Source organism: Aquarana catesbeiana, linkage group LG07, assembly GCF_042186555.1.
Source record: "Aquarana catesbeiana isolate 2022-GZ linkage group LG07, ASM4218655v1, whole genome shotgun sequence".
Lineage (NCBI taxonomy): Eukaryota > Metazoa > Chordata > Amphibia > Anura > Ranidae > Aquarana > Aquarana catesbeiana.
In genome coordinates, this window is record NC_133330.1 from 282,675,702 (window position 1) to 283,252,417 (window position 576,716).

The window sequence follows — 576,716 nt, forward strand, 5'->3', positions numbered from 1 at the left end:
TACATTCTTTCAGAAGTTTTGTGGGAATGTCGTTTGGCAATGTGCTGTCTCGGAGGTTTCTGATGATGGTTTTGGTGGTGTCCATGGTGATTGGGACCAGAGTAAATCTCGGTGGTTGTAGAATATTTATGTGTTTTTTTTCTTCTTGCTCTGGCCGAGTGGGGTTACTGGCTATGTTCTGCTGAATTTTTTCCTGAATGGTTGTGATTTTGTCAATGAAAAAATCAGATAACTCATTGCAGAATTCTTGTGTTTTGTTTGCTGGAGGCTCTAAACAGGTGGGGTTCATAGTCTGGGCGACTAGTTTGAAGAGTACGCAAGGGCGGTTTATCGCTTTTGAGATGGTTTTGGAGAAATGTTCTTTTTTTACTATGAAAATGGCTTTGTGATATTTTGTGGTGAGTGATTTGTAATTTGTGTGGTTTTTCCCTTGTTGAGTTCCTTCTCCATGCTCCTTCAGCTCTTCTGTGTTCTTGTTTCAGTGATGTAAGAGAGTCATAGAACCAGCCCGAATTGTTTTTCCGGGTGGGTGCTCTGCGTATTGGTGCGACTATGTCTGCTGTCTGTAATAATGCTATGTTAAGGGAGTTGAGTGTGTCTTCAGTTGAGTGGTTTTGGGTTAACACTGCTATTTTGTTGGATAGTGTAGTTTTGAAGAGTTGTGAGTATAGTTTCTTCTGTGATCTTGTCCAGTGTGTTGTTGTTGAGTGTGTTGGTTTTTGGTAAATGATGTTTATTTTGAATTTGATAACGTGGTGTTCAGTCCATGGCAGTGGTATGTTATCAATTGTGTTAATGTCAATGTTTTGTTTGAAGATAAGGTTGAGGGTATGGCCCGAAACATGCGTGGGAGCATTTATCAGTTGCTGCAGACCTAGTGCTTCCAGTTGGTTGATGCAAGTGGTAGTGATGAGGTCCTGGGAGGAGTTTGCCCAGAGATTAAAGTCCCCAAGTAGCAGGAGATTTTTGGTTTTCAAGGTGTATGTAGAGATGAATTCGATAAAAGGTGTGAGGAAGTGTGTCTTTGGTCCCGGTGGTCTGTAGCATAGTAGTATGTGAATGATGTCCTGGGGTGTTGCTTGACATTGAAGTGTGAGTGTTTCCATGAATGGCAATGAGCTCTGTAAAGTTGGTTTTGTGAACATGAGCTGAGATTTGTAGATCACTGCTAGGCCGCCTCCTCTTTGACCAAATCTGTGTTCAGTTAGGATGCAGTAGTTCTTAGGCACTAAATCTGCTAGAATGGTGTTACAGTCAGATGTTAGCCAGCTTTCTATGATAAAGGGCCAGTCTGTGTTGTGTTGAGTGATAAAATCATGAATTTCATATTTGTGCTTGACTGCTGATCTAGTGTTGATCAGGACGCATGATAGGTGTTGTCCTGGAAGTGGTGTAGTCCTGTTTTGGGCAGTTGGTTTCAAATTAGTTAAAAGTTGTTCTTTCCATAGTATTGTTTGGGTGGTGGTTGGTAATGTTGTGGAGGTATTCCTTAGGCTGCAGAGGGTGTCAGCTGAATAATTGATGGTGCACCTGATAGGAGAGTGCTCTGGGGTGAGTGTTATGGAGTGAGTGGCTTGAGGTGCCATGGAGCCGCTCGGGCTCTGCCCCGGAGCAGAGTCAGCGGTGGTGGTGGCAGTGACAGTGGTCAGTTGTGTGGTGGTGGAAGGAGTAGCGGTGGCGGGTGCTGCTGGCTGGGGTGACCCGGGTAACGTCGGGGAGGAGATGTCCGCTAAGAAGTTAAAAAAATTAAAAAGAAGTAAAAAAGTTTTAAAAAGTTAAAAAAGTAAAAAAAAGTTTTAAAAGTTTAAAAAAAGCTAGTAGAATTCTATATCCTTTAATCTGGGTGTAGTAAGATGGCGGACGACACTTTTTATGTCCTTTAGGCTGGTCAGGGTGTAGCAAGATGCCACCGTCAGTATCTATGTCCTGCAGGCTGGTCAGGGTGCAGCAAGATGGCCGCCGACACTTCCTATGTCCTCTAGGCTGGCTTGCAGGGTCCACCCAGGGAGGATTGCGGGGTGCGGATGGCGAACCGGATCCCTCTGGGGCCCATGCAGCAAAAGAGTTGACGCAGTACAGTTTGTGAGGCCCAGAGGCAGCATGGACACAGCCGCCGGGTGGAGCAAGATGGCTGCCACTCTCTGTGCTAAGGCTGCTGTCCGTCGCTCAGGCGGCTGTGCCAGGTAGATCGCTGGAGGCTCTCTGACAGTCTGGGGATGGTATGGGGAACCCCAGGGTCCCTGGAGGAGGCAGGGCCGGTCTGTGGGGGTCCGTGGGGAAGAAAGAGCCCAAAGGTGAACTCCGGCTCAGCAGGCAGGAGCTCTTCCAGGTACGTCCTCTCTGTGCAAAAAGTTAGGTGCAATCATTTGACCTTGCCCTGGGATATCTCCAGAGAGTCAGTTGGGTAGTCACTGTCACCACATGGAGCTTTTCAGCCCACTGGATATTTCTATGTAACTACAGTGTCCTAAGGTTCGGTTTTGTACCTCTTATGCCCTGTACACACAGTCAGATTTTCTGATGGAAAAAGTGCGATTGGATTGTGGTGTCGGAAATTCTGATCGTGTGTGGGCTCCATCTGACTTTTTCCGTTGGAATTCCCGACACACAAAGCTTGAGAGCAGGATATAAAATTTTCTGACAACAAAATCTGATTGTTTAAATTCCGATTGTGTGTACACAAATCCGACGCACAAAGTGCCACGCATGCTCAGAATAAATTAAGAGACGAAAGCTATTTGCTACTGCCCTGTTTATAGTCCCGACGTACGTATTTTACGTCACCGCGTTCAGAACGATCGGTTTTTCTGACAACTTTGTGCAACTGTATGTATACAAGACAAGTTTGGCCCAAAATTCATCGGAAAAAATCTGATGGATTTTGTTGTCGGAATGTCCGATCAATATCCGATCGTGTGTACAGCGCATTATAGTGTGAGATGTTCAGTAAGTGCACTAAAACAATAACAGTAGCAGTTAGATAGGACAGCGATTCAGAAAGTCAATGGATTGCTCTATTATCCCTCTTCCAAATTTTGCATTCCTCAGTCCTAGGAAACCTAAGGCCACTCATAGACGGTTCGAATCTCGGCTGGTTTAGCAGGAACCGGCTCAGATTCGAACTGTGTGTAGGCAGGATGAAGGTACCAAGTTCAACGATCGACTGATCAACTTGGGTACAACCAGTCTGCTGGATTCTCCTGCAATTATTGCTAGCAGCTGCTATAGCTACTAGCAATAATCACTGTCTTCTCCCAGCAGGGGTGGCAAAAAGGGGGTGGGGGTGGAGAAGATAATTGCTCGGCAGGAGGAATTCTGCTGTCAGCAGTATCTGTGTTGAGGGGTGAATCATGAAAAAGTATTTCCTGCAAACCGAGTCTATGGCCGGCCTTAAAGCGGTTGTATACTCTAATTTCATACTTTTAATCCTATCATGGCTCCCAACATCCCCAAGCTATTGCAATTATCTGTTTTTTGCCTACCTGCTTCCTTCCTCTGTTATTGCAATTTTTTCGTTGAATGACGTCACAAGCGCATGCGCCGTAACATCGCTAAAATCCGGCAACTCGAGACCCGGCCGGACAGATGCCTGTGTATGTCGGGGCTGCGTCATTTCCTGTTGTAGACGTCAGCCCCGACCTCCCGCGATGGTTCCTGATCATTTTCGTCCCCAAGAGGATCTTGCGCATGCGCGGGATTAACAGGTCGAATAGGTACTGTGGGCGGAAGCGTTTATCACAGCAGACGCGGAAGACCCACAGTACAGATGGCGCCAGCGAGGACACAAAATAAACGGCGATAGAACAAGAAATTTATACAGTAAGAGAAACGTTTTATAAAACAAATAAGTGATCAATCGTTTATCAGTGATGATGTCTTTTGGAATATTTGTAAATTTAAATGATTTTTTGAGGGTGTACTACCGCTTTAACCGTTCCTCTGGCTTGTAGGCTTGATTGGCTAATGGATTGTGTTTTACAGTTCTACAGTGTACCTTGTCAGAAAACACAGCTTTTTGTAGAATCCCGGATAATGATATGTGTAGGACAATTAACAGTTACATTACCGTAAAGAGTAGGCATATGCAGAGCGATTTCAGTGAATGCTCACCAAAGTGGAAACTCATTTTTACTCATTCAGATACTCAGACAAAATTAGCTTGAACAAAAAATTTACTTTTTTCTTCATTTAGAGAGTGTTTTTTGAAGGGTAACTCAGTGTAGTTTAGTTTTTCTTTTCATTTTTATAATTCAGGTAGGCCTTCCAGTGCTGGAAGTTCAGAGACAGGAAGACATGGGGCATGCTTCATTACAGGTAAGTAATATGAGAAAAGCTGTCCAAAAAAAAAAAATACTAAACTGCAGCTGTAACCACTTTCTGACCGCCCTACTGCTACAGGGTGGCAGCTGTGTGCCAGATCGCGGATATATTCCTGATCCATTGTGGTTTGTGGTGCTCAGATGAAGTGTATTTCCACTTTAATATTCAATAACAGAGAATTTAAGGATTATATATGTGTACTGTTAATCAGAAACAAGTTTAGCTGTTTCTAGAGAGAGGATTACATTATAAAATAACAAACTTTACAAAAACAGCCTTCCTCTGGTTTAATTTAAAGTGATTGCAAACCCTTACATATACCCAGTGAAGTGACTGGGCTCAGATGATACACAGAGATTAACCTGTTTATCTGTTGTCCTTCTCTACATCCATTCAAAATGCTGAATCTTAAAGCTTGTCTGAGAGTTCAGGAAAAAGGGGGTGGAGAGCTTAAGTTACATTCTATAGAGCTCAGTAAAGAGAGCTCTGAAAGCTGATTTGAGGGATGGGATACACCCCCCTTCACACAGCACACAGGAACAGAGCTGCAGCTGTCAATCAGCTGGAGGTCCCTCCCCTGTCACCTTTTTTCTCTTGGTGACAGGAAAACTTGTCAGAAGTGATTCATGCTGATAGCAGAGGAACACAGCAACAGACAGAAATTACACTTAGTGCTCTTAATTGAGACAAGTACACATTATAGAGGGATATGCTTTGTTCATATTTCACGTCTGAGGTTTACAACCACTTTAGGAGCTATCATGACTACCTGTTCATTTGAACACTTTTATCTCTGAATGGTAATTGGTCTTTATGTAACAAGCTTTGTTCTTTTATGCATTTTATGTGGGCAGTCTGTTGGGATATGTTAAACCATGAGGTAAATTATTCGGAGCAAAAGTTGTGTGTCTGCCTTTTAGGTCATGGAGAAAAGCTGGCGTTGATGCCCTTTCTTCTAAATGGAATAAAATTTAGTACATACATAAATTGATGACTTCCTACCGTTTTTTTTTTTTATCTTTACATTTACATGTATGGCATTATGGCCAAACACATATATGAATATTATATTGGTAAGCTCAGAGGCAGCAGAACCCCTAAAATAACCTGTATAAGAGAAGTGTTGGACATGAATTTACAAAACATTATGACTATGTCAGATGAATAATTCCTTGTTATCACTGGAATATTCCCCATTGCACATGCTTCACAATGATAACTTTGTCTTTCATCAAAGAGAATTGTTAATTTGCAAAAAAAAAAAAAAGAAAAGCATTTGAATATAATGCCTGGATAGAGCAAGCAGTTAAAGGATAAGTTCATCTTTGTTCACCTTTTTTTTTTAATCAGATTGTTTTATTTTTTTATATACATGAAATATTGAAACAGTACAAACAAATTATTCAAACAACATCCAAAAAAAACAGATACTACATAAAGAACCCCCCCCCCCCTAAAAAAAACAAACAAACAAAAAACAAAAACTATCCCACCCAGTATCTTGGAGCATTAAAAAGGAGAAAAAGAGAAAAAGAAAAACTACTGCTTGCTAAAATGAAATGGGCTAGACGTGACCATAGAGTACAGCTCTTGCTGAAAAGGTATATATATATATATTTACATATAAGTACATATAGTCACATGCAGCCCAACACTTTTATAGCAATACTTATAGTGCAGATTGGTCTATATCGATACCGGGGACATAGACTCAAGCCATTGTGACCAGACAGCATCAAACTTCCTCATGGAGTTCTTTAAAAAGTATGTATATTTTTCAAATGAAATGATCCTATTAAGATCGAAGATCCAGGGGGGGCGTGTCCGGATGAGAGCCAGGGAAGACGTGCTAGAGCTGAGCTCCTCACAGGCAGAGATAATCCAGTGCCATCCCTGCCATAATCCACCTCGGAGAGCCTGCATTTCAATTGAACCGGTGCCTGGGCCCCCTCTGCTACTGCCCTAGGTGGCTCTTAGTGAAGTTGGGCGACCTAAATCAGATTCGGGCCTGCGGCTTGGCCCGCACCGCTGATGCCCGTCGCCATCTTGAGGCCTACGGATCCTCCGGAGGCCTCGGCTCTTCCATCCCGGATCCCGTGGATCAAAGGAACATCTTGCCCCAGCACATCAGTAACTCCGGGGGTCGGGGGCTACCTGTACAGTGGTGGATGGTGGACTGGAGATCCCTAAAACCAGCTCCGGTACCCTCCGGCCGGACGCCATCTTGCGGCCTGCGGACTCGGCCTATCTCATCCTCTGGGCACAGTGAGTAGCTGGGCAGTCGCCTATCCTTCCCATACTGGGTACCCCCTTAAAGAGACTGTGCACCGCTGTGTTGCTGGGGGTCGGTCCGCCATCCTTAGACGCGCCGTGAGGGAGCTTTGTTACCCTGATCAGAATCCACAGCCATCCTGCTCCAGGGTTATCGGATTCCGCCACCAAACCCTCCATCCAGGTCCCTGGGCACCCCCTGAACAATCCCCTGTCTGTCTGGAGAATCCCGGCCATCCACTCGCCCCTCTATCCGGCCTACGGCCGGCTCCATTACTTGGGGACTGGCCGCCATCTTGAGTAGCCCTGTGAGGGAGCTGTGCTGTCCTGGACAGAATCCATTGCCATCCTGCCCCGGTGCTTGCTGGATCCCCCACTGGGTCCTCCATCCAGGTCCCTGGGCACCCCTTGAACAATCCCCTGTCTGTCTGGAGTATCCCGGCCATCCACTCGCCCCTCTATCCGGCCTACGGCCGGCTCCATTACTTGGGGACTGGCTGCCATCTTGAGAAGCACTGTGAGGGAGCTGTGCTGTCCTGGACAGAATCCATTGCCATCCTGCCCCGGTGCTTGCTGGATCCCTCACTGGGTCCTCCATCCAGGTTCCTGGGCATCCCCTGAACAGACCCCTGCCTACCTGGAGAGTCCCAGCCGTCCATTAGCCCTACCAGTCTCACTGCTGGCTCCATCTGGCATCTCGGGGCCTTGGGACCTGCAGATCCTCCACACTCGGCTACCGCTCACAGCAGAACAGACGTCAGCACCTTCCGTACATACCCGTGGCGGCTCCGTGGACCGAGAGGCGGGATTTTGTGAGAACTGGATACCGCCAGAAATACCCTGCATGGGACTACACTCTGGGAACAGAGGTGGGGAACGGCCTTCCTGCTGCACCGTGGGCCCACCAGTAGCTCCCTCGTCCCTCCTGGACCGGGTCCAGACCCCAGGTTATTACAAAATCGTCCCGCTCACAGGGGTGTGGTCCCACCATCTCATAGCCTGATTCTTCAAAAGTCCTGGGTGTTTGATCTTTACCCCCACAAAGCTCAGAGTACACCTCTTCGGGCAACATGTAGCCCCACAACAAATTTGGAACAAGCTATTGCCCTTGGATAGGGGTGATAAGATGAACTAAAGTCATAATCATAACTAAGTGGGGGCGCTTGCGAGACGCGATGCAGTTCACCATTTGTAATTGAGAATTTCATCTATTCAGCGAGGATTTAACACACACTGCAAGGATCAATTACCTTAAATAATTATATTTTTTATAAACATCCCTGCAGTTCATACTAGTGCATGCCGTCGGGCAAGAGGGCGTACAATCGCCGTGCGCAACAGCACTCTTTAATCACATACCCTCTGCGCAATAAGGAGCAGAATAAAATGGCGCATAAAGGTGCTAGTTCGTCGCTGGTACAGTCCCCTACAACTGCCAGTGGCCCTTCGCACAAGTCCTCTCCAACACAGAACAGTGATCTCCCCTCTCAGATCACAAAAGCAGATTTGGACTCCAGCTTAACCAAGATCTACGAAAAACTTGTTGACAAAATACAGTGTGAACTCCAAAAAACAACAAACACACTCACACAAGAAATAGCAACCTTGGGAGGACGAACAGATGTTCTTGAAACCAAGCATGATGAGCTATCACTTGCACACAACGATCTTAGAAGGGACTTTGAACTGTTAGCTGAAAACCACTCATACTTACAATCTCAAGTGGAAGATTTGGACAATCGAAACCGTAGGAACAACCTGAGGATTCGTGGTATTCCAGAATCGGTCACCGAACTGATGCCAGCGGTGTCCAAACTCTTCCACAATCTCCTTCCGGATCTACCTCCATCCTCATTTGTGTGTGACAGAATCCATAGGGCCTTGCGTCCTAAGCCACCCCCAGACAAACCTTCACGTGACATTATACTATGCATGAAAGACTTTATCACAAAAGAAAGCATACTAAGAGCATCCAGGAATATGCATAACATTGAATTGGATGGAACAAAAATTCAAATATTTCCTGATATTTCACAAGCTACCCTGGAAAGGAGACGCAAAATGAAAGAGATAACTTCAGTATTACAATCAGCTCACATCAGATACCGCTGGGGCTTTCCATTTAAATTAACAGTGCCACACAATGGCACAACTTATACAGTTTTCAACATCGCGGAAGGTAAAGATCTCCTGGTAAAGTTGGGTCTTTTAGACCCAGGGGCGGTGGCAAGACCTCCTGCCACCCCTCATACCTCACCGATCTGGGCCACCCCAGCCACGCGTCGTGGACAAGGAAGATGGCGTCCATCACTCAGAAATCTGGATGCTTGAAGTTAAAATTTTTCGCATACCTACGGCTGAAAATTCACACTTCTGTGGGGGGAGGAGAGAGAGAGGGAGGAGAAGGAGAAGGGGATTTTTTTTTAATTTTTTTTTTTTTTCTCTGTCTCCTTTTCCTTCGCAGGGTTCATAGAACAATTTTTACAGTTTTAAAAATTTACAAATTTTGAGGTTTGATTTACTGTGTTTAATAAAGTAGTTCTACCCCTTTAAAAGGTATTGGGTAGGTATTTCACAGTTCCTACCATGCAATCTTATGCAATCATATACATTTAACCCCTTTTTTTTTTTTTTTTTTTTTTCTTTTTTTTCTCTCCATCTATGAGGTTTTTCTCCACTAATTTTTTCAACATACGTCACGGCATGCTCTTATATTTTTGTCTATAGAATCCTCGCTGAGGCTGATCTGCTCCGCCTCAGCTAGTTTGTTCCCCTACTCACAATGGACTCCAAAAGCATGGTTCAAATAGTGGATACATTTCTACGACTGACCCTGCTATCCATTGTTTTAATGATGGATGCTCCACTTGTGAGTAATGGACAATATTGTCCACTACAATTTTATTTTCGGTCAGGCAGTGCTTCTCACCCTGACTCCCAAGCTATAAATAATTTTTCTCATAATTATACTAAAATATTCTATTTTTACAAAATTTTGAAAAGGTTGAACAAATTCTCTGTATTTTACTTAAGATGTTATGATGGTGCATTGTTGCGCAATGTAGCACTGTTATTATCTAGGAGTTTATTTTTTCTAGGGTTCTACGGTTCAGGTACCCAAATCTTCAGTCTACACATATATAAGTATAATATATTATTTGATATAGAAAGGTCAACAAAAAAACACTTGTGCAAAATTTTGAGGTATATTCCGATATATCGTATATATGAAGATATAGATGGTAACACAGTGATCACCAGATTTTTCTCTATCTCAGGTAATTCTTCTTTATCGACGTTATCATTATTATCCAATTTACTATCACCATACCAACTCTGCCAAATGCTTTGCCCTGGGCCATGTGATCCATTGACACTACCTTATAATTATCATCGCTTTCTAACACCAATACAATGGGGCTTAGGGTGATTTCTCACAATGCCCAGGGCATTAATTCACCTCACAAGAGAAAGAAAGCTTTTCGTCACTATAAAAGATTAGGAGCTGATATAATATTAATGCAAGAAACTCACTTCGCTACAGACAAACACCCTAAATTCATTGACAAAAGTTTCAGCCAATTTTATTGTACAACTTACAACACAAAATCTAGGGGTGCTGCCATATTTATTAGGAACTCGGTGGTTTTTGAGGTTCAGAATGTCTTTAAGGACCCAGAAAGTCGTTATTTGATTTTGAAAGGCTTAATTAAAGGACGTTCGGTTACCATTGCCTCAGTATATGCTCCTAACGAGGCCCACTCAAACTTTTTTAACAAATTTTTTGAGACTTTGGATAATTATCATTCCGCACATCTAATAGTGGGTGGGGACTTCAATTTAGCAGCTCACTCGGTTCTGGACAGAAGCAGAGTTGTCCCTTCCTCTAAAGCTTTCCCTAAATCGCTGAACAGATCACTATATAATCATCAATTAGTAGATACTTGGAGAGCCCACAACATAGGTATCAAATCCTACACATTCTATTCGCACCCACATAACAGCTTTGCACGACTTGATTATATCTTCTGCACCCCAATCCTATTGGCCAATTCCTCTAAAGCAGATATACATGCATGTCCTTGGTCGGATCACCATATAATCTCCTTTAACACTTCACGCATAGGTCTAGCCAACACAACACACTCATGGCGAATTAACGATTCCTTGCTCACAGATCCATCAAGCAACCAACAAATTCTATCTCACCTAGAGCAATACTTCGCACACAACGTAACGCCTGATATGTCTCCTACAAATATCTGGATGGCACATAAAGCGGTAATGAGAGGCCATCTGATAAATATTGCCTCAATTAAAAACAAATCCAAACTTGCAGATATTAGATCCCTTACAAACGATCTAGATAATTTATATCACAGACACAACCAAAACCCATCTAGTGACCTATTTAAACAGATTCAAGAGAAACGCACTACCTTAGACACATTATTAGCATCGGACACCGAAAAGGCCCTCAGGTGGTCTAAAGCCAGATTCTTACTCAACAGTAATTCATATTCCACCATGTTCGCTAGAAAACTTAACCAATCTACAAAACCACCCCACACATACAAATTAAGGAACCCATCTGGACATATGGTGTCCCATCCCAAAGAAGTCATGAAACTGTTCTTAGACTTCTATAAAAATCTTCTTTCCACATCACAATCAGCCCCCAAACAGTCTTCCCTTGATTGGCTTAACAACATTACATTGCCCACTCTTTCTAAGGACCAAATAGAATCTCTCAATGCCCCTTGTACAGACATAGAAGTTTGCAGAATTATTAGAACTTTAAAGATATCCACTGCCCCAGGCCCAGATGGCTATTCCTCGTCCTACTATAAAAAATTTGCCCCTACCATTACCCCACACCTTACTAAACTATATAATAGTATTTTACAAGGCGGCCAATTCCCATCTGAAATGCTATTAGCCAACATGTCTCTTCTTCCCAAACCAAATAAAGACCACTCCACCCCTCAAAACTACCGCCCAATATCAGTTATTGATAATGACCTAAAAATATTTGGCCGAATTTTGGCAGACAGATTATCGGCTGTTATCTCCCCACTAGTTGATCCTGATCAAACGGGTTTCATTCCTAACAGACAAATAACAGACAATATACGACTGACCACAAATATCATTCAAGACTCCAACACAAATTCCAAATCCACACTACTACTCAGTCTCGACATACATAAAGCGTTTGACAGCGTTTCCTGGTCATATCTTGACACTCTACTCCCCAAATATGGCATCAACAATGAATTCTTACATGGTTTTAAGGCTCTCTATCACAACCCACAAACACGTATCAAACTCCCAGGCAACAACTCAGACTTTTTCCCCCTAACCAAAGGTACCAGACAGGGTTGCCCCCTCTCCCCTCTACTTTTCGCCCTCGCGATAGAACCCCTTGCCTGCGCGATTAGAAATAACAAAGACATTAAAGGATACTCCAAGGGATCCAAGGAATACAAACTAAGTCTCTACGCAGATGACGTGCTTCTGTTTATAACCGACCCTCTTATCTCCCTACCCAACCTAACTAAAACCCTTGCCATCTTCCACGACGTGACAGGCCTGAGTGTAAATCTATCTAAATGCTCAGCTTTACCAATCAATATTCCTCCAGCCTTAATAGCTTCACTTAAGGACAAATTCTCATTTAATTGGAATATGGATTCATTTAGATATCTAGGCATCCAAATTACTTCTTCCTATAAAACGTTTTACCAAGCAAACTATCCTCCTTTATTTAATAGTATTAAAAATTTACTTAAACTTTGGTCATCATACCAAATTTCATTCTCGGGTAGAATAGTGGCTGTAAAAATGATGATACTACCCAAGCTTTTATTTTTTTTCAGAGCCCTTCCTATTATTCTACATAAAAAAACATTAGATTCCTTACAGAGAGAGATCAACAAATTCATATGGCTAAACAAGAAATCCAGATTCAGCTATTCCCTTATGTTTAGACCCCAAGGAAAAGGAGGCCTCAGCATTCCTAATCTTTGGCTTTATTATCTATCGGCCAGATTTACCCAATTAGCCCAATGGTATGCCCCCTCACTTCAAATCCCTTGGCTCCGGTTCGAGGAAGAATCTGTCCTACCCTACAATCTACAAGGACTTCTCTGGTCCAAGTCTATCCCACCACAAAAAATTAAACCCCTAAATTTCATTGTCACTCACACCCTTCAACTATGGAACAGACAAGCCTCTAAATTCAAATTATCTTCTGACATTCCCCCCTTGGCTTCCTTTCTAGGTGACCCTCGTTTCCCCCTCCCAGACAGAGCTCAAGATCAAAACTCTCTAACGAATTGGAAGTCACATAACCTAACACATTTAAAATCGCTCTTCCACAACAATTCATTCCTCACTTTCTCCAGTCTACAAATAAAATATGATTTTCCACCTTCTGAACGAGAGAACTATACAAATATAAGACAATTCTATCAGAAATATCATTCACTTACACTTCATCCCCCCTATACACAATTTGAGCAAATTTGTATCTCTTTCCCCCGTGATAGTGGTTTAATCTCCAGAATATATAAAAGTTTAAATGAGACCAACATGCCTGAGAAGTCACACCCCATGCTACAATGGGAATCAGATCTAAATACCTCATTTACTCCTGATCAATGGGATACTATTTTTACAAATCTCCATAAATGTTCCAAAACAACCTCGATCAGAGAATCATCCATCAAATTGCTCTATAGATGGTATCTCACCCCCGCTAAACTTAACTCATTCTATCCCTCACTATCCCCACTCTGCTTTAGGGGTTGCCCCTCTCAGGGTACACTTTTACATATCTTTTGGGATTGTCCCCATATAAAAAACACCTGGCATAAGGCTAGCATAATCATTGAAAAAATATCCGGTAGGAAGTTTTCTCTTACACCCCAAATATGTCTTCTTTTCTCCCCTATACAGGATATTCCAATGACTAGCACAAGGCTAATCCACACATTTCTCAGCTCCATTCATTGGGCTATAGCCTTCAATTGGCGCTCCACTACGGTACCTTGGTCACAAATTCTCAACCGCATGTCGAACATCAGACTTTCTGAAAAAATTCACCACACGTTATATGACTCTATGCCTCTTTATCAAAAAAAGTGGACCCTCTGGGACACCACCTCTCTGATTTAGAAAAATTTCTATTTAATTTTCCTCACCTCCTCTCCTTAACACATACGTAATTGCCCTTCCTTCTTCCCTCCATGATAACTGGCATATTTATGACACTGTGCAATATTTAATCTGAATAACCATAACCCTTTTTTATTTCCTGTACAACATTCACTGTTAAAGATATTTGTATGTATACTTGTACCATCATTGTAATTGTTTTATACCTTGACCTTTTGCATAATAAAAATCGTTTGTAAACAAAAAAGATCGAAGATCCAGTCAGATAGGGTAGGAGGATGGGGAGACATTCATTTAAGGGCAATCTGCCTGCGGGCCACAAAAAGGGCACGTCTGATAGTTTTGACGATGGGAGAGGTATAAATGAAAGTATCATGGTAGTCCAATAGGCACATATGTGGTTTGACCGGGATATTGACATCTAGTAGCCCATTAAGAGTACCAACCACCTACGGCCAATATCTCTGGAGTTTGGGACACAGCCACAGAAGATATATCAGCATACCTCTAGCACAGCCTGGTTAAGATCTCAAGCTGACAGCATACAAGAATTGAGGAGTTCTATATACCCTATGAAGGATAAAGATCTGAGTCAGTCTATGTGATGTAGAGAGAGAAACAAGAGGCAGAGACAGGAGGATGCTATCCCAGACCTCTTCAGAAATAAGGCAGATATCTTGTTCCCACCCAGCCCTGAAGCAAAAGGGAGAGTTCACTTCTAATATTAACAGCTGTTGACATATTGGACATAAATAATGCCTGATCCGAGTGAATAATATGCTTAGTAAGCTTATTTAGTCTAGTAGCAAGTACTTTAGCAAGAATTTTAACATCTGTAGATAATAAAGAAATTGGTCTATAGGATTCAGGATATAACGGGTTTTTATCCTTTTTAGGTATAACTTCTATAACGGACTGACCCATAGAGTCTGGAAGCCGACCCATGTAAAAGGCCTCGTTTAGTGTATTAAGAAGGGCTGGAAACAATAAGACTGAAAAATTGATACAGTGGCGCTAGTCTGATTATTAATTTCCCCCTCTCCATTCATTAAGGCCGAAACCTGAGTGTGATTAGATTGAGACCATACTATCTGAGCCAGCAACCTACCGTTCGCCTCTCCCTCAGCCCAGTTCTGTCTCTTTATTCCTCGCCCTGCTATCCAACAGTTTGTTCAGCCTTCCTTGAGATGATAACCACTCCTGTTGGCCATCCAAAGAAGGGTACTGGATATACAATCTTATGCCACAGAGGTGTTGGCCTTTGCAAGTTCCAACTCTCTCCGGTAAGCAGTTTTAACGGCACTAATTTTTTTAATTAACAATCCCCGAACAAAGGCCTTAAGAGCATCTCATACCACCAATAGGAAATCAGAACCCAGACTGACAGACCAAAAATCCTCAATGTGGGCAGAGATAACATCTTCTTTGGGGAATATCTCAAGCCAGAAGGGGATCAGCTGCCAGGGTATATTAGATGCCTGATGCCCTGATTTTAGGGTAACTAACAGAGGAGAATAATCTGAAATTCCACAAGGTTCTATAGTAATGTCAACTAAACATGGAACAAGGTCTACAGAACACAAAACCAAATCGATTCTTGATAAGGAATTGTGTGTTTTAGAATAACATGTACCGGCACATTCTTCAGGATGCAACCGTCTCCACATATCATATAGCCTTGATTCCTCAGAGGTAATTGACCTTGGAGCTGGGCATCTATCCCACTTCAGGTCAATTACATTGTTAAAATCTCCAAGCACCAAAATTGGCACTTTTGGTGGTGAAGCCCCTGCAAAGGAAATGAGCTGAAGAAGCACTCCTGGATTGTATGGGGGAGGTATATATCTAGCGGCCAATATTAACTCAAGATCATCCATCTTGCATTGCAAAAATACATATTTGCCGCTTTCGTCCACCATGGTCCTACTACAGGAGAACAGCATGCCTGAATAAACTAAAACAGAGACCCCTCTTGAATAGGAGGTAAAAGCAGAATGATAAGCTTTTTGAACTAAGAGACTTTTCAGAAATCTAGTCGTATTACATGTAGCATGTGTCTCCTGTAGACAGACGAAGGCGGGGCAAAAAAAGGCAATATAATCAAATACGGATTGTCTTTTTAAGGCATTGTTTAATCCCCTGACATTTGGTGGTTTAATCCCCTGACATGAAAAAACACGGGTAGATTGATTTACCATAATTACAAAGATACAGTTAAGTTAATAACCAACCATCCTGCACCACATATTGCAAAAGAAAACAAAAACACCTAGTGGCTATTGCTGATTAAGCCTTCAGCATCCCATCTTATGTGAAATGTTAGTTTTCCTTACAGAATAGGCCCATCACCCTAGAGTCTAGGTTTTAAATTGACCATCCAACCAGTCCTGTGCATCCTGGGGTGATTGAAAAAATTGTACATGGCCTTTATAGACCACACATAGGCGAGCAGGATAAAGCATGGAATATTTTAACCCCAGGAGTAGCAAGTGTTTCCTAACTTCTTGAAAATATGCCCTTCGCTTCTGAACCTCTGGCAAAAATTCAGGGAAAAACATAATTTTGGATCCATTATATCTGATGTAATTTATGGCCCTAGCCCTTTGCAAACTATTCACCTTGTTTCTATAGTTTAAGAGGCGAATTAAAAAAGGACTCGGTATACTAACTGGTTTCTGGGACCGGGTAGCAACCCGTTCTACTGCAAATAGGGATGAAAATGGTCTTTGCCAAGTATATTCATGAGCCAATGCTCAGCAAACTGAATTGGATCATTTCCCTCAGCCTTCTCTGGTATGCCCACTACCCGAAAGTTATTGTAACATAAACGGTTTTCCCTATCTTCAGTTTTGGAGACAGTCGTATTTAGCTTACATGTAACAGACTTCATCACGGTAACAAGAGGAAGAAAAGTATCCTCTCTGCCACTAACTCGGCTTTCAAGTGCCGTAGAGCTTTCCTTTACTTTTTGGAGGTTGCCGTGTATGTGTGCAACCGCTTTCTGTATGGCCTGTACCTGGTCTGTGAGCAAAGAAAGGGAGGAAGAGCAATGTTGTATTAAGGAATAGACATCCCTTAGTGTAGGTTCAGGATCCTCCTCAGCTACTCTCCCCCTTTAGTTGATTTATGAAAAGTGGCAATCTGAACAATAGCAGTATTTGCAATAGTACTCATGTCAGATGAAGAGGAAGGCAAGGGGGCCATTCATTATCACAAGAGTGTGGAATCATCTGGGCATCTGTTTCAGCCAACTGCAGACACAGTCCCTCTATGCGGTTGGCCACCCCACATTTCTCAGGTTCTCCACTGAAATCCAGCACCATATTAGTGCCCACATGGCGGGTGGTGTTTTCGTGCTTTATCAGCTCTTGTGGTGGCTCTATATTGAGAGGGGGAAGGCACTACACTAATGCATCCTAGGCTACCAGGATCTGCCATGGCTATAGCCATGGCTGCAGCACCTGCTTCCTCCTTCCTGTTTGACATAACAGAAGAGAGCTGCAGGTAAGATCACAAAAGAGAACCACTCACTGCCCAGCAGCCTCCCAGCAGCTTTGAAGCAACCTTAGTGTCGGGCTCAGTGTCGAGCCATCCAGTGCTCTGTTCAATGTCCTAGCCCTGTCCCCACGATCAGGGAGGGAGGGAGGAAGGGAGCCAAGCCAGCCAAGCCAGCGGGGGATCGACAATAGCAGGAATTGGGAGCAGGGGGACACAACAGTGTGCAGGAGCACAGCAGGGGTTCAGATGTAGAGCATACAGAGTATACAGAGCAATTCCGGATTATCCAAGGTACAATGCAGGCAAAGAGGGAGAGGTTCAACTTTATTAGCGTTCTGCAGTGCCTTGAAAAAGGATCCATACCCCTTGAAATTTTCCACATTTTGTCATGTTTTGTCACAATTGAAAACCTAAATGTATTTTATTGGGATTTTATGTGATGGCCAACACAAAGTGGAACATAATTGAGAAGTGGAAGAAAAAGGATAAATGGTTTTCAACATTCTTTACAAATACATATGTGAATAGTGTGCCGTGCATTTGTATTCAGCCCCCCGAGTCAATAACCTTTTACTGCAATTACAGCTGCAAGTCTTTTTGGGCATGTCTCTACCAGCTTTGCACATCTAGAGAGTGAAATGTTTGCCCATTCTTCTTTGCAAAATAACTCAAGCTCTGTCAGATTGGATGGAGAGCGTCTGTGAACAGCAATTTTCAAGATTTGCCACAGATTCTCAATTGGATTTAGGTCTGGACTTTGACTGGGCCATTCTAACACATGGATATTCTTTGATCTAAACAATGCTATTGTAGCTCTGGCTGTATGTTTAGGGTTGTTGTCCTGCTGGAAGGTGAACTTCCGCTCCAGTCTCAAGTCTTTTGTAGACTAACAGGTTTTCTTCTAAGATTGCCCTGTATTTGGCTCCATCCATCTTCTCATCAACTCTGACCAGCTTCCCTGTCCCTGATAAAGAAAAGGATCCCCACAACATGATGCTGCCACCACCATGTTTCACAGTGGGGATGGTGTATTCAGGGTGATGGGCAGTGTTAGTTTTCAGCCACACATAGCGTTTTGCTTTTAGGCCAAAATGTTCAATTTTGGTCTCATCTGACCAGAGCACCTTCTTCCACATGTTTGCTGTGTCCCCCACATGGCTTCTCGCAAACTACTGGTCTTCTTATGGCTTTCTTTCAACAATGGCTTTCTTCTTGCCACTCTTTTATAAAGGCCAGATTTGTGGAGTGCTAATTGTGGACAACTAATAGTTGTCCTGTGGACAGATTCTCCCACCTGAGCTGTGGATCTCTGCAGCTCCTTCAGAGTTACCATGGGCCTCTTCTTTGCTTCTCTGATTAATGCGCTCCTTGCCAGCCTTGTCAGTTTAGGTGGACGGCCATGTGTTGGTAGGTTTGCAGTTGTGCCATACATTTTCGGATGATGGATTGAACAGTGCTCCATGAGATGTTCGAAGCTTGGGATATTTTCTTATAACCTAACCCTGCTTTAAACTTCTCCAAAACCTTATCCCTGACCTGTCTGGTGTGTTCCTTGGCCTTCATGATGCTGTTTGTTCACTAAGGTTCTCTAACAAACCTCTGTAGGCTTCACAGAACAGTTGTATTTATACTGAGATTAAATTACACACAGGTGAACACTATTTACTAATTAGGTGACTTCTGAAGGCAATTGGTTCCACTAGATTTTAGTTAGGGGTATGAGAGTAAAGGGGGCTGAATACAAATGCATGCCACACTTTTCAGATATTTATTTGTAAAAAAAAAGAAAACCATTTATCATTTTCCTTCTACTTCACAATTATCTGCAACTTTGTGTTGATTTATCACATACAATCCCCAATAATATACATTTACGTTTTTGGTTGTAACATGACAAAATGTGGAAAATTTCATGGGGTATGAATACTTTTTCGAGGCAATGTAATTGTGGTGCAGCTTGAAGCTCTAAGCAGAATCAATCAGCCGGGTGCTAGAACTCAGCTCAGCTGTCGGCACTCATGTCTGCTCACATCGCTGATACTCCAAGGTTTAAGAAGCTTCTTTATGGCACACGCACTCTTTTTTTTCTAAATTGCAGCTCCCCTATGTACCAATATAGCATTAATGTACTTCTTTTGCAAAAATAAAACAACTTTCCATCTCGATTACTTCTGCCTTACTTCCTGGACAGACTTTATTTCAAGACACAGGAAGGAGTTGACAAGCTGATCTCATTAGCACACACCCTGCATCATCTACCCTCAGCTGGTCAACTCCTTCCTGTGTCATGACCTAAAGTCTGTCCATGATGTAAGGCAGAAGTAATCAAGCAGTGTGTTTAAACAGCTATAAAGAGAGTCACATAAGTGTGTGTAGAATAAAGGGAAAGCTGTTTTATTTTTGCTAAATAAGTACATTAATGATATATTGGTACATAGGGGACCTGGAATTTAGAAGAAAAAAAAAAGGTAAACTTAGCCTTTAAGCTGCAACTTCTAATACTATTGATTATCAAACATTTCAAGCACCTTTTCTAGGTAATTGTCCAGTTTTAGTTCTTTAATAAGTGTTGTAATAAGTCAAAAAATTCTGTCAGGAGTCAGTAAAAAAAAAGACTTTAACTTAATTACTATAAACATCCAAAATTGTTTTTTTTTTTTTTTTTTTTATAATAAAAAAAACAGTTTAATCGTTATACACCTTTAAACCATTTGGTGGTTTGTTATAAAATTGTGCAATTTAAAATATAAAAAGACAGCAGTGACTGGTAGTTTAAGATTAAACGCCAGAAATCATGGAAATAACAAAAAGATTGCTTTTCCACTGTTGCATTCAGAAATATTTCAAGAAACTCTCTGTTTTTGCTTATTGTTCCTCTGCATAAAACTCCTGACTGTGAACTTCTAAATGAGATACTGGGGTTATATTTTTTTACATAAGTACACCTTGTGACAGTAATGAGCCCAAAACTGAATAAGAAAACACAATGGCATACTTCTTATGCTAAAATCCACCAGTATGCACGCAACATGGATTTAAATCTTTTGTCGGTAGAGCCAGAATTCCACATACAATTGCATATACTTATTTAGCAGAGATCATACAACCTGTCAGTATCATACATTGTACTAGGACAGGGAAGCAGAATCTAAAACCCATTACCCAGTTTTTAGTTCAACGCAGTGGGCTAAACAAAAAACTGACAGATTGTTGTACCAACACAAGCGATGTTGGTTTGATGATCTCCCCCACTGTGCTATTGTATTCTGAAAGTGGGACTGCCCCCCCCCACCACCACCACCACCACCACGAAAACACACTGATCAGCACTCGCAGCCATTGGCTACCAGCACTGATCGGTTGCTGGTTTTCTAGTATGCTCTCACGATCAGCTTCTGTCAGATGAGGAGCTATACACACAGACCGAAAGTTGTCCAGTCCCTGCCAAACCAACCGGCCAATTTTAGCCATTGACTTTTGGCCAATTTTCAGCCCATGTGTGCCCAGAGTTAGGGTGGCTCAATTTACTCCTCCATTGTATCTATGGAAAAGCAACTTAGCCAGTCTTGGACAGTATCATTGTCAATCAGTGGAGAGGGCAATGTTAGGTAGGCTAGTAGATTTAGATGGACTTTACATAAGTCACTAAAAATTTTAAGTCAAACTCCAGCTAACACTTATTAAGCAGTTACAGCAATATTTTCTTTTTCTTTTTGGATAAAGGTTTTAAATAAATGAATAAAAGCTGACCATTGTACTGTAAGCATGCCTGTCAGTGGTAAATGGTCTGTCTCAACCCAATTACTGCCACCTTTGCTGGATAGCTTGGTCTATTAAAGTGAAACTAAACCTCATGTAGCACCCTTTCAGACAGATTGTTTGGATGGTTAGGAGGTAAATTTAGTTTTTGGCTCCCCTGTATTCAGTCGAACAGCTTGTGATTGCTTTGGGCTGTTCTGGGCTCCACTGGTTGTGGGTTTGATTGTTTCCTCCTGCCTTTTGGAGGATTTTAGAATGTAGTGGGCCGGAAAAGCAAATTAGCAATCTGATCATTTATGTTGTCTCAGTCAATCCCTGGGGGACGGTGTGCAGAGGATGGCTAGAGGAGTGCATGAATAGTCTGCGGCCTGGAGCTGCCTAGTTTTTATCCAGGAGGAGAAGTTCCCAGCCTGAAGGGCTGCTGCCCTTCTAGGCAGCCCAGCTAAAATTCTACCTGTGCTCACCGAGGTCCCAGCTATGCTAAAGGAGGGGGGGGGTTGTACCTGTTAAGTGAAAATCTCTGAAACTAATTAAGGGATTTCACTGAGGATCTGGTCTGGAGAATTCACTGCAGAAATGTCTGTCCTATGTTGGAAGAAGGCATCCAAGCATCCGGGGGCATTTTAAGTTCAATACAGGATCCTGGTGACCATTGTGCATCAGTACTAGTGCATGCCTGGCCTGGGATATTTCTCTCAGTGTTTCAGTGCTGCTCACTTTCTGGACTTATACTAAAGGGACCATTCTAAGGAGTAGCGGCAGAAGAGCTTCCTCTCATTACTGTTCAGTGCTAATGGAGTATTTCACAGCTCCATATGCCTTATCCAAGTTTATTCAGCAATAAATATAAAAAAAAACCCTAGACTGTTCATTGAGCCAGAAGAGTGACTGTTGCTGTGTGCCTGGCTGCCAATGCACTGATCTGGTAAATGGCCCTGTGGCAAGTTGGCAGCCATTGCATTGTGTGTGCTACAGTAACTTATAGAAAACTGTAAGCAGGCAACTCTTTATTGCAAAAAAGACATGCTATATCTCTTCTGCAATAATACACCCTTACCTGCCTGCACACTGTTTTCTATAGACTGTACACTGAGCTGCGCATTCCCGATACACTTTGACTGTGCTGGAATGATGACTTCTGAATGCATACGCAGAATGACATCATCAACCATTAGCCAATCAAGTGGATAGAACCTGTGCGGGGTCTGACCACCACATCACTGAAAGGTTGAGATAAGTATATTCTGGTGTTTAGTTCTCTTTTAAAGGTAATGCCTTTAATGCCTGCTTGTAAAGGTTCAACAGGTAATAAACTTACTTACACGGGGACTCAAGAAAAAAAGACTGCTGAGTAAATGCTATTGACCATAGTTACGCTTTGTTTCTTAAATACATATTGTGTATAGATTTGTAGTAGTAAGTCTGAGTTCACACCAGTGCACTGCATTTTGGCCACCGCTCGGGTGTATGAGTAGTTTATGTACGTTTTACATACGTTTTTACCCGCAGTCTCATTGACTTCTATTAGGTCGCATGGTTTTGCTTCGATTTGTAAAAGCACATCAAAGGTCCTGCATGCTGCATCTTTGGCACGCCTTCAGAAAACGTGTCAAAAACGCACAACCTAATAGAAGTCAATAGGCCTAAAGCTAAAAACGTGTGTAAAACCACAAATACACTCACACTGCGGCCAAAAACTAAGCACTCCAGTGTGAGCCCGGCCTTAGTAGTAGCACAATTTCTTTGTGCCTGGTTCACACCTATGCATTTTTTTGATGTGTTTTCAGTTTTGCAGAAACACACTACAGTCTATGTAACATGGTTTCCTATGGGTTACGTTCACATCTGTGCATTTTAGGGAAAAGCCAGGGACCAGCAGGTTGTGTTTTTGGTTCCATAGACTTAAATAGATCAAAAACGTGAATCCAAATTTTTATTGTAACACAGTCCACTAGGTGGATGCAAAACCACTTTGTTACCACTGCATGTGGAAAACCTACAAGTGAATCATAACCTTCAGGAGGAGGCTCTATTCTTTCCTCCTGCTGTGGGATACTACAATATCATTAATGGAAAGTCACAGCAGGGAATCCAGCCTTGGGGTTCCCATGAATTCACAATAAAACAACAATCCTAGAATGACAGTAACATTCTAAGCACCACAAAAATTAAATCAAGCAAGTTTAGGATCCACTCATACAATTCCCCTAGTGATGACCACACTAGGAAAAGAATGACAGATACCAATATCTTTTTTCACGCCATTGCTATTTCATGCTTTGTTGCTAAATTTGTTCCCCATAATGCTTTGCAGTTATGGGAACAAAACAGCATTTTTTAACTGTTGCTACAAAGCTTTCATATCGAAACAGTAATACTGCACAGAAGTCACTTGGATATAGATTGACTTTTTGGGAGCAAATACAAGTCACTTTGATACAGACAGATTTTTCTGGAGAAAATACAAGCTATTTCTATAAATATTCCTGACCCAAACACTACAAAGTGATGCATATACCATACGTGATCCATATTGTAGGGGTTTAGAATATTCAGAGAAAGTAACATTCATGTAAATGGGCAAGGACCAGTTATTACATTTTCATTCTTAAAGACTAATGCCGCGTACACACGATCGGAATTTCCATCAGAAAAATCTTGGATGGTTTTTCCGACGGAATTCCGCTCAAGCTTGCCTTACATATACAAGGTCACACAAAAGTTCTCTGAACTTTCAACCGTCAAGGACGCGGTGACGTACAACACTACGATGAGCCGAGAAAATTAAGTTCAATGCTTCTGAGCATGCGTCAAATTGTTTCCGAGCATTGAATTGCATACAGACGAACGCATTTTCGGATAGGAACTTTTCCCGACTGAAAAATAGAGAACATGCTCTCAATCTTTTGCTGGCTGGAATTCCGCCAGCAAAAGACAGATGGAGCAAACACACAGTCACATTTTCCGACAAAAAGCTCTCATTGGAGTTTTGCTGGCGGCATTTCCGATCGTGTGTACGCGGCATTACTTTTACATGGAATTAGTGATGGTCATAGAAACAATTAAAAACAATTAAAAACAATTAAAAATGCCATGCATTTTTTTTCAATTACTAGGCATGTATGTAATTGAAGTCAGAATCTACAGCTTCACTTATCTTGTCCTGCAGATGACCTCTCCTAAAGCTAATCTCCACCCTTGCCTCTGCTCTTGCACTTTTCTCCTGTACTGAAATTACTTACTTTTATAAAACAACAAAAAAAAAGAAATTACTTACTCCAATGTTACTGCACAATGACAGTTTCTCACAGTGTGCATTAGAAGCTGCAGCAGGACAGATAAAGCATGCTTCATTTTCTGGCTGTGTGCCTTACTGTTCCTAGACCACCCCTTTCATCCATCAGGTTTCAGTTATTTCAATCATAAAGTCTCAGCAGCACACATGGGCATTACCCCTGCAAATGCAGCCTACCTAGAAGCACCCACTTTTCCAGACTCTCATCCACCCATTAAGGCATTTGAACATTTGCGTAACTCCTCCCAAGAGCCATCCCGCTGTTTGTATCAGAGCTGAGAAGGCTCTTGGGAGAAATGCTAAGGCAGGGTGATGTTATGATTGCAGGAAGCTAGGTATAGCATCCTCCTACTAGCCATGATTTGCTTGCATTGGATAGAAAGAAACAGAAAAACAGTGATGACATCACTGGGTTTAAAATAAGGTTTGTCATGAAAATGAAAAGTGGTATTCAAAACTTTCATTAGCAAGACAATTAGTCGGGGAGGAGGAACCAGTGAAGGAAAAAATATAAGCAGATTAAATGGTAAGGAGTGCTGATCGTTCTGCAATTCTGTGACCCGTTTTCAGCAGACAGCGGGCTGCCTGACATCACAGAGCCAGTCCATGCTGGGGTAAGATTGCAACAATATTGTTGGGATGCACTCACATGCCTTCACCTGGCTCAGCCTCTCAGCGAGCCGCTGAGCTGGCTGCCACCACACCCTCCACAGCCAGCACTCCAGTGAGCGGGGGTGCAGAGAAGAGAGCCTGTGACTGACATTCACCAGCTCTCTGCTCACGGAGCTCCAATCCTTAGAGCCAGCAGAGGACAGATGCTGCATCCACCTAGGTAAGTATGACTCAAAAATAAAAAAATCTCATACTTTTCTTTTAAACCTTATTACGTTTACCTTGACTGTTTTTTAAAGTGTATCTAAAGCCAAAACATTATTTTAAGTTTTAGAAACAGTAGGGAAGGATTTTCAACTCCAGCTTTTATTGCTGTCTGTGTCCCCAGTAGGGAGACTCTATCAATAAAAGAACGGGATAACCACACATTTTTGGCTTTTAAGGAAATTTTCCCATGGGAACACTTGTTATAGCAACAATTACATGAGCATTGAATGACAATAGCATGAGGATCAGAGAGCAATACAAAAAATAGCGGAAAGGGGTATTATCCATCCCCTATTCTATCCAAAATAAATTTGGATTAAGATATACTTTAAATGGCGATGTTGATAAAAACAAACCTGTAAAGCTTGCATAGTAACATGCAAAACTTGCATGGTTGCTGAACTGCATGTTAGCTTCTTTTACTGACTGGACACTGTCCAACTGATGGTCTCAGTACAATGTCAAATGTTGCTGCAATGATCCTCTGCATTAATATTAAAGGGTACAGCTGTAAGACTCCTTCACTGTGGTCTTGAGGGAGACAAGATCTGTAGAAAAATATTGCCAGTGGTGTCTCTGAGAGATATAAAATTTAGCTACATAAAAACAGACCAACAGAGCGGACTATCACGGTACCAAAATGAGGAGTATATGCATAATAATTTTACAATAATTTTATTTATACAAAATTAGATAGATAAAATATTTTCATAAAAACACATAGATGTTCCCTTGTAGTTCATAAACAAATAACACTCAAATATCTGTCTGTAAAGATGGTTGACGCGTTTAACATAGTCGCTTCCTCAGAACCATTTACATATGACAGTATGATCAGGGAACCTTAAATAGAAAGACATGGGAGAGAGTCATTAGAACCAGGAACATGTGCTATAACATCCCAAGAAAGTATGCTATATATCATAATTTATGTTGGTATTAATATATGTAGAGAAATCATTTATATAAGAACATTTAGCCATATAACTTACGTGTTAAGAACCAGAATACTTCAAACTATGGATAGAGGACAATGTGCCCCAGATCTGGAAGGAGTGAGTAGGCTCAAAGAAAATGCAGGAATCTCACCAGCATAGTCCCTCTAGGGTTAACAAATTATTTATGACAATATAGGTATAAGCCCACAACATAAAATTCTAAAGTATCAATATTTTAGGAAAAAATGTATTAATTCCTCGGCTGAAGAAAATAATAATATACTTACTAGAGACTATATCATGTAGTGTGGCCAGGACCAATAAAGAGTTCCCACTCTAAGGAGAGATGTCCCTTCCTTGTGTTACTATGGCAATACCTATACAATCAATGGATAATCCATTAAAATGAAATAAATGAAATTCAGACTTGGACAGGGAGGGATGGAGAATATACAACCAAAATACCTGAATAAACGCAGTCCGTGAGCCCATTGGCTCCCCAAGGAAAGGAAGAGCCGATTAATAGCTGTTTGATATACAGAGTGCTAGTTGTAAAGGGGTCCACATAAATGCTGCTATTTAATTGAAATATATCTGGTGGGGGATATGGTATATTCAGGCTGAGCCACACAATATCACTAAGATGAAAAAGGAAAAGAAAATAGTCCATCAAAGTGCAATTAAGAGATAAAATTGAAAAATTAATACTGTCCACACAGGGATAAGGATCAACATATCATCCTCTAAGAGAGCGTCTCAGACAGGACTTACCATTCCTATGTCTCACTTCTGAGTGGCACACCGCTAACCTGACCAAACAGTTTTCTTTGAGCCTACTCACTCCTCCCAGATCTGGGGCACATCGTCCTCTATCCATAGTTTGAAGTATTCTGGTTCTTAATACGTAAGTTATATGGCTAAATGTTCTTATATGAATGATTTCTCTACATATATTAATACCAACATAAATTATGATATATAGCATACTTTCTTGGGATGTTATAGCGCATGTTCCTGGTTCTAATGACTCTCTCCCATGTCTTTCTATTTAAGGTTCCCTGATCATACTGTCATATGTAAATGGTTCTGAGGAAGCGACTATGTGAAACGCGTCAACCATCTTTACAGACAGATATTTGAGTGTTATGTGTTTATGAACTACAAGGGAACATCTATGGGTTTTTATGAAAATATTTTATCTATCTAATTTTGTATAAATAAAATTATTGCAAAATTATTATGCATATACTCCTCATTTTGGTACCATGATAGTCCGCTCTGTTGGTCTGTTTTTATGTAATATATATAGGATAAGGTACCCCCATAGCTTGTTTTATATTTTCGTCTATAAAATGTAGCTAATTATTCAACCAACCAGTGCTCTGAGTAAAGTGTACCTTTAAAATGTACATGTTTATAACATGTTATTTGGAATACTTTTTGGTGGACTTGCAAGAACTTCTTTCCTTGTTTTGGTATGGTGATTGTCCAATATAACAGTAATAAGACAATATTCTCTGTAATGGGCTAGCCTACCCTACTGACTTTCTTTCTTGGACTTACATTGTATGGTGCACTCTGCTATACCCCCCCTCCTCGCCAAAAAGGTTACACTGAGACTGTAAACTGTTACAGGCTGCCTACAAATAAATAATTTAACAAATAATAATACAATAATAGAACAAAAGAAAACATTTTGCTGAACTTTATATTGGCTATTATGGGCAGGTAAAGATGAGAATGTTTGTGGCAAGATTCATCCACAGGAGACTTTGAGAACATTTTTTAAAAGCTGTCTGAATCATGTAGTAGACCATACTGACTTATGCAGCAATTGAAAGCAGAACTAAAGTCCCACATTGAAAAAAAAAACATTAGGCATTAAAGTGCGCCTAAAGGCAAAACTTTAATTTTTTTGGATAGAGTACATGAAAGTTATAACCTCTGTCAGTTTTCTTTTTTGCCATCTGTGTCACATAGTGGAGATATCCCTTCACTTCCTGTTCCATAGACAAAACAGGAAGTGAAAGGAAATCCCCCCAAAGTGAGGGAATCTTGGGATATCACCAAGGTCACAAGAACTAGTGTCCCCATTGTAAGATTTCCCCTCTATTACTGTTCTGATGTCAACCCAGAATTTGGGATTTTGTTTTTTTGATGATAACAGTACTCAGGACAAATAGAAAGTTTGAATCTCCCTAACGGGGAGACAGACAGCAATAAAAACTGCCAGGTGTTCTATTCCCTCTCCACTGTATTCAAAACTTAGGCTATTTTCACACTGAGGCACTTTACAGGCGCTACAGTGCTAAAAACAGCGCCTGCATAGTGTCTGTAAAGAGCCTCTCCTGTGTCTCCAGTGTGAAAGCCCGAGGGCTTTCACACTGGAGTGGTGCGCTTGCAGGACGGTAAAAAAAGTCCTGCAAGCTGCATCTTTGAAAACAATGGGGCAGCGCTGCCAAACCGCTGGCATAGCGCCGCTGCAGTGGCAATTTGTGGGCAGTTTTAACTAGCGGGGTTAAGACTAGCGGCCGAATAGCGCCGCTAAAACGAAGGTAAAGCGGCACTAAAAAAGTGCCGCTTTACCGCCGACGCCTGCCTGCCCCAGTGTGAAAGTAGCCTAACAAAAAAAAAGTTTATTGAGTACAAGAGAAAGTTTAAAAAACGTTTATTGAGTACAAGAGACATGCAATAGTGTTTTTTTTCTAAGTATACTGGAAGGTGCAGCATACAGTACTTGCATATTTTTGGCAACTGGAAGATGCATAGATGATACATCATTAGTGGCCACCCAATGGCAGAATGGGAGTGTCATGAGACCTTGGAAGAGGAGCAGAGGAGATGTTTACTGAATCCAGCGAAACATGTTTAAATCCTAATCCAAACATTTCTCACCAATCAAAGTTGGAGCTGTAACATTTTACAGTGTGTGATTTTTCAAACACTGTAGCAAAAAGGCAGCAACCATAGCAACAGTAATGCTGTTTCCCATTGCAGTCAATCAGATTTAAAGTGGTTCTAAAGCCAAAAGGTTTTTTACTTTAATGCATTACCAAAAACAATCCACTAGTTGTTCCCCCCCACCCCCTCCCTAAATACTTACATGAATTCTGTATCGATCCAGCACTGTGTCCGTCTACAGCAGCCCTGGTTCTCTCTCTCCCCTCTCACAGGTGCAGAAACAGCAGCGGGAGCCATCCAGCAAGGAGTGAGGTGAGCATCAGAATGGTGACATCACTAAATCTTACTCCAAGTCTATAAAACTAGCAGTTAGAAGCTTCTCGTGGAGTTTACCATTTTGGTAGAGGCAAGGCTTTGTTCCCTCATGTCAGAGACTCCAACAAGGAGAACAGTGAGCAGCACAATGGTGACATCACTAAATCTCACTCCTATAAGACTAGCAGTCAGAAGCAGCAGTGCTCTAGATGATCTCATACAGTGCAGATATACAGCTGCGAAGCTGAAGGCCCAGGACTCTTTAGGCTCACTCACATACCAGGAAGTGCATTTCTATTTAGCAGGCGGCATTCAAGACAAAAGTACATTTTTCAGGGCATTGCTTAGCTTAGGAACAATTTCTAAATGCTTTTTTATAACATAGCAAATCCTAATTTTTTGCAGTTCTGGTCGACTTTAAAGAAGTACCCATTGAACTCTGAGTTTAGTTTGACTTGTAGGATTGTGGGTTTAATCATTGCCTTACATCTTTTAGGACTCCATTTTTCAGGATCTCCTCTCCTGCCCAACTTAGGCTAAAACTCACTTTTACAAAGCCACAGAAGGTTATCTCACCACTCCTGTTGCAATGTCAAATAAATGACTAAATGGACAATCAACCCAAAAGAAAAACATTCCCATGCGATAGCCATAGGAGGAGGGTGGAGCTGGGAACTCGGGTGTAAGAATCCTGTTAGGGATTTAACCTGTCATCATAACCAAGTAAATATCTACAGTGTTGTTGAATGCCTTGTTTTACAATATCAAATCTGACAGAAATATTACATTTTGTAGGAAATCAAAATATAAGTCAGGAACTGAAGTTCAGCACCGAAGATGATATAATAAAAAACAAACCCATGTAGATTTAAAACGTAAGGAAAATATTTACAGTGATACCCTGATATTTATTCATATATTATAATCTTATAAAATACCTTGGACAGCAGAGATACTGACATGTTGCTAATCCAATGTATAAATCCATTATACACAACATACTGTAGTCATGCAAATGATGGGACAAACACTCAGAGACATAAAGAATGATATCTGCCTTTGATTACTATGCTTTAGTTTATATAACATAGGCAGATCATGGAATGTCATACAGTGAACAGAGGCTCTCTGGAATTTCAATCCAAATTTGGTAGACATCAAAGGGAGGTCAGGATGATACGATTCCTAGATGTGGATGTAAATTTGTACAAATGTTCTATACTTCCACTTCAAATTTTCATCCAGATCTTTGATATTATATACTGACATATCTGTTTAAGATATTCTATAACCAAAGGCCACGACTGGTCCCAAATGGTTATGATGATGCTGACACAACTGTTGACCATGATATCTCCTACAGAAGTTCCTCAAGTAGTTGGTGGATTGTTTATGTCCCCAAGGGCCAGTGGTGAAGGTCCAGGCCAATCCATTCCTTGAGATCTGTTTTCTTCTGCCTCTGGGTCACGACAGGTACATTCATCTTCCTCACATTCTGCCCCAAAAGGAACCACCTGACCCTGCAAAATGAGTATATATTTGTTTGTCATTTACCCGATAATTTTTCTGTGCATTATATGGTGGTACAGGCAAACAATAAAAATTGAATTCCTCAGTAGCTAAATTACGAGTGATAAGACTCAAAATTGCCAATGTGTTTTTTTCTTACATCATAAAAACATAACAACTCATAAAACCACATTGCAGCTGACATATTGTACATTATACAAATTTCATTCCTTGCACAGCATACAAAATACACATACCATCCCATACAGGATCACACAAAATTTGTTGTAGAGCTATGAGAGAACCCAACTAAACTGGAATAACAACAAAGCAAAATAAAACAAAAAAAAAAAAATAAAGTAAAACCAAAAACCCCTTCATCAGCTGCTGCTTCACTGATATCCCCTTTTGATACTATGAACAAAAAAAAAAATTTCCCAAAGAGGTAGCAGCACTACTTTTTTTAGTAAAAAAAGGTGCAAGAAAGTTTCAAGTGCAATAAATAAAATGCAAAATTCCTCTTTATAAAGTGCAATATTCTGCTGATAATGTTTGGTGTAAAAAAATCTTAAATAAATTCTCTTTCACAAAAATATTGCTTTTTGACAAACAGAAATGCAATTTAAAAAAAAAACAAAACTGTAAACTCTATTGGCTGTAATGCCATTGCACATATTACTTCAATATATTACCAACATTAAATATTAAAAAAAAAAAAAAAAGCCTTTTTATTATTATTATGTGGTAGTGCAATGTTAATTATGTCAATTTTTTATTTAGTTTTAGTCATTGTCTTTTGACTAAAATACCATTTTAGTTTTAGTCGTATTTTAGTGTTTTGACTAAAACGCCATTTTAGTTTTAGTCGTATTTTATTTTATTGTTTTAGTTTTTAAAAGGCCTAAAAAAAGACCATGTTTGAAGCGTGTCTGACCTGTCCCAATATTGGGTTCTGTGCAAAAACATGAAGTACAATTCATTTTATGATCCCGTACGGGATTGTATGGGTATTTTGTAAGCTGTACAATGAATGAAATTTGTATGATATAATAATATGTCAGCCGCAATGTGGTTTCATGACAGGTTATGTTTTTACAATGTAAGAATAAAAACACGTGCTTGATAAACTTTTGAATATCTACTTGCCCATAGTGTTGGGCGAACAGTTTGACCCAAGCATGAGTTCGGGCTGAACATTGGCTGATCTGCCCAATCATCCAACACCTGAATTTTCAGGGTGTTCAGCGAGTTTTCGCCCCACCGAATGCCCAACAATGCGCTGCACAGTTTGCACCCCAATTGGGCAAAGCTTTGCCCAATCAGGGAGCAGTATAAGCTTGTTGTTAAGGAGCAGGGCCAGGAAGCTGGCCGCAGTGTCCTTAACAACTGATGAGTGATCAGCTGTTAATGGGTTTCTCTGCTGACAGCTGAATTTAAAAAAAAAATTGGCGCTAAAAAAAAGAGAAAAAAGAGAAAGAGAAAAAAATGCCACTCACTCGTCCCCCCCTTTCCTGACCTGCCAGGCTGCATGCCCGGATAAGTGTCTGGTATGGATTTTGGGGGCCCCCATGCCGTTTTTTTTTCAATAGCTGGGTGCCAGCTATTGCAAAATTTCAAGTAATTTTAAATGGGATTGACTTGTTTTTTTCCCCTTTCCCTTTTTGCTGCAGCATGTTCTATATATACTACAGATGCGCCACTTTACAGACAGAATAAGGGGATCCCCAGGCACTATATTTAAAGGAATTTACCATTTTTATTGTTGCACTTTAATCATCATTAAAATCACTGCTCTTGAAAAAAACAATTGTTTTTGAAATTTTTTTTGCATTGATACCCCCAGGGCAGTCCCCAAACTCCCATACCCCTTCTTGGCCAATTACTTGCATATAAGCCTTCAAAATTGACACTTCTGATTTTCCCTGTTCAGCTCTCATAGACTTCAATGGGCTTGTCACTGTAAGAGGAAAAAAGGGAAAATCTTCAAATAGGGGCACCTGTTCCAGTGACCACGCTCTATAAGGGATTTCCTCTCACTTCTCACTTCCTTCTGTGTCTCCAGGGACATAGAAAAAAAAAATGTGGGTTTACCCATACCCCACTCTATCCAAAAGTATAAGAAACTTTTTGCTTTTTGTATAAAGCTTAACTGAATTAAAGGGTATTTTTATTTGCTTGGAGTTTAACTGTTATCTGTAATTGATGAAGTAAAGTCAACCCCACCTTACACTGTAAGAATAACGTGGCAGTTAGCTCACTAGATTTTTCCCTGGTCAGCAGACTTAGAATATATTGATGTTGACCTATGTAACTTTCTCAGGCTGATTATCTTACTATGTCAAGACAGCAAGTGGAATGTCTTGTATTGCCGATAGAGAGAGAAAAAAAAGATATTCATTTTTCATCAGTTAAACGGCAATTTGAAAGTGTGCAGTTGTGTTCATGCACAGAGAGCTCATTGTTTTGAAAGATATGTCTGGCTAGTTGAATTGTTTCCTTACCTTGTGTGAGGACAGGGTAGAAGCACAGCAGTCTCCTCCGTCATACTGACAATACGCACGGTTATTAATTGTGTCACACCAGCCATCTGCTTGAAAGGGCTACACAGGAACACAGAGTCAGTCAACACAATACACAGAGGAAATCAATAGAACGTACATAACCTTTACAGCTTTGACTCTGAGGGTATAGAGGGAACAATATTTTTTTCTGGTTTGCAGAAAATTGCTGAGATGAAATGCTTTGTCTGTTAGATGCATTTCCAATGTGTAGGTGGATAAATGTGAAACACTTTTAGCAGACTAAGAACTGTAGCATCCGCTGTGTCGCTTTCCATCAAAGCAATAGAATAGAATTCAGCCTTCTATTTGTGGCAGACAATAGAAAGAACCAAAGTAGATGGTGAAACTTAGGAGCTAATGGCATGATTGTGAATACAAGTTAAATCAACTCATTCCTGAAAACTAAAGATGGGTAATATCACCTTTCCTGGGTCCCTTAGGCTTCTTAGCTTTTATTTGCTTTCCCATCCTACTTACCATTCTATCATTTTCTGGCTATCCACACTTTCATTTTTCATAACTTTTCCACCCTAACATTACCCTTCCTGCCTAACCTTTACTTTGCCATCTCATTTTGACCCTATCATTGCCTTTCCTGTCTTACACAATATAATTTTACTGTCACTCATATATCTCAGTCATGGACCATAGAGAGATCTAAGAAAAGATGGGATTAGAGCAGTGCCTCACAAAGCACTTTGGAGGAATGTCAGTGGTGATGGTGAGACTCTTTTGGACTAATCTTTTTAAGAATCTGTGAGGTTGACAATTGGTGTTTCAGGTGTTTAAATGGTCTCACCCATCAGATGGCTGATGGGTGAGTGGTGCTGATCACCCCACATTATCTTTTTTTTTTTTTTTTTTCTTTTCTTTTTTAATAAATACATCACATAAAAAAACAATTCATAATACATTCCTAATTCCTCACCCCCCGCCCATCCCCTCCCCCCTTCCCTCTCATCCCTAAAACCTCCCCAACTCCCTTTCTCGCCCAAATCTGTCCTCAGCTTTTTGCCTCTTCTCCTTCTATAAATCTAATTTATTATTTCCTGTTCTAATTTTTTAGGTATGCTCCCATCACTTCTGCAAATCTTATTGAATGCTTATAATCTACCCATTCCCTGCACTTCTCTTCATACTTCTCCATTCCCTCCTCATAGCTAAACCTTAGATATTCTAGGTTTTGGATTTTGTTTATTTTATTGCACCAGTTCTTCAATGTAGGCCTTTCCGGTTCTTGCCAGTGTCTAGGTATTAGGCTTTTAGCGACATTTAAGAGCTGTGGGAGCAGGGTTCTCATTTATTACTTAGTTGGCATTTTAATCCCATGGAATAGACCCCCCACGGGTCGTCTGGGACATCTATTTTTGTTATCTAATTATTTGCCGGATCTCCCCCCAGCATTTTTTAATTTTGGGGCATGACCACCATATATGGGCCATAGTCCCAATTTCTTTACACCCCCACCAGCACAACTGCGATGTTTTACTTTGGCATTAATGTGCCTTATCGGGGGTTATATACCATCTGGCCAGACACTTATAGTTTAATTCTATCATGTTACTATTTACAGACGTGGAGTGAACCTTCCTTAATAGTTGTCTAATCTCCAAGTCTTTCACCTGTGTTCCCAGTTCCTTTTCCCATTTCTCGATATATGGCAGTATCTCCGGCCCTTTCATGTCAATCAATATTTTGTAGATCCTGGAGATCACCCTCTTTCTTCCTTTCCCTACACATAATTTCTCCAGGGGAAGTAGGTTCTCTGCCAATCTAACGGGCTGGGGTAGTGCCTCCATAAAATGTTTCAATTGGCTATACCGCCATCTATCAATCACCATCAGTTCACTTTTGTTTTTTAATTCCTGATATGTGCACATTTTATCTTGCACCATTACATCTTTCAGTTATGCATTCTCTTGTGTGATCCAGTTGCCGAACATTTTCTCTCTCCGGTGTGAAGTATTTTGTATCTTTTAGTGGTAGCAAGGGTGAGTTGTATCTCCATTTTTCCCTTTTGTGTAAATTATTGCATATTTTTAATGCATTACCGTTGATACTATGCGTGTCTTTACTAAGTTTTCTATATTGTGCAGGAATCCATATTATCTTCCCCATTGAGACATCACTGATTGTGCTTTTCATTTTACCCATCTTTTTTCTTTGTTATCTTTTTACTCATTCTATTATTCGTGAAAGATTATCGCATTGTAGTAATTTCTAAGGTCCGGTGCCCCTAATACCCCTCATGCCTTGTCCTTTATCAACTGTGTTAAAACTAATACGTGATTTTTTTCCCTCTCCAAATAAATCTTAGAAACATTGTTTGTAGTGTTTTAAAGTATGCCTGTGGAAGTGGAATTGGGAGCATTTGCATCTTATACATAATTGTAGGTAGAATTACCATTTTAAAAGTATTAATTCTCCCCCCCCCAAGATAACTGTCCTGTTGTAATTCTGTTCAGTTCTGCTTTAATATCATTCAATAATGGAAGGAAATTTACTTGGTATAGTGTCTCAATAGATGTTGTTATCTTGACTCCTAAGTACTTCAGTTCTTTTTTTCCCCAAACAAATGGGAAGTCCTTTTGGTAAGTGAGTTAATCTATTTTTAGTACATTGATATTTAAGGTTTCTGACTTGGCCAGGTTCATTGTAAAATTGGATATCTCTCCATATTCTTTTATGGATTTCATTAATTTTGGGAGGGTTATCCTGGGACTGGTTATAAAAAATAAGATATCATCCATGTAGGCCGCTAGTTTGTGGTCCTCCTCCCCTACCTTAATCCCCCAATGTCCGGGTTTCGCCTTATCCCAGTCAAGAGGGGTTCCAGCGCCAACACAAACAGTAGGGGGGACAGTGGACACCCCTGTCTAGTGCCGTTATACATGTCGAACGGTCCTGAAATGGCCCCATTTACCTTCACCCTCGCTGCAGGTCGAATATATAATGCTTTTATACAATTAATCATTTTCCATCCTAATCCTATTGCCTCCAATGTACTCTGCATAAAGCTCCAGTCTACCCTGTCAAATGCTTTATCTGTGTCAATTGAGAGGAGTAGCCCCGGAGCCCTACTTTCTTTAATTTTCTGTACTGCCAGGAGTGTTCTAATTCCATTATCCCTCCGCTCCCTTCCAGGGATAAAGCCTACCTGATCTGCATGTACTATGTCATTCATTATTGATTTCATCCTCTCTGCGAGTACCTTCGCGATTAACTTAGTGTCGATATTTAGGAGTGAGATAGGTCTATAACTGGAGCAGACTGTATTGTCTTTACCTTCTTTCGGGATAATAGTAATAGTGGCCTCTAACGCCTCCTTCCGCATCTCCCATTTAGCCCCGATCCCATTCATATAGGAACACATTTTAGAAATTAATATGTCTTTAAATTCGTTAGGCCATCTGGTCCGGGACTTTTGCCACCTGGTGATTCTTTTAGAATTTTTGTTATCTCCTCTTCTGTTATGGGGGCCTCTAGATAATTAAGTTTATCCTCAGGGATTTTATTTAAACAGATATCCCTTAAAAAGGCTTTGATTTTCTCATGTTTCTGTTTTACCTTCTTCTGTTGTATCATTCTTATTAATTGAATAGAGACTCCCGTAATAATCTTGAAAGGTCTTGGCTATTTCTACTGTTTTATATACTAGTTCCCCTGTACCAGTTTGCATTTTCTCTATATAATTAGGTGTTTTTTTTTGTTTTTTTTTAGTAACCTTACCAAATATTTCCTGGACTTATTACCCCATTGATACCTTTCTTTCTTAATCTGATTGTAAGCCATTCGGGTTTCCTGCTCTATTAAATCTCTCATCGCCTCCCTTTTTAGACTGAGTTTTAGTAAGAGTTCCCTGTCTCTTGTTGTCTTATGTTATTCTAGTTCATAAATTTCTTTGGTTAAGGTTATTTTGTTCTCCTTAATTCTATTTTTCCTCTCTGATCCAGCCATGATCAGGATACCCCTGATATAAGCCTTATGGGCTTCCCAGACTGTGGCCTCTGAAATACCCTCCGTTTCGTTAACCCTGAAAAACTGCTCTAGTTCTTCCTTTATTCGCTCTTCTAATACTTTATCCTGTAATAATTCTTCATTTAGCCTCCAGGTATTACTCCTTATTTGGGCCTCTTCTATCTTCAATTGCAATGTCAAAGGCGCATGATCCGAGAAGTTCGTTATTCCAATATTTGTGCTGACCACTGCCTCCAGCAACTAATGCTTGCTCAAGAAAAAATCTATTCTAGAACATGTCCCATGTACAGGAGAGTGCAATGTGTAATCCCGTGCCTTAATATGTTGTGTCCTCCACACATCTACCAGTTGGCATTGGTGCAATTTCTTTTTTAGTTTATTCCTCAATGCTATTCCAGTCCCCGGTACATGCGACATACTATCCATCCTTGGCTCTAAGCAAAGGTTAAAATCCCCCGCCATAATAGCCCCCCCTTTCTTAAATTCCATAAACTCCTCTATGGCCCCCATTGCATATCTAATTGGATTTTTATTAGAGCCATATATGTTTGCTAGGGAGTACTCGGCTCCATTCAATTTTCCTCTCAGAAATAAGTAGCGCCCTTCTGGGTCCACCTTTCTCCCCTCTAAGTTGTACCTCACTTCCCTGGCAAACCCTATGGCCACTCCCTTTGCTCGACTGATAGGGGAGTCCCCATAATACCATAGAGGAAACTCCTTTGAAAATATTCTCAGATTCGAGCCAGAAAAAAATGTGTCTCCTGTAACAGTACCACATCGGCTTTAAGATGTTTTAGTTAGCTTATTATATTAGCTCTTTTTATAGGAGCGTTTAATCTGTGTACGTTGTATGAAATTTTATTTAAATTAGACATCTTTGGTTATTAGAGTTTTCCAATGAGGCGCAACAAGCAGAGGAGAGTCGGTGCTTCCTATTAATTTTTCTAATCTTTTCAAGTGGGTACCCCTTCCTGCCATTTTCTACCCTCCCCCTTACCCCTAACCTTCCCCCCATTACCCTCCTATTCCTCTCCTTCCCCCCTTCCCAAGTAAGGGGAATTGGCCTCCCCAAGGCCCTGTGAACCGTAGCCCACCAAACTCCTCCTGGCCCAATGGTTCGTCCCCCTAGGGGTTGAGCTCTGAATGTGGTCATTGGGCAGGACCGATACTACCCCTAAGTTTGGGGCCCCCCGTGCCCACCCCACTCCCCCCACCTCTAACCCTTCCCTCTCCAACCCCCCACGTTCAGTCCTCGTACCTCTTCGTCTTTTTATATTCCCTGTATTTTTTTTTATATTTCTTCAGTCTTATTTCTTCTTTACTCCTGCCAATTTCTTTTTCAGGGCCGAGTGCCAAACCTGTTGTTCTTCTAAGTCATCTGTATTCTCCTGTTTTTCCCAACAACCCGGAATTTCCACTAGTGGGACATCCAGTCTATTACAGAATTTGGCCATATCTTCTGGGAATCTTAAAGTTACTGACCGGTAGGGATGAGCTTTGTGTTCGTGTCGAACCCATGTTCGACTCGAACATCGTCTGTTCGATCGTTGGCCGAATTGCGAACGATATGGGCCGTTCGCGCCAAGTTCGTGTGGCACATCACGGCCCATAATTCACTGCGGCATCGCAATGCATTGCTGGCTGATGATTGGCCAAGCATGCACTATGACCCGCATGCTTGGCCAATCACAGCGCCGTCAGTAGAGAGAGCTGTAATTGGCTCAGGGGGTTTAGAACACGCCCCACAATATATAAGGCTGCCTGCACGTGCTTAGAGAGAGAGACAGTGTCATTTCATTTGAGTTAGATAGATTAGGCAGGACAGTCAGTGAGTTAGCTGCACTTACAGTGTATTGTGTATATATGCATCCCAGGTGTTGTATATATATATATAAATACACTGCATTCAGTTTAGCTAGATCCGTTCCTGTTATCTTCCTACTGACAGGCAGGCTTGTCTTGTTACAGTATTTACAGCTACCTGAAGAAAATTGCTGGTGTTCTTTTGAGCCTATTAGTACCACAGTCAGGCAGCTAGACTACAGTTAGTGTAGTGCGTCCTCCTCACAGTGTTCAGTTAAAGCTACAAGTTCGTTTAGTGTGACCTCTGCACAGTGTTCAGCTAAAACTACAATTTAGTGTAGTGCGTCTTCCTCACAGAGTTCAGCTAAAGCTACAAGTTAGTTTAGTGTGACCTCTGCACAGTGTTCAGCTAAAGCTACAAGTTAGTGTAGTGCATCCTGTGAACAGTGTTCAGCTAAAACTACAAGTTAGTGTAGTGCGACCTCTGCACAGTGTTCAGCTAAAGCTACAAGTTAGTGTAGTGCATCCTCTGCACAGTGTTCAGCCAAAGCTACAAGTTAGTGTAGTGCGTCCTCTGAACGGTGTTCAGCTAAAACTACAAGTTAGTGTAGTGTGACCTCTGCACAGTGTTCAGCTAAAGCTACAAGTTAGTGTAGTGCGTCCTCCTCACAGTGTTCAGCTAAAGCTACAAGTTAGTTTAGCGTGACTTCTGCACAGTGTTCAGCTAAAGCTACAAGTTAGTGTAGTGCATCCTCCTCACAGTGTTCAGCTAAAACTACAAGTTAGTGTAGTGCGACCTCTGCACAGTGTTCAGCTAAAGCTACAAGTTAGTGTAGTGCGTCCTCTGAACAGTGTTCAGCCAAAGCTACAAGTTAGTGTAGTGCGTCCTCTGAACGGTGTTCAGCTAAAACTACAAGTTAGTGTAGTGCGACCTCTGCACAGTGTTCAGCTAAAGCTACAAGTTAGTGTAGTACGTCCTCCTCACAGTGTTCAGCTAAAACTACAAGTTAGTTTAGTGTGACCTCTGCACAGTGTTCAGATAAAGCTACAAGTTAAGGTAGTGCGTCCTCCTCACAGTGTTCAGCTAAAGCTACAAGTTAGTGTAGTGCGTCCTCCTCACAGTGTTCAGCTAAAACTACAAGTTAGTGTAGTGCGACCTCTGCACAGTGTTCAGCTAAATCTACAAGTTAGTGTAGTGTGTCCTCTGAAGAGTATTCAGCTAAAGATACAAGTTAGTATAGTGCGTCCTCCTCACAGTGTTCAGCTAAAACTACAAGTTAGTTTTGTGCGAGCTCTGCACAGTGTTCAGCAAAAGCTACCTGTAGAAGGTTAAACTAAACTAAAGGTAAATCACCGCGCTATATAAAATTAATACATAAAAAGCATACTGAAAAAATAAAATTGAAAAAACAAAATGACAATTCGCTGATCAAAAAACAAAACACAAAAGCAGCTGCTGAAAATGGGATACACACATTACATATAAATACAGAAAAAAGCAGCGCTGTGACAAAGAAAGTGAGAAAGTATATATAAGTGATATACCCCAATCAAATGAATAAAATAGTAGACCCAAATTTGCAATAGGTTCCAAAGTTCATATAAAATGAGGTAGAAAAGTCTTTATCCAAAATCAACCATAGGTAGTGGACAAAGTGGGAAGCGTAGATGAGTGGAAATACAAGTAAATCAATATGTCCTTCACCGCACCACTGTGGTATTGATAAGAATGCGCGCTTACCAAACGGCAAGCTTGAAAAAGCTTGCGACCTTAACCCGGTCGGGGCCTTTCAGAATGGAACCATCAAAGGAAAAGCACACCACCTTCGCTTGGATTAAGCACGCTCATCACCAGTTAGCACTGTATTGAGGAGATGTACCCCTGGCTAGGGATAAACCTCAAGAGAGGTGTACCAAGAAAAGAAGGAAAGCACCATAGCGTAATCCTGCTTTCACTGTTTATTAAAATCAAAAACTAATAAATTGCACTTACATTCAGGAAGGTAAACAATAGCACATAAGCCGGCCGGCTAAAAGCGAACGCCCGTCCCACAGGCTGTGGATGCAGCACGTCAGCACGCCCGACGTACGTTTCGTCACACTCTGACGTCATCTGGGGCACGGGCGACGCACTGACGTGTCGCATTAATATAATAAAACACCATAGCCAGGCCTCGTACTGAGGACGGGACCGGAAATCACCTTGCGTTCCACTGGTTAAGGGCGGATAACAAGGAAACGCCATCTTGGATGTGGGATCAAACGTGACATCCTATACCAATGTAAACAGAACGGAAAGGGAACAATTATTACACCTAAATATATATTAATAAATGTATGCATAAGTTGATCATTAGCTAATAAAAACCAAATTTGAAATAGATTTAATAGAATTAAAATTGAAAATTAAAAGTAAAAAATTAAAAAATAAAAAATAATTTTTTTGAATGACATCATTCACCAGAGTAACATTTGGTGAAGAAAATGCCATACCACGATGAAATTTTCAGGATAGTTAATCCTAGGGGAAAGGAAGGTGATTTGTTCCCAGATAAAAAGAGCACTAAATCGACCCTAACACAGATCACATCTGAAGTAACAAAACAAGAACGAATAAGTACATTGGACATATAACTAACCCCAAACCTAGGATACCAAATCTATACACGTAATAATGGGGCATATACCCCATTAAATAGATCTAGAATAAACCATTGAGGCATATACCATCCCAGAAGTAATGTGTATCATTATTGCCTGTATAATAAATATAGAAGATAGTCCCTAAAATTAATCCGGGACTCCAGGTAGATAAAGATTGTTATCAGACCAAAAGTTCTGAGGATTTGCTTACTGCTCATGAGTTATCGATAAAAGCATTGGTGTCAGTATCAATGTTGAGCCCATGTGGGGCATAGCACCTGATTTTATGTATCCAGAGCATCTCAAGTTTTGAGATGCTCCTAACCAAAGAGCTGCCCCTCCAATGGGGCCGATATCTATCGATTCCTAAAAAGAGTGTTTTGGAGGGGTCTTTATTATGAGTGGTCAAATAGTGCTTTGAGACAGAATGCTTAGGGAAGCCATTCACGATGTTAGTGATATGTTCATTTAAACGAACAGAGAGGGGTCGCCTAGTCCTGCCCACATACTGTAAACCACAGGGGCACTGCAGTAGATAGACGACCCCCTCCGTTGTACAGGTAATAAAGGGCCTAATCTCATGTTCCTCATGGGTACTATAAGAAATGAATTTCTGGGTTCGCCTAGATGTTACCGAATTAAGCCTACAAACACGACATCTACCACATTTATAGTACCCCTTCAGGTTGTCAAAAAGGCCCTGAATGCCTCTAGTAGGGGGATCAAGTACATTAGGAGCCAATCTATTCCTAAGTGACGATGCTCCCCTAAAGATCACTTGTGGTTTGTCTGGAACAACCGTTCTCAGGACCGGATCGTTGCCCAGTAGATGCCAATGTTTATTAAGTAGGCTTTTAATGTTGTTATGCTGTATTGAGTATGTGGTAATAAAGGGGAGAGTAACAGAATTATCTCTGGGAGGTGCCCCTTGATTCAGTAACTGTTCCCTGTCAATACCCTTAACAACATCTAAAGTTTGGGTTAGAAATTCCATGTTATACCCTTTTTCCACAAACCGATTCATCAGGACTCCGGCCTGTTGCAAGAACTGAGAATTGTCAGTGCAATTACGCTTAAGTCGCAGGAATTGACTCTTGGGAACAGACCGGAGCCACAATCTATGGTGGCAACTATTCAAAGGGATATATGAATTCCGGTCTGTTTTCTTAAAATAGGTAGAGGTTACAAACCGGTCCCCTTGTATATCAATATTAAGGTCCAAAAAATGGATAGTGGACTGGCTAGCTTCGAAATTAAGCACAATGCCCCTATTATTGGAATTAAGTTCCTCCATAAAGAGGTCAAGGTCACTACGGTCACCATCCCACAGGAGGAGGATGTCGTCAATGTACCTAGCCCACAGTTTTAACTGGGGCCTCTGGCAAACATGGATGACATCCTCCTCCCATAGGGCCATAAACAGGTTTGCAAGACTGGGGGCATACTTAGCCCCCATCGCGACCCCACGGTCCTGTCGGTAGAAACATTTATTGAACCAAAAGTAATTGTGGGACGCGGCATACCTTAGGAGCACTAAAATAAAGTTAATTTGCTCATCATACAAACCAGAATCCCTTCTTAAATAATACTCAACCGCATAAAAACCCAACTCGTGGGGGATAATAGTGTATAGGGACGACACGTCCGCCGTCACCATCCACATGTTGGAAGTGGGAGCAAAATTGGCTAGTATATTAATAGCATGTTTAGAATCCCTAATGAGGGAAGGCATTTTACCCACCAGAGGTTGTAGGAAAAAATCTATATACCTGCCCACCCGGGACGTGAGGGAATCAATCCCACTTACAATGGGACGTCCCGGGGGGCAGGTAGGATGTTTATGCACTTTAGGCAGATAGTATATCACAGGAGTCCGGGGGGCTTTAGGTATCAGGTAGCCCTTCTCTTTCTTATTAAGGATTCCTTGGGTATACCCCCAGTCAACCAACTTCCTCAGTTCCCTAAGGTAGGGGGTTTTGGGGTCGGAATTCAAAGGAGTGTAGGTCTCCCTATCGCCCAGGATCTTATACATTTCCTGGAGGTAGTCTCCTCTGTTGAGAACCACAATACCTCCCCCTTTGTCCGCAGGTCTAATAACTAACTCTTTGTTTTTACAAAGAGAATCGAGTCCAATGTGAAGGTCCCGATCCACCTTAGCCTTTCTAATGGGCATTTTGTCTAGATCCCTCAAAAGCACCTCCTTAAAAACCTTGACAGAGGGCGCCATGGCCCCTGGGGGGTTGAATAAGGAGGCATTGGCCAATCCCGAATGCTGGTAATCATCGGAAAACACATTTCTCTCCTGAATGGGGTTAGAAAGCAAGTATCTCTTAATATTGATTTTGCGAATGAATTTGTGAATGTCCATATAGGTTTCGAACTTGTTTAACTTCCTAGGTGGTGCGAACTTTAGGCCTCTATCAAGCACCAGTTTTTCTTCCTGACTAAGAACCACAGTGCTTAGATTAAAAATCCCTGCCCCAGCTAGAGCTTTTTTCTTTTTTGCTCTAAGGCGTCTGCCCCCTCGGGTCCCTCTCCTTGTTCGGCTAGTCGTTTGGTACCCTGGCCTGGCCTGTGAAAATCCCACTCGTGAGGGTTAGGGCCCAAAGGACCTGGATAATAAGAGGATCCCATCCTGTCATTAGCGTAGTAAGACGACGGCCCAGGGGTTCCGCCATCCACCGGATAAGGGGAACCCACTGGGTTAATGTCCCCTTCCGAGGGTCCATCAAGGTCACGTAGAGGGAAGAAACAATTCTGGGTGGTACCACCATACCCAAAGTATTCATCGGTGATGGAGCCTCCCAATGAATTATTCACTGGACCTCCTGTCACATGGGAGTACCTTTCCTCATGGTTGTTAAGGTAATTCGTATGGGAAGGAGGACCTCCTGTCTCCCAGTAGGGTAATTTCCCACACGAGGTGGGGGAACCCGCCTATGATTAGACCCTGCACCATAAGGTGCATATGGAGGGTAGGAACCCCAACCACGATTAGGGTTGGGTTCCCACTGTGTGTTGGGCGGATTCCAATCTTGATGGGAATTTGAATAGGGGGCATGTTGATACCGACCCCTTCTACTCTCTGTAGCGGGTTTGGGAAAACGTCTTGGAGGTCCCGATTGATAGTAGGGGGGTGGTGGTGGTGGTGGTCCTCCCTTATTATAATTATGTTGTCTCCGGGGGGATTGGCGGGGGCCCCATGCATTGGTATCTTTAGTCCTTTGCACAATATTGGAAATAGGTCCCTTAGCCACATTGGGAATACCGGAGGTAGAAACTTCCATAGTGTTGTTATCTGTGACAGAATTGTCCCCATTAGCTGCCAACAGTTTCTTTTGCCACTCGAACACAATTCCACCCTGGTAGTCAGCCAAATCCCTGTTATATTTCTTCTTTTTCTTATAGGTTTGTTCCCTATCTTCCTTTTCTAGTATATTCAGCAAAGTTTGTGATTTATCTTTGTATTCAGGGATATCTAAAAAGGGGGTAAATTTATCTCTAAGGGTTTTGATCTCTTCATCTAATCTGGATAATTTCTGCAACTTCCTTTCAATGAGGAATCTAAGGAGAGCAACTCCTATACTAACTAGAAGTTAGTATAGTGCAACCTCTGCACAGTGTTCAGCTAAAGCTACAAGTTAGTGTAGTGAGTCCTCCTCACAGTGTTCAGCTAAAGCTACAAGTTAGTTTAGCGTGACTTCTGCACAGTGTTCAGCTAAAGCTACAAGTTAATGTAGTGCATCCTCCTCACAGTGTTCAGCTAAAACTACAAGTTAGTGTAGTGCGACCTCTGCACAGTGTTCAGCTAAAGCTACAAGTTAGTGTAGTGCGTCCTCTGAACAGTGTTCAGCCAAAGCTACAAGTTAGTGTAGTGCGTCCTCTGAACGGTGTTCAGCTAAAACTACAAGTTAGTGTAGTATGACCTCTGCACAGTGTTCAGCTAAAGCTACAAGTTAGTGTTAGTGTAGTGCGTCCTTTGAACGGTGTTCAGCTAAAACTACAAGTTAGTGTAGTGCGACCTCTGCACAGTGTTCAGCTAAAGCTACAAGTTAGTGTAGTACGTCCTCCTCACAGTGTTCAGCTAAAACTACAAGTTAGTTTAGTGTGACCTCTGCACAGTGTTCAGATAAAGCTACAAGTTAAGGTAGTGCGTCCTCCTCACAGTGTTCAGCTAAAGCTACAAGTTAGTGTAGTGCGTCCTCCTCACAGTGTTCAGCTAAAACTACAAGTTAGTGTAGTGCGACCTCTGCACAGTGTTCAGCTAAATCTACAAGTTAGTGTAGTGTGTCCTCTGAAGAGTATTCAGCTAAAGATACAAGTTAGTATAGTGCGTCCTCCCCACAGTGTTCAGCTAAAACTACAAGTTAGTTTTGTGCGAGCTCTGCACAGTGTTCAGCAAAAGCTACCTGTAGAAGGTTGGTGGTGATTTCCTGATCCTATCACCACCACAGGCAGCTAAATAAGCTACAAGTTATTTTTTTCCGAGCTCTGCACAGTGTTCAACTAAAGCTACCTGTAGAAGGTTGGTGGTGTTTTCCTGATCCTGTCACTACCGCAGGCAGCTAAATAAGCTACAAGTTAATTTTTTGCGAGCTCTGCACAGTGTTCAGCTAAAACTACAAGTTAGTGTAGTGCGAGCTCTGCACAGTGTTCAGCTAAAGCTACCTGTAGAAGGTTGGTGGTGTTTTCCTGATCCTATCACTACCACAGGCAGCTAAATAAGCTACAAGTTAGTTTTTTGCAAGCTCTGCACAGTGTTCACCTAAAGCTACCTGTAGAAGGTTGGTGGTGTTTTCCTGATCCTATCACTACTGCAGGCAGCTAAATAAGCTACAAGTTAGTTTTTTGCGAGCTCTGCACAGTGTTCACCTAAAGCTACCTGTAGAAGGTTGGTGGTGTTTTCCTGATCCTATCACTACCACAGGCAGCTAAATAAGCTACAAGTTAGTTTTTTGCGAGCTCTGCATAGTGTTCAGCTAAAACTACAAGTTAGTGTAGTGCGAGCTCTGCACAGTGTTCAGCTAAAGCTACCTGTAGAAGGTTGGTGGTGTTTTCCTGATCGTATCACTACCGCAGGCAGCTAAATAAGCTACAAGTTAGTTTTTTGCCAGCTCTGCACAGTGTTCAGCTAAAGCTACCTGTAGAAGGTTGGTGGTGTTCTCATACTACAGGCAGGCAGTTGATTTTGCTAGCTGCAGTATCAGTATATATATATATATATATATATATATATATATATATATATCCCAGCTTAGTGCAGCTACAGGCCATTAGTATGTCTGGAAGGCCAACAAGGAGAGGAAGACAGTCACAAGTCAATAAAAGCGGGCAAGCAGGCTCTGTGTCTAGAGGCAACAGTGCTGGTCGTGGAGACGGTGCATCCTCATCAGCACTTGGCCGTGGGACATGCTTGGCCTTTTTTTCGGCAGCTGGCCGCGTTGAGCCACAACATGCGGAAGACTTGGTCGAGTGGATGACCAAGCCGTCCTCATCCTCCTCATCCTCTCTCACCCATGCTCAGGGTACTTTGTCTGGCAAAGCAGCTGCCAACACGGCCTCTTCCCTCGGCTCAATGGCATCAGTGACTCCTTCCCTAGCCCCACCATGTCCTCCTGAGGAGTCCCTCGAACTGTTTGACCACAGTGTTGGGTACATGCTCCAGGAGGATGCCCAGCGTTTAGAAGGCTCTGATGATGATACTGAGCTAGATGAAGGCAGTAACATGAGCACGGACAGAGGGGGTGCCCAAGAAGGACATCAATCTGGCAGTCATGCTCCCCCTGCTGCAGCATACTGCCAGGTTTGCTCCAGTGATGAGGAGGGAGGGGTTGATGAGGTCACTGACTCAACGTGGGTGCCTGATAGGAGAGAGGAGGAGGAGGAGGAGGCACATCACCAACGAGGCAGGATGCCCTCCGGGGGCCAGCCTAAGGGCAGCACACTGACTGCATCACACCCCAAAGCTCCGCATGTGCAGGGCGCTGCTTTGTCTGCGTGTTGTTCCAAAAGTTCTTTGGTGTGGGCCTTTTTTGAGACGAGTGCATCAGATCGCACCGCTGCTATTTGCAACATATGTCTCAAGCGTATCTCAGGTGGCCAAAACATCTCCCGCTTGGGCACCACATGCTTGACCAGACATATGTTGACCTGCCATGCAGTTCGTTGGCAAGCGTATCTAAAAGACCCACACCAAAGAACAAAGAGGACCTCTCCTTGCTCCTCATCAGCTGAGATCTCCAACCCCACTATACCTTCAGTCCTCTCTGAGACCTGCACTGAGAGGAATGAAGGTGTAGAATTAGGTGTGTCACAGCCAAGTACTTGTGGGCAATCTGCTTTCGGTACACCGACGTCAGATTGTACCAGGCAAATTTCCCTGCCCCAGCTGCTGCACCGCCGAAAGAAGTTCGCTGCCCGCCATCCACATGCCCAGCGGTTGAATGCTAGCTTGGCAAAAATGCTAGCACTTCAACTGCTGCCTTTTCAGTTGGTAAACTCTGCCCCCTTCCATGAGTTGGTGGAATATGCGGTTCCTCAGTGGCAGTTACCCAAACGCCACTTTTTCTCATGGAAGGCGATTCCTGCTCTCTACCGGCATGTGGAAGGAAATGTCTTGGCCTCGCTGGACAGGGTGGTCAGCGGTAAGGTGCATATTACTGCTGACTTATGGTCCAGCAGGCATGGACAGGGATGTTACCTAAGTTTCACCGCACATTGGGTGACTCTGCTGGCAGCTGGGAAGGATGCAGGACAAGGTGCAGCAATGTTGGAGGTTGTTCCTCCACCACGCCTCCAAAATGCCACTACTAATGATTGTGACACACCTCTCTCCTCCACCCCCTCCTCTTCTTCTTCCTCCATGGCCTCTTCCTGTGCTTTGTCCTCGGAACCAGTGGTGCTCCGTAGCCATTCAAGGGGCTACGCAAATATGCAGGCCAAAAGATGCCATGCGGTGCTTGAGCTGGTGCGCTTGGGGACAGGAGCCACACTGAGTCAGAGGTTCTGTCAGCTCTGCAGGGGCAGGTTCAGAGGTGGTTGACACCATGCCAACTTAAGGCAGGAATGGTAGTTTGTGACCGACCTCCTCTCTGCCCTCTGACAGGGACAAATGACCCATGTGCCCTGTTTGGCTCACATCCTTAACTTGGTGGTGCAGCGGTTCTTGGGCAGGTACCCGGGCTTACAGGATGTCCTGAGGCAGGCCAGGAAAGTCTGTGTGCATTTCCGCTGGTCATATAATGCCAGTGCTCGGTTGGCAGACCTCCAAAAGTAGTTCAACCTGCCCAAGAACCGCCTAATCTGTGACATGCCCACCAGGTGGAACTCAACGTTGGCCACGCTGCAGCAGCTGCACACACAGCAGAGGGCCATCAATGAGTACCTGTGCAACTATGGCACCAGGACAGAGTCAGGGGAGCTTGTTTTTTTTCCCTATGCCAGTGGGCCATGATCAGGGATGCATGAACTGTCCTGTCACCATTTGAGGAGGCCACGAGGATGGTGAGCAGTGACAGTGCATGCATCAGTGACACTGTCCCCCTTGTCCACCTGTTGGAGCACACGCTGCGTGGAATAATGGACAGGGCACTTGAGGCAGAACAGAGGCAGGAAGAGGAGGACTTCCTTAGCTCTCAAGGCCCCCTTTATCCAGACAGTGTTCGTGCGTGCCCGCTGATCACACAGGAAGAGGAGGAGGAGGATTGTGTCAGTATGGAGGTGGAGCCTGGCACTCAGCATCAGCAGCAGTCTTTAAGGGATCAGTCCCAAGAAACACATGGACTTGTACGTGGCTGGGAGGAGGTGGCTGCGGACCATGTGGTCCTTAGTGACCCAGAGGACTCCGGACCGAATGCCTCAGCAAACCTACACTGCATGGCCTCCCTGATACTGCAAAGCCTGCGTAAGGATCCTCGTATTCGTGGTATCAAGGAGAAGGACCAATACTGGCTGGCAACCCTCCTTGATCCACGTTACAAGGGTAAGGTTGCGGACCTTATCTTGCCGTCGCAGAGGGAGCAGAGGATGAAACATCTTCAGGAGGCCTTGCAGAAAGGTCTGTGCAACGCGTTCCCAGAGACTGGGAGGTTACAAGCTCCTGTTTCTGGACAACGTGTTGCTGAGGCTTCTGTCAGTCAAAGAAGGAGCGGTGGAGAAGGTGGCCGTCTGACTGATGCGTTCAGACAATTTTTTAGTTCGCAGCCCCAAGGTATGATCGGTTCCAGCAACCATCGCCAGCATCTGTTTTACATGGTGCAGGAATACCTAGGGGCAAGATCTGACTTGGACACCTTTCCCACCGAAAATCCTCTGGGTTACTGGGTCTTGAGGATGGATCACTGGCCAGAGCTTGCACAGTATGCAATTGAGCTACTGGCCTGTCCTGCATCCAGCGTTCTTTCGGAACGCACATTCAGTGCTGCTGGAGGCTTTGTAACCGATCACAGGGTGCATCTGTCCACCGACTCGGTCGATCGACTGACCTTCATAAAAATGAATCAGTCTTGGATCACGACCAGCTACCAAGCACCTGATGCTGATGTAACCGAATAATATTTTTTGAAATCTTAGATCCCTTCAAAGACTGCCTACGCTGATGCTGAGTGACTATCCTGAGTAATTATCCTCTTCCTCCTCAATGATCACGCTGATAGCTTGTAAAAACATTTTTGGTTCTGGGCGCCGCCACCAGTGCCTAAGGCCCAATTTTTCAGCCCCTGTTCAACAGGGGCATGTAATTACAATTCTTGATCTAATATTTCACAGCAGGGCCCGTTTCTGCGCCCACCAAGAGCGAGTGAGGACTTACAGTGTTGTGGCACCAGCACCACCACCACCAAAGGCCCAATTTTTCTGCCCCTGTTCAACAGGGGCATGTAATTACAATTCTTGATCTAATATTTCACAGCAGGGCCCTGTGAGGGCTTACAGTGTTGTGGCCACAACACCTAAGGCCCAAATTTCTGCTGAGTATATAGGGCAGGCCCCTACTTTCAAACATCCAACTTACAAACGACTCCTACTTGCAAACGGAAGGAGACAACAGGAAGTGAGATGAAATCTACCCCTAGGAAGGGAAATTCTCTCCTGTAAGAGTTAATATGGGAAAAACATTTCTCCTTTCCACTGATGCTTTATCACCAATCCTTGTTTCACAAAAAAACCCAAATTTACAAAAAAACATTTGTCATTGGGACAAAAAGTGAGGTGAAATCTTCTGAAGAGGAGCACAGACAGCAAAACAAATGTCACAGGGGTGATAACCCTTCCCTATGTTTTCCAAAAAGCTTAAAATAGATTTTTTGGCTGGAGCTAAACACATTAAAAATGTACCCGTTCAAAATTACAAACAGATTCTACTTAACAACAGACCTACAGTCCCTGTCTTGTTTGCACCGCCTGTATACTGCTGTTCAGAGTACAGAGCCTGTATACTGCTGTTTCCTTTTTTAATTTGGGTGCGGGGTTCCCCTTAATATCCATACAAGACCCAAAGGGCCTGGTAATGGACTGGGGGGTACCCATGCCGTTTGTCTCACTGATTTTCATCCATATTGCCAGGACCCGACATTACATTAAAGCCGCAAGTAGTTTTAAATTACTTTTTTTCCTTTAAAAATGACATTTTGTGCAGGGACTGTTCTAAGCATGGGAAACACACGCCACTTTACAGGCATACTATAGACATTCCCCAGGTACGATATTTAAATGAATATTTCACTTTTTACTCCTGTTTCTGGACAACATGCAGGCTTCGGTCAGTCAAAGAAGGAGCAGTGGAGAAGGTGGCCGTCTGACTGATGCGTTCAGACAATTTTTTAGTCCGCAGCCCCAAGGTATGATCGGTTCCAGCAACCATCGCCAGCGTCTGTTTTACATGGTGTAGGAATACCTAGGGGCAAGATCTGACTTGGACACCTTTCCCACCGAAAATCCTCTGGGTTACTGGGTCTTGAGGATGGATCACTGGCCAGAGCTTGCACAGTATGCAATTGAGCTACTGGCCTGTCCTGCATCCAGCGTTCTCTCGGAATGCACATTCAGTGCTGCTGGAGGCTTTGTAACTGATCACAGGGTGCGTCTGTCCACCGACTCGGTCGATCGACTGACCTTCATAAAAATGAATCAGTCTTGGATCACGACCAGCTACCAAGCACCTGATGCTGATGTAACCGAATAATTTTTTTTTAAATCTCAGATCCCTTCAAAGACTGCCTATGCTGATGCTGAGTGACTATCCTGAGTAATTAGCTTCTTCCTCCTCAATGATCATGCTGATAGCTTGTAAAAACATTTTTGGTTCTGGGCGCCGCCACCAGTGCCTAAGGCCCAATTTTTCAGCCCCTGTTCAACAGGGGCATGTAATTACAATTCTTGATCTAATATTTCACAGCAGGGCCCGTTTCTGCGCCCACCAAGAGCGAGTGAGGACTTGTGGCACCAGCACCACCACCACCAAAGGCCCAATTTTTCTGCCCCTGTTCAACAGGGGCATGTAATTACAATTCTTGATCCAATATTTCACAACAGGGCCCTGTGAGGGCTTACAGTGTTGTGGCCACAACAACACCTAAGGCCCAAATTTCTGCTGAGTATATAGGGAAGGCCCCTACTTTCAAACATCCAACTTACAAACGACTCCTACTTGCAAACGGAAGGAGACAACAGGAAGTGAGATGAAATCTACCCCTAGGAAGGGAAGTTCTCTCCTGTAAGAGTTAATATGGGAAAAACTTTTCTCCTTTCCACTGATGCTTTATCACCAATCCTTGTTTCACTAAAAACCCCAAATTTTCAAAAAACATTTGTCATTGGGACAAAAAGTGAGGTGAAATCTTCTGAAGAGGAGCACAGACAGCAAAACAAATGTCACAGGGGTGATAACCCTTCCCTATGTTTTCCAAAAAGCTTAAAATAGATTTTTTGGCTGGAGCTAAACACATTAAAAATGTACCAGTTCAAAATTACAAACAGATTCTACTTAACAACAGACCTACAGTCCCTGTCTTGTTTGCACCGCCTGTATACTGCTGTTCAGAGTACAGAGCCTGTATACTGCTGTTTCCTTTTTTAATTTGGGTGCGGGGTTCCCCTTAATATCCATACAAGACCCAAAGGGCCTGGTAATGGACTGGGGGGTACCCATGCCGTTTGTCTCACTGATTTTCATCCATATTGCCAGGACCCGACATTACATTAAAGCCGCAAGTAGTTTTAAATGACTTTTTTTCCTTTAAAAATGACATTTTGTGCAGGGACTGTTCTAAGCATGGGAAACACACGCCACTTTACAGGCATACTATAGACACCCCCCAGGTACGATATTTAAAGGAATATTTCACTTTTTTTTTTAATTTAACCACTTCAGCCCCTGGAAGAATTTACCCCCTTCCTGACCAGAGTACTTTTTACAATTTGGCACTGCGTCGCTTTAACTGCCAATTGTGCGGTCATGCAATGCTGTACCCAAACGAAATTTGCGTCCTTTTCTTCCCACAAATAGAGCTTTCTTTTGATGTTATTTGATCACCTCTGCGGTTTTTATTTTTTGCGCTATAAATGGAAAAAGACCAAAAATTTTGAAAAAAAATGACATTTTCTACTTTTTGTTATAAAAAAAATCCAATAAACTCAATTTTAGTCGTACATTTAGGCCAAAATGTATTCAGTCACATGACTTTGGTAAAAAAAAATGTCAATAAGCGTATATTTATTGGTTTGCGCAAAAGTTATAGCGTCTACAAACTAGGGTACATTTTCTGGAATTTACACAGCTTTTAGTTTATGACTGCCTATGTCATTTCTTGAGGTGCTAAAATGGCAGGGCAGTAACCCCCCCAAATGACCCCATTTTGGAAAGTAGACACCCCAAGGAAATTGCTAAGAGGCATGTTGAGCCCATTGAATATTAAATTTTTTTGTCCCAAGTGATTGAATAATGACAAAAAAAAATTACAAAAAGTTGTCTCTAAATGATATATTGCTCACACAGGCCATGGGCATATGTGGAATTGCACCCCAAAATACATTTGGCTGCTTCTCCTGAGTACGGGGATACCACATGTGTGGGACTTTTTGGGAGCCTAGCCGAGTACGGGGCCCCGAAAACCAATCACCGTCTTCAGGATTTCTAAGGGCGTAAATTTTTGATTTCACTCCTCACTACCTATCACAGTTTTGAAGGCCATAAAATGCCCAGATGGCACAAACCCCCCCAAATGACCCAATTTTGGAAAGTAGACACCCCAAGCTATTTGCTGAGAGGCATGTTGAGTCCATGGAATATTTTATATTTTGACACAAGTTGCAGGAATGTGACACTTTTTTTTTTTTTTTTTGCACAAAGTTGTCACTAAATGATATATTGCTCACACAGGCCATGGGCATATGTGGAATTGTACCCCAAAATACATTTAGCTGCTTCTCCTGAGTATAGGGATACCACATGTGTGGGACTTTTTGGGAGCCTAACCGCGTACGGAGCCCCGAAAACCAATCACCGCCTTCAGCATTTCTAAGGGTGTAAATTTTTGATTTCACTCTTCACTGCCTATCACAGTTTCGGAGGCCATGGAATGCCCAGGTGGCACAAACCCCCCCAAATGACCCCATTTTGGAAAGTAGACACCCCAAGCTATTTGCTGAGAGGCATTAGAAAGCCTGAAGGCGGTGCTTGGTTTTCGGGGTCCCGTACGCGGCTAGGCTCCCAAAAAGCCTCACACATGTGGTATCCCCATACTCAGGAGAAGCAACAGAATGTATTTTGGGGTGTAATTTCACATATTCCCATGGCATGTTTGAGCAATATATCATTTAGTGACAACTTTGTGCAAAAAAAAAAAAAAAAAATGTGTCTCTTTTCCGCAACTTGTGTCACAATATAAAATATTCCATGGACTCGACATGACTCTCAGCAAATAGCTTGGGGTGTCTACTTTCCAAAATGGGGTCATTTGGGGGGGGTTTTGAACTGTCCTGGCATTTTATGCACAACATTTAGAAGCTTATGTCACACATCACCCACTCTTCTAACCACTTGAAGACAAAGCCCTTTCTGATACTTTTTGTTTACATGAAAATTTGAAAATTTTTTTTTTTTGCAAGAAAATTACTTTGAACCCCCAAACATTATATATTTTTTAAAGCAAATGCCCTACAGATTAAAATGGTGGGTGTTTCATTTTTTTTTCACACAGTATTTGCGCAGCGATTTTTCAAACGCATTTTTTTGGGGAAAAAACACACTTTTTTAAATTTTAATGCACTAAAACACACTATATTGCCCAAATGTTTGATGAAGTAAAAAAGATGATCTTAGGCCGAGTACATGGATACCAAACATGACATGCTTTAAAATTGCGTACAAACGTGCAGTGGCAACAAAATAAATACATTTTTAAAAGCATTTAAAAGCCTTTACAGGTTACCACTTTAGATTTACAGAGGAGGTCTACTGCTAAAATTACTGCCCTCGATCTGACCTTCGCGGTGATACCTCACATGCATGGTGCAATTGCTGTTTACATTTGACGCCAGACCCACGCTTGCGTTCGCCTTAGCGCGAGAGCAGGGGGAGACAGGAATGTAAATATCCCCTATGATAGCAATAGGTAGTGACAGGTACTCTTTTTTGAAAAAATTGGGGTCTATTAGACCCTAGATCTCTCCTCTGCCCTCAAAGCATCTGACCACACCAAGATCGGTGTGATAAAATGCTTTCCCAATTTCCCAATGGCGCTGTTTACATCTGGCGAAATCTAAGTCATGAAATGCTCGTAGCTTCCGGTTTCTTAGGCCATAGAGATGTTTGGAGCCACTTTGGTCTCTGATGGTCAGCAGCTCTATGGTCAGCTGGCTGAATCACCGGCTGCATTCTCAGGTTCCCTGTTGAGACAGGAGAGCCAGAGAAAAACACGGAAGACGGTGGGGGGGGGCATTCCCTCCCACTGCTTGTAAAAGCAGTCTAGAGGCTAATTAGCCACTAGGAGTGCTTTTACATGAAAGCCGACAGCTGGCTGAAAAGAATGATACCAAGATGATACCTAAACCTGCAGGCATCATTCTGGTATAACCACTCAAAGTCATAAATTGCGTACCTGAAGATAAAAAAAATGGTTAACAATAAAACACAGTAAATGGTAAAGTATAAAAAATTGCATACCTGAAAAGCAAACATATTAAAACATAATAACAATAAAACATTGCAGAATAGAATACAGTAAAAAAGAGCAGAACAATAGAGAGAGAATAGAGAGAGAGAGAACAATGAAACGACAACTATTTTTTTTAATTTCTATATATTTTTTTGTGTTTTTTTTTTTTTTTTACACTTTTTTTTGTAACTGCAACTTTTATAACTATAACTGGTTCCAGGTTCGGGTCTCTCAAAATGCGATGGCATCTTGGGAGACCCTGTGAAAGTTTGCCTAGTCTGTGCAATACTGTACCCTACGCTAATACGCAACTAGTGAATGGTAGCGTTCAAAACATTCACCAATGCAAAAACCAGGATTGTTAGGACAGGAGTGACAATAATAGCGGGTGTCACGCCTATATCCACGCTTGCTGCAGACACGACATCTTTTTGGGGGGGTTCGTCGGGTAGGGGTACTCGGGAGGACATAAAAATGCCTCTCATGCAGCTGACTGCATTTAGTTGGGGATGTGAATGGGGGGAAGTACGGGCGCTGCAGAAGTGGTGGGTTCCCAATTATTAGGCGAATGCAGCAGGAAGGGCATTATGGGCATGACGGGCCTGTTTGTCTTCTTCTTGGTGGCAGCGGGACACTACTTGTGCTTGCCACCTCACCAGCTTGAACTGCACTTATGGGACTCGCCACGTCACCAAGTGTTACTGCAGTGCTGGTTTGACTACGACCTGGGTATACTAGGCCGCTGGTGCTTGCCAGTTCACCAAAACGCTAGCAAAAAACTGTTAGCGATCACAGGGATCAGGCCTGACTCTGCGAACGCTGCAGTTATGCGTTTAGTGTTTTGTAAGTGTCAGTGATCGATCGATACTGCACTTGGGTGGGCTGGGCTGGGCCGGGCGGAGGGGCAAAACGCAGGTGCTAGCAGGTATCTGGGCTGATCCCACTAACACTGTGTTTTTGGGAACCCTAAACTGCTGGGGACGCTAGTATAGATCTGATTGGATCAGATATTGATCCGTTCAGATACTATACCACTAAGGGAGGTGTACGGTGTGTGCGTGGGTGTTAGCAGTACTGGCGCTAACCTGACGTTGTCTGGGGCGACGCATATCACCGCCGGGCGATCAGGGGGCTAAACCTTTATTTGGTAATAAACGGCGGGTGCCCTGACACTATAAAAAATAAATGAACTAACCAGCATCACCCATAACAGTTATACGGTGATCAGTGGTGAAAGGGTTAACTAGGGGGCAATCAAGGGGTTAAAACCTTTATTAGATAGTATATGGGGGTCCCTGTCGCTATAAAATGCTGACGGCGAACCTAAATATTTACCTCCCTAACTAGCGTCACCAGCGAGACTAATACAGCAATCAGAAAAATGAACGCTTAGCGACACTAGCGACGGGGGATGATCAAGGGGTTAAAACTTTATTAGGGGGGGTTAGGGGGGTACCCTAGACCTACAGGGGGCTAACACTAACTGCCCCACCACACTAACTGTCACAAACTGACACCATGCAGTAATCAGAAAAAAAAACTGCTTGGTGTCAGTGTGACGGGGGGGTGATTAGGGGGTGATCGGGGGGGGATCGGGGGTGCAAAGTGTGCCTGGCATGTTCTACTGTGTGTGTAGTGTTGTGCACTCACAGTGAAGTCTTCTCTCCTTGGCGCCGGAACGGAAAATACCGAGCCGAGGAGAGATGACATAATTTCCTTTGCTGCTGTTTAGCATACAGCAGCAGAGGAATGATTCTGATTGGCTGGGAGCGATCGCGAGGGGGGGTCCAAAGCCGACCGCCTCAGGCACCGGGGGTACCAGGTACGTGATTTTGCCTGCCCGTGCCATTCTGCCGCAGTATATCTGTGTGAGGCGGCCGGCAAGTGGTTAAGCATCATTAAAATCACTGCTCCCGAAAAAACTGGAGTTTTTTTTTTTTTTAAGTTTTTTTTGCATTGATACATGTCCCCTGGGGCAGGACCCGTGTCCCCAAACCCTTTTTAGGACAATACCAAACAAATTAGCCTTTAAAATGAGCACTTTTGATTTTGAACGTTGGAGTCCCAAAGACGTCAATGGGGTTCTAACGTTCGTGCGAATTTTCGGTCCGAACCGAACCGGGGGGGTGTTCGGTTCATCCCTACTGACCGGCCTTCTTTACGTCCAATTAGGCAGGCTGGGAATCCCCAAAAATATTGGATGTTTTGCATTTTAAGTTGTTCAAGTAGAGGTTTGAGGGTTTTTCTCCTGGCCAAGGTCTCTGCTGCCAGGTCTAGAAATATCTGCAGAGTGATCTCCCCATATTTAGCGGGTTGGTTGGTTTTCAGGAATGCCCTTATCTGTTCTTTATCATGGAAGTTATGGAATCTTGCGATAACATCTCTTTGGACATCTCCTGCCATTTCTGCGGGCTTTCTAATCACACGTCCTTATATTATGTTTTATGTTGCTGTGTACAATATTGTGAGTGCTGCTGTTGATTGAATTTGTTTCACAACTACATTGATTACACTAAGCGCAGTTTTTTATTTATTTCTATTCCATTTTTTAACATTCTTGTTCTACCCTCTCATTTTCTTTCCTGTACATCCTTTCTACCCATTTTTATCACCCTATCATTTACTTTCCCACCTTATCCTTTCCCATACCCTAACATTTTTCTTCCCTCACAATAGACCCAGAAAGAAAGTGAAACATTTATTATTAAGGAAACATTATTTTTGATACTTTTTTTAATGGCAACGTTTAAGTTTTCTGTTAATACAAAGTAGTAAGCAAAGCCAGCATAGTAACTTAGTAATATATATCATCTAGTATATTAAGAGCTGACAACTTTTCGGCATAACTTTCTAACCCTGGTGGCAGAGGACATTAGGGTCTTCTGGTTAAGAAACCTAATTTAAGCTGATCCGCCCTTGGGAGCTCTTTTAGAAATATGAGTGATTGTTAAAACAGGAAACTGTTTCTTGAAGCAAGTAGGTTAATTATAGCTTAATGGGTTGGGACAAACTTATAATACTTTGGATAGTGTATAATTGTATTTATATAGTTTGTGAATGCAACAAAACAAGTTATTCAATGTAAATAACAACTAGTACCATTTGCTTCTGCACTATTTCCCATATCAGCCCAAAACCTTTTACACTGTAACCTTACTTCTTATGATGTTACCAGAGACAGCAGAACTACTGCCAAGCCTTCCTCCTACTCCCTATTTGGTAACATTGAAGGGGCCAGGTTTCCTTGGTTTCACTTGTGAGAACACATTTTCAAAACTCTTTGGAACTTCCTCAAATAAATGTCTACTAGAATGTGATATGATTTGCATTCAAGCAATAATAGGCAAAAAAAGCCAATACACACAAACATTTACATTGCTTTGTGTTCAATGAGCAATTTATTTAAAGAGTCAAGATCCTTGATGAAGAAAGCTTGCAAACCTCTAACAAGATCTTGAAAGTGGCTGCAGGTATTTCAATCAATACAATTATATCAGCAGTGTAGTTTAAAGGCATACAAAGATTGTTTTTTTTTTCTCAAGAAAGATTTGTTCAAGTTAACCATGCCCTAAATGTATTAGATGTAAGTTGAAAAATATATCAAAAGCAATCTAGTTCACAGTCATCAATATGCAGTCAAACTGTCTACTACTGGAGGGAATACAGTACTTTTGCTTTATTTTCTACAAGTGGGCATTCTGCAAAGGGCCAAATTAACATTGACAGGTAGGGTTCTACAGCAACTGTCAACTGGTAACACATAAGCATATATTGCTGGATCTTAAAAGTAAAGTTCAGAATTTCTTCAACCTTCAAAGAGATCCCATTGTAACTTATATTGTTTTGGAACCCTCTAGGACCTCTTTATTAGGCTCACGTGATCAGGCATCCTGCAAAGATCACAGCAAAGCTGTGACCTGCAGTGCCGAAGAAGGTGAAAGAGAGCATGACCTACACCATAAACAAGGGGCCTGTAAAGATCTCGTAAACTCTCCAAACCCTTTATTCATGCATTCATTATGAGAACATCATTGAACAGCAAACACTACTGCATATCTTAAGTTTGCCAAAGATCAAACTTAAGTTGGGCAAAGACCAATGCTTAAAAATGCTTAAAACTGAACTTCCTCGTTATTTCCGTCCCGCCCCTCTTTACCCACACGGCCATCTCTGAATGTCTCATGTCTGTGCAGGCATAGCGAAAGCCTCTGCCAAGTCTTTGGGAACTCATCACATCTGTGCATGCACTGAGTTTCTCACACATGCGTACACAAGGCTGGTATCTGAAACCTTGATACATGTGGCATTTGTGCACATGTGTGAGAAACCTCTGCGCATGTGCAGATGTGTTGCAGGTCTCTAGCAGGTGCAAAGACCCGCAGCACTTCTGTGCAACCACAGAATGCTGTGGTGTGCATGCACCCATCCGTAAGGCTGGATCTTGGGATTCAATTGTGACATGAGCATCCCAGGAAGCAGAAGGGGGAGCTACACCATTCCTGCCTAGGCAAGAAATAAGGAAGTGCTGTGCTGCAGCACAAAAAGTTCAGAGCCCTTTGCAAAAAAATAAAATATCTAGTGGGAGGGGGGTGGAGCCAGGTGAAAAAAGTTGTTTTGTTGGGTGAAGGTCAGCATAAAATTTGCCAAAAAGTATCTCACTGTTTTTAAAATGCTTCCAGAACAATGACTCTGGGGAAGATGTATCAAAGACTGAACATACAGTGCTATGTTTGGTGTGTAAAATAGTGCCACAAACCAACAACCTATCCTAATTGCAAAGCATGGCAGAGAGAACAGGCTAAATAGGCTTGGACAATAATTCATGTTATCATAGAAAATAATACTAAAATCAAAATTGTATTAGAAAATTTTACAGGAGAGTTTTAGGTTAGTGGTCCAGCTATCTGAATCCTGATAGAAGTTAATACAACAAGACAGTGACCAGAAACATATAAATCAAAATAAATCAAAAAGAGCTACCTAAACTAAATAAAATATATATTCTGGAGTGACCAAGTCAGTGTCCAGACCATAACCCTACTGACATGTATTGTGGCATTATTCAAAGCGAGCTGTACAAGCAAAGAAACCCCTTAAACATTGATGAGATGACACACAGGAATAGACATTGTTTAAAATTCCTCCCTATTATTCATGTCTGCTACACAGCTACTGCAAATGTTTGAGGGAGGACATTTCTACTCATTTAGATGTTGCCACTAACTAAATGCAAAGATTCACATTCTTTTTCCAGTCTGGAGGTAGCCAAGGTGTAAGAAGTGAAAAGTGATAGGGATATAAGCGCATCACCAAGAAAGGTTGAATAAAACAATCTAGCAGAGCAGTGCAACTGGAAGTGAATTCTAGTTACCAATTGGACAGTGATTAGTTCATAGGGTCCAGGGATCCAAGGTGATTCATGTAGTGAGCCGAAGTAAGAGACGGCACACCAAAGTGAATCTGACATCCCTGGGTGAAGCCTATAAGGGCACGGCCATCACATGCCCACCAATGTCACGTAAGCGTGCACTGCAGGAGGTGTCCTGGGCTGGGCAGAGAGCTGCCCAGCGTCGGTGCCAATACACTCCTCCATCTAGCCGCCAGATGGTACTATTATGGAAAGGAGGGGCGGTGCCACAGCAGTGACACCGCACCTGCAACACACAGAAGGTGACGTCAATGCATGGCGCAGGAATGTCCACCCCCCTAGGTAAAAGGGGAGGAGGAGGGTCTGCGGCATGCATCGCCGCTCCCGGGAGGATATGCTTATTGATATGCTTATTGTTTTTTTTACCAAAAATATGTAGCAGAATACATATTGGCCTAAATTTATGAAGAAATTTTATTTTTTTATTGTTTTTATTGGATATGTTTTATATCAGAGAGTAAAAAATATAGTTTTTTTTCCAAATTTTCTTTTTTTGTTTACAGCGCAAAAAATAAAAACTGCAGAGGTGATCAAATACCACCAAAAGAAAGCTCTATTTCTGGTAACAAAGGACATTAATTTAAGTTGGGTACAGCATAGCATGAGCGCGCAATTGTCAGTTAAAGCAACGCAGTGCCATATCGCAAAAAATGGCCTGCTCAGGAAGGGGGTAAAACCTTCCAGAGCTGAAGTGGTTAAAGACTAAATTCTAACCTTTGTTCGCCTTTTTTTTTCCAGCTCCCCTATGTACCAATATAGCATTTATGTGCTTATTTTTCAAAAATAAAACAGCTTTTCATTAATTCTACACAGGCTTACTGTGTTTAATAACACTGCTCAATTACTTCTGGCTTACTTCCTGGACAGACTATAGGTCATGACACAGGAAGGAGTTGACCAGCTGATCCCATTAGCACAAACCCTGCATCATCTACCCTCAGCTGGTCAACTCCTTCCTGTGTCATGATCTAAAGTCTGTCGAGAAAATAAGGCAGAAGTAATCGAGTAGTGTTTTTAAACTGCTATGAAGAGAGAAAGGTAAACCTGTGTAGAATTAATGGAAAGCTGTTTTATTTTTGCAAAATAACTGTACTTAGTGACATATAACATGCACAGGCATATTACACGCACCCTAATTTTAAGAGGGAAGGTTCAGGAAAAAAACAGTACACAGACTCCTGCACTTTATGCAGCCCCCTTTACATTATACAGCCCCCTCCCCCTAAAAAGTACACAGTCTCCTGCACATTACACAGCCCCCTTTCATTGTAAAGCCCCCCTGCAGTCTCCTGGGACAGCACTGCCAGCATACTCCAACTACTCTAAAAATCACTGCCATTCCCTTCTCATACACTGCTCCTTCTGTGTCACTCTCTTTGTAAATCAAAGTCTCTAAATACCTCATTAGCGCCACTCTTTCCTGGATCCGGTCACGTGACTGCTCTCCTCTGATTTTCATGGACGGTCACGTGACCGCTCTCCTCCTCTAATCTAAAGCTACACTCAGAGGAGGAGGGGGAGGAGTGGGAGGAGGAGAGCAGAGAATGGCGCTAATGAGGTATTTAGAAGCTTCCATTTGCAATGACACAGTGACACAGGAGGGGCTGGCAAGTGATTTTTTCTTAACTTCTAACTATGCTGGCAGTGCTGTCCCAGGGCCAGGAGAGGTGGGGTGGCCGGCCTGAGACCCCCTCAATGTGTGGCACCCGGGGCGGACAGCCCAATCCCCACCCCCCCATTGGTAAAAAAATCAAATACTGGCATAACACGCAGGCACTGTTTACCCTTTATTTTCAGGGGGAAAAGGTGCGTGTTATACGCCGATAAATATGTAAGTACATTAATGCTATATTGGTACGTAGGGGAGCTGGAATTTAGAAAAAAAAAGTGAACAAAGGTGAACTTAGCCTTTATGTGAGATGAGAAAAGCATTCAGAATGTTTAAAGTGTAGCCAGGTTGTGCATTTGTTACAATATTTATTATGCATATCCTTGTAAATATGGGATATTTCTTCCATCAGTCTGGTTTGGTTGGTGTTTAAAAAAAAACATTCCTAAATTGTAAGGGGAAGACTCCAGGGTTATGGTATAAGATATTTAATGGAATTCAGACGGTGTGGTGCACACCTTTTGGCAGATATCAATTGTTATTTTATGTGGCTGGTTTTATCCTGACATTATATTAACCTCTTCCCAACCGCCTCATGCAGATATACTGCGGCAGACGGGCACGTACAGGCAGATTAACGTACCTGTACGTTGCCCTTTAAGAGGCGGCTTGTGGGTGCACACCGCCGCTAGCTCCTTGACCGGGATCGCGGGTCCCGATGACCCGATGTCCACGGGGATACCCGCGATCGTCTCACGGTGAGGAAGAATGGGGTGATGCTAATGTAAACAAGCATCTCCCTGTTCTGCCTAATGACACTGTCACTGATCACCGCTCCCTGTAACCGGGAGCAGTGATCAGTGGTGTGTCACACACAGCCCCTCCCCCCCACAGTTAGAATCACTGCCTAGGACACACTTAGCCCCTACAGCGCCACCTAGTGGTTAACCTCTTCACTGCCAGTGACATTTTTACAGTAATCAATGCAATTTTTTAGCATTGATCACTGTATTAATGCCAATGGTCCCAAAAATGTGTCAAAATTGTCCGATGTGTCCGCCATAATGTCGCAGTCATGATAAAAATCGCTGATCGCCGCCATTACTAGTAAAAAAAAATTATCAATAAAAATGCCATAAAACTATCCCCTATTTTGTAGACGCTATAACTTTTGTGCAAACCAATCAATAAACACTTGTTGCGATTTTTTTTACCAAAAATATGTAGAAGAATACGTATCGGCCTAAACTGAGGAAAAAAACGTTTTTTTATATATTTTTTGGGGATATTTATTATAGCAAAAAGTAAAAAATAATGTGTTTTTTTCAAAATTGTCATTATTTTTGTGTTTTTAGCGCAAAAATTAAAACCGCAGAGGTTATCAAATACCAGCAAAAGAAAGCTCTATTTGTGGGAAAAAAAGGACGTCAATTTTGTTTGGGAGCCACATCGCACGACCGCGCAATTGTCAGTGCCGAATCGCAAAAAATGCTCTGGTCTTTGGCCAGCCAAATGGTCCAGGGCTTAAGTGGTTAAACTGTAAGTGGCATGGAATACTCTGTGACATCCATGGTTTCAATACTTTGTATACTCTTGTAATTCTTATCGTTTGTTCATAGATAAGCGGAACTACACTGTATCTGAGCGTCACAAACCAAAAGTGCTATTTAATTAATTTTAAGGCCTCATGCACACTGAATGCTTTTACAGTTGCTCCTAGGGGCATCAGGTGTTCTTTTACAGCTTAAAAATTCCTCTCCATGTTATTCTATGTGTCCATGCACACATGGCTTTTAGAAGTTGTAAGTGGCATAGGTGTTTTAAAGCTGCAAAAAAAAAAAACAGGGCCAGTGCATTCTGGAGTAGCAGCGTTACAGCTGTAATAACGCCTGACGTGGCTAAAAACACGTTAACATCTAGCGTTTTTAAGCTGTAGTATGCTATGATAAACCAACCCAAATCAACATTATGCTGTATAAAGTCTATCGGTAAACAGTGAGAGACCAGCTGCTGCACTAAACCCATCACCAACAATCACTAAACATATAAAAGTCATATGAATATAGGTTCTCCAAAATGTTGAATATTATTTTTTCCTGTATTCATAGGATTTTCATATGTTTAGTGTATATGATAAATATACAGTATGAATTTTATATAATAGTGTTTTGTATTTGTACCTGTAAAAGTCCCATAGTGGTGTATCTTTGTTGTACTTTAACCACTTGCCGACCAGCCCCAGTCATTATACTGCGGAAGGTCAGCACGATCCCACAAGCTGTCGCAGGTATATGTCGGCTCCTTTAAGCGGGAAAGCAGGAGCACGCGAGCCACCAGAGGCACTCGGGGGGTGCCGATGCTGTGTGCGTGTAAACACAAATCCCTGTTCTGTGAGGAGATGCAGATCGTGAGTTCCTAATAGCTAGGAACAACAATCTGTCATCTCCTATAGTCAGTCCCCTCCCCCTACAGTTAGACCACACAGTCAGGGAACACAGTTAACCCCTTGATCGCCCCCTAGTATTAACCCCTTCCCTGCCAGTGGCATTTATATAGTAATCAGTGCATTTTTATAGCACTGTTCACTGTATAATTGTCAATTGTCCCAAAAATGTGTCAAAAGCGTCCGATGTGTCCGCCATAATGTCGCAGTCATGATAAATATCGCAGATCGCCGCCATTACTAGTAAAAAAAAAAATAATAATATAAATGCCATAAATCTATCCCCTATTTTGTAGACACTATAACTTTTGCGCAAACCAATCAATATACGCTTATTGCGATTTTTTTTTACCAAAAATATGTAGAAGAATACATATCGGCCTAAACTGAGAAAAAAATTAGCTTTTTTAAAAAAAAAAAAATGGGGATATTTATTATAGCAAAAAGTAAAAAATATTGTGTTTTTTTTCAAAATTATCGCTCTTTTTTTGTTTATAGTGCAAAAAATAAAAAGTGCAGAGATGATCAAATACCACCAAAAGAAAGCTCTATTTGTGGGGAAAAAAAGGACATCCATTTTGTTTGGGTACAGCATTGCAAAACCGCGCAATTGTCAGTTAAAGCGATGCAGTGCCATATACCAAAATGTGCTGTGGTCATTGAGCAGCCAAATCTTCCAGGGTTGAAGTGGTTAAACGGTGGGTTTAATATTTTTTTTGTATGAGTGAAAAACCATTGTAGTAGCATGCACCAGGTAAATCAATGGGTCTACTGGAAGGTGAACACCGCAGAGCTGAAACATGTATTGTTGAACTGCTGTCCAGAAAGACTTTATTAGTTTCCACTGTTTTAAAGTGTACCTGTACTTTGCTCATTCAAGGCACTTAATAGCCTGCTACAAAAAATTGGGATGGATCTGGGAGTAACAACAATTTTTGTTTTTTTTCAAATATTTTTTATTAAAAGTTTTGTAGGTTTTACAAAAAACACACATTAAAACAAAAAGACACGAAAAACTCAAACATAGAAGGAAAAAGAAAGTACAGTTCAATGGACAGCAGCATTACCTTCCTAAACAATGCTGACATACAACGCTCTTTAAAACATATGGCGAGGAAGTCAGAAAAAGAACAATCTCTGCGTAAGCAAAACATGTCTATTGCACCATGGTGATTATCCCTGAACTACTGTATGTAGTGTGCTGCATCCTGCGAAAATGTACATAAAATACAGCAGAGAACATTGCATTAAATATTTAAATGACATAAGCAACACCACATCTATAATAATGCCACCGCCCCTATACAAACTTGTGCCTGCCTACAAGTAAATCCATTCCTAACATTCTATATACCAGCGTGGATGTTGCAAATGGCCACGTTAGTTTGGAGATGCGAGGACATAGCAAGAGACCACCATATTGAATTATTTGCTAACACTGGAAAATCTGTAGAGATACCAGAGAAAAAAAAGCTAAGCCAGGGGTTTGCAACCATGGGTCCCATAACTTTTCAAACCGACTAGGAGTACCTCTTTGTTTATATAGATGACGTTCTTTTAGGAGTGTAGAAATAACTTGCGAACACCACTCCTCCAGTGTAGGAGGGAGAAAGGACATTTACGTGTCAAGAATAGCAGTCGTGAAAGAGGGACTCTGACAGTAGGTGGGAAGACTTCCTCACCTAAGAACCCCAATATACACATAAAAGGATTGTTTATTAACTTGAAATGCACTGTTAATCGTGTCAATAGTTAGTTACCAGTAGCGAACAAGTTTGGGGCAGCGCCAGAGCAGATGCACAAGATCCGCTGAAGCACACAACAGCATGGGCAGTCAGAGTCTGTCCTCCCTGCGGTTTCATCTATGAATTTCTATAGGTGTTATGTATGATCTATGGATCACAAAAAGTTGGGACAACCTCTGTGTGGGTGAAAGGGAGACCATTTGAACCTGTTTTTCCCAGCCTTTCCTACCAGGCATTTTAGTGTTAGCTAGGGATTTGTCCAGCAACATCCTGTAGAGGGATGAAATAAGGCCCTTCTCTGAATTAGCCAAGAAATCAATGAGTGGGGTAGAGATCCATCTCATATTGTGTTTTTTGTCTCGTATTGATACAGCGTGATGCAACTGGAGGTATTGGAAAAATCTGTGAGAAGAAATATCAAATTCTCCTTGTAAATCCTTGAAGGATCTAAACTGGCCTTGTACAAATAGCTGATGGAGAAAAGGTACCCCCTTACAGTACCAGTGGTCAAACCCAGAAAGCTTGCTCAATTCCATAAACCGTTCCCCCAATCATATATGAGAGTAGGAGGAGACGCCAAGGTATCCCATTATCTGTTTCATGGTTTCCCACAACTTATTCAATCATTTCAGAGAAGGGTATTTTGATGGGTCACTAAACACGCCCACCTCTAACTGAGCCAGGAGATGATTTTTTGCTTCATGGGGAATTCGGGTCATGTGGTTATAGAATTCCCCACCCTGCTAGGTGTAAGCAAGAAAATATAATTTTGTATGAGGTACTGCTACCCCCCCAATAATCTTTTGGTAATTGTAAGATGGATAAGTTGATTCTGGGGTTTCTATCCTTTCATATGAAAATGTGAAAAAGGGAATCAGTTCTTTTAAGCCAACTGTTGGTGATCCACATGGGGGAATTGTGTAAAATATACAACTGTTGTGGGGCCAAGATCATCTTGATGTGGTTTGAGTGGCTCACCATAGATAAGGGCAACTTGGACCAGGTTTTACTTTTTATTTTAAACCTATTCAACAGAGGCTGTAGATTATATTTTAAATAATCTTCTACCTTAGGGTGAACCCAAACCCCAAGGTATTTAAACGAGTCCACCACTTTTATTTGGTGTGCACAGTGAGGTAACAGTACTTGTTGAGAATCTATGGGCCTAAGAACAGACTTATCCCAGTTATTTATGAAACCCGATAGGGATCCGAATGCTTTAATGATGGACATGAGAGATGACAATGAGCCCCTAGTGACTCTTAGGAAGAGCATCGTGTCATCTGCGTATAAGGAAATTTTGTCTTCTCGCTCACCCCTTCGAAACCCGGAAACAGAGACCGACTGTGGAATGGCAGCCGCAAGTGGCTCAATCACCAGGGCAAAAAGAAGAGGGGGCACCTGGCGCATTCCTCTATGTAGGGAGAAGACATCGGAATATGATCCATTGATTTGCATGGTCGCCTTTGGGGCAGAGTATAGTAATTTAACTAGTAACCACTATTTTAAGAAAAATGGTGGTGAGTATATTCTATCGTAACAATTTTAGGGGTGTCAATGGCGGCTGGTGGTATATTTTTGGGGGGGTGGCAAACAATGCATCCACAGCCACCCCCCGGTCGGTTACCAGTCCCGCACTTACCCCATCTAGGTCATGGGTAGTGCTATCTCCAGGCAACAGCTTCCCCGGCATCTCCTCCTCCTTGGCATCATGGTGGCTTCCACCATGCGTCTCCTCCCTCCTCCTTCTAGGTGGCCAATAGGATCGCTTCTTCTATTGGCCAATCGGGTGACGGGTCTCAGGACCCACTTCCTGATTGGCCAGGAGGAGAATCAGGAAGACAACAGCGAATATTAATTCATTATTGTCACACAAGTGGGTGGTCTTGGGGCACAGTGCTCTGCGACCCAAGCCCACCCATTTTCAAAGCCTATTAGAGCCTCTGGCTCTAATCACATGCTTAAAAAAAAACCCCATTGGAATCCATGCGTCCAATACCCCGCATGTAAATTAGGGGACTGGACACCTATAATGTAGAGAGGCCACCACTGGTGTCTCCACTTAACCCAGAGAACTAAGCAAAAAAAAAACTATGGATATGGCAAATACAAATATCTACCACAAATAGAATTCTTTATTTTAGGAAAAAAAACTTAGTCCATTTTACAAAACATAAATATCTAGTCCCGGTGTCCCACTTAAACTGATACGAAACAAACACCAAGAACACCTAGACCTACACAAGGAAGAAGAACCTCCCCCTGACAGCGCAACAGACCTAATCAAGAGTACAGCCCCATAAGAAACCATCCATCTACTATAAGGACTCCAAGAACACCTAGAACCCCTGGAATACCCAGGGACCGGAACCGATATTCACCACTGGAAGGGGATCACCAGAACACATCACAAAGGGAACCACCATATAGAAGGGATTTCCCCAGAGAATACAAGGGCAGACCACCAAGACATTGGGGAGGCTATGGACCACCAAGGCCTCAAGGAGGATGGGGGGCCCCCCAAGCTATCACAACTGGGGCCCCACAAGGAACAGAGGTTGGCACAATGTATGGCAGCCCCCCAGAACTACACACACAAATTATAGATAGGTCAACTGGGGACGAGAAAGGAACCATTGGGAAGAGAACAGACGGGAACCCCAAAAACCACAAAGAGAAAATGAGCAATTGGACAAATTTGAAGCTTATAGAAATCTGAAAAAATTATATAAGAAAATTGAACATTTACATTTTTTTGAATTGAAAAAGGGAACACAAGCAAAAACAGATTATACTGTATTTAAACACACTATGTTAAGGAATAGATCGATTTTTTAATCTGAAAACACCACACATTGATAGTCCTGAGGTGTTTAGAAAAATAATAGAGGAGGACATTAAGAATTTAAAAATAGGAAAGACAAAAAAAAATAATATTTGGAAGACAATAAAGAGTATAGAGAAGAAAAAAGGAGTGATCATACATCCTGTAGATAGGGGGTCTGGTTATCCTGAACAAAAAAAAGACTATGAAACAGAGATGGACAACCTACTAAAAGTAGAAGGCACATACAAATAACTCAAGACTAACCCAAAGAAGGAGTATGAGAAAAAATTAAGAAAGTATCTAGGGAAGGGAAAAGAATGAGGGATTTTAAAGAAGAAAGAAGCAAGGTATCTGGCACCAGAGGCAGCAAAAACACTATGTCCCCAAAATACACAAAAATGAAGAAAAACCTCCTGGAAGACCAACTGTGAGTGATATAGATTCATTGTTTTCAAGATTAGGGGAGTATCTGGACTAATACCTGCAACCACTAGTATCGGAAGGAAGATCATATCTTAAGGACAGCAGACAATTGATGTCGGACCTAAATCAATTTAAAGAAGAAGAGGGGGAATTTCTGGTGGCTATTGATGTCAATTTGCTTTATACGAATATAATACAAAAAGATGGCTTTAACAGCACAGAGTGGGCATTACAAAAGCATATGGATATGAAGCAAGAGCAGATAGACTACATCTTGGAAGGATTAGAGATGGCTATGAGCAATAATTATTAATGGTACAAAGGAAATTATTATGCACAGACAAAAGGAGTGGCCATGGGAGCCTAATACGCACCAAGTGTGGCATATATTTTCATGAACAGATGGGAGGAAGAACAAGTATTCAGTATAGTAAGGCCAAATCTTAAATTGTATTGAAGATATATTGATGACATCATAATTATGTGGAAGGGAATGGAAGATTCACCACAGGAGTTTTTTTATAAAATCAATAAAAACATATATGGAATCACTTTCTCAGGTAACCACAGTAGACATAGCATTGAATATTTAGATCTACACATTTTTAAAGAAAATGGCAAACTACAAACAAGGACTTTCTTCAAACACACAATCAGAAATGGATATATACCGACAAAGAGCTGCCATCACCCGAAATGGATATATAGGAACTGCAGTGATCAGCAAGATTATGACAACCAATCCAAAGTTTTATTACAGAGATTTGCCAAGAAAGGATATAAGAAAGGAAAATTAGAAACAATTAGAAAGGAAGTGACAAAGATTGATAGAGGAGCCATAATAAGTAACAACAGAAATAAAACAAATAACAAATATATGGAAACAGCTTTCCTCACGGGTTTCAGCAGACATTACAAACACCTCGAGAAAACAGTAAAAAGGCACATTGGCCGATTTTAAGATCATATAAAACATTGAAAACACTTCTCCCATCACGACCTACTTTTATTTACAGAAAAGCACCACGTTAAGAAACAAACTTGTCCATAATGTGATAGACCCCCCAAGGCATTTCAAGATGCAGCCTAATCCTAGTCTAACAGGTTTTTTCAAATGCAACAAATGCCTACCTTGCAGGGTTAGCCAGCGAACAATTAAGAAGAAAGAGTCTTTTAAATCTTTATCCACAGGAAGGGAGTGCAAAATTAGAGAGTTGATCACATGCAACAGCACCCATGTGACATATGTTTTGGAGTGCTCATGCCGACTGCAGTATGTCGGGAGGACAACCAGACCACTGTGTGTTAGAATTCGCGAACATATATGCAACATTAAGAATGGGTTTCTAAAACATAGTGTATCAAGACACTTTAGGGAATACCATCAGAGAAACCTATCACTTATGACTTTCTATGGCATAGACAAAATCACAGGGCATTGGAAGGGAGATGACAAGAAGAAGAAGATCTCACAAAACAAAACCAGATGGACTTTTCTACATAATACCCTCCAACCAGAAGGCATGAATATAGATATTGGTTTAAACTGCTTTATCACCAATTTTTAATTTTTAATTCCTAATTCTTAATACCATCTAATTATACTTTATACGTATTTTAATGTATATAAAAATCTTCTCATATTTTTTACAGTTTTTACACTTTTGTATTCTTATTCTCTTCTACACATTACTCTCCACCAAGCTTCTATTTATAACTGACATTTTTAGATTTTGTTTTTTTTTAAGAACACAGCAATTCCATTGGGCTATACACGCACCTCCCACAACAACAGATATCACATATATAGGTATATATATTTTAAATGTTTTGTAATCATTTCAAATGTATTTTAAATGGATTAAACATTACTATTTAATTTTATCGCCGTTCCAATGTCTAGGGTGTATATTATGTATATTTATGTTCTTTATGTTTTTTATGTATTTCTATATGGTTAGCAGGAAACGAGGCTTAATAAAATGTGGTGTCCCCTATGTACCATAGAATGGTGACACGGCCGAGGAAATTATATGTAATTTTTTCTGTAATTTTTTCCAAAATTTTCTTTTTACATGTGCCTGCAGCACTATATATTCCCTCAAAGCCATCTCTGACCATCACAGCAGACAGTGAGGTTATTACAGTTTATATTGAAAGTGGCAGAATCTAACCAGTTATGGAAGCGTAGCAAGATGGCACCGCTCCAGACATGACATCTTGATGATGAAACGAGGGAGCCACAGTGTCATTGCATCACTTCCTTTTTTTTTAATTTGGATCCTGGAATGCAGAGGAAGCATTACTTCCCATTTTTACACTGCGCAATTGATTTTAATACAATGTAAGTGCATACCCTTACTTTGCATGGGAAATAAAACAGATTTAAATGTTATTGCACTATGGAGTTTAATTTCTTTCCACATATACTGAGTAACAACGAGGAGAAGGAGCTTTGTTGTAGGCGTGCAATCTGATATTTAGGTAGTCCTATGTAGAGGGAGTTAGTGTGTAGTCATGCATTTTGAATGCTGTCAAGTTGAAAGGAGGGATTCAGGATCTTATTGATCCCAGATCCCTCCATAAAGGGTCACATGCCTATTGCTGTCACAAGGATGTTTACATTCCTTGTGACAGGATTAAAATATATATATATATATATATATATATATATATATATATATATATAAATTTCCCCCGCCCCTCCCGTACTAACACGCAAAAGCAACAGTGATTGTCCCACTCATGTGAGGTATCGCCGTGAACGTTGAATCATGGGCAGTAATTCTTGCACTAGTCCTCCTCTGTAAATGTAAAATTGGTAACCTGTAAAGGCTTTTAAAGCATTGTCTATGGATAGTAATATTTACATCTTTTGACGCCGTTACGTGGGTGTGCGCAATATTAACCACTTCACACAAAATGTCCTGTACATCGGTACTTTGACATTAAATGCCATAACCCTGGTATTTTCAGCAACAGCGTGCGGTTCTCTTTAAGATAAAAGTGGTCATTCTTTTAAAGCTTGGACAACATCAGGCATTCAGACACTAAATGACTTCATAGCATCTAAATCATTCCTTTCATTCCCATCGCTTAGAGAAAAATATGATCTACCAAACTCTGAGATATTTAGATATCTCCAAATCAAAAATTTCTATACACCATTCCTAAAGGGAGATACACCATTATCCCAATTATCCATTTTTGAATCAATCTGTACAAAAGATCCATTTGCTAAAGGTACAATTTCATCACTTTATAATCAATTATATGGAGTAGCAAATCTTAATAGACCCTCTTACGTTCAGAGGTGGGAGGAGGACCTGGGACGAACTTTAGAAGACACGGACTGGTCTAACATATGGCTCACATCTAAGTCATCTTCACCCAACATCTTAGCACTGGAGACAAATTATAAAGTCCTAACTCGCTGGTACCTTGTACCCGCTAGAGTGGCAAAATATTCACCTAATACCTCAACTCTTTGTTTTCGAGGATGCCCAGAAATAGGCACATATTTACACATATGGTGGACGTGCCCAGTAATCCAAACCTTCTGGAAGGAAGTCTTCGTGATTGCATCTAAAATATTTAAAAAAATAATACAACCAGATCCATATTTAACTTTGCTTAATCTAAAACCGGAATGGTTAACACTCTCTCAATTCAAACTTATGATCCAACTAATAACGGCTGCAAAACAAACAGTGGCCAAGGCATGGAAATCTCCTACATTGGTACTAGCAGAAACAATTCACAGAATGAATAATACAATGTCCCATGCTAAGATGGTAGCCATCGATCAAAATCAAATTCCAAAATTTGAAAAACTTTGGCATCCTTGGATAAAACAACAGTTCCTGTCAAACTTCAATGACTCTGTCCTGTTGCCATGGTAACAGATTAAATGACTTACAGAGACACCCATTCTAAGGCTTCAAAGAGAACTAAAAAGAATAATAAACTGACGAGCGGGACAACCTTGTGGACCATACCTCTACCTTTCAACCCTTTTTCTTCTTTCTCTTTCCTTTTCTCCACCTTACGATTAAAGCTCATTATCAGAATTTATTTGACCTATATACACTCTACTTGTAAACAATATGTATAGTAGGTATAAATAATTTAAATACCTACAAAAGTAACTAAGGAAATGATATATATCTTTAATTTAGGTTTACGTGAACCCAATGTTTAATATTTGAAATTTCATGATATTTACCTATATAAACCCTACTGTAAAACAATGAGCTTACTTTATAGATCCTTGTAAACTTACTTTATGTATCTTTATAACATTGTATACTCAATAAACTTCTTTTGACAAGGAAGATAAAAGTGGTCTCTGCGGAAGATTCACAGCGAGATCACTTTTATTGGGGGTGGGCGGAGGCCCCCCTCCTGTCCCGCTCCTGTCGTCTCCGCCGCCTACCGGAGCCGTCAGTAGCGCCGGAGACAATTGCGTCCTTTCCCTTCTGTCTGGAGGCCGAGTGAGGGAAAGATGGCCCCCACTCGGCTCCATAACATTAGATGGTGGAAGCGACGTCAAACGTCATATCCCAATGGTCTTAAAGAGGAAATTTTTTTTTTGCAAAAAAAAATTAAATTTTCTTTTTTTTTTTTCTTTTTATTGCCTTTAAGTCTAAATGTTAGATCTGAGGTCTTTTTGACCCCAGATCTCACATTTAAGAGGTCCTGTCATGCTTTTTTTCTATTACAGGGGATATTTACATTCCTTGTAATAGGAATAAAAGTGACCCAAACATTTTTCTTAAAAGGACAGTGTAAAAAATAAAAAGTAAAATAAATAAGCAAAAAAAAATTAAAGCCCCCCGTCCCGCCAAGCTCGCGCGCAGAAGTGAACACATACATAAATTACACACTCATAAGAAAACGGTGTTCAAACCACACATGTGAGGTATTGCCTCGATCTTTAGAGTGAGAGCAATAATTCTAGCCCAAGACCTCCTCTGTAATTCAAAACTGGTAACCTGTACAAATTTTTAAATGTCACCAATGGAGATTTTTTAGGGCCAAAGTTTGTCGCCATTCCACGAGCGGGTGCAACTTTGAAGCGTGACATGTTGGGTATCAATTTACTCTGCGTAACATTATCTTTAACAATATAGAAAAAAACTGGGCTAACTTTACTGCTGTCTTATTTTTTAATTCAAAAAAGGTGTATTTTTTTCCCCAAAAATTGTGCTTATAAGACTGCTGCGCAAATACAGTGTGACATAAAGTATTGCAATGACCGCCATTTTATTCTTTAGGGTGTCTAAAAAAAATATATAGTGTCTCAAGTCTCAAAAAGAGGCTCAGGGCTGAAGTGATTAAAGCATTACATGTTTGGTATTTATTTACTCAATGCGACATCATCTTTTATATTTTACAAAAAAATTGGGTTATGTATTGTGTTTTTTTGCATTCAAATTTTAAAAAGTGTATTTTCCCAAAAATAGCTAGCTGCCATAACCCTGGTATTTTCAGCAACAGCATGCGGTTCTCTTTAAGATAAAAGTGGTCTCTGTGGCAGATTCACAGCGAGATCACTTTAATCAGGGGCGGGAGGAGGCCCCCTCCACCTGTCCCGCTCCTGTCATCTCCGCCGCCTACCGCCGCCATGCTATCAAGAAAGTGTTTTAAATTGCATACAAATATATATTTGAAATCAAATCTTTATTATTTTGTGGATATCACATGGTGTAAGTGTATTTCTGCCAGTCGCGCCCCTCCAGCCTGTGTCTTAGGATAAGAGGGAGGCGAAGCCTCTATAAAGCTACGTGTAATAACCTTCTACTACTGCCTCGCTTGCCTGCCAGTGCAGAGTGGAAAATCTTTCCGTAAGCTCCAAGATTGCTTGGAGGACTAAGGACTCTACCCTCGTATAACAGTATTTGGGTCTCGTAGACACGCCACTTGGCTCCAGGATGTACCCAGAGAGCGAGAGCAAGAAAAGTCAGCGGAAGAAGGTATCATTTTATGTGAACCTGTGAGCTTACATTGAATGAGAAAAAAAAAGGCTCGCTTTAGAATGATCATGGTTCCAGGTTCAGACCTTGAAAAATGATAGATCATCATGGTTAGGTAAATGATACAAGTGTTCCTAGTTTTGCACACAGCCAAATAGTCATATAATTTATTTATTGAACAGCTCCAATATATCAACCACAGTACTGTGAATGTGCAAAACATTTCAATGCACAGAAATTGTTCAGAAATCAAAGATTGTAAACAAGCAAATGATGTCTGAACAGAAAATGTATTAGCTGAAGTTAATATGACACATTTGTATGCAGCTCACAGGAGATCTTCTGCATCAGAACAAGACGATTCTGCTTCAGGCTACAGATGCAAAAAATATGGTACCAGCATGAGCAACAGCGGTTTCCACAAAAAAAAAATATATATATATATATATTATAACAAGCTTTACAAAAAATATATATTTACCAAAAGTTCCAGCATATTAATGGGGAATTACAACCCATACATCAGTTGCTGTCGCCAAACAGGTAACTACACAGCAATGTGGCAACATTTTTCTACCAAATATTGCCTTCTATAGTAAACAGTAGATGCAGGTATGTTACTACAATTACCTGCCATATTAGTTAAAGCTTTGTATATACAGCAGTGGCACTGTGATCCCTTTGCCCCATTTGTGCACAAACAAATGATCATGAGATAACTTTTTACAGGACCCCTGACCCTCTGTCTGGACAGTGCTGTTTGGCCCTGGGCTGATCACATACACCCTCCCAAGAAAAAAAAAAAGAACTCTCTAGCAATACAAACCAAACTGAGCATTGCAGAGTGACTCCAAAGGCTGTTTTATCAGAGGATGGATTAGGGACAGTAGAAGAATAGGACGAGGATCAGAGAAGACAGGATCAAACAGCTTTTTTACACAATGCCGATGATTAACCCCTTAGGTTCCACAGTGAGTATATCAAGCATGCTTTACTGCATATACAGACTGATTTTACTGTTGTGGTTTGGTAACACTTTAACACTAGGGATGAGCTTCATGTTCGAGTCGAACCCATGTTCGACTCGAACATTATCTGTTCGCCTGTTCACCGAATTGCGAGCAATATGGGCCGTTCGTGCCAAATTCGTGTGACGCGTCACGGCTCATAATTCACTGCGGCAGCGCAGTGCATTGCTGGTTGATGATTGGCCAATCACAGCGCCGTCTGAACAGAGAGCCGTAATTGGCCAAAGCCAAGGAGGCTTTGGCCAATTATGGCTCAGGGGATTTAGTACACGCCCCACACTATATAAGGCCGCCTGCACGGCAGCCCTGTGTAGTGTGTTCCGGCGTTGAAAGAGATAGACAGAGAGACAGTGTAATTTGAGTTAAGTTAGATAGATTAGGCAGGACAGTCAGTGAGTTAGCTGCACTTAGTGTATTGTGTATATATATGCATCCCAGGTGTTGTATTTTTATATATATATATATTTATATATATATATATATACAGTATATATATATATATATATATATATATATATATATATATATATATATACTGTATTCAGTTTAGCAGCTAGATCCGTTCCTGTTATCTTCCTACTGACAGGCAGGCTTGTCTTGTTACAGTATTTACAGCTACCTGAAGAAAATTGATGGTGTTCTTTTGATCCTATTAGTACCACAGTCAGGCAACTAGACTACTTACAGTTACTGTAGTGCGTCCTCCTCACAGTGTTCAGTTAAAGCTACAAGTTAGTTTAGTGTGACCTCTGCACAGTGTTCAGCTAAAACTACAAGTTAGGGTAGTGCGTCCTCCTCACAGTGTTCAGCTAAAGCTACAAGTTAGTGTAGTGCGTCCTCCTCACAGTGTTCAGCTAAAACTACAAGTTAGTGTAGTGCGACCTCTGCACAGTGTTCAGCTAAAGCTACAAGTTAGTGTAGTGCGTCCTCCTCACAGTGTTCAGCTAAAACTACAAGTTAGTGTAGTGCGACCTCTGCACAGTGTTCAGCTAAAGCTACAAGTTACTTTAGTGCGTCCTCCTCACAGTGTTCAGCTAAAGCTACAAGTTAGTGTAGTGCATCCTCCTCACAGTGTTCAGCTAAAACTACAAATTAGTGTAGTGCGACCTCTGCACAGTGTTCAGCTAAAGCTACAAGTTAGTGTAGTGCGTCCTCCTCACAGTGTTCAGCTAAAACTACAAGTTAGTGTAGTGCGTCCTCCTCACAGTGTTCAGCTAAAACTACAAGTTAGTGTAATGCGTCCTCCTCACAGTGTTCAGCTAAAGCTACAAGTTAGTTTAGTGTGACCTCTGCACAGTGTTCAGCTAAAGCTACAAGTTAGGGTAGTGCGTCCTCCTCACAGTGTTCAGCTAAAGCTACAAGTTAGTTTAGTGTGACCTCTGCACAGTGTTCAGCTAAAGCTACAAGTTAGGGTAGTGCGTCCTCCTCACAGTGTTCAGCTAAAGCTACAAGTTGGTGTAGTGCGTCCTCCTCACAGTGTTCAGCTAAAACTACATGTTAGTGTAGTGCGACCTCTGCACAGTGTTCAGCTAAAGCTACAAGTTAGTGTAGTGCGTCCTCTGAACAGTGTTCAGCTAAAATACAAGTTAGTGTAGTGAGACCTCTGCACAGTGTTCAACTAAAGCGACAAGTTAGGGTAGTGCGTCCTCCTCACAGTGTTGAGCTAAAGCTACAAGTTGGTGTAGTGCGTCCTCCTCACAGTGTTCAGCTAAAACTACAAGTTAGTGTACTGCGACCTCTGCACAGTGTTCAGCTAAAGCTACAAGTTAGTGTAGTGCGTCCTTAGTTACATAGTTACATAGTAGGTGAGGTTGAAAAAAGACACAAGTCCATCAAGTCCAACCTATGTGTGTGATTATGTGCAAGTATTACATTACATATCCCTGTATATTGCGGTCATTCAGGTGATTATCTAATAGTTTCTTGAAGCTATCAATGCTCCCCGCTGAGACCACCGCCTGTGGAAGGGAATTCCACATCCTTGCCGCTCTTACAGTAAAGAACCCTCTACATAGTTTAAGGTTAAACCTCTTTTCTTCTAATTGTAATGAGTGGCCACGAGTCTTATTAAACTCTCTTCTGCGAAAAAGTTTTATCCCTATTGTGGGGTCACCAGTACAGTATTTGTAAATTGAAATCATATCCCCTCTCAAGCGTCTCTTCTCCAGAGAGAATAAGTTCAGTGCTCGCAACCTTTCCTCATAACTAAGATCCTCCAGACCCTTTATTAGCTTTGTTGCCCTTCTTTGTACTCGCTCCATTTCCAGTACGTCCCTCCTGAGGACTGGTGCCCAGAACTGGACAGCATACTCCAGGTGCGGGCGGACCAGAGTCTTGTAGAGCGGGAGAATTATCGTTTTATCTCTGCAGTTGATCCCCCTTTTAATGCATGCCAATATTCTGTTTGCTTTATTAGCAGCAGCTTGGCATTGCATGCCATTGCTGAGCCTATCATCCACTAGGACCCCCAGGTCCTTTTCCATCCTAGATTCCCCCAGAGGTTCTCCCCACAGTGTATAGATTGCATTCATATTTTTGCCACCCAAATGCATTATTTTACATTTTTCTACATTGAACCTCATTTGCCATGTAGTCGCCCACCCCATTAATTTGTTCAGGACTTTTTGCAAGATTTCCACATCCTGCGGAGAAGTTATTGCCCTGCTTAGCTTAGTATCGTCTGCAAATACAGAGATTGAACTGTTTATCCCATCCTCCAGGTCGTTTATGAACAAATTAAATAGGATTGGTCCCAGCACAGAACCCTGGGGAACCCCACTACCCACCCCTGACCAGTCTGAGTACTCCCCATTTATCACCACCCTCTGAACACGCCCTTGTAGCCAGTTTTCAATCCATGTACTCACCCTATGGTCCATGCCAACGCACCTTATTTTGTACAGTAAACGTTTATGGGGAACTGTGTCAAATGCTTTTGCAAAATCCAGATACACCACGTCTACAGGCCTTCCTTTATCTAGATGGCAACTCACCTCCTCATAGAAGGTTAATAGATTGGTTTGGCAAGAACGATTCTTCATGAATCCATGCTGATTACTGCTAATGATATCATTCTTATTACTAAAATCTTGTATATAGTCCCTTATCATCCCCTCCAAGAGTTTACATACTATTGATGTTAGGCTAACTGGTCTGTAATTCCCAGGGATGTTTTTTGGGCCCTTTTTAAATATTGGTGCTACATTGGCTTTTCTCCAATCGGCTGGTACCATTCCAGTCAATAGACTGTCTGTAAAAATTAGGAACAACGGTCTGGCAATCACCTGACTGAGTTCCCTAAGTACCCTCGGATGCAAGCCATCTGGTCCCGGTGATTTATTAATGTTAAGTTTCTCAAGTCTAATTTTAATTCCGTCCTCTGTTAACCATGTAGGTGCTTCCTGTGTTGTGTCATGAGGATAAACACTGCAGTTTTGGTTACTGAAGCCCCCCGATTCACTCGTGAAGACTGAGGAGAAGAATAAATTCAATACCTTTGCCATCTCCCCATCCTTTGTAACCAGATGTGCTTCCTCATTCTTTATGGGGCCAATATGGTCTGTCCTCCCTTTTTTACTGTTTACATACTTAAAGAATTTCTTGGGATTTTTTTTGCTCTCCTCCGCTATGTGTCTTTCATGTTCTATCTTAGCCATCCTAATTGCACCCTTACATTTCTTATTGCATTCTTTATAAATTCTGAATGCTGTGGATGATCCCTCAACCTTGTATTTTTTGAAGGCCTTCTCCTTTGCTTTTATATGCATCCTGTCCTCCTCACAGTGTTCAGCTAAAACTACAAGTTAGTGTAGTGCGACCTCTGCACAGTGTTCAGCTAAAGCTACACGTTAGTGTAGTGCATCCTCCTCACAGTGTTCAGCTGTAACTACAAGTTAGTGTAGTGCGACCTCTGCACAGTGTTCAGCTAAAGCTACAAGTTAGTGTAGTGCGTCCTCCTCACAGTGTTCAGCTAAAACTACAAGTTAGTGTAGTGCGACCTCTGCACAGTGTTCAGCTAAAGCTACAAGTTAGTGTAGTGCGTCCTCCTCACACTGTTCAGCTAATACTACAAGTTAGTGTAGTGCGTCCTCTGAACAGTGTTCAGCTAAAGCTACAAGTTAGGGTAGTGTGTCCTCCTCACAGTGTTCAGCTAAAGCTACAAGTTAGTTTAGTGTGACCTCTGCACAGTGTTCAGCTAAAGCTACAAGTTAGTGTAGTGCGTCCTCCTCACACTGTTCAGCTAATACTACAAGTTAGTGTAGTGCGTCCTCTGAACAGTGTTCAGCTAAAGCTACAAGTTAGGGTAGTGTGTCCTCCTCACAGTGTTCAGCTAAAGCTACAAGTTAGTTTAGTGTGACCTCTGCACAGTGTTCAGCTAAAGCTACAAGTTAGGGTAGTGCGTCCTCCTCACAGTGTTCAGCTAAAACTACAAGTTAGTGTACTGCGACCTCTGCACAGTGTTCAGCTAAAGTTACAAGTTAGTGTAGTGTGACCTCTGCACAGTGTTCAGCTAAAGCTACAAGTTAGGGTAGTGTGTCCTCCTCACAGTGTTCAGCTAAAGCTACAAGTTAGTTTAGTGTGACCTCTGCACAGTGTTCAGCTAAAGCTACAAGTTAGGGTAGTGCGTCCTCCTCACAGTGTTCAGCTAAAACTACAAGTTAGTGTACTGCGACCTCTGCACAATGTTCAGCTAAAGCTACAAGTTAGTGTAGTGCGTCCTCCTCACAGTGTTCAGCTAAAGCTACAAGTTAGTTTAGTGTGACCTCTGCACAGTGTTCAGCTAAAGCTACAAGTTAGGGTAGTGCGTCCTCCTCACAGTGTTCAGCTAAAGCTACAAGTTGGTGTAGTGCGTCCTCCTCACAGTGTTCAGCTAAAACTACAAGTTAGTGTAGTGCGACCTCTGCACAGTGTTCAGCTAAAGCTACAAGTTAGTGTTGTGCGTCATCTTCACAGTGTTCAGCTAAAACTACAAGTTAGTGTAGTGCGACCTCTGCACAGTGTTCAGCTAAAGCTACAAGTTAGTGTAGTGCGTCCTCTGAACAGTGTTTAGCTAAAACTACAAGTTAGTGTAGTGCGACCTCTGCACAGTGTTCAGCTAAAGCTACAAGTTAGTGTAGTGCGTTCTCTGAACAGTGTTCAGCTAAAGCTACAAGTTACTTTAGTGCGTCCTCCTCACAGTGTTCAGCTAAAGCTACAAGTTAGTGTAGTGCGTCCTCCTCACAGTGTTCAGCTAAAACTACAAATTAGTGTAGTGCGACCTCTGCACAGTGTTCAGCTAAAGCTACAAGTTAGTGTAGTGCGTCCTCCTCACAGTGTTCAGCTAAAACTACAAGTTAGTGTAGTGCGTCCTCTGAACAGTGTTCAGCTAAAACTACAAGTTAGTGTAGTGCGTCCTCCTCACAGTGTTCAGCTAAAGCTACAAGTTAGTTTAGTGTGACCTCTGCACAGTGTTCAGCTAAAGCTACAAGTTAGGGTAGTGCGTCCTCCTCACAGTGTTCAGCTAAAGCTACAAGTTAGTTTAGTGTGGCCTGTGCACAGTGTTCAGCTAAAGCTACAAGTTAGGGTAGTGCGTCCTCCTCACAGTGTTCAGCTAAAGCTACAAGTTGGTGTAGTGCGTCCTCCTCACAGTGTTCAGCTAAAACTACAAGTTAGTGTAGTGCGACCTCTGCACAGTGTTCAGCTAAAGCTACAAGTTAGTGTAGTGCGTCCTCTGAACAGTGTTCAGCTAAAACTACAAGTTAGTGTAGTGAGACCTCTGCACAGTGTTCAACTAAAGCAACAAGTTAGGGTAGTGCGTCCTCCTCACAGTGTTCAGCTAAAACTACAAGTTAGTGTAGTGAGACCTCTGCACAGTGTTCAGCTAAAACTACAAGTTAGTGTAGTGCGACCTCTGCACAGTGTTCAGCTAAAGCTACACGTTAGTGTAGTGCATCCTCCTCACAGTGTTCAGCTAAAACTACAAGTTAGTGTAGTGCGACCTCTGCACAGTGTTCAGCTAAAGCTACAAGTTAGTGTAGTGCGTTCTCCTCACAGTGTTCAGCTAAAACTACAAGTTAGTGTAGTGCGACCTCTGCACAGTGTTCAGCTAAAGCTACAAGTTAGTGTAATGCGTCCTCCTCACAGTGTTCAGCTAAAACTACAAGTTAGTGTAGTGCGACCTCTGCACAGTGTTCAGCTAAAGCTACACGTTAGTGTAGTGCATCCTCCTCACAGTGTTCAGCTAAAACTACAAGTTAGTGTAGTGCGACCTCTGCACAGTGTTCAGCTAAAGCTACAAGTTAGTGTAGTGCGTTCTCCTCACAGTGTTCAGCTAAAACTACAAGTTAGTGTAGTGCGACCTCTGCACAGTGTTCAGCTAAAGCTACAAGTTAGTGTAGTGCGTCCTCCTCACACTGTTCAGCTAATACTACAAGTTAGTGTAGTGCGTCCTCTGAACAGTGTTCAGCTAAAACTACAAGTTAGTGTAGTGCGTCCTCCTCACCGTGTTCAGCTAAAGCTACAAGTTAGTTTAGTGTGACCTCTCCACAGTGTTCAGCTAAAGCTACAAGTTGGTGTAGTGCGTCCTCCTCACAGTGTTCAGCTAAAACTACAAGTTAGTGTAGTGCGACCTCTGCACAGTGTTCAGCTAAAGCTACAAGTTAGTGTAGTGTGTCCTCTGAACAGTGTTCAGCTAAAACTACAAGTTAGTGTAGTGCGACCTCTGCACAGTGTTCAGCTAAAGTTACAAGTTAGTGTAGTGCGTCCTCTGAACAGTGTTCAGCTAACACTACAAGCTTGGGCACCACATGCTTGACCAGACATATGTTGACCTGCCATGCAGTTTGTTGGCAAGTGTATCTAAAAGACCCACACCAAAGAACAAAGAGGACCTCTCCTTGCTCCTCATCAGCTGAGATCTCCAACCCCACTATACCTTCAGTCCTCTCTGAGACCTGCACTGAGAGGAATGAAGGTGTAGAATAGGGATGAGCTTCGCTTTCAAGTCCAACATCGGCTGTTCACTCGTTCGCCGAATTGCGAACGTTATGGGCCATTCGCGCCAAATTTGTGTGGCGCGTCATGGCCCATAATTCAGTGCAGTGCATTGCTGGCTGATGATTGGCCAAGCCTGCACTATGACCCGCATGCTTGGCCAATCACAGCGCCGTCAGTAGAGAGAGCTGTAATTGGCCAAAGCCAGGGTGGCTTTGACTAATTATGGCTCAGGGGGTTTAGAACACGCCCCACACTATATAACGAGCAAGATGGGTAGAGATCAGTATTTCCAGAAATACTGGAAACATTTTTTATGTACCAACATCCCTAAAAGTAATAAAGCAAAAATGTATGTAGGAAATGGGATTTTAAAAGTACACCCAATATAAGGAAGAGCACTGTTAATTAAAAATGTATACCAATATTTATTAATACAGTTTTACACAAAAAAAACAATAAAATGTGAAAACAGTTTTACATTCATAGTCAAAGGTAGACATCCTCAACCTAATATTGACAAATGAAGAGAAAGAACTGTAATCACAAAAGATTCTGATCATAACCACGTCCACAAATTTCAACATGTTTCGCCAGGAAGGCTTCATCAGGAAAATGGACGAGGATTTTTGATTATTCAACGACAGTACACATGATAAAAACAACCTTGGATGTATAAAGAAGAGAACAAAAAATAAAGATGAATAAATAGAAAAGATACATGAAACATTTATGTTTATACAACTTGATAGCTCTTTAGCTTGTATAACCATGACTCACCAAAACCCCCCCAAAAAATTAAACACCAACCCCCACCCGACCCTACCCCAGGCTTATAGGGCGTACACACGGTCGGACTTTGTTCGGACATTCCGACAACAAAATCCTAGGATTTTTTCCAACGGATGTTGGCTCAAACTTGTTTTGTCTACACACAGTCACACACAAAGTTGTCGGAAAATCCGATCGTTCTAAACGCGGTGACGTAAAACACGTATGTCGGGACTATAAACGGGGCAGTGGCCAATAGCTTTCATCTCTTTATTTATTCTGAGCATGCGTGGCACTTTGTCCGTCGGATTTGTGTACACACGATCGGAATTTCTGACAACGGATTTTGTTGTCGGAAAATTTTATCTCCTGCTCTCCAACTTTGTGTGTCGGAAAATCCGATGGAAAATGTCCGATGGAGCCCACACATGGTCGGAATTTCTGACAACACACTCCGATCGGACATTTTCCATCGGAAAATCCGACCGTGTGTACGGGGCATTACACCCTCCCCCTCCATAAACTCCCAACCGACACAACCCCTACGTCAACTCCATACCTCTAAAGAGAGTTCCGGGGAAGTCGCAGGACCCGAAGCGTCAAGTGAGAGGAGAGGGGAGGAGGTATACCCCCAGAGTTCACTCCCCCTGTAGTCCAGAAAAATGCCAAAGTAGTGCTTAGTTCTCAGTTGAATATATCGCAAAGTGCTAGACCAACTAACAGTCATTGTGGTTTTACCTGGTGCCGACGTTCATATTCAGCATGAACTCCCAAGCTGCTAACACAAGCATCAGAATGTGTGGGGTTTAAATATCCCTCCCCATGGTGCCAAAATGCTGCGTATGTCATCACGCTGCACCGGCGCCAAGCGGACGCAAGGGGGAGGTCCCAGGTCCATGGACTGATTACCCAGAACCGGATACAGAAACCCGGAAGTGAAAGGTACTTCCGGTTGCCAAAGACAGCACTGTAACTCACATTGGAGACAGTGCTGAGCCAAGGGGATGGAAAGGCTTGGACAGATGGTGTATAATGGCTGTTGGATATGGTTGAACCGGGATGCCATAGATCAAATGGAAGCCTCAAGGTGGGCGTGGACCGGGGTGGCACCCCCCCAGAAAATAGAAACCCAAGGGGGATGTAAATCCACTAGTGGACGAGTTGGTAGAATTGGTAGAATCCAAGAATTTACACAAAAATTCTTGGATTCTACCAACCCAGTGACTCCAACGTTCTACGCACTACCTAAAGTGCACAAAAACTTACAGAACCCTCCAGGTCGACCAATCATTTCGGGGTGCAGATCTCTGACAGAAAAGGTCAGCCAACTAGTGGACGAGTATTTATACCCCCATGTAAAGGGACTCTTTTCATTTGTCAAGGATACCATTGAGTTATTGAAAACATTGGATGGATTACAGCTGCCCCAAGGATGTTGGCTAGTTGCGATCGATATAGAGGCCTTGTACAACTCCATACCCCATACCAGAGGTGTGGAGGTTGTGCGAGAATTCTTGGACGAACGAGATCTTGATTCATGGAAGTACAATGAATTTGTGATTGAAATCCTCAATTTTATACTTACACACAATATTTTTGTGTTTAAGGGTTCCCACTACCTCCAGGTACAGGGCGTGGCAATGGGGGCAAAATGTGCCCCCTCCTACGCAAACCTGTACCTGGGGGGGTGGGAACGAGACCTTTTCTTTGATGAGTCCAAATCAGAGTCTATTGGTAGGATTGTATCATGGCATCGATACATAGATGATGTTTTTATGGTGTGGGCAGGATCAAGAGAACAACTATTAGAATTCCTGGTTGGTCTACAAGTAAACACATACAATCTGAAGTTTACATATACATTTGATCAGTCAAGAATTACCTTCCTAGACATAGAGATCTTTATCAATGAAACAGGGACACTCTGTTCCACATTATATAGAAAACCCTCAGCAGACAACAGCTTACTGCATGCCAGTAGTTCGCACCCTGAAAAATTAATCAAAAGTATCCCTTTCAGTCAATTCTTGCAACTGAAACGCAATTGTACATTGGATACAGACTTTCAAAAGGAGGCAAATTTGTTACGCGATCGCCTCTTAGCTAGGGACTATAGTAGAACTTGCTTGAAAAAAGCCTTTAATAGGGTAAAAAATCAGAACAGACAACTTTTACTGTACAATCCCAGACGTGACAAAGTATCAACATCAACGAGAGTGATCACTAAGTACAACAGACAACATGCAAAGGTGCGACATATTTGAAAAAAGTTCTGGTACCTATTGGCAGCCGATAAAAAATCTCTAAGTTCATTAAGCCCCATCCAGAGATCACCTTTAAACGCTCTCGCTCTCTGAGAGACACTCTAGTGAGTAGCCACCACAGTAATCAAACCACTCTAAAATCTAAGTCACCAGGTACCTACCCATGTGGCAGGTGAAACTATTGCCCCTTCATTTTAGAAGGGAAAAATGTTACTCTTCCCAATAACAATATCTGGACCCCTAAATACAGAACCAACTGCCAATCGGTTGGCTCTGTATACTTAATGAAATGTCGTTGCGGGGCATTCTATGTGGGAAAAACAAAGCGCCCACTATTCTGCAGAATCAGGGACCATGTGTCCCTTATCTCCGGACCGGGGTGGCACCCACCCCAGAAAAGAGAAACCCAAGGGGGATGTAAACCCACACTAGTCCACACCCTTGGGCGTCCATACGGGGATCAAAAGGCACTGGACTGGGGAGGTAAAAACGAGGGAACAAAGAAGGGAGAGAACCACAAAGTTTAGATGTGGTCATGATTATACATCACAATAATTGATTTACAATAATGCACCCATAATTTATATCTACATATAGGGGATTATACCAATGATGTACACACCATTATAGCTAGCTCAATGTGTATTGCTTTCCCTATTCCGAAAGATATATTTTGAATAATAAAGGCAACCCTAGGCTAGACAGCCAACCGGGAATTGGTTGCGATAAAAACATACGTCTAACAATCCCATGATGTTCGAGCGTGATGAGTGATTCCAAAACGGGGGGGAATGGGTAATAACATGGGTGACCCAATCCCATGATCAGTATACCCGGGAAGATAGCCATATTCAGAAATCAATCCCTTGATCAATATGGCCAGATGGATCTCTCATTTTCGGGGACGTTCTCCTAAAAAGACATGAGTGGCATATCTCAATAAGGGATAGGGTTCACAGAAAGGGCTTGTAACTAGTCCCCTCATTGACGCTAGGGGACCGAGTAGCCTGTAAACAATAAATCCATCTTGTCTCCAATTGGAGGAGCTTGTTATCAATATCACCACCCCGTTCATGTTCTGGAATGTATTCAAGACTAAAAAAAACAATGACTTTTAAATCAAAATTGTGGTATAGCCCCACATGACGGCTGATTGGTGTTTCCATCCTGTGTTTGGAGATAAGGGACACATGGTCCCTGATTCTGCAGAATAGTGGGCGCTTTGTTTTTCCCACATAGAATGCCCCGCAACGACATTTCATTAAGTATACAGAGCCAACCGATTGGCAGTTGGTTCTGTATTTAGGGGTCCAGATATTGTTATTGGGAAGAGTAACATTTTTCCTTTCTAAAATGAAGGGGCAATAGTTTCACCTGCCACATGGGTAGGTACCTGGTGACTTAGATTTTAGAGTGGTTTGATTACTGTGGTGGCTACTCACTAGAGTGTCTCTCAGAGAGCGAGAGCGTTTAAAGGTGATCTCTGGATGGGGCTTAATGAACTTAGAGATTTTTTATCGGCTGCCAATAGGTACCAGAACTTTTTTCAAATATGTCGCACCTTTGCATGTTGTCTGTTGTACTTAGTGATCACTCTCGTTGATGTTGATACTTTGTCACGTCTGGGATTGTACAGTAAAAGTTGTCTGTTCTGATTTTTTACCCTATTAAAGGCTTTTTTCAAGCAAGTTCTACTATAGTCCCTAGCTAAGAGGCGATCGCGTAACAAATTTGCCTCCTTTTGAAAGTCTGTATCCAATGTACAATTGCGTTTCAGTTGCAAGAATTTACTGAAAGGGATACTTTTGATTAATTTTTCAGGGTGCGAACTACTGGCATGCAGTAAGCTGTTGTCTGCTGAGGGTTTTCTATATAATGTGGAACAGAGTGTCCCTGTTTCATTGATAAAGATCTCTATGTCTAGGAAGGTAATTCTTGACTGATCAAATGTATATGTAAACTTCAGATTGTATGTGTTTACTTGTAGACCAACCAGGAATTCTAATAGTTGTTCTCTTGATCCTGCCCACACCATAAAAACATCATCTATGTATCGATGCCATGATACAATCCTACCAATAGACTCTGATTTGGACTCATCAAAGAAAAGGTCTCGTTTCCACCCCCCAGGTACAGGTTTGCGTAGGAGGGGGCACATTTTGCCCCCATTGCCACGCCCTGTACCTGGAGGTAGTGGGAACCCTTAAACACAAAAATATTGTGTGTAAGTATAAAATTGAGGATTTCAATCACAAATTCATTGTACTTCCATGAATCAAGATCTCGTTCGTTCAAGAATTCTCGCACAACCTCCACACCTCTGGTATGGGGTATGGAGTTGTACAAGGCCTCTATATCGATCGCAACTAGCCAACATCCTTGGGGCAGCTGTAATCCATCCAATGTTTTCAATAACTCAATGGTATCCTTGACAAATGAAAAGAGTCCCTTTACATGGGGGTATAAATACTCGTCCACTAGTTGGCTGACCTTTTCTGTCAGAGATCCACACCCCGAAATGATTGGTCGACCTGGAGGGTTCTGTAAGTTTTTGTGCACTTTAGGTAGTGCGTAGAACGTTGGAGTCACTGGGTTGGTAGAATCCAAGAATTTTTGTGTAAATTCTTGGATTCTACCAATTCTACCAACTCGTACACTAGTGGGTTTACATCCCCCTTGGGTTTCTATTTTCTGGGGGGGTGCCACCCCGGTCCACGCCCACCTTGAGGCTTCCATTTGATCCATGGCATCCCGGTTCATCCGTATCCAACAGCCATTATACACCATCTGTCCAAGCCTTTCCATCCCCTTGGCTCAGCACTGTCTCCAATGTGAGTTACAGTGCTGTCTTTGGCAACCAGAAGTACCTTTCACTTCCGGGTTTCTGTATCTGGTTCCAGGTAATCAGTCCATGGACCTGGGACCTCCCCCTTGCGTCCGCTTGGCGCCGGTGCAGCGTGATGACATACGCAGCATTTTGGCGCCATGGGGAGGGATATTTAAACCCCACACATTCTGATGCTTGTGTTAGCAGCTTGGGAGCTCATGCTGAATATGGACACCGGCACCAGGTAAAACCACAATAACTGTTAGTTGGTCTAGCACTTTGCGATATATTCAACTGAGAACTAAGCACTGCTTTGGGTGCCTTCTTTCTTTCTCACTTTTTTTTTGTTCCATTTGAAATATAGGAAGTGACTACCCTTTGAGGTTCATTATCTTTGGGTGTCTCTCCAGTAGCACCAGTAGGAATGTGATGTAGTTTTCTGCACAGCGTTGTGAACCCCTTCAAGGTGAGCATGTGCTCTTGAAGATTTAGAGACGCATTATACACATATACATGTTTCTTTTTATACAAGATTCTGATACAGGTACATGCATATTTATATATCATTTCAGAAACTATGAAGTAGCCGTGTCCCCTCTCTTGATTCTCGCATAGATGCATTTTCATAATTGGTATTGTGCCATTAGTCCTCATGAGCTCCCAATATAAATATCTCCTTATATCACGGGGTGTCGGTGAGTATGGTCCACTGACTAGACACTGCTGTGGACTTTTTCTCCCCTCACCCGCAATATGTGTATTCTTATTATCTATGATATATGTTACAGATACTGTGATCATCTCTTCTGTCTTGGATGGACTTCATTCATAATAACATACATCCCTCCCTATGGGTGATCAGGCATTTTTCTGGACTACAGGGGGGAGTGAACTCTGGGGGTATCCCTCCTCCCCTCTCCTCTCACTTGGCGCTTCGGTTCCTGCGACTTCCCCAGAACTCTCTTTAGAGGTATGGAGTTGACATAGGGGTTGTGTCAGTTGGGAGTTTATGGAAGGGGAGGGTGTAAGCCTGGGGTAGGGTCGGGTGGGGGTTGGTGTTTAATTTTTTGGGGGGGGGGTTTGGTGGAGTCATGGTTATACAAGCTAAAGAGCTATCAAGTTGTATAAACATAAATGTTTCATGTATCATTTCTATTTATTCATCTTTATTTTTTGTTCTCTTCTTTATACATCCAAGGTTGTTCTTATCATGTGTACTGTCGTTGAATAATTAAAAATCCTCGTCCATTTTCCTGATGAAGCCTTCCTGGTGAAACATGTTGAAATTTGTGGACGTGGTTATGATCAGAATCTTTTGTGATTACAGTTCTTTCTCTTCATTTGTCAATATTAGGTTGAGGATGTCTACCTTTGACTATGAATGTAAAACTTTTTTTACATTTTATTGTTTTTTTGTGTAAAACTGTATTAATAAATATTGGTATAAATTTTTAATTGACAGTGCTCTTCCTTATATTGGGTGTACCCTTAAAATCCCATTTCCTACATACATTTTTGCTTTACCCCACACTATATAAGGCCGCCTGCACAGGGGCCCTGTGTAGTGTGTTCCAGCGTGCTTAGATAGACAGAGAGACAGTGTCATTTTATTTGAGTTAGCTAGATTAGGCAGGACAGTCAGTGAGTTAGCTGCACTTACAGTGTATTGTGTATATATATGCATCCCAGGTGTTGTATATATATATACACTGTATTCAGTTTAGCTAGATCCGTTCCTGTTATCTTCCTACTGACAGGCAGGCTTGTCTTGTTACAGTATTTACAGCTACCTGAAGAAAATTGCTGGTGTTCTTTTGATCCTATTAGTACCACAGTCAGGCAGCTAGACTATTTACAGTTAGTGTAGTGCGTCTTCCTCACAGTGTTCAGTTAAAGCTACAAGTTAGTTTAGTGTGACCTCTGCACAGTGTTCAGCTAAAGCTACAAGTTGGTGTAGTGCGTCCTCCTCACAGTGTTCAGCTAAAACTACAAGTTAGTGTAGTGCGACCTCTGCACAGTGTTCAGCTAAAGCTACAAGTTTAGTGTAGTGCGTCCTCTGAACAGTGTTCAGCTAAAACTACAAGTTAGTGTAGTAAGACCTCTGCACAGTGCTCAGCTAAAGCTACAAGTTAGTGTAGTGCGTCCTCCTCACAGTGTTCAGCTAAATCTACAAGTTAGTGTAGTGCGACCTCTGCACAGTGCTCAGCTAAAGCTACAAGTTAGTGTAGTGTGTCCTCTGAACAGTGTTCAGCTAAAACTACAAGTTAGTGTAGTGCGACCTCTGCACAGTGTTCAGCTAAAGCTACAAGTTAGTGTAGTGCGTCCTCCTCACAGTGTTCAGCTAAAACTGCAAGTTAGTGTAGTGTGTCCTCTGAACAGTGTTCAGCTAAAACTACAAGTTAGTGTAGTGCGTCCTCCTCAGAGTGTTCAGCTAAAGCTACAAGTTAGTTTAGTGCGACCTCTGCACAGTGTTCAGCTAAAGCTACAAGTTAGGGTAGTGCGTCCTCCTCACAGTGTTCAGCTAAAGCTACAAGTTAGTTTAGTGTGACCTCTGCACAGTGTTCAGCTAAAGCTACAAGTTAGGGTAGTGCATCCTCCTCACAGTGTTCAGCTAAAGCTACAAGTTAGTTTAGTGTGACCTCTGCACAGTGTTCAGCTAAAGCTACAAGTTAGGGTAGTGCGTCCTCCTCACAGTGTTCAGCTAAAGCTACAAGTTGGTGTAGTGCATCCTCCTCACAGTGTTCAGCTAAAACTACAAGTTGGTGTAGTGCGACCTCTGCACAGTGTTCAGCTAAAGCTACAAGTTAGTGTAGTGTGTCCTCTGAACAGTGTTCAGCTAAAACTACAAGTTAGTGTAGTGCGTCCTCTGAACAGTGTTCAGCTAAAACTACAAGTTAGTGTAGTGCGACCTCTGCACAGTGTTCAGCTAAAGCTACAAGTTAGTGTAGTGCGTCCTCCTCACAGTGTTCAGCTAAAACTACAAGTTAGTGTAGCGCGAGCTCTGCACAGTGTTCAGCTAAAGCTACCTGTAGAAGGTTGGTGGTGTTTTCCTTATCCTATCACTACCGCAGGCAGCTAAATAAGCTACAAGTTAGTTTTTTGCGAGCTCTGAACAGTGTTTACCTAAAGCGACCTGTAGAAGGTTGGTGGTGTTTTCCTGATCCTATCACTACCGCAGGCAGCTAAATAAGCTACAAGTTCGTTTTTTGCGAGCTCTGCACAGTGTTCACCTAAAGCTACCTGTAGAAGGTTGGTGGTGTTTTCCTGATCCTATCACTACCGCAGGCAGCTAAATAAGCTACAAGTTAGTTTTTTGCGAGCTCTGCACAGTGTTCACCTAAAGCTACCTGTAGAAGGTTGGTGGTGTTTTCCTGATCCTATCACTACCACAGGCAGCTAAATAAGCTACAAGTTAGTTTTTTGCGAGCTCTGCACAGTGTTCACCTAAAGCTACCTGTCGAAGGTTGGTGGTGTTTTCCTTATCCTATCACTACCGCAGGCAGCTAAATAAGCTACAAGTTAGTTTTTTGCGAGCTCTGCACAGTGTTCAGCTCAAGATACCTGTAGAAGGTTGGTGGTGTTCTCATACTACAGGCAGGCAGTTGATTTTGCTAGCTGCAGTATCAGTATATATATATATATATATATATATATATATATATATATATATCCCAGCTTAGTACAGCTACAGGCCATTAGTATGTCTGGAAGGCCAACAAGGAGAGGCAGACAGTCACAAGCCAATAAAAGAGGGCAAGCAGGCTCTGTGTCTAGAGGCAACAGTGCTGGTCGTGGAGACGGTGACGATCCTCATCAGCACGTGGCCGTGGGACATGCTTGGCCTTTTTTTCGGCAGCTGGCCATGTTGAGCCGCAACATGCGGAAGACTTGGTTGAGTGGATGACCAAGCAGTCCTCATCCTCCTCATCCTCTCTCACCCATGCTCAGGGTACTTTGTCTGGCAAAGCAGCTGCCAATGCGGCCTTTTTCCTCGGCTCAATGGCATTAGTGACTCCTTCCTTAGCCCCACCATGTCCTCCTGAGGAGTCCCTCGAACTGTTTGACCACAGTGTTGGGTACATGCTCCAGGAGGATGCCCAGCGTTTAGAAGGCTCTGATGATGATACTGAGCTAGATGAAGGCAGTAACGTGAGCACGGACAGAGGGGATGCCCAAGAAGGACAGCAATCTGGCAGTCATGCTCCCCCTGCTGCAGCATACTGCCAGGTTTGCTCCAGTGATGAGGAGGGAGGGGATGATGAGGTCACTGACTCAACATGGGTGCCTGATAGGAGAGAGGAGGAGGAGGAGGAGGCACATCACCAACGAGGCAGGATGCCCTCCAGGGGCCAGCCTAAGGGCAGCACACTGACTGCATCACACCCCAAAGATCCGCATGTGCAGGGCGCTGCTGTCTCTGCGCGTTATTCCAAAAGTTCTTTGGTGTGGGCCTTTTTTAAGACGAGTGCATCAGATCGCACCGCTGCTATTTGCAACATATGTCGCGTGGCCAAAACATCTCCCGCTTGGGCACCACATGCTTGACCAGTCATATGTTGACCTGCCATGCAGTTCATTGGCAAGCGTATCTAAAAGACCCACACCAAAGAACAAAGAGGACCTCTCCTTGCTCCTCATCAGCTGAGATCTCCAACCCCACTATACCTTCAGTCCACTCTGAGACCTGCACTGAGAGGAATGAAGGTGTAGAATTAGGTGCGTCACAGCCAAGTACTTGTGGGCAATCTGCTTTCGGTACACCGATGTCAGATTGTACCAGGCAAATTTCCCTGCCCCAGCTGCTGCACCAGCCATCCACATGCCCAGCGGTTGAATGCTAGCTTGGCAAAATTGCTAGCACTTCAACTGCTGCCTTTTCAGTTGGTAGACCCTGCCCCCCTCCATGAGTTTGTGGAATGTGTGGTTCCTCAGTGGCAGGTACCCAAACGCCACTTTTTCTCATGGAAGGCAATTCCGGCTCTCTACCGGCATGTGGAAGGCAATGTCCATGCCTCGCTGGACAGGGCGGTCAGCGGTAAGGTGCATATTACCGCTGACTCATGGTCCAGCAGGCATGGACAGGGACATTACCTAAGTTTCACCACGCATTGGGTGACTCTGCTGACAGCTGGGAAGGATGCAGGACAAGGTGCAGTAGTGTTGGAGGTTGTTCCGCCACCACACCTCCAAAATCCCACTACTATTGATTGTGACACACCTCTCTCCTCCACCCTCTCCTCTTCTTCTTCCTCCATGGCCTCTTCCTGTGCTTTGTCCTCAGAACCAGCGGTGCTCCGTAGCCGTTCAAGGGGCTACGCAAGTATGCAGGCCAAAAGATGCCATGCGGTGCTTGAGCTGGTGTGCTTGGGGGACAGGAGCCACACTGGGGCAGAGGTTCTGTCAGCTCTGCAGGAGCAGGTTCAGAGGTGGTTGACGCCACGCCAACTTAAAGCAGGAATGGTGGTTTGCGACAATAGCACCAACCTCCTCTCTGCCCTCTGACAGGGACAAATGACCCATGTGCCCTGTTTGGCTCACGTCCTTAACTTGGTGGTGCAGCGGTTCTTGGGCAGGTACCCGGGCTTACAGGATGTCTTGAAGCAGGCCAAGAAAGTCTGTGTGCATTTCCGCCGGTCATATAATGCCAGTGCTCGGCTGGCAGACCTCCAAAAGGAGTTTAACCTGCCCAAGAACTGCCTAATCTGTGACATGCCCACCAGGTGGAACTCAACGTTGGCCATGCTGCAGCGGCTGCACACGCAGCAGAGGGCCATCAATGAGTACCTGTGCGACTATGGCACCAGGACAGGGTCAGGGGAGCTTGTTTTTTTCCCCCATGCCAGTGGGCCATGATCAGGGATGCATGCACTGTCCTGTCACCATTTGAGGAGGCCACGAGGATGGTGAGCAGTGACAGTGCATGCATCAGTAACACTGTCCCCCTTGTCCACCTGGAGCACACGCTGCATGGAATAATAGACAGGGCACTTGAGGCAGAACAGAGGCAGGAAGAGGAGGACTTCCTTAGCTCTCAAGGACCCCTTTATCCAGACAGTGTTCCTGCGTGCCCGCTGATCACACAGGAAGAGGACGAGGAGGAGGATTGTGTCAGTATGGAGGTGGAGCCTGGCACTCAGCATCAGCAGCAGTCTTTAAGGGATCAGTCCCAAGAAACACATGGACTTGTATGTGGCTGGGAGGAGGTGGCTGCGGACCATGTCATCCTTAGTGACCCAGAGGACTCCGGACCGAATGCCTCAGCAAACCTACGCTGCATGGCCTCCCTGATCCTGCAAAGCCTGCGTAAGGATCCTCATATTCGTGGTATCAAGGAGAAGGACCAATACTGGCTGGCAACCCTCCTTGATCCACGTTACAAGTGTAAGGTTGCGGACTTTATCTTGCCATCGCAGAGGGAGCAGAGGATGAAACATCTTTGGGAGGCCTTGCAGAAAGGTCTGTGCAACGCGTTTCCAGAAACTGGGAGGTTACAAACTCCTGTTTCTGGACAACGTGTTGCTGAGGCTTCGGTCAGTCAAAGAAGGAGCGGTGGAGAAGGTGGCCGTCTGACCGATGCGTTCAGACAATTTTTTAGTCCGCAGCCCCAAGGTATGATCGGTTCCAGCAACCATCGCCAGCGTCTGTTTTACATGGTGCAGGAATACCTAGGGGCTAGATCTGACTTGGACACCTTTCCCACCGAAAATCCTCTGGGTTACTGGGTCTTGAGGATGGATCACTGGCCTGTCCTGCATCCAGCGTTCTTTCGGAACGCACATTCAGTGCTGCTGGAGGCTTTGTAACCGATCACAGGGTGCGTCTGTCCACCGACTCAGTCGATCGACTGACCTTCAAATGAATCTGTCTTGGATCACCACCAGCTACCAAGCACCTGATGCTGATGTAACCGAATAATTTTTTTGAAATCTCAGATCCCTTCAAAGACTGCCTATGCTGATGCTGTGTGACTATCCTGAGTAATTATCCTCTTCCTCCTCAATGATCACGCTGATAGCTTGTAAGAACATTTTTGGTTCTGGGCGCCACCACCAGTGCCTAAGGCCAAATTTTTCAGCCCCTGTTTAACAGGGGCCTGTAATTACAATTTTTGGTGCAATACTTTGCATCAGGGCTCGTTCCTGTGTTCCAACTAGAGTATCTGTGAGGGGTTGCAGTGTTGTGGCACCAGCACCAGTGCCTAAGGCCCAATTTTTCAGCCCATGTCCAACAGGGACGTGTAATTACAATTTTTGATGCCATACTTTGCAGCAGGGCTCGTTCCTGTGTTCCAACTGGAGTATCTGTGAGGGGTTGCAGTGTTGTGGCACCAGCACCAGTGCCTAAGACCCAATTTTTCAGCCCCTGTCTAACAGGTGTGTGTGTAATTACAATTTTTGATGCAATACTTTGCAGCAGGGCTCGTTCCTTCGTTCCAACTAAAGTATCTGTGAGGGGTTGCAGTGTTGTGGCACCAGCACCAGTGCCTAAGGCCCAATTTTTCAGCCCCTGTTTAACAGGGGCGTGTAATTACAATTTTTGATGCAATACTTTGCAGCAGGGCTTGTTCCTGCGTTCCAACTAGAGTATCTGTGAGGGGTTGCAGTGTTGTGGCACCAGCACCAGTGCCTAAGGCCTAATTTTTCAGCCCCTGTTTAACAAGGGCGTGTAATTACAATTTTTGATGCAATACTTTGCAGCAGGGCTCGTTTCTGCATTCCAACTAGAGTATCTGTGAGGGGTTGCAGTGTTGTGACACCAGCACGAGTGCCTAGGGCCCAATTTTTCGGCCCCTGTCCAACAGGGACGTGTAATTACAATTTTTGATGCCATACTTTGCAGCAGGGCTCGTTCCTGTGTTCCAACTGGAGTATCTGTGAGGGGTTGCAGTGTTGTGGCACCAGCACCAGTGCCTAAGACCCAATTTTTCAGCCCCTGTCTAACAGGTGTGTGTGTAATTACAATTTTTGATGCAATACTTTGCAGCAGGGCTCGTTCCTTCGTTCCAACTAAAGTATCTGTGAGGGGTTGCAGTGTTGTGGCACCAGCACCAGTGCCTAAGGCCCAATTTTTCAGCCCCTGTTTAACAGGGGCGTGTAATTACAATTTTTGATGCAATACTTTGCAGCAGGGCTTGTTCCTACGTTCCAACTAGAGTATCTGTGAGGGGTTGCAGTGTTGTGGCACCAGCACCAGTGCCTAAGGCCTAATTTTTCAGCCCCTGTTTAACAAGGGCGTGTAATTACAATTTTTGATGCAATACTTTGCAGCAGGGCTCGTTTCTGCATTCCAACTAGAGTATCTGTGAGGGGTTGCAGTGTTGTGACACCAGCACGAGTGCCTAAGGCCCAATTTTTCGGCCCCTGTCCAACAGGGACGTGTAATTACAATTTTTGATGCCATACTTTGCAGCAGGGCTCGTTCCTGTGTTCCAACTGGAGTATCTGTGAGGGGTTGCAGTGTTGTGGCACCAGCACCAGTGCCTAAGGCCCAATTTTTCGGCCCCTGTCCAACAGGGACGTGTAATTACAATTTTTGATGCCATACTTTGCAGCAGGGCTCGTTCCTGTGTTCCAACTGGAGTATCTGTGAGGGGTTGCAGTGTTGTGGCACCAGCACCAGTGCCTAAGACCCAATTTTTCAGCCCCTGTCTAACAGGTGTGTGTGTAATTACAATTTTTGATGCAATACTTTGCAGCAGGGCTCGTTCCTTCGTTCCAACTAAAGTATCTGTGAGGGGTTGCAGTGTTGTGGCACCAGCACCAGTGCCTAAGGCCCAATTTTTCAGCCCCTGTTTAACAGGGGTGTGTAATTACAATTTTTGATGCAATACTTTGCAGCAGGGCTTGTTCCTGCGTTCCAACTAGAGTATCTGTGAGGGGTTGCAGTGTTGTGGCACCAGCACCAGTGCTTAAGGCCTAATTTTTCAGCCCCTGTTTAACAAGGGCGTGTAATTACAATTTTTGATGCAATACTTTGCAGCAGGGCTCGTTTCTGCATTCCAACTAGAGTATCTGTGAGGGGTTGCAGTGTTGTGACACCAGCACGAGTGCCTAAGGCCCAATTTTTTGATGCAATACTTTGCAGCAGGGCTCGTTCCTTCGTTCCAACAAAAGTATCTGTGAGGGGTTGCAGTGTTGTGGCACCAGCACCAGTGCCTAAGGCCCAATTTTTCAGCCCCTGTTCAACAGGGGCATGTAATTACAATTTTTGATGCCATACTTTGCAGCAGGGCTCGTTCCTGCGTTCCAACTGGAGTATCTGTGAGGGGTTGCAGTGTTGTGGCACCAGCACCAGTGCCTAAGGCCCAATTTTTCAGCCCCTGTCTAACAGGTGTGTGTGTGTGTAATTACAATTTTTGATGCAATACTTTGCAGCAGGGCTCATTCCTGCGTTCCAACTAGAGTATCTGTGAGGGGTTGCAGTGTTGTGGCACCAGCACCAGTACCTAAGGCCCAATTTTTCAGCCCCTGTTCAACAGGGGCATGTAATTACAATTTTTGATGCAATACTTTGCAGCAGGGCTCGTTCCTGTGTTCCAACTAGAGTATCTGTGAGGGGTTGCAGTGTTGTGGCACCAACACCAGTGCCTAAGGCCTAATTTTTCAACCCCTGTTTAACAGGGGCGTGTAATTACAATTTTTGCTGCAATACTTTGCAGCAGGGCTCATTTCTGTGTTCCAACTACAGTATCTGTGAGGGGTTGCAGTGTTGTGGCACCAGTGCCTAAGGCCCAATTTTTCAGCCCCTGTCTAACAGGTGTGTGTGTAATTACAATTTTTGATGCAATACTTTGCAGCAGGGCTCGTTCCTGCGTTCCAACTAGAGTATCTGTGAGGGGTTGCAGTGTTGTGGCACCAGCACCAGTGCCTAAGGCCTACTTTTTCAGCCCCTGTTTAACAAGGGCGTGTAATTACAATTTTTGATGCAATACTTTGCAGCAGGGCTCGTTTCTGCATTCCAACTAGAGTATCTGTGAGGGGTTGCAGTGTTGTGACACCAGCACGAGTGCCTAAGGCCCAATTTTTTGATGCAATACTTTGCAGCAGGGCTCGTTCCTTCATTCCAACTAAAGTATCTGTGAGGGGTTGCAGTGTTGTGGCACCAGCACCAGTGCCTAAGGCCCAATTTTTCAGCCCCTGTTCAACAGGGGCATGTAATTACAATTCTTGATCTATTATTTCACAGAAGGGCCCGTTTCTGCACCCAAGATCGAATGAGGACTTACAGTGTTGTGGCACCAGCACCACCACCACCACCAAAGGCTCAATTTTTCTGCCCCTGTTCAACAGGGGCATGTAATTACAATTCTTGATCTAATATTTCACAGCAGGGCCCTGTGAGGGCTTACAGTTTTGTGGCCACAACAACACCTAAGGCCCAAATTTCTGCTGAGTCCCCTACTTTCAAACATCCAGCTTACAAACGACTCCTACTTGCAAATGGAAGGAGACAACAGGAAGTGAAATTAAATCTACCCCTAGGAAGGGAAATTCTCTCCTGTAAGAGTTAATATGGGAAAAACATTTCTCCTTTCCACTGATGCTTTATCACCAATCCTTGTTTCACAAAAAAACCCAAATTTTCAAAAAACATTTGTCATTGGGACAAAAAGTGGTGAGAGGTGAAATCTTCTGAAGAGGAGCACAGACAGCAAAACAAATGTCACAGGGGTGATAACCCTTCCCTATGTTTTCCAAAAAGCTTAAAATAGATTTTTTGGCTGGAGTTAAAAATGTACCAGTTCAAAATTACAAACAGATTCTACTTAACAAGAAACCTACAGTCCCTCTCTTGTTTGCACCGCCTGTATACTGCTGTTCAGAGTACAGAGCCTGTATACTGCTGTTTCCTTTTTTAATTTGGGTGCGAGGTTCCCCTTTATATCCATACAAGACCCAAAGGACCTGGTAATGGACTGGGGGGTACCCATGCCGTTTGTCTCACTGATTTTCATCCATATTGCCAGGACCCGACATTACATTAAAGTCGCAAGCAGTTTTAAATGACTTTTTTTCCTTTAAAAATGACATTTTGTGCAGGGACTGTTCTAAGCACGGGAAACACGTGCCACTTTACAGGCATACTATAGACAACCCCCAGGTACGATATTTAATTTATTTATTTTTTTACTTTAAGCATCATTAAAATCACTGCTCCTGAAAAAACTGCCATTTTTAAAAGTTTTTTTTGCATTGATACATGTCCCCTGGGGCAGGACCCGGGTCCCCAAACCCTTTTTAGGACAATACTATGCAAATTAGCCTTTAAAATGAGCACTTTTGATTTCGAACGTTCGAGTCCCATAGACATCAATGGGGTTCTAACGTTCGCGCAAATTTTCGGTCCGTTCGTAGGTTCTGGTGCGGACCGAACCGGGGGGGTGTTCAGCTCATCCCTATTTAACACCTAGGTATAGAACCTATAGGTCAACCTATAGGCCACAATACATTTTGAAGTATGCAGACCATTAAAAATGTTGTTCACATTACAGGATTAAGGCCCCTTTCACACTGAAAACTGCCCATAAAACACTGGGTGCTTTTGAGGTGCTTTTCAAGTGCTTTTGAGGAGTTAGTGGTGCACGTGACTCAAAAGAAGCTTTTTGAAGCGCTTTTTGTGAGCTTTTCAGGCACTTTTGAGGTGCTTCCCATTCATTTGAATAGAGAGGGGAGCTTTTGAGGCATTTTGTGTTGCGCTCCAAACACACTCCAAAGATGCTGCTTGCAGGAGTTTTTTCACAACCAAGCCAGCGCACCGGCCCAGTGTGAAAGCATTGATTGATTTCAATGGAAAATTTTATGGAAATTGGTTTTCGTGAGCTTTTCAGGCTCTTTTTTTAGCGCAAAAGTACCTGAAAAGTGTGAAAGGGGTCTTACAATTTTCTGGTTCCAAAACAAAACCATTTAATAGATGGGAATTGACACTATTTGGATCACAACATAATAATAATAATATATATTTGTAAATATATGATGGTCCGAATAGGGATCACAATAGTACTTCAAGTCTGGCACTGGAAATTCTAAAGCCTGGTAAACACTATGAGTATTTTCTACTTTCAACCCAGCGGGTTGCACGAAAAAAAAACTGTCAGCTCCAGTCAGAGCTGCTGTACTAATTATGCAAAGTTAGTATAGTGATCTCCCCTGTTGAGCTTTTGTGTTCTGACAGGAGGACGGTCGGCTGCTGGTTTTCCAGCATGCACGTCTGACAGAAGCCAGCTAAACGGCCAGCTTCTGCCGGGCTGGGTGGCATAACACAGGCCAAATGTTGGCCATTTTTCTTTTTACTGGCTGATGTCTCCCAACATTCGGCCTGTCTGCACAATATTTTGCACTCGCTAGTTGTAGTAAATCAACCCCTATATGGCCAAGTGTATGTGGACACCTCTCCCAAATTACTGAGTTCAGGTGCACAAAGCCAGCTCCATAACGAAATGATCTGACCAATTTGTTGTTGAAGAAATTGAGTGAACTGCATACTGTTCTGACCACAACTTTACTGCATGCCTTTATAATGAACTGGAATGCTGGTTGTGAGTCAGGATTCTTGTTCAACATAGTACCTGGCATACATTCTCTTTTGGCAAAATTGATACAAACACATTTCAGATGAGTGGATGTGTAATGGTAAACTGTCCACAAATGTTTGGTCTTATAGGGGGGGTTGAATTACTAAAACTGCAGAGTGCAAAATCTGATGCAGCTGTAACCAATCAGCTTCTAATTTCGGCTTGTTCAAGGTTTTTATGAACCTTGGGCAAGGGATAGAATGTAGGGGTAGGGGGAAAAGGATTGATAAGGTATTCCAAGGTGTCTTTATCAATCAAACCTTTAATGTGGGCCTGAGTACACAAGCTCTGAAACTTACTCTCAAAAGAAGCCACTACATGGGAATCAATAGGGCAATACCATTCCCTGTTGTTGAGTATGTCACAGCACATACGCTGGTAGTGAAGGTGGGACATCAGAACGATGTTCCCACCTTTGTCTGATGGTTTAATAACCAATTGAGTTTGTGTTTTAAGTTGTTGTATTGCCAGTAATTGTTGGTCCGAGAGATTAGAAGAAGAAGAAGAAGAGCAGGATGGTCATTGTGCATGCTTGAGATGGATGGTTTTTGAGTATATCTGATTACAATCCTGTTTCTTAAATAGACTATTAAAAAATAAAAAGTGCAGCGCTATGTTTGAGTGAAAAACACATACATATGTGAAAGTGACTTAAATGGGTCTCAGTGCAAATCACCTATATGTAAAGATATATTTTTAACCAACACTCTTGATCAAAAAGGTATATGCAAAAGATCTTATAAAAACACCTGTGAATAATATTGTAATAAACTCAATAAAGGAGTGTTATCTCTCTTAAAATGTATAGCTGTATCATAACAATCCCAAAGAAGCATAAACATAAATATTGCTCAAAGAAACAAATAACATCATCGTGAGAAAGTGACCAATACGGATGGATAGGCCTCAAACAAGTCTCTGGGGTTTAGACAGTTCATCCAAATGTGGGGGTGATCTCAAGGCATGTATACAGATCTCACCCTGCTGCATGTATATTCAAATCAAGGGTAATTTTTCTTACATTCAACTGAAGGGGAAGTAAGTAAAATGCCCTTACCAGAAGCGGTGGACTCACTGGCCGTTGGCGGTGAGTCATATAAGCTTTTTACCATTTACACGGTAGGGTTAAAGGTGTCCTGGGGCAGGAGCCGGGAAGGGTCTCACAACTTTGAATTCTCCTCGATGGAGCCGGGTCCTCTTGGGTGAGGAAGCGTGTTCAATCATCGCCTGGAGTCTTCCACTGGATACAACTAACATGAGCTTTTTCTAAGCAGCAACTATGCAGGATGGACTTCTTGCAAGCATTTGGTTAATAGCATGAGAAGTGTTTTTCTCCTTTTGACTTAAATAGACTATTATCATTTGTATCCTGTGCCTCTCAGCAGGCTCTCGTGCCCTCCGGGGTGGGTCATCTTTCCTTGGGCCCCTGGCAATTCGACGCCTCTTGGTAAGACAATTGAACATTGGGGGATTCACAACAGATGCTTTATTTACAAAAAAATGCTATTATATGTATACATTAAGTACTCATATCTGTGCACTGTATTTTGTGACTAATATGTATTTTCTCTACTTTCATAGTTATGTGATAATTATCTTTTAATCACCATCTGTGACAGACCTAGCCGGGAAAGAGACTTTTGGAGGGGACTGTATGCTAGCCTCTTGCCGATCGATCGGGGGCCCTTGCATTTGGGGGAACGGTGCTCTTTGTGAGCATATGTCTGGGGACCCTGGATTTGCCATATTGGAATAGTGGCTGATTCATAATGCTGGGACAGATACTGTTAGGAGATGCTGATGTAAATTCCAACACCTGTCTGTCTATTGTCTACTAAAATGTGTATTGTAAATAAGTCTACTATGGGATCTAAGAGTCATTAGATCCCCATAGTTATTTGTGTTAATTAATTCTGCTATTGTGTGAAGAAGAGTCTATGTTGATTGTGATAATGTTGATTGGATTTTCTGAACTACAAGACGGCCAGTCTGGCCTAACGGTCATGTCTGAGTCATCTAGTCTGTCTAAAGGGATTAGTTAATTAGCTCATGTTAATTAGGTTAATTAGGTTACAGCTGTATTGTTAGAGTAATATGAGCAGGAGGTCTGCACCTACACTTTGAGTGTATAAAAGCCTGTATTTTGTCAATAAAGATAGATTCCTGGTTGAACTTACATACAGCCTGCCTGGTGTTTGTTCTGAGCTATCACAACTGGGTTAGAACGGCACATAGCTGTAGTTCTAATCCCGGAACATTGGATGACCGAACCATCAGACGTTGCAATCTGATTCAATAGCTGCAGAGGAGTGTCGGTAGAGTGGAATCGAGCGAGCAAGGGGCTCGTTACACCATCTAACTGTAGAAAGCTCCTGAAGAAGCGACTAATGTAAATCCACGAAACAAGTAGAGCAACCAATATACAGATGGTATCTATGTTCTAGTTGTCACGATCTGGTGCAACTTTAATTTTCCCTTGATTATCACTATTTGTTTTAATTTGTAAATCTGTCATTATATGTATTTTTGTAATACATTTCTTTAAATATTTTACTTAGCCTCTTCCTTCCTATCTATACATATAACAGGGGGAAAGTACCATAAATAATATTCTTATTGTCATGGCACTTCTTTACAATGTCCCTAGTGTGTACTTGTCTCATTTAAGAGCACTTATGCTGCATACACACGAGCGGACTTTCCGGCAGAAAAGGTCAGACGGAACGATATTCCGATCATGTGCGGGCTTCATCGGACCTTTTCTGTCGAAAATTCAGATGGACCTAGAAATAGAACATGTTTCAAATCTTTCCGACGGACTCGATTCCTATTGAAAAATCCATTCGTCTGTATGCAAGTCCGACGGACCAAAAACGACGCAAGGGCAGCTATTGGCTACTGGCTATGAACTTCCTTATTCTAGTCCGGTCATACTTCATCACATTCGAAACAATCGGACTTTGTGTAGGCAAGTCCGTTTCTTTGGAACTCTGTCGGAACTCCGACGGAACTCCATTGAAAAGTCCTTCGGAGTTCAGGCGGACGAGAAGTCCGCTCGTGTGTACGCGGCATAAGTGTCATTTCTCTCTGTGGCTATGTTCCTCTGCTATCAGCAGAATTTTCCTGACACCAAGAGAAAAAAGGTGACAAGGGAGTGACCTCCAGCACACAGCCTGTGATTGACAGCCTCTGCTCTGTTCCTGTCTACTGTGTGAAGGGTGGGGTGTCCTGTTACTCCAATCAGCTCTCAGACCTCCTCTCACTGAGCGCTCTGTAACCTCAGGTATCCATCTCTTTTTTCTTGACAGCTCAGACAAGCTTTATTGGTTATAGACTTTGAATGGATGTAGAGAAGAGAAGAGTACAGATAAACAGGTACAACATATGTAGAATGATTTGTTTCATCTCTATGTATCACTTGAGACCAGTCACTTCATTGGGTTTATGTAAGGGTTTACAAGCACTTTAAGTTACTGGAGTCAAAGCTTACACTATGGACTTATGGGCCAAACAGCGCTGACTGTTCCAGAGCTCACAGTCACCTTCTTCTTTATACCCAAAAGTACTATGGTTCAGAGTGCTTGGAGGGGGGATTAAAAGGGGAAGGATATATTGGGGAAAAAGACAATGCACTGCTCCAGGTGAGTGTAATATCAAAATGGACTCCGTAATCTGGGTGCTAGCCCCGGCTCGCTTCCATGTAGACTGGATACAAAATAGAAGATGGCTGCACACCAAGGGTGGTCCCAAAAAGTTTTATTCTATAAAGTGCAAAAAAACTGACACCACGACACATTCAAATGGCACAGGTTGAAGCATTTCACGTAAACATTGTGCTTCCTCACGTGAAACGCATCAATCTGCGTCATTTGACTGTGTCCTGGTGTCAGGTTTTTTTTTGCACTTTATGGAATAAAACTTTTTGGGACCAGCGTTGGTGTGCAGCCATCTTCTATTTTGTATCCATATACTGAGGAGGGGTGGGGGATTAAAGCAAACCTGTTGCTTTTTTCATGAAAGAGCAAGGATTGTGATTAATAAATAAGACTTTTTTTTTTCAAAGCAGCAGTATGGCCTCAGAAAGGCCATACCCCTTCTTTTAAACAGAACCCTCAATATTATAACAGCAAAAATATTTAGGATGACATACATTAGGTTTAGGGTAAAAATGTACACCCGATAATGGGAAATGTATTAACCCACAATGCTAATATGTTGCTTTAGCATTTAGCTGTAACAGTTAAAATACAGAAGGCTAATCCCCACTTTGCAGGAAGATGCTTTGTGACTTGCCTGCTTATAGCAGTTCCTAAAATATTACCTTAGAACCCATAAATAATGATGTGACCTGGACAGGTGTTGGCACCCCAAGTCCCACTGCATGCCCTAAGCCCACCACAATTACTGCCTGGCATTTCAAACATAGTTGAAGGGGAGATGAGCGAGACATAAAGTTTCGTAATTACCACTTAAAATATTTTAATGGGTCTCACATTTCCACGAAAAATTAAACATAAAGCAAGTAATATACCGCACCAGTCAAAATCAAATGATTCTCCATACCAAAAATCTCACGTAATGGGCTCTATTTCAACAGAATTTATATTCCTTTAAAATATTGTGAGATTTCACTGGTAAGAAGAAGGCTGTGTTTAATTTCTTCCTCAAAGATCATTCGATCTTTTTGCAGAAGTAAATCACTCTCTGCGGAGCAGATTCACCAGGCACTAATGAGAGATATCACACCCTGATTTGGAAATAAATTGCCACCGAAGTCATTGACACTTAGTAAATCCCAGAACATGTGCTTATAAAGCCGTCAGTTCAGCTGACATATGGCTTCATACTTTGAAAGCTGTACCACTGCCAGAAAGTCTCTTCTTTGTCAGCACAGAGGATTTTTTCGTGTTCAGCAGCTTCAAGAGCAGAAAAAAACAAAGGCTTTGTGGTGATCTCATTTTGCCAGAATTAACAAAACATAAATCTAGCATGAAAATATTAAAAAGAAATACACTCTAGAAGTCAGATAGGACATGTGTCGGCTTACAGTGAAATGAGAAAATATATGGATTTTACAAGCAGTTATTTTCCCGTTCCATTGGCATAAAAAGTGTACAGAATGTTAATTATTGTCTGATCAAACCATGCAGGTTCTTATATCTTTGAGTGCATCTATGATGTATAACACTGGCCACCTGTGGAAGACTTCCAGCCAGTAGGCAAAATACATCTACTATGTATCTGGCTGTCACATACATAAATAGAACTCCCATCATAGCACTGTAAAGCATTTTTAGCAGGTACAGTAGATTTTTTTTTTAAAGGGGACCTCAAGGCAAACAGTTAAACATGCTACTGAAACCCACATACACTGATCAGCCATAACCTTATGACCACTGACACATTAAAAATGAAACATGGGCAATGCTTTTTTGGCTGAACTTCTCTTCTGGGTCACATAAGTGCACTTTTTTCTACACTCTTGTGACCTAAATTCAGCTTAGATTGGGCCAAAGGCTACTGTCAGACAACCTCACGGAGTTGGTCCACCCAGAGGCCTGACCAGCAGCCAGCCACTCCCAATCCCTCCATAGCCCAGCGCTCCAGTGAGCGCTGGAGAGGCACAGCAAAGAGTGATGACAAACAGTCCCTGCTCTCTGCTCAGTGAGCAATCAGCTATCATGTGATGGAGTAATGGAAGAAGGTCACAAACAAAGATATACGCCTAGGTTAATCCCCCCTGGAGGTAGATTAATGGTACTTCAAAGCTCACAGTGTCTTCATGGTACTTAAAATAGCATGAGAGTATAAGGTGAAGAGTTGGCAACTCATCCTCTTGATAAAACTACTTTATTGATGAAGGGTATAGTGTGTAAGTTACAGCAGCTTACGTGTTTTGGTAAAAAAACATATTCATAGCCAATGGAAGAAGGCGGCCTGGTCTGATGAATCACATTTTCTTTTACATCATGTAGATGGCCAGGTGTGTGTGCATCCCTTACCGGGAAGAGATGGCACCAGGAGGCTGTATGGCAAAAAGACAAGCTGGTGGAGACAGTTTGACTCTTTGGACAATGTTGTGCAAGGAAACCTTGGATCCTGGAATTCATGTGGAGGTTAATTTCACACGTACCACCACCTACTACCTGACCAAGTACACCTCTTCATGGAAATGATATTCCCTGATGTCAGTGGCCTCATTCAACAGGATAATGTGCCCTGCCACACTGCAAAAATGGCTGAAGAATGGTTTGATGAACATAACAATGAGTTGGAGATGTTGACTTGGCTTCCAAATTCTTCAGATCACAATCCGCAATCCGAGCATCTTGCAAATGTGCTGAAAAGTCCAATTTATGGAAGCCTCTCCTCACCGCTTACAGGACTTAAAGGATCTGCTTCTGACTGCTTGCCACCAGATACCACAGCATACCTTCAGAGTTCAAGTGACATCCATGCCTTGATGGGTCAGAGCTGTTTTGGTGGCAAAAGGGGGACCTACTCAATATTAGGTGGGTTGTCATACATTTATGGCTGATCAGTGTATATGAATTGGCTGATCTCCCAAATAATTTCATATTCTGTTTTGACAATCTTGTAATTAATAGACGCCAGTACCATTGCATAGCCAAATATGTAAAACTAGCATGCATGTACATGCAAAATTAAAGTTAAAACATTGTCAATCAGTAGCTATGGTGGTCTTACCTCACAAGACGGGATGCAGTGCAATATGGCAGGATCTGGGTACCATTTCAGTGTTCCTGTACAAATAATACTCTGTTGACAGAATTGAAAAAAAATGTATCACTGAGCACATAAGCACAGATGACCAGCATTTAAACAGGATTACAAAGTCTACTTTGCTGAAAAAATGGTGAATCTTAGGACATCACATGTGTTGCAGCCAAAATTGTTATTAACATAAGGTGCAATTAGCTAGCCTGTGATAAGATGAGGCAGTAGGAATTTTAGAGAACGGAGCAGACAAGACAGAAGAAGAGATTAAGTTCAGTGCAGCTGCATTCTCGTCTAGGATAACTGTAGCAAAATGATGCAAGGAATGCAAGGAGTGATCTTTGAGCTAGTACAACAAAAGATACAAAAACTGGCTATTTTCCAAACAGTTGCAGAAACCCATATACACAATTCTATTTCATTCCACGGTTCTATAACAGATTGCTTGTTTTTTTTTTTTTTTTTTTATGTCGTGGTCTTGAGGCAGAAGTATTTTAGTCCTTATCTATAGTTTCAGTGTTAAATGTCAGCATATCGGAAGAGTAATTTCAACAACTAAGCTGTTTGTCAGTATGAGAGGGATTTCAAGCTTTATTCACAAAAGGCAGGAAGCTGCATTTTTAAACCTAGTCAAGTAACCAGGGCCTAGAGATGCAGCTCACTGGCTTGTATGAACGGAGACTAAAGGGCAAGCACACATGGATATTAAAAGAGTGGCAACCAGAATTTGGTTCTCATGCATGCCTAGTACCTCCTAGAAATCACGGACAAAAGGACATATTCAGGCAACTACCTCAGCTAAGTGCTCGCCTCAAATTTTGTCTTGGCAAAATACAATAAATGCTTCCTACAAAAGTCTTCTGGCTACAGTGCTGTGCCACTGATGTATACCTGCTCATCACAGTGTTCCTCACCACTGGAACTGCCAACCAATCATAGCCTAGAAACCACAAGTGAATGAACTGAAGAAAAGCCTGGACGGCTGCACTCTGTAAACACCTTTATTGAAGACGGTTTAAAAATTCTTCTGGTACAAAGATATCAGAGGCACAGTAATAATAAATAAATAAATCAGAGCAGATGCACACCTATCAGCCATAACTTTATGAGCATCCTCCTGATACTGAGTAGGTACCCTTTTTGCTGCCAAAACAGACTATTTTGCCACCAAAATAGCCCTGACCCTTAGAGGCATGGATGCCACTTGACCTCTGAAGGTATGCTGTGGTATCTGGCACCAAGCCATCAGTAGAAGATCCTTTAAGTCATGTAAGTTTCTTCGGCTGTCAGTCACCGGCTCTCTGCTCTGCCCCACCACACTTACTACAGCGCTGGGCTGTGGAGGGGGCGGGAGTGGCTAGCTCAGGTTCTCAGCGGCTCACTGGGAGGCTGAGCCGGGTCCTAGTCTAGGTATGTGAGTGGATCCCAACAATATGGTAGCGATCTTTCTGGACCAGCTTTCTAGACCAATCTTTCTGGACCAGCTCGGCTTCAGCCCACTGTCTGCTAAAAACAGGTCACAGAAGTGCAAAACACTCTGCACTCATGCGATCCATGGGAGAAGTATAGCCAAACGAGCTTTGGCTGTACTTCTCCTTTAAAGAAGGATCTGTTTTGCTCACCAACAGAAAGGATCTTGCTCCTTTTTTCTTGTGTTTTTCTCAAAACTGTTTAAAAGAGCACCAATGGAGGAGGAGGGGAGGAGGGGCTTTCTCAGCTAAGTACACCCTCCTGCCTGCTTATCCGAGCTAAGGGCTGATGCATTCTAGGAAGTAAATGCTACATGAATCACCTGCCTGTGCTCAAGATGCCTGCAGCTAGAAATGGTAGGGGTGTTTTCAATGTGATTTCTCAACAAAAAAAAAGCATGGAGATATTGATGAAAGGGTTGAGTTTGCTTTAAATATTAAAAATGAATTACATTTTTCAGTTTGTGGTGCTTAGTTGCAGTTGACTTTCGCAGTCTTATTTTGCAGTGCTTCTGACTTCCATCTTGCCTGACTTTAACTAGTCCAACAAAAGCCAGCATAGAAGCAACTATTATGAGGCACTCTGATATTTCACTCTATTTCAGCCAGGGACAATGGACACAACAGATCCATTATTTCATTAAGAGCTATTGTTATCTGGCAGGTCTTACTGGGCTTTGTCTTTCACATGATTGTAAATAAGATCTGACGGGGAGAAGTGGGTGAGAAGATGCTTCTGTACATATAATATGATCATGTTCTTTTATTATTAAACATGACTGCAGACAGAAAAGTAGATTGCAAATGCGATTGTCAGAAGCCATATCCTGTAGGAATTAGCAATTAAAACAATACAATATAATTATTCATATTAATATAGGAAAAAAGCTTTGTTGGTGGAAGACAGCCAAATCCTTGTTTAAAACTGCTTCCTACAGCCCTAACCTTGCTGACACATGTAATTATGTCAGAAGTAACATTCATCAGAAACAGGAGTGTTACTAAACATTTTTATATCTAGATTATTAAATTTCTGACATACTATATAAAGCATGAGAGATAGGAAGAGAGAATTTTTAAAGCATCCTATCAAAGGTAAGTAACCTCCTCAGCTTCTCTCTCTTTCTAGAACTACAGTCCTTGAAGAGCCCTGGTCTCTTGACTAATTTTAGCCTATTTTGAAGTATTTGTTGATTCAATCACAATCATTAATATTCTGACTACTAGCATTTTTTATGTTTTCTTCCACATCACGAATACATCTCTGGTCTTTCCATGATGTTTCTTCTTTTTGGTTTCCCTTAGAAATCATCATGATGATTTTTGCCAGTCCTTATTACAGTCAAGCAATCCAAAATCCTGGCTTTTAATATCCACTTCTATAGTTAGATGCTCAAAGATGTTTTTCCCACCTGTTTAATCTGTCTGTCTCTGTTTTCTGTTATTACCCATGCATTTGCAACAACAGGGTTGAGAGCATTTCCCCATAAAATGGATTAGCCCTGCTAGCTCCCAAACATTTTCTATCCCAATGCTACAGTCAGAGGCATATCTTTCAACTAGTTCTCTGTTTTAAAGAGAACCAGTCACCACTGGCATCTGTAATGATTTTTATATTTTTTCTACCTGTCAGAAAGGACATGTTCAGGGTCTGGCTACAAGGCCATTCTATCTTCTTGAGCTTAGTAAGAATCACAGATACTCAAAAACAGATATATAACAAAGGTGCTGTCAGGATCACATAAAGGAAAATATTGGCTTTGTTAATTAATAGTTCTCCTCCAGCAGCCCAGACAAAGTGTAACCAATTAATCTTAAATTCAGGCAGGAGACAAGTGGACCTCCACCAGGGGTGGACTGACCATCGGGCACTTCGGGCACTGACCAAGGGACCATGGCCAGTAGGTGGCCCCATGACAGCTTCCACTTCAGGACCCGATCTACCCGTCAGCTAGCTGTGATTGACGGGTAGATCGAGTCCCGAATCCCTGCTCCCTGCGGAAGAGACTGCAGTGTAAACAGACCTCATGATGCGCATCTCCCCGCCGGACCTCCTGTCCATTCCAGGTGCTTGTATTTGTCATCACCTCAGACGGAATAACTTATTCACTTAGAACGCGCAATGTGACTTTCATTAACACTCTGGACAAATTGTGCCCAGCATCCTGCTCTGTGCCCCAAGCCCTGATAACTGCCCCATGCCCTGATGTCTGCCCCATGCCCTATCGTCTACCCTATAGTCTGCCCATACCCTGCTCTGTGTGCCATGCTCTGATATCTGCCCCATGTCCTGATGTCTGCCCCATGCCCTGATGTCTACCCGTGCTCTGCTCTGTTCCCCCATGCCCTGCTGTCTGCCCCCATGCCTTGCTCTTTGCCTCGTGCTCTGATGAGTGCCCCCATGCCCTGATGTCTACCTGATGCCATGCTCTGTGCCCCCTTGCCCTGCTGTCTGCCCTATGCCCTACTCCGTGCCCCCATGTCCTGCTCTGTGCCCCAATGTTCTGCTCTGTGCCCCCATGCCCTGTTGACTGCCCCATGCCCTGATGTCTGCCCCATGCCTTGCTCTGTGCCCCCATGCCCTGATGTCTGCCCCATGCCCTGCTCTGTACCCCCATGCCCTGCTGACTGCCCCATGCCCTGCTCTGTGCCCCCATGCCATGCTCTGTGCCCCCATGCCCTGCTCTGTGCCCCCATGCCATGATGTCTGCCCCATGCCCTTCTCTTCGCCCCATGCTCTGATGTGTGCCCCCATGCCCTGCTCTGTGCCCCAATGTCTGCCCCATGCCCTGCTCTGTGCCCCATGCCCTGATGTCTAACCCATGCCCTGCTCTGTGCCCCCATGCCCTGCTGTCTGCCCAGTGCCCTGTGCCCCCATGCCCTGATGTCTGCCCCATGTCCTGCTCTGTGCCCCATGCTCTGCTGACTGCCCCATGCCCTGCTCTGTGCCCTCATGCCATGTTGTCTGCCCCACACTCTGTTCTGTGCCCCATGGACTGCTGTGTGTCCCATGCCCAGATGTCTGCACCTTGCTCTGATGTGTGTCTCCATGCCCTGCTGTCTGCCCCATGCCCTGCTGTGTGTCCTAATGCCCTGCTGCCTGCCCCCATGCCCTGCTGTGTGCCCCGTGATATGCCCTACTTTGTGCCCTTGTGGTGTGCCCCATGGTGTGTCTTACTGTGTGCCCCATGCCCTACTATGTGCCTCACTGTGTGCCCAATTTCCTCCTGTGTGCCTTGTGATGTGTCCTGAGCCCTACTGTATGCCCCATTATGTGCCCTGTACCCTGCTGTGTGCCATATGATGTGCCCTGCTGTGTGCCCCGTGATGCATCATTCAGTGCCCCATAATGTGCTCTGCTGTGTGCACCATACTGTGCCCTATATGTGCCCTCTTGCTCCATGTATTATCCCCTGCTGTGCTCCATAATGTATCCCCTAGCCCCCATGTAATATGTCCTGCTATGCCTCATAATGTGCCCTGCTGTGCCCCATAATATGAGATTTTATCCCTCCTAATGTGGTCTGCTGTGCCCCTTAATGTGCCCTCATGTAATATGCCCTGCCTTGTCCTATTATGTGAAGAAACAACAAAAAAGTGTAGCGCTAAACAATATCATAAACGACAATGGATTAGTCGATATGCAGTGAAGGGGATCACCTATGAATAAAACTTTATAAATAGGTAGTCCTGATATGGACGTTATGACTAAACATTGAAAGTGGTTAGTCCTTATGTAAACATATTATGGACAAGTAATTCTGGCATCCCAAAATGCAGACCAGCTCACTCCCACCGAGAGATGAAAAGGCTTACCAGATGAGATGGACCCAAAGGGGCATACGCCAAATTGGGTCAGATAAGGCTTGGGTGGTGAGTGGCTGTGGATGGCTGTGATCCCACGGATTGTTGTATTACTCCAAGTGGCACCCGGGTCCTGGAAGGTGTGGGAAGTCACACGGATATAGATGGTCCTGTAGGTCCCGGAAGGGATGGGGTATTCCGTAGATGGGTCCCTGTGTGGGGATGGGCTCCGTGCAAATGGCGGCGATGCTGATAACAATAGAGCGGAGGTCTATGCGGCTCCCTCACACACCGGAGGATCCCTCTCTGCTCCCTCTTTCTGCAGCTTTTTCACAACATAGCTCCTCTCAGCCGAGAACACACCGCCCCCGTATCAACAGCACGTCACTTCCGATACTAAGGGCGGGGATTAGTCTTTAGCGGCCATATTTGGTGTGAGTGCTTCCCACACCAAATATGGCCGCTAAAGACTAATCCCCGCCCTTAGTATCGGAAGTGACGTGCTGTTGATACGGGGGCGGTGTGTTCTCAGCTGAGAGGAGCTATGTTGTGAAAAAGCTGCAGAAAGAGGGAGCAGAGAGGGATCCTCCGGTGTGTGAGGGAGCCGCATAGACCTCCGCTCTATTGTTATCAGCATCGCCGCCATTTGCACGGAGCCCATCCCCACACAGGGACCCATCTACGGAATACCCCATCCCTTCCGGGACCTACAGGACCATCTATATCCGTGTGACTTCCCACACCTTCCAGGACCCGGGTGCCACTTGGAGTAATACAACAATCCGTGGGATCACAGCCATCCACAGCCACTCACCACCCAAGCCTTATCTGACCCAATTTGGCGTATGCCCCTTTGGGTCCATCTCATCTGGTAAGCCTTTTCATCTCTCGGTGGGAGTGAGCTGGTCTGCATTTTGGGATGCCGGAATTACTTGTCCATAATATGACGTGCTGTTGATACGGGGGGCGGTGTGTTCTCGGCTGAGAGGAGCTATGTTGTGAAAAAGCTGCAGAAAGAGGGAGCAGAGAGGGATCCTCCGGTGTGTGAGGGAGCCGCATAGACCTCCGCTCTATTGTTATCAGCATCACCGCCATTTGCACGGAGCCCATCCCCACACAGGGACCCATTTACGGAATACCCCATTCCTTCCGGGACCTACAGGACCATCTATATCCGTGTGACTTCCCACACCTTCCAGGACCCGGGTGCCACTTGGAGTAATACAACAATCCGTGGGATCACAGCCATCCACAGCCACTCACCACCCAAGCCTTATCTGACCCAATTTGGCGTATGCCCCTTTGGGTCCATCTCATCTGGTAAGCCTTTTCATCTCCCGGTGGGAGTGAGCTGGTCTGCATTTTGGGATGCCGGAATTACTTGTCCATAATATGTTTACATAAGGACTAACCACTTTCAATGTTTAGTCATAACATCCATATCAGGACTACCTATTTATAAAGTTTTATTCATAGGTGATCCCCTTCACTGCATATCGACTAATCCATTGTCGTTTATGATATTGTTTAGCGCTACACTTTTTTGTTGTTTCTTCCCATATATACTTTGTTGGTTGTGTTAGCTGCTTTTTGTTTTCTTTTTTGGGCAGCGCAGAATTATTTTGTATATATTGTCCTATTATGTGCCCTCTTGCCCCCATGTAATATGCCCCATAATGTGCTCTGCAGTGCCCCATAATGTGCCCTCATGCCCCTATGTAATATACTCTGCTGTACCCCATAATGTGCCCTCCTGCCCCATGTTATTTTCCATGCTGTGCCCCATAATGTGCCCCTCTGCCTCCCCCCATGTAATGTGCCCTATAATGTTCCCTGCTGCCCCCCCCCATGTAATGTGTCCTACTGTGCCCCCCCAACCTGTAATGTGCCCTTGTGTGCCCCATAATGTGCCCTGCTGCTCCCCATGTAGTGTGCCCTCCTGCCCTCCACACACACATATTGTGCCCTCCTGAGCTATGACCTGCTGACTTCTATACTTTTCCATTGTTCCCCCATGCTTTGCCTTGGTGCACCCTGTGTACTGTGCTTGCTTGACATCCCATGCTCTGCCCTGCTGCCCCCTGTGCACTGTTTATCTCAGGTTCGACCCAGAATTGAAGCGTCCACACAGTGCAAGCTGGGGGGGTGGGGCTTTGTGTGGGTGTGGCTTGAGTGTGGGCAGGGATACTGGGGACCTCATGATCTTCTGTTGCCCGGGGGCCCCATGAGTTGTCAGTCTGCCCCTGGCCTCCACAAGGGCTTTTTTAGATTGACGCTGATCTGACATTTCTACTATAACAACTAGTCCTCTTTTAGACTTGTGGTTGGGCCAACCTTCCCCCTTAAGCTGCAACAGGCAGAATTTTGGGGTGTTTACATGCCGCAGCCGTGAAGCTTCACACCCGTGGCAAAGTTCACCAGACTTGTAGCGATTGGCAGGCAGCAAGCCTGCCAAACACTACATATTTAAGTAAATGGAGAAGCAACGCAAGTGCCTTGCAAACGCATGCAATGCACATGGTTGTGGCGTATTTGTCAGCAAAAATTGGGTTAAAACAGGCGGTGAGGAGGCATCCCAGTGCTTCCTCAGCACCTGTCATTAGACTCTGGAGTGCAGTCTGAACTTGGATCAGGTTTCTGAGGCAAGGGAGATTTAGGCGCATGTCTAAAACTACCATAAGAGAATATAAATCCATAACAGCACACACCCACCCTAAGAGGTAAGCCTGCACTGCTACAACAACCTAATAGTAGAGATTCAGATTATTGCAAATACCCATTCCTTTATTTTAAATATACAGTATGTTTATTGGGTTTTCCAGACTAAACAAAAGGAAAACAAATCACAATTAAACACTATCAATAACAATAATCTCTCATTGCTATACACATTATACCAATATCAATACAGTGAGGGTTACACAGAAGGCTCTGAAGGCTCTACAGATAGCATGTGAAATCACAAGATGGAGGTCATGTAAAAACATTAAGATTCATCAATTCCACACTTTGTCAAAGGCCTGTGGTTTCTTGCTGAGTTCAAAAGTCAGTTTATATTTAGAAAGGCTCGCAATAACCAAACCATTTTAATTATCTACTGGAAGGGGGAGTTTCCCTTTCATGTCAGCAAAATTGCTTTTTTGGCCTAGAAACAAAGGATGCGTAGTAATTGATGATCATATTAGGAGATAGGTAAATCTCCAAAGACCCCTAGCAGACAGTTTTTATGGTGTAATATATTGGGCAGACAGGCAGAGGAGATAAAGATTTTAACCTTAGACCAGAAAGCAGAGCCTTGAGGGCAAATCCATTTGATCCAAATCAAATGTAGGAAATCTGCAATAGCCCCACAGCCCTGGAAGCAGTCTGCAGTGGGGTATAGGCCCAGTCTATGCAATCTCGCCAGGGTGAAGTAGCAATGATAAAATATCTTTAAGTGGATGATCCTATTTCTGGAGGAAATAACTGACTTTTTATTGGTGGCTTCGAACTCCAACCATTTTTGTTAAATCTGGAGCGGTCCATTTAAGACCTAGATATCTAGGTCTTGACTTAGCTCAAGCTGTGGAATAGTAGTCCGAGATCTGTTTAGTGGGACCAGATGTATGTAAAAGCTTTCCCAAGGGAGTAATTTATACAGGATCGGAGAGGGATCCAAATTATCTACAAATAGCATGACACAGATGGTATTAATAGAAGAGGTAGCTGGCAGGTGAAATTTCTCACTAAGGTGTGGGAACAATTTAAATTCCTGAGCATGGTATTAATGGTGTAAACATGTTGTCCCCATAATGGACCATCTTTGTATATCATGGATAGTAAGAAGCTCTGGCAAAGAAGGGTTAGACCAGAGGGGGTTATTCAGTGTCTTCTGCCATAGTTCATCCTGAATGCATTTTAATGAGAAAGAAGTGCTTAGTATGGAGTTGCCCTGACCAGGTGGAACCCTCCTTCTATATACAATATTGTGCAGTGCTTCATAAGATGATACTTATGGCAGCTTCTACAGCTGAGCAGGCATTGTCAGGTGTAGGAGTAAGCCAATTATGGATATATACTTATTGGGAGGCCAAATAGTAAGTATAGAAATAGAAATAAATATACCGGTAGTTTGGAAAGGCAAGACCTGCTAGGTGAGTGGGTAATTTGCACATATTCATAGCAGCTCCGAGGATCCATTTATACCATAATAAAGTGGAACAAATTGAATCAATATATTTAAAGATCTGTATGGGAACTCTACCGGGAGAATCAGAACCTGCTCTGTGGTTGAGACACGCTAGCCACGCTAGTAACTCACAACTGCTGCAGTATAAGAAAGATAATTCAGCCTGCGTGACTGACTGTGTATACCAGGGTACAGGTGGCATTACACTGGGAGTGGTGTTGATGTAGAGTGGCGTGTGTGACAGAACCAGCTGTGGCACATGTAGTCGGAGGCAGTCACCATACTGTAATTTCCGTAAATCGGGATACTGTGGAAGTGTACCATCTCTGAGCTGCCTGCTTTGGCAGATTTTTGCTGCTAGCTGTCAGCCTGCAGTGCATGCCCCATGCACCCCCTACCCACCATTCATCCAGGAAAAAAGTGAGAAGAGCACCCATTGACTGAAGACCAGGCAACTGACTGACTGTGCATTATGCTGCACATTCCTTATTCCACATCCCCTCATTCTGTACACTGCTCTGTATATTCCATTCTGCACCAGTTCATTCTGTATGCTGTAATTAACCACACCCCTTTAAGCCACAGCTAATATTCAGTGCAATAAAAACCACTCCCATTTTTTGCCATGTTGTGCTATGCATGTCACATTTTTTTCTCTTGAGCAATAGAGCTCAACTTATGATCTTTCACACAGGCCGTTTGATTCCCGAAAAACTACCCTGCCATGATCCCATGTCTTTGGACACCACTGACAATCTTGTTCAGGGGTGTTCACATGAGGAGACACAGGTATTGTGATAATGTGACTGCTGAATAAGATGTTCATAGGTGTGCAGGGCTTTTAAACAAACAGCAAGGTTTTGTTTTGTGACTAAAAAACAGGGTGTGTTGATTAAACTGAAGGTTCACATCTACTTTAATAGAGTGCTCTGCCAACAGCTTTCCATGACAGCACAGTTGTTCAACTTCTATGGTCTATGGGCAGCTTTGGGTCTAATTCACTCAGGCAACCTATGCTGACTTTCCTACAAAACCTTTTTATGTCAAAAAAGGCACTAATTTGCTTCTGCATGGTTTTACCAGCATCATAAAACCTCAAGACAGGCAATGTAAACAAGCATTGTCCTAGTATATCAACTGCAGCCATACCTGTGCCTTAGTAGGATTCATCCAGTGCTCTACAGAATCAGCTGTCATGTTGTCTGGCAGGATCACCGGGTCATTGGGTGGATAGACACAAGAAGCTGTGCAGTTATCACCTATGAGCAGAGAACAGCCAGAAACAGTTTTCATTGCAATGTGTTTAAGAAAGCAAAGATGAAATTAAAATGACAGGCACAAATCCATGATTCATATTTGCAAAGGCGTGCTATTCCCTGGTGTAAGCTCTGGCAATAACAACTAATTTGCCACCCATTTACTAAGCTATTAAAATGATCTAGGCACACATTGCTAACCATGAGTCAGTTTTTAAAAATCATCTTACAATTATAATAATTATCAGAAAGGATCTAAAAAAGTTTATAAATGTATCCCCCTTTTTGAGTTTTCCTCACCAATCAAGGTTCCGTTCTCACATGTGTAGTGGATGTCATTGATTTCCGGTGGTGGAGGACACGTCCCCATAAGTCCCTCACAGAGGCTCAGTTTTTCTGTCCAGGTCCCATCTTTACTACACACAGTAGTCACCTAAGAATAGATACCCATGTTAATATCAAACAGTATGCTATGTCAGGAAAATTGCAAAACTGAAGTCCAGCAAACACAACCACTGCGTTGTTAAGAACAAAACAGGCTGCAAATAACATAGGAAGAAGGATACATATAATAGAAATAGTGTTTACAATGATATACAAATTATTGATAAACAAAACCTTTAACCTGCGCACTCCGGATCAACAAAAAAATATGTGTAATATTTAAACAAAGAGTAGCCCGTAGTGAAACTTAAGTGGCCTAAATCGTAAAAAGAAAACAGTAATTTTCATACCACGCTCCCAAATACAAACATCTATTAAAAAACATATAGTACAACACATGATAAGTGGTGATTAAATTTAATACATTTTAGTATGTATAATGTCCATAAACCACCACCAGATGGCTCCAAACAAGTGAAGTGATGTCTTCTTAATAATTCATCAATATAATGTGAAAAACCAAAGTGCCTTCTTTCACCAGCCCCTAGGCAAACATCCTACTCACCGGACGTATATGACACCCATTACAGGTAGTTATAATAAGCATGTATGGTAGAAATGTATCCTCCAGGGAAAGGAAAATGGTCCATAAAGATGTAAACCTCCGGGTGAGAGTATGGTAAGTCACATGTATCAAGGAGAAGAAAGAAAGCTTCTCATAGTGCAGTTTGTAACTTTATTTGCATCACAATAAAAGAGTAACACTTACAATGTTGCAGATCCATAAAAGCCCATAAAACAAGCAGGGACACCGATTCCATTCCACCTGCATTCCAGAGAGGTGGCAGAAGTGATGTGTGATGTACTACCTCAACTGACGCATTTCGTCAGCAAGGTCTGACGTCATCAGGGGTCATGTGATCTGCCTGTCACTTCCTCCTTTATATACAATCGTCATAATAAGATATCCAATCCACTTCAATATAGAGTTTACAATGAGCATTCTAAATAATAATGCCTCAACCTGAACAATTGGAACATTAGAGGTGGGGGAGGGAAAACAAAACAAATCAAAAGATGGGTAGAATTAAACAATCAAATAAGGAGGATTGCACCAAGATTTAGTATTATGGAATGGTATTGCTACAGGAGTGTTGTGTATACTAGCGGGCCCATGGGCTCCAAGCTTTGTGGGTATTGTTGTACACTTTCCTGTTGGAGGCCAACAATATTTCATGCATCTTTCCTTTTTTCATCAAGAGCTAAACAGCTAAAAAATCTGCAGCATCCAACACATTTGGATGCCCAGTCCCTGCCTGTACTGACACTGGAGCCAACAGAAGGAACCACCATTTCCTCTGGCCCTTATATTACTACAGAACACAGTGGTGAGGTAGGGGCTAGCAGCTGAGAAGGAACCACAGAAGAGGAACAGGTATCAAACACACTTGGAAGTATCTCAGATCTTGAAGACTCTAAATGAGACCTGGGCCATTTAAAAAAAAATGCACTTTATGGTAAAATTCCATGAAAACCATATAAAATCCATAAAGTCCCAGGATACAAATTTCTGCTAGGTTTCTATCTGCAGTCAATGTCCTCATTGGAGAGGTTTAGGACAAGAAGAGATGGGAAATCTTTGTTTTTTTATTTTCAATAAATTGTGAAAAGGTAAGAACCTCTGTAAGGTTATTTTATCTGTGCTCTCCTGTCCAAGTGACAAGTACTCTCTATGATTTTTGTCCTTTTTCCACAGGGACAGGGAATGAGGTAACATTTCCCAAATGGGGTCCTGATTAGCAGTAAAAACTTCAGTCAAAAAAAAAAAAGTGGTAATATTGTAATTCATTCTGCTAATATTATTAGTTGAATGCAATAATTATATTTGATATACAAAATCACCTTCACACCAGAAATCAGTCTGATCTTGGAAGTGTCAACATAGTTAGAAAATCAGGCTCTACTGCACTAATATAGTCATAGTCATTCCAAGTTCAGTGTCCAGGGTACAGGAGGGAAGACCACACAGGTAGCTGCAGAGCTGCAGGCTTTAAATGGTCAACTTGCCCTCTGGTTACTAAGTGTAGGAATCACAAATAAAACTACTTAAAATTTAGGTACATCACTCATATCTGGCAGAGGGAAGTCCTGGGGCACCATAAATATTAAGAAGGTTCATTTTATATATTTAAAACAAACTGTGAGGCTCTTGCGAGCTACCTGTTTTGAAAGTGACAAAATATATACATAAAAAACAAAATATAATTAGCGAGTAGTAATGATCAACAGCTGCTAGCACTGATCACGTCTCATAAAGCCGTGTGAAAATGATATAAATAGAAAACTACTATGCTGCACTATCTCCTGATATTAACTCCAACAATAATTTTAATGTGCCAACTTTACAATAATGAGGAAAATAATAAAAAAACATGATAAACTGACAAAAATTATAATATATTCCAAAACTGTATATAGAGTCCTTTGACTGCTGTGATGATAAATTCTGTGTTAAGTGTCACATTCCACAGACAAAATAAAAATAATAAGCAAACTTATAAAAGTTATATATATGGTGCCACAAACGTGAATCATAAAGTGCTATAGTGCATATAACAGTGACGTTCTAATCAAAGGCAGATCAGTCCAACATAAATTGTATATAGTCCTTATTAAAGGTATAATGGTGACTTCATAAAAATGTGAAAACAACGTGTTGCTGTGTCCACACTCAGGTGCTCCCCACCCTCAGGCAATGGCCGTTCACTTTAGAGCATGTGACTTTGCAGTTCGGTCAAACACGCATATGAATCACCTCAAGGATTCTGAGTTAGCTGTATGGATCCAAACTGCTCACCGGTGCTGTGTCTTCATATACAGTTGCAATAAAAAGTACGTGAACCCTTTTGGAATGATATGGATTTCTGCACAAATTGGTCATAAAATGTGATCTGATCTTCATCTAAGTCACAACAATAGACAATCACAGTCTGTTAAAACTAATAACACACAAAGAATGAAATGTTACCATGTTTTTATTGAACATACCATGTAAACATTCACAGTGCAGGTGGAAAAAGTATGTGAACCCTAGACTAATGAGATCTCCAAGAGCTAATTGGAGTGAGGTGTCAGCCAACTGGAGTCCAATCAATGAGATGAGATCAGAGGTGTTGGTTACAGCTGCCCTGCCCTATAAAAAAACACACACCAATTCTGGGTTTGCTTTTCACAAGAAGCATTGCCTGATGCGAATGATGCCTCGCACAAAAGAGCTCTCAGAAGACCTACAATTAAGAATTGTTAACTTGCATAAAGCTGGAAAGGGTTATAAAAGTATCTCCAAAAGCCTTGCTGTTCATCAGTCCATGGTAAGACAAATTGTCTATAAATGGAGAAAGTTCAGCACTGCTGCTACTCTTCCTAGGAGTGGGCGTCCTGTAAAGATGACTGCAAGAGCACCGCACAGACTGCTCAATGAGGTGAAGAAGAATCCTAGAGTGTCAGCTAAAGACTTACAAAAGTCTCTGGCATTTGCTAACATCCCTGTTAGCGAATCTACGATACGTAAAACACTAAACAAGAATGGCTTTCGTGGGAGGATACCACAGAGGAAGCCACTGCTGTCCAAAAAAAACATTGCTGCACGTTTACAGTTTGCACAAGAGCACCTGGATGTTCCACAGCAGTACTGGCAAAATATTCTGAGGACAGATTAAACCTAAGTTGAGTTATTTGGAAGAAACACACAACACTATGTGTGGAGAAAAAGAGGCACAGCACACCAACATCAAAACCTCATCCCAGCTGTGAAGTATGGTGGTGGGGCATCATGGTTTGGGGCTGCTCTTCTGCATCAGGGCCTGGGCGGATTGCTATCATCTAAGGAAAAATAAATTCCCAAGTTTATCAAGACATTTTGCAGGAGAACTTAATGCCATCTGTCCACCAGCTGAAGCTCAACAGAAGATGGGTGTTGCAACAGGACAACGACCCAAAGCATAGAAGTAAATCAACAACAGAATGGCTTAAACAGAAGAAAATACGCCTTCTGGAGTGGCCCAGTCAGAGTCCTGACCTCAACCCGATTGAGATGCCGTGGCATGACCTCAAGAAAGCGATTCACACCAGAAATCCCAAGAATTATGCTGAACTGAAACTCCTGACCGTTGTGCACGTCTGATCTGCCACTACAGGAAACGATTGGTTGAAGTTATTGTTGCCAAAGGAGGTTCAACCAGTTATTAAATCAAAGGGTTCACATACTTTTTCCACCTGCACTGTGAATGTTTACATGGTGTGTTCAATAAAAACATGGTAACATTTAATTCTATGTGTATTATTAGTTTAAGCAGACTGTGATTGTCTATTGTTGTGACTTAGATGAAGATCATATCACATTTTATGACCAATTTGTGCAGAAATCCATATCATTCCAAAAGGGTTCACATACTTTTTATTGCAACTGTATAAACAGTAGAAAGAGACTCCATAGCGTGATACAGTTTTAACACAATTTTATTGTACAAACAAGAAGCCCCAGTACAGGGTACTCACATGGGTTAAGCGCATTAAGTATACCAATCTGTAATGTGCCTTAAAACATTGGGTTTTGGTTGAGGTCGTATGTCCGTTCTCTGTGAAGCAGACCAGCTGCTTCCTGCACCGTCCTGTCCCCTCCCCTACGCGTGACCCTGAGGAAGATACGAATTTCCTTTGTATTGTCACGCATAGGGGAGGGACAGGACCCTGTACTGGGGCTTTTTGTTTGTACAATATAATTGTGTTAAAACTGTATCACGCTATGGAGTCTCTTTCTACTGTTTGTATATGGGGACACAGCACCAGTGATCAGTTTGGGTCAATACAGCTAACTTAGAACCCCTGAGGTGATTCGTATGCGTGTTTGATCGAACTTAATTGTGAGGTCACACGCTCTAAGGTGAGCACCCATTGAGGGTCAGGGGCACCTGAATGTGGACACCACAACACGTTGTTTTCACGTTTTCTTGTTACATATTTTTATTTATTTAGTTTCACAAAGGAAAATGAAAGAATATAATGCATGGATACATAGCATACATTCAAAATGTTTTACATTATAATAGTAAGTTTAGAACTATCTTACAACTGTGTTTATTTTATATACACTGTAAATTAACAACGTAAGAATAGAGATAATGATCAAACAATCAGACCAAATATCATTGTCCAGTTGTAAGATAAGCAGCATAAAAAAGAGAGATAAAGAATGAGTATAAGAGCCTGGTATATCACATCGTAACATACCAGCCTAATGAGGGAGAAGCTAAAAATAAATAAATAAATAAATCATCATCAAAAGAAAATAACAAAGAAGGGGAAAAGGAAAAGATAGAAGGGAGAAATTTCCCAGGGTGTTGTCCTCGCTCATGGTAGATATACACATTTAATTGGTAAATATACTATATAGCCTAGTGTGGTAACAACAAAGATTGGTCAAAATCAGTGGTTAAGTAGTGTTTAAACCATGGTTGCCAAATCTTGCAGAATGTAATCATCTATTTCTCTTCAATAGCTGTCATTCTAGCGTATATGAGTGCTCTGTTCATTCTGTGTTTAGCTTCAGCGACAATTAGAGTTTGGGACTTCCATGCCTTGGCTATCATTTGTTTAGCTGCAGAACTAAGTTGAATAAACAATTGAAATTGAGTGTGGGTGAGTGGAGCGGGCTTAAGGTTTAGAAGTGCCATAGGAGGATCTGGAGGAATTGCGATTTCCAGAGCTTTAGAAGCCATAAGAAATATGTTCTTACAGAATTCTTCGACAACTGGACATTGCCACCATATGTGAAAATGTGTGCCTGGCATATCACACCCTCTAAAGCAGGGATATTTATTTTTTTATTTTTATTTATGCAATTAGTGGACCTCCAGCTGTTGCAAGACTACAAGTCCCATCATGCCTCTGCCTCTGGGTGTCATGCTTGTGGCTGTCAGAGTCTTGCTATGTCTCATGGGACTTGTAGTTCTGCAACAGCTGGAGGTCCGCTAATTGCATATCCCTGCTCTAAAGCAATTAGGTGGATATGTGGGGACGAATTTTGCTATTCTAGCTGGTACTAGGTGCCAACGTGCGAGAACCTTGTAATTTGTTTCTACAGCAAAACAGTTTGGAGAGGAAGTTTTGGTGGCTAACCAGATATTATACCAATCTTTATTATCGAACACTTGGTTCATATCCTGTGCTCATTTAGTAGCGTATGAGGGTAAAAACTCACTCGAGATTTCATTGAGTTGCTGATATAAGAATGGAATAAGTCCTCTAATGTGTGGGTCGCTTATACATATCCGCTCAAATTGAGTCATTTGGTTAAGATTTGAGCTTGTACTAAGAAATAATTCGTAGAAAATTTTAATTTGTAAATAACGGAATATTTCTGTTCTAGGTAACCCAAAGGTTTCACATAGTACAGGAAAGGTATGGATAGTGGTAGCAGAGGATAGATTGTATAAGCGAGTTAGGTTCGTAGAGGACCATATAGAAAATGATCTTGGAAATTTCCAAGCAGGATAAAAGGTTGGATTATTAAGGAATGAAAGCAGGGGAATATGTGATGATTGGAGATTATATGAGCACTTAAATTTATCCCAAATTGCTAAGGTATGTTTCGCTATGGGATTAGAAAGATGTATTCTATCAGTGGAGAGAAGTCATAGCATATTAGCCACCGAGATAGGGTCACTATCTACCGATTCGATAGCTACCCATAAGGGTGTATCAACCATAGCATGATATTTGGGAAGAAGTACAATCTGTGCAGCGTTGAAATAAGAGGAAAGTTAGGTAATCCCAAACCTCCTCTCAATTTATTGAGGTAAAGCGTTGATTTAGTTGTATGAGGTTTGGTGATACCCCAAATAAAGGACATAATTCTACGTTGAGTAAGTCTTAGAAAATAAGATGGTAGTGGTATAGGAAGTACCCTGAATAAGTATAAAAATTTTGGCAATATTGACATCTTTATAGCGTTAATCCTTCCCAACCATGACAATTGAAGAGAAGCCCATTGCTTCATGAAGCCAGAAGTTTGTTTCAGGAGAGGTAGATAATTAGCCGCAAAAAAATCCTTAGGGGAGATTGTGAGTTGTATTCCTAAGTATGGGAGTTGTTTTGAAACCCAGTTAAAAGGTAAGGAAATTTGTGCATGTTGAAGTTCTGATTGTGATAAGGAAATATTTAACGCATTTGATTTTGTTGGGTTAACATATAGTCCTGAGATTTGGGCGAAATTATCTAATGTATTGAGTAAATTAGGGGTAGATATATGGGGATGTGACAAAAATATAAGGATATCATCCGCAAAGAGGCAAAATTTATGATGATGATGATGATCACCTAATTCGATACCTTTAATATCAGGATTGGTTCTAATTAGTTGTGACAGGGGTTCTATTAATAAGGCAAAAAGTAATGGGGAAAGGGGACAATCTTGACTAGTGCCTCGTCTAATGTCGAACATTGTTGACTTATAACCAGCATATTTAATATATGCTCTTGGATTATTATATAAAGAGGAGAACCAGGTTTAAAAATGGTTTCCAAACCCCCATTTTTGAAGGATATATTTCATATATGGCCAAGTGACAAATGGTTTCCTTATATCCAAGGATACAAGGCAAGCTGGGATTTGCCTGGTTTTAGCAGCATGGATAAGTAAGAGTGCTCGCCTAATATTATCACCTGCCTGGCGTTTTGGCATAAAACCTGTTTGGTCCTTATGGATTAGGTGGCCGATGGTATTATTCAATCTGGTGGCCAGGAATTTAGCTATTAATTTTATATCTAGATTGAGGAGGGATATAGGACGATAGTTAGTCCAGGAAGTGGAATCAGAATGTGGTTTGGGGATAATTGCTATGATAGAGGTGAGTGTCTCCGTTCTAAATGATTGTCCCCTAAGGATCAAATTGAAGGCCTTGGTTAAGACAGGCATTAAGATATGTGAAAACTGTTTATAATATGCTGCCGAAAATCCATCTGGGCCTGGTCTCTTATGCAGTTTTAAGGATTTTATTGCATTTAAAACTTCAGTATCTGTAATTGGGCATTCAAGAAGATCTCGCTGTTGTTGATCAAGATTAGGAAGCGTGATACTGGAAAACAGAGTATCTGCTTTGATCTTATCGAAATTCGGAGCAGAGGAATATAATTTAGCCAAGTTAGAACTAAAAATCTCTAGAATCTTTACTGGATTACTAGTGTGCGCTTCTCAGGATATTTTCAATCTGATAGGTGTTTGTTTGTGTTGCAAATTCTTTAAGATTCTAGCCATAGGAGTATCAGGTTTATTTGCCTTAAGGTATTGAACATGCTGGTGTTTGTGTATGAGCTTATCTGTTGAATCAGTCAGAAAAAGATCCAGATCAAGACAGGCTTTTTCTAGTTTAAAGTTATTGGTGACAGTCAGGGAAGATTGAAAAGTCTGGTGGCAGTCATCAAAGGTAGACTCAAGTTTTGTAAACAAAATTTTGCATTCTCTTTTAAGCGCAGTTGCTTGTTGTATCAATCTACCCCTAATGACAGCTTTGTGTGCATCCCATAATGTAAGAGCAGAGACATCCCCTGTATCATTGGATCTTAGATAATCGGAAAGTACTTTCTCAATCTCAATACGATGAGAAGGATGGGTCGATATAGAGTCATTTATACACCAAGTGTTGTCGGGTGATATAGGAACTGTGGAAGCAATGGTAGTGAATACTGGACAATGGTCTGTCCATGGAAGAGGAATGATTTTGGATGAAATGATTTCTGGTAACATACTAAATGGAATAAGGATATTATCTATTCATGAGAAGGAGTTATGTGGGTAGGAATAATGAGTGAAACGTCTACTGGTAGGGTTCATTTCTTGCCAAGTGTCCACCAAGCCATGTGTAGTAAGTAGACATTGAAAGGTTAGGTTTATTGTACCTGTAGTAGCTCCTGAAGGATATTTATCCAAAAACGGGAAAATAGTTGCAATAGAATCCCCACAAATAACAACTGTACCAAACTTATGAACCTTTATAACTTGAAGAAGATGAGATAAGAAAGCTGTTGGGCATTTGTTGGGGGCTTAGTAAGATACAATTTAATAGGATTGTCAGAAATAAAACCTGTTAGAAGCATATATCGTCCCTCAGGATCCGTCAATTGTGATACAAGGTTAAACGGAGTAGAACGATGAAACCCAATAAGGGTTCCATGCTGTTTAACCATGGCGGAGGCAATATAGAATTGTGGATAAGAAGATTTTGGGGTAAACCTTATCAGTGAAATGGGTTTCCTGTAAACATATAATATTAGCTTTCTTCATTGCAAAAGAGCGTAATGCCTTGGTTCGTTTATGTGGAATATTAAACCCTTGTACATTTAATGACAAGACATTTATAGGAACCATGAACCAACTAGGGTGAACATTATATCATCACAAGCAAAGTACTTACCGAGAGCCAGAACCACCGACCAGAGAGTCAAAAGGGAATAGTAAAAGGTAGAGAAAGAAGAAAAAAATAAAACAATCGAGCTAACTCAATATGAAGACAATATATCAGTAGATTAAAACTAAATAATAGGGTGTGGGAGCATCTCAGGGGAGTAGAACTCCCTGAGAGGGTCCAGGTCCACCAGCAGAGTCCCTCATATAAATGGTAGGAGTCCTTAGGTGGTATGAAGGGCAGCAAGGAATTCCTAAGGTATGAACAACACCAGAGAACCACAGGAACTGTGTAAGAGCTATCATGGAAATATCGAACTGATATTAAAAAAAGGGAAAGTATAAAAAGAAAAAATTCAAAAATTGTTGTAACTATAACAGAACCATGATGCCAAAGCTCATTTCAGTCATGAACATGGCCAGTTAAGTAACTCAGCCAGCATGAGGAGCAGGGAACCTGTAATGAGAGAAGGTAACTAGTTTAAACTAAAATGTCAGTCCACTGAATCCTCGTCATTGGGTGGTGAATGCTCATAACGACCATACTTATTAAGATTTTGATGTGAAGAGGAGGTAGAGCTGGATCCTGCATCTTTATCTTGCTGTGGAGATCGAGAGGCTGAACGTCTGTGAGACTGTTTTTTAGGCAAGACTACTTCAGCCAAACTCATTTCAATTAGGGCCTACTGTAAGTCCTCTGAAGAGCAACAGACATATTTAGTTTCCAGATGAATGAATCGGAGACAAAAAATGGAATCCCCAATGGTAAGTAATTTGATTTAGCTGAAGTATCTGCAGTTGAGGTTTGAGTGCATGTCTCTTTGCCACTGTAAGTGGGGTCAGATCAGTGAACAGCTGATAGACATGGCCCAGAAAGCAGAGGGATTCTCTACCTCTGGCAGCTGTTAGCAGCTGTTCTTTGGTCCTATAGTAGTGCAATTTGGCTATTATGTCCCTTAAAGGACCATTGGTTTTGCGAGGAGCTAAAGCTCTATGCACTCTATCCATTTCAAGCCAGTCAGGGTACCTGGTATTAATTCCTGAAAAAGCGCCAAGATAGTAGCCTGCAGGTCCAGAGCAGATTCAGGGATTCCCCTGATCCGCAGATAAGATCGGCGGTCCCTATTCTCTTGGTCCTCTAAGCGTGACTGTAGTGTGAGATTTTCCTCTTTAAGGGCATAAGCTCAGAAATGTAATTCTGTGTATGGTTATCAATTTCATCCACTCTCAGTTCTAAGTCTGCAGTTCTCTGACCTAGTTCTCTTATTTCTTTAGTTAACTTGTCTGTTATATGGTCAGAAGTCTGCTTGAGGGCTTTCTGAAGCATATTTTCAATTTTTTTGGAATATGTCAGGCTGTACTGCAGCTTATAAGTCACCATTGTCCTAGTCTGACTCACCATAAGTAGCCTGTGTATTCTGGCTGTGAGGCAGAGACTTCTTAGTGTGTGGACTGCTGCGCTGTGAGGGGGAGGATGATGCCGCCCAGTGGCGGCGCCAGGTGGGTGCTTGGGTGTGCTGAAGCTCCCCCAAAAAGTCTTCAAGCACCCTCATAGCACCCCCAAAATTTCCACAGAGGTGTTACAGTACAGTCACAAGATTTTAAACAAATTATTTAGTACCTGCTGTGAATCCTGTCTGCAAGAGGCTAGGGACTCTTTTGTAAAGTGGAAGGATACAGCCGAATAAGCCACTAATGATCAGTTAGACCCAGCAGGGGCTGGGCGGTAAGGAGCCTGCATCAGTGGCGGATTGATCCAGTGCTGGTCTCCTGCATTTGCCACCAAAAGAAGAATTTGGATGGAAGCAGCAGAGAGAGCCCAGCCCTGTGCAGTGCCCCAGGAACCTGGGGGGAGGAGTGAGGGAGCAGAACGGAGCTGCTGCACTCAGTGCATTGCAGTCAGCAGGGCTTACTGAGCCTGTCAGTGTCAGAGGATAAGCGGGGTGTGTGTGTCACATGGTGTGCTCCGAGGAGGAAGGCTTAGGAGGAGCGAGGCTGATCACTGCTGCAGGCATCTTCTGTTTTTATTGTAGCTGCTGAACCTGGAAGGGAGGGGGCTTTCCAGTCCTCTGATCTATAGCAGCATGCTGCATTACACTGATCTGGACTGAGCAGCGGACACTCTGAGGGAAATCCTCTGATATCAGCCCTCTCATTGGGCTTGGAGACATGTACTGCAATCATTAGAATGCCACACAGATCAAGAGTGCCTGTGCCTGCTGTTTATAGTGCCCAAATGATGATCAGGTGTCCCCATAACAGTGCACCATTGGACTATGGGGTCACTGTTGTGCTGTGGGCACTGTGTATGGGGTCACCGTCCTGCTGTGGGCACTGTGTATGGGGTCACCCTCCTGCTGTGGGCACTGTGTATGGGGTCACTGTTGTGCTGTGGGCACTGTGTATGGGGTCACCGTTGTGCTGTGGGCACTGTGTATGGGGTCACCCTCCTGCTGTGGGCACTGTGCATGGGGTCACCGTTCTGCTGTGGGCACTGTGTATGGGGTCACCATCATGCTGTGGGCACTGTGTATGGGGTCACCCTCCTGCTCTGGGCACTGTGTATGGGGTCACTCTCCTGCTGTGGGCACTGTGTATGGGGTCACCGTCGTGCTGTGGGTACTGTGTATGGTGTCACCATCGTGCTGTGGGCACTGTGTATGGGGTCACCATTGTGCTGTGGGCACTGTGTATGGGGTCACCCTCCTGCTATGGGCCCTGTGTATGGGGACATCCTCCTGCTGTGGGCGCTGTGTATGGGGTCACCCTCCTGCTGTGGGCACTGTGTATGGGGTCACTGTCGTGCTGTGGGTACTGTGTATGGTGTCACCATCGTGCTGTGGGCACTGTGTATGGGGTCACCATTGTGCTGTGGGCACTGTGTATGGGGTCACCATTGTGCTGTGGGCACTGTGTATGGGGTCACCCTCCTGCTGTGGGCCCTGTGTATGGGGTCAACCTCCTGCTGTGGGTATTGTGTATGGGATCACCGTCGTGCTGTGGGTACTGTGTATGGTGTCACCATCGTGCTGTGGGCACTGTGTATGGGGTCACCATTGTGCTGTGGGCACTGTGTATGGGGTCACCCTCCTGCTGTGGGCCCTGTGTATGGGGACATCCTCCTGCTGTGGGCGCTGTGTATGGGGTCACCCTCCTGCTGTGGGCACTGTGTATGGGGTCACCGTCGTGCTGTGGGTACTGTGTATGGTGTCACCATCGTGCTGTGGGCACTGTGTATGGGGTCACCATTGTGCTGTGGGCACTGTGTATGGGGTCAACCTCCTGCTGTGGGTATTGTGTATGGGATCACCCTCCTGCTGTGGGGACTGTGTATGGGGTCACCCTCCTGTTGTGGGGACTGTGTATGGGGTCACCCTCCTGCTGTGGGGACTGTGTATGGGGTCACCTTCCCGCTGTGGGCACTGTGTATGGGGTCACCCTCCTGCTGTGGGGACTGTGTATGGGGTCACCCTCCTGCTGTGGGCCCTCTAAAAGGGGGCACTCTCTCTATGGGGTCACTCTCTTTCCCTTTGCACTCTAAGGGCCCACTCCTAATCTGGGCACTCTAAGGGCTCACTCCTAATCTAGGCACTCTAAGGGCTCACTCCTGCTCTGCACTGTATGCTGTGTACTGCTCACTGTTGTGCTGTGCTGGGTGTTCTGGCTGGCCCTAACATGTACTAGGGGTTGTCATTGCTGGCCCTTATACAATGGCCTCTTCTGCAGATTTGTCCTCTGAACCAGTGATGCTCCGTAAGCGTTCAGGGGGCTACACAAGCAATCAGGCTAAAAGACGCCATGCGGTGCTTGAGTTGGTCTGCCTAGGGGACAGGAGCCACACTGGTGCAGAGATTCTGTCAGCTCTGCAGGGGCAGGCTCAGAGGTGGTTGACGCCACACCAGCTTCAGCCAGAAATGGTTGTATGTGACAATGGCACCAACCTTCCCTCCGCCCTCTGACACTTGACCCATGTTTCATGTTTGGCACACATCCTGAATTTGGTGGTGTAGCGGTTCTTTAGCAGGTACCCAGGCTTACAGGATCTCCTGAGGCAGGCCAGAAAAGTCTGTGGTCATTTCCGTCATACAATACCAGTCCTGGGCTGGCTGACATTCAAAGGGAATGCAACCTGCCCACAAACTGCCTCATTTGTGACACGCCCACCAGGTGGAACTCAACGTTGGCAATGCTGCAGGGGCTGCAGACACAGCAAAGGGCCATCAATGAGTACTTTTGCGAGTATGGCACCAGGAGAGAGTCAGGGGAGCTTGGATTCTTTTCGCCACGCCAGTGGCTACTGATTAAGGATGCATGCACTGTCCTGTCACCATTTGAGGAGGCCACAAGGATGGGATAGCAGTGACAATGCATGCATCAGTGACACTGTCCCTCTAGTCTTCCTGCTGGAGCACACGCTTCGTGGAATCATGGACAAGGCACTTGAGCGGGAGGAAGAGGACTTCCTTTCCTCTCAAGTCCCCCTTTATCCAGATAGCATTCCTGCGGGCCCACCAAACACACAGGAAGAATAGGAGGAGAATTGTGTCAGCGTGGGTGTAGAGGATAACACTCAGCAGCAGTCTTCAAAGGATGGTTTTCAGTCCCAGAAACCCAAGGAGTTGTATGTGGCTGGGAGGATGTAGTTACGAATAATGTGATCCTTAGTGACCCAGAGGACTCAGAATTGAATGCCTCTGCAAACTTACGCTGCATGGCCTCCCTGATTCTGCAAAGCCTGCGAAAGGATCCTAGGATTCGTGGTATCAAGGAGAGGGATCATTACTGGCTGGCAACCCTTCTTGATACACGTTACAAGGGTAAATTTGCAGAACTCATCCTGTCTTCGCAGAGGGAGCAGAGGATGAAACATCTTCAGGAGACCTTGAAGAAAGGTTTGTGCAATGCATTTCCAGACCCTGGGAGGTTACAATTTCCTGGTGCTGGACAACATGTTGCTGAGTCTTTGTTCAGTCAGAGGAAGAGCGGTGGAGAAGGTGGCCGGCTGACCGATGCCTTTAAACAATTTTTCAGTGCTCAGCGCCAAGGTCTGATGGGTTTAAGCAACCATCGACTGCGTCTGCATTACATGGTGCAGGATCATCTAGGGGCAAGAGCAGACTTGGAGACCTTTCCAAAAGAGCATCCACTGGGTTAATGGGTCTTGAGGATGGACCACTGGCCAGAACTTGCTCAATATGCAATTGAGCTACTGGCCTGTCCTGCATCCAGCATGCTTTCTGAATGCACATTCAGTGCTGATGGAGGGTTTGTAACGGATCAAAGAGTGCGCCTGTCCACAGACTCCATTGATAGGCTCACATTCATAAAAAATATTCAGTCTTGGATCAGCAGCTATCAAGCATCTGATGCTGATCTAACTGATTGAATTTGCTATGGATCTGGGATCCCTTGAAGACTGCCTATGCTGACTATCCTATTCCTTCTCAACCTTGATGATGCTAGCTTCCAACAATATTTTTGGTTCAGGGCACCACCACTACCACCGACGGCCCAATTTTTCTGGCCCTGTTTAACAGGGGCATGTAATTACAATTTTTGATCTAATATTTCACAGCAGGGCCCATTCCTGCTCCCAACAAGAGTATCTGTGAGGGGTTACAAAGTCCTGACACCACCACCAGCACCCAAGGCCAAATTTTTCTGCCCCTGTTTAACAAGGGCATGTAATTACAATTTTTGATTTAATATTTCAATACAGGGCCAGTTTCTGCGCCCAACAAGAGTAACTGTGAGGGGTTACAGTGTTGTGGCAGCACCACCACCACCCAAGGCCCAATTTTTCTGCACCTGTTTAACAGGGGCATGTAATTACAATTTTTGATTTAATATTTCAACACAGGGCCTGTTCCTGCGACCAACAAGAGTATCTGTGAGGGGTTACAGTGTTCTGGCGCCACCAAAACCAAAGGCCCAGTTTTTCTGCCCTTGTTTAACAAGGGCATGTAATTACAATTTTTGATCTAATATTTCACAGCAGGGCCCGTTCCTGTGTCCAACAAGAGTATCTGTGAGGGCTTACAGTGTTCTGGTGCCACCAAAACCAAAGGCCCAATTTTTCTGCCCCTGTTTGACAGGGGCATGCAATTACTATTTTTGAAATAATAGTTAAGCAGGGCCCGTTCCTGTGCCAACAAGAGTAATTGTGGGGGGTTACAGTGTGCTGGCGTCACCAAAACCAAAGGCCAAATTTTTCTGGCCCTGTTTAACAGGGGCATGTAATTACAATTTTTGATCTAATATTTCACAACAGGCCCGATCCTGCTCCCAACAAGAGTATCTGTGAGGGGTTACAAAGTTGTGGCACCACCACCAGCACCCAAGGCCAAATTTTTCTGCCCCTGTTTAACAGGGGCATGTAATTACAATTTTTGATTTAATATTTCAACACAGGGCCAGTTTCTGAGCCCAACAAGAGTAACTGTGAGGGGTTATAGTGTTGTGGTAGCAGCACCACCACCCAAGGCCCAATTTTTTTCTGCCCCTGTTTAACAGGGGCATGTAATTACAATTTTTGATTTAATATTTCAACACAGGGCCAGTTTCTACGCCCAACAAGAGTAACTGTGAGGGGTTACAGTGTTGTGGCAGCACCACCACCACCCAAGGCCCAATTTTTCTGCACCTGTTTAACAGGGGCATGTAATTACAATTTTTGATTTAATATTTCAACACAGGGCCTGTTCCTGCGACCAACAAGAGTATCTGTGGTAAGTTACAGTGTTCTTGTGCCACCAAAACCAAAGGCCCAATTTTTCTGCCCCTGTTTAACAAGGGCATGTAATTACAATTTTTGATCTAATGTTTCACAGCAGGGCCTGTTCCTGTGTCCAAAAAGAGTAAATGTGAGGGCTTACAGTGTTCTAGCGCCACCAAAACCAAAGGTCCAATTTTTCTGACCCTGTTTGACAGGTGCATGTAATTACTATTTTTGAAATAATAGTTAAGCAGGGCCAGTTCCTGTGCAAACAAGAGTAAGTGTGAGGAGTTACAGTGTGCTGGCGTCACCAAAACCAAAGGCCAAATTTTTCTGGCCCTGTTTAACAGGGGCATGTAATTACAATTTTTGATCTAATATTTCACAACAGGGCCAGTTCCTGCTCCCAACAAGAGTATCTGTGAGGGGTTACAAAGTTGTGGCACCACCACCAGCACCCAAGGCCAAATTTTTCTGCCCCTGTTTAGCAGGGGCATGTAATTACAATTTTTGATTTAATATTTCAACACAGGGCCAGTTTCTGAGCCCAACAAGAGTAACTGTGAGGGGTTACAGTGTTGTGGCAGCACCACCACCACCCAAGGCCCAATTTTTCTGCACCTATTTGCGACCAGCAAGAGTATCTGTGAGGGGTTACAGTGTTGTGGCACCACTACCACCACCCAAGGCCCAATTTTTCTGACACTGTTTAACAGGGGCATGTAATGATAATTTTTGATATAATATTTAATTGCAGGGACCGTTACTGCACCCAACAAGAGTACTGTGCGGGGTTACATTGTTCTGGCGCCACCAAAACCAAAGGCCCAATTTTTCTGCCCCTGTTTATCAAGGGCATGTAATTACAATTTTTGATCTAATATTTCACAACAGGGCCCATTCCTGAGCCCAAAAAAGAATAAATGTGAGGGCTTACAGTGTTCTGGCGCCACCAAAACCAAAGGCCCAATTTTTCTGCCCCTGTTTAACAGGAGCATGTAATTACTATTTTTGAAATAATAGTTAAGCAGGGCCCGTTCCTGTGCCCAACAAGAGTAATTGTGAGGGGTTACAGTGTGCTGGCGTCACCAAAACCAACGGCCAAAGTTTTCTGCCCCTAATTAACAGTGTCATGTAATTACAATATTTGATATAATATTTCATAGCAGGGCTCGTTCCTGCCCCCAACAAGAGTAACTGTGAGGGGTTACAGTGTTCTGGTACCACCAACACCTAAGGCTCAGTTTTTCTGCAGAGTATATAGGGCAGGTCATATAGTATATATACTGCTGTTCAGAGTATATAGTGCCTGGGGGCCTGGGGGACCCCCAGGACATTTTTTTTTGGTGCGGGATTCCCCTTAATATTCATACCAGGCCCAAAGGGCCTGGTATGGATTTTGGGGGGACATCCACACCATTTTTTAAAATATTTTTGGTATTTTTCTCTATATTGCCGGGATCCGACAATACATTACAGCCACGAGCAGTTTTAAATGACATTTTTTCCTTTAGAAATGTCATTTTGCTGTGGTACTGTTATAAACATGGGAAAGATGTGCTACTTTACAGGCTTACTAAGGACCCCCCCAGGCACGATATATAATTTCATTTTTATTGTTTCACTTTAAGCATTATTACAATCGCTGCTCCTGAAAAAACAGACATTTTTAAAACTTTTTATTGCATTGATACATGTCCCCTGAGGCAGGACCCAGGTCCCCTCACACTTTTTATGCCAATAACTTGCATATAAGCTTTTGAAATTAGCACTTTTTATTTTTCACGTTCGCGTCCCATAGACCTTAACGGTGTTCGCACAAATTTTTTGCCTGTTCGCATGTTCTGCAGGGGGTGTTCTGCTCATCCCTAATTATAAGTAATGAGATGAGCGGTATATCACTACCTTGCCATGTTGTCTTTTGAGGGATATCATTTATGAAGCAGGATGCTAGAGGTTGCTCTATAAACATCAATATCATTTCACATAACTCTCAGCTGCCTTTTGATGACAGGATGATAAAACAGCACTAAATTATCCCACAGTCCAGATATGTCAAGCAGTGGTGACACTTGAGTGCTAAAACTGTTATATTAAAATCATATCGTTCTGAACACCTCCCTCCTGCTGTTATTAAGTGGTCCATGTCATGGGAATGCCATCACTGGGTTTGACAGTCAGACAGAAGAAGCATGCAGATCGTATTCTTTGCCAAGCTTCCTCTGACCTTGATTGCTACACATTTACCCACCATCCCTGTTTTTTTACAACATCTATTCTAGGTCAATAGTATATACCAATAATTTACATTTTCTGATTAAACCTGTCCCATTATAGCTATAAATCTCAGCTTTCACACTTTCTAAAAACTCTATCTATGTTCCTGCCAAGGGAAGATTAAATATAACTAGATTTTTTATTCCGGCAATATTTTATGCTTTAAAAGAAATAGGAGTATTCTACACTTATGACTGATAGGTATTCTACACCCATACAAACAAATATGGCCCTTCTTATGCAATGGCCATTAGTTGCGTTTACCTATCATTCATTAATAACTATGCAGCAACTGTTTACATATACATACACTATATTGCCAAAGGTATTGGGACGCCTGCCTTTACACGCACATGAACTTTAATGGCATCCCAGTCTTAGTCCATAGGGTTCAATATTGAGTTGGCCAATCCTTTGCAGCTATAACAGCTATAACAGCTTCAACTCTTCTGGGAAGGCTGTCCACAAGGTTTAGGAGTGTGGCTATGGGAATATTTGACCATTATTCCAGAAGCATATTTGTGAGGTCAGGCACTGATGTTGCCTGGCTCGCACTCTAATTCATTCCAAAGGTGTTCTATTAGGTTAAGGTCAGGACTCTGTGCAGGGCAGTCATGTTCCTCCACCCCAAACTCGCTCATCCATGTCTTTATGACCTTACTTTGTGCACTGGTACATTGAACCCTAAGGAGTCCCAAGGTAAGTGTCCCAATACTTTTAGCAATATAGTGTATAGATTCATAAAAATTGAGATTGAAGTGGGAAAAAATATTACTAAGTTCTAAGCTGCTCCAAGCTAAACATTGCAGGCACCTCCAGGATTCATTAGTGTAATCCTCCTGCGCAGCACGCAGGGCACCCTTTGATGCAAATATGGACTGGCTCGCCTTGCCTCTCCACTGTCATAGATGGCTTCACTGGCTATTAGTGACACTTAAGAAGCAGGGAGACAGTAAGCCAATATTTGCACACTAGTGTGCCTGAGGATTCAGGGGACCCAGAGTATTTTTACAGCAGAGCTAACCTTACATGCAGACAACACAACAGGCTTAAGGCACCTGTTATGCTATGTCAGTTATATTTTATTTTCATTTCAGGTTCACTTTAAGGGAAACGGTTATTATAAGCCTGTTTAAAGATTTAGGAAAAAACTAACATTTTGGAAAAAGGGGAATAAAAACATAGTTATTTACCAGAATGATAAATGGTTTGCTTCTTTTACTCTCTGATAAAATACATCTAGAAATTATTTACTCAAAAGAGGCAATTATTTCATTGGTTTTCCCTTTTCTTTAGGGTTCAATTTTGTTTATTTAATTTTTTTAACACGGTAATTCTTTAGAAGATCACTTTCTTGCAAACAATAGAGAAGGGAAAGTTCTCTATACATCTTTTAATATATTCCTTCTTTATTTAACCACTTCAATACCAGACATCTTCCCACCCAGGCCAATTTTCAGCTTTCAGCGCTGTCGCAATTTGAATGACAATTGCGCGGTCATGCTACACTGTACTCAAACATTTTTTTTATCATTTTGTTCCCACAAATAGAGCTTTCTTTGGTGGTATTTGATCACCTCTGCGGTTTTTATTTTTTGCGCAACAAATAAAAAAAGACCAAAAATTTTGAAAAAAAAAAAGTTCTTCTTTGTTTCTGTTAAAAATTTTTGCAAATAAGTAAGTTTTCTTCTTCAATGATGGGCACTGATATGGCTGCACTGACGGGCACCGATACGGCGGCACTGATGGGCACCGATGAGGTGGCACCAATGAGGTGGCACTGACGAGGTAGCACTGACGGGCACTGATAAGCAGCACTGATGGGCACTGACAGGTGGCACTAATGGGCACTGATAGGTGGCACTGGTATATGGCACTGAATGGCACTCATAGGTGGCACTGATGGGCACTCATAGGCGGCACTGATGGGCACTCATAGGCGGCACTGATGGGCACTCGTAGGTGGCATTGATGGGTACTTATGGGTGGCACTGATAGGTGGCACGGATGGGCATTGATGGGCACTGATAGGTGGGCACGGATGGGCACTGACAGGTGGCACCGATGGACACTGATGGGTGGCACTGATGACACTGATTGGTGGCACTAATGCCCCAAGGGTGGCATTGCTGGGCATCACTGAAATATAATGGTGCCAATCAGTGCCCATTTGTGGACACTGATTGGCACAGATTGGGCACTGACTGGGCACATTGGGCACATGTGAATGACCATAGGGTACATACCTGGCCATCCACATGTTGCCCCCTTCCCTGGTGGTCCTAGTGGCGATCCCTAGTGGTCCAGTGTGGTCATCTGAGGGGTGGCTGCGCTGATAAACAATCAGGGCAGACCCCCCCATCAGGAGAGCTGCCGATCGGCTCTCCTCTACTCGCGTCTGTCAGACGCGAGTGAGGAAAAGACGATCAGCGGCTCTTCCGATTGACATCGTGATCAGCCGTGATTGGACACGGCTGATCACGTGGTAAAGAGCCTCCGCCGGAGGCTCTTTACCAAGATCAGAGGAGTGGTGTGTCATACTGACACACCGCTCCACCGATCGCCGCAATGCGCGCCCCCCTCGGGCGCGCGGTGGCATGTTATCCTGCTGGACGTCATATGATGCCCAGTCAGGATAACTGAACAACCGCCCGGCTGTCATCTGCTATGGGCCGGGTGGGAAGTGGTTAATGATTCAAGCGTATGTGTTTATTATACAAGAGTGACAGTTTGTATAATAATTCATTAAAAAGTAATTTTTGTTTACTGATGCCCTGAAAAGGGGTTTTTCCACCAGAATAAAAAAAGGACTATATCTAAAATGCACAAAAGCACAAAAAATTTCAAGAAGTCAAGATTTCAAGCTTCCTTCGTGATTCAGACTATACAGATTTGAAGGGACTGCAATTCCTATCCTTCTTAACAGGCAGGAATGTACTTATTGAAATACACAGCCTGTACAGACTTCCATATAGACATGTTTTGTTTCGTTTCATTAGATTAATTAGTGGGAATGCTTCAGCAGTCCCACTATTGTTATTCATTTTTAATTATTTTTAATTTTAATTTTATTATTATTCCGTACGTTTTTTGGCTCTGCGTAACTTCTGCATACTTTCAGCTATTAAAACCATTCAAGTTTTAAAATGTTCAGCTCTTTCATCTAATGATGGGGCTTCTTCAACTTTTTTTCTACTATTTATACCTTTTAAAATATTAAGCTTTTTAACACTTTTTTTAACATTGAAGTCAATGGGAGCATGCTTCAGATCCTTAAAATCTTCTTCCGCTCCCAAAAGATTTAGCTCCTTCATACTTTCACCTACACACGCCAAACTTTAAAATGTTCACAAAATATTCAGCTATCTGGCTTTTTTTTTTCAGTTTGATATCTTTTACAGTTTTTGTGAAAAAGCTGTTTGTTTAGTGATCATTTCAGGAAATTATATCCATTAAACAGAGTGTACTGGGCTGCTTTTGTTGCCATGGTTACCAAAGCTTCATACACACAGTGATGGGCGGTGGGGGAGGTGGCTGGAGCATCTCATCTATGATTACAGAACCTGGAGGAGGGGACAGACACACCATGTACTGATTTATAATAGAGGAATATGATGGGGCAATTCTGATGGGGCAGTTTTGATGGTGGCAATATGATAAGGCAGTTTTGATGGGGGCAACATGATGGGGCAGTTTTCATGGGGGCAAAATGATGGGGCAGTTTTGATGGGGGCAATTTTGATGGGGCAGTTTTGACGGTGGCAATATGATGGGGCAAATTTGATGGGGGCAATTTTGATAAGGGCAATATGATGGGGCAGTTTTGATGGTGGCAATATGATGGGGCAGTTTTCATGGGGGCATAATGATGGGGGCCGTTTTGATGGTGGGAATATGATGGGGCAGTTTTGACGGTGGCAATATGATAGGGCAAATTTGATGGGGGCAGTTTTGATGGGGGCAATATGATGGGGCAGTTTTGATGGGGCAGTTTTGATAGGGGCAGTTTTGATGGTGGTAATATGATGGGGCAGTTTTGATGGGGGCAATGATGGGGCAGTTTTGATGGGGGCAATATGATGGGGCAGAGTGAAGTGGGCTGTTTTGATGGTGGCAATATGATGGGCTGTTTTGATGGGGCAATATGATGGGGCAGTTTTGATGGGGCAATATGATGGGGAAGTTTTGATGGGGCAATATGATGGAGGCAGTTTTGATGGGGGCAGTTTTCATGGTGGCAATATGATGGGCAGTTTTGATGGTGGAAATATGATGGGGCAAATTTGATGGGGGCAGTTTTGATGGGGCAGTTTGATGGGGGCCATTTTGATGGGGGCCCATTTTGATGGTGGCAATATGATGGGGCAGTTTTAATGTGGCAGTTTCGACGGTGGCAATATGATGGGGGCAATTTTGATGGGGGCAGTTTGATGGGGGCAATTTTGATGGGGGCAGTTTTGATGGGGGCCGTGTTGATGGTGGTAGTTTTGATGGGGCAGTTTTGACAGTGGCAATTTTGATGGGGGCAGTTTTGATGGGGCAGTTTTGATGGTGGCAATATGATGGGGCAGTTTTGATGGGGCAGTTATGACTGTGGCAATATGATGGGGCAATTTTGATGGGGCAGTTTGATAGGGGCAATTTTGATGGGGCAGTTTTGATGGGGAAAAATGATGGGGGCAGTTTTGATGGGAGCAATATGATGAGGCAGATTTGTTTGGGGCCATTTTGATGGGGCAATATGATGGGGAAGTTTTGATGTATAAAATTCTTCACATTTCCCAGTGAAACGCACAGCCAACTTTTTTTTAAATCGCTGACATGCCCACATTTTTAAGTTTATCAACATAAATTTTATACCAATACGTTCACAAAGGCCGTGTGTCTCTAACAGTGAAGTCACTGTTTCCATAGCATGTATGGTTGTGGATTTATTAGGCCTTGTTTGAAGGGTTCTCTCACACTGTTTCTCACTCGGGCAGCTAGCAGATAGTGAGAAGATGTTTTTTACAGTGTGTTCAGGGGACAGGCAGCTAGCAGATAGGGAGATGCTATTCAGCATTCCCACGCATTTTCCACAGGAAATGCATTTTCTAGTTAAAGGGGGGTTTCGGCCGGGAAAATTTTTTTTAAAAGTCAGCAGCTACAAACACTGTAGCTGCTGACTTTAAATAAGCACACTTACCTGTCCTGGGTGCCCGTGATGTAGGCCGACCCGTCCCTCGGCTCTCGGGTCCCAGCGGTGCCGTCCTAACTAAGGGAAACAGGCAGTGGAGCCTTACGGCTTCACTGCTTGTTTCCTACTGCGCATGCGCCAGTTGCGCAGCGCTTTGTGAATGGGATGCGATGTGTTGTGGGACACACACAGTCCCCATAACACACCACACCCATTCCCCAGAAGACAACGTGGGGAGGAGAAGACAGATCATCACCACTGCGTAGGAAGAGGCAGATTAGGAAGACTGCCTAGCAACAGCCATTTCTGGTGAGTTAAAAAAATGTTTATTTTTTTTTCCTCCAATTTTTTTAGGGATTTTTTGGTGCAATTTTTTTTGTGGTGGACCTCCACTTTAACCTAGTTATTTCCTTTAGTTAAATTTGGTTGATTCATTCAATTCCTATTCGTGATACGTATTTGGAATTAGGGTTTGGAATTTGTTTTGTCTTTTATCAAATTTTCTTAGAATTTACTGATTTTTTGGATTCGAAACATTCTAATCGATAAAGTTAGAATCGGTCGAATCGAAAATGTTATATTTTTTTCGATTCGAATGCAGCAAAAAGAACAAAGGAAAGTTCTTCATCAAATGATTACAATGACTCTTTTTGCTATAATAAATATCCCCCAAAAATATATAAAAAATTTTTTTTCCCTCAGTTTAGGCCAATATGTATTCCTCTACATATTTTTGGTAAAAAAAAATCGCAATAAGCGTATATTGATTGGTTTGCACAAAAGTTATAGCATCTACAAAATAGGGGATAGTTTTATGGCATTTTTATTATTTTTTTTTATTAGTAATGGCAGTGATCTGCGATTTTTATAATGACTGCGACATTATGGTGGACACATGGGACACTTTTGACACTATTTTGGGACCATTGTCATTTATACAGCGATCAGTGCTATAAAAATTCACTGATTACTGTGTAAATGACACTGGCAGGGAAGGGGACCTAGGGAGTGATTCTAACTGTGGGGGGGATGGGCTACCACTGACATGACAGCGATCACTGCTCCCTGTAGTGCAGTGGATCCCTGTCATGTCACTAGGCAGAACTGGGAAATGGCTTGTCTACATAACCATCTCCCCGTTTTGCTGCTCCGTGACATGAGCGGGTCCCGCGGGCACGGTCACGCTGTATACGGCACGCGCTCGCTAGCCCTGCCAGTTAAAGGGGACATACAGGTACACCCATTTGCCCACCGCTGCCATTGTGCCGACGTATATCGGCGTGCAGTGGTCGGCAAGTGGTTAAATCTCCTTTGGCTTAACAAAAACATTATTACGAAATGGTACTCTAATAACACACACAGTCTTTGATTTCAGAAATATGTTTACAGTTTGAATTCGAATGGAATGCAATGTAGAATTCTAATCGAATTTCAATTTGACTTTCGGAAATTTGGACGAATTTCGTTTGGTTTTTCGGAGAATTTGGTAAACTTTGCTTATACTGTAATTCGGGCATTTGACTATATCCGAGTCTCTGAATAACGAAAAATTTGTCTGAATATTAATTCAGAACTAAACAAACTGCACATGTCTACTTCCATAGTGGATGGGTCCGCTGCAGGCAACATCAACAGTGTACACAATACTACAGGATCAGCATGAACAGGGGAATAGAGATGTGTGTAGGGTGCTTATATGACAGCCATATCTTTTGCATGGATAGCTGTGTTTTGAAACGGAACATTCAACACACTTTTCATCCACTTAAAGTGAAATTCCAAGTTACATCTAACTAAACTTAAAACTGCTCCCTTCCCCCTTTTGACTCCTGTTTTTACCACCCTGTAGAAGGAAGATGCATATACTGTAGTTACTGTATCTATTCTCAGGGCACTTCTGGAGAGAGGAGCGAGTGTCAAAAATGGCTGGAATGCCTGCGCAGTGACATCACCCATAGACTTACTATGGGGTATCTCTGTTGTCGGCTGTCCCTCTTCTCCCCTAAAGCTGGCCACTGGGAACCAATCATGTGACCTCACTGGAGCTCCCTGATAATAGGTAAGTACACGCATCTTCATTCAACAGGGTAGTTAGAATAGGAATTAGGAGGGGGTGGGAACTGTTTTAAGCTTAGTTAAGTCTAGCCTGGGTATAAAGGGTTAAAGGGTATGCAAACTCTAAATTTGGTCTCTTTTGCTCGGTTAAATATTTGTTTTGATATATCAATTCAATAAGTGATACCTGTTATCCCTGTCAGAAATCTACATTTTTGCTCTTGGGTTTAGGTATGTTTTAAATGCGCCTATTCTTTCATCTGTCTAAGTAGAAACACAAAGCACCTCTTTCTACTAACACTTGGAAGAAATCTAACAAGGAAAGAAAATGATGCAAATGATTGCTAGTTTATAGGTTTAACAGTACTTTGTCTTATTTTGAGCTTTTCTTTAAGAGGGCCAAGATGTGAAACAGCATTATTGGAGATACTAATCACCTGAGCTAAGTGATGTCGATGTAAAGATCGACAGAGTGAAGTCAGCAAAGGGTGGGTGTTTAGCGAGATGACTTAGCCAAACAGCAGTGTTCAGTACTAATCTCCAGCACAGTTGTCAGATGTCAATAGGGCACAATAAGCCATGAACCGCAAATACACTTCAGGCCAGCATGCAAGGTTTATTAAAAACACTCTCACAACAGGATGCGGGTTCAATTCTTGAACCGATAGACAAGAGTTGTCCACAGGCCTCCCTCCCTTTCTGTGACTCATCAATTTTTCATGGATTTTACTTCCATAGACAGAATGATCTAATGGCTTATGCTGTAACTTTTCTTTAGTTATGATGTAGATGTAAATTCTTATAAAACACCATTTAAATGGATCTCCATTGGATTCCAAACACGTGGCTAAGAATCAATAAACTGCCAGAGGGAGACATAGGCTACGCATTGAAATGAGTTGAAGGCAGTTTAATTGGCCCTATTATAATTTTCTGTAGTTCTTTCTCCTGTCAGAGTCCAGAAATACCACAGGCAACTGTGGAAATGTTTTTTTTTTGTATTGTTTGCAGTTTGCAGACTGCAGATCCCAAGGAGAACTATTGGGTATGTTCACACTTTGTGTTGTAAAAAATGCATGAGATTTTACCTGTTTTCAACATGCACTGGGTCAAGAATGCTCCTACAAGGCATTCATAGATACTTTTAACACATTATTCTGCATTTTCTGCACACCTTTTTCTAAATTTTAGCCTAAAAAATAAGTAGAAAAAATCTGCCTGCTGTGTAAAGGCTGAGGGAGCACTGTACAGTGTGCTCCTGTGGCACTTTCCTCTGCATCTCCAGGTGTGCAACTGAAATGGCTCTACTGTGAATAGTGGCAAAGCGGGTTGTGTGATTCCCCCATTTACTTCTACTCCCCCTTCCCTCTGGTAAGCAGTGGAGGCACAATCAGAAGACCCTGGGGGAGGTTCATGGTACATGCATTCCCAATTAGAGTGCTGCACAATTCAAGTAGTAAGGGCTAGTATGATGAGAGGGAGAGTAAGGACCTTCATAAGTCTGGCGAGTTCCAAGCATGCCCTGTGTGCTGAGGGACTAAGCCATGGCCAGGATACCGTCCGCACTGTGCTGAGGACCAGAGTCACCCCAGTCAATCCAGAGTAATTTGACATCTAGCCAGAAGGACCACTGCTGCTGTGTCACTGGTTCTGGTGAGAGGGCCATGCGGTCATAACCTATTACTACTAGAGAGACTGGGCTCTGTAGGGTCTGATACACAGCTGCCTAGCAACCTGAGTGCTGTCTGCAGGTTGGACTGAGATTGTTGTCATGAGCAGCAATGGTACAACTGGGCCCCAACCCTAGCTGGCTGAAGACTGCCCTTTTACACTCGCTTCATAGAGACCTTTGCCCATTGCTTAGTTTAGAAGGTGTCTCTCTGGAAACATTGTACCATACCTCAGCAATTCTCTTAGAGTGCACTCAAAACTGGTTACAGTATTCTTAACAGTGGCGGCCCATCCATTAGGGGCGCATGGGCGCCACACCCCCCTATCCATGTGTCCGGCCCCCTAATCTACATACAGGACGCCGGACACATAGATTCAAATTGGGATTTTTTTTTTTTAAGTACATGTTTAGAGGCCCTAATCACTTGCTGCCCCCCCCCCAGAAACAAAAAAACACCAGTTGCCACTGATTCCTAACCACACTGCAGCTAATGTTTATGCTCACTGTTCATTTCTGGCTTTGCTGATTTATGAGTTAATTTCAGTCCAGTGGTACAGAACTCTATTCTAAGTTACTTTGGCACAGCGATTAAATTGTCTAGCAGACTGTAAGTCTATTGTCTATATCTAACTTCTGTAGGCTCATTTATGCTCAAACCAGTATTTATTCTAACAATACACTGAGTTAATTTATCACTAAACGGTCATTCAAAGCCAAGTAGAAGGTATCTATACTCATGCTTGTGTAAGTGCTTGTAGTGACTTTCATTCAACCAGCTGTGTCAGAGGGGCAGAGGTTGTTCTTGGAGTCGAGGCGCAGAACAGAGAACCCAAATTACCGAGCAGCTTTTTCGGGGATAGTGCTACATATGGTATGCTACATTAAAACATACTAATGAATAAAATAAATGCAAGTCCCTTGGAAACATACCCATGAGACACCACTGAAAGTTTTTCAAAATTTGCTTTTTCAATTTGTTTTACCTAAGGGGGTTCATTTACTAAAAGAAAATAGGCTGTTTATTGTGCAATTACATTTTGCTTACTTAATGAATGAGGTAAAGTTCTTCTGACTTCCATCAAGTGAATATTATCAAGCAAAGTGAACAGGCTAATTCCCTCAGAAAATCAACCCCAAGAAGTCAAAAGATGAATGAAAGATTGACTTAGGTTACCCATTGACATTAAACAGCGGTTATCAGATGTGTGAATGTTAATTTGCTCTAATGATCCTTTTAAAAACAGTACCAATCTTATATACCCGACAGATTTTTTACAAAATACACAGGTGACAGTGCCAAATTAGTAAGAGCTTTTGAATGAATAAACTTTCTATGGTCTTTCTGAACAATTAGGTTTAAATCACCCACTACATCTTATAAGATATAAAGATAGACAATGAGTTGGAGTGTTGGATCCCTGAAATGGGTTGGATATCACCATGGAATGTGGAGTGTTGTATGGTACGCAGCAATTGCCAATGCAAGTAAAGAGCTGTGGAAAGGAGATGACCACAATATATATATAGTATCTCACATAAGTGAGCACACCCCTCACATTTTTGTAAATATTTTATTATATCTTTTCATGTGACAACACTGAAGATATGACACTTTGCTACAATGTAAAGTAGTGAGTGTACAGCTTGTATAACAGTGTAAATTTGCTGTCCCCTCAAAGTAACTCAACACACAGCCATTATTGTCTAAACCACTGGCAACAAAAGTAAGTAACCCCCTAAGTGAAAATGTCCAAATTGGGCCCAATTAGCCATTTTCCCTCTCCGGTGTTATGTGACTCGTTAGTGTTGCAAGGTCTCAGGTTTGAATCGGAAGCAGCTGTGTTAAATTTGGTGTTATCACTCTCACTCTCTAATACTGGTCACTGGAAGTTCAACATGGCACCTCATGGCAAAGAACTCTCTGAGGATCTGAAAAAAAAGAATTGTTGCTCTACATAAATATGGCCTATGCTATAAGTAGATTGCCAAGACCCTGAAACTGAGCTGCAGCACAGTGGCCAAGACCATACAGAGGTTTAACAGGACAGGTTCCACTCAGAAGAGGCCTCACTGTGGTTGACCAAAGAAGTAGAGTGCACGTTCTCAGCGTCATATCCAGAGGTTGTCTTTGGGAAATAAATATATGAGTGCTGCCTGCATTGCTGCAAAGGTTGAAGAGGTGGGGGGGTCATCCTGTCAGTGCTCAGACCATAGGCCGCACACTGCATCAAATTGGTCTGTATGGCTGTCGTTCCAGAAGGAAGCCTCTTCTAAAGATGATGCACAAGAAAGCCCACAAACAGTTTGCTGAAGACAAGCAGACTAAGGACATGGATTACTGGAACCATGTCCTGTGGTCTGATGAGACCAAGATAAACGTGTTTGGTTCAGATGGTGTCAAGCGTGTGTGGTGGCAACCAGGTGAGGAGTACAAAGACAAGTGTGTCTTGCCTACAGTCAAGCATGGTAGTGGGGGTGTCATGGTCTGGGGCTGCATGAGTGCTACCAGCACTGGGGAGCTACAGTTCATTAAGGGAACCATGAATGCCATCATGTACTGTGACATACTGAAGCAGAGCATGATCCTATCCCTTCTGAGACTGGGCCGCAGGGCAGTATTCCAACATGATAACGACCCCAAACACACCTCCAAGACGACCACTGCGTTGCTAAAGAAGCTGAGGGTAAAGGTGATGGACTGGCCAAGCATGTCTCCAGACCTAAACCCTATTGAGCATCTGTGGGGCATCCTCAAACGGAAGGTGGAGGAGCGCAAAGGCTCTAACATCCACCAGCTCCATGATGTCGTCATGGAAGAGTGGAAGAGGAATTCAATGGCAACCCATGAAGCTCTGGTGAACTCCATGCCCAAGAGGGGTAAGGCAGTGTTGTAAAACAATGGTAGTCACACAAAATATTGACACTTTTGGCCCAATTTGGACATTTTCACTTAGGGGTGTACTCACTTTTGTTGCCAGTGGTGTAGGCATTAATGGCTGTGGGTTAAGTTATTTTGAGGGGACAGCAAATGTGCACTGCTATACAAGCTGTACACTCACTACTTTACATTGTAGCAAAGTGTAATTTTTTCAGTGTTGTCACATGAAAAGATATAATAAAATATTTACAAAAATGTGAGGGGTGTACTCACTTTTGTAAGATACTGTAAAGTATCACTTTGGCTTAACTTGTATGTGTATGCATGGAGCAACCTCCACATTCATCAAGTTTATTCCAGGAAAATAATAATGTTTTTTAAAGAAAACCCATTCCAAAAAAACTGCTGAGTTTGCCATGTGTCCACATATGTACAACTGCTTTTCAAGAAACTAGCCATTGACTAGAGCAGGATGATCACCAAACATCTCCAGATCAAGACAAAGAATATCCTCAGAGCAGGACAAGAGGAAAGTCACATGAGAGACTGAAAACAGTAGAGTGTTGCCATAGATGGCGGAATTCACAGGACAGCTGGCTGCACTGCCTTGTCTTGTTGGAGTGCCAGTACTATTCAAGTGACATAGGACAGTAGAATATGCACTGTTATACCCTCCTTCTCACTTTGTGAGAAGGAGGAAAGAATCAGTTTCTGCTGGCATTTAGATATTCCAACTTGAGATGATCTTATATGTTCTTATGTTCTGTAGGAATATCCTAAACAACCTGTTAGAAGCAGAACCTGACTTGCTTTGAAAACTGGGCCATATGTGGTGACCCCAAGGTTGACCATTTATGACCCAATTAAATCAAAGTGACTGATTTAAGCATCACATGCAATAATCCAAGCATGAGTTTTAATAAACACTTCTGGAGTTCAGAGGCACTAATTATTGCATGCAGTTTCCAACATGCTGAAAAAAATGGCTTCATGAGCTTGTTTTAATTGTTTATGCCCATCATTTCAGAGGAGACATCTACACTAAGGCATCATCAGTGCCAGAAAACCAGTACATTAATATACCTGGCTATGGTTAAAAGTTTAAGTCTACCTATGTAAAACAAGAAAAGTAGCAGGGAAGACAACTCACAGAACTAGTAACACCAAGGTACATAGATTGTCAGCTGACTGCTGAGTGCACATCTTATATTGTATTCTCTTTTATAAGGCCCTCTTGATAGGCCTTCAGGCAATCTACAGCTGCCAGACCTTCACTGCACAATCTGTTAAGAGAATAAAGGACATGCAGGATAAGAAAGGATGAAGGCAGAAAGCTGCAAAGCTGCATAACATTATAGAGACTAGACAGTCCACCAAAGTTACAGGTGCTACAAAACAAGGATAAGCATTGGCTGTGCTTGTGTCAAAAGCCACAGGGAAATCAGAAAGACAAAGCCACAAGAGACTGCAACTTGAATAGGAATCATGTTGTATCCAGTCATCACTAAATCATCACATTAGGCATCTATTTTGACTGTGATAGAGATTTGGATGTCATTTGCAATACTCAGGTCATGAATTTGTGATAAGCAATTGAAAATGGTTACATTGCAGTGAAAACAATTTGGGTGGATGCAGAAATATCTCAGTTGACTATAATTTCCTGTAAAAAAGATGAGCTTTGGAAATGGATTAATTGTGTAGTTTAAAAGACAGAATTCAGTTGGTAAACTTTTTTATTGATATTTGTGGCCTCATTTGGGGCGATTTTATTCCTTTGACACCAACAAAAAAAATGAAGGAAACTTGGACAGAAAGTGAGACCTGAACAAGAGAAAATGGATGGAGTGTTTGCATGACTAAGGGGAAGAACAGGTCAGAAAAAGAATCACAAAAGAAGTCAGCACTTGGAATGGCATCCAACAATAGTTATCCTTTATTGCCAATACATGTATAACAGCTGTAAAACAGCAAACGCGTTTCGGCCGTCAGGCCTTAGGATAACCATGGTTGGATGCCATTCCGAGTGCCTTACCTGAGGCTTTGTCAGCCTGTAGGTCTGAGCACCGGGCTGAGCTGGGATGTGAGAAGGTGGAAGCGCTTACACACCTGTATTCATTTGAGGTCAGAAAAAGGGTTAAAATTTGCATTCCATGTGGAAGGGGTATAGGTCTTTCCAGATTGGTGGCTGAAGGTCAGATGGGCTGGGTGAAACCACAAGGGTTGTTTAGGATGCTGGGTACTCATTCTGGAAAATTCAGGTGAAGAGGAAGTTTTCCCACCCACCCATCCCAGACTTATGGTTCATTGTAAATCAAGGGTTGTGGGGAGGTATTAATAATAAAAAATAAAGGGGGTCAGAGAATACTTAAATTGTTAGAAAACTGGGGGGGGGGGGGGGGCCATCCAGGGTATGACATTTCTACTTGGTTGCGTATTAGTAGTTCTCCCAGGAGCTAGGTCCCCTGGGGAAAAAGTAAGAACGTGAGTTTATAACATATTTATATTAAAGTAGTTCTAAAGTCAAAATATTTGGATGTAAACCCAATTCATGAAATTTGAGCTGGGCATGTATAACTATAGTTGCAGTAGTCGAGGCAAGAGATGACCAGGGAGTGAATTAAGAGCTTTGTTTTGTCATTGGTTAGAAAGGGGCGTATTTTGGAAATGTCGTGGAGGTTGAGGCAGCAAGATTTGGACAGTGATTGAACATGGGGCTTAAAGGAGAGTTCAGAGTTCAGGACTACACCTAGGACCTTGGCATGTGAGGATGGGCTTATAGTTGTGCCATTGATTTTGACAGAGAGATCAGGGGAAGGGGCACTGGGGAGGAAAATGTATACGTTTCATTTTGGATAGATTGAGTTAGAGGAAGTGGTGTGACATTCAGAATGATATATCTGTTAGTAAATTAGTGATATGTGAGGAGACAGAGGGAGTGAGCTGAGGGGTAGAGAAATAGATTTGTGTGTCGTCAGCGTAGAGATGGTATTGGAAGCCATGGGAGGCTATCAGCTGACCCAAGGAGGAGGTGTAATATGAAAATAGGAGAGGTCTAAGAACAAAACCTTGGGGAACCCAACAGAGAAAGGAAGATGAGAGGAGAAAGTAGAATTGTAAGTAATGCTAAAGGTGCGTTTTGATAAGTAGGAAGAGAACCAGTGAAGAGTACAGTCACGGAGACCAAAGGCATGGAGTTTTTTGAGGAGGAGGGGGTGGTCAACTGTATTAAAGGCAGCAGAAAGGTCCAGTATTAGGAGTACAGAATAGTGTCCATTGGATCAGTGTCCATGGGATCAAGAAGGCTATTCTCAGCAAGGTGGTCGCTCAATTGGTTGTAGACCAGACGATCAAGGAGTTTGGATAAAAAGGGGAGCAAGGAAATGGGACCTAGGTTGTTAAGAGTGGTTGGGTCCAGTGAGGGCTTTTTAAGTATGGGGCTGACTAGTGCATGTTTTAGAGAGTTGTGGAAGATGCCAGAAGAGAGGGAGAGATTGAAGATGTGGGTTAGAGAGTGTAGAATAGAGCCAGAGGGTGAACGTAGCATTTGCGAGGGAACAGGATCCAAAGGGAAGGTGGTTAGGTGGACCTTAGCAAGTAGTTTGTGGGGTAGAGCCAGACAAAACCATATACATATGTAAAAAATTGTATTCTTTATTAAACCAAAGATAGGGCATGGATCAACCCATATAAATGCATAGTAGCACATTGGTATATATTGGCATATATATCATATATTGTATACAATACAGAAATCCCATCTACAGTTACATCAAGATTTTTCTATACACACTTTTTTTGGGGGGACTGCGTGTGTGCTCCTGATCCATGCTTGGGTCCTTTCCTCAGCTCCCGTGCTGGACATAATTATCTGGCTGACCCCCGGCAGGTGGTATCGCAGGGCCTAGTATCAGCTCTTATATGAGTACTTTCAGTTATGGCCGTTTATTTTGTTCATCATCATCTTCAACCCCTCTACCCCTCCAGTCTGTGGTTATATTAAACTATAATGGTGATTTTTTTATCCCCTTTTAGTACATGGATGCACTTGCTCCTGATGAGTGGATAGAAGTCCACGAAACGTCGTTGAGCTTATTTTGATGCATCCATTTCACATTTATGATTCCAGATGGTTTTTATTGCTCTACCACCCTGACATAATGTTATGCCTACTCTATTTGAGGGACTGTGATGTATAATATTTACTTTCTGTGTCATGTTGGTGACTATCCTTAATATGTATGTTGATACTTTGTATTTTATATGCCAATGTGCTACTATGCGTTTATATGGGTTGATCCATGCCCTATCTTTGGTTTAATAAAGAATACAATTTTTTACATATGTATATGGTTTTGTCTGGCTCTACCCCACACACCTCATCTAAAGTCCCAACCCCCCCTCTTTTTTGCAAAAGCATCCAGGGATGGAGACGCAATATTCCCTGTTGCGCCTCATTTAAAGTCCCAAATATTCCCCTTTTTTCTTTGATACTGATTAGGGATGGAGATGTGTGTGGTTCAAGAGCCTTCACTTCCTTGTATCTGACCCCTGGTGGTCAAGTCACCATATACTACATTGAACACAGCTGATCTTGATGGACACACTGCTGCTGTAATTGTCTCTACTCCTTTGAGCTGAATTGGTTCAGTGTGTTCTGCAGCCGACAGGTTGGCCGGTGTTTTGTTTGCACAGGAGCTGCGATGCACGCTGCATGCCTTCCTTCTCCCCTTCTTCCCACACATTATGGGGATGGGGGATTGGGCGTGCGATTTCACCGTGCATCAGCGCCACACCTTCCACTCCATGCGTGCGACGCCCAGTGGACGTCCCTTCACGCAGGTGTGTGCTATTTCAGCTTGGCTGACACATGGTGAGTAGGTCTGGCTGTTGCCGTGCTGTCTCTCCCTTGTCATGCCAGTGTGACGCTGGATGGGACCCTGGCCGTTGGGCTCACCCTGCAGTTCCCCCTCAGTGACCTTTTCTCAGCAGTCCCATATTGCATTCCATTTTTGGTTCATATCCCATTAGGACCTATATGGGTAAATACATAGCAAGCTCTTGATTTATTCTAAATTCCTCTATAATAAGCATTACTAATATTTCTTTACTCCAGTTTTCATTCATTTCTCCTGATTTCAGGAATTTCATCTCCTCTTCCCTATTCTTACTATATGGACACCCTATTTTTTCATTCTGTTCACTTTGTTGATACTTCTATATTGTGGTGATGGGTTTACTCTATATGACATTTTTATTTATACCAATATGGTAACAAACCACTTTATTGTATACAATACAGAAATCCCATCTACAGTTAACATCAAGATTTTTCTATACACACTTTTTTTTTGAGACTCTGTGTGTGCTCCTGATCCATGCTTGGGTCCTTTCCTCAGCTCTCGTGCTGGACATAATTATCTGGCTGACCCCCGGCAGGTGGTATCGTAGGGCCTAGTATCAGCTCTTATGTGAGTGCTTTCAGTTATGGACATTTATTTTGTTCATCATCATCTTTAACCCCTCTACCCCTCCAGTCTGTGGTTATATTAAACTATAATGCTGATTTTTTTATCCCCTTTTAGTACATGGATACACTTGCTCCTGATGAGTGGATAGAAGTCCACAAAACGTTGCCAAGCTTATTTTGATGCATCCATTTCACATTTATGATTCCAGATGGTTTTTATTGCTCTACCACCCTGACATAATGTTATGCCTACTCTATTTGAGGGACTGTGATGTATAATATTTATTTTCTGTGTCATGTTGGTGACTATCCTTAATATGTATGTTGATACTTTGTATTTTATATGCCAATGTGTCCATGCCCTATCTTTGGTTTAATAAAGAATACAACTTTTTACATATGTATATGGTTTTGTCTGGCTCTACCCCACGCACCTCATCTAAAGTCCCAACCCCCCTCTTTTTTGCAAAAGCAACCAGGGATGGAGGCGCAATATTCCCCATTGCGTCTCATTTAAAGTCCCAAATATTCCCCTTTTTTCTTTGTTAGCAAGTAGTTTAGCAACCTCGTCTATAGTGGTGGGGTTGAAAGAGGGAGGTAATGATTGTACCTGTGGGCATGAAATGTAAAGCGTGGAGGGTACCTGAACAGCAGAGATCTCCTCATGAATTGTATCAATCTGCTGTTTGAAGTGATTGGCGATCTCCTGGGCAGTGAGTGAGTTAGTAGGTGGAGGCAGTGGAGGACAAAGTAGAGAGTTAAAGGTAGAGAAGAGTTGATGGTAACGGGATGATCAGTTGGTAATGAGAGTGATAAATTTATATTGATTGAAATCTGTCTGATACTTAGTCTTACGCCATAGGCGCTCAAGAGTACGGCTATGTTTTTTCAAACTTCTAGTGTCAAATTATTGGTTACTAGAGGCAGCACAGACACTCATTTTCTTTGATCCTACAAATCTTGCTACAATGCCTATCACACCAAGACTTTTTTATAACAGTAAAAACACTTATTAAGTAGAGAAAACAAATGTGGATCTTCCATCAGTTTATCCATTGCTGTCAGTGTACACGTTCACTTCCTATTTTATAAGCATGCTCTAAGAATGCCAACAAGTTAAAAGAAACTTCCCTAAAGCAAAAGCCAGACAGCAATAAAAACCCAACATCCTCTAGCACTAGGTGACCATCTAATTGCTATTTTTCCAAAGAACAGATATTAAATTATTGTATACTAAATTAGGGACCTCTAAGCAACAGTAAAACTGGCCATAGTCCTCTTGGGAACCCATACACAGCCCATCCTCACCTCATCATTCCAACCTATGCTCAAATCTATAGTGTGCAAATATTCAGCCATTTGCGACCTTCTTAAAAAGACATTATAAATCAAGGTGTGTTTCCAGCTGAAATTGAAAAAAAAAGAGAGACTAAAAGGTGCATATGCTGACCTATGTCTTAGACTTTCTTTTGTGAAACTGAACCTTTTGCAATCCAATTTAAAATATTTAAATGACTGATTGTTTTAAAGCAGACAAGGGACACAAAGTTCAATTAAAAATCTCATTCAGCACATTGTGAACTAAGCACTTCTACCAAAGGTGTGAAAAACAAATTTATTCCAACACTCTCATCACTGTCACAGATAATCAACTTAATTAGGTGTTAATTATATTTCACTGTTAAAATGAAATGTGACTATATCTGCACACAATCAAAATTAGCTATATTACCAGCGCATAAGAATACCACTCTTCGCAATAGCTATTTTTAAATTGTGCTGTACATGGAGGACTTGATCAGATCGTTTTTTTACTTTTTTTTTTCGAAATATGAAAAAGTAACAGTTTGTGCTGGATGAGCAATTTGGGAAAATAACACATTTTGTATTATCCTATTTTCTGCACCTGCAAGAATTGCAAAACCCAGGGGCCTTTCAAGCTCATCACTACTTAACGTAAACTGCTCACAAGACAGGCAAGAATATTAAGTTAGCTATGAGGTTGGGGTTACGGTGTCATTGTAATAGAGCTGAGCTGTTTTTCTGACACAGGGAAAAAAAACATTATAGGTAGTTTGTAACAACACCTTGCAGTACGTTTCAAGGTCAGGGTGTGCCATTGTAATTTGATTACTGATTACTAAATCCCATAAACTATTTAAAATACAGATGGTGTTCATAACACTGAGATGTGAAGCAGAACACACTTCTTCAATGAACAGGCCCCCCCCTCCCCCAAAAAGAGACAGAAATAGTCAGCCCATCCGAAACTGTTGCTTCAGTTTTTGGTAGATGCAGCAGGTTTTTTTTTTTTTTTTTACTGGCTTCTCATGTGTTAGGGATTCTGATGTTTAGAGTTTCCCAGAGTAATGCCGTGTACACACAGGCAGACTTTTTGACCGAACTCGTCCGCCGGAACGAATCCGTCAGACAATCCGATCGTGTGTGGGCTTCATCAGACTTCCGACGGGCCTTTTCGGTCGAAAATCAGACGGACTTTAGATTTTAAACGTGTTTTAAATCTTTCTGACGGATTCAAGTCCGGTTGAAAAATCAGTTAGTCTGTATGCTAGTCCGACGGATGAAAACCGACGCTAGGGCAGCTATTGGCTATCAACTTCCTCATTTTAGTCCGGTTGTACGTCATCACGTACGAATCCGTCGGACTTTGGTGTGATCGTGTGTAGCCAAGTCCGTTTGTTCGAAAGTCCATCGAAAGTCCGTCGGAAAGACCGTCTGACTTTTGATGTTGAAAATCCGCCCATGTGTACATGGCATTAGGGTCCATTTTTATGGGTGTGCTCCACTCTGTTCAGTGTGGGATCCGTGCACAAATCCCCTGCTGATTCAAAGCAGAATGGGATAGATTTTAAAATTGTGACTTCCGTGCCCGTTTGGTTTTTGCCCCCATTTTGACAGTAGATGTTTGTGAACCTGGGCTAGGTTTATGGACTGCCTGATGTAAACAAACTATTTGTAAAATATGTAAAATCTATTTACATCAGGCTACCTCTGATCTGCCATATTTAGGTCTGGAAAAATGGAAAAGGATGCAGTCCTTTTCCATTTTTGCTTCCAGATCTAGATGGACTTGGAGGTAGGCAGATATAAATAGACACACGTCCATTTACATCTGCCTACCCATAGACATGCATAGAGCCTACGATCAGGGCCATTTGAAAAACTGAATTGTGGATTCAATTAAAAACCTATTGGAAAGGGGCCCTACTAGTCATGGTGCCATTCATCGTGAAATCTTGGGGGATAGTTTACTAAAATGTAAAGTGAAAAGAAGAAGCATTAAAGTGATTGTAAACTTCAGTCGTGGAATATGAGCAAAGCACATATATCTGCAGTGATTACTTATCTCTCTACAAAGCTCTAAGGCTGGCCATAGATGGAGCAAATTTCTTTCCTGCAAACACGCGTTGCAGGAAAGAAAATCGCTCTATTCCCCTATCAACACAGAAAGTGCTGATGCAGGAATCCGTCCTGCTGAACCATTGTCTTCTCCTGATTATTGCTAACGGCTATAGCAGCCACTAGCAATAATCGCAAAATAACTCGGCAGGCTGGTTGTACCCAAACTGATCAATCGATCAACTTGATACATTCAGCCTACCCATTAACGGTTTGAATCTCGGCCAGTTCAGCAGGAACAGATTTGAACCGTGTATGGCTGGCCTGTGTCGTTTTTCTCTGGTGCTTCGTTCCTATGTTAACAGCATGAGTCACTTCTGAGAAGTTTTCCCAACATATGAGATAAAATTTGTATTGGAGAGGGAGCTCAGAATGGCGGTTGTCTATTCAGAACTTCTTCTGCTGTGTGGAGGGTGTGTGTTCCTTTCCTCCAATCAGCTCTCACACACTGTAACTGCAGCCTCTCTGCCCCCTTCTCTGTGCTCCTGACAGATGAAGAAAGATTTATAACATGATCTGCCCTTTTGAAGGGGTGTTGGGAAGAAAAGACTGCAGATAAACAAGTAAAACTTATGTAGGAGGATTTGTTTCATTTCTGTGTATCATCTGATGCTGTTCCCTTCACTGGGTATATGTGATTTTATAATAAAATGCTTTTGTATAACCCCTTTAACTTCAGGCATCCAATCATGGTAAATTGCACTGCATACAACTCTAGGTTTGAAGTGAACACAGTTTTACTTTAACTTACTTCACCCTTTAGCTAATCAAACCATGCCAGGCCATTGACTTTTGCCTAAATATTCATTCTCTTGCCCTGCTTTAAAATTACAAAATGTAGGAGTAATTCAGAGACATGCAGAAAAGGTCAACAGCAGCCCTTGAGAAAGCCAAGCCATCACGCATTCATTTTCTGACAATGGTACCGGACAAGAACCCATCCCACCTGCTGCTCTAGCCCGCAAAGAAATACAGATGTGAGGGCTAGTGTTGCTGCAAGCGAAGAAAAGTTTGACAGGGGTCAGGGTTAGCATGCGGTCTAAAGCAGTAATTACTGAGTGAAGCAGGTGTGGCAGATTGCATTAACACATTCTTGGTGATTAAGCTAACAAAAATTCCTCTTCATGTCATAATTGCAGCTCTTTGTTTAACACATAAAGGTGCTGTCAATTGATCTGCTTTCAGAGAACTAGTGTCAGACTGCTGGCTCAACACCTCATTTCCCAGGCTTCTTATGCAGGCAGAGATAGTCCAGCAGTGCCATCAAATGGTAAATGTAGAGATGAGTTATTTTCTGCTCAAAAATGAGGTCATACATACAGCTGAACTACCACATTCTCAGTTTTAATGTATTGTTTATTTTTTTACTCCAACAAGAAGATTAGGAACTTTTTGTACTCGCTGTGGCAGATAGGCAGATCTAGAAACCCAAATGCAGGCCTCTCTCTCTTACAGAAAGTGTCTACATTGGGACAAATGAGCAGATGTGAGGTCAATTGTCCTCTCCCTCCTTTAGAAAACCAAGGAGCTCCTAATGAAAAAGGAAAATGCACATCCTCTCTGTTCAATCCCTCATATTAATATATGTGTAGACAGGAGCCATGGCCAAAATCAGACAAAAAAGAGGAATAATTATGCCTTTCACTGACATGTAGAGTAGCAAGTCAATCACTCCATCCCGACAGCTGGAATGTGTGCATTGGACCCTGCCTTTTGACAGTGAGAAATAGCAAACCAGAAGCCAGCTATATTCTGCTAGGGAATTCATGGCCAGTTACACCAAGTAGTGATGGAATTGAAAGTAAAAATGTGGCTGGCTATGATCACCATAACTATGTTTATCCCAACAGTCCTTAAAGTGGTTATAAAGGTGGACGTTTTTTTACCTTCATGCATTCTATGCATTGACCTAAAAAAACTTCTACATGCAGATCGACCTTAGCCCCCTGCTAAATACTCACTCGATCCCAATCTTGATCCAGCGATGTGCATGAGAGCAAAGTCTCTCTTGGCTCTTTTCCTCCTCATAGGCTCAGAGACTGTGGCCATTGGCTCCTGCTGCTGTCAATCACAGCCAATAAGGAGGGAGTGGGGGGGAGGGCTGAGCCAGAGAAAAGGACTGGGGCTACTCTGTGCAAAATCATTACACAGAGCAGGTAAGTATAACATGTTTGTTATTACTTTAAAAATTATCATTTACAATCACTTTACACAGAACTGATAATCATATTCTCTGATATAAATATGACCATTAGTGGGAGCATTTACAAACCTGCAAATGTACTAAAATGACTCAAAATATCAAACAGCAAACAAGAAAAAAATTTGATTTCATAATGAAATACTTGTGTGCATATGCTACCATTATAGTTTAAAATGTATACTTATTGACAATTTGCCATAATTTCCAAGTTTGTTTTTTATAGCTATACTAATTTGCACTGCAAGTAAGAAAATGTTAATAATCAAATGCTATGTCCCCTGATCACCAATGTCACCGGCAGTGAAATTGAGGGGAAAAACAAAATTTTGGATTACCTGTTCCTGAGAACAGGAATAGAGGGGACAATTGTCTAACAGGGGGTTTTCCCTCACTGAAGAACAAAGATAAAATCCAGATAGCTGTACTTCTTGATGACTTTATTAATAAAATCACTACATGGACGAATGCAAACAGTGGGGACAGGAGAGAATAACGTGATTCGTACCTAGCCAACGATTAAGCGTAAGGTTACTACTAAGAAAGCGCTTTATTCTCTCCGTTCCCCCACTGTTGGCCTCTATCCATATAGTGGTTTTACGAATAAAGCCATCAAGAAGTGCAGCTATCCAGATTTCATCTGTGTTCTTCAATGCAGCGGACGGGCTGGGCTTGCACCTTGTGGAGTGGTGATGCAGTGATTAGTGAGCCAGGTGAGCAGCAGCCTGGAGTAGTGCATAATTTATTTGGGATTTTCCTACATTGGAAGGATATCCTTTTCCTACTGAGTCTACAGAACAGGTAGTGAAAGGAAATATCCCTAAGAAAACAGATGACAAAAAATAAAAAAAAACAAACAAAAGAAAACCGGCAGTGGTTTTAACCTCCAGTACTCCATCCAATATTAAAAAAGTTTTGACTTTAGATATGTCAAAAGTTAATTACTGCGCTATCTGTTAACCACTCAGTGACGATTACAAAAGTGATATTGGTAAAATAATAAACTGTTGCAACTTCATGTGAGACACACACAGTCAATAGATTTAAAGCGGGGGTCCACCTACATCAACCTAAAAAAAAAATATTAAAAGCCAGCAGCTACAAATACTGCAGCTGCTGACTTTTAATAAATGGCCACTTACCTGTCCCAGGGTCCAGCGATGTCGGCAGGCGACGCCGAGAACCCGCTCGGTTCTCGGCAGCTGCCGCCGCCATCCTAGGTGAGGGAATCAGGAAGTGAAGCGTTGCGGCATCACTTCCCGGTTCCCTACTGTGCATGCGCGAGTCGCGCTGCGCATCGTAACTGGTCCCCGCTATCTCCTGGGAGCTGTGTGTTTCCCAGGAGACAGCACGGAGGGACAGGAAGAGGCATAGGCTCCCATGGGAGTCTATGCTGGAAGTGGGTGCAAATACCTGTCTTAGACAGGTATCTGCACCCCCCTCCCCCCTGAAAGGTGCCAAATGTGACACCGGACGGGGGGAGGGTTCCGAAAAATGTTTGTGTGGAACTCCGCTTTAAGTAAAAATAAGCTGCGCTGAATTAAATAAAATTTAATAATGTGGCATGTGAACCATTAAAACATGCATATAAATCAAAAACAAAGCTGTAAGCCCCCCTAAGTGTCCAATTTGCTCTTTTGTGTCTCTTAAGAAAGAATGTTCTTTAACACAAAATATCAGAGCAATAATCTATGCGCGATTCTTCAACAGATTCATCCACGGTGACATATGAACGAGACACCCAAGAAGAAGTGAGAGGGTAAGCTAGGAAAGGTCCTCCACCTCTTGCTAAGGAGACCAAAAAACGCCTGTGGCTTGTTCTCTGTGCTTAGCAGCAAGTATCCCAGATGACATAGTCCGTGCCCCAGGGCGATGTCATCTGTGACAAAACGGCGTAGGGAGGAGGGGCGTGCTGATTTTACCAAGTTAACGCAAAGTCCCGGGAAGCAATGGGCAGCTTTCGACAGCCGGCTGACTCAACTATCTTTTTACACGCTATTTTTATCTACGGCAATTGTAAGTGAAATCCTGTCTTTTAATTAATAAACGTTTTAAGGATTTACACTATGGAAGCATTTTTTATCCTTACATGGGGACTAACTGACCGTTGGCATACACTGGGGAGATCCAGCGGGCAGGAATCTGGGATACTTGCTGCTAAGCACAGAGACCCGGGGCTGGGGAACAAGCCACAGGCATTTTTTGATCTCCTTAACAAGAGATCTTTGTAGCAGGTAAGCGGCAGTGATTTTAAAGCGGGGGTCCACCTATCTATCATTTTTTTTTTTTGGAGATCATTCACAAACTTTTCTTCTTATGATTATCTACTCACGTGTTCTGTGTAATAAGTCCGCCTGTGTCCGATTTCGTTGTAAAGAATAACTTATAAAATTCACTGAAGGCGGTTTCCATCTTCATTGTGGGCATTTGAAGCCCACAAGCATGTATTTCCTGGATGCGGTGAATGCTGTGCTCCCAGCATTCACCGAGCTGTTGTGATGACACTGTTGCACAATGCATGCTGGGAAGCCTGAGACTAGCTCCCAGGGGACTGTGGGATGTCTGGGAGATGCTAGAAACACGCCTACTCCCACGGGAGGAAAACCAGGAAGTGCTAAGAAGATTAGAAAAAAAAAGGTAATTACGGCGATTTAAATTTTTTTACACAGCATGTCAGCATCTAGGCAAGGAAGAGAATGCATAGAGATAATGTTCAAAATTTGGGTGGAACCCCGCTTTAAAGGTGGAGGACCTTTCCTATCTTACCCTTTCACTTCTTCCTGAGTGTCTCGGTCATATGACACTGTGGATGAATCTGTTGAAGAATCACACATAGATTGTTGCTTTGATATTTTGTGTTAAAGAACTTTCTTCAGAGACACAAAAGAGCAAATTGGACACTTAGGGGGGCTTACAGCTTTGTTTTTTGATTTATATGCATGTTTTAATGGTTCACATGTCACATTATCAAATTTTATTTAATTCAGCCAGCTTATTTTTACTTTTGACTTTAGATATACCTTAACATGTGCGATTTTATTATACCAACCAAATACAGCAAGTACAGAGCTAACACCCTTAAAGCAAACCATGCATACTGAATATTGCATCACTAACATTACAATACAGCGTGCACTGCACAAATTCTAGTGCCATTACAGATAAAGCTCCATTTGAAATGGTATCTAGATCATACCGTGTAAGATCCGCAGTACAAGGTACATTTGCTGTCCACCTCTAGTCCACGGGTACAGTTGTACATTCCATGGAGAATGATGGGCAAGGGCTCACACAGGATAGGAATGCATCGGCCTACAGCCCACAGACCGGTCTGAAGACAGTGTATTTTCAGGAACTTCCTGTAATAAAAAATGTCACCTAAATCTCAACTGCAGCAAAAAACTTTTATTTTTGTCTTATATAGCATGGCAAAGTGATAGAACCTCTCTCTGTTTTTTATTGCCATCTATTTCCTCAGTGAGGACATTTCCCAACACTTTTTGTCCCAGTAAAAGGTGAGCAGTGGGATAAGAAGTGATGGGAAATCTCTACAGTGGGGACAGAAACAGAGGACAGAAAAGAGGACATTTTTACTTACCTGCAAATTCTAATTCTTGGAGTACAGTATATCACATAGAAGTATTCACAGGCTGTGGCCGTGCCCCCTATAACTCTACCTCACTCCATAAGTGCTCAGTTTTGTAGCAAGCAATGCTACAAAACCCAGAAATAGAAGGGGTGGAGTGTCCTTTGTCCTGTATTGTACTCCAAGATATAGAATATACAGGTCAAAATTTATTTTATCTTACTTGTACAGTACAGACTGAGGCCGAGTATTCATAGACCCTGGAACATCCACAAGCAATAAATGAGAAGGGTGGGCAACAACCAGGCAAACAGAACTGTGCCAACAGGCCCAACAACAAGGTTCAAGCAACCCAGGTTCAGAGTGACACAGAAAGAATCTTGTGGTCAAAAACTGCATCTGCAGAACATTGGACAATCACTTGGTAGAACTTTGAAAAGATATAAACAAAGACCAGCTGTCAGCCTTACAAAGCTGAGCAGCAGAGGCCTGGTGCCGGAATACCCATTAAACACCCACCAAACTGGTGGTGTGTGCACATAAAAGTGAAGGAGGAGCTTTGTCCTTTATAGTGTTAGTTCCAGGAATTAATTAAATTAACCACTTAGCGATGGTTGACATGGAAGCAGGATGTCCCTTGCGAGGCCCTGAGGGTAGGATGAATAGGGAGTCCATCCTCCTAATATAGGTTATTGCTTTGAGGTAGACTCTAATGGCTCAGACTACGTCCGGAAAGTGAAAAGAGATTTCTTTTGGGTGCCTTTGAGCAAGGCACAATGATGGCAGGACTAAATCTTCAAAGATAATACCACTTTAGGAAAAAAAAGCTGGTCTTGTCTTTGTGAAAAATGGCTCCTAAGCAGAGAGAGCCACTAACTCAAAGACACGTCTGACAGACATGATAGCAACCAATGCCAGTTTACAGGGGAGGTCATCAAAGGGGATTTCCCATATGGGTTCAAAGGGTGGTTTCTGCAGGGATTTTAGTGCCCCCTCCCCCATCCTGGCACCCAAGGGTGGCTGACGCCAGCCCTGCCAGCCAGCATGGTCTGGAGATGGGGTTCCTGTCCCTAGAGGAGTTAGGGGTTCCTGTCCTCAGGGGATAAGGGGTCCCTGTCCCCAAGTGAGAAGGGGTCCCTAAAAGGGACCCCCCTATTGCAGTGTCCTTTGTCACCCTTCACATAACTCCATAGTGTCCTCCCCCTTCCCCATAGAAAGTTTCCTGTGCCCCCCAAAGCAGTGTCCTCTGTCCCCTGTACTCTCCTGTAGTGTTCTATGCCCCCATAGTGTCCTCTGCCCCCATAGTGTCCTCTGTCCCCTGCACCCCACCCCACTGTAGTGTCCCCTGCCCCCAAAGTGTACTCTGTTCTCTGCCCTTATAGTTCTCTCCGCTCCTAAAGTGTCCTCTGTCCTCTGCCCCATAGTGCCCTCCGCCCCCAGCCCCCATAGTGTCCTCTGCCCCATAGTGTCCTTTTCCCCCATAGTGTCCTCTGCCCCCATAGTGTCCTCTGCCCTCATAGTGCCCTCTGCTCTCATAGTGCCCTCTTCCCATCATAGTGCCCTCTGCCCCCATATTGTTCTCTGTCCTCTGCCCTCATAGTGCCCTCTGCCCTCATAGTGCCCTCTGCTCCCATAGTGTCCTCTGTCCTCTGCCCTCATAGTGCTGTCTGCCCTCATAGGTCCCTCTGCCCTCATAGTGCCTTCTGCCCCCATAGTGCCCTCTGCCCCCATAGTGTCCTCTGCCCCATATTGCCCTCTGCTCTCATAGTGCCTTCTGCCCTCATAGTGCCCTCTGGCAACCAATCACCTGCTGTTTAATGTAATAAGTTCACTTCAGCGGTTCCCACCCCATCCAGCCCTGTGATATCAGCCAATCGCCGCTGTGCTATTAATAGGACAGCGGTGAACATGTCCGCAGGCCGGGTGCCCGTGAATTAATCACGGCCACTGATGGGCCAGACAATTAGTCGTGGCAGACGTGGGCTGCCGACCCCTGCTTTAAGAGCATCTCAAACTTTGTATCTGCAGAAACTTGGAATGAAGGAACATCTTCAATGCTGAAGGAACATCTTCAAAAACTGCCTTTACAGGTAAGGGGAACCTGTAAATAAAAACAATGACCAAAGCTGAACGATGTCCTTGCTATAGTTGTAGGCCATTTACATACCTCCTGAAGCCTTACTCAAAAACTCAAAACATTTTTTCCTGGATCAATCCTAATTGTCATACATTTGCTATTCTATATGTTCATTACCCAACAATAATGTATCTTTTTTGATTTAGCAGATCTCTTTGTACCCAAAAGGGCAAAGCAAAACAGGGATAATTCAAGTGTGACAATACCAAGGCTTTTGCGCACAGCAGCAGTGAGCCTATCTACATTGGCTAACATATTGGGTGAAGCTGTATATTAGGTACATAGGAGTCTGGGGAGAGATATTTTCCATGACCTGGTCTAACACCACCTCTGGGTCCTCTTCATTCCCTTCTATCTCCACCTCTTTTATATATTAAATCCAACTGTATTAAAGCCATTCGTTCACCAAGGAATTGTGACATGGTTGCAGATAAGTCTGCCTTCATGAGGTAGGTTGCTTATTGCATGTCTAAGATAGAGAAAGTATCAGATGCAGAAATTTGTGTTAAAATTGGGTCCTGCTCCAGTGCTAGGGAAGCATTGCCACTCTTTGGTTGAATGTTGTGTGTGCCTTCAGCTGAGCAAATGTTTGCCTAAAATTTTGCTGTGGTTCCCTTTTGCCTGGTTTTCCTACATTTCTTCAGGGGATGGTATGGGTACTCATGCAGTAAGGTGTGCAAATAGGGTAAGCATTATCAAGAGGGAGTAAACAGCAACTTAAGTGCAGACCATCCTGTAGCAAACTCCTCATAGCAAAATGGAGGGAGGAAGCGCTTGAGTACCTTGGATGTGGGGGAGGTAGTGGTAAAGTGTGTGACCTGTGGCATGATGTAACACCTGGTCATCCACCTGAGACTAAGCTCTGAGTGGTTGAATTTTAGAGCCAAGTTTGAAAAGTTTGCACTGTAAAGTGAATACATTCCAAACACAATTCCAGTTTTTACAGTAACAAATCAGAGATACAGGATGACCCTATCTTACCTGTCCATCTCCCCAGTTCCTATATATGGTACAGGCTCCATGTCACAGTCAGCATAACCCAAGAGGGGTCTTATGGGTCTGGGTTCCTTAGGAGTGGACCACAGACCTAGATCTCTATAGCACCCTGTGGCTAACTATACGCAAGGCACAAAGTGCTGAGGTGAGCACCCTTTCTAATCCACTGCCCAAAACATTACAGGCTGCTCCCACAGTATGGGATTCAGGTACATTCCCCAAGGTTTTACTGAGGTTGCACCAATCTGGATACACTGCTTCTACTGCTGTATTAGAAGATGAAGTGAAGTGAAGATGATTGCAGAATCTGAAGAGAAAATAATAAAGTGGTTAAGCTAAGAATGATTTCTCTGTATGGGAGAAGAGGTTAGACACCTTAGGGCACTAGCAAAAAATAGAGGGCTCACAGAGTGGGATAGCGTTATAGGGGGATGCCCAGGGCTGCCCTGAAAAACTTTCCAGTGTCCTGTCAACAGAAGGTACCAGCATATAACCCAGGGTCTATGAATACTCAACATGTGTCCTATACTGTCAAGATTATTAAACACTATTTTACACACACTGTTTAAAGAAAACCCTTCAGGACAGATAGAGGCTGCAATTGCTGATCCCTTGTGCTAAAAATGCTGAAAATATTCAGATGGAGCATGAAGCCATTTGGCCAGCACAACAGCCACACAACTTGCATTTTAGGTACCAATGGGGAAGGGGGAAACCCCATTGAAGTTGACACAGGTATCAATAAACATCTGGCAAAAGTTCTAATTCTCAACCACTCTATCCAAAACGTAAAAAGCAAAGAGTTGGGCCTTAAAGTGTAATATCTGTATTATCTATATTAATATACATACAGCATAACTATTTATACAAATATATAATTTTGTCTAAAGCTGCCAATCAGTCATATAAAGTAATGATGATAAGTTAACCAGGCAAGGCAGTTGCTAGCCGATCAATGTCCAGAGAAGCAGCAATTGCAGGTTGAAAAACCTTTGCCAATTGGTCCCCAGAAATACGAGATTCAAGCCACCCTCTGCATTCACCGCTCTTCTCTTCCTCCCTCCCCTTGATTTGATTTGCCACAAAAGTTAGGCTGGGCTGAATGATTTCCTTTATTGAGAACCCAATCCTGTTTATGCCAAAGATCAGTCAGATCAGATCCGCTTGACCAGCCATCCACCTGCATCTGTAAGCATCCAGATAAATGCTGATGGATTTTATTAACACATATACTGTATATACAGTACATACAGTATTAGTATTAAGGGCCAGTATCAATATTAGTTAGCCCTCCAAGCAATTGATACATATGAATAGGATTAAGCTCAGAATTTTTTTATACTGTGTACTCATGTACAAGACATAGCAGGAAAGTACTCTTGCAAGCAAATTTGTTTAAGCAAAAACATTTTTCACACATTTTATATATTTTTTTACTTTATATTTCCTTTGATTGTTCGTCTTCAGACAAAATAACTAATAACTGGGTCAAGAACAAAGGCTTAGAGAGTCAAGCAGGTATTTGAGCTGTATAAACCTCTAATGCTGCAGTAATGAAGAAGTCCACAAAATTAACTCTGTTATCAAGTCCTTGTGATTCAAGTGAGTTTCATTAGTGCAACTGCCAGAAATGAGAACATAATTCATAAATAAATAAGAAATTAAATATGACACATATACAGTTGGTTTGAGAGGTGGCTGAGATAAGTTATTTACATTACTATAAGTACGAGTGAGCAAAAGTTCAGTTTTAGAAAATAATCACTCTGTAAGTGTTAATGTGTTATCATCAGTCATACATTCTAACAGTTGGTAGAAAATGAGGAGATGGAAGTAGGTTTGAAATATTGAATTTGTGTAGAGTGCAGATGTGATAGAGAAAGGTGAGAAATGCTTAGCATAAAAAACATGATTACATAATTGCTTTGAGAATATAGAACTGTCATTGGTAAATATACTAAGTCTCCTTTGAGATGACTGTTTGTTTCTATAATACTATATTATATATATATATATATATATATATATATATATATATATATATATATATATATATATATATATATATATATATAATACTATAATACTAATACTAAAAAAAATCAACTGCTACTGCGGTGAAACAAGAAAAAAAATCTCTTGTCTATTGTAAATCTGAATTTGTTTGAAGAATTAACAACATTTTGCCTCCACATTCTACTCTCTGCCATTCAACTTAAAAGAGAAGTATGGGCTATTTTTTTTATCCCATAATCATACTTACCTAGGTGGATGCTGCATCTGTCCCCCGCCGCCTCTTCACTGAGAACCAAGCCACCCAACATCGCCAATGGCTCGCTTCTCTCAACTCCTCGAGCGGAGAGCTGCTGGCTGTCAATCAGCAGCTCTCCTACTCTGCTCCTCCATGCTCACTGGAGCGCTGAGCTGTGGAGGGATGGGAAGCAGCCTTCTCAGCCTCTCAGCAACTCACTGAGAGGCTGAGACACCTATCAGTCCAGGCACCTGGCAGATCAAGACTCCCAGAGTCAGGATGACGCGGTGCCTCGAATGATCTGTGTGACGTCAGCAGAGAGAGAACTTCAGATCGTTCTCTGCTGAAAACAGGTCACAGGAGTGCAAAACAAATTGCACTCCTGTAAACCATAGGAGAAGCCCAACCCGAATGAGCTCAGGTTGGACTTCTCCTTTAATCTCTTCTTCATGTGTTCATCCACATTCTAGCGTGAGAGTAAAAGCGAATGTGTTATTTCACTTTAAAGTGTATGTTAATCCAAATCTTTAATTTCAGCTACAGCAAGCATTTCTTTTATTTGGGAGATTTCCCTTTACTTCTAGCCTATTATCAAAACAGGAAGTGAGGGAAATCTCTCCAAAGTGAGGAAATCCCTGGTTGTCTTCGGGGTCACCAGAACTAGTGTCCCAATTGGAAGATTTTCCATCTATTCCTGTTCTGGTTGCTTGCCGTAATCTGAGATTTAATTTTAGTTTCATTCTCAGTAATAACAGTAAACAGGACAGATAGAGCGGGTGAATTTCTCAGCAACAATAGAAATCTGACAGGAGTTCTTATCCCGCTCCACTCTATCAAAAACTGAAAACATTTTGCCTTTAGTTATACTGATTATTTTTGGCTCTCTTTGGGGCAGATTTTCTAAAACTTGTGCTCCCAGAATTTGGTGCAGCTGTGCATAGGAGCCAATCAGCTTCTAACTTCGGCTTGTTCAGTTAAGCTTTGGCAATAAAACTTGGAAGCTGATTGGTTTCTATGCAGAGCTGCACCAGCTTTAGCACCATCTAGTGTTAGTAAATAACCCTCTGTGTCCTGGTGGGGAGATTTCCCTTCACTTCCCAATTTGGGTCCTGATTTGAGTGATTCTATGCAGATGAGAAAATGCAGCAGGCTAAAACAGGTGTATCAAAATTTGTTGAACTGACAAATTTCCTGATTTGATCATCATTAAACATAAGAAAGCTTGGTGCAGACAGGGAGAATGCATGTAACGGTGCCCACAGACAAAATAAATTTTTGTAGATAAATATTTGTTATTATGAGATAAAACTGGAGTTATGTTTGGTATGTCCACTCTTTGCTCAGTGCTTCTTAAAATAATTGGTGTGTGAAATTTAAAGCTTGGGATATACAAGTGTGCATGATCCTGCACCAATCATTTCAACAAATGTGTCAGGTTTGATGGCTAGATTATACTAAAACTGGTGAACACAAAATCTGGTGCAGCTCTGCATAGAAACCAATCATCTTCCAGGTTTTTTGTCAAAAGCTTAATTGAACAAGCTTAAAGTGTTACTAAACCCACAAGAGTAAAACCAGTCAGTATATGCAGTAAAGCACGCGTGTTATATTCACTGTGGAACCTAAGGGGTTAATCATCTGCATTGTGTAAGAAGGCTGTTCTCTGTTCCTCCCCTTCTTCCACTGACCCCAAGCCAATCCGCAGATAGTACAGAGGCTAGGGGACAAGCTGCATATTCTCAGTTTGGTGTGTATTGCTAGAGAGTTTTTTTTTTCTTGGGAGAGTGCAGGTGATCAGCACAGGCCAATCACTATGGTGCAGATCGAGGGTCAGGGGTCCCACAGCCTCAGGGCAATCAGGGGAGAATGAAAACTCCTCCTGCAAGCTTTAGCCAGACACTGATAGAAGTCACAAGACTGCTATATACTGCTGTTGAGAAAAGGTATTTAGCAGTTTATATTTACTAAAATGATTGCATTTCGATATAGTGAATAGGGCGAACGGTTCGGCCCGAGCATACGTTCAGGCCGAACTTTCGTTGTTGCACCCGTTTGTTCGGCCCTTCGAATCGACCACAATGCATTGTGGCGTTGAACAGTGCTTTGCAAGCCCTGATTGGCTGAAGCAGTGAAAGCTTCCGCCAATCAGGGCACAGAGCACTGTCAGAGTCATGATTGGACACTGTCATCATGACTTTATCCAATTATGGCTCATTCCCGCCCCACAGTATAAAAGTATTCTTTCAATGGCAGCCATTATCAGTGTGGATTTTGGTGTGGAGAGAGATAGAACAGTGCTCTGTTCAGTGCTATTAGTTAGTGTGCTATACTGTGCTATTTTGCTTCAATTGTCAGTGTAGAATATTAGTTTAGTGTCAGTCTAGGGATAGTGTGAGTGTAGTGAGGAGGACCATCATTCAGCTTTTCATAGTGTGCAGCTAGAGTAGGGACAGCTCAGATAGTTTCACTGTAGTGTAGTGAGACCGTGTCAGTAATCTTGAAATTAGTATATAGCTAGAGTAGGGACAGTTCAGATACCTTCAGTGTAGTGACGATTGAACACCATCTATTTGATTGCGTTACTGCCAGTTTAACACCATATCGCATGCGTTACTGCCAGTTTAATATAGTTCTGTGTGCGTTACTACAAGTTTAACGCCATATAGTTTTGTGCGTTACTGCCAGTTTAACGCCATTTCTTTCTGTGTGCGTTACTGCCAGTTTAACGCCATTTACTTCTGTGCATCACTGTACGTTTGGCGCATTATATTGCAGTATATTATATTGTATCCGTGGAGTGTGTCTGTGTAGTGTGAGTACTCAAATTAAAGGTCACCAAACACCTCTTTACATTGATTAAAGTGCATCTACGTACAGATTTCAACTTCCTTTACATTTGCTTATAAGCATTGCCCCCTCCCTCCCAATAATGTCTGGGAGAACAACAAGGAGAGGCAGACGTTCTCCTGGCACTGTAAGGGGGCCAGCAACAAATGTGTCCACAGGCAAAGGTGGACATGGTGGTCAGTCCTCAGGCAGGGCATCATTTCCTCTGTTTAGTGAGTTTGCCCGTGCTATCCAGCCACAGCATGCAGAGGAGGTGGTGGACTGGCTTACTAAACCTTCCTCCTCCTCCTCATCCTCTGTCACACAAGCAGAGACAAGTGCGCAGTCCCCTGCAGTTGCCAGAGTGAATAAACCTGCCTCCTTGTCCACATTTATTCCTGCCATAGCCCCAACATCAGCCATTGAGGAGTCAGCTGAGTTATTTGACCACAGCTTCAGCCACTTGCTCCTTGATGATTTCCAGCCATTACTGGATTCAGATGCTGGTTCTGAGGTTGAGGATGACAGGAACATGAACCTAGAGAGAGGGAGGAACACTGGTAGACAAATTGGCATTCATGTTCCCCAAGCTGCAGCGTATTGCCAAGTTGTCTCCAGTGGTAATGATGAAGATGGAGGAGATGGAGATGATGATGATGAGATAACTGATGCAACTTGGGTGCCAGATAGAGCAGAGGAGGAAACTGAAGGTGAGGTGGCTGAGAGCAGCCACCCTATTCTATCACATTCTGCAGCTGTTATCTCCCAGCCCACTCCCCACAGGCACCACCGACACCCAAAGACCTATTTTTCTGCACCTGGTTGACAGGTGCATATCATTGCAATTTTTTACAGCAAGGCAAATTCTTGCTTACATCAAGAGTACCTCTATAGGGTTACGGTGGGAAGGCACCACCGACACCCAAAGACCAATTTTTCTGCACCTGGTTGACAGGTGCATATCATTGCAATTTTTTACAGCAAAGCAAATTCTTGCTTTCATCAAGATTATCTCTATAGGGTTACGGTGGGAAGGAGACCAGAATGTATCCAAAAAATCTCTAATCTTGTTCCCAGTGCACTACATTGTGGCCTCATCATACACACTGGCTCCCCAGCTGTTGCTGATAAAAATAAGGCAGCTTGCAGGAAAAATGTAATTTTTTGGCTTTATAAATTAAATTATTGCTGCTGTAGATTCTAGACATGGTACAGATCTTTACAGTTAGACTAAGGGGAAGCCCCTGGCACTATATTGGAAGGAATTTTTCATTTTTAGGCTTTCACTTTAAAAACCAAAAAATCACTGCTCATTTAAAAATGACGTTTTTCACAAACTTTTTTTATTGATCCATGTCCCCCAGGGCAGAACCCGGACCCCTATAACCATTGTATGCTTAATTATTTGCATTTAAGCCTTCAAAATGGGCACTTTTGATATTTGACGTTCGGGTCCCATTGACTTTAATGGGATTCGTTGTTTGGGTCCGAGCATTCGCAGTTTTCGGGAAGTTCTGGTCCGAACCAAACAGGGGTCCATTCGGCCCATCCCTAAAAGTGAATGCAGGGTCCTGGGTTTAGTAATACTTTAAATTAGAAGCTGATTGGCTACCATGCACAGCTGCACTAGATTTTGCACTCTCCAGTTTTAGTAAATCAACCTCTATGTCTGTTGCCATGTCATGTTAAATGGCAGCTATGGATTTTATTTTACATTTTTCTATGTTTATACATGTTTTATGTTATTTCTTGTTTTGTACTATATGCATTTGTTCTTTTAATAATAAACATTTACTACATAACAAAAGATTCCCTAAGCACTATAGATTACATAAAGAGAGCACAACTCAAGTAGCCCCCTTTTTTACTTTATTCTTTAAAGGACAAGTTCACCTTTTGGAAATTGTTACATGTTTCACCCATATTTAGGGTGGAACAGGTAACATGTTCCAGCAGCTGCAGCCTCTTCCCCCTCCCCAGTGATAGCGAGTGGGCATCTTCTCCAGGCACCCACTGTCACTATTTGAAAAAAATGTGGCCTTGTGGGGCTCCGCCAGCCCAGCTACATCATTTATTTACAGTCCTCTGTAAATGGGAAACTACAAGTCCCGACAAAGCATTTTAAGGAATTTCTGTATTTTGTCTATTGTCTAGTTTTTAAAATGGGGAGTGCTGAGACCCGAAAAGGCATTGGCTGTTGCAAAATAAAATCTTTTCAAGGACTATACAAGCTTGTGTGGAATTCCTACCTTTAAAACTTTAGTTAACTCCTCTGGGGTCCAGCAAGACCCCACTGTTGCTAGTGAGCAGCCTCTAGGACTGCAGGCCACCTATTATGTTATAAAGCATCTCCAAAGGTTCAGTCTCCTATGTTTTTGTGCATAGTTGAGTCACTTAGCCTTGGTTCAACATCGGAGGTATGGCTTTTTGGCAGTAATTCTTCCATAAAGACCACTTCCAGCCACAGTTCTCCAGACAGTAGATGGGTGTACCTGGGTCCCACTTGTTTCCACCAGTTTGTGCTGATGACACAACTGGACATGTTCCAATGTTGGAAGAGAAGTAAGCATGTGTCGTCTTTCATCTGCTGCATAGTTTTTGATGTGAAAGAAGGGAACCTGATGCAAGGGTTGGCCTCCTAATGTAAAGGGACACTCTTTTGTGAAGGATGAGATGTTTGATTTGAAGGAGTGGACTTCTAATGTAAAAAGGGGACTCATCATGTGAAGGTGGGACTCCAGATTTGAAGAGGGGACTCTGGTGTGAAGGGGGGAACTCCTCATATAAAGGGGTGATTCCTGATTTGGGGGGGTCTTCTGATGTAAAGGGAGGTTAATGATATGAAGGAGTGGACTCATGGTATGAAAGCGGGGACTTTAATGTGAAAGGGGGAACTTTGGTGTGAAGGGGAGACTTCTGATGTGAAGGGGGGACTCTGATATAAAGGTGCACTAACTATATTTAGTTTAGTACTGGCAATAAAGTATTCCTCAACCCCTCACTGTATCTAACTGTATACATGGTAGGATTTGTAGGTTTATGTTCGTGAGCTTTACACTGTAATTTATGGAGTCATTTGTGGGTACAAGGGCTGCAGACTGTGTACAGTATTTACTGTATGCAGGCCTAAATTCTATTTATTCATGCTCCTTTAAGCCACCTCAATAATTAGTGCATTCTAGCCATGTCCATTTTTGCCATGGTGCACTTTTTCACATGTCTTATCCTTCCCTAGGAGTCCTGCATTCTCAGGTTCCGATGTTGAGAGGTATACACTATGCAGGAACACTACACCATAGCAGTACTCTATGCTAACCAGATCTTATAACTATGCTTCCCCTCCTGGTAACATATCTGTGGATCTTATTCATGATAACAGAAGCCTGCCAAAAAAACTGACGCTGCTTTACTTGGTTCTGTTCTATTTTTTGTACATCCATTAGGATGAGCGCCCCCTAGTATTATAGGAGGGAGCGCCGTCCTTTTCCCAGGGCAGTGCACATGCAGTGTGCTTTCTCTCCTGTCATAAGAGTTGAGCCCAGTGACCTTGACAGGAGAGAGAACGCATCGCACATGCGCAGCCCTTAGGAAAAGGAAGGGACTCTGGGGCATTCATTCTGATGGCTGCTCTGCCCAGAAAGAAGATGAATGGAGTCATATAAAACAGTGACTGTTATTGTGAATATGCATGCCAGTTCCTATGTTTTTGTACATTTTTCAGCTGCTTAGCCTTGTTTCCACGTTGGAAGCATGGCTTTTTGGCTGCAATTCTTCCATGAAGACCACTTCTAGCCAGATTATGTGAACAGTAGATGAGTGTACCTGGGTACCACTGGTTACTGCCAGTTCTGTGCTGAAGAAGATGGATGGAGCCATATAAAACAGTGGCTGTGTTTGTGAATAATGTCCATGGGTGTGTTACCAAAGGAGAGGCATGGTTAAAAGATTTAAATAGTATAGGGCACTGCTTTGTTGTAGTGTAACTGCATAATGTGTTTTTTCTTACTAAGCTGAACTAACCCCTTAAGTCCTAACCAAAAAATCTGAACAAAATGACCACACATTTCCTTGAAGTGTCAGTGTAATTAAAGATCAGAAGTTGTGAATGTAACTGACTGATAGAGAAGAGCATGAAAAAGACAGTAACTAGAAAGATAAGTCTGAAAGACAGAGAAAGAATTGTGAAAATGATTAAGACAAAGGCACGGTAGGCACAGTAGGCACTGTTCAAAGGACAAAAGCATCTGCTAGTAGTATATTTAGACAAGCACACAATAACTTTAACCTCCTAGGCCGTTGCTCAGGTGCTTCTGCTACATGGTAGCCTGGCTTACACCTGTATCTGCACGTTGATCCCACATCGTGGCTACCCAGTTGGCAGCGAGTTGTGATCAGCTTTGCATGGGGAATGGGTGTTGGAGCATCGCATTCAATCTTGCAGTAGCCCTCAGGAAGAGACCAAAGACCATCCCACATACAGGTAACCCACCGATTCATTCCTGAAACCAGGAGAAGAGAGGTTAGCTTTTCATCCTTTCCTTAAAAAAACCTTTCAAAAGACAAAAATGGTCACTGTATTTAGGATTTAGGGAACATTTTCAGGAATAATCAGCATTCATGTATTCACAGTGACAACTTTACAATACATTTCACTGCCATAGTGCTCTCAGATGTAGTGTAGGAAGGAAGTAGATAGGAGAACACATAGCAAACCTGTTGGATGATTAAAAGTGACACTAAACAATATCATTAGTCTCTCAAAAAAATCCATACACATCCACTACCTAAAAGCCCTGTAATCTGTTTTTCATTAAATTGTTTCTTACTGTCTTTTTGTAATGTCCTCCATGAGCTCCTGGACCTCTTCTTAAAGTACCTTCATTTCCGTTGAGTGAAGGTAAGGAGAGGTCCCACAAATCCCACAGTAGGGATGAGCTTCGAGTTCGAGTCGAACTCATGTTCTACTCGAACATTGGCTGTTCGCAAGTTCGCCGAACAGCGAACAATTTGGGGTGTTCGCGGCAAATTCGAATGCCGCGGAACACCCTTTAAAAGTCTATGGGAGAAATCAAAAGTGCTAATTTTAAAGGCTTATATGCAAGTTATTGTCATAAAAAGTGTTTGGGGACCTGGGTCCTGCCCCAGGGGACATGGATCAATGCAAAAAAAAGTTTTAAAAACGGACGTTTTTTCAGGAGCAGTGATTTTATTAATGCTTAAAGTCAAACAATAAAAGTGTAATATCCCTTTAAATTTCGTACCTGGGGGGTGTCTATAGTATGCCTGTAAAGGGGCGCATGTTTCCCGTGTTTAGAACAGTCTGACAGCAAAATGACATTTTGAAGGAAAAAACTCATTTAAAACTACCGCGGCTATTGCATTGCCGACAATACACATAGAAGTTCATTGATAAAAACGGCATGGGAATTCCCCACAGGGCAACCCCGAACCAAAATTAAAAAAAAAAAATGATGTGGGGGTCCCCCTAAATTCCATACAAGGCCCTTCGGGTCTGGTATGGATATTAAGGGGAACCCCAGCCAAAATTTAAAAAAAAAATTGACGTGGGGTTCCCCCTAAATTCCATACCAGACCCTTCAGGTCTGGTATGGATTTTAAGGGGAACCCCGCGCCAAAAAAAAAAAAAAAAAACGGCGTGGGGTCCCCCTAAAAATCCATACCAGACCCTTATCCGAGCACGCAACCTGGCAGGCCGCAGGAAAAGAGGGGGGGACGAGAGTGCGGCCCCCCCCCCCCTCCTGAACCGTACCAGGCCACATGCCCTCAACATTGGGAGGGTGCTTTGGGGTAGCCCCCCAAAGCACCTTGTCCCCATGTTGATGAAGACAAGGGCCTCATCCCCACAACCGTGGCCGGTGGTTGTGGGGGTCTGCGGGCGGGGGGCTTATCGGAATCTGGAAGCCCCCTTTACCAAGGGGACCCCCAGATCCCGGCCCCCCCCCTGTGTGAAATGGTAAGGGGTTACTTACCCCTACCATTTCACTAAAAAACTGTCAAAAATGTTAAAAATGACAAGAGACAGTTTTTGACAATTCCTTTATTTAAATGCTTCTTCTTTCTTCCTTCATCTTCTTCTTCTTCTGGTTCTTCTGGCTCTTCTGGTTCTTCCTCCGGCGTTCTCGTCCAGCATCTCCTCCGCGGCGTCTTCTATCTTCTTCTCCTCGGGCCGCTCCGCACCCATGGCATGGGGGGGAGGCTCCCGCTCTTCTCTTCATCTTCTTCTTCATCTTCATCTTCTTCTTCATCTTCTTCTTCTTCTTCTCTTCTTCATCTCTTCTTCCTTCTTCATTTCTTCTGCGGGCCACTCCGCATCCATGCATGGAGGGAGGCTCCCGCTGTGTGACGGCGTCTCTTCGTCTGACGGTTCTTAAATAACGGGGGGCGGGGCCATCCGGTGACCCCGCCCCCCCCTCTGACGCACGGTGAATTGACGGGACTTCCCTGTGACGTCACGGGGAATGCCACAGGGAAGTCCCGTCATGTCCCGTGCGTCAGAGGGGGGCGGGGTCACCGGGTGGCCCCGCCCCCCGTTATTTAAGAACCGTCAGACGAAGAGACGCCGTCACACAGCGGGAGCCTCCCTCCATGCATGGATGCGGAGCGGCCCGCAGAAGAAATGAAGAAGGAAGAAGAGATGAAGAAGAGAAGAAGAAGAAGAAGATGAAGAAGAAGATGAAGATGAAGAAGAAGATGAAGAGAAGAGCGGGAGCCTCCCCTCATGCCATGGGTGCGGAGCGGCCCGAGGAGAAGAAGATAGAAGACGCCGCGGAGGAGATGCTGGACGAGAACGCCGGAGGAAGAACCAGAAGAGCCAGAAGAACCAGAAGAAGAAGAAGATGAAGGAAGAAAGAAGAAGCATTTAAATAAAGGAATTGTCAAAAACTGTCTCTTGTCATTTTTAACATTTTTGACAGTTTTTTAGTGAAATGGTAGGGGTAAGTAACCCCTTACCATTTCACACAGGGGGGGGGCCGGGATCTGGGGGTCCCCTTGGTAAAGGGGGCTTCCAGATTCCGATAAGCCCCCCGCCCGCAGACCCCCACAACCACCGGCCACGGTTGTGAGGATGAGGCCCTTGTCTTCATCAACATGGGGACAAGGTGCTTTGGGGGGCTACCCCAAAGCACCCTCCCAATGTTGAGGGCATGTGGCCTGGTACGGTTCAGGAGGGGGGGGGGCCGCACTCTCGTCCCCCCCTCTTTTCCTGCGGCCTGCCAGGTTGCGTGCTCGGATAAGGGTCTGGTATGGATTTTTAGGGGGACCCCACGCCGTTTTTTTTTTTTTTTTTTGGCGCGGGGTTCCCCTTAAAATCCATACCAGACCTGAAGGGTCTGGTATGGAATTTAGGGGGAACCCCACGTCAATTTTTTTTTTAAATTTTGGCTGGGGTTCCCCTTAATATCCATACCAGACCTGAAGGGCCTTGTATGGAATTTAGGGGGACCCCCACATCATTTTTTTTTTTTAATTTTGGTTCGGGGTTGCCCTGTGGGGAATTCCCATGCCGTTTTTATCAATGAACTTCTATGTGTATTGTCGGCAATGCAATAGCCGCGGTAGTTTTAAATGAGTTTTTTCCTTCAAAATGTCATTTTGCTGTCAGACTGTTCTAAACACGGGAAACATGCGCCCCTTTACAGGCATACTATAGACACCCCCCAGGTATGAAATTTAAAGGGATATTACACTTTTATTGTTTGACTTTAAGCATTTTTAAAATCACTGCTCCTGAAAAAACGGCCGTTTTTAAAACTTTTTTTTGCATTGATCCATGTCCCCTGGGGCAGGACCCAGGTCCCCAAACACTTTTATTGACAATAACTTGCATATTAGCCTTTAAAATTAGCACTTTTGATTATTCATGTTCGTGTCCCATAGACTTTAACGGTGTTCGCGTGTTCGAACGAATTTTTTTCCTGTTCGCATGTTCTGGTGCGAACCGAACAGGGGGGTGTTCGGCTCATCCCTATCCCACAGTCTGTAGTTCATAGTCCTTCTCAGGAGTGAGCAAGAGAGGTTGGCTACATTCCTAAGTTGGGACCCTGTAGAACAAATGTAGCCACCCTCTAACAGGAAGTTGGATCACAGCAGCAAAGAAAGGGAATTTGGAGATTTGGAGGAGGCTGACAGCAATAGAAGAAACTTTTTTGAGTTACGAATACATAATTGAAGAGAATTTTTATTGAAAGTAAGAGGGGTAAAGATGGACGCTCCCTGCTCGTGGGGACAACGGAGACATCACGGGCTTTGGTGTCAGGTAAATGACACATAATGGGCTACTATGCGATGCATAGTAGCCCATTATGCTTTACCTTTGCAGGGAAATATAGAGGAAGTAAAATCCACCAGGGTTTACTTCCTCTTTAAAAGGATAAATGTTATTGAAATAACATTGAGCAAGCACTAAAAGAGTCTGCTTTTACCAGACACTCACATGTGCTCTCCTCTGTTCATGATTTAATTTAGTTACAGACAGCTCGATATGTCCAACTTCAAGGTTACAATAGGTCCTGGCTAGGAGCAATGCCACACCTACCCACTGTACACTAGTCTAATAAAAGTTCGATGCATTTTTTCCCCTCTTTTTTATTTTGACACTTGAAAAATCTTAATTTTCATTAGGGCAAGATGCATTCCAGTGCATTTATGTGCATTTTCATGAGCTCTAAACAAAAAAATGCAGCATGTCGTACTCTTGTTGAAAAAATTGGGCTGACCACATTGGTGTGCACTAAGGCAATTGGAATGATGGCAAATACTGTGCATGTGTTCTGGATGCAATTTAACAATGCATTGGAAAGCATCTGGTGTAAACCATCCCTTCATTGCATTAAGTTTCCCTCACTGGACAAGGAAACAAAGGCTGGGCAGAGCTTAGGACAGGAGGTGGGACTCAGGCTTAAAGTCAGGAAAGTCAAGCCCTTATTAAGAAGCTAAAACCAGGCTAAATGGGGTTCGTGTATTAGGTTTTTTCTAGCCAACAGCTTCACTTTAAATTAATACAGTTTTCCACTTTCCACTACCAAAGCAGATAGAGATGAATGTATTGAATGTTATAAATACAGGTCCACCCTGGTTTTGCTTCTTGTGTGTTGTGGGCAGTGGCAGCTCTTGCTCCATTTTTTGAGGGGTGCGGAAAACAAAAAAAAAGCCACCCCACACCGGCAGTATCTAGGCCGGTTGATCCCCCCACCCCCCTGTTTCTCCATTCCCCCACACCCCCCCATCGCTCGCTCATCCACCCACCAGCCCCACACTTACCCCATTTAGGTCACAGGCAGCTTCGGCTCCTTCCTGCGTCTCCTCCTCCTCAGCATCTTCCCGGCAGCTTCCCCTGCGTCTCCTCGGCGGCCAATACGGTCACTTCTCCTCTCGACCAATCAGGTTATAAGACCAATTACCTGATTGGCCAGGAAGAACATCGGAAAGACAATAGCAAATTTTAATTTGCTTTTGGTGCACAACTGGGTCCCTTTTTTTAAGTCAAATAGAGCCTCAGGCTCTAATCATTTGCGTCCAAAAAAGAAAACCCATTGAAATCTACTCGTTCAGCACCCTGCATGTAGATTACTGGCCAGACGCATGGATTAGTGGGGCGGCCACTGGTTGTGGGTATGATAAAGCCATGGCCAAGAGTTTTGAGAATGACACAAATATTCATTTTCACAAAGTCTGCTGCCTTCAGTTTTTATGATGGCAATTTGCATATACTCCAGAATGTTATGAAGAGTGATCAGATGAATTGAAACTAATTGCAAAGTCCCTCTATGCCATGAAAATGAACTTAATCCCATAAAAAAAACATTTCCACTGCATTTGTGAAGAAGGCTTCAGGGTGCCCAAGAAAGTCCAGCAAGCACCAGGACTGTCTCCTACAGTTGATTGAGCTGCGTGATGGGGGAACCACCAGTGCAGAGCTTGCTCAAGAATGGCAGCAGGCAGGTGCAAGTACATCTGCACACACAGTGAGGGGAAGACTTTTGGACGATGGTGGTGGATGGTGGAAGTAATTTGCTTTTGTCGCACAACTGGGTCCCTTTTTGAAGCCAATTAGAGCCACTTCTCCCAGGAAAAACATCAGGGACAGACTGATATTCTGCAAAAGGTACAGGGATTGGACTGCTGAGAACTGGGGTAAAGTCATTCTCTATGATGAATCCCAAATTCCAATCTGTAAAAAATCTTTTCCCTGGATTGCTACCATCAATTCTGTGTTATGCCAACAGTAAAGCATCCCAAGGCCATTCATGTGTGGGGTTGCTTCTCAGCCAAGGGAGTGGGCTCACTCACAATTTTGCCTAAGAACCCAGCCATGAATAAACAATCGTACAAAAACATCCTCCAGGAGCAACTTCTCCCAACCATCCAACAACAGTTCGGTGACAGACAATGCCTTTTCCAGCATGATGGAGCACCTTGCCATAAGGCAAAAGTGATAACTAAGTGACTTGGGGAATAAAATAATGACATTTTGAGTCCATGGCTAGGAAACTCCCCAGACCTTAATCCCATTGAAAACGTGTGGCTAATCCTCAAGAGGCAGGTGAACAAAAACCCCCCACACATTCTGATAAACTCCAAGCATTGATTATGCAAGAATGGGTTGCCATCAGTCAGGATGTGGCCCAGAAGTTGATTAACAGCATGCCAGGGCAAATTGCAGAGGTCTTGAAAAAGCAAAAAAAAAAAACACTGCAAATGTTGACTCTTTGCATAAATATAATGTAATTGTCAATAACATTTTTTGACACTTATGAAATGCTAATTATACTTCAGTATACCATAGTAGCATCTATCAAAAAGATCTAAAAACACTGAAGCAGCAGACTTTGTGAAAATTAATATTTGTGTCATTTTTAGAAATTTCGACCATGGCTGTAGATGTAGTGCACCACATGAAGTTTTCTGTTGACGAGCACATAATATAAATCATCTGGACAAGTGAACAACAGTTGCTTTTGTTCAAATTTTTTTTATCTCCAGCTTTCACGAATCAGCCCCAGTGTTGCTCTGAATTACTTACCTTGGAATTTTGCAGGAGGCAGGCAGGAAAAAAAGCATTGTTTCCCCATGCCTGTACCTTCAGGACAAGAAAAACTTGCATGAAATACAAGTGATGAAGGGGGGACTCCACAATCCAGACGTTCACAAGTTACCATCAAATTCCATTTTCCAAAAGAACATTTAAGCACTGCATCCTGAAATAAATTCGAAAAGAGCATAGTAATTATTAAAGACAAATAATAAAGAAAGTTGACAAATTACATTTTTAAAAACTTGGTGGGATGTTATAAATCCTGGCAAATGCTGTCTAAACTACTGTTCCAAAAGTGTGTTCTAATGGCTCAGTATATCATATTTAAATAGTGCTTTACATAAGGAAAGTGTACTACTCTACTGATGTAACAGGTTATATATAGTCAAGTGTAAAATGTATCAAAACCCATTTTTTTTCTTTTCTTTCTAGTCAGGAAGTGTTTTTATTGCTGTCTGTGCCTCCGGGAAGTGACTATTCCCGATTGTTCTGGTGACCATTGTCATCGACATAGAGAGTAATAGGAACTTTAAGGTTTTTTAAGGTTGTCCCTGGAACAGGAAGTGAGAATGAAATTCCCCAATAGGGACGCCTCTTTCAGTGACAACTGTCTAGGAGGGGGTTTCATTTAGGAGATATTTTCTCTCACTTCCTACTGAGTCTCTGGGGCTCCAAGTTAAGGGAGTCTTCCTCAATGACACATTGATATTTGGATCCACAATCAAAGGCTCAGCAGAGATATTGCTTATGCATTCAATCATACCCAAGTGAACTTCAAGTTCAACTCAGACATAAGCAAATATTGTCTAAATATCTGATGTGCCTTTTGTATTTTTTCCAGATCTGTGCAGTTATCCAGTGAGAAACTTTCTCTTAGTGGAGGAGTTTCCTGTAAAAAAAAAACGGTCACTGCTGCTCTCTCTCTCCTTGTGCAGGGTGACTGGTCTTGACTCCACCCCCTCTTGTAGTTTTCTGCAAACAGCTTGTATTGAGCGGAGTTTCTGGGTTCCTCCCACATCTCTGCTCTTTGTACAGGCTATGGGCAGCAGAGTTTAAAAGCATTTGGTGCATGCAAAGTGAATGTATTTCCTTTGTGGCTATTGAAGAATATATTTGGATAAAAGATTTTATGCCCAGAGCTCAGTTTTGTTGAGTAACACAGGTGCCTGCACTACAACACTGTTGTCACCTTAGAAAAGTTTTAAGCAAGAATAGAATCACTTACAGCACCCTGTACCTTTTCAACATAGAAGATTAATAACTGGAGCCTTACCTGTAAGACTTTAGATCCTGTCTTACTGACCGAGTGAAGAACATGGCCCTTGTCACATGTCACAGAGCACAGAGTTTCTCCATCCACATCTACAGAACAATGGGAAGAACCATGTGCCACATGCAGTGGGGAGCATGACCTAGTGGATGGATTGGGGTTAACATTAAAAATTATAAAATACTACAACATACTGAATATTTAGTCAGTGCACAGTTTGATACATATGCAAAAGGTGGGAGCCCATAACAACCAAGTACATTTCAATTTTTAACAGATATGATCAAAATAAACTGAATTCTGATTGTTCTGGCCTAGCATATACAGGCATACCCCACTTTTAAGTACACAATGGGGTTTATTTACTAAAGCTGGAAAGTGAAAAATCAGACTCACTTTTGCATAGAAACCAATGAGCTTCTAACCCCAGCCTGTTCAATTAAGCTTTGGTAATAAAACCTGGAAGTTCATTGGTTTCTATGCAGAAGTGAGCCGGATTTTGCACTTTCCAGCTTTAGTAAATAAACCCCATTGTGTACATTGTGTACTTAAAAGTGGGGTATGCCTGTAGTCACTGTAGTTTATCACCAATTAAAACTTTGGTTATAGCATTGGTTTGCAGTATTTATAGATTAAAATTATTCAAAACATGTCCACTTTAGGTTAGTCATGTACAGCAGTTGTGGCAAAAACAAGTAAACTCCCCATGGCACATTGTATATATTTATGTACTGTAGAGACACCTCTGGCATCAACCATATCTCAAAGACAACAGCAATCAGCTGGGAACTGATATAAGCTAACCGATTTTTCCTCCAAAAAAAAGATTGACTTCAAGATGGTTACATAGGTCTGGAGTAATCTGCAGATATAAGATCATTCCCAATCCATTTGTTATCAACTGGATTAGATTAATCCACTTTCTAGTTTAGGTATACTAGGGAAGGATAGGGAACTTTGTCAGGTTTTATTGCAGTCTGTGCTGTCCATATTTGCAGAGCCACTCTCTCATTTGTCATAGTGACTATTTTCACCAAGACAGGAAATTAAGATAAAGCTCACATTTTGCAGTTGCCACTGGAACAAAAGGTGAGGAGAAATCTCACAATTGATACACCTCTTCCAGTAATAGCTGTCAAAGGCAGTTTTTTCCCTAACATTTGGGATGTTCCATTCCTGTCTAATTGGCACATGCACAGTGATAAAAACCTGACCCTCACCCAATTTAGCCAAAACTAGAAAAACTTTTTGAGTGGAATTCCGCATTAGCTGGTCACCTCATGTCTATGGGTCTCCTTACTCTGTCTAAATTAGGTGAAATGTTAAGTGGAATTACCTTAAAAAATACATTGATTGGCCAGGCCCAGTCAAACGGGTGAGTCAGTTGTGGGATCAACCCTTAATTATCCCTCATTAGGTGTCAAGAAGATAGATCTACAATATATCCAGGCTTGGTAAAAGGCAGGTAAGTTGTTAACTGTATCCTGCTAAACGAAACCCCCAATGTAACCAAGCATTGGTCTACATCATTTAGACCAAGCCTTGCTTAAATGTGGGTGATTGTTAAAGGGTTCAGTTTACCACTTTACAATTTCAGCTGACGCAGTTAGCAACTACCTGCCCCTTACAAGCAAAGGTGAGTGCTGGAACCCTCTCAATGCAGTTCCAGCTCAGGTCAGAATTTATATAATCCATAGAGCCTGATATAAACTGGAAATTCTGACCTAACAAGATATATTATATTAAAGCAACAATGCCCAGAAGCAACAGACTGAATCCTGGCAGCTGCTGCAAATTCTAAAGGCATAACCAGGCAGTACCAATTTTTGCTGATTGTCTCATAATGTCTCCCTCTGAGCAAAAATGCCTATTTACCACCATCCTACAAAAAGCACAAATCCAACACAAGTAGGACTGTCCATTTCAAATGTTGTTCCAAATTGATAACTACTTCTATTCTATCAACTCCTTAAAGGAAGATCATCCATCTCTTACAGCTGTGAAAGTGCACTCTTACTGCTAAACATATCCCAATGGAACCCATCTAGTTTTAATCCCCCAAGGTCCACTAGCCAGCTCCTATCGGAACTGAAAGGAAAATAACATGTTACACAAGGTCCAACATATGTTCTTGAGTTTTACCTTTACCTGTTATTTAGTGTATTCACTTTCTGTATCACATTAATCCTTAGATAAAAAAGAACTAAAAAAACTAAACTAAAATCTTGATCAAGTTTTCTTCTTTACTTTTTTCTAGCAAGGTTTAAACCAACATTACTCCAGTTGTTTATTCTGGTTCTTAAATATCACTATAATTTTTACAAAAATCTAAAATTTCTTGTTTACTTTTTACATACATTCACAATATACTTAACTAGAGCTTTTTATATTTTAACAAATTCTGCTTTCCACGTCAAAGGTATAATTAGCTATACTAATTCATTTAACCAAATTACTCAGTGGCTGTATTTAGTACAACTATGTATAGTATTTTCTTACGTAGTATAAAATTCCAGATGTGTCAGGAGAATAGCATACTTTCCGGCTTTCATATTTTATTTTAGCACTGAAAATATTCCAGTACAAGGTTCTTTATTTATAATATGGCTTATTAGCAGATCATGGAAATAAGCCTACTCCAACATTCTTATAAAAATATTTTTCCAGCCCCCATTTAGCCTGGTCATGCAGTCTAACAAAGAACATGTCTTCTCTTCTCCCCTTTGGTCTGCTAAATATTTCATTTAAAGCATTTTGTTATTTTTGTTAGATGAAAAAAATACCTGTTGATGCTCCAATAAATCTTGTCATCTGATATTTCCTGTGCTGCACTCTTATCAGTTACATTGTTCCCAGCAATCAAGCAAGGTTAGTACAGCGATCTCCCCCATTGAGCTGTTGTGTTCTGACAGGGAGGTGGCCCCACTCCCCCCCCCCGCGCCAGAACACTCAGATCAGCACTCTTTGCCATTGGCTAAGAGCATCGATCCAGAGTCAGCCGGCTGCTGGTTTCTGTCGGACAGGCTAACATACACACGGGAAAATATCAAATCAGACACTGCGCTAACTGGTGACTAGGAAAAGCAGCTACATACAATTTGACAAACTGTCAGACTTCCACGTAGCAGACAGGCGAGCCCGATGTAGCAGGGGAAGGCCTCCCTTATGTATCTGGTTCCCGGCCCCTGGTAGTATGGACAGGAGGCACGGGAGCACAGAATGGTATGAGAGCCTGGCGGTTAGCTGCAGAAGGATCCCGGTAAAGGTGGTTATGGAGATCTCCAGTAACTGAAGCACAGGCAGCAGATGCAGAGCAGGAGTGGAGCAGGCAGGTCAGGTCACAGGCAGAGGTCGGCAACAGGCAGGCAGCGTAGTACAAAGGAGCAGGCAGATTCGTAGTCAGGACAGTCCGGGATCAGTGGCAGGCAGCAAGCAAGGAGGAATCAAAGACAGGCCGATGGTCAGGAGATCAGGTTCAACAGAAAACAGGAAACAGGAAGCAGGTGCAGGGACACAGGGAGCTGAAGATCGGACAGCACCAAGCCCCCTGTGCAGACGGCCTAAATAGGCAGGTTGGCGCCAAACACCAGATGCGCATGCACGCCGACGCGCGCCAACGCACCGCGATGCCCACCAACAGCGTGTCTGCCCAAGAGAGCTCTCTGACAGTGCCCCCCCTCAAGGGCAGCCTCCGGATGTCCAACTGTGCCAATCTGGCGGCATGAGTACTCCTGAAAGTCCTCAGAAGCTCTTTGGCATGTAAGTGGCCCTCTGGCTCCCAGGAGTTATCCTCCGGTCCGTACCCCCTCCATTTGATCAGATACTGCAACTGGTTGCGTCTCCTCCTACAATCCAATATAGCCTCCACTTCAAATTCTTCTTTGTTATCAACAATTATGGGCTCCGGTGGGTCAGTACTTCGGCCAGCAAAGGTGTTGGGTATAACAGGCTTCAACAATGAGATGTGGAAGACCGGATGAATCTTCAGAGTACTGGGTAAGTTGAGTTCATAGACCACATTGTTAATTCTCTTCTTGACTGAGAACGGGCCCATGAATTTGGGACCCAATTTCCTTGAAGGACAGGCCATTCTTACATTGGTCGTGGACAACCAAACCTGGTTGCCAGGTTCCAGGATGAGCTCTCCCCGCCTCTTCCTGTCAAACATCCTCTTATTATACTCTTGGGTCTTGGTCATGGTTTCCTGCAAGAGTTTGTTGTTAGAAAGAAAAAAGTCCATAGTGTCAGAAACTGCAGGGATCGTACATTCGGGTAAAGACCTGGGCAGGAAGGACGGGTGGAAGCCGTAGTTGGCAAAAAAGGGTGTTTGCTTAATGGCCAAATGTAGAGAGTTGTTATAAGAGAACTCCGCAATTGGCAGAAGAGAGACCCAGTCGTCCTGTGAGAAAGATGAAAAACAGTGGAGGTATTGCTCCAGAGTTTGATTAGTCCTCTCCGTCTGCCCATTAGTCTGGGGATGGTAAGCAGAGGAGAGTGCCAGCTCGATTTCCAGGGAATCACAGAGAGCCTTCCAGAACCGAGAGGTGAACTGAACACCACGATCCGATATAATATTTGCTGGGACTCCGTGTAACCTGACGATTTCTTTAATGAAGACCCTTGCTGTCTCCATGGCCGAAGGCGTGCCCTTCATAGGCAGAAAGTGAGCCATCTTGGTTAACCTGTCTACAACGACAAAAATGGTAGAGAAGCCTTCTGCCTGAGGAAGCTCTACAATAAAATCCATTGATATCATCTTCCACGGTCTTTCCGGGACGGGTAACGGTTTTAGCAGACCCCAGGCTCTAGTTCGGCTATTTTTGCTTCGAGCACAGGTAGTACAAGATTCGACATAGTTCTTGCAATCGTTTGCCAACAGAGGCCACCAAAAAGTGCGCTGCACTAATTCGGTTGTCTTTAGCACACCAAAATGTCCAGCCATCTTGTGATCATGACAGAGCTCTAGCACTGCCACCCTCAAATCTTCAGGGACCACGATTTTACCCTTGTGCCAAAAAAGACCATCCTGGGTCCTCACTTCCTCTCCGGAACTTGGGGTCCAATTTGCAGAGGCTTGTTTTATGCGGGATAGTAGATCTTCTTGGAGTAACAGAAAATTTCCAGATGGAAGGATGGTGTCCGGATGCACAGGTCTGCCGGAATCAGGGAACATACGGGACAGAGCATCCGGCTTAGTATTTTTGGAACCAGGTCTGTATGTTATATGGAACTGAAATCTGGAGAAAAATAGGGCCCACCTCGTTTGCCGAGGTTTCAGTCTCTTGGCTGTTCGGAGATACTCCAGATTTTTATGGTCCGTATAGACCAGGATAGGATATGCTGCACCCTCCAGTAAATAACGCCACTCCTCCAAGGCGGATTTGATGGCCAGAAGCTCCCGATCACCCACATCGTAATTTCTCTCCGCAGAAGAGAGCTTGCGGGAGAAAAAGGCCACTGGGTAGAGAAGGGTCTTTGGGCCTTGCTGTTGGGACAGAACAGCTCCGACTGCAACCTCTGAAGCGTCCACTTCCAGGACAAATGGTAGGGCAGGATCCGGGTGTTTCAAGATTGAAGCAGAAGTGAACAGCTCCTTGAGTTTTTCAAAGGCGGATTGTGCCTTAGGGGACCACTGGAATCGGTTCCCTTGTTTGGTTATTTCAGTGATGGGTCAATTATTGCAGAAAAGCCCCTAATGAACTTCCTGTAAAAGTTCGAGAAGCCAATGAACCTTTGAACCCCTTTCTTATCGGAGGGAGCGGGCCACTCCAGAATGGCTGATACCTTCTGCGGATCCATTTTTATACCTTCAACGGAAATGATTAGGCCTAAAAACTGGATGCTTTGAAGTTCAAACTGGCATTTTTCTGGTTTAGCGTAAAGTCCATGCTGCCTGAGACGAGCCAACACATTTCTGACGTGCCTGTGATGATCTGAGACTGAGGAGGAGAAGATCAAAATATCGTCTAAGTAGACAATAACATATAGATCCAAGAAGTCACGAAAAATGTCATTAACAAAGTGTTGGAATGTAGCAGGTGCGTTGCACAGGCCGAAGGGCATAACAAGGTATTCGTAATGTCCAAATCTGGTGCGAAAAGCTGTCTTCCACTCATCTCCTTCACGAATACGGATCAAGTTGTAGGCACCACGGAGATCTAACTTGGAAAAGATCACTGCGGATCCCAGTCTCTGGAAAAGTTCAGGAACTAAAGGTAAAGGGTAACGATTCTTGATTGTTACTTTGTTCAGCTCCCGATAATCAATACAAGGACGTAAGGAATGGTCCTTTTTCTCCACGAAGAATATACCAGCCCCGGCCGGAGAGGTAGATGGACGGATAAATCCCTTCTTCAGGTTCTCATCGATATATATTTTTAAGGTGTCCAACTCCTGCTCTGTTAGTGGGAAAATCCTCCCAAAGGGAACTTCTGCTCCAGGTAATAGCTCGATTGGGCAATCGTAAGGCCTGTGGGGAGGTAGAGTCTCTGCTCCTTTCTTACTGAAAACGTCCAGAAAGTCCCAGTAGGGTGCAGGGACCAACTGTTGTAACTCGGACTCAGCGTCTAAACAGAGTAGTCGGGTAGTCTCAGCAGGACTGGTATGAAGACAGTGTTGCCGGCAGTAGTCAGAAAGGAACTTGACTTCTCCACTAGACCAGTCAATGCTGGGGTTATGGGCCTGTAACCATGGCGTCCCAAGTATGATGGGAAAAGAGGAGAGGAGATGGCATCCAGGCGCAGGAGTTCTTGATGGTTAGAGCCCATGGTGGCTAACAAAGGGATGGTTTCCTGCGTGACGGGACCGGAACGAAGAGAGGAGCCATCAGCGAGGTGTACAGAAAGTCCCCGAACTTTAGACTGGAGAGGGATGTGATGGTTGGCAGCGAAGGTTAGGTCAATGAAACAGCTGCAGGCTCCTGAATCAATTATGACTGTAACTGGCTTAGTCTTTCCTGGGAGCTGTAGGGTGATAGAGAGAGCAAGATGATTAGCAGGTTTAGAGAGAGCAGAAGCACAAATTGAAGATATTGGCAGCGACTTAGGTGACTTACGTGTCTTGTTTGGACAAGACCTCACATAGTGTCCAGGCTCCCCGCAGTACATGCAGAGGTTGTTAACTCTTCGGCGTTGGCGTTCTTCTGGATTGAGAGAGGGACGGAACAGACCGAGTTGCATTGGCTCAGAGGTATCAAGAACTGGTGCGGCCGGTGCCAGGAAGGACTGGCTGGGAGAGCTTGGAACCTTGGGTAACATCCAGGTAGGGCGGAATTGGCTGGAAGACCTCTCGGAGCGACGCTCCCTGAGGCGTCGGTCGATCTGGATAGACAGGTTGATGAGTTCATCCAGGGTTTGGGGTACACCGACCCATGCTAACTCATCCTTCAGAGGATCAGACAATCCCATGCGGAATTGGTAACGTAAGGCCGCATCATTCCAACCTGTGTCGGAGCTCCACCGCCTAAATTCCACCACATAGTCCTCTGCGGCTCTACGCCCTTGTTGAAGGGCGTGCAAGGCGGCTTCAGCAGTCGCTGTCACCTGGGGATCCTCATACAACTGGGACATGATGGTAAAGAAAGCATCAAGGTTGTCCAGAGCTCCAGATTTCTGCTCCAGGAGGCGATGAGCCCAGGTCTGTGGTTCACCTGATAAGAGGGATATTACGAAGCCCACCTTGGTTGCCTCCATGGAGAAGGTCCGGGGTTGCAGGGCAAAGTATAGTTCATAGGCATTGCGAAAGGCCCGGAATTTACTGTGGTCACCGGTAAACCTCTCGGGTATGGGTACCATAGGCTCCGGGGGTAGCATAACTACTGAGGGTGCGGATGTTGCTCCGGCCGATGAGGAGGCTTGCGGACGGGTTGGAGCCGACAGGACTTGGACTTGTTCTTCCAACCTTGTGTAGCCTTCCTGGAGGCTCTTCACGGCTTGTGTAAGACCCGCCAGGTGTCTACACAGTTCCTCCATGGGGGAGGTCCCCTGCTCGGGCTCGGACATGGCTGTCCGATACTGTCAGACTTCCACGTAGCAGACAGGCGAGCCCGATGTAGCAGGGGAAGGCCTCCCTTATGTATCTGGTTCCCGGCCCCTGGTAGTATGGACAGGAGGCACGGGAGCACAGAATGGTATGAGAGCCTGGCGGTTAGCTGCAGAAGGATCCCGGTAAAGGTGGTTATGGAGATCTCCAGTAACTGAAGCACAGGCAGCAGATGCAGAGCAGGAGTGGAGCAGGCAGGTCGGGTCACAGGCAGAGGTCGGCAACAGGCAGGCAGCGTAGTACAAAGGAGCAGGCAGATTCGTAGTCAGGACAGTCCGGGATCAGTGGCAGGCAGCAAGCAAGGAGGAATCAAAGACAGGCCGATGGTCAGGAGATCAGGTTCAACAGGAAACAGGAAACAGGAAGCAGGTGCAGGGACACAGGGAGCTGAAGATCGGACAGCACCGAGCCCCCTGTGCAGACGGCCTAAATAGGCAGGTTGGCGCCAAACACCGGACGCGCGTGCACGCCAACGCGCGCCAACGCACCGCGATGCCCACCAACAGCGCGTCTGCCCAAGGGAGCTCTCTGACACAAACAAACAATGAAAATTCTATAAAAAATGTAGCGCATAAAGATTGTTAGTGTGATGTGCATGGAAGACCGACGCGTTTCAACCCATAGGTCTTCTACTGGCCCCAGTAGAAGACCTATGGGTCGAAACGCATCGGTCTTCCACATTATCTCATATGTTGCCCTTGACCTCTATTGTGATCACTTTTTTTATATGTATTGTTTTTTTTAGCAATAAAAGATACCTTTTTTATCTGCACCATGGGGAGGCTTTATCTTTCTCTTTACATAAAGAAGTGAATGCCTAACCTTCATCATACGCAGCACATCCCAGCCGCCACTATCCAGTCTGGATCCACCGTGAACATCCATCTGATGACCCTGCCAGTACCGGTGAACTACCTACCTGTGCATTTTGATGGTCTGGTTATCGTTCCACATGCCCTGGGTGGCACCATGCCTTCATGACTCCATGTCTACGACAGGGGAGTCCACTGGATCCGGTAAGGGTTTACGCCTACCATTTTCTGTTTTAATGCCGTTGTGAGTTGAGGAGGTGTCCATGCAGTGATCTTCCAAGTCTCCTTTTCACATTCGGAACATCCTTCATTGCCAGTGACTTTCTTTATGTGCACACTTAAAGACTCTGGCCTTTATTTACCTTTTTTGGCACATGGACTTCCAGCATTGTTTGTTCCATTTACCACACCTGGCTAATAGGTTTGACATACACACGGGCCATTTTTTTTTAACCTGCAAGTGTCTCCCGAAATTCTGCCCTTGTGTATGGGGCTTAAGGACTACCAAATACCCCCCAATTTATTTGACAGTGCACACATCTTGCACCGTCTACCACACAATGCAAAAGAAATAAAAAGATGATGATCAGTAGGAAGTGATCGGAGCTTCATCATTCGATCCAAAGGCTTCAACACTTTCAGAGCTTCTTGCCCAGAACTACTGAGCAAATTAGGAGTTTTAATTTTACTATGACTTTGTTCGCTGCATGCTTTTTAGGGGATGACTTAGAATATACTGATGCTGGAGCAGACAAGCAACTAGCAATTTTAGGTGGGGGTCACAACTGATAGTCCACACAACTGTCTCAGTATAGATTTTCTTTACTTTCTTACAACAATAACAATTCTTTTCATACCATTTCTGTGGATGACTGTCCCAAAAAAGAATGTGTCAAAGGTGTATTAAATCAGTTCACATCCAGAAAGAAGAGCAAAACCAACCTGTAATCTCTTCTTCAGTTCATTTCAATTGATGAGAATATTTTTATAGAGTTTTGTCCTATTGTACTGAGAGGGATTTATATTGTACTCTAGTGTAGTACTATAAATTTGAAAACAAACCAGATAAGTTACTTGTTCAGAAACTGAGAACTAAAGAGAAATTTTTGTCTAAGTACACCTTTTGGCAGAGTTATGTCTAAGCCTAACACAATTCATGCTGCTGCTTTCCAATATTATCAAAAACTTTTATAGACTGCAAACCACTACTGATCCTTATGAGATTTCAGGCTTCCAAAATGAAATACTTCTTCCAACATTGACACATAAGGCAAGTTATGGGGGAATGCATTCTACAGACTATCAACTGCTGGCTTTGATAGCCTTTGTTAGCCATAGACGACTGAAGCAAATATTTCCTTCTATCAATGCCTCTGCAATCAGATTGTGGATGGATATTCCATAGGCAACGCATTTATTTTAGTATTTACTACTGTTATTCCATAATCCAACAAGAACCTCTTATGCCATCAAAAACTGTAGGCCTTTTGAATATACAGCTAACTATTTAAGCCAGCACAACAAACTGCAATATACTTTGATATTTAAAGATCTGTTATATACTGTTTTGTGAAGCTTCTCATAATGTTAGGGTCATTCTAGACCTAGTAGTACATACAAGAATCAAATAGCAATTACATGTCCTAATCCACAATGTTTTCTGAAATCACAACGCATTTCCATTTCTATATTTTTCATCAGAAGGCTTTTTAAAGCTACCATGTTCAGAAAATGATTTAATCAAAACAATCAGGCCCTCATTGGTTTTCCCTGGCTATAGGAGGCACTTAATATATATCACATTCATACTGTATGTTAAAGTGGTTGTAAAGTCTCAAGGTTTTTTACCTTCATGCATTCAATGCATGAAGGTAAAAAACCTTCTGTGTGCAGCAGCACCCCCAGCCCCCTCTAAAACTTACCTGAGCCCCATCTCGATCCAGCGATGTGCACTAGAGCCTCGGCTCTCCCTCCTCATTGGCTTAGACCACAGCGGTAGCATTTGGACCCAGCTACTGTCAATCACAGCCAGTGAGCCAATGAGGAGAGAGCAGGGGTGAGACGCACACCGTGTGTGAATGGACACAACGAGCAGTGGTTTGGGAGTGAGCCTACTCTGGGGCCCCCATAACAAGCTGCTTGCTATGTGGGAACTAGGCAGGAGGGAGGAGTCTGCAGCACTGGTGGGGGACCTAAGAAGAGGAGGATCAGGGCTGCTCTGTGCAAAACCACTACACAGAGCAGGTAGGTATGACATGTTTGTTATTTAAAAAAAAAACAAAAACCGAACCTTTAATATCACTTTAACTAATTTAGTAATAAAGATTTCAAAAAATGTATTACAACATTTTGGACATATTTTCGTGCTGAAAATACCTGCAGGTTGGTCTTAAAGTCAATTCACAACTGCTATTTACTTACTGTTTTACAGGCTTTACCCAAGTAGACCCCACTTCTAAAGGAGGGCAAACGATATCTACCTTATACTGTGTCTCAGAGGCCTTCAAAGTGCCTTGAAAAAGTATGCATACCCCTAGAAATTTTTCCACATTTTGTCATGTTAGAACCAAAAACGTAAATGTATTTTATTGGGATTTTATGTGATAGACCAACACAAAGTGGCACAGAATTGGAAGGAAAATAATAAATGGTTTTCCAAATGTTTTACAAATAAATATGTGAAAAATGTGGTGTGCATTTGTATTCAGCCCCCCTGAGTCAGTACTTTGTAGAACCACTTTTCGCTGTAATTACAGCTGCAAGTCTTTTTGGGGATGTCTCTACCAGCTTTGCATAACTAGAGAGTGACATTTTTGCCATTCTTCTTTGCAAAATAGCTTAAGCTCTGTCAGATTGGATGGAGAGCGTCTGTGAACAGCAGTTTTCAAGTCTTGCCATAAATTCTCAATTGGATTTAGGTTTGGACTTTGACTGGGCCATTTTAACACTTGAATATGCTTTGATCTAAACCATTCCATTGTAGCTCTAGCTGTATGTTTAGGGTCGTTGTCCTGCCAGAAGGTGAACCTCCGCCCCAGTCTCAAGTCTTTTGCAGACTCTAACAGGTTTTCTTCTAAGATTGCCCCCTGTATTTGGCTCTATCCAACTTCCCATCAACTCTGACCAGCTTCCTTGTCCCTGCTGAAGAAAAGCATCCCCACAACATGATGCTACCACCACCATGTTTCACAGTGGATATTGTGTGTTCAGGGTGATGTGTGGTGTTAGTTTTCCGCCACACATAGCGTTTTGATTTTAGGACAAAAAGTTCAAATTTGGTCTCATTTAACTAGAGCACCGGCATCTTCTCATGTTTGCTGTGTCCCCCACATGGTTTCTCGCAAGCTGAAAACAGGACTTCTTATGGCTTTCTTGTCACTCTGCTATAAAGGCCAGATTTATGGAGTGCACGACTAATGTGTTGTGGATCTCTGCATCTCCTCCAGAGTTACCATGGGCCTCTTGGCTTCTCTGATTAATGCTCTCCTTGCCCGGTCTGTCAATTTAGGTGGACGGTCATGTCTTGGTAGGTTTGCAGTTGTGCCATACTCTTTCCATTTTCAGATGATGGATTGAACAGTGCTCCATGAGATGTTGAAAGCTTGGAATATTTTTTTATAACCTAACCCTACTCCACAACTTTATCCCTGACCTGTTTGGTGTGTTCCTTGGCCTTTATGGTGCTGTTTGTTCACTAAGGTTCTCTAACAAACCTCTGAGGGCTTCACAGAACAGCTGTATATATACTGAAATTAAATTACACACAGGTGGACTCTATTTACTAATTAGGTGACTTCTGAAGGTAATTGGGTCCATTAGATTTTAGTTAGGGGTATCAGAGTATAGGGGGCTGAATACAAATTCACGTCACACTTCACATATTTATTTGTAAAACATTTTGAAAAACATTTATCATTTTCCTTCCACTTCACAATTATGTGGCACTTTGTGTTGGTCTATAACATAAAATCCCAATAAAATACATTTACATTTTTAGTTGTAACATGACAAAATTAGGAAAATGTCAAGGGTTATTAATACTTTTTCAAGGCACTGTATATTCAGGTGTGAATGTCTACCTAAATGTGTGAACCCCTGACTGTCATGCCGTATATTATAGATGATTAAGGAAAAATGACAATGCTACAGTCTACCCAAAACCGAGCTTTAAGCTTTTGGTTGACTTGCCATTCGTAGATCCCTAGTTATATTTCCAAATATGTATGCTAAAGCATACTTGCATAAAACCTTATGCTTTATGTATAATTTCTGCATCTGACCAAACTGTTACTATCAATGAATCAAGAGAAAAAAAAATGGTAAGGAAGCAGACACTTACATTTAGCTTGTAAGGAGGAAATTGGAGAAGCAAGATATTCCCAAGTAAATAGTTGACTGTTGGAGATTGACCCAATGGCATCAGGCAAAATTTTTAGATTCCTTAACCTTTTCTCACTTTAAGATGACTAATTATTACAGTACAGGTTGTAATTAGATCCGCAAAAAGTATTGCATTGTTCCATTCTATATCAGGTGTGGTAGCAGAAACTTGAACACATTGTTCAAGCATAATAGAACAATACAAAATTAACTTTTGTTTACAAAGTTAATTAACTTGCTGCTTTGACTTAGAATATCAACTCATACAAAAATGTGTGTAAAAAAATAGATTTTTGTTAGGTCCCTTTCAATCCAGTGGACCGATCGGGCCACCCATTGTTCTCTATGAGGCGGCGGATGTCAGCGGACATGTGTCACCCGCCAGCATTTGATCCAATCCAGTCCATTAAAAACAGATGGGTGGGGATCTGGAGGAATGGATGTCAATCAGATGGAAACGGACAGGCAGTCCGTTTCCATCCGACCACCCCTTAGAGAACAGCGGGTTGTGTCCGTGTCCCTGCTCAGCGGGGATTAGCAAAGAGATCCCTGGCTGAGCAGGCGGATCCGCTTGGATGGATTGCGCTCCATCTGAAAGGGGCCTTAATCACGGTAAACTGTACATGAGCACAAAAATCTGATTGTTTTAACAATGTAAAACAGTTTTGACTACTTTACCCTTACAAGAAAAATATTTGTTACCTGCAACCCTGTCCAGAGGGTGGTTGATTTCCTTTATTGCCTGGATGGCTCATACTAACTGGCGATCTCAAGGCCACTCCAAGTATTCCAATTATCGAAGAAGAGAAGTACAATGTGAGTGACATTGTTCTGTACATTGAGCTCTTTGGGTCATGTAAAGCACTTAAAACCACAGGATTCTTCTGGCATGAAAGCTCCTGAGATCCTAGAAGAAAAAAACAACATATTTTTTTATTGATCAACTGTTTTGCTTGTATTTCAAAAGCTAAAACCAAGGCTTTCCAGCATAAAGAAAAGCTTGATGACATATGCAGAGTTCTGGCCTACAAGGGGGCTTAATATCTAGATTATACCATCCAACAGTGTTACACTTTCAAGCAGAAATTCAAGCAATATATCAACATTAACAAAATGAAAAATATACAAAATAATGCTTTGGTGAAATGTGAATCTCACATGAAGTTTAATATAATAAATCTTTGCTGTCTTTGATTTGCAGAAGGGGGTGTGTGATGAATTAGGCATCGTGACTCAAACATGGTGTTGCTGTACATCAGTTTAAGATAAGTATATTGAAGAATTCCAGCTAGCTGCTTCAATATTCCACACTTGTATTTCTCCTAAGCTTTGCTTCCCTGCTTTAACTGAAGACAAATAAAAACCTATCACCCTATTTACTAGGGCTGCAAAATGAACTACTACCAATAATTTGTTGGGTAAAATTATTTAAATTTCTATGTTCATCAAGTGGAGTCTGTTATGGAGAAGGAAAATTTATTTAGGATCATAGGGAATAAGAGTAACTACAGTTGATTTTCTATGATTTAGAAGTTTAACTGATGAGTTTAATCTTTCAAAATGTCTAACAGAAGCTAAAGACATTCATTTGTATTCTTGGATTATTCAATAGAAAGTAAGGGTCCATTTCTCACAAAATATTAGCAATATTAGATGTGTAGATGTTGACACCCGATTTACTGGAGTATTTGAGAATGTTCTCACAATGAGACTGATTTAAAATCTTTTAGTAACTCAGTCATAATAAATTGTGTGATTATTCACTCCAGTTATTCATTTGTGCAGATGAATTAAGTAAACATGGATTTTCTTTGCACAATAGGATAATTGAAGTGAATCTTCTCACAATTTACTGTGTGAACATTCTCAGATCTGTTATAAATCATCCTCTTTGGGAATGATTTCCTAAAGGCAGATGGGCCGTTCACTTTGCAAGGGAAGTTGCACTTTGCCAAGAAATCTTCTCACAGCTTACTGAATGTGAAATGCAGAAAATACTCAATTATGTGCAAGGAAAATGAAAAATAACAGCATTTTTGCATGCAGGTGATTGGATGATGGAAGTCAGCAGAGCTTTACCTAATTGATTGAGCTTGGGAAGGGGGAATTCCCTTGGAAAGTGAACAGCTTATTTGCCTATAGCAATTTAACCCCTTTATTTCATACATGGGGGTGATTTACTAAAAATGGAGAGTGCAAAATCTGGTGCAGCTGTGCATGGTCATTCAGCTTCTAAACTCAGCTTGTTCAATTAGGCTTTGACAAAACCATATAAGCTGACTGGTTTCTATGCAGAGCTGCACCAGATTTTGCACTCTTCTGTTTTAGTAAATTAACCCCATAGTGACAATTGCATGGCTGAATATAACAAGTATTTAGCAAATTTATAGCAGTATCCTATATTTATACTGTTACATTTGTCAGTAAAGATAAATTTAACATTGTTTTCAGGAGAGACACTTTCATGATAACACGTTGAATAATATAGGCACATCTTTGATATTTATGGGGGGCAGGCTGGAGAAATCTGATGTTATCTGACAGTATTTGATTTGTGCTGAGTTTGCTCTTATACTACATATGTTATTATGCAATACTGGTAGAATTAAAGCAATATTGACTCCAAGCCTAATATGCAAAACAAATCTATCTATATGTCGGTGTCCTAATTTTATACAAATAATTTTTATTCAGCAAAACATAAGACAACACTCCGTGGGGGGGGCGTGGCCGTGGCAAGAGAGTGAGTGAACGTGTCTGAGCTGAGCTCCATCCGACCTGCTCCTTTTCACCGCTCCTGCAGCAGCTAAAATGGGAGAAAACCTCACCTGGAGTGATGTCACCAAAGCAGAGACCACCCCCTCCACCTCAGCTGACTCCCCGGCTCAGATCAGGCTCCCTGGATGTGTACTTCACTGGTGGAGGCCAGACACCTGAGTCCCAATCCAAGATGGCGCAGAGTGATCGCTCTTTGGTCGCACTTGCGATGTCTCCAGTCCCATCCCCGCAGCTGCCATCCACCTCACCCCCCCCCCACTCCAGGCTCCCTCAGCAGTGCTGCCAGCATCCCGGACCTGGATGAGGCCATGAGAGACAGTGGCTTGGCCGTACATGGGGCCTCCATAATCCCTCCATCAAGCCTGCCCTCCACCTCACCTCCTCCCTCCGCTCCCTGAGACTCCCCCCACAGTTTAGCCAAGGATCTGGATTTGGGAGAGGCCCTGGGGGATAGTGACTTGAGGTCCCATATTTTATCCCTCCCACAAGGGCAGTTCTGGACTGTTTTATGTCACGGATGGAAAAAGCTCTCAGACAGGACATTGAAACCCTGCAAGCAGATTCAGCCCACATAGGGGGTAGAGTAGAGGCTCTGGAGGCAACAGTAGAAGATATCACATCTACCCTGCAGGCTCTGCAGACACGTTGCAAAATACAAGCGCAAAGATTGAATTCTTTGCTGGATCAACTAGATGATGTAGAAAATCCCAGCCACCTAGGGACATAGTACCCACTCTCCAAGGAGTGTTTAAGCAGATCCTACGTCGGGAGGCCCCCGACCATATTGAAATTGACCATGCCCACAGAGCCCTAAGGCCCCCTTCTGATGACCCGGACAAACCACAAGACATCATTTGTAAATGACATAAGTACTCACTGAAGGAACGTATCATGTACCATGTCTGGGGGGTCTGCCATGTGGACTTCAAAGCAGCTAAGCTGTGCCTATTTCCAGACCTCTCCAGGCGCACACTGATGCAGCGCAGATCCCTCAAACAGCTATTGGAAGTCTTGCAGGCAGCCCATCTGATCTATCGCTGGGGGTTTCCCTTCTGCCTCTCTGTCACTAAAGATGATCATCAGGTCACTCTGCGGAATAAAACTGATCTGCCCCAATTTCTCTCTCGCCTTGGATTGCTTTCCATGGATATCCCAGAAATTCCTGTCCCGGCTCGCTAACAGCCATGGCAACCGCTGCGCCTCAGATGCTGAAACAAACCCTGCAATGGCTGTGCTCACCCTGCCGGGCAGAGGGCCTCTTTCTCGGCAACCTCCTGCGTGACTGTTTTTGACTTTGTTGATTTTTTCTCCCACCTTTTAGGATTATTGCTGCTGCTGCGGACAAACCACACGCACATCTAATCCTAGATGTGCAGTTTAGCTGGAGCGGGCCCACCAACTGGGTTCTCGTCTGATGCTTTCCCACTCACCCCCAATAGGTGAACTTTTTGGCGTTATGTTCCCCGGCTGGGGAAAACTACGGTGCATAGCTTGTCTTCAACTCTTTTGGCCAGGTGGTGACTGATGTAGCATCATTCTTAGGTTTCTCTGATCGCCTTCTGGGCATTCTGTTCTTTGTGTCATGTTTTATTGATGTTTTATTGGTTCTTATTTATGTTCTTTGTCTCCTCAGCACACTCTGATTTATGGATCGGATCTCCGTAAGTCTCTCTCCGTCACCCTCAGGCCCACCCTCAGGCCCCCGGTAGTCTCCTTCGCATCCATCCAATATGGCTTCCTTGAAAATTGTGTCATAAAATGTTTGCGGCCTGAGCTCTCTGTCTAAACGCAGTAAGTTGTGTCTTGAGACAAAAAGTCTGGGGGCACACATTCTCCTCTTGCAGGAGACACATTTTCGTACTGACTCGGTCCCTCGCCTTCCCACGCACCTATATAATCAGTGATACCTTAGCAATTCACCTCAGCCAAAATCTGGTGGTGTGGCGATTTCTATTCATAAACATTGCCCCTTTGTCCCATTAGATCACTATACAGATCCAAAGGGTAGGTTTGTCTTTCTCAAGGGCACCATGTTTCAGCGTAATCTTACCCTCGTGGTGGTGTATGCTCCAAATATCTGGCAGCTTGCGTTCATGGATAAGGTTCTGTAATCTCTCTTTATGTTCCAGGAAGGACAGTTGGTAGCCGGGGGTGATTTCAACGTATGCCCTGACCCGCAGCCGGATACCTCCTCTGGCCACTCGATGCACTCATTCGCATTTCTTAAACATTTCCATAAATCCCTACATGCCCATCATCTGGTGGACTGCTGGAGAGTGCCCCGCCCCACTAATACAGATTTTAGTTAATACTCTGCTACCCACAACGTTTATACGCGAATCGATCTCTTGTTGGTGGACCAATATTTTTTGAGTCGCTCTCCGGTGTGTCAATCGGACCACTTACTTGTTCAGATTATGCACCATATTCTCACAATTATACTCTAGTGCTACACCCCCTGAATGGGCAGAGTCAGTATACTGAAGATGAATGTGGGGTCAAGAGACCATTTCCACCTGCAAAAGGTGCCCATATCGTTGCCCAGATCTTTTTTCTCAGCCCTCAATAGTCTGTTTTTGAACTGTATCTGGCATGGTTGGAACCCCTGTCTGCCACTACCTATCTTACAACGCTCTAGGAGGCAGGGAGGATTGGAGGAACTTTTCATATGGAATTAGTATGAGGTGATAGCTCTGCAGCGGATATTGGACTGGCATTATCATGTTACTACTAAATCTTGGGTCCTCCTTGAGAAATTTTTGGCCGGCCGTAATTTGTCTCTGTGGCTCTCCTGGGAGTGCCGGGGTTTTCGATCGTGTGTTCACTATTATGACCCATGTTCTGAAACTGTGGGATGCTTTGAATGCCCAGGGGCTGCTGTCTTCACCGGTGTTCCCACTTGCACCCCTAGGGGGCTTCCACTGGTTCATTCCTGGGGAACACCTCTCCTACTTTCACACATGGGCAAGGTATGGGGAGGTACGATGTGGAAGGTTCATACATGAGCAGGGCTTAGTCTCTCCGGACTGGCTCCGTGCTCAGTTCAGCTGATTCCCAATGAATAATTGGCGTTATAGACAGTTGAATCATTTTGTTCACAACAAAACAAGTAAAGGCGCAAGTAACTGGAACAGATTATCCCACAGGGTTAAAGTGGCATATGTATAATAGTTTACACATCAGTCTAAAAGACAAATATAATTAATTAAAAGTTCATAAAGAATCCATAGAAAGTCCAAGGAGGATAGAAGGAGACCAACGCTCAAGGATGCCGTCATATGGGAACAGAAACCATGTTCCAATAGCACTGAAAAAGCACAAGGAGAGAGGCGCCTTTGGGTGTAGATTTGGGGCAAGTTTAATAAACACTTAGAAGTGGCAACTTACATTTGTTAAGTATGAAACAGGCATACAGTGAGGTACCAGCAGGGGGGGGGTCATCAGTAGACGGTCCAATCCTGTGTGATGGAGTTAAAAATGTATTTTAGTGGGTACGTTTTACCCTTTGTACTGAAAGATTTTTGGCCATGCTGTACAAATTTGCATGTTTTGCACAGTGCCATAATTTTTTAACTGTTCCTCTCATTTTTTTTTATGGACTCACCTGTCCTTACGGTTTGATTTATGTTAACCAAACCATCCGAGCTCTGAGGCAGAGATTTGGTGAACATAGGCAGTTCATTGAAGGAGGTGAAGACCCACATAGTGTTCCACGACACTTTGCAGTGGTCCACCATAAATCTACTAATGGACTCCAAGTATGGGTCATTGAGCAGATCCCTTGCAGCTGAACGCTTTAAAAAGCTGTGCGCTAGAGAAACGTACTGTATTTACAACCTGGGTGTCCTCTCACCAGGAGGTATCCATGAAGGTATTGAGATTGCCACCATCCTTTAGTATGTGTTTTAATCTGCATTGCACGTAGATATGTGTATAAGTGCATATATGCATGCATGTGTATGTGTATATATATTTTTATATATAGTATATTGTATATTTAACAATTTTATATTTAAACTTCCTTCAGGTCTGGTCTTTGGGGGGGGGGTGGCGGGCATTCGTAAGTATTAGTCGCGATACTAGCCTAGGATCACATTCTTATAAATGCTTAGCTCCTAAAAATAGGTCCTGGTTCCCAACCTGACCTATAGCGGCCTTTCCTGGAGGTTAGTGCTGTGGTTGGTTTGGATATATTCAGGACCTACATATATCTTTATATGTGTGTGCATTTGATAGTGTGTATGTACACATATATATTTTTTTTTTCACAAATATACGGTATATATTTTTTAACACTTTTAGAACAAATTTATTAATTTTATTATTCAATTTACATCATGCAGAGAACGATTCATGTCATGTTTGGTTATGCACTATATCCCCTTCCAGTAATTGATATTAATGTAATATCATGATTAGGGATGAGCCGAACACCCCCTAGTTTGGTTTGCGCCAGAACATTTGAACAGGCAAAAAAATTGTGCGAACACCGTTAGTCTATGGGACACGAACATGAAAAATCAAAACTGTTAATTTTAAAGGCTTATATGCAAGTTATTGCCATAAAAAGTTTTTGGAGACCTGGGTCCTGCCCCAGGGGACATGTATCAATGCAAAAAAAAGTTTTAAAAACTGACATCTTTTCAGGAGCAGTGATTTTAATAATGCCTAAAGTGAAACAATAAAAATGAAATATTCCTTTAACTATCTTGCCTGGGGGTCCCCTTAGTCTGTCTGTAAAGTAGTGCATCTTTCCTATGTTTATAACAGTACTGCACCAAAATGATGCTTGTAGTCTGTAGAAGAAGTAGAGGAGGTGTCCGCTGTTCGCTGCCAGTTTCCTGTACACCTCGGTCTGTACACCTCAGTGGTGTGCACATGGAAAGCCTCTTGTGACTCTATCCTCTGTAACTCGGCAACCCAAAGGAGATTACATGGCGCGGCTGTGACAGTTATTACAATATCCATTCAAACACCCTACTGAACAACGTCCAAGAATAAGTCTTTTTTTTGTGGATTATGCAACATCCAGTCCTATGGGTTCTACATTGATGGTCATAGAGTAACCATTACTGTTTAAACCTGAGATACAAGTTCTATCTGCGGAGTTTAAGAGGTGCCCGGCTTCCATCTACAAGTTTACCATAACCACCAGAGGTGGTGAATGCCCTTATGACCTTCCTGTTAGTTCAGGGGTCTATTATGCAAGGTGAGCAGTTTGGCTAACAAATGGTGTGAGCACGGACTAAGGAGCACTTCAGACTTTGCATGAAGCACCCTTTATCACCGCTGACGTCTTTGGTTTTCTATCTACATGTGTGTTTTTACATACGAGCTTATGGACTTTTCATTCATTGATTATTTTAGTTGTTTATTATTTTAGCGCTGCACTGTTCAGTATACTTAGTCTAAAAGGGTTTATATATTTGCCTTTAGTGTTCAGCTGCTGTTAGTAGTCATTGGGTTTTGCGCTGACTGTTTGTTTTCGATTGATAAAATATAGATAATACTGGATATTGAAGTCTCTCACTAAGGGTTTTTGCTCCACCTGCCATCCATCCCTCTGAGTAATTACTGTAAATCGGTTTTGCCCCACCTTCTAAATGCAGCCAGGTGTCTGATCCCTATCCATTGGAAGTCAGCCCATATTCCTGGATGGACTGACTGGATCCATCTGGTTAATAACATCATAGCAGCGGAGGATTGGGTGGCAACATGTAGGGACAGACATGAGAAGTTTTATAGTGTTTGGGCTACCTGGATACAGTATACTTCTAGTGCCCCACAGGCGCCCTAACTTATTAACTCTGGACCCTATTTGTCGCTATCCTTATTGTTGGAAGAGACTCCGAACTGAATTGCCTTTGTGTAACTGAGATTCAGACAGGCTTGCTAAAGACCCCAGAACACCTTTGCTACCTCATATTTCTGATCCTGGTTATAGTGCTGACTGTTTTTGTTTTAATTAAAGGTTGATAGGCGGTATAGCCTATTCCCCTACTCCCCTCCCCTTTTTTTTCCTACCCTATTCCTTGTCCCCCACTTACTAAACCCTCTCTTATTTCTGTCCCATGTCACATTTCATTTATGATGTCCTATATGGGTGTTTGGCTCTTGTTGGAGCATTAGCTTATACGCACTCCCCCTAGTGTTACTGGGGAATAAATAGGTGAGTCACCTGATGTTCACATTTGCATGTACCAGCGAGAGCTTGATGCTTACTTTGAAAGTTTCTAATTCATGGTCTGTTGCCCTTCTGGGCGCTTTTCTTTTTTTATTACTTATTTTAGGTTTTCTTTTTTTCTTCCGAAAACCAAACTAAAGATTATTAAAAAAAAACAAAGACAACACTCCATGGCTTAATTTAAAAACAAACTCTCCTAATGTGGATAACATGCCAATGCATCACAGCTTAAAGTGGTATTCTGTCCACCGCTGCAAAAATTAAAAGCCAGCAGCTACACATACCACAGCTCGCTTTTAATATTAGGACACTTACCTGTCCTGGAGTCCAGAGATGTCAGCACCACAGCTGATGTTTCCATCAGCTGTTGGGTGCATGCTGCCGCCACTGCAGGTAAGGGAACCCGGCAGTGTAGCCTTACGGCTTCATGCCGGGAACCCTACAGCACGAATGCGCGAGGCTCCGCTCCTCTCTCCTACTGGCCCGGCAGCAGAGAGAGGAGGAGAAGGTAGCCAAACAGTGACATCATGGTCCACGACCCAGACTCCCGGAGGTGGGAACAGGATACCTGTCAAAGGTATGCGCTCCCCCCCCTCGAAAAAATGTGGCATGGGAGGGTGGAGGAGGCAAATCGGTGGAAGTTCCACTTTTGGGTGGAACTCTGCTTTAAACTCTCAAAAAAGTAAAGTAAGAAAAAGTAAACAACTCATGTATTTATAGAGTTATATCATTGGCATCCACAGAAACTTCCCCTTAATGGTGGGCCCAGACAAAGGTCAAAATTGTTATGTGATAAAACTAATAATAAATTAGTACATTCAAGTCCAATGGTCCTGCCTCCCTGGAAAGTATCTGCACACTATTATGGTGAATGATGCTGTAAACAGGGCAGACATACTCACAAGTACCTACCAGATAAGTGTTCCTATAAAATCTGACACCTCTCACTCAGGTTTTGGACACAGCAACCATATTGAGTAATACCTGCCAAAAAAAATGCCCCACACAAGGTGTTAACTAAGAAACCTGGCAGGCCCACCAAGGGGGCATCTGCCTATAAGTGTCCCCAGTGACTCCAGATGTAAGGAAACCTTATAACAAGAGGTCAGAAAACTTGTTCAAATCATAATTACCATCATAAATGGACACTGGCTGTCATACATTAATCCAGCACTGGCTTGAACCTGTGTCTCTATACCGGTCAATAGCTCTAATAACTTTTAGATAACAGCCATAATAGATGCCTAGGTCTTACCACCAGGGAAACCTCTTCACACACACCTGATACCATACATAACCCCAATAAACAACTTGTATTTACTTGTATAACACATATAATATATAATGAGTCATACATGTGTAAAACTCTGAAAGAAAAGGGGTGAACTCAAGACCCAAAGTTGAAAACATTCCATCCAAACTGAGTTGGAAGCATATGACTGAGATTGGTTAAGATATGTGTAGAAAGCAACAAGATACTTATCAAACCTCCAGGTCCTTTTTGAAACACAATACATCATCTTTGTAAATCACAAAGTGCTGAGTCCAACAGCTGGATACATCCAAAAAGATTTTGTTGTAACAAAACTTAAATATCCCAGTCTCATGATCCGGTATCTCAGGCTTCCATTAAATCAGTTCAGAGTATAATTGCACATGGGTCCAAAAGGGATGAGCAGTCCATTACGGGGGGAGCAAAATATTATGTAACAGTGTTTAACCCTTTCATGACTAAGCCTATTTTTGAAATGTGGTGTTTACAAGTTAAAATCCGTATTTTTTGCTAGAAAATTACTTAGAGTTCCCAAATATTATATATATTTTTTTAGCAGAGAATCTAGAGAATAAAATGGCGATTGTTGCAATATTTTATATCACACGGTATTTGTGCAGCGGTGTTTTAAGCGCAACTTTTTGGAAAAGGGACACTTTCATGAATTTTAAAAAATCCAAACAGTAAAGTTAAACCAATTTTTTGTATAATGTGAAAGATGATGTTACACCGAGTAAATAGATACCAAACATGTCACCCTTTATAATTGCACGCACTCGTGGAATGGCGACAAACTACGGTACCTATGAATTTCCATAGGCGACGTTTTTAAAATTTTTTTACGGTTACCAGGTTTGAGTTACAGAGGAGGTCTAGGACTAGAATTATTGCTCTCGCTCTGACGATCGCGGCGATATCTCACATGTGTGATTTGAACACCGTTTACATATGCGGGCGCAACTTCCGTATGTGTTTTCTTCGCTGCGCGAGCTCGCGGGGACGGGGGCGCTTTAAAAAAAAAAATTTTTTTTTTATTTATTTTATTTTTTTATACTTGTAAATTGTGTTTAAAAAAAACATTTTTTTTTTAAATTTTATTGCTGTCACAAGGAATGTAAACATCCCTTGTGACAGTAATAGGTGGTGACAGGTACTCTTTTAGACCCCTGATCCCTCTTTTGCACTTCACAGTATTCAGATCGCCGAAAACGGCGATTCTGAACACTGTATATTTTTTTAAAACCGGCGCCATTGGCAGCTGAGTAAACGGGAAGTGACGTCATGGCGTCGCTTCCGCGTTTACATTGGGAAGGCTGGAACGAAGCCGCCCACAGCTTCATTCCAGCCCGCCCCCAGCCGGCGAAGGCAGCCGATTGGACACAGGGCTTCCTGATCGCATGGAAGGCCCGGTAAGAGCGGCAGGAGGCAGCGGGAGGGGGGATGTCCCCTCCCGCTCCTCCGGTATAACAGCCAAGCGGCTTTTAGCCGCATTGGTTGTTATATACAGTTAGCCGATCGCCGGCTCGAATCAACGGTACCAGGATGATGCCTGCAGCTGCAGGCAACATCCCGGTATAACCCCGGAAAGCCGAGTACGCAGATGTGCGTACGGTCGGCGGGAAGGGGTTTTAAACTACTATTAGAAATGCAATATACCTCATAGTTAAATAGTTGGTAAGGTTGAATAAAGACACTAGTCAATCCAGTTCAACCTGTGTGGGTCTGTGCATTGTGTGTTTGTGTCAATATTTATTTCCCATATCTCTGTATATTGTGTTCGCTAAGATGCACGTCCAAGAGTCTTTTAAAACTATCAATACTTCCTGCTGACACCACCAATTGTGGAAGAGAGTTCCACATCTTTATCGCCCTGGCAGTAAGAAAAAAACCCAACTCAGCTTAAGGTTAAACCGCTTCTCCTCTAGTTTTGTTTTGTGGCCCTGTGTCTTCTTACACTCCTTGAGACTAAATAGTTTCCTATCTACGCTGGGATTATCATTGAGGTATTTGTATATCGCTATCATATCTCCTGACAAGCGTCTCTTCTCCAGGGAGAATACATTTAGAGCTTGTAATCATTCCTCATAATTGAGGTTCTCCAGTCCCCTTATTAATTTCACTGCCCTTCTCTGGACTCTCTCCAGTTCCAGTACCACCTTCCTGAGGATTGGTGACCAGAACTGGACGGAATACTTCAGATGTGGCCGCACCAGTTTTATAAATTGGCAGGATTATAAAATTTAATCTCTGGGGTAAATTCCCTTTTTAATGCATGCTAATAGTGTGCTGGTTTTGCTTGCTGCAGCTTGACATTGTCTGTTATCGCTCAATCTGTCTTCTGCTAGGACCTCCAGATCCTTCTCCATCCTCAATTCCCCCAGAGGTTCTCCCTTTAGTGAATAACTTGTGTTTATATTTTTAACCAAGTGCATTACTTTACACTTTTCAACATTAAACCTCATTTGCCATGTAGTTGCCCACCCCATTAATTTATTGAGGTCCTCTTGTAAAGTTTCTGTGATGTTATTGCCCTACTTATTTTTGTGTCGTCACCAAACACAAGATCTTTCCTTCAGCGTATCAGCCCATCCTGCGTCTCTCTACCAGTCCATCAATAGAATGTGCAGCTTCATGGACCAACAAAGAGGTGTAGGAAGGGGTGGCCAAGACTCAGCTTTCTCATCTGAAGTTTGTCTTTTCATCGAGCTTGCATGAATGAGTATCATGGGTATACTGCAAAAGTAGAATCCAAGTCTGTACTGTCCAGGTCTCGTGTTTGCATTAGATGCAACCCCTTAACAGAAGATACTAGAGGACTAGAGGTCTTCCAAAACAGTGTTCCCTGAGAATAAAAATATTTGCACATTTACAGAACACAGGTTACCTATTCCCACCTAACACCATAAATAAAACTTCCTTTTAAGGTTATCTAGTCTATTACCCTGACATACATACACACAGATATATGTATACAATATATAACTTGAAGTCAGAGTTATAAACATTATTTACATTTTTACTTGTACGCTATTCTTTAAGAGGTTTTACTATTTTATCTTTGATATATTGCACCTTACAGAACCACTGTGTGATTTTTTTATTACCTCTACAGAAAAGATTCTATTTATAATTCTTCATTTTGATAAAATTCTTCAACAAGCCTCTGAAACATTTTTGTCAGTTGCACAATGAATCCTGATACTGTGATTTATTGCATACACCTAATGATATTGATTTAATTTTATGCTGTAGGACAGCATGGCATGTAGAAAACAAAACATGATAAATAATTACTTTCTTTGAACCGTAAACAAAGTGAATATATGACATGTAGTGGGATAACAGGGCTGCCTTTAGGATTTCTTAGCTGCACAGTAATGTGCTTGAGAAACCTTAAAGATCAGTAATACCTTTAATGCGGTAGCCCTATTGACTAATACAGAAAAGAGCATTTCTTGCAATAATCAAGTTATACATTGCACACAAATATTTGATAATGAGCATTTTGAGGTGGTACATCTCTGTGCAATCTGTCACTGATATATTTGAACCTACTAGAAATAATCTTCTTTTCAGTTGTCAAACTACATGCAAAACAATGTTCAAAAAATTCACAGAGATCCTATTACTGCATAGAACTTGTACTTCGAAATTATGCAATGAAACATTGGTAGAGCTTCATATAGGGTAACATATCCCCACTACACATTACTAACAAAGGTATGCCTGCTTAAAGAGATTGTAAACGTAATTTATTTATTTTTAAATAACAAACATGTCTATACTCACCTTCTCTGTGCAATGAAATCACACAGAGCATGCGGGAATCTCCTCTTTTCAGATCCCCACCGGCACTCCTGGCCCCTCCTCTCTGGCTAGTTCCCCCTTGGGAAGCTGCTTCCCATGGGGGCACTCGTGCGTGCTCGCACCCAAGTCCCTCTGTTACGTCCATTGACAGACAGCGGGACTTGGCCCCGCCCCCTCGTCACTGGCTTTGATTGATAGCACTGGGAGCCAATGGCTCCCTGTGCCCCAGCAAAGCCAGCAAGACCCAGAAGTGAGGGGAGAAAAGATCTGTAAACGTGCATGGCGCTGGATCGAATGAGGTCTCAGGTAAGTGAAGGGGGTTTGAGGGGGCGATGCTGATACCTAAACATTTTTTATCTTAATGCAAGGAATGCATTAAGGTAAAAAATGTTTAGACTTTACAACCACTTTAACATTGGGCACATGTTGGGATATTACAGATATTGATTGTTTTAGCAGGCAGTATGTGCAGCAATTCAGAGGTTAAGAGAGAGACAGTATATAAAAGGAGTGCATAATGTTGAGCAATATGTTTTGGAGAGGAATACAGTTCCAAAGTACTGCTGTTCTACCATCTGAACATGTCTGCAACCTCTCTCCATGGGTCTAATAACATAGACTTGTACTACTTTTGTATTTTTATTTTTGAAGCCAAATTGAGATAACACCTACTTTATAAGTATTATGTTCCATTGCATTACTTCAAGAAAATGCTGCTTGTCTTTTTATTTGCTCCTTCCTGAAAACTTTAGGACTGAAATGGGTACACTGAGGATGACTGCAACTCAAAGGACAATATCAGGGAATCAGTTGAAACGATAGAGCAGGGATCTGCAATTAGTGAACCTCCAGCTGTTGCAAAACTACAACTACAAGTCCCATCTGCCTGGGATCTGCCTCTGCCTCTGGGTGTCATGCTTGTGGCTGTCAGAGTCTTGCTATGCCACATGGGATTTGTAGTTCTGCAACAGCTGGAGGTCCGCTAATTGCATATCCCTGCGATAAAGGAATTCCCAACCAAAGGTCAGTCTGTCATGGACACCACCTTGAAAGAAATGGTAATCTCTTTAAGAGGCACTATACACAGAAACATGATGTCCCTTGTCTATTAGGTTAACTACGAGGTAGCTGAGCTGGGGGATAGGGTGCACCATATAGAAAACAAGATTGAAGATTTTGCTATGGCTCATAATGAATTAGGGGATGCACACAATGAGCAGGAAGAAGAGGTGAAGCTGCTCAAATCAACGCTGACTGACCTGGAGTACAGATTTCATAGGGACAATGAGAAGTTCAGATGGGTAGCAGAAACAGTTCTCCCTGTGGATCTCAACCAGTATGTGCAGCAAATGATCTCTGCTTTGCTCCCCTCAGTGTCTGAAAGAGAGTTTGTGCTAAATAGAGCCCATTGGCTCCCTTGCTCTCCATATCTACCAGATAATGTCCCCAGGGTTGTCATTGTAAAAATCCACATTTTCCATGTGAAAGAGGATCTTATACAACTCTCCCCTGCCAGACCCCAATTTAGGCATTACCCTCTTCACTGATCTATCTCAGCTCACTATTCAGGTCCATAAACAGTTTTTGCCCATCACAAAGCTACTGTGCAATCACCGTTTGATCTACCAATGGAGATATCCTGCGAAACTACTCATCACTCAAGATGGCTCCTGTCAGGAAAGGCTTCCCAGAAGACGAGATGGTTCCTGCAGACTAACTTCTTGTCTTAGAAAAGGTGTGTCAGCACATGCTAACATGCATTCGCATATGCACCAAAATGGGAATAGATATGTGCATGCGCGCATTAATATTAATGTGCGCGGCCCATTCCAAGACAAATGAGGCTGCCAAATGGGCCATTTAAACTGGGTGAGTATCCAGGATCCGTGCTGTCTTGTCTACAACATTCCCGTAATTGTCCTGTTCCATGTTTATCTGCCTCTGATTCCAGTTACCTACCTGGCTTGCTCTGACTACTCTGTCTACTCTGCTCTCCACCTGCACCGATCACGGCTTGTACTTTGACTATTCTCCAGTTTCCGCATCTGCACCTAATCTGATCACACTGTGCATGACCCGGCTTGTATGACCCGGCATTTTTATGTTCCAGTCCATACGGAGCTGTCTAGCTGCAAGCATCTGTCCATCTGCCATTGGGACCTGCTCTTCCGCTGACTACATCCAAGTACCAGCTTGTTCCAGTCCTGTCATCTGGCATACCACTTGACCAGAACCCCAGCAGCTAGCACCACTACTGGCACTCATGGGACTCTGCACTCCTGCGCCACCTGTCTGCTCTATCAGGGGCCCAGAGTCAGAGGTGTAAGAGAGGCCTTCCTCTGCATATCAGGCTCTTCCTACCAGGTACGTGACAGCTCCTCTTATAATGTGACCTCAGTGGATGATGGGTTTCACCTGGCTAGAAATTTGGGGTCTTTTGCCGCTCCCTGAGGGCTCTCAAAAATCTAAGTCCCCTAATGGTCCATAGTCTCCTGGTTGGGAAACTGTGGTGGTCTAATCGTTATTTTGTAAAAATATGTCTTGCATGCTCCCTGAATAAATCTTTTTGACATTATTTCTGTTTTGCAAAAGTCACACTTCAGTGCCAAAGATCCTCCAACTACTGAGTGCAGTACTAATCCAACTACTCAGTGAGAATACTCACAATATTCTTACTAGTTCTATTACAATACCGACTGTCCTTTTTTTGTGCACCATGTTCTCAATCCTCTATCGCAGGGATATGCAATTAGCGGACCTCCAGCTGTTGCAAAACTACAAGTCCCATCATGCCTCTGCCTCTGGGTGTCATGCTTGTGGCTGTCAGAGTCTTGCTATGCCTCATGGGACTTGTAGTTCTGCAACAGCTGGAGGTCCGCTAATTGCATATGCCTGCTCTATCGGTTGGATCGCACTTAGGACTCTCCACGAGACCACTATATGGAAGATCCTGCTACTCTCTTCAATTCCCTCAAGACCTTTTGAATGGCGTGACCTAGGTAACAGTAATTTCTCTTCTGATTTGTGGAACTGCCTTTTCATATGTTGCCACGCTCTATCTGCCCTTCCATCCCCATGACTCTTTTTTTTATTCTTTATTTAAAAGAATCAGAGTGACAGTGCAGAAGTTGAAACATTTAGGCATAACATATATAAGAAACGAGAAACTGCATTATGTAGCCAAGAATCACACAAAGGGCAATGAGCCATGGACTCTATAAACCCAAAAAGATGGTGGTACAGCAGCCTATCTCACCTACACACCAGGTCATACTGATGCTCTCAGTTTTTGTTATATTTTTTATGGGGAGGGTAAATGTCGAACCCCAAAACAAAGAGAGAAAAAGAGGGCGGGAGAGAGAAAAAAAAGTGGTGGGGAAGATGGGGAAAAGAGGTTAAAGAGTCCCTCCTATCTCCCCGGGCCACATTACTGTTCTATGGTGTATGCCAGAGCTGGAATGATCCATCCATTGCTGTTGGGAAGCAAGAGCTGTTTCATCTTTATAAAAAAAAAAGTATGAAGTCCCATCCCTATGATTCTTAAGGTTGTCTCACTAAATGCACATGGCTTGAACAGCCCGTATAAAAAAAGAGCAATGTGGATGTAGGCCAAACACGTAAAGGCTGATGTCTTATGCATACAGGAAACTAATTTCCATAGCCAAAAGACACCCAAATGCACTAATAGGGATTATCCTCTTTTTACGCTTGCTAGTGCAGAGAAAAGAAAAGAGGGATACTGATGCCAGTCAAGGCTTCCATTTCTTTCAAGCTCCATGATGCACTAGCAGACCACCAAGGCGGATGCCTTGTCCTGACTTGTGATTTGAATAACTCTACCTACACTATCGTGAGCTTATATGCACCTAATGTTGGTCAACTAAAGAAAGTTCCTTTGCAAGCTCTTTAAAATGGTTAAACAAATGCAAAGAGGATGCTTATTACCTGCAGAGATTTCAACTCTGTAACAGATCCTACTTTGGATACTACTGCACCTAATACCTGTGTGAAGGCATCTATTCAGCCTCTAGCCACGAATTAGAGCTTTACTATGCTTGGCAATGTGTCAACCCTAAGGAGAAAGACTTTACCTATTCTCTATAGCTCATAAATCCTACTCAAGACTCAACACATGCCTTCTTGATTTATCTCTGCTACATAAGATATCACACACTGCCATTTACTCCATTACGTGGTCAGACACACGCTCCTGTTTCTGTAATGGGAAGGAAGAGCAGTGTTAACCCATCTTGTGGAGCACTAAACACTTTTCTCTTATCTCCTCAGATTATACAGGAGAAGCTAAAAACACAGCAACAGGACTTTTTCCGTCTGAACCCTAGGTCGGACACTAATGTTTTTAATGTTTGGCTCCATAAGGTGTATAGCAGAGGTATTCTTATTCAGATGACATCGAGGGAGACGTAAAGGAGAGCATGAGCTGTCAATTCACGTCTGTCTCAAATTAAAATCTTAGAGGTACTGAACAAATCTTCCCCTACCCCCAAACTCACAGACGTTGCATATGTTACAGGCAGGATCTCTAGCTGCTTTTAATGTCAGATCAGGAAAAATCTTTACAAAAAGTTTAAAGCTAAATTTTATTCTCATAGTAATAGAGCTAGTAGGCTCCTGGCCAATAAGTTGAAAACTAAAATGTTTAATCTTAAGCTGCGTAGGGGATTTTTTTACTGTTGGGGCGGCAAGGATGTGTGTATTGATAGTTTTAAAAGACTCTTGGATGTGCATCTTAGCGAACACAATATACAGGGATATGGGAAATTATTTTCTATACTCACACACACACCAACACAGGTTGAACTGGACGGACTATTGTCTTTATTCAACCTTACCAACTATGTAGACAAATGAAAGACTGCTGAGAAAGCATTTGACAGGGTGCATTGGGGTTTTTAGCAAGTTGTATTGCATAGGTTTTGCCTTCTAGGTTTTATGAATTCTGCCATTTCTGCATTATATATTCTATACCTCCAATGTACTATCTGATTCGTTTCTTATTACAAATGAGACCCGGCAAGGATGCCCATTATCCCCTATCACTTTTACATTGATAACGGAGCCCTTGGCAGCAACCATTAGAGTAAAATTACTTGTTTCAGTGCAATTTCATATTATAAAGTTAACGTGACTAAGTCTTCTGCACTTCCAATTGGAATTCCTGCACTTCCAATTGGAACCAGCAGCTCCACCGAGAGTTAGTGCTACAGGTGTATTTTAAATTATAGAGACAGAATATCAACCAAAAATCCAGAAAAACACATGATACAAATATTATAAATTAAGTTGAAGTTCAGTGAGCAAAATAAGTATTTGATCTCCAAGCAAAACATGACCTAATACTTGGTGGAGAAACCCTTGTTGGCAAGCACAGAGGTAAGACATTTCTTGTGGTTAGTGACCAGGTTTACACACATCTCAGGAGGGATTTTGGTCCACTCTTTTTTACAGAACTTCTCTAAATCCTTAAGGTTTCTTGGCTTTCGCTTGGCAACTCAAAGTTTCAGCATGACAATGACCCAAAACGTATCGCCAAGGCAAAAAAGGAGTGGCTCAAGAAGAAGCACATTAAGGTCATGGTGTGGCCTAGTCAGTCACCAGACCTTAATCCTATAGAAAATGTATGGAGGGAACTGAAACTTTGAGTTGCCAAGAGACAGCCAAGAAACCTTTAGAGAAGATCTGTAAAGAAGAGTGGACCAAAATCCCTATGTCTCTATCATTTAAAATACACCTATGATCAAAATTTTAGACCCTTCCTTTGTAAGTGGGCAAACTTACAAAATCTGCAGGGGGTCAAATAATTATTTTCCCCACTGTATATGCTTTTTTTCTTTTTTTAAGTGATCACATAATCTCTGTTCCCAGCTGCACAGAAAGGTGGGGGTGGAGAAACAGAAGTACATTGATCTTCCCAGTGGTTGTGCAGGGGGACGTGTCAGCACACAAGTCTGACCACTGCAGGACAGGCTGTGCTCCCAGCACAGTCAGAAAACTGACCACACTGAAAGGGATTTGCTCTCATGCCTAGCGTGGTCAGTTTAAAATAGCAAAGCAGTGGGACTGGCAGGAGCACCATGTATTTCACAGAAAGGAAGAAATACAAAGAGAACAGGATACTTTTTAACACAAGTATATGGTAAAATGGACACATAGCCGGAAAATGAAATGTTGGGGTGACATATTTTTAAAGATACTTTTTTATACAGAGATTAATGATGATTAAAGTGGTTGTCTAGGATAATTTAAAATAACAAACATGTCTATACTTACCTGCTCTATGCAAAAGAATCGCACAGAGTGGCCCTGAACCTCTCAGGTCCTACACTGGCTCCCCTGGCTTCTCCTCTCTGGCTAGTGTTCCCAATTGGAAGCCGTTTCCCATGGGGGCACTCAGGTGGGCTTATTTCTGAGCCCTGCTGCTGCGTCCCTTGATAGACAGTGGGACTTGTCCTTGTCCCCTGCTCCCTCATTGGCTTTGACTAACAGCAGCAGGAGCCAGTGGCTCCCGCTGCCTCAGGAAAGCCTGTGAGACCCAGACGTGAGGGGAGAGAAGAGCTGCAGATGTGCACAGCTCTGGATCGAATGAGAGCTTAGGTAAGTATAAGGAGGGGGGGTTGGGGGCCAATAAGATGCCTACATTTTATTACCTTAATGCAAGGAATGCATAAAAGGATCAGTTCATTTTTGTAACATGTTATACCCATATTCAGGCCCCCCTTCTCCCCTGATCCCGTTTTCTGATAGCTAGCGGGGGATTTTCTCCCCCACCTAGCTGTCACAATCTAAAAACGATGTGGCTGTGTGGGGCTCTGCCTGCCCGGCTGCTTTATCCATTCACAGTGTTCTGTGAATGGTAAAACTATAAGGTCCGACAGCGTTGCAGCTGTCGGATTTTAGTTCTCAATGAACTACTGAGGCGCTATTGAGAGCTGTGGTAGTTCATTCATCTTCCTGTCTCAAATGTAACTGCTTGCTTGTATAGAAGGGCACACAGATACACGGACAGTCTGTAGGACCGTGGCATTACACTCATGATCTTCTGATTGTGAGTGCAATGCATTACAGGTCCCTAAAGAAAAAATAATGAATGCAATTTTTTTTTACCTGCAAAGAAATGTGCATTTATTATTTTTTTTGTAAAGGTGAACTTATCCTTTAAGGTGAAAAGTGGTTAGGGTTTAGAACTCCTTTAAAACCAGTGCCACATTACTATACAGTGTGGGAGCAGCAGAATTTGTGTGATAATTATTATATAGGCTGAATAAATATTGAACTGTGTTGGAAGGTGCAACATGGTTAATATCAGACATTTTTTAATTTTTACTCTCTGGTTATCACAAGGCCATCTGGCCTGCTAGAGGTCATCTTGGAGCACCAAGTGGGTCAGTTTACATAGCAGGGTGTTTGTAACAAGGGATCGCAAATGGGAAATTATCTCCTGAAGGGTTTTCTCGCAAAGGCCTCCTGATGTGATGTATGGGGGTAGAGGAGCATCATCTTAGACCTCCTGGTGAGGTAAAAATGAAAATGGCAGATTTCCTGACTTTCAAAAACATCAAGGGGGGCCAGATGTGGACTGAAATGCAGACCTCCAACAAGAAGTTTGATGGTAATGTAGCAGGGCCACCTGGAGACAGCAACATACTTTCTGAAGGATCCAGGCAGGGTCGACTTTAATATTGATTGGACCCTGGTAAACATTTTCTTGCCCCCCCCCCCATGTAATCTCACTCTCCACCTGCTCTGAGACATACAATAAATAGCAGCTAAGCTCAAAATCAGTTTCCTGAATCAGCTCAGACAGCGATTGCAATTGGTTGCCAGAGGTTACAGTGTATCATTACCGCTCACTGACTGGCTGCTAGAGGTTACAGCACACATTATGGAACACTGATTATTTGCTAGAGGTTACAGCACATGACTTCTGCTTGTTGATTGGTTGCTAGATATTACTGTACATCAATATTGCTCACTGATTAGTTGATAGAGGTTACTGGACATACATACCACTCACTAATGGGTTGCTAGAGGTTGCTGCACATTATTACTGCTCACTGATTGGTTGCTTGAGGCTACTGCATATCCTTACCACTCAATGATTGGTTGCTAAAGGTTACAGCACATTATCGCCTCACTGCCTGCACACCATGGACTGGGGAGGTGAGGGGACCCATCAATAGAGAGAAAACTCCTAGAGATCTTAGAACTCCAGGAATCAGTGGCAATGCTTGGGGAGGAAGGGTTGTGATCAGTGGCAATTCTGGGGGGTTGATGGGATCAGTGTCAGTGGTGGGGGGATGGGATTAGTTAGGAGGCAACTGTGGCAAATTCTGAATCATGTAGAACAAAGTTGGAAATCTTTAGAAAGTATATAGTGGGGGATTCTACACTGACCACCAATGTAATGGGGAATTTACAGTGACCACCAATGTGTGGGGGGATTTACACTGACCACCATTGTGAGGGGGAACTTGCACTTACCACCATGTAATGGGGAATTTTATGCCATCCACCAATATAAAGAGAGATTTATACACTGACACCAATGTAATAGGAGCATTTACACCAACCACCAGTGTAAGGGGGAATATACAATGACCCCCATTTAAGGGGGAATTTATACTGACAACCATTGTTGAGGAGATTTGTATTGACCACCAATGTTAAGTCACACTTTTACACCGACCACCAATGTTAGGGGGGATTTATACTGACCACCAATGTAAAGGGGGATTTACACTTACCACCAATATAAAGGTAAATGTACACTGATCACCAGTGTAATGAAGAATTTACACTGACAACCAATGTAATGGGGGATTTTACATCAACAACCAATAAAGGGGGATTTCTACACTGGCCACTAATGTAAGGGGGATTTACATTCACCACCAATTTAAAGGGGGCTTCCACATGGACCACCAAAGTAAGGGAGTATTTGAAACTGACCACAGGTGAGAGTTTGGATTTTTTTACAGATTACCAACATAAAGAGGAGTTTCTACACTGGCCATCCATGTAATGGGGATTTACACTGACCACTAATATAATAGGGATTTACACCGACCACTAATGTAAAGGGGATTTACACTGACCACTAATGTAATAGGAGCATTCACAGTAACCACGAATGTATGGAGGGATTTACACTGGCCACCAATGTAACTGAGACATTTAGCCTGCGTTTACATTTGTGTGTGTCAGGAATGAATGCAAAATTGCTTTCCTGACTTCCTGCCCTTTAGCAGATACACAGCAGTACCATTAATCGTTAATTACACCATCACGCTTCTGCTGTGATGTGCGTATTCTCATGCACCGAAATTTAGGGTGCTGTGGCACCTTGTTATTTTAAAAAAGGTTTCCACCTCCAATTTGCTTACCTTTGCAGAACAGGCTGATGTTAGGCTTAATGACTACAGTTGTAGGCAAAACTTTCCAGCATGCCCCTTTACCTCCCCAGTGGGCAACATTCACCAGAAGTCATGGTGGATATGACCTCAGGGGGGCATGATATACATATGACTGTCATGTCTATTTACATGTCAATGCTGTCGGTCCGTGGCTATTTACATATTATTGACACCGCTATTTACATATTAATGCAGGTTATTTACATGTAAACACAGAGTCTGCAGGTGAGTCACCTGTACATGGCAATAGGGCAGAGCTGGGCAGCATTGGTAACAGAACTTCACAATGAGATATCGGACAGAGCACGAGACTAAAACTTCAAGGGACAAGGGAATTTAAGCTGGGATAGCTGGCAAGTATGAGGCAAATGTTTTGAGCCCCACAACAATAATGGGGCCCTGGGCAGCTCCCCCTTTTGCCCTGCCATAACCACTTAAAGACCGTAAGGATTTACTCCCTTAATAACCAGGCCATTTTGGTGATACAGCACTGCGTTACTTTAGATGACAATTGTGAGGTCATGCAACGCTGTACGCAAATAAAATTGATGTCCTTTTTCCCACAAATAGAGCTTTCTTTTGGTGGTATTTGATCACCTCTGCGTTTTTTATTTTTTGTGCTATAAACAAGAAAAGACAGTCAAATTTGAAAAAAAAAAACAATATTTTTTATTTTCTGCTATAAAACATACCCAATAAAAAAATTCTGCCAACCCCAAATCGTGGGTCCAATTGGAAAATAGTGGTGGCACAGACTTATCCATCATTTCATGGATTCCTCGCACCTCAAGAGCTTTATCTTTAACTACCTCATCTCTAACCGCCTCCACCCTGGATATTTGGGACGTTCTGCACAAAAAATTCTCCTGGATCTATAATCCCCCCTTAATGTCACTTCTACATCACAGCTACTTGGCTCCATGGATTCTGGATTCAAATCTTGGTCACCATAGGACCCTCTTCTGCTCCATCACCTCCTTCAATAAAACACTCTCAAACCACTATTGGATATTCTAGGTTCATGCCCATTACGTTTATGGATAGATAGAGGTATAACCAGATATAACTCTTTCTTCTTTCCTTGCTTCATATGCTGCAGAGTCTACAGGACTTAAACTTAATTGAATCCATATTTAATTACAAAGATCCTCCACTTCACTGTGTGTCGCAGTTCTACAAGGCTCTCACCAAGTTGCAAAGCTCTTCCTATCTGGATTATCTTGATAAATGGCAAATCGACCTTAACTCTCACTTAACTCTCACCTCACCAACAAACAAAGAGATAAAATCCTGCAACTTGCTCATGTCTCCTGGTTATCTTCCAAGATAGCGGAAACAAACTACTCACCAGGTGGCACACTCCTTACACTCCAATCAAACTACACTGTATGTTCCCATCCAGTTCTCCGTTGTGTTGGAGGAACTGCAGGATAAAGCTTCCCATGCCCATATCTGGTGGACCTGCCCTCTAATCTGCCCTTTCTGGTCAGATATCCTCAACCTCATAAAGCAGATAGTGGGTTTTTCTCTCCCCTCGACCCTTGGCTAATACTTCTTCATGGTACTCTAGAGCCAGTTGGCACATATAAACGTTCCCTCATTCCTCACCTATTGAATTAAGGCCCTCATACCCGTCTTATGGGGTTAACCTATACTTCCTTCCACGAAGTTTGCCTCCTGGAAGAACTCACCCATATAGCTAGAGGCAATATCAAACGTCACACCTCAATTTGGGCCCAATGGTTCAAATTCACAACTACCCGCTGCTACAAAGACATAATGTTTGTAGCCCCTGACATTATTCAGCCAAATGCAATCTCTTAACTAAATAATTTATCTGTATGATGTAATAGTGTTAGCTGTATACTTTGTGTATGGAATCTAGAACACTACATTGGTTACCAGCACTTCATTCTTCCCCCTCACCCCCCCCCCCCCCATCTCTCTTCTTTTTCTTTTTCCTTCTTTTTTCCTCATTCTCTTCTCCTAATCCTTCATGGTACCAACTTTTCCTTTCAATTGTAAATTACTTTTCATATGCTTACCCGGACTCAGGTCCCTACATATTTATATTCAGTCTTGTATCTATACAATGTACCTGTATTATTTCAATCTATTCTCTTTGCTATTTCCTTAAATAAACAGATATTAAACAAAAATACAACCAAAAAAATTAATTTCTTCATCAATTTAGGCCAATATGTATTCTGCTACATATTTTTGGTAAACAAAACCCCAATAAGCGTATTTTGATGGTCCCCTCTTTCTCCTAGGGCCCAGCCAACATACAGAACACTGAGGAAGCACTTACATAATGTACAGTATCATCTCTGCTCTTTTGTTTTATATGCTCTGTATTACTATTCTTAGATTTTATGTAAGACCCCTTTCACACTAGGGCGGTACAGGCGTTAGCATTAAAGCGACACTAGTTTTAGCGGTGCTTTACCGCTGTTATAGCGATGCTTTTCGGCCACTAGTGGGGAGGTTTTAACCCCCACTAGTGGCCGAGGAAAGGGTTAATAGTGCCCGTTATGCAGCGCTGCCAAAGTGCTTTGCAGGCGCTTCAGCAGCACTGCTCATTCATTTCAATGGGCAGGGGCGGTGGAGGACCGGTGCGTACACCGCTCCCGCACCACCCCAAAGATGGTGCCTGCAGGACTTTTTTTTCCTGTTGTGCAAGTGCATCGCCCTGGTGTGAAAGCACTCAGGCTTTCACACTGGGGTGGCTTTTACAGGAGCTATTTTTAACACTAATTTAAATAGGGAGAATCCAAAAACCACCCCCTGTTTATTTCAAACCGACAGGAAAGTCATCCCAGAGTTGTGAGGTAGAGGAGGAGTAGGCACAAACCCTTTTCCATACCAAAACTGAGCACACGTGACTAAGCAGTCTCATGTAGGAACTGGACCTGGAGGTGTTAAGTTTATCCAAATACAGAGTCTTTGAAGACAGTGCAGAAACACTGGTGGGAAGGGACGTATGATAAGACTCCTTATGATGCCTAGTATACAGTGCTGTGATCATATAAGATAATTTGTAGATACACAGGTTTCTCTTAACCCAGTTAACCTACCAATAAGTCTTTGAGTTTCACACATACAGTTATGCAAATATGATGAGAATATACATGACCTGTTGCAGTCTTAATCCAAAACACCATCAATACAATGCAAGGCCAGTGTTAACCGCTAAGCCACCGCAGCGCATGGTCAGCCATACCGTTTAAAGCCAGTAACAACAAACAGCACACAGTACTAGGCAAAACAAATACAAAGGAATCCTGGAATCCAGTCATAATGAAATAAACATGTTCACAATCCAGAATTTTGAAAACCACATCCCATTATGACTAAAAGTAAAAAAAAAAAATAAAATGAAAAACAGACCATAGCAAGCTTTTCAATTTATCAACAATAGTTTCAGATTATAATAATATTAAAACAACTTTTTGGCAACCATCCTTGACTTTTTAAAGATACCCATATATATATATATGACAGCTGCCCAATCTTACTGTTCCTCATAGACTCCCCCAGTCAGATTTCAAGGGAATTCAAGGGAATTTTATTTAATTAACAGATTGGGCATGGATCAAAATCAAGCAACTGACGGAAGCCTTTTATTTTGAAATGATAAGGCAAATTACTATTTGTTAAATAAAAATAAAAAATAATGATTTTACTGTGTGTTAAAAATTAATTAGCATGACGCTTTCAGGAAGCATTACGGCTTATTACCCACCTTCATTAATTTCAATAGTGGCGTGCTGTAACTACTTAGCATTTATGGTGCACTAGTAAAGCATTTGTAAAGTGTTAGCTGGGTGCTAGGGGAGAGGTGGTGGGGGTTTCTGTAACGTAGAATGCACTGGGAAATAAATGAGAACTAGGAAAGAGCACTTCCAGCCACTTCTTGTTTAAACTGAGCAGCAGTGGTAGTAACACCAGTTGCTTCTGTGTGCAGGCAAAAGCATCAAGCCTGCCAGTAATACTGACAGTGCCAGACAAGAGCAGAGGCATTGAGCATTATTTATTTCCTTTTTGTTTTTGCAAAACGTTGGTGCCAATAGGTGTCTGTACATGGAAATGATGGAACCAGCAAGTGTCATGAAGGCTGACATTAATGTATCAGTATGATAGAAGTGGTGGGCAGTGGGCAGATCTAATACCTGATATTGAGACAAATATCGGACATGTAATCTGCTTACTACGAATTACAAGGCAGGGGTACTTGCCTTCAGAAATGGCAAAAAAGAGAATATATTACTTCCTGCAAAGTTAAAATGGGATGTTTTTCTGGTGACAGAGGACACCTCATATCTGTTGTGGCTCACATCAGTCAGGGTCTAACAATCCATCTTGCAGATAATTCACAAAAATGCCTGCTATCACACCACAATCAAACCATACCTCAAAGCAGATAATTTCCTCTACACCACTTCTCCTTTTAAAGAGAAGTTGAGGTTTCTTTTTTTATTATTGGAATCATACTTACCTAGGTGGATGAGCATCGGTCCAATGCTGCATCTATCCCCCATTGGCTCTAAAGCTGAGTACCGAGTGATCAAACACAGCTGATTACTCGGTTCTCAGTGCTCTGTGAGCTCTGCCCCCTGCACTCACTGGAGCACTGGGTTGTGGAGAGGGTGGGAGCAGCTGACGCAGGCTCTCAGTGGCTCGCTGAGAAGCTGAGCCAGGTGCTGGTCAAGGTACCTGAGTGGATCTTAACATGTGGTCATGATCTTTCCCAAGCCTGGACTGGCCCTGTGATGTCAGCTGATAGTGCGCTTCAGCCCGCTGTCTGCTGAAAAGGGGTCAGATAGAGGTCCTCAATACAATTTATATCTGTTGTTTATTATAATCTCTGCTTGCAATCTTTGTTTAACAAAAAAAAATGTTATGTATGACACTCTCTGGATTAGCTTTAGAGAGGACACAAAGCAAGTAATACAATTTCAGACACACTGGGACTTTTTCACTTTGCAGAGGAATTTTTACTTAGTGAATGTGGTAAAAATTCACTTTGCAAAGAATATCCAGTCAAATGCAAGGAAAATAAAAACATACAGTATATATATATATATATATATATATATATATATATATATATATTTATATTTATATATTTTTTTATCTTTTATTCTGTTTGCACATGATTGGTTTGCTTGCACATGATTGGATGGTGTAAGTCCAGGGCATTTTTTCAGCAGGAATGCGGGGGAACGCAGTTCCAGCTCTTCCAGCACTTAATGTATGTACTGGCATGATGGGGTGTGCTGGAGGGTCTATTGATGGTCGCTACTTGGGGATCTATTGTTGCTGGTGGTGATCTGGTGGAGAGGGGGGTTATTGTTGATGGAGGGGGATTTAGTTGTTGGGAAGGGCAATCTTCGCTGGGCGGGATCTGCTGTTAAGAGAAGGGTCTCCTGATTCTGGTTGCTGGAAGATTTATGCAAAGAAAAGAAAACAAGCCAAGCAGGTTTGTAAAAGGGCTGCAATATGGAACTCACAGCGGCATAGATACCATGTCTATGCCGCTGTGAGTTCCATATTGAAGCCCCTTTACAAACTTGCTTGGCTTGTTTTCTTTTCTTTGCATATTCTATTTGGCTTTGGGAACCCCTACCTACTAAGTTGAGTCGGTACAATACATACCATCTAAACTTTTGGTGTTGTTATTTTCCCTATTTTATCATGTCATTTTTAATTTGCTGGGAGATCTATTGTTGCTGGTGGGGGGGGTCTATTTTTGCAGGGGGTCTATTGTTGCTGGCTGCAGAGGATCTATTTTACTGCTTTTCATGTTCTCATTAACAAACTACTTAGCGCTACAAAATGATACTTGGGTCTGTATTCTCTAACAGTGGCGATACTGGGGGGTGGAACCAAGGCACGGTGCTCTGAGATCGGTAGGGGGTGGAGACAAGGGGTTACTCAGAATAGGGAGTACCTGCACCTATTCTCTGAAAAAAAAGTCCTGTGTAAGTCAGTAGAGCTTCAACTCATTCACCAAGCTAAAGTCTCTCACTGAAACACTAGATAGCTAAACTAAGAAAAGAGTCACTTCTCTGTTTCCTTCTTTCACTTAGTTACATAGTAGGTGAGGTTGAAAAAAGACACAATTCCATCAAGTCCAACCTATGTGTGTGATTATATGTCAGTATTACATTGTATATCCCTGTATGTTGCGGTCATTCAGGTGCTTATCTAATAGTTTCTTGAAACTATCGATGCCCCCCACTGGGACCACCGCCTGTGGAAGGGAATTCCACATCCTTGCCGCTCTTACAGTAAAGAACCCTCTATGTAGTTTAAGGTTAAACCTCTTTTCTTCTAATTTTAATGAGTGGCCACGAGTCTTGTTAAACTCCCTTCTGCGAAAAAGTTTTACCCTTATTGTGGGGTCACCAGTATGGTATTTGTATATTGAAATCAAGCGTCTCTTCTCCAGAGAGAATAAGTTCAGTCTATGAACAAATTAAACAGGATTGGTCCCAGCACAGAACTCTGGGGGACCCCACTACCTACCCCTGACCATTCCGAGTATTCCCCATTTATCACCACCCTCTGAACTTGCCTTTGCTGCCAGTTTTCAATCCATGTACTCACCCTATGGTCCATGCCAACGGACCTTATTTTGTACAGTAAATGTTTATGGGGAACTGTGTCAAGCGCTTTTGCAAAATCCAGATACACTGCGCCTACAGGCCTTCCTTTATCTAGATGGCAACTTACCTCCTCATAGAAGGTTAATAGATTGGTTTGGCAAGAACAATTCTTCATGAATCCATGCTGATTACTGCTAATGATACCGTTCTCATTACTAAAATCTCTTATATAGTCCCTTATCATCCCCTCCAAGAGTTTACATACTATTGATGTTAGGCTAACTGGTCTGTAATTCCCAGGGATGTATTGTGGGCCCTTTTTAAATATTGGTGCTACACTGGCTTTTCTCCAATCAAATGGTACCATTCCAGTCAGTAGACTGTCAGTAAAAATTAGGAACAATGGTCTAGCAATTACTTGACTGAGTTCGCTATGTACTCTCGGGTGCAAGCCATCTGGTCCTGGTTAATTTATTAATGTTAAGTTTCCCAAGTCTAATTTTAAATCTGTCCTCTATTAACCATGGAGGTGCTTCTTGTGATGTGTCATGAGGATAAACACTGAAGTTTTGGTTACTGAAGCCCCCCAATTCCCTTGTGAAGACTGAGGAGAAGAATAAATTCAATACCTTCGCCATCTCCCCATCCTTTGTAACCAGATGTCCTTCCTTATTCTTTATGGGGCCAATATGGTCTGTCCTCCCTTTTTTACTGTTTACATACTTAAAGAATTTTGGGATTTTTTTTTTGCTCTCCTCCGCTGTTTGTCTTTCATGTTCTATCTTAGCCGTCCTTATTGCACCCTTACATTTCTTGTTGCATTCTTTATAAAGTCTGAATGCTGATGATGATCCCTCAGTTAGTATTTTTTGAAGGCCTTCTCTTTTGCTTTTATATGCATTTTTACATTGGAGTTAAGCCATCCAGAACTTTTGTTCGCTCTTTTAAATTTATTACCCAATGGGATGCATTGGCTAATGCCCTTATTTAATATGCTCTGAAAGCAAACCCATCTCCACTCCGTGTTCTTTGTTCCTAAGATTTTATCCCAATTTATGCCTTCTAGCAAGGTTTGTAGTTTAGGGAAGTTGGCTCTTTTGAAATTCAGTGACTTATGTTTCCTATTTGTGTGATTTATACTGAAGCCAATTGATCTGTGATCGCTTTTACCTAAATTGCCCCTTATTTCCACATCCATGATCAGGTCTGTATTTTTGGTAATCAGTAGATCCAGTAACGCTTAATTTCTAGTTGGTGCATCTACCATCTGACTCATAAAATTGTCCTGCAAGACATTTAGGACTGGCAAACCTTAGGTGAATGCACGGTTCCCTCCGCCCAGTCTATGTCTGGATTCCCATTATGAAAACACTTCCCATTCTTGCTGCCAATCCAAATTGTGAAAGGAGATTTGTCTCCCCCTTCCTTCCTCAGGTTAGGGGACCTATAGCATAATCCCAGTATTATTTTCCCCTTAGCTTCATCCCTTTGGAGCTCTACCCATAAGGATTCCACCTCCTCCCTAGCTCCCTTAGTGATGTCATCTCTCACATTCACTTGTACATTATTCTTTGTATATAGGCATACCCCTCCCCCTTTTTTACCCTCTCTATCCTTGTGATAAAGGGTATACCCTTGAATGTTTGCCAGCCAATCATGAGAGCTGTTGAACCAGGTCTCTGAAATTCCCACAAAATCCAAATCCTCCTCGTACAGCAGTATCTCTAGTTCACCCATCTTGTCCACCAGGCTCCTGGCATTGGTGAACATGCCACATAGTTTAGACTGGTCGCATATTATCCTCTTATTGGGTGTTCCAAGATTGCAACTAGGACTTGCTACTATACTTACCTTGGGTTTATGTGCTTTGGTCAACCTACCACTAATGCCCCCAATACTACCCTTTGGAATATGTTCAATGCTGACTATCTCTACCTCTAGCCCCACCCCCCCATCGCCTAGTTTAAAAATCCCTCTAACTTTTTGGCCATCTTCATTCCCAGCTGATCTGCACCCTCCTCATTTAGGTGCATTCCATCCCTTCTATAGTACTGAGAAGTTGGCCCAGTCCTCCAGGAAACCAAACCCTTCCTTATTACACCAGCTCTTCAGCCACTTGTTTACTTCCCTAATCTCCCTCTGCCTTTCTGGTGTGGCTCAATGTACCGGTAGTATTTCTGAGAATATTACCTTGGAGGTCCTTTTCCTCAATTTAGCTCCCAAGTCCCTAAAATCGTTCTTTAGGACAATCCATCTGCCTCTGACTTTGTCATTGGTGCCAATGTGCACCATGACAGCTGGGTCTTTCCCAGCCCCTCCCAGTAATCTGTCCATCAGATCTGTAATGTGCCAAACCCGACAGCCCGGTAGACAACATACAGTTCAGCGCTTCAGGTCTTTGTTACAGATAGGCATCTCTGTCCTTCTAAAAATTGAGTCCCCTACCACTAGAATCTGTTTTTCCTTTCCCTTCGCTTCCCCCCCACTCTCACTGGAGGAGTTCTTCCCCTGGCAGCTAGAAGAGTCCCTCAGCTCCAGCAGTGCTGGTCCCTGACTGGTTTCACCAATGTCACTCAATGGAGCGTACTTTTTGGGATGCTCCAGCCCTGGATCGGCCTCCCTGGCACTTCCCCCTCTACCCTTCCTGACTGTCACCCATCTGCTCTTTCCTAGTGCCTGGACCTCTTTGTCTCCAATCGCCTCTGTGCTGGCCCCTGCCGGCACCTGCCGTGTACGTTCCTGGCTCTCCTTTAGTATGGAGGGACTTCTCAGTGCTGACAGTTGCTTCCCCAGATTCAGAACCTGGGCTTCCAGGGAAGCAATGCGCTTACATTTTGCACAGCAGTATTCACCCTCGATCGGATGATCAAGGAACGCATACATGCCGCAAAATAGTCTATCCCACCCACACTCTCTCCCCCATTATTGAACTGAAGACATAGCATACACATAAATTGAAAGAAATATACATTTTCAAAAATTACCAACAGGCGAAATAGATAAATATGTACAATTTTAAATACAGTTTATCATAATTGCATGCTGTCTAAGGAGTCGTGATCAGCTATCCTGATACAAAGAGCAGGACCCGGCTGTCAAACTGACAGACCATTCTTATGCACTCTTGACAGCAACTCTCCCAGTATAATCTTCTGCCTTTAGCAGGAATGCCAATGATAAAAATTCAAAGCCCAGCCCTGCAGGTCTCAGAGATACTCACAACCAGACCTGACTGCAGGGCCGGCACTCTTGCTAGGTGAACTAGGCTGCACTAGGGTGCACTGCTGCCTAGGGGGTGAAGCCATGGCCGCTGACTTCCCCTCTAGCCTGGCTGGGGAACACGGTGTGCTGAAGAATGTCCGGTGGGCACAGCTGAGGTGGCGGGGGAGGACAGTGGGGAGCCCGACGTGGCGGCACAGCTGAGAAGGCGGAGGAGGACAGTAGGGAGCCGGACGAGGCGGGCACAGCTGAGGAGGCAGAGGACAGTGGGGAGCAAGATGAGGCAGTCACAGCTGAGGAGGCGAGGAGGACAGTGGGGAGCCGGACGAGGCAGGCACAGCTAAGGAGGCAGGCATCATCAGGTCTCTAGACGTAGGCGAAACTATCATGCCCAGTGAGTCTGCTCTGTCTGACCTAGTTCCCTGTTGTAGTCACCCGCGCCCTGGGCAAGACTAGTGCCACCCCCCAGGGCGCAAAATAGTCAAGCACCGGCACTGGCACTGCCTGACTGGTGCATAATGAAACATGGCAGACCTAAGGTATAAATGTTTAAAAATGAATGCTGTACCAGGCAAAAAGGTACAATTGGAGGGTCTGTAGAACTTTGTCCACTATTATGATCTTAGAGCTGGCTAGTCTTAGCACAAATGTATACCTGGTACATGTAACCCACAGACAATAATCACAGAAGTTTGATTCAGCTGAATAACAATTCATTCCTCCATATTGATAATTTCAAAGTCTCTATGTGATAGACAATGTTACACAGCTCAAGCTGCAGAATATGGGAGCATGTGTATTCATGATGTACACCTATTATTCTTAGAACTTACAAAGCAATCATTCCCTACAGTATACTCTAATACATCAAAGAAGACTCAAATGCAAATACAAGGCTGTTGAAACATGACATTTTCAATGTATACTTTATGAAGTGCAGAAGTCTCATTCATAATATGTATGAACCATCATTCAACAAATGCAGGCCAACAATCATATTATATCCAAACAGAATGCTACCTTTTTCTGGGTGAAAATACACAACAATTTAGCAAGCAGTCTCCCTAAATAATCTTCATGGACAACAATCTAAAAGATGTTATTTGCACTCTCTGGTCAGTTTGCAAGCTGAAAGAGATTGAGTGCTATTAGGATATTTTACAGAAAACAATTGCCACCATAATGCTAATTCCAGGGACACCTGTCATGGAATCATTTGCACCAGAAGTTGGAAACACTGTACTGGCCATGAGCAGACAGGGCAGTGCAATGAAAGCATTGCTGAGTTTAAGATCTCTACTGATTTAATATTTGTGTGGATTCTCATGTTCTGCCTAAGGTGCTCTTATCTAGTGTTAACTTTAACCTCTTCAGCCCCGGAAGATTTTACCCCCTTTCTGACCAGAGCACTTTTTGCGATTCAGCACTGCGGCGCTTTAACTGACAATTGAGTGGTCGTGTGATGTTGCACCCAAACAAAATTGATGTCCTTTTTTCCCACAAATAGAGCTTTCTTTTGGTGGTATTTGAACACCTCTTCGATTTTTATTTTTTGCGCTATAAACAAAAAAAGAGCGACAATTTTGAAAAAAAAACAAACAATATTTTTTACTTTTTGCGATAAAAAAAATCCCCCAAAAATATATATAAAAAAAACTATTTTTTTTTTTCCTCAGTTTAGGCTGATATGTATTCTTCTACATATTTTTGGTAAAAAAAATCACAATAAGCGTATATTGATTGGTTTGCGCAAAAGTTATAGCATCTACAAAATAGGGGATAGTTTTATAGCATTTTTATTTATTTATTTATTTTTTATGGTGGACACATCGGACACTTTTGACACATTTTTGGGACTATTGTCATTTATACAGTGATCAGTGCTATAAAAATGCACTGATTACTGTGTAAATGACACTGGCAGGGAAGGGGTTAAACACTAAGGGGGCAATCAAGGGGTTAAGTGTGTCCTAGGGAGTGATTCTAACTGTGGGGGGATGGGCTTCACCTCATATGACAGCGATCACTGCTCCCAATGACAGGGAGCAGTGATCTCTGTCATGTCACAGAACGGGGAAATGCCTTGTTTACAAAGGCATCTCCCCATTTGCGGCTCCATGACACGATTGCCGGGACACTGGTGGACATCGAAAAAATAAAAAAAAATATATACATACCGTATCTCACAAGAGTGAGTACACCCCTCACATTTTTGTACATATTTTATTATATCTTTTCATGTGACAACACTGAAGAAATGACACTTTGCTTCAATGTAAAGTAGTGAGTTACAGCTTGTATAACAGTGTAAATTGGCTGTCCCATCAAAATAACTCAACACAACCATTGTCTAAACCGCTGGCAACAAAAGTGAGTACGTGAAAATTACCAAATTGGGCCCAATTATCTATTTTTCCTCCTCGACGTCATGTGACTCGTTAGTGTTACAAGGTCTCAGGTGTGAATGGGGGGGGGGCAGGTGTGTTAAATTTGGTGTTATTGCTCTCACTCTCTCACTTTCAAAGTTTTTTTATTTTCAACAAGTGAACATAACAAGTTATTGAATTTAATTTACAACAAAACCTGGATGATGACTGCACAGATGAGCAGGATGTGGCACAAAATCTACTGAAACGAGGAGAGGATGGCTTTAATTGTGGCGTCAGCTAGACAGTCAGCTTACATAATGTTCCTAGCTGAGCAATCCCAGGACAGCTCCCTTGCCCCCCGGCACCCCTATTGGGAACAATTTGTGCCTAGGGAGGGAACCTTCCACCGCCCACACGGCCCCACCCCGGGGTACCCGGAGCAGCCCAGCCTGATGGGTTTGACCATGTGGTCAGAACTTTAGGCTAACTCATCTATCTCCTTGGGTCTCAAGCTCGAGATGAATAGGAGGTTTCCCTGAGGTCATCACCAGGTGTAACAGTATCAGGGGATAGAGAAGAAGGGGGGAAAAGAGGTGAAAAGGGGAAGAGGGGAGGGAAAGGGGTACGTGCCTACCCTGAAATTGTGGGGGGTGGAAAAGCGATGGAGTGAGGGAGATCACTACAAATCTGGCCCAGGGTTCCCAGATCTTTGCAAACTTCTGGGCTGTATATGTCAAGATACTGGCAATTTTTTCTTGGGTCAAAAATCGCTCTCACTCTCTCATACTGGTCACTGGAAATTCAACATTGCACCTCATGGCAAAGAACTCTCTGAGAATCTAAAAAAAAGAATTGTTGCTCTACATAAAGATGGCATAGGCTATAAGAAGATTGGCAAGACCCTGAAACTGAGCTGCAGCACGGGGGCCAAGACCATACAGCGGTTTAACAGGTCAGGTTCCACTCAGAACAGGCCTTGCTATGGTCGACCAAAGGAGTTGAGTGCATGTGCTCAGCGTCATATCCAGAGGTTGTCTTTGGAAAATAGATGTATAAGTGCTGCCAGCATTGCTGCAGAGGTTGAAGGGGTGGGGGGGTCAGCTTGTCAGTGCTCAGACCATACTCCGCACACTGCATCAAATTGGTCTGCGTGGCTGCCGTCCCAGAAGGAAGTCTCTTCTAAGGATGATGCACAAGTAACCCTGCAAACAGTTTGCTGAAGACAAGCAGACTAAGGACATGGATTACTGGAACCATGTTCTGTGGTCTGATGAAACCAAGATAAACTTATTTTGTTCAGATGGTGTCAAGTGTGTGTGGCGGCAACCAGGGAAGGAGTACAAGTGTGTCTTGCCTACATTCAAGCATGGTGGTGGGAGTGTCATGGTCTGGGGCTGCATGATGAGTGCTGCCTGCACTGGGGAGCTACAGTTCATTAAGAGAACCATGAATACCAACATGTACTATGACATACTGAAGCTGAGCATGATCCCCTCCCTTTGGAGACTGGGCCACAGGGCAGTATTCCAACATGATAACGACCCCCAAAAAAACCTCCAAGACGACCACTGCCTTGCTAAAGAAGCTGACTGTAAAGGTGATGGACTGGCAAAGCATGTCTCCAGACCTAAACCCTATTGAGCATCTGTGGGGCATCCTCAAACAGAAGTTGGAGGTGTGCAAGGTCTCTAAAATCTACCAGATGTCGTCAGGGAGGCGTGGAAGAAGACTTCAGTGGCAACCTGTGAAGCTCTGGTGAACTCCATGCCCCAGAGGGTTAAGGCAGTGCTGGAAAATAATGGTGGCCACACAAAATATTGACACTTTGGGCCCAATTTGGACAAATATCACTTAGGGGTGTACTCACTTTTGTTGCCAGCGGTTTAGATATTAATGGCTGTGTGTTGAGTTATTTTGAGGGGACAGCAAATTTACGCTGTTATAAAAGCTGTACACTCACTACTTTACATTGTAGCAAAGTGTCATTTCTTCAGTGTTATCACATGAAAAGATATAATAAAATATTTACAAAAATGGGAGGGGTGTACTCACTTTTGTGAGATACTGTATATATATATATATATATATATATATATATATATATATATATATATATATATATATATATTGGCCGGGTGGGAGGTGGTTAAAGCCCAACTCCAGGAGAAGTAAAAGTAAAATGCTCATTTAATGTAAGGGACGGTAAAAGTACATTTGGTTACTTCATCATCCACTCCCCTGGCAAACAGCAATTCCCATACTCTGGCTGTGGACTTTTCTTTGGGATCTTCACTTTCAATACATGGCTATGGTCTGCATTGGTCTTGGTGAAGTCAGAGGACTTTAGACTACTAGAGTTCAGGGGAGAAGAGGCTTGCAGGGACCAGTCTAGCAGAGTAAAAATGCCTGCAGGAGTGAAGGATCAGGTATGTAAAACTGCTTTACCCAGTCCCCTAGGCATAAATCAGTAATTAACCCTTGCAGTGCAGGGGCAGCCCCATTGCAAAACAGGACTTCCCTTTTTCCAGGAATTAGTTTTAAATTTTTTCAGGATTTCTAAATAGCAAAGTCCCTGCACAAGAGGTTCTTTTTTTCACTGTACATTACATAGACTGCAGTAACACCACTGAGTTTTTGGGAGCCTAGCCAGCCACGTACAGGACCCCAAAAAACAATCACCACCTTTAGGCTTTCTAAGGGCATAAAATGGTGATTTCACTTCCTCACTACCTATGACAGTTTTCGAGGCCCTAAAATGTCAAGATAGCACAAAACCCCCACAAATGACCCCACTTTGGAAAGAAGACACTTCAAGATTTTTGCTGGCATGGTGAGTATTTTGCAGATCTCATTTATTTTTGAATATAAAGAAAGAAAAGAAAAATTATTTTTTTTCTTTTTTCAATTTTCAAAACTTTGTGAAAAAAAAGCGAGGTTTGCAGAATACTCACCATACCTCTCAGCAAATAGCTTGGGGTGTCTACTTTCCAAAATGGGTTCATTTTGGAGGGGGGGTGCTATCTGGGCATTTTATGGCCTCCAAAACTGTTATAGGCAGTGAGGAGTGAAAAAAACAATGTACGCCCTTAGAAAGTCTGAAGGCAGGGACTGGTTTTCGGGGTCCTGTACGTGTTTAGACTGCCAAAAAATCCCACACATGTGGTATCCCCGTACTCAGAAGAAGCAGCAGAATGCATTTTGGGGTGTAATTCCACATATAACCATGCCATGTTTGAACAATATATCATTTAGTGACAACTTTGTGTAAAAAAAAGAAAAAGAAAATGTAATGTTCCCGAAACTTGTGGCAAAATATAAAATATTCCATGGACTCAGCATGGCTATCAGCAAATAGCTTGAAGTCTCTTCTTTCCAAAATGGGGTCATTTGGTGGGGGGGAATCACCATTTAAGTCCTTAGAAAGCCTGAAGGTGGTGATTGGTTTTCGGGGTCCTGTACACGGCTAGGCTCCCAAAAAGTCCCACACATGAGGTATCCCTGTACTCAGGAGAAGCAGCAGAATTTTGGGATGTAATTTCACATATGCCCATGGCATGTTTGAGCAATAGATCATTTAGTGACAACTTTGTGCAAAAAAAATAACAAAAATTTGTAATTTTCCCACAACTTGTGGCAAAATATAAAATATTCCATGGACTCAACATGCCTCTCAGCAAATCATTTGGGGTGTCTACTTTCCAAAATGGGGTCATTTCGGGGGGGATCACCATTTTATGCCCTTAGAAAGCCTGAAGGCGCTGACTGGTTTTCAGGGTCCTGTACACGGCTAGGCTCCTAAAAAGCCTCTCAGCAATTTCCTTGGGGTGTCTCCTTTCCAAAATGGGGTCATTTGGGGTTTATCTCAAGAAATGAGATAGGCAGTCATAAACTAAAAGCTGCGTAAATTCCAGAAAATGTACCCTAGTTTGTAGACACTATAACTTTTGCGCAAACCAATAAACATACGCTTATTGACATTTTTTTTACCAAACACATGTGGCTGAATACATTTTGGCCTAAATGTATGACTAAAATTGAGTTTATTGATTTTTTTTTAATAACAAAAAGTAGAAAATATCATTTTTTTTTCCAAAATTTTTGGTCTTTTTTCGTTTATATCGCAAAAAATAAAAATCGCAGAGGCAATAAAATACCATCAAAAGAAAGCTCTATTTGTGGGGGAAAAAGGACGCAAATTTAGTTTGGGTACAGCATTGCATGACCGCGCAATTACCAGTTAAAGCAGCGCAGTGCCAAATCCTCCGGGGCTGAAGTGGTTAAGGGGGGGTGATTGGCAGGTGTTTCAACTGTACCTGTTTACTGCCCCCAAACCGCATGTCTAAATGAAGCCTTAGACGCCTTCCTTACATGGAACAGGTGAACATCTGCTACAGACAGCAAATACACTTTTCTCCAGTTTCTATAAATCAGCTCTAGATTTGGCACTGATTTCACTATGCATTAGTAAACAAGTGGCCGGACTTACTATTCTTTTCACTGAACAGATGTCTCCCAATGTTGGCAATTTACTGACAATGACATAGTGTTTTGTTATTGCATCAATATCTGTAAACACCTTCACGAGTTGTTAAGTAATAACTAAACATGTGACAATAATCAAACTAAAATAGCTTCTCCAGATGGCACGACTTAATTATTACAAAAAAAATCAAGGGATCATGTTGTGACACTTATGGCACCGAGCATACACCATACCTGAGCGGTTGCTAAGCAATCAAAAGGTCTTTAATTTCAGTTCAGGGTTGTAACCTTGCACTATTTTTATGGATATAACTAGGGTCCATTTATTAATTGGAAAACTTGACTTTTCTCCAAATCTTTTCGATAATTGTGACTCTTATTTATTTATTTTAGCGGTTCGTCCCACTCGGATTTACCAGAATGTGAAAGGTTAAATCGCTTAATTTATTTGTAACTTTCTACAAAGCAACTTTCATTTTACTATGAATGTTAATGAATTGTTTGAACGTCTTGATCTTGTTCCCTATTGCTAGAAAAGTCTTTTTTTCCATTACACTATAGAAATAATATTGGTAATGATATATTATAGCTATAGAACATTAGTGTGCATCAATTAACACCGGCTTATAAATTGGAAGCTGGACATTGGAGAAACCATTTTGGAAGATTAAAATGCCCAACACCTTGAAGGAAGGAATACCAAGTCTTTTCGAAAAAATAAACCCTTACTCTTAACCACTTAACTTAACTCTTAAGGGGCCAAGACCAACCCATGAAAAACAACCCCACACCATAATCCCCCCCCCACCAAATGATTTGGACCAGTGCACAAAGCAAGGTTCATAAGGACACGGATGAACAAGTTTGAGGTGGAGGCACTTGACTGGCCTGACCTCAACCCAATAGAACACCTTTGGGATGAACTAGAGAGAAGACTGGGAGCCAGGCCTTCTCCTTCTAGTTAAATATCAGTGCCTGACCTCACAAATGCGCTGCTGGAAGAATGCTCAAACATTACCATAGACACACTCCTAAACCTTATGGACAGCCTTCGAAGTAGAGTTGAAGCTGTTATACCTGCAAAGTGTGGGCCAACTCAATATTGAACCCTACGACGAAGACTGGGATGCTATTAAAGTTCATGTGCGTGTAAAGGCAGGCGTCCCAATACTTTTGACAACTATATATATATATATATATATATATATATATACATATATACACGTGATCCTGCACTTCTGACTACAGGGCCGTGAAGCCGATCTGTAGGTGCAGATGTCTGCCGACACAAGTCGATCGTCGGTAAAACACACAGAACGGGATCTGCCTAAACAAGGCAGATCTCCGTTCTGCCAGGAGGGAAGGGATGGATTTTGCGTTCCTGCAAAGCAGGGAGTAAAATCCATCTCTTCCCCTAGTGAAAGCAGCACACTGTATTTACAAAACACTGGCTAGGCATGCAATTAACCCTTTGATCGCCCTAGACATATTTTTAGCACTGATCACTGTATTAGAGTCACTGGTTCCCGCAAAGTGTCAAAAGTGTGAGTTAGTGTCCAAATGTCCAACACAATATTGCAGTCCCGCTATAAGTCATTGATCGCCGCCATTACTAGTATAAAAAAAAAATTTAAATTCCAGTATATATCCCATAGTTTGTAGACGCTATAACGTTTGCGTAAACCAATCGATTTATGCTATTGGGAATTTTTTTTTAACCAAAAACAAGTAGCAGAATACATATTGTCCTAACTTTATGAAAACATTCGATTTTTTACATTTTTTTATTGGATAATGTAAAAAATATTGTTTTTTTCTTTGTTTATAGCACAAAAAAATCAAAAACCATACAGGTGATCAAATACCATCAAAAGAAAGCTCTATTTGTGTGAAACAATTACATTAATTTGATTTGGGTACAGCATTGCATGTCCGCGCAATTGTCAGTTAAAATAATGCAGTGCCATATTGCAAAAAATGGTCTGGTCATGAAGGGGGGTAAATCTTCCGGAGGTCAAGAAACTGTACTAGTAGAGCAGTTAAGCTTTACATTAATTTATTTGGATTTTACTGCACATATGTTGCCTGGTTTGAAAACTATTCATAAAGAGACTGTGTGGCTCCCAGTAGGCAACACAATGGAGATCTTTAAGAAGTGGGGACAAATAAGTGTAATAATAGGTAGGATGCTGGGGCTTGGGGGGGGTTATTTATTGTGATATTGTCAAAAGTGTGAAGGCTGCCATTCCTGGGGTCCTTCTAAAAAGGGGGCACTCCACTCTACAACATCAGCGCCTGGCCTCACAAATGCACTTCTGGAAGAATGGTCAAACATTCCCATAGACACACTCCTAAACCTTGTGGATAGCTTTCCCAGAAGAGTTGAAGCTGTTATAGCTGCAAAGGGTGGGCCAACTCAGTACTGAACCCTACAGAATAAGACTGGGATGCCATTAAAGTTTATGTGCGTGTAAAGGCAGGTGTCCCAATACCTTTGGTAATATAGTGTACATATGGTGGACTTTACCTTAATCATGGTGGATACTATATGTATGGTGGTTAATATATGCATGCATATGTAATCAGATTTTTAGTGATGGAAGCGCTGTTAATAGTGTTATAAGTTTGCTTTGTAACACTTGTTTGAAAAGGACTAGAATACTTACTTTTCCATAGCAAAAAGGCTGCTCCAGGTTCCCTAGTACTGACAAAAAGTGTGGAGGTCTGGGCACTTTTGCTGAAGGGTCATGTGACCAAGTGCCTAGGCTAGTGATGTCGAACCTTGGCACCCCAGATGTTTTGGAGCTACATTTCCCATAATGTTCTTGCACTCTGCAGTGTAGTTGAGCATCATGGGAAATGTAGTTCCAAAACATCTGGGGTGCCAAGGTTCACCATCACTGGCCCAGGCCTTCAGACTTCTGGCTAGCACTGAAAGGAGCTTGATGCAGAGTTGTCTCTAGGATAGGAAAGCATTTTAACCTTCATATTACTTTTTATCCTTTATTTATTTTTTCCCACCAATACTGCAAAATTGTCTTATGTTAACACTTAGGTACACATCCACTTTAACTTGCATGGGGAATGTCTCTCTTCCAGTATGCCACTTCTGCAGAGAACTAAAAAGAAATGTGAAGCAGCACATTTCTTTATAAAGTAAACACACAAAAAAATACATAAAGAGGGTTATATGACTTGTATATACTGAGATTGACATTTGGCAACTTGATGTGTGACTAGCAGAACATTCCACGTTTTTAAAGCAATTCTTTAGTAAACAGCATAAAGAATCACAATACATGCTGCAAAACAACTCCCGCTGGCCTCGGTAAATACATCCTTATAAGCTACACAAATGCTTGTGAGGCTCAGCGGGAAAATAGCAGAAGCTGTTGAATCTTTCAGGACGCATAGCAGAGAAGGGCACTTAGATTCCAAAGAGGATATGGCCTCTGAAGTTATAGCAGACAAACAGGTGCAGCCACCTCTAACCGACCTTACCCTTGCAGGATATTGATTGGTGCATGCCATTGGATTTTATAGAAGGGTTCTCTAGTCTGATGGCAGATGATGTATATCACTCATCAAGCTTAAGATACTAAATAAAATCATTATATGTATTCACTGTATACTGCACCACTGTTTTAGTAACAACAATTTAACAACAGTATTTTTGGGTTTTTTTTTAACACCTTTTCTATTCCATATAGATAAAAGCAGATGTTGCCCATTTTTGGAGATGAGGCTTAGAAACTGAAAATATTTGAAAGAAAAATTGCCCCAACATGTTGATCTAAACCTTAGGTTGATCCTAACAATTAAAGTAAATACTCCACTTTCCAAAAAATGATACAACGTTTAAAATTGCTATACCAGCCATTTGGGAATTTCTTTTTCATTTTAATCTGCAAATTCTGTGACTTAATGAAAGTTATTATTTTTTTTTTTAAAAACATATGCTACTTACTTTTAATATGGCAACCTAAAAGTGATCTTATTCCCGTATCCACCACCCATCAAACATCTTATGTTTATGGGCACCTTTATAGCTTTCAAATTCTTTTATAGCTACTTCCCCCAAGAGCCAGCTATTCTATGAAATTCATTCTCATATACTATTCTACTTTAATCCAATCTTTCAAGCTCTTTAAATTACTTTTTTAGACTATGCTGTACATCAGTGGTGGCTGGTGCTCCATTTTTTTTGGGGGGGGGGCAAACAAACCACCCGATCACTCCCCCCATTCAGACGGCCGGTCAGTCAATGAAACCCCCCATCCCAACCCCCCGTCACTCGACCAATAAACAAACCCCCCATCTCTCGTCCGTCCGCCCACCAGCCCCGCACTTACCCCACCCAGGTCACAGGCAGCTTCGGCAGCTTCCTCCTGTGTCTCCTCTACTGCGGCTTCCCCCCCTGCATCTGCTCCCAGCTGGTCAATACAATCGCTTCTCCTCTAGGCCAATGGGGTCTTAAAACCCACTGGGAGGAGAAGCAGGAAGAAAATAACGAATATTAATTAGTTATTGTCACACAAGTGGGTGGGCTCGGGGGGCAGTGCTAATTAGAGCCTCAGGCTCTAATCACGTGCTTAAAAAAAAGAGAAAAACCCATTGAAATCTATGCGTCCAGCGCCTTGTATGTAGATTAAGGGCCAAGTGCATGGATTAGGGGGGCCCCTAATGGAGCAGCCGCCACTGCTGTATACTTTATGCTTTTTACCAATATCTGCTTCTAAACTTCAATTTATGTCTGTCTTTGCACAAATGCTAACTGGTTCAGGTAGGTTTAATAAAATGTTATTATGTTTTATAATTAGATAAGACTGCTCCTTTGTACAGTATAAACACATATTCTTCATAATTTACTCCCAAATTCCTTTATATTATAAACTCTTGGGACATGGCCAAGATAGCAGACTGAGCAGATGTGCTTTCTGAGCTCTGCTGGAGCGTGATCCGGATTATCATCCGCACCTGGGTGACATTGAGCTTTTAAGGTGCCTGTGGTCTCTGGATGCCTTCCAGAACTTCTGGGCGTCAACAGCGGGGAAAGAAACTTGGATTCCCCCGGTGTGAGTTGGCTGAAGCCAGTCGAGTGTCCAGCGCACCAAGATTATCAGCGTGCCTTAGCATTATGGTGTCACAAACGGACCACAAGGAAGAAGCTGGATCTGCACTGCCTGGCATTCCGGAGGTGATGGCAGCTATCACCTCCTGTCAGACTGCATTAACCTCCAAAGATAGAGGCAGTACAAATGGATGTGGGATTAATACGGCAAGACCTGGACAAGATCCGTACCAGGCTCCCGGCGGCTGAGCAACACGTTGGAGATGTGAAAGACTCCGTGACTGACCACACTGCCTCCATCCGGGCCTTGCAAATGAATGTAAGGGCCCTGGAATATAGAGCGGAAGATGCCGAGAACCGGAGCCATAGAAACAACCTCCGCATTGTAGGCCTCCCGGAGGGGGTAGAGGGCTGAAATCCCATGGTCTTTACTGAGGAATTGCTACGCTCCCTGCTCCCCACGGCCCAGCTCTCCCCATATTTCACAGTGGAAAGGGCCTATCGTGTCCCGCCCGGGCCTGGTCCGGAGGGAGCCCCACCCCGCACCCTCATACTCCGGCTGCTTAATTTTCGAGATAGGGATGAACTTCTTCGGGCGGCTTGAGTGGCAGGAGAGTTGACCTACAGTAACGTCAAGCTCCTGTTGTTCCTGGACTACACCATGGAGACTCAACGGCAACGCCGCTCCTTTGATACCATCAAGGCTGCTCTACATGTTAAAGGCATCAGGTACAGCATGCGGAGAAGCTGCGGGTGGTGCATTGACTTAGCTTTTGCCTCCTCTGCTATTTTGCGGAGGGTGGTCTCTGCTGAGATCCTCTCTAGGTATCTTGGACCTTGCTCCGCTAACTGTCACGATTCAACTTTCCCCTGTGGAGGGTCAGAAGGTATGGCGGTTGTCCATATACTGGACAATGGACCCTGATATTCAAAACTCTACCCGAAGCATTGTGCAATTTTTGGTTAAGTAACGTAAACTCAGCCAGACCCTTGGTGGTTTTGGATGCTTTTAAATCCAGGCTCAGAGGGGAACACATAACTAGAATAGCGGCAAGGAAAAGACAATCTATGCAGTCTCTCAGGCAGTTGGAGGAAAAGGCTAAACTCAGGGAGACCACATATGTGATGTCACCGGATCTAACTAACTATATTTCCTGGCAGCACACCTTGAGGCAACTATCCTTACATTGCATTGATCTTACTAAAAAATCTATGCTAGATGGTGCTCAAAGGGTGTTTGAATTTGGGGACAAAAATGGCAGACTTCTAGCATGGCTGGCCAAGGGACAATACACAATGACGCATATCGAGGCTGAAAGATTCAGATGGACATTCCCAGACTACCTCCACGAAATCAGTGACAGATTCTTCCAATTCTATCAGGAGTTGTACTCCTCTAGGGTGACTTATGACGCTGCTGAGCTGACTCATTATCTAGATCAGATTACCTTTCTTACACTTGACTTGGAGAAATGTAGAACGTTAAACAAGGATATCTCCCTTGGGGAAGTGCAAGAGACAATGAGTCATATGCAGTCAGGGAAGGCTATTGGCCCAGATGGAATTCCAATTGAGTTCTACTCTGTTTACCAGGAGTTGATGGTTCCTAGGCTTACTTCCCTTTTAGCCCAGTTTTCCTCCCTGGACTCCCTTCCGGACTCAGTGTCTGAGGCGATAGTGGTGTTGGTGCCCAAACTGGGTAATGACCCCAAAGAATGTGCCTCCTATAGGCCAATCTCTTTAATTAATGCTGATGCCAAACTGTTGGCCAAGATCCTGGCACTCCGTCTCGCTAAGGTGATGAGGACCTGGTTCACGTTGACCAGATGGAGTTCATGCCAGGGAAAGGCACCAATATCAATATCCGTCGACTTTTCCTAGCCACCTCTCATGATAACAAGGGAAGAAGAGTCATTGCTTCGCTGGATGCGGAGAAAACATTTGACTCTGTAGAGTAGGAGTACCTGTGGGAGGTCTTTGGATTTTGCACTAGGTTTCTCCACTGGCTGGGTATGTTGTACAGATCTCCCAGGGCTAGGATCCACACAAATGACACCTTCTCTGATTATTTTCTCTTCCAGAGGGGGACCCATCAGGGTTGCCCGCTGTTGCCCAGCCTGTTTGCGTGGGCCCTTGAGCCACTGGCGATTCTTGTTCGGGAGTCCCGACACATTAAAGGATTATGGGTTGGTCCTCTGGAGGAGAAAATATCACTGTATGTGGATGATGCATTGTTGTACTTACATGACGCAGATGCCTCGTTGCACACTGCCCTGGAGGCCTTTAATGAGTTTGGGCACTTCTTAGGAGTTAGGATTAACTGGTCGAAGTCAGTCCTGTTTCCTATTGCTCCCCAGGCCCAGACAGTTGTGGCCCAGACCCCCCTGCTTTGGCTAGAGGAGTTCACATATCTAGGAATTACAGTAACTAGAGATCCTGTCCTTTCAACATCTGAATCTCCAGCCTGTAGTTATGCGACTCAAGGACCATTGTTCTAGATGGAGTAACTTACCACTTAACCTCCTGGGTCACATAAATATACTGATAACTATTTATCTACCTAAATTTAACTATATATTCAGGAATTGCCCAATTTGGCTCCCCTCTTCCTTTTTTAAAGAGGTAGATAGCTGTATAGGTTCCTTTTTGTGGAAAGGATCTCTCCTTGGCTGGCCAAGTCAATGCTACAACTCCCAGTGAGTTGTGGTGGACTTGCACTACCCAACCTGATGGTGTATTATTGGGCGGCTATGTTATGAACAGTAAGATGCTGGTTTGAGCAATCTAGAACTAATGCTGCAGTTTGTTTGAAGGCGGCCATTCTGGGTTCACTCACGGAACTTGGCAATTTGGTCTATAGTGGCTCAACAGCATATCCATCCCTCCCAGTTCCCACTAAAGTAACTCTACGAGTGTGGTCAGTGGCTAGAAGGTGGTTTCTTCACCCTAACCAGCGATCTCCCTTTTTCCCATTATGGGGGAACCCCGCTCTTCCTCCCTTTAGAATGCTTCCAGATTCACAACTTTGGGCCCAGTTTGAGATAAAGGTGTTGAAGGATATTATGCCTCCTGGGGAATTACTCTCCTTCGAAGACCTTGCGGCTAAATATATACTTCAGAGATGGATGGTGTTCCGATACTACCAGCTGCGGCACGCAGCCAAAAGCACAGTTTCCCACTGCCCCTAGTCTCAAATCTGATGCTATCGAGGCATTTCTAGCACAGGAATCTTTAGATAAACCCCTCTCTATGTTATATGCAGCTCTTCTTAGGGTAGACTCACCCAAAATGGATGCACTGGGGGAAAAGTGGGACTGATGTCCCCAGCTTGGACAGGGAGACCTGGGAGGAGTGCTTTGAGGATAGCTCCAAGTTGGAAATTTCCTCCAGGGACAAGTTGCTGCAAAGTTCCTGCACAAAATTTTTTTACACACCTCAAAGACTGCATAGGATATACGCACATCATTCACAGAATTGTCCACGGTGTCCCCTGATAGCACACCTTTCATTATAAGTCATAGTTTTCAGCCACATAAATATGCACCTGTAATATGTGTATGCTTTATATTCTTTGCTATTGATGTGTGAATACCTATTGATGATTTTGCCATGTGTAATGTGCAAAGACATGTTTTCTCAATAAAGACCACCCTTGTTTGTTAAAAAAGATTATAAACTCTTACAGACAAAGGCTCTATTTGTTATGTTAGGTTACCTTTGTGTGTTTATTATTTTCTGTAAATTACAAAGCTCTACAGCACTAGTTGAAATAAAACAGTACCGATGCAAGCAATTATAAAATAAGAGATAATTAATAGCTCAGAATTTCTATTGGCATTTCACTAATGATATTAATTGTTAACACTTAAAAGTCATGTGTAATTGGATTCCTGGATTAAGTTGGTATCTTAGCGCAGGATGCTGCATGACATACAGAACTAAACAGTGTCTGGGAAGCACCAAAAATATAAAAATTCTAGAATGCATCAGATTAATAACTAAAACAAAGTGGTTGGTTAAATGTAGAACAAAAGGTTTATAGTTTGTATGATATTTGAATTTTTTTTACTGATCTTTAGATCAGCCCCAATCAACCTTAGATAATGTAGATCTTTTAGCCTTGCATACTTAAAGGGTAACTCCACTTTCGGGGGAAAAAAATAGCAAAAAAAAAAAAATAATAATATAGTATATACAGTACAATTGCGACACAAGTCATAGTGTAATTGAATGTTAATAAAAATGACATTTCCTTTTAAATCTGCAGCTCTGTAATTTTCTGTAAAATGCAATGCAATATGGCTACCTGGAGGTGTTCTGTACACAGAATGTGTACAGCACGCCTCACAGAAACATAATTTCCTGCTTGTGTGATTGGCTTACTGCACTAAGATACAAGTCAGATTTTAGCACCCCCTGCAACAAAAATGTCAATTTTGGTGAGATACTCCTAATAAGAAACCACTTCTAAAGGGATGCAGATCCAGCAGCTTTCCTCATTAGAGCCCTGAACGAGTAGCACTGATTGATAATTATGAAACCACTCCCATTAGACTCACTTTCCAACATGGACACAGACAAACACACAGGCATTTCTTCAGACTAACAAAAGGTAGGAATCTGCAACAAAGTTTGTTAAAACCCTTGTAATAGATCACCCAGAGAGGAATGTTTTTTCTCAACAAAAGTGGAGTTACTCTTTAACTATGTTTCATAGTGTGCTAATGGTGATTAGCCGTATTAGTGTACTTGCGACAGAAACAAATAGACATGCATGACGAAAAAATGTGTTTCGTTTCGTTTTGTTCAGATCAAGGTTTTTCATTTTGTTAAATTCGGTTGATTTGTTCATTTCGTCTTTTGGGATTCATAATCGGAATTGGTATTCAAAATTCATTTTATGTCTTTTTCGAATTTTACTTCGAATTTACAGATTTTTTCAATTTAAGACGTTCTAATCTATAAATTATGAATCGGTCTAATCAAAACCTTTACATTTTTTTTTTTTCTGATTCGAATATGACAACGTGAACAAACAAAAGAAAAATCTTCATCAAATGATTACAATGATTCTTTAAATCACTTTTGGCTTAACAAAAACAGCATTATTTTGAAATGGTACTCTGAACGGTTTGTCCTGGTCGGCTTGTGCTACGCTGGCTTCCTGTGCCTGCGCTGTCCCAGTGCTTCTTGTGCTGTGTTGGGGCTGCAAGTAGTGGGCCAGCGTAGCACAAGCCGACCAGGACAAACCGTTCAGGTGTGCAGGTTCAGGTATACAGGGGGTATATTTATTATAGCAAAAAGGGAGGAGGAGCTACGTCCCGACGACACCGCGATTCGAACACCCGGAAGACACGGGTTGCCTTGGAGCCGGCCGGCTTTCCTATACGTTTTTTTATGCTACTGATTCTGTAAGTGCAATCTTTACTTTTTTATTCAATAAAACGTTGGATTTTATGCTATGTGGAGCACTTTATTTCTTTCATGGGGACACATCCTATCCATGGTGATGTGATTGGTGGAGAGAGTTCCTGGATTCGGATGACAAGTGCCTGTTGTACAGATCCCTGGCTGGAGTTGTAGCCATCCGCTCTTTCAGGTCTCCTATAACTAAGAGACCAATTTTTTCTTGTAAGAGGCAGCAGTTTTTGAGAGGTGGAGGTCTGTCTACGCACCTTATGTTACTACAGCAAGTTTTTGTTCCAGTATTCACTCAGCACTTGGGGACACTCATCATTTTGTTTTGCATGCGTGTTACAAAGCATGTACGGACTATAATCATTATCGTTTCTGTATAGCCATGGACTTTTTTTGGGTTTTATAATTTTATCTCTACACTGATTATTTATTTTATGTTTTGGCACAGATATATATTTGTCACATTATTATATTTTGCCTCAGTGTTTTGAGACATTCACTTATTTATTTTTATTATGGTGCATTCATACACTGACTAGCATTGAAATATTTGCTCAGTGACCACTACTTATCCTCATATTTTTATGAGGTTTTTGGGCACTTGTTTGTTGCCACTCTCAGTTTTTTAGCGCGACTTTTTGAATTTTATTAGATTATATGGTTTACTACTTTTTAGTCGCAGCTCATGTAAATTAGTGTAAGCGCAGTATTTATTTTATACCTTTCCAGACTCTAATAACAGACACAGTCTTTGATTTCAGAAATATGTTTACAGTTAGAATTCGAATGGAGTTCGATGTAAAATTTAATTTGAATTTAAATTCAAATCTCGGAAATTCGGACGAATTTCGTTCGCTATTCGGTAAATTTCGTTTATACTGTAATTCGGGTATTCGGATATATGCGAATCTCCAAATAATGAAAAATTTGAACCGCACAGTACAAAGAAGTACTGTCCGTGATATTTTTCTTATTTACACTAACATACAATTTTTCAGGTCAGGCTTTCGGGGTGTGTCCCTTTCTTCAAGGTGCAAGCAGTACTGATTCACAAAAGTTTTAGCAGAATGTAAAAAAGAGACAATCTCTGAGAGAAAAAAAGAAAACAACAACACACATAAAACAAATGTACACAGCAATGGTAATAAAACTAGCATAGTTAGTGAGATAAGACAAGAGAGCTAGAAAATATCTGAATTTAGGCCGTTGTCCTTTGTGTCAAATAGAACTATTATTCTTAGGCCGACCATACATGGTTTGAATCTCGGCACTTCGAACTGTGTATGAGCAGGATGAATGTACCAATAGATCGATTGATCAATTTGGGTACAATCAGCATGCCAGGTTTTACCTGTGATTATCACTAGCAGCTGCTATAGCCGCTAGCGATAATCACTGTCTCCTTCCGGCTTCACACAAACTCCGCACCCCAAAACACAGTGATTAAGCACCTGTTCTAGGTGTGAAACGCGTTAGCTGCGACTGTTAGTTTACCACTTGTGCTGCATATGTTTTTACTTTCCATGGAATAAAGGAGATTTCATTGGAGAGGCCATCCAGCCTTTATTTTTGTTCTACAGTGACATTAATGGTTCTACCCTGATAACGGGTTTACTTTAAAGACTTTAGCACTCAAAAGAAAAGAAAACCTTAATGCGCTGGTATTTTAATACAATACTGATAGTATTACAGTTTTACTGCTCCTATCAGTTATCCCAACATAAGAAAATGTAGGGTCATTTTAGAGACTGGCTGTGAGCGTACCGGCAGCAGCAATTTTTCCTTCTATGGAGTGACATTGTTTAATGAATAGTGATTTCTATCCACTTGACTCACCTAGTATATGGCTCTGTCCCGTCACATCAGTCAGATAAGCACTGACAATGGCCTTCGAGGTGCTGCTGGGAAGGCTGCCATCCGAGGAAAGGTAAATGTGGAATGAATCTGCCAGACTGGGCTTATCAAAACTCACCTAAGCGAAGGTGGATGAAACACAAATAGGTAACAGTTAACATTTAATATTAAAAATTATGCAATTAAAGAAAACTCCTGCTATTTAATTATAAAATATGTGACAAACTACAGCATTCTGTTGAGCAACAGCTGTTTTTCCTTTGCCTTTAAAAATTGTATTTTCTGATAAGATTCTACATTATTAAATATTATCCATGACTGTTACTAAAAAAATTTCTGTAGCTTCAGCTTATAATGTCTGGTTTATAGCCATTTAAAAGATAGCTATACCTTAGATAAATATAAAACTTATGATAGTAAAAAGGTATAGCATATGATGCAACACCTTTTAACTTCAAAAAAGTATCCTTTATTATTACTAGCCATCAGTCAGGCAGTGCAAAGGAAACTTCTAGAACAGTACTGTTTATTACTAGTATGACTGCAGGTGGTAGGCTTTTTGCTAATAAAATAAAATAAAATAAAAAAGCTTTTGAGTATAGGTATCTTCCAATGACTCCCATGTGAGTTATGCTTTATCTAACCTCTCAATTTAAAGATTGCACAAGTCAGCCAGTAGGCAAGCTGCTTCCTTGTCTCTAAGCTAACTTATAGTGCTTTGGAAATCCTTTCACATGTATTATAGGTTTACTTATAAATAAAAAAAGCATATATATATATATAGATAGATATAGATATATACACACAGTATATAAAAACAATGCACACAAAAAAAATATTAATATAATATATTTAAAAAAATATAAATATAAAAATAAGCAATACATCAAAAAAGGAAGTGCAGCACTTATAAAACATAAATTAATAAAATATACCCCATAAATAATATTATGCATGAATTGCATATAAATCAAATGAGTGCCAACAAATTCTTTAACATTTCAATTAAAAACTGTATATATGTCCAAAAAAGATCATATAATAATGTAAGTTCAAAAATGAAAGTGCTCAAAAAAACATATGAAAGGTGCTAGTCCTTTAAATAGTCTAGAATGAGAATGCAATAATCCCAAAATGTGGATATCACTCCAAGTTGCCAACCATAAAGTGCTTTAGTGCAAAAAAAAGGGGGAGGGAAAAATTGTGTATTACGTCTACTCATCTGCTGGTGCAAATCCTCCACCACCAGAAGAGCTCCGTTTTCACTAGTGCGACTTGTCATGCAACTTTGGACAAATAAAGTTGCATGACAAGTCACAGCCCATTGATTTCAATGGCACCTGTTTCCGTCTGTGCGACTTAAAGTTGTAGCATCTTTGAAAAAGTTCCTGCACTACTTTGATGTGACTTTTGATGCAATTTTGATCCAGAGACTGTAAAGTTGGATCAAAGCTGCACTCAAAGTCGCATCAAAGTTGCACTCTAAATCGAGCGACTTTGGGGACGCAATAGTGGAAACGTAGCCTAATAGATATTAGCCTGCAGTAATAATCCACCTTCTCAAAGGCTCTGTAGTGTCTACTTGGCGGCATTACGTGTAGTGTCCACTCTGTAGTGTCCACTCCACCCAGCGGCATGACATGCTGTGTGGAGCCCTACACGCTGACAGGTCTGGTTTTTGGAGTAGCGGTCACTGGAGTAAGTTTTGGCCGCATTTGTTTTATTTTCCACTCGGATTTTATATTGGGTTTTTTTGGGATGTACTGAAATACCAAAAAGTACTAAACTATATACCACTTTTCTGGTTCTGTGTGTTGAGCATTTCCCTAACAGGATAGATGTTTGGCAGTACTTTATACTTAGTAGAGTAGATTCCACAGAGTCCCTGAGAAGGTGGATTATTACTACAGACTAATATCTATTAGTCTTCCAGTGAGTGCAATGTGGTGGAGGATTTTGGAATTATTGCATTTTGGACTATTTAAAGGACTAGCACCTTCCATATGTTTTTTTGAGCAAATTAATTTATGAACTTTCATTATGATATGATCCTTTTGGCCATATATACTTTTTGTAATTTAAATGTTATACAATTTTTTGCCACTCGTTTGATTTCTATGCACTTTATGCATAATATTGTTTATGATAAGGTATAATTTATGTTTTATTAGCGCTGTACTTCCCTTTTTGACTGACTGTTTGTTAGGGTGGTCACGTATACAGTGCAAGTCGCTCTCTGTTTTGTGTTTCAGCGCTCACTGTTTGCTTTTTTGCTTACAAATAAAAATAAACAACCAAAACAACATTGTCCAGTAACTATTTAAGTTTCCCTTTCAAAAGCCACACAATTACATTGGTTCCTGCACTATGCAGGTGGCTAAGAAATAGTTGTTCTTCAGAGAACATCAGGGTAGCTAAATCTCTGAACTGGGAAGAAATGATTGAGCTATTTTGACATACAGTGTAAAAAAAAACTGTTATAATTTTTAGCCTCAAATACTGTTGAAGAGACAAGATAAATGTCAGACATATTACCTTTAACCATACATTTTGCTCTGGAAGCACATTACAAGGGAACCATCCAACCGTTTGAGATCCAGCTACCCCATTGAGAGGCTGACAGCTCTAAAGGGGAAAAAAATCAAGTTTAAGGAATAATCTTTCATCAGTCTCTTACATACCAAAATTGTAACAACATTTTCAGGTAACAAGTGAAATCAAGTAGTAAGGTAATAATGCTATTCAGCAAACACTGTACCTGTGCCAAAATCACAAAGATCTCTCAGTTTAACTAAATATAAGATATATATAATCCAACACGCAAAATCAACATATTGATGTACAAATTACTCCCTGAAGCATGTGCTTTGTAAGTTCTTCTGTTTTATTTCTGGTTCATCAATTACATTTGAATTGTGAGCTGTGGCCAAAGTGCACCAGGGGCAGTGTGAAAGTGCACTAATTAATCTATACCTGAGGTTAAATGTTAGCCAGCCCTTTCTCTGGGAGTACCACCATGCTTCCAGGGATCAGTGGGGTGCTACAGTTACTTTTTTCATTTTTCTAACTTCTATAGTTGGGAACATACTGGAGAGTTTAATAAAAGACCACATAGATGACTTCTTGTTTGAAAAAAAAAATTTAAGCAACAGACAGCATGGATTTATGAAAGACAGAAGTTGACAAACAAATCTGATTTATTTTTATGAGGAGGTAAGTAAAACCTTGGACAGAGGGGTAGCAGTGGATGTGGTATACTTGGATTTTGCAAAAGCGTTTGACACAGTTCCCCACACACGGCTAATGTGTAAGGTATAGTCTACAGGCTTGGAAAAATCAGTTTGGAAATGGATAGAAAACTGGCTAAAAGACTGAATTCAGAGAGTAGTGATAAATGATTCTTATTTTGAATGGTCTAAGGTTATCAGTGGTGTACCCCAAGGTTCAGTGTTGGGACCCTTACTTTTAATATACTGTATTTATTGGCGTATAACACTCACTTTTTCACCATAAAAATCAGGTGCAAATAGCGTGTGCGTGGTTTACGCCAATACTTCAATTTTAGCTGCCTCAGAGGGGACAGAGAGCGGGGCGGGATGAGCGCCGTCAGATTACATTCAGTGAGAATCTCCTGTTTACTTGGTGGCCTCTGTAATAGGAAGCCCCATCTCTTGGGCCCCCATTGGACCACTGTTCTGTTCGATCAGGCTGCACTGATTTCAATGGTGAGGCTGCTGCATTGATGGCAATGGTGAGGCTGCTGCATTGATGACACTTGTGAGGCTGCAGATGGGCATTGATCAGGCTGCATTGATGGCAATGGTCAGGCTGCAGATGGGCACTGACTCTTATTTTGCTTCAAAGTTTCTTATTTAAAATGTAGGTTTTTTTCCTGAAACTTCCCTCTTAAAATGAATGTGCGTGTTATACGCCTGTGCGTGTTATACACCGATAAATACAGTATTTATAAATGATATAGGGTCTGGGATTAAAAGTACCATTTCATTTTTTGCAGATGCCACCAAGCTATGCAGTGGAATAATGTCCTTACAGGATGTCTCCAATTTACAAGCCGACCTCAATGCACTGTCTAATTGGGCAACTATGTGGCAAATGAGGTTTAATGTTGAAAAATGTAACGTTGTGCACTTGGGGGGCCAGGAATATGCATGCATCATACATACTAGGGGGAGTACAACTGGGGCAATCAATGGTGGAGAAGGGTCTGGGTGTTCTGGTAGATCATAAGCTTAATAATAGCATGCAATGCCAAGCTGTAGTTTCCAAAGCGAGCAAAATCCTTTCTTGTATTAAGAGAGGTATAGACTCCAGAGAGAGAGAGATCCTGTTGACCCTTTACAAATCATTAGTAAGACCTCATCTGGAATATTAAGTTCAGTTTTGGGCATCAGTCCACAAAAAGGATATTGGGGAACTGGAGAAAGTGCAGAGAAGGGCAACCAAACTGATAAGAGGCATGGAGGAGCTCAGATATGAGGAAAGATTAGAGGAACTGAATTTATTCTCTCTTAAGATATGATAAGATTAAGATTAGGGATGAGCTTTATGTTTGGGTCGAACATGAGTTCGACTTGAACATTGGCTGTTCGCCCGTTCGCTGGATAGCGGACAATTTGGGTTGTTCGCGGCAAATTCGAAAGCCATGGAACACCCTTTGAAAGTCTATGGGAGAAATCAAAAGTGCTAATTTTAAAGGTTAATATGCAAGTTTTTGTCATAAAAAGTGTTTGGGGACATGTATCAATGCAAACAAAAGTTTTAAAAACAGCCCTTTTTTCGGGAGCAGTGATTTTAATAATGCTTAACCTCCCTGGCGGTATGATTATTTCTGATTTTAGGTGCTGAAAGCGGTACAATTATTTTGCACAGAAATTTGGCGTTTTATATTGTAGGCCTGTAATTCTTAGGAATAGTTCACTTAAATCTGTCCAAACAAGAGTCTAGTAGACATCCCGGGTATGATAAAGTTTGAAAAACGAAATAAAAAATTATAATATAATAAATAACTATAAATAATTATAACAAATAATAATATAATAATAATAAAAATTATATAATAATGTAATCAAATCAAAAACACTGAAATTTGCTCAGTTGCAGAATTTTAGCTTTCGTTACTTTTAGTGTTTGATGACGGATCGCCCCACAAATCACTATCGCTCAATTCTGCAAGTGATTCTAATTTATTATCGCTTTTTTCTAGCTGCTCTAAAACCACTTTTGATGTAAAGAGACAGTTTTGGTTGCTATGGACAATCTCCAGTTTCCTGGCAGAAAGAACAGTTTTATATATATAAAACTGCATGCAGGACACTGGACAGACCACTAGGGACAAAGGGGATGTGTAATTATTTGATACAGTACTGTAATCTGTAAGATTACAGTATGCTGTATCTATACTGTGTGTTTCACTTTTGAATTTACCGCCGAACTCCGTCCCCGTGCGTCGCAACGCTCGCAGGGAACGGAGCTCGGCACTGTGAATCGAGCGAGACACAGCGGCTCGCCGATCACAGCGGGGAGACATCGCAGGATCCAGGGGACAAGGTAAGTATGCTCTTTCTGGATCCTGCGATGCAAGCCCGAGTCTGGCTCGGGGATACCGCTTTTGGTATAAAAAATCCAACCCGAGCCAGACTCGGGAATACCGCCAGGGAGGTTAAAGTGGGTGTTTATAGTATGCCTGTAAAGAAGCGCATGTTACCCATGTTTAGAACAGTCCCTGCACAAAATGACATTTCTAAAGCAAAAAAAGTCATTTAAAACTATTCACGGCTATAATGAATTGCCGGGTCTCGACAATACACATAAAAGTCATTGAAAAAAACGGCATGGGATTCCCCCACAGTCCATTACTAGGCCCTTTGGGTCTGGTATGAATATTAAGGGGAACCTCGAACCAAAATTTAAAAAAAATTGCATGGGGGTCCCCCTAAATTCCATACCAGGCCCATCAGGTCTGGTATGGATATTAAGGGGAACCCCGCGCTAAAATTTAAAAAAAAATGGCGTGGGGGTCCCCCCAAAAATTCATACCAGACCCTTATCTGAGCAGGCCCCCTTGCAGGCCACAGGAAAAGAGGGGGGGACGAGACAGCGCCCCCCCTCCTGAACCGTACCAGGCCACATGCCCTCAACATGGGGAGGGTGCTTTGGGGTAGACAAGGGCCTCATCCCCACAACCCTTGCCCGGTGGTTGTGGGAGTCTGCGGGTGGGGGACTTATCAGAATCTGGAAGCCCCCTTTAACAAGGGAACCCCCAAATCCTGGCCTCCCCCTGTGTGAAATAGTAATGGGGTACGAATGTACCCCTACCATTTCACAAAAAAAGTGTCAAAATGGTAAAAATTACCATTACCATTACATACACATACATACCATTACATACCATTACCCCAAAGCACCCTTCCCATGTTGAGGGCATGTGGCCTGGTACGGTTCAGGAGGGGGGGGCGCTCTCTCATCCCCCCATCTTTTGCTGCGGCCTGTCAGGTTGCGTGCTCGGATAAGGGTCTGGTATGGATTTTTGGGGGGACACCCACGTCATTTTTTTTTTTTATTTTGGCGTGGGGTTCCCCTTTAAAATTGGGTCTGGTATGGATTATGAGGGGGACCGCCACGCCATTTTTTTTTTAAAAATTTGGTGCGGGGTTCCCCTTAATATTCATACCAGACCCAAAGGCCCTGGTAATGGACTGTGTGGGAATCCCATGCCGTTTTTTTCAATGACTTTTATCTGTATTGCCGGGACCCAACAATTCATTATAGCTGCGTGTAGTTTTAAATGACTTTTTTCCTTTAGAAATGTCATTTTGTGCAGGGACTTTTCTAAACAAGGGAAACATGCGCTGCTTTACAAGCATACTATAGACACCCCCCAGGTACAAAATTTAAAGGAATATTTCACTTTTATTGCTTCACTTTAAGCATTATTAAAATCACTGCTCCCGAAAAAACAGCCATTTTTAAACCTTTTTTTGCATTGATACATGTCCCCTGGGGCCGGACCCAGGTCCCCAAACACTTTTTTATGATAATAACTTGCATATAAGCCTTTAAAATTAGCACTTTTTATTATTCATGTTCGTGTCCCATAGACTTTAACGGTGTTCGAACAAATTTTTTGCCTGTTCACATGTTCTGCTGCGAACCGAACCGGGGGGGTGTTCGGCTCATCCCTAATTAAGATATGATCAACATGTATAAATACATAAGGGGTCCATATAGTGAACTTGGTGTTGAGTTATTCACCTTGAGGTCATTACAGAAGACAAGGGGGCATTTTTTCCATCTAGAGGAAAAGAGATTTAATCTCCAAATACATAAAGGTTTCTTCACAGCAAGAGCTGTGAAAATGTGGAACAGACTCCCTCCAGAGGTGGTTCTGGCCAGCTCAGTAGCGTGCTTTAAAAAAGGCTTTGATTCTTTCCTAAATGTACATAATATAACTGGATACTAACATTTATAGGTAAAATTGATCCAAGGAATATCCAATCGCCACTCGGGGGATCAATAAGGAAATTTTTCCCCTGCTGGAGCAAATTGGTTCATGCTTTGCTGTTTTGGTTTTTTTTGCCTTCCTCTGGATCAACTGTGAGTATAGGATTGTATCATTTTTTTTATTTTAAGGATATATTTTTTTCCCCCTTTTATTGGTTTAACTAGATAGACTATCTTTTTTTAACCAGACTAACTATGTAACTATGTATGTATTTTTATCCATAAATTGCATAGAAAATAAATACATTTTTACTATGACTACTACAACTTTGACTAAGCCTCCACGCTTCTCTCACGACAGGTCTCCTTTAATAAATTATTAGACTTTGCAGGTGTTAATGAATGACGGCCAAACCTTTTATGTCCTTGAAGAGTCGAGCATTACAATTGCACGCAATAATTTTTTAAAAACTTTTAGCAGTTTTAATATGCAGCATGTAATGCTACACCAGATACATCAGGGCATACTTTCTAGCCAGACAGTAATGGACAACAACAGCAAACACATTTTTTTAGACAAGTCTATAAAAGACTCATTTTGCATCCTTAAATTCCTTATTTCCTGAATTTTATTCAGTCAGTTACTTAACAATATAATGGAGACAAAATGCTGCATGCATAGGAAACAAACCCACAAGAGTAACTAAAATCTGTCACATAGGTGATAGGTGTGCAGATAATCACTTTGTGATATAGCCATCACTAACATTTCAGGCTGCACTGCTAACAGCTTGAGAAATACTTTATATAGCTTCTAGTGGGAATAAAAAATTATTTGTCACATGGGCATCACACACATTTTCAGCTTTTTCTATTTTGTGAGACTACAGCGGAAATCCACATTTGTCATTACCCTGGCACAAAACACTACCTGGATCACAGCTGTAAGGGTGTGTTTCACCAGATGTAACTTGATTTAAAAAATGATGACACTCTAATAAAAGGAAGGCTGACTTTTTTTTTTATTCTGAAAGAAGGCCCATTAATAAAACTCTTACTTTGCATGAACCAATTATTCTGAGTAAAATAAAAGGCCTCTTTCCTGCCATCAATAAAAAAAATCTCCACTCCCAAGCTACCTCAAATGACCTAAAGCCTAGGCAAAGATCACAGCAAAGAGCTTTGCCCGCAGCATTGTCACTTGTTTATAACATTAAAGACTGCAAAAAGGCTATTGTTTTCAGTCAGGCTGATCTTGTCTAGTAAACTTATAATGAGATTAGAGGTTCAGTATGGTACAACCACTGTGCAGCACTTTTTAATCAGAAAGCTGAGTCTGTATATTTGTGCATCTATGGCTGTCCCCATGTACATACGAGGTGTATCTAAAAAGTTTAGTGAATGGTCCGATATCTCAACGGCAACATGAGCCAGCTGCTATGGCATGCACATGGCTATCCAGAGACATGTTGAGAAGCTCCACCCAGCGTGGAGTACAGCTGATCATCAGGGTTAACCCACTGCAGGCAGTCGAACGTAGTCAATGTGAGAGGTAGAGTCACAGTGCAATGGAGTAACAAGTGAACATCAAGTTCTCCTACAAATTGGGGAAAACAGCAATAGAGATGCATGAAATGTTGGTGCAAGTGCACAGGAAGGAAGCCGTGAGCAGAAAATGTGTTTATGACTGGTTCAACCGCTTTTGCACCAGGAAGGATGAGCCACGTTTGGGTTGCCCGTCGACAAGCAGAACCCCAGACATGATCGAGATAGTCACCGATCTCGTGCCAGCATTTGTCGCACTGACTCTATGATTGATGACAGAGGAATTGGGCATTAGCAAGGACACGGTGCGCACCATCGTCCATTAAGATTTGGGTAAGTGGTAGATCTGTTCCCAGTATGTGCCGCACAAGCTGACCGGCGAACAGAAAGCAAAACGGATGGAAACCTTCAATACCTTGTGTGACCAGGATTCATCATTTCTGCGAACCATCGTCACAGAAGATGAGACCTGTGCGCCAAATCTTGGCTCAGCGTGGCATACCTGTTCTCGATCATCCATCGTACTCCCCTGATCTGGCACCTGCAGACTTCTTTCTGTTTCCCCCTCCTGAAGAGCATCATGAAAGGTGCAGATTTTGTGGACGTGACATGTAAAAACAATTCTGCGATTGAGGCCTTTGCTTACAGTTTCCAAAAGCTTTATGAATGTTGCCAAAAAGTGTGTTGTGAAGAATGGCGATTATTTCGAAGGCCGATAATGGTAATTTGTATCTTCTGTTTTGCTTGTTTTCTGATACCATTGACCAAGCTTTAGACACACCTCGTATGTGATTACAAGTTATGCATACAGACAAGGTGTCAAAATCATTAGAACATTCACTAAGATTGAACTGGTCTCTTTCATTTGTATACCTTACTATCTGCCTATGCAGTGTGTAGCAGGGCTATATGAAATCACAAGACTGGCTATACAGAATTACAAATCCCTGTATTACAACTGTCAATATAACTATTTGACCTGAGCTCTGTTTTAAGCTAAATTATGAGCTTAACCCTGGGGTGGCAATAATCACTAAAACATTCAATAGAAAATGGCTAACATTTTGCCCCTGTGTATGACAGCCATTTGGCTGGCTTCTGTTGAAGGCTTATGACCGATAAAGGTCTATGGACTGACTCCCAGCCACTGGCTGAGAGTGCTGAACAGTGTGTTCTAGAGGGGGGCCGTCCCCCTGTCAAAACACAATAGCTCAGCAGGGGAGAGTGATGTACTAACATTGGATTGCTAGTACAGTGGCTCGGACCCGAGCTGTCAGGTTTTTTTTCCTTCAAGCCGCTAGCTTGAAGGAAAAAAAAACAAGTAGTGTGTACGAGGCTTAAGGCAAATTGCAAGGTTGCTTAGTAGTAATGAGTTTGGTAATGTTCATGTTACTTTAATGCATGTCAAAGCATGTTATGCATGTTGGTATGCTGCTATGTCATTCCTTTTCAATGGCAACCCAATGCATTTTGCCAACACACTTGCACTGCAACATTTTAGCATGTGTTGTGGTGTATTCAAATACATAACATGACATTCGTTAAATACTGAACACAGATGTAAATAGGCCCCAAGACTTTCAAAAACACACACATAGAAAAAAAAATCACCTTGTGCACTGGCTCTCCAATGAGTGCAGAAACTGGGCACTTCCAGGGGTCTTCATGAGAAGCCACAGCTTGAGAAGCCCACTGATCAACATATTCCTGTGTTGTTTGCCCAGCACAATTGGAAGACATGCCAATGCTATTGTCAGGAAAGTCACCAACACTGTCTGCACTGAGAATGTAGCAGAGGCTAGGTTTTCCTGCCAAAATAAATAAATAAAATAAATAAAGTGAATACATGGCATCTCTTGTTTCTCTTGTCTGCTGGAACTAAGACATACTACACACCTGTGCACATATAATTTGGCTCCAGTTGGCACTTTTGAGAACAGCCATCTCCATTTTGCAGCGCGCCATCATCACACTCCTCTCCCAGCTCCCTGTGAATAAAAATACATGTGACCACACACATTATTATCTGATTGTACAATCCCTTTTGGATTTAGAAACAACTATGCTGTGTTTTACATGACTGAATATACGTTGTATGGATTGTTAAGGCAAGCCTTCATACTACATGCTGAATCTTAAATGGTGGGATTACTTGATGATGTACACGGTAATCCCTATTTAAGATCCTAAACAAAGTAAGCTTCAGCTTTATCAGTCTCTTCTGACTTACTCATTAACTTCTCCATCCCCACAGAAAGGAGAACCATGCATGTGAAATAGTGGTGGTGAAGGCTCTCCAGCCACTGACCCAGCAACAACCTGCACCTGGTATTGGAATTTCTGACCTGGGGTCACTTCCCTGTAGGGATAAATAAACACAAATTATATTTCAGTGTAATCTGACAATTTATGAAGGATGGCAATGACATCTTAACTTGGATTCATTACATATGTCACATCCTTGTGTGTACACTCTTTATAGATATCTATTATTGCCCTGTAGTCTCTTGATTGATGGTCTTTTCAGTCAATGGAACCTGCCAAAAAGGAGAGGACATGCTGTCTCTGGTCAACCACCCTGGTTTTAATCTAGATGATAATTGATAATGATAAGGTATAATGAAAGATGTCATAATTAATATGTCTAGGGCTTCACAATATCCACTAGCGTGCCAGAGATTTTACTCCTGGTGTTCTCCAGGCATGTATGCTTGAATCTGCAAAAGGTAATAGTAAAGCTGTAGAAGTAAGGTCTGCTAAGCCACCAATCTTTTTTTTTTTTTACATCCCTGAGGTTGAGGGTTTTGAACTCCAAAGAACTATTGTCTACAGTATATGTTGCCTACTGCCTGTAGGCTTCTCAATTTAGAAAACCACCCTATGACACCAGCTAATTTTACAATCTAATAAATTAAGCAAACGTTTCCTGTAGTCAACATTTAGCCTTTTGACCATCTGGGCAAATAATGAAGTCTCTCCAGCAAATCAACTAACTGGATACCTCCAGTCAGTGACACATGCTGTAAGCATTCACTACATATTAAGCAATAGCACCACCAAGAGGAAAAATAAAAAATGGAACACTTGTCTAATTACCACTATCCAGAAAAACACTGCGTTCTTTGTTGTTGTTGTTTTTGTTTTGTTTTTTTGTTTCTTTCTGTTTCTTTTTATTTTCTTACAGCTCTAGACAGTTAGTGTATTAGCTTGGGGTATTATGTTTATTGTTTGCTTTCACCTCTGTTTGACACATTTTTCTATCTAGAGTTTTCTACATTTCTCTGCATATTTGAAAATGTGCCACTGTATAATTCAGATCTTTTGATGGCTGTGAATGCATGCCGATCTCTGCTGTTCTTTTCAAACTCTTAAACATTAATCATGATGGAAAATTTATTTTCCAATATATATATATATATATATATATATATATATATATATATATTTTTTTTTTTTTTTTTTTTTTTTTTTATGTATTTATAAGGAAAATATGGGAATAAGCTTTAGAAATGAGGATGCCCAGTTCAAAATACAAAGGCAAGAGGGCATGATGTTAAAAGCTGACCTCCAGGCAAACAGCTAACTACAAAAATGTAATACGTACAGTATCTCACAAAAGTGAGTACACCGCTTACATTTTTGTAAATATTTTAATATATCTTTTCATGTGACAACACTGAAGAAATGCTTTGCTACAATGTAAAGTAGTGAGTGTACAGCTTGTATAACACAGTAAATTTGCTGTCCCCTCAAAATAACTCAACACACAGCCATTAATGTCTAAACCGCTGGCAACAAAAGTGAGTACACCCCTAAGTAAAAATGTTCAAATTGGGCCCAATTAGCCATTTTCCCTCCCCAGTGTCATGTGACTCATTAGTGTCACAAGGTCTCAGGTGTGAATGGGGAGTAGGTGTGTTAAATTTGGTGTTATCGCTCTCACTCTCTCATACTGGTCACTGGGAGTTCAACGTGGCACCTCATGGCAAAGAACTCTCTGAGGATCTGAAAAAAAGAATTGTTGCGCTACATAAAGATGGCCTAGGCCAGTGATGGTGAACCTTGGCACCCCAGATGTTTTGGAACTACATTTCCCATGATGCTCAAGTACACTGCAGAGTGGATGAGCATCATGGGAAATGTAGTTCCAAAACATCTGGGGTGCCAAGGTTCGCCATCACTGGCCTAGGCTATAAGAAGATTGCCAAGATCCTGAAACTGAGCTGCAGCATGGTGGTCAAGACCATACAGTGGTTTAACAGGACAGATTCCACTCAGAGCAGGCGTCGTCATGGTCGACCAAAGTGGTTGAGTGCATGTGCGCAGAGTCAAATCCAGGAGTGCTGCCAGCATTGCTGCAGAGGTTGAAGGGGTGGGGGGTCAGCCTGTCAGTGCTCAGACCATGCACAGCACACTGCATTAAATTGGTCTGCATGGCTGTCATCCCAGTAGGAAGCCTCTTCTAAAGATGATGCACAAGAAAGCCTGCAAACAGTTTGCTGAAAACAAGCAGACTAAGGATATGGATCACTGGAACCATGTCCTGTGATCTGATGAGATCAAGAAAAACTTATTTTGTTCAGATGGTGTCAAGAGTGTATGGCAGCAACCAGGTGAGGAGTACAAAGACAAGTGTGTCTTGTCTACAGTCAAGCATGGTGATGGGAGTGTAATGATCTGGGGCTGCATGAGTGCTGCCAGAGCTACAGTTCATTGAGGGAACAATTAATGCCAACATGTACTGTGACATACTGAAGCAGAACATGATCCCCTCCCTTCAGAGATTGGGCCACAGGGCTGTATTCCAACATGATAACGACCCCAAACACACCTCCAAGACGACCACTGCATTGCTAGAGAAGTTGAGGGTAAAGGTGATTGAGTGACCAAGCATGTCTCCAGACCTAAACCCTATTGAGCATCTGTGGGGAATCCTCAAACGGAAGGTGGAGGAGCGCAAGATCTCTAACATCCACCAACTCCATGATGTCATTATGGAGGAGTGGAGGAGGACTCCAGTGACAACCTGTAAAGCTCTGGTGAACTCCATGCCCAAGAGGGTTAAGGCAGTGCTGGAAAATAAAGGTGACCACGCAAAATATTGACACTTTGGGCCCAATTTGGACATTATCGCTTAGGGGTGTACTCACCAGGGGCGGATCCAGGGGGGGGGCAATGGGGCAATTGCCCCCTCCGAGAAATGCGGGTGTGTCAGAGAGCCGGCGGGCGGCTCTGTAAGTGACAGAGCCGGCGAGCGGCTCCGTAAGTGAAAGAGTGGCTCCATAGGTGACAGACTGAGCTGGCGAGCGGCTCCGTAAGTGAAAGAGCCACCAGGCGGCTCCATAGGTGACAGACTGAGCCGGCGAGTGGCTCCGTAAGTGAAAGAGCCGCCGGGCGGCTCCATAGGTGTGAGAGCCGCCGGGCGGCTCCGCAGGAGAGAGACAGCGGGCTGGCCCGGCGGCTCAGTTGGTGAGATGTGCCGGCGCCGCTCGATGTGTGAGCGGGCTGCTGGCCAATCAGGAAGCCGGCGGGTGGGGGAGCAGAGAGATGACATCATCTCTCACCGCCCGGCGCTCGCTCTGCATCCCTGCAGTTCCCCCCTCACCATGCAGGCAGCTGCGGCAGCAGAGAAATTACATCATCTCTCTGCTGCCTGTCTCTGGGACACAAGAGACCACCTTAGCAGGTGGTAAGTGACAATCTTCATCTGGTGACAGGCGACCTGGCAAGTGACAATCCGCAACATGTGGCAGGCGACGTGGCAAGTGACAATCTGCATCTGGTGACAGGCGACGTGGCAAGTGACAATCCGCAACATGTGGCAGGCGATGTGGCAAGTGACAATCTGCATCTCGTGACAGGCGACGTGGCAAGTGACAATCCGCAACATGTGGCAGGTGATGTGGCAAGTGACAATCTTCATCTGGTGACAGGCGACCTGGCAAGTGACAATCCGCAACATGTGGCAGGCGACGTGGCAAGTGACAATCTTCATCTGGTGATAGGCGACCTGGCAAGTGACAATCCGCAACATGTGGCAGGCGACGAGGCAAGTGACAATCTGCATCTGGTGACAAGCGACGTGGCAAGTGACAATCCGCAACATGTGGCAGGCGACGTGGCAAGTGACAATCTGCATCTGATGACAGGTGACGTGGCAAGTGACACACTCGGGGCTCCCACTGATTTTGCATTATGGTGAGTTAAACTATTTAATTTTTTATAACAATGTAATAATAGTAATAATGCGCTTCAATCATCCTGACACCATAACAACCATGGTGCTGTGATGACTGAAGCGCCAACACCAGCCATTTCCCCGATAGATGTACCCCAAAAAAATATATTTTCTGGCAGTGCCCCTCCCGAGACTAGACTCTGGATCCGCCCCTGGTACTCACTTTTGTTGCCAGCGGTTTAGACATTAATGGCTGTGTGTTGAGTTATTTTGAGGGGACAGCAAATCTACATTGGTATACAAGCTGTACACTCACTACTTTGCATTGTAGAGTTGAAGCTGTTATAGCTGCAAAGGATGGGCTAACCCAATATTGAACCCTATGGACTAAGACTGGGATGCCATGAAAGTTCATGTGTGTGTAAAGGCAGGTGTCCCAATACTTTTGACAATATAGTGTATATGGGTCTATGTTATAATGTTGGATTTTAGATTTTGTTTTCCATAAAAATCCTTTTTTATGTATAATGCTATACTTTTATGGCTGATGTACAACACTGGGAAGGTATACTCAAAGTCCCATTTATCCCCTTAGCGGGGTTTTCTAATGCCGCGTACACACGAGCGGACTTTACGACAGACTTTCCGAATGAACGGACTTGCCTACACACGATCAACCAAAGTCAGACGGATTCGTACGTGATGACATACAACCGGACTAAAATAAGGAAGTTCATAGCCAGTAGCCAATAGCTGCCCTAGAGTCGGTTTTTGTCCGTCGGACTAGCATACAGACGAGCGGACTTTTTGATCGAACTCAAGTCCGTTGGACAGATTTGAAACATGTTTCAAATCTAAGTCCATCAAACTTTTGAGAAAACAAAGTCCGCTGGAGCCCACACATGATCGAATTGTCCGACGAAATCCGGTACGCCGGACCAAGTATGCCGTAAAGTCCGATCGTGTGTACGCGGCATTAGTGATTTTGATAGAGTCCCAGGGATGATACCTACCAGTATTTTTTATGCTAATGGGCACTGAGGTTTACAATTTGTCTAATATGAAACATTATATTGAGAAGGAGAGGTCAGCAATGGTGGCCTCCATTATTCCACCCTAGGGTCTTTCAAGTCCCTGTCCTATGGCTGCAGTCTACAGTAACAAGGTAACAATTTTTAATGAGACAAAATAACATACCATAGCATAGCTGCAGTAAATAGCAATTTAATCAAACATTACAGTTTTTTGGCAAGGTGGAAGATGCAAACTTGTTGGGCTGGGTGGCAAGTACAAGCGGATTGTGGTTAGGGTTGCAGATAAGAGATCAGAAGCAGACCCTTGCAGATCTGTAGCCCAGGGCACAAATCAATATTTACCTAAATTAGTAAAGATCCAAATCAAGAACATTTTCAGACCCTGAATTGAGAGTTCTTTATTTAACTGTCTGGTCCACTTTACAGAGAAATAAACTACTGTTTGTACTGCTGAACTAATAATGGAGACAAGACAAATTCTAGTGCTCTAAAAGGAACTGGGCAATTGCACTCTTCAATCTAAAGAGATAGTTTTGTTTGTGTATTTATTACAGTGTTTACCTGTATAAACAAATCTAAAGATCAAGGATTGACAAGAGTCGCAGGGAGGCTCATTCAAAGATGGCACGGAAAGAAGTGCCAAGTAAAATAATATCATACCCCGTGGTTAAGCTGCACACAGAACAAGTTAAGTTTCTCAGTGGTACATTTAAAGCCACTGCCAATTCTAAGATATTACATATGCCCACATTTATTATGTACAACATGAATGCACCTACTGGTGTGTGACAGAGGGTGAAGCAGGTGCTGCCAGACCATTCATTTACAACTGACATATAAGCATATGGGTTTCATTAATGGAGAAATACAAGAAAACACAACGTGTGTGTAATATTAAAGGTAAAGTGTACTTGAACTCAGATCCTAAAAGTGTACACAGCTGCATTTCATGGTATGACACGAGATTCTACTATAATTCCTATTTATGCATCTGATGTCTGTGTTGCTGGTATGTTCTACAAATCTTATATAAAGTTTGGCAAATCAAAACTTAAATGATGCCTCTCTTACTACCTCTACTCCCCTCTGATGATGTAAAGGCACAGGAGGTCAGCCTCTTAGTAGTAGCATTGTTTAGAGAATGCTTTATATTTTCTGAATTAATGCAAAGCATTCTCTGATTGAACGAGGTGGAGACATGATGTGGTGACCTCACGCTCTTCACCTCATCCAATCAGAGAATGCTTTGCATTCATTCAGAAAATACAAATCATTCTTTCAATGCCAAGTGGCCAACCTCCTGTGGTAAGAATGCAGCAGGGCAGCAGCTCAGCATGGGACTTGGAAGCAAGTGGGGATCATTGGATTAGCAGTGTCTACTTTAGTAATTTCCAGCGGGATCAGCCAGGTATGGTAAAGGCATAGTTACAATGTACAGTGATCCAAACTGGTATGTAATTGTGTATAAAATATCCATACCTGGAATTCTTCTTTAAAGTGGAACTCAAAGCTCTTCAACTTAGTATTTTTAGGCTTCCCAATCCTGTATTTAAAAAAAGTGCCCTAGCTGTACTTATTCTCTACATGCCACTGGTTCTCCTCAGGAAGAGCAACAGATGCATCATTCTGTCCATTTCACATGAACCTAGCCGGTTCGTGACACACATCCTAGGGGAGTGTCATCACAAATTCTGGGCTCACTAAAGTCCAGGACTGAGCAATGCAGCTCAGTCTAGGTAGAATGCCCACCACTTGCTGCTGCTAAGAAAGAAGAGGAAGTGACATCATCACACAAGGTTTAGGGGGTTTGGGGGCTTTTGGAAGCGAGTCACTTTTACTCCTCAAAGCTGGAGTTCTGCTTTAATCTGACAAGGAGATGAGTGAGCAGTTTTTTTTAAAGTGGATATAAACCCACTCTCATCATTTCTAAATTATTTCCATAGTGCTGATCTATAAGGATGTACATGCCTCCTGCATCTTTCCTTACCTGTCAAATATCTCCCCTTTAGCTGTTTGGAGCCCTGCAATTTTGTGGGCAAGTCTGTTGTCCAGGGTGGGTGGAGTCATGATGTCAGTAGACTCCCCGCCCACCTCTACACTCCCCTTAGCCAGGCATCAATATTTCTTACACTGAACTTCTGATCTGTTGGATTATGATTATGATTAAGATTATGCCCCATGATCACTAACGTCCAAGCAAAACCCAAAAATGTCATCACATGACTTTAGCATGCCCAATCATGCTGAGGTGTGCAGCAGATCCAATCCTGGGAGAGCTGGAGAATAAAGGAGGGGGAATGTGAAGTACACAGAATGCCTCTCTCACACTCGTGCATGAAATAAGGAAATCACCTGTCACTCACAGCAAGGGGGAAGAAACAGACACCTATTTCTCTGTGTGTCTGTTTTTATATTACTCAAGAAAGATAAGAGGATTGCTCAGAGCTGGATTAACTCTTCATGGCAAGACTGGGCACAGATGAAATGACATCCTCTGCTGTAACAGATATGAGTCTTAATTAAATAACTTTTTTTTGGGTTTACATCCACTTTAAGTGTAAGAATACAGTTAAAAAAGGAATATTGATCTGATTTTGATGCCTCAAGTTTCAGATTCAGGAAGATTTTGCAACACTTTTTCTCTCATCTTATTTGCTTGGTCTCAAGGAACACAATCATTCAGGAAGGAACCCGAATGTTAGATATTCACAGCTTCAGTGAGAATGTATTTACTTTTTAATTATGTGAGTCTCCTTCCTCTTCACATGAAGAAATACTAACATGATACAAATAAGTCTCTGGAGAATAGAAATGTTTGTGGCTCTGCACAGCCTTTGTAACAAATGAAATTTTTAAGGGATGTTTTTAATCTGTTCTCAACCTGAACCTACCCCTGTCTGGAATGTGAAACTTTTAAAAGTCCTGCCTAAAAAACAGAAGAAGCTTTTACCTTTGTTGACTATAAGGCCTCATGCACACTGGACGTTATAAAAATGCCAGTGGCTCTATCTGTAGAATGCCGCATTAAAAACTGCATGAAAAACTTGACTTTTGCTGCGTTTTTGCATTAGGGTTTTGTAGAGTTTGTGTTTTTCACAGTTTTTTAGCAAACCTGTACTCTCCCAAAAGCTTATGGCTCTAGGGAAGTTTACTGGCTGCAGAAAAAAACTGAAGCCAAAAACAGCAGTTGTAAAAACGTCCAGTGTGCATGAGGCCTTACATTTTCTACTGTAAGCTTATCTGAAACAAAAGGCTTTAAGTAAAGAGGATAAGCCTGAAATCACCTCCCATACAGGCAGTGCTTTTAAATGTTTTCAGTTGCCAACAGGTTTACTTTAACGGATAACTAAAGCTTCGGTTTAAAAAAAACAAACATGTCATACTTACCACCTCTGTGCAGTTGGTTTTGCACAGAGTGTCCCCGATCTTCCTCTTCTGGGGTCCCCTCAGCGGCGCTCCTGGCTCCTCCTCTTCTCGAGTTCCCCGTTGGAGAGCCGCTCTCCCTCGGAGGACTTGTGCGGGCGCGCTCCCGTGTCTGCTTCTGCGTCCATTGACACAGACAGCAGGACTCGGCCCCGAACACCACATCATGGGATTTGATTCACAGCAGTGGGAGCCCATGGCTGCGCTGCTATCAATCTATCCAATCAGGACCTGAGACACCGGCTGGAGCTGGTGTGCTTGTCCCCATCGTGGGAAAGACCAGGCTCAGGTAAGTAAAAGGGGGGCTCTGGGGGGTTGCTGCATGACAGGAGGTTTTTTACTTTAATGCATAGAATGCTAAGGTGAAAAACCCTGAGTGTTTACAACCCCTTTAACCCCTTGCCGATCAGCTGCCGCAGTTATACTGCGGCAGGATGGTCCCCTGCACGAGCCATCATAGCTGTACGTCGGCTCTTTAAGACGATTTTGCTGCGGCGCACGCATGCCCGCAGCATTTTCCCAGAGCCGATGTGCATGCCTGTCGGGGGCGATGACTGCCGGGCACCCGCGATCGATTGTGACAGAGCGAGAACCGGGATCTGTGTGTGTAAACACACAAATCCTTGTTCTCTCAGGGGAGAGGAAACACATTGTGTGCTCCTACTAAGTAGGAACACTGATCGGTCTCCTCCCCAGTCAGTCCCATCCCCCCCACAGTTAGAATACACCTAGGGGGCATCCCCTAGTGTTAACCCCTTCCCTGCCAATGACATTTATACAGTAATCAGTGCCTATTTTTAGCTCCGATCACTGTATAAATATCACTGGTCCCAAAAAAGTGTCAAAGTGTTGCAATGTCGCAATGTCGCAGTCACAATAAAATCGCTGATCACCGCCATTACTAGTAAAAAAAAAAAATAATAATAAAAATGCCATAAATCTATCCCCTATTTTGTAGACGCTATAACTTTTGCACAAACCAATCAAAAATAAAAATAAAATAAAAAAATAAAGTAATTAGCGTAATTCCGTAAATTACACAAAATTTATTTAAAAATTGGAAAAACGTACATTTGTGTAGATAAAACAGCGCTTTGGTACATAAAATGGCGGCAATGGAATCCTACCCCATTTCTGCCATTTTATGTACCAAAGCGCTGTTTTATCTACTCAAATGTGAGATTTTCCAATTTTTTTATACATTTTTTGTAATTTACGGAAATACGCTATGTGGCCCCTTTGTTCTTTTTCCTTTATCCATTTGGTATCCATGTAAAACGGGCCATCACCTTTATGAGATACACCAGTCCATGGATGGTCATGGTTTTCGGTACAGCTTCCAGAGGATTCCATACTGGTAGTGGTCGTTTTTACCACACAAGCTCGTTTAAACCAATTGAACGTAAGTTCTTTTGGGTTCAAACGTTCTGGTAAGCCTCCATATTATTGATGGTGGTGTCTCTTCATTTCAAGCTTGCACCTATCAAGATTTTTACAAAAAGTTACTTTTTGGGACTTTTCACCTTATTTTATATTGATTTATTCACTTGGATTTTTTTGTATGCAAATGTTGTTGCTTACCCACTGGGTTTATCTTAATTTTTTATATACCGGTATGTATTCATACATGTATTTATTTTATTAGCGCTACACTTTTTGTCTTACATCTTCAATATACGACCTGCCTGCGCCTCATTGTCCCACATCCCGAGTTTGAATCCTTTAATTCCTTCAGAGGAATTCTCCCTGAAATATGCTTCAGTCAACAAGGCAATCCAGGCCATTATAAACATAGGCACAAGCGCCTGGCTCTCTAAAGCCGACATATCAGACGCATTTAAGCTTCTTCCTGTCGAACCATCCCTCTGGTGCTGGCACGGCATTAAATGGAAACTTCGCCACTAAACTGACCTAAAAAAAATTAAAAAAAACCAGCCGTGGCTCTTTGACACCTTTGCACAGTCCCTCACTTGGATCCTGTCGCACCAAGCACAGTGCCAGATGGTCATTTATTGGCTGGTTGACATCCTGCTAATTGAACAGCCCTGTGTGCCCCCAGTAGAGCTAGATAGGTTAAGAGTGGTGTTTGTGTATCTCAATGTGCCCATAGCAGAACACAATGTGGAAGGCCAGCACACTATCACCTTCCTCGGGGTCAACCTTGACAATCGCTCCATGCAGGCCAGCCTGCTGCCCGACAAACCGACCCGTATCAGGTCAGTTCTTCATGACTTTGCCTGTGCACAGGGGTGTGCTAAGAAATAGCTTCAATCCCTCTTAGGGATGCTCAACTTTACATTAAGAATTATTCCCCAGGGACGATCTTTTATTTTGCGCCTCTTGGTCTTACTCTCTCAGACAGGACCCCGATCATATCCTTAGACTAGACACAGCAGCAGTAGCGGATTTGTCTATGTGGGATGAGTTCCTTACTAGTTGGAATGGCATATTCATGTTCATACCGTCAGTGCCGCCTTTATCAATGCAGGTAGTAACGTATGCCGCAGCCTCCGCAGACTTCGCTGCAATTTTTGGCCATCACTGGTTTGCAGGACCTGGCCTCCAGAGATACTCCTAATTCCCGTATTCATCCAGTCCTCCTCATTTCAAGCTATACCCGATCATGGCAGCCGCTCAGGTTCGGAGCCATACCGGGACCGGACAAACAGTTGTCTTCGCCACCGACAACCAGGCCATGGCCGATATCGTTAGGGCATATAACAAGTTATAACAAGGGCAGGTCCAAGTCACTCCCTGTTATGTCCTTCCTACGCAGGCTGGTACAATTATCCCTGCAGCATCAGTTCAATGTGCACTGCACATACATTTCGAGCAAGTGCAACATCACAACAGATGCACTGTCCCGTCTTAACTTTATTTCATCTTTCCAGCAGAAACCCGGGGCCGACCCAACGTCATCTCTTATCCCACCTTGGTCTCAGCTGACATTGGGTTAAAGCAATACCCTCACAGCACGACCCAGCTCACCAATCAATTCTTATCCCGCAACACACTCAAGGCCTAGGCAAGTTTCTGGCATCCTGCCCCGTGGCAAGAGATGATAAGCACATACTAGCTTTCATTTCATATTGCCACACTCAGTTGGCTCTATCACACAACACCATCAGACCATACTTGGTATTGTCCTTGCGCCCTGACCTGCAGCCTGCATCCTGTTACCCTGATCCTGAAACCTGATTCCTGAACCTGAAACCTGATTCCTAGAACCTGTTGTACCTGATCCTGTCTATTCCTGCATTCCTGGATCCTTGTCCTGACGGGCATCCAACACTTCCTGGCCTTACAGGATCTCGCAAGCCATCCTCCTTCACAACCCATGCGATCTGAGCCATTTCCATGCGGCATTCAGAAGCAGCAGCCCATAGCCAACTCCAAATGCTTGCCCATCACGAGTACCATCTTCAGAGACATGTTGTCCATGCTCTCTTGTTCCCCATTTGGCGTTCTTCCCAGCTTGGTCATTCAAGTGGTAATCTACCTGGCCGAATACGGTTTCTACGGCCTAAGCGAGTTTAACAGTAATAGCCCTGCCGCCCAGGTACTGTGTAGCCACTGTGTAGCCAGTCACCTGGCTCACTTCCAAGATCATTTTCATTCTCCACCTCGCAGTATTCAATACCCAGCAGTCTGGCCCTGGGGGACAACATCCATCTTTTCAAGTCAAACAACAGTGAATAACACTAAACCAATAAAGAGCTTTCAACCCTACCTGAATGTTTTTGTCCCCTTTTTTGGTATACCGACCAGCAGACCAGGGCACACGTCAGGTCCATTTCATGATGTAAGTCTTGTGGCGAGTTCATGTGGTTCACATCCATCCCGGTTGAAAGGCTTCGACCATAAATAAGAAGGCTAGTATGGTGGCCTGAATTTAAGGGGGGAGTCCGAGGGGTATTTAAGCAGCCCACTCGTCTGTGGTCTTTGTCAGTTCCGTTGCGCGATGCCCATCCTCCCATTCCCCTTTTCAGGGCATTTCTCCAATTCATTTCTCTCCGCAAACATCTATTACTTATCTTGGGTATGCCCCCTTTTTTGGTATATCGACCAGCAGACCAGGGCACACTTCAGGTCCATTTCATGATGTAAGTCTTGTGGCGCGTTCATGTGGTTCACATCCATCCCGGTTGAAGGGCTTCAACCTTAAATATATATTGCTAAATATACAGTATTCCCATTGTTAAAAAAAGATTTAAGGACCACATTTATCAGAGGTTCCCTGAATTTGGCTTCCACATGTATTGGCAAACATCTGCAACTACAGCCTCTATTTTAACCTGAGTAATTTAAAACAGGTTTGTTTTTTTCTGGTTGGCTTTTACATGTACTGGGGACCCCTTTTGCACTATTTAGTATATTTTCTATACTTGCTAGTTTCAGACATATCAGAATGGCTGTCATCTTTGATTTTTTTTTTTGGTACATACACACACTAGACACATGTAAAGGCTTCTGGTGGGCTTTTGATGTGTTGCTGTACCTTAAGGCTGGGTTCAAACTATTGAAATTGGATGGTAGGTTTCCCCCCATCCAATTCATATGTCAGGAGACTGTGACTGGCGCTCAATGGAGCCGGCTCACACAGCTCCTGGATGGCTGCAGAGCAAATTCCACAGGAGTCCCGTGCGTCTTCTGGTCCATTTCAGGTCAGAATTCTGCCAAAAATTCAGACCAAAATCAGGCCTGAAATGGTGAACAGGGACGCTCTGCACAGCAGTGTGAACCCAGCCTTAAGGAGAAAAAGGCTGCCTCCAGGTGAGCCTGATCTCTATCTGTGCATTTACAGTGCCTTGAAAAAGTATTCATGCCCCTTGAAATTTTCCACATTTTGTCATGTTACAACCGAAAACATAAATGTATTTTATGTGATAGACCAACTTAAAGTAGCACATAATTGTGAAGTGGAAGGAACATTATAAATGGTTTTCAAAATTTTTTACAAATAAATATTTGAAAAGTGTGGCGTGCATTTGTATTCATACCTCTAACTAAAATCTAGTGGAACCAATTGCTTTCAGAAGTCACCTACTTAGTAAATAGAGTTCACCTGTGTGTAATTTAATCTCAGTATAAATACAGCTGTTCTGTGAAGCCCTCAGAGGTTTGTTAGAAAACCTTAGTGAACAAACAGCATCATGAAGGCCAAGGAACATACCAGACAGGTAAGGGATAAATTGTGGAGACGTTTAAATCAGAGTTAGGTTAAAAAAAAAAAAAAAAAAAGCTTTTAAAATCTCACGGAGCACTGTTCAATCCACCATCCAAAATTTAAAAGATTAAGGCGCAGCTGCAAACCTACCAAGACATGGCCGTCCACCAAAACTGACAGGCCGGGCAAGCAGAGCAATAATCAGAGAAGCAGCCAAGAGGCCCATGATAACTCTAGAGGAGCTGCAGAGATCCACAGTTTAGGGGGGAGAATCTGTCCACAGGCAAGAATTAGTCATGCACTCCACAAATATAGGCTTTATGGGAGAGTGCCAAGAAGAACGCCATAGTAGAAAGAAAGCCATAAGAAGTCCTGTTTGCAGTTTGCGAGAAGCCATGTGGGGGACACAGCAAACATATAGAAGAAGGTGCTCTGGTCAGATGAGACCAAAATTTCACTTTTTGTCCTAAAAGCAAAATGCTATGTGTGGCAGAAAACTAACACTGCACATCACTCTAAACACACCATCCCCACCATGAAACATGGTGGTGGCAGCATCATGTTGTGGGGATGTTTTTCTTCAGCAGAGACAGGGAAGCTGGTCAGAGTTGATGGAAAATGGATGGAGCCAAATACAGGGCAATCTTAGAAGAAAACCTGCTAGAGTTTGCAATATACTTGAGACTGGGGTGGAGGTTCACCTTCCAGCAGGACAACGACCCTAAACACACAGCTAGAGCTACAATGGAATGGTTTAGATCAAAGCATATTCATGCGCAAGAATGACCCAGTCAAAGTCCAGACCTAAATCCAGTTGAGAATCTGTGGCAAGACTTGAAAATTGCTGTTCACAGACACTCTCCATCCAATCTGACAGAGCTTGAGCTATTTGAATGGGCAAAAATTTCACTCTCTAGATGTGCAAAGCTGGTCGAGACATACCCAAAAAAACTTGCGGCTGTAATTGCAGTGAAAGATGGTTCTACAAAGGATTGACACACTTTTCACTTACTTATTTGTAAAAAAAAATTTGAAAACTATTTATCAATTTCCTTCCACTTCACAATTATGTGCCACTTTGTGTTGGTCTATCACATAAAATCCAATAAAATACATTTACGTTTTTGGTTGCAACATGACAAAATGTAGAAAATGTCAAGGGGTATGAATAATTTTTCCAGGCACTGTATACAGTATATTCCCATAGTTGGGACACTCAGTTCAATTGTCTTCATGTTCATTGACATATCATCATCATAATTATCAAAACTTTAATGAAAAGGACAAAGGATTCTGGGACTTGCAGTTCCAAATTCATTAAAGATGCCACAGTCAGCTTTTCTAGGCCACTAAGCTCTATAAAAAGTAATCACCAAAAAAGTATTCAATTGAACTGCATATTTTAGAAAAGCCAATCTCCAGAATGCAGTTTCAACTGCATTATTTAGGAGAAGAAATGCAATTACTGGTTTAAAGTGAAATTAATCACAGAATTTATTTTAAAAAATATACCACCCACATTCAGTATGGTTCATTAGTTTCAAGGATAATGACTTATTATCTTCATCACAGATCCCCACCCACTGTGTCCTACACTATTCCTCACACATAGACACATTAGTCATTCACATCAGTCTAATAATGGGCTGGCATTTGTCTCTGTCATATGTTCTACATTTCTTGCATTCTCTGATGTGTTAACCCCTTGCCTGTGCCTCATCAGGTATTCTACCCTGGAGGAGTTTTAAAGATGTTTGACAGGGAGTTTAAAACAACTATTATATGCATGCTTCAATACTTTGAACTAAAAAAAATGAAGCAAGTGGGGTTAGAACAACTTTAAGCAAATAGATTCTTTGCAACATTTAAAGTGGGGTGTACCAAAAAAGTAATGAACATGCTGAAATATTTACCTTTCTAATAAAAATGCTTCTCCAAACTCCCTACAGCATTATTATACATGAGACCAAAAGCAGAGGAACCTCTATTAAAGGTGAGGGTCAGAGGTAGCAAAGATCACATGACTTTAATTCTTATGCATTTACGCACCTTGACTTCTGGAGCTCCCTCTCATTGGCTTATATTTACATAGGCTTTCACCCCTTCAGCCCATCCTAAATGCTGTTGTCAGACTCATCCACCTTATCAACCGCTTAGTGTCTCTTACCTCTCTCTGATGATCCTTCCATTGGCTTCCATGCACCCAGCAAATAAAATTCATAATACTATCAATTTACAAAGCCATCCACAACTCTGTCCCCAGCTACATGACTAACCTTGTCTCAAAATATCAACGAAATCCATTCTCTTCGGCTCTCATAAGACCTCCTGCTAAGACCTCCATGCTCACCTCCAGGACATCTCCAGAGCCTCTCACATCCTCTGGAACCCCTTACCTAAATTTGTTTATCTCCTACTCTATCCACTATTAGCGATCCCTGAAAAACAATCTCTTTATATAAGCCTATCCTTTTTCTAACTAATAAACTGTCTTTTTACTTTCACCATCAGCTTATCCCCCATAGTTATCACCTTTTGTATCTGATGACCCCCTCCCCCTTTAGATTGTAAGCTCTAATGAGCAGGGCCCTCTGATTCATGTTGCATTGAATTGCATTGTAACTGTATTGTCTGCCTTTATTTTGTAAAGTGTTGCACCAACTATTGGCGCTATATAAATCCTGTATAGTATTAATAATAATAAGCATTGGTAGTTAAAATATTACTAAACACAATAAGCCTCTTATGCTAAAGTGTAATAGGCAGACAGGCACAGAACACCTGTGGAAAGGCTGCTGTGATTCATGAGTAAAGTAACACACGCAGCTCACAAGCTACTCCTAAAAGACCGGTGGCATCTTAGACCGCGTACACACGGGCGAACTTTTCGACCGGACTTGTCCGACAGACTTTCCAGCAGACTTTCGGCGGACTTTTACGAACTTCCGACTAACTTTTTAATGAACGGACTTGCCTACACACGATCACACCAAAGTCCGACGGACTCGTACGTGATGACGTACACCAGACTAAAATAAGGCAGTTGATAGCCAGTAGCCAATAGCTGCTGTAGCGTCGGTTTTTGTCCGTCGGACTAGCATACAGATGAGCGGATTTCTGGGTCCGGCAGAGTTATGACGTAAAATTTTGAAGCATGTTCCAAATCTAAAGTCCATCAGATTTGCGACTGGAAAAGTCAGCTGAAGGTCCGGTGAAGCCCACACACGATCGGATTGTCCACCGGATTTGGTCCGTCAGCGTCCGTCGGACAAGTCCGGTCAAAAAGTCAGACCGTGTGTACACTGCATAATACTCATACTTTAAGAAATGTCAATAGGTACAAGATTTGTTGACTTTCATTGTAAACAACACTACATCCTTCTTGTAGTCACCTAGCTATTGGTTCTACTCACGTGTCTGTATAAAAGCGCTCTGTCTGGGTTCTTGTTAGATGTTGATCTCTCAGAAAAGGAGGATTTCGAATGACTCTGTACTTTACAGGTCTGCAGGCTGAGCAAATAGGATCAAGAGGTACAGATATCAGAAGAACTGCATCTATCTCCATTCTTGCATCAAATGTGTAAATACGGACTGTAGACACTTTCTGGTCTGTTGTCAGCCTGATGGTCAGGGGAGTATCACAGAAGGCTTCCATACTTCCCAGGTGCAATGATTCATTATTTTCCATCACTAACTCAACATTAGACAGAGTTGTGGGCACATTAGTGGATAGATAAGTTATCCAAATGGTTAGGGTCTGGGGTTGGACAGCTTTTAGGAAATTGAGCTCCAGAATACACCCCAGTGGCTGAGTACAAGGGACAGACATATTAGTATTGAAGATGTGAAGCTCAGGACTCCATGCATGTAAGCTTGGCTGGCAAGGCTGGTCTACATCTGGAGGACCTAGATCAAAAAAGAACAAGTTACTGCTTTCCACTTATTTTACCAACTACATTAAATTATCAAAAGGCATTTACAAGGGCATGTGTACATACTACATTACTAGACATTTTAAAATAGTTCAGTTTACTACCAGTGGCAAATAATTTTTTAGCATACAACTGAACTACAAAATGCCAACTACACATAATTATCTAGTACCAAATGGTGCAAAATGACCAATATTAAAACAGAGCAAAGCCAAAACTTTGTTTTTGGTTTCTTTTTTGGTTTGAATTGGTTTGAATTAAGTAAGGAAAGGTTTATTTGCATATGGACGGTATTGCAAAATCCATACCAACAGCTTCTTCTGGGGTCCAATAACCAGAGTTGTCACATACACGAGGAGAGGAAGCTTGGTAAGCATATTGTTGGAAAGACCCATCAGCAGTACACAACTCACACATAGATCCTAATTCTCTGCAGAAGATAAACAAAAAAATCTTTCAAGTTTTTGAGAACCAGATACAATTCTAGCTTTGAAAAGTTTAGCAATTAATAGGAAATTATAAGCAATAATACATGTGCATATGCATTCTAAAACAATATTGCTAATTTATATTGCACCATTAATATCTGCCATGCTGCCATTGTTGATCCATACTGCATGGTAAAGGTTTTGGCAGTTTAAAAATTTGTATCATTTCATCTCTGTATTAATAACGTTTTGTCAGAATCACCATATTATAAGCAGAATGCAGGCATTGCCACAATGCAGGGGACAATGTCCTGGGATAGACCTGTCAAATAGGTTGGTATGTATCTTTTATATATTTGAGTACATGGGGCTTTATTGGAGCCTACCTTCGAGCTGAACTCTAGGTAGGTAGAAAAGATACAAATTACTGCAGCTCTGTATTGAATCATGAATATTTTAATGCATTTTATTTCTATTGTACAACCATTGTAAGTACCTGAATGGTATCAGTCTCTTGCTATCACTGTAGAGCAACACTTCGACTGTAAGAAGGAGAAGCATCACAAGGAGCTAATGAGTTATGCTGCAATGCTCATGTGATAACAAGAGATAGGAGGATAGAGCAGGGTGACAAAGTGATGTGTGTCTACTGCTTTTCCTTTCACTGTCTAGTCACAGGCTGGGTGAAGGGCAAGACCTGGGGGTAAGACAAGTGTTGCTTAAAGCCAAATTAAACCCAAACACAAAATTTTAATATATTGTAACTTAATCCTAAATGTAGTTCATGCATTCATCCGTTTTTTGTTGCATGCTAGTCTCATATTGAAAGTGTAGAGGTTACTTTCATACAAAAATTCTCGTACGACAGAATTCAACATCAGAAAGGATGTCATGTGTTGAATTGTTTTATATATATTTTTTCATTTCCAAGCATGCGTAGTCTTGCTCTTATGATTTTTTCGGATAAAAACTGTACTAAACAAGTGAAAATCGGACGTTGTGTTCAGGTACGATAAAAATTTTATAGTCTGCACATACAATTTTTGTTGTCTGAAAATTCGTAATCAGCTGTTGAAAGCACCATACTAACGTTCCGAAAATCGTCAGATCGCTCGTCGGAGAAAATTTTACTTCCGCTTTTCTTCTCGTGTGTACGGGCCTTTAGGGTGTCTTTGGAAAACAACCTTTGGAAAACAACGCTGTCAGTCTATGGGATTGTTAGATGCACTAGCAGATTTAGATGAACTTGACCATCAAATTAAACATGAACTCCAGCCAATTTTTAAGCAATTATAGCAACACATTTTTTTTAACCACTCCTGTCAGTGATAAATGGTTTGTCTCAACCTTCTAACTGACACTTTTGCTGGACAGCTTTGTTTGCAATAGGAAGTTGAAAAAAAAACATCTTACTGGCTGGATCAACAGGTGAAAATAAAGGCAAAAAAGATGGAAAAAAGAAAACAAATGCAGCTACTACATGAAAGAAATCATTTGGCAGGTAAAACAGCTCCCATATTTGAATTCCATCTGGGTAATAGCCTATTGCTCTGGAGTTTGGTTGTAACCTCAGGTTAATAAACAGCCTAAATATTATATATTATTAAATACAAAGTGCGGTTAAATGTACTGCTGCATTAAGTTTAGGAAACGTTTGGTTATATACATAGATGTAGACTGTTGTATGTCAAATGGCAGTGCTGCTTCTTAAACACAGCCAAGCAAATTATTATGGTTAAAAGCCTAACCCCAGCCAAAAGTGTTTTTTTTTTTAAGTTTTGGATAGAGTATTTTTATCAGGTTTTATTTCTTTCTGTGACCCCACTGGGGAGATTTTCCTTCACTTCATATCCTTGTCATATCTGCAAAATAAATAGAAATGAGGGCATCACCAGGGTAGGAAGGCACAGACAGCAATGAAACCCGGTCAGAAGTGAGGGAAAATCCCCCCAACAGGTGCACAGCTGGCAATAAAATCTTACCGGAGGTTCTAACACTTCCCAACTCTATTCAAAAAGGAGCATAAAGTTCTGGCTGGAGTTTAACTTAAAAAAACCCCTACAAAACCTTATTAATACAAAAGACACAAAGTAAGACTGTTTTAATGTCAGTAAAATGTATCTTTTCTGTGTATCTAATTAATTTAATTATAGATATAACCAACTATATTTAAGTATTAAAACCTTAACATTTTAACTTGTATCTGAAGTTGGCACTGCATCATTTTTTTAATGAAATTTATTTTTTGCAAGTCTTTTATCTCAACAGTCATTCCATTCTACCTTTCATAGAGTTCTCCACTGATAGGAGGTGGCCAGTGAATAGTGAGAGAATCCATTCTCTGTTTAACAACTATTGGTGCCAAAGGAACAGGTGAAGGTTTGTGGGTCCGGGTCCATCCTTGATATTTGAGATCGAGGTAACAATGCATGCGGGCAACTTGGTTTGGGGTAAAGCTGTTGGCACAGTCATCATCTGACATATAAAAAAATGGAACAAGAATTGAGGAGAAAGTGAGATTTACAAATCTGAAATCTGAAGTATATTAAGTCCTATATGAGCTAAATAAGAGTCTTACAGCCTACCGGTAACCAAGCCATGTTAATACTGTCAGAATGGGCAAAAAAATTGTTGTCCGCTGAGCTGCTAGAAACAAACGGGAAGCATCAAACAGCTTGTTCTGCTTGTGTTTGAGCTATATAATACTGCCATTGTTTATCTTCACTACCTTTTTTTCTAAGAATCCATATCCAGCCAAGGATTTTTAGGTTTGAAATAGAGTGGGGAAGAGTTGGAACTTCTGTTGGGTTTTTATTGTTGTCTTTTGTTCTTACTGAAGAAATGTCCCATCATTTGTGCCTTGGAGACCACACAGCGTGTGAGTTGAAACCTTCCCAACAGGAACACAATTGGTAATAAACAGATGTTCTAACCCATCCTCATTCTATAGATCAGCATTTTATCAACTTTTTAAAATTATTTATCAAGTCTTGGGGACCCCCTGATAAAAGCAATTCATTGAAGAGTGAGATAGTGAGATAAATGCCTCTTACAACCATGGCCAGTGGTGGCCAGAATGTTACCTTTATAGGCAGCTAAAAACATCATTGGAACTATGTAGGTACTTTCAAATAGGAGGAACAGTTTACGCATGGTCAACTTGCCAGAAAGAAGCCTTTACTGAGCCAATGCCACAAAAAAGCCCAGTGAGGCATGTCAAGGTGTTGTCGGGAATATTGTAACTGGCCTTTTTTGTGGCACTGGTGCAGTAAAGGCTTCTTTCTGGCAACTAGACCATGCGCAGAACATTTTTGTTCAAGTATCATTGTATTGTGCTCCTTAAAAATAACCACACCATTTTTTTCCAGAGCAGCCTGTATTTCTCCCAAGGTTACCCATGGGTTTTGTCTTTGTATCCCGAACATTCTTCTGGTAATTGTGGCCGCTATCTTTCTTGGTATACTTGACCTTGGCTTGGTATCAAGAGATCCTCGAATTTTCCACTTCTTAATAAATGATTAAATAGTACTTACTGGCAAATTTAAGGCTTTGAATATCTTTTTACAGTATATCCTTTTCCATCTTTTTAAAGTTTCATTACCTTATTAAGCAGGTCTTTTGACAGTTATTTTCTGCTCTCCATGGCTCAGTATCCAGCCTGCTCAATGCATTCACATGAGAGCCAACAAACTCATTCACGATTTATAGACAGACATTAATTGCAATTTAAAAGCCACAGATGTGGGAAATTAACCTTTAATTTCCATTCTAACCTGTGCGTGTCACCTTGTGTGTCTGTACCAAGGCCGAAGATGACATTGATCAGGGCCATTTGTGTGATTTCTGTTATCATTATGATTTAAAGAGGAGCCAAACTATGAGATAATAAATGGCTTCATATGATCACTATCCTTAAATAAAAGAGAGTTTTATGGCACAATCAGTCATATTTTCAATACTAATGTAAAAATGTATGTCACAATTTCTGCCAGGGTATACAAACTTTTGTGCACAACTGTAAATCATCCAGAGCAACCTTTAGAGAAACATTGCTTGAGATTAATCAGCATTCTGCATTTCCATAAGACTGAAGTTTCAGTGATAGCCATCAAAGTAATGTTAACAATGATAATCGTAAAATTATATTTATAATCACATTTCATAGCAGGAGAATAAAACAACCCAAGAATATATAAGAGAACAGAACACCAGTAAAAACATATAGAGTGAATTAAAAAAATCACATAATATCTGAAAAAAACACAGCATGGAAAATTAAAAGCTCTGTGCAGTAATGAAAACGATCATTGCTTTTTGTGTAGCATTACAGGGAATCTGTAATGAACACATTTTATTGTCTAATGTTTCTTCAGATCTATGGCAGTGTCATATAGACCACTTTTACTACTATAAAATTGTTTTGAACACCTTAGGAATGAATATATGTTGTTTAAAAAGAAATGTAAGGCTGTTTAATATGTTCTTGTTATTGTGTTTTTTCCTAATTGAAGAATATTAAAATTTCTCAAGGGTTTAGCAAAAATAATATTGTTTAGTACCCTTGTTATGTTTCTGGTTGTTTTCATTTTAGGGCCAGGGGCACTAGAAATAATCTATTAGTTGTAAGGCTTCTCATGGTGTCTAAAGCACTTGCAGAATTCTATTGGCAGTATCCAAAGCAGCACTCAACATGTGCGGGTACTGGGAGAAAATCCCCATATAGGAAGAAGATTAGAGCTAAAAGTTGTTTTAGGAGCCCCTTTAAAGTGGGATTCCACCCAAAAAAAACAAAAATACCTGAAAAATTCTAAAAAAAACCCCCAAAAAAATTTGGATATTTTTTTTTTTTACTTACCTCTAAATGCCTGTTGCTAGGTGGTCCCTCGTAGTCTGCCTCTTCCTTTGCCTGGGCTGGTGACATCACTTCCCCCTCAGCACAGGAAGGGCTCGGCTCTGCTCCCTCCCTCCTGTCAATCATCTGGGACCCATTACAGGTCCCAGGTGATTGAGCGGCCAATCACGGCGCGCTGCGCCGCTCGCGCATGCGCAGTGGGTGCCAGGCTGTGAAGCCACAGCCCGGCGCCCACAGTTGAAATGCCAGCGCTGACGAGCGGAGGGAGGGACGAGCGGGGCTTCGATCCCCCGCATCGCTGGACCCAGGGACAGGTAAGTGTCCAATTAAAAGTCAGCAGCTGCAGTATTTGTAGCTGCTGACTTTTATTATTTTTTTTTTTTTAATGAACCCCCTGGGTGGAACTCCTCTTTAAATAGCAAAATAGCAGCTACTCATATTGATAAAGTTTTTAAATGAAAATCTTTCCTTGCAACTTTGTTCTACGCTGTTTATGTATTAAAGCTGTTATTGTTGTTGTAATCGTTTAGTGACATCTGTTTCTAAAAGGACTCCATCTAATAAATATCTTTTTTTTATAGTGATAGATACATTATGAACACCAAGTACTTCATTTAGGGTAGATAAATGAAGCAGTTACATATAAAAAAAAAATGTTTACAGTGGATTGCTTCTTATTAAGAGCATGATTCATCATTGTCATGTAGTATTTTAGCATGCAAATGTAAGTGAAAATAAATCATACTTCATTTTAAGAGAATATGAACTAAAATGAATGCCAAGAACCAACATGTTCAGTACTGTATATAATGCAAATAGCAAAGGAAAGTTTATTATTTTTTTTTTTTTATTGTTTGCATAATTAGCAATTTTTTACAAAACATCATAAGTACAAAACAAATACAGCATTTTACATTAAAAGTTTAGCTTAAGGTTGTAGTCACACATTATGCGGTACAGGCGTTTAACTGCATATGCTGTAAAATGCCTGTCACTGCATGGACACACAGGAAACCCTGTGTGTTTCATTCACACTGCAACACAGCCTGGAGCTGCGATAAAATGCAGACATGCTGCATTTTTTTGCAGTGCACTGTACAGAATCTCATGGCATTGTACAGTAGCCCAGCACATACAAACGTACACTTCAAATAAAGGAGCAGTGTGATGCCCAAATCCACGCACCACACTGCCCCCTAGCGCAGTCGGGAGCAGACAGCTGCCAGACAAGTAAAGCACTGTCCGCTCTAGCGTGAAATGGCCCTTAACCACTTCAATAATGGCCACTTTTACCTCCTTCCTGCCCAGGCCAATTTTCAGCTCTCAGCGCTGTCGCACTTTGAATGAAAATTGCGCATGGTTGGTTTTAGAAGCAAAGAGAACATTCCTGTTAGCACTAAAAGATAAGTGCAATATTCTTTTTTGTTATATATCTTTGTTTAAAAATACACTATATTGCCAAAAGTATTGTGACACCTGGCTTTACAGGGACATATACTTTAATGGCATCCCAGTCTTAGCCTGTGGGGTTCAATATTGAGTTGACCCACCCTTTTCAGCTGTGACAGCTTCAACTCTTCTGTGAAGGCTGTCCACAAGGTTTAGGAATGTGTCTATGGGAATGTTTGACCATTCCATTTGTGAGGTCAGGCGCTGATGTTTGCCAGTTGATTTCCTCCACCCCAAACTCGCTCATCTATGTCTTTATGAATCTAGTTTGTGCACTGGTGCGCAGTCATGTTGAAACGTGAAGGGATCCCAAACTTTTCCCACAAAGTTGGGAGTATGAAATTGTCCAAAATGTCTAGGTATACTGACGCCTTAGGAGTTCCCTTCACTAGAAGGGGCCAAGCCTGAAAAACAACCCCACACCATAATCCCCCCCCCCCACCAAATGACTTGGACCAGTGCACAAAGCAAAGTCCATAAAGACATGGATGAGCGAGATTTAGGGTGAAGGAACTTGGCTGGCCTGCACAGAGTCCTGACCTCAACCTGATAGAATACCTTTGAGATGAATTAGAGTGGAGACTGCGAGCCAGGCCATCTTGTCCAACATCAATGCCTGACCTCACAAATGCACTTCTGGAAGAATGGTCAAACATCCCCATAGACACACTCCTAAACCTTGTGGATAGCCTTCCCAGAAGAGTTGAAGCTGTTATAGCTGCAAAGGGTGGGCCAACTCAATATTGAACCCTGTGGACTAAGACTGGGATGCTATTAAAGTTCATGTGCGTGTAAAGGCAGGTGTCCCAATACTTTTGGCAATATAGTGTACATTACATTATATGGTTTTATATTTTTATTCTACAGTGAAGAACAATTTCATTCTACACCATATAGACCATATTTAAATTTATAAGGAAAAAAGAAATCTGGATTTTGTTGAAATGCCACCAAATTTCTGTAGTGTAAAGAAAGAAGGAAAGAGGAAAAAGTAAAATGTTGCTAAAAATGATAACCAGATGAGACACCTATAAAGTTGAGTTAACTTTTTCTGATGGGGAGGTACTAAGGAGGGTGAGTGTTTTTCTGATTGGAAAATTGCACAAACAATAAAAATGTATTACTTATACACATAAGTAAAATTAATGTTCTTAACAGATCACTGAGATGAAATCTTACCTGAGTAGCTCATGTAGTTGTTGTATGGAGTTCCAGTGTAAAACACTGGCCCACATGTGTCATTTGTTGGATCTGGATCCCGACAAAGTTTATTTTTTGGGGTAGGTGCAGTGTCAGCACATAGATCCCCCGTCTCCATGGAAGGTTCAGTCTCACTGCAAGGGTCATCACAAGATTCTCGCTCACTCACACCTTTGAAAACATGGTAAAGTCCTAGGGCATGGCCCACTTCATGAATCAACGTGTTTGTATGGCCTGGAACTCCATAATAAGATGGATTCACAAATAATCCCCCTGCAGAGAACAACGATATGAGGTTTTACAGGAGGTCATGGCATATGCAGCATATTTCCAGAAGCACAATTTTAAAAGATATGTTTATTTATCTATTTTTGACTGTGAAGAAACATGCTAAGAGATTCAATAATATTTCACAGCTGCTGAAGTGGTCATATACCTGAGCGATTGATCATTTATTCACAAAGCATGCAAAAACTTCCTGAAACTATTCAGGACACGTCATAAATGCCTCAAATAAAATCAAGTGGTAATACCCGATGACGGCCGTCACCACTGACAAAGAAACTAAACCAAAAATGAATGCTTGAGAGACTGAAAAGGAAAACAAAGGTGAAGAATAGGAAATTGCATGACAAATCATGGTGAGAAAAATATACAAACAGATTTTACTTAAGTCGAGTATCAAACATACAGTATACCCACTGCATGATTTCATTTCATTTCTCTGCAGTGTCTTGATTGTGCTTAGACAAATGTGAAATTTGAGCAATTTGAAATATGCTTTTTTTTTCTTCCCTTTGCAATTTGTGTGTTACTTTTGCTCTTTCATTGTTGTTTATTCCTGCTTTGAATGGTTTGCAGGTGATTTACAATGATGACTACACTTATAGGCCTGCAATCAGAGCCAGGAGAGAAACCCACCTCTAATTCTGTTCTTGAAGCTGGGATGGGAGTTCCTTCTACCTCCCCAGCTCCCCAAACTCACAGCTTAGTCCTGCAGACTACACTGGGACAGTATGGCTTTACTGGTGTGTCAGTGTGACTCTGGCTCTGTATAAAGTTTGCTGACATGTCACTTAAAGGAGTTGTAAAGTCAGAAGTTTTTTTTTGCACCCTCTAATACTTACCTGAGCCCATCTCTATCCAGCGATGTCCACAAGTCCCTCAGCCATCCCTGACTCTCCCTCCTGATTGGCCGAGACACAGCAGAGGAGCCATTGGCTTCTGTGGCTGTCAATCAAAGTCAGTTAGCCAATCGGGAGAGAGTGGGGTGGGGCCGATTGGCCGCTTCATGTCTGAATGGACACACAGAGCTGCAGCTCAGCTCGCCTGCCCCCATAGCAAGCTGCTTGCTGTGGGGGAACTCAACAGGAGGGAGGGGCCAGGAGCAGCAAAGGGGAACCCAAGGAGAGGAGGATCTGGGCTGCCCTGTGCAAAACCACTGCACAGAGCAGGTAAGTATACCGTGTTTGTGTTTTAGTTTTATTTTTTTTTAAACAAGACTTTACAATCACTTTACAGCATTTGTTATCCCAACACTTCATATTTCTGATATGTGCCTGCTGTACTATGTACTTGTATGAGAAAGTATCCTGTTCTCTTTGTATTGCTTCATTTGTGTGAAATCCCTGGTGTTCCTGCCAGTCCATTTGCTTTCCTATTAAATACTGACCACACTAAGCAGGAGAACACACCGTGGTTAGTTCTCTAGCTATGCTGGGAACTCATCATGTTCTCCAATGATCAGACTTGTCCTGACATGCCCCCACTGCACAGCAATTCACTGGCAAGCCCAATGTGCTGCTGTTTCTCCTCCCCCCAACTATTATGCAGCTGAGAACAGAGGAAATGTGATCACTTATAAAAAAGGGAAAAAAGGTATTTATAATTATTTTTTTTTTATCTATACAAAAATGTTTTGCATTTTTGATTAAATTTTAAACTGAATAGGTTGTTTTACACATTCACTCTTTTATATGTTTATAATTTATTTTTGTATCTATACCAAAATGTTTTGCATTTTTAATTCAATTTTAAAGTGAATGGGTTTTACACATTAACTCTTTTATATGTTTCCAAAGCATGCACCTCCAAATATCCTGTATTCAGTTAAAAACACGAAAGGTATCACTTAGAGATGTGAATGATTGAAACCTTTGTTTTGTTTCAAATTCATTGATTAAGTTAATCATTTCGTTATATCATGTTCATTATATTAGATAAATTTGTTTTCGGAATTTGTTTTATATATTCAGATTATTTTTGAATATTTGGATTAATTTTGTATAATAATTGTTCCAAATCGATTAGTATTTCATAAGATTGCCTATATTCGGTTTAACGTGTTAATTCCTTATTTCAGGAGAGAACATATGCATTTTGTTTGGGTTGGATGGAGGTGGATCCATCAGAATCTCAGAATTATAACATAACAAATGTAATCAAATTAATTAATTTATTATGTTATGATTCAGAGACTCAAACACAATACGTAAGAATAATCTTTTTTCACTTTTATACTTTACTGCATGTATTGCAATAGGCTTCCATTTCATATGTAGTTGATAAGGTTGGAAATAATAGGTTAGAGTTCTACTTAAAATAGATTTTCATTTCTCTACATAATGTGTGCGTGTCAGTATATGTTGCAATAGTAGCTTAAGTCTTTCCAGATGTGTAAGTCTAGCGTCATGTATGTTGAAATTATACTGCTTGTTACCTTATATGGAAATTTGCTCAAACTGATGCTTCTGTAACCAGTCTATAAAAAGCCCCAATAAAGAGCCGACAGGTTCAGTTGACAGTACGGGACCTTTAAGGCTCGGATCTGATATACAGAAACCTATATTCTGTGTCTTACTTCTTTGAGAGCTAATTTGGCAAAGCAATATAAACTAGAAGCAGTTAAGTTGAAAACTGCACCTAACATAGTGCATTTTTTATAATAAAGAAAAATTGTAATCCAACATAAAAATTAAATGGATCCGAATCAATTTGGATCATTCGTTATGTCGTTACATTATTTTAGATGCTTCAAACATTAACAAAAGGCCCCAAAACAAACTATTGTATCATGTCATCTGAATAGAATGAATGAATAAGAATTCATTTATTTTTTTAGTTATAATTTATTTCGGATTCATTGAAACTCATTACTATTGTGATTTGGAGATTCGTTTACATCCGAATCTCGAATAAGGAAAATGTTGTCAAAATTTTGATTTATAATAAAACAAATCGTGCTTGTCTAGTATCACCTTAATGTTTTATCTATAACGTACAAGGTACAGCACTTTATTAACCCTTTCTGTACCCTAACATTAATCCTCACAATAACCCTCCCTGTAGCCCTAACACTAACCTTTCCTGTAAGTCTAATGCCCCGTATACACGGTCGGATTTTCCGATGGAAAATGTGCGATCGGAGCGTGTTGTCGGAAATTCTGACTGTGTGTGGGCTCCATCTGACTTTTTCCATCGGATTTTCCGACACACAAAGTTTGAGAGCAGGCTATAAACTTTTCCGAAAAGAAAATCCGATCGCGCCAATTCCGACCGTGTGTGGACAATTCTGACGCACAAAGTGCCAGGCATGCTCAGAAGAAATTCCGAGACGGAACAGCTTGGTCTGGTAAAATTAGCGTTCGGAATGGATAGAGCACTTTCGTCACGCTGCAATGTTTAAAATTGTTTAATACAGCGCACTCTCTTCTTCTTTATAATGTGAGAAGAATGAAGTAGTTTTGCTGCTCATATTCACACAGACTTCTCACAAACTTCTTTCTTCATTATTTATCGGGATTCCCTCAATATATTTTGATTTGTCACATCTGACCAAATTTGTTTTTTGTTGTTTTATTTTTGTTTTGTATTTTTTTTCAAGGCTGTTGTTTTTTTTTTATTTTTTATTGGTTTGACTCCATAATATTTTTATGTGTGTTTTATGTGTCAAGTTACCACAACACCAATGGTATCTTGTATTATTTAATCTCAAGGAGATTGCTTGGTGTTGGTGTCCCTTGTTAATTTCACATTGTATTTTTGAAATGTACCTGCCTCCTCACAAACAAACTGTCCTTTTTGAAGGAAAACATACATAGGCGAGTATAATTGAACCAAAAATTCCTTGATTAAGGACTCAGAACCAAACAAAGAGGGAGGCAACACTGGATAAACATCATAAATTGGCGAAGCCTTTGACCCCCAGGGCGGACATCAATTATTTTCCAGCAAAATTCGTGGCCTGAGGAGTCTTTATCTAAGGGAGTGCAGTCTGGTCCAGAAGTCCCAGAGATCCGGAAAGCAGCAGATGACATCTGTGTCCCCAGGCTGTGCTACTACAAGAGCCTGCATATTTTGCCAGACCAGACTGAACCCAGGCTCATCACTCTCTGGTCTTCCTTCCACGCTTCCTTCCCGGCTGTGGCTCTGGTGTTGGAGATGTGGCAGGAGGAGGTGTAGGACCTGGAGGAGGAGGAGGAGTAGGACCTGGAGGAGGAGGAGGACTATGTGTGAGGTCACAAATGTGGGTAGCACATGTTATTTGGCCCATCAACCCTTTATTGAGAGCTTCCAAAATTAAGAACTCACACAGGAGTCATTGGCCCTCCTCCATCTGCATCATTTTGCATGCAGTTATTCCAGCAAAGTCCTCCTCCACACTGTGGGGTGTTCTGAGGGCCTCAGTAGTCTTCCAAAAGACGCCTATGGCAGCCTCCTCCAGGTTACTCCTCTTCCTGCCACTTTTTCTTTGAAGGTGGAGGGGAGGGACCTGGATATCAGGCAGCCTGCGTGGCCCGGCCACCTCCTGGCTGAGACTTCCCTGTGTATGAAAAAGGGACATGGTTTTAGTTTTTGCTTCATCAATCACAATCATAAATTAGCAATCCAAACTAACATCTATTTAACATCATTGATTGGACAACCAGAAATATTTAGAAGAATGCTATACCTGGCTCAAGCTGGGCTCCTCCACATGTTGCTGCCTGGAAGGCCCAGGTTGGGCGTCAGAAGCCTCAGCTGGGGGGGAAGGAAGCGTGGAAGGAAGACTGGAGAGTGCTGGCCTGGGTTCAGTCTGGCCTGCCAGAAAATGCAGCCTGTCATAGTACCACAGCCTGGGGACATAAATGTCATCTGCAGCTCCTGATCTCTGGGAATCCTGGACCTTCTTGTGCTCCCTTAGATAAGTGCTCCTCAGGCCACCAATTAGGATCTTCAAATAGATGATGTCTGCCGTGGGGATCACCGTCTTCACAAATTGCAGCACATTATCCAGCGCTGCCTTCCTCTTTGTTTGGTTCTTATATTCAGGGTAGTTTATCTGCCACAGTCAGGGCAGCTCCCTGAACATATCAATGAAGATTGGCATAAAAGTCCTTATCTTTCAAGATATCCATTTTCACTGCAAGACACAACACAAGACAAACCCTAATGTCAGCCTAAAGTCTTCTAAACAAATACAGGCCTCAATCTAGAAGCAGTATAGGCCCAATGTTAAATCTTACCTTCGCAATCATGATCAGCGCCTCCGTTACTCCTTCCTCCGCTCACAGATCGTACGTGCTACGCACGCATGTTCCGCTTTATAGACACTGCGCATGCGTGAAACTCCGCTCGCCCCTGACGTTCTTTCTAGTCTATTCCCTGCCCCTTCTCGTTCGTCGCAGTGGGGGAAGAGCACATGGCGGAGACACAGCAGTATCAGATAATTACACCAACGAGGAGGAGGAGGAGGAAAGCCTGGGGGCAGAAACATCCCGATCCAGAAGGAGACGATTTAAGGCCTCAAATATATCCTTTGGGGAGATGTTGGAGATGGTGGACATCCTGAAGAGGGCCGACTATGACGGGAAGTATGGACCTTACCCCAACTCCAATGTCAGAAAGGCCAAGATCATGGTGAAAGTGGTCAAGAGTCTGCACCGGAATTTTGGGGTACGACGATCGAAAGATCAGCTCAGGAAACGGTGATCGGACCTCAAATTAAGAGAGCACAAGCAGTACAGAAAGATCCAGAGAGTGCTGCAAAAAAGTAAGTAGTTGTCCTGTGTTCCTATTCTTTATGTTTATTACGTTCGTGCTGCTCCATGTGCTTTTCTTAACTGTTATCCAGTTTAAAATGGCAACTTTCATGTTCATGGGCACATTATTCGTTCGTATAAAACATTGTTTGTTCGGCCTAGAAAACACCATTGTTTTGGCCATATGCATTTGCCCAAATTTTTTATGGCCTACTTGTCTGAAAATAATTTGGTTGTGTAGATGGGTTTGTAACTAGAATGAAATGCAAACTAGATTCTGTGTAGGGAGAGGACACTCAGCAGCTGTTTACACATCTGGACGCTGTAGCACTAGTGTGGGACACCAGAACACCCTTTTTATTAGGGGGCCCACACAGGTGCTCCAGTGTATACTATAGGGGTGTCTCCATCTGTGAAGCTTATACAAAACAGGTAAAGTATTGAAGCTTGACAAAGGACAATAAAAATTCTACATCTTGGAACTCTGCCAAAATAGACAATTGTACCCCACTTCCAAGCAATGTTTCATTTTCCTATTTCTGACATCAAATATCTGTGTGCTAAGTATACCTATTTTTTTTTACATAGGGGAGAAAAGATTCGGAGGACACCCTCATCCGAGGAGACCACAGACCCCCCCACCTCTGGAAGAAGGGGAAATCCACCCAGAACAAGCACAGCAGGAGGAGGAAGACATGGTGGAAATTGGCACCACAACAGGTGAGTGTCTGCGACCACAGGCTCAGGTAAGAGATGGATGCCGGCATATTTATAATACATGGTGCGTTTTTGTTTCTATCTTTTTAGGTGATCGGGATGTTGTGGATCCAGGGCATTTCACCTCGGAAAGTGCACAGATCCTGATCGCGGAGATCCTGGGGTGTAATAGGGAAAATGAAGAACATCACTGATGTTTTAGGGAGAGTTTAAAACCCCTCCAAATCCCTTGGGTTTTTTGTGTGCTAAAAATTTTTACAATTTTTTTACATATTTTCAAAAAGCCAAATTTTGAAGATGCACACAGTGTGTCAACATGTGCTATCTGCCATCACGGGAGATCAATGGACGTGTTTTGGGGGTGCAACACTTTCATCAATAATAAAGTAGCTGTGAGGAAGGGGTTGCACCCCAAAAACACATCCCTTGATCCCCCATGATGGCAGCTAGCACATGTTGACATTCGGCAATTTGTGTGCATCTTCAAAATTTGGCTTTTCCTGGGGTGACTTCACCCCATCTGAACGCAATATCAAACACAGTTTGTAAATACTCATGTCTGATATTGCCTTCAAGTTCTACCAAATGTGAACTTTGTAAGTTCAAAATTTGTGTCTTTCTTGTTGGTTTTAAACATGCCTGTTTTATCTTAAATGGACATTTCTACTTTTTCTAATTTGACCCCAAAAATTGTTATACAACAAACATTTTGGTTTGTTTTAAAAACTTTTTCTAAATGCACATGTGATTGTGCTGGTATTAAAAAGATTGTTAATCAAGAATGTGTGGATTATTGTCTCAACGCTCCAACACTTTTGTGGTGCTCTAATTGGTGTTTTCTGTGACAATGGGTGTTATTTCCTAAGGGCAAATCCACTTTGCACTACAAGTGCAGTTTCAAGTGCACTTGTAGTGCAAAGTGTCTTTGCCTTTAGTAAATAACACCCAACAGTGCTTTGTAAGGTTACACAATCACGCCATTTTCAGGACTCACTACATTTCTGTCAGGGTCAGCTTAAAGAAACACAAGCAGTAAATGTCACCAAAGATTTAAGTAGTTATTTTTTTTATTATTTGAAAAAGGTTTCAGACATTGTCTGGCATATTGATAGCCCCCCTACCCGCAAAGTATTCAAGGTATCTTAGCCGAACATCACGGGCACTCAGGGGGGGCAAGCCAGGACGGCCACTTTCAAGCGCCGCCAGGGTTGTTTCATTTAAATTCCTGCCTCAGGCCCAACTAAACCAGCATAGTTGGCAGAATGTTGCCGTAAAAAGTTGTGTAGAACACAGCACGCCAGGATAATATGATTCAGTTTATACTCCGCCATGTGTATGGGTGTAAGAAATAGGCGGAACCGGCTGGCCATGATTACAAATGTGTTCTCCACCACTCTTCTGGCTCTGGCCAGCCGGTAATTAAAAACCCTCTGGTTCGGAGCGAGGGTCCTCATCGGGAATGGCCGCATAAGATGGTCCCCCAGCGCAAAGACTTCATCTGCAACGAAGACAAATGGGAGTCCTTCCACATTGTCTTCTGGAGGTGGCAAGTCCAAGCTGCCATTCTGGAGACGCCTGTAGAACTCCGTCTGGGCGATGACTCCACCATCGGACATCCGGCCATTCTTCCCCACGTCCACATACAGGAACTCGTAAGTAGCTGACACCACCGCCAACATCACAATACTATTGAACCCCTTGTAATTATAATAGTATGACCCCAAGTTGGGTGGTGGGATGATGTGGACGTGTTTTCCATCAATTGCCCCTCCGCAGTTAGGAAAGTACCACCGCTGGCCAAAGTGGCAGGCCACAGTCTGCCATTCCTGTGGCATGGAAGGAAACTGTGGAGTTAAACATAAAAAAAAATTAGTCATTTTGCACATAAACAGGAAAAGCAGATTAGACACAAACATTCTTGGCCAACATCAAGATAACATTTATTTGAGGGAGTATTTAAAGACCAAAGTATAAGGTACACCTATCAGATTCCCTCTCCCCCCTCTCATGGGCCATTTTTAACATTTTAGGGGGGGAGCTCTTGGACATTTAACCCTCTCCACTTCATTGAGAGATGAATGCCTAAATAATGGGTATTACTTTGGCCAGCCCCTCCTTAGTTACACTATTGGCAGCCCACTGGACAGGTAAGAAGTGTCATAATACAAAGATATAAATACACATTGTACACATTTGCGCACATTTGGAAATTCTACTATTACCTATCAAGATAATAATAGTATACAAAAACTTTAAACAGTACCATTTGAAAGTATACAGGCAGGCCCTTGCACTACATGCTTTGGGGAATTCATCCATACATCTGACCACAAAAGAGATGGGTATAGTGTGTATGGGTTTGGCAAAGTCAGCAGATAGATGATTGAGGATAGATAGAGAATTGGTATCAGCTGACTTAGCAGTTGGGGGGAGGGTTCCAAATGATTTGGGGACCCCCAAAAAAAGCCTCTGGCACTCTACCTGAATTTAAAGCACAAATCACATTTTAAAACATTTTAGGGGGTGTTTGGGGTAAAGCACTACTATGGAGCTGATAAAATACATTGTTAAGTGAATACACAAGGTGAATATAGGGCCAGGAGACCATGCTGGGGAGGTAAGTGAAGGCAAATATGTATGAAGGAGAAAAAAAAAATTACATAAAAATCCAGCATGCATGAGGACAAAGGGGACATTCACAGCATATTACAATCATGGTAATTAGGGAATGAGGAAAGAAATACAATATATTATCAAACATTAAATACAATAAAATGTGATGTTAAAGGATAAATCTTACCTTAATATACTCCTTCTGCAGGACCTGGATGATGGCAGATTAGGTCTCTGGGATAATGATCCCCAGAGCCTGGGGGGAGATGCCTGTTGAGAACTTCCTGCAGGCTTCTCCCCGTCACCAAGTACCACAGGGTGGCGACGCGCCTCTGCTCCGGAGTGATGGCTTGCCTCATGCAGGTATCCTGCCTGCTGATATAGGGGGTCAGTTCCTGAAATCATCAGGATTATTTTCATGGATCTCACAGAGCAAAGGCATATGACAGAACTGGTCACGCTGAAGCAACCAATTCTTGGTCCATGAACTCCTCCCCACCCTGTTCATGGACTGGACTTGTGTCAAGGTCAGGACCCCAACACCAAGCCCCCACACAGCACAAAGTCTACGAGGAGTACGTATACGCAACATGGCTAGAAAACGGTCGGCTGCTCAGAACGAAGTAACAGAACGCACTGAAGAACAGCAAGGCCTGTGAAGAGCGACCTGCAAAACAGTAACCAACGAACAAGAACACAATGACAAGAGTCATGCGTAACTCGCTGCACGCACTGCAGAGCAGATACAAACCCACAAGCACAAACTGAACAGCAGAAAATTATCTGAAAACCACGAGTCTGAAAAAGCGCGAATCGTCTCTCACCAAACTTTTACTAACACAAGATTAGCAAAAGGAGCCCAAAGGGTGGCGTGCTTGGTTCTGAACTGCCCTTTTATAGTCTCATCGTACATGGTGTACGTCACCGCGTTCTTGGCGATCGGAAATTCCGACAACTTTGTGCGACCGTGTGTACGCAAAACAAGTTTGAGCCAACATCCGTTGGAAAAAATCCATGGATTTTGTTGTCGGAATGTCCGATCAATGTCCGATCGTGTGTACGGGGCATAACACTAACCCTCCCATGTTTAAACCTAAGCTGTTGTTTGCCTACTCAATTTTGCTGTGCCACAGGAACATCTTTGTCAAAGACAAGTCACGTGTACTAATACTATATAGCCTAAAGAATGTGAATGCCTCTCCATTTTTTTTACTTCAGGTGCTTCCAGTGAAGGATATGGTTAGTTATATTGCATATAATGCATTCTAGGTGTGGGCCTCCAACCATGTGGTAACAGCATGACTGTGTCCCTTTGCACAAAGCATAGCTTTATGAGGTTGGTGAGGAGGAACTTGAGTTGACTGTATTGAGCCCTGACCTCAAATCTATTCAACACCTTTGGGACAAACTGTAATGCCAATTTTTGTGCCAACTTGGGACATACTGTAATGCCAACTTTACAGTTGGGACAAACTGTAATGCCCCTCTCCCCCCCTATCCCCTCCCCTTCCCCCTTGTTCCCTTCCCCTCCTTTCTCCCTTCCCTGTTCTCCTTCCTCCCCCCCTTTTCTACCCCTCCCCCTTTTCTCCCCCTCTTTCTTTTCTTTTCTTTCCCTTTCCCCTCCTTCCTTTTTTTCCCTTTGTCTTTCATTCCCAATTCATTTAGTTCCCACTCAATTCCTCTTTTAACTGATTATCCCACCAGATGGTCACCTTATAAGTGATTTATATATCTTTCTACAACAGTTCTAACTGCCATTCATGCCTTATGTGCCCCCACATCCGCCGTAGGGGAATCTTGGGTGCCCTATTGATGCAGACTCATTAGTAAGTAGCAGTGTTTGAAAAAGGAATTCTTCCTCCCTCACATCTCCGCTTGTAAATTGTTTCTGGGTTCATATACCTGTAAATTTCTTGTTTATTATATATATTTTTGTTACTCCACTACAGACAATACTTTCCTGATGAAGCAGCAAAGCCCAGAGAAACATATTGACAAAGAATAATGCATGACTTGTGAGCATCCACTATACTTCTGTTCTCCTTCTTGGAGCACATCCAGTGGTAGTGACACACATGTATTGTTGATATATACCTCTGTACAGCATTAGAACATATAAAACGTGAATTTTTTAATGTCATTTTGGGATATGTATCCTAAATTTTAATATCTTGTATTAATAAAATATACTTTACTTATAATCAACTGTGTACTCTGCTCAAATTGGTACCGTGATAGTCCATCCCAATTGTCCTTTTTCCCTTTGTGGTGACCTGTCGGGGACAGGTTCCCATGTCCCAATTTTCTCAAATCATTTTGGATGATGGTACCCTTTACCCCATGTATTTGCAAGTACTATGAGGCTTAAAACTTTATTCGTAATGCCAACTGCAATGAACATTGCAACGTGATTTTATCCAACATCAGTACTGGATCTCACAAGTACCCTATTGGATGAATGGGAATAGATTTGTACAGAAACAGTCCAAAACTATGAGCATTCCTGGTATACTGGAGGTTGCTAATAGATGCAAACTAAAGCCAACTCCATATTAATGTCCATGGTTTCAGAATACGATGTTCAACAAATTGATATACAGTAGGTGTAATTCTCAGTTGTCTTCAAACTTTTGGCCATATAGTGTATATGTTCATACTTACCACACTTCTGCAAATTCCTTCCATGTTATCTTGAATTTTTTCCTAACACAGGCACCAATCATTAGTCAATGCAGAAATTTAGAGTTTAACTTTGAAATGACCGTTGCAGTCTAATGTTTTTAGGCATGTCTAATGGACTCTTAATTCAAACATTCTGCAAAGCCATTCATGAATCAAAAATACAGACACTTGAACAGTCATGTCTGAAAACCTTGTAACTTTAAAAAGATGTCTCCTATCTATGGCTATCTTTACTGGGCATTACCCAAATAAGTTATATAGAAAGTAAGTAAAGTTGAATTAAAAACAAGCTACTTGAGCCCCTGACAGTACATTCTTATTATGCTCCAGAACGGACCAGCAAGCTAATAAAAATAGATAGGGACAATACATATGACATTGAAGTTTCATTTACTTCAACGTGAAGCATCCTGATGGTCATTTAGTGCAATACAAAACGACTTTTAACCACAATGAAATGCTTAATGTCTCGAGCATCCATCCTCTTGATGTAATTAAATTGGCTCTACATTGTCCACTGATCTGGTCATATTCCAGTAACTTCCCTTCCAGCTGTAATTACAGAAGAGTCAGTGTTTTTTTAGAAGTGTGAAATTAAATAGCGTGTCTATAATTTAAATAGGGACATTTCCAAAAGAAGACTGAATAATACAGCCAAATAAATCACTAAGCACTTAGATAACCATTACTTATTACAGGAAGAAATTTACCCAATGCTTAAAGAAACAAACTTTTTTTAGTTTTGGCCATTATCTTGCCTAGTAAGATGGTTTTTGCTATATTCCATTCTGATACTTAAATGAAAGGGCACAGGCTGGCATAAAACAACTGCTGCGTACTTAATATGTCTGGCGTTTATTGCAAGTAGCCAAGCTTAAATTAAAGTTTGACAAAGAGATTAAAAAAACAAAAACAAACTGACAAATTGACATATGACAGGGAATTAGTAGGAAAAGATGTGTTTTGTCATCTGGGGTTTTTGTATATAAAACGTTTTTTTTAGCCTGAGCCCTACCAGGTGGTTTTCTAGGCTAAGCTCCTCGATCTTCAAGTATTAACAGTCTACCTGTCATATTAGTTATTTATTTAATGAACAGACATATGGTCTCCTGACATTTATTGAACTGCACATCAAACCCTTTGACCCACAATGATTTATAAAATAATATGTGTACCACTGTGTTTATGCGAATTTTGCTTTGCGTCTAATGTTCAATTTCTTTACTGGGGAATAACACAAAAAGTCATACAAAAAGTTGCATATCTGATGAATCTTATCTTTTTTCAACCAACTTATATATTTCAAATAAATGTTATTCAATTTTAAACAAGTACAAAAACAAAATGAGATGTGTGAGTTCACAGTTAAACAGTACGATCAATGACAATTCTGCAACTCTACCGCAATGCAGTGAAGTCTTATAGTGGCCTCAGAAGAGTACACACAGGTGTCAATAGTATGAACTCGGAAAAAGGGGCAGGTTGAGAGGTGTAGGAATAGGGTAGTGGGGGGGGGGGGGGCTAGAAAGGAGAGAGGAGGAATAAGGATACAACTATATCAACTGGGGGTAATCAAGATACCAATCTAAATAACATTGACATTACATACTCCATTATTGTTTGAGCTATCAGAAAGAAACAATACATTTAGAAATTTGCAAATATAAAGACCAAGAATCAACAAATTTAGCATAAGAGAGGTTTCGAATAGCAAACCTCTTTTCCATATCACATTGATAATTTAGGTCCCTGACCATCTCGGAGAATGATGGTGCTGTGGGAGATTTCCACAGCCTGGTAATGTTGAGTTTTGCAGTAGATGGATTCTTAAACCATACATTAAAAATAATCCCTCACTACCAGATCCTGCTTCTGCTCCTCCTTCTCGAACACATTTCACCTCATAAGGGGCTTAATTAAGAAGTGGAGGTTCAGGCAGTGGGGCGATAAGCTCAATGTATTACACAGCTCAATATTGTTGATTGAAGAAAAAGAGGATTCATCAGACTTGCAGCTTTTTGTATTAGTTTATTCTATTCATGTCTAGGGGAAAATGACCAGAAGTCTGCCTGGAGCAAAACCATTTTGCAGTGCTTCATGAGGGTGTTGTTTTTGTTTATTTATAGTATTTTTATTTTTAAAGTTAAAACAGCATGTTGGGATATAGCTAATTGCCATTTAGATATCAGGAAGACACTTTTGCCTTTTATTGACACTATTTATACTATTTTTACCACCCCATAATTTATACTACCCTAGAATTTTAGAGAAATTGGTAGGAAAAATGCTGGTCATCAAAACAATTAAACATATACAGAGATCCAAAGGAACACAAAATATGAAGCCCACAGTAGCCAATCATAGACTGGCTGTCATTTTTCATGGGTGTGCTAGAGAATAAAAGGAAAAATCACTTCTTTGCTAAGAGCACAAATGGAGAAACCTTTTCTTTTGTTTCCATATAATACAAGGCATATTGTTCTGGTAGATATTAAAGAGTAAAAAAAAACATGTAATTATAATAATTTTTTAAACTGCTTCCTTTATACTGTTAAAAAGTATGTAAAATGAGGCATAGTTGTGTTTGTAAGCACTACTCAATACTGATATTTCCATTATGGGTGCAATTTTTATTTCTCTCAAGGACTGCCAAAAACAGACAGATCCCTCAAAGAACAATAACAAGTGAAAGATACAAATATATGGTGACAATCAGCGTAATCAAAAATATCTCAACATATGTGAACCTAAAAAAAATCGATATAACTCAGATAAGTAGCTCAAAATAATTTCAAAATTGTTGCCAGCTGAACTAATGCCGTGTACACACGACCAGACTTTTCGTCGGACTGAACCCCAAAGGACTTCTCAACGGAGTTCCGACGGAGTTCCAACGAAATGGACTTGCCTACACACGATCACACCAAAGTCCGATCGTTTTGAACGTGATGACGTACGACCGCACTAGAATAAGGAAGTTCATAGCCAGTAGCCAATAGCTGCCCTTGCGTCCTTCTTTGTCCGTCGGACTAGCATACAGACGAATGGATTTTTTGATCGGACTCGAGTCCGTCGGAAAGATTTGAAACATGTCCTATTTCTAAAGTCCGACGAAGTCCACACACGATCGAATTGTCCTTTGGATTTGTTCCATCAGACAAGTTCGGTTGAAAAGTCAGGTCGTGTGTACATGGCATAATGCTGCGTACACACGGTCGGAATTTCTGACAACAAATGTTCGATGGGAGCTTGTTGTCGGAAATTCCAACCGTATGTAGGCTCCATTGAAATTTGAGAGTTGGATCTCAAATTTTCCAACAACAAAATCCATTCTCGTAAATTCAGAGCGTGTGTAGACAATTCCAACGCACAAAATTCCACACATGCTCTGAATCAAGTACGAGAGGGAAGCGCTTGGTCTGGTAAAACTAGCGTTCGTAATGGAGATAGCACATTCGTCACGCTGCTAATTTTTTAATATTTTAATGCAGCGCATTCTCTTCTTCTTTATAATGCTAGAATAATGAAGTTGTTTTGCTGCTGATATTCACACAGAGTTCGGACAAACTGATTTCTTTATTATTTCTCTCCATAATAATGTTTAGAATTCATTTTTATAATGATCTTTTTTTATTTATTTTTTAATCCAGATCTCCTGTTTTTTGTTTTTTTTTAATAGTGATCTCCATAATATTTTTTTGTCGTTTTGTGTGTTAAGTTACCACAACTCCATTATTATCTCGTATTTTTTAACCTGGTTGGTTGGTGTTGGTGTCCCTTGTTAATTTGACATTGTATTTTAGAAATATACCTGCCTACTCATAAACAAACTGTCCTTTTTGAAGTAAAACACATAGGCAAGTATTTGTGAAAAGAAAATAGACATTTATTAGTGGGTCATAACAAAATAAAGCGGAAGGCAACGCTGGATAAACTGGTGAAATTGGCGAAGCCTTTGTACCCCAGGGCACACATCAACTATTTTACATGCAAAATTGGTGGCCTGAGGGGTCCATATAATAGTGAGCACAATCCTGTCCAGGAATCCAAGAGATCAGGAACAGCAGCAGATGACATATATGTCCCCAGGCTGTGGTCATACAACAGCCTGCGTCTTTTGTCAGACCAGACTGAACCCAGGTCATCAATATGTTGAACAATGCTATACCTGGCTCAAGCTGGGCTCCTCGACTTCTTCCTGGCTGGAGGCCCAGGTTGGACGTCAGAAGCCTCAGCTGAGGTGGAAGGAAGCGTTGAAGGAAGAGTGGAGAGTGCTGGCCTGGGTTCACTCTGGTCTGACAGAAAACGCGGTCTCATAGTACCACAGCCTGGGGACATAAACATCATCTGCTGCAGCTCCTGATCTCTGGGAATCCTGGACCTTCTTGCACTCCCTAATATAAGTGCTCCTCAGGCCACCAATTTTGGCCTTCAGGGGATGGTTGCCGTGGGGATCACTGGCTTCACAAATTCCAGCAATTGATCCAGCGCTGCCTTCCTCTTTCTTTTATTATTATAAAAGGGGTGTTTTACCTGCCACAGACAGGGCAGCTCCCTGTACATATCAATGCATATGGTGATAAAGTCCTGATCGTTGAAGCGATCCATTTTCTTTGCAAGACACAACACAATACAAACCCTAATGTCAGGCTAAACTCTCCTAATCTTGTCCCAATATAGGTCTCAATCTATAAGCAGTATAGGCCACTGATGCACCAAGTTAAAATTGTACCTTCGTTATCATGATCGGCGCTTCCGCTACTCCTTCCTCCGCTCACAGATCGTACGTACGACGCATGCGTGTTACGCTTTTTATACACCGCGCATGCATGAAACTCTGCCTGCCCCTGACCTTCTTTCTAGTCTATTCCCCGCTCCTTCTCTTTTGGCGCAGTGGGAGAGCACATGGCGGAGACAGAGTCAGTGCATGATAATCTCAGCAACGATGACGAAAGCCCGGAGCCACAAACGTCCCGATCCAGGAGAAGATATAAGGCCTCAAATATGTCCTTTGTAGAGATGGTGGAGATGGTAGACATCTTGAAGAGGGTGCACTATGATGGGAAGTATGGACCGTACCCAAACCCAAATTTGAGAAAGGCCAAGATCATGACTAAAGTTGTGAAAAGCCTGCACAGTAATTTTGGGGTATGATGATCCAAGGAAATGCTGGTCAGACCTGAAATTGAGGGAGCACGATCAGTACAGAAGAATCAAGAGAGTTCTGCAAAAAAGTAAGTATTTGTCATATGTTCCTATTATTATTATTACTTGCATGCTGCTCCATGTGCTTTTCTTTACTGTTATACTGTTTAAAATGGCAAGTTTCAGGTTCGTGGGCACAGTAATCGTTCGTAGTAAACATTGTTCATTCGCCCACTAATACGATGTTTTTGATAGATGCAGGTTAACTACATTTGGTCATGCCTATTTATATTAAAAGAAGTTTAGTACATTGTTGTCTAGATGGGTTTATAACTAGAATGAAATGCAAACCTGATTCAGTGTAAGGAGAGGACACTCAGCAGCTGTTTACACATCTGGACGCAGGAGCACTACTGTGGGACACCAGAACAAACTTTTTAGGGTGTCCCACACAGGTGCTCCAGTGGATACTAGGGGTGTCTCCATGTGTGAAACTTGAGCAAAAGAGGTAAGTATTGCAGCTTTTTGGGGGCGTGGTCAAGATGGCGACCGAGTAGGACGTGGGGAAAGAGAGCTCCGCACCTAGTAGGCACAGAATCCGGTGGAACGGGTCTTGAGGCTACCCTATCGCACACACACTGCTGAGGAGTGAGCTGGGTATGAGAAGGGGAGGTCACGGATCCCACAAGAAGTGGAATCCGGCGCCTGTAACCCCGCCGAGGGTCAGGGACACACGCGGATCGGCACAGGCTAAGATGGCGGCCCCGTCGGAGCAGGCCACAGCACCTCCGCTCGAACCCGACCAATTCCTGGCGCTCATGCAAGCCATCACAGGCTGCCAAACTACCCTAACCACAAAAATTGAGCAGATGCAGCTCGAGATGGGACTTATAAGACGAGATATGGATAAGCACAGAGAGCGACTAACAGAGGCGGAGCGGAGGGTAGGAGAGACTGCGGATGCAGTTCATGAACACACAGTCTCCCTCCGCACGCTGCAGATGAAAGTGAAAGTGCTGGAATCTCGTGCCGAAGATCAGGAGAATAGAAATCGCAGGAACAATCTGCGAATGGTGGGCCTTCCTGAGGGGGTTGAGGGGAGAGATCCGGAGGCCTATACAGAACACCTGCTTCGTACACTCCTTCCCCAGGCACCATTCTCCCAACATTTTGCGGTCGAGCGGGCACACAGAATGCCGTCCGCTCCAGGCCCACCAGGTGCCCCTCCCTGCACGTTTATTTTTCGCCTGTTGAACTTTAAAGACAGAGATCTGGTTCTGCGGGAGGCAAGGAAACTGGGAGAACTGCAATTTGAGAACACAAAGATTATGTTATTCCCGGACTACTCGGTGGCGACACAGAGATAACGCAGAACATTTGATCCGGTCAAGGCCCAGCTGAGAGCCAAGGGGATCAAGTACAGTATGATGTTTCCTGCTCGCCTCAGAGTGATCGATGGAGAAGTTACCAAGTTTTTCACATCTCCGGAAGAGGCGTCCAACTGGGTGGAATCCCTGCGCAGACCCCGCTGAATTCTTAGTGGAGATGTCTCCTGCTGATGTGCTTGTGTGTCCTCAGCCGTGTCCAGTGGTGAGCATGAAGATTTTGGTCTCCCCCCCCCCCCTTTTTTTTTCTCTTTTTTTTGCTTCTCCCCCCCTCCGCATGTGCTGATTTTGGAGACTTGATGACTGCTGTACCCTCACATTGTTCCCAAACTTTGGGATCTGCTAAAGCTGGAATGGGGTTCCTGGACTGGGAGGACCATTTAATGTTGGTTTACATACCCATGCTCCTATGGTGATGGGGAGGGGGCTGTTGAACTATATTCACTGGGGTGTTGTGCGTTTCCGATACCGGAGTTTCTCCCCCCTCTCCCGCCTTTCTCCGAGAGGCTTTTGCTCGCCTGCATTCATGCGTGGGGGAGGAGGAGGGGTGCCCCCCCTTATAGTTCCTGTTTTAGTTTACTACCCCTGATACTTGAGGCTACCGGAATTTCTTCAGCCCCCATTGGACATATACGAGACTGGGCCAGCAAGTTATATTATGTATGGAGACTCTAGGCTGTGAGGACGGACTTCTTCAGTTTATTATTCCTTTTTATTTTTTCTATACAATGTAACCAAGAATGTGCCCTTGGAGTATTCCAAGAGTGAAAGTGCAGCTCACACTTTAATATGTGCCTTGTTCCTATATAATTAATAATTTTAGTTCTATGCTGCCTACTGGAGCTGCTTAGGCATCCCTGCGATTCAGGTTAAGACTGGTGTCCTAGGTGCGCCGTTTGTTACACACTGCCCCCAGTGGAGTAATCTCCTAATTTTGAGTTATGTTTGATGGTTTTGATTTATCGGGGTGTGGGGTGGGATGGGAGGGTTGGTTTGTTTTCTTTTTCGTTTTCTTTTGTTGTTTTGGTTCACTTATTATTGGTTCACATGTCTCGCATTATATCTGGATTTATTGCAGCGAATGCGTTACACATACCATTAAGCAGACTAATATGTTATTTGTTGGCACGTTCTTGAAGACCGGGAAGCTCGGTAGTCCCATTTGGCTTCTAGAGATATGGCCCCGATAAAAATATTATCCTGGAACGTCAGGGGGCTTAACCAAGTGATTAAACGTTCCCTGGTCTTCAACTACCTCAAGAAATATGTTCCACATATCTGTATTTTCCAAGAGACGCACTTGGTAGGCGGGAAAGTGTTGGGTCTGAAGAAACTATGGGTAGGCCACCACTATCATGCAACCCATACTAACTATGCCAGGGGAGTCAGTGTGTTGGTACACAAGTCTCTTAACTTTGAACTTCTAGACACTGTAACAGACCCAGAGGGTCGTTATATACTGTAACATGTTAAAATAGATATGATAGAGATGGTATTGGTAGGCCTATATTTGCCGCCCCCTGCTAATGTTTCCATACTACACAAATTGACCACCTTAGTGGCCCAGTTTCATACGGATAATGTAATTTTAGCGGGGGACTTTAATATTCCCCCTAATCCGTCCCTAGACAAAATGTCCCCTGACTCAGGGTCGGAGTCAGTTCTCTCCCGGTGGGCGGAGGCTTTTGGACTGGAGGATGTGTGTGGAGGTGGAAGCACCCGTTGGACCGCATCTACACCTGCCACTCTATGTCCCATAACACACTGTCCTGTATAGACCTGATTTATGCCAGTGCAACTATGCTCCCCAAAATTACAAATATTGAGATGCTTCCTCGGGGCATATCGGATCACTCCCCCCTGTTATGCACGTTACACTCCGCTACCCCCCAGGCAGATAGAATCTGGCGCTTATCCAGGTAGTGGATTGAACATCCCACTATAGAAATAGAAATGGCTAAAGCTATTAAAGACTATTGGGCAACTAATACTAACATTTCCACGGAGGGGATTGTCTGGGACGCTTTTAAGGCCTATATAAGGGGCTGCTATCTCTCCTCTATAGCTCAGGAAAGGAGGAATGATAGGATCACACTGGAAGAAGCAGAAGCTAAGGCCCGAGACTTGGAGTCCCAGTTCTCCCTTACCGCTAATCCTATAGTTGCTCAAGATATGAAGGTAGCTTATCGGGAGGTGATGCTGCTTAGAGTGGCCAAAGCAAATAAGAGGCAGTTGGCCCAAACGCAAAATATTTTTGAACAAGGGGAAAAAACGGGCAGGCTATTGGCTTGGATCTCTAAAGATCATTCCCCAATCTCAACTATTGCCAGTATATGGAAAAATGATGGTGAGTTGTTGACAGACCCTGTTGATATAAATCTGTGCTTTGCTGACTTTTATAAGACATTGTATTCCTCTAGAACGCAATATTCATCTAAGGAGCTAGCTGAGTTTTTGAACGAGTTGAAGCTCCCCTCCCTCTCTGCTGAGGCAAGAGAACAACTAGAAGCCCCAATCACCATAGAGGAGGTTAGGCGAGCAGTAAACTCCATGCAAACTGGGAAGACCCCGGGATTAGACGGACTCCCACCTGAATTCTATAAAAGATATATGGAGGAGGTGGTCACCAAAATGCATGACATCTTATCAAAGACTTTGTCAAGTGATGATCTCCCACCTTCTATGGCACAAGCCATTATAGTGGTGATCCCCAAAACTGGGAAAGATCCTCAATTATGCTGTTCTTACCGACCCATTTCCCTTCTCAATTCTGACGCAAAAATATTAACTAAAATCCTTGCTAGACGGCTGAACAAAGTGATACTCACCCTAATTCATGACGACCAATCTGGCTTCATGCCGGGTAAGGGTACAGACATCAATATTCGAAGGTTGTACATGGTCCTGACTTCTGGAGATGAAGACGGAGAGGAGGAAGTAGTGGCCTCCCTTGATGCGGAGAAGGCCTTTGATTCTGTTGAGTGGGCCTATCTCTGTGGAGTCCTCCTCAAATTCGGGTTTGGCCCGACCTTCATCTCTTGGGTCCGTGCAATCTACAAATCCCCGACAGCTAGAGTACGTACTGGTACAGTCCTCTCCTGGTCCTTCTCTTTAAATAGGGGTACTAGGCAGGGGTGCCCTCTTTCACCGGGCCTCTTCGCACTGGCTATTGAACCCATGGCGGCTCTGCTTCACTCCACGGCTAAGGTCAGAGGGATCTTCAGGGGATCACTACAGGAAAAGGTGTCGTTATATGCAGACGACACCTTGCTGTATCTTAGAGACGACGGGGACTCATTGCAAGAGGCTCTCGCTGTTATTAACAAGTTCGGACATTTCTCCGGAATATGTGTGTGTGGATCATTAGTACTTGTGTATTGTGTACTGTATACTTGAGTATTGCGAGTGCACGTAGGTCCGGACTGTTCTGGGATTGCACGTAGGTCTGTGAGTACCTGTGTATTGTCTTGTTGTGTACCTGTGTATTTTCTTGAGTATTAGTGCCAGGAAGCTAGCTGTTAGGTAATTTGGACAGGGTAAAATCCCCAAATCCTCAGTAAATTTATTAGGTACGATGCCCGGCGGGTGTGGAGAGGCGACTCTTTGTACATCTTGCGGCATGTATGCGTTCCTTGATCATCCGATCGAGGGCGAATACTGCTGTGCAAAATGTAAGCACATTGTTTCCCTGGAAGCCCAGGTTCTGAATCTGGGGAAGCAACTGTCAGCACTGAGAAGTCCCTCCATACTAAAGGTGAGCCAGGAACGTACACGGCAGGTGCCGGCAGGGGCCAACACAGAGGCGGGTGGAGACAAAGAGGTGCAGGTACTAGCAAAGAGTAGATGGGTGACAGTCAGGAGGGGTAGAGGGGGAAGTGCCAGGGAGGCCGATCCAGAACTGGAGCATCCCAATAAGTACACTCCATTGAGTGACATTGGTGAAACCAGTCAGGGACCACCACTGCTGGAGATGAGGGACTCTCCTAGCTGCCAGGGGAAGAACTCCTCCAGTGAGAGTGGGGGGGCAGCAAAGGGAAAGGAAAGACAGATTCTGGTGGTAGGGAACTCAATTCTTAGAAGGACAGAGAGGGCAATCTGTAACCAAGACCTGAAGCGCCGAACAGTATGTTGTCTACCGGGCGCTCGGGTTCGGCACATCACGGATCTTGTGGACAGATTACTGGGAGGGGCTGGGGAAGACCCGGCTGTCATGGTGCACGTTGGCACCAATGACAAAGTCAGAGGCAGATGGAGTGTCCTAAAGAACGATTTTAGGGACTTTGCTAAATTGCTAAATTGAGGAAAAGGACCTCCAAGGTAGTGTTCTCAGGTATACTATCGGTACATCAAGCCACACCAGAAAGGCAGAGGGAGATTAGGGAAGTAAACAAGTGGCTGAAGAGCTGGTGTAGTAAGGAGGGGTTTGGGTCCCTGGAGGACTGGGCTGACTTCTCAGTCGGTAAGCGGTACTATAGAAGGGACGGACTGCACCTAAATGAGGAGGGTGCAGATCAGCTGGGAATGAAGATGGCTAAAAAGTTAGAGGGGTTTTTAAACTAGGCGATGGGGGGGGGAGGGTCCAGAGACAGTGATAGCCAGCGCGGAAGATATTCCAGAGGGTAGTATTGGGGGCATTAGTGGTAGGTTAACCAAAGCACAAAAACACAAGGTGAGTATAGTAGCAAGTCCTAGTTGCAATCTTGAAACACCCAATATGAGGACAATATGCGACTGGTCTAAACTATGTGGCATGTTCACCAATGCCAGGAGCATGGCGGACAAGATGGGTGAACTAGAGATACTGTTGTACAAGGAGGATTTGGATTTTGTGGGAATTTCAGAGACCTGGTTCAACAGCTCTCATGATTGGCTGGCAAACATTCAAGGGTATACCCTATACCGCAAGGATAGATATGCCTATATATCAAGAATAATGTACAAACGAATGTGAGAGATGACATCACTGAGGGAGCTAGAGAGGAGGTGGAATCCTTATGGGTAGAGCTCCAAAGGGATGAAGCTAAGGGGAAAATAATACTGGGAGTATGCTATAGGCCCCCTAACCTGAGGGAGGAAGTGGAGATGGATCTCCTATCACAAATTGGATTAGCAGCAAGGATGGGAAGTGTTATCATAATGGGGGATTTTAATTATCCAGACATAGACTGGGCGGAGGGAACTGCGCATTCATTTAAGGCTCGCCAGTTCCTTAATGTCTTGCAGGACAATTTTATGGGTCAGATGGTAGACGCACCAACTAGAAATAAAACATTACTGGATCTACTGATTACCAACAATACAGACCTGATCACAGATGTGGAAATACGGGGCAATTTAGGTAACAGCGATCACAGGTCAATTAGTTTCAGTATAAATCACACAAATAGGAAACATGAAGGGAACACAAAGACACTGAATTTCAAAAGAGCCAACCTCCCTAAACTACAAACCTTGCTAAAAGGCATAAATTGGGATAAAATATTAGGAACAAAGAATACGGAGGAGAGATGGGTTTGCTTTAAGAGCATATTAAATAAGGGCATTAGCCAATGTATCCCATTGGGTAATAAATTTAAAAGAGCGAACAAAAATCCTGGATGGCTTAACTCCAATGTAAAAATGCATATAAAAGCAAAGGAGAAGGCCTTCAAAAAATACAAGGTTGAGGGATCATCCTCAGCATTCAGACTTTATAAAGAATGCAATAAGAAATGTAAGGGTGCAATTAGGACGGCTAAGATAGAACATGAAAGACACATAGCGGAGCAGAGCAAAAAAAATCCCAAGAAATTCTTTAAGTATGTAAACAGTAAAAAAGGGAGGACAGACCATATTGGCCCCATAAAGAATGAGGAAGGACATCTGGTTACAAAGGATGGGGAGATGGCAAAGGTATTGAATTTATTCTTCTCCTCAGTCTTCACGAGTGAATCGGGGGGCTTCAGTAACCAAAACTGCAGTGTTTATCCTCATGACACAACACAGGAAGCACCTCCATGGTTAACAGAGGACGGAATTAAAATTAGACTTGAGAAACTTAACATTAATAAATCACCGGGACCAGATGGCTTGCATCCGAGGGTACTTAGGGAACTCAGTCAGGTGATTGCCAGACCGTTGTTCCTAATTTTTACAGACAGTCTATTGACTGGAATGGTACCAGCTGATTGGAGAAAAGCCAATGTAGCACCAATATTTAAAAAGGGCCCAAAGAACATCCCTGGGAATTACAGACCAGTTAGCCTAACATCAATAGTATGTAAACTCTTGGAGGGGATGATAAGGGACTATATACAAGATTTTAGTAATAAGAACCGTTCTTGCCAAACCAATCTATTAACCTTCTATGAGGAGGTGAGTTGCCATCTAGGTAAAGGAAGGCCCGTAGACGTGGTGTATCTGGATTTTGCAAAAGCATTTGACACAGTTCCCCATAATCATTTACTGTACAAAATAAGGTCCGTTGGCATGGACCATAGGGTGAGTACATGGATTGAAAACTGGCTACAAGGGCGTGTTCAGAGGTCGGTGATAAATGGGGAGTACTCAGAATGGTCAGCGGTGGGTAGTGAGGTTCCTCAGGGTTCTGTGCTGGGACCAATCCTATTTAATTTGTTTATAAACGACCTGGAGGATGGGTAAACAGTTCAATCTCTGTATTTGCAGACAATACTAAGCTAAGCAGGGCAATAACTTCTCCGCAGGATGTGGAAACCTTGCAAAAAGACCTGAACAAATTAATGGGGTGGGCGACTACATGGCAAATGAGGTTCAATGTAGAAAAATGTAAAATAATGCATTTGGGTGGCAAAAATATGAATGCAATCTATACACTGGGGGGAGAACCTCTGGGGGAATCTAGGATGGAAAAGGACCTGGGGGTCCTAGTAGATGATAGGCTCAGCAATGGCATGCAATGCCAAGCTGCTGCTAATAAAGCAAACAGAATATTGGCATGCATTAAAAGGGGGATCAACTCCAGAGATAAAACGATAATTCTCCCGCTCTACAAGACTCTGGTCCGGCCGCACCTGGAGTATGCTGTCCAGTTCTGGGCACCAGTCCTCAGGAGGGATGTACTGGAAATGGAGCGAGTACAAAGAAGGGCAACAAAGCTAATAAAGGGTCTGGAGGATCTTAGTTATGAGGAAAGGTTGCGAGCGCTGAACTTATTCTCTCTGGAGAAGAGACGCTTGAGAGGGGATATGATTTCAATTTACAAATACTGTACTGGTGACCCCACAATAGGGATAAAACTTTTTCGCAGAAGAGAGTTTAATAAGACTCGTGGCCACTCATTACAATTAGAAGAAAAGAGGTTTAACCTTAAACTACGTAGAGGGTTCTTTACTGTAAGAGCGGCAAGGATGTGGAATTCCCTTCCACAGGCGGTGGTCTCAGCGGGGAGCATTGATAGCTTCAAGAAACTATTAGATAATCACCTGAATGACCACAACATACAGGGATATGTAATGTAATACTGACACATAATCACACACATAGGTTGGACTTGATGGACTTGTGTCTTTTTTCAACCTCACCTACTATGTAACTATGTAACTATATGTGTGAACCGGGGGAAGTCAGTTTTGTTCCCTCTGCATTCTCGGACTGGTCCCGGGAGAGCAGACGGGCAGCTGCGCAGAGTCTCCCAATTTAGATATTTAGGAGCGGAAATACACCGAGATATGAAGCAGTTTATTCCCCTAAATCTCAACCCGGTAGTTAAACAACTGACCCAAAAATGCAACATATGGAAATCCTTGCCCCTAAGTGGGAAGGGCCAATCTAATAAAGATGTCAACTCTACCTAAATTCACCTATCTTTTTCGTCAGACCCCTGTCCACATACCAAAAAGCTTTTTTAAAAAATTAGATGGAATTATTACCTCCTTTGTTTGGAATGGGAAGATCCCTAGAATAGCAAGAGTGACACTTCAACTACCCTGTAATTTAGGAGGACTGGCGTTACCGTGTCTTATAAAATACTATTGGGCTGCGGTCCTGGTGACCGTTAAATGGTGGCTTTCGGAAGATCCCTGCTAACCCCGCTTCTTCATTAGAGGCTGCAATCCTGGGTTCATATACGGAACTGAGGAATCTGATCCACAGGGGTCCCAGGTCGAACCCAAAGATAACCCTTCCTATGAAAACGACGCTTAAAATATGGGATACTGTTAACAAACAGTTGATTAAATTAGAAGAATGGTCCCCGACAACACCACTATGGGGTAATCCCCGTCTTCCTCACTTTTGTACCATCCCTGATCCGGTGGCTTGGGCCAGGTATGGGATAGTAGCATTGGGGGATGTGGTCTCTCAAGGACAACTGCTCTCTTTTGACACTCTCAGGAGTAGGGATGAGCTTCGAGTTCGAGTCGAACTCATGTTCGACTCGAACATTGGCTGTTCGCAAGTTCACCGAACAGCGAACAATTTGGGGTGTTCGCGGCAAATTCGAATGCTGCGGAACACCCTTTAAAAGTCTACGGGAGAAATCAAAAGTGCTAATTTTAAAGGATAATATGCAAGTTATTGTCATAAAAAGTGTTTGGGGACCTGGGTCCTGCCCCAGGGGACATGGATCAATGCAAAAAAAAGTTTTAAAAACGGCCGTTTTTTCAGGAGCAGTGATTTTAATAATGCTTAAAGTCAATCAATAAAAGTGTAATATCCCTTTAAATTTCGTACCTGGGGGGTGTCTATAGTGTGCCTGTAAAGGGGCGCATGTTTCCTGTGTTTAGAACAGTCTGACAGCAAAATGACATTTTGAAGGAAAAAACTCATTTAAAACTACCCGCGGCTATTGCATTGCCGACAATACACATAGAAGTTCATTGATAAAAACGGCATGGGAATTCCCCAAAGGGGAACCCCGAACCAAAATTAAAAAAAAAAAATGACGTGGGAGTCCCCCTAAATTCCATACCAGGCCCTTCAGGTCTGGTATGGATATTAAGGGGAACCCCGGCCAAAATTAAAAAAAAAAACGGCGTGGGGTCCCCCCAAAAATCCATACCAGACCCTTATCCGAGCACGCAACCTGGCAGGCCGCAGGAAAAGAGGGGGGGACGAGAGTGCGGCCCCCCCTCCCTCCTGAACCGTACCAGGCCACATGCCCTCAACATTGGGAGGGTGCTTTGGGGTAGCCCCCCAAAACACCTTGTCCCCATGTTGATGAGGACAAGGGCCTCATCCCCACAACCCTGGCCGGTGGTTGTGGGGGTCTGCGGGCGGGGGGCTTATCGGAATCTGGAAGCCTCCTTTAACAAGGTGACCCCCAGATCCCGGCCCCCCCCCCCTGTGTGAAATGGTAAGGGGGTACATAAGTACCCCTACCATTTCACGAAAAAAGTGTCAAAAATGTTAAAAATGACAAGAGACAGTTTTTGACAATTCCTTTATTTAAATGCTTCTTCTTTCTTCTATCTTCCTTCATCTTCTGGTTCTTCTGGTTCTTCTGGCTCTTCTGGTTCTTCCTCCGGCGTTCTCGTCCAGCATCTCCTCCGCGGCGTCTTCTGTCTTCTTCTCCTCGGGCCGCTCCGCACCCATGGCATGGGGGGGAGGCTCCCGCTCTTCTCTTCTTCATTTTCTTCTCCGGGCCGCTCCTCACACATGCTAGCACGGCGGGAGGCTCCCGCTGTGTGACGGCGCTCCTCGTCTGACAGTTCCTAAATAACGGGGGGGCGGGGCCACCCGGTGACCCCGCCCCCCTCTGACACACGGTGACTTGACGGGACTTCCCTGTGACGTCACGGGGAATGCCACAGGGAAGTCCCGTCAAGTCACCGTGCGTCACCCGGTGACCCCGCCCCCCCCCCGTTATTTAAGAACTGTCAGACGAGGAGCGCCGTCACACAGCGGGAGCCTCCCTCCATGCCAGCATGGATTGCGGAGCGGCCCGGAGAAGAAAATGAAGAAGAGAAGAAGAGAAGAAAAGAAGAAGAGAAGAGCGGGAGCCTCCCCCCATGCCATGGGTGCGGAGCGGCCCGAGGAGAAGAAGACAGAAGACGCCGCGGAGGAGATGCTGGACGAGAACGCCGGAGGAAGAACCAGAAGAGCCAGAAGAACCAGAAGTTGAAGGAAGATAGAAGAAAGAAGAAGCATTTAAATAAAGGAATTGTCAAAAACTGTCTCTTGTCATTTTTAACATTTTTGACACTTTTTTCGTGAAATGGTAGGGGCACTTATGTACCCCCTTACCATTTCACACAGGGGGGGGCCGGGATCTGGGGGTCACCTTGTTAAAGGGGGCTTCCAGATTCCGATAAGCCCCCCGCCCGCAGACCCCCACAACCACCGGCCAGGGTTGTGGGGATGAGGCCCTTGTCCTCATCAACATGGGGACAAGGTGTTTTGGGGGGCTACCCCAAAGCACCCTCCCAATGTTGAGGGCATGTGGCCTGGTACGGTTCAGGAGGGAGGGGGGGGCCGCACTCTCGTCCCTGAAGGGCCTGGTATGGAATTTAGGAGGACTCCCACTTAATTTTTTTTTTTAATTTTGGTTCGGGGTTCCCCTTTGGGGAATTCCCATGCCGTTTTTATCAATGAACTTCTATGTGTATTGTCGGCAATGCAATAGCCGCGGGTAGTTTTAAATGAGTTTTTTCCTTCAAAATGTCATTTTGCTGTCAGACTGTTCTAAACACAGGAAACATGCGCCCCTTTACAGGCATACTATAGACACCCCCCAGGTACGAAATTTAAAGGGATATTACACTTTTATTGTTTGACTTTAAGCATTATTAAAATCACTGCTCCTGAAAAAATGGCCGTTTTTAAAACTTTTTTTTGCATTGATCCATGTCCCCTGGGGCAGGACCCAGGTCCCCAAACACTTTTTATGACAATAACTTGCATATAAGCCTTTAAAATTAGCACTTTTGATTATTCATGTTAGTGTCCCATAGACTTTAACGGTGTTCGCATGTTCGAACAAACTTTTTTCCTGTTCGCATGTTCTGGTGCGAACCGAACAGGGGGGTGTTCGGCTCATCCCTACTCAGGAGAGAGCGTGACCTACCGAATCATATGTTCTTTAGGTTTCTCCAACTAAGGCATGCCTTTCACTCCTAATTCCCTTCTCGGGTGACCCTAGACATGTCGGTGATGGAGTCTGAGCTTAGATCCCCTGATGCTGTAAAAACCTTATCTACCTTATATAATATTCTAGCCGCGCTTGACACTTCTGGAGTATCTAGGCTATTTGATCTTTGGCAAAGTGACATTCTGGAGTTGACAAGTGATGACTGGGAGGAGGGTATCCAGCAATATCTACCTCTGGTAGTCTCGGCAAAGGACAGATTTATACAACTGAAATTTATTCACCGGGCATACTAGTCCCCAGCACGTTTGAGGAAAATCTATCCTGATCGCTCGGCTGACTGTCCCAGATGTGTGACGGATGGGGCGGATTTCTTTCATATGGTTTGGTCTTGTCCAAGAGTGGTCACCTCCTGGAAAGATGTCCTGGCGGACATCAATATGGTGGGGAAAATGTCAGTCCCATATAGCCCGATCCCTCTTTTGTTGGGAATCTGTGACTTTCTGGAAATCCCCTTGGGGAAAAAGCTATTTATTTTTTACACCACATTTTACGCCAGGAAGGCGATATTACTGCAATGGAACCAGTCTGCTCCGCCTACTAAACAATTATGGCAATCTTTAGTCAATACAGCATTGTCATTATATAAATTAACATATCTGGGCAGAAACTGTCCTAAAAAGTTTGAAAAAATCTGGGCAGTCTGGGTAAAGGCAAAACATTTGACCATAGAATGAATGATATATGAAAATGAGGGGGATGCCCTCACATAGTTTACCCTTTTATTTCCTTCACTCCTCTTTATATATTTTTTTCTTTTGAGAATTGTGCCAAGTAACTGTTTTACTTACCGTGAATGGATAACTGATTTAATATCAAATATGTGAACCTTATGTTTGGTTTTCTTTTTTATGGAAATCTGTAACTCGGCTATGTTCTTTAAATAAAATTTATGTTAAAAAAAAAAAAGTATTGCAGCTTTAGAAAGGGTGATAAAAAATGTCTTCAGCTTGGAACTCACGTTCACATAGTCCCTCCCCCCAACTCGGGACAAAAAAGACAATTGTACGACACTTCCAAGCAATGTTTCATATTCCTATTTCTGGCCTCAAATATCTGTGTGCCAAGTATACCTTTTTTTTATTCACATAGGGGAGAAAAGACTCAGGACATCAGAGGGACCCACAACCTCCTAAAGAAGGGGAAATCCCCACACTACAACCAGAGGATGTAGAGGAAAGAGAGGTTTACGAAGTGGGCGAAATAGTGACCACAACAAGTGAGTGTCTGAGAACACAGCTTCAGGTAATAGATGTATGCCTGCTTATTTATAATATAGTACATGGTGTGTTTTCTATTTTTAGGTGACGTGGATGTAGTGGAAGAAGGATCTCATTTCACAAGTGCAAGTGCACATGTCCTCATCAGGGAGATCATGGTGTGCAATCGGGATTTACAGAAGATCAAGGAAGACATCAATGATGTTGAAAAAAGACTCAAAAATATCACTGATGTTTTAGGCAGAATCTAAAACACACAAATATTAGTCAATTTATTTATATTTTTATTGTTTTTCTAACTTTTTTAACCACTTGCTTACTGGGCACTTCAACCCCACCCCTGCCCAGACCAATTTTCAGCTTTCAGCGCTGATGCACTTTGAATGAGAATTGCGCGATCATGCAACACTGTACCCAAATGAAATTTTTATCATTTTTTTACCACAAATAGACCTTTCTTTTGGTGGTATTTAATCACAGCTGGGGTTTTTATTTTTTGCTAAACAAACAAAAAAAGATGGAAATTTTTGAAAAAAAAAAAATCATGTTTCATAGCTTGTTATAAAATTTTGCAAACAGGTAATTTTTCTCCTTCATTGATATGTGCTGATGAGGCGGCACTGGTGGGCACTGATAGGCTGCACTGATGGGCATGGATAGGCACAGATAAGGCGGCACTGATGGGCACAGCTATGGCAGCACTGATAGGCACAGTTATGGCGGCACTGATAGGCACAGTTAAGGCAGCACTGATGGGGACAGATAAGGTGGTACTGATGGGCACAGATAAGGCAGCACTGATGGCCACTGATGGGCGCTGATGGGTGGCACGGATGGGTGGCACAGATAGGTGGCACTGATGGGCACTGATAGGTACCACTGATGGGGGGCACTGATGGGCGGCACTGATGGGGGGCACTGATGGGCAGTGATGGGCGGCACTGATGGGCACTTATGGGCACTGGTAGGTGACACAGATGGGCACTGATAGGTGGCACTGATGTGCAGCACTGTTGTTGCACTGATGTGGGCACTGATGGGTGGCACTGATGGGTGGCACTGATGGGTGGCACTGTGGGCACTGATGGGTGGCACTGTGGGCACTGATGGGTGGCACTGATAGATGGCACTGTGGGCACTGATGGGTGACGCTGGTGGGCACTGGTAGGCAGCACTGCTGCCTATTGCTGTGTCACTGGCAGGGGCAGATGATCGCTGTGATCGGGACTGATGTTCCGATCACAGCCGCCGGTGATCCGGTTTCTTTTTTCCTCCTCACGCTGTCAGCGCGAGGAGGAAAAATAGCCAATTACCGGCTCTGTTGATGTCACATGATCAGCTATCATTGGCTGACAGCTGATCATGTGGTAAGGGGTCGGGACCGACCCCTTACTCTGATCTGTGATCAGGCAAGTCTCATAGACTCGCTGATCACCGAGCGCGCCGCGCGCGCGCCCTGCGGGGGGCGCGCAGGCCGCTCGTGCACGGGACGACGTCAATAGGGGTCATCCCGGCAATGTAGATCCGCGCTGTTGCTGTCATTTGGCAATGGCCCGGATCTGAAGTGGTTAAAGTATATTGAAAGCCAAATTTTGAAAATGCACACAGTGTGTCAACATGTGCTATCTGCCATCACGGGATATCAATGTACGCATGCTGTGGGTGCAACCCCTTCCTTGCAACTAAAGTAGCTGAGAGGAAGGGGTTGCACCCCCGAAACACGTCCATTTATCCCCCATGATGGGAGCTAGCACATGTTGACATTATGCATGGGATTAGGAGGGAAATCTCCATTTTGACTCTTAATTTGTGTGCATCTTCAAAATTTGGCTTTCACAAGGGTGACATCACCCCATCTGATGAAGGCAAGATCAACACAGTTTGGACATACTAATGTCTGATATTGCCTTCAATTTATCAAAGTTGAACTTTGTAAGTTCCTGAGTTGTGTATTGTTTTATGGTTTTAAACATGCCTGTTTACCCCAAAAAAAGGATATTTCTACTGTCAAACCAAAAAATGTTATTCCAAAAATATGTTGGTTTGTTCAAAAACCCTTTTCTAAAGCACATGTGAATGCACACAGAGTAAAACGTTTTCTACTCAACAATGTGTGGCTTCTTCTTTCAATGCTCGATACCAGTTTTTTGAGTAAGTTGGTGTTTATAGTGACAATGGCGGTTATTTACTAAAGGCAAATCCACTTTGCACTACAAGTGCACTTTCAGTGCAGTTTCAAGTGCACTTTTGCAGTGCACTTGTAGTGCAAAGTGGATTTTCCTTTAGTAAATAACACCCACAGTGCTTTAAAATTAGCCACAAATCAGGCCATTTTCGTGACTCAAAAAAATTAATTCATGATGCTGAAAATTATGAATATTTTTATCATTAATGCATTACATACATTAACAACAAAAACAAGGTGTGTGTGTAGCAGACCCACATTATAATAGCTGAAGAAGAGATTGTCACCTCATGTATCAAAGAAATTACGTTTACACTATTGAAGAAAATGGCCAAAAAGAAAAGCCCATTGGATAACCTAGGAGACAGTTAAAAGAAACACAGAAGCAGTAAATCAAAGGAAATATTATTTCAGTTTAAATTAAAAATGTATTTTAAAAATGTTTCTTAAACATTTTCTGGCATATCAATGGCCCCCCAACCCGCAAAGTACTCCATATATTTTAGACGGACCTCGTGGGCGCTTCTGGGGGACAAGCCAGGATGGCAGCTTCAAGCGCCATCAGGGTTTGTTCTTGAAATCTGGCCTCAGGCCTAACTGAAGCCACATAGTTCATATAATTTCTCCTTAAAAAGTTATGTAGAATGCAGCATGCAAGTATCATATGGTTAAGTTTATATTCTGCCATGTTGATTGGCGTAAGGAATAGGCAGAACCGGTCGGCCATTATCCCGAAAGCATTCTCCATCACTCTTCTGGCTCTGGTCAGCCGGTAGTTAAAAACCTTCTGCTCCAGGGTGAGGGTCAGGTGTTTGGGCAGGTGTTTACCAAGCCCAAACGCTTCATCAGCGACAAAGACAAACGGCAGACCAGCCACTTTGTCTTCCGGAAGTGGCAATACCAAGCCACCAGTTTGGAGCCGTCTGTAGAACTCGGTCTGGACGATGACTCCACCATCCGACATTCGGTACATTCGTATGTCGCCGACACCACCGCCAACATCACTATACAGGGGGTCCCCGGGTTACAAACAAGTTAGGGACTGTAGGTTTGTTCTTAAGTTGAATCTGTTTGTAAGTCGGAACAGGTATATTTTTTAAGTGTAGCTCCAGCCAAAAAAAATATTTTTAAGCTTTTTGGATAGCATAGGGAAGGATTAACACCCCTGTAACATTTGTTTTGCTGTGTGTGCCCCTGTTCAGAAGATTTCACCTCACTTTCTGTCCCAATGACAGTTGGATTTTGAAAATTTTGGGTTGTTGTGAAAACAAGCCTTGGTGATAAAGCATCAGTGGAGGTACCTTTTCCCCATAATAGCATTTACAGGAGTGAATTTCCCTTCCTAGGGGTAGATTTCCTCCCACTTCCTGTTGTCTCCCTCCGTTTGTAAGTAGGAGTCATTTGTAAGTCGGATGTTTGTAACTAGGGGACCCCCTGTACTATTAAACCCCTTATAGTTGTAATAGTATTGCCCCGTACACACGGTCGGATTTTCCGATGGAAAATCTCCGATCGGAGCGTGTTGTCGGAAATTCCAACCATGTGTGGGCTCCATCGGACATTTTCCATCGGATTTTCCGACACACAAAGTTGGACAGCAGGAGATAAAATTTTCCGACAACAAAATCCGATCGCGTCAATTCCGACCGTGTGTGGCCTGTTCCGACGCACAAAGTGCCACGCATGCTCAGAAGAAATTCCGAGACGGGACAGCTCGTTCTGGTAAACTTAGCATTCGCAATGGATACAGCACTTTCGTCACGCTGCAATGTTAAAAATGGTTTAATACAGCGCACTCTCTTCTTCTTTATAATGTGACAAGAATTAAGTAGTTTTGCTGCTCATATTCACACACACTTCTCAAAAACTTATTTCGTTACTATTTATCGGGATTCCCTCAATATATTTTGATTTCTCACATCTGACAACATATTTTTGTATATTTGTTTTTTTTTTTTTGGCTTTAATGTAGATTTTTTTTTGTGTTTCTATTTTTTTTAATTTTTTTTGCGATTTTGATTTGTACTCCCGAAAATGCTTGTGTGTGTTTTTTGTGACAATTTCCCACAACACCATTGATATGTTGTTCTATTTAATCTGTAGGAGATTGTTTGGTGTTGTTGTCCCTTGTTAATTTCACATTGTACTTTAGAAATGTACCTGAATCGTCACCGACAAACTGTCCTTTTTGGATGAAAACATACACAGGAGAGTAGAATTTAACCAAAAAAATGTATTAAGGGGTCACAACTAAACAAAGAGGGAGGCAACGCTGGAGAAACTGCAGAAGTGGGTGAAGCCTTGGACCCCCAGGGCAGACATCAACTATTTAAAAGCAAAATTGGTGGCCTGAGGAGTCCTTATCTAAGGGAGGGCAGTCTGGTCCAGAAGTCCCAGAGATCCGGAAAGCAGCAGATGACATCTGTGTCCCCAGGCTGTGGTCATACGAGAGACTGCAGCTTCTGTCAGACCAGACTGAACCCAGGGCAATCACTCTTTGGTCTTCTTTCCACGCTTCCTTTCACGCTGTGGCTGTGGTGGTGGAGTTGTGGCAGCAGGAGGAGGAGGAGGATCGTCGATCTCAATGACATCTGTCTTGGGTGTTAGTTCCCCACTCCCCCCCTTACGTAGGACTTTATAAATAAGGTCCTCAGAGAGCCTGCGTTGGCCCTCCTGCATGCCCTGCAATTTGGTGGCAGCCATGCAGGCAAAGGCCTCTTCAGGACTGGGGAAGGCTCTGAGGGACGCAGAAGCCTCCTGGATCAGCCTGTACGCTGAATCCTGCACGGGACTCGGAGTCATCTTCCTGGCTCGTTTATATGGCAGGCAGAGGGGAGGGACCTGAGACTCAGTCAGGCTGCGACTGGTCCCAGGCTTCTCCTGGCTGACACTTAGCCCTGCCTCCTCCTGGCTGCCACTAAGCCCCGCCTCCTCCTGACTGCCACATTCCACAGCCTCCTCCTGGCTGAGGTCCTCCTGTGTATGAAAAAGGGACATAGTTTTAGTATTCTTTCCATCAATCACACACAATTTTCACCTCCTGACTGCTGCAAATTGAATGTTAACAAATATAACAGACTATCCTTCTGAGCCCAGCATTTTTCATTCTTGTCCCAATTTTGGGTGCCCACTACTGTCTATTGATATGTAAAACACTTTCAAGCAGCAAATAGTGATCAATAATAACATCTAGTAAACATCATTTCTTTATTGACTAGAAATCTGTAGAAGAATGCTATACCTGACTCCAGCTGGGCTCCTCCACTTCTTCCTGGCTGGAAGGCCCAGGTTGGACATCAGAAGCCTCAGCTGGTATGGAAGGAAGCGTGGAAGGAAGAGTAGAGAGGGATTCCCTGACTTCAGTGTGGTCTGACAGAAATCGTAGTCTCTCATAGTACCACAGCCTGGGGACATAAACGTCATCTGCTGCAGCTCCAGACCTCTGGGAATCTGTGACCTTCTTGCGCTCCCTCAGATATGTGCTCCTCAGGCCACCAATTTTAGCTTTTAAATAGGGGATGTTTGCTGTGGGGACCACCGGCTTCACCAACTCCAGCAGTTTCTCCAGCGCTGCCTGCCTCTTCTGTTTGTGGTTATAATGGGGGTGCCTGACCTGCCACAGACAGGGCAGCTTCCTGTACTTGTCTATGAACAGGGGCAGGAAATTGTGGTCGTTGAACCCATCCATTTTCTCTGCAAGACACAACACAAGACAAACCCTAATGTAAGGCCAAACTCCCCTAATCTTGTTACAATATAGGCTTACATTTTGAAGCAGTATAGGCGCAAGTTTAGATCTTACCTTCGTTATCACGATCGGCGTCTCCGATGCTCCTTCCTCCGCTCACAGATCGTACGTAATACGCACGTGTTTTACGCTTTATACACACTGCGCATGTGTATAACTCCGCCCGCCCCTGACGTTCTTTCTAGTCTATTCCCCGCCCCTTTTCTTTCGGCGCAGTGGAGGAAGAGCACATGGCAGATAGACAGCAGGTGCGTGCTAATTGTAGCAATGAGGAGGAGGAGGAGGAGGAAAGGCCGGAGCCTGAAACGTCCCGATCCAGAAGGAGATTGAAGGACTCAAATATGTCCTTTGGGGAGATGTTGGAGATGGTGGACATCCTGAAGAAGGCCGACTATGATGGAAAGTATGGGCCTTACTCCAACCCCAATGTCCGAAAGGCCAAGATCATGGCGAAAGTGGTCAGGAGTCTGCACCGGAAATTCGGGGTACGACGATCGAAAGATCAGCTCAGGAAGCGGTGGTCGGACCTGAAATTACAAGAACACGAGCAGTACAGAAAGATCCGGAGAGTGCTGCAAAAAAGTAAGTAGTTGTGCTGTGTTCCTATTCTTTTTGGCTTTATTACGTTCGTGCTGCTCCATGTGCTTTTAGGAACTGTTGTACAGTTTAAAATGGCAACTTTCATGTTCATTATTCGTTCGGATCAAACATTTTTCGTTCCAACTATAAAATACCATTGTTTAGCCCATATGCATTTGGCCACCATTTTGACGCCCTATACTTGTCTTCAAAGAATTGGGTTGTGTAGATGGCTTTGTTACTAGAATGAAATGCAAACTATATTCTGTGTAAGGAGAGGACACTCAGCAGCTGTTTTCACATCTGGACGCTGGAGCACTAGTGTGGGACAAAAGAACACCATTTTTATTAGGGGGGCACACAGGTGCTCCAGTGTATACTATAGGGGGGTCTCCATCTGTGAAGCTTGTACAAAACAGGTAAAGTATTGCAGCTTGACAAAGGGCATTAAAAAAATTACATCTTGGAACTCTGCTAAAATAGATCATTGTACCCCACTTCCAAGCAATGTTTCATCTTTATAGTTCTGACATTAAATATCTGTGTGCTAATTATACCATTTTTGCTTTACATAGGGGAGAAAAGACTAGGAGGACACCCCTCATCTGAGGAGACCAGAGACCCCCCCCCACTGGAAGAAGGGGAAATCCCCCCAACACAAGCTGAGCAGGAGGAAGAAGACGTGGTGGAACTAGTCACCACAACAGGTGAGTGTCTGCAACCACAGGCTCAGATAAGAGATGGATGGCGGCATTTTTTTGGAAACAAAATTTATTTTGGGGTTCTTCTCTTTTTAGGTGATCGTGAGGTTGTGGATGAAGATCCTTTCACATCCGAAAGTGCCCAGATCCTGATCGGGGAGATCATGGGGTGTAATTTACAATTGGAAATCATCAAGCAAAACATCAATGATGTTATTCCAAAATATAAAAACATAATTGATGTTTTGGGGCGAGTTTAAAACCCCTCCAAATCACTTTCTTCTTTTGTGTGCTACAATGTGCTAAATGTTTTTGTGATTTTTCCCAAAGCCAAATTTGGAGGATGCACACAGTGTGCCAACATGTGCTATCTGCCATCACGGGAGATCAATGGATGCGTTTTGGGGGTGCAACCCCTTCCTCAATAATAAAGTAGCGGTGAGGAAGGGCTTGCTCCCCCAAAACACATCCCTTGATCCCCCATGATGGCAGATAGCACATGTTGACATTGGGAAATTTGTGTGCCTCTTCCAAATTTGGCTTTTCCAGGGGTGACTTCCCCCCATCTGAACGCAATATCAAACACAGTTCCTAAATACTCATGTCTGATATTGCCTTCAAGTTCTACTAAATGTGAACTTTGTAAGATCAAGATTTGTGTCTTTCTTGTTGGTTTTACAAAGGCCTGTTTTCTATAAAATGGACATTTTGATTTGGGATACTGCCACCACAAAAATTAGTATACAACAAACATGTTGGTTTGTGTGAAAAACCTTTGGTAAATGCACATGTGATTGTGCAGGTATTAAAAAGATTGTTAATCAAGAATGTGTGGATTATTGTCTCAATGCTACAACACTTTTGGGGTGATGTAATTGTTGTTTTATGAGAAAATGGGGGTTATTTCCTAAGGGCAAATCCACTTTGCACTACAAGTGCAGTTTCAGTGCAGTTGCAAGTGCACTTGTAGTGAAATGTGTTTTTGCATTTAGGAAATAACAGCCAACAGTGCTTTGTATAAGGTTACACAATCACGACATTTTCTGGACTCCACACATTTCTGTCAGGGTCAGCTCAAACAAACACAAGCAGTAAATGTCCACAAAGATTTTCTTTTTTTTTTTTATTTGAAAAAGCCTTCACATATTGTCTGGCATATTGATAGCCCCCCTACCGGCAAAGAACTCCAGGTAGCGTAACCGGACATCACGGGCACTCAGGGAGGGCAAGCCAGGACGGCCACTTTCAAGCGCCGTCAGTGTGGTTTGATGTAGGATTCCGGCCTCAGGCCCAACTGAGCCAGCAAAGTTGGCCAAATGTTTCCGTAAAAAGTTATGGAGAACACAGCATGCAAGTATTATATGGTTCAGTTTATATTCCGCCATATGGATAGGTGTCAGAAATAGTGGGAACCGGCTGGCCAGGATTCCAAATGTGTTCTCCACCACTCTTTGGGCTCTGGCCAGCTGGTAATTAAAAACCCTCTGTTCCGGGGTGAGGGTCCTCATCGGGAATGGCCGCATCAGGTGGTCTCCCAGCGCAAATGCTTCATCAGCAACAAACACAAATGGGAGTCCTTCAACATTGTGCTCTGGAGCTGGCAAGTCCAAGCTGCCATTCTGGAGACGCCTGTAGAACTCCATCTGGGCGATGACTCCACCATCGGACATCCGGCCATTCTTCCCCACGTCCACATACAGGAAGTCGTAATTAGCCGACACCACCGCCAACATCACTATACTATTAAACCCCTTGTAATTATAATAGTACAACCCCGAGTTGGGTGGTGGGACGATGTGGATGTGTTTCCCATCAATTGCCCCTCCGCAGTTAGGAAAGTCCCACCGCTGGGCAAAGTGGGAGGCCACAGTCTGCCTTTCCTGTGGCGTGGAAGGAAACTGTTGAGGAAAAAACAATAAACATTACTATTTTTACTCTGAAACATGGCAAGCAGATTCGACACAAACATTCTGGGGCATCCTCCAGATAGCATTTATTAAGGGGAATTTAACAAGGCCAAAGTATAAGGTACACCTATCATATTCCCCCTCCCCCCCTCTCATGGGCCATTTCTAACATTATGGGGGGGTAACTCTTGGACAGGTAACCCTCTTCACTTCATTGAGAGATGAATGCCTAAATACAGGGTATTACTTGGAACAGCCCCTCCTTAGTTACACTATTGTCAGCCCACTGGACAGGTAAGAAGTGTCATAATACAAAGATATAAATACACACTGTACACATTTGAGGACATTTGGACATTCTGCTATTACCTGTCAAGATAATAATAGGATACAAAAACTTTAAACAGTACCATTGGAAAGTATACAGGCAGGCCCTTGCACTACATGCTTTGGGGAATTCATTCATAAATCTGACCAGTAAAGAGATGGGTATAGTGTGTATGGGTTTGGCAAAGTCAGCAGATAGATGATTGAGGATAGAGAATTGGGATCAGCTGACTTAGCAGTTGGGGGGAGGGAGGGTTACTAAAAATGATTTGGGGACACCACAAAAAAAAGCCTCTGGCACTCTGCCTGAATTTAAATCAAAAATAACATTTCCAAACATTTTAGGGGGTGTTTGGGGTAAAGCACTACTATGGAGCTGATAAAATACATTGTTAAGTGACTACATGAGGTGAATATAGGGCAGGAGACACCATGCTGGGGAGGTTATTGAAGGGCAAATATGTATGAAGGACCTAAAATAATAATTACATAAAAATCCAGCATGCATGAGGACAAAGGGGACATTCACAGCATATTACAATCATGGTCATTAGGGAATGAGGAAAGAAATACAATATATTAGCAAACATTAAATACAATAAAATGTGAGATTAAAGGATAAAAATCTTACCTTCATATATTCCTTCTGCAGGACCTGAATGATGGCAGAACAGGTCTCTGGGATGATGATACCCAGAGCCTGGGGGGAGATGCCTGTCGAGAACTTCAAGTCCTGCAGGCTTCTCCCTGTGGCCAAATACCGCAAGGTAGCGACCAACCTCTGCTCCAGAGTGATGGCTTGCCTCATGCAGGTATCCTGCCTGCTGATATAGGGGGTAAGCGAAGCCAACAAACGGTGAAATACGGGGTCCGTCATCCTGAGAAAGTTCCTGAAATCATCAGGATTATTCTCACAGATCTCACGGAGCAAAGGCATATGAGAGAACTGGTCACGCTGAAGCAACCAATTCTTGGTCCATGAACTCCTCCCCACCCTGTTCATGGACTGGACTTGTGTCAAGGTCAGGACCCCAACACCAAGCCCCCGCACAGCACGAACTCTACGAGGAGTACGCATACGAAACATGGCTAGAAAACGGTCGGCTGCTCAGAACGAAGAAACAGAACGCACTGAAGAAAAGCAAGGCCTGTGAAGAGCGACCTGAAAAACGGCAACGAGCAGGCAAGATCACACAGAAAACTCTGATACGAACTGACTGCATGCACTGAAGAGCAGATACAAACCCACAAGCACAAACTGAACGGCAGAAAACGATCTGAAAGCCACGAGTCTGAAAAAGCGCGAATCGTCTCTCACTAAACTTTTACTAACACGAGATTAGCAAAAGGAGCATCAAAGTGTGCTGCGCTTGGTTCTGAACCGGCCTTTTCTAGTCTCGTCGTACGTAGTGTACGTGACCGCGTGGTTGGCGATCGGAAATTCCGACAACTTTGCGCGACCGTGTGTAGGCAAAACAAGTTTGAGCCAACATCCGTCGGAAAAAATCCTAGGATTTTGTTGTCGGAATGTCCGAACAAAGTCCGACCGTGTGTACGCCCTATATGACCCCGAGTTGGGGGGAGGGACTATGTGAACGTGTTTCCCATCAACTGCCCCTCCGCACTTGGGAAAGTCCCACCGCTGGGCAAATTGGGAAGCCACAGCCTGCCATTCCTGTGGCGTTGAAGGAAACTGTTGAGTCAAACAAGGAAAAAAAATTAGTACTTTTGTAAATAACATTGCAAGCAGATTAGACACAAACATTCTTGGCCAACATCAGTATAACATTTATTTGAAGTATTTAAAGACAAATTTATAAAGTCCACTTATCAGATTCCTCACCCCCTCTGATGGCCCAGTGTAAAAATTTTAGTGGGGGGGAGATGTTTTGGACATGCGTAAATAATGTGTTTTACTTTGGCCAGCCCCTCCTTACTTACACTATTGGCAGCCCACTGGACAGGTAAGAAGTGTCATAATACAGGCAGGCCCTTTCACTACATGCTTTGGTGAATTCATCCATAAATATGACCACAAAGGAGGTAGGTATAGTGTGTATGGGTATGGCAAAGTCAGCAGATAGAGGATTGGTATCGGTTGACTTAGCGGTTGGGGGGAGGGAGGGTTCCAAATGATTTTTTGACTAAAAAAAGCCTCTGGCACTCTGCATGAATTAAGGGACACAAATAACATTTGTAGACATTTTAGGGGGTGTTTAGGGTAAAGCACTACTATGGAGCTGACAAAATACATTGTTAAGTGACTAGGCTAGGTGTGTATGAGTCCAGGATAGCATGCTGGGGAGGTTAGTGAAGGCAAATATGCTTGAAGGACAAAAAAGGAACTTTAAAAACTTCTAGCATGCATGAGGATAAAGAGGACATTCATAGCATATTACAATCATGGTAATTAGGGAATGATGAAATAAGTACAATACATTAGCAAACATTAAATACATAGAATGTGATGTTAAAGGAGAAATCTTACCTTAATATAGTCCTTCTGTAGGACCTGTATGATGGCAGGACAGGTCTCTGGAATAATGATCTCCAGAGCCTGGGGGAGATGCCTGTCGAGAACTTGACCAACTTCACCAAGTACCACAACGAGGCGACTAGCCTCTGTTCAGGAGTGATGGCTTGCCGCATGCAGGTGTCCTGCTTTGTAATATAAGGGGACAGCAGAGCCAACAAACGATGAAAAACGGGGTTCATCATCCGGAGATAATTCCTGAAATCATCAGGATTATTCCCACAATAATTAATCATCACGAATCTACCGCAACAAAGGCAAATGAGAGAATTGGTCACGCTGGAGTAACCAATTCTCTGTCCATGAACTCCTCCCTGCCCTGTTCATGGACTGGGCTTGGGTCAAAGTAAGAACCCCAACACCAAGCCGATGAGTACGTGCCCGCAACATGGCTTCAAAATGGTCGGCTTGTCAGAACAAACTAACAGAACGCACTAAAAATCAGAAAGCCCTGAGAAGAGCAAGCTGAAAATCACAAATGAGCAGACAAGAACGCATTGAAAATCAAATACATACTATAAAAATACGCACTGAAAAACAGATGCGAACTCACTACACGCACTGAAAACCAGATACGAACCCACAAGCACAAACTGAAGAGCAGTAACGATCTGAAAAGTACGAGGCTGAAAAGCGCGAATCGACTCTCACCAAACTTCTACTAACATGAGATTAGCAGAAGGAGCCCAAAGAGTGGCGCACTTGGTATTGAACTTCCCTTTTATAGTGCCGTCGTACGTGTTGTACATCAGCGCGTTCTAGACTATCGGAATATCCGATAATAAAAATTTGAGAGCCGGTTCTCAAATTTTCTGACAACAAAATCCATTGTCGGAAATTACGAGCGTGTGTACACAATTCCAACGCACAAAATTTCACGCATGCTCGGAATCAAGCAGAAAAGCCACACTGGCTATTGTACTTCATTTTTCTCGGCTCGTCGTACGTGTTGTACGTCACCGCGTTCTTGACGCACAGAATTTCTGACAACATTTGGGCGACCATGTGTATGCAAGTCAAGTTTGAGCCAACATCCGTCGGAAATAAATCCAGGATTTCGTTGTCAGAATGTCTGATCGTATGTACACTGCATTAGTGATCTCACAAACCCAAACAATCATTTATACTTTCATACCTCCGCGTAACAAATGTATATATATTAATGAATTCTCTTGCAAAAAAAACAAATTGGAGTTTGATACATGACTGACTTGATGCCTGTCAATGACTTGTGTGACCTCTGGATGTACACACATGAAGTTCAAGCATTTGTTCCCTTTTCCATGAAGGTAAAACAAAACAATAGCTGAACAGTCGAAGAGATTTCATCACCCAGAAGGCCAAATATCTACATGGCCTGAGATGCTTTACCTGATACATTGCTTTCTTAGACTATATGTGGCCACCCTTTCGCGTGAATTCTTTGTAATTTAAACAGATGAAAACTGCAATAGAAATGAGCTTACATTATATTAGTCACTACAGATGGTTGAAGCATGGACCTTGGGTGCTTTGAGCTTACCACCCAACTATCCAAAATGTATTGGTTACTGGTGGATGTTTCAACCCCACTGTCATCTGTCCAAGGCTGACATACAGTATCGGTTGGATGGACCTACTCTTTAAAGGGAATCTCTAGGCAAAACCTTTCTTTTTACTATTTTGGATAAAATGGGGAAAGCTTAGATGATATGGCATGACTTATTTCTGCCTGGGTCCCTGTTGGGTTGATTCACCCTTCTCTTTGTCCAGATGACCATTGTCAACAAGAAAGAAAGTAAAGGGTAACCCAAAATTTTAGAGTTGTCTCCAGAACAAGAAATAAGGGGAGATCTTCCAATATGAGCAATGTGAGTTCCTCACTTATACCTCACTTTGGGAGATTTCCTCTAACTTCCTGTTGTGTCCACACCTGGGAGTGGTAGTAAAGAGAAATTCCCCAAAGGCACATAGACAGCAAAAAAAAAAAAAAAAAAAAAAATATGCCAGGGATTTTAACCATTCCCTATTCAATCCAAAACAAAAAAAAATGTTTTGCCTATACATACAGTACACGTAAAAAAAAAATTGGACTCTTCATGTAATTATGCACAGAAAAACATATGTGTCCTACATAGATCTTTCTAATGCAAACATATTGTAAGTTCAGATCATCTTCTTAACATGCTCGTGTTTGAAGTTTTACTGCTGCCTAGCAGTGAAGCTTAGAAAAACAGGTTTCTTGTATCAGATTCATCTTATAGCTCATTCACACGACTTCAGTTGAGCTGTTTGATCTGCATAGATCAATGCAGGTTCAATGCTAGGAAACATAGAAAACAATTGTCTTTTATGTGCCGTGTTCACACCACAACACTGCCTTGAAGTGGTTTGCAGTTTTTTCTGTAAAAGTGTAGATATCTAGCCTCATTTCACTGCCACTTGCAGTTTGTTGCGTAAAATGTAGACATCTCACCTCATGTCTTGTAACAATGCAAGACAGCCGCCCCCCACCATCACTGCATAATGGATACTAGCTTGCACCTATTTTATTGTGCAGACTAGTGTGAATGAGAGCATGGATGTCTGTTGGCAGAGGCGGCTCTATAATTAGGCAAGTTAGGCGGTCGCCTAAGGCCTCGCCCTCACAAGGGCCTCGCAGCCACCTAATTTGCCTATTGCAGTGTTTAACAGTGGTGGTTTCCCAGTCTGTTATGCCGCCAAGTCACCAGCTCTGTGGCGATCTACCCGTCAATCACAGGCAGCTGACGGGCAGATCCAGTATCAGCCGACATGCAGAGTAGCGCAGGAAGTGGCTGTAATAAGTCCTTACTGTCCTCTCTCATGTTGCGCTGCTCCCCAGCGGCCCCTCCTCTCCTCTCCTCTTGTCCATTCCAGGGGATGTCACAGGCATACAATGAGAGGAAAGAAGGGGAGAGGCCGCCTGGGAGCAGCGCGTCATGAGAGAGGACAGTAAGGACTTATTATAATACAGCTGCTTCCCGCGCTACTCTGCATTTAAAGGAAACTGAAAGGAAAGTGTACCCTGCTGTGCCCAGTATTCTGAGGTACACCATACCCTATGCCCAGTACGCTGATGTGCTCAGTACCCTGATGTGCCCCATACCCTGTGCCCAGTACCCTGATGTGCCCAGTACCCTGATGTGTTCAATACCCTGATGTGCCCTGTACCCTGTGCCCTGCCATGTCCAGTACCCTGATGTGCCCCATACCCTGTGCCCAGTACCCCGATGTGCCCAATACCCTGATGTGCCCTGTACCCTGTGACCTGCCATGTCCAGTACCCTAATGTGCCCCATACCCTGTGCCCAGTACCCTGATGTGCTCTGCTGTGCCCAGTGCCACATACCCTGTGCCCCTACCCTGATGTGCCCTGCTGTGACCCATACCCTGATGTGACCAATACCCTGCACGCTGCTGTGCCCCATACCCTGTGCCCAAACCCTGATGTGCCCTGCTGTGCCTCATTCCCTGATGTGCCCCATACCCTACGCCCTGCTGTGCCCGTACCCTGATGTGCCCTGCTGTGCCCCATACCCTGTGCCCTGTGCCCATGCCCTGCTGTGCCCCATACCCTGTGTCCTGTATCCTGATGTGCCCAGTACCCTGCTGTGCCCTGTACCATGCACTCTACTGTGCCCTGTACCCTTATGTGTCCTGTACCCTGCTGTACCATGTACCCTGCTGTGCCCTGTACCCTGCTGTGTGCCCTGTACCACGCTGTGTGCCCTGTACCCTGCTGTGCGCCCCATGCCCTGCTGTGTGCCTTCTGATAAGCCTTGCTGTGTACCCATGTTATGCTGCTTGCCCCATGGTCTGCCCCATGCCCAGCCGTGAGCCCCTTAAAGTGCCCCATGTTCTGCTGTGAGCCCCATGATGTAACTCGTGTTTTGCTGTGTGCCCTGTGATGTGTCCCATGCCCTGCTGTGTGTCCTATGCCCTGCTGTGAGACCCATGATGTGCCCCATGTTCTGCTGTGTGCCCCATGATGTTCTCAAGGTTCTGCTGTGTGCCCCATGATGTGCCCCATGTTCTGCTGTGTGCCCCATGATGTGCCCCATGTTCTGCTGTGTGCCCCATGATGTGCCCCATGTTCTGCCGTGTGCCCCATGATGTGCCCCATGTTTTGCTGTGTGTCCCATGATGTGCCCCATGTTCTGCTGTGTGCCCCATGATGTGCCCAAGGTTCTGCTGTGTGCCCCTTATGATGTGCCCAAGGTTCTGCTCTGTGGCCCATGGTGTGCCCAAGGTTCTACTGTGTGCCCCATGATGTGCCCAATATTCTGCTGTGTGCCCCATGATGTGCCCCATGTTCTGCTGTGTGCCCCATGATGTGTCCAAGGTTCTGCTGTGTGCCCCATGATGTGCCCAGTGTTCTGCTGTGTGCCCCATGACATGCCCAATGTTCTGCTGTGTGCCCCATTATGTGCCCCATGTTCTGCTGTGTGCCCCATGATGTGCCCCATGATGTACGCAATGTTCTGCTGTGTGCCCCATGATGTGCCCCATGTTTTGCTGTGTGTCCCATGATGTGCCCCATGTTCTGCTGTGTGCCCCGTGATGTGCCCAAGGTTCTGCTGTGTGCCCCATGATGTGCCCAAGGTTCTGCTTTGTGGCCCATGGTGTGCCCAAGGTTCTGCTGTGTGCCCCATGATGTGCCCAATATTCTGCTGTGTGCCCCATGATGTGCCCCATGTTCTGCTGTGTGCCCCATGATGTGTCCAAGGTTCTGCTGTGTGCCCCATGAAGTGCCCAGTGTCCTGCTGTGTGCCCCTTGACATTCCCAATGTTCTGCTGTGTGCCCCATTATGTGCCCCATGTTCTGCTGTGTGCCCCATGATGTACCCAATGTTCTGCTGTGTGCCCTATGATGTGCCCCATGTTCTGCTGTGTGCCCTATGATGTGCCCCATGTTCTGCTGTGTGCCCCATGATGTGCCCCATGTTCTGCTGTGTGCCCCATGATGTGCCCAATGTGCTGCTGTGTGCCCCATGTTCTGTGTGCCCCATAATGTGCACAATGTTCTGCTGTGTGCCCCATGTTCTGTTGTGTGCTCCGTGATGTGCCCAATGTTCTGCTGTGTGCCCCATGATGTGCCCAATGTGCTGCTGTGTGCCCCATGTTCTGTGTGCCCCATGATGTGCCCAATGTTCTGCTGTGTGTGCTCAATGTTCTGCTGTGTGCCCCATAATGTCCCCCCGCCCCCGTATTGTCTCTTGACCTCCTGTGCTCTACCCTGCTGTCCCCTCCTGTACACTGCTTATCTCAAGTTAAACCCAGAACTGAGCTTCCGTGGAAAAAAAAGCACAAGTTTCACATAATATAGGTAAGCTCTAAGATTTGTTTCTATTATTTAAAGGGGTTGTAAACCCTCATGTTTTTTCACCTTAATGCATCCTATGCATTAGTGTGAAAAAACTTCTGTCACTCAGCAGCCCCCCAGCCCCCCCATTTTACTCACCTGAGCCCGTTCGTCCCCACGCTGGAGACACGCTCTACCTCTCTGACCGGGGGTTCTCGGCTCTTGACTGGATAGATTGATAGCAGCCCAGCCATTGGCTTCTGCTGCTGTCAATCAAATCCAATGACGCGGGGGCGGGGCTGAGTCTGGAATTCTGTGTCTATGGATGCAAATGCTGGAAAAGGGAGCGTGCCCACAAGGTAACCCCCAGGGACAGCAGTTCTTCTAGGTGGTTTCCCAATGCGGGGAGGAGCCGCGAACGCCATTGGGGGACCCCAGAAAAGGATATTTGTTCAAAAATGAACTGCACAGTGGAGGTAAGTATATGTTTGTTATTTATTTATTTTTTTTTTTAAACAAGGGTTTACAACCCCTTTAATGCTATTTTTTTAAATGTTTTTATATCACAGCTTGCTGATCATGCCAATGTTCCGTGAGCTGTAGATCTGAACACTACAGGTTACAGCACACCTAAATTGTTAGCCCCACTCCTGAACTCCCAATGATTGCCTTACCCATACCCCAGTTCATTTTTAGTATTTTTCCCATTATGGGCGTGAGTGGGGCCTCATGTCCAAGTTTTGCCTAAGGCCTCTCAAAGCCTAGAGCCGCCTCTGTCTGTTGGGCATCAAAAGCTGGCCACAGATGCATTGAAATTCAGTGGGTTCAGCAAGGACGTGTGGCTGTTCCTGCACTACAGAAGTTGATGTAACAATCGACTTCTGTCGGCCAAAAAAAAAATCTATGGACTGTTTTAGGAGTCTATTTGAGGCCCTCACTTGCTACATATGCTCTGAAAAAACTATATGGATTCAACTTGCAGTGGAACTGGAACTTCACTGGAACATGCAGTCTGGAACGCAAAGGAAAATAGTTTCCCTACAAAACAATTTTAAATATCAAATACCACATGAAAAATAATACAAACATGGAGCAATGTTGCAAATAGCTCTGTAAAACAAGATCACTTGCATTCCAACAAGCAGATGCCTTGATCTGTTTACGTTCTAGAATACAATAAGTAGAAAGATGCCATGTACAAAGTATTTTTAAACCTCGCTGTACCTAATGCCCACACAGGGGTTGACAAATAGACTGTGCACTGTGCAAGTGCAGTTGCTCCAGAGCTTTGTAAAAGAGGTGAAGCTTCACTTTGCAAAGAATACCCAATCACATACAAGGAAAAGAAAAAAACTGTATTTTTGCTTGAACATGATTGGATGATGGAAGCCAGAAGAGCTTCACCTCATTTACTAAGCTCAGAGAAAAACATGCTAAGACTGAAACAGTGAGAGAAGTACAGGGGTCCCCTAGTTACAAACATCTGACTTACAAACGACTCCTACTTACAAACGGAGGCAGACAACAGGAAGTGAGAGGAAATCTACCCCTAGGAAGGGAAATTCTCTCCTGTAAGAGCTATTATGGGGAAAAGGTACCTCCACTGATGCTTTATCACCAAGGCTTGTTTCCACAACAACCCAAAATGTTCAAAATACATTTGTCATTGGGACAGAAAGTGAGGTGAAATCTTCTGAACAGGGGCACACACAGCAAAACAAATGTTACAGCGGTGTTAACCCTTCCCTATGCTATCCAAAAAGCTTAAAAATAGTTTTTTTGGCTGGAGCTACACTTAAAAAATGTACCTGTTCCGACTTACAAACAGATTCGACTTAAGAACAAACCTATAGTCCCTAACTTGTTTGTAACCCGGGGACCCCTGTATTCAGGGGCCATAAAAATGGCTTTGATTAAAGAGAAAAATCTTAGCTGCTTCACTGTGTTGTCTGTTAAAATAGTGATGCACTTACCTTGCACACTAAGGGCCTCCTTGTCCCATGGCCAAGTCGCTGCTCCAGCTAACTCCTCTCCTGCAGAACCAGCAAAAAAAATGTTCAGGAACAAGGTGTTGTTCAACTGCAAGGCATCCCTCAGTTCTTTCACACTCATGTAAGCCCTATTAGGGTGACAAAAAGGAGACAGACTAAATAATTAAGGCATATTTTATAATTAAACACTTATTATTATTTTTTTTTTGTTAATAAAGATTGAAAGCCAGGTTTTGACAAAAATGTGTCGCCCACGAGGAAGGCTGACCGCTGAATGCCTGCTCCGCAGGGTGACAGTTCCTAAATAGGTATAGGGACAGGCCACCAGGTGACGTCACCAGGTGGACCTGCTCCTTAACTGTTCAAGAACTCTCACATAGAGGAGCAGGCATTCTGTGGTTAGCCTTCCTCACAAGCATTTTTTTTGGGCCCAGCAGTGTGGCGGGCATTGTGATTGACGATGGATCTACATCAGGGGCGTTGTTTTTTTATTTCCTATTTTTCTAATAAAGGAGTTGTCCAAAACTGGCTCATGTCTTTATTTCTGGCACTTTTTTGGTGAATGATTAGGGTACAATATACCCCATACTCATTCACATGGGGGTGCAGGACCTGGGGGCTCCCTTGTTAAAGGGGGCTTCCAGATTTCGATAAGTTCCCTGCCAGCAGACCCCCACAACCACCGCCCAGGGTTGTCAGGAAGAGGTCGTTGTCCCCATCAACATGGGGACAAGGTGCTTTGGGGCAGCCCCAAGGCACCCCCCCATGTTGAGGGCATTTGGCCCAGTATGATTCAGGAAGGGGGGCCCTCGCTCATTCCCCCACTTTCTTGGCCTGCCAGGCTGCATGCTTGGATAAGGGTCTGGTATGGATTTTGAGGAAGACCCCACACTGTTTTTTTCTTTTTTTTGTACTGCCGGCAATGGCTTTCAACCACGAGTCAATTTAAATACAATTTTTTTCTTTAGAAATATTTTTTTTGCTGCAGCAGGTTTACGGTACAGATGTGCCACTTTACAGGCAGACTAAGGGGATACCCCAGGCCCTATATTTAAAGAAATATATATTTTTTATTGCATTACTTTAAACATCATTAAAAACACTGCTCTTGTTTTGCATTGATACATGTCCCCCTGGGCAATACCCAGGCCCCCATACACTTTTTATGGCCAATAACTTGCATATTAGCCTTCAAAATGGGCATTTGATTTTTCATGTTCAGGTTCCATAGACTTTAACCAGCCTTGGACGAATTTACCCCCTTCCCGAATGAGCCATTTTTTTGGATACAGCACTGCGTCGCTTTAACTGACAATTGCGCGGTCATGCGATGCTGTACCAAAACAAAAATTTTTCCCACAAATAGAGATTTCTTTTGGTGGTATTTGATCACCTCTGCTGTTTTAATTGTTTGCACTATAAACAAAAAAAGAGCGACAATTTTGAAAAAAAACACAATATTTTTACTTTTTGCTATAATAAATTTCCCAATTTAAAAAAAAAATGTCCTCAGTTTAGGCCGATATGTATTCTTCTACATATTTTTGGTAAAAAAATAGCAATAAGCGTATATTGATTGGTTTTCACAAAAGTTATAGCGCCTACGAAATAGGTTATTTATGGCATTTTTATTTATTTATTTTTTACTAGTAATGGTGGCGATCTGCCATTTTTATCACATTGCAGTGGACAGATTGGACACTTTTGACACATTTTTGAAACCACTGACATTTATACAGAGATCAGTGCTATAAATAGCCACTGAAATACTGTATAAATGTCACTAGCAAGGAAGGGGTTAACATTAGGGGGCGATCAAGGGGTTAAATGTGTTCTCTCACTGTGTGTTCTAACTGTGGGGGGATGGGACTGACTGGGGAGGAGACCAATCGGTGTTCCTATATACTAGGAACACACGATCGGTCTCCTCTCCCCTGATAGAACGTGGTTTTGTGTGTTTACACACACACAGATCCATGTTCCTGCTCTGTGAGGAGCGATCGTGGGTGCCTGGTGGACATCGCACTCGGCTTCTCAGGCGGCCACACGCGCCACCCCTATACCGGAAGCAGGAGACGTCATATGACGCCCACCCAGGATGGGAGATCCCATCTGCGGACGTCATTTAACTATACGCCGGGAATTAAGGGGTTATCCCTCCCATGCATGTGCTGCCTGCCATAAGACTCGGCTGATCACAGATCAGAGTAAAAGGCCGATCTGGGCCCCTTACCACTCGATCAGCTGTCAGCCAATGACAGCTGATCATGTGATCTAAACAGAAGCCGGTAATCAGCTTTTTTTTCCCTCATGCTGACAGCTCGAGGAGAAAAGAAAAGCCGATTACCGGCTTGTGTAAATGGGACTGGAGGCTATTTACCAAGATCAGCATGTTATCCTGCTGGACGTCATATGACGTCCAGTCAGGATAACGGAACCACCGCCCGGCCGTCAATCTGCTATAGGCCAGGCGGGAAATGGTTAATGAAGGTACAACATTTAGCAACTCACGTAGTTGATGATTAAAAGAGGCACATCTAAGTATGCTTGCATCCGGAGTAAAGCTGTCTGCAATTGTAACCAGGAAGACTACCCTGCAGTAGAGCGATCTGAAAGCGAGGCTTGAACCGCTCGTGGAGCGCACTGTGGAAGGGACGACGTGAGTGGTGGTGTGGAGAATTTTCTATGTGGACATCTTTACCCCGGGTGCCGCATCATCAACCATGTGAGTTGCTAAATGTTGTACCTTCATTAAATGTAACCATATTGCTACACTTAGAGGCGCCTCTCTTCCGTTTTATACTCAGTTGTGACATGACGCTACTTGTATATCAAGACATCGCTTGTATATCAAGTCAAGATTTATAAAAAACAAATTGCTTGTCTTGCAAAATGCTCTCAAACCAAGTTACTCTCAAACCAAGGTTTTACTGCATTCTTTTTTAAAAAACTGGAGAAGTTTTATACTACTACACTATGAGTTCCTTCCTTATCTCTACTTTCCCCTGAGCTTCTTCTGAGGAGTGTTCTGGGATCCCTTATTCTTTCCTGAAGTGTGTAATCCATCCATCCCAGCAGGAATCTCTCCTATAAAGTGCAGCCAGGCCTCCATATCTGAGGTCTTACCTGTGGGTAAGCAATTTGTGAGTTGGGTGCGCACCTGGGTGTGACGCGGCATATGGTTACATAGGAAGATTGGGGCGATATACACATTTTCTTGCACTGTTCACTTTTTATTTGGACTGATTTTCCACTGTGCACTAAAATATCATTTTTGGACACTTTTTGATGAATTGATTTTCACATGATGATTTTTATGCAATATCCCTATGCTAATGGATTGTATTATTAATGTATTAGTACTTTGTTTGACAGCACAACACAATTATTTTGCTTATTGCTTTTATCTGTATGTGGGAGTTTAATGAGTGCTGCTGTCATAATTTTAGTTGATGTTAATTGGCTTCATATGATTGTTAGTTCTTTTTTTCTTTTTTACACTAAGCACAATCAATACTTTTCCTAATAAACTAATTGATACTGGATTACACAATGTGCCTCTTTCACTTCTATGGCCCACATGTGACATCTCTGTGGAAGTGACTACCAGCTGCTGGGTGGTCTTCCCTGAGGCTCGGTTCACACCTATGCTTTTTTTGATACTTTTTGCAGAAATACACTACAGTTCATTTAACACGGTTTCCTATGGGACACGTTCACATTTATGCTTTTTTTCAGCCACTGCATTTTTATAAAGGGTCAGGGACTTTTTTAAACACAAAAAGGTGTTTTTTTTGGTTCAATATACTTTAATGGAGAAGCTGCAGAAAAGCGTGTAGTGAGTTTTTGCCGCAATTTTGACACAATTTGCATTTTGCATTTTTTAATCTGTCCAACAACAAATTGGCCAAAAAAACATAAGAAATGCAAAAAGCAAATTGTGACAAAATCGAATTGTGTGTGCAAAAACGCAAAATGCACAGCAAAAAGCACTGCAGAAACAATCAAAAGCAAACTGCATAGATGTACACCCAGCCAAAACCTTAACTGCTGTGCATTGATGTTCCACATGTCTTTATAACCCATAGGGGTCTTACGTTTCTAGTAAAAGGCTTCAACTTATATTGGTAATGGGACACTGAAGTTTGGCATGAGTGGATTTTTTATTTTTACACAGATCACACAGTTGATATGGACTTTTTATGTTGTATCCTTTATTACACTATGCAATATTGTCACATCTGATTGTCGACATCAGTTTATGGCACATATTAAGTTGATCACTTTGATTTGCAGTAATGTTGTTTTGTGATAATAATTTTTTGTGATTGAACATTCTCTTAAAGGGGTAGGGCAATATTTTTATATTTATAATAATTTACTTTTATGTATTTGGATATTTTTGAGTTCTGCTCCCCAATTTGTTCCTAAAAGTATTTTAGGAAGCCTTGTGTCCTATTCAAAACAGCTAATTGTATGTGTAATGAACACTGGAAAAACTGCTTGTATGACCTAAAATTGCATAATAACCAATGGGCAGAATTTTGGCTCTCATTTAAGCTACTCTGAGTGTTGCAATGATAGCAAAGGTTAGGGTATTCTAATATCTGACAACCCATGAACATCTACCCTAAAGCTGGACATAAACATTAGGGCCTCATGCATAGCTCCCAACTGTCCCTGATTTCGAGGGATTGTCCCTGATTTGGAGCAATGTCCCTCTGTCCCTCATTCCTCCTCATTTGTCCCTCATTTTGGTCTGATCTATATAGTTGTATATACAATGCACTTTTTTATATGTCAAAAGGTGTTTTCCAGCACTAAACCTTTCATCTGATTTCTAAATTGCTGCATTTGTAAATTCCAAAAGCCAATATAAAGGAATAGCAGTGGTAAAAAAAAAGCACTTGTGGGTTTAACAAATCTTGTTTTTTGAACATTTCTCCTTTAAGGGGGCATGACAAGGGGTGTGTCCTATGCCTGCATACTTTTGCTGATAGGTGTCCCTCATTCCCATCTCAAAAAGTTGGGAGGTTTGGCCTCATGCATACAGGACATTTTACTAAAGCTGGATACACACTATCCAACTTTTGTTGTTCAATTTCCTTTAGATTTACCTTCAGTGTGCTGCCCAACAGGGCATAGAATTTATATATATTGTTTTCCTAACCATTTTTCTATGGACTTTTATGTTTAGTTTACATGCTGCCATCTAGTGACTCTTTGTGGTAATGCACTTGTCTCTCAAGTTTATTTTTCCCTTATGTTATGACACACTTCCTTTGAATGTAATGCTCCACCCTTCTTCCTGTGTTTGTACTTCCTGTGTCATCTATGCAGTTAACAAGCCACATGTAGCAGGGCACATGTATTCTTCATTGTAAGCTACAGACAGTATCATCTTTTGACTGCACAATACCACAACCTGTTCATCTGTTTGTATCCTGTCATCTGCTGTAATCTGATGTTCGGAATAAAGCATCTGTGGATGGAAATCGGTATTGGTGAGTTCAAGCTATCTGATGAGGATTGTCCTAAGTGAATATATCTGCTTATACAGGCCAGGCATAGAGGTCTCACAAGGGTGTTTAGGTCTGACCTCATTTTATATGGTTTTGGTAAATCTAAAGGAAAAAATCTAAAAAAAAGATTGTATAGTGTGTATTTAGCTTAACTCTCCTAAACTTTCCTCTTGGCAGCAGAGTTTTGGCAGGAAAAAATCTTGATGCTTGCAAACACGTGTAAAATGTTTAGAAGCATTTAGACTCATTCACATTTAGATGCAGTTAATTCACTTCATTGGCCAGAATAATATTTTATTTTGACCTAGCACTTCAGCGCTAAACGCTCCTAGCACTGCGGCACATTTAGACATGGAAGCACTGGCTGTGGGTTTTTTTTTCTGCCTCTAAACGCTCCTGCCTCTAAACTTCTCTAAATGCCTATGTGTGCATGGACACATAGGCTAACATGCAGGAGCATTTAAAGGCAGGAAAAAAAAAGCAAATGCCCCTAAGAGCAGCAGAAAAAATGTCCAGTGTGCAAGAGGCCTAAACAGTACTTGGGCCACAAAAGAAAGCTATTACTAAAGGATGTATGCACAGATGTTTTTATCATTTAAGCATGCATGCAACATCCTGAAGCAAACACCCCATCCTTTTCTAAGAGAGCAGATCAGGAAGAAATAACTTTAAAAATATGACTGTCCACTTGTAATTATACTTACCTGTACGTGTTGTGAAAGGGCTTCACTGTGCCACAGTGCAGAGAGGATTTGGCATTACCCAGGGTTCTCATTAATGCAGGTTGAGGAGATGCAGAATGTATGTTGCAGTAGCCTCCCTGGCGGTTTTCCTGAGTGTGGCTCGGGGTTACAATTCAGGACCATTAGAGGTAACCCCGAGCCACACTCGGGATTACATCGCAGGATCCTGGTGTGGCTTTACTTACCTTGTCCCTGGGATCCTGCGAAGTCCCCCGCTGTGTCTGCGGGCTCTGTCCTCCTCCGAAGCCTCTCCATGCCAGGCTCTATTCCGTGCAAGCGGCGCGACGCACGGGGGCAGAGCCTGGAGGCAAATTCAAAAAATTGTAAAATCATAACACATACAGTACTGTAATCTTACAGATTACAGTACTGTATGAAATTATTTCACATCCCTTTTGTCCCCAGTGCTTTGTCCCATGCCCTGCATGCAGTTTTATGTTATATATACTGTTCTTTCTGCCTGGAAACTGGAGATTGTCCATAGCAACCAAAAAGTGTCCCTTTACATCAAAAGTGGCTTTAGACCAGCTAGAAAACAGCGATAGTAAATTAGAACACTTGCAGAATTGAGCGATAGTGAATCGTGGGGAAATTTATTTTATTATTATTTTTTTTTTTTTTTTAATTATTTATTTTTATTTATTATATTATAATTTATGTTTTTGTGTTTCAAACTTTATCATACCCGGGATATCTACTAGACTCTTGTTTGGACAGATTTAAGTGTGTTATTGTTAAGAATTACAGACCTACAATATAAAACGCCAAATTTCCATGCTAAATAATTGTACCGCTTTCAGCACCTAAAATCCGAAATAATCATAAAGCCAGGGAGGTTAAGAAAAAAACTGACTTTGCAATTGTCTACAAGATTGTTAAATCCTGGTATGGGTTCTGGAGCCTAGGAGATTTGTAGAGTATTGGGTGGGATGAAGCTTCCAACCCTGGGTCCTTATTTTTCCAGCAGCCACTACCTGCTGATTGCACACATGTGTGCAAACCTTATGAAATAGGATGTGAGTAGACTATAGGGCTCCATCAGAGAGACAGGAGGCTCCTGCCCAGAGGTCAGGTCAGGGTGTGGGCCAGTGCAGCAAGGAGCATGTGAGCACAGTGCTGATGTGAGATTGTCTGAAGAAACAGAGAAAGGGGCCTAAGCTTGAAGCTAGAGCAGTAGGGCTGCAAGCAGAAGTCGGGAGGCTGAACACACATTTGCTTTGTGTTTTTTGAAGTGAGGGTGGCACCTCTGCATAGGAAACCCTGGTGTGATGGACATTTATTTTTATTAAAAGCAGACAAAGAAAGTCCTGAACCACAAATTTGGCAAGTGGACTGTGTCCTTAAAGAGGAGTTCCAGTTTCAACCCCAAAAATTAAAAGCCAGCAGCTACAAATACTATAGCTGCTGACTATTAATATAAGGACACTTACCTGCCCCTGCAAGCAATGTCCTCACCCAAGCCAATTCTTTAGTTGGCTTCAGGTGCAGGAGCTGGCATCTTCACTAAGGGAAACTGGCAGTGAAGCCTTGCTCCCAACTACACATGCATGAGCCATGCTGCACTTTGTGATTAGTCCCAGTCATCTGGGACCTGTAATGTATCCCATAAGGCTTCAGGGGAAGGAGTGGGGCTAAAATTCCACTCAGATTGCTGTGGCAGGATGTGACAGAAAGCGGGGGAGTGGGTACCTGTCAAAATCAGGTACCTGCTCCCCCCCTCAAAAAAATAATGTGCCAATTGTAAAGGGGGGTGAAGGAAGTGTGGAACTTTGAAACCATGAATCAGACCGAGACAGAAGTGCAGTTAAAATCACACTTGTTTAATAATAATAATAGTAAAGGTAAACAGAGCAACGTAGTCAAATCATAACCAGAGTTCGGTAACTTGAATGGATAGTCAGACAAGCCTGGACGTCAGGGAGCCAGAGGTCAGAGTAATTCAGGACAGGCCAGGAAACCAGAGAATCAGCGTAGTGGAACAGCAAACAGGATCAGGAACCAGAAGGGACGTCAGCCAAGCAAGTCTTCAACAGTTACACAGGAGAGAGTCTCTGGATGCGTTGACCAAGGCGAAGACAGAGAGAAACTGAACTGAACAGCTTAAGTAACTAGCAGGACTGATGAACAGGATATCATCATCAGGTGAGTCATTGTGGAAAAGATTGGAGCTGGCAATTAACCGACAGCTGAGCGGTCTACTCTGAGAAGGAAGGGTTGAGCCCAGCCCTGACAAACTTTCCGCTTTGGGTGAAGTTCAGCTTTAATGCTCAACTTTTGATGCTAATTATGGCAATGCCCATAGACTTTGTGGCTGCTGCTTGGTCCATTCAAGATTATGAATGTTTGGTTTCAGGGACCGCCCCTTCCCTTTGTCAAAATATGTTATCCTGGCAATCGCCCCTTTGTCAAAACATGTTATCCTGGCAATCAGCTTGAATTCCCGGTGTGTTGCAGTGTTTTGTGTCCGACTTCAGGCACTTCTGGGTTTCAGTGACGTCCCTACCAGTGACGTGCATCCCTCCATTTCCTACCGTGGCCAGTGGGTTTGCTCCTACACAGATCGCTTCGACCACATTGACATCCCGGTTCGTATGTTTTGGATGTCAGCGGTTTGTGGGTGGTCATCTACTGGTAACCACTGCACTACCCACATAGACAGCATCCATATGTCACTCTAGGAGTGCCTTGTCAGGCTGAGGCAGCCCTTTTCACTGGCAATCAACATTTTAATAAATTATGGCTATTGGTTCTTACCAATAGGGAGATGGAGCAGACTAGTGCCTTACAAGATTGTTGTTTTGTTTTTGATCACTCATTGTATTTGTATATATTGATCATCTATATTGATTTTTTTGCATATTCTATGACCCTTTTTTTTGGAAACCTTTCTGATGTTTTGTCATTTTACATTTTGCATCAATGTGCCTTTAAAGTTGCGACTCGCATCATTGTCATTTATACGTTTTTTATTTTAATATTTTTCATTTGTTTTCACTAGATTATTTTTTGTCAAACTTTTGCTTATTTTTATTTTCACTTTTATTTTTGTAGGGATTCCGCTCTAGTTTTCCACCTACACTTTTTATTACCACTGCATGATCATTCAATTGATTGCTTGTGTTAATTTTTCTCAATCTTTTTTCCTATTTTAATTTATAGGAACACTGCTTTAGTTTTCCACTTTTCAATTTTCACCACTACTGAATGCTAATTCATTTAGTTTTTATAATCAAAAAATGTTTTTGATCCACACTCTTGATGTGTAGGGACATTGTTTTAGTTTTCCATTTACATTTTTCACCACTACTGAATGTTAATTCATCTGGTTTCCATATTAATTTTTTCTGATCAACATTTTCAGCGCTGCACCCACCCCACATTTTACACTGATTTTAGTTTTGTATTGAAGACTTTTTGGTGCTGGCAGCTTTATTTATAATCTAAATTGTTTCATTCAATTTTTTATATAGTTTTTTACTTTCAAGTGCAGCGTTAACCTTTTGTTTTTTTTATAATCTGTTTTTCCTAATAGATCAGGCTATGTGGGGGTTCCTTATACAAAAAGACAATTCACCATCCATCATTGCCAATAAGACACTGGACCATCTATGGCTTGCTTTGGATTCAGAGGTCATTAGTTTTAATAGCTAGCGTGTCACTGTTTAAAAGAAAAGCACCCATATAACATCAAGCTTATATACAGATGTTTAGAGCTATGTCTTTGCTTCCATTACGCAAAGCTTTAGTGTACCTTACAGTTATTTTCTCCTCTTAAGCTAGACAATGAAGTTGATATGAGTTACATTTGGTTTGCTGGTAAATACTCTTAAACACCCGTGGTGTAGTTAGTGGCAAAATCACTATAGAGCTCAGACAGCTTCATCAATTGATAGTTGATGCCAGCAAGCCTCATTAATTCAAAAGGTAAAAAGCAGGATTTCAGTTTCATAGTGAGAACATTGCACAGTCTGCAGCTCTGTCAGAGATAAGTGGATTCTGGGTGCACAGGGTACGTGCTAACTATACTTTGTGTTCACGGTTAAAAGCAAGCAAACTTTGGAAACAGATTAACACTGTGGCAGACTGGAGCGCATTGAAGGCTTTCTGCATGTATCTGTTAAATATAAAGACATTTGATTTTCGTTTAAGTGTTGATCAGATTCATGATAAAGTGTCCGTGTCAATGTATTATTATGGTGCCCCTACAAGTTCTGATTATTGGACAGATTAGGCTATTTTAGAGGGAAACTATACTGGATTCTAGAGAGTGTCTGTAAAATGTACTGTACCTTTCGATGTATATTGTTCATTTTCCATGCTTGTTATTCTAGATTTTTTTCTTAAACCATATTTTTTTGTATTTTTTAAATAAACAACAACATATAATAAATAATGTCAATGTATATAAGCTCACACTTTGACAGCGTTTTGACCAAAGTTGCATTAGTTAAAACGCCACCGCGATATATACTGCATATCAAAGATTACAAATTAGGTAATAATGCTAGGAGTTAGCCACTTGGATTTTTCAAATGAAATCTCTAATGCCCTGTACACGGTCGGATTTTCCAACGGAAAAAGTGCGACCGGATTGTGTTGTCGGAAATTCCGATCGTGTGTGGGCTCCATCGGACTTTGTCCGTCGGAATTTCCGACACACAAAGTTTGAGAGCAGGATATTAAATTTTCAAATCAAAATCCGATCGGTTAAATTACGATCGTGTGTACACAAATCCGACGCACAAAGTGCAACGCATGCTCAGAATAAATTAAGAGACGAAAGCTATTGGCTACTGCCCCGTTTATAGTCCCGACGTACGTGTTTTATGTCACCGTGTTCAGAACGATCAGATTTTCCGACAACTTTGTGTGACCGTGTGTATGCAAGACAAGTTTGAGCCAACATCCGTTGGAAAAAATCCATGGATTTTGTTGTCGGAATGTCCGATCAATGTCCGATCGTGTGGGGGAATTGTAGACATGGTGAGCTTTGGAAATTGTATTTTTGAACTAGAAAAAAGAAAAGGAGAAGAGGGAGATAAGGCTTCATGTACACTGATGCTGGTAAACGGATGTGTTGGGTTTTTTCATCGCTCCTGCCTGAACTCTTCTCTATGTTATCTTATCAGTACATGTACATAGGGTCATTTATGGTCGTTTCTAGGCAGTTGCGTTTAGAAGCATTTTTTGAAAAGCAAAAAAATGCTTTCAGGACAGTCTGATTTGAAACACCTGTAACAGTTTCTAAACGCATGTAAACTCGTATTTAGCCGCATTTTGTTTACAGGCGTTTTCATTTTTTGACTATTTGAAAAAAAATGCTTCAAACGCAGCTAAACACGGCTAAACGTGGCATGTAAAATGCGGCGAAACTGAAATTTTTAATTACTATCTATCAAGTTAAATCGTTCAGGAGAGGTTGTAAAATGTCCTGTGTACATTAAGCCTAAACAAACAGTAACATGACACTGTAATATACCTGATAATAAAATTGCAACTGGTGCTATATGATTAGGTGGGATCAGAAGTCACAAAAAGAAAGGAAAAGTTGAAGCTATGAAGGTTTACTAGGATTGCTTTAGGCCAGTGTTTCTCAACCTTTTTTCAGTCAAGGCACCTTTTAAAACTCTGCACAATCTTGAGGCACCTCATTCTAAAATGTAAACAACTAAACTAATAGTTTTTCATATTGAAGCAACATCCACACATGTAGGGCATCCAAATTTAGAGATGATGTTTCTCTTCTTCAGTTTCTCACCCTGACTCAGCTAATGTGACCCCAGTGCTGATGAAGAGGGGCAGCAGAGGGTGAAATAAGAATGCTGTGCAGGCACCCAACGTCCCCCTTATCAACCTATGATGCGATTGGTTGTTAAGAAGCCAGCGGCTGGAAGGTTGTAGGCTTCTTCCACGCGCTGGCCTGTTGACAATTTTGGGGCAATTATAGGCATTTTCTAGGCATTTTCCCAAGTCATCCCTGAAGAAACCTGAAGGCACCCAGGGTGCCTGGGTACCCTGGTTGAAAAAGGCTGCTTTAGGATGTAGAGGAGCTGATTGTGTAATCTCTCCATTTTTGCTCAAAGTGTGAGTGTTGCAGAAGAGAATTTACATCAGCATGGAGTTTTTGAATGGATGGTTTGACCTTGGCGCTAGTAGGAGCCTGAGTAAAGTTCCATCTGTTGATGATTAAGTGTCTGCCAGCTAATAAACACACATTACACACAGATCCACTCTGAGTTGGAGAGAAATGCAAGAGTTCATAGATCAGTCCACATAGCTGAATACAAGGTGAAAAAGGTTGGATTGCGACAACATGCAGGTTTTAGGGAGTATGTATATTCTCACTTGATTCCAGAAGGCAGTTATAGAAGGACAACCACAACCAGTGAGCCAACAAAGATTGTAATAGACCACATTTGGGGCATTTAAAGATGGTAAGTTCTACACCGGTTTCCTTATTCTATATTTTTAAGGTCCTTATAAAAAGGGTTGGTAGTCAGGTCTCTCCTTAATGGGACCCTGTTGCCAGACTATTTATTTCAACAAAAGCTTTCATAACATATTTTGCATTTAATGTATGTTATTTACCTATAAATGCCTACCTTGTGTCAGCAGTCCCAGATGACAGAGCTGTCACTTTAACTGACACGCTGTAATATTCCTGCTCCTAATCCTGTAGGGAGGTGAAGAGAAGGGTAGAAGGGAAGGCCAGCACATACTTTTACATTCGCAGAAGAATAGAGGGCTGTGATGTGACAGGAGGAAGGGAGCTGTGTTTACGGAATTGACTCCTCTTATAATAGTCAAACTTGCAAGTTCTATGGAACATTGCAGGTCATTTAAAAAAGAATTTATAGAAAGGAAAAACACCACAAATAAGCATTAAAGGGTAACTCTTCACTTTTGTAGGAAAAAAATAGCAAACAATAAATTATAATAATATAGCATATACAATTGCGACTCAAGTTATATTGTAATTGAATGTTTTAAAAAAAATTACTTTTCCTTTTCAATCTGCAGCGCTATAATTTTCTGTAAAGTGCAATGCAATATGGCTACCTGAAGGTGTTCTGTACACATATTCTCCTACATTGTAAGCTCTAATGAGCAGGGCCCTCTGACTCCTCCTTCATTTAATTATACTGTAACTGTACTGTCTGCCCTCATGTTGTAAAGTGCTGCACAAACTGTTGGCACTATATAAATCCTGTATAATAATAATAATAATGTGTACAGAACGCCCCCCATAAACATAATTTCCTGCTTGTGTCATTGGCTCATTGATTTTCCCAGAAGTCTGCACTAAGATACAAGTCAGATTTCAGGCATCCCCTGCAACAAAAATGTCATTTTTGGTGAGATACTCCCAATAGGAAATCACGTCTAAAGGGAAGCAGACCCTGCAATTTTCCTCATTAGAGCCCTGCAGGTGCAACAGCTGGTTGATAATTATGAAACTACTCCCAGTCACATTCACTTACCACATGGAAACAGACAAACACACATGAATTTCTTCAGAATAACATATGCAATGTACATAGATCACCCAGAGGGGAATGTCTTTTTTCTCAACCAAAGTGGAGTTACTCTCTAAAATACTTGACATGTCTGTGCATTTAGCTGTAATTTCTTCATGTGGTGACAGGGTCTCTCTGTGGGGATGCCAGAAATGACTTAGTTAAAAGTAAAAGTTCAGACTGTCATCTTCAGTAGATAGTTTCCTATCTACTGAACTACTGACCTAGGATAATTAGGATGAGAGTTTAGACTTCTAATCTTTATTGACTTCATGTTTGTTCCAGGCCAGTGGCCCACTAGGTAGCGCACCCAGAATTAGGATGACAGCATAGGAGCTTTTAAAACAAATAATCAATGCTTGCTCCCATATTTCTATTCTCACAGAATCTCTTTAAAAAGAAAGTTTGTCCTTTTTTTGTGACCCAATCCATTACTTTCTTTTCTACATATTCTAGCCTCTTCCAAATTTCACAACACAAGGATTGTAAAACAACATCAATATAGCAAACTGCACTAAACTAGACTAAAACATTCTGTACATAATTTACTAAATTATTATTATTTCCTTTAATATGGTTATCAGCAAAAGGCTTTCAGTGGTTACTTTGTGAATTCTTCTAGAACCACTGTTTAAAATAAACACAGAATCACGTTTGATATTTGTGTGTTATTATACATCATTGCTATGGTGCTGAATAGCTGTTAGATATTTATAGTAGGAAATAATAATATGTTATATGTTCTACTGAACTTTGGTTACCATTAAGGATTAGAGTACCTTATATCTTTTATAGCCCAAACGTCATGTAACCCAAGTATTGACTGGCAGTGCTCCAGCCAGGCTCCAGGAGGTCTACTGCAAAATCTAGTGTTACTGTAGTGGTATCAGAATTGGTCAAACGTTCATTATTCTCTTTATTTTATAAAATTCCTTTGGATGATGTTTCTTCCTCCTTCCAGGGAATTGTAAGAATGGGTGCTGGGACAGAGCCCAAACCTTAATCTTACCACAACCCTGTGGAATCAATAGCAGACTTCTTGGAGCCACCTTTGCCAGCCTGGCAAACTAACTACCAGATGCATATTTCTAACATTGCTAACATTCTTTCTAGATGTGCTGTAATCTATAGAGAGAAAGCAATGAAAGAGATCATGTTAGCTTTACTATGAACTGACTCGACTGTTTTCCTTTGAGTTTTATGTATTCTGCCTTGTATTGCTACGATATTACTGAAGTACCCACAAAACAATTTAAGTTTTTGATGCACACTGAAGAATTCAATCCAGTTTTCTTTGCCTCTCAAGTACAGGAGACCCTTGTGCATGAGTTCCCAGTCTGCACACCAGCAGGGGCAATTATTATTGCATTCCACTGCCCTGTTGGAGTTCTAATTCATTTTATATTATGGAGATTACAGCAAAAAATGGAGTACCCAATGGGGATGATTTATTAAAAGAGAAGAAAATGTTCACTTTGTACAGTAAATGTTCATTTAGCTTAGTCAACAAGATTCATGTTATTCATGTTACATATCAAGTCATGTGCAAAGAAAATATAAAACAGCGGGATATTTGTTTGTACGTGATTGGAACATTGACGTGAACAAACCTTTCCTAGTAAATCAACTTCTTTTTATAGCAAAACACATGTATGTGTTGGATTGATGGGTGATCAGGGCAACACATCCTTTGTTAATATTGATCAAAAATAATTATATACTACACCCTCCCCCTTTAGAGGAGTATCAGTTCCACCCATTTTTTGAAAGTCCAATTGCTGTCATGCTCATCCCGAACGCTATAATATATGCCAATATTTTTTTTTCTTTGTAGATACCTTTGTTCACTTTTTTTCTGCAGCACTTCCGGCTTTTGCTGCCTAGGCGATTACGTCACTAGGCAACTTGCAAGGGCTTCTGGAATAGCGGCGTCAAGTATCCCAGGGGTCCTTGCGAATTGCCTAGTGACGAAATCTTGTGTTATTTCCAGACTGGATATGACGCGAACGAGAGGACTGGGAGGTCATGATTGACAGGTTGCAATAGCAACAGGGTGGAAACTTCCACCAACACTGCCATTGCTATGGCAACCTGTCAGAAAGAGGGAAAGGCGCTCAGTGGCTTCACTGCACAGGCGCGAGATCAGGAGTACGGAGGAGTGTTTAAAAAAAGTATTTGGGGGACTGGAACTCCACTTTAAGGTGACACTAGATATTTTTTTTTACTGAGATAAGTAGATTTACTACCAATGGTTTTCAGTCAGCAGAACATACGGAGAACCCTTAACATGCCACTACTAAATAATCAAAGTGGTTTTACCTAGATATGTTTCTGTACTTTCATACATCTACATCTTTATTCATACCTTTATGCCTTCTGTACATTATTCTACTGTGTACACCACGTTGTGACATTGAGTGCATTATAATGTTTCCTAAGTATTGTCTAACAAAAGCTAAAAACTAAGACTGAACAAAAGTGTTTATATACATGGGACTTTTTAGATGCCAAAACCATTAACAAATTAAAATCATGCTTTTTATTGAATAAATATAACAATGTTTTTGTATACACCTAATTAATTGCAATAAAACTACATACTACGAGGTTTAGGTTTACAAAAATACCTCTAATAATCACCCCTTTATACACCCTCTGCTAAGTTTGCACACATGAATACATAGCTCAGAACCTACTTACAATCATAAATAGTCTACGCACACTGTCATATACATATTTAAAGTTCCTTCGATAAGCAGAATTAAGGTTGTCTACTTTCACACGTTTTGCAGTCAGCTTCATAAGGAAGACTGAAATAATAAATTATGTGTTAAAGCCAGGTATATAACACATAATACAGTGTTATTAGACTATTTAGAGTTGTTATCAGGTCCATGAGTGCATAATTAGCAAAAGGTACTGTATATAAAAGGATGATTTTCAGATGTATTTATGTAAACCTAAGGCTTGATGTATGGAATGTTACTGTAATTTATTAGGTATATGCACAAAAAAGGTTTTAAATATTTATTCAATAAAAAATATTATTTACATTTTATTTATTTCATGGCACCTGAAAAGTTCTATGTATATAATAACTTTTGGCTTAATTTTGTGGCAGGCATAGTGACACTCCAAGGTAGGTGGGAACATGGAGGGAAATATGTTTTAATTTTTTAATCTAAACGCCAAGTTAGAGATGCAAAAATCTATCCAGGCTCCAATATGACACAAAACATCACTTTTTGGTTTGCATCTCTTTAATAAATATCTACAGGAATAGAGATTCTGCAATTATTTCCATAAAATTGTATCATTGTATAATAATAATTATTATTATTATATTTTAGATAACTAAAATAGAAATACTAATTAAAACAAATAAAAGACAAATCTAGTTCTAATGCAAAAGAAGGACCTTGTTTTAAAATGAGAACTTGCTGGATTTGATAGGGTTGATTTAGTAAAAGATAAGAGACTGTTGGCTTATTAATAAGGTGTTCATTTTGAATACCTAATCATGTGTAAGAGAAATTTGAAAAATGGCCATTCTTTTATTTGCATGATTGGATGATTGAAGCTGCACCTTACTTTCTTACAATCAGCAAAGTGATCAATTGAATAATCACCTTTTTGAGTAAACAAAGTGATTATTCACTTTGTAAAGAAACCAAGTTTTAGTACTTCAACCCCAATTAATACAAATAACAGTGATGGCTGCTTATATGGATCTTATATATCTATTTGTTTTTCTTATATGTGTATCTGTTAGTGAGAGTCATACAGTCAACATAAACTATACATGTATCTTTATCTAAAGCAGTAGTCTCCAAACTGGAGCCTGAGGGCTAGATGTGGCCCTTTGCTTGCTTTTATCTGGCCCTAGGGGTATTATTATCTCCACTTTCAGCCACAGTGGGCCATAGTTCCTGCCACTCTATTCCTCCCACTGACATCAATGATGGGGCACTATTTCTGCCTCTGATGCCAACAATGGGGCACTATACCTCTCACTGACACCAGTGATGGAGCACTGTTCCTCCCATTGACATCAATAATGGGCATTATTCCTCCCACTGACACCAACGATGAGGTACTATTCCCCCCAACACCAAAGATGGGGAACTGTTTACACCCACTGACACCAGGTCATTTTCTACTTCCACGGGCCACAGTCCGCCCCCTACAGTTTGAAGGACAGTAAACTAGTCCTTTGTTTAGAAAGTTTGAAGACCCCCGATCTAAAGGGCTGCAGTTTTTATGAAATTGAATGGTTTTGAGTTATATGGTCAGTTTAGATACAAACGGTGATTGGCCAAGATCTTCTGAATTAGCCAGCCCTGGAGTGCAGTTGTTGATGAGGTCTTTCCAGGGTCCTGATTACCCTGAGCATCATTACAAATCATGATCTTAGATTATGGTCAAACAATGCCTCCTTGCCCTATTATATTAAAACACTCTGGTGGTTTAATAAATGATAGTCTCTTTTCTCATATCTCCTATTATGAAGTCAATAAAAGTCTTCAAGAGATTCTTACCACAAAAACACCTTTCTCACCTGTGTTATCATTTGGTACAGAAGCATTTACCCCAACAATGTAGTAATTGGGCAGAGTGTAATACCCTGCTAAATCCTACCTGAGCAGGAAGATCCTCTGTCTCCGCAAACCACTACTGAAATGTATCCACTCAAAATATAGCTTGTTTAAAAGAAAATGTATTACCAATAGGCATTTTTAATAATCTATATCTCCACTCCTAAATTGTTATAAAAGTGTAGACTTTCATCTCAAAGATTAGTTGATTTTGATTATTGACTTTTATTCTCTCCCTGTCAGTGGAAAAGTGTCAGTCTGAAAGTAAAGCTGGCCATGTCCTGAGCGAATTTAGATGTAGCTCGGTGTTCGAGTCGAACTCGGCTGGCCCGGGACTCTCCCCCCCATTGGCTGAGCCCATTGGCTCCCACTGCTTTCAATTACAGCCAGTAAGCCAATGAGGAGAGGCGGGCGAGGGCAAGCCGCGGCTCTATGTGTCTTATAAATGCATAGAGCAGCGGATCCAGAACGAATATGCACCAGTACCCCCAGGGCAAGTGGCTTTCTTTTGGGGGCATTGTTCAAGGGGGAGGAACCAGGAGCGGTAGCACAAGACCTGAAAGGAAGAGGATCAGAGCTGCTCTGTGCAAAACGACAACAGAGAGCAGGTAAGTATAATATATTTGTTAGGGTTGTCCCGATACCACTTTTTTAGGACCGAGTACAAGTACCGATACTTTTTCTCAAGTACTCGCCGATACCGATTACAGATACTTTTTTTTAATGTCACGTGACAGTGTTTTTTTTTGTTTTTTTTTTTTTTTTTAGGGGGGGGGGAGTGAATGGTGTGTGTGTGTTTTTTTTTTTTTCTTTTTCATTTACATTTATTATTTTTTACAATTTAATTTTTTTTTTTTATTCTTTATTGCACTATGTGTGTGTTTTTTTTTTTTTTAATCAGCCCTGTTGGGGGGCTTTGGTGAGATATCAGGGGTCTTAACAGACCTCTGATATCTCCCCCTTGAGACAGAGAAAGAGACCGAGGATAGAGATTCCCCAGTCCCTTTCTCTGCAGCCTCAGCTGCACTGAGAATGAATGGAGAGAAGACAGCGGCTCCTCTCCATTCATAAACTGACACATCGTAATCACAGGAGATTACAATGTTTCAGTTATGTGAATAGACAGAGTCAGCTGACTCTGTCCATTCACACAGCGGAGAGACAGCAGAACGGAGGGGACAGAGGAAGAGAGAGGGGGACAGCGGAAAGCCGGAACGGATGGGGACAGCGGAGGGGGACAGAGCAAAGAAGGAGGACAGCGGAGGGGGACAGAGGAACGGAGGGGGACAGAGCAAAAAGGAGGACAGTGGAGGGGGTCAGAGGAACGGAGGGGGACAGAACAACGGAGCAGGACAGCGGAGGGGGACAGAGGAACGGAGGGGGACTAAGGGGGATGAGGTGACAGTCAGCAGTGATCGTGTGTGGGGGAGTTACAAGCACCGATCACCGCTGTATGTCACTAAAGCAGCTGAAAGCCACGGGGGAGAAGCTTGTAACTCCCCCACGTGCCGATCACCGCTGACAGTCAAGGTATCAGCGGAAGCATCGGGAGCATTTGCCCGAGTACAAGTACTTGGGCAAATGCTCGGTATTGGTGCCGATACCGATACTAGTATCGGTATCGGGACAACCCTAATATTTGTTATGAAAAAAATATAAACTTTAATACCACTTTAATGGCTGCAGAATTATACCAATCTAAAGAAGCAGTTTCTGAAGTCTATATAATTTTTGGAAGGCAGATTTCATTCAGCTCCTTACATGCTGATAGACTGGTTTAAATCCCATATATACTTTTCTGGGTGAATGAAATACTAGAAGCTGGATTCAGTTGACCCCAATATTCCTTGGGCATTGGTGTGAATGAATATAAGTTCTTAGGTGCTCTATAACAGGAGTCTCAAAACTGTGCCGCTCTATAAAAGAGCTTATCTGGCCCTCAACTAGGGTCGGTGGTGTTTCCTCAGGTCCCACTGCACTCTCAAACAGGTTTCAATTTAGGTCAGCAGAGGTCTGCTATAATACCTCCCCCCCACCGATTTCCAGTGCAAGTTCCCCCAGCTTTGCTGTCATCCTCCTGTTGGTGATACTGTTGGTTCCTAGGACCTCTTAGCAACCAATCACGTGCTTGCCCCAGCATGCAGACATATTCTGTCTCCAGCTCCCGCCCTGCTGCTTCAGTCTTGCTGCAAGTGTAAAGTAAGGGTGGACTCTGATGGGGCCCTGATGTAAGGGGGAACTTGAATGTGAATTATGAAATGAGGAATTCTGATGGATGAGACTCTGATGAGAATGGTTCAAGCGGAATTTATTTCTGTTTCACCTTTAATAATGGTTCAAGTTTATTTGGAATTTCTTTGATTTGTTTAACTTAAAGTGGACCTTCACCCACCTTCTTTTCATCCCACCCTTCCTCTACAGCACAGATATCAGGTTTTTTTTTTGTTTGTGTATTTAAAGGTTTTTTTCCTGCTTCAAAGGCTCGGCCTGTCCCCGAGCTTCTGGAGTTCACCTAGGCAAATGACGCGGTGCCCCCAGTGCCTCCTGGGATGCGTGAAGTTCCGTTCCAGTCAGCAGGGAGAAGGGGTTGGACCTAGTGGTGCATGCACCTGGAAGAGCCGGCAGCTGTCACAGGCAACATGGTGGCGCCAGACCCATGCAGCGGCTGCAGAGAGGAACATCCCAGCAACCTAACGCTGGATCCTCTGGCTAGGTGAGTATGCTTACTGTGCAGAAGACAGCAAAAGGTAAGCAAGGGGAAAAAATGGGGGGGGGGGCTGAAGTTCCTCTTTAAGTTCTTTCTCTGTCATTCTGAATCATATCATACTGATTACAAATAAAATCCCAGTAAAACTCATTCTTTTACATTTTATTAATGCATTTACAAAATAGATTTTTTTGGCCAACAAATATTTGTAAAACTTACAATGTGGCCCATGTAATGAAAAGCTTTTAAATAACAAAACATGTTATACTTACTTGCTCTGTGCAATGGTTTTGCACAGAGCAACCCTGATCCTCCTCTTCTGGGATCCTCTACTGGTGCTCCTGGCTCCTCCCCTCTGCTGAGTCCCCCCATAGCAAGCTGCTTGGTCTGGGGACACTCGTGCTTGCTCCCTCCTGAGCCAGCTCTGTTTGTTCACATGGCTCCGTCCTGTCTCCTGCTCCCTCCTCACCTGCTGTGGCTGACAGTCTCTGAGCCAATGAGGAAGGAAAGAACCAAGAGAGCCACTGCTCTTGTGCACATCGCTGGATCGAGATCAGACTTAGGTAAGTAAAAGATGGGCTGGAGGGGTGCTGAGCATTGAAGGTTTTCTATCTTAATGCAAAGAACCCTCAGCCCTTACAACCACTTGAAATGGGAGAGTGCTTAGGCGGCCTTTGATATAGTATTTTTAATGGGGTAGCAATAACGGCATATTAGCTTATAAAACAGAAAGGTCGACACTGGCAGTTTTAAGCATAGAAAGAGCAATGCCCTATTCTAAAGCTGGCCCCACATTAAAGCTACCTATATTTGCAACCCTCTCACTATAGGGTTGATTTAATAAAGGCAAAAAGACTTTGCACTTTTGAAAGTGAAAGTGCAGTTGCTCCAGAGCTTAGTAAATGAGGTGAAACTTCACTTTACAAAGAACAACAAATCACATGCAAGAAAAAAAAATGCATTTTCTTGCACAAGATTGGATGATGGAAGACAGCAGAACTTCTCCTTATTTTCTAAGCTCTGGAGCAACTGTGCTTGCACAGTGCAACCTCACTTTGTAAAATGGAAAGTCTATTTGCCTTTAGTAAATCAACCCCAGAAACTCCACAATGTAAACTTAAATCCTTTATATGTTTATCAATTGCCTTTGCAAACACAGGTAAAACCCTGAAAAAGTAGTGGTGACATAATGGAGTGCTGCACATACCCTGGACAGAGAACAGAACAGAGCTCCATTTACAGTGGGGATGGAAAGTATTCAGACCCCCTTAAATTTTTCACTTTGTTATATTGCAGCCATTTGCTAAAATCATTTAGGTTAATTTTTTTCCTCATTAATGTACACACAGCACCCCATATTGACAGAAAAACACAGAATTGTTGACATTTTTGCAGATTTATTAAAAAAGAAAAACTGAAATATCACATGGTCCTAAGTATTCAGACCCTTTGCTCAGTATTTAGTAGAAGCACCCTTTTGATCTAATACAGCCATGAGTCTTTTTGTGAAAGATGCAACAAGTTTTTTACACCTGGATTTGGGGATCCTCTGCCATTCCTTCTTGCAGATCCTCTCCAGTTCTGTCAGGTTGGATGGTAAACGTTGGTGGACAGCCATTTTTAGGTCTTTCCAGGGATGCTCAATTGGGTTTAAGTCAGGGCTCTGGCTGGGCCATTCAAGAACAGTCACGGAGTTGTTATGAAGCCACTCCTTCGTTATTTTAGCTGTGTGCTTAGGGTCATTGTCTTGTTGGAAGGTAAACCTTTGGCCCAGGTCCTGAGCACTCTGGAGAAGGTTTTCGTCCAGGATTTCCCTGTACTTGGCCGCATTCATCTTTCCCTCCATTGCAACCAGTCGTCCTGTCCCTGCAGCTGAAAAACACCCCCACAGCACGATGCTGCCACCACCATGCTTCACTGTTGAGACTGTATTGGATAGGTGATGCGCAGTGCCTGGTTTTCTCCTCACATACCGCTTAGAATGAAGGCCAAAAAGTTCTATCTTGGTCTCATCAGACTAAAGAATCTTATTTCTCACCATCTTGGAGTCATTCAGGAGTTTTTTTAGCAAACTCCATGCAGGCTTTCATGTGTCTTGCACTGAGGAGAGGCTTCTGTCGGGCCACTCTGCCATAAAGCCCCGACTGGTGGAGGGCTGCAGTAATGGTTGACTTTCTACAACTTTCTCCCATCTCCCGACTGCATCTCTGGAGCTCAGCCACAGTCAGGGCTGTCTTTTCTCATGGGCACACTGGGCAGTTGCCCGGGGGCCCCACTTTCCTGGGGGGGCCCACCTGCCCAGCGACCCCAGCCAGGGCTGGACTGGCCTACCGAGATACCGAGAAATTTCCTGGTAGGCCGCCTGCCCTGGGGCCGCTTTGAGTTGCAGCTGCAGTGCTCCGCTCTTTCCCTCTCTCCTCCTCCTCCTGTGTATCACGGAGCTGGCTGAGTCTGTGTTCAGTGGCCGCACTGTAACAAGGTCCCGCCCCCCTGGACCGGCTCGTGTGATAGTAGATTGAATCAGTGTTCAGCCTATCACACGAGCCGGTCTAGAGGGGCGGGACCTTGTTACAGCGTGGCCGCCGAACACAGACCCAGCCAGCTCCGTGATACACACTAGGAGATGCCCGCTGTGTGTGTGTTACCAGGCGATGGTGAGTCTGTATTAATTGTCACAGTGATGCTGCATTCATGGGCATAGTGAGGGTGCAATTGTGGGCAAAGTGAGACTGTAATGGTGGGCACAGTGAGGCTGCAATGGTGGGCACAGTGAGGCTGCAATGGTGGGCACAGTGAGGCTGTATTCATGGGTACAGTGAGGCTGCAATGGTGTGTACAGTGAGGCTGCATTGGTGGGCACAGTGAGGCTGCATTGGTGGGCACAGTGAGGCTGCATCGGTGGGCACAGTGAGGCTGCATTCATGGACAAAGTGAGGCTGCATACATGGGCACAGTGAGGCTGCATACACGGGCACAGTGAGGCTGCATTCATGGGCACAGTAAAGCTGCATTTAATGGGCAATTGTGAGCGATTGTGTAGACAGGGCCCCAGTGCACTGTATTGCCTGGGGGCCTATAACGCTCTTAAGATGGCACTGGCCACAGTGATCTTTTGGTTCTTCTTTACCTCTCTCACCAAGGCTCTTCTCCCCCGATAGCTCAGTTTGGCCGGACGAACAGCTCTAGGAAGGGTTCTGGTTGTCCCAAACGTCTTCCATTTAAGGATTATGGAGGCCACTGTGCTCTTAGGAACCTTAAGTGCAGCAGATTTTTTTTGTAACCTTGGCCAGATCTGTGCCTTGCCACAATTCTGTTTTTGAGCTCTTCAGGCAGTTCCTTTGACCTCATGATTCTCATTTGCTCTGACATGCACTGTGAGCTGTAAGGTCTTATATAGACAGGTGTGTGGCTTTCCTAATCAAGTCCAATCAGTATAATCAAACACAACTGGACTCAAATGAAGGTATAGAACCATCTCAAGGATGATCAGAAGAAATGGACAGCACCTGAGTTAAATATATGAGTGTCACAGCAAAGGGTCTGAATACTTAAGACCATATGATATTTCAGTTTTTCTTTTTTAACAAATCTGCAAAAATGTCAACAATTCTGTGTTTTTCTGTCAATATGGGGTGCTGTCTGTACATTAATGAGGAAAAAAATGAACTTAAATGATTTTAGCAAATGGCTGCAATATAACAAACAGTGAAAAATTTAAGGGGGTCTGAATACTTTCCGTCCCCACTGTACTACAAGCTGCCTGCAGAAATCTACAGGAGGGGGCTGAAACAAGACTAGCCACCCTGCACAAAGAGTGGGAACAGCAGTAACTGGTCTTTAATACAGATAACTCCTGCATAGATGCAATTTGCATGCAGGATTTATGCTGGATTACTGCACAGATCTGGGAAGGATTACACAAAGACTACACATAGCTCTTGTATTTAGACAATATTTTTAGCCCAGATTTCAGCATTAAACTCTTGTTTGCTTACTCATTTGTCCTGTACTGAGATCCTCTGCACTGAAGACCAATTTAACTATTTTAAAAGGTACCAGTGACAGTATCCTGGAATTCACTGTTTCCTAGCAGCAAATCTGATTGAAGTCTAAGGGCTTCAATAAAACTTGGCAGAGGGTCTCACTCTTATCCATGCCATCCACACAGAATTAAAAAGTTTTGTCTTTACATACACTTTAACTGATGATAAAAGTGTTGCAACTCAACTTAGTTTTACCCAGAGGCCTTATTATTATTCAGAACCTGTTGAATAAGCTGAAATTGGCCAGGAAACTGTTGCTGACTTGATTAATATATTTCTTAGTTCAGATGAGTTAATATATGTGTTAAATTTAATAAATGTGAAAAGTCAGTTAAATATCATCTGTCTGGAAAAAAATAATAAACATTCAGCATATTTGTAATATATATTAATTTCATGCACGATTGAAGCTCAGTTAAAATGTGTGCGAATTAGCAAATCAAGCTGTTTAGGTTTTCTCTGTTATAAGTTCATCTTTATTTATATGGTAATAAAGCATGTGTTTCACAAAGGGGACCACAACAAGGCCCAAGGCAGGGAAAGTGAGTAAAGCCTAAGACATAAGGGCATGTCTGGTAGGCAGTATGTGATCTGTCTATCCTTGAAGCAGTTGCCAAGCGGTGCTAATGAAGCAGTGCATCATGTTGGACTTGTGGGGCTTTCGCTGTTACACTGAGATATTCTTTTCTATTAAAGCAAACCTTTCAGAAAAAAAAACATGTATGCAAAACATATTTCTGGGAATCATTCTCAAAGCAAACCATAAAAGCTGAAGTGCTCCTGACAAAGTACATGTGTGTGTAGGCGGGAGGTGTTACACATTTAAAGTGTAATTCCAGGCACCACATAATTAATCTTAAAAATGCTCCCGGGGGGGACGGTGCTACAAAAAAAAAAGCACATGTCATGGCTGCCACAGCCGGGGAGCTGAGCCGACAGTGGAGCGATGAGCAACTTTACAGCGATGATCTGCCGAAGAAGGATGTGATCTCCTTCCTGCAGCAACACGCCTCGGAGTCTTTCCTGGCAGAACACAAGTTGCTTGAAAATATCAAAAATGTAGCAAAAACAGCCAAGAAGGATCATCTCATCACAGCCTATAACAACTATTTAAAACAAAACATTTCAAGGGAACAGACAAAAAGAAAGTGAGACAAAACAAGTGGAAGATCTTAAAGTCGATGATAGAAAGCCTGCTGAAACCAAGACAGAAGAGCTGGTTGATGAGGGTCCCCCCAAATACACCAAGTCCATCCTGAAGAAGGGAGACAAGACCCACTTTGCAAAGAAAGGAGACACTGTGCATTGTTGGTACATTGGGACTTTGGAGGATGGAACAGTGTTTTATAGCAATATACCAACAAGTGCAAAGAAGAAGAAAGGTACAAAGTCCTTGTCCTTTAAAATCAGTGTTGGCAAAGTCATTAGAGGTTGAGATGAAGCTCTTCTCACCATGAGCAAAGGTGAAAAAGCTAAATTTGAAATGAAGTTTGAATGGGCCTATGGAAAGAAGGATCAACCTGACGCCACAACCCCACCCAAGCCAAGCTGTTTTTTGAAGTGAAACTGGTTGACATTGACTGAAAAATGACAGCTGTGATCTCCAATTACCAGAATGTGGTGGAAATAAATGCTTTATTTACACCTCTGCTGCCAACTACAATGTAAATAAACTGGACAAATTGAAAAAAGAAATGCTCCCTCCCTCTCCTAAAGCCTATTCTGACTAACCTGTGTAAGAAAGAGCTGTATACTTAAATATTTTCAGGTTGCTCTGGTCTGGTCATATGATCCATCTGCAGGGAACAGGAGCAACCACTGACAAAGGATGGGCCATTGAATCTTATGGGTGATGTCACGCTCCCAGGCATTACCAGTCATTGTCAGGGTGCTCTTGTCTTCTGTAGCTGGCGCTGGCTGACACAGGAGAGATCACGTGACTGTATCGGAGCTGCATGAAAATAGGTAAGTATACAGCTCTTTCTTACACAGGTTATTCAGAATAGGTATTAGCAGGGGGAGGGAGCATTTTTAAGATTAGTTAGATGATGCCTGGAGTTAAAGGCCATCCAGCCATGGGGATATTAACGTACTTGCTATAATGTGCAGAAACATAACAATATACGGTATATATCAGGCGTGCTCCTTAATCATATATCATTACTGTTCTGCAAATGCCAAAACTACAAAACAGCCTTATAATTATTTTGTCAAAGTTTTATAATAAAATTATTCAAGAAAAATATTCCATAAAATAAAAAAAGTGATAGTCCTTATAGATGTGCAAAACTGAGTGCTTAAACGGCAACTCCCAAAACTACCCTTTTAATATTTTTCTACCTCGTGCTCTTGTGACATCAACCCCACTCACTGGATTCCAATGACCCTCTTACTGTACAGCAAGAGAAATCACCACCCCTTTACTGGTCACTATGGGACCCAAACCGGTCTTGCAAACAAAATCTGGCTTGGATCCTGTCCCCTCCTTGGTATGGTCTTGATCTTTCTCCAGTTGGTTCAGTAGGCAGCTGTTTCTGAAGATGCTGCCTATTGATGAGGAAACGCATTAAGCGGAGGTTCCTGTCTGTATGTGGAACGCACGCCCAGCTACAGGTGGCATCCATCTTGCTTGTTTAATAGTGGACCGATGTTAATATATTTTTGGTGGCTTTGTAGCGCTTTTTAATATCTTAATTAATTAAAAAAGGTTTTATACTATAAGAGGATTCCTCTCCTTCTCTTATTTACTTCCCACCTACTGAACTAACAGGAGGAAGGTCAGGACCATGCCAAGGAGGGGACAGGATCCAAGCCAGGAGTTCTCTTGCTGTACAGTAAGGTGGTCATTGGAATCCAGTGAGTGCAGTTGATGTCACAAGAGCACAAGTTTGAAAAAACATTAAAGGGGTGTTTTGGGAGTTGGCATTTAGGGAGTTCATTTTGCACATCCATAAGGACTATTTGTTTATTTTATGGACTATTTTTCTTTAATAATGTTATAATATAAATTTGACAAAATAATTATAAGGCTGTTTTATAGGTTTGGCATTTGCAGAACAGTAATTTTATATGATTAAGGACCACGTATGGTATATATTGGTATGTTTCTGCACATTATAGCAAGCGCTGTTTAGATATAATACCTTACTGTTTTAGATCTCCTATGAGAGACAACAGGCAGCAGCTGCATTTTTTGGAGTGAAATCTTTAATTTACAGGTTTTTCTTTCATGAATTGTATGCATGAAGGTAAAAAAACCTTCTGTGTGCTGCTCTCCCCACAGCCCCCCTAATACTCACCTGAGCCCATCTTGATCCAGCGATGTGCATGGGAGCCTCGGCTGTCCCAGGTCTCTCTCTCTTCTTTGGCTGAGACACAGCAGTGGGAGCCAGTAAGGAAAGATTAGGGGCAGAACCGAGCCACAGCTCTATGTGTCTTATGGATGCATAGAGCAGGGTTTAAAAGCAAGCATTCACCAGTGCCCCCATACAAAGTGGCTTGCTATTGGGGGCACTGGTCAAGGAGGAGGAGCCAGGAGCACCGATGGAGGGAGGATCAGAGAAGAAGAGGGCTGCTCTGTGCAAAACCATTGCACAGAGCACGTAAGTATGACATGTTTGTTATTTAAAAAAAAAAAACCTTTAATATCACTTTAAGGTTTTGATATATAGTTATTTTATAATTTCACATAAATAAACAATTTTATTAATTTTTCTACTGCTTATATCAAAACATTTAAAATAGGGTCCATGACTGAGGATTAACAAAGCATATGGATTTTTCAAATTAAAGCATATATTATCTTTAACAGTATCGGTTTCCTTTCTGACAGTCTCTCTATAAGTGAAACTCTACAGAGCAGAGGGAGGTGGGAGCTAAGGAGGATGGTTGAATAAAGAATAGGCTTTTTTTTAAGATTAGCATTAAATGTGTGAAAAGATACTGGAGCTCCACTTGCTGGAATTTAATAGATGACACATTAATATTTCATATCAACTTTACTAAAAATTAAACACATTTTGTATTGTTGTGAAAACAAATATAAATAGGAAAATGTACTCTTTTTAATAAATATTCACACTGCCATTGTAGTTTCAAAGAGGCACTGTGGCCCTGTACATTACCAACTTAAGACTACATAGTTAAAATGACTGAAAGGAAACTCATGGCAGTGAAATGTGCTCTCTGACAACTCCTGGAGCTTAATTTTCAGAGGAAGGGAAAACAAAACTACCAGGGCAAATGTTGCTAAATTTTCCAAAGTGTAACACCTGATCATGTCAGTTAGAAATGGCCTTTCATGAAGCCATGTTGATTCCCTTAGTAGAAACATACCCAGATCCACAACACCACTCCTCCTGTCATCTGCGAACAATCAGGGTACCGATTTGCTCACCATTAAAAGGTATAGAAAGATGAAAGTCATATTCCAATATTAGTTCTTAGGTGTCAACACAGTAACTGTATACATGCTATCTCCGCTCCAAAAGACCATAATTCTTTAACATGTTTCACCACCGTTGGCTTGTGAACTAGCCAAAGATGGCGAAACGCATTAAAGTGGAACTAAACCTATTACTTTAACAGTTTAAACAGAGAATAGTTGAGAATTTGTGTTCTGGGCATTCACACGGCATGCTTTATAACTGCCCAAAAAATTCTGATAATTTCAACACCAAACTGAAGTCACAGAAACAAATATTCAGTGGTTTTCCCAGACATCACATCCAATTAAATCTTTATATAGTGTGTCTATACTTGCACAGTCCTTTAAGCATGGGAGCTTTAGTGTGTCCCCCCAGTGGACTCCAAAAAAACCCCAAAAAACAGAAATGGTGAAACACACCCCTAATCTGTTCCTCCTCACTACAATTTATCGTGAGGATGGTTCGATAAAGTATGTGGCAAATACTTATTCATCCCAGCATAGAGCACTGGAGAGAGAGAGAGCAGGAAGCACATTTCCATGAATAACAAAGGCTAATCTAAGGCCCCTTTACACGAGGCGGACTCCGCTTCCACGGAGTCCGACTCTGCCGGCTCAGCGGGAGATCAGTCCATTGATCTCCGCTGAGCCGGCGGATGACAGGTTCCTCTCTGCTCACTGAGCGGGGAGGGGCTTGTCAGGCGCCGCTGCCGCCTATGGAGGGATCGGATGAAAATGGACAGCATGTACGTAGGGCCATGCGTCTGCTTTTAGCAGATCGGACCAGGTCGGATGTCAGCGGACATGTCTCCGCTGACATCCGTCGCTCCATAGGCTAACATGGAGCGCCCGTTCAGGTCCGCCGTCAAAACTGACAGGGGGACCTGGGCGGTCCAATCGTGTGAAAGGGGCCTAAGGCATTTCCAAGCATAAATTAGTTACAAATCATGGGAAATTGTATTACTGGAATGCACCCATGCCCAGACTATGGAGATTAAGCTGGGTTCACACTGTTGTGCTGCGGTAACATTCATGTGACCTCAAAGCGTGTTATGCGCTTTGGTCACTGCAGGGCCATTCTTTACTAATGGCACTCCTACTAATGGCACTCCTCCCATGCACCTTACCAACATACCTGAATTGCAGTGCTCCACAGTGTACAATAGCACAGTACCATGTTCTATGCCATGTGTTAAAAAAAAATGTGCATACACCATTTTTGGCGTTTTTGGTGCAATAGGCCGTGCATTCAAATAAAAGGGCTGCCTTAATGCGATGCATGTTAAAGCACAGCACAATGCTTGTAAACACGCATGCATTACCGCAGCATGACAGTGTAACTCCAGCCTAGCATATTAACAATTGGTAAGAGAGCTTTAAAATAAGCTAGCCCTGACTAAGCCATTGCTGATCTAACCTTCGGATTCATTCTCCTCAAAGATCCAAACAAAGCGTCTAAAGTCAGATTTCAGTTACTTTCTTACAGTTTAGAAACATCAACTTGCATTAGAAGGCTGGCAGGTCGCCAAAATGCTGGTGCAATACAAAGCAATGGGAATAAAACTTACATATACAGTATATTTACATAGTTGGTACAGTTGAGTAAATACTCCAATTCATCTAGTTCAAAATGTTTGTCACTACCATTTCCCATATCCCTGTGTATTGCGTTCACTAAAATTCTCATCTATACGTTCTTTGAGATTATCAACACTCCCTGCTGACGCCACCAACTGTGGAAGAGAGTTCTACATTCCCTTATGAAACCCCTTATGCAGTTTAAGGTTAAACAACCTATCATCCAACTTCATCGAGTGGCAGCATGTCTTCTTAAGAGATCTAAGACTGAATAGATTTCTCCCTATGCTAGAATCACCATTTAGATATTTGTATATTGCCATCATATCTCCTCTCAAGCGTCTCTTCTCCACGGAGAAAAAGTTTAATATTTGTAATCGTTCTTCATAACTGAGGTCCTCCAACCCCCTTATTTGTTGCCCTTCTCTGGACTCACTCCAGTTCCAGCACATCCCCCCGGAGGACTGCTTACCAGAACTGGATGGCATAATCAAGATGTGGCTGAACCAGTGTTTTGTAAAGTGGTAGAATTATAGTTTTATCTCTTGAGTAGATACCCTTTTTAATGCATGCTAATAGTCTGTTAGCCTTGCTTACTGAAGCTTGGCATCGCATGCTATTGCTGAGCATGTAATCTACTAGGACCCCCATATCCTTTTCTTTTCTCGATTCCCCCAGAGGTTCTCCCTTTAGGGAGTAACCTGTATTAATATTTTCCATATGTGCATTACTTTAATTTTTAATATTAAGCCCTGTCTGCTATGTAGTATATATGTATGTATGTATGTATGTATGTATGTATGTAAGTTGCTTTATCAACAGTATGATCAGTAAACACAGAGACTGAACTATATATACCAACCTAAATATAATTTATGCACAAGTTAACAGAATTGTTCCTAGTACAGAGCCTTGGGTTACCCCACTTAAAAATTCAGACCATTCAGAAGATATGTCATTTATCTTCTGAATGGTCTGGAGTTGTAAATGGGGTACCTCAAGGCTTTGTCCCAGGCATGTACTGGCCATCGGGACTACCGGGAGTTTACCAGTGGGCCGATGGCTCAGTGGGCCAGTATCAGTGACAGCCTGTCAAAATAATGGATGCGTGGCCCGCGCAGCCATTATTTTGAGCACTACTGCACTGCCCAGGGCCGGCCCTACCATGGGAATGAGGCGGCAATTCAGGAGTGGACTGGGTCGGGATGGTGCTTCAGTGTATCACTGCTTCTGTTTCCGGCCCGCCCACCACCTATTGTACAGAGCCGATAGGCTCTGCTGCTGCAATAGGCGTCTGAAAGGTCACGCTGGTGGGCGGGGACAGAAGTCCTCCGACGGTCTCTGCACCCTCCGGAACATCCCTGGTGTCAGTGTGTGGGCAGCAGCTCGGTACAGCTGCCCTAGAAGAGGGGGTTCGCACACTGCTATGTTCAGCTGTAAATGAGCCAGCTTGTGACACACCGCTTCCCGCCGCTCTCTCCCTGCCTGTGCGTTACATCGATGAAGAGCAAGAGGAGTGGGAAGATTAAACAAGTAGTTGACAGCCACATTAAAACCCCTCCTGCACCATTCAAGTGAGTGAGCTGAGCACTGTCACTGACCAGATCCGGACCCCTCTCTCTGCCCCTTCCCCTCTCTCTCTCCCTGTCCCACCCTCTCGCTCTCTCTCTCTGTCCCCCTCTCTCTCCCTACCTGTCCCCCTCTCTCCCTGTCCCCCCTCTCTCTCTCTCCCCCTGTTCCCCCTCTCTCTCTCTCCCTGCCCCCCTCTCTCTCTCACCCTGTCCCCCTCTTTCTCTCCCTGTCCCCCCTCTCTCTCTCCCTGTCCCCCTCTCTCTCTCTCCCTGTCCCCCTCTCTCTCTCTCCCTGTCCCCCTCTCTCTCTCTCTCTCTGTCCCCCTCCCTTTCTCTCCCTGTCCTCCTCCCTCTCTCTCCCTGACCCCCCTCTCTCTCTCTCCCTTTCTCTCTCCCTGTCCCCCCTCTCTCTCTCTCTCTCTCTGTCCCCCTCTCTCTCTGCCTGTCCCCCTCCCACCTCTTTCTCTCTCCCTGTCCTCTCTCTCCCTGTCCCCCCCTCTCTCCCTGTCCCCCTCTCTCTGCCTGTCCCCCTCTCTCTCTCTCCATGTCCCCCCTCTCTCTCTCCCTCCGTACCCCTCTCCCTCTGCCTGTCCCCCTCCCCCTCTCTCTCTCTCTCTGCCCCCTCCACTTTCTCTCTCTCTCTTTTTCTCCCCCTCTCTCTCTCTCTCATTGTGTCCCCCCCTCTCTCTGTCCCTGTGTCCCCCCCTCTCTCTCCCTGTCCCCCCTCTCCCTCTCTCTTTCTCTTTCTCTCTGCTCCCTCTCTCCCTGCCCTCTCTCTGGCAGCAGACGACGTGGCATGTGACACACTGCATGTGGTGGCAAGCGACGGTGGCAAGTGATATGCAGCATCTGGTGGCAGGCGATGGTGGAAAGTGACATGCTGCATCTGGTGGCAGGTGGCGGTGGCAAATGACATGCTTCATCTGGTAACAAGCAATGGTTCCCACTGATTCTGCATTCTGGTGAGTTGAACTATTTCATTATGTATTACAATGTAGTAATAGAAATAATGTGATTTGATCATCCTGACACCATATTAAGCATAGTGTCAGGATGTTTTCATTGCCAGCACCAGCCATTCACCTGACAAATCACCCCCACTGCTGAATTCCCCGTCAACCCTGAGACTACCTTCCCCCCCTGGTCCTTGGCAAAATTGTCCCTGAATGTGCAGTCTGGAAATGTGGTCACCCTACCAAGGTGTCAATTTTTCCCCGGTTGCTCTGATGGCCCATACAAAGGCTGCACCACTTCCCTCAGATCCATCCCAAACTCAATATGTATCCATATTGCGCAACTGCGTATAGTTTTATATACTGTTTTTGTGCATGTTTGCAAAATTAAAGTGGGCCGCTCTGGGTGAAGTCCAGGGCCAAATTTTTGTCCCAGTCCAGCCCTGCTCTGTCCTGGGACCAATTCTTTATGACTTTCCTGAATAATTTGATTTGACCATGGTAGGGGTAATATATATGCATAATATTATAGCACCACTGATAACTTAACATGGGTTACAGATACATGAAATACAAAATAATCAACAAGACTGTACACCAATATAACAAAATAATAGCACAATTATGTACCGACAAATATGCAGAAACGTTTAGTATGCACAATTTTACTATTTCTGTAATAGCTTTTGTATATCCTTACCTCCCCTGTGCATCAGGATCAAAGCAAGTGTTGCTAGTATTGCCAGGTCCTTTGGTTAAACAACAGTCTCCATCATCATAATCATCTCTTGCGGTGTTGCATTCAAGGTGACATATTCCATCACCTTTCTTTCTGGAACTGCAAGGTCTGAAGAACTCACAATCACCACCATCAAAGCCAGTAAGTAGGTGCTTACATTCAGGATCACATTGATCATTGCCGACTTTCCCTGGCTCACAACCAGGAAGCACTACTCTATTCCGTAGGCTAGAGTTATGGATCTCCACTATATTTAGCTGCCAGTGAATACCGTGTGGGCTATAAGCATCTGATAAAGCCTCATGTTGTCTCTGTATTTTTTCAGCATTAATCAAAGGCCTGGAACCATCATTTTCACACAGATTGACCACCCGGTAATGGATCTCCTTTTCCCATTTTACCTCAGGCCTGCTATATCCAGCAGACACATCTGGCAAATCACATAACGTTTTCCCACAAGGAGGGAGTGAGATGGAGGAGATTATGCCCTTCACTGGCACAAGCCCTGGTACAACTTCTGGATAAACCCCATCTCTGTATATATTCCATATATTCCTGGACAATAATGAGAAGCTCTGTGCTCCTAGTGAGGTCTGATACATTCTTCTCATGGATTCAGATCTCAGCTGTTTCTGAGTCCTAACCTCGTTCCACAGATGGAGGGAGAAGAGATGGCCTCGATAGTGGTTACAGGTCTCTGAGTTGTCTCCACCAACCAAGAGGGATCTGCATAAGGATATATAAGCACTATGAAGGGGACCCCGTTGATCTTTTGCTCTTGCAACTTGTACTCCATCCACATACAGTAACATTTGTTGCCCATCATAGCTAGCAGCAAGATGAGTCCAAGTTCCAGCGTTGTAGCTTTGTGGAGACAGCAAGGTAGTAGCACTTGGAGAACGGTCAGTTCGGAGTGAGAAGTAGAAACGTGCATCTTTTTTTGACCCGGACACAGCAGGACGTATACCAATAGACCAACCACGGTCACTCACCACATGAGAGCAATTATCAAACATGCCTGGTAGAAGACACAAAGGGGGATAGCTGATAAGGACTTGGCATATCTAGGAACAAGGGTTAAATTCTGTTATCAAAGCACATTGTGAAAAAAAAAAAAAACTTTCACCTCTAGCCATCTGAAAACCAGTCAGAGATGGCTGAGTAATAAAGCCAATTTGACTTTTATCCCAATGACTTCAGGAAAAAATATCTCTTCACAGTGAATTGCAATTATCATGCACTTCCAGGTAGTCTCCTGGATTCATGCTATCGTTAGTTTCTCAAGGACCTAATCAACACATTCTAAAAACTACATTTCCCGACTGAAAATTAAATTTAAAAAAAACTACAGAAATCTGATGATTTTATAAACATTTTCTTAGCATGTCAAAGCAGCATGACAATTGACAATTTTTTTAAAAGCACACCTTTTCCTCCACTCCCACACTTCCACTATTCGCCAGTTAAGGCTCATGTGCACATTATCACAATTTCATGTTATATAAGTCACTGACGTTCACAAATTAAGGGGAAAGAAGACAGCATGAAGATCTCAAAAGCAGTCATAGGAAAATGTGTAAAGAAAAAAAATATATTGTTACTCATGACAGTAATTTTAAAGATAGATACAACATGTAGAGAAAGAAAGAAAGAAAGAAAGAAAGAAAGAAAGAAAGAAAGAAAGAAAGAAAGAAAGAAAGAAAGAAAGAAAGAAAGAAAGAAAGAAAGAAAGAAAGAAAGAAAGGAAGGAAGAAAGAAAGGAAGGTAGATAGATAGATAGAAAGATAGAAAGAAAGAAGGATAGAAAGAAAGAAGGATAGATAGAAAGAAGGATAGATAGAAAGATAGAAAGATAGATAGATAGATAGATAGATAGATAGATAGATAGATAGATAGATAGATAGATAGATAGACAGACAGACAGACAGACAGACAGACAGACAGACAGACAGACAGACAGACAGACAGACAGACAGACAGACAGTATTTCTTGATTTGTTTGTGCAGTTCTACAACTAAGCAATAATAAATACAAATTTAGGTCAGGGTTACACTGGATCAAGAGTACCTATAGTGGTTTCCATATGAATAGAGCCTGCAAAAAGGACTTTTGGGCTTTATTCGCCAATACATTGTAACAATATTACTACAAATTATTTTGGCTAGTGCTTACAATGAAAATCAAATTTAATTTAACTTTGATATGCACATAAAAGCAGTTCTTGAAAACTTGAAAACCAAATGAAAATTTTTCCTATTTAACCTTTGTATTACCTATTTGTTATCCTTAATTAGTTCTTATTAAACCTTTCTCCACTTCATCCATTACCTATTTTTCTTTTTGCCTTTTGTATATAATCGCTTTTCGCTTTTATTCATTTTCTCTTAGTTAAATCAGTCTTGAAAAAACACAAAATTATTACACAAATTGTAAATAAATGTGTAAAGGTTTATTGCAGAAACATTAAGCATTTATAACTCAACTTACCGTAGTTAGGCACTAAAAGGTGGTGTACATGGTGAGCTAGACAGCAGCTGTCTATTATATGCCTTGCAATGACATGAGCACTGAATGTGTGGACATACAGGCGTGATTTTTCTGCACCCAGGCAACTTTACTATGTGACACTTCTCTACATGCAAATGATCAACTCAGACCACCATTAATTATCTGTGAAGGAAAGTGAATTGCAAACACCAATGTTTCTTGCTTTCTTGTAGAAAAAAAAAAATGATTAGAGAAGTTTTTCAAAAACATTGAGGGCATAGTTTGCCTTTTTGCCTAGACTACTAGCAATCTGTGGTTTGTTGAAAGGTTTAGGGAAACATTGGTGCAGTTTCCCCTTAATTTTCATCTAAACCTATCTTAGGCTCCTCACAATGGCACCAATGATGGTGTTTTATTCCTTCCCCTAATGCCAAAGATGCACTGTTTACTCCCACTGATGTCAGGACAATTTTTACTCCCAATGGCCACACTTCAGCCCCCCTAAAGACTGAAGGACAGTAAACTGGCCTTTTGTGTATAAAGTTTGGAGACTCCTGCTATATCCAAATTAAAGGGAAACAAAAGTTTTTCCTTTAGTTCTACTTTAAAGGGATAGTTCACCTTTACCACAAAACTGCCTATGCAGATAAGGAGCATCTATAGATAAATACAAACTGTGCAGCTCCGACTAAAGTTGACTAAAGCATTTGCTATAAGTGTAGGTCATTTACATACCTTATGAAGCCTGACTGGAATACTCCCAGGATGATGCTAAGTGAGGCCTAGTCATCACTGCTCACCTCCTCCATCACAGGAGTCAGCTCTCCAAAGCTGAGCTCAGAGCTACTGTATCAGGGGAGAGAAAGAGCATATGAGGGGGTTTGAATAAGAGAAAGAGCTCACTCCTGTGATGGTGGAGGTGAGCAGTGACGACTAGGCCTCACTTAGAAACATCCTGGGAGTATTCCAGTCAGGCATCATAAGGTATGTAAATGGCCTACACCTATAGCAAGGGTATTATTCATCGTTAGTCAGAACTGCACAGTTTGTTTTAATCTACAAATATCCCTTAGCTGCATAGGCAGTTTTTTTTGTGAAGGCAAACTACCCTTTTAACCACTAGCTGCCCAAGCCAATTCTGACACTTCGCTCATAAATGTAAAAGGTCAGCATCTTTTTACTGGATAATAACTTAGAACCCCAAACATTATACAGTATATTTTCTGAAAGCGAAGGCATGGCATGTTGGTAGTTGAAATTTTTTATGTCACACAATATTCGTGCAGCGTTTTTTTTGGGGAAAAAAAAATTCACTTTAACCACTTGCCATCCGCGCTATAGCCGAATGACGCCCACAGCGCAGACCTGAATTTCCGGGAGGCCGTCATATGTGCCTGTGCTCGCTGTGATCACCGAGTCACTGAGACTCCGGTGATCACAGACTCGAGTAAGGGGCCGGTCCTAATGACAGTTGATCACATAATGTAAACAAAAGCTTGGTAATCGTTTTTTTTTTCTCCTCACGCTGACAGCATGAGGAGAAAAAAAAGCCGATCACAGGCTTATCTGCAAGGGACATTGGTCCCAAAGAGGAAGAGGCAATTATGCCTCATCTGTGCCCACCAGTACCCCCTGCCAGTGCCACCTGCCATTATCACCTGCCAGTGCCCACAGTGCCACCTATCAATGCCCATGAGTGCCACCTATCAATGCCCACAAGTGCCACCTAACAATGCCCACCAGTGGTGCCAATCAGTGCCACCTAACAGTGCTGCCTATCAGTGTAACCGATCAGTGCCCATCAGTGCCGCCTCATCACCAGTTTGCAAAATTTTATAATAAAGTATTAAAAAAAAAATTTTTTAACAAAATATAAAAACGGCAGAGGTGATCAAATACCACCAAAAGAAAGCTCTATTTGTGGGAAAAAAATTATAAAAATTTAATTTGGGTACATCGTTGTATGACCGCGCAATTGTCATTCAAATCAATGCTGAAAGCTGAAGGTTGATCTGGACAGGAGGGGGGTTTAAGTGCCCAGTAAGCAAGTGGTTAATGAATTTTAGTGCACACGAACACAATATAATACCCACCTTTTGTAAAAAATGTAAAAAAATTATGTTACACTGAGTAAATAGATACCTAATGTGTCACACTTTAAAATTGTGTACACCCGTGGAATGGCAACAAACTACGGTATGTAAAAATCTCCATAGGCAACACTTTAAAAGCCTTTACAGGTTATGATCATAGAGTTTGGTAGGAGGTTGTTGGGTGCTAGAATTATTGCTCTCGCTATGACATTCACAGTGCTACTTTGCATGAGTAGAATGATCACCATTTGCATTTGCCTTTGAGCATGAGCGCTGTGACGCTTTTTATTTTATTTTTTTATTACTATTTATTTTATTTTTTATTTTTTTACACTTTCTCTTTATTTTTACCAACTTTATTATCACAAGGGATGAACAACATTGTGATAGCATGGGCCATGACAGGCCCTCTCTATGGCGAGATCTGGGGTCGATTAGATCCCAGATCGCTCCTCTGGCCTCAAACGCATCTGATCAAATCGAGATCGGTTTGATCAGATGCTTGTACAGGCCAGTTACATAGTAGGTGAGGTTGAAAAAAGACACAAGTCCATCAAGTCCAACCTATGTGTGTGATTATATGTCAGTATTACATTGTATATCCCTGTATGTTGTGGTCATTCAGGTGCTTATCTAGTAGTTTTTTTAAACTATCCCCCTGCTGAAAACACCACCTGTGGAAGAGAATTCCACATCCTTGCCGCTATTACAGTAAAGAACCCTCTTAACTAAGAATCCTCATAACTAATATCCTCCAGACCCTTTATCAGCTTTGTTGCCCTTCTTTGTACTCGCTCCATTTCCAGTACATCCTTCCTGAGGACTGGTGCCCAGAACTGGACAGCATACTCCAAGTGAGGCCTGGACCAAAGTCTTGTAGAGTGTGAGAATTATCTCTTTATCTCTTAGGGAGAGTTAATCCCCTTTTTATTGCATGCCAATATTCTGTTTGCTTTGTTAGCAGCAGCTTGGCATTGCATGCCATTGCTGAGCCCATCATCTACTAGGACCCCCAGGTCCTTTTCCATCCTAGATTCCCCCTGTGGTTCACCCCCTAGTGAGTAGATTGCATTCATATTTTTGACACCTAAATGCATTATTTTAAATTTTTCTACATTAAACTTCATTTGCCATGTAGTTGCCTACCCCATTACTTTGTTCAGATCTTCTTGCAAGGTTTCCATATCCTGTAACCAGTAATGGCTTACAAACAATAAACCGATAACGGAAGTGACAAAATGCTCATTTCTTTCTGTTTCATGGACCATACAGATGATCAGGGAACTTTAGTTCCTCCCTCACCTCTATGGTCTGCTGGCAAAACCACCTGTTTCAGTCCTGGGCTCCCGGGTGGAACAGGAGAGCCAAAGAGGGAGGCAGAGACCGCCTTCCTCCACATGTAAAAGTAATCCACTGGCTCTATAGCTGCTGGATCATTTTTATATTATTCAGCATCTGCTGAAATTAAAAGGTACCAGGGTCATGACTGTAGTTGCAGCAATCACCCCAGTACAGCCACTGAAACCCGAAGAGGTGCGGGTACATCCTAAGGGTGGACAGTGGTTAAGAATTGTTTATTTATTACAGGTATTTATATAGTGCTGAAGTACAAGAAATTGTGTATTCTTCCTATTGTAATACATTTATTTAACCAATAAACTGCTCTGACCACCTGTGTAAGAAATGCCATCGCAGGTCAGTGGGAAGAATGCAGCATTCCTCCAGAGCTGCTTTGCCTGTATATCCCAGGCTCTGCTGATCCCGCATGACTTCCATGCAGTCACCACTTTTGCAATGATTTCCCTCCTCCCAGACCTCATTGCCCCTTACTAACCCTCTGCAGCCTAAACCCGCCTCACCCTCTCCCCAGGCTTTCTAATTGCCCCATCAGCCAGGGGTGGGGTTAGACTCTAATGCAGCCAATTAATCAGTGACTGAGGGAGGAGAGATCCTGCACCGTGCCTAGACTCTGCGGCTCCCGCCCCCAAAGAGACATCTAGCCAGGGCTACACAGGTGTATCGTACTTAGTACAGTCTAAGCTGATTGTGCTGGGGATAACCTTTACTATAGCAGACAGCTGGGATTCTGATTGGCTAAGTGCGCAGATTCTAGCCAGTAGTAAAGCTCAGTGCCTCAGGATTAGGCTGCACTTCCAGGACAGGTTAGTTAGCCGAATCCTAAGCTTCCCGCTTTACATGAAACATGTGGTGAGAAGCCCGCCTCTGCCTTGAGGAGAAGAAACACAGTGCCGCCTAGAATCACCTCTGCTGCATGACAGCCGAGGCCACGCCAGCTTCTCTCTATTCTATTGGATGTTTGAGGGGGCATGTCTTTGTGCAGTGAGCGGGAAACCTGTGTTTCCAGACTGTGTGAGGTAGGTGGGGGTGGAGAGTGTGTGAGGTAAGTGTCACTGAGCTGAGTTGTCCTATCTAGCTGACTTCCTGACAGAGAGGGAACCCTGGGCCTTGCTTGTCTGTAATTGGCTGCTGGGAGAGTTTCCTGAAAGTTCTCTCATTTTATACAAATGTTTCCTGCCCTGGCCCCTGACTACAACTGTAATGGCTGCCATCCTGGTGGATGCCTCTTCTCTTTAAGGCCTCATACACATAAGACAACATAAATGTTTTTTTTCTGCCTCTAAACTCCTTTCTATGTTAGCCTATGTGTCCATGCACATATACAAAGCGGGAGCATTTAGAAGCAGTAAAAAGAACCCAGAGCCAAGGCGCAAGCCTGTTTGCAGTGCGGCACACTAATATGCGGCCGCTCAGCGACAAGACCAATCTTTGTGTACTGTCGCCGTGAAGGGGTTCATATACACTCATTGGTATCGTTTGCTTACCAAAGACATGTAGCAGAATACATTTTGGCATAAATTTATGAATAAATTTGATTTTATTGGATATGTTTTATATCGTTTGCTTACCAAAGACATGTAGCAGAATACATTTTGGCATAAATTTATGAATGAATTTGATTTTATTGGATATGTTTTATAAGAGAAAGCAGAAAATATTGTTGTTTTTTTTTTTTTTCAATTTACAGTCTTTTTTCGTATATATATCTATTTATATCTATATATATATCTATATATATATATAGATATATATAGATAGCAAAAATTTTTAAAAATACAGAGGTGACTAAATATCACCAAAATAAAGCTCTATTTGTATGGAAAAAAATTGGCAAATGGCCTGGTCATAAAGGGGGTAAAACATTCCGGAGGTTAAGCGGTTAATAAAAATGCGCATTCTATCGAGTTCTGTAGTATCACGTCTAAAAAGCAGCATGCCTAATACGCACCGCACAGATATGAACTGGTCCTGACTATAATTCTTGAAAATGTTTCCTTCCCCCCTCATCCTACTTATCCTGTATAAAAAAGATGTTTGTACATGGTCTGGTCAGGTCACATGATCCCATAGATCTGGCTCCTCTGTGTCAGCGAGTGGTGGCTGCAGGGGAGAGGAGGCAGTGTTAAAAATGGCTGGGCCATGGGCTCCTATGGGTGGTGTAATGACTGAGAGAATTCACAGCTGTTGTTGAGCGCTCTGTTACACAGAGCTGCAGGATCATGTGACTGGAACGACTTGAAACTAGGTAAGCACACAGATCTTTTTTGGGGAAGGAGGAGGGGGAGAGAACACTTTTAAGGATAGTTTGATCTCGTTCACTATAGCAGCTGAGGGGCAGTAAAATGGCATAGTGGAGCCACACTTTTATTGCCCAGCCCCCTCCTCCAACCACTCCCCCTTTAGATTCAGAGGCAGCAGCCGGGGGGGGGGGGGGGTTCACATGCTATGGCAGAAATTATACTCCCTGTCACTTTGCATGGGCATGACCCATTAGTATTGTGGTGCACTAATGCAAGGTTCAAGAGGTTTAAGCAGAAGTTGTATCACTTCCTCAACGCCTGTGAATTCGGACCTGAAACAGACCAAAAGACGCACAGGACCCCTGTGCAAATTCGCACTGGAGCTACAGCGGAGATATGTGAACCAGAGCCGGTCTAAATCCCTTACCATGTGAATTGGATGGGGGGAACCCCCATCCAATTCGCAATAGTGTGAACCCAGCCACGGCTGCAGCGGTGGTTTGCCGGCGGTTCAGCAGTGCTGCCCATTTATTTCAATGGGCAGGAACGGTGAAGGAGCAGTGTATACACCACTCCTTCACAGCTCCAAAGATGCTGCTTGCAGGAGTTTTTTAATGTCCTGCCAGCGCATCGCCTCAGTGTGAAAGCCTTTCGGCTTTTACACTGAGACTACAGGGGAGCCGTTTTTCAAGTGCTTTACAGGCGCTATTTTTAGGCCAAACACGCCTGAAAAACGCCTCCAGTGTGAAAGGGGTCTAAAACAAGCGTTTAGGTTAACAATAAGCGCACAGTTTATTCTATGATTTCTCGTATGTGTAATCTGGTTCTAACAAAGTTATTTACAGATGAACTAAAGGAGGGGGAGGAATGAGTCTTTTAGGGTGCTAACTAAGGGGGTACTGAGAAAAGTTCAATAGAAACACTTTTTTTTTTAACCACTTCCAGTCTGGGCTAAATCGGACATTCCTTACATGTAAAAAACAAAACTTTTTTTACTAATACATTATTTATATATTTTTAAGCAGAGACCCTAGATAATACAATGGTGGGTGTTGCATATTTGCGTAGCAGTTTTTCAAACACAAATTTTGTGGAAAAAATACACTTTAATGAATTTTAATGCAGAAAAACACAATATAATACCAATATAATATAATAAAAGATGATGTTACATTGAGTAAATATATACTAAACATGTCACACTTGGCGCGTGGCCTGGAGCTATATGGCAAAGGGTGTGCAGAGTGAGAGCTCCGTCTGAGAAACTATCCTGCACACTTATCCTCCGGGGAATTCCTCCTATAAACACGCCGACCGGCTGCCCACGGTGTCTACCTGCATTCCCGCCTTCATGTCACCGCCGAAACAGACATCCGAAGCCATAGCCAAGCTGGACAAATATCGCCACAAGGGCCGGGACCATGTGGAGGAAGATGGCCAGTCCAGGCTGCGGAGGAGCAGCTCTCCGGCGACACTGCTAAAATTCTCGAGTCAACCTGTGCTAGACCACCCTCACCTCTAAAATCAAGGAGGTAAAAATTGACATCTCCCTTATCCGCCAAGATATTCAGAAACTGAGGGACAGAACTACCAAAACCGAACACAGGGTGGGCCGCGTGGAGGGAGACATCACACCCCTGCAAGTGACCACGGAGCAGCTCCACCACCAGATCAGCGTCGTCCTGCACAAGCAGGAAGACATGGAGAACAGACTCCGAAGATGCAATCTCCAGTTCGTGGGCCTCCCTGAAAGAACCAAGGGTTCCAACCCTCCCACATACTTGGAAAACCTCCTTATTAAAACCTATGGCAGAGAAGCCTTCTCGACCACGTTCGACAACCTGCTGATTTATGTATTGCATCTTTGCTACTGTGGCTGGCGCAGTTATTGTCTGCAGGGCAGACCCGTGACCTATGTTGTGCCGGCCTCGTCTCCTCGAGTGTCTGCCTCTAGCAATATGGCGCCGCGCTATCCCCTGCCGCTTACGTCATCGGTAAGCGGCAGTGGGCACAGAGGAAGTGACGCGCACCGCCCCTTCCTCCTGCCTGGAACACAAACGCATTGGCGTGCGTTCCAGCACTGACTGTACATCCGGACAGGATCGGCGGGCCGCTCACATACACAGTGCCTACACAGCGATCGGATCGAATTGGACACTAAAGGTATAGTGTCCATCTATATATGTCAGCCTACTAACCATGGTATCCCCTTCCTTGCCAATAGATGCATTTATCCCGTGCCACTCTGCACCTTTCTGTGCCCAACTATTTTCTTTCTCTCATCTATCACTGCATATCATGTACACCCATGGCTAGCCCCTGCTGAGCTTCAACTGTATTACACCACAGTGATACTCATCATTCTCTATACTAAATCTATTAACGAACGAATTTATTCATCAATTCATTCATCAATCAATTAATCAATTATGGTCTATCCACTTGTACAGGTGAGGAGCGTAGGAGGGAGGATTTCCCAGAGAGGGAGGAGCCCTATGTGCCCTGCCCTATCCATTGATTGTGCCTTTTTGGCATTCACTATATATACAGGGCCTACTGAAGGAGGGTTCACTGCTGAGCTCTGATGAAGAAGGGACGAGCCCTTCGAAACGCGTTAGCGGGCAGTGCTATATATTCCTCTAAATACCTTTGGAAGGCTTCGTTCATCATTTTAACCACTTGCTGTCAGTTGATGTCCAAGGTTTACGGCACATGATTTTACTACTGCTTGTGAGTAATTTCCTTTATCATTTTACTCAATAAATGTTTTACAAAAGATAATGCACATGGCTGGTGCGCCCTTTTCTCTTTTTATTTCTTTGTCTGCTAGGATTCCCCATCCTTGAGGGCAGCAAGGCCTGTGTCTCCCTTACATCTATTTGGTCGACCACTTGTGCGCAGGAGTCATTTTCTGTTTTTGCATCGACCACGTTCGTGGTTGAGCGCGCTCACCGCCTGGCTGCCCGTCCCCTGCCGGCTGGCGCACCTCCGCGAACCTCCATCACAAAACTGTTGAACTTCGGGGACCGGGACACTATTTTGCACCTCACCCGGGAAGTAATGTCACCGTGGCAGTTTTCCCGGACTTCTCTGCCGAGGTGCAGAAGAAAAGGGCACAATTCACAGAGGCCAAGCGCCAGCTCCGCATTCATCACCTCACCTATGCGATACTGTTTCCAGGGAGACTCTGTGTGGTCTGAGACGGGAAGGCCCAATTCTTTGAAGACCCCACTGCTGTCCTGACATGGCTGGAAAACCGCGAGGCAGCAGGCCCTGCTCACCGTTGAACCTCCACGCACAAGTTCCCTTTCTCCGCTGCTGCTCGGGACCCCCTGGCTGTGGTCTAGCTGTTCCGGTTCTGGATCGCTTACCTCTTCATGACCCGTGAGTCTATTATTGCCCGATGCTTTTCTTCCCCCCCCTTCTTGTATCCCTATTGATCCCCTGTGGACAGCTTGGTTCTCACACACAGCCCTCATGCCAGTAACAACACACTGAGCAACCCCTTTTTCCCCCTTCCATTTCCTGCTTCTTGCCCTCAGACACTCCACCTGCACTCACTTGGACTAGTTGCACACTATTCACCCCACACAGTTGTGTGCTCTGCAGTTTTCTTTTTCGTCGCCCCAACAACCCACCATGGTCGCACTTGGACTCTTGGACTTGTGCACCCCCCTTTGTTCTTTTGATCTGGCGGACAATAACATTTTTCCGAGTTTTGTCTCCCTGGCCAGCTGCCACCCACACGGCCGTGGAGGGTGGCTGTTTTTTTATTATGCCGTGCTGGTCTAGAGCCGGCAAAGTTCATAAGTTATATTTGATATGTCACTTGCATTTGACGTACCTCGTGCTTCAATTTCACTGTACTCATTTTACACCATGTCCGAGAGTGGCACCCTGTGCAACCAGTTATATCAATTATCTGGTCCTTGATGCCTGCTTGCACAGATCTGCTGCACTCCCATGTGTAATGTCTCTTATCAATCACTGTACACGGCTTTATATTGTATACAATATGTCTGACTCCCCTGCTGGGTGCTGTTCCCCGTGGATCTGACTGCATGACAAAATTCCCCAGGACACACCATGGCCTCACTTAAGTTAGTTACCTGGAATGTGCACAGGCTCTGTGCTAAACCCAAGCGTGTGGCTGTTCTCTCCCACCTTAAATCTATATGTGCAGACGTGTCTGTCCTGGTTGAAACCCACATTACGGGCCAAACTCAAATGTCACTCAAAAAACCCTAGGTGGGCTGGCTCTATCATGCTCCCCACACTTCCAACTCCCGCGGGATAGCTATTCTAATTGCCAAAACAGTGCAATTCCAACTCCACAATCTGCAGTCGGATCCTCAGGGCTGGTTCCTATTCCTCCATGCTGACATTGGTGGCCTAGAGGTGCTCCTCATGGCCTTTTATATTCCACCACCATTCCAGTTCAATGCCCTACAGGAGGGATTTGCCAAACACCCCACAGTACCTGTACTCTGGTTAGGTGACTTTAATATGATGATCAACCCCAGCCTAGACAGACTCAGTACTGCTGCCTAGAGGTCACCACCTCCCCCCCCCGCTACCACAAGATTTGGCAGGTTCATTTCAGAGTTCGCCATGACAGACACATGGAGACATAAACACCCAACCAAGATAGCTTACTCCTGCTTCACCCCCTCACAGCCAGCCATGTCCCATATTGATCTGATATCTCCCCCACCCTGCTGCCTGACCTCATGGATGTGGGGTTTGGCACCAGAGTGCTCTCAGGTCATTCCCCGTATTGGGTGACAATGCGCCTTCCCGTGGGCCTCCCCCTCCCGCATGTGGCAGTTGAACCCATTCTGGTTCACCATCCCGCCGGACTTGGATGCCGTCCAAAGGGAATGGACACACTTTTTCCACACCAACCTGGGCTCGCCGCAAGCCGGGTCAGTGTGGGAGGCTTTCCAACTCTATGCACGTTTGGTTCTGTCTACACGCGTAAACAGGCACAAAGCCACATCCAATCCAAGCTCTCACTACAACAGTCTGAAGAGCGGTTGAGCTCCCTCGAACAGGTGTTTCTCACTGACTGCTCGGCAGCCAACGCTTCCCTTGTCCGATTGCAATCTAGACTTACTTATCAATTACACTTTGAAAAGGTGAAGCAAGGTATCTTTTTTAGTAAACAACGCATTTTTGAACATGGTGAACGTGCGGGTAAACTGCTCGCCTATATGGCCCATCTCGACCACAGACCCCCAGTAGTGGTCCAGCTCCAGTCAGCCTCCGGGGCCGTGATCTCGGACCCTAACTTGGTGGCAGAGGCGTTCAGGCGGTTCTACTCCGACCTATATACATCCACAGCACAACACACACAAACTGAATTATCCCAGTTCCTCCAGGACATCAACTTCCCCATCCTTACCCACTCCCAAAAGTCACAGCTAGAGGCGCCTATCATCTCAGATTGCATTATCGAGGCGTTGGCACACCTCCCACCCTATAAGGCACCTGGTTCTGAAAGCCTTCCCCTAGAATTGTATACACAGTTCCAAGTAGTCCTCATCCCCAAACTGCAAGCTCTATATACCCACATTTTTGACTCCGAGACCCTCCCGTTATTCATGGGAGAAGCTCTCATTGTTCTCATTCCCAAACCTGGCAAGGACCCCCTCTTTCCAGAGTCCTAGCGCCCCATCTCACTCCTATAACTAGATGTAAAAATCCTAGCCTAAATTCTTGCCCTGCTGCTCAACAAAGTAATACTGATTCACCCTGACCAGACCGGGTTCATGCCTAACAAGAACACTGCATTCAATCTTTGCAGACTCCTTATGAATTTGCAAGCCACACATGACAACACTGGATCCAGGGTAGTGATGAGCCTGGACGCCACCAAGGCATTTGATTCTGTGGAATGGAACTACCTCTGGGAATGCCTCCGCAGGTTTGGTTTCGGCCCTAAATTCATCAAATGGCTACAACTTCTCTACCAGGCCCTCACTGCCCGGATCCAAGTCAACGGCAGGATTTCCGAATCTTTTGCACTATCCAGAGGCACTTGCCAAGGGTGCCCCATATCTCCATTGCTGTATGCCCTGGCCGTGGAGCCACTGGCTATTGCCATCAGAGCCCATCCCCATATCAAAGGTCTGCGCATGGGCCAGATGACTGAGATCCTCAGCCCCTATGCGGACGACATGCTTCTCTACTTGGAAGACTCTGGCCCCTCCTTAGCAGCAGCTTTACAACTGATAAAGCAGTTCGGGGAATACTGCAAATCAATTGGTCCAAATCCCAAATCCTTCCACTGGATGTGGATGTTCCATCGGCGGCCCAGGTCGCACTCCCACTGGCCACTGGTCAGAGTGAGCCAAATCAAGTACCTAGGTGTGCACTACTCGAGAGCCCCCGCAGACTACATAGGTCTGAATCTAGAACCACTCTTTGCCCTCCTCAAAACAAAGAACCAAGTTTGTTCCTGACACCCTCTTGGAGTCATGGGACGTATAAACCTTGTTAAAATGATTCTCCTCCTTAAGCTGCTCTACTTGTTCTGGCATGCCCCCCTCTACATCCCTCCCCGAATCTTTAAATCCATGGAAGCTATTCTTAACACATTTAAGGGTATGGGTCTCCTCCCAGCACAAACTCTCCTGGCAAACTCTGAAATGTCCTGTTCATCTGGGTGGCACTGCCCTACCTGACCTCGCCCTTTACTATATTGCTTCTCAACTGTCCCATTTCTACTACTACAACCAAGTGGCACCTATGGGCCCTCGGACACTAGAAGCAATATGTTGTTTCATCACCGTAAGGTTTGGCAACTGGCCATGACCATCACTAAGGCCCCTACATTTCACACTCACACACCTCTGTGGGACAACTCTCAACTTCCTGAACTGCTTACAGTCCCTGACCAAAACCCCTGGACGGCCAAAGGAATACTGTTTCTCTCACATGTTCTGGACGACGACATGGTCAAGTCGTTTCAGGCAATCAAGGACAAATTTGGCCTTTCTAAATGAATGCTCTTCCGCTACCTCCAGCTCCGACATGCCCTCAACTCCCAGTTTGGAGAATCCGTCCCCAGGCTTGAGTTGCAGCTCCTGGTGGAGGTGGTTCGTGGTCAGGACCCTAAGGGGCTGATCTCCTCTTTTTACAGCCACCTCATGCTGCCCGCAGCCACTTCGCAGGCGTACCAGCTAAAGTCCAAATGGGAGGCGGACCTGGGGGCTGTGGAGGATGGAGACTGGGAGGATGCATTGCCCGCCTCTAAGACAGTATCCCCCAAATTGTGGACCCGACTTACACACTTGTACATTCTGCATAGGTCCTACCTCACCCTGACTTGCCTATCCAAGTTCCAATCTGACTATAGTCCGGCCTGCCCCAAGTACGGGGATCCCAAGGGCACATTTTATCACCTGTTATGGGCCTGCCCACGACTCCAGGAATGCTGGTCACAGGTGGTTAAGTTCCTCCACAATCGCATGGGCTCGCCTCTATCCCTGTGCCCCTGCCAATGCTTACTTGGCATCCTCTCAGTCTCCGAAGAGAAGTACCTTAACATATTCCTACAAGAATCTCTATTTCTTGCCAGAATGCAAATAGCTCGTACCTGGATCAAAGTGACCCCCCCTACCATTCAGAAATGGATAGGGGCAGTGAACGCCACCCTCCCCTATAAAAAGGTGTTATACTTGCACAGAGGTTGCCCAACCAAATACAATAAAATTTGGGATAGGTGGTTGGATGACTCATCTACATGCCCAGTCGATTGTAATCCCTAGATAAGGCACAGCCTACAATGTGGCTCACGCATTTGCTCGTTGCTCATTAATCCCACTGTTACTATGCACTAGAGTACAGTGTTATATGCTCCCTGCTATCCTAATGTCTTTATGGGGAAAAAAATATGTGCTACCCCTCCACACGGACACATCCTAGTGGTCGGGTTCTCAGGAATGCCCTAATTAATGTGGACTGTCACATGCATCACTTCTCTCTAGGTTATGTTAAATGTGTTACCCTCTTGTTTAGTGCCTGTTGCACTTGTTACTTGTGTATGTATCCTTTTTTCTTTATGCTCAATAAACTACCTTTTGATTAAAAAAAAACATGTCACACTTTAAAATTGCGTCCACCCATGGAATGACGCCAAACTACGTTACCCAAAAATCTCCATAGGCGATGCTTTAAAAGCCTTTACAGGTTACCAGTTTAAAGTTACAGAAAGTAAGTTACAGAGTAGGTCTGGCACTAAAATGATTTCCCTCGCTCTGATGTCCGTGGTGATACCTCACATGTTTGGTGGGATCACCATTTACATATGCATGCGGGACCTACATGCGCATTTGAATTTAAACGGAGGCACTTTAAATTTTCTTATTTATTTTATTTCATTTGTTTTATTGCGATCAGAATGGATGACTAACATCCCTTGTGATAGCATGGGCCATGACAGGTCTTCTTTATGGAAAGATCTGGAGCCTAGTAGGCCCCAGACCTCTCCTCTGCCCTCCAAATCATCTGATCAAAGCAACATCGGCTAATTAAATGCTTGTTCAAGCCAGTAACGACTTGTTTACATGGGACTGAAACCGGAAGTGACAAATTTCTTGTTGCTTCTGGTTTCTGACATCATACTGTTGGAGAAATAACATAATTTTCTCTCACTGTGTCTCAGGAACTGGATGCCACAGATTGCAACCTTACTGGGTTCTCCGATTGCATGAGAGAGCCCATGAAGGCAGCGGCGGGGCGGGGGGACTCCCTTCAGCTGCCTGTAAAAGTAATCTAGCAACATACACTTTCATTTTGTAACATTAGAAATGAAATAGCAATACAAACAATAGGTATATTGGACAATCCAATATAAGCTAACTTGAAAAGGCTCCGTTCATGTTGTGAATGCTGCCGGTCTGTAGTACCATATATCCCATGGTACCTTGCTGCCTGCAAGCAGAGATTTCTGTACTGAATCTGCCTCCTGAAACTCTTTTCTCAGAAGGCAGGTTCTGTGAAATGTGTGACACAGCAGTGCCTAATCACAGGAACAAAACCGGAAATCCTGGAGCCACCCTGGAGTGCATGGACTGCCCAAGGCTGGAAGTGACATCACACCTGGGGTGAACGCAGGGTGGAGTGTGGCAACATGTTACAGAGCATAACTGCTCCTTCTCAAACTCCCTACGGTGCAAGGTGTGATGTTACTTCTGATCTTGACAAGTCCATGCTTTCAAGGGTGGCTCTAGGATTTCCAGTTTTGTTTCAGTGAGTAGGCAGTTTTGTTTTTAGTGTCCTCCAAAGCACCTGACAGTGGCACCTGCTTCCTGCCTCCTGAAGACACATTGAGGTTCAAAAGCAAACCCTTATGCATCTTGTGAGTTGCCACTTGAGATTTTTAATAAAGTATTTTCCTCTGTACAGTACTTAGTTTGTGCCCTCTGCTGTTTCCTTTATATATTGCAGAGACTACTTCAATCTCATTGAGGAGCCGCCACGGATATCTTTTGACCTATGGGCTATTCTAATCCTACATCCCCCATAGCACATTCATGTGTATGATTATGTTGTTATTTAGCCTTATCCTTACCCGCGTCATTCTCGATAATCCGAATTTGGATGGCGGAAGTTTAGTGGATGTGGTTTATCTAGATTTTTCTAAGGCTATTGTACCTTATTAATGTTTACTTTATAAAATAAGGTCCGTTGGAGCTGAGGAAATTGTATGTAAAAGAATAGGAAACTGGTTACATAAAGGGTCCAGAGAGTAGTGATAAATTGATAAATAACTCATTCTCTGAATGGCCTGAAGTTGCAAGTCTCTCTGCTTGTACACTAAAGCCAATACCCTGTTTCCCCAAAAATAAGACCTAGCGTGATTGTCGGTGATGGCTGCAATATATAAGCCCTACCCCCCCAAATAAGCCCTAGTTAAAGTCCTTGTAGGTCTTATTTTCAGGGTAGGGCTTATTTTCAGGGAAACAGGGTAGGGCTTATTTGGGGGGTAGGGCTTATATTGCAGCCATCACCGACAATCACGCTAGGTCTTATTTTCGGGGAAACAGGGTACCTGCCCGGGTCAGAGGCCCCTCCCCTCTCCACTGTATACAGGGAAGTGAACTGCTAGCCACAGGGAGATTCCACGGGCACCACAGAGCTGCCCCCCAAAACTCACTGAACTGACTGTCAGGGATGCAGGGGGAGATACCAGGTATTGGCTTAATGCCAGGGCTCGGTCGCAAATGCGACTGCTGCGACCCTGGTAGCTCTGCCATTGAAACAGTAACAGAGGGAAAATCTTCTAATTGGGATGCTAGTTCCGGTGACCAATGCCACGGGCAATGGGTTCCCTTAATTTGCAGGGATTTCCTCTCACTTCCTGTTTTGGCTATGGGACAGGAAGTGAAGTTAAATGTCCCCAATGGGCGAAGAAGACAAAAAAAAACATCTGACAGGTGTTAAAACCTTCCCTTACTCTATCCAAAATGAAAAAAAAAGTTGGGCATATAGTTCTTCTTTAACCACTTCCCGCCCGGTCAATAGCATATTGACGTCCGGGAAGTGGTTGCGTCATCCTGACTGGGCGTCATATGACGTCCAGCAGGATAACATGCCGGCGCGCGCCCAAAGGGGCGCGCAGCGCGGCGATCGGGGTGGTGTGTGTCCCTCGGACACAGCGCTTCCCCGATCACGGTAAGCAGCCAATTTCATTGGCTGTTTACTCTGTGATCGGCTGTGTCAAAGTCACAGCCGATCACCTGTCACAACAAACTCGGCGCGCCGCCGAAGGCATGCAGAGCAGGGATCGAGGAAGGCGAGTGTCCCTTGAACACAGCGCTTCCCCGAGCAGGGTAAACAGCCAATGAAATTGGCTGTTTACCATGTGACCAGCTGTGCCCAATCACAGCCGGTCACAAATGTAAACATTGAGTAGCAGTTACCATCTGATCCCTGCTCTCTCCTCACACACCGATCGTGTGAGGAGAGAGCAGGGATCAGTGAGTGAAATCAGTGTCTGTCTGACATTATTGTATTGTACTGTGCACAACACGCCCCCCCCAATAAAGAGGACCTGTCACACAGCCCATCTGTCAATCAGCCCATCTGTCAATCAGCCCATCTGTCAACCAGCCCATCTGTCAAAGGCCCACCGCCATCGGTACCGCCACACAGGCTACCAGTACCGCCATTGGTACCACCACCAGTAACGCCACTAGTACCTCCATCAGGCCCACCATCTATACTGCCACACAGGCTGCTACCAGTATCGCCACTAGTGCCGCCATCGGTACCACCACCACCCATACCACCGTCAGTACCGCCATCGGTACCACCACCACCCATACCGCCACCTGTACCGCCACCACCACCTGTACCGCCATTGGTACCACCACCTGTACCACCATCGGTACCATCACCACCCGTACCGCCACCGCCACCACCACCTGTACCGCCACCACCACCTGTACCGCCATGGTTACCACCACCACCACCTGTACCGCCACCGGTACCGCAATCACCACCTGTACCGCCACCACCACCTGTACCACCATCGGTACCACCACCACCCATACCGCCACCGGTACTGCCACCACCACCTGTACCGCCATTGGTACCACCACCTGTACTGCAACCGGTACCGCATTTACCACCTGTACCGCCACCACCACCTGTACCGCCATCTGTACCACCACCACCCGTACCGCCATTGGTACCACCACCACCACCCGTACCACCATTGGTACCACCACCCCCCCATACCTCCATCTGTACCACCACACAGGCCCGCCACTAATACCTCAATCGGTACCACTACCACCAGCAGTACCATTACACAGGCCTGCCAATAAGCATTGCCATAATGTCCCAAAGGGTTTACACACCTGAGGAGGCATATGAGATTCTTGCCATGTCGGATGATGAGAGCAGCGGGAGCTCACATCATCTGGTTCGGAATACGAGCCAGTGGAGGATAGTGGATCAGAGTCCGAGTCCGCGGAGGAAACCGTCCCTCCCAAAAGAATGAGATCAGGACCAAGATCACGAGATCTGCCCACCACCAGCAGCGCCAGACCCCAGGAAGAGGAGCCCAGTACAAGTACTGGAATTACCCGCCCAACCCGAAGAACCCAGCCCCAGTCCTACCTTCCTGATGCCCTGGCAAACCCCTTATGGTTGCCTGCCAACTCAGGATCCGCTATCATCCCCCCTTTCACCGCACAGCCAGGTATTTTTCTTTATTTTTCTCACAAGATTTTCTGCAGAATATGGTGGATCAAACTAATTTGTATGCTTCCCAATTTATTGCTGCCAACCCCAATTCTTCCTACGCCCGCATGTTCCAGTGGCGATGTGTTTTGGGCCTAACTTTCAATATGGGGCTTTCAAAAAAGAACGAAGTCCATGCATATTGGTCCACCAACCCCATCCAACACATGCCCATATATTCCGCTGTCATGTCCAGGACAAGATACGACATGATTATGCGTTTTCTCCACTTCAATGACAATTCACAGTGCCCTCCCCGAGATTATCCCAACCATGACAAATTGTATAAGATACGCCCCCTAATCAATTCCTTTTCCCAGCGATTTAGAGAAGTTTTCATCCCAGACCAAAAAATTTGTGTGGACGAGTCCCTCATACATTTCACTGACCGACTGCACTTTAAGCAGTATATACCAAGAGAGCCAGGTATGGGCTGAAGTTAAATAAATTATGCGATCGAGCCACTGGATATGTCTTCACATTCCGGATCTACAAAGGCAAAGACTCCCAGCTCCAGCTTCGTGACTGCCCCACATATATTGAAACCAGTGGGAAAATTGTCTGGGAGCTGGCATACCCCCTGTTCAACAAAGGATACCATTTATACGTCGACAACTATTATACCAGCCTGCCCCTTTTTCGTCATCTTTACAGTAAAAAAACCCCGGCCTGTGGTACCTTAAAAAAAAAAAACGTAAGGGATTCCCACAAAATCTGTTGAAAAAAAAATTACAAAACGGAGAATCGGCATTCATGCGGAACGAGGAGGTGTTGGCCATGAAGTGGAGGGACAAGAAAAATGTCAACATCCTCTCTACCATCCACAATGACACCGTGGTGGAGATCCAAAGAAGAAGAAAGAAAGCCCGAATGTGTCCACGACTACAATATGTATATGGGGGGGTGGAATTAAACGATCAGATGCTACAGCCCTATTTATCAAACAGAAAGTCCCGTTACTAGTACAAGAAAGTTGCCTTTCACCTGTTTCACATGGCCGTTTTTAATTCGTTTGTCTGCTACCAAAAAGCAACTCAAAACCAACAAGTCGCCTACCTCAAGTATATTGAAGATATCGTCACTGCCCTCATTTACCAACAAGGTCCCGCCCATAATGTGAGTCGACTTCACGAGCAATACTTTCCCTATAGCATTCCCCCCACAGAATCTAGACGCCAATTGAAATGCCGTGTATGCAGCAGAGGAGGAGTAAGAAGAGATTCCAGCTATTATTGTCCCCAATGTCCCTCCCAACCTGGCCTGTGCATCGGAGATTGCTTCAAAAATTATCATACATCCATCCAATATTAGTTCCCTGTATTATTACCAGACTGCCATTTCCCCATTTGCCTGCTACCATGTTAATTAACTGACCCTGGCCTGTTTACCGACGATGTCTTTGCTTGCCGATTTAAACCACGTTTCTGACTTCCACGTGCACCAACCTCAGCCTGTTTACCGACGATGCCTCTGCCTGCCAATTTAAACAACGTTTCTGACTTCCACGTGCACCGACCTTGGCCTGTTAATCGACCATGTTTTTGCCTGCCACTTGGACTGATCTTTTGGCCATCTACTTTAGTACACAGGGGTCTCACATATGTGAGGGGCTTCAGAATAGCGTTCTGAGTCGAGAAAACCAGTTTTTCATTTTCTGTGCTCCCAGAACAGGGTCTGGTTGCCCAGAGGCTTCAAAGCGATTTGGGTGGGAGAAGCAATTTATGCTTGTAGAACGCCTGAAAGTGCTACTTCAGTGTTGGCCCTTTGTATGCGGCCAGGCTGTGTAAAAGTCTCACACATGTGGTATCGCTATACTCAGGAGGAGTAGCAGAATGTATTTTGGGGTGTAGTTGCAATTATGCATATGCTGTGTGAGAGAAATAACCTGTTAATATGACCAGTTTGTGTAAAAAAAAAATCTTAATTTTCCCAATAATTGTGGGAAAAATTTACAGCTTCAAAAAAACTCACCATGCCTCTTAGTAAATACATTGGACTGTCTACTTTCCAAAAAGGGGTCATTTGGGGGGTATTTGTACTTTCCTGGCTTGTTAGTGTCTCAAGAAATGAGATAGGCCTTCAAGTGAGATAGTACATCAGGTGTGATCAATTTTCAGTGATTGGCACCATAGTTTGTAGACTCTATAACTTTCACAAAGACCAAATAATATACATTAATTTGGGTTATTTTTACCAAAGATATGTAGCAGTATAAATCTTGGCACAAATTTATGAAGAAAAATGACTTGTTTGCAAAATTTTACAATAGAAACTAAAAAAAGTACATTTTTTTCAACTTTTTCGCTGTTTTTTTGCTTATATTGCAAAAAATTAAAAACCCAGTGGTGATTAAATACCACCAAAAGAAAGCTCTATTTGTGAGAAGAAAATGATAAACATTTTGTTTGGATACAGTGTAGCATGACTGAGTAATTGTCATTCAAAATGTGAGAGCGCTGAAAGCTGAAAATTGGTCTGGGCGGGAAGGTGCATAAGTGCCTGGTATTGAAGTGGTTAAGAGACCACGCAGCCACGATTTGAGGTTAGAAGAAAGATGGTTTAACCCTAGATTAAAGCATTTCTTACTGATAATGTTGGAGCAGCAAATATGTGGAATTTCCTCTCCAAGGAATTGGTACCAATTGGAAGTGTTGACAGCTTCAAAAGACTTTTAGATGTCTTCCTCAGGAAGCAGAATATACAGGGCTATGGGAATTGTTCGATAATAAAATCACATAAACATATATTAAGCACTTCCTTCCCAAGGTACCTACCGGTACGTCCTTAATTTTCAGTGGTTATACCGAGATGATGCCTGCACCTACAGGCATCATCCCAGTATTATTCTTTTCAGTCAGCGATTCTGAGTAAGGCAGAAGTGATTGGGTGGCTATTAGCCACCCGATCACTTCTGTGGGTGACGGAAGGGGGTCCCACCCCCTTCTGCCACCGCATCTCCCGGGACCTCTGGTCCCATCGCAGAGGCCAGTAGCGATGCGGCCGGCGGTGATGGCTGCCCTGTACAATGAGAGAGGAACTAACATTATTTGCCTCTCTCTGTAAACCTGAAAACCGGGAGTGACGAGTAATTTGTCACTTCCGGTTCCACCCCTTTGTTTACCTGGCCATCAGCAGCCAGGGAAGCAGCCAATCAGACCAATCTCTGTCTGATTGGCTGCATGGGGGGGGGGGGCAGAGGAGAGATTTGGGGTCTAATAGATCCCAAATCTCTCCATAAAGAGGACCTGTCACTACCCATGCTGTCACAAGGGATGTTGTACACCCCCTGTGATAGCAATAAAGTTAATACAAAAAAAAAAGAATTTTTTTAAAAATAAATAAATAAAGATTTAAAGCGCCCCCGTCCCACCATGCTTACGCACTAATCTGAATGTATATGTTACTCCTGCACGCATATGTAAATGGTGATCGCACCACACTTATTGTCGTGGACGTCAAAGCGAGAGCAATCATTTTAGCACCATAACTCCTGTGCAAATCTAAACTGGTAACGTATAAAGGCATTTAAAGTGTCTGCTATGGAGTTTTTAAAGCACCATAGTTTGCCACAATTTTAAGCATGATATGTTTGGTACTTTATTTACTTTATTTACTCTTTGACATTATAAAAAATTGGGCTAACTTTAATTTTTTTTTTTTTTTTTTAATTCATGAACATATTTTACACACAGACAGCAGAGACACAGACAGCGTGGCTCAGCCCCGTCCCCACCCCCTTGTCACAGAATTTGACTGACTCCTTCTTCCAATCAAAGACATGGTGATACAGTTTATACATTTAATTGAGCACTTGCTGAAAAGGGCTGCTGAACAGGTAGAGCTCTGCAACAGGTTGGTTACCAATGGTTTACTTTCAATGTGAAGCAGGAATTGGGTAGGGCAAGCTAAAGCGTTGGACTGCTGGCTGACTTGCATAGCATGCATTGACACTACTTGTACAAAGTAGGCTATAACATGGTAGCAGTCTGCAAGTCTCTTGTAAGATGGCAGCACTATCCTGTAACATGGCACTCCAATACAGTAAGGGAATGCATCTTAGATGTGTAATTCTGTTCAGTTTGATTCTTATTCTAGACAACCTTGCCAGATACTGTGCACAAGTCGACTGATAGAGCATCTTGTGTATAGCCAGCTTTCCCATACATGGATTGAAAAGCAGCCGGTACCTTCTGAACTGAATGAATTTCAATCCATGTATGGCAGGCTTTACACTATTTAACCCTAGGAATATTTACCTTATCAGGTTCCATATCAGTTATAGTATCTCTACAAGCTACCTCTTCTTAGCCAAGACATGAAAGCAGTCACAGTGAAAACTGAGGCCCTATCTTGATTACTAGGCTTGCTCTAGGTGTCTTGCTACTGTTGGTTTACAGGGAACATTAGGCTTCATCCATACTAAGCGTTTGTTCAGCACCTCTAAATGCCTTTTCTCCTGGCGGGAGAAAGCTGCTTACAAAATGTAGTAAGAGCTGTGTTTTACACACACGTTTATGCGAGTTCGCACTTTTGGCATTGTTGTATTCTATTGGCCAGAATAAAATTTATTCTAGCCATTGGAATACATTTAAAATGCAAATGCGCCTAAACATGTCTAGCGTTAACAAGTGCTTATGTGCATTTGCGCATTATTTCTGGCCAAGTGCTTCTCTCCTAAGCGCTTATATTTTTTTGGGAGTCTGTAGACCCCTACGTGTGTATGGATACAATAGGCTAATATACTAGTGCATTTACAAGCTGAAAAAATAACCACCAAACGCCTGTAAAAGAGACAGCGACTAGGTTTTTTAGCTTCATATTTAAGTTGAGTAAACATTTCTTATTCTATGTGGCCAAATGTCTAAAGCACTAAAGTACAGACCTGTCAACTTTTGATATTTGCTATTGTTGCTAAATGGCAGGCAATACAGTGGTTGCCAAAGGTTCTTGACAGTTATTCAGAGTAGAAGTTTTCTCATAAATTGCCCTTAGCATCTATGTGTGTGAACAGCATAATCAATTCTTCAAGGCTCTCTTGTAATCATTTGGACTTTAGCATTGGAATCTCCTGTTTGTAATATTTACATCAGAGTGTAGCTTGTGAACATCTTTATTTTGTTAGTTAGTTGGGGCAGTGTTACATATAAAATAGCAAATAAAAAATACAGATAAGCTTTACATTTTTTTCACTCTTATCAGAAGGAAAGGTCATGAGATACTTAATATGCATTTATTATAACAGCCCTAAAATGTTATCACAAGTAAAAAAAAAATAGCAGATTAATTAACTTCCAGTGGGTGGTAAGTTAAATTTTTGCTTCTTTGCAGAGCCCATCAACGCTGGTGTCTGACACTTCAAGGGGTGTTGTATACTGGTTCCCCACACCATGATTGTGGTTTTCCCCCCTACCAACCCCAGAGAAGCCAGTGGATTAGGTTTTAACACACTGCCCACCAGTGGTGGCTGGTGCTCAATATTGTGTGTGTGTGGGGAGGGGGGGGGGGGGCGGCACACACATTACAACACCCCCCCACCGAGCTCACTCAATCGGCGATCCACTCTGCACCCCGAGCCCACCCTTTTTTTAAGCCAATTAGAGCCTCAGGCTCTAATCGTGTGCTTAAAAAAAACATTGAAATTCATGCATCCGTGCATTTAGATTAGGGGGCTGCACCCCTACACCCTTAATGAGCGGGCCACCATGGCTGCCCACCCAAAAATAATCTGTTTCTTTTTTTTACAATGTACTGTCGGGTTTTTTTTTCAATATGCCAACAGGTTAGCATCAAGAAGGGAGATTGCCAATTGAGCATTTGCTTGCTGTTTTTGTAAAGTACAACTTTATTTACATTTACAACTTTACAGTCATCTTGCATTGAAAGACAGCAGTCTCCTTTTAATAATACCATTTGTATAGCAATGTTTTTTGGGACCTTACTGTTCATAATGCAAGTCTAATGCCCTGTACACACGGTCGGACATTGATCGGACATTCTGACAACAAAATCCATGGATTTTTTCCAACAGATGTTGGCTCAAACTTGTCTTGCATACACACGGTCACACAAAGTTGTCGGTAAATCCGATCGTTCTAAACGCGGTGACGTAAAACACGTACATCGAGACTATCAACGGGGCAGTAGCCAATAGCTTTCGTCTCTTCATTTATTCTGAGCATGCGTGGCACTTTGTGCGTCGGATTTGTGTACACACGATCAGAATTTCTGACAACGGATTTTGTTGTCGGAAAATTTTATAGCAAGCTCTCAAACTTTGTGTGTCAGAAATTCCGATGGAAAATGTGTGATGGAGCCCACACACGGTCGGAATTTCCGACCACAAGGTCCTATCACACATTTTCCGTCAGAAAATTCGACCGTGTGTACAGGGCATTCATTTGTTTATTTATTTTTTATGGTTGAACTAGATGGACTTTTGTCTTTTTTCAACTTGACTAACTACGTAACTATGTAACACACACATGCGTACTTACTGAATACCTTTTGAATCATTGTATGGCCGAGCCAAAATTTCCATCTTCTTAATATTGCTAAAACATTATGCAGACTATATATCTTTATAATGTATAATATCATAATAACACTATATTATAATCATATAGAATATAATAATGTACTATGTACTTCGTAATGTACTGTATCATAATGCCACTAAGATTATGCTTGATGTAGGGTGGGTGTTAGTGTGAGTTTACACTTTCACTTCCTTGGTCTATCTCCTATTTCTCTCCCATGCATGTATGAGGGTTTTGCTGTGCCATAGCTGCACTGTTACCCTGGGTGGCGATGTTTCTTGAGTGGCTGACAGCAATAAGAGTGAGGCCGTCATCATCAGATGTGATCGCTGCTTATGTCTGGAGCTTGGGCAAGCCTAAGAATGGGCCAGGATGTCCTCTGTACTGGGCTCCTGGTGGCTTTTTTGATTGGACACTGAGCTCTCCTGAGATTTGGGCAGCCATTTTGAGCCCAGAGAGGCTTTATATAGCCCCTAATAAAACAAAAATAATCTGTGCTTAGGATGAAAGAATAAATTGAATAAAAGTGAAGCTGCTAACACTATATCTTAATACATGATATAAAATCATATATGTAGAATGTGTAGCGCTAGAATTATATCCAAAAATTCAAAAATGCAAATAATATCATTAACATATAAAATGCATGAGAACTAAAATTAAAATTCAAACTGTGCATATAAAGACCACATAAAAAAAGAGTAACAGGTATCCACGTGATTAGATCTTTTAGTGCACTTCTTTCTTATGCAAATGCAACAAATAATATCATTACAATATATGATAAATAAAATTAAAGATTAACCTGTGCATATAAAGTCCACATGAGACATAAGTAACAGATGTTCATGGGGCCAGATCTTCAGTGCACTTCTTTCTAATGATTAGTGAACCACAACAAGTGTGAATGCTTCTACCCTCTTGCAGTGGGATAGTACGCTTTCCAGAAAAAAATACCATCTAGAAAAGATAGGTCAAAGCATGCATAGGCAACCTCCTTCGGCAACCAGAATCAGCCCAATCTTCAATCCCTCCAAACTTTGCAAGGAAGGTGGAATATAGCCAAAATGCTAACTCCAATAAACTTCAAAACTCCAAACAGCATTGTATTGGAATGCAGTTTTCCTACATCAAAGATGGCCGCTAGACGTGTTCCCAAACTTCACCCAACATGATGTCATCAGGGTTTCCGGGAATACATATAAGCTCCTGTCTTTTGTACTATAACACAAAGGGAGGATCAATACCCACTCAAACCTCATTGGAGGGATCAGGAAATAACCAAACTCATAATGTAATTGTGAAAAAGGGGGCAAATCAATTCAGATTATAAGCTCACCAAGCCTCATTATTGTCTGTGTTATTTTCTATTGGACCACTAGGGGGCATTTTACTTTGTATAACAGCATCTTGTTTTTATGACAACAGATGAGGCTTGGTGAGTTTATAATCTGCATTCATATTTGCACCCTTTTCTACATTATAATATGGAGCAGGAGCTTGTCTTGGGTGACAAGCTTCACAAGTTGTGGTTTGCCGCATTTAAATGCCATTGAAAATGAATGACACCCGAGCAGTTTTGTGATCTGCTAGCAACACAAAGCAAGTATCTCCAGATGCCTGCATATCCGCAAACCTGCAAGTCCTTTTTAACTCTGTCACTCACAGCCTTGGTGTGTCCTTGGTGAGGACTACAGGGAAAAAAATCAGTGGGAGCAACACTGATATATATGTATGCAGGGACCCTGCCCTATGCTTTTGTGTCCCCAATTAAATGTAATGGGTGTTTGCTGCTGGGCAGTAACTGGCCTGAACTCTGTTCACATTTTTCTAGGCTCTGTAGGTTCCCTAAACTCATAGGATTGATTGCCTCTCCCTGCTACTGTGATGGAGGCTCCAGTAATCATTGTAGGAAGGACAATCTCTGGGTTATGAATATGTATCTGACTCAATCCTTGAGGTCTTTGCTCAGATAAATGGTTTGGGAGATAATAAATATCTGGGTTACCTTTGCAGAGTGTTTTCTGTCCTCCTGGGCGTTGCTTGTGAAGGATGTCTGCTTAGAATTTCTGCTTAGGCTTTGCCTCAGCCTGTGACATGTACTAAAGGGCCAATCACTTGCTACCAATTACCTGCTGGATTGGATATCTGGAAGTAATTGGGCTGCAAAGGGATCTTAATGCCAAAAAGTGTTGCAGAGGAGCTGAGTAGAAGCTGCTATCTGTACATTGTAAGAAGGATTCATTGTCCACAGACAGGGAATCTTTGGTCTCCAAACTGCATCGTGAGGCCAGATGAGGCCCCTTGTTAGTTTTTTGTGGCCTTTAGGGCACTATTTCATCAATTGGTACCAATAAAGGGGCATAATTCCCCCCACTGAAACTGATGAAGGGGCACAGTTACGTCCAATGACACCAACAATGGGGCACAATCCCTCCCAATGACAACAACAATGGGGCACAATTTCTCCAAATTACACTAACAATGGCGCCCAGTAAAACCAATGATGGAGCACAATCCCTCCCAATGACATTAATGATGGGGATCAATTCTTCCTAATGACACCAGCAATTTGGCACAATTCCCCCTACTGGCACCAATGATGCTATTCCTCCCACTGACACCAATGATGGGGTACAATTACTCCCACTGGCACCAATGATGGGGCATTATTTTTTCCCACTGACGTTAGGACCTTTTCTACTCCTAATAGCCACAGTCCGCCCACCCCCCCCCCCCCCCAAAAAAAAAAGTCTGGAAGACAGTAAACTGGCCCTTTGTTTGGAAAATTTGGAGACCCTGCTCCAGAGGTATGGAGAACCCTGTTTTAGAGGTTTGCAGTACCCTGTTCTAGAGGGTCAAGGGACAATGTAATTAAAGAAAGAGGTCCACTGCAACTCAGGAGACTGTTTGCAAAGGCCCTACTGCTACTACTATTGAAAAATTAGCCCACCGAGCCACCTGTGTGACTACATCTGCCACCCTGGAGTAAAGGGTGCTACATACAAACTCTTTAAAATGTATTATAAGAATCAATAGGTGAAGTGTTAGCATAATCACTTTGGGTTTTTTCGGGATTAAAGGGTTACTAAACCCAGGACCCTGAATTCACTATATCTTGTCTCCCACAGTACACAGAACATGGAAATGCAACTATTTTAATAGATATAAACTGCTGAATACCTTTTCTCATCAGCAGTATATAGCAGTCTTGTGACTTCTATCAGCATCTGGTTAAAGCTTGTAGGAGGAGTTTTCATTCTACTCTTATTGTCCTATGAGGCTGCAGGATCCCTGACCCTCTGTCTGGACAGTGCTAATTGGCCCTGTGCTGATCACATGCATTCTCCCAAGAAAAGAAAAACTCTCCAGCAATACACACCAAACTGAGCATGTGCAGGCTGACTCCACTAACTCTGTCTTATCTGGCCATGTTGTGTGGCCAAGAAGACAGGATCAAACAGCCTTTATACACAATGCAGAGGATTAACCCCTTAGGTTCCACAGTGAGTATAACAAGCGTGCTTTACTACATATACAGAATGATTTTACTGTTGTGGGTTTAGTAACACTTTAACCGCAGTGCAATAATCAAAATTGATGTAGGTGAAGCTGATATAATCGGTTGGGATGTTGATAAGGTCTCTTTCTAGTTGTATCGACATAAGTGCAGCTTTTGTCTTAATTGTACTGAGCACTGCAACAAAAAATGGTGTGCAGGATGCACAAGCTAACATAAGCTGATGTTTTGTCTTCAGCAGTAAACTTATTTGTTGTTTAAATACAGTAAATAGCACAAACAACTACAATTGCACTAGAGAAACATTATTTTGACATAATGCATACCAGATTGCTCATTTGCTAACGTTAAGCAAGCTGCATTAATTTATTTTAATAACCAAGTTATTTGTTGTGGGTATCCAGCATACTACAGATGTTCTCAGTACACATTATTTATCTTACAAATCATATTGAAAATCGATAGCGTTAATATCTATTAGATCTAAGGTGCAGTTTTTTCTAAACTTATGTACAGTAGCAGATAGCAAGAATGTAGAAAGCAGGTGGCAATAAGAAAACTAACACTGCCCCCTGCAGATTTTATAATAAAACAGCAGCGTTACCAATGAATGAGCTTGGAACACATTAGACAATGACAAATATTATTGCCTGGAAAATGAAAGTTACAATATGTCAGGATCTTTAAGAGTTTCCCCCAATTCGCACGGACCAGGGAACCCACAGGACCTTACTGGCAGTTGCAGTAATGTGATGTCTTAACAAGCCAGGGACTTGTGTCAATTTTCATGCATAATTAGAACTGGTGAAAAGGTCACAGCAAAGCAATAGATATGAGTGTCCCAGAATAGAGGCTCTGCTTCATTACTGCTTATATGAGATTCTCTTTCGTTTGGGGGAAAAAAAATGCAGCATTGGAAAATAATAATCTCTCAATGCTCTATCCATGAAGCAATAATTCCCTCTAGTGGCTAAAAATGGGTATTGCTATCAAGCAAGGGTTAATTAATATTAGTATTATATTCATCTATTCAACACATATAAGATAGTTCAAATGTGTAGTCAACTTCTTATGTAAAAACAGTGAGTTTTGTCATGTTCATTTCAGAATGACTTGACATATATTTACTAATTGGCTTATAATGTTTTATCAGATTTACTGTAGATCATATACATTTGAATAGCCCTTCTGCTAGCTTTTAAGGTATGAATTGGATTTAATAAAAGTAGTGGAAAGATGTGGGCATGTGCATCTCAGAATAAACATTGTATGTTCCTAAAAATGTTAAAATTTGTTTTCATCTTTTTTAAATCAACCCCATTGATATCTACATAGTAAGATACTTCTGTCCACAGAGCTGCTTGTAAAAGACCCTCGGGGAAATGTAATAGATCTCTACCGACACTTTTCTGGCTCTATGGCCCTTTAAAATAGCCTGTGCCAGATTCAAAAATCTCTGCCATCCATTTTGGTAACTTTACCGACACTTACACTGACACTAATTGACAAAGGAACTTGCACTGACACACTGATACTAAATACCATTAACAGTGACCCCTACACTGTCACTAACACTGACCCCTACACTGTCACTAACACTGACCTCTACACTGTCACTAACACTGACCCCTACACTGTCACTAACACTGACCCCTACACTGTCACTAACACTGACCCCTACACTGTCACTAACACTGACCCCTACACTGTCACTAACACTGACCCCTACACTGTCACTAACACTGATACCTAAACTAGGGTTGCCACCTTTTCTTCAAGCCAAACCTGAACACTTTAGTGGCCTGGGACATCTTTGGGTGCCCCAAGGAGAGTAGTAATGCGATGTGCATAGCAAGTCGAAGCCAACAATTGGTGTGGCCAAATTGCTCTTGATGACACCCCAGTGATGCCAAACCTGCCCCCAGACAGCCACTGCAGCTCCCAGACGGCAACAGATTTGTGTGTGACTATCTTGGTTACTTGGAGAGCCACAACCCAGTCTGAATAATGTGTCCGGGTTTAAGTCCGCCCCCGGAAACATGATTCAAAACCTGGACTGTCCAGGTTAATCCAGGACAGGTGGCAACCCTAACCTACACTCACTAATTAATTCAACAGATTTTTTTTTTTTTTTTTATGCATACTTCCTCTAGGCAGGAGGAAAAGATACATTGTATCTTCTCCTCTTAGCTAAAAGGAAAGTGTGTTGTTTATCTTCTTCCCAGAGCAAAAACACAGGGGAGGGATACAGATTGAATGATCACGTTGATAGCCAATCAGAGGCTATCACAGCATTAATGTGATTGGGATCTGATTCTCCCGATCCCTGTGCTGGGAGCGTACAATGTCTAATAGGGAGGGACAGGATTAGAATGATATAATGTCCTAAATGTAACTGAAGGTCTGCTTTACCCACTTGACCTCTGGGAGGTTTACCCCCCTTTATGATCAGGCCTTATTTGAGATACGGAACTGCGTTATTTTAACTGACAGTTGCGCAGTTGTGCAACTCTGTACCCAAATAAATTATTGTCCTTTTTCCCAACAAATAGAGCTTTCTTTTGGTGGTATTTGATCACATATCCAACATAGCATATCCAATATAACATATCCAATAAAAAAATGTAAAAAAAAAATGTCTTCATGAATTTAAGGCCAGTTCACACCAGACACAGTTCCGTTCAGTTCCGTGCGCTTTTTTCTGCACTAAAGATGCATGCACAGTGTTTTCCATGTATCTCAATGGCTCTAGTTCACACCATGCAGTCAGTTTCTGGTCAGTTTTTGGTGTATAAACTGACCGAAAACTGACCGGAACTGACTGTATTGGTGCAGAAAAAACGGAGCTGCACGGAACTGCATGGAACTGCATCTAGGGTGAACTGGCCTTTAGGCCAATATGTATTCTCCTACTTTTTTTGGTAAACAAAATCATAATAAGTGTATATTGTCTGGTTTGCGCAAAATTTATAGCGTCTTCAAACTATATCATATTTTATTATTTATTTTTTTATTTTACTAGTAATGGCAGCGACCGGTAACTTATAGTGGGACTGCGAAATTACAGTGGACAGATCGGACACCTAACTGACACTTTTGACACTTTTTGGGGACCAGTGACACTTTTTAAAATTTTCTGTAGAATATATTGTAGCGTGAGTGTGATTGTTACTCTCCTTTGATATTTCTGGTGGGCCAATTAATTCTATTGTGCTGTCAAGCATATGTGGACTTGTGGCTTTTTGTTCTGGCTCTAACTATAATGGTACCATTTAGACCCCTTTCACATGGGGCGGACTCCGTCAAACGAATCTGCCTGCTCAGCGGGGGATCTGTTTGCTGGTCTTCACTAAACAGGTGGATGATAGGTCTGTGTCCGCTCCGCTATGCAGAGCAGACACAGCCCACTGTTCTCTGTGGGGTGGTTGGACGGAATCGGACCGACCATCCATTTCTATCCCTCTGTCATGCGTTCTGCTAGCTGCATTCAGAATGGGTCCCCATTCATCTGTTTTTGGCAGACCAGATCAGATTGGATGCAGGTGGGTGTAAATGGACACATATCCATTTACATCCACCTCCCCATAAAGAAAAATCGGTGGTCCAATCGGGTCCACCTAAAAAACGGACAAACAGGCCTGATTGGTCCGCTCCTGTGAAAGGGGCCTTGTTAATCCTTACACAAAGAAACACGAGAATGTATTTTAGTTCAGTATAAACAGATACAGACATAGAGACATATTATCAATTTATATTCCAGCTGAACTTCCACCAAAGTGGAAACTGCAAATTTATACAATAACACAAAGTAAACAAGCATTTTAAGTTTGATATCTGTAACAAGCCCCTTTGCTCGCTCGGTTCCACTCTCCCGACACTCCTCTGCAGCTATTGAATCAGATTGCAGATCGCACCATCTGATTGCTCGGTCATCCAATGCTCCGGGATTAGAATTACAGCTATGTGCCGTTCTAACCCAGTTGTGATAGCTCAGAACAGACACCAGGCAGGCTGTATGTAAGTTCAACCCGGATTCTCTTTATTTGCCAAAATACTTTTATAATTTACTTCACTGAATTCTGTGAAACATATCCATTGTGTCCTGTAAGTAGGCACTGCTGTGTCACATATTTCACAGAGACCATTGTCAGGGCTGGGCTCAGCCCTTCCTTTTCTGAGCTGGCCGCTCAGCTGTCGGCTAATTGCCAGCCCTTATCTCTCCACAGTGACTCACCTGTTGATGATATCCTGCTCGACAGTCCTGCCTACTTAAAGAAGTTGTAAAGGCAGAAGGTTTTTTTTTATCTTAATGCATTCTATGCATTAAGATAAAAAAACTTTTGTGTGTGGCAGCCTCCCCAGCACCCCCTAATTACTTGCCTGAGCCCCATCTCTCTCCAGTGATGTCCACGAATGTCTGAGCCGTGCCGGACACTCCTCTTGATTGGCTGAGACACAGCAGTGGTGCTATTGGCACCTGCGGCTATCAATCGAAGTGAGCCAGCCAATCAGGGGGGAGAGGGGGTGGGACCGGGTCAGGGCTCCGTGTCTGAATGGACACATGGATCTGTGACTCAGCTTGGGTGCCCCCATAGGAAGCTACTGACTGTGGGGGCATTCAATAGGAGGGAGGGACCAGAAGCAGCAAAGAGGGACCCGAGAAGAGGAGGATCTGGGCTGCTCTGTGCAAAACCAACTGCACAGAGGAGGCAAGTATAACATGTTTTTTGATTACTTTTTTTTTTTTAAACGAGACTTTACAATCACTTTAAGCCGTCCAGCCCAGATGATCTCTGCCTTCGCCTTGGTCAACATGACATCTGCTGCGTTCCTGTTAAAGACTTGCTTGGCTGACATTTCTTCTGGCTCCAGATCCTGCTTGCTGTTCCACTACGCTGTTCCCTGGATTCCTGACTTTCTGGATGGTCTGACTATCTGTTCCGGTTACTGAACTTTACTGAACTGAACTTTGACTATGTTTGCTCTATTTACTTTTATTATTAAACAAGTGTGATTTAACTGTACTTCTGTCTCGGTCTGATTCATGGTTTCTGGTTTCTGACACCTATCTTCTGAACTACAGAGGAATTACTACTTGCACACCGCAAAGTACCATGGGATATGTAGTCCTTAGAAATTAAGGAGAAGCTGCAAAGTATGCTGGGAATTCAGGAAGTTGTGGAATGTAAGGAACAGCAAACAAGCAGAAATCACAAAATGAAAGGAGATTTTTCAAGTAAGCTTATATTGGATTGTCAAAAATAGTTATTGTTTGTATTGTTATTAAAATGCTGATGTTATAAAATGAAAGTGCATGGTGTGACAATAGATCTTTGAGAGAGCCTGGTAATTTGATTAGTAATTTGATTAGTGTGGCTCCAGTATTCTTTTACTATTGATAAACTGGGCTGAGCCATTTTGTTGTACAATACTGATAATTATGGTTCTAGTGATAATGCATTTATTTTACAGTCTCTATAGACATAAAGCAATATATGCATCAACCTTTCCTGACCGTTGAAGATCATCATTGTCTAATGTGTTACATTCAGAGGTATTGTAGATCACCACACCTCCCAAAGTGTACTGAATCATGTTTGGGACTATGAAGCATATACACATAAATCACTTTGTGCTGACCTGACAGAACACAGAACCTCAAACATGACAAATGAAAGCAGCTCATACATACACAGATTGGGTTTGAGTCAATCATAGTTCCCTCCTTTCATAGAATTGATCTCAAAGGTTAAAGCCAAAATCTAAGGAACCATAAGAATCACACCTATCTTGGTTGTTCAGTACTTATGCTGCTAAAGTTATGAGCATCCCATGCAATTATTTAGAACAATAAAAATAATAATAATTGTGCTAGGTGTCTCAAGTTAGAACAATAAGTAAATTAACTACCATGACAGCTGCACTCACCAAAGATCCACATACAGATATAAATGAATACAAAACGCAAATGTGTTGAGCTATCCAAAAATGAAAGTGCAAATGCATAAATAAACCTATAAAAATACATCAAGTGAAAAACAGAAATCAATAAATACATATATGTGTTCAAAAAGTTCAAAATACAATAAATAAAAATAAGTGCTTAGAAAATAATTTCAAATAAATCCCACATAATCCAAAAAATGCTCAGTGCACAGTCCACAAAAAATGTATGTGCTAATAAAATCAAATAATCCAGTAAGCTGCTTACCAAATTTAAAGACCTCAAAAGTATTGAAAGAACAACAGCATGGTTGCTAATAAACTGACAATACTGTATGCATTATACCTATCTATCCAGCAGGTGACAGTGCAGTGTTATAATGTGTATTCTATGGTAATGTAATAAGAGGAAGTGTCTGCTTTCCTCTCTGTGTACTTGTATGCTCCTTGTTCCTGTTCCATGATAAAGACATGCTGTACAGATAGTTCTGCTAATCCTCCATGAAAGCAAAGCTATTGCTGCAAACAAGAAGCTTCCGGCGCATGATTTCAATACTCTGCACAACAAAAAGAAGGAAGTCTGGCTGCGCTTTTGGAAAAAAAAAACAAGAATGGATGGATGAAGTTTCCCAGGTGTCAGATGGTACTCATCCCGCCACACCACATGGTATATGAAATTTGGTAAGGGAAAGAGATCTTTCATAGTGTAGTAGTTAATCAAACAGCTTTTATTAAAGTTACTGTAAACTACTCACAAACATAGCCAGCATTTAAATCAACGCCTCGCTGGGCATGATGACATCACCGCTTGGCATGTTTTGTCCTACAGGATGCTGTCACTGAGGCAACGAAGTCTCTCAGTTGCCCAAGTGATGTCGCGCTGTAGGACGAAACATGTTGGGAGGAGCTACAGCGGTGACTTCATCACACCCACCTAGGCGTTGATCGGGATTAGTGGTGTTTTGATGTGTTATATCTGCCTATGTTTGTAAGTAGTTTTAATTTTAATAAAAGTTGGTTTTGATTGACTACTACACTATTAAAGATCTTCATCCTCTTGCTATGCTCTTACTATTAAAGATCTTCATTACTGTTTATTGATGCAACACAGCTAAATAGTATTTATAAATGCATTAAAAAAATAACGTGTTCCTCTTTTGCACAGACTCTTGTTATGTGACAGTATAATTTTGTAAATATTGTTTTCTTGTAGCTCAGTGACAGATTCAAACCACTTTTGACAAAAAACTCTTGATACCTCTAACTGAAGGCTGTTCAGTTGCTATTAGCATGTTGTGTGCTATTGAGCAGAAAAGCCTTTTATATATTAAGAGCTGTTCCGAGACCATTTGTGTTTACTAGAGATATGCAGTGAGCCAGAAACATATTCCAAAATAAGGGACAGGAAAAAGAAAGCAACAGTTGTGCAGCCCATATCATTTTGAAGTATATTAATACTGTTTTCCTATTTTAAATAAACTATATTACCAAAAGTGTTGGGACGCCTACCTTTACACACACATGAAATTTATTGGCATCCCTGTCTTAGACAGTAAGGTTCAATAACAAGTTGGCCCACCCTTGCAGCTATAACAGCTTCAACTCTTCTGGGAAGGCTGTCCACAAGGTTTTGGAGTGCGTCTATCGGAATATTTGACCATTCTTTCAGAAGTGCATTTTTGAGGTCAGGCACTGATGTTGGACGAGAAGGCCTGGCTTGCAGTCTCTGCTCTAATTCATCCCAAAGGTGTTCTATCAGGTTGAAGTCGGGACTCTGTGCAGGCCATTCATGTTCCTCCACCCCAAACTCGCTCATCCATGTCTTTAAGGACCTTGCTTTGTGCACTGGTGCGCAGTCATGTTGGAACAGGATGGGGCCACAAAGTTGGGAGCATGAAATTGTCCGAAATGTCTTGGTATGCTGGCGCCTTAAGAGTTCCCTTCACTGGAACAAAGGGGCCAAGCCGAACCCCTAAAAAAAAACAACCCCACACCATAATCCCCCCTCCACCAAACTTTACACTTGGCACAATGCAGCCAGGCAAGTACCGTTCTCCTGGCAACTGCCAAATCCAGACACGTTCATCAGATTCCCAGACAGAGAAGCATGATTTGTCACTCCAGAGAACAAGTCTTCACTGCTCTAGAGTCCAGTGGCAACGTGCTTTACACCACTGCATCTGACGCTTTGCATTGCACTTGGTGATGTAAGGCTTGGATGCAGCTGCTCAGCCATGGAAACCCATTCCATGAAGTTCTCTACACACTGGTGTTGTGCTAATCTCAAGGCCACATGAAGTTTGGAGGTCTGCAGCATTTGACTTTGCAGACAGTTGGCGACTTCTGCACACTGCGCATGCACTGACCCCACTCTGTGGCTGAGTTTCTGTTGTTCCCAGTTGCTTCCACTTTGTTATAATACCACTAAGGCCACGTACACATAAGCTGACTTTTTGACCGGACTGGTCCGACAGACCGAGTCCGGCGGACAATTCGACCGTGTTTGGGCTTCATCGGACCTGCAGCGGACTTTTTCGGTCGAAAATCTGATGGACTTTAGATTTGGAACATGTTTCAAATCTTTCCGACGGACTTGAGTCCGGTCAAAAAGTCTGCTCGTCTGTATGCTAGTCCAACGGACAAAAACCGATGCTAGGGCAGCTATTGGCTACTGGCTATCAACTTCCTTATTTTAGTCCGGTCGTACGTCATCACGTACGAATCTGTCGGACTGTGGTGTGATCGTGTGTAGGCAAGTCCGTTCGTTGGGAAAGTCCGCCGGTTAGACCGTCGGACCAGTCCGGTCGAAAAGTCCACCCGTGTGTACGCTGCATAACAGTTGACCATGGAATATTTAGTAGCAAGGAAATTTCACGGATGGACTTTGCGCAGGTAGCAATCTATCACGGCACCATGAATTCACAAATTCCACGAATACCACAAACTGAATTCACCGTGCTCCTGAGAGCAACCCATTCTTTCACAAATGTTTGTAGAAGCAGTCTACATGCCTAGGTGCTTGATTTTATACACCTGTGGCCATGGAGGTGATTAGAACATCTGAATCCAATGATTTGGAGGGGTGTCCCAATACTTTTGGCAATATAGTGTATACATATATAAAACTTTATATAGTTGGCTGACCCTGTCCCTGCAGCAAAAGTGAGTTCACCCTTGCAATTTCTACACTTTCTTTGCATGTGAACAAATTACTAAGAATGAGCAAAGAGACCTAAAAGACTTTGGGGTTAATTTAACCACTTTAATACAGGACATTTATACACCCTTCCTACCCAGACCAATTTTTAGCTTTCAGTGCTCTCACACTTTGAATGTCAATTACTCAGTCATGCAACACTGTACCCACACAACATTTTTATCATTTTTTTTCATACAAATAAAGCTTTCTTTTGGTGGTGTTTTTATTTTTTGTGACATAAGTTAAAAAAAAGAGCAAAAATTTTGAAAAAAAAACACTTTTTTTAGTTTCTATGATAATATTTTGCAAATAAGTCATTTTTGTTCATAAATTTGGGCCAAAAAATTATACTGCTACATCTGGTAAAAATAACCCAAATTAGTGGATATTATTTAGTGTCTGTGAAAGTTATAGAATCTACAAGCTATGGTGCAAATCATTGAACATTGATCACACCTGATTACACCTGATGCACTGATGGCCTCTCATTTCTTGAGGCTCTGAAATGTCAGGAAAGTACAAATACCTCCCTAAATGACCCCTTTTTGAAAAGTAGACAGTCAGAGGTATTAAGTAAGAGGCATGGTGAGTTTTTTGAAGTTCTTGGGAAAATGATTTTTTTTTTTCATAACATTGTCATAATAACAAGTTATTTCTCACACACAGCGTATGCATACTTTCAATTACACCCCAAAATACATTCTGTTACTCCTCCCGAGTATGGTGATACCACATGTGTGTGACTTTTACAAAGCCTGGCCATACAGAGAGGTCCAACATGCAGGGAGCACCATCAGGGGTTCTAGGAGCACACACCAATGTCTATTCTATGAGGCATAATGAGTCTTTTGAACGGTTCATTTTTTTCCACAAGTCTTCGGAAAACGTGGAAAGAAAATTAAAACATTTTTTTTTTTTACACAAAATGGTCAGTTTATAAGATATTTCTAACTCAAAGCATGTATATAGCAAAAATGACACCCCAAAACACATTCTGCTACGCCTCCTGAATATGGCGATACCACATGTGTGAGACTTTTACACAGCCTGGCCACATACAGAGGCCCAACATGCATGGAGCACCATCAGGCGTTCTAGGAGCATAAATTACACCTCTAATTTCCTAACGACCTATTGCACTTTTGAAGACCCTGGACCACCAGGACAATGGAATTACCCACAAAATTACCCCATTTTGGAAAACAAACACCACAACGTATATTCTATGAAGCATTGTGAGTCTTTTGAACGGTTAATTTTTTTACACAAGTCTTCAGAAAACGTGGAAAGAAAATGCAAATCTTTTTTTTTTTTTTTTTTACACAAAGTTATCAATTTTTAAGATATTTCTAACACATAGCATGTACATAGCAAAAATTACACCCCAAAACACATTCTGTTACTCCTCTTGAGTATGGGGATACCACATGTGTGAGACTTTTACACAGCCTGGCCACATACAGAGACCCAACATTGACGTAGTACCTTCAGGCGTTCTAGGAGCATAAATTTCACATCTCATTTAATTCCTACCTATCACACTTTTGAAGGTCCTTGAGCACCAGGACAGTGGAATTACCCACAAAATGACCCCATTTTGGAAAGCAAACACCCCAACATATATTCTATGAGGCATGGGCTGCAGATAGGTACTTGGGTACTCTGATGGGCTGGAGACAGGTACTTGGGTACTCTGATGGGCTGGTGACAGGTACTCGGGTACTCTGATGGGCTGGTGACAGGTACTCAGGTACTCTGATGGGCCGGTGACAGGTATTTGGGTACTCTGATGGCCTGGTGACAGATACTCGGGTACCCTGATGGCCTGGTGACAGGTACTTGGGTACTCTGATGGCCTGGTGACAGGTACTCGGGTACTCTGATGGGCTACAGATAGGTACACCAGTACTTTGATGGGCTGGTGACTGGTACTCGGGTACTCTGATGGGTGGTGACAGGTACTCAGATGGGCTGTGACAGGTACCCCAATGGGCTGTGACTGGTACTCAGGTACTCAGATGGGCTGTGACAGGTACTCAGGTACTCAGATGGGCTGTGACAGGTACTCAGATGGACTGTGACAGGTACTCAGGTACTCAGATGAACTGTGACAGATACTCAGATGGGCTGTGACAGGTGCTCATGTACTCAGATGGACTGTGACAAGTACTCAGGTACTGTGATACTCAGATGAACTGTGACAGGTATTCAGGTACTTGGGTACTCAGATACACTGTGACAGGTACTCGGGTACTCAGATGAACCGTGACAGGTACTCAAGTACTCGGGTACTCAGATATACTGTGAGAGGTACTCAGGTACTCGGGTACTCAGATGGACTGTGACAGGTACTCAGGTACCCGGGTACTCTGATATACTGTGACAGGTACTCAGGTACTCGGGTACTCAGATATACTGTGACAGGTACTCAGGTACTCGGGTACTCAGATGGACTGTGACAGGTACTCAGGTACTCAGATATACTGTGACAGGTACTCAGGTAATCGGGTAGTTAGATGGGCTGTGACAGGTACTCAGGTACTCGGGTATTCAGATATACTGTGACAGGTACTCAGGTACTCGGGTACTCAGATGGACTGTGACAGGTACTCAGGTACTCTGATAAACTGTGACAGGTACTCAGGTACTCAGATATACTGTGACAGGTACTCAGGTACTCAGATGGACTGTGACAGGTACTCAGGTACTCGGCTACTCAGATATACTGTGACAGGTACTCGGGTAGTCAGATGGGCTGTGACAGGTACTCAGGTACTCAGGTACTCAGGTACTCAGATGGGCTGTGACAGGTACTTTGATGGCTGGTGACAGGTACTTTGATGGATGGTGACAGGTACTTTGATGGCTGGTGACAGGTCCTCTTTATTGGGGGGGCAATCAGTGTGGTTGGTGTACACTGTAAGTGGTAACGAGATGTTACCGTAATCTCCACACACATGATAGGTGTGTGTGAGGAGGAGAACCCAGTAACATCTCGTTACAGTGGTTTGTTGACATTCTGTGACCGGCTGTGATTGGACACAGCTGGTCACATGGTAAAGAGCCAATTTAATTGGCTCTTTACTGCGATCAGGGTTGGGCTGTGTCAGGGTGACAAGCCTCATCTCCGATCGCCGCTCTGTAAGCGCCCTAGGGGCATGCACGAGCGCACTTGATGATGCAAATGCAGGGGATCACAGGAAGTATAGTTTGCAGGGGATGCTGCACTGAAGAGATGAATTGGGCTGCAGACTCCAACACACGCGAAACCCTTAAAAAGAAGGCAGTGAAAGGGTTTCCTGGGCTTGTGAGAGGGAGAGCGTGGGCTTGCTGTGTGGGTACTGGAGCAGTACACACCAGTGTGCTTGTGTGTGCTGGGACTAAGCCATTGAGGACAGGGTTCCTAAAGACCAGAGAAAGACAAGTGTCCAGGACAAGGTTTGCTGGGTGCCAGGACTGGTGAACGGTTGTGGCTATGCTGACTTAGCCACTGTTTAGCAGATTAGGAAAAGAGGGAGCAGCCTATTTACCTCGTACTTCCATAAACAAATTTCTGCATACAGACTTAAAGGTATGGTCATTAAGTGCGCCAATGTACAGACTCGGCCCCACCGTTTAGCCAGCTGAAATTTGCAGATCAGGTGCCTGATACTGAACAATTGCCTCCCAGATATACTGTATATAGTCATACCTACACTCATAGAGGATATACACAAAGTGCACTCTGAGACATCTGTTGAACAGTTATTACAGAGGAAATACTGTGAGACTTTTCGTTACTATTGATCCTGTTCATTGTCTACTGTTCACTCTTTATACTATCTATTACTGGTGCTGTTTCTGCTGGGTTAATCTTCTATTAGTAACGCAGTGATTGAGACCAAAACAGTTATGCCATAACCTAGTGATTACGTCAGTTAGCTTACTTCGGCAGTTTCTTTTACCTGCTCTTTGAGATTTGCGTATTTACTTTTACCTTGTGATAATATACTCACTTTACTTTCAATTTAATGGTTTGGTGCTTATTGCCTTAAATGCTAACATAGTTGTCAGTAGGTTACAAATATTTGAGCTCACATAGCTGTCTGTGGCATTCCGCTCTCTAACCAGGTGCGTCAGAGGGGATAAAGCAGTTAACAGTGTCATGGCAGAGAACCTGCCAAACCAAGCGACTCCTAGTAAGCGCTACAGATGGTTTATATTAAGCTGGCCACATATATTACAATCTGATTGTACAATCTTCTTTAGATCTACCATCAGCTATATAGTAACTGCCTGGATGTGCAGGGAGTGTATAAATGTTGAAGTAGGCCCTTATATTATATAGAATTAGTAACTCCAAAATAGATTTACAGCAATTGTACCATTAGATTGTAAGGTATATGTCCGACTGTGCTTTTAGTACAGTATGTTTCTGCATGTCATGCATTTAGGGCAGCCGATTTATTTGGGCCGCCCTATGGTGCTTAAAATGCGCTAAAGTGTATAACCCTTTTGAAAAATGAAGTCACACCAAAATGCAAGGTACTTTGCTACCATACTGTATATTTTGGCATGTGTGTGGTAGCTAGATGCATGAGGGTGCCATTGAGTGCAAAAGGACTTGACATTTTTGGGCGTTGCAGGAAAGCACCAGCAATGCATAAATGTGAACATTCTACATCTACCTTAGTAGAGCTTCATGGAGCTACAATAATTCAGTCAACCTAAAATTAAATCTCTGAAACAGTTCAGCTTATTCATCAAAATGTCCTACAGAAATGCCATTGTCTGATTGTAATACCTGTTCACAGGCAGTATGAAGTTACAGGAGTGATTTTTTGCAAGAAAGATCAGCAACCCGTGAATTAAATTTTCCTGAAATGCTTAGAGTTTGATCAATAGCCACTGAATTATTCATTACGAAGCAATGGATATGTCCTTGTTTTAATCAGCAAAAGTCCTGAAAAATAAATTATAAGATGCATAGAATAGGTAAAAGGGTCTAATTGGTATTAAAATTGTATATCAGAGATTTCATTTGTATAACCTTAGTTAAGACTGATGATGCCAATCGCTCCCTTACCATTTAATGTCTGATTTTAAAATCAGCTGTATGTTGGCAGTAGGTTGCATTTTTTTTTTTTACTGAGAATTAGTTTCCAATTTAGTGAGAGCAAGGAGATATTCTGTATTTTTAATCTACATTGATGACACAAGTTGGATAATTTAGGTATTTGATATTTTTTGTATACGGTATGGGCACTAGATGAGGTCCTATAGCCATTGCTGCACCTTTAGCAGCTCTTTTTCATGTAGGTTTATATAAGAACTAGAACTTGGGTGTCTTTAAGCAATTTTGTAACAGAATATACAGTGCATTCATAACATATTCAGACCCCCTTCACTTTTTTTTTGTTTCGTTTTTTGTTGCAGCCTGATACTAAACTTGTTTAAATTCTTTTTTTTCTCAATATTCTATACCTTCTTTTGATCGTTGCAGAGATGTTTCTACACCTTGATTAGAGTCCACCTGTGATAAATTATGTAAATTGATTGGACATGATTTGGAGAGGCACAAACCTCTCTATAAAAGGCCTCACACCTGTGATAAATTATGTAAATTGATTGGACATGATTTGGAGAGGCACAAACCTCTCTATAAAAGGCCTCACAACAATGCATACCATATCAGAGAAAAAGCCTTGAGGACAAAGGAACTGCCTGCAGAGCTGAGAGACAGGATTATTGCAAGGCACAGATCTGGGGAAGGCTACAAAATGTTTCTGCTGCACCGCAGGTTCCCAAGAGCACAGTGGCATCCATAATTCTCAAATGGAAGAAGTTTGGCACAGCCATGACTTTTCCAATAGCTTATCACCTGGCAAAACTGAGCAATCAGAGAAGAAGGGTCTTGGTAAGAGAAGTGACCAACATAACAAAATTGAAAAAAGTAAAGGGGGGTCTGAATACACTGTAGATACTGGCCGTTGTGGTCATTAGCCCAAAGTAGGCAGGCTATAGCTAGCTGATGGCCCAATAATCCAGGCATTGGATAGGAGAGTTACACAGTACTAGAGAGTTCACAGAGGGTTGTCATGAACCTAACATAGTTCCAAACTGGTCAAGAATTGACAGTGCTAAAATATGGCAGACACATTCTGGAGACGTGCCAAAAGCACCAATAAGCAATGGCAAAGTTCGGAGACAGTAAGGTGAGGGCCAGGACATGCAGGATCAGTGGTATGGTTGTACTTATGAGCAAACAAAGATGCTACAATGAACAGCCAGACTGTAGAATAATATGTGGTTAAAAGGGCAGCCATACCAATCAGGATGGGTCAGCCCTCCCCCTTCCCCCCAGGTGCACAGTGCCATATAGAGCAGAAAGGGACTGATGGTGCATGTGCCTAACCCTAATAGAGAAAGTCACAGAATCAGTAATTACAGATAAAGCATAATCAACAGCAAAAAGTGGCATGGAGGAAATCCTATCACATTTACCATGGGGGGAGGGGGGGAACCATCAGAAGAATGCACCATATAAGACAGGTCTTCAGCATGCTGCCTAACCATTTAGCTGAATAGGGTACTAATCCACCACTAAATGCAGATAACATGGTACAGTCTTCCACATTACCTATTTACCTGCTGTGTACTTTACTGTTTTAATTTCACGTTGGTCAGGTCAGCATAAAAATATTGCCAACCTAGTCTCAAGTCACCTTTAGTCACTATACCATACTCTTCAGAAGCAAAGAACTTGCTTCTTTTTTCTAAAATTATATAAATGTAGTCAAGCACTGGCTATATTGATTTTGCCATCATCGGACACTCTTTACTGAAGATCACATTAAGCTTTGTTTCCTCTAGTGCCCAGCATGGGGATTATTGCATCCCTTCCTGACTGGAGAGAGAGAGAGAGAGAGAGAGAGAGAGAGAGAGAGAGAGAGAGAGAGCACTACTAAAAGCAGGAGATTGTTGGACATGTATTCCGGAAAGCTGGGATTCCAATGGATCTAATGCTGCTGCAAACTACAAGTATCACCTGGCTGTAGAGAGAAAGAATTCTGGGTGAGCAGAAAAATAGTATGGTCCAGGGAGGAGCTTGGTCTCTTGGGACACCGGATCTACAGCTGCATGAGTGAGAGGCCAGGCTCTCCTGGCTGATGTGAGCGAGCGACACGGCCTGGACAGCACAGAAGGCCTTTTTGTGAGTGAGACTTTTCCCTGAAGGCAGATTCTCAGCCACCGATCTCTCAATAGCAGAGTGGCTATTGGGGGCCACAGTCACCTACGCCCATGCAGACGCCACTGAACCGCTGGGTCGTCAAGTTTCCAGTCTGGCATTCTTCATCTGACTGCAGGTCATTCAAGAGCCTGTTTTGGGACATCCTTTCCCCAGGAGCCCTGATATCTTCAGAATTGGGGAATGGGCAGAAGCCCACCCTTAATTTTACATTCAGAGACACTGCATGCAATCATCTTTACCCCACCCTTTACTTCATCAAAAGGCCTTTTGCTGGGAAGCTCCTTGCTCATGCTATCCACTTTTGCTGGTCACCTTTGCACAGCAATATCTTTGGGCCCCTTCATAGCTAGCTGAGGATTTCAGACACCCTTATTTAAAGGACTCATCCACACAAAAGAATAAGCCTACAACACTGTTTAAATTAAAGGGGAACTCTCAATCAGGTTTTCCATATTGTGTTTTTTTTTAATTTCTTTTTGCCTGTGACATCAGGGCATAGAGGGAGCTGCGTGACAAAAAGTATTCTCTTCCCCTTCTTGTACCAGGGGTCAAAGGTCCCCCTTAAGATATGTTGGCCTCTATTGTCCGGTTCACTGTTATTTCCATTTCATTGCATATCTCTATAATTCTGTTTTATGCTAAAGTTGCAATTTGGGGAATACCCACATTTCACATTCTTCTTTCCCTTGTAAACTCAAAAATATTCAGTAAAATATCCTTTTGCAATCTCTGTTATTTCTTTGGTGTCTTTTTCATTTGCATTCTCTCTTTGAATTATGTCAGAACCTAGGATGTCAGGGGTGTCAGGAGGCTTGCAAGGTCATGGAAATCAATGGGGACAATCATCTTCCAGCGGACCCTATGGGGGTGGCACTACATAAACGTACTTTGTGAAGATCCCTACACATTTTCTTGACTTTGTAACAAATAGCCTCTATGTTCTGTGAGTAGGCACTGCTGTGTCACACATTTCACAGAGCCTGCCTTCTGCAGGAAGAGTTTCAGGAGAGTCACTACAGAATTCACTGCTTGCAAACAGCAAGGTACCATGGGATATATAGTACTACAGACAGGCAGCATTCACAACATGAAAGGAGCCTTTTCAAGTAAGCTTATATTGGATAGTCCAATATACCTATTGTTTTATTGTTATTTCAATGCTGATGTTACAAAATGAAAGTATATGCTGCTAGATTACTTTTATAGGCAGCCGAAGGGAGTCCTCCTGCCACCGTCTTTAGGGCTCTCCCTTTCGGCATCCAGTTACCGGGACACGGTGAGAGGAATTGATGTTGTTCCTTCAACAGTGTGATGTCAGAAACCGGAAACAACGAGGATTGTCACTTCCGGTTTCAGTCTCATGTAAACAAGTCATTTCCGGCTTGAACTTCTGAACTACAGAGGTGCCGAAAGCTGAGGAGTTTCAGGAAGCAGAGAAAGCACAGCAATCACTGCTTGCAGGCAGCAAAGTACCACAGGATATGTAGCCCTTGGAAACTGAAAGTAAACAGTAGAGGAAAAACTGCAAAGCATGCAGGGATTTTAGGACGTTGTGGAAAAAAATATGCAGTGACTATAGGTTTGCTTTAAAGAAGAAATCCAGGTATGGTATATTTTTACATACAGTAGTTACACTGGGCCAGCTTGGACTAATGTAACTATGTATATACCATACCTGGCCAAGACACCTTGAAGCTGTTAATCACTAAGGTGTCCGTTTATGAAGCAGTGATCAGCGGTGATCCCGAGGATCACCGCTGATCACAGTCCATAAACAGTTTATGAAACAGTGATAATCGGGGGAGAACATGTTTGAACTTGTTCTCCCGCCGATTATCTCTACACACGGAGAATTCTCATGAATGACACAGTAAGGGCCAGTTTATGAAGCGGTGATCTCACCGCTTCACTGGCGATCTGAGTCAGAATTCACACTCCCAGGTTCACCAGCTCAGAGGTGGTGAATCGGGGAGTGAAGAGGAAATCTGGGGGGATCTGAGGGGGAAGGAGGAAGATTTTTAACTTCCTTATGCCTCGTTCAGACCCCCCAACACTGTAAGCATGTCCCCCTGTCATATTTATGTGTATACATATATATATATATACATATAATGTGTATATGTATATATATATAATGTGTGTGTATATACATGCATATATAATGTGTGTGTGTGTATACATATGTATATAATGTAGGGGGACTCATTATTTTATTAACATTAATCGTCCGTGTATTGAGCGGTGATAATTTATCACCGCTTAATAAACTGACATCTCTGTATTTCTGGTGCTGTAATCTCGTAAAGTCTCACGAGATTCCAGTATCAGGGGCCGTTCTCCACTGTTTGAAGCATTTGTAGATCTCTTCACTCCTCCGAAGGTGAAGTGATCTACAAAGCTTCATAAACAGGCACACAGAGGAGAAAAAGCTTCACTGTGAATGCCGGAGAACGAAGCAGTGAATAGATTTCACTGCTTCATAAACGGACACCTATGACACAGCTACTTTAGTGATCTCCATTTGCTTCCAAGTCATGTGCTGAGTGGCCGGCCTGATGCATTCTAAACATAGGAGGTCGGCCACCCAGCACAGGTGCTATTTAGAGAATGCTTTGCATTTTCTGAATGAATGCAAAACTGTCGCAGATTGGATGAAGTGGGGAGCCAGTCAGCAGCAGGAGACTGCACTGCCCCAATACTACATCCCTTGACAAAGATACATTTAATGTTGCAGAAAACATAATTTTTCACTGAGCCTTGTGTTTCAGACTCCATGCACACTAGCATTTTTTATAAGCTCATAAAATGCTAAAAAAAAAACGCTGGATGAAAAATGCTGATAATATCCTTTTTGTGCTGGCTTGTAGTAGCTTGTTAGTAGCTTTTAGAGAGTTTTAGGAGCATTTTATTAGCTTTTTTACAGTACATGAAGAAAAAAAAAGCTAAAAAAACCTGTTAGGAGAGTTTTAGTAGCGTTTAGAAACGTTTAGTAACATTCAGCTTTTTTTTTTCTGCTGGAAAAAAAACTCCAAAAAAACTTTCCAAAAAACAATTTTGTTTCTGCTCCTAGACGCTGAAGCTCAAAAAAAAGTTAATAGCCTAATGTAGTGTGCATGGACACAGATGGGTTGATTTACTAAAGGTAAATAGACTGTGCACTCTGCAAGTGCAGTTGCTCCAGATCTTAGTAAATCAGTAAAAGCTCAGCTGACTTCCATCATCCAAACATGTGCAAGCAAAAAATGCATTATTTTTTATTTCCCTTGCACGTGATTGGGTATTCTTTGCAAACGGATGATTTACCTAATTTACTAAGCTTTGGAGCAACAGCACTTGCAGAGTGCAGCTGCACTTTACAAAGTGCACAGTCTAGTTGCCTAGTAAACCAACCCCATAGGATAACGCTATAAAGCTTCTAGGAGCAGAAAAAGATTCTAATAACAGCTTCTAGGAGCTTTAAAAAAATGCTAGTGTGAATGGAGCGTTAAATATGAGATCACTGTACAACTACTACCACACTCAGAGCCAGGATATGACTCAGAGCACAGGACCACAATAAAATGTGATTCTGCAATGTTGTTGTATTTTAAATTCGGGAAGCCTGTTCGGAAATTTTACCAAGACAATCACTACATTTTGGAGGCAGTGTAATATGTTTCTTTACAATTGGAAAGTACATTTGAATTGTTTCTTGTTATCATGATAGGGGAGCTTTGTGTACTAACCCAAGCTTGATTAAAAAAAAATGTGTGCTGTTTGATTGTGTTATGGCTTTTGGAAAAACAGAAATGTAACCCAGAACAGTTTTTCTCAAGAAGGATTTCATATAACCTGACTTTAAAATATCCCTGCAAAGCATAAAATAGAAAATGAGTCAAACAAAATGGTTATAAATATCTAAAAACTGTTTTAAACGCATTAAATCTCCATCCTCAAAACACTTATTAAATGCACTTGTGGAACGCTTAAGCTAGCAATACCTGGCAGCTCCCAGGTTATTAATATAATAATATACTGTATAATAGCTTATAAAAATTTTTGATAGAAAAATGCTCTGAACCATGTGAGGAATTCTTACGGAGCCCTCCACCATGCGTGAAGCCCTGATCATTGTTCTTCCTAAACCAGGCAAGGACCTTTCTTTTCCAGAGTCCTATCACCCTATTTCTTTTCTGAAGGTGGATGTTAAGAATCTGGCAAAGATTTTGGCCTCTCACTCAAACCAAGTTATTCTATCTTTAGTTCACCCCAACCAAACAGGGTTCATGCCTGGGAAAAACACAGCCATTAACAGCAGGCGGTTGTTTATAAATATCCAGGTTCTGAATAATGGGGTTGGCACCAGAGTGGCAGTGGCGTTGTGAAGTTGAGTGGGGATACCTATGGGAGTGCCTAAGATGCTTTAGTTTCGACCCCAAATATATGCAATGGGTGCAATTATTATATCATGCCCCAGTAGCATGGGTTTCTGTCAATGGTTGGGTATCAGACCCTTTCCCCCTGAGCCAAGGCACCAGTGAAGGATGTCCTATCTCCCCATTATTATATGCCCTTGTGGCAGAACCCCTGGCTTTATCCCTAAGATACCATGCTAGTATACACGGTCTCCACTCTGGTCACCTGGTGGAAACAGTGGCCATGTATGCTGATGTCACAATATTGTATTTGGAGGATCCGAGAACTTCCTTGGCATCCACCTTGATCATAATTGACTAACTACGAGCTCATAACAGCTTACACATCAATTGGGATAAATCCCAGGTCCTTTCCCTGGACCATTTTCCCCTAACAATTGACCAGGTCAGTCTACCCCTTGCTAGAGTTGCTTCAATCCGTTTCCTGGGGTTGCAATTCTCCCTATCCATACAGCACTACATCCCTCTAAATGTTGAGCCCCTGTTCACTCTTCTCAAACAAAAAAAACAACTCTGGGTGAGACTTCCTTTAGGGGTTATGGAAAGAATCAACTTGATTAAGATGATTTTGTTACTATAATTATTATATACAATATTTTCTGGCAATCTCCAGTATACTTACCTCCTAAAATCTTCAAAACAATTGACTCTACTCTATACTGAACCCTTTCATATGGGGTACTAGCAGACAAAAATTAACATGGCTGACACTCAAAAACCCAGTCGCCCTGGGCAGTGCAGCATTACCAGATTTTAATTTGTATTATATTGCAGCTCAGCTATCCCACTTCTATCATTTTGATAAATGGTACCGTACCCTGGTATGTGTCCAACCTTTACACCCAGGTCACACACCTATGCAATCAATTTTTCAGGGTGCACGAGGCATCGGCTCCCAGCTTACTAGATCTAGCATATTATTCCATCACCAACGTATATGGAAACTGGTTCTGACTAAGCTTGGTGGCCCCACATTTCATACTGACACCCCCTTATTCTTTAACCCCCATTTACCCGAATTGCTCTTGATTCAAGATCCTATCCTTTGGGCATCCGTGGGGTTATCTATTTTACAAGTTGTTTAATATCAAAGGGCTTAAAGCCTTCACAGAATTGAAGGCGAAATTCTCTCTTCCTAACTCCATGCTATTCCGTTACAGCTTTGGCATGCTATAAAAACTAAATTTCCAGGCATATCCACATCCCTGGCCTCCTTGCCATTGTCAGATATCCTAGGCTCCGACTCATTTAAATTATTCTCAGCTCTGTAAACCACACTGTTGACTTCATCTGCCACTAAGTTGGCATACCGTGTTAAAACAAAGTGGGAACAGGGCTTGGGGAAAGTTGAGGATTCAGCCTGGGAGGAAATTCTAGATAATTATAAGCTGGTGTCCCCAAAGATGTCAGATTGTCTGACTCAACTGTACATACTACACAAGGCTTACCTGACTCCAGTCTGTCACCTCATATGGTCCTGCCCTATTGTACAAACTTATTGGATCCAAATAAGTTTCTTGCATGACCACATGGGTTCACCCTTATCCTTAGATCTAAAGTTGTGTCTGCTGGGTCTCTTACCAGACCCTGATATGGACAAATTTCACTATATTCTTACATGAAACCAGTGGCGGCTGTTCATATGGGGCACAGGGGTGTCGCCCCCCTAATCCATGCGCCCGGCCCCTAATCTACATGCAGGGCACCGGACACATGGATTTCAATGTTTTTTTTTTTTTTAAGCACATGATTAGAGCCTGAGGCTCTAATTGGCTTAAAAAAGGGTGTAGAGCACTGCTCCCCGAGCCCACTCAGTTGTGTGACATTAGCAAATTAATATTCGCTAACGTCTTCCTGTTTCTCCTCCCGGTTAATCAGGAAGCGGGTCCTGAAACCTGATTGGCCAGGAGTCCTAAGACCTGGTTGGCTATGAGTCCTAAGTCCTGATTGGCCAGGAGGAGAAGCGACTACTGGGACTTGGGAGGAGACACAGGGGGGAAGTCGCTGAAGCCGCGACCTGGATGGAGTAAGTGCGGGGCTGGCGGGGGGCCTGGCGGGCAACGGGTGAGTAATGCAGCGATCGATCAAGCGACAGGGGGTTGGGGGGCAGTGCTTGATCGATCAAGCGTCGGGGTGGGGGTGGTTGGCTGGCTGGGGACTGGTTGGCTGGCTGGGGGTTGGGTGGCTGGCTGGGTGGAGGCAGCGGGCCACCCCCCCAAGAAAATTGAGTACCACCCGCCACTGCATGAAACATTCTCATGGCTCCCAAGTTGCTTGCAAGAAACTGGATGCAAGCAGCCCCTCCTACACTGAGTCCTGGATACGAGAGGTGAACCTAACGCTCCCTTATAAAAGGCTCATTTATGTTCACAGAGGCTGCCCCACTAAATATAATAAGGTATGGGACAGATGGTTGGCACTATCCACCACATGTGTATGAGTTGTTTCCTTTTACATGACATCACCTGTCCCTGTTTGATTGCTAGACTTGAAAATGTACAGTATCTGTCAGTATATCTGTCAGTATAATGGCAAGATATCTGTTTAATTGAACAGATATCTGTTTAACTACTTTCTTATGATGGTTTATTCGCATGCACAATTGACAATTGGCTTTTTTCTTTTGTTTGCTTCTCTCATTGTACTGATTTGTAAGCTGTTTGTGTTCATTGCATTTAATTTCTTAATAAAGTTGTTTTTTGAACGTGAAAAAAATTCCCAGCCAAACAGAGACTGTGTCCTCTCAGATGCAGTCATTGTGCAGTTTTTCAGGCAGACACAGGTGTTGCAGCTTCCTGAATACAATAGACAGTAACATATATTCCTCCATTAATGCTGTTAGCATGGAAAACCATTGGTTTTCTTTTTTTAATTAATCATTGTGCATGTCACCCTCTGTATAAAGTCCTCTAAATTTAGAGTGGAGTTTCCCAATTCTCTCTGTATGGTTTGTTGGTTGTTATAAATTTAAATATAAGTAGCTTATGCTCACTAGAGAATGAGGGTACGGGCTTGTGCGAGAAGGCCACCCAGGGTCCTTTATGCAGATTCTGGTTAAGTATTCTGCTTATGATATGATGTAAATTATACATATCCAGAGTCGTTGTGCCTTTGGGAAGCATTACAAAATGTGTATCAATGCGCCATCATCAGTGCATCTTTGAAAACAGGCCAGGCTACTATACATGGATAGTTGGAGACATACAGTACCTTCTGGACCTTTTTGGTGATGTACTAACATCATAGGACATAATACTGTATGCATTTTCAAGCGCTGATAAGTTAGGGGAGATTTAGGAGTCATTCCTACCATAAAGGCTAAATTCACATTTAGTAACATGTATTTAGGGTGTAATATGTAACATGTTACTAGGCAGTACCCCCCGATCCATCACTGTAAACACATGCCCACTGTCACAATTCAAAAACAGGGCGGCTACGCTGGCCTTCGCTGGGCTCCGCCTGCACAGACGTGTCATTCATTTAAAGGAATCTGTGAATGAGAAAACTACAAGTCCCATCTCTCACTGCAGATGGACTTGTAGTATTAATGAACTGCGAACGCACTGATCGGCATGCTTGAAGTTCATTCACACTGCCTACAGCTCAGGAACTATCTGCTCCTATAGAGGTATGGGCAGAGACCTCTAGGCAGTGTGTGTAGGACAATGTGACACTGCACATGTGATCTACTGATTGTGAGTGATATGCTGTGCAGGTTACTAAGAAAAAACTATAATAAAAATCACGTTTTTCCTGCAAAAATATGTGTATTTATTTTATTTTTTTTAAAAAGTGAACTTAGCCTTTAACCGCCCAATCCTCAATGGAGAACACATTCTCCATTTTATCTTCTCATTTCTGCATTTGCAAGTTCACTTTTGTGGAAGTTGTCAAGGATGCATAGATTATAAAGAGATAAAGACTGTGCATGGGATTTGCATAGGCATCTCAGTTTAAAGTTTGTTAGAGTTTGAAAAATGATATATGGTGTGAAAAAAGTGAGAAAGACATCAAGTTGGTATAATGCTGGTATAATGAATAGAAACATGTTTTAAGGTTATGGCTTAATAGTGTGGATAACAAGTCAGACCTCAAGACTTGGGGAAACCAAGAAATGCAGAAAACATTTTTAGGATGGCTGTCTACTATGGCTAATTGAGCCCACTGAGGCAAGTCTGTTTGCCCGTGCAGAATTTTAATGGGGGCTCTCTAACTTTTAAGATACAATTTCATAATATTAGGTTTTCCTAAACCACTTATGGTTCTGTTCTTAAGATGATGTTGTCCATTCTTGGTCTGGTATGCCCCCAGAATCATAAGAGTAGTTTAATATTTGGGCTGCACATTCTTTGAAAGGGGTTCTCTACTTTCTGCGAAATGTGGATTGAGTATGTTTCATTCGCTGCTGCACTGTTTTCCAAATCTGTCAATCATTGGCCTCACATCCTGTTTTTCTTGCCCAGACATTGTAATAGTCACTTGGGATGTTTGGGGGAGGCTGTAGCAAGATATTGCAGCACTTGGAGAGAAGTCATTCATTACCAAGCCTAAGATTAATTTGTCTAAAGCCTAATGCCCCGTACACACGGTCGGACTTTGTTCGGACATTCCGACAACAAAATCCAAAATTTTTTTCTGACGGATGTTGGCTCAAACTTGTCTTGCATACACACGGTCACACAAAGTTGTCGGGAAATCCGATTGTTTTAAACGCGGTGACGTAAAACATGTACGTCGAGACTATAAACGGGGCAGTGGCCAATAGCTTTCATCTCTTTATTTATTCTGAGCATGCGTGGCACTTTGTCCGTCGGATTTGTGTACACACGATCGGAATTTCCGACAACGGATTTTGTTGTCGGAAAATTTTATCTCCTGCTCTCCAACTTTGTGAGTCGGAAAATCCGATGGAAAATGTCCGATGGAGCCCACACACGGTCGGAATTTCCGACAACACGCTCCGATCGGACATTTTCCATCGGAAAATCCGACCGTGTGTACGGGGCATAAGACTAGTTGTAGCCTGTTCATTATGAGTTTATTCCTTTAACGCTTTGGAAAAATGAACGCATATGAAGGGTAGGGTATCTGGTAAAAATTGTTTTCTGTTTCTGCCAGGGTATCTATATACTTTTTGTTTATTCCTGGCATTATACTAGCACTCGCTGTCAGGACAATTTACAAGTTGAAGTTGTGTATTTAGCCTGTCACAACCTTTTGAGCCTAAATTGTAAAAAAATAAAAGTTAATAATTTTGCTTTTGGCATTCTGTATACTGTATTTAAAATAAAACAGTCGATAAACAAAAAGTTGTGGCATCTGTTGGATTCCTTTGCTCTGAGTGCTTGATATGCATATTTATGGCTCGGCTTGCTGTTAATGCCTAAGAGAACAATGTATGGCTACTAGTATTTTTTTAGTACTTGATTTGGAAACTGAGCAAGTTCCCCATTTGACAGACAGCTGGTACACACATTCCCTGTTTCCTATCATCTGTCACATTCATTTTTTTGGTTGTCAAAACATGTTAAAGTAAACATGAGGGAGAGCAGCATTGCCTTGTGGTGTGGCAAAGACAGTTTAAGCTTCTATTCTTTCAGTGCCCCGACAGCCAGTTTTAAACAGCAGATCTAGAAGTTGTGTTCAAATGAATTGCAAACTCTGACCCTATGGCTGTCAACAGTCATATAAAATATCCTGGGACACCTAACTGCTGAGCAAGTACATTTTTCAACCACACAGTCTCAGCACGCTAGATTGACATAGGATATTGTTTATGAATATAGGGCACTTGGAGCTGATGTGCAAAAATGTTAAAAATGCTTTGTTCCACGTATACTGTATGGGTAGGTATGTAGGTTTAATATATTTTTATTAAATATTTCAGCATGGAATATAAACAAACAAAGCTGCAATTAAGTTTCTGGTTTCTTGTAAGCAACTTGGGAGCCATGAAAATGTTTCATGCAGTGGCGGGTGGTGCTCAATTTTCTTGGGGGGGCAGCCCGCTGCCCCCACCCAGCCAGCCACCCAACCCCCCAGCCAGCCAACCAGCCCCCAGCCAGCCAACTACCCCTGACCCCCGGCGCTTGATTGATCAAGAGGGGCAGGCACCAAAGCAGAGTAGATGGGTGACAGTCAGGAAGGGTAGAGGGGAAAGTGGCAGGGAGGCCAGTCCTGGGCTGGAACATCCCAATAACTACACCCTGTTGCGTGACATTGGTGAAACCAGTCAGGGACCAGCATTGCTGGAGCAGAGTGGTGCCCCTAGCTGCCAGGGGAAGAACTCCTCCAGTGAGAGTGGGGGGGAGCCAAGGCGAAGGAAAGGAAGGTTTTGGTGGTAGGGGACTCAATTCTCAGAAGGACAGAGAGGGCAATCTGTCATAGGGACCTGAAGCGCAGAACTGTATGTACGCTCGGATTCGGCACATCACGGACCCGGTGGACAGATTACTTGGGGGGGCTGGGGAAGACCTGGCTGTTATGGTGCATGTTGGCATGAATGACAAAGTCAGAATATGACCTCCAAGGTAGTATTTTTAGAAATACTACCGGTACCTCGAGCCACACCAGAAAGGCAGAGGGAGATTAGGGCAGTAAACCAGTGGCTGAGGAGCTGGTGTAGAAAGAAGGGTTCCTGGAGAACTGGGCCAACTTTTCAGTTGGCTACCAGCTCCATAGAAGGGACGGACTGCACCTAAATGAGGAGGGTGCAGATCTGCTGGGAGTTAAGATGGCCGAAAAGTTAGAGTTGCTTTTAAACTAGGCGACGGGGTGGGGGGTCCAGACATAGAAATGGTCAGTGTGGAACGTATTTCAGTGGGTAGTATTGGGGGCATTAGTGCTAGGTTGACCAAAACGCCTAAACACATGGTAAGTATAGAAACAAGTCCTATTTGCAACCTCAGAACACCCAATACAAAGATAGTATGCTTCCGGACAAAACTACGAGGCATGTTCACTAATGCCAGGAGTCTGGTGGACAAGATGGGAGAACTAAAGCTGCAAATGTATGAGGAGGAATTAGATTTCATGGGAATTTCAGAGACCTGGTTCAATAGCTCTCATGATTGTCTGGCAACCATTCAAGGGTATTCCCTATATCACAGGGACAGGGAGGGTAAAAAAGGGGGAGGGGTATGCCTGTATATCAAAAATGATATACAGGTGAATGTGAGGGATGAAATCACTAATGGAGCAAGGGAAGAGGTGGAATCCTTATGGGTAGACTTACAAAGGGAGGAAACCAAGGAAAAAGTAATACTGGGAGTATGCTATAGGCCCCCTAACATGAGGGAGGAGGGGGAGACAGATTTCCTATCACAGTTTCGAATGGTGGCAAGGATGGGAAGTGTCATTATAATGGAGGATTTTAATTATCCAGACATAGACTGGGCAATTATCTAAGGCTCGCAATTTCCTAAATGTCTTACAGGACAATTTCATGGATCAGATCGTAAATGCACCAACAAGAAACAATGCGTTACTAGACCTATTGATTACCAACAATACAGACCTGATCACGGATGCAGAAATACGGGGCAACTTAGGAAACAGCAATCACAGGTCAATTTGTTACAGCATAAATCACACAAATACGAAATATAAGGGTAATACAAAGACACTGAATTTCAAAAGAGCCAACTTCCCTAAACTACGATCCTTACTAGAAGATATTAAATGGGATAAAATTCTAGGAACAAAAAACACAGAGGAAAAATGGGTGTGCTTTAGGAGCATATAAAATAAGGGTAATAGCCAATACGCCCCAAAGGGTAATAAATTTAAAAGAGCTAATAAAATCCCTGGGTGGCTTAATGCCATTGTAAAAATTCATATAAAAGCAAAGGAGGCCTTTAAAAAAAACAAGGCTGATGGATCATTATCAGCACTCCAACTGTACAAAGAATGCAATAAGAAATGTAAGGGTGTAATCAGGACGGCTAAGATAGAACACGAAAGGCACATAGTGGAGGAGAGTAAGAAAAATCCCAAGAAATTCTTTAAGTGCATAAATGGAAAAAAGAGGGAGGACAGATCAGAATGATAAAGGGATTCTGGTTACAAAGGACGGTGAGATGGCAAAGGTTTTGAATGTATTCTTCTCCTCAGTCTTCACTAGGGAAACAGGGGGCTTCAGTAACCAAAAACTACAATGTTTAAACTCATGACATGTCACAGCAAGCACCTCCATGGTTAACAGAGGTTAAAATCAGAAACAGATTTGAAAAACTTAACATAAATAAGTCACCAGGACCAGATGGCTTGCACCTGAGGGTCCTTAAGGAACTCAGCCAAGTAAGTGCCAGACTGTTGTTCCTAATTTTTACGAACAGTCTACTGACTGGTATGGTACCAACCAATGTAGCACCAATTTTTTAAAAAGAAACAAGATATATCCCTGTGAACTACAGACCAGTTAGCCTAACAATAATAGTATGCAAGCTCTTGGAAGGGATGATAAGGGGGTTATACAAGATTTTAGTAATAAAAACGGTATCATTAGCAGTAATCAGCATGGATTCATGAAAACTCGTTCTTGCCAAAGAAATCTATTAACCTTCTATGAGGAGGTAAGCTGCCATCTAGATGAAGGAAGGCCCCTAGACATGGTGTATCTGGATTTTGCAAAGGCATTTGATACAGTTCCCCACAAACTTTACTATACAAGCTAAGGTCACCAAAGTGTGAGTACCTGGATTGAAAACTGGATACAAGGGCGAGTTCAGAGGGTAGTGATAAACAAGGAGTACTCTGAATGGTCCAATGTGGAAAGTGGGGTCCCTCAGGGTTCTTCCTGGGACCAATCTTATTTAATTTATTCATTAATGACCTGGAGGATGGGATAAACAGCTCAATCTCAGTATTTGCAGACGATACTAAGCTAAGCAGGGCAATAGCTTCTCTGCAGGATGTGGAAACCTTGCAAGAAGATCTGAAAAAAATAATGGGGTGGGCAACTACATGGCAAACGAGGTTTAATGTAGAAAAATGTAAAATAATGCATTTAGGAGATAAAAACATGAATGCAATCTACTCACTAGGGGGAGAACCTCTGGGGGAATCTAGGATGGAAAAGGACCTGGGGGCCCTAGTAGATGGCAGGCTCAGCAATGGCATGCAATGCCAAGCTGCTGCAAGCAAAGCCAATAGAATATTGGCATGCATCAAAACGGGAATTAACTCCAGAGATAAAACAATAATTCTCCCACTCTACAAGACTCTGGTCCGGCCGCATCTGGAGTATGCAGTCCAGTTCTGGGCACCAGTCCTCAGGAAGGATGTGCTGGAAATGGAGAGAGTACAAAGAAGGGCAACAAAGCTAATAAACTGACTGGAGGATCTTAGTTATGAGTAAAGACTGCAAGCACTGAATTTATTCTCTCTGGAGAAGAGACGCTTGAGAGGGGATATGATTTAAATGTACAAATACCATACTGGTGACCCCACAATAGGGATAAAACTTTTCCGTGAAAGGGCATTTAAGACTCACGGTCATTCACCAAAATTAGAGGGAAAGCGATTGAAACGAAAACTGCGTAGAGGGTTCTTTACGGTAAGAGCGGTAACAATGTGGAATTCTCTTCCACAAGCAGTGGTTTCAGTAGGGAGCATAGATAATTTCAAATAACTATTAGATAGGCACCTAAAGGACCACAACATACATGAATATACGATGTAATATTGACATAAAAGCGCACACACACACAGGTTGGACTCAATGGACTTGTGTCTTTTTTCAACCTTACCAACTATGTAACTATGTAACATAAAAAGAAAAGAAAAAAAAGAAAACGAAAACAAAATGGGGTATTGTGGACTGGGTGCTCATCTGGCTGTTAATTCCAATGCAATTTTTACATTACAAAACAAAGAATATTCCTTTCCCTTTGTCATATAATGTACTAATTTGCGTAGTGTTTGTAATAAGACTCTTTTATATCTAAGACAATGGTAGATATGTAAACCAGTGTTCATATCATCATGAAAAAAGTAACACCTACACTTACTCAATACTTATCTGATATTTAAAATCTGCAGAAAGAAAGAGATCAATGACAACACCCCTTGGTTAACATAATGGTGCAGTACAGGGAAGCTGAAAAGGGATCTAATAGTGCTCCTCACCCACTCAGAAAAAAAACATCTTTGAGATGAAGTTGATGTGAGGCTGCATTCACGCACACCTTTTTTTTACCTTGAAAAGCAAAGCAGCACCTAATAACCAAAATCCCACATTTAAAATTGTTATGCGAGCTCAGATGCTTATAGCTTGATGCATGATGCTCAAGAATGTACAAGAGCTACTTTTGCAGCAGAATGGGGCCATTTTGACCCCGTAGGCTAGGCTTTCTTAACTAAGGTTCCTCCAGAGGTTGTTAGGGGTTCCTTGAGCAATTTCTGCCTCTCAGATAAATTCCCACAGACACCATTGATCTTTTTAACCACTTGACCACTGGGCACTTAAACCCCCTTCCTAACCAGACCAATTTTCAGCTTTCGGTGCTCTCACATTTTGAATGACAATTACTCAGTCATGCAACACTGTACCCATATGAAATTTTCGTCCTTTTTTTCACACAAATAGAGCTTTCCTTTGGTGGTATTTGATCACCTCTGGGTTTTTTATTTTTTGTGCTATAAATGAAAAAATACCGAAAATTTTGTAAAAAAAATGAATTTTTCTTCATTTTTATTATAACATTTTGCAAATAAGTCATTTTTCTTCATAAATTTGGGCCAAAATTTATACTGCTACATATCTTTGGTAAAAATAACTTAAATTAGTGGATATTATTTAGTCTGTGTGAAAGTTATAGAGTCTACAAGCTATGGTGCCAATCACTGAAAATTGATCACATCTGATCACACCTGATGTACTGAGGCCTTTCTCATTTCTTGAGACCCTAACAAGCCAGGCAAGTACAAATACCCCCCAAATGACCCCTTTTTGGAAAGTAGACATTCTAAGGTATTTAGTAAGAGGCATGGTGAGTTTTTTGAAGTTGTTATTTTTTCCCACAATTCTTTGCAAAATTAAGATTTTTTTTATTTTTATTTTTTTTCACACCAATTTGTCATTATAACAGGTTATTTCTCTCACATGGCATGTACATTACACAAATGACACCCCAAAATATATTCTGCTCCTCCTCCTGAGTATGGCGATACCACATGTGTGAGACTTTTACACAGCCTGGCCACATACAGAGGCGCAACATTGAAGTAGCACATTCAGGCGTTCTAGGAGCATAAATTACACATCTAATCTCTCAACTACCTATTACACTTTTGAAGGCCCTGGAGCACCAGGACAATGGAAAAGCCCACAAAGTGACCCCATTTTGGAAAGCAAACACCCCAACGTATAATCTATGAGGCATAATGAGTCTTTTGAATGGTTCATTTTTTTCCAGAAGTTTTTGGAAAATGTGCAAAAAAAATGAAAAAGCATTTTTTTTTACACAAAGTTGTCAATTTATCAGATATTTCCAACACATAGCATGTACATAGCAAAAATGACACCCCAAAATATATTCTGCTACTCCTCCTGAGTATGGCGATACCACATGTGTGAGACTTTTACACAGCCTGGCTACATACAGAGGCGCAACATTGAAGTAGCACATTCAGGCGTTCTAGGAGCATAAATTACACATCTAATCTCTCAACCACCTATTACACTTTTGAAGGCCCTGGAGCACCAGGACAATGGAAACGCCCATAAAGTGACCCCATTTTGGAAAGCAAACACCCCAACGTATAATCTATGTGGCATAATGAGTCTTTTGAATGGTTCATTTTTTTCCTGAAGTTTTTTGAAAATGTGGAAAAAAAATGAAAACGCTTTTTTTTTACACAAAGTTGTCCATTTCTAAAATATTTCCAACACATAGCATGTACATAGCAAAAATGACACCCCAAAATATATTCTGCTACTCCTCCTGAGTATGGCGATACCACATGTGTGAGACTTTTACACAGCCTGGCTACATACAGAGGCGCAACATTGAAGTAGCACATTCAGGCGTTCTAGGAGCATAAATTACACATCTAATCTCTCAACCACCTATTACACTTTTGAAGGCCCTGGAGCACCAGGACAATGGAAACGCCCACAAAGTGACCCCATTTTGGAAAGCAAACACCCCAACGTATAATCTATGTGGCATAATGAGTCTTTTGAATGGTTCATTTTTTTCCAGAAGTTTTTCGAAAATGTGGAAAAAAAATGAAAACGCTTTTTTTTTACACAAAGTTGTCCATTTCTAAAATATTTCCAACACATAGCATGTACATAGCAAAAATGACACCCCAAAATATATTCTGCTACTCCTCCTGAGTATGGCGATACCACATGTGTGAGACTTTTACACAGCCTGGCTACATACAGAGGCGCAACATTGAAGTAGCACATTCAGGCGTTCTAGGAGCATAAATTACACATCTAATCTCTCAACCACCTATTACACTTTTGAAGGCCCTGGAGCACCAGGACAATGGAAACGCCCACAAAGTGACCCCATTTTGGAAAGCAAACACCCCAACGTATAATCTATGAGGCATATTGAGTCTTTTGAATGGTTCATTTTTTTCCAGAAGTTTTTGGAAAATGTGGAAAAAAAATGAAAACGCATTTTTTTTTACACAAAGTTGTCAATTTCTAAGATATTTCCAACACATAGCATGTACATAGCAAAGATGACACCCCAAAATATATTCTGCTACTCCTCCTGAGTATGGCGATACCACATGTGTGAGACTTTTACACAGCCTGGCCACATACAGAGGCCCAACATTGAAGTAGCACATTCAGGCATTCTAGGTGCATAAATTACACATCTAATTTCCTTACAATCTATCACATTTTTGAAGGCTCTTCATATTTCTAACACATAGCATGAACATACCAAGAATTACACCCTAAAATACATTCTGCTGAGCAAAGGGTAAACAAAAGATTACCTGTGGTTTTAGTAGTGCAGTTGTCCACAGGAGGAGAGCCCTGATCCAGGCAGCAGGCAGGGACATGGTCAGCGACAGTGAATGGAATTGTCCAGGCAGCAGGCAGGAATATTGTCCATAGTACAGGCAGGGATAATGTCCTTGTACAGTCCAGGGTCACTGCAAGTAGAGACATTGCCAGCAGTGCCAAAATATTGGTCCTGGTAGTAAGCAGGAACATGGTCCAAGTACCAGGCCAGGAAAGAATGGGGACAGGGGTAGAGGCTTCTCCCACCCAAATCTCTTTGAAGCCTCCGAGTCTCCAGACCCTAAATCTGGGAATGAGAAAACTAAAAAATTAGTTTTCTTCATCCAGAAAAACATTTCTGGAGCCCCTCACATATGTGAGACCCCTGTGTTCCCACTAGCATAGCAGGGTAAATGATCAGTCCAAGAGGCAGGCAAAAAACGTGGTCAAACAGTCCAGGGTCAGTTCCAGAGCAGGCAGAGGTAGGTACAATGTAGCGTTAGGCATAAGCTTGGTTGTTTAACAGGCCAGGGTCAGTTCCGGAGAAGGCAGAGGTATGTTTATCGTTAGGCAGAAGCTTGGTCGTATAACAGGCCAGGGTCAGTTCCGGAGAAGGCAGAGGTATGTTTATCGTTAGGCAGAAGCTTGGTCGTAAAACAGGCCAGGTTCGATTCCGGAGAAGGCAGAGGTATGTACAGTTCAGTGCAGTGGCATAAGGGGTGTGGAGGAAAATGACAGGAAATGAGAATTACGTTTATCATACTTCCCTAATAATGTAGAGAAGTATGGTAACGGCGGAAACATTCACTTATACAGAGGCCTGGTTGGGAAGGACAATCGGGACAAAAAAACGAGGTGTCTCTTCTAATTCCTCCTCTGGAGCACACCCGGCATCTCTTCTGACGTCTCTGGCCTGTTTCACTGGGGGGGATTTTGTCAGGAAAGTGGCGTTCGTGGAGTCTGCTCACAGAATCAGAGCGAATAATTTCTGGTGGGCTTTCAGGGTACAAAAGGGCGGAGATTACTTGTTCCTGGTAGTGCATATAGGATACGGGGTTCTCTGTCGATTTTTGGTAAATAACATAAGTGTTATACATGGCCAAACTGAAAAAATAAATGGACACTTTTTTATACCAGTGACGGGATTTTCTTGTGGGAAGGTAGGGTTCAATCATCTGATCGTTGAAGTCCACTCCCCCCATAAACAAATTGTAATCATAAATACAAGCAGGTTTCTGGACTGGGCCGTTTCTTCTTGGGACTTCCACGTAGGTGTCATTATGGATTGTCATCAGCATGTGGACGTTTCGTCTGTCCCTCCACTTGACAGCTAATAGCTCCTGGTTCCGCAAAGACGCCGTCTCCCCTCGGCGTAGCCTTTCATTGACCAGTTTTTGCGGGAAGCCTTTTCTATTCGTTCTTACGGTACGACATGCTGGGGTGTCTCTCCGGTGAAGATTATAGAAGAGGGGCAAACTTGTATAAAAGTTATCCACATAAAGGTGGTACCCCTTTCCAAGCAGTGGATAAACAAGCTCCCAGACAACTTTGCCGCTGGCTCCAATATATTCTGGACATTCAGGGGGATGCAGTTGGGTGTCCTTCCCTTCGTACACCCGGAAGGCGTAAATGTACCCCGCGGCTCGGTCGCAAAGTTTGTACATTTTTACCCCATATCGGGCCCTTTTGCTGGGGATAAATTGTTTGATGCCGAGCTTGCCGGAGAATTTTACAAGGGACTCATCCACGGAAATATTCTGTTCGGCGGTAAATAATTGGGGAAATTTTTCAGCAAAATAATTTAGGAGTGGCCAAAGTTTGAATAATTTGTCAAATGCTGGGTCATTTCAGGGAGGGCACTGGGTGTTGTAATTGTAGTGGAGGAAGCGCAAAATCATAAGGTATCTTGATCTTGGCATTATCGAAGAGAAGAGTGGCATGTGGTGGACGGGGTTAGTTGACCAATATGAGTACATTTCGTTTTTTTTTGTGAGTCCCATTGTAAAAGTTAGGCCTAAGAAAATTTTAAATTCCTCTATGGTAAGCTCTCTCCACTCAAAGGGACGGGCATAACTAGAGCCAGGGTTGCTTACTATGTACTGCTGTGCATAGAGGTTGCACTGGGCCACAATGGACGATAGTAAGTCGTTGGTGAAAATCAAATAAAAAAAATCAAGCATCACAAAATCATCGCTGTTCACCTGGACACCTTGTTGGGCGGTAAAAGGGGGGATATTTGCTGCTCCGGAATGAGGGGGAAGCCACAGGGAGTTTTGAAGGGCATAGGGAAGGGTGGCATGGCCTCTATCCTTTTGTGGCTGAGAGGACACCCTACTGGTACCTGGCTTTTGTTGCGGTGGCACTGCGATTGAGGTGGACGGCACTGCACTTGAGGTGGACGGCACTGCGTTTGAGGTGGACAGCACAGCTCTTGAGGTGGACGGCACTGCGCTCGAGGTGGTAGTAGGCTGCTGCTCCACGCCAGAACGCCTTCTTTTCACGGGCACACGTTCCTCTTCCAAATCTGTATCAGACTCGCTGCTTGTCACGGGTTCATAGGCTGAATCCGAATCGGACAGAGACTCAGAGAGCTCCCCGCTGCTCTCATCAGTCATGCTGAGATGCTGGTAGGCCTCCTCGGCCGTAAATAATTTTTTTGCCATACTGGTGGCTGGTGAGGTTGATGTGGTGCAGATGAGCACTGATGGGCACAGGTGGCACTGATGTGGCACTGTAGTGGGGCTGGTGTGGCTCTGGTTACACTGTAGTGGGACTGGTGTGGCTCTGGTTGCACTGTAGTGGGACTGGTGTGGCTCTGGTTGCACTGGTGTGGCTCTGGTGGCACAGAGGTGGCACTGGTGGGCACAGGCGGCAGTGGTGGGCACAGGCGGCACTGGCGGGCACAGGCGGCACTGATGTGGCACTGCAGTGACACAGATGAGCACAAGTGGCACTGATGGGCACAGGTGGCACTGATGGGCACAGGTGGCACTGATGGGGCACTGGTGTGGCACTGGTGTGCACTGTATGGCACTGGTGTGTACTGTGGTTGCACTGGTGTGGCTCTGGTTGCACTGGTGTGGCTCTGGTGGCACAGAGGTGGCACTGGTGGGCTCAGGCGGCACTGGTGGGCTCAGGCGGCACTGATGTGGCACTGCAGTGGCGCTGATGAGCACAAGTGGCACTGATGGGCACAGGTGGCACTGATGGGCACAGGTGGCACTGGTGTGGTACAGGTGTGGCACTGGTGTGCACTGTATTATCACTGGTGTGGCACAGAGGTGGCACAGAGGTGGCACAGGTGGTACAGATGGCACAGATGTGGCACAGATGACACTGTTGGGCACAGATGACACTGTTGGGCACTGTTGTGGCACTGTTGGGCACTACTGTGGCACTGTTGGGCACTGCTGTGGCACTGTTGGGCACTGATAAAGGTCCAAAACTCACTGTTTGTCACCGTAAAAGCTCTCCTCTCCTCTCACGCTGCATCGGTGTGAGGAGAGGAGAGCTGTAACCTCCTGATGACCCTGCTTTGCCTTTTTGTTTACATTTGTGATCGCTCCGTCATTGGACGGAGCGATCACATGGTAAAGGGCCACTGTCATTGGCCCTTTACCGCGATCCGTGAACGGATGTTCCTGTGTGCGCGCATTCGGCTGTGGGCGGTTGGCAAGTGGTTAAAGAGTCTGTAAGGTGGTAAGTCTTCCCAGTGGCCACAAGTGTAAGGAGCATTCTTTCGACTGGGTACTCATTTGAGGAAGGGAGATTTTGCTAATGTGAGAGATATTATCTACTAAGCATATACAAGCCTTTAACCTCCTCTGCACCGGGAGTACCCTGGAAGTTTTATAATGTATACAGGTGCATCTCATAAAATTTGAATATCATCAAAAACTTAATTTTTTTCAGTAATTCAATTCAAAAAGTGAAACTCATATTTTTTTTAAAGATGCGTTACACACAGAGTGATATATTTCCAGCATTTCTTTCTTTTAATGTTGATGATTATGGCTTACAGCTAGTGCAAACCCAAAATTCAGTATCTCAGAAAATTAGAATATTGCATTAGACAAAAAATAAAAAAAGGATTTTTAATACAGAAATGTTGGCTTACTGAAAAGTATATCCATGTACAGTACCATACAATATGCACTAATACTTGGTCGGGGCTCCTTTTGCATGAATTATTGCATCAACGCGGCGTGGCATGGATCGGCCTGTGGCACTGCTGAGGTGTTATGGAAGCCCAGGTTGCTTTGATAGCAGCCTTCAGCTCATCTGCATTGTTGGGTCTGGTGTCTCTCATCTTCCTCTTGACAATACCCTACAGATTCTCTATGGGGTTTAGGTCAGGCGAGTTTGCTGGCCAACCAAGCACAGTAATAGCATATCATTAAACCAGGTATTGGTACTTTTGGCAGTGTGGGCAGGGGCCAAGTCCTGCTGGAAAATGAAATCAGCATCTCCATAAAGCTGGTAAGCAGAGGGAAGCATGAAGTGTACTAGAATTTTCTGGTAGAGGGCTGCGCTGACTTTGGACTTAAAATAAAGATAAAACACTAGTACCTCTGGATACCCATGGTCCTGAGAGGGCAGCAAGACTCTATTGACAGGTGTACATATAATTAAGTTCCGCAGCACATACTTTTTTTTAATCTGGGGCTATAGTTCTACTTTAAGTGTTCCCTGCTCACATGCTGCAGTAAATAGCAAGGAGAGCACAAATCTTTCAAAGAAAGCTGTTACTTGGTCTCTGAGTAAGTACAGCCCTGCTATATAAGTAACTTAGCATTATCCCATTCTGTTGCAATTGACATCATGAAAAGCTAAGCTAGTGTGTCCAAAGTATAAAATTTGGAAGAAAAAAAAATAACCATGGCCCGTTCACAAAGAATTTGTAAACTGAATTGGGTACATCTTTTCCAGTATTTTGACAGATTTTGCTGACCAGTTCCCCATGTTTTTATACTGCAGCAAGTTAGAAAAACAGTAAACTGGCATTTAGAAGTTAAGAAAAAAATTGCTGAATGTTTAACGGAACCTGCCAACAAAACTGTTGAATGATAACCAAGGTATCTACCTAGAACAAAGCCAACAAACTTGTGCAGAGGAAGAGAGAGCGCCTTACAAGCAATTATAAATGCCAGCTATAGTACTGTGCTGAAACTGAATATTTTATGTTATAAATTCCAATTTTTCAGCTTTATAAATGTGGAGTAAAACATTGATGCTCTTTCATTCTTGAAGCGTATATATCTGAACTTCTGCTACTGGCCAATGTTTCTTCAATTTGCTTATGTTAAAATTGATTAGTACCTTAGAATAAATATGATCTAATAGCACAAGAGCTTAATTTTTAGTGCCCATTACAGCTGTTCTGGCTTTCCAGTCAGAAATAGCAAGAAATAATCACTGAACTGAGTCGTACTGTTTCTTGTTTCTTTTTTTCTGGGTTGCAGATCAACAAATGCCCCCCCCCCCCTGTTTTTAGAAAAAGTGTGCAAAGTGGAAGCAATGTGCATGCATTTTTTTAAAAATGCCACAGTGGAAATTGGCCATCAGAATTTTTTTAAAGACAACTATAAGGGAAGCAAGCACAACTGGTAGTGGCAGTGGTAAACCATGCCCAAGACAGAGACACCCAGGAAATGGGCAAGTAGGTTTGTTCTACACTTCTAGACCTCTTTCACATGGCCAGGATGTAACCACTGGATTCCTTGGGTTACATCCAAGCTCAGTCAGTAAGCACTCAATCATGAGTGCGAAACGCGTCAGCTGAGTCTGTACATTCTGCCAGATTGTCTTGTATTTTTGATGATCCAATTTTTATAATAAAGACATTTTTTTCAACTTCATCCGGTGTGCGGCATCCAGATTCTCCCGTTCAAAGCTTTGCTCTACCTTGCATTTAGCCAGCACCTGGGACTCTTCACCTCTGAAGGATTCACATTAATTACACACCTGGGTTTAGATCTACCTGAGCGGTGAAACACTTTCTTTGTTTTGATTACATCCAAGCTCAGTCAGGACTCTCTTCCTAACTGCAGCTAACCACTCTGTGTGCAGCTCCATGCAAACAGCGGTCACTGATCGCATAACACGGTCATTCTGCTATCAATTATCTGCCGATTATTTCCACAGGAATCCGGCAGCCGCAGCTACCCCACCATGGGAAAGAGGCTTTATTCAGAAAATAGTAAAAAACACAGTTAATGCTTTGTACAGAAAGTCCATAACTTAGAGCAAACAAACATTTGCTCGTCCAAGCCACTAAATAAACTTATTTCAATACCTGACTAACAGGGTACTTACTACCTAATGGGTTCCCGAAAACAAATAGTAGAGGAAGTAAGAGGGATTCTTTGGCATAAGCTCAGATATATATATATGTCTATAGAAAGTTGACTAATTAGTGAGCACTAAATACCAGGTTAAAAGTGGATGCTGGGCTGGAGGCTTATACCACTTAAAGATTCAAGGCTCCAGGACCCAAACTAAATCTTATTAAGACCTGAGGGAAAAAAAGATTGCATCCAATTAGAACTGTCCGCCCAAAAGGTAATACCTGAATTACACTAGTGCCTACTTAATTGCCAAACCCCCTCCCCTTTCAATTGTTAAATAGTTCCTCTCTGCAGATGATAGTTTCTAGCTGAGATATACCACTGGATGTTCCTCCTTGTTAGATCATCTAGACAGGCATTGGTGTGTACTGAGGGATCTGTGCTGGGAGGGGAGTCTGTACTGAGGGCTTTGTGTTCGGGGACTCTGTACTAAGAGTAAAAGTACACTACACCTGAAGTTGTTTGTTAAAGTACAATTCCATTAAAACTATACTCTGCATCCAAATATATCCAGTGAAGTAAATCAAAACAACATAGATAAGTGCATAACAATATCATATAAATTAGTAGAAAAACAATGATATTAAAAACAATAGTTAAACTTTTTCCCAATACATGCACTTATTAGTTCTAATAAATTTCAAGTCCATCAATAAATGTCCTTAGTGAACTCCTTAACTAGAATTGATCCATATGATAGTGCTCCAAACATAAGCAATGTGCTGCCACTCTCGTGCCCCCCCCCCCCCCCCCCGATGTTATCCTCACGTCAGAGAATGTGACCTCACAATTAAGTCTGGTCAATCAGCGCTGGCTCAGGCTCCTATGCTGATCCTAAAAATTGGTGTCCTCTGTACATGTAGATAGGAAACTAGCTACATAGTGCTTAAATCATTTTAAAACCACATCTGTTTATTACAAGTCACTAGAGATACTCACACATTGTGGGTGCTTACAGTGCACCAATCTCAATGTCATACAATCACTGTATATTCCCTGATAAAGCCATTCAGCCGTATGTGTCTGTAGCTCTTCATTGCTCATGAGGCCGCTGCTGCCTACACCATCCTCTTCCCTTCCCCAGGGTGTAGGCAGCAGCAGCCTCACGAGGAACGAGGAGCTGCAGACACATACGGCTATACAGCTTTATCTGGGAATATACAGTGATTGTATGAGATAGAGATTGGTGCACTGTAAGCACCCACAGTGTGTGAGTATCTACATCCCTTTCCCATGTCCCTTCTCCCATTTCCATCCAGTCTGAGCCCACAGTTCCTCAAGAATCCAGTTCTTCCTCTAATATGCCCATAGTTACTGACCAATTATCTGTATGCCCCATCATCCCATCAGAACTCCATTCTGCAGATTCCACCAATATCAGTAGTGAATCCACTTCTCAGGATAACCATTCCTTTACAACAAAACACCCTGACAAACATATAGTGACTTTTGGTAGTTCTTCTTTGAATATTCCTACTTCTTTTTTAGTTCAGATCTCCTCACCCAGCCCGATTCCATCCAAACTAAAAAAAAAAACATAGAAGAGGCAGGCGAGGGGGAAACCACAAATCTAGAGACACCTTGTCCAAAAAAAGTGCTGAAACTGTAAAAATGTATAACTTATCTTCACATCAACTCAATGATCATGAAATTTCATTGCTATCTAGAGGCCTTAATTTTGCCCCCACCATTTTTCCCAACTCATTTACCATATTTAAGGATTTAAACAAATTTATTCATGACCTCACTCTAAAAAGACACTATAATATGAAAGACAAGAAGGGTACCACTCAAGCTATCATTGCCCCAAATGATTCACATTGTCCTTTAGAGACATCAGCTGACCATCAGGCATTTTAGACCTTTGTGATTTATGGAATACAGATGAGGATGATGATTTGATAGTTTGGTCGCAATATTCTCATTCCTCCCCACCTACCAAACATACTCCCTTTAGACCCAAATCAATCTTTAACCCTACCTAATCCAAAGGCCCCTACTTAACTACTTTTTATCAAGTAGTTTATAAGGACCTCTCTGATCTTCCAAGCCCCATTATTCCAATAACAACCTTAGTCCCCAAGAACATAAAGCCCTCAAATCTCTGAGTACCAACACTAAGATTATAATTAAACCCGCAGATAAGGGAGGAGGCATAGTGTTACAAAATAAACCAGACTATCTTAAAGAGACCTATCGCCTCCTCTCTGACACAAGTACTTATTAGAAACTGAGATTTGATCCATTAGCTAAATTCACTGAGGAGTCCAATGCTATAATATCACAGGTATTGACCCAAGGTGTACTAAATAAATCTGAGGCGGCTTTCTTTCAAAAACCTTTTTTCCAAGTTCCTTATCTATACCATTTACCTAAAATTCACAAAAACAGTACCAATCCACCAGGCCATCCCATAGTTGCATCTAGGAATAGCATTATTACCAGCTACTCATTATACATAGATCATTTTCTGCAACCACTGGCCCAGTCCCTTCCATCCATCATTAGAGATGGTACTCATCTGATTGACTTACTACAACCCTACAGATGGGAGTCGACCTATCTATGGGTATCTCTAGAAGTGTGTTCTCTCTATACATCCATACCCCACAAAGTAGAGCTCCAGGCAGTTGCACACAATACAAATCCCACTTTGAATACACTACAGATAGACTTTATAATTTCAGCCACCAAGTTTTGCTTAGAACATAATTATTTCACCTTTGACGGTCAGTTTTAGTTACAAAAACAGGGTACGGCCATGGGAGCAAATTTTGCACCGAGTTACGCAAATTTGACCATGGGACTGTGGGAGACCAGGTGTGTTTGGGCTAACAACCCCTTTTTGGCACACCTGATCTTCTACGGTCGCTACATTGATGATATTATCATAATTTGGGATGGCCCTCCAAGTTCAGTCAATGATTTTATCACATTCTGTAATAACAATTCTTTTGGGTTATCATTTACTTCGGTTATGGATCCGGAGTCCATTTGTTTTTGGATTTGGAATTATTTCATATCAATAATCTGATTGCTACCAAAAATTATACCAAACCTACGGCTGGAAACTCCTTTTTACATTACTCCAGCTGTCATCACCCCAGGTGGATTAACAATATACCCAAAAGCCAATTTAATCGCTTAAGGAATAACTGTAACAGACTAGAGGACTACAGTTCCCAATGTACCACTCTTCAAAATAAGTTTATTGATAAGGGCTACCTGACCAATAGGGATGAGCTTCGAGTTCGAGTCGAACTCATGTTCTACTCGAACATTGGCTGTTCGCAAGTTCACCGAACAGCGAACAATTTGGGGTGTTCGCGGCAAATTCGAATGCCGCGGAACACCCTTTAAAAGTCTATGGGAGAAATCAAAAGTGCTAATTTTAAAGGCTTATATGCAAGTTATTGTCATAAAAAGTGTTTGGGGACCCGGGTCCTGCCCCAGGGGACATGGATCAATGCAAAAAAAAGTTTTAAAAACGGACGTTTTTTCAGGAGCAGTGATTTTATTAATGCTTAAAGTCAAACAATAAAAGTGTAATATCCCTTTAAATTTCGTACCTGGGGGGTGTCTATAGTATGCCTGTAAAGGGGCGCATGTTTCCTGTGTTTAGAACAGTCTGACAGCAAAATGACATTTGGAAGGAAAAAACTCATTTAAAACTACCCGCGGCTATTGCATTGCCGACAATACACATAGAAGTTCATTGATAAAAACGGCATGGGAATTCCCCACAGGGGAACCCCGAACCAAAATAAAAAAAAAAAAAATGATGTGGGGGTCCCCCTAAATTCCATACAAGGCCCTTCAGGTCTGGTATGGATATTAAGGGGAACCCCAGCCAAAATTTAAAAAAAAAATTGACGTGGGGTTCCCCCTAAATTCCATACCAGACCCTTCAGGTCTGGTATGGATTTTAAGGGGAACCCCGCGCCAAAAAAAAAAAAAAAAACGGCGTGGGGTCCCCCTAAAAATCCATACCAGACCCTTATCCGAGCACGCAACCTGGCAGGCCGCAGGAAAAGAGGGGGGGACGAGAGTGCGCCCCCCCCCTCCTGAACCGTACCAGGCCACATGCCCTCAACATTGGGAGGGTGCTTTGGGGTAGCCCCCCAAAACACCTTGTCCCCATGTTGATGAGGACAAGGGCCTCATCCTCACAACCGTGGCCGGTGGTTGTGGGGGTCTGCGGGCGGGGGGCTTATCGGAATCTGGAAGCCCCCTTTAACAAGGGGACCCCCAGATCCCGGCCCCCCCCCTGTGTGAAATGGTAAGGGGGTACTTACCCCTACCATTTCACTAAAAAACTGTCAAAAATGTTAAAAATGACAAGAGACAGTTTTTGACAATTCCTTTATTTAAATGCTTCTTCTTTCTTCCTTCATCTTCTTCTTCTTCTGGTTCTTCTGGCTCTTCTGGTTCTTCCTCCGGCGTTCTCGTCCAGCATCTTCTCCGCGGCGTCTTCTATCTTCTTCTCCTCGGGCCGCTCCGCACCCATGGCATGAGGGGAGGCTCCCGCTCTTCTCTTCATCTTCTTCTCTTCTTCATCTTCTTCTTCATCTTCTTCTTCATCTTCTTCTTCTTCTTCTCTTCTTCATGTCTTCTCCGGGCTGCTCCGCAGCCATGCTGTGGCATGGAGGGAGGCTCCCGCTGTGTGACGGCGTCTCTTCGTCTGACGGTTCTTAAATAACGGGGGCGGGGCCACCCGGTGACCCCGCCCCCTCTGACGCACGGTGACATGACGGGACTTCCCTGTGGCATTCCCCGTGACGTCACAGGGAAGTCCCGTCAAGTCACCGTGCGTCAGAGGGGGGCGGGGTCACCGGGTGGCCCCGCCCCCCGTTATTTAAGAACCGTCAGACGAAGAGACGCCGTCACACAGCGGGAGCCTCCCTCCATGCCACAGCATGGCTGCGGAGCGGCCCGGAGAAGACATGAAGAAGAGAAGAAGAAGAAGAAGATGAAGAAGAAGATGAAGAAGAAGATGAAGAAGAGAAGAAGATGAAGAGAAGAGCGGGAGCCTCCCCTCATGCCATGGGTGCGGAGCGGCCCGAGGAGAAGAAGATAGAAGACACCGCGGAGAAGATGCTGGACGAGAACGCCGGAGGAAGAACCAGAAGAGCCAGAAGAACCAGAAGAAGAAGATGAAGGAAGAAAGAAGAAGCATTTAAATAAAGGAATTGTCAAAAACTGTCTCTTGTCATTTTTAACATTTTTGACAGTTTTTTAGTGAAATGGTAGGGGTAAGTACCCCCTTACCATTTCACACAGGGGGGGGCCGGGATCTGGGGGTCCCCTTGTTAAAGGGGGCTTCCAGATTCCGATAAGCCCCCCCGCCCGCAGACCCCCACAACCACCGGCCACGGTTGTGAGGATGAGGCCCTTGTCCTCATCAACATGGGGACAAGGTGTTTTGGGGGGCTACCCCAAAGCACCCTCCCAATGTTGAGGGCATGTGGCCTGGTACGGTTCAGGAGGGGGGGGGCCGCACTCTCGTCCCCCCCTCTTTTCCTGCGGCCTGCCAGGTTGCGTGCTCGGATAAGGGTCTGGTATGGATTCTTAGGGGGACCCCACGCCGTTTTTTTTTTTTTTTTTGGCGCGGGGTTCCCCTTAAAATCCATACCAGACCTGAAGGGTCTGGTATGGAATTTAGGGGGAACCCCACGTCAATTTTTTTTTAAAATTTTGGCTGGGGTTCCCCTTAATATCCATACCAGACCTGAAGGGCCTTGTATGGAATTTAGGGGGACTCCCACATCATTTTTTTTTTTTAATTTTGGTTCGGGGTTGCCCTGTGGGGAATTCCCATGCCGTTTTTATCAATGAACTTCTATGTGTATTGTCGGCAATGCAATAGCCGCGGTAGTTTTAAATGTGTTTTTTCCTTCAAAATGTCATTTTGCTGTCAGACTGTTCTAAACACGGGAAACATGCGCCCCTTTACAGGCATACTATAGACACCCCCCAGGTATGAAATTTAAAGGGATATTACACTTTTATTGTTTGACTTTAAGCATTATTAAAATCACTGCTCCTGAAAAAACGGCCGTTTTTAAAACTTTTTTTTGCATTGATTCATGTCCCCTGGGGCAGGACCCAGGTCCCCAAACACTTTTATTGACAATAACTTGCATATTAGCCTTTAAAATTAGCACTTTTGATTATTCATGTTCGTGTCCCATAGACTTTAACGGTGTTCGCGTGTTCGAACGAATTTTTTTCCTGTTCGCATGTTCTGGTGCGAACCGAACAGGGGGGTGTTCGGCTCATCCCTACTGACCAATATCATCAGTGAAGCTGCCTCATTTTATCATACAGATACTCTACCTACTTCCAAGATACAGAACTCTGAATCGGTAACTAGATTCGTTACGCAGTATCATGCTAGCCATAAAAAATGGAACACATCTTTAAAAAACACTGGTCAATTTTGACTCAGGATCCCCATTTATCATCTTCCTTACCCACTGTACCCAAATTTGCTTACCGTAGGGCCCCCAACATCAAAGCTAAAATTGCTCCTAGTAAAATTCAGATCACAAATAAATCCACCACACTCAGACAAATCACTCTTATCCCACTAGTGGGGATATGCATCGTTGTAAAAAAGCGTTATGCCTCACCTGTGCCCATGTTACACATGGGAAAAAAACCTTTGTGGCCAATGGAAAAAACTTCACTCGCAAATCCTTTTTCAATTGTGCTACTACATACGTGATATACTGCATATCTTGTCCATGTGGGCTATTGTATGTTGGTAGAACTATCAGGACTTTACACACGAGGTTTGGAGAGAACAGACGAGCTGTCCAAGCCAACAATCCCTTATATAGCACTACCCGCCACTTCGCTACCCATCATCAACAAAACATTTTTGATCTTAATGTGTGGATTATTGAATCCTATATCCCATATCTGATAAATTTACTCTAGCTGAGAGGTTTCAGCGTTTATGCAGGCAGGAGACTTTTTGGATATACATGTTGAACAGTATGACACCTAATGGCCTCAATGAAGAAATAGAGATTAACACAGTAATATAATTTTGGTCACTATTACTGTTACAGCTATATAAACATGGTCATTACTATTGTTTTTCATATAAATTATGGTCACCATTATCTTTATGTGTTCAAATTGTTGATAGATATTTATTTATATCATTCCAGGCTTCTATGGGCTTCTCTTCCTCACCTACCTTCCTCCATATCATTTATTCACAACTTCTTCCAGTCCTAGTGCACTTATCTTTTATCTTCTAGTGTACGTTTTCTTCCTTCTATTATTTCATCAGGTGGGTAAGTAAATATGGTGGGATATAGACATGCATCCTTAGGATATGGACTTCCACCATAATGTCATATCCAGGTTTGTAGATATGTATACATGCATATACATATTTAACAGACCACCAGATCATTCTATGTGTATGTTCTTTGATGCAAGCCCATATGTGAAGGTTGCCCTATCTATGCACATGCATATATGTGCTTTCTATTCATTTTTTACATCCCATTTGTTTTCCATGGACACATGGACTAACATGCGCATGTTATGTGTGCATTATTGTCCAGACACCTGTCCATTCTGTGTAGCATCTCTCTACCTTAAATTTTCTTTTGATTTATACATATCTTTGTCCTGGTCCTCTTACATATACCTCTATGCGCTATACATGTGCGCACATTTATGTGCATATGCATGTATAGAAGTCCTTTTCCTTTCTAGATTTAAATGGTCTTAACTTTTATATGCTTCTAATATAGTTAAAACTAATAATTATTTATCCAGAGTCTATTAGCTTACTAGTTTGCTCATCTGATCATTTATATACTAAAAATCCGATTAGTTTTTCATGGTCAACACAGATTTATTTAGTTATCATAATCATAAACTCATCTATTTTCTATGATTGAATTAGTATGTATACTCCAACTAATATTACATTTCACGTATTGATTTGCCCATTAATAGGTTTTTTGTATCATCCATACTTTTGTTGTATATGCTGTTCTATATGCTTTTCTTTATCTTTATCTCTTTTTCTTTATGTGCTAAGGTATGAGTTTTAAATATGTTTAATATTTTTTTTTTTTTTTTTTAATATTTCCAACAATTTTCAACATCTTTTAACATCCTTTCGTATGTTTCTATATTTTAAGCATTATTTGCACTCATCTTTATGTAGATTCACTGGCTCGTTATAGCTGACGCCGTCGCTTAGCGACCGGCGTCAGCCTATATATGATGGACAGTGCCCATTAGCCTATTAGATCTGAAGAAAATGCGGATGCATTGAAATGCGTCATCTGACACGTCCAGACATCATTTCCGCTGCCTAGCTTCAAGTTGTGCGCTCCACTCTGGTCCTCTTCCGGTTCCGGTTTCCGGTGATTGAAACGAACAACGCACAGCCTTTGCTGACATCTGGGCTTTCTTGTACCCCCCATTGCAGCGCTCCCACCGGCCAAAGATTACAGACCTCAGACTGTCTACCAACATCTTTTGGACAGCTTTCTTCATATCACTGGGACCCTCCACTGTGAACAGCTGCGGATTTTCTATGGACAGTTTGCATGTGTTTACATGCCTAACTCTCATTGAGTAATTGTGAGTAGCCATTTGGCCACCTTTTTATATTCACCTATTAAAGTTGTATTTGATACTGCATTTAGATTGGCGCACCTTGTCTCCATTTACATTGTCTTTCAGAGTAACTGCTTCTACTCTCAAGGGAGCTGCCGCTGGTGCTCATCGTCATTTTCATTCAATTTTTATTCATCATTTGGGACTCTCTCCTTTTTACATGTGTATATGTGTATATATACACTACCTCTTCATATATAAAAAATTATATATATATATTACGGTTCTATACCACAAGTTTTTTTTAAATATTGGAAGTTTTAGACATCATCATGTATACATAATTTTTATTGCTTTCAATGTTTGGGTGGTATTTACGCCATTTTCCCTTTTTTTCTATACAAAGGAAAGGGCGCTTTAATTTTTATTTTTTCCTTTTTTTTGTTTTTTGTTTTTACACTGTCCCTTGAATTTTCTTTTTTTTATCACTTTTATTCCTATTACATTACATTACATTTTTATTCCCTTGTGATAAAAATAAGAATGACAGGTCCTCTTTATGGAGAGATCTGGGGTCATAAAGACCCCAAATCTCTGTTTTACCTTTAAAAGCAAAAGTTAAAAAAAAAAGGTTTTAACCTTTTGCTTTAAATAAATAGTTTACTTCCACCCTGGACCAGAAGTGACTTCATGACGTCGCTCTGGTCCTCCAAACCCATAGAGACGATCAAAGACGATCTAGACTTTTATCACCTCTGTGATCAGCCAGCCGCACTGTCGGATCATTTCTCGGGTGAGCCGGCAGAAACGCTAACCCCCAGAAACACCAGCGAGCGGCAAGAGGGGACTCCCCCCTCCCGCTGCTTCTGAAAGCGTTTCAGCTGCTCATGAGCTGCTTAGAATGCTTTCAAGATAAACAATACCAAGGTTACAATACCAGGGTTATGGCTGATATCTTTAGCCATAATTCTGGTAAACCACTTGCAAACTGCAACGTACAGTATATATATATATGTGTGTGTATTGCGGTCGCCAAGTGCTTAACTATGCCTTTTTAAGCCTTTCCCACTGTTAGCACAGTTTGACCACACCCACAATTTTGGTGCCCATCGTTCCAGGTGCACCACTGATTAGGAACAAGAGGATCTCCCACAGGATTTTTATAAAAATTCACCTGGTCAGGAAGGGGGTAAAAGTGCCTGTAGGCAAGTGGTTAATCAGTACAGTATTCATCCAAAAAAATCAGAAGACCAAGACCACACATGCTCAGAACTGAAAGAATACATTACAATACAATACAACACATTACATCACTTCCGAAATTGTATTCTGTCGTACAGGAATTTTCGTAAATATAGTAACCTCTTTATTTTCGATATAAGACTAGTATGCAAAAAAAAAAAAAAAAACGGATGATCATTCGTATAATAGTCTCACCGTGTGTACAAGGCATAAATGCCACCACCGGTGAGAAAAGTAGAGCTCCCAAGAGACATTACAAACAGAGGGCAGCAGTGATTTTAGGGTTAGATTACACAGAGCCTTTTATTATATATTAGAATGCTTCAGCACAATGCATTTCATGCCAAGGAGAAAAGGCAGTTAACAATTAATTTAATTTCCAGGAATCTTGCATTATCCCTGCTAACTGTAGGTATTGTAGCAACATTCATTGTCACTTGTCAGAAAAAGTTCTGAAAACAGACAGTTAATTAAACTGTTTTTAATAATATTAATTGAGGGAAGCAGTTGTAAAAGACTCCTGTTAATCTATAGCTTCAGGTGTATAATGGTTGGTCTAGGTCTTCTACTGGATGCAACGCTCTTTTAACTAAATTTGTAATAATGAGATTGGTTGTCTTGTGTGCAGTTATTTACACAGGCTGGCTTTTCACTTTTCAGGCAATAAAGCTAGAATTTAAGCATCTTTTAAAGTAGAATTATGAAGGAAGATTCAGTCCCACACTCCAAGTAGCCGTCGGAAAGTTTTATTGTTACACCATTAAAATCAGAACATGGGAACAGAACAAGGTAACCTGGCCAACAGCCGTTTCATTCGCTTTGCTTGTGCTTTTTCAAAGTTGTGGATGATCTTTACATGTGTCAGCCGTAGACACATAAAATATAGAAAATGAATGAAAAAAAAATTAATTAGACTTTTATTGTAAATGGGTAGGATTGTTTAGAACACTGAACAGTCAAACGGGTTCTCCATTGTTTTTTTAGTCTCCACTACCCACTTTGTCTGGCCCTTATCATTCCCCAAGCAACCTGTTTATTCTGAGTGTAGAGGAGGCATATTCTTTTTTTAAAGCGATATTAACATTTTTTTTGTTTTAATAACAAACATGTTATACTTACCTGCACTGTGCAGTGGTTTTGCACAGAGCAGCCCGATCGTCCTCCTCTCAGGCCCCCTGCCGGCTCTCCTGGCTTCTCCTTCCCGCCAAGTGCCCCCATAGCAAGCAGCTTGCTATGGGGGCAGCAAAGCAGGCTTACTCCCGAGCCACTGCTCCATGTGTCCATTCACACACGGAGCGTGGCTGGGTCCCACCCCCGCTCTCTCCTAGAAGGCTCACTGGCTGTGATTGGCAGTAAGGGGAGCCAATGGCTTGCGCTGCTGTCTCAGCCAATAAGGTGGGAGTGACCCGGGAGAGCCGATGCTCTTGTTCGCATTTCTGGATTGAGATGGGGCTCAGACATTTTAGGGGGGCTGGGGGCTCTGCTGCACACAGAAGGTTTTTTACCGTCATGCATAGAATGCATGAAGACAAAAAAACTTGAGATTTTTGAACCACTTTAATTTGTTAGTCAAGTCCATCTAAATTGGTTAGTGCATCTAACACATGTGCTCTCCGCATGTTGACAATGTCCGGGGGGGAGGGGGGGTGTCTCCATCGCTTCTACATAAAGTGAAGTGACCCCAAGGTAGAATGTGTGTTTTCTTGCACAATCACCAGGTGAAAATAAAGGAAAAAAGACTTTTAAAAAGAAAATGAATACAGCCACCACATTTAAGGAATGGTAAGATGCAATAAATTTAGGCACGTTATAAGGGACACAGGATGAAGTAATTGAGACACATCAAAACATCCTAAAGCACTCCAAGTGAGGAGTGGGCAACACAGAAAACAAAGCACCAACAGGTTCACACAGCCAGCTAAAGAACCAGCAGATCAGGATGGCAATAGAAGAGGCCTGAACATTCACCCGGGAAAACCTGACATGTGATTCAAAAACTAGGGGACAGCCCTGCAAATCTGAAAACGGACACCTAATGCTGAAAAGCCCATGGAGCACTGATCTAGTGGAGTGTGTGTTTACAGGGAATGGTCTAGTCTTCTTCTTTATTCTATAGGCTTTAACCACTTTAACCTGGAAAGAATTTACCCCCTTCCTGACCAGGCCATTTTTTGCAATATGGCACTGTGTGGTTTTAACTGATAATTGCGCAGTCGTGCGATGATGTACCCAAACAAAATTTATGCCCTTTTTTTCCACAAATAGGGCTTTCTTTTGGTGGTATTTGATCCCCTCTGCGGTTTTTATTTGTCACGCTATAAACAAAAGAAGAGCGACCATTTTGAAAAACAACACAATGGGGGTTATTTACTAAAGGCAAACCCTCTTTGCACTGCAAGTGCACTTGGAAGTAAAGTCACTGTAGATCCGAGAGGGATATGCAAGGAACATAAAAAACAGCATTTTAGCTTGCACGTGATTGGATGATAAAATCAGCACTGCTTCCCCTAATTTCAGATCTACCCCTTAGATTTAGAGCGACTGCACTTCCAAGTGCACTTGCAGTGCAAAGTGGATTTACCTTTCGTAAATAATCCCCAATATCTTTTACTTTTTGCTATAATAAATAACCCAATTTAAAAAAAAAAGTTTCCTCAGTTTAGGCCGATATGTATTCTTCTACATATTTATGGTAAAAAAATTCGCAATGAGCGAATATTGATTGGTTTTAGCGAATATTGATTGGTTTGCGCAAAAGTTATAGCGTCTACAAAATAGGGTATAGTTTTATGGCATTTTTATTATTATTATTTTTTACTAGTAATGGCGGCGATCAGAAATTTTTATTGGGACTGCGATATTGCCACAGACAAATCGGACACTTTTGACACATTTTTGGGACCAGTGACATTTATAAGGCAATCAGTGCTAAAAAATGCACTAATTACTGTATGCAGGGAAGGGGTTAACACTAGGGGGCGATCAAGGGGTTAACTGTGTTCCCTAAGTGTGTTCTAACTGTGGGGGGGATGGGACTGACTAGGGGAGGAGAGAGATCATTGTTCCTACTTAGTAGGAGCACACAATCTGTGTCCTCTCCCCTGACAGTACCGGGATTTGTGTGTTTACACAGATTCCAGTTCTCGTTCTGTCACGAACAATCGTGGTCATCGTGCCTCGCATCGGCTGTGGGGACACGCTGCGAGCGCACGCACGCCTCCTACAGCATCTTAAAGGGCCGATGTACAGCTATGACGGCTCGCCCAGGGGAGCCATCTTGTCGCAGTATAACTGCGGCGGCTGGTCGGAAACCAGTTAATGATTAGTTGCAGAATCCATCTAACGACAGTGGAGTAAACAGCAACCTGTCCCCTACAGGGCTCCTCTTCTCACATCACCAGTCAAATGCCAATACCACATGTGATGATATAGCTATGCACTTACCATCATGTGCGGACCTCTTAATCTACAGATGGTCTACACAAGCCTGCTGCAGAATATCTGGACTCACATCCAAATCACTAATATGGCAACTCCCCTCTAATAGGTCATCAGTGTAAGAACACCACCTTCTCTTTTGACTCCAGTGTCTCCAAATAAAAGCAAATTAAGTATTTCTTTAGGCCTGAATGTTCACCTGGTAAAACTTAATGAACAGGTGATCAAAAATCTAGGGGACAGCCCTGCAAATCTGAAAACAGATGTCTAATGCTGTGAAGCCCATAAAGCACTGATCTAGTGAAGTGTGTGTTTACTGGGAACGGTGGAGCCTTGTCCTTTAGTCTATAGGCTTTAATGATGAGTTGCAGAATCTATCTAACTATAGTGGAATAAAAAGCAACCTGTCCCCTACAGGGCCATTCAGGAATGATAAACAGTGTCAAATTGTCTAAATGGAACTATAGCTGAGAGATAGAATTGAACAGCGTGTACCACATTCAGACAATGTACGGAGATCAATGAACAATGTCCCAGTTACGGTCAAAGGAAGAAACCTTGTCTCTGTGTAGTAGTAAGAAAAAGTTCTGTACAGGTTACCCGGAACACAGAACAACAACACAGAAACTCACCTTACAGAAATGGCAGCAATGAGGAAGGCAACCTTGTGAGTAAAAGTAGACAGAGGAATATCCCTGATAGATTCAAAGGGTGATTTCTGAAGAATAGACAGAACAAAGCTGATGTCGCTCTTTGTCACAAGGGGGGCATATAAAAAGGTATAATGAGAGTGCCACCCTGTACAAAGACCTTCTCTAAAGAGCGAGAAGCAAGCATTGTTGGAAAAGGAACCAGAGAAAACGATTGTTATCCCTTGATGGTACTCAAGGTCAAATGTTGATCCAGATACAACTGCAAATAAAAATAGGATTTGTCCTACAGAATACTCTCTGGGATAGAAGTTCCATGCCTCACAACATGTGAAATACGCCTTCCAGGTGCAATAGCAGACCTGCAAGAATGCATGAGGTTCTTCTTAAGCCAGGATCTGATCTTCTTCTCTTTGACCTGCAAGTTTTCTGGTTCTTCCATGATGGTTCCATGATGGTTTATGTAAGCCATTGCTATGGCATTGTCTGATTGAATTCTACTTGCAGACCTCACAAATGAGAGTCCAGTGTTGAAAATATAAGCAAGTCCCTCTGAGCTCCAAAATTTTGATCGGGAGTCAAGCTTTCTCCAACAACCATGCACAGATTTAATCTAGAACTGTTCTATAGCCCCGCAGGAAGGCATTCTGCATGAGAACTTTACAAACCTATCGAAGGAAGAATTTTCCTGATCCCAGCTTTGGACTTGTGATCCACCAGGCCAGGGCAAGTCTGTTTTTGTGAGTTAGATATATGAAACGGTCCAGAAACAGAGAATGCTTGTACCAAGCTGCCCGAATGTTGAGATGCAATAGTCTGAAGTGAAAATAGGCATATGGAACTACTTTGAAAAAGGCCACCATTAAAGCATGTTAAACCCAAAGCAAACAATCATTATATTGCAGCTTACCAATTCTTAGATGTGATGACTGCATTTGTTTTCTTTTTCAGGCTTTCTTAATTTCATCTGGTAATCTGGCCAGTACCGGTAAGTCTTTTGTTTTTCAACACAACAAGCTCTCCTGCAATTGCATTAGGCTACATTCACAAAAGGAATCTTCTGAATCCCGCTGTTGCTGTGAGTGGCTAGATGCGGTTGCCGGCCCTGTTCAGTATAATTACAAGTTGCCAATGGCCGACACTATTCAGGGCACAGATAGCAGTTACTTTGTGCGCGTCTGGCAGCAATCACCGCAGGTATTTGATGGCTGTGCAGACAGCTGTGAATAGCTGCGGCCACACCTAGCCACTCACAGCAGCAACAGGAATCGGAAGATTGCTTGTGTGAATTTAGCTTTAGATTGTTGAGACAAACCAATTGCCACTGACAGGGGTGCTTACAATGATCAGCATTTATTTATTCGTGTAAAACCTTTACTCCAACAGAAAAGAACAGTTTTTGTAACTGCTTGTGTGAGCTTTTGAGTTTGACTTTAATCCATTAGTGTATTGCCAGATCACCAGGAGGAAACACAAGTAAAAAAAGGCCTAAAAAAGAAAACAAATGCAGCCACCACATTTAAGGATTGGTAAGCTGCACTTATGTTATGACGCAGGGCTGTATTTAGACTACATTCTGCCTTCTGATACAGTAGCTCACTGCCCAGCTGTTAACTACTAACCCTGGCCTGTATCCTGACATTACCTCTAACTTATGTTCCTATACTACGCTTTCTGGCTGTTGCTGACCTTTGCCTGTATTCTTATGCTGTCCCTGCTTTTTGATTCAGTACTTCGCTGCCCGGTTGTTGATGACTTTTATCTTGTGTCCTGGCTTTGCTCTTTCTACTGATTGGGTGCTGTTGTGTTTCTGCCTCTGGTCCTTGCCCGGTGGTCCACAGTTGTGTGTGCCTTACATCCAACAGCTGGCGCTGCCTGCAATATCGGCTCTTGTGCCACTCTATGTCCCTACATCTCCTGTCACCACAGCCAGAGGTACCGGACAAGAAGTGCAAGAGAAGGACACAAACCCTTGAACCAGACAGCTAATGGAACATTAGCAGCACGGGCAAGTTTCAGAGCAGTGACTGAGAGGGAGATTAAGGAGATTAAGGATACCTGCACACTAGGCTTAAATATGCATTGGCTGGACAGGGCTGAATGCTGTACCAAGCAGCACCACATATTAGCACATTCTGAAAGACTTACCTTAAAAAGAAGCACTCCAGCAGTGCACTGACACTGCTGCCAGGGCTTCCATCTTCACCAAGTCTTTCTACCAGGTTCGCGGGCTCTGGCTGTTTGAATGGCCGAGCCGCTATTACATCACACCTGAGCATGTGCACAGGAACCACAATCACAGCACAACACTCTGAATGGATACACTGTCGATTCAGAGCACAGTGCGCATGGGCTGGTGACATCAATGGCTGCAGGAATATCTCCTAAACGGTGCACATTTTGGAGATATTCTTGTTTCAAAAGCAATTAAAGACAAAAAGGTACATTTTTATTTTTATTTTTTATTTTTGCATAAACATTTTATTGAATGTTTTTTTTAAAAGATATAGGACAAACACAAGAGAAAATGCCACATACATTGCATAGTCATGTAAATGAACATTGTTAAACCAATAAGGTAAGAAAAATTAACATTGTCTATCGTAAAATGAGATTAGTGTCTTATATCCACAAGACCCCACTGCAATAATAAACCAATATATACAAAACTATCGATCCTTTAGCCCCTACTTCTGGGAATCATACCCAAGCTAATGAGGACCAATGCATAAAAATGTGAAGAATCTGACTAAAAAGTGTAGCCATCTTAGGTCCTTTCCTAATCTACTACCTACCCTCACCGGGTTAAAAAAAAAGGGGGGGAGGGGGAGGCCAGGAGAGGAAGAAGGGAAAAGCATAGGGCAAAAGTAAGGAATCGAGAGGGGGTGAGATCACCACCAGCTGCCCTCTCCATCCATCCTTGCCAAGTGTATGTAGGAAAGCTATGTCATGGCAGATGTGCGACTGGACCCAGCACGATTCTACATCACGCTGATATGCCCAGATATCAGTGAATAGCTTACTGTAGTGCTTGATATGAACTTGAACCTTGATAGGTTATCCAGGGCACCCAAGTGTCAGAGTATTTAGAGAGTTTGTCAAGAGTTATATGGATCAGCTCCTCTATCTCTGCTATGCGGTCAATGCGCTGGAGCCACTCCTTCATTGAAGGAGGGTCTTTGGATCTCCAATATACTTGGATGCATAGCCTAGCAGCATTGATCATGTGCATAGCAACTGATTTGTAGTAGCACTTTTGAGATATCTTTTAATGATGCAAAAGGGATTTGTACAGGTGAGAACAGGTGAGTTTCTTCACTCCAATGGGAGTGAAGAAACCACCAATATTGTATCATGAACCTTCTGCCAGTAAGATTGGATTATTGGGCATTCACACGTAATGTGGAGGAGAGAGCCTTTCTCTTTGCCACATCTCCAACAACAGTCGGGGACAGAAGGGGTAAATTTGTGAATCAGATATAGTCATCTGTACCACCGTGTCTTCATTTTATATGCATTTTCTTCAGTTGAAACATTCAAGGATCCTTTATGAATGTATAAATGGATGCGTTCCCAGTTGGCCTCCCCCAGCTCGATCCCCAGTGCATTCTCCCAGAATGCGTGCTCCGCACAGAAGCATAAAGCGTTGACATCACATGACTTTGGGGGGAAGATTGGGAACAGAGTGATTCAAACACCGTGGGTGTCTTGGTGAAGCCTGCTCTACTAGATGGACAGTCCATATAGTGTTGGAGATGCATATATGACCAGAAGGGCAAGGAACCTGTGTTAGATAACTCAGCCAGCTCATTGAGTCTTATTAATCGGCCTCTATGATAAGAGTGTTTCGCCAGAATTTCTGTATATGGCCATTCCGCCGCTGGAAAGGTCCCAGATAGGCCTGGAGAGAAGAAGAGTAAGATTTCATCATTACTAGTTTAGACTAACTTATCCTCGCAGGTTTGTTGCACCAGAGGAAAGCTCTACACATGGATATGTACAATGCAAAGAAGGAAGGTGGCAAGCGAATTGGTATGGTCTGTAGCTTATAAAGCAAATGTGGAAGGACCCACATCTTTCTAATTGATGCACGACCAAACCATGAAATAGTGGGTACATCCCATCTTTGTAGGTCTCGTTGTAGAACTTGCAATTCCGTTTCTGCTGTAGAGTTCTGACAGGTCTGCTGGAAGTCGAATGCCTAAATAAGTCTGGCATTGGCTGGTTCTTTCTTTCGGGAGTGAGATATTCAATGCAAAGGACTTGAAATAATTAATTTTCAAGCTTGACAGGATTTTGAAGTGGTCAAAAAGTTTCATAAGGTTCGGGAGGGACGTCAGCGGAGAAGAAATGAAAAGCAGGACATCATCCACAAAAGCTGCTATCTTGTAAACCCGGTTGTGTACACTTATGCTCCTAATATCGAGGTGAGTTTGAATGCAGCAGAGAAGGGGTTCCAGTGTAAGAATGTACAACAGAGGGGAAAGAGGGCACCCTTGTCTGGTCCCATTGCGGATGGAGAAGGCGCTTGACAGGTGGCCATTAACTCTAACTTTAGCTCTGGGGTTGGCATATAGGGAGAGAATGAATGCTCTCATATGATTTCTGATTCCCAAAGCCCCCAGAACTGCCTCCATAAAGTCCCAGGCCACCCTGTCGAGCGCCTTCTCAGTGTCCATTGCGAGAAAGAAATCCTCTTGTCGACTAGAAGTGAGCACTCCTGAGTACTCCTTAGGCACAATTACATTTTTAAATAAAGAATAAATAAGATTGTTCTGATTTTTATCCTATAAAAAGCAAATCTTCACTTTTTGTGTTAAGGTTCACTTTAACATGCAGTACCTTTGTGTACTTGATATCTCCATGGATCACATATGAAGCTGTAAGTATAGTTAGCACAATTTGATAAACATGTAGAGCATACCTAGAAACAGTGCCCTGGTTATGTTGTACAATAAAGATATACAGTTAGGTCCATATATATTTGGACACAGGCACAATTTTATTTTTTTCAGGTATTTACCAAAACATATTCAAGCTATAGTAATATAATGGATATGGGCTGAAAGTGCACACTCTCACATGTACATCCAAATTGGAGGAAGGGTTTAGGAATTACATCTCTTAAGAATAGCCATCCCCCTTTTCAAGGGACCAAAAGTAATTGAACAATTAAATCAAAAGCTGTTTTATGGCCAGGTGTAGGCTATTCCTTCATTTCCTCATCAATTAAGCAGGTAAAATGTCTGGAGTTGATTCTAATGCCGCGTACACACGGTCGGACTTTTCGTCTACAAAAGTCCAACGGACGCCGACGGACTAAAGCTGGCTGGTAATCCCATCGTGTGTGGGCTTCTCCGGACTTTCAGCAGACTTTTTCAGCCTCAAATCCGACGGACTTTAGATTTGAAACATGCTTCAAATCTTTACGTCGTAACTACGACGGACCCCGAAATCCGCTCGTCTGTGTGCTAGTCCGACGGACAAAAACCCATGCTAGGGCAGCTATTGGCTACTGGCTATGAACTTCCTTATTTTAGTCCGGTGTACGTCATCACGTACGAATCCGTCGGACTTTTGTGTGGTCGTGTGTAGGCAAGTCCGTTCGTTAGAAAGTCTGCTGCAAGTCCGCCGAAAGTCCGCCGGAAGTCTGTCGGACAGGCTGTCGGACTTTTGTAGACGAAAAGTCCGACCGTGTGTACGCGGCATAAGTGTGGTATTTGCATTTGGAATCTATTGCTGTGAACCTGCATCATGAATTCAAAAGGAGGTGTCCATGCAAGTACAACAGGCCATTGTAAAGCTTCAAGAACTAAATAAAGCCATCAGAGAGATAGCAGCAACATTAGGAGTGGCCAAATCAACAGTTTGGTACGCACTGGGGAGCTCAGCAACATAAAAAGGCCTGGACGTCCACAGAAGACAACAGTGGTGGATGATCGCAGGGTCCTCTCTATGGTAAAGAAAAACCCATTCACAAAATCCAGACAAGTGAAAGACACTCTCCAGGAGGTGGATGTATCATTGCCAAAGTCTACAATCAAGAAAAGACTTCACGAGAGCAAATACAGAGGGTTCACCACAAGGTACAAACCATTCATAAGCCTGAAGAATAGAAAAGCCAGATTCAACTTTGAGAAAAAACATCTGAAAAAGCCAGACCAGTTCTGGAAAAGCATTCTTTGGATGGATGAAACTAAGATTAATCTGTACTAGAATGACCGGAAGAAAAAAGTGTGGAGAAGGCTTGGAACAGCTCATGATCCAAAGCACACAACATCATCTGTAAAACATGGTGGTGGCAGTGTGATGGCATGGGCATGCATGGCTTCCAGTGGCACTGGGTCATTGGTGTTTGTTGATGAAGTGACAGAAGACAGAAGCGGCTGGATGAAGTCTGCAGTGTTTAGTGATATACTGTGAGGTCAGATTAAGCCAAATGTAGCAAAGTTGATTGGATGGCGCTTCACAATACAGATTGACACAGTTAACACCTGAATAAACACTTTGAGTCTTTTGAAAGGTATGAAGATTAAAAAGGACCTGCAATAAATGTTGTAAATGTAAATTATCCCAATATATAACTGAGAATTCATTACGTAGAGAAAAAAATGTCTCAAAACTGATCAAACCTAAATAGCATAGGAGTGACATTGTAATAGACATTAGCTGGTGGACAAATTAAACTTCACTAGTAAAGAAAAAACCTTTTGGCTTTGTAGCTTAGAGGTCTTTTATTTTGCCATCATCTGTGCAATGAAAATACAGTTTTTTTAAATTGTGAAAGAATAGGTGCACTTTACAAAACAAGCTCACTAACACCCTCCGACTAATGCAAACACCTAAGGTATAAAGCCATATTATTTACAGGATATAGGTTTAATATCACAGAGGCCAGAGGAAAGATGTTAGTGAACTTTTAACAAAATAATGCTTATCCTTTGTTAACTGTGTTACTGGGATAGACAGAGTTTATTAGAAGGACTTGAATTCCTACCTTTAGTGGATAAATTGCTGCTCCAGGTTTGCAGACCTATACTACCTAAGCCTGGATATTTATTTTGGTAATCTCTGCAGGAGGGAAAATCAAAGTTCCAGTTTTCCTACAGCAGAGGTCACATGACCAGGACAAAAGTAAGCCTGGGGCAGCATTTTTTCCTGCTAGGGTAAGTATTTCAGCCATTCAGTTACTTTGTAACTACCTCAGACAGACATTACAGTAATGTAATATTCAACTACAATACCTAGTAGTAGTTCCTCCAAGAACCTTCCCAAGCTTCAACGGTTGTTAGGAACATACCCTAGCATATACAGTATATCCAGGGCTTTTTTTCTCAAACAAAAGGTGCAGGAACTCCCCCTTTCCGAGTCACCCCTTTTCTCTGCTCCTACCCACCTCCCAGTACCGTCCCTTTTAGACAATATATAACCAAGTATCATTTTGAGGTGCTAAGTGATTTGTATGGAATTTGGTAATGATATCAAGAAAAGCAGTAAAATAGATCCCCTGCAGCCAGCAACAATAGATCCCCCTAACAACAATGGACCGACCACAACAAAATTACCCCACCAGCAACAATAGACTCCCAGCAGCATCAACAGATCTCCGCACAGCCAGCATTAATAGTCTGTCTGGCTGCCATCAACAATAGACCTCTCCCCCAACAGTAGATCTCTTTCAGGAACATAAGACCCCCCAGCAACAATAGGTCCCCCACCAGCAACAATAGACCCCCCTTGCAAAAATAGATCCCCAGCAGTGAGCATCAATACCCTGCAGCACACCACAGCACCCCCTTGCCATTACATACAGTCAGTCCAAGAGGTGCCGGAACTGCGTTCCCCCGCGTTCCCGCTGAAAAAAAGCCCTGATGTATACCCACATGGGCATCAATCAATAGAGCTAGAGAATGCTACCTGAATAGTGTAACATCTTCAACATGTAGCGTGACAATAGGGGCCATTTACTAACTGTATGTAGTCTATCAATCTTATCACCCAAGATTTACAAAACTTTTAGCAAAGAATCATACATTTTTCCTATAAGCTTCCATTTAGAAAGATGTGTTTATTTTGCCCGAGAACATTGATAAGTAGACTCCTATATGTGAGTTTCTTTGTGACAACTCACCTGTTCATGCACTTCCTGGAATGGCCCCTAAAAGCGAACCTTCTATCTTGTAGGACAGAGTATTACTGTCCTCCCCACCTGCACATACCCACCTTTTATTTCCCTCTCTCACTGCTCAGTTTGACTCCCGGGAGAAGCATGGGGTAAGCAGCAGGTTACCACCTGGAGTTTACATAAGTTGAAGAGTCTCTCCCAATCCCTAGGTGACAGTGCCAAGTGCCTGAGCGTCCAATCATCAAGCACCAACAATGTCAGGTGGGAGGAAAAGGCGTGGGTCATGTGCTACTCTTCACTCCCAATGGTCAAATGAAGTGATGGGGTAGGACAGTGAGTATATACACAGCAGGGAGACCACAAGTTAAGGGAACAAGTTGATTTGACCTGCATGGGCAAATTATAGTTTAATTTTAAGAAACACCAATGATCCCTTTAAAATGTCACTAGACAAAAGAGAATAAGTGGCATATACCTGTGAAAAAAGATGATTAATACTTACCTTTCTGGTGGGTGGTAATTACTGTCTTCTCTCTCTTGCACAACAATGACTACCATTTGTAGAGTGAAGAATGTCATCACCCACCAGTAAGATAAGTATTCATCATCTCATTTTATTAACCACCTGTGGACCGCCCACTGTATATTATGGTGGCAGGGTGGCGGCTCTGTGCCAGTTCACGTACTTAGTACGTGATTTGACACTTCCATGTCTGGGGTGCGGGCGTGCCGCCGGCGACCCACTCCAGCTGTGATTATACACAGGGCTTGATTTCTGCCAGCACCTGACAATTGCCCAGGACACAGGCACAATGACAAGCTGCCTATGTAAATAAGGCAGAATGTCGTTCTGTCAGAAGGGAAGGCACTGATCCTAAGTTTCTGCAAAGCAGAAGCACAGATCTTTGCCTTCCCCTTGTCAAAGCACCTCCCACACAGTCACATGACACAGAGGAGGGAAAATGGCTAATTGAGCCCCTTTTGGACATTTTCACTTAGGGGTGTACTGTTTTTTGTAGCCAGCGATTTAGACATTAATGGCTGTGTGTTGAGTTATTTTGAGGGGACAGCAAATTTACACTGTTATACAAGCTGTACACTCACTACTTTACATTGTAGCAAAGTGTAATTTCTTCAGTGTTGTCACATGAAAAGATATAAAAAAATATTTAAAAATGTGAGGGGTGTACTCACTTTTGTGAGATATTGTGTGTATATATATATATATATATATATATATATATATATATATATATATATATTTATATATTTATATTATTTCAATGATTACACACTTAAACCCTGAGCCACATGGAGTACTGTGCAATGTGACAAAAGGAACAACCCATGGTTTATGTCCTACTTTGCAAAAATATTGCTTTCGTTATTAAATTGTATTAAATTAGTACAGAAAATAACATTTTAGAGATTCTAAACGTTAGTTATAACATTATTTTTTTGTTTTTTTTGCCAAAAAAAAGCTGCAGTTGCTATTCAAATCCAAAAGTAGCAAACATGCCTAAAAATATTAGAGCTGGCAATTAACTTTTGAAACATTTTTATTGACGTCAGTAGACTCTAATGTTACTCCCATCTTCACAAGTGCCCTCTGGCTTAAAGTGGTTTTAAAGGGAGAGCTTTGTATCTTAATTATAATGCAGTAAGGTAAAAAAAAACTTCTGCATGCAACTTCCCTCACAGCTCCCCCTAAATACCTAAACCCAATATTGATATATTGATGTGCATGAGAGCCGAGGTTCCCTTGGCTCTCTTGCTTCTCATTGTCTCAGATACAGCAGCAGGAGCCTTTGGCTCTCACTGCAGTCAGTCAGAGCCAGTGAGAGAACGGGAGGCAAGAGTGAGCCCCGCTCTGTGGGACAAGGCTCTGGAGCAATCAGACATTAGTGCCCCCAATGCAAGCGGCAGCTGGGGACCTGAGAAGAAGAGGATCTGGACTGCTCTGTGCAAAAGCATTACACAGAGCAGTATAACATGTGATCCATGTAGCATAGCCGAAACAGCGCTGGCTGAGGCCACACATTATCTTAGCACAGAGTTGGTGAGTGGGGTCCAATCTCTTTTATTCCTATTGCTTCCACAGATAAGTATAACGTGTTTTTTATGAAAATAAGGATTTATGGATTTAAGGATTATTCCAAAGTGGCTGTAGAATTTTGCATGTTAACCTATATTTTGAATTAATTTTAAACAAATGGCATTGGCATATTAGACAAGTGAAAGGGTACTTTACGCACTTGAGCAATTTACACCAATGAAGTTTACCACGCCTATAAAAAATAATAAACAAGATTATTTTTTGAAGAATTCTTACTTGTTATGACTGCTGGATCATTTTGACCTCCCTCTGGCCTCACCCACAGTTCTACAGTGAAAGTTTCTTGAGGTATTTTCTGCTCAGCTTCTGGATTTAGGGCCAACTGACTGTGTGCACCATGAAAGTAAAGGGCCCCATCAGTGGGATTCTTCTGATGCAGTAGAAAAGGTACTGAGAAATTTGAAAACAATCTCTGTGAGTTGATTAACTCAGATTCTCTGGGGTATCTTCTATTTTCCTTTTGTGCATCATTATGTTCTTTTACTGCTCTAGAGCTCCTTCGGAGAGAATTTTTGTGTAATATTTTTGAGACGTGTCTAAGATGTTTGTAATTATATGTTGTATTCCAGTCATTTTTGTTCTGTGATTTAACTCTTGTATCCCTGTTATTATCACTGGATATTTCTTTCTTTTGTTTTTGTACGCTGGATCCATGAGATCCATGTTTCATGCATTCCAAGTCTTCCATGTACCGTTGCTCTTGTGATGTGTAGACTTCTTGAGGTGGATGATAGAAGCTCACTACAGTTCTTTTTTTTGGACTGAGCCTACATGGCTCTTTTGTTGAAAGTAACCTTAGATGTTCAGCTTTTAGTACTAATTCTTGTTTGTGCTGAAGGACATAATCATCTTTATATGGTCTTGCCCAACAAGATAAGAGGAACAGAGTCAAAAACCGTATCTCCAAGCATTGCATCTTGGCTTACAGTTCCCAGAGTTAACTGATACAATAACTGAGCAATGTTGAAAGCAGGTGCAGAAAACTGGTCTCAGCGGAAAAAAAAATCAAAACTTATTCTTATAGAATATCAATGGCCTGTCTAATGAGTTTGGATATATTTCCATGGCATGAATACATTTGTTTACGTCTTCCATATTGTTGAGAAGAGTCTGGTTCCCATCTTTTTTTGGGCTTTACAAATTTTTTTGTTATTATTATTATAGAGATGATGTCTAGATTGTATTGGTACTGTTCAAAGTCTGTCATGCATTTAGTAGCACATCTCCTCCCTATTTTCTACATTTTCATATTTTTATTCTGTACTAGCAGCTTGATCTGTGAGCGTAGTGCAGGAGCTATAGGATAGAGATTCTTGTGTGTTGTGTAGATGGGATGTTACAGCCCCCAGTGGATTCCTAACATATGTTCCCTAGCCAGATGTTAACACACATGTAACATATGTCTAACACATTTTTTCTAAGACAATATTTCTACTCTGCAAACTTCACATGCAGATACATTCTATAGATTTGCTTTGCCTGCTTGCTACCTCTTCATTTCTTAAAACTGGTTCTTGTGGCCAGTGTGTAGTGACTAGAAAGCGTGATGCTATTTCAGATGGGGATGAGTCAATATCAGGAGCTTAGGATTTAGTCAGGTGTAGAAAAGCAGTAGTTAAAAGGCCTTATGCAAGGGATACAGACCGGATCACTACATGAAAGATGGAAATAATTACATTAGAAAGAGTATAATTTGGAATAAGCACAGGGCTGTGAAAAAAAAATGGCCTATAAATGTAATAATTATTCAAACTAATAGTGTGGAACTAAGTAATGTATTGTTCACTGCATAGTGAATGTTGAACATATCTGATATTTTTAAATATGTTTTTTTTTTTAGTTTTTGCCACTCATGAAAGTTGGAAAGCACCGGGAGAGAATAAGCTGGTTTGGAGGCATTTCAGACTTGACTCCTGCTAGTCCAACACTGAATATTCTCAATTAATGAATTTGTTCCGTTAGTTCCTATGAAAAAAGAACAAGAAAAACAATGATAAAAACATATATAGAATAGGGTAAAATCTACATATAAAAATGTTTTAAATCTTCAGCATGAACATGTCTTTTTTGATAGACAAAAAACGACTTACAGACATTGCAAACAGCAGTAGTGACACATATAGTACAATAAGTCAGAAATAGCAAGAAATATTCTGTTAATTGATCTGACTTTAGGCTCCATGCACACTAGTGTTTTTTTTATAAGCTTAAATAACACCAGAAAAAACTGCTGGATGAAAAATGCTGATAATAGCATTTTTGTGCCGGCTTGTAGTAGTGTTTTAGTAGCTTTTAGAAGCATTAGCATTTTTATTAGCATTTTTACAGTATATAAAGAAAAAAAAAAGCTCAGAAAAAGCTGTTAGGAGCATTTTAGTAGCGTTTAGAAGCGTTTAGGAGCATTCAGCTTTTTTATTCTGCTGGAAAAACACTGCAAATAACTCTATAAGGCTTCATGCACACTAGTGTTTTTTTACGCCCCTAGAAGCTATTGTTAGCATTTTTTCTGCTCCTAGACGCTAAATAGTGTAATCCTATGTGTCCATGCACACTACTTTAGGCTATTAACATTTTTTGAGCTTCTGCGTCTAGTAGCAGAAGAAAAAACATTTTGTAGAGTTTCTTGGAGCATTTTTCCAGCAGAAAAGTTTCTAAACGCTACTAAATGCTACTAAATGCTAACAGTATTTTTTGAGCTTTCTTCATTTTACTAATAAAAAGGAAATAAAACGCTAACGCTCCTAAACGCTCTTAAACGCTCCTAAAACGCTGCTAAAACACTACTCCAAAAAGCGTTTTTATCCAGTGTTTTTTTTAGCTTAAATTAAAATGTTAGTATGCATGGAGCCTACTGTTTTTAAACTGTTTTTTTTTTCTGATGCTAGATACTGATGCTCAAAAAACGCTAATAACCTAATGTAGTGTGCATGGACACATAGGATAACTCTCATTAGCCTCTAGTAGCAGAAAAAAATGCTAGTGTGCATGGAGCCTAAAGCACAACTTTATTTAAAACACAATCTAGTTTTAGTTAGCCAAAACTCTATTACATTTTGGTTAGATCAGAAAACATTTGTGGCCTGCTTTACGTTTTATTGTTATCTGTGTGAAGATTTTTTGTAGGGTAAGGGCCCTGTCAAACGGGCAGTTTTGTAACCTCAATTAAATGCTGATACAAATTACTGAGGGTAGCGATTAACAACTATTTTTAGCTAGCTACTTAATCACTATAGTTGCTTTTGATTTGTCGTTAAGAAGCAATTTATCACAGCTACAAGTCAAACTTGTGCTACGTCATTACATTAGTGTTCAATGCTACAAATTGCTCTTCAGTGGTTTGTAGCTAAGCCATAGAGGTGAATGCAAAGTATTTGTCGCTGGTCCCTGATATGAAAAACACAAACTCAACATTGCCAAGTGACTGAGCTTTGGCAGGTTAGCAATTCTATAGAAAATAACTATGATTTCCTTAGTGAGAAATGGCTTTGAAAACTAACAAAAAATTGCTGTACATAAACCGCCAGTGTGACGTGGCTCCATGGAAGGTTAAGAACTTCTGTCTGTTTTTTTTTTCCAGTGTGTACCTGAAGTTTTCAGATGCTTAGTGTTGTTCACCCATTTTCCATTGTATCATGGCACAGCCTAACCCTGTTCATCACAGTTACTCCAAAACTGCCATGAGAAAACAGAGCTGGAAAAACAAAATAAGGCACCAGCCTTAAAACACTATTTATGGACAGGGAAGTCAATTACTTGCCGTAACTTGTTCCAGAAGTCCTAAACCCCTATATCTGGATAACTATTGTGCATGTACACGTATTCCACAGACTAGATATATTCCTTTGTGCATGCTTTCCAAATAAAGGAAACTACGTTCCTGGGAACCTGGAAATAAAAATTCAGACACAATACCCACTTCGAACTAGACAAAACTATATTAAAAGAAATCAAACAAAAAGCTGAAAAAAAGAAAAACTGTCAAAGTTGGGGGAAGATGCATATTTTGAGTGCCTATCCCCATCATATGTTGCAGAAACTTCCAGTTTCTCAATTCCTGAGGATCTTTCACATCTGTTCTAATGAAGATGATCAAAGTACACAGACTGAGATAATAGGGAATTCATTTCTTGAGTGGGCACCCAATAAGCATTGTCAACAAAGCGCTCATACAAGCCTGAGAGATTTTTGCTCTAAATCTTCTAGAAACCTTAAATGAGGGCCTCCTTCATACAGACACAGAATTTCCGCTCATATCTAATTGAGAAAGATACCAACCACTTTCATCATAGTTAGATGTCACAGTGGCAGCAACCTCCACCCTGAGGTCAACAGATCCCCACTTCATGTATACATCCATAAGCAGAATTTGAAAAATCTCCTTGTTAGAGCCAACAAATAAATATCTGATAAATCAATTCTGAATCTCATATAAAAAGGCTGCTTTAAGTGCTATAGATGCAACATGTACTGCTCCATGATTTGTGGACCAGATCATCCCCACCTGGACGCTATCTACCATATAAGGAAATACTATAACTGAGATACTTACTATATGCAATATATGACTATGTAATATGCTTATTAGTTATACATTAGGATTGGATTAGGATTGGGATTAGGATTGGGAAAAAACACAAGCCCATTAATGTTTCCAGAAACACAGGAGTGACATTAGGCACTTGAGTCCCACCATCTCCAAAAACCAACCAAAAGGGATAAATCAGTTGCGATGCATTTTTTGCAAGCCCAACACAAGATTTATGAGTTCAGGTGCATAGTCACTGACTGTGTACCATGTTCAAGTCAGGGTGACTTGATGTTGGTGATGTTTTTTGTTTAATTACTTTTTATATACTCTTTTTTTCCAGTTTTAGCTCAATATTGAGTCAGCTGAGCTGTAATTCATATTTTTAAGACCCTGAAACTGAGCTGCAGCACGGTGGCCATGACCATAAGGCGGTTTAACAGGACAGGTTCCACTCAGAACAGGCCTCGCCATGGTTGACCAAAGAAGCTGAGTGCAAATGCTTAGCGTCATATCCAGAGGTTATCTTTGGGAAATAGATGTATGAGTGCTGTCAGCATTGCTGCAGAGGTTGAAGGGGTGAGGGGTCAGCCTGTCAGTGCTCAGACCATACGCCGGATACTGCATCAAATTGGTCTACATGGCTGTCGTCCCAGAAGGAAGCCTCTTCTTAAGATGATGCACAAGAAAGCCCGCAAACAGTTTGCTGAAGACAAGCAGACTAAGGACATGGATTACTGGAACCATGTCCTGTGGTCTGATGAGACCAAGATAAACTTATTTGGTTCAGAAGGTGTCAAGCGCGTGTGGTGGCAACCAGGTGAGGAGTATAAAGAAAAGTGTGTCTTCCCTACAGTCAAGCATAGTGGTGGGAGTGTCATGGTCTGGGGCTGCATGAGTGCTTCCGACATTGGGGAGCTACAGTTCATTGAGGGAACCATGAATGCCAGAATGCCAGATACTGTATTGCTTTTTGACAAGAAAAAATACAACTTGAATATATATAAAAAAAAAAAAAAAACTGTAAGCTCTATTGGCTGTAATGTCAAGGCACATATTACCTGAATATATTACCAGCATTAAATATTCAGAAAAAAAATAAAAGCCTTTTTCTTAATTTTTTTTCCGTTTAGCAGCTTAGTCGATGCCCCTACATATTCTTATGAGGTAGTGCAATGATAATTTTGATGTCAAATTTCAATTTCATTTTAGTCATAGTCTTTTGACTAAAATGCCTTTTTAGTTTTAGTCGTATTGTGGTGGGAGGGGCTAGGGTGCTAATGGCTGAAGGAGAGCAAAATGGAAGCAAAGACAAAATGGAGAATATGTTTTTCTTTACTTTTGTAGTACAGCATATTTCTCTAATGCCGCGTACACACGGTCGGACTTTTCGTCTACAAAAGTCCAACGGACGCTGACGGACTAAAGCTGGCTGGTAATCCGATCGTGTGTGGGCTTCTCCGGACTTTCAACGGACTTTTTTAGCCTCAAATCCGACGGACTTTAGATTTGAAGCATGCTTCAAATCTTTACGTCGTAAGTACGACGGACCCCGAAGTCCGCTCGTCTGTATGCTAGTCCGACGGACAAAAAAACGACGCATGCTCATAAGCAAAAACTAAACGGAAGCACTCGGTCTAGTAAAACTAGTGTTCGTATTGTAGGTAGCACATTCATCACGCTGCAAAATCTGTGATCGTTGAATGCAGCGCATTTTATTTCTTCTTTACGAAGGCTCTATAAAGAACGAAGGTGTTTTGCTGTTCATAATCAGAGTTCTCCCAAACTGATTTCTGGATTCTTTTTCTCTTTGATCTCATGAATGATATAGTATGCATTTTAAAAACAATGTTTCCATACTAATAATACTTTTTCCCCTTTTTTTTTTTTAGGTTTGTAAAGTTACCACGAAGAACCCATTATTCTGTTTTTTTTTTTTTATAGTGATTATTTTTTAGTTTTTAGATAAAGTTAACCCAAAGCACCGTTTTTGGTTACGTAAATTTTTGGATTTTCAAGACTTACCACTTGAACATTATTAACATTAGTAATGTATTTTTGGTGTGTTTTTTTTCTAACTCAATGAGATTGTTGTCCCTTGTTAATTTAACATTGTGTGTAAAATCAATGATTTCAAAGAAAAAACATAAAAAGTCTTTTGCTAAACTCAAAAAATGATCCATTTATTCATGGTCAAAATAAAATAAAGAGGAAGTCAACGCTGGAAAAAGTCGGTGTACCAGAAAATTGGGATCTTGCGGAGTCCATATAAGAGGGAGCACAATCTGGTCCAAGAATCCCAGAGATCAACAGCACCAGCAGATGATCTAGATGTCCCCAGACTGTGGTCCTACAACAGCCTGCGTCTTCTGTCAGACCAGACTGAACCCAGGTCATCATTTTCTTCTCTTCCCTGCAGCCTTTCCTCCACGCTGCCCTGCAGCCTTCCCTGTAGCCTTCTTTTGAGGCTGTGGCTCTGGTGTTTCAGTTGTGGCAGGAGGAGGAGGAGGAGGAGGAGGAGGAGGAGGGGGGGCTGCCTCATGTAGTTGGGTGTTTTGTGTTAGCGTGCCCTGCAGCCCCTTATGGATTGTTTCCCCAAATAGGCGCTCACAAATGAGGCGCTGCTCCCTATTCATCTGAAGAAGCCTGCTGGCTAAGTAGCAGCCATAGGATTCTTCCGCTTCGGGGGGGCTCCTTAAAAAACGGGTGGCCTCTTGCATGAGGCGCAGGGATGCGTCCTGTGTGACCATCCCCTTCCTGGCCCTTTTTTTGGGAAGGTGGAGGGGAGGCACTTGGGATTCGGTCAGGCTCCTACTGGGCCCAGCCACCTCACTTGGCCCAGCCACCTCACTTGGCCCAGCCACCTCACTTGGCCCAGCCACCTCACTGGGAGCAGCCACCTCACTGGGAGCAGCCACCTCCTGCCTGACACTGGGCCCAGCCTCCTCCAGGATGATGGTGAATCCGGCCTCCTCCAGGCTGTCCATGGGCCTGGTCTCCTCCTGCCTGCCACTTTCCCCACATTCCTCCTGGATGGACTCATCCTGTGTATAAAAAAAGGACAATAGTTTGAGTATATTTTTTTGGGTTCATCAATGACACACAGTTTGCTTCTCATGAATAGCAAATTCAATGTGAATACTTCTCTTTAATAAAAGAGTCTAATCAGACACCCTAATTATTTCAAGCAGGTGCCAAACATATTTAGCCACTACTGTCAATTGATATGTATACACAATTTTGAGTGCCAAATTATTTTAGACAATTATAACATCCAGTTAACATCATTAATATTAGTACAGTAAATATTTGTTAAAATAATTTACCTGACTCCAGATGGTCATATCTGGTTCATCCAGGATGGAAGACCCAGCTTGCTCCTCATCAGCCTCTGCTGGGGTGGAGGGAAGGGTGGAGGGAAGGGTTGAAAGTGATGGCCTGGCTTCATTCTGGTCATCCAGAAAACGGAGTTGATTATAGTACCACAGCCTGGGTACATAAACATCATCTGCTGATGCTCCTGATCTCCTTGATTCCTGGATCTTCTTATGCTCCCTCTTATACATGTTCCTCAAGACCCCAATTTTCTTGAGCAATGTCTCCATTGTTGCTTCCGGGATGGTCGCCTGGACAAAGGCCAGAAGTCTCTCCAGCGTTGACTTCCTCACATGCTTAGCATAATACTGAGGGTGTTTCACCTCCCACAAATTCCTCATCTCTCGATATTTGGAAATAAAAGATGTAAGGAACTCTGGATCCTTAAATAGGGGATTCATTATATCTGGAAAAGATGAAGTCACAAGACAAAAAACACTTTTATTATAGGTTTCGGCTAACCCCTCATCATCTTCTCCCTATGTAGGCCTCATCAATCTATCAAGCCATATAGGCCGCTTGCTACAAAGTCATGACCATAAAACCCCAAAAAAATATATTTAAAATTACCTTCGTTTTGTAACGTCCTGGTCCACTATCACCTACGCACAGAACGTACGTACGACACGTGCGCAAGGCCCCTCTTTATACACTACGCATGTGTGAAACTCCGCCTGCGTCGCCCGCCCCTGACGTTCGAAATTAACTCATGTTCTCCGCCCCCTAATTCGACGCACAGAACGTACGTACGACACGTGCGCAAGGCCCCTCTTTATACACTACGCATGTGTGAAACTCCGCCTGCGTCGCCCGCCCCTGACGTTCGAAATTAACTCATGTTCTCCGCCCCCTAATTCGACGCACAGAACGTACGTACGACACGTGCGCAAGGCCCCTCTTTATACACTACGCATGTGTGAAACTCCGCCTGCGTCGCCCGCCCCTGACGTTCGAAATTAACTCATGTTCTCCGCCCCCTAATTCGACGCACAGAACGTACGTACGACACGTGCGCAAGGCCCCTCTTTATACACTACGCATGTGTGAAACTCCGCCTGCGTCGCCCACCCCTGACGTTCGAAATTAACTCATGTTCTCCGCCCATTTTTTGTTACGGCGCGTAGTGGAGTTAAAGAATGGCGGAGACACCTGAAATGTTGACGACCTCAGGTAGTGGAGACAGCCCGGAGGCTGGAACGTCAGCGAAATCTATGAGGCCTAGATTTAAGGCCTCTAATATGAGTTTTAAAGAGATGGTGGAGATGGTGGCCATTCTTCACAAAGACGACTATGATGGCAATTATGGGCCGTACGCACGGCCAAATTTGCGCAAGGCCAAAATAATGGCGAAGGTCGTGGAGACTTTGCAGGCATCTTTTGGGGTCCAGCGCTCCAAAGATCAACTGCGAAAAAGATGGTCTGACCTGAAACTCAGGGAGCCGGATCAATACCGACGTATCCGGAAAGTTCTTAAAAAAAGTAAGTACTTGTCGTGTTTTTCTCTTGTGTTTATTACCTTGTATACTGCTCCATGTGCTTTTCCTTCCTATCCGATTTTTTGTTCATCGTTTTAAACGATCTTTTAAGAAACCTCGTTACATATCTATAGATATATATCTATATATACATATACACATATATATACATACATATATATATATATATATATATATATATATATATACATATACATATATATATATATATACATATATACATATATATATATACATATATATACACATATATATATATATATATATATATATACACATATATATACACATATATACACATATATACACATATATATATATATATATATATATATATATACATATATATACACATATATATATATATATATATATATACACATATATATATATATATATACATATATATATATATAACTATATATATATATATACATATATATATATATATATACATATATATATATAACTATATATATATATAACTATATATATATATAACTATATATATATATATAACTAACTATATATATATATATATATATATATATATATATATATATAACTATAGAGAGAGATATATATATATATATATATATATATATATATATATATATTGAGAGATAGATATAGATATAGAGAGAGAGAGAGAGAGAGAGAGAGAGAGAGAAATATATAGAGAGAGAGAGAAATATAGAGATAGGTAGATAGATAGATATAGAAATGTAAAACATTCTTTTTGAAGATTTGAAGTTATCTTAATTTTTTGGCTTTACATTTAGTTAGATATTTAGAGATTTTGTTCCAGATATAGAGAGAGATCAAAAGATTATTAACTATATTTTGAGATATTGATATCTATCTATCCGATATGTCTTTCTAATTTTAAATATTGAGGTAAAATAGGAACTCTACACAAACCACTTCATTACAAATGTTGGAAAATTACTATGTACTAAAATATCTGTGTGCTAATTAGATTAATAATTTTTTGTTTCACATAGGGGAAAAATCACTCAGCCAACAACCAGAAGACAGTCCACCCCAAGCAAAACATGATTGGGAAATAAGCCCAAGTCCCATTGAGGATGTGGAGGAAGGAGAGGTGGGCGACATGGGCACCCCACCAGGTGAGTGTCTGACACACCAGCTTACGGTAATCTATGCATGGCTGCCTTTTATTTTATGTAATTTTTCTACTCTATTTTAGGTGATCTGGTTGTGCTTGAGTCAAGCAACAGCGCCACCCCCGAGGATGTTCATGAAGTATGCGACATGGGCACCCCACCAGGTCAGTGTTTGAGACACCAGCTTTATGGTAAGGTAAACTTATGTGTGCATATTTCTAAACATATTTTTTTTTTTCATTCCACTTTAGGTCCAAGTGACTATTTCACCACAGACAGTGCCCAACGGCTAATTGCTCAAATCATGGCCTGGAATGGGGAGATCGATCAAATGCGGAATCGGCTGGATCGTATGCAGCAGGAAATGAAGGACATGATTGATGTTTTGGGTCGAATCTAAATGCCCTTTTTTAAACCCCAAAACATCAATCATGTCCTTCATTTCCTGTTTTGCTGACCCCATTCTGGGCCTTCTCTTTTTTTTTTTTGGCAGAACATAAATGGCTGTTTAACCTAATGTAAAAAAGGAGGGCTGTTTCTCGTAAATACCTCAAAAATCCACAAAAAAATAAAAATTGATTTTCAAAAAAACACACAAAAAAAAAAAAAAAAAAACTTGATTTTAAAAAACCAAAAAAAATAAAAAACTTGATTTTAAAAAACCAAAAAAAAAAAAAAACTTGATTTTAAAAAACCAAAAAAAATAAAAAACTTGATTTTAAAAAACCAAAAAAAAAAAAAAACTTGATTTTAAAAAACCAAAAAAAATAAAAAACTTGATTTTAAAAAACCAAAAAAAATAAAAAACTTGATTTTAAAAAACCAAAAAAAATAAAAAACTTGATTTTAAAAAAACAAAAAAAATTAATATACAAACTTTATTAAAAAAAAATAATAAAAACAAAAATAACTTGATAAAAAAAAAAAACATAAACAAAAAAATTGCTTTAAAAAAAAAAAAAAAAAAAAAAAAACTTGATTTTCCCAAAACAAAAAAAAAAAGCCTGTTTGTGAAAATCAAAAAGCCAAAAATATTTTTTTGTGGATTAGGTATAAATATTTAGATATAATTATATTTTGCTACATTATTAAGATATCATTCTATTTTTGTCTATGAACATTTTATACTAAATGCAGAACGGAATGCATAACAACCATTAATAAAAACATCTCCTTATAGGAATTAAATAAATGTGTGGTTTGTTATTTCAAGGCTCAGTATCATTTTAGTTATAATTGTAAAAAAGTTGTTTACAGTGGCAATGGAGCTTATTTAGACATTTAAAATTACAATACAGTTGGCACTACAACTGCTCGACCATAACCTATAGGAGACAGCCCAAAAGAAAGGCAAGCAATAAATATAATGCAAGATTTCATCAATAATTTTTTTATTGTCAAAAATTATATATCCTGGCCCATTGCAATGGCCCCCCTACCCATAAAATAATTAACATATTGCTGTCTAACTTGACGGGCACTTTGGGGGGCCAAGCCAGTACGGACAGTATCCAGGCCTGTAAGGTTGGCTTCTATTTGTCCGGCCTCAGGCCCAACTGTGCCTATATAATTTGGAGAATGCTTATTTAAAAAGTTGTGCAGAATGCAGCACGATAAAACGATAAAATTAAGTTTGTATTCCGCCAAATTAATGGCTGTTTGAAACAGGCGGAACCGGCTGGCCAGAATTCCAAACGCATTCTCAACCACTCTTCTAGCTCTGGCCAGCCGGTAATTAAAAACCCTCCTCTCCGGGGTGAGGGTTCTTTGGGGGAATGGCCTCATGAGGTGCTTGCTGAGAGCAAAGGCTTCATCGGCAATGAAGACAAAGGGGAGTCCTTCCACGTTATCCTCATCAGGTGGCAATCCCAGGCCACCACTCTGGAGACGCTGGCAGAACTCCGTCTGGGCAAATACTCCTCCATCCGACATCCGGCCATTCTTCCCCACGTCCACATATAAAAAATCATAGTGTGCCGACACCACCGCCATTAAAACAATACTGTGGAACCCCTTATAATTAAAATAATATGACCCCGAATGGGGTGGTGGCACAATGTGGACATGTTTCCCATCTATAGCCCCTCCACAATTGGGAAAGTCCCAACGGCTGGCAAAATGGGATGCCACAGTCTGCCATTCCTGTGGCGTTGAAGGAAACTGGGAAATCAAACAAGAAAACCAAAATCAATTAATTTGGAAGCTAACATTGCAAGAAAATTAGACAATTAAAAACATTATTCCCCAGCATCAGTATAACATTCAATAATTTAATTGTTCTGGAATAACTAATATGGAAAGGCACACTTATCAGATTGCTCACCCCCTCTGATGGAACATTGATTACATTTTAGGGGGTTGTGAAATCCCTAAAAAAAATTACTTTTAGGACACGCAGGAATTTAGGGACTAAAAAGGCTACAAGACTGCAGTTGTCGCACTCTGCAGGTGCAGTTGCTAACCAGCTTACAGTAAATGAGGTAATGTAAAAAGGCATTCATGTTGCAAGGAGTACACAATCACATGCAAGGGCAATTAATGAAAACACTTTGAGGCTTGCATATGATTTGATGATGGAAATCAGCAGAGCTTCTGCTCATTTACTAAAGCACTGGAACAAATGCACTTGTAGAGTGCACATGCATTTTGCAAAGTGCAACATATATTTGCTTTAGACAAATCAACACCACAGAACATTCCAGCAAATTTTAACGAGGGTGGGGGTGGGGGGGTTGTGAAATCTAGATAATTGCTCATTAGCAGCACACTATTTGGAGTGAGTTTAGGTGGGGGGGGGGGGGGTTGTGAAATCTAGATAATTGCTCATTAGCAGCACACTATTTGGAGTGAGTTTAGGTGGGGGGGGGGTTTGTGAAATCTAGATAATTGCTCATTAGCAGCACACTATTTGGAGTGAGTTTAGGTGGGGGGGGGGTTGTGAAATCTAGATAATTGCTCATTAGCAGCACACTATTTGGAGTGAGTTTAGGTGGGGGGGGGTTGTGAAATCTAGATAATTGCTCATTAGCAGCACACTATTTGGAGTGAGTTTAGGTGGGGGGGGGGTTGTGAAATCTAGATAATTGCTCATTAGCAGCACACTATTTGGAGTGAGTTTAGGTGGGGGGGGGGGTGGGGGGGTTGTGAAATCTAGATAATTGCTCATTAGCAGCACACTATTTGGAGTGAGTTTAGGTGGGGGGGGTGGGGGGTTGTGAAATCTAGATAATTGCTCATTAGCAGCACACTATTTGGAGTGAGTTTAGGTGGTGGGGGGGGGGGGGTGGGGGGGTTGTGAAATCTAGATAATTGCTCATTAGCAGCACACTAAATACACTCAAACAAAATACATTCCAAATGAGTAGACTAGGTGGATATGTTCCCATCACTTCATGCTGGGAAGGTTATTGAAGGAAAATATACATGCATGACAAAAAATAACAGTAAAAAATTCCAGCATGTGTGAGGATAAAAAGGGGACATTCACACTATATTGCAATGATGGTAAGTAGTGTTTGAAGCAAGAAATACATCACATTATCAAAGATTACATAAAAGAACATGTGATACTAATAAAAGAAAAATATCTTACCTTAATATAGTCCTTCTGCAGGACCTGTATGATGGCAGAACAGGTCTCTGGGATAATGATCCCCAGAGCCTGGGGGGAGATGCCTGTCGAGAACTTAAGGTCCTGCAGGCTTCTCCCTGTGGCCAAATACCGCAAGGTAGCGACCAGCCTCTGCTCCGGAGTGATGGCTTGCCTCATGCAGGTATCCTGCCTGCTGATATAGGGGGTCAGCAAAGCCAACAAACGGTCAAAAACGGGGTCCGAGAAAGTTCCTGAAATCCTCAGGATTATTCTCACGGATCTCACGGAGCAAAGGCATGTGACAGAACTGGTCACGCTGAAGCAACCAATTCTTGGTCCATGAACTCCTCCTCGCCCTGTTCATGGACTGGTCTTGGGCTGAAGAATAAACTACAGCACCAAGCACATACAATGCACGAGCTCTACGACGAGTACGTACAGGTAACATGGCTTCAAAACGGTCGGCTGGTCAGAACGCACTAAACAGAACGCACTGAAGAACAGCAAGGCCTGTGAAGAACGACCTGAAAATCAGGAACGAGCGGCCAATAAAACAAAGATTTCTCAATGCCAACTGACCAAACGCACTGAAAAGCAGATACAAACCTCACAAGCACAGACTGAACAACAGTTAAAACGAACTGAAAAATACGAGTCTCACAAGCGCGAATCGTCTCTCACCAAACTTCTACTAACACGAGATAAACACGAGATTAGCAGAAGGAGCCCAAAGGGTGTCGTACGGGCTATTGAACTTCCGTTTTATAGTCTCGTCGGACTTGGTGTACGTCACCGCGTACTAGGCTGTCGTACTTTTGTGTGGTCGTGTGTGTGCAAGTCCGTTCGTAAGAAAGTCTGCCGCAAGTCCGCCGAAGGTACGTCGGAAGTCTGTCGGACAGGCTGTCGGACTTTTGTAGACGAAAAGTCCGACCGTGTGTACGCGGCATAAATGTGACAAGCTTTAGCTTTGGGACACCTGTCTCTAAGTTTCACCCATGCAGCCTTTGAACTAAGGAAACTTAAACAGGATGCTCTTGCTCTGCAAAACCAGCTAGCAGCTTGCTTATTGATAGGTCAGACAGATAAAGCTAACCGCAAAGGCCGAACTGCTGAAGACACAGGAAATTCTCCTAACAGTAAATGCCATGCTAGATGTAGTGTGTTAAGGAGTACAAAGAATTAACTTTTGCTAGAGGAAATATATCGCTTGTGCCGTAATTGCAAATTATATATGCATGCTGTCATAACCTATGGTCTGGGCATTCGACTACCTAGCGTAAGTTGGAGTTGAGTGAAATAAAAAGTCTGTTTTCCTAAGAAGTCTGTTTGCTCCTGGTTTTCCCAATAAGGGGATTTCTCCCGCTACATTTCTCTGGTGCATTGACCGGGAATACCAGGGGTGACTTTGCTGCGACAAGGTGGCTTTCCACCATAGACTTGCAAGGATTGGTCCAAAAGGCCAGTCTCTTGGGCTGCAGCATGGTCTCAGTTGCCCTAGAATCTTATTTATCTAGGAGGCTGCGTCACATCCCATTTCCCTACTTCTGGACTGCATTGTCAGATTTGGGAACCAAACTGTGGTTGTTGGAGCTCCAACATCGGGAACAGGAGAGAGTTTTACTTTTTTATTTGGGATAACAGTCAGACAGGTCCCCTCGACGACTCGAGGAAGAGGAGCTCGATCACCTCCTAGAGGAATGTCCGATTGGATGATTGCGCAATTGCGCATCTCAGACAGACCTCAGTAAGTCAGTAATTGTTTGGGTGGGAGAGTTTGGTGTGAACAGTGTTTGTGTGAGATAACACCTAGTGGTGAAGCGAGTGCGGACCCCGTGTAAGCGCGTTTCTCAGACATGCAACCACGTCTGAGCCACTGATAGGGGGAGGCATTGTCTATTAACCCTATTTGTGTCGAGGGTCAAGACCCCTTACTGGATTCTCAAAACCTTTCCCTACCCTCTGTGTCTGTCTTGGTGTCCGTAGGTTAAAAGTAAGGGTGGGAACCAGTCAATCCAGACCCGCATAAAGTGTTTGAGCACTAATTTTAGGAAGGGATTCTGTAAGAACTGTAACCTGAAACTCAGTCCTAAAAGATTGGAAACATTGTGTGAGAAAAATTGGCCCCACTATGGAATGCAGTGGCCCTCATGGAATCATTTGACTTAGAGACCATTGACTGATTATTTGAACATGTTAGGTCAGACTCACAAAAACATGATCAAATCCTGTATATAGGCTGTTGGAAAAGAGCAGTGGAGGATGATCCAAAGTGGATAAAGAAAGCGAAGAAGGAACAGTGTAGCATTATGGTCATGAAAAAAGTAGAACTAACAACTAAACAAACCAAACATATATTCTCAACCCGAAGAGACAGACCAGCCCCCCCCCCCTCCCCCATATGTGGAGGGACGAATCTCAGGCGGGTATAGGCAGGGGACAAGTCCAAATGCCCCACCCTGCGGACTGGGAGAATAGTGTCAGATACATCAAGCTTCACAATGCCTAATCTCAGCAAACATACTCTTATAAATACTCCTGGTTGTGACACTCTCACTATACAGTAAATAGAAGGGAAACAGGGAACTCAGTAGCAACCAATGGTCGCTTAGGTCAAGTGTCCACTTCCACTCCAAAGAATCCCGTTGCCAGTGGCTGGACTCTTGCCCAGTCCTTCAAGGCCATATTAAGAATAGTTGCGATAATACTTGCAGCCTGTCTGCTCCTCCCCTGTGTAATCCCCCTTGGGAATAGAATGATCCAGAGTTTCATTGAAGCCACTGTAGAAAGGAAGGCTGCAACCCATGTTATGGCCATGTGCAGGTATCAGCCATTATACCCCAGGACTAAACTGAACCCTTTCCATGCTGGGCTCTGTGGTCTAGGTGTCAGGGATGCTATAGGATACTTTGTGATGCTTAAACTCATTTAAGTTTTCGCTACGTCAGCATCAAAGGGGGGATTGTGGTAGAAGGGGCTAGGGGGCTAATGGCTGAAGGAGAACAAAATGGAGGCAAAGACAAAATGGAGAATATGTTTTTCTTTAGTACAGCATATGTGTAGTACAGTATATTTCTGAGATGTGACAAGCTTTAGCTTTGGGACACCTGTCCCTAAGTTTCACCCAGGCAGCCTTTGAACTAAAGAAACTTAATCAGGATGCTCTTGCTCTGCAAAACCAGCTAGCAGCTTGCTTATTGATAAGTCAGACAGATAAAGCTAAGAGCAATGGCCGAACTGCTGAAGACACAGGAAATTCTGCTAACAGTAAATGACATGCTAGATGTATTGTGTGAAGAAGTACAAAGAGTTAACTTTTACTAGAGGAAATATATCACCTGTGACGTAATTGCAAATGATATATGCATGCTGTCAAAATCTATATGGTCTGGGCATTCGACTACCCAGCATGAGCTGGAGTTGAGTGTCACGCCAGCTGGTGTGAAATAAAAAGTCTGTTTTCCTAAGAAGTCTGTGTCCGGTGTGGCTGCTCCTGGTTTTCCCAATAAAGGGATTTCTCCCGCTACTTTTGACTAAAATGCCATTTTAGTTTTGGTTGTATTTTAGTCATCTCAGTTGTTTTAGTTTTAGTATTATTTAATCGACTGAAATAGTATTAAGTCTATGAAAATATTTTAGTTGACAAAATTAACACTGCTGGGCAGAGGAGGGTGGGGCGCAAGGAGCCAGCGGGGAGCGGGAAAACAAAATCACTGCGGGCGGGATTCCTCCATCAACACTGACTGTGTTGATAGGTGAATCGAGTGATATCCTTCCATGGGGGTAAGGAAAGGTAAGGGCACTTGTACAGTGGGGCAAAAAAGTATTTAGTCAGCCACCAATTGTGCAATGTCTCCCACGTAAAAAGATGAGAGAGGTCTGTAATTGTCATCATAGGTATACCTCAACTATGAGAGACAAAATGTGGAAACAAATCCAGACAATCACATTGTCTGATTTTTTAAATAATTTATTTGCAAATTATGGTGGAAAATAAGTATTTGGTCACCTACAAACAAGCAAGACTTCTGGCTCTAACAGACCTGTATCTTCTTTCTCCACTCATTACCTGTAATAATGGCACCTGTTTGAACTTGTTATCAGTATAAAAGACACCTGTCCACAACCTCAAACAGTCACACTCCAAACTCCACTATGGTGAAGACCAAAGAGCTGTCCAAGGACACCAGAAACAAAATTGTAGACCTGCACCAGGCTGGGAAGACTGAATCTGCAATAGGCAAGCAGCTTTGTGTGAAGAAATCAAATGTGGGAGCAATAATTAGAAAATGGAAGACATACAAGACCACTGATAATCTCCCTCGATCTGGGGCTCCACGCAAGATCTCACCCCGTGGGGTCAAAATGATCACAAGAACAGTGAGGAAAAATCCCAGAACCACACGGGGGGGACCTAGTGAATGACCTGCAGAGAGCTGGGACCAACGTAACAAAGGCTACCATCAGTAACACACTAAGCCACCAGGGACTCAGATCCTGCAGTGCCAGACATGTCCCCCTGCTTAAGCCAGTACATGTCCGGGCCCATCTAAGGTTTGCTAGAGAGCATTTGAATGATCCAGAAGAGGACTGGGAGAATGTCATATGGTCAGATGAAACCAAAGTAGAACTGTTTGGTAGAAACACAACTCGTCGTGCTTGGAGGAGAGAGAATGCTGAGTTGCAACCAAAGAACACCATACCTACTGTGAAGCATGGGGTTGGCAACATCATGCTTTGGGGATGTTTCTCTGCAAAGGGAACAGGACGACTGATCCGTGTACATGAAAGAATGAATGGGGCCATGTATCGTGAGATTTTGAGTGCAAACCTCCTCCCATCAGCAAGGGCATTGAAGATGAAATGTGGCTGGGTCTATCAGCATGACAATGATCCCAAACACATCGCCCGGGCAATGAAGGAGTGGCTTTGTAAGAAGCATTTCAAGGTCCTGGAGTGGCCTAGCCAGTCTCCAGATCTCAACCCCATAGAAAGCCTTTGGAGGGAGTTGAAAGTCCGTGTTGCCCAGCGACAGCCCCAAAACATCACTGCTCTAGAGGAGATCTGCATGGAGGTATGGACCAACATACCAGCAGCAGTGTGTGACAACCTTGTGAAGACTTACAGAAAACGTTTGACCTCTGTCATTGCCAACAAAGGATATATAACAAAGTATTGAGATGAACTTTTGATATTGACCAAATACTTATTTTCCACCATAATTTGCAAATAAATTCTTTCAAAAATCAATGTGATTGTCTGGATTTGTTTCCACATTTTGTCTCTCATAGTTGAGGTATACCTATGATGACAATTACAGGCCTCTCTCATCTTTTTAAGTGGGAGAACTTGCACAATTGGTGGCTGACTAAATACTTTTTTGCCCCACTGTATGCCTGTCAGGAAAGTAATTTTTAACCAAAAATCACAGGATTAAAATTCTACATTGACCTTATGGTCTATACATTAACTTTGTATGGCCATCAGTGGGAAACACTGTGATCCATAAAACATGCTGTAGGTCTAGGTCTAATATGCTTTGGTTAGACAGGAAAGTCGGCATGATTCATGGAAAAACACTACTCATAGCAGGTTTGCATGAATCCTTTTCATACTAGTGATATATATTTATGTGTTCATTAAAAAGTAATTGAAGTATACAGTACATATAGTGAAAGTGTTTTAGATAGAGTAGGAAAGGTTTCGTCCCTCTGTCAAGTACCTTTTTCTGTCTGTAATGTTTCCAGAATAGAGCTTCATTAGATGTATTTTTATTGTTTTTGCTTTGACCGCCATCTAGTGGCCAAGCAACACTGCTTCACATCTATCCATAGACTGTTTTAGCAGTGTTTTGGTAACTGTAATGCCCCGTACACACAGTCAGACTTTGTTCGGACATTCCGACAACAAAATCCTAGGATTTTTTCCGACGGATGTTGGCTCAAACTTGTCTTGCATACACATGGTCACACAAAGTTGTCGGAAAATCCGACCGTTCTAAAAGCGGTGACATAAAACACGTACGTCGGGACTATAAACGGGGCAGTGGCCAATAGCTTTCATCTCTTTATTTATTCTGAGCATGCGTGACACTTTGTCCGTCGGATTTGTGTACACATGATCGGAATTTCTGACGACGGATTTTGTTGTCGGAAAATTTTATAGCCTGCTCTCAAACTTTGTGTGTCGGAAAATCCGATGGAAAATGTGTGATGGAGCCTACACACGGTCGGAATTTCCGACAACAAGGTCCTATCACACATTTTCCGTCGAAAAATCCGACCGTGTGTACGGGGCATAAGGCTTCCATCCTCCCATCATCCCTCATTCTTGGGGGGGGGACAGGTGGATTCTGGGAAGCCCAGACTCCATTTTGAGGAGCATATGTGAAGATTATTCCTCAGTGGCAGCATTGCTGGTAAGAACATGGACTCTTGTTTACCCACATATTTTATCAGTTCATATGCTGTTTATTGTAGTTTATTGTATGCATTTCTATTGTTTGCCCCCAATTTCACCTCACCTTGTGCTTCTTAAAAAAGTTCCAGGACTTCCACACACAATCTGTCTTTTTGGAGGGTAGAATGGTTTAGCTGCATGTCAGACTGGACATAGGCTACAGGGTAATGTGTAAGGAGGAAAGAACAGTGAAACAGTGGATATCCAGTAAGATATACTGATTACTGGAAGGCCTGCCCCCTCTCAGCACAATCACTTGCATATGGCACTACAGGGGTCTATACACAGTCAGGTGACTCCACCAAGGCAGCACAGAGTTGGGCATCTTCTTGCAGAACAAAGTGTTATGTCTTTGATTCCTGTAAACACATCCACAAGTAATGCACTAGCCATTGCCCATGCAAAAAGCAGAAGTCCCCAAAGCTTGAGCAGCCTTTGCAGAGCAAGAAATGTTTATGATGAAAAAGAAAGCAAGATTAGTGTCATTGTCCAGGGTCAGGCTTGGTGGCCAATAGCTATAGCAGTGGAGAGGCTTATGCAGAAACTAGCAGGACAAACACATGAGCAGGTACCCCTGGCAGATGACGCTGGTTCAACTGGAGATGGATTTTGCTGCATGCTAGGACCAGGTCATGGGCCCCAGGATTACCCCTCCAGGAGATGTGCAAGCCATGGTGCAGTAGCAGATGTAGGGATCAAACAGAAGTGTAGTCGGTAAACAAGCCAAAGGTCGGTAACAAGTGGTTGCAGGTTGGGCTCAAGCAGAAGCGTAGTCAAGGAACAAGCCAAAAGTCAGTAAAGAGTGGTAGTGAAAATTCAGGCGGCAGCAGGAGCAGAAAGAGCAATATATGGGCTGGAGGCAGGGAGCTGGCCAGCATCTCAGGTGGCTCAACAAGAAGAGCTACTGCCAGATGCAACAGATGTCCTGGGTTAAGAACCAAGCTGCAGCAAGCAGTATTCCTGGAGGTGGAAATGCAGAAATCATGCTTGCTAGTGGCAGAGGCTTCACTGGAAATGCAGAAAACCCTTTAAGAAGCAAGCCTATAGAGACTTGGCAGTGAGAGGAAGCAGCAGCCGTCAAAGCTGAGACCTTCCATTCTACAAACAAAATAACTCCAAACAAGGTGGAGCCTCTCATTACACATGTCCAGAGACCAAACCTGAGACTCTTAAAAGGTATGATTACACACTACCTATTCACCCTGGCAATACACAGCCAGCTTGTCAAACCACTAATTATTCCAAAAAACACTTTGCCAAGTTAATTGCATGATGTGACCCAGTCACTAAAGAACTTGAAATATTCAATGATTGCCATGAAGGCTACAAAGCTGGTGATCTTCCTCCCAATGCTATCAGAGGCTTAGAATTGTCATGCAGTAAACAGATAGATCTCTTGATCAAATGGCTTGAAAACAAGTCTGCTAAGCATGCCAGACAAATCAGAATGATAAATATAAACTACCCAGACTGGCCTGAAAATTATTTGGAACAGGCATGAACAGGCATGATGAGTGTTCTGGTTCAGCAGGAACTATAGAAAGCACACTACCCCCAAAAAAAAAAAAAAATCTCGATAGCTTTCCCAAGATACCTGAAGCTTACCAGATTCTCAAGGAACTATATGACTTGCGAATGGAGCTAATCTGGGAGAGACTTGCTTTCCTTGAGACAGCCAGAGATATCAACCCCATTGTACAAAAGTTATTCTGATGCTGCGTACACACGACCGGACTTTACGGCATACTTGGTTCGGCGCACCGGAGTCCATCAGACAATTCGATCGTGTGTGGGCTCCAGCTGACTTTTTTTCCCCAAAAGTTTGACGGACCTAGAAATGAACCATGTTTCAAATCTTTTCGACAGAATCGAGTCTGGTCGAAAAGTCTGCTTGTCTGTATGCTAGTCCAATGGACAAAAACCAACACTAGGGCAGCTATTGGCTACTGGCTATGAACTTCCTTGTTTTAGTCCGGTCGTACTTCATCACGTACGAATCCGTCGGACTTTGGTTGATCGTGTGTAGGCAAGTCCGTTCATTCAGAAAGTCTGTCATAAAGTCCGTCGAAAAGTCCGCAGGACAAAGTCTGCCATAAAGTCCGCTCATGTGTACGCGGCATTACTCTTATCAAACAAAACAACTCCAAACAAGGTGGGCTCTGTGCTCAGGTGCAAGCAGTTTTACCAGGATCATGGCTGTAGCTGCAGCCATGATCCTGGTATCAATTTTTACTGCTGGTGACCGGCTTTCAGGTGAACGTGATCCGAGTGGCACCATGGCCACCCAGTCACTTTCACAGGGCTCGGAAAGGGGCCCCTTTCCTCCAACCACCACAGTTCTGGGGCTCTCCCGCAAGCAATCACATTAGCTGAGCACAGGGCAGAAGAAGGAGCATCCGTTCCTCCCCCTACTCTGTGACAAATGTTCCCGGAAGCAAAGAGGATTTTGCCTCTTCTAGTTTTGATTATTTATTGGCCATTACCTAAAAAATGAACCAAACCTAGCCCTGCCAGGAATCAGGACATAACGAAAGGGTTTTGTTCAGAACAGCAACAAAAAGGTGGACGATTTGGATAACGTCGGGTTGGAGGAGATGGACGCATCAGCTGTGTTGGATGCCACCACTTCACGGTCCCCGCAGAGGGCAAAATCTGCTTGCTTGTCCGACCTTGCTAATAGGGAGGTCCACCATTCAGGGTAAGGGTCCACCTTCAGCATTTCTTTGGATTTATTTCAACAGAGAGTCACATCTTTATACTCCTCTCTTCTCCCTTCACCTATATGGGGTATGGCGGGATGGAATGTGGATGTGTTTCCCTACTTTTATGAAGTTGATACACACTCATGGAACTTTTTTGCTCTTCAGTTTATGGACTAAAATCACTACTTTTACGTATTTTCACCACTGATGAATTTCACTCTGTTTAGTGATAGTTTGAAGTGATCACTCATTCAGTATATGTTATATTTGAATTGTGGATATGTGTGTTTTTGCACACAAGTGCACACTCTTCTCATGTCATTTATTTTATTGCACTTTTATTCATGCACGTTCAATTAATCCATTTTCTATTCGATTAATGTCACTAGTCTTTGTATACAGGCTGTAAGCGCACTTATTTAGATTTTTTAGTTTACTTTATACAGATATTGGTGTTTATTTGTGCAGCTATAGTTTTGTGTTCCTTTTTTTTATGTTTAAGTTTTCTAGCGCGTTTTTTTCCCATTTTTATTTAGTATTGGCCATTACCTGCCAGGCAAGCATCTGATCAATGGTATGTAGATAGAGAAATATGCTAAGCCGCCCCTGATATCCTCTCACCCCCCTGCGCCAAGGAAAAGTAAACTGTAATGTGTACTGCAAAACGGTGTACAATGAAAAGCTGCCACTTAAATAAATGAATATGTGAAAATGTCCAAAATCACAACCTATACCAAATAGGAAGAGATAGTAGCGCTAATAAATGTGACATATAACTATGAGTCGGATAGTATTAAACTAATGACTCTATAGTTATAGATGGAGATAAAAAAATGCATAAATGTATAAAAAACACCCAGTGACAAGTGAAATAATATCTATATGATGATGATAAAGTCCATGAAATGTGAATAGTCAGGACAAAATAAAGTATATAAAGAACAAAATTCCAAGAAAAAATTATTTTCCAATCTTCTTGTATTCTAATGCCGCATACACACTTTACGGCATACTTTGTCCTGCGGACTTTTCGACGGACTTTACGATGGACTTTCTGAATGAACGGACTTGCCTACACACGATCAACCAAAGTCCGACGGATTCGTACATGATGACGTACGACCGGACTAAAACAAGGAAGTTCATAGCCAGTAGCCAATAGCTGCCCTTGCGCTGGTTTTTGTCCGTTGGACTAGCATACAGACGAGCGGACTTTTCAACCGGCCTCAATCCGTCAAAAAGATTTGAAACGTGTTTCATTTCTAGGTCCGTCAAACTTTTGGAGGAAAAAAGTCCGCTGGAGCCCACCACACCACCGTGTTAGTGACACCACTCCCTCTGAAGAGCGCACTCACCAGATTGCATTGCCTCCCACTCTCGTGTTTGGCAAAAACTGCAATTGAACCACACCTGAGTTGCATACGATGATCCGTGACTCAAATCAGACCAGCTCCATATGTGAAAAACAAATGAATAAGGTGCTCCACATAGCGTGATAACGTTTCAACCAGTTTAATGTAAAATCGCACCAAAAAACACTTCAATGTTTGCACTCAGATTTAAAACGAAACCAATAAGCCTTCAAAACAAATCCACAGCAAACAAAACAACCGATGATTCAGCGGTGCACTGCGGTCACAGCGGACCTGAAGTGTGTGCTTGTGTATCTCTCACCCCACTCTCTAAGGTCCAGCTATCAGATTAGTGTGATGTTCCTCAGCAAGCGGCGACATGTTTCGTCAATGAGACTTCAATGGAGCCAATCCCATTGAAGAAGTCTCATTGACGAAACATGTCAGAGGTCAGAGGAGAATGGGCAGGCTGTTTCGAACTGTTTTAGAAAGATAACAGTAACCCAAATAATCACTCTTTACAACCAAGGTTTGCAGAATACCATCTCTGAATGCACAATGCATCGAACCTTGAAGCAGATGGGCTACGGCAGCAGAAGACCACACCGGGTGCCACTCCTGTCACCTAAGAACAGGAATCTGAGGCTACAAATCACACAGGCTCACCAAAACTGGCAATTAAAGGTTGGAATAATGTTGCCTGGTCTGATGAGTCTTGATTTCAGCTGTGACATTCAGATGATAAGGTCAGAATTTGGTGTAAACAACATGAAAGCATGGATCCATCCTACCTTGTATTAACGGCTCAGGCTGGTGGTGTAATGGTGTGGGGGGGATATTTTCTTGGTACACTTTGGGCTCCTTAGTACCAATTGAGCATAATTTAAACACCATGGCCTACCTGAGTATTGTTGCTGACCATGTCCATCCCTTTATGACTACAGTGTACCCATATTCTGATGGCTCCTTCCAGCAGGATAATGCTCCATGTCACAAAACTCAAATCATCTCAAACTGAACATGACAATGAGTTCACCGTACTCCAATGGCCATCACAGTCACCAGATCTCAATGCAATAGAGCACCTTTGGGATGTGGTGAAATGGGAGATTTGCATCATTGATGTGCAGCCGACAAATCTGCAGCAACTGTGTGATGCTATCATGTCAATATGGACCAAAATCTCTGAGGAATGTTCCCAACACTTTGTTGAATCAATGCCACTAAGAATTAAGGCAGTTCTGAAGGCAAAAGGGGGTCCAACCCGGTACTAGCAAGGTGTACCTAATAAAGTGGCCAGTGAGTGCATTTCTACTATGTATTTTGCTGCTTGCCTGAATTCACATTTATGCAGAGTGACATGTCTTTACTAAGCTTATAATTCTTGCTTCAAATCAGCGGAGAAGTAATTGGGAAATGCTGTGATCTCAGCAGACATGCAATGCTTTTTGGGAGAGAAATTGCAGGCATCAAAAGCTCTTGTGTGGTCCTAGCCTAAAGGCAACATCACATGAGAGTTTTTTTGTGCCTGTGATTTTTTTAATTTTCATAAAGAATATCATTCCATTCAGAGATAATCTCTTCTCTATATTATGACACTGGTGTCATAAAAAGTCAATGGGAATTGTGCTAAACATGTCACATATTCAGTAATGTTTTGGAAAAAGTATTGAATTTTAATCTTGAAGTCACTGTCAGCATGGTGTTTCCAACACCATGCTTTAAAGCAGAGCTTGTAATGCCAAGATAAAAAATAAGAGATACAATAGCATAAAACAGCTTTTGCCGCATTATTCAGCTTCCATTCAGTGATTTCCTTTGCAGTGCTTTTTCTACCCCTAGATGTCCTCAGTCTGATGGCCAGCATCAATCATCTGACTTCCTCTGACCCAGGTCATCATGGACCTGCCACAGTCTTTAACTGGACAGTACAGGGAGAAGCAGGGAAGTGATGAGCCCATCTGTCACTTTGTTTTCTTCTTATCAACATGCTTTTTTTCAGCACATGAACTGATTGGTTACTTCCTCCTTTCACACTCCAGCTCTGCTATACAGGGACTGCAAGAGGCCTATACAAGGTCAAAGACTGGTACTTGTGCTGTTTGCATTGAAAAATACATTTGAAAGTGTAATAATGATTACAGAGCTGCATTCTTTTGGGTCTTATATGTCTGTTTAAAGTTTAGCTCGGCGCTCAGTCACACACAGTCCCGCCTCCTTGGCCGGCTCTTATGATAGACAGAACACTAGTCCAATGCCGAGACATGTGACATCTATCCTAAGAGCCGCTCCAGGAGGCGGGACTTTGTGTGACTACGAGCGCCGAGCACATAGGAGATCCCGGCTCTGTGTAATGCTTCGGCGCTCACCCCCCCTTCACCTCCGAGGCAGCCAGGTAACATATTGGCGTATAACACGCACACATGATTTGCCCCCTATTTTTAGGGGGAACAAGTGCATGTTATATGCTGATAAATACAATATTTGATACCCAAGCAAAACATGACTTAGCATTTGGTGGAGAAACCCTTGTTGCCAAGCACAGAGGTAGGACGTTTCTTGTAGTTGGTGATGTTTGCACACATCTCAGGAGGCATTTTGGTCCACAAAATCCTTAAGGTTTCTTGGCTGTCTCTTGGCAACTCGAAGTTTCAGCTCCCTCCATAAATTTTCTATAGGATTAGGGTCTGGAGACTGACTAGGCCACTCCATTACCTTAATGTGCTTCTTCTTGAGCCTTTCCTTTGTTATGGGTCATTGTCATGCTGGAAGAGGGAAGAAGGTTCTCATCCAAGTTTTTAAAATACATAGTCCCATCCATTGGCCCCTCAATGTGTCAAAGTCGATCTGTACCTTTAGCAGAGAAACAGCCCCAAAGCATAATGTTTCCACCTCCATGCTTGACTAAAGGGATGGTGTTCTTAGGGTCATAGTTAGCAATTTTCTTCCGCCAAACACAGCGAGTCAAGTTAATGCCACAGAGCACCTTCTCCCAAACCATCTTTGAATCATTTAGATGTTTATTTGCATGACTGTACATGTGCCTTCTTGAGGAGAAGGACTTGCCATGTTTGGAGGAAGAAAAATGCTAACTATGGAGGTGAAAACATTATGCTTTGGGGCTGTTTCTCTGCTAAAGGTACATGTATTGTAAAATGTTGGATGAGAGCCTTCTTACCTTACAAGAAACGTCTTGCCTCTGTGCTTGCCAACAAGGGTTTCTCTACCAAGTACTAAGTCATGTTTTGCTTGGGGATCAAATACTTATTTTACTCACTGAACTGCAACTTAATTTATAACATTTGTATCATGTGTTTTTTCTGGATTTTCGGTTTATATTCTGTCTCTATCATATAAAATACACCTATGATAAAAATTATAGACCCTTCATTTCTTTGTAAGTGGGCAAACTTACAAAATCTTCAGAGGATCAAATAATTATTTTCGCCACTTTATGTCTTATCAGGGCTATACAAAATTGATATTGTTGATGGCTTAAATATCATGCTGGTGTACTGCATCTTTCGGGGAATCTGGCGACAAGATCCACAGAACACAGTTATTATGTCACATTGCACAAATGGCTGGTTTCTCCACAGTGTTATACAAATGAAGAATTTACAGTTACTATTGTGATAGCTCTGGTGCCACGCAGAGGTGAGTTGGCAAATCTTTTTGCCAGAACCTTTAAACATTTAGTAGATTAACCTGGTAACCGCTAACCAACCAGCTTTAACAAAACACTGAAACATCAGAAGAGTCAGTGTGCTGTGGAATTCTGCAGCTACCCAAACATTACGAGTAGTTGTCAAGTCAATGCAACATGAAGCTAAGACCATTGAACACCCTTTATGAAACTCAGTACGTCCTTTAAAAAGTTTTTCTTAGTTTGTCAGATAATTTTGTAAATAAGTAATTTTTCTCCTTCACTGATGTGCACTGATGAGGCTGCACTGATGAGGCAGCACTGATGAGGCAGCACTGAAGGGTACTGATAGGGTGGTACTGATGAGGAGGCACCAATATGCAGCACTAATGGGCACTGATAGGTGGCACTGATATGCAGCACTGATGAGCACTGATAGGCGGAGCTAATGGGCACAGATAGGTGACACTGATAGGCATTGATAGGCGGCACTGATGGGCACTGATAGACAGCACTTATGGGCAATGATAGGTGGCATAGATGGATGGCACAGATGGGAACTGATAGGTGGCACTGATGGGCACTGATAGGCAGCACTTATGGGCACTGAAAGGCAGCACTGATTGGCCTCACTGATGGGCACAGACTGGTGTCACTGATGGGCACAGACTGGTGTCACTGTTGGGCACAGAGTGGCATCACTGTTGGGCACTGTTAGGGCTGCATTGTAATCAGGGCACTGATGATCAGTTACCTGATTACCTATACACGTCTCCCCTGTGAGGAGATGCCACTGATTTGCTCTCCTCTCCTCACACTCTGTCAATGTGAGGTGAGGAGAGCTGATAAACGGCATCTCCTTGTTTATATGTGACTGCCTGTAATTGGACACAGCTGATCACATGGGTAAAGAGCCACGGGTCCCAAGGTGTGTAATCACGGTGAAACTGGGCGCCGTCATATGATGTCATCCCAGAACAAGAGTCGCCCAACTCCGCCGTCATTTGTCTATACGGCAGACGGGAGATGGTTAATATGTAGCTGGCCCCACATTTGCAGCTGGAACTCTCCATTCTTCTGAGAAGGCTTTCTACATGATTTTGGAGTGCTTGTGGGAAAATATGTTCAAAAGAATTTGTGATGTCAGATACTGATGTTGGATTAGAAGACCTGGCTCACAATCGGCATTCCAATTCATCCCAAAGGTGTTCCATTGGGTTGTGGTCAGGGCTCTCTGGTCAGGCCTCTGCATCAGACTTGTCACACCAAGTCTTTATGAACCTGGCTTTGTGCACCTGAATTCAGTAACATTTGGAAGAGTGTTTACATCTTTTTCGTCATATAGTATTAGAACCAACCTAGTTGTGAAAACATGTGTCAGGGGCTTCCTTCTTGAGTGTTTTCTTGACTCTTCTTCGCCTTTTCTGTGGTTTCAGAAGTTCAAACAATATGCAGATTCTGTGTTTCCCTAATGGCGTAATTTTTTTTTTTTTTTTGTAGAACTCATTCAGTGTCCACTAAAGAAAGTTAGAACACAGTGTGAATTATAATAAGTAAGCACACAAGTAGAACACAAAACAATCACTTCCAGCACTAAGAGGCCCTCCACTGTTGGATAGAACTAAGGGACAAATCAAAATGCTTGGCGGATGCAGTCCTCCATGGATAGGGGAATCCAAAAAAAGAAGACAGGTAGGCCCAAACACCTAGTGCATTAGCACAAATGTATTTGAGCGAATAACATGAATAAAAAATTAATACCCACAAAAGTGTAACTATTAAAAGTGCATAGGCCACAAGATGCCATACAGTATAGTATGTGTATGCTCCCATTATATCCCGCTAGATAGCCATCTGCCGTGTTTCAGGGGCGCACCCCCTTCCTCAGAGCCAAACTAACCAGTGCATCAATAAGGACACACTTAAAAAACCCCACCCAAAAAAACCCTGCCCAGAAGAAAAGAGGGTGGGGGAGGGGCTGGACCACTGATGTCAGGTAGAAAACAACACAAAAAAATAAATGGATAAACAGATCCAATACTTAGATATACAGCATAACTAAATGTTATAAATGAATAGTGTACTAATACTGTTATAAATTCCATTAATAGTATTGAACTTACAGGATATGTGGATGAAAATACTGCAAGTCCCAACTGCAACTGCAGCAGTAGGACTTGTAGATCTGAATGGAGCAAGTGTGGTGACATCACCGCACTTGTAGTCCATTGATATTTTCTCTAGTACCATAACCATAAGTCCATACCTCAGTAAGGATCGGGGGTGACAGAATAGTCTGCAGGCGCCTGAGCCTTGCACCCACTTTTTGCTAATTACAGTTGCAGTGCTTTACAGGCTCCAATGCAAAAAATTATTACATACATATTTTTTAATATGAATGTATTTTGCATTGATGGATTTATTTTTTCAGAGGTGGAACCACTGTGTTATACTACCGCCTACAGCTGAATTGGACACTGGCAACCAGAAAAAACACAAGATGGCAACTAGTATAACCTCTCCTCTACCCAGCATGCCTCAGTTTTTTGCTAATAGGAGGGTAGACACCTTCTTGTCAGCTCAGTTGAAAACCTAATCAATTCCCTTTTTTCCTAGCTTGTTTTTAACTTTGTGATGATTTTCTTCTTCAATGACTTAATTTGTGAGTTCCTGTTTTTTCCCTAGTTTGGTTGGTCTCTACATAGCATAGCATACTGAGGCTTTACCCTGCCTCTGCTGCACAAATGCAAGCGTGCCTGGAATGTGTCCTTTAGGCACTGGGCTCTGATTTTTCAGGTCTAGAGCTGTGACACAGCCTCAGGATTGACCCTGTACCTGAAGACTCACTTAGTGAGTTAGGCTGGTCAGGCTAAAGCGCAAGGAGCTACCTCATTGTTTGTACATATGGGTGTCATTTCAGATTTCTTGTTTCACCACAGCAAGGGTTAAGGCTGAAGGATCAAGTCTTGACTTAATTGCTGCATGTGGTGTACAGGACACCGGGGCTGGGTTCTGGAAAGACGCTATATTTCCTCTGTTTGGGCTGTGGCCCCTTTAAGGGAAAAATAGGGTTAACTTACTGGTCAGAGGAAATGGGTTTAAAAAAGACAGGAAGTTGTAGGTGTGGTGTGGAGGAGTATAGATGAGTCTGTGGATGGTGGATTTGTGTGTAGCTGTGAGGGTGCATGTCAGTATCCTGCCTGGAAACCTGTTGGCAGGGGAAGTTACCCTCTGCAAAAGTCAGGGACTGTTTAACTGTGATAGCAGTTCTGAACTCTGCAAGTCAGTGAGACTGTTACCTTCTGTTGTGTTATCTTGCTGCTGTGAAGCTGCTTTAGTTAATAAACATTACTTTGATTGCAAAGCCTGTGTCCTGCGATCTAGCTGATTACCCGAACATTGCAGTGGGCATTTTTTTCCCACCTTTCAGTCTAGAAGTACTATCCCACTGCTGTTTCTGCTCTTTGAAGCAACACATGGATCTCTGGTCTGTTTCCACACCCTACCTGCAGTGACATAGTCACCTCTAACCACTTGAACAAAAGCTGGGGGTGCGTGGCTTAGCACCGGACCGTGATGGCAGCATAGCTCATGTGCTTTGACTGCTAAGGCTGCAAATTAAGTTATAGTAAGCGGGCTGGCTTCATTGACAGAGAAGGGAGATGGCTGGGAGAAGCTCCTCAACCACCCGCTCGCAGGCAGACCCAACCACGCAGCTCAGCCGCACTATTCCGGACCCAGTAAGCTGAATCTCAGGCCCCCAGGCAGGCCTCAGACAGCAATGCTGCAAGTCACGCCAGCACACTGGATTCCGCAGAACATCCGAGCGCTGCTGCCCATAGTCCCCAGCCTTCACCACTCCTCAGCCTAGCTGACCTTCAACTGGTAGCAATGGACATTAAAAACACACTTACAACAGCATTCTCTGTCCTTAAAATAGACCTCAGAGCTGTGGTCTCCCACCTTGAACACGTGGAATCGGCGGCCATGACACAGGCCGCTATAGAGCAAGTACAGCAAAGTGACCAGCGTCCATGCCCAACACCTGATCGACATGCATCGTCACATTGAAGACCTTGACAACAGGGGTTGGAGGCGAATCAGTGGAAGGACCTCAGCCACAGCAGGTAGTATGGGCACTTTGCAACACCTTGCTGGGCAGACCACCAGATGCTCCCATAGAAATGGAGCGCTGTGACAGTAGGGATACAGCATGCTGCCTTGTCAGTTTCACTCAGAAGGAGGATATATTGCACCATGCACGCAACCAGGGGCAGCTACAACATGATGGCCACGCCATTCAGATCTTTCAGAACTTGTCGGCTATAACACTGCAACACAGAAGAGCATTGTGCCCCCTTCTAAATGTCTTAAGGGACAGGCACCTCATATACTGCTGGAAATTCCCCTTCTGCCTGACAGCAACGGTAGGAAATTGCATGGCCTCCCATGCCAATGGAGCTCCAAGCTTTCTGCGACACCTTGGGCATCCCTGTAGTATCCATTCCAACATGGTTTAGCTCATTCCTACAACCAGAACCATGGATCCCCACTCAGCAAGAGACCCTGCGATCCCTGCACCATAGGCAGAGACATCACAGGTCTACTTCCGATTCATCCCAGAGAGGCCCAGATGCTATGATCACCGACCGGGGTCCCAGATCCTTGCCATCATCTACTTGTCAGAAGACAGATCGCTAAATACAGTTCAGAATGCTTCATACAGTACCCTCACTTGGTCACCTGCTGACAGCTTTGTCATTTCCACCTGTTTCCACCTTGTACCAAGGGCTATTGTGAGGGTATATCATTTGCTATTAAAGGTGCAATTAATATGTACCTGGTACGGGCATTTTCTCCTTGTACAGGCCCAGCAGGCTGTAGGCTTCTGTGAGAGAATGGCATTTTTGTCATCTGGTAGCCTTTAATTTCCTGACAGTGTGCTGACTGCTACACCATTCTAACCCCTAAGGCCTTAAAGAATGCCCGAACCTAATGGTGCCTTTTATGAATATCAGGGCCTTTTTTTATTTTTCCTTTTTTGTTTGTTTTTTCTTTCTAGGCTGTCCTTCCGCTGCACCAAGTTCATGAACAATCCCCATCCCCACGAACTAAGGATGTCTGGGGGCCCTGATCATTAATCGTTTTTCTTGTATGTTTTTTCTATGGCATACGGCCGATAAGTATCCTCAACATGGTGACAATGTTTATGCTGAAATTCTATGAGACTAGAAATGACATTATAATGAGTATTATGCTTGGGTACACGTCTGATTGCCCTTATATTTGGGTCAGAGACTCTGCAGGAAATTAGCAGCTCAATGACACCTGAATGGGTCAGCAAGTTTCCTTTGCAGACTTTCAGTGCCTCATAGGGGTCCTATGTCGAGTACCAGGGCTTCTCCTACAGACAGAGGTCAGTCTTCCTCTCATGATAGGTGACCCATGGCTTAGGCGTCACTAGCTTTAGAGCACCACTCTCCAGTTTGGAGGGTTGGGACCGTTAATGAGTGAGCCCTGTTGCTTGACCTAGAGGCCGTTACATGGGACCCATGGGCCCATCCCTCTTTTCTGCTTCTCCTTGATCGCAGCATCCAAAGGGGGAACTGAGATTATAGCTTTTTTAGATGCATATGGTTAACCTTTATGGTGTTGAAGTTTGCACTACTGTTTGAAATATCTATGTGTACTGTTCTGGGTTGCTTTGGACGTGCTCCTATGACACCATAGGCCTTTTGGCCTGTAGATCCTGATTATCTGACATGCTCCAAGGAGCAGGCTCCCAGGCAACCCAGGTAGTTTGGTCTGCTTTTCAGGAAGCTCCCTTTAGTTGCATTACAGCACAAGAAGGGAATCAAGATTGGAGCCTCCTCTTACGGGAGGTGGCTCCTCTCTGCTTCTTCCCATTCCAGAATGCTCAAGCCTTTTCTCAAAATTAATGTTCTAATGTTTGCATGCCTTAGTTGATCAATATTATTTGGTTTCCTACTGTTAGACCTCTCTTCCACCTCAGAGTAGCAGGCTCCCATTTGAACATATCCCGCACCCCTGCCCCCTTCCCTACGGGGCCCTCTTCCTTTCCAATTAGGTGGGTCAGCAGGTCTGCTCACACCTCCAGTAGTTGATTTCTATGAATCTTCCACAGCTAGTTTTCCTCTCTCCTCATAGCAGAGGCCCAGGTTAAATCCTCGGCCCCAAACTTAAATCCCCACCACCTTTTTTTTTTTTTTTAACTCTCCCTCCCTCATCTTTCCCTCCCCCAACCAAGTAATCTGGCTATCCATATACAGACCTAGATTGCAGATTCTATAGAGTTGACCTGGCACACAACTCATCACGCTCAGCTCCTCTTACTCTTAAAGTTTATTTGCTTAATGCCAAAGGACTAAATGTCCCAGAAAAATGCAGCAGTATCCTTGCAGAAGAACATCGACAAAGGGCACAGGTCCTTTTCTTCCAAGAAACGCACTTTAAATCCTGATCAGTCCCTCGTTTTCATAACGACCGCTTTCCCACAGCACTCCATGCCACATGTCCTGATTCCAAATCCAAAGGCGTCTCAATCCTGCTTTCCAAGACCTTCCATGTCAACATCACTGAACAGATACTTGACCCAGCGGGGAGATTTCTGTTCCTGAAGGGCACATGGAACAACAAGCTAATTACACTAGCTAACGTGTACTGCCCCAATTTAAAACGGGTTGCCTTTTTACGAGAGGTAATAACGAAACCCACACTTTTCCAGTCGGGACTCCTGATATTGGGAGGAGATTTTAATGTCCCCTTGGACCCTTTATTAGACACCTCTACGGGGACCTCCTCCCTTCCCTTTTCTGCCCTCCACCAAATCAAACTCCATTTAGCCTCCCTTACCTTACATGACACTTGAAGAACCCTCTATTCCCGAGACAGGGACTACGCGTTCTTTTCCCCACCTTACAATCGTTATGCGAGGATAGCTTACCTCTTTATTTCCCAATCGGACCTCTCCTAGCTCCATGGTGCTTCTATCGAGAGCATAGTTCTATTGGATCACCACCCTATCATACTCACCTTGGTATTTTCAGTTACTGTCACCTCCACCAAGCTCTGGAGGTTGGACGCGTCTCTTCTCGTGGATCCTGGACATTCTGCTATCCTGAGACAGGAGCTTAAAGATTTTTTCCTCCGTAATGATACCCCTGATGTCTCCCCCATGACACAATGGGAGGCCCACAAGTGTGTCATCAGAGGCCAGTTACTATCCATCTCAAAAGGGAACATCAAGCATTGATCCTTTCACTCTCCACCAAGATTCGCTCCTTGATGTTTGTTAGTGATTAAGACGTCACAGGAATTACAGGAACTGCTCTCGCAGTTAGCAGAAGAGCTATTTAAAAAGGCAAGCTGTCGTATTGTCTTATCCCAAAGGCTGTTCTATGAACAGGGGAACAAACCAGGCTACTTGCTAGGGCTACTCAGCAACATAAACTTAATTCCATGATCCATCATATTGTAGACGCCACAGGCCAGACCTACTCTAATGCCCCGTACACACGGTCGGATTTTCCGATGGAAAATGTGTGATAGGACCTTGTTGTCAGAAATTCCGACCGTGTGTAGGCTCCATCACACATTTTCCATCGGATTTTCCGACACACAAAGTTTGAGAGCAGGATATAAAATTTTCCGACAACAAAATCCGTTGTCGGAAATTCCGATCGTGTGTACACAAATCCGACGCACAAAGTGCCACGCATGCTCAGAATAAATAAAGAGATGAAAGCTATTGGCCACTGCCCCGTTTATAGTCCTGACGTACGTGTTTTATGTCACCGCGTTCAGAACGATCGGATTTTCCGACAACTTTGTGTGACCGTGTGTATGCAAGACAAGTTTGAGCCAACATCCGTCGGAAAAAATCCTAGGATTTTGTTGTCGGAATTTCCGAACAAAGTCCGACCGTGTGTACGGGGCATTAGAATGAAGACAATTCCAATGCTTCTATAACAACTTATACAATCTCCAAGCTGGGAACTCAGACCCCATCTTGGCTTCCACGCGGACTTCTCTGATACAAGAATTTCTGAGCTCATATAGCCCCTCAGCCTTATCAGTCACAGACTCCCAGACCCTAGAGGCTCCATTGTCATCAGAGGAATTTCTGGAGGCACTGAAAGCCACAAACCTGGGCAAGAGCCCAGGCCCTGATGGCTTCATAGCTCAATATTATAAGAGATTCTCGGACCTGCTAGCACCAAGATTTCTTTAGGCATTCAACTCACTCTCCACTAATCCCTGCGGATCGGAGCAGTTGCTAGATGCTTATATTTCTGTGACCCCCAAAGATGGGAAGGATCCCACGAATGTGGCTAGCTACTGCCTGATCTTGCTTCTTAACGTGGATGTTAAGCTCTTTGCCAAAATTCTAGCACCCCGTCTATCCTTTAATGTACCTGCCTGGGTTGGTTTAGACCAAGTGGGGTTTGTCCCTGGTAGAGAGGCCAGGAACAACACTATTAAAGCTCTGAAACTACACTATTGGCTCACGTCTACCCAGCAGGAGGGCTTCCTTCTGGCAATGGATGCGGAGAAGGCATTTGACAGAGTGGCATGGGACCATATGGATGCTGTAAAATCCAAACATTACCGATCTGTCTACCACCTGCATTCTTTGCGCAATACAAGTCTATCTGTCGAACATTCCTTTGGTGCAACAAACCTGCTCGGATCCGCTGGACGAAATTGGTCCTGCCAAGTGTAAGTGGAGGTATTGGCCTCCGTGACCTTCAGCGCTATTACTGGGCAGTTCATCTTGCATGGATCGTTGACTGAAATTTACATGCCTGATGCAAAGGGTGGGTGACCCTTGAAAACCTGATCTCAAATTCTGACTTACGCTATGTCCCATGGCTGGCCAGGGACCATGTGTCTCTAAATGCTTTGACCCATCCCCTTATTAGTGCCACTCTTCACGCATTTGATAGAGCCTGTGCTATACATTTGGTTTCAGCCAAATTATGCTCCATCACCCCAATTAGAGGCAACCCGGATATTCCTCCGGGCCTATCTGGAGCCTTCATGAAGGCAGAATGGCCGTATGAGGAGATGCTGGCCAAACATTTTTTCCACAGAGGCCATTTTATGTGGCAAACAGAACTTGCAGAGATTTCAAACATGCTTGCCATTCCATTTTGGTCCTATATGCAACTTAAACACTTGCTCAATGCCCCGTCCCGTAGAGAGAGTTTCACCAAGTCTACTACGAGACTGGAATAACTTTGCTCCCGTACGTCTCCCCAGAGCCATGTCATATCGACTATCTACGCCTCTCTGTTTGGAAACCCCTTTGCATTTCTACACTCGGAGCACACTTACTGGGAATCCGCTTTGGGAACAGAGATAGATGTGGATGACTGGGACCGTATAAATCTCTATATCCACAAGGGGTCCTTGAATGTCTCCATGCAGGAAAATGGCTATAAACTGCAAACGCGCTGGTATAAAACCCCCGACCTGATTCACAAATTTCACAAAATTCTATCTTTTCACGTGACAACACTGAAGAAATGACACTTTGCTACAATGTAAAGTAGTGAGTGTACAGCTTGTATAACAGAGTCAATTTGCTGTCCCCTCAAAATAACTTAACATTCAGCCATTAATGTCTAAACTGCTGGCAACAAAAGTGAGTACACCCCTAAGTGAAAAAGTCCAAATTGGGCCTAAAGTGTCAATATTTTGTGTGGCCCCCATATTTTTGTTTTCCAACCCTCATGGGCATGAAGTTCACCAGAGCTTCACAGGTTGCCACCGGAGTCCTCTTCCATTCCTCCATGATGACATCACGGAGCTGGTGGATGTTAGAGACCTTGCGCTCCTCCACCTTCCATTAGAGGATGTTCCACAGATGTCCCACAGACGCTCAATAGGGTTTAGGTCTAGAGCTTCTTTAGCAAGGCAGTGGTCATCTTGGAGGTGTGTTTGGGGTCGTTATCATGTTGGAATACTACCCCACAGCCCAGTCTCAAAAGGGTGGGGATCATGCTCTGCTTCAGTATGTCACAGTACATGTTGGCATTCATGGTTCCCTCAATGAACTGTAGCTCCCCAGTGTCGGCAGCACTCATGTTTAGAAGAGGCTTCCTTCTGGGACGACAGCCATGCAGACCAATTTGATGCAGTGTATGGTCTGAGCACTGACAGGCTGACCCCCCCCCTTCAACCTCTGCAGCAATGCTGGCAGCACTCATACGTCTATTTCCCAAAGACAACCTCTGGATATGACGCTGAGCACGTGCACTCAACTTCTTTGGTCGACTATGGCGAGGCCTGTACTGAGTGGAACCTGTCCTGTTAAACCGCTGTATGGTCTTGGCCACCGTGCTGCATCTCAGTTTCAGGGTCTTGGCAATGATTAAGCACAAGATGCATGTGTGAAACGCGTCTACTTGACCACAGTTTGCTGTCTTTGGTGTTATCTTTGTGAAACAAAATAAAAGGCAATCGGAAGTTCTGGATGTGCAGCCATTTCTTCCTTCTTTCCAAGTTTCCCACGGAGGCGGGACGGGGCTAGCACTCTGCAAGATACTCCAATCAGCCTTATCTTTATACACCTGGAGCAGCAGTTCTTTTTCTTGAAACCTCTGCAGCAATGCTGTCAGTACTCATACATCGTTTTCCCAAAGACAACCTCTGGATATGAAGCTGAGCACATGCACTCAACTCCTTTGGTCGACCATGGCGAGGCCTGTTCTGAGTGGAACCTGTCAGGTTAAACCGCTGTATGGTCTTGGCCACGGTGCTGCACCTCAGTTTCAGGGTCTTGGCAATCTTCTTATAGCCTAGGCCATGTTTATGTAGAGCAACAATTATTATTTTTTTCAGATCCTCAGAGAGTTCTTTACCATGAGGTGCCATGTCATCCAGTGACCAGTATGAGAGAGTGAGAGCAATAACACCAAATTTAACACACCTGCTCCCCATTCACACCCGAGACCTTGTAACACTAACGACACAGAGGAGGGAAAATAGCTAATTGGGTCCAATTTGGACATTTTCAATTAGGGGTGTACTCACTTTTGTTGCCAACGGTTTAGACATTAATGGCTGTGTGTTGAGTTATTTTAAGGGGACAGCAAATTCACACTGTTATACAAGCTGTACACTCACTACTTTACATTGTAGCAAAGTGTAATTTCTTCAGTGTTGTCACATAAAAAGATATAATAAAATAAAATCAATTAATAAAATAGAATAGAATAAAATATTTTATTATTTTAATAAAATATAATCAATATAATAAAATAAAATCAATTTACAAAAATATGAGGGGTGTACTCACTTTTGTGAGATACTGTATCTTCTCTCCAGCGCAATATCTACTACACCTGTCTAAAATCTCTAAAAAACGCTACTACAAATTGATTGCAATGCATATGGTCAACGCTGCAAGGATGTGTGTTCCAGTTCACTGGCGGTCGACATCCATGCCTTCAGCGACAGAATGGTTTCAGCAAATCACCCGTGTGGCCAAGATGGAGGAGCTGATCTACATCACTTTAGACAAGATCTCGAAATTCACTGTGAACCATGGCTTTAAAAGCTCTCGACTATTCCAGTAGCTTACACGTGGCGAAAGTGACTTACCAGTGGACTATTTAATAATTGACATGGAAGGTCAACCCTTTTTTACACTGATGGTGTGACATTTCTTACTAATTTGACTTCTAGACAATGGAGAGGGCAGTTGGGGATGTCCTCACCCCCTCCCCCTTACCTGCTCCTGTCCTTATTCTCAACCCACCCCATCCACCCAACCATCCTTCTCCACCCCCTCTTTTTTTTTATATCTCTTCCCCTTCCCCTCTCCCTCTTTTCCCCCTGCCCACTCAGATTGACTGGCCAAGGCCCATGAGGGATGTATATGACCTCTCCCACCACACAGAGGAATGTATTATTAATGTTTAGAAATCGTACATTCGATTTTATTCTTTCCTCACCTTCTGGGTTTTCCCGGTCTGAGCTCTACTGTTAATGCATGCGCTTGTCACTTTGTAAACTATGTGTTACCACTTTTTTTTCTTCTGTATCCCTGTGAGAATTCAATAAACCATTTATACCAAAAAAAAAAAGATGGCCAGGTTTATGAGTATTGGAGGCTCTGCCACACATTGGGCCTTGCTGCATACTGATGTTCGGAAGCAACAGGTCTTCTCTACCACGCAAAGAGGACAGTCCCGCTGCCTTGATGACCTAAGCCCATACTCACCTAGTTGTACACAACTAAAGGTGACATTTATCCAGTATTCCCATTAGGAACTGATGCATTTAAAGAAGAAATCCCACAAGAATTTAATAAGGCTAGTTAAATAACTCAGGGGACCTTGTTCACAGAGCACTTATTCTTGTTAAATCTGTTTTGTAGTTCCTAAGCAGTTTTGTTGGATAACTAGACGCTCCCATCACAAACCTCTATCCAACAATGCTAGACAAAGTAAACAGGCTCTTTACTGTCTGTATAGAGGAGAGGAGGCAGTGAAGGCACAGAACATACAGGGTCCACCCAGCCCCTGCCTGAATGCTGCAGATAGAACATCTGAAACCCTCCACACCATGCATCTCTATGCCTTCTCTTTTCCTTCTGTAGAAATAAAAGGTTGAGCCCACAACGTCCCAGATTCCCCTCCCCATTCTCTCTGCAACTGTTTAAAAAAGTGAGCCCGCAATCTCCCACCAGCTAGTTTAGATAGAATTACTACAGTAATAACCAGTGGCTTGAATGAAAGAAGCTAAGCGAACAGTGCAAGTCATTCACAAAAACACAAGCTGACAACAGCACACGCTGGCAGCTAATACATCTGTCAAAGATAAACTAGTGTAGTAGCTGGCGACATGCTGTTATCGGCTTGTGTTTTTGTGAATGATTGTTATTCACACAATACATGCCACCAGCTACTACTGTAGTAATCAGCTCTGAACTAGACTGTGGCTGCAGGATATCGTGGACTTGGCCACAGATCTTGACTAGAAATTAGCCTTAAGTACTCTTAAACTTCAGGCCTTGGCTTATCTGTTCCTTTTCAATAGCCTTTGGCATCACTCTTCATTGTAAAAACCTTTGTTCAAGTGCAACTTATACCCCCTTGCAGCACCCTGTGCTTCCTCGGAATCTCAACCTGGTTCTCTCTGCCCTGCAGAATCCTCCCTTTGAACTTATCAGTGATAACCCCTCAAGAATCGCTTTTGCAAAGTAGGTCTCTATCATGTCTTCAAGATGTGTTTCTAAACTGACTGCATATCAGGAACCATGAATCAGACTGAGACAGAAGTAAAGTTAAATCACACTTGTTTAATAATAATAATAATAACAATAATAAGGTAAACAGAGTAAGCGTAGTCAAAACAAGCCAGAGTTCAGTAACCAGATCGGGTAGTCAGCCAAGCAAAGGTTTCAATAAGGAAACATGAAACACATTTGATACTAGGAGGACTAGCATACTAGGAGGAAGGTCCAAGGCATAAGCCACTAGGTTAATCCGGCGAAGGATAAGGAAAGGCAAAATAAAACGAGGTGCGAACTTCAAAGCAGGAACACGAAGTCGGAGGTTGCGAGACGACAGCCAGACTCTGTCACCAACCTGGTAGGAAGGTTCAAGCAGGCGTCTGCGGTCAGCATGGAGTCTGTACCTATCGTTAGCATGTAGCAAAGCCTCCTGAACTTGTGCCTAAGTGGAACGAAGACCACGGAGATGCTCCTCTAACGCAGGAATACTCTGCGGAACAAACATGGAAGGTTGGAAGCCATAATTCGCCATAAACAGGGACAATTGGGAAGCAGAATTCAAGGCACTGCTTTGAGCAAACTCTGCTCTCGGTAATAGGTCTGACCAGTTGTTATGATGGTCAGAAATATAGCAACGTAAGAATTGCTACAAGGACTGATTGGCTCGTTCTGCGGCCCCATTAGACTGCGGGTGATACGCAGAGGAGAAAGCAAGCTGAATTCCCAACTGTGCACAAAAGGCTCGCCAGAACTGGGAGACATACTGACTACCCCTGTCCGAGACAACCACCTTGGGTAGTCCATGTAAGCGAAAGATCTCCAGAGCAAAAATGAAAGCCAGTTCCTTAGAAGTGGGCAGCTTCTTAATTGGAATACAATGACACATCTTTGAGAACCTGTCAACCACCATAAGGATAACTGGAGGGTGGAAGGTGTCGTGGACTCTTACTCTGAGCACACACGGAACAGGCAGCTACGAAGGCAGTTACATCAGCCTGTAGACTAGGCCACCAGAATTGTTGGGAAATGGCTCAAACGAGTTGATTCTTCCCAGGGTAGCCAGCTGCCTTGGGAGAATGGTAAATCTGGAGCACAGTAGTACGGAGACTCTCTGGGACAAAGCAGTGGTCACAAGGTTTCTCAGGAGGAGCATGGACCTGAGCAGCAAGAATTTTGTCACCCAAAGCAGAAGTAAGACTGGTGCGAACCGTAGCCAGGATACGATCAGGAGGAATCACAGGAACCGGAACCGACTCCAACTTGGAAGTGGAGGAAAATTGCCGTGACAAGGCGTCAGCCCTTACATTCTTAGTACCGGGTAAGAATGAGACAATGTTATTAAAACTCTACAAGAAAAGAGCCCATCACGCCCTTCTCGGAGAGAGGCGCTTAGCCTCAGACAAGAATGTGAGATTCTTATGGTCAGTAAGAATGAGAACCGTAATGTATCATTTTCTTGGAAAAGTAGCCACACGGATGCATAGCGCTCTCAGAGTTAGGACGTTAAGACAGAAGGGCACCAACTCCAGTCTCAGAAACATCAACTTCTAGGATAAAAGGCAATGTAGGATCAGTATGTGCCACCACAGGAGCAAAAACAAAGGCAGCCTTGAGACTCTCAAAGGCCTTAATGGACTCCGGAGACCAACTCTGTGGGTTACCATCCTTTCTGGTCATATCAGTCAGGGGCTTGACCAGAGATGAGAAGTTATGAATAAACTTCCGATAATAGTTGGCAAAGCCCAGGAAATGCTGCAGAGGACGTAAACCCATGGGTTGGGGCCACTGTAGGACTGACGAAAGTTTCTCTGGGTCCATCGAAAAACCAGCAGTGGAAATGACATAGCCCAGGAATTTAACCTGTTCACAATGAATGGTTTACAATAGACATTGTTTTCTCTTAGTTTCTGAAGCACACAACAGACATCTGTGTGGTGGCTCTCCAGGGACTTGGAAAAAATGAGGATATCATCGAGATAAACCACAACACATAACTGCAACAAATCTCGGAGGACATCGTTCATAAATTCCTGGAAAACTGCCAGGGCCTTACAAAGACCAAAAGGCATTATGAGGTACTCATAATGGCCTGTTCTGATATTAATTGCAGTTTTCCACTCGTCGCCCTCCTTAATCCGCATGAGATTGTATGCCCCTCTCAAATCAAGCTTTGTGAAAACCGTTGCTCCCTTGAGGCAGTCAATTAACTCTGTAATCAACGGAATCGGGTAGGGATTCTTAATCCTGAAACGATTGAGACCCCTATAATCAATACAAGGTCTCAGTTCACCGCTCTTCTTCTTCACAAAGAAGAAACCAGCACCAGCAGGAGACAAGGATTTGCGGATGAATCCTCGAGAAAGTGCGTCTGCAACATACTCCTCCATGGCCTTATCCTCCAAAACCGACAAAGGGTAAACCTGGCCACGAGGGGGTATGGCACTAGGTTGAAGGATAACCAATAACCAGCGGAAACCTAGGTGAGGAAATAACTTGGAATTGGATTGTCTCATGGTGAAGAGCCCCTATGGCCATGGACAATGGAACCGTCTCATGAGTCACATGGGCAGGCTGTAGAGGTCTCCCATCAAGAGCCACAATGGCAAGTGGAGTGTCACTCAGCTGCAGCGGTATCGAGTGCTGCGATACAAAGGCAGCATCAATGAACAGGCCTGCAGCCCCAGAGTCGATTAGAGCCTGTATCTCGATGGAGGACTCGGCCCAAGAAAGGGTGACCAAAACCAGGGGCTTATCCTTCTGGATAACTGGGGACGAAACAACGCCACCTAAGGTCTGTCCATGACAGGACCTCAAGCTTCGGGTGTTCCCTGGACGGGTAGGACAAGACTTCAAAAAGTGACCTGCCTGGCCAAAATAAAGGCACAATCTCTCCCTCCTCCTAAAGGCTCTCTCATCCACAGAGAGACGCGTGAAGCCCAAGTGCATGGGTTCATTTTCACTGACCGACTCGGTACCAGGAGGCATGGGAGGTGAGGGAGGCACGGGTGGGACTGCAAAGCTCAGAGGCAAACGTACAGGAGGCTTCCACAAGTGAGAAGAGAATGAGAATGGCAAACGTGATCAACCTCTCCAGCTCAGTGGGTATATCTCGGGCTGCTATCTCCTCCTTGATGGAATCTGAGAGACCATGAGAAAAAGCAGCAACGAGGGCCTCATTGTTCCAAGCAACCTCTGCTGCCAGAGTACGGAATTCAATGGCATAGTCGGCAACAGTTCTCGTTTGATGGACATGAGGCACTTGGCAGCAGAAGCGGAGTGTGAGGGAATGTCAAATACCCTTTTAAAGGAGGCCACAAAGTCAGGGTAACTCAAAACAACAGGTTTTTGCGTCTCCCATAGAGGGTTTGCCCAGGCCAAGGCTCTCTCAGAAAGCAAAGATATCACGAAACCTACTTTGCTTCTGTCCATGGGAAACGTCTGGGGCAGCATCTCAAAGTAAATCTCAACCTGGTTGAGAAACCCTCTGAATTGAACTGGATCGCCCCCAAATCGCTGGAGAAGCGGAGTGGAACCAGACATACCTCTTATAGAGGTAATACTCGAGGCGGATGCCTGCACTGAGACTGGCGCAGCAGCAGGGACGGCCTGCAACTCAGGTTGTACCGGAGCAACCACACTGGGAGTTTTCAGGTGAGCCGTGCGACTCAGGAGCGTTTGTAACGCTATGGCAAACTGATTCATGTGGTGATCTTGCTTATCCAATCTGGGAAAATATTACTAACAAGTGGATTGACTGTATCTTCTGAATTCATGGCCTTCGCCTACTATCAGGAACCATGAATCAGACCGAGACAGAAGTAAAGTTAAATCACATTTGTGTAATAATAATAATAATAAGGTAAACAAAATAAGCGTAGTCAAAACAAGCCAGAGTTCAGTAACCGGATCGGGTAGTCAGCCAAGCAAATATCAGAGAGTAGTAGGATCAGGAGCCAGAAGGAACATCAGCTGAGCAAGTCCTCAACAGGAACGCAGGAAAAAGTCTCTGTGATGTTAACAAAGGTGAAGGCAGAGGCTTTAAGTAGGCAGGACTGACGAGCAGAATCAACAACAGGGTAACTGTGGAGAGAGATGGGACCTGGCAATTGGCCGACAGCTGAGCGGCCAGCTCAGAGAAGGAAGGACTAAGCCCAGCCCTGACACTGCCCTTTCCTGTAAAGAGCCTTTTCTTATACAATACTCCACAATGACAAGATTATTTTACATCAATCCTTTCTCCCAAAAGCGTTCTCAGCATTCCACCTCAGTGAGGAAATAGTCCTTCCTTATGCCCTGCTCCTAAGCATGAAAAAATAAATCCCTCTACATTGCCTGGAAGTAGTTATGAAGAATTATGAGTCTACCCCAAGGCTACTGCTCCAGTCAGACAGCTGGATTCCCTGTTTGTTCTGCTCTTGCAAGGGACACCCTACTTCATTGCATTATGGTGGATAAGAAGTTTGATTACAAGAGCTTACATTCTCAAGGAGAAATCTCCTGCTGAGAAAATAATATGTGAATTACCACAGTTCTAGTGGTTTGGGGGCAGCACTCTAATCCAATGCTAAAAAGCATTAATGCTGGTGTAATAGGTTTGTGTATACCCGTAATATCTGAGATAAGTAAAGAAACTTCCTTCCTGAACTCCTGGAGAATTCCACACCCTCATAAGATGTGGAGTAGGTTCCCTACTTGGTGACAATTCCTTCAACAAAGGGGGGAGGATTCTGGCTTAAATTAATGTAGTCTCGATGGAGAAAAATTGTGGGGAGATGGAAAAAGGGAGTAATCTAAAACAGTATATTAGTTTAGGCAATATCTGCATTTTGAAGGATTCAATTCTCCCTATCCAAGAAATTTGGGTTTTACCTATTTGAGTTATTTCAAGTGAAACTTGGTCAGGAAACTTAGGGAAATTTACTGAGTACAAATTAGATATTGGAGAGGTTAACTGTATGCCCAGATATGTGTTAGATGGATTGTCCCAGTTGCAAAGAAATATAGATTTTAGAAGACTACATTAGAGGGGGGTGCCCACAGGGAGAGCGTAACACTTAGATGTGTTTACCTTGTAGTAGGAGATTTTGCTGAACCATGACATTTCTCGTGTCGGGCTCAGATAGTGTCACTATAATATCGTCCGCAAACAAACCCAGTTTGCATTCTCTTCTGCCTATTCTAATTCCCGGTATTGAGGTGTGGGATCTAATAATCTCTGCCAAGGGCTCAATGGTCAGGGAAACAATTATAGGAGAAAGGGGGCACCCCTGCCGAGTCCCATTCGTCAGTTGAAATTTGGTGGACAGCATCCCTGAGGTAAATACTTATGCCCCGTACACACGGTCGGATTTTCCGACGGAAAATGTGTGATAGGACCTTGTTGTCGGAAATTCCGACCGTGTGTAGGCTCCATCACACATTTTCCATCGGATTTTCCGACCCACAAAGTTTGAGAGCAGGATATAAAATTTTCCGACAACAAAATCCATTGTCGGAAATTCCGATCGTGTGTACACAAATCCGACGGACAAAGTGCCACGCATGCTCAGAATAAATGAAGGGATGAAAGCTATTGGCCACTGCCCCGTTTATAGTCCCAACATACGTGTTTTACGTCACCGTGTTTAGAATGATCGGATTTTCCGACAACTTTGTGTGACCGTGTGTATGCAAGACAAGTTTGAGCCAACATCCGTCAGAAAAAATCCTAGGATTTTGTTGTCGGAATGTCCGAACAAAGTCCAACCGTGTGTACGGGGCATTAGGCTGTAGAATAAGTGTAAAGGGACATAATTGCTGATTGGATAAATCCTGTTAGCCCAAATTTCGACAAGGTCTGGGAAAGGTATTCACAGTGCACCCTGTTGAAAGCCTTTTCGGCATCTAGGGCTAAAAATATGTGAGGTTTTTTTGTTAATTCCGCACGAGCCTGAATGCCTTTAACAAAACCAACTTTCTCTAACCCTAATGTAAGTGGAGTAAACTCCATCATTCTGGGAAGTATTTTAGCACAGATCTTGAGATCCACGTTCAGTAGATATAGGCTGAAAGTTTTGTGGAAAAGTAGGGTCTTTCCCTGGTTTTAAAAGGGTCACTATTATGGCTTGGTAAATCTCTTTAGGAAAGAACTCAAAGTTGCTGTATCATTAAAAATGTTTGTTAGGTGCAGAGCAAGGACCTTCACAAAGGCTTTATAGTATTAGGCTGAAAAGCCATCAGCTCCAGGGGATTAATGTAATGGCAACTCTTTGTTTACTGCCAACACTTCCCCAATATTAATCAGTTTATTAAGTTGTTGGAGGGCCTCTGCAGCTACAGTGGGGAGATGTCAAGGTTTAAGAAAGTCCGCTATATCTGCCTCAGATGGTTGGTAAGTATCAGAAACTTTATTAAGATTGTAAAGGGATTCATAGTATTCCCTAAACGCATTTGCTATGTCCTGCGGATTGTAAAAAAGTAGAGTTTTTCTTGTAGTGTTTAAGGTAAGTTCTCGCTAGACGCTGTTTTAATTGCATTGCTAAGACTTTGCTGCTTTATTGCTTTGAGAGTAATGAGATAGCTTCAAGCGTTTAAAGGGGGTGTATGGGTTTGATTTTTTTAAATAACAAACATGTTATACTTACCTCCACTGTGCAGTTTGTTTTGCACAGAGTGGCCCCGATCCTGCTGTTCTGGGGTCCCACGGCGGCTGTCTCGGCTCCTCCCTGCTAAAGCTAACCCCTTCTCGGAAGCTTTTTCACAAGGGGGTTAGCTTGCGGGCATGCTCCCGTGTCATACAGTAGGTGTCCATGGACGCCAAGTGTATGACTCGGTCCCGCCCCCCCCAGCGGCCGCGTCATTGGATGTGATTAACAGCAGCTCAAGCCAATGGCTGCGCTGCTATCAATCTATCCAATCAACGGTCAGACTCAGTGGAGAAGAGGATGCCGGGGGACGCGCACAGCAGGTGAACGGGCTCAGGTAAGTAAAACGGGGGGGCTAGGGGGCCCATGACAGCGAGGTGTTTTTTCACCTTAATGCATAGGATGCATTAAGGTGAAAAAACACAAACCTTTACAACCCCTTTAAGATATTTGTCATAGTTCGATTTTAAAACCTGCCGGAGAGCTCATTTCTACAAGCAGCAAGGCGTGGCAGAAGAGGGGCTTAAACAGAGTGGGCTTTCTTGTGATGGGCTTCCAATTCAGCTCATTCTCATTATGTAGTTGCGATATGCTATTCAGCCTTTGTTTCCTTTCCAGAGAGGCCAATTGTATTAATATACCCCTCATAAATGCCTTATGGGCACACCATAACATTGTGGAGGAACTATTTCCATCTTTGGTAAGAATAAAAAATTCCTTGATTTTACCCTCCAGATCTGGTCTATGTTTAGGATGAGACAGAAGAAATATGTTATTACACCACAATGCAGTATTGGAACCTTTGTGTGAGTCCTTGATATCTAAGGTTATGTGTATTGTCAGACCATGTGATATTGTGGATGCACACTTTAGACACACACTGTAATATATATTTATCCATGGGAAAGAAATCAATCCTAGAATAGCTATTATGCACAGCAGATTAATAGGTAAAGTCCTTCTCTGTGGTATGAAGGCAGTGCCAGGGATCATAAAGGTCCTCCTTAAAGCAAAGTGGACCTAAATCTTGCTGCCTCCTCATAGCACTAGAAGTAGTCCATAGATGCATTCAACACCATATTATAACTACCACAAATTATTATATTGCCCTTCTGCATTTGCTTATCTAGTTTTAAAACCTTACGGAAAAATTTCATAAGGCATTTGTTGGGAGCATACAGATTCACCAGAATAAATTAATTCACCAGAATTGATTTAGTTTTGTTAAACTCAGCCACTAATATGATATATCTACGTTGTTTGTCAATACGTTTGTCCATTAAGGTAAAAGCAACAGAGTCCTTTATACTCCATTACGCTTGGTAAAAACATTAACTCATAAACTCATAAAAACCTGGAACTGGTGGATTGGGGGAAGATGGGTAACTGAAGATTAAGTGCAGAACTAGATGTACTTCCATAATAGTCAGACAACACAGAAAACAACACTATATAAAACGGGTTCATGCCAGCTACCTTAAACGATTTGAATACAGGACTGCCCTGTAAATAATCATAGAGGGTAGAATCATTACGTTCAGCCGCACAATAGGAAGTGTAACTTGTAAAGTATTGTATAATGAAAATGGTGCAAGGCACTTATTATAGAAACTCTGGAGACTAACACTCATAGCATAATTCTCCAGATGTAAAGCCATAATAAGGACATCATCCATAGGTGTTGTGTCACTGCGTAGGGGTTCCTGGCTGGTGGAGGTGTGTTAGGATTGCCAGCCTCAGTGCTTGGTAAAAGGCCCCAATTGCGCAAAAGCTCCAGGCCCTTCTCCAGAAACATCACAGAGGATTTGTTTCTACAATTAGTTTGACTGGAAATGCCCACTTAAAGATTATTTTATGGTCGCACAGGATTTTAGTGATAGGAACTAGGTTGTTCCTTGCCATCATAGTAGCCTGCGTCAGGTCTCCGCCCCTGGAGTTCAATACATTTTTGATTTTATGCTGTACTTAGATTAAACCTTCCTTTTCTCTTTAATGAATCTGTGTCTTATTTTCCTGTGGATGCCCCAGATATGCAGGGGGTTGTTTCTAACATTTAAATGCTGCATGCCACTTTGTGCTTGTAGGATCAGCCTGGTATTTCAGGCCTTGGGTGTTTCAGAGATCCTGCAAAGACCTACCCACTATACCCACTATTTGAGTAATTTCTGTATGATGACTGAGAACATCCCATAGGATTTTGGGCCCTACTCGGCAGTGTTTTTGGAGCTTTCCCCTTTCCAAAGGAGTATAGAGAATTAACTGGTGTGGCCCTCTGTCTCATACTGGTGGTAACCTTAATCTGACAAAGCTTGTCAGAATGTGTGAAAGCGATCAGGGTGGACACCTCTGTAGCTGTTTCAATTGTTGGAACAAATATCTGGAGCCTTACGTTTTAGCTGCAATGTCTTGTTTGCAAGCCTCAAAACTGGTGTCCAGCTTGGGGCTGATGTCTTTTCAAATGTGTAGGGCACCATGGCTGCATGCTTGAAATGCCGATGATCAATCCAAGGAGCATTTGACTAGAAAACCCTTTGAGGAACATCAGCTCTTTGGACCTACTTTTGACACTGTATTTAGCAACACATCTGGCAGTGGATTCGGCTTCTCCCCTAAGGTAGGAGGTCTTTGGAGGAGTTGGAGGAGCTCAACACTTCTTCCAATCATTAAGCAGTTGTTGAAGCCATTAAGGCCTCAGGTTTGAGGCCTGACTTCAGTTAATTCCTCTGTTAACCCTTCTGCATGAAGGCATAACCCCAGTTCTACAAGTTGGGGACTGTTTGAGAATTTTAATGAATACTTGGGCAGTTTACTTTCTAGGCATTTGAAAACTCCCTTTAGTTCCCTGATTTAACCTTTGAATTGGGCTTCCCCTCTAATTGCCCTTCAGCTTTGAGTGTTACTACACTTAACAGTCTCTTCCCAGGCTGTTCCAGGTACTGCATACCCTGAATTTGTGTGTTTCTATTCTAATAGGAATTTGTCTGGTAGGATGTTACCCCACACAGACACTCCCACCTCGTGTCAGGAGAATTCTTTGTCTTTAGACACTGTTTAGCCCCTTTATGGTACCTGGTGCCCTTCAGCCTTCTACTTCTGTTGAGAGATTTCCCAACATTCAAGGTTGTCCTAAACTATTTCCTACTATCCCCTTACCTGACAAGGACCTCAGTTCTAAGCTGTTCCAGTCATTATGGACTGACTGCACTGAATCTGAGGTCTATCCTAGCATCCTTGCACTCCTATTGTGGAATAATGATAGGGCCTTCTGTGAAAACATTTGTTTTTCAGGATTCTTGTAGCTCAGTTCTCTCTGGGCCTGTAAGCTTCGCTTCATCAGCCTCCCTGTTGCCCGGTGTTGATACCTGTGAGTCTCCATCTAGAGCGTAGGCTAAACTTGCTCAAGTGGTTTGGTCTCTATTGAGATTAGGAAACCCGCTAATTTGTAACGGGCATCTCCCCTCCGTCAACCTTCAGGGTAGGTGGGGTATCCCAGGAATTCCCTCCTAGCTGGGTTTCTTCCTTCTTAGGAATCTATCATTTGCAGCCCTACTTCTATAGCTGAAGACTTGACTCAAGGACAAGGCACAAGGCATCCAGGAGGTCTCATTGGACCAGGTAGTTCCTGGCGCTACCCCTCAGTCTATGTGACTGAGAGAAATGTCTTCCCCCTTCATGATGAGATGGACTCCTCCATCTGAATCCCCAGGTCAGTCAGTTACTGTTTTGATGGGGGATTCTCCTGAAGGTCAGCTTCTTAACCAAATCTGTAGGACATGACCCTTGTGCATTTGGCACTTTACCTTTCAAAGTGCCTGGGAGTGCTCCCCACACTTGGTCTGATGACCCTGCCTTTATGTATGATAACACTGGGAGTGATATCCATGATTTAGCTTTCTGGCTTTGAGGCCACAGTAGGTCTCCTCATTGGAGGGTGAAGATCTAGTATTATGGGGCTCCTCATCCACTGCATAGCATTGCCAGACTGGTGGCTTCCAGGTCTGTCAGCAGGAGCTGTAACTGTCACTCCATATGGAGGAGTAGATAATTTAATGGGACCTGTTAACCAGGAAATAGGTCCTTCATTTGTGGCCGGGGTTCAGCCTCTTGAAGTGTTTCTGTCAGACTCCCTACTTACTCCTGCTCCACATCACGTGACCTTTCCTAGCACTGTGGCTAAGGCTCCTGTTCTTCATTCCTCGGCTGAGGATGCTTCTTTGGCTTGGGGAGGGTGAATGATTCTTAGAATCAGTTCCTCTGATTACCTAGAGCCACTTGTAGATATTTGTTGGCTTTCTGCTTCAGCCCTGATGGTGTTCCCATGCACCAGCTCAGAGTGGCTGTCTTTCTTTCCTGCCTACCCTTGTGCTTGTGTTTATTGGACAATCATTTTTTCTTAGTCTGGCTGACTTTTGGGGTCTTTGTTATCTGTAAAGGTTTTATGCAGTGAGGATTCTACAGATTGTGTTGTCTTACTGGGAATTAGGTTGTCAAGTCAGGCAACCTTGTTTCTTCGTTCATTGCTTTTTATCTTCAGGAACCTACTCTGGGTGTCTCATTGGTCTATCTGGGTGACCACACCCGGTCTAATTGTCTTTTAGAGGCTTTGGGTTGTTTCCCCTGTTTGGTAGATGGTTGTCGGTGTCTCTCAGTTCTTGCTGGTCTGGGCTGAAGGTCCTCCAGAAAATATTCTGCTCCTGATAGCAGTTCCTGTTTACCTCTCGTTAATGGTACTTTCCCGTGTGGTTGGATCCTTTCCTCAATTTCTGAAGTCCATTGAGGCACAAAGATCCCACCCTCTGCATTTTTATTGGCTCTCGTACTGCTTGCTCACAAACCTTAAGCATGTTGGTTAGAGAAAGGGTTATAGTGGAGGCTAAATTGTGTTTTTTCTGTTTGCCAGTATCTAATCCTCCTCTAGATGGCCGTATAAGCTAACGGTTAAAAATTCCTGTGTTCCTTAGTAGACTGCAAGAAAGATTTTACGGTAAGTACAAAAATCTTATTTTTTTGACAACCCTGAAGTGAAGTTGTGTTCCAATGTATCAATCAAGTTGAGGGACGTATGTTAATAAATCATAACAAGCAAACAGAAACAGTTATGAAACCACCTATGTACTGTATATACAAAACTTTATACATTCCTATTATGTGAAAAAAAAAACAACTAATAAATAATGAAAGAAAAATAAAAGGCCTGCTTAATTCGAATTGCAGGAAGGAGGGTGTAGCGGTACCCCCCATAGAGCCATTAATTAGTGATGATTGAATGTAGTAAAAACGCAGTCATCACACATTTACAGATAATGGCAGCACAAGTGATGCTGATGACCAGGGTTCTTTTCCTGATTATGCAGAGGTTACCACCACACACCCAATAAGGACTCCATGCACATTGACCCAGTAACCAGTCTAGGGGATGTCTTTTGAGTTTTTAATGCTGAGAAACTTGTAACTGGCGAGGGGTATAGTGCATGGGATACTCCAATCACTGCTAGCTCCAAAGAAGAGGACACTAACTTCACTGTCCTGTAAATAGAACGTCTCGACTTTTGAGACTTTTGAATTCAGGCCCCCTCCTCCTTCCCCAACAGCCGGGCCATTCACAAAGTGCAGTGCCCTTTGCGTATGTGCAGTAAGGAACCGGCTGTGAAGGCGCAAGGCTTCACTGCCAGTTTCCCTTAGCCAAGATGGGGATGGCAGCACCCAAAAAATCAGCTCGGATGAGGACACCGCTGAATTCATGGACAGGTAAGTGCCCTAATATTAAAATTCAGCAGCTACAGTATTTGTAGCTGCTGACTTTACATTTTTTTCTGAAGGAGCCTGGCGCTCTGCTTTAACTTCCTGTTGCCTTCTAGCAAGGTGTTAGTAGACTGGATCCTCAAGAGTGAAGCCTCAGGGGTGTCTCTGAAGTTGCAGGTATAGAACCCCTGACTCTGCCACAGCTAGGGTTGCCACCTCATCCCTTTAAATCTAAACACATATTAATAACACAGCCACAGAACCTGTGTAATTAATATGTATTCGGGTTTAAAGGGATATGGTGGCAACCTTAGTCCCAACCAGGACCCTGATGAGCATCAATATAGATCAGCACCCAAGCCCTAAAGTGGTTCTAAAGCCAGGTTTTTAACCTTATTGCATTCTATGGCTTTCTATGGGGGCACTTGCTGAGGAGGAGGAGCCAGGAGCGCTGGTGGGGGTTCCCAGAAGAAGAGGATTGAAGCTGCTCTGTGCAAAACCATTGCACAGAGCACCTAAGTAGAACATGTTTGTTATTTTATTTAAAAGAAAAACCAAAGCTTTAATATCACTTTAAGAGATGGCAGCTTCTCCAGCTAATGAATCTCGTAGGTCAAATCTATAGGTCAGTTCACCTGGCACATGTCAGCCCCCATTCTAGCTTATAGGCCCAGCTCCACCACCAGAAATCTCTATTCCGCACTCGCAGCCATTGGCTGTGAGCACTGATCCAATGTTGGTTTTCAAGCATGTTCCTTTTACAAAAGCCAGTCATTAGTCAGGTTTCTGTCGAAAAGACAGCTGTACATACTGACCGAATATTCAACAGGAACTGGCTGATACCAGCCAATATTCAGCCCATGTGTACCCAGCCAAACTTGCCCTAGGAACACAGGCAGCAATAAGGCAGGAAGACTAGAACCCCCTATTAGCTTTTTATCAGCCCCATTGTAGACTTTCTCGTATTCCGTCCCATTGACGGTATTATCACTAGGGTAGACAGTGAAGGTTAATCTCCCCATCGAGACAGCAATAAAATTCTGACTAGTTTTAACCTGTTCCCACTCTGTACAAAACTAGAGTTAAACTTTAAAGTAGAACAAAAGGCAAAACTGTTTTTATTTTGGATAGAGTAAAGGGAGAGTTATAACCAGACAGTGACATCTGTCAGTGACATCTGTGACTCATTGGAGAGATTTTCCATTTTCTGTCCCATAGCCAAAACAGGAAGTGAGAAGAAATCCCTTCAAAGTAAGGGAATCCCTGGTTGTCACTCATGTCCACTTTTTTTTTCTGTAGATTTCCTTTCACTCTCAGTGATAAACAGAACAAATAGAGAGGGCGAATCTCCCTTACAGGGGCACAGACAGCAACAAAATGTTGACAGATGTTTAAATCGCTCTCCACTCTGTCCAAAACCAAAACAAAGTTTTGCCTTTAATTATACTTTAAAGTGTCACTAAACCCACACCATAAAAAAACTATCAGTAAATGGTTATTACATGCTGTTCATACTCACTCATTCACTATGAGATTTGTTTTTTGTTTTCTGCAAAAAAACTGGTTGATCCTGCTGCTCTCCTTTGCCACCTGTCTAAGTCCCAAATTCAGCTAGGGACTTTGCACAGCTGTGCTGACAGCTCTGTACATGCTCAGTTTGCAGTGAGTTTCTATGCTGTGATAGGGAGCATAGCTCCCTATCACATCCAAGCAGCCCATGTTTCTATAGAGTCACACATGTGGGCGTATACACAGTGGTAAATGACAGCCCACTCCCTCCCTTCTCCTCCATGTCCGCTTACCAGCTAAACACATTAGGGGTGGGATATTACATGTATACTAATGGAGGCTTCACCTCCCTCTAACCCTAAGACACAAACTGGAGGGATGTGATACAGACTGTGACTGGCAGAAATCCACCCACTCCATGTTATTGGCAAAAAATAATAAATATTTGATTTCAAATATATACTTGTATGGCAATTTAAAACAGTTTATTGATATTCATTTTTTTTTTTTTTTTACGCTGTATTCCAAAGGCTGTTTTTTCTCCCTCACAGAAGCATTCTCTCTGTAAATCATTCAGGCGCTTCTGTATTGCACAGTGCTGTCCTTTTTAGCTTTGTAAGAGGTGGAGATAGCAGAGTAATGATCTCATTGATGTACTTCTGTATCCATGCCCATATGCAGTCTGTATAGGGTTTTCAGGGATTGCAGGACCTGTTTAGCAGGGGTGTCTGGATCAGGAGAACTGTTATCTGTTTGCCTGGAGTTCAGATCTAAATTAGTAGCTATTTGCCATCTATATGAGTTCATGAAGGTGGCTGAAGTATGCAGCTTTGGTAATATTGCAAATATAGTGTTGGCTTATTATGTAGCCGATGCAAGGAAACAGTGTATATAAAACACCAATCAGGCGTGTATTTTTTTATTTCTAAGGGCTAATATACATGGGCTTTTGTTTGTGTCTGAGCTTCTTTTCCTTCCTATGAAACGTAGTGTGAAAAGTAGCTTGAATCAACTCATTAAAAATCAGAAACATCTGAAAGGCCAATCAAAGCAACCTTAATGTACATCAGAGCATCTCAGAACACCTGAAAGAATATAACATTCGACCCAACTTGAGTCGGAGGTACATCTACACAAGCCCTAAGCCTAACCTTAGGAGGATTTTGTTGTCTGTTATGAACATTTGATCATACACACAAGTTCTACATGATCACACAAAAGTATTGACTTTCAAATGCAAGCAATTGCTACATGAGAATTGATCGGTTTTCTATTAAATCATATATTCTGATCATATACATTAGTGGTATAGAAATGTTTTAAACAGAATTTCTGATGAGAATGATTTTCCGTGCTTTTGAAAAGTCTGCCTGATATTTGACAGGTTATCTGCCGACTTGCAATCATTTTAAACCTAAACAAACTAATTATCTTTAAATGCACTTCATCAAATTGGAAGCAAAGTCCTTAATGCCAACATTATAAATGAACACAAAAACACACTGTGGCTGGCCACAGATATGTGAACCGGTTCCATAGAAAGTCAGTTTGGTTCACATGTCACATGAATCGGATGCGGTTCAAAGCACATCCAATTCCCATATATGTGTACCGAGCCTTTAAGTTAATGACACCCCAAAAGCAGGTCAAAGAACGCAGTGCGTTCGCTTGAATTGGATTGCATAGGTATTAACACCCATGTGACCTTATTTCAGTGTGGCAAAAATAAAAGTTTCTGCACCTTTTTTGTGTGAATGTAGTGCAATTTGAGCCATACAAAATGATGCGCTCAAATCGCACTGCACAGAATCACATGTACTTTGCACAGGAATGCAGTGCGGCTTATCGCAGCGGTGTAAACCCAGCGTGAAAGGTTATCATATCAATACATTTTAATCAACCCTTCCTCGGGTTGCTATTATAATGCAGTTTAGTTTGATTAAACTGACAGTTGCCGCACTACATAAAGTCTAACTACAGCAAAAACACTCAAAACGTTATTTTTTAATTTTGTAACTTTTAAATAGGGCAGAGACCAAAGATCAGAACCAGTACACCAATGGAGGAACAAGCAGCAATAAAAACCGGACAGAGGATCTAACCCTTACATACTCAACATTTGGCTGGAGTTGCGCTTTAAGGTAACAGAGCACAAGACAACTCTGATAGTGAAACATTCAGGCAGCTTAATGAGCAGTCTAGTTATTCATCAGCTCTGCCTCTATATTCATATTACACGCTTTTTTAGGTTCTTAATTACTGTATTATTTACCTCACGCTTTTGCTGAACGTTTCTCAGCTCTGATCATGAATTGTGGATTTGTGCTTTTGCCCCTGCATGCTTCCTGTACGGCTGTGCTCTTAGAGTGTCACTTATACATTACATTAGTCAGAGCTGTCCTACTACTTCCAGCAAGTGTGCAGTCAGCTGTTCCAGGCAGCAGCTTATGTACAGACTCATACATCCTTATATATTGGCTTCTAAATTAAAACTACAATGAAGTAAACCCATAGGTTACTCTGCTGATAGGGAAAATGGCTTTTTCTTCTTTTCTTGTGTCCCTTACGCATCTATTTAACCTTTTTCTAATACTTTTGTGTATTAGCAATTCTCCTTGTAGTTTGGTTTAAGCAGCAAATTAAAAAGCACATCATTTAAAAAGACAGAGATAGATGTATAGAATGAACTAATCTACAGCAAGCAGTCCAAAATCACCATTTATTGATGTATCCAAACGGATGGAAACTGAAGTCATATCGGTTATTATGGCTCACTACGTCTCATTGATTTTGCATGTCAACAAGAAATTTAAACCCCCTTATTGACAACTAGTTTGAAATCAGTGCATTACAAGTGAAACACACGCTGTGCAAATTGACGGCGTCTATATAAGTGTATGTTGTTCCCACAGCACTGTCACTTTAAATAATTTATAGTATGAACCTATTTGGAGTGCTGCTGTTCAACCAGAACCTAAAACGTATGGTCTGTATATTGCAATTTCTATTATTTCAATAGAGAAGGAGCTATACAAGTACCTGTAATAAATAAAATGAAATAAATAATCGCCACAAAACAGGTAAATAAAATTGTGTTTTCTCATTCGTAACATAGTCCAGAATGGAAGGACCAAACTTGGAGATCAAGATTAATTAGAGGCACAATCTGAATCTGAACCCAAGAAAAACATGCATCCAAAAATGTAGCAGTTCAGTAATTAAAGGAGAGTTTTTGTCTATCTGTACTAATTCACACTATATACAGAGCGCTGAGCTGTAAAACATTGATAGTGGAGGTCAGCGCTGTGTATATAGTGTGAAGTAGTATTGGGCTATCCCTTAATATAGGGATTGATATAGATCTGCTCTACCTGCAAGTTAATCCCAGCGCTGGTATTATTTTAATTTTTTTTGTCTATCTGTGCCTGAATTTATATTACACTGTCATACTAAAGTCAGTGTGTAAGCAGCCTTTTTGTGAATAATTACCTCCAGCGTCCTAGCAGCCTTCTGCTATAGGCTGATACCCCTGTAAATAACATTTAAGTGATTTCGATTTTTTTATTTTACTCTAACAATACTGTGATCTCGTTTCAAAAATGACAGGTTCACTTTGAAACATTTATTACAATATGACCACAATAAAATCACTCCATTTAATACATAAGGTAGAGCATTGAAGATGGAAGGAAGAATCCTAAAATGCTACTGCAGACATCCCTGCTTGCTGTGGTCCTCCATCCCTCTCTTTTCCAAACTAGACTTTGCATGAAAACTGCTATAATCACCAAAAAGACAAAACATGCTTTGATCATCTGTCATCACTGGCAGAAGAATATATTTCACATACCTGGGACAAATGAAATCAGTTGCTTCCATCAGTTGGTTAATAAACTCTAGATACTTTACCAGACAGCTGAGTACCACTGCTCTCAGTATAGGCAGTCTGTCAATGAATGAGCTCTAGTGGTTCTTTTCATCTGGAAAGTGAGTCAACAGCCGGCGCATCTCATCTGGTTGGGTATATATCTGTTTCAGCATCATGTTGCATACACGTTGCATGTGTCTAGTGACCTACCTAGAACTCCTGTTGGATAAAGTAACAGAAGCTCCTTTACTTTTCTCGTCTCCTTTACGACTACATCTCTGTGTCCCTTTTATCTCAGTTTTTCTCACTTGTTCCCCTCTGCCCCCTCTAGGTGCCCCTTTTTCTGTCCCCCTTCCTCCTATTCATACTCAGGATCTCCTCTCCTCATTTCGCCCCCTTTTTTTTTTTTTTTAGGCTCCTCCCTTCTCGCTATGCAACCCCCTCTCTCGGCAGCAGGTCCCTATTCAGGTGTTTTTTTTTTTTTCATATCAGGATGAGCTAATCCCTTCTCTTTCCTTAAAAATAAATAAATAACTCACTATTTACTACGCTCACTCACGACTTGTTTTGATGAGTGCTGTTCAGATCTCCGGGAACATTACTGCTTTCACACCTGCTTGCCTTGCAAAACGACAAGTCACAGTTGCAGAGTACAAAAATAAAATCTCCATGCCCCTCTTCAGACCCCCATGCTATGCTCTGATTTACGTTTGCACATACTGTACTACTTTATTCATTCTCCAGGAGAAGAAAAAAAAAAAGCAAGGGAGAGAGAGAGAGAGGGGAAAAAAAGATACTGGAAAGACAGGCACATGGAGGTGTTGCTAAAACAAACAGAGAGGAGAAGAAAAAGTAAAATCAAGCAGAATTATGCAATTGATGGAAATAAAGGATAAACATAATGGTCTCTACATCAAAGCTTTCTGGTTGTCTCTGCTTACAAGGTAGCACTGCAGATTAATTGCTAATTGATTTGCACTTCTTGAAGGTATGCAACACATGTTGGTGCGCAAGAGCTTGCAATCAAATATGCCTTCACAAGAGGTATTGTAACTGATGCAAGGTTTGTCAGGGGCACCTAAGCACTTGTTCTTTAATACTACAGAGCAAATTGACATGACAAGTAAATATATTAACAAAAAATAGGGAGACTGCAGAGAGGATAGAGGTTGGATTAGGGAGATCAGGGATAACACACAATGTAGAGAGAAAACAGAAAGCAAAAAATGCTGGTGAAGTGAGAGATAGGACAGAGATGCAGGGTCACCAGTTCACAGACACAGACAGTCAGCTGAGTGTGGGAGGACAGCACTTCATTCATAAAATCAGCAGCATGCTCTTACCTAGGCTTGCAAGCGCTTATATTACCTAGGTTGGCACTCTGTTATCTGGCTGTGCAGCTTCTCTTGCTGTTGCTACTAATCCATTCATAACAAGTTTGATCGTTTCCACATCAAGATCACGGGCTGTTTAGTCTCTTGTCTCCCTCTCTCTCTCCCTCTCTTTCTCTCATACTCTCCACCCCTTTCTCTCTCTCTCTCTTTCATTCCCAAGCTCACCACTCTTCACTTCAAAATTTTGGCAGCTTAAAGCGAACAACAACAAAAAAAAATAAAAAATGTTCAAACATTTCAGTGTTTTCCTCATTTTATAATTTTTTGTTTTGACATCTCGAACCTGCTCATTGGCGCTCCATATCTCTTTACTATCTCTGTTTGATTGCACTTTCAATCCCCTCCTTGACTTACTAATTTTATTTTGTGCCTGATTTACATAAATTGACTGTACACCTAAGTTATTCATACAGAACGCATTTAAGATGTATCCTTTAATATTTTTTTGTATTTTTACTCATTAACAATTCTCTACTCTCTTCTTTTACAAAAATTTGATTGTGTTTTTCAAATTCCTGAACAACATATCATATAGGAACAGCATTAAAGTAGATACATCTCATTACAAAGACATATGGAATTAAACAAAGTGGTATTGTAAGTTTACAAAAAAAAAAAAAAAAAAAAAAAGCATCACAGTTTTAAAAAAAAAAAAAAAAAAATTGGAACAATAATTCTTATTCATTTTTTTAATTGAAAGAACTTCATAATCAAGAGGTACAACTGTATCTTAATTATTATAGTACTATAGTCTGCTTTTAGAATAAGTAGGCTAATTTTCTGTAAAATAGTGTGGTGGCTCAATAAGAGCAGTCTGTATTCTCATTACAAATTTAAAAATAAAACAAAATTAATGATCGACTGGTTCTGTTTTCGTTGCTGGTTAGATTAGCAGTAGACTGGCGCGTAGAGGTACTCAACAAATATTTGCTTAACTTGCGTTTTGATGGGAGATTTTCCAGGTACTGACATCATCAGCCATGACGGCCAAAATGATGCGGTAGTGTTACTTTTCCTGGTGTGCCGCGCTTTAGCCAGAATTTACTTAATGCTTAAACCAGTGCGTATAATCACAGGCAGGGATAAGGTGGCATCCAAGGCTAGCCAGCAGCTTCTGTTCATTTCCTTTAAGTTGGCATAGCTGTTATACAGCAGTGCTAAAACCTAGTCTTCTAGTAAGTCATCAGACTCTTACGAGTGTGCCGTTTCTCCCATTATGTCATAACGTAAAGGCTCACTTCAGTCAAACATGAAAATTTTCCACTGAAATTTACTCCGGGGATGTAGCCACCTGCTGAGTGACTACAAATTTCATCCCGACTTTCGTCTTGTACAGCTGGCTGCCCCACTTGCTACATTTTTGTGGCTGCCAGTATTCTTATTTTCTGAATGATCCTAAATGTGAGTCTTTATAAATACAGCCCAATAATGCCAGGTTTTAATCATTTTGCTTTGCAGTATTGAGCCAGTAAAACTGTGCAGCACAGAATCATTTAACAAAGGTCTGCAGTTCTGTCCAGCTTGGGCAACTGTCTGTTGTTGAGGGAAAGCAAATGCTGCCCACCAGTATAGGTAATATTGAGAAATGGTAAGCAAATTGTTCATATAGTGGGTACATAGAGATTACTGTGCTTCAGTAGGTTTCAGCTTTATGCCTTTTTGTATCTTTCACATTTAGGTGGTAGTAGATTGTGTCTGTGCTGCATTTAGTCTGCAAGTGGTATGTCCTTCTCAGTTTTCAGTAGTCACACACATAGCATTTGCATAGTTACATACAGCGCTTTGAAAAAGTATTCGGACCCTTGAAATTTTCCACATTTTGTCATGTTCCAACCAAAAACATAAATGTATTTGTGATAGACCAACACAAACTGACACATAATTGTGAAATAGAAGGAAAATGATAAATGGTTTTTAATTTTTTTTTCAAATAAATATCTGAAAAGTGTGGCGTGCATTTGTATTCAGCCCCCTGGGTCAATACTTTGTAGAACCAACTTTCGCTACAATTACAGCTGCAAGTCTTTTGGGGTATGTCTACCAGCTTTGTACATCTATTTTTTATTTTTGTATTATTTTTGCTCATTCTTCTTTGTAAAATAGTTCAAGCTCTGTCAGATTGAATAGAAAGTGTCTGTGGACAGCAATTTTCAAGTCTTGCCACAGATTCTCAATTGGATTTAGGTCTGGATTTTGACTGGGCCATTCTAACACATGAATATGCTTTGATCTAAACCATTCCATTGTAGCTCCCTGCTCAAGAAAAGCATCCCCACAACATGATGCTGCCACCACGTTTCACAGTAGAGATGGTGTGTTCAGGGTGATGTGCATTTTTAGTTTTTTGCCACACATAGAGTTTTGCTTTTAGGCCAAAAAGTTCAATTTTGGTCTCATCTGACCAGAGTACCTTCTTCCACATGTTTGCTGTGTCCCCCACATGGCTTCTCGCAAACTGCAAATGGGACTTCTTCTGGCTTTCTTTCAACAATGGCTTTCTTCTTGCCACTCTTCCATAAAGGCCAGATTAGTGGAGTGCACAACTAATAGTTGTCCTGTGGACAGATTCTCCCACTAGAGCTGTGGATCTCTACAGCCCTTCCAGAGTTACCACGTGCCTCTTGACTGCTTCTCTGATTAATGCTCTCCTTGCCCGGCCTATCAGTTTAGGTGGGCGGCCATGTCGTGGTAGGTTTGCAGTTGTGCCATACTCTTTCCATTTTAAGATGATGGATTGAAGAGTGCTCCATGAGATGTTTAAAGCTTAGGGTATTTTTTTATAACCTAACCCTGCTTTAAACCTCTCCACAACTTTATCCCTGACCTGTCTGGTGTGCTCCTTGGCCTTTATTATGCTGTTCAATAAGGTTCTCTAACAAACCTCTGTATTTATACTGAGATTAAATTACACACAGATGGACTCTATTTACTAATTAGTTGACTTTTGAAGGCAATTGGTTTCACTAGATTTTAGTTAGGGGCATCAGAGTTAAGGGGGCTGAATACAAATTCATGCCACACTTTTCAGATATTTATTTGTAAAATATTTTGAAAACCATTTAGCATTTTTCTTCCACTTCACAATTATGTGCCAGTTTGTGTAGGTCTATCACATGAAAATCCCAATAAAATACATTTATTTTTTTTGTTATAACATGACAAAATGTGGAAAATGTCAAGGGGTATGAATACTTTTTCAAGCCACTGTAGTTGGTAAGGTTGAATAAAGACACCGGTCCATCCAGTTCAACCTGAGTGTGTGTTTTTCACTACCATTTTCAATATCCTTGTTCATTGTGTTCCCTAAGAATCACATCAAAAACATTTTTTAATTCATCTACACCCCCCACTAAACACCTCCAAATGTAAAAGGGAGTTCCACATTCTTACTGTTCTATCAGTAAAGAACCCCTTATGCAGTTTAACCAGTTGCCGTCCGCCCACCGTCAAATGACTGAGGGGCGGTGCAGCTCTCGTTCTGGGCGGACGTCATATGACGTTGGCCCATTCAAACAGGGCACGCGCGCGATCGGGAGTGCACAGCCCTGCACTCTCGGTGTTGGCGTGTCCCTGAGACACAGCTCATCACTGATGGAGAGTGAAGAGCCAATGGGCATGGCTATTTACCACCTGATCGGTCATGATCTAATCATGGCCAATCACAAATCGTACTTCCCCATGTGAACAGGACACGGGGATGTCGGTGACGGCATGTTCCCGGGAACACTGCTCCTCATCAACACTGGTAAACAGCCATTGGCCAGCGGCTGATCCATTCACTGCCGATCACAAAGGTAAACAAAGACCGGTAACTGGCTTTTACCGGCTCTTCCCTCCTCAAACACCATTTCCAGTGTGAGGAGAGAAGAGCCAGGAGCAGTGAGTTGCTGATCTGTGTGTTGCACAAGCAAAACACAAAGAGAGCCTGTCACATAGCCCCTCCCCCCTCCCCCCATTGCACCTGTCACCCAACAGTCACCACATCAGTGCCCATCAGCGCCCATAAAGTGCACCTGTCACCCATCACTGTCCATAAAGTGCACCTGTCACCCATCAATGCCCATAAAGTGCATCTGTCACATCAGAGACTGCCATCAGTGACCATCACCCATCACTGATCATCACCAGTCACCTGTCCGTCATCAGTCACACCGTCATCACCTATCAGTGAACGTCACCTGCCACCCATCGCGCAGACCATTATTGAACATCAGCTGCCACCCATCGCACAGCCTATCAGTGAACGTCAACTGCCACCCATCGCACAGTCCATTGTTGACCGTCACTTGCCATCTATCTGTCGCCCGTCTCACAGCCTATCAGTGACCGTCACCTGCCACCCATAGTACAGCCATTAGCAGCATGTCTAAAAAAGTATATAGCAGTGAGGAGACATTCCAGATCCTCTCCATGACTGATGAGACTAGCAGGGAGTTCTCAGAAGATTCCAATGCCAGTTCTGATTCCGAATCAAATTCTGTGTTTGATCCAATTGATAGCAGCGGATCAGCAAATGAATCGGAGGAAGAGTAGGTCCTTCCTAAAAGGGCATGGCGCTCTGGAAACCAGGCAACCGCCAGCAACCAGGATAAAATTCCCAGGCCCAGCACCAGCGTTGCCGCCAGCGATAGGCCCCGAGAGCAAATTCCCAGGCCCAGTGCTGCTGCTAGCGATAGACACCGCGAACAAATGCCCAGGCCCAGTACCAGCGCTGCCGCCAGTGCTGCAGTATCACGCCCGAGTACCAGCACAGGAACTTCAAATCCCTCAACTACCAGCACTAGAGTGTCTCATCCCCCAAGGGCCAGGGCCGCTACATACCTCCCAGATGGTCTTGCCAACCCAACATGATTACCTTCCGACTCGGGATCAGCAAGTTTTCCATCTTTCACCGCACAGCCAGATGTGCAGGCCAATACCCCAAATTTCTCTGAAATTGATCCCTTTTATCTATTTTTGCCCAATACTTTGCTGCAATTTATCTAGGACCAGACCAATCTATATGCCCAGCAGCATATTGCCAACAACCCCCATTCATCATTCATCATATGCCCATCTGTTTGAGTGGAGAGAGTTGACATTGGAGGAGTTCAAATTGTTTATGGACCTTACCATAAACATGGGGCTTACAAAAAAAATTAAGGACATGCCTACTGGTCCACCAACCCCATCCACCACATGCCCATTTATTCCGCCGTAATGTCCAGGTCCATAATATGAAATAATTATGCGCTTCCTTCAATTTTTTTTTGTTTTCTTCAGGTATCTTAATTGCCTGGTTTTGGTCTGGAGTCTGGAGGCTTTAAAGTGATTTGGGTGGAAGAAGCCTCCACCCCTGTGCCCCTGTGCCCAGGTTCTTACTTGACTGAGGCCCTCAGACTGCTGCTTACTTACTGCCATCATGCCTCTTCCTGCCACATGAACTGACCACACCTCTGGCTGCTACCTTTACTATGGAAATAATTTGCTGTAGCAAGAGGCAGTATGTTTATGAAAGGCTGGAGAGCAGTACAATAAGGAGTGTCTGCAAGTAACAGTGTACCAGGACCAATATTATGGCTGTGGTGGCTGGCTCTGCCTGGACAATTCCTATGGACAAATACTTTGGTTATGCTGACAATATCCTTGTACTGACTATAGACAATATTCCTGCCTGCTGCATGGATAGTTACTATTGCTGTCGCTAAGCACATCCCTGCCTGCTGCCTGAACCAATGCTCTCCTCTGTGGTCACTACTAAAACCACAGTTAATACTTTTTTTTTACCCTTTCCACAATAGATTATTTTGGATTGCAATTCTTGGTATGTACACGCTATGTGTTAGAAATATGTAGGGCTTTTAAAAATGATAGGTTGTCAGGAAACTAGATGTGTAATTTATGCTCCTAGATTGCCTGAAGGTGCTACTTGAATGTTGGGCCTCTGTATGTGGCCAGGCTGTGTAAAAGTCTCACACATGTGGTATCTCCATACTCAGGAGGAGTAGGAGAATGTATTTTGGGGTGCAATGTTTCCTATGTACATGCTATGTGTTATAAATATTGTATAAATTTACAAATTTGTGTAATTTTGTGTAAAAAGATGTGTTTTCATTTTCTTTCCACATTTTTCAAAAACTTGTGGAAAAATTAACATGTTCAAAAGACTCATTATGCCTCATACAATATACGTTGGGGTGCTTGCTTTCCAAAATGGGGTCATTTTGTGGGTGTTTCCATTGTCCTGGTGCTCCAGGGCCTTCAAAAGTGTGATAGGTTGTCATGAAATTATATGTGTAATTTATGCTCTTAGAGCTCCCTAGAACACTTGACGGTGCTCCCTGCATGTTGGGTCTCTGTATGTGGCCAAGCTGTGAAAAAGTCTCAAATCTTCATTTTGCAAAGAAATGTGGGGAAAAAAATTACAACTTCAAAAAACTCACTATGTGACTTACAAAATATCTTGGAATGTCTACTTTCCAAAAAGGGGTAATTTGGAGGGTATTTGTACTTTCCTGGCTTGTTAGTGTCTCAAGAAATTAGATAGGCCATCACTACATCAGGTGTGATCAATTTTCAATGATTGGCACCATAGCTTGTAGACTATAACTTTCACAATAAAGACCAAATAATATACACTGATTTGGGTTATTTTTACCAAAGATATGTAGCAGTATAAATTGTGGCAAAAACTTATGAAGAAAAATGACTACAGTAATTTGCAAAATGTTATCACAGAAACAAAGAAAAAGAATTTTTTTCACAAAATTTTCAGTCTTTTTTATTTATAGCACACCAAAAGGAATCTCTATTTGTGTAAAAAAATGATAAAAAATTTGTTTGGGTACAGTATAGCATGACTAAGTAATTGTCATTCAAAGTGTGAGACCACTGAAAGCTGAAAATTGATCTGGGCAGGAAGGGGGTATAGGTGCCCTGTATTGAAGTGGTTAATATTGATGCCCTTCTCATTCAACTTCATTGTGTGGCCACGTGTTTTCTTTGGTTAAATAGCTTTCTCCTAATACTAGAGTCACCATTCAAAGTTTTGTATATTGTGATCATATCCCCTCTTAACAGTTACTTCTCAAGGAAGTTCACTGTTTGTGGTCATTGCTCATAACTTGAGGTTCTCCAGCCCCCTTGTTAGCTTTGTTGTCCTTCTCTGGACTCTCTCCAGTTCAGGGACATCCTTGTAAGGCTTGGTGACCAGAATTGAACGGCATACTCAAGATGTGGCTGAACCAGGGTTTTGTAAGTGGTAGAAATAGTTTTAGAACTTTTGTTAGTTGGTAGAAATAGTATGTACTCTTTTTAATGCATGCAAATAGTCTGCTGGCCTTGCTTGCTGCAGTTTGGCATTGCATGCTATTGCTGGGTCTGTTATTTATTAACAATTACTGTTATATATATATATATATATATATATATATATATATATATATATATATATATATATATATATATATAAAATAAGCCAAGGAAGATGCCTTTTAGAAACCACTTTATCTTTCTGCTTTGCCTACATCAGAAAAATGGAATCTAGAATTTTGTGTGGTCATGACTTTTCATTTTTCATAGCTGTAGTTTTAATACATGAACTGCATTTTTATGATAGATTTAAAGCAAACATGAGAAGCAGTATGATTACTTTACTTCCTTTCATAGCAGCAAATACTTTTCCTTACTGCGCCATTCAGCAAAGCAAAATACTAGGTACTTCCAGGTATAGAGGAGCATGCGACTCACTCCCCTTCTTCTGATTGGACAGTGCTGGTGTTTATTTTTTACCATCAATGCTGTCACAGGGTTGAAGGATAATCCTTAGCCAAACACAAAATAGCACAAGTTGGAGTTAACAAAGGGATTCCTTTCCTTACTTCTGGGGGCTGAAAGGAGCTGTGGAGGAACAATGGGAATGTAAATATATGTAGGCAAAACAGAAAGGTATCTTAGTGGTTTCTAAAAGGCATATTCCTTGGCTTATTTTATATATTTTTTAAAAAAACAGTAATTGTTAATAAATAACAGACCCAGCAATAGCATGCAATGCCAAACTGCAGCAAGCAAGGCCAACAGACTATTTGCATGCACTAAAAAGGGTATTTACTCCAGAGATAAAACTATTTCTACCACTGTACAAAACCCTGGTTCAGCCACACCTTGAGTATGCCATCCACTTCTGGTCACCAATCCTTACAAGGATGTCCCTGAACTAGAGAGAGACCAGAGAAGGACAACAAAGCTAATAAGGGGGCTGGAGGACCTCAGTTATGAGCAATGACTACAAACAGTGAACTTCCTTGAGAAGTAACTGTTAAGAGGGAATATAATCACAATATACAAATCTTTGAATGGTGACTCTAGTTAAGGAGGAGGGGGTGGAGTGGAGCAATAAAAAGCCTATTGTTTTTTATTCTGTTCATAGCCCCCCTGTCCGGCTGCTAATACTTTGCTCATGCTTTCCTGCTGCCCCATTCTCCAACAAGAGACCTTTGAAATACCCATTATTTCTGAATATAGGAAAATATGTAACCTTTTGACTTTCCTTTTACTATGCAGTGCATGAAGTGTGTATGGCCAGTCACCAAGGCCCAAGCACTGTCACATGGGAATGAGGGAGTGCTTAAACGTGTTCCTACTATTGGCTGCAGTGGCCGAAAGAGTGACAGATCTACTTTAGAAGACAACTGTACTCAACATTGGTATTTCAGCCTTAGATACACACTGATTGTTTTACCCACCCTCCAACTTATGATATCTTTTAAGAAATGGTGGTAATTGCAGTGACATTTTGGATAATCCTTGAGGCTTTTCAGAAGGCGGTAAACAATTGTTTGGATTTCATGAGATCTAAGACATTTGGCCTAAATTATGAATTTCGGTGGTTGTCCTTTAATTCTGCAGCTCGAAGATTTTTTTATTGTTTTGGGCTTTACTAATTTTCCCCTTTACTCTGTATTGTTAGCAGTGATGATCCAGCAGCCAATAATGAGCTGTCTATCTAACAACAAATCTGCTGTCCCAGATGTTGAAATAATTTTAACTTATTCGCAGCTGCTGTACGTAATTGTGTAGCACAAAAGGGTCCATACAAGTCCATACAAGTTTATAGAGACATGTGTCAGTTGAATCACAGCTATTATGTGGTCACCAAGCCATTGTACCTTTAAAAGATCTTCACATGCACTTCTAAACCACTAATTGACCCTTCATTTACATCCCATATACTGCTTAGACTTAAACACAGTACGAACATTCATGGTACCTCATCACACCAAAACACATTACTATGCATTGGAGTAAAATGCATATTACCACAGCAAGAGAGAACAACTGAATGACATTCAGTTTGCTAAAGTACAGTGTTTTTTCACCAATTGCCATCCATTTATTTTTAATACAATCCTTGTTTTCACCTTTTTCCATCCTATTTTGCATTTCAGTGCTACTAATCTCATGCAACACATGTGCAGCTACTTCCTGTCTACGTGTCCAAATGATCTCCAAATGATAAGAGATCAACAGCAGGGAAATCATCCTGTCGGGGGACCATTACTCAAGATACCACTGACTCCACCGCCTCCACTGTCCTGCACTGGTTATCCAAAGCCAGCACTTCAAAGTAATAATGGGTAAGAGAAAGAACAAAGACCATAGAGGTATATGCTAAAACCACATGATTTATTAACAGTAGATACACTCAAAAAAGTTAAAATAACACAGGAAAAACACACCACATTAGGGATGAACAGCCCGTGTACAGCGGGTGTACGACATCATATGCCATGACCTCACCAAAAGGTGCAATATGTACTCACTGGGGCAAGGTTTACACTTCTGCTACTTTATGGTTTGTTTGTTTTTTGGTGCATTTTTGCAGTACATTTTTAGGCAAGTCTAATGCCCTGTACACACGATAAGATTTTCCGATGGAAAATGTGTGATAGGACCTTGTTGTCGGAAATTCCGACTGTGTGTAGGCTCCATCACACATTTTCCGTAGGAATTTCCAACACACAAAGTTTGAGAGCTGGCTATAAAATTTTCCAACAACAAAATCCGTTGTCGGAAATTCCAATCGTGTGTACACAATTCTGACGCACAAAGTGCCATGCATGCTCGGAATCAAGCAGGAGAGCAGCACTGGCTATTGAGTTTCATTTTTCTCGGCTCGTTATACGTGTTGTATGTCACCGCGTTCTCGACGGTCGGAATTTCCGACTAACTTTGTGTGACCGTGTGTATGCAAGACAAGTTTGAGTCAACATCCGTCGGAAAAAATCCCATGGATTTTGTTGTCGGAAAATCCTATCGTGTGTACAGGGCATAAGTGTATTTTTAATGTGTTTGTAATGCATTGATTTGTGTTGTCCTGCTTTTGTGGCTTTGGCCAATGACAAGCAATGAATGTTTGTTTTGCCTAGTGACAGAGCAAGAAGGTTTCTATTTAGAAATGTCATTTTAATAAGCAAACATTAGCTTGTGCAATAAATGTCCAGAAGAAACTAATGTTTGCTTTCTTTCTGTGTGGTCAAGTAACTATCCCAATCATTGTACACAATATGGGCAATGACCTGCCATGCCCCTTCACAGGCTTTATAGGTTTTGTCAGATGAGTCATAGAGAAAATGGGCCAAAGTATGGCTTGACACGCAACAGGGATAGTTGCATGCTAGAGAAGCTCTGAGTCTGCAACGGTTTTCTAGCATACAGGCGATCCGGTATTCACTCTAAAATGGGTAGATTGACTAAATATAACCCGCACATCCGATCACACAAGTCCTCAATGGCTTCAGCGTGACATATCACGGTTATTTTTAAGGCATAAGCCTAAGCTAGAAGCAGCCCAGCTGCAGATAAGATAGCAGTGGCCCAACAAGAAATGACTGACGAGGAATCCCTGTCTGCCTCTGAAGATTCAGTGAGAGACACAATGCACCCAGATCACCCAGTAACATTTGCAGACATGACTGTCTTTGCTGCAGATATCAATAATTTATTCTTGACAGCTATTACAGATTTAAGAATCGACATCTTGGTCCTTACAGAACAGCTTTCTTCTGCAGAAAGATCAGGCAAACAAAGGGGAGAGAGCCATAAACATGCTGGAACAGATCACCAGCAAACACTCATTACACCTCATCACTATGAACAGACAACTAGAGGACCTGAACAATAGGGGCAGAAGAAACAATATCAGAGTTAGAGGGGTCCTTCGAGCGGTGGGTGGTTACTGACCAAATCAAACTTGCCCTATGCTCAATATTTAATAATTTCTTGGAGAGACCCCCTGAATTCCCAATTGATTTTGATCATGCTCATAGAGCATTGAAACCCAGAGGTCCATAAACAGCACCACCAAAAGATACAAAAATACCCCAAAGTACATGTATTTTTCACGTGCTTCCATTGAAGTATATAGGCCAAAATTGCACCATCTTGCAACAAAAGATGCACTGCAGGAAAGCACATAAGTGTGAACGGCCCCATAAAGCAGAATCAGAAATGCCTGTCATGCATTGTTGTGCTTCAGCAAATGTACAAGTCGCACAGGTATGAATGGAGCCATAAGCATTTGCTCATTAAAGTAGCAGCTCCTACAGCATTTTGGAATGTAGGGGTTGAAATTTAAGTGGAACGCCACTGCTAAGAGGCCCAGATCCAAGTTTATTTCATTAAAGGTCAGGAGTACAAATAAAAAAATAGCCAAAGTGTTTCGGGGGTCAACGTCCCCCTTCAACAGGGCTTTACTAGCAACCAAGTGAACAAATCAGTAGTGAACTGGGCCTACAATGGTATTTATTCCAGTGTGAATAGAAAGCACAAGCCTAATCAGCAGCTTGTTTGGCAGCACAATACAGCAGTATTTTGTAGGCAGAGTATTTGAAAAAATTTTGAAAAAAAACAGGTGCAGAATGCCTAAACTATATAGGTTAGGCAGCTTTTGGAGTATGCTTTTGCAACTAAAATCACACATAAACAAAAAATCTGCAGAAAGTGATTCATAGTATTTGCTTTCTTGCATCAGTTGTGTATTCTCTCTGCAAAATAGTAAGTCATAAGTAATAAATAACAGCCTAGGCTACATAACATTGAATTTGGCTTCTAGGGATAATGTTCATTACAAATGATTCATATGTTTCTTCTTTTAAGTACCTGTGTGCTTTTTTTTTTTTTTATTCTATTCCACAAAGCTTTTGGATAAAAAAACATGTAAACTATTTATGTATTAAGTATACTTTACAGAGGGTCTGTGCTCTCCCTGGTTTGTCAGGCATAATGTTCATCTGTTGGACAGATGGTGATGGATGTAGAATGGCAAGGCTTTTGTAAGCCACTGTAACATTATCGAGGAATTACTTGAAAGAAGAACAACGAAAAGGAATCATTAAAAGTTAATAACGAAACACCAACAATTACTTGCGTAAGCAATGACTTTGGCACTGCAGGCGAGTTATGAGAAGTTATTGTCAGTAAGAAAGTTTGGAACTTCATTAACTGGACATTAAACTCAGAACAATTATACACTGAAGGATTGTCATGCATGAAAAATGTTTTGGTTAGAAATTATTGTCTCTTTCAGTGAACCAAGTGTTTTGCCCTATTTCCTTGCAGTTTTTTCATATGGTGTTTATGCATCGTTGCTGTCAGTGACAATTATTTAATTTTATTCATATTTTAAATACACAAAGAAATGTTGAATTTTATCACTGTACCAATTTTGATATCCACTTGCTGTATTCCAATGGATGAGTTTAATTTGGGATTATCATCATTCTGCAAATAACGTAGGGGTTGATCTACTAAAACTGCATGGTGCAAAATATAGTGCAGCTCGGCATAGAAACCAACCAGCTTCCAGGTTTTCTTTTTGTCAAAGCTTAATTGAACAAGTTGAAGTTAGAAGCTGATTTGCTACCATGCGCAGCTGCACCAGATTTTGTACTCTCCAGTTTTGGTAAATCAACCCCACAGTTTTAAATGGTTTCCTGAAAGTTCAGCCACTAGCTGGCTTGTTAAAAGAGAAGTTTTTCTTTTTTTTTCTTTCTAGGTGAATACAGCATCAACCTGATGCTGCCTCTGCCCCTCGCTGGCTCTAAGACTGAGAACTGAGCAATCAAACACCGCTGATCACTCAGTTCTCAGTGCTCTGTGAGCAGAGAGCAGTCAGTCACTGGTTCTCTGCTATGTCCCCCTTCCCCTGCGCTCACTGGAGCATTGGGCTGTGGAGGGGGCGGGAGTGGCAGTCCCAGGCTCCCATTGGCTCGCTGGGAGGCTGAGCCAGCTGCCGGTCCAGGCTCCTGGGTGGATCCCAACCATATGGTCGTGATCTTTCCGAAGCCTGGACCATCTTTGTGACGTCAGCCGACAGCGGGCTGTGTGCTGAAAACAGGTCACAGGAGAGCAGAACGAACTGCCCTCCTGTGATCCACAGGAGAAGTACAACCAAACGAGCTCATGCATTCACTATGGTTTCCTGTATTATAGAGGTATGTTTAGGTTGCCTCTATGATTTCAGGGAGAGTTCTCAGAATTGCCTACATATACCTTTCTCCTAGCATTGAGAATCCACTAACTCCCTTATAAAAAGATCCTATGCAAGTGTCACAGGCTAGATATCCAGAAGTGAAGCACCCTACACTAAGAATTCTATTCCAGTCTGTGAAACTTCTAATGCCCCGTACACACGGTCGGATTTTCCGACGGAAAATGTGTGATAGGACTTTGTTGTCGGAAATTCCGACCGTGTGTGGGCTCCATCACACATTTTCCATTGGGTTTTCCGACACACAAAGTTTGAGAGCAGGATATAAAATTTTCCGACAACAAAATCCGTTGTCGGAAATTCCGATCGTGTGTACACAAATCCGACACACAAAGTGCCACGCATGCTCAGAATAAATAAAGAGATGAAAGCTATTGGCCACTGCCCTGTTTATAGTCCCGACGTCCGTGTTTTACGTCACCGCGTTTAGAACGATCGGATTTTCCAACAACTTTGTGTGACCGTGTGTATGCAAGACAAGTTTGAGCCAACATCCGTAGGAAAAAATCCATGGATTTTGTTGTTGGAATGTCCGAACAAAGTCCAACCGTGTGTATGGGGCATTAGTCTGCCTTGGCACTGCTTTCACATTTCAGTAGCAGATATGATTTACAGAGACTACTGCCTTGGCTCCACCTGAGTATAGTATTGTATACAAAGGGTATACACGGCCGCAGCATGTCCCGGAGCCAATGCGAGTGCCTGGCGGGCACGCTGACTGCCAGGCTCCCGCGACCGCTCGTGACAGTAAAGTAAAAAAAAAAAATAATAATAAAAATGCCATAAATCTATCCCCTATTTTGTAGACGCTATAGCTTTAACGCAAACCAATCAATTTATGCTTATTGCAATTTTTTTTACCAAAAATATGTAGAAGAATACATTTCAGCCTAAACTGAGGAAAAATGTGTTTTTTTGATAAAAATGCGGGATATTTATTATAGCAAAAAGTAAAAGATATTGTGTTTTTTTCAAAATGGTCGCTCTTCTTTTGTTTATAGCACAAAAAATAAAGACCACAGAGGCGATCAAATACCACCAAAAAAAGCTCTATTTGTGGGGAAAAAAGGAAATCAATTTTGTTTGGGTACAGTGCCACACGACCGCGCAATTGTCAGTTTAAGCGACACAGTGCCGAATCACAAAAAATGGCCTGGTCATTGAGCAGCCAAATCTTCTGGGGCTGAAGCGATTAATATAAGTTGATTTAGCCCTGGTTCACACTGGAGCGTTTTGATATGCAATTTGGCAAAGTCTCCCCCAGCTGTTGCAAAGGAATTTAAAGAATTTATTAATTCAATACAATCTTTTGGATCCCTGGAGGAACTTGCACCCCTTAACTAAAAATTTCAAACCCTACTCTAACCCCCATAAAATTATATTCCAGACCTTTATTTCAAGTATATCTTCAGTGCATATTATGCCAGTGCACTGATCAGACCATGACCCAGTCATGCTTTGTTGCTCATTTATGAGCACTAAACCTGTAGTTTCCTTGTGGATGCTCAATGATTTGTTAGGCCACATTCACATGGCCATTTACATGAGGCTGTTGGATTCCAGTGGCAAGAATTATCTGATTCTTGTCGCTGGAATGACCGGAGCATGAGATCAGCTGCGTTCAGCCTTGGACATCTGTCCCTAACCACACTCTGTGTGCGGCTACATGCGAACAGCAATGGTCGCTGTTAGCAGGGCAAACAACGCCACCTAAGGTCTGTCTGTGACAGGACCTCAAGGTTCAGGCGTTCCCTGGAGGGGTATGACAAGTCTGTCAGGTACTCAGTTGTTGGTGATATCCTGCTCATCAGTCCTGCCTACTTAAGCCGTCCAGTCCAGAGGATCTCTGCCTTCGCCTTGGTCAACATCACAGAAACTATCTCCTGTTCAAGACTTGTTTTGCTGACATCCCTTCTGGCTCCAGATCCTGCTTGCTGTTCCACTTCATTGATCCTTGACTTCTGGCTTGGCTGACTATCCATTCCGGTTACTGAACTTTGGGTATGTTTTGACTACATTTGTTCTTTTTACTTTTATTATTAAATAAGTGTGATTTAACTGTACTTCTGTCTCAGACTGATTTCATGGTTTCTGACAAAGACTTAAAAATGTGACCTGCCTGGCCACAATAAATGCACAATCTCTCCCTCCTCCTAAGGGTTCTCTCATCTGCAGAGAGGCGCGTGAAGCCCCAAGTGCGTGGGTTCATCTTCACTGACCGACTCGGTACCAGGAGGCATGGGAGGTGGGGGAGGCAAGGGTGGGACTGCCAAGCTCTGAGACAAATATACAGGAGGCTTCCACAAGCACTCCTTAAAAGAGAGTCTTTCTCTGAGTCTGGAGACAATGAGGATGGCAAACGTGATCAACTTCTCCAGCTCAGTGGGTATATCTCGGGCTGCTATCTCATCCTTGATGGTATCCAAGAGACCATGAGAAAAAGCAGCCAAGAGGGCCTCATTGTTCCAAGCAACCTCTGCTGCCTGAGTACAGGATTCAATGGCGTAATTGGCAACAGTTCTTGTACTCTGTTTGATGGACATGAGGCACTTGGCAGCAGTAGCAGAGCATGCGGGAACGTCAAATACCCTTTTAAACGGTATCAGGGTAACTCAAGACAACAGGTTTTTGTGTCTCCCATAGAGGGTTTGCCCAGGCCAAGGCTCTCTCAGAAAGCAAAGATATCACAAAACCTAATTTGCTTCTGTCCGTGGGAAATGCCTGGGGCAGCATCTTAAAGTATATCTCAACCTGGTTGAGATACCCTCTGCATTGGACTGGATCGCTCCAAAAATGCTGGGGAAGCGGAGCGGAACCAGACATACCTCTTATAGAGGTAATACTCGAGGCAGGTGCCTGCACAGAGACTGGAGCAGCAGCAGGGACAGCCTGAAACACATGTTGTACTGGAACAGCCACAGTGGGAGATTCCAGGTGAGCCATGTGACTCAGGAGCGTTTGTAACGCCATGGCAAACTGATCCATGTGGTGATCCTGCTCATCCAATCTGGAAAAAATATTACCAACAAGTGGATTGACTGCATCTTCTGAATTCATGGCCTTCGCCTACTGTCAGAAACCATGAATCAAACTGAGACAGAAGTACAGTTAAATCTCACTTGTTTAATAATAATAAAAGAAGGTAAGTAGGCAGTGTTAAGTTAAAAAGTGTTAAGTAGGCAGGACTGACGAGCAGGATATCATCAACAGGTGAGTCACTGTGGAGAGATAGGAGCTGGCAATTAGCTGACAGCTGAGCGGCCAGCTCAGAGAAGGAAGGGCTTAGCATCAAACCCCTGACGTAGAGCTATGGTGGTTTGCAGCAAGTGATTAAAGTATCTGTTACCCTAAAAAAAATGGATTCTGTTCCTTTAAATCATGTTATACAGCACAGTGCTTGTGTGTTAAAAGGTTAACAAACCAAATAAAATGGGGCATGGCAACGGCTCACCAAAGATGGCTACATGAAGCTGTAGCTTCCTGAGCTCTCCAGGAGATATCCGCATCCTTGAGCGCCCATCACTACCTACACCCACTCCTCCACATCCCACCAGCACCCTGAGTCTCACCGAGTAGTCACCATCTAGCGGACCTCTAACGGCTACCTCCCAGCCCTGTAGTAGCATCAGACCTAATGGGTCACACAGAGGATGATAGCTGCTCCCTGGTTTCTTCTCCAAGCACCAGGAGCTCAGTGAAGTCCCAACCCAGGAGGGAATCCAATCCCAATTTATTTGCTGGACCATACATGGAGGTCTGTCAACCAGAAGATCGGTCATTCAGATGCCTGCCACCCTGATCCTATAGCCTCATTCCCCATTGCAGGTCAGCCAGTTTCTAAAACTGTTTTGAAAGACATGATATTGTGTTTGGGCTCATCTCTTCAAGCTGATATGCTAGCATGCTTTCACATGTATACAGCAGAGGTCCAGGACTTGGGGGACAGGGTGAGCCACCTGGAAAATAATATGAGCGTGTGTGTAACATCCTAGAACGCCATGGTAGATGCTCATGATAAACATAGGGATGACATCGTCTAGTTGAATTCCAAGGTAGCTAAACTGGAGGACTGCTCTAGGTGTAACAACCTAAAAAATTAGAGGCATCCCAAAGTCAGTACAACCATCACAATTACCTCACTATGTATGTGATCTTTTTAAAGCAGTTGTATCTTCACTAACATCTGAGGATCTCACTATAGACAGAATCCACGGGGAACCTTCCTTCTTACCTCAAGAAATCCCCGGCGATGTCCTACTGAGGATACATTTTTATCAAGTCAAAAAACGCATACTATTCGCATTCCACAAGAAGGACCAACTACCAGAATGTGCAGTTACTCTCCAGGTGATACCAGATCTCTACGCACACATCTTACAAAAACACAAGAATTTGAAGTCTATCGCCAAAGCTCTCTGCAACCAAGACATATTTTACCAGTGGAAATATCTGGCCACACTGAAAATTACCTGTGATGGCTCCACTACCTTTGACAACTGTATGGAAGACGGCATCCACCTTCTCAAGACTTAGATTATAATTCCAGAAAATCCTCCTCCTAGGGTCTCATGCATCCATTCTCCAACTCCCAACCAGAAAGATGGAAGGTCTCCAACAAGAATTCCTTGAAGTAACAGTCTGCGATGGGCCACACCTGGTGCCAGCTATACCATCTGGTCTGTCTTCTGCCGGAGAGGCTGACTCTTTGTCATAAGCATCCTGCCTTTCATTGCCCTATCAAGCCAGCAGTTTTGCTGCTACTGGTTCTACAACGTACCTCTTTTTTTTAGTTTTCTATGTTTTTTGGGGTGTGCACCCAGTTTCTGCTTCCCTGTTTGTTGTTGCACTTGTTTGGTTTGCACAAAGTACCTCACATGCTGCCATTCTCAGGCTGCATAGCGCAATTTTTATGGTCACTTCCCTCTGGATTATATCCATATGGTTACTCCTTGAAATCTTAGCTACTCACCTCTTCAATTGGCTACTATGGTATGTGTCATCGTCACTGCTATTGCTAACATACTTCTGGAATGATGCTTAAATTCATCTTGCTCAATACGTGAGGCCTAAACCATCCAGCCAAGAGATTCTCCTTATGGAAAGTGGCTACTTAATCCAAAGCAGATGTTCTTATAGCCCAAGAAACCCACTTTCAAGCTTCTACAGCTCCAAAATGCCAACATAAAGAATTTTCCCTTATCTTTTTTGCCAACTTCTCCTCCAAGAAACGTGGGGTTGTCATTGCCATCAGAAACTTGGTCACGTTTACTCTAGATTCTTCTATTATTGATAAGGGGGGACAGTATACAATATTTGTATGTGATATCAAGGGTAAACAATATATATATTTCTGGGGTATATGCTCTTAAAGGGGTTATAAAGTCAGAAGGTTTTTATGCATTAGGATAAAAAAACCTTCTGTGTGCAGAAGCCCCTTTCAGCCCCCTTAATACTTACCTTAGCCCCATCTCTATCCAGCAATGTCCATGAGTGTCTCAGCGCCCCGGGACTCTCCCTTCTGATTGGCTGAGACACAGCAGCGGTGCCATTGGGTCCCTCTGCTGTCAAAAAAAGTCAGTTAGCCAATCAGGAGAGAGAGGGGGCGGGGCCAAACCGCAGCTTCGTGTCTGAATGGACACACGGAGCTGCAACTTGGCTCATGTACCCCCATAGCAAGCTGCTAGCTGTGGGGACACTCAAGAGGAAGGAGGGGCCAGGAGCACAGAAGAGGGAGCCCAAGAAGATGAGGATCGGGGCAACTCTGTGCAAATCAACTTCAACAGAGCAGGTAAGTATAACATGTTTGTTATTTATATTGAAAAAAACCCAAGACTTTACAATCACTTTAACACTTATAAAGGAAGATTATTTTTTAATTGTAAGGTTAAAAGTGGCAATCTCATAGTATGTGGTGGTGACCTCAACTCGATCGTTGATCTACACCTAGACACATCTTCTGAACAGGGGGTTCGCACCTATTCATTAAATTCACTTCTGCAAGATTTACTGTACAGTATATGATGTCTCGTGATGCCAACACGTCTCCAAGAGAGATTACACATACTATTTGTCTCGGCACAACTCACGCATTGACCTATTTTTAGTTGACAAATGGTTGTTGCAAAAAGTTGCAAAAATATTGCAGATTTCATGTGGTCTGTCCACATAGCTGTCTTTTTTACGATATTGGAAGCAAACTCTTGCTACCCCATTCGCTTATGGCAGTGCAATAACAAACGCCTTAAGGAACCTGCAGCTAGTGACGTGCTCCTGCAGCGGCTCCGTGAAGATTTTTGTCTTAATCTTTCACCTGCTACTGATGCATTTACATAATGATTCAACTAGGTGCCCAGGAGAAAAAAACGTACATCTGCTAAGCTACAGCAAGTGCAGCATGTGCTGACCTCCATCTACTTCTCAGAAGCCCAAAATAAAATCACCCAAAAACCCAATACGTTTACTAAAGAATGGAGAAATCTCCTCAATGATAGCCATGATTGGCTGCTTTGCCAACTCAAACTTAAGTGTTATGCCCAACACATTAGAGCTGGGAAATTTTTGCCCCCCCATCTGAAGTTGCAACGTGCTAAATTTAAAATACCTCACTTGTTCCACTCTGCCACTAAATAAACGCTGACTAATTCCCAACATATGGCACAGTGGTCATCAACCCTGTCCTCAGGGCCCACTAACAGGCCAGGTTTGCAAGATAACTGAAATACATCACAGGTGATATCATTTGCTGCTCAGTGATTGCAGTATTCTAGTCTGCATCTCTCCAAGGTAATACATAAAACCTGGCCTGTTAGTGGGCCCTGAGGACAGGGTTGATGACCACTGATATAGCAGATTTGTTCGCAGATTATTATGCATCATTGTATAATCTTAAAACTGATCCTCATACCCCTCAACCAGCGTCAACTGTGATTACCGCATTTTTAGAATTTTTAGAGCACCCTAAATTTTCTTCCTTAACTACATTTGATCTCAGCGACCTTAATCAACCATTTTGTCAGGAAATACTCTGTGTTATTAAAATATTACCAAAAGGTAAATCTCCTGGACCTGATGGGTTCTCTCGCTCTCGCTCTCGCTCTCTCTCTCTCTCTCTCTCTCTCTCTCTCTCTCTCTCTCTCTATATATATATATATATATATATATATATATATATATATATAATCACATCGTGCACATTGGGCGCATATCGTGACTCTTCCTAAGCCTGGGAAAGAACCCAAATCTAATCTAATTTTAGACCTCTCTTCTCAAATCTGACATAAAACTATATGTGAACAGTTTGGCTTATCCTTTGTCGGGTATGATGCCCGAACTGATACAACCTGACCAAATAGGGTTCATTGCAGGTAGACTAACTTTGGATGCCACTAGATGGCTTCTGAATATCATTCAATGTAAAGAGCAGGGTTGGACACCTTCTCTTTTTCTTTCTATAGAGGCGGAGAAGGCTTTGGACTGGTTTCATTGGGGGTATATGCATCAAGTCCTCGCCAGATTCGTTTTTCAGGGTACAAATTTATCATCCATATTAGCTCTCTACTCTTCTTCCTCACCCAGGTTTATACTTCCAGTCTCCTATCCAAACCTTTCAATATCATGAATGGCCCTTACCAAGGCTGCCCTCTATCCCCTTCGATCTTCAATCTGATGATCAGCCTTTGGCCGAATATATTCGTTTCCCATCCACAAGTAACAGGCTTCACCTTTGCCGACAAACCCTACACTATCAAGCTGTTTGCAAATGACGTCATCTTAATTTTAACCAACCCAGAGACATCACTCCACCAGGCCCACATCCTTCCAATAGAGTTTAGCTCAGTCTCCTATTATAAAGTGAATTTTAATAAATCCTTAATTTTAAACCTTTGTGTCTCCCATCCTTTGGTATTGTCTCTACATTGACAACTTCCATATACCTGGAGAAAATCATCCCTTCTCTGAGATTCCAAATCACATCATCCACTGCCTCAATAGCTGAAGCCAATTATAAACTTCTTGCTAAAATAGAAAAGTAACTAGGCCACCTGGCCCGGGTCGAGCTATCACAGGCAGGCAGGCTAGTGGCCTTTAAAATGCTAATTTTACCACAAATTCTTTACCTATTCACAACTCTGCATATCTCCACCTTGCTTTCATACTTGACCTAATTATCCTCTCTGCTTAAAAAATATATATGTCAAGGGAAGAGGGCCAGATGTTTCCACACCCTACTTATCAAACACAGAATTGTTGAAGGCATGGGAATGGTTGACATTTTTTACTATCATACAGCAACGCTGTCAGGGAACAAGCCAGGGGATAGTTGCCTGTAGGCCTGGTACATTGGGCAATTCCCAATATGGCCTGCACATATGCGCACACAGGTATTGCAAACATTGCAAAACCTGTGTCCGCATTCGTGGGGGCATGGCCATATTGGGAATTGGCCACTGTACCAGGCCTACGGGTAACTATCCTCTGGCTTGCTCCCTGACAAACGCATTCTGATCAACTGAAATACTGGTTTCTCACATGCAAAATTAGTTGATATCAAGAAGCACCTTACCAAAACTACTACCTTGGGATATAGGCTGCTTGCAGATCTCTGGAAATCAATCTCAATTGCTGCTCTGCCCATTACCACCAAAGTGTCGATTTTGGCTAGGAGAATGTTAAATCACTCCATCCAATATCCTGTACATACTGTTGCACTGCGTTTCCCAATACACGCCCTGGAGCCCTTAATTCCAAACCTACACGTTAGTGATTGGGGAGATTATGGTGTCACCTGGGTAGAGGAGCTTATTACCGATGGTAGACCGGACACCTGTGAGACTCTCATAAATAGGTTTAACTTACCTCGCACAGCCTATTTCACATTATTATGCATTAGACACTTTTAAGCGTGCCTTCATCCTAAAGTGTGTCACTTCCTAATGTATCCTAAGTAACCCCTAAGAGGTATATCGCTGTTGTATAATTTATTACAAAACAAATCTGAGTTTACTAAAAGCATTTCCATGCTTAAATGAGAGGCTGACCTTAATACGTCCTTTACTAATATCCAATGGCAACATGCCATACGATATACCTATAGCATTACCAATTGTGTGAACCACTAGGATTTAGCTTGGAAAATCACCACGAGATGGTATCTTACACCTTAGATGGCTAAGTTATCTTCCACTTACTCTGCCTTATGCTGGAGAAGATGCTGCCCAAAGAGTAATTTGTTCCACATATTTTGGTCTTGTAAGAATATTCACAGCTTCTGGCGTAAAGTTTTCCAAATTCTCTCAAATATTTCTAGAGCTCTTACTACTCCAAATCCTGGCTTAGCTATCTTAAACTTAAGAATAGATTGTTTTCCTTCCCTTTATCGCAAGATTATAGCCAACCTCCTTTTATCAACTAAATTAACTATCAATAGAAACTGGAAAAAAGTACTAGCTCCTAAGCCGTCAGAAGCTGTGCATACTATACACCAACATTATGTGTTTGAAAGATTAGTAGCTGTGCGATCTGACACATTGTCTGCCTTTGGGAAAGCCTGGAAACCTTGGCTTACATTATATAATGCTTGAATTATGCCTACTGCTATGGGGTCTGCTACAACTCCTCTTAATGACCTTAATTCCAGCCTAGTCTATTTTTTACCACTTTTACATTTTTAACCATGAGATGTACATTGCATTTTTGAGACTTATCTGTTTTTTTAAATATTTTTTCCTAATGACCTATTGTATGTAAACTGCATAGATATAATAGCTGTTATAATATATCTACGACAGCTGTGCCCTCATTTATCCATATGTAGAGCTTTGTATTGTTTAACTACTTCAGCCCCGGAAGGTTTACCCCCTTCATGACCAGGTAATTTTTTGCAATATGGCACTTCGTTACTATAACTGAAAAATTGCGCAGTCATGCGACGCTGTTCACAAATAAAATTGATGTCCTTTTTTCCTACAAGTAGAGCTTTCTTTTGGTGGTATTTGATCACCTCTGCGTTTTTTTTATTTTTTGCGCTATAAATAAAAAAAGACCTTCAATTTTGAAAAAAAAAAACCACAATATTTTTTACTTTCTGCTAAAAAACATATCCAATAAAAAAATTTTAAAAATCCAATTTTTTCTTCAGTTTGGGCCAATATGTATTCTGCCACATATTTTTGGTAAAAAAAAATCCCAATAAGCTTACATTGATTGGTTTGCGCAAAAGTTATAGCATCTACAAACTAGGAGATATTTTCATGGAATTTTTATTTATTTATTTATTTATTTTTTTACTAGCAATGGCGGCGATCAGCGATTTTTAGTGGGACTGCGACATTGCAGCCAACAAACTGGGCAACTAACTGACACTTTTGACACTTTGTGGGGATCAGTGACACTAATTCAGTGATCGGTGCTAAATAATATGCACTGTAATTGTACTAATGACACTGGCAGGGAAGGGGTTAACATCAGGGGTGATAAAAGGGTTAAGTGTGCTCCTAGGGAGTGCTTTCCAACTGTGGGGGGAATGCTGTGACTGGAGGAACAAAGAGATCCGTGTTTCTGCTTAGCAGACAATCACCGAGTTTCTGCAGCCTGAAGAACGAGAGCTGAGCGATTGGGTGATTGTCTCTGCTCTGTCCTTTTAGCGCTCACTGGAGCTGTGGCTGTGGAGGGGACAGGAGCAGCTGGCTCAGGCTCCCAGAAGATCGCTGAGAGGCTGAGCCAGCTCCCGGTCCAGGAATCTGGGTGGATCCCAACCACATGGACTGGCTCTGTGACATTATTCGACAACAGGCTTTTGGCCGTTGTCAGCTGTAAATGGGTCACAGGAGTGCAGAACACACTGCACTCCTGTGATCCATAGGAAAAATACAGCCAAAAAAGCTTTGACTATACTTCCTAACGTCATCAAATCAACAAGCTTAATTCTGTTTTTAGCACCTTCCTTTTTGCCAATTTATCCTAAAGTACTTCCATCCTTCCATGTCACCATCATGAAGGCAAAAGACACTTATGCCGCGTACACACGCGCGGACTTTCTGGCATACTTGGTCCGGTGGACCAGAGTCTGCTGGACAATCCGAACGTGCGTAGGCTCCGGCGGACTAAGTTTCTGGCAGAAAGTCCGCTCGTCTGTGTGCTGGTCCGAAGGAAAGCCCGCTCGTCTGTATGCTGGTCCAACGGACCAGATACGACGCAAGGACAGGGTATTGCATTTCGCGCTCGCTGCAATAGGAAAAACAAATTTTCCTATTGCGGCGAGCGCGGGGCATACCAGGCCCTTAGGTCTGGTATGGATTTTAAAGGGAAGCCCCTACACCGAAAAAACGGCGTGGGGTCCCCCCTAAAATCCATACCAGACCCCGATCAGGACACGCAGCCCGGCTGGTCAGGAAAGGGGGTGGGGACGAGCGAGCACCCCCCCCCTGAACCGTACCAGGCCGCATGCCTTCAACATGGGGGGTGGGTGCTTTGGGGGAGGGGGCGCCCTGGGCCCCCCCACCCCAAAGCACCTTGTCCCCATGTTGATGAGGACAAGGGCCTCTTCCCGACAACCCTGGCCGTTGGTTGTCGGGGGTCTGCGGGCGGGGGGCTTATCGGAATCCTGGAGCCCCCTATAATAAGAGGGCCCCCCACCCTATGTGAATGAGTATGGGGTACATAGTACCCCTACCCAATAACCTAGGGAAAAAGTGTCAATAATAAAACACACTACACAGGTTTTTAAAATAATTTATTAAATAGCTCGGGGGGGTCTTCCTCCGGCTTCGGGGGTCTTCCTCTGGCTTCGGGGGTCTTCTTCCGGCTTCGGGGGTCCCTCCGGTTCCTCTTCTCCCGGCGTCCGGTTGGTTCTTCTCCGCTCTCTCCGGCCTCTTCTCCTGGTGTTCCAGTTCTTCCGCCGGCTCCTCCGCTGTCTTCAGACCGCTCTTTTGCCAGCGGAGGTCCGGACTTCTGGGCTTCTTGTCTTCTTCCCTCTTCTCTTCTCCAGATGTTGACACGACGCTCTCTCCGGCTGGACTGCTCTCTGAGGGCTCCGTTGTGACTTATATAGGCGGAGACCCTGCCCCCTTATGATGTCACAGTCCCTGGGCATGCTGGGACTGTGTGATGTTTTAGGGGGCGTGGTCACCGGAGCCCTGCCCTCAACATGGGGACAAGGTGCTTTGGGGTCGGGGGGCCCCGCAGGGCACCCCCTCCCCCAAAGCACCCAACCCCCATGTTGAGGGCAGGGCTCCGCGGCGCCGGAAGGAAGTAACAGACACGTTACAGACACGTTACAGGTCCCAGAAGATTGCCTAGCTATTGAGAGCACGCAGTGCGGCTCGAGCATGCGCAGTGCATGCCTGGCTGTGAAGGCACAGCCAGGCACCCAGAATAAGAATGCCAGCACCGTGGAGAGGAGGGGGAGAGGAGCGGGGCTTCGTACGCCCACATCGCTGGACCGTGGGATAGGTGAGTGTCCGATTATTAAAAGTACGCAGCTACACTTTTTGTAGCTGCTGACTAGTAATTTTTTTTTTTTTTTTGGCAGAACTTCGCTTTAAAGTTTATTTACTGTCTAAAACACCTATATCTATATAGTAGAAAGACCTGTTCCCTGCAAGCAGCTGCAGAGTAGGATCCTTGCTCCTTCTGGCTAAGCAGTATTCCCTTTGCAGAGACTTGACATGCTCCATACTGAGTCAGAGGCAGAGCTCTCCAATCAGCTGATTTCAAGGCTATAGGTCTGATTTAATAGTGGGTGTGTCAGACCCATGCAAAGAGACCCCTGTTCCCCCCTCCACAGAGCAAGGGTCCCACTGGCTGTGCACAGGTTTTTCTACTACTTAACTAAAAAGTAAAATTTTCTGTAAGTCCTTGAACACAGGAATGTATTTAACAGGTTTAAATTGAAAGTTCAACTGAGCTTTAACAACTTTATAGACTTACACTGTGATAAGAACGAATGAAGATTTAAAGCAGTAATGCAGTGTGTAGTCCTGCAAAGCAGGAGCAGAACCTACATATACAGTATAATCAGTTGCCTCTATGAAGATCTATACTGTTAATAAAACAATATACAGAAACATAATTTTTTTAAACACACATTAATAACATTATTTATTTCCAGCAGATCCCTATTACATGTACAGTGCCTTGAAAAAGTATTCATACCCCTTGAAATTTTCCACATTTTGTCATGTTACAACCAAAAATGTAAATGTATTCTATTGGGATTTTACGTGATAGACCAACACAAAGTGGCACATAATTGTAAAGTGGAAGGAAAATGATAAATGGTTTTCATTTTTTTTTTACAAATAAATATCTGAAAAGTGTGGCATGCATTTATATGCAGCCCCCTTTACTCTGATACCCCTAGCTAAAATCTAGTGGAACCAATTGCCTTCAAAAGTCACCAACTAAGTAAATAGTGTCAACCTGTGTGTAATTTAATCTCAGTATAAATACAGCTGTTCTGTGTAGGCCTCGGAGGTCTGTTAGAGATTTTTAGTGAACATACAGCATCATGAAGGCCAAGGAACACACCAAACAGGTCGGGGTAAAGTTATGGAGAAGTTTAAAGCAGGGTTAGGTTATAAAAAAATATCCCAAGCTTTGAACATCTCACGGAGCACTGTTCAATTCATCATCTGAAAATGGAAAGAGTAAGGCACAACTGAAAACCTACCAAGACATGGAGAGCATTAATCAGAGAAGCATCCAAGAGGCCCATGGTAACTCTGGAGGAGCTGCAGAGATCCACAGCTTAGGTGGGAGAATCTGTCCACAGGACACCTCAGTATCCATGTATCGGAGGTATACAGCGGCCGCGAGTGATGTGACCGGCCTGAAGACAGCTCTAAACAGGCCACATTTATCACTTATGAGCTGGGGAGATACGATGGGATCTGAGTTCCAATAGTTCCATTTGGTGTCTTTGGATGTTTAATGACCACCCACGATTTTTGAATCTGAAGTCTATTTGTCAAGTTCCGGAGGGCTATCTCCGTACAGGCTTCCCCTGATCCTCTGTAGTGGGGTAAGCGGCTAATTTTTACCACTGGTGGTGGATTGAACACAACGTTTTCCACGTTCATGGAAGACCTCATATATCTTACAATTTGATGGACTCTTTTCAATATTTTATTTATTTATTTGTACACGGGTGTTTGATTATTTATTTTTGGCTATTACACCATATGTCATATATATTTTATATTTATCAATCAATATTTCTATACTTTTTCTAATTTCTGGCACTATATTATTTTGTGGCTACCTGCTCATGTTACATATAATTATGTCTCATGGACAGCATTACTGATTCATTATATATTATTGAGTTAATGTTTTAGTGCGATTCTATTAATATCTTTCAATCTCTAGATGTGCCAAGCTGGTAGAGACATCCCCAAAAAGACTTGCAGCTGTAATTGCAGCTAAAGGTGGTGCTACAAAGTATTGACTCGGGGGGCTGAATACAAATGCATGCCACACTTTTCACATATTTATTTGTAAAATATTTTGAAAAACCATTTATCACTTCACAGTTATGTGCCACTTTGTGATGGTCTATCACAGTGATGGCGATCCTTGGCACCCCAGATGTTTTGGAACTACATTTCCCGTGATGCTCATGCACTCTGCAGTGTAGTTGAGCATCATGGGAAATGTAGTTCCAAAACATCTGGGGTGCCAAGGTTTGCCATCACTGGTTTATCACATAAAATCCCAATAAAATAAATTTATGTTTTTGGTTGTAACATGACAAAATTTGGAAAATGTCAAGGGGTGTGAATACTTTTTCAAATAATAAATGCACTTTTTTTGCAGATAAAAAAATGTGCATTTTATTATTTTTTGTTTCTGAAGCCTGTAAAGCATTGCACCCACGATCAGCAGATTTCTGATGCCATGCAGGTCTCCTGCAGATCTGTCAGTATATTGGCTTTCTCGTACGACATTCTGACAGGAAAAATGAATGAACTACCATAGACCTCACATCGTCATGGTAGTTCATTGAAAACTACAGCGACGACCGCAAAGGCTGCCAGACCCTGTAGTTTTCCATTCACAGAGCGCTATGAATGAGTGATGCGGCCTGGTGGGCGAAGCCCCGCATGGCCATGTTTTTTTTTTCAAATCTGACAGCTAGCGGGGTGGGGGGGGGGGGAAGAAGATCCCTGCTAGCCTGTCACAGCGGGGAGCAGGAGGTGTGGGGGCCAGTGCATTCAATAACATGTTGCATTTTACACACAGAATATGGGTGTAACGTGTTATGAATGGTGATGGTGAACTTATCCTTTAGGAAGATTATGGGGTTGATTTACTAAAGGCAAATAAGTCGTTAACTTTGCAAGGAATTTTCATTTTACTTAGTGGATGTTGTGAAAATTTACTTAGCAAAGAATACCCAGTTACATGCAAGGAAAAAACACACTGTATAGATGATGGAACCTTGTTCACAAACTAAGGTGAACAGCCCATTTTCTTTTAGTAAAGCAACCCCTATATATCCCCTTTAATGCCACATTCACTGTATGATTTGTTATTCAATGAATATTGGGGAATGAGCATCAATATCTTTGTGCAAAAACTTCCTTATACATTAAAAACACTTGACTACACCCCTACATTCTACAAAAATGAACATAAAAATGGTGGGGCTCTTCTTATACATCCACGGGGGTTAGGGGGGGTAACTGATAACAAAGCAACAAGCTTCTGGTAATGCTAAATCATGTTCCATGTTGATATTCCTGGAGGTGTCTGTAACATGGAGCATAATTTGGCATTTCTGGGAGATTGGTCAAAGCAGTGGAAAGTTCAGTTTTTCTAAAATAATGCACTTACGGAAACAAAACTAACAAAGTATTATTTTACTGAAAGAGTAGCTGTTGCCTAGAATAGAATTCCAGCAGAGGTAGTGAGTAAGCTAACAGTAATGCCGCGTACACGCGATCGTTTTTCTCGTCGGAAAAAGATATGCCGACTTTTCCGACGGGATTCCGCTCAAGTTTGCCTTGCATACACACGGTCACGCAAAAGTTTGCTGAAATTACGACCATGAAGAACGCTGTGATGTACAACACTACAACGAGCCGAGAAAATTATGTTTAATGCTTGCGGGCATGCTTCAAATTGTTTCCGAGCATGCGTAGGGATTTTGCGCATCGGAATTGCCACATACGATCGCATTTTTGGATAGGAACTTTTCCTGACCAAAAAATTGAGAGCATGCTCTCAATCTTTTGCTGGCTGGAATTACACCAGCAAAAGACCGATGAAGCATACACACGGTCGCATTTTCCGTTGAAAAACTCTCACCTGTCTTTTGCAGGCTGAAATTCCAACCATGTGTACGCGGCATTAGTGGATTCAAACATGCTTGGGACAATAAAAAATCTATACTCAAAAAAGTAAAAAAAAAAAGAATAAAAAAAATGGGCAGACTAGATGGACCACTTGGTCTTTTTTCTGCCACCACCCTTCTGTGTTTTAGGATGAAATTAAGGAAAGAAATGCATTTTTTTCTGTTATTTTTACATCAGGTTACCATTTCCACTTTTAGGTCCGACTTTAAAAAAGGTTTCTTCACTACTTTGGTCCAACTTGGGCACGATTTCAGCCCATTGATTTGAATGGTAGTCACATCAAAGTCAGATCATCATCTTAACTGATTCGTGGCATGCAACTTGTGTTCTGAAATCAAGTGTATGCAATGCTAGGAATGTAAAATTCCCTAAAAAAAATGGCGTGGGCCCCCCCCAATCCATACCAGGCCCTTTGAATCTGGTATGGATCTTGAGGGGGGAAACCCATGCCAAAATGTAGGGGTAAACCCCACGAGCGCCCCCCTGAACCATACCAGGCCACATGCCCTTAACATGGGGGGTGGCCGCTTTGGGATGGGGGGCTCTGCCCAAAAGCACCCCAAAGCACCTTGTCCCCATGTTAATGGGGACAAGAGCCTCTTCCCCACAACCCAGCCCTCAGATCCCAGCCCCCCATGTGAGTGAGTAGGGGGTACATTGCACCCCTACCCATTCACCAAAAAAAAAAAAGCAGTGTAGTGTTACAAAAACACAAGACGGTCTTCAATAAGAAGGTCCCCTGTCGTAGCTCCAACCTTAAGCACAATGTCTTCTTTCTCCGCTTCCTCCGCCAATGTCATCTTCCTCCGCCACCGCCCCACTGAAAATAGAAAAAAACGCTCCTCCTCTGATGCTGGCTCCCGCAATTCTGGCAGCTCCGGTTCTTATATAAGTGTGAGGCATGGCCATCTGTTGACATCAACTGAGGACTCCGCCCCCTTGTGACATTACCACCCGGGCATGATGGGTCTGTGATGTCATAAGGGGTGGGGTCCACTGGATGACCACGCCCCAAAGTTATATAAGACTTGTCAGACACTGGAGCTGACAGAATGTCAGGAGCCAGCGTTGGGATAGGAACTTTTTTATTTTCAGCAGGTCAGCGCCAGAGGAAGCGGAGAAAGACAAAGACATTGTGTTTGACGTTGGGGCTACGACGGGGGACATTCTTCATTTTAAACAAAGGACTCATCAAAAACCGTCTCTTGTTTTTTGTAACATTACACTGCTTTTTTTTGGTGAATGAGTAGGGGTAAAATGTACCCCTACTCATTTACATGGGGGGACAGGATCTGGCCAGGGTTGTGGGGATGAGGCCCTTGTCGACAAGGTGCTTTACGTGGAGGGTTCCCCAAAGCACCTACTCCCCCATGTTGAGGGCATGTAGCCTGGCATGGTTTAGGAGGGGGGGGCGCTCGTTCGTCCACCCCCATTTCTAAACTGCCGGGCTGCACACTTGGATAAGGGTCTGGGGTGTGGATTTCGAGGGGGAGCTACGCCGTTTTTTGTTTTGTTTTTAGTCATGGGGTTTTCCCCTCAAAATCCATCCATGAGGTTTCATCCACTCCAGAGCCAAAGGAATTATTTTGATTGGTCAAAGGACAAGTCGCAATTATCTCAAAGTCCGATCATATCGTATCCCGCTCCATGAAGTCGCATGGAAGTCAGACCTAAAGTCGCAGGGCAAAGTCGGATTGGAAGTCGTGCAACCTCCGTGTCAGATCAGTGTGAACATAGCCTAAATGTTTGGTGAAAGTCACATTCACGGCTTTATAAATATCTTTCCAATAATTGTGCCATTATTGCGCTAAAAGTTAAATCCTTGTTGCTTGCAAGGGTTGCTCCAGAATACTGCTTTCAATTTTGTTGTTCAGTTAACTAATATAATTTTTAATCATTGTGTTGCTTTTCATTTGGCATTTGACATGCAGAAGGAGCTGTTATAATGCCTGGTCACCACCTGAATTAATCCTTTTATACTGCACTACCACGCTGCAATCACATGCATTGCACTCAGTTGCGGTGTGGACCGATTACACTCAATGGACGGGAATGTCACGGAACGTCCCACACTCCGCTTGAGTGCTTCCGTCATATACCACTTCCTCCCAGTCTGGATACAGATATCAGATATTCCAGCTGCTCCCAAGCACAAAACAAGGAGACACTTGTTTCACTGCTAACATGGACTGTTTATTTAGAATCAAAATTACAAGACTTTATATGCCATTAGAGGAGGTTCCCCCCTCCTGCTCATATTACTCTAACAATACAACTGTAACCTAATTAACATGAGCTAGTTTGCTAAATCATTTACCCAGACTAGGTGACTACGTCCGGTTGCCACCACTTCTGCTGGGGGTTTGCTAGGTGTTTCTTCCTCTACAGAAACATCTATTAAATCCCCAGTCTCTGGAATTGCTAAAAGTGTGGGACAGAGGTCTTGGACCCTCTGTTCAGATACCAGACCTTCAGTTGGAGAAGTTTGTTGTAACTCCATAGATGCTGCTGGCAGAAAATCACATGTCCCTGTCAGTGTTGTGGGAGAAAGGCCGACTACGTCTTTTCTCAAGAAGGCCGAAGCCACTGTTGGTGCTGGGCAGAGCACAGTGAACTTTGGCCCTGATAGCAGCTCTTCTGCTGGAGGCTCATCAGGTTGTTCTTCCTCAACAGAAAAGTCTATCAAATCCCCTGTCTCTGCAACTGATGTCTGGGGATAGAGGTTCACCATCTCCTGTCCATGGAACCCAGAAGATGCTATCGGTGCTGGGCAGAGGTTAGCAGAGCTCTGCCCTGTTGTCAGCACTTCAGCTTTGGGGATGTCAATCTCCAGATTTTCCACTGCCAATTCTCTGGCATGCTGCTGAACGTGTTCTAGCAGTTTTCTGTATGCCCTTTCCAGATGCTGTTCCTTCCTTAGCACATGGTCCAGATCAGGTTTAAGCTCTGAGACCCCTGCAAGACCGAGCAAAGCCTCTCTATATTCTCGCAGGTCCTCCAGGGTAGGTTCCCCTTCATCGCCAAACACAAAACGATCTGTAAGGCTCTCCCACAGCAATCCAGGGCCCCCAACGTCAAATCCCTCTGGAGAGCATTCTGTTGTCTCCCCTAAATATCCCTGCTCTGCGTGCCATTGCAAAGCCCGATAATGATTGTCCAGCTCTATCTCCTGCTGGACCAGCCTGTCCAACTCAGTCACCCATTGTTCCTGGGGCCGCTCTCCCAGGAATGCCATCCACAATGTCCGTTGGTCACTGGCCCATTGCTCTTGGGTTGGAAAGCACTTGCCCTGTTTTATACCAGAGAGCTGGAGGGCTCCAGTCCAGAGCTCCACCCGAATTTGCTGCCTAAGCTCCAGGTATTCATCCTCAGACACAGTCCTGGTGTATGCTGAAAGGACGATCCGCAGCAGCAGGTCCATATCTCCGCTGGGGTGACCGAAGTCTGCTATCCTGATCTTGGATCCAGGTGGAAGTTTGGATGTCACGGAACATCCCACACTCCGCTTAAGTGCTTCCGTCAGATACCACTTCCTCCCAGCCTGGTTACAGATATCAGATATTCCAGCTGCTCCCAAGCACAAAACAAGGCGACACTTGTTTCACTGCTAACATGAACTGTTTATTTTGAATCAAAATTACAAGACTTTATATGCCGTTAGAGGAGGTTCCCCCCTCCTGCTCATATTACTCTAATGCCCCGTACACACGGTCGGACATTGACAACAAACTCCTAGGATTTTTTCCGACGGATGTTGGGTCAAACTTGTTTTGCGTACACACGGTTGCACAAAGTTGTCGGAATTTCCGATCGCCAACAACGCGGTGACGTCAACCACGTACGACGAGACTAGAAAAGGCCAGTTCAGAACCAAGCGCGGCACCCTTTGGGCTCCTTTTGGTAATCTCGTGTTAGTAAAAGTTTGGTGAGAGACGATTCGCGCTTTTTCAGACTCGTGGCTTTCAGATCGTTTTCTGCGGTTCAGTTTGTGCTTGTGGGTTTGTATCTGCTCTTCAGTGCGTGCAAGCAAGCTCCGTGTGATTTTGTCATTGTGTTCTTGTTCATTCGTTACTGTTTTTCAGGTCGCTCTTCACAGGCCTTGCTGTTCTTCAGTGCGTTCTGTTACTTCGTTCTGAGCAGCCGACCGTTTTCTAGCCATGTTGCGTATACGTACTCCTCGTAGAGTTCGTGCTGTGCGGGGGCTTGGTGTTGGGGTCCTGACCTTGACACAAGTCCAGTCCATGAACAGGGTGGGTGGAGTTCATGGACCAAGAATTGGTTGCTTCAGCGTGACCAGTTCTGTCATATGCCTTTGCTCCGTGAGATCCGTGAGAATAATCCTGATGATTTCAGGAACTTTCTCAGGGTGACGGACCCCGTATTTCACCATTTGTTGGCTTCGCTGACCCCCTATATCAGCAGGCAGGATACCTGCATGAGGCAAGCCATCACTCTGGAGCAGAGGCTCGTCGCTACCCTGCGGTACTTGGCGACGGGGAGAAGCCTGCAGGACCTCAAGTTCTCGACAGGCATCTCCCCCCAGGCTCTGGGTATCATTATCCCAGAGACCTGTTCTGCCATCATACAGGTCCTACAGAAGGAGTATATGAAGGTAAGATTTTTATCCTTTAATATCACATTTTATTGTATATAATGTTTGCTAATGTAATGTATTTCTTTCCTCATTCCCTAATTACCATGATTGGAATATGCTGTGAATGTCCCCTTTGTTCTCATGCATGCTGGATTTTTATATCATTATTTTTTTTCTCTTTCAATGTTTTTATTGAAATCAAATTTTAACAGATAACAAGGTTCACATTGATACAGGTTTTGTGTCAACAGTAATATTACCATAGTGAATCTCAAATTAGCGTGAATGGCTCATTATATAACTGTGCTAAGGCTAAGGTCCCCACTCTATCCCTTCCTATCCATAAACAAACTGATGGTTGATAAGACGCCTAACACACATAGAAGATATTACAGTGAAATTCCCTGAAGAGGGACTATCATGTTACATAGTAGTTACATAGTAGGTGAGGTTGAAAAAAGACACAAGTCCATCAAGTCCAACCTATGTGTGTGATTATGTGTCAGTATTGCATTGTATATCCCTGTATGTTGTGGTCATTCAGGTGCTTATCTAATAGTTTCTTGAAGCTATCAATGCTCCCCGCTGAGACCACCGCCTGTGGAAGGGAATTCCACATCCTTGCCGCTCTTACAGTAAAGAACCCTCTACGTAGTTTAAGATTAAACCTCTTTTCTTCTAATTTTAATGAGTGGCCACGAGTCTTGGTAAACTCTCTTCTGCGAAAAAGTTTTATCCCTATTGAGGGGTCACAATTCCGGTATTTGTAAATTGAAATCATATCCCCTCTCAAGCGTCTCTTCTCCAGAGAGAATAAGTTCAGTGCTCGCAACCTTTCCTCATAACTAATATCCTCCAGACCCTTTATTAGCTTTGTTGCCCTTCTTTGTACTCGCTCCATTTCCAGTACATCCTTCCTGAGGACTGGTGCCCAGAACTGGACCGCATACTCTAGGTGCGGCCGGACCAGAGTCTTGTAGAGCGGGAGAATTATCGTTTTATCTCTGGAGTTGATCCCCCTTTTAATGCATGCCAATATTCTGTTTGCTTTGTTAGCAGCAGCTTGGCATTGCCTGCCATTGCTGAGCCTATCATCTACTAGGACCCCCAGGTCCTTTTCCATCCTAGATTCCCCCAGAGGTTCTCCCCCCAGTGTATATATTGCATTCATATTTTTGCCACCCAAATGCATTATTTTACATTTTTCTACATTGAACCTCATTTGCCATGTAGTCGCCCACCCCATTAATTTGTTCAGGTCTTTTTGCAAGGTTTCCACATCCTGCGGAGAAGTTATTGCCCTGCTTAGCTTAGTATCGTCTGCAAATACAGAGATTGAACTGTTTATCCCATCCTCCAGATCGTTCATGAACAAATTAAATAGGATTGGTCCCAGCACAGAACCTTGGGGAACCCCACTACCCACCCCTGACCATTCTGAGTACTCCCCAATTATCACCACCCTCTGAACTTGCCCTTGTAGCCAGTTTTCAATCCATGTACTCACCCTATGGTCCATGCCAACAGACCTTATTTTGTACAGTAAACGTTTATGGGGAACTGTGTCAAATGCTTTTGCAAAATCCAGATACACCACGTCTACAGGCCTTCCTTTATCTAGATGGCAACTCACCTCCTCATAGAAGGTTAATAGATTGGTTTGGCAAGAACGATTCTTCATGAATCCATGCTGATTACTGCTAATGATATCGTTCGTATTGCTAAAATCCTGTATATAGTCCCTTATCATCCCCTCCAAGAGTTTACATACTATCGATGTTAGGCTAACTGGTCTGTAATTCCCAGGGATGTATTTTGGGCCCTTTTTAAATATAGGTGCTACATTGGCTTTTCTCCAATCAGCTGGTACCATTCCAGTCAGTAGACTATCTGTAAAAATTAGGAACAACGGTCTGGCAATCACTTGACTGAGTTCCCTAAGTACCCTCGGATGCAAGCCATCTGGTCCCCATGATTTATTAATGTTAAGTTTCTCAAGTCTAATTTTAATTCCGTCCTCTGTTAACCATGGAGGTGCTTCCTGTGTTGTGTCATGAGGATAAACACTGCAGTTTTGGTTACTGAAGCCCCCCGATTCACTCGTGAAGACTGAGGAGAAGAATAAATTCAATACCTTCGTCATCTCCCCATCCTTTGTAACCAGATGTCCTTCCTCATTCTTTATGGGGTCTGTCCTCCCTTTTTTACTGTTTACATACTTAAAGAATTTCTTGGGATTTTTTTTGCTCTCCTCCGCTATGTGTCTTTCATGTTCTATCTTAGCTGTCCTAATTGCACCTTTACATATCCTGTTGCATTCTTTATAAAGTCTGAATGCTGAGGATGATCCCTCAACCTTGTATTTTTTGAAGGCCTTCTCCTTTGCTTTTATATGCATTTTTACATTGGAGTTAAGCCATCCAGGACTTTTGTTCGCTCTTTTAAATTTATTACCCAATGGGATACATTGGCTAATGCCCTTATTTAATATGCTCTTAAAGCAAGCATGTGATGTAGTTCAATTTCCCAACTTGGAGTTATAACAGAAAACTTAGGTATTAAGTATACTCTAGGATTAATATACTGTAGAGCCCGATGTCATGCGTATGGTGACCCCACTGTGGGGACAAAGTAAAAGTTTGTATGTAGAAATAAAAGAAAAGGAAAGGGGGAAAGAAAGAAGAGGAAGAAAAGAAAAGGAGAAGTAGAGTGTGCAAACGATCTCCACGCTCCAGGCCGCTGACACCCCCCCCCCCCCCCCCCCTCCAAGGGTTCCAAACCCTTTCAAATCTATCTTGTTGGTCGCGAAGAATACTAGTTAATTTTTCATTTATCATGATCCAAGAAATTTTGTTTTTAACTAATGCCAAATTTATCAGGGGTGTTTTCCATGCTCGCGCTATGGTTATCTTTGCTGCTAGGAGGATAAAAAAGATAAGGGATCTGAGGTGCCTGAGTAGTTCGCTCGAGAGATCAGAAAATAAGGCAGTCTTAACATTTTTAGGTATGTTCACTCCAGTCACCGAATAAACCAAGTAAAAAATTCTTATCCAAAATCTCTTGACTTTCGGACATGTCCACCAGGTGTGGAGCATTGTGCCCTCTTGGCAACACCTCCTGAAACAGAGAGGCGATGCATCTGGGTAGATTTTGGCCATCCATGTCGGAACTAGATACCATCGTGACAATACCTTATAGTTCGCCTCTACTAGGGAAGTGTTCAGAATTCCCTTGTGCACCATGGTTGACCACTTGGACCAAACGTCCTCATCAATCGTCTCCCCCAGGTCCGCCTCCCAAGCTAATTGGTAGGAAAGTTTAGAGCCCTGGTCTGTTAGTAGAACATACAACTCTGAAATACTACCTCGCGTTCCAGGCCCTCTTAAGCATTTATTTTCATAGGACGTTCTAGTGGTGATGTCCCCCTGGTCTCTACATAGTGAACGTAAATAATGAGTGATTTGGGAGAGTCAAAAGGACTCGGCCGGAGGCATATCTAGAGTGTCTCGAAAATAGGAGGGTTTTCTGATGCCCTTATGATCTATAAAATGTGCTATCTTGTACAAGCCTTTATTGATCCACCAAGCAAACTGTTGTGGATGTTGTCCTGGGGGAAAGTGCGTGTACCCAAAAATGGGGGCTACTGGAGTATGTGGTGACCTAAGAGAGTATACTTTGCACATCCTATCCCAAAGGCCCAGTGAGTGAGATAGAGAGGGGCTCAGAATGGCTCTGCGCTCCTTAGAAGGCAGCCACATTAGAAGGTCCATAGGGAGAGGAGAGCTCGCTTGTGCATCTAGGTTAACCCAATCAGGGCGATAGGTTGTGGAATAAATTTGGTAAAGTTGTGCCAACTGGGCCGCTCTATAATAACGCAAAAAGTGTGGTACCCCTAATCCACCCTGTCCCTTTGAGACATACAAGGAAGATTGAGCCACCCTGCAACCTCCCCGGCTCCAGATGAATTTGAAAATTAATGATTGGAGTTTTTTAAAAAATGTTGTAGGAACTGAAATCGGAAGGGACCTAAAATAATAAAGAATTCTAGGAAGGGTCATCATTTTGACGGTACTTATTCTGCCCAACCAAGAAAGACTATGGTTCTGCCAATTCTTTAAGTCCTCCATCGTGGAAGAGAGAAGAGGGGCGTAATTAGCCTTATATAGGGTAGATATGTCTGGGGTGAGTTTTACACCTAGGTAGGGAAGGGCCTGTTTACACCACCTAAATGGAAAAGAAGCGCGTACAGAGGTCAGGGTTGAGGCAGGTAGATTAATATCCATTGCCTCTGATTTAGACTGATTGACCTTCAGGCCTGATACTATTCCAAAGTCAGAAAGAAGTGAAGCCAAGTTAGGCAGGGTCGTGATAGGGTCTGGGATGAATAATAAAAGATCATCTGCAAATAATGCGCATTTATGATCTCTGCCTCCGCTGAATACACCATGTATATTAGGATTAGACCTGATGGCAATCACCAATGTTTCTATAGCAACTATGAATAAGAGTGGTGAAAGGGGACAGCCTTGCCTGGTTCCTGTTCTAATTTGTAGCAGATCCGATTTGTGGCCAAAAGCTACAATGTTAGCTGAGGGGGTAGAGTACAGTACAGATAATAGAGAGAGGAATTTAGATCCAAAATTCCATTTGCTCAAAATATGAAACAAAAAAGGCCAAGAAAGGGAATCAAAGGCCTTATGAAGGTCCAATGACAACAACATTCCCCGTCTGGGTCCTATGCCATCCCAATCAGAGTGGAGCAAAGATATAATGTCTACGGCCCTGCGAATTTGATCTGCCGCCTGTCATCCCAGGACAAAGCCCACCTGATCTATATGGACATATTTTGCTAGGAAGGTATTAAGTCTATTAGCGTAAATTTTTGTTAATAATTTCAAATCCACATTAATAAGCGATATAGGGCGGTAATTTGTCACCTCACTGTGGTCTTTGTCAGGCTTTGGTAGTAGGCAGATATTGGCTCTATTTAGGTCTCCCCCCAAGTGAGCCCCATCACGCAGGGCCATGAAAAATTCCAATAAGTGGGGTGCTAATATTTGGGCATATTTCTTATAGTAAGAGGCGGAGAACCCGTTTGGACCCGGAGTTTTTGAGGCAGGAGCTTGTTTTATTGCTGACATTACCTCTTCAAAAGTGATAGCCTCATCCATTATCTCCTTGTGGGAGTCAGAGAGGGATGGGAGAGGCAGGTCTTTAATGAAATCATCTATAGCACCAGGTTGTAGAGTCTCCGGCTCTTTATATAAGGAGGGAAAATAAGAATGGAAAAGATTTAGTATCTTTTGCGGGTTTTGTGTAAGGGACCGTTAGTCTGTCTAATCTTTGGGACTGTCCTGCGACGAGGCCTGGGAGTCAGTCTGCGTGCTAACAGTGTTCCCGGCTTATCTGTTTGGGTATAAAATTTTGCCTGTGTCCATCGAAGGTTTTTTTCTGCCCTGGTTGTTAAACAAAGGTTTAGTTCCAATCTAGCCGAGTCAATCTGAGTCCTTAGATCCAGATCAGGATTATCTTTGTGTCGGGTTACCAGGTTGGACAGCTCGCGATCCCTTTGGCTAATTATTGAATCACAGGTTTTCTTCAGCCTTGAGGCAGTCTGAATGAAATATCCCCTGATAGTTGCTTTATGTGCCGCCCAAGTATTCACCACAGAAGTGTCCAAGGGGTCATTCTGAGCAAAATACTCTGTGATCTTTTGTTCGATATCAAAGCAGATCGAGGGATTACTACGTAAAGAGTCATTCAATCTCCAAGGGGCCAGGCCTGAATAACAATGTAAAGAGTCACACGCTGTCCAAACTGCTGAGTGACCAGACCACGTCACGTCTATTATTTTACTAGTGTGGAATACGGAGACTGCCGGTGAAACCGTGAAAAAATGATCTATTCTAGAATAGGTGTTATGGACATGTGAGTAAAAGGTATAGTCTTTCTTGGATGGATTAAGTTCCCGCCATAGATCAATTAGATTATGATAGTGTAACATTTTGGCCAGCTTAAAGCCGATTTTTGGGAAATGGCTCCAGGGAGTTGAGAGCCATCTCGTCTTATCAAGTATGGAGTCCAGGGCCACATTGGAGTCACCCCCAAACAGGACTGTGCCCTCTAGTTCCGGGGTGGTTTTGTGCAAAAGTTTCCGAAAGAAGGGCAATTGCCCTGAGTTCGGAGCATAACATGAGATTAAAGAAACTAAATTGCCCTCCAAATGACCAGCCACCATGAGGTAACGGCCCTCTGGATCAGCCACGAGCTTCTCCAGTGAGAAGGTCACTCGCTTAGAAAAACAAATGGCCACCCCTCCAGTTTTCCCAGGTCCGTTCGCTAAGTAGAATTGGGGGTAATAATGGTGTAAAAAAGTAGGGTTATAGGTTGGAGAGAAGTGCGTTTCTTGAATAAATAGCACATCGGCCCTAAGTGATTTATAATGTTGGAAGGCCATTCTGCGCTTAACTGGTGAATTCAGGCCCTGTACATTATGAGAAATAAATCCAAAGGGGTGATTCTGATTAGTGGTCGCCATAATACACAAGGGAAATAAGGTTATCATTTACCAGTTCCCAGAAAGTCATGAGGCACCTTTCCTCGAGAGATGGAGCCAATGGGGCAGCCAGAGCCCGGAGCCGTGGGATCGCAGCGAAATGGAAAAAAAATACAGGAAAATTAGTGGAAAAATTAGTGTAGAGAAGAAATGAGGGTGAGTGACCCAAGGGAGAGTCACTCAGGATGAGTAGAGAGATAGTATACAATTGTACCAGTCGTAATTGTAGAAACATAGTAAACGAATGGGGAAATCTCCCCTACTCCTTTTGGAAGTAGTACCGGGTCGATGGACCCTGTACCCAGTTTGGTTTCGGCCCCGCCATACAGTGGGAGGACCGGAAGCAAACAAGGCGAATGACCGCCACAACTGGCCTCCGCCAAACCCTGCAATATACTTATAAATGTCCATAGCACATACTAATAGCACATTAAGGGAGTCCCAAGATTCAAATTAGTAAATTAGTAGATGAAGTGCAGTGGAGAGTCAACTTGTCATTATTATTGGTAAAGTAATAGCTCAGTATTGGGATATACCCATAAAGTTGACCTCCAACTTAACCAAGGGAGTTTTGTAACTGTGAAATAAAAAATGTTATATAAAAGATTCTTAAACTGATTCAACTTTGATCCCGCCTACGGATCAACATAGAGAGTAAAATGGTGACAATTGCCACAAAGGTAGGTTTTTGAAGCAGAGAGGTATCCATCATTCTCAGGGGGGTTTAGCTTTCAGCTTAGCCTTGCTTCTAGTTGAGCGCCAGATTGGTGAGAGGGGGCTCTTGGGTGACCTGTCCGGGGGAGTACGAGGTTGTGATGGACGCGGGGATTCCTTATGTTCCACGGAGATCAGGCCCAGCTTCTTCAACACCACTTCGCCCTCCTGAAAAGTGGAAAATGAGTGTTTCTTACACTGGTAGGTGAATGCCAGGCGGAAAGGAAAGGCCCAGTGGTATTTAATGCCATTTGTTATAAGAGGCTGTAGTAGCGGTTTGAGTGCCCTGCGTTTTTGGACAGTAGCGGGAGAGATATCCGCAAAGATTTAGATAGGATGTTCACGGAGGTGAAGATCCGTTATTTCTCTGGCCTTGAACATCACCTGTTCCTTGACTGAATAATAATGTGGCTTCAAAATGATGTCACGTGGCAAATCATCAGCCAAGGCCCTGTGAGCCCTATCCAGCTCTAATTTATGGGAAGGGAGATCTGGTAATAAGTGGGAGATCAGTTCTTTGCTCACCGCCATTGAGTCCGCGAAGGACTCAGGGATCCCGCGTACTCTAAAATTGTAACGGCGTGAGCGATTTTCCAAATCGTCAATTTTATTAAGGGCTTCTTCCAAACGTTGTTGTACAACTTCAATGCAGTCGTTATTTTGGTTAGTTCTGGCGATGGTCTCATCTAGCTTGGACTCTATGGTCTCTATGCGAGTTCCCAGTTCCTGGAATTCACCCTTCAGATCAGCTGTAATGCGTTTAGTCGCTCTCTCTAGCCCCTGGTCTAGCAATGCAGAAAAGCGTGCTATTATGGTTGGGTCCCCTGGATAGTCCAGTGGTGAGGCAGTAGAGAGATGGGGTGTGGGGGGAGGGCTATCTTCCATGTTCCCCTGGCTGAGCATTGCCTCGCAAAAGGCTTTGTCCATTTCAGAGCTCTGGGAAGAAAATAGATCTCCTGCAGGTGATGGTACAGTGTGTTGAGTGGAGTAATCAACCTGCTCACCTGTCCCAGCTGTTAACAGTGCTTCTCCAGGCTGGATGTGTGGGGGATCCTGTGTGAGCCGTTGTACACGCTGTGTCGGCCGCGGCGCCGGCGCCATCTTGGCCATCTGGGAGCCCTCCAGGGATTTCCTCCTGTGGCAGCTTTAAAGTGGGATACCGACTTTTTTTTTTGCCATGCACCGGGTCCCGATCGTGTGGGGAGTTGGACCAGGTCTGTAGCAAGTGCGGGCGGGACCGCTGTGAGCAGGGATCGGCGGAGTTATGCCAGCATGGAGCGGAGCTGCAGATTCAAGCGTCCGCCATCTCCAGCCGCGCGCATGCGCCCTCCCATTACTTTTTTTGTCCTTCATACATATTTGCCTTCACTTACCTCCCCAGCATGCTCTCCTACCCCTATATTCACCTCATGTAGTCAATTAACAATGTATTTTATCAGCTCCATAGTTGTGCTTTACCCCAAACACCCCCTAAAATGTTTAGAAATGTGATTGGTGCTTTAAATTCAGGCAGAGTGCCAGAGGCTTTTTTTTGTGGTGTCCCCAAATCATTTTGAACCCTCCCTCCCCCCCAACTGCTAAGTCAGCTGATCCCAATTCTCTATCTACCCTCAATCATCTATCTGCTGACTTTGCCAAACTCATACACACTATAACCACCTCTTTTGTGGTCAGATTTATGGATGAATTCCCCAAAGCATGTAGTGCAAGGGCCTGCCTGTATACTTTCAAATGGTACTGTTTACATTTTTTGTATCCTATTATTATCTTGATAGTTAATAGCAGAATGTCCAAATGTGCTCAAATGTGTACAGTGTGTATTTATATCTTTGTATTGTGACACTTCTTACCTGTCCAGTGGGCTGCCAATAGTGTAACTAAGGAGGGGCTGTTCCAAGTAATACTCTGTATTTAGGCATTCATCTCTCAATGAAGTGAAGAGGGTTACCTGTCCAAGATTCCCCCCCCCCCGATAATGTTAGAAATGGCCCATGAGAGGGGGTGGGAGGGGGAATATGATAGGTGTACCTTATACTTTGGTGTTGTAAAATTCCCCTTAATAAATGTTATCTGGATGTTGGCCAAGAATGTTTGTGTCTAATCTGCTTTCCATGTTTATGTGCAAAAATACTAAGTTTGTTTTGTTTTCCTCAACAGTTTCCTTCCACGCCACAGGAATGGCTGACTGTGGCCTCCCACTTTGCCCAGCGGTGGGACTTTCCTAATTGCGGAGGGGCAATTGATGGGAAACACGTCCACATCATCCCACCCCCCAACTCGGGGTCGTACTATTATAATTACAAGGGGTTAAATAGTATTGTGATGTTGCCGGTGGTGTCGGCTAATTATGAGTTCCTATATGTGGATGTGGGGAAGAATGGCCGGATGTCCGATGGTGGAGTCATCACCCAGATGGAGTTTTACAGGCGTCTCCAGAATGGCAGCTTGGACTTGCCACCTCCAGAAGAGAATGTGGAAGGACTCCCATTCGTCTTCGTTGCGGATGAAGCCATTGCGCTGGGGGACCATCTTATGCGGCCATTCCCGATGAGGACCCTCACCCCGGAACTGAGGGTTTTTAATTACCAGCTGGCCAGAGCCAGAAGAGTGGTGGAGAACACATTTGGAATCATGGCCAGCCGGTTCCGCCTATTTCTGACGCCCATCCATATAGCGGAGTATAAACTTAATCATATAATCCTGGCGTGCTGTGTTCTACATAACTTTTTACGGCAACATTCTGCCAACTATGCTGGCTCAGTTGGGCCTGAGGCCGGAATTCTAAATGAAACAACACTGACGGCGCTTGAAAGTGGCCGTCCTGGCTTGCCCTCCCTGAGTGCCCGTGATGTCCGGTTAAGATACCTTGAGTTCTTTGCGGGTAGGGGGCCATCAATATGCCAGACAATTTGTGAAGCCTTTATCAAATAAAAACCAAAAAAAAACAAAATCTTTGGTGACATTTAATGCTTGTTTGTTTTAGCTGACCCTGACAGAAATGTGGGTAGTCCTGAAAATGGCGTGATTGTGTAACCTTATCCAAAGCACTGTTGGGTGTTATTTACTAAAGGTAAAGACACTTTGCACTACAAGTGCACTTGAAACTGCACTGAAACTGCACTTGTAGTGCAAAGAGGATTTGCCCTTAGGAAATAACCCCCATTTTCACAGAAAGCAGCAATTACATCACCACAAAAGTGTTGTAGCGTTGAGACAATAATCCACACATTCTTGATTAACAATCTTTTTAATACCTGCACAATCACATGTGCATTTAGAAAAGGTTTTTAAAACAAACCAACATGTTTGTTGTATAACATTTTTTGGGGTGGCATTATCAAAAATAGAAATGACCATTTAAGATAAAACAGGCATGTGTAAAACCAACAAGAAAGACACAAATCTTGAACTTAGAAAGTTCACATTTGGTAGAACTTGAAGGCAATATCAGACATGAGTATTTAGGAACTATGTTTGATATTGCGTTCAGATGGGGTGAAGTCACCCCAGGAAAAGCCAAATTTGCAAGATGCACACAATTTTGCCAATGTCAACATGTGCTAGCTGTCATCACGGGGGATCAAGGGACGTGTTTTGGGGGAGAAACCCCTTCCTCTCAGCTACTTTATTATTGAGGAAGGGGTGCACCCCCAAAACACGTCCATTGAGCTCCCGTGATGGCAGATAGCACATGTTGACACACTGTGTGCATCCTCCAAATTTGGCTTTTCTAAAAATCGCTAAAACATTTTTAAGATTGTAGCACACAAAAAAAACAAAGGGATTTGGAGGGGTTTTAAACTCGCCCTAAAACATCAATGATGTTTTTACTTTTTTGAATAACATCATTGATGTTTTTCTTGAGGTTTTCCAATTCTAAATTACACCCCATGATCTCCCCGATCAGGATCTGGGCACTTTCTGATGTGAAAGGATCTGGATCCACAACATCACAATCACTTAAAAAGAGAGAAACCAAACAAAAACAGGTATCAAAAATATGCCGGCATCAATCTCTTACCTGAGCCTGTGGTCGCAGACACTCACCTGTTGTGGTGACTAGTTCCACCACATCTTCTTCCTCCTCCTGCTCTTCTTGGGTTGAGGGTATTTCCCCTTCTTCCCGAGGTGGGGGGTCTCTGTTCTCCTCGGATGAGGGGTGTCCTCCGAGTCTTTTCTCCCCTATGTAAAACAAAAATGGTATACTTAGCACACAGATATTTGATGGCAGAACTATAAATAGGAAACATTGCTTGGAAGTGGGGTACAATTGTCTATTTTGGCAGAGTTCCAAAATGTAGCATTTTCAGTGTCCTTTGTCAAGCTGCAATACTTTACCTGTTTGGTACAAGCTTCACAGATGGAGTCACCCCTATAGTATACACTGGAGCACCTGTGTGGGCCCCCTAATAAAAATGGTGTTCTGGGGTCCCACACTAGTGCTCCAGTGTCCAGATGTGAAAACAGCTGCTCAGTGTCCTCTCCTTACACAGAATCTAGTTTCATTCTAGTAACAAACACATCTACACAACCAAATTAGTTTCATACAAGTAGGGCGTCAAAAATGTGGTCAAATGCATATGGCCAAAACAATGGTGTTTTATAGGCCGAAAGAAAAATGTTTGATACGAAGGAATAATGTGCCCATGAACATGAAAGTTGCCATTTTAAAATGTACACTTTTAAGAAAAGCACATGGAGCAGCACGAACGTGATAAACACAAAAAGAATAGGAACACAGGACAACTACTTACTTTTTTGCAGCACTCCCTGGATCTTTCTGTACTGCTCGTGTTCTAGTAATTTGAGGTCCGACCACCGCTTCCTGAGCTGATCTTTCGATCGTCATACCCCGAAATTCCGGTGCAGACTTGTGACCACTTTCGCCATGATCTTGGCCTTTCTGACATTGGGGTTGGGGTAAGGTCCATACTTTCCATCATAGTCGGCCTTCTTCAGGATGTCCACCATCTCCAACATCTCCCCAAAGGACATATTTGATGCCTTAAATCTTCTCCTTCTGGATCGGGACGTCTCCAGATTCGGGCTTTCCTCCTCCTCCTCCTCGTTGCTGTAATTAGCACGCACCTGCTGTGTATCCGCCATGTGCTCTCCCCCACTCCGCCAAACGAAAAGGGGCGGGGAATAGACTAGAAAGAACGTCAGGGGCGGGCGGAGTTACACGCATGCGCAGTGTGTATAAAGCGTAACACGCGTGCTTATTACGTACGATCTGTGAGCGGAGGAAGGAACATTGGAAGCGCCGATCGTGATAACGAAGGTAAGATCTAAACTTGGGCCTATACTGCTTCGAAATTGAAGCCTATATTGTAACAAGATTAGGAGAGTTTGGCCTGACCTTAGGGTTTTTCTTGTGTTGTGTCTTGCAGAGAAAATGGATGGCTTCAATGACCACAACTTCCTCCCCCTGTTCATAGACAAGTACAGGGAGTTGCCCTGTCTGTGGCAGGTGAGACATCCCCATTATAATCATAAACAAAAGAGGCAGGCAGCGCTGGAGACACTGCTGGAGTTGGTGAAGCCGGTGGTCCCCACAGCAACCATCCCCTATTTAAAAGCCAAAATTGGTGGCCTGAGGAGCACCTATCTTAGGGAGCGCAAGAAGGTCACGGATTCCCAGAGGTCCGGAGCTGCAGCAGATGACATTTATGTCCCCAGGCTCTGGTACTATGAGAGACTGTGATTTCTGTCAGACCACACTGAAGTCAGGGAATCCCTCTCCACTCTTCCTTCCACTCTTCCTTCCACCCCAGCTGAGGCTTCCGATGCCCAACCTGGGCCTTCCAGCCAGGAAGAAGTGGAGGAGCCCAGCTGGAGTCAGGTATAGCATTCTTCTACAGATTTCTGGTCAATAAAGAAATGATCTTTACTAGATGTTATTATTGATCACTAATTGCTGATTGAAAAAAGTGTTTGACATATCAATAGACAGTAGTGGGCACCCAAAATTGGGACAAGAATGAAAAATGCTGGGCTCAGAATGATAGTCTGTTATATTTGTTCACATTCAATTTTCAACAGTCAGGAGGTGAAAATTGTGTGTGATTGATGACTAAAAAACTAAAACTATGTCCCTTTTTCATACACAGGAAGACCTCAGCCAGGAGGAGGCTGAGGAATGTGGCAGCCAGGAGGAGGCGGGGATTAGTGTCAGCCAGGAGGAGGCGGGGCTAAGTGTCAGCCAGGAGAAGCCTGGGACCAGTCGCAGCCTGACCGAATCGCAGGTTCCTCCCCTCCGCCTTCCATACAAAAGACCCAGGAAGGGGAGTCACGTTCAGGATTCTGCACTCAGGCTCATTCAGGAGGCTTCTGCGTCCCTCAGAGCCTTACCCACTTCTGAAGAGGCCTTTGCCTGCATGGTTGCCACCAAGCTGCAGGGCATGCAGGAGGGTCAACGCCTCATGTG

The 576,716-nt window shown here is 42.7% G+C and overlaps 1 protein-coding gene and 1 pseudogene across 1 annotated transcript; one reads left to right on the forward strand and one right to left on the reverse strand.

The window, feature by feature from the left end:
• Positions 1-29,268: 29,268 nt before the first annotated feature.
• PAPPA2 (pappalysin 2) lies at positions 29,269-469,785 on the reverse strand. The gene is made up of 22 exons (XM_073593407.1): positions 468,088-469,785; positions 373,065-374,121; positions 338,692-338,837; positions 288,530-288,823; positions 283,332-283,524; positions 280,930-281,051; positions 280,103-280,595; positions 263,118-263,246; positions 262,784-262,875; positions 262,499-262,695; positions 254,417-254,506; positions 251,864-251,999; positions 200,084-200,288; positions 186,153-186,291; positions 184,868-185,042; positions 178,109-178,322; positions 165,224-165,386; positions 120,621-120,753; positions 120,214-120,323; positions 109,594-109,665; positions 33,366-33,464; positions 29,269-30,875 (listed from the first exon to the last, which is right to left on the reverse strand). Exons 1-22 carry the CDS (start codon positions 468,785-468,787, stop codon positions 30,726-30,728), a joined length of 5,109 nt encoding a protein of 1,702 aa, XP_073449508.1. The 5' UTR covers positions 468,788-469,785; the 3' UTR covers positions 29,269-30,725.
• On the forward strand, positions 364,743-365,420 carry LOC141102558 (peptidyl-prolyl cis-trans isomerase FKBP3 pseudogene; annotated as a pseudogene).
• Positions 469,786-576,716: the final 106,931 nt, after the last annotated feature.

What these genes read in the sequence shown, in the direction of transcription:
- PAPPA2 (XM_073593407.1), bottom strand. Translation starts at nt 468,787, where the DNA reads ATGCAATGCTTGGAGATACGGTTTTTGACTCTGTTCCTCTTATCTTGT. An exon ending in CAACTACATGAGCTACTCAG is followed by an intron (nt 283,525 to 288,529) that starts GTAAGATTTCAT and finishes TTTATATGTCAG; the next exon opens with ATGATGACTGTGCCAACAGC. An exon ending in GGGACAGAGCCATATACTAG is followed by an intron (nt 200,289 to 251,863) that starts GTGAGTCAAGTG and finishes TTTTTCTTCTAG; the next exon opens with GATCTCAGGAGCTTTCATGC.